The sequence below is a fragment of the Ornithorhynchus anatinus genome, chromosome 2 (assembly GCF_004115215.2).
Source record: "Ornithorhynchus anatinus isolate Pmale09 chromosome 2, mOrnAna1.pri.v4, whole genome shotgun sequence".
In the NCBI taxonomy this organism is placed as follows: Eukaryota; Metazoa; Chordata; class Mammalia; order Monotremata; family Ornithorhynchidae; genus Ornithorhynchus; species Ornithorhynchus anatinus.
The window spans coordinates 15629099-16203007 of NC_041729.1; the positions used below are offsets into that span (position 1 = coordinate 15629099).

The 573909-nt window shown below is 49.3% G+C and overlaps 2 protein-coding genes, 1 long non-coding RNA gene, 1 other non-coding gene and 1 pseudogene across 18 annotated transcripts; 2 read left to right on the forward strand and 3 right to left on the reverse strand.

Annotated features, from left to right (window-relative positions):
* The first annotated feature begins 42019 nt into the window (after window positions 1–42019).
* Window positions 42020–457031, forward strand: NCOR2 (nuclear receptor corepressor 2). Of its 12 annotated transcripts, none has more exons than XM_029056799.2 (48): window positions 42020–42112; window positions 165393–165608; window positions 193696–193823; window positions 207312–207489; window positions 245003–245182; window positions 252949–253062; window positions 279965–280021; window positions 288757–288809; window positions 309178–309244; window positions 324029–324201; window positions 326394–326484; window positions 329048–329226; window positions 335412–335466; window positions 336750–336848; window positions 355879–356003; window positions 357942–358114; window positions 362189–362251; window positions 384036–384178; window positions 390930–391077; window positions 393648–393698; window positions 394615–395287; window positions 405944–406064; window positions 407563–407713; window positions 413570–413734; window positions 414725–414864; window positions 417279–417381; window positions 418583–418687; window positions 419437–419540; window positions 421732–421882; window positions 426529–426681; window positions 427109–427195; window positions 428085–428362; window positions 429304–429670; window positions 430216–430446; window positions 431813–432073; window positions 432907–433056; window positions 433560–433691; window positions 435003–435171; window positions 435500–435909; window positions 437694–437837; window positions 438647–438789; window positions 439476–439669; window positions 440974–441123; window positions 442423–442568; window positions 444427–444480; window positions 446694–446921; window positions 449623–449802; window positions 450390–457031. In XM_029056799.2, the coding sequence occupies exons 2-48, from the start codon at window positions 165504–165506 to the stop codon at window positions 450563–450565; spliced, it is 7548 nt and encodes a 2515-aa protein (XP_028912632.1). In that variant the 5' UTR covers window positions 42020–42112; window positions 165393–165503; the 3' UTR covers window positions 450566–457031. The 12 variants fall into 12 exon arrangements, with proteins under 12 accessions (XP_028912632.1, XP_028912694.1, XP_028912650.1 ...); XM_029056861.2 differs by having other exon boundaries at window positions 407566–407713; XM_029056782.2 differs by having other exon boundaries at window positions 42021–42112; window positions 326391–326484.
* On the reverse strand, window positions 154491–157073 carry LOC120638059. The gene is made up of 2 exons (XR_005659520.1): window positions 156835–157073; window positions 154491–154778 (listed from the first exon to the last, which is right to left on the reverse strand). It is a non-coding gene; the product is annotated as an uncharacterized LOC120638059 (long non-coding RNA).
* A 19426-nt stretch (window positions 457032–476457) lies between the features above and the next one.
* Window positions 476458–476595, reverse strand: LOC114809870. Its single transcript, XR_003757643.1, has one exon. It is a non-coding gene; the product is annotated as a small nucleolar RNA SNORA7 (small nucleolar RNA).
* An 8018-nt stretch (window positions 476596–484613) lies between these two features.
* Window positions 484614–486069, forward strand: LOC100076635 (annotated as a pseudogene).
* Window positions 486070–491906: 5837 nt separating this feature from the next.
* Window positions 491907–527614, reverse strand: LOC100076557 (refilin-A). 4 transcript variants are annotated; one of them, XM_029058838.2, is made up of 5 exons: window positions 527431–527614; window positions 520207–520509; window positions 519646–519735; window positions 493599–493708; window positions 491907–492501 (listed from the first exon to the last, which is right to left on the reverse strand). In XM_029058838.2, exons 1-5 carry the CDS (start codon window positions 527494–527496, stop codon window positions 492168–492170), a joined length of 903 nt encoding a protein of 300 aa, XP_028914671.1. In that variant the 5' UTR covers window positions 527497–527614; the 3' UTR covers window positions 491907–492167. The 4 variants fall into 4 exon arrangements, with proteins under 4 accessions (XP_028914671.1, XP_007665110.2, XP_028914672.1 ...); XM_007666920.4 differs by lacking the exon at window positions 527431–527614 and adding an exon at window positions 524423–524831; XM_029058839.2 differs by lacking the exons at window positions 519646–519735; window positions 527431–527614 and adding an exon at window positions 524423–524831.
* Between the last annotated feature and the right edge of the window lie 46295 nt (window positions 527615–573909).

A 573909-nucleotide genomic window follows, 5' to 3' on the forward strand; every position in this document is an offset into this window, starting at 1 on the left:
AGCTGGTGGGAGCCAGTCAGGGCCCTGCCCCCCTTCCCCCACCCCCCTAACAGCTGTACTTTGAGACTCTGGACATCCCCGGACCTTGTTTCTCCGTGAACTTCCCAGCATCGGAAGTTCAGAGGGACAAGAGGCACCAGACAGGTCTTCAAGATCCAAGAGTTAAACTGTTCCCAAGCCCAGAACACTCCTTATCTGCAGCAGTTCCCTGGTGTGTTTACATAGTGGAGCTGGGCTCTTTGAAGTCTGACTTGCCTGACCAGGTCAACCGGTTCCCTCTCAGACAGGCTGCCCTGCCCTCCCCACTGGCTGGGACACACATGTCACGCCTGCTTGGGCCTCTCTCTTTCCCTCAGAGGCTGCCAGGCATGGGGGGGCTCCTTTTGGACCCAGGGCCAGAGGGAGACACTGGTGGTCCTGGGCAGCCCTCTCACTCCTCTTGGACCACCTACTCCTCCTTAGTTCCACACAGTTTTGCCCTCCCTGGCCCTTAAAGGACTCCTTGGAGGCTAGCCTGGGCCAGTGAGGTGAGAGAAGCTGATAGATATGGGGTCCTGAGGGTCTGGGTGGGTTGTGGTCTTTGGGTAAATGCCCATTTTACCCAATGGTTAAAGCAGCTCTGCCTGGACCTCAGCTAAGGCTTTTTTTCTCAGCAAGGTTGGGGGCAGCAGGCAAAGGAGAATATAGATGTGGATGGTGGAGAGGGGAGGTCCCATGGGGCCAATGGACAGTCTGGGCTTCTGATCTGATCCTTCTCCTCTCACTTCCCCAAGGTCAACCTGGGAATTGGCACGGAGCGGGTCAAGGGCCCCAGCTCAAAGAATGGGAAACCAGTGGCAGTTAGGCTTCACCCACCTCCCACTCCTGCAGCAAGGAGGGTCTTGGCTATCTCGGCATTGGACAGTGGCATGTCCCCTCCTGGCAGAGTTTTTTGGGAAAATGGGACGAGGCACTGAAATGAACCATGCCTCAGGGAAATTGGGGGAGCCAGCAAGAGGTGAAGCTGAAATCTCCTTCCAGGGCAAAATGGCCATTCAGTGGAGAATAAAGACCAGATAATCATAATAATAATAGTAATAAAACAGTAATAATAATATTTGTTATGCGTTTACTATGTGCCAAGCACTGTACTGTGTGCTTGGGGTATATACAACATAATCAGGTCAGACACAGAACCTGTCCCATATGAGGCTCACAATCTAAGTGGGAAGGAAAATAGGTATTTTATCCCTATTTTATAGCCGAGGAAAGTGAGGCCCAGAGAAGTTGTGATTCGTCCAAGGTCACACAGTAGGCAGGGGGTAGAACCAGGAGAGTCCTCTGACTCTCAGGCTCTTGCTCCTAGACCTGCTCTCTATCTCCCTTTATTGAGGAGAGACAATAGGAGCAGATGAGACAGTGTCACAGAAGGAGGGTTTTCAATCTGATGGGAAGACTCTAGGCATATCCCCAAAAGTGTAGGGTCTCAGACAAGTGTTTCCTGTGACAATGACAGGTGGCTGCCCCATACAAGAGGGACAGTCCTCTACACTCTAAGGTGTTCCTTAAATGCCAGTGATGATGATGACTCTCTAGGGTGTTTTAATGGATATCAAAATATCCACCCACCTCTCAATTACAACTACTTCTACTGGTTACCCCGCTCGACTTCACCTTCAGCCCTATTTTATAGGTGGAAAAGCTGAGGTTTCCAAAAGGTTAAATAACTTGTTCAAGATGGCAGTGCAGGGACCTAGCTGAACTGGACTCGTAGAGTCCAGCGACCCTGGGATTAGACCACCTTCCTAATCCCCAATCATCTTGGGGACCACAGGGTCTGGAGGCCAGTGCATGTGGGTCTCGGAACTAGAAGACATGTGTTCAAGTCCCAGCTCTGCCACTGCTCTGCCATATGATCTGCATGCCTCACTTAATCTCTCAGTTTCCTCATCTGTAAAATGGGAGTGACAATCATATCCACTTCCCAGAGAGGTTGTGAGGACAAAATGACATAATCGATGGGAAAATGTTTGGAGGAAACAAGAGTGCTTAACAAGTTCAAGATATTATTTTGCTTTCATAGTCAGGCATAGGCTCAGGGTCTGCCCTGTTGCTCCTCTCCCAGAATGGGCCTCTTTATGGTCAATGTCCTGCTTGATCCCCACTGAACTTCTGGTCAGTCAGGTTTGGGAAAAGACAGCTGAGGACTCTGCTCCAGTCTGTCACCTGCCCCAGGCCACATACCCCAGGCTCCAGCGCCCCACACCTGGACATTCACACCAAGAAACAATCAAAATTCCTCACTCAGAAACATGCCCTGAGTAGCCCAGAAACCTACAGCCCAGAGCAGAGAGCCACCCCTTCTGAGAATAAAAATTATATTACTAACAATAAATATCATTGATTGATTGATTATTATATTCCTGGTGGTTATTAAGCACTTACTGTGTCCCAAATTTTTGGGTCCATACAATCCAATCAGATCAGACCTAGCCCCGACTTCACAGTCTAAGGGGAACAGAGAACAGGTATTTGAAGTACAGAGAAGTTAAGTCATTCGAACAGTGGTATTTATTGAGTGCTCACTCTGTTCAGAGTACTGTACTAAGTCTTTGGGAAACTACAATAGAGTTGACAGATAGGAGCACTGCTCTCAAAGAATTTTCAGTCAAGGTCACATAGCAGACAAGTGGTCGAGTCAGGATTCCAACTGGGTCTCCAGATTCATGGTCTATGCTCTTTCCAAGAGGCCACGCTGGTTCTCTCTGATCATGAGCCAGCCCATCCGGACCCCTGATGCCCCTTTCTAGCCACCCTCTCAGGCTCCTGGCGGTTCAGACTTCCAACCTCCTTCCCCAGGCGGTATGCCCGTCTTCCTGTTACCCCAAAACAGTAGTTATCCTAACAAATGTCTTATGTAAACACACGCCGGGGCGAGCTCCTGGCGGAGATGCTATTTGTAGAACGTGCATCACCAAGACAGATTTATTTTTTTCCTCTCTCATTTGAAGCTAAAGTAATAGCTCTGGCTCAATTTGATTCATAGTAAATGTGTCGCTCGAGAGAACAAACCCGCCCCATTCCTGGCTCATTCCCCTCCTCTGCCAAGCTCAGGCCCTTTGGGATTCTCTGGGGTTGCCAAGATCATGGGTGCTTCAATGGCTCAGAGTCCATCTGGCCTATTTAAAGCCCCTCGAGTCTCTGAGTTTCCGGGGGCCAGACACCTTCCTCAGGCCCCCGTAGAAGAGACGCCAGAGCGGAGCAGCATGGCCTAGTGGAAAAGAGCACAGATCTGGGAATCAGAGGACCTGAATTCTAATTTCAGCTCTACCACTAGCTCCACCACTTGCCTGCTGCGTAAATTTGGGCAAGTTACTTCACTTCTCTGTGCCTTGATTTCCTCACCTGTAAAATAGGGGTTAAATACCTACCTGTTCCCTTCCTACTTAGACTGTCAGCCTCTGTAGGACAGTATGGGAAGCAGCATGGCCAGGTAGAAAGAGCATGGGACTGGTAGCCAGGTCCTGGGTTCTAATCCCACTCTGCCAATTGCTTTCTGTGTGACCTTGGCCAAGTCACTTAATTTCACTGTGCCTGTGTTCTCCTGTTCTCCCTCCTATTTAGACTGTGAGCCCCATGCAGGTCAGGGACTGTGTCCAACTTAGTTAGCTGGTATCTACCCCAGGGCTTAGAGCAGCATTTGACACATAGTAAGCGCTTAGCAAATACCATACAAAAAAAATATTATTAATAGAGGAATCCCCTCAAGAAACAGTGCTTTCTGTTTCCTTGGTGGGTCAAGGGCTCTGTGGCCACTGAGGGGTCGTGCTTGAGTTAAGACATGATCCATAGCTGGGACCCCCTCCCTCCCTCCAACCCACCTACCCATCCTTCCCCGAGCCTCTCACCCCACCCACCCCTTTTCCAGGGAGGGATTCAGCAGTTGCTGCAGGCCCAGGGTTGGGGCCCGGTCACAATCAGCCTCAGCGGGCGGGCGGGAGGATCTCCGGGCTGAAGTCAGATCATCTTTCTGTAGGAACCTCCACCCCGGCCCCCAGATATTGTCGACTTTCCCACACCTGCTTCTCAGACAAGAAGGGCATTGTTCGGCTGCCCACGCTAACCAGGGCTGCGGTCCGGATCTCACGAGCTCTGCCAGCTCCCTCAGGGCCCTGGAGAATGTCGGCCGGAGAAAGTTAGAGGTATGACAGTCACTCTCTTGGAGGAAACTTTACTCCAAGAAGCCTCAAGGTTTGCCTGGATGGGGAGCGGGAAGAAGCACAGGCACCTAATAATAATAGTAATAATGGCATTTGTTTAAGGGCTTACGATGTGCCTAGCACTAAGTGCTGGGATAGGTAGGCGATAATCAGGTTGGACACAATCCCCGTCCTAGGAGGACTTCACAGCCTAAGCACACACAATATAGCCAAAGAGAGTTCTCTTGTGCTGAGGCAGGATAGGCAGAGGGCATAGGTGATTGGTCCTCTTTCCAACCCCACATGGAACAAGAGAAAGGAAGTACGTTCCTTGTGGAGTGGTACTGTGTGGCTGTTGGGCCATCCATCATTCTGCTTGTGAATTCTGTCCATCGGTCATGCAGTCTGCTCTGAATAACTCATCTGCTTGCCCCCATGGGCCCTTGCTGATTGAAGACTTATAGACCAGGGCAGGGAAGAGGTGGCATAGAATAAGCGAACAGGGAGGTGGGAGCTGTGTAGCTTCAGCTTTTTCCCAACATCTAAAAATCTGGCTGACAGGATCCAGGGAAGGCTGCCCACCCACCACCCCATAGCCTCACTCCCCTCTGACCACACCACCTGGGTCCCCAGACCCTCCTGGGTCCCTAGTAGAACACACCGGGCACCCGACTGAACTTCGCCCTTGCTGCTCCTGAGGCCCTAGACCCAGCAGCTGTGACCCGGAAGCTGTTGCCACAGGCACCTTTCCCATCCAGTGACATCTCTGAGCCCTCCAGGGCAGGTTCCTATCCCCCCACAGGCCCACCTCACCCTGAACTGAGAGCATTATTAGGAAAGGTTCCCTGCCTTTCCTCTCTCATGCAGGCAGCGGTAGAGCCTCTGATCTGTCACTGCCTCCATAACGGCACATGATCGGCAAGCACGCGGGGGAGAGTTCCATCTGTCAGGCTCCAGAACGATGATTCAGCCTCCAAGAAAACTCATTTTTTAAACAACACAACTGAACGAAGATAGTGAAACAATCCCAAGAAGGGGAAACCTGCAAGCATTAAACACTGCACTCTTAATGAGAGGGTGAGTGCTCAAATGAGATGTTTACAAGAATAAACATTCATTAGAACTTGAAAACCAGAGGGAAAATAAACACTCTTTAAAGACATTTAGCTAAATTGCCCCCATTCTCCATTTGTCTATATGATGTGAATCTAGCATTTATCTGCTGCTTTCAATCCATGCATTTGAGTATGTGTATGTGTGTGTGTTTGTATATGTATCAATCAATCAATCAATGGTATTTATCGAGTTCTTACTGCATGCTGAACACTGTACTGAGCTCTTAGCAGAGTATAATACAATAGAGGTGGTAGATACAGTTCCTGCACTCAAAGAGCTTACAGCCCAGAAATGTCTGTAAGCCTTTTCTGCTTTCCCCTGAAGGCAGATGCTTAGAGAGTGAATTGTGTAGGGTGGATTTGGGAGCAGGTGGAGAAGAAGCATGGGAGCTAGGGCAGTACTGTTTGAGTACACCTGAAGGAAGACCTCAGAAACGTGGGCAGCCAGTGGTGCCTTGGCCTCCCTGGTGAGAATGAGATTATTTGTCCCCGGAGTCAAGTTCAGGGCCCTGGGACCTTCTCCGGCCTCACCTGAACCTCAGCTAAAATTATGAATGAATTCATTCATTCATGAATTCACTCACTCATGAATGAATAAAATTATCAAATGCCTATTGTGTGCAGAATGTACTTGAGAGGCAACAGTACAATAGAGTAGATAGACATGATCCCTGCTCTCAAGGAGCTTACAATCCACTGGAGGAGGACGATCAGCCTGAGGCCTTCCATTCTCAGTTTATACAAGCTGTGTCAGGGCAGACAATACTGGAGCAAAAGGAATGTTCCAGGTGTTCTTCCGCTCACTTTCCCAGAAGTACAGAGTCAGCCTCCAAGGTACCTTTGCCTGGCTCCAGCCGGTAACCATCCAGGGCCAATAGCCATCTCTTTCTTAGTTAATCTTCCTTCAAGATCATGTCTGCTAGCTCTATCATACTCTTCCAACCACTTAGTACTGTGCCCTACACAGTTGGTGCTCACTAAACACAAGTGATCAGTGGGTTGATCCCAGAGACCAAGACCCACCAATCGCACTGGAGAAGAGAAGCCCCTGCTTCCATCTTCCAGTTCTGGACCACTTCCCCTAGGAATGCAACATGCATGAGGTTCTGGGCACCACCACCCGCCAGCCTCCCAACCATCAGAGGTTTTTTTTTCCCAGGGCAACCCACCATCTCCCCCAAACATGGCCCAGGCCCTTCCTGCTGAAGGGAGGAACATTAGCTCCTTTTCCTCTGAGACTGAGGACAAAAAAAATCGAACAGAGAAAGCGATGCCCAAAGAGAGGTGACATGAGAGGGAATCAATCAGGCAATCAATCAAGCAATGGTATTTACTGAGTGCTTACTCTGTGGAGAACATTAAACTGAACTATTGGGAGAGTACAATATAATTAGTAGACATGATCCTGCCTTAGAGGAGGAGATAATCATTAAGATAAATTACAGATAGGGGAAGCAGAAGAGTATAAAGATAGGCACATAAATGCTGTGGGGCTGGAATGGGGAGAGTATCAAAATGCTGAAGGGGTTCAGACCCAAGTACATAGATGTCACAGAGATGCAGCATGGCCTAGTGGAAAGAGCCCAGGCCGGAAGTCAAAGGACCTGGGTTCTAATCCCGGCTCAGCCACTTCTCTGCCATGAGACCTTGGGGAATTCATTTAACTTCTCTGTGCCTCAGTTTCCTCATATGTAAAATGAAGTTTGAATCCTACTCCCTCCTAGCTAGACTGTCAGCCCCATGTGGGACAGGAACCGTGTCCAACCTAATAAGCTTATAGCTATACCAGTTCTTAGAACAGTAAGAGTCACATAGTAAATGCTTAACAAGTACCATAAAAAAAAGCACAGAAGAGAGGGCAAACAGGGGAAGTGAGAGCTTAATCACTGAAGGCCTTCTGGAGGAGATAGGATTTTAGTGAGGCTTTGAAGGTGGGAAGAGTGGTGGTCTTTCATATATGAAGTGGAAGAGAGTTCCAGGATGGAGAGAGGACATGGGCAATGTGTTGATGGGGTTGAGTTGGAAGTAAAGTGGGTAGGTTGGTGTTCGGAAAACAAAGTGTTTGATCTGGGTTGCAGTAAAAATCAGTGAGGTAAGGAATGAGGGGGAGAGTTGAATGTTTAAAAAATGATGGTGAGGAGTTTCTGTTTAATGTGGAGGTGGATAGACAACCATCGGAGATTTTTGAGGAGTGAGAGATGAGGAATGAATTTTTAATGAAATATGGGGTAGGAGAGACAGGAGGCAGAGAGGTCAGTGAGAAGGCTGATATAGTCAAGGTGGAATATAATAGGAGCTTGGATCAGTGTGGTAGTAGTTTGGTTGGAAAGGAAGGAGCTGAGTGAGATCTAGTTATGATTATGTCACTGATTAATTGTGGGACCTTGGACAAGTCACTTAATTTAGCTTCTCTGAAGCTGATTAGGAATTGTCTGAGGATGTTTCAGTTGATTCACATGGTCCTCGGAATTTGTGGACATGAATCCTACCTGCCTTTCAGAGCACAGACCTGGGAATCAGGACACCAGGGTTTTAGTCCCATCTTGGCCACTTGCCACCTATGTGACCTTACTTAACTTCTCTGTGCCTCAATTTCCCCATCTGTAAAACAGAGATAAAATACCTGTTTTCCCTCTGTGGTAGACCATGAACCTTGTGTGAGTCAGGAACCGTGTCCAAAATGATGATCCACTCCAACGCTTAGCACAGAGTTTGATAAATAAAAACTGCTTATTAAATACTATCAGGGTTACAGATAGTTTCCAAAGATTAACCAGCCTTTAACAGTGGCCCCAGCTTGCTCTGTGTTTGGGAATGGCCCAACAATGATGCCACTGATGGCCTTGAACAATGGGAACCTGAAAGCAATTTTTGAAATTTTTATTTGCCCATAGCTTGATTTCTTCTGGGTCCCACTCCCTCTATTTCAGGTCCCCAGCCTGTGGGCCTGTGCTAATCTTCATGGCTGCTCTGCAGAGCATCTGGAGCTCTTTAGAGATGGCCACTCTGCAAACAGCAGGCTTTGGTCTTGGCTTTGCCTCTGCATTCAGTAGTGGGGTTGGAATGAAACATGGATTTGGCAACCCTGGCCCGCTGCAGGCACCAGGGTTGGACTTGGCTCATCCGCACTGAGCTCTGGCCAGGGGCTCTGCAAGAGGATTCCCGCCAGGCCTGCCCCACTAACAGCCGGTGTTCACTCTGTGTCCTCAGGGCTGCCTGTCTGCATGACAGGCTGAGCCAGCCTCAGAGCCAGACAGCCGGGCACTGACAGCTGGCCTCTAGGCAAGGGGGGCAGAGGGTACCCTACCTCCAACCCCATGCCCACCCTCCCCTCTTGCTGCATGCCAGTTCTTGGCAGGGGGGGGGCGGGCGGGGCGGGGAGGATACCACCAGACCATAAGGAATTTCCCGGCAGGGAGGAGTCGGTCTGCTGAGGCCCTGCTGCTCAGTTCCTGCTAGGGCTTGGGCATTTGGGCTCCAGAGCATTTCTGGACTTCTGTCTGGCTCCTGGTTACAGCGCCTTGACTGACAGCTCAGAGGAGAACCTGGCTTCTTTCCGCCTGGCCAGGGCTGCCAATTCCCTGCTGGGATCCCCACGCTTAGCCCTCCGGCGGCGGGGCTGGGGCAGCTTGGCTGTGGCATCTGCCCTCCTGACAGGTTGCACACTGCAGGACTACCCACCGTGGCTGCTTCTGTTCTCTTGGCCCAAACAGAATACAAGCCAGTCCCCCAGGGATGAGATTGGCAGGCAAGCCCAGGCCAATTGAGGACACTAGAAGGAGGAGAAGGTAAGGGAAATGGGAATGGGGCTGTCAGGAGGGGTTGAGCAAGCCGCCCTTTTCAATGAGGCAGCCAGTGGACTGGGCTCCAACCAGATGGACAGAGTCATGGGAGTTTGCTGCGGTGGTCGGCTTGTCCACACAAATAATCAATAAATCATTGGTATTCACTGAATGCCTCCTATGTGCAGAGCACCATCCTAAATGCTTGGGAGAGTTCAATACAAAGTTCCTTGTGTGCAGAGATTGTCTACTTTGTTATATTGTACTGTTATATTGTACTCCCCCAAATGCTTAGTACAGTGCTCTGCACCCAGTAAGTGCTATATAAATGCCAATGATCGATTGATTGAATGCAATAAACTTGGTAGATATGATCCCTTTTCACAAGGAGCTTACTATCTAGTGAAGGAGACAGACATTAAAATAAATTACAGATAGGGGAAAGGTCAGAATCAAGGAATATATACCTAAGTGCTGTGGGGTTGGGGGTGGGGTGCTTAAGGGGTACAAACCCAAATCCAGAGGCGATGGAGAAGGGAGGGCAAATAGGATGGGGAAATGAGGGATTCATCAGAGAAGGCCTCTTGGAAGAAATAGGATTTTGGTAGGACTTTGAAGTTGAGTAGAGAGGTTGTCTGTCTAATATGAAGCGGGAGGAGGTTCCAGGCGAGAGGAAGATGTGGGCAAAGGGTTAGCAGCAAGACAGACATTAGTAAGGTACAGAGAGTAGGAGGGCATTAGAGGAGCCCAGTGTATGGGCTGGGTTGTGGTAGGAAATGAGCAAGGTTAGTTAGGAAGGGGAGAAATGATTAAGTGCTTTACAGCTAATGATAACCTGACCACTGACTTCTAGGCTCTCCATCAACTCTCCATTAGCTCTCCATCATGTAGCCATCTTCTTTCTTCTCCCCCAACCCCTAGCTCTCTGTCCCTTCCTCTCTCCTTGAAAACCCTTTTCCAAGATGGATTCCCTGTTTAATTATTCCCTCCTTCCCAGCCTTGCCATCCCATTTATTCATTTACGCCACTAACTCTCTAACCATGATGTCTACATCAATTTCCCTCAGCCATCACCCCATTATCGTGTACTGATTAAATCAATAGTATTTATTGAGCACCTAATCTACAGCTCTGTAGCACTGTACACCTTAGGGAGAGTAGATATTAGCTGATATGATCCCTGCCTTCAAGTGGTTTCCATTCTATTTGGGGAGATAGATGCTGATGTAAAGTACAGGTGAGGGAAGAAGGAAAGGGAAGATGTACATGAGCTAGTGCTTAAGCAATAGAGTATAGAGTATGTGAATAGAAGATGTGAACATAGGTGCGCTGGGAGGTTTTGAATAATTAAGTCTTTAGATGGTGCAGAAACATTGAAGTGGCATTTGGGCTATGAAGTAGGGAGATGAGAAACTCATCAGATGAGCTGTGATTTCAGAAGCGTTTCTTTAAGGCACTTAATCAGCATTTTTCCTCCTACCTAACCTTGCTGATTTCCTATTACAACCCAACCCGCACACTCTGCTCCTCTTGTCACCAACCTAACTCACTGTACCTTGATCTCATTTATCCCACCACCAAACCCTCACCAACATTCGCCCTCTGACCTGGAACTCCCTCCTCCTTCATACACTCTATTATTTCCCCATCCCTAATCTATTTTAATAATCTTGTCATTTATTGTCTACTCTATATCAAAGACTGTACTAAGCACTTGGATTTGCTCCCTTTTATCCACCCCTCCCTCAGCCCCAAAGCAGTTATGAACATATCCATAATTTATTTAATTCTGTAATGTCTGTCTCACCCTCTAGACTGTAAACTCGGGGTGGGAGGGAATGTGTCTACCAACTCTTTTGTATTGTACTCTTCCAAGTGATTAAAAGAGTATTCTGAACCCAGTAAATGCTCAATAAATGCCATTAATTAATTAATTGATTAAAGAAGAAACTCATCAACCCCACGTACAGTGTATGGAGTCATGCACACAGTAAGTGTTCAGTAAATATGAATTGTAGTATTAAAATCAACTGCTCCTCTTTTCAAACCATGACCTTGGATATCTGCTTTTGATAGATATCTGCTTTTGATGCCCGATAAGCACAATCAGAGTCGATCAGTTAAATTAAATCTTGTCAAACTGATCTTGATGCTGATGATGGATCCACTAATCTGGGACTCAGGTTCCAAGTCTGGAATTGAGTGGATTAGATCAGGGGTCACTGAGGGCAAGGGTGGGGCAAATTCACAAAGTACTGGCCTTCAGGGAAAAGAGCTATTTGTTTGCACAGTGAGTTTCCACTGTGTGGTTCCTGGAGCCTTCCCTGAAGCAACAGGGCTCCCCTTTGGTCAAATATCTGTAGCATGGGCCAGTGGAAAGAGCCTGGGCCTGGGAGTCAGGAGAGGGCTCTAATCCCTGCCGCACCACTTGCCTGCTCTCTGACCTTGGACAAGTTACTTACTCTGGGCCTCAGTTTTCTCATCTGGGGTTTCTGTATCTCTTCTCCCTCCATTGTAGACTGCGAGCCCCACATGAAACAAGGACTCTATCTGACCTGATTATCTTGCATCTACCCCAGTGCATAGTACAGTGCCAAGCACAGAGTAAATGCTTAAGAAATGCCATAGTTATTATTATTATTATTGTTATTATATCTGGCCTTTACCCCAGCCAGTCTGACCCCAGGAGCTAGAGGAAGCTCAAGGAAATGGTCTGGATTTTCATAATAATAATGATGATATTTATTAAGCACTTACTATGTGCTAAGCACTGTTCTAAGCACTGGGGTAGATACAAGGCAATCAGGTTGCCCCACTTGGGCCTCACAGTCTTAATCCCCATTTTACAGATGAGGCAACTGAGGCACAGAGAAGTCAAGTGACTTGCCCAAAGTCACACAGCTGACAAGTGGCAGAGCCGGCAACCAATCAGTAGTATTTATTGAACACTTTAGTGTGTAGAGAGCACTGTACTAAGTGCTTGGGAGAGTACACTCTAACAGAGTTGGTAGGCATGTTCCCTGCCCACAAGGATCTTACAGTGTAGACTATGTAGCAGGGGTGTGATGAGAGAGAGGCTTGGGGAGAAAATGTGGAGAAGCTGTTTGGTCTAATGGACAGCACTCGGGCCTGGGAGCCAAAAGAACCTGGGTTCTAATCCTGATTCCATCTCTTGTGTGCTATTTGACCTTGGGCAAGTCAATTACTTTTCTGTGTCTTAGTTACCTCATCTGTAAAATGGGGCATTAGACTGTAACCCCATGCAAGGCATGGACTGTCCAACCTGATTATCTTGTCTACCCCAGCACTTAGTACAGTGCCTGGCACATAGTAAGTCCTTAACAAATACCATAAAAAAAGAGTCCAACCAGACCCCTCTTCCCCTCCTGAAGCTTTTCTCCAGGCTGGGAGGCTCTGCCTGTCCCTGGCCTGCCAGGTTTACCCTACTTGGTACTAAGAGGGAAAATGGGAGGGTGGAAGTGGGGGAAGAACACTTGTATCAAAGCCTCCATCTTCCCTTTGCTCCTCCCATCCTGAAATCAAATAGTGGGGTGAGAAATTTCTCCTGAGTTGATCTTTGATGATGATGATGATGATGGTATTTGTTAAGCGCTTACTATGTGCCAAGCACTATTCTAAGTGCTGAAGCAGATATAAGGTAATCAGCTTGACCCACATGGGGCTCATAGTCTTAATCCCCATTTTACACATGAAGTAACTGAGGCACAGAGAAGTTAAGTGACTTGATCAAAGTCACACAGCTGATAAGCGGCGGAGCGGAGATTAGAACCCATGACCTCTGACTCCAAAGCCCAGACTCTTTCCACTAAGTCACGCTGCTGCTTTTTTGGGCATTTGATTTGTCCCACCCTCAACCCCACTTAGGTACATATCTTTTAATTACATATTATAAATTATTTTTTCATTTTATGTCTGTCTCCCCTCTAGGCTGTACACTTGTTATGGACAGAGAATGTGTCTGCTAATTCTGTTGTACTGTAACTCTCCCAAGTGCTTAGTACAGTGTTCTGCACACATTGAGCACTCAATAAATACCATTGATTGACTGGCTGATTGAGTAGCAGGGAGGCTTTCTCTGAATTCCTCTCCCCTCTCACAATATGGATGAAGTCCCCTCCCCATCTGGCTCCCCTCTTGTTGTATTTTATTTTCCCAAGCTCTTAGTACAGTGCTCTGGCCACAGTAAGTGCTCAATACATATGACCGAATGAAAGAATGAATGTCAGCTGGCCTTCCAGGGAGGCCTGGAAGATGAATGAGATCAAATCTGGGCTTTGAGATAGGAGAAAACAAAGATCCCATCTAAGGGCAAAAATGACTGTATCGCACTGCTGAAACTGCTTCTGGATCAGTTTACCCACCTGGAATCGATCTGAAAGAAGTTGAAGCCTCTGTCATTACTTTCAACAAGGTCATTAGAGACCCTAAGATGAAACAGGCACAGGGATGCCAACTATTAAAGCTGGAACCAGGAGGAGACATGCCAAGTGGGGGGTGGCCTGGGGTCCCGCAGCCTGTTCCCTGGAGTAAGCTGGCAAAGATTCTATTTCTGTTTGCCAGTTTCCAGATCAATCGATCAATAACTCAATCAATGGTATTTATTGAGCATTTACTGTGTGCAGAGCACTGTACTAAGAGCTTGGGAGAATATGATATAACCGGGTTGACGGACACGTTCCTCGCTAAGGTGGTCCTTCTGCAGAGACACTGGCAGTTGTCCTGTCAGAGAAATTCATTCATTCATTCAATAGTATTTATTGAGCGCTTACTATGTGCAGAGCACTGTACTAAGCGCTTGGGATGAACAAGTCGGCAACAGATAGAGACAGTCCCTGCCGTTTGACGGGCTTACAGTCTAATCGGGGGAGACGGACAGACAAGAACAATGGCAATAAACAGAGTCAAGGGGAAGAACATCTCGTAAAAACAATGGCAACTAAATAGAAACAAGGCGATGTACAATTCATTAACAAAATAAATAGGGTAACGAAAATATATGGGCCAATATAGAAAAGAAATGGGCCAGACAATATTACCATGGTGCTGGCACCCAATCAGGTAGGTAAGAATAATGCTGGCGTTTATTAACTGCTTTCTATTTGCCAAGTACTGGGCTAAGTACTGTGGTAAATTCAGTGGAATCAGATCAGACATTGTCATTTATTCAGTCATATTTATTGAGCATTTATTGTGTACAGAGCACTGTACTAAGCACAGGGGAGAGTACAATCCAACAATAGACACATTCCCTGCCTACAACAAGAAGCCTACAGAGAAGCCTACAGAGAAGCAGCGTGGCTCAGTGGAAAGAGCACGGGCTTTGGAGTCAGAGGTCATGAGTTCAAATCCCAGCTCTGCCACTTGTCTGCTGTGTGACCTTGGGCAAGTCACTTCACTTCTCTGTGCCTCAGTTACCTCATCTGTAAAATGGGGATGAAGACTGTGAACCCCACGTGGGACAACCTGTTTCCCTGTCCTCTCCCCCTCCCTTCAGGCTCGCATCTCCTCCTGCCTCCAGGACGTCTCCACCTGGATGTCGGCCCGCCACCTAAAACTCAACATGAGCAAGACTGAGCTCCTCATCTTCCCTCCCAAACCCGGTCCTCTCCCAGACTTCTCTATCACCGTGGATGGCACGACCATCCTTCCCGTCTCTCAGGCCCGCAATCTCGGTGTCATCCTTGACTCGTCCCTCTCGTTCACCCCACACATCCTATCCGTTACCGAGACCTACCGGTTTCACCTCTACAATATCGCCAAGATCCGCCCTTTCCTCTCCACCCAAACGGCTACCTTACTATTACGGGCTCTCGTTATATCCCGGCTAGACTACTGTGTCAGCCTTCTCTCTGACCTCCCTTCCTCCTCTCTCGCCCCGCTCCGGTCTATTCTTCACTCCGCTGCCCGGCTCATCTTCCTGCAGAAACGATCTGGGCATGTCACTCCCCTTCTTAAACAACTCCAGTGGTTGCCTATCGACCTCCGCTCCAAACAAAAACTCCTCACTCTAGGCTTCAAGGCTCTCCATCACCTTGCCCCTTCCTACCTCTCCTCCCTTCTCTCTTTCTACCGCCCACCCCGCACGCTCCGCTCCTCCGCCGCCCACCTCCTCGCCGTCCCTCGGTCTCGCCTGCCCCGCCGTCGACCCCCGGGCCACATCCTCCCGCGGTCCTGGAACGCCCTCCCTCCTCACCTCCGCCAAACTGATTCTCTTTCCTTCTTCAAAACCCTACTTAAAAATCACCTCCTCCAAGAGGCGTTCCCAGACTGAGCTCCTCTTCCCCCTCTACTCCCTCTGCCATCCCCCCTTTACCTCTCCGCAGCTAAAGCCTCATTTTCCCCTTTTCCCTCTGCTCCTCCACCTCTCCCTTCCCATCCCCACAGCACTGTACTCGTCCGCTCAACTGTATACATTTTCGTTACCCTATTTATTTTGTTAATGAATTGTACATCGCCTTGATTCTATTTAGTTGCCATTGTTTTTACGAGATGTTCTTCCCCTTGACGCTGTTTATTGCCATTGTTCTTGTCTGTCCGTCTCCCCCGATTAGACCGTAAGCCCGTCAAACGGCAGGGACTGTCTCTATCTGTTGCCGACTTGTTCATCCCAAGCGCTTAGTACAGTGCTCTGCACATAGTAAGCGCTCAATAAATACTATTGAATGAATGAATGAATGAATACCCCAGCGCTTAGAACAGTGCTCTGCACATAGTAAGCGCTTAACAAATACCAACAAATACCAACATTATTAACAAGCTTACAGTCTAGAATACCATCCTGGTCCTGCATGGGGCTCAAGACCTAAGAGGGAGGTAGAATGGGTTTTTTTTAATCCCCATTTTACAGTTAAGGAAACTGAGACCCAGGGAAGTGAAGTGACTCGACTGAAGTCATGCAACAGACCAATGTCGGAGTCGGAACTAGAACCCGAGTCTTTTGACCCCCAGTCGAGAGATTTTTCCACTAGATCACACTTCCTGCTCTATCATTATACCTTACTTCCCCAAGTGCTTAGTATAGTGCTCTGCACACAGTAAGTGGTCAATAAATATGATTGATTGATTGCTCACAACTCTGGGTCTCTGGTGAGCATTTTACGACCGGGGGGTCTCCTTCCCCAATTTCCCTGGACTGAAGGAGTCGCTGAAATCTTCTGAGCTCTCTGCAACCCTCCAGGCTCAAGAACCCTGGTGACAGCTTGCCTCCTTTCTAATGCTGCTGACTTGAAAAACTCCCTCTCCATCCACCCCACAGTGAAGCAGCTTGAATGCTGGGCAGGCTTCTTTTCCTGGGACAAATTTTCTGAACCTCCTGGTCTTGATGAAACTGGACTGAAAGAGAAGTGGGGAGAAGAACCATTTTACTTATCTCTGAAACTGATGCATGGACAAAAATGCAAGAGTCACAAATGGATTACTGGTTATGGTTTATTAGGTCTTTTTAATTCACCGCCCAGTACTAAAGAAAAAGGTTATTAGCGCTGTGTGGCCTGTAATAAGCTAATTATAATGCTGGCAGATCAGAGGTTTAAAGAAAGGGCAGTTTGTACGCCAGATATAACCGTAATTGGATGTGTGAAAGATTATGAATTGTTATTGATTTAATAAAGCTGCAGCCACTTATTCATCAAGCCCAGAACAGTTATTTATTTGGCAAATTCGAGCAGGCACAACTCTCCCAAACTGGCTTCTTTGGTTGGTTTGCCACGTTATTCTCTTCTGTCTTTGGCCTTGCTTGACTGACAGACATTCCATCAGAGAAGCTGTCTAAAATTAAAATCCTCTGTCACCTAGGAGCTGAATATTGGGTTGGGGTTTTTTTTGTGTTCTTTTTCTTTCCGTCTCAGTATCTGAGTGAGTAGGGCCCTCCCTGTGTTTGTGCTTCCGCTCTGAGTGGCAGGTCTTCCAAGAATGTAACTGCTGGCTGATATCCAATCCCCCGGCTCTCTAGCAGGTCTACAGAAGAGAACAATGAGGCTGAATCAAGTGTTCCTTGTGCGGGCTGGGTAGCTGAGAAGCAACCAAGCGGTGTTTTTGGGACTTCTAGACCCTCCCACGGACACCCTGCTGTGGATGTTGGGCTTGTTCTCCCACTAGATGGTCAGTCATTGGAGATCAGGGATAGTGCCTGTCAACTCTTATATTGTGCTCTCCCAAGTGTGCTGTGTACACAGTAAATGCCCCATAAATACCACTGATGGATTGATCTGGGTCATCAACAGTGGAAATGGTCACCATTCATTTCCGTTTGTCTCTCAATGCAACCATCTTAAAACAAAGTGTCCCAGGGCTCTCAGGGGTTCCTGAGTTTGATCAGGACTATCAGATCATTCTCTCCAGACCAAGACCCACTGACTGCTCCTCCCAGGTTAACACATTTCTCTGACACTTTGGGGGGGGGGGCGGGGCATGCCCTGATTTGGTTTAGTTTAGCTTTTCTGAAGAAGTTCAGACCCCACCGAGTGACCACTTTGTTTCTAGCTTATGAATGGGGGCTTCTGAATCTGCTTTCTTATTTCAAGCTTGAATTTTCCATCCCCCACCTCCACTGTCATTCTTGTCTGGGCAGTATTAATAATAATGGCATTTACTAAGTGCTTACTATGTGACAAGCACCTGGGTAAATACAAGCTAATCTGATCAGACACAGTTCCTGTTCCACTGTCTAAGAGGTAGGGAGAGCAGATATGTTATCTCCATTGTACAAAGGAGGAAACTGAAACACAGAGAGGTTAAGCGATTTGCCCAAGGTCACACAGCAGGCCAATGGTAGAGCTGGGATTAGATTTTAGATCTCTTGACTCCCAGTCCCATGCTTTTCCCAATAGGCCCCATTGCTTCTCTAACCTCAGTATCTTGGACATTCCTCAATTCCTTCGAAGTCAGGCACTATGTAAAGGCGAGGTGTGATTATTTCCCTTAACAGTAACACCCTTGGCAAAATATAAAGCAGGTTAAAATACCACAAGCAAAACAGTCTTCTTTCATATGTCCAAGAGTTAAACCTGATCATTCATTCCCTTTTCTTACGTTTGCTGCCTCTTCTCCTTTCTGCTCACTGCTTTTGAGTTGAGCAGATCAAGTGAGTGTTCGTTTTTTGGTTCCCTTCTACTTCCTTTTTCCTCAGTCCCTTTCCCTAAGTCCTAAGTGACTTCCCCAAAACGGAAAGTAGAGAGAAAGGAGGCCTGATGGGGAAAAAGACAGGAGAGCTAAAAAAGATGGAGGAGCATAGTCTAGTGAATAGACTTCCCACTCCTCCAAACCCTAAAATGGTTGCCCAGGCACCTCCGCATCAAGCAAGAAGTCCTAACCATTGGCTTTTCGTGCAATCAGCTTTCTTTCCCCCTACCGATTCTCTCATTTCTCCCACTACAACCCAACCCACACACTTCACTCTTCTCCAGCCAACCTACTTACTGTGCCTCATTCCCACCTCCAACGTAGACCCCTCATTCAACCCTTCCCTCCTACCTAGAATTCCCTCCCCTTGAATATTCATTCATTCATTCATTCATTCAATAGTATTTATTGAGTGCTTACTATGTGCAGAGCACTGTACTAAGCGCTTGGAATGAACAAGTCGGCAACAGATAGAGACAGTCCCTGCCTTTTGAAGGGCTTACAGTCTAATCAGGGTTACCCAGCAGACCTCTGCTCTCCCCATCTTCAAGCACATCTAAATTGAGTTGGTAGTCAGATTCCCTGACCACAATGAGCTTGCAGACTAGAGATGTAATGTACCATAAGAAGCGCTTAGCCCAGCGGTGATTACTGTATACAGAGCACTCTACTAAGTGCTTGGGAGAGTACAATATATCCTGGTAGATTTGGTAGATATGTTCCCTGCCCACAAAGAGTTTACAGTCTAAATAGTGATTGATCCCTGGTCTTGGAGAGAGGAGGCCTGGGCTCTAGTCCTTACTCTGCCCCTAGCCTCCTGAGTACCTTTAGGCAAGTTACTTACCCACCCTGAGTCTCAGTTTCCCTATTTGTAAAATAGAGATAAGAACGTCCTCCCTATCTCACCGGGGTGTGATAAGGACAGCAAAGAAGCCCTTTGGGCTCAGGAAAAGGAAAGCACAGTATGTCCACTGTAATTACTAGTGGGTAGCATCCACGCACTTCAGTTGCTAACTGCCGCAGGGCTTCCCTGTCTCTTGGGCCACTGGATTTTTATTCAAGATGCAGCTGAGAAACCGCTTGCTTGTGGGAGGGTTGGAGGGGTCCTTTCTAGGCAGGCAGTCCTTCTGGCTCGCTGCTCTGCCAGCACCATTGCTGGAAAGCAGGGCGGGCATTTGTGAGGCAGTGCTCGGAACGCCCCGCCGCCCCCCTGAAGCTGCCTGCCTTCAGAAGGGCCAGCTGGGGACAACCATCATTACTCAGACTTTCCTGGGGGAGCGATGGGCCCCATCTCACAAATGATTGAATTAGGATGCAATCATTCCAAACTGCGTTAGCAGCTCTGCTCCATTAATGCAGTGAACGTCTGGGTACTGAAAGTCCCAGAATATTTATAACTTGAACTGATTTCGATCCACTGTTCTTTTTCCACTCTTCCCTTCACCTCCTCCCCACTCCTCCCTGCGCCCCTACCCCCACCAGGGTTCTATCTCTCTTTCCACTGAGAGGAGTTTATGCCTGAAGTATTTCTGGTTATTTTTGTGGGTGTAAGGTCACCGTCCTCCCTGGGAGGGTGTATTTGGAAACCCCATTCCAGAGGCCAGTTCGCAACAATTCTTTGGGTCCCTCCGACCTCCCTGCTCACAGCCCGTGGAGAAACTGGGCTCAGCAAGCAGAGCATCTTGCATCGAGGAGACAGCCTCTCTGAGGTGAGCCTTTACTGCTCCAGAGGGACTCGAGCCTGGACTTATCCCGGCATCACCACTGAGGAGTCTGAGCTGTTAGATTTGCCCTAGAGAAATTGGGGAAGAGAAGCAGTGTGGCCTAGTGGAAAGAGTATGGGCCTGGGAGCCAGAGGACTCACTTTACTTGGTCTCAGTTACCTCATCTGTGAAATGGGGATCAAGTCTCAGAGCCCCATGTGAGACATGGACTGTGTCCAATCTGATTTGTTTGTATCTAACCCAGCGCTTAGTACAGTGCCTGGCACAGAGTAAGGGCATAGAAACTACTATAAAACAAAGAGAAGGGCCTTCTTGAGAGGGATATCCCAAAGGGTATTTACTTAATTGTATTTATTGAGTGCTTACTGTGTGCAGAGCACTGTACTGAGAGCTTGGGAGAGTACAATATAACAGAATCAGTTGATGTGGTCTCTGCCCATAAGGAACTTACAGTCTAGAAGGGGAGAACCTCCAACCTGGACATGGACCCAAGAGATCTGTGAGTCAATGCCCCGCCATGGCTGTTAGGCTGGCTGTTCCCCCTTGGGAGTGGATGGGGAGCCAGCCAGCCCCAAGATCCTCTCATGCATCACCGTTCTCCCTCTCTTACATTCACCAGCCTCTCTTATCTTACCTATCAGCTCCCTCATTTGCTCCTCCCCAACTTGCTGTCTTCAATATCCTTTCTCCCTCCTACTTTAGACCATGAGTCCCATGTGGGTCAGGGACTGTGTCCAACCTGATTAAGTTATATCTTCCCTGGTGCTTGGAACAGGGTTTGGCATATAGTAAGCCCTTAACAAAATACCATTATTATTCACTCATCTTAAGTTCACCTTCTAGCAATCTCTCTCATCTCTTCTGGCTTTGATCCCTTGATCATGCTGCTCCCCAGGCCTGGAACTTCATCCCAAAGACAACTAGAATGCAGCTCTCCCATCTTCATAACCTGTCCAAAGTCCCACCTCCTCCTCTAGAATTTAGAGGCTCCATTTCTCCAAAGAGCAGAACTCATTGGGAAATCAGTTCTTGGGCTTCTCTCCTCAGAGGAGAGAATATCTCCTCTCCCATTTTAAAGGTGGACACTAGGGTGTTGGACAGATCCAATGTCCTACATTATGACAGTCAGGTCTCAGGAATCCCAGGGTCTCTTCGGCCTCCCCCTCCCCTACACAGGTAGGCCATGCTATTGCATCCCAGCTCTGAAGCACTGCAGATGGCCACATCTCCTAGGCCATAACTGGAGCCAGCACCTGAGGAGGCTGCTTGGCTCTGGCTGGGATGCTTGGGCTAGCAGCCCTGACATTGAGTCAGAGTTAGCAAGAGTATCCTCCTGAAGCCATCTGGAGTCTCTCCTCTGACTTCCCTGGGAACCTCTTTTACACTGTCTGTGGATAGCAACTTCTCAGACGTGGGCTGATGTGACTGTTTTCTCCTGGCTGTTTCTAAATATAAACTCCTAAAGATCTCCCTTAGCACCTATGGGGGTCACAGGGGCTGCCACCCCTCTGGGAGCCTTCCCTTCCCATTTACAGGACTTCCTCTCAAACAACTGATTCTCCTCACTGCAACATGCAAGAATGCCCTCCCCCACCCCCAGTATGAGGAGCCCAAGGAATAATTGCAATGCAGAAGCCTCTCTAATGAGAAATTTCTTCCATCCCACCATTTCTTTCCCCGGAGTCATCACTCTGCAATCACCAGGTCTTCATCCAAGGAAACCCAGCAACCCCAGACTCTTTAGCGGTGACCAGATGAGGTCTTCAACATGGATCCCACAGCCCACTAGCTGCCCTTCTCCTTCCCATGCTGCTCTGGAGGCAGCAGGCCCCAGCAAGCATGCAAAGATCCCATCTGGTTCCAAAAGCTGTTTGTCTCCATCCTCAATGCAGCTTGCTGGGACTTGCGGCCTTGCTGGGCCCCGCCCCTGCTCCTGCCCCCACCCCCTCCCTCCTCTCTCCAGGCCAGGTGGAGCCAGAGCGGCCTGTCTAGTTCCTACCCAGAGGTGAGCCGAACCTTGTCCCTGCAGCCTCCCTTGCCCTGAAGGGATGAGACGGTTTTGGCCCCCAGATCTGGGGGCTGCCTCCCAGTCATCAAAGGACACAGAAACAGGGACCATGAGTCCACTGGGTTTTGAGGGGGACCTAGGGGGTAGTACCTTCAGGCTCTTTTGGATGCAATTCACATGCTGACTTGTGTATCATCCGCATGATCCACGTTGTGTGGCTTATCCTCTGCTGTCATTAAGGTCTTTCCCCAAACTGTTCAGAAAATCCAGATATCCAGCAGCAGTGGTGAAGAAACAGCATGGCCTAGTGGATAGAACACGGGCCTGAAAATCAGAAGAATGTGGGTTCTAATCCTGGCTCCGCCACTTATTTGCTGTGTGACCTTGGGTAAGTGACTTACCTTCTCTGTACCTCAGTTACCTCCTCTGTACAGTAGGATTATGACTGTGAGCCCCATGTGCGATGAGGACTGTGTCAAACCTGATTATCTTGTATCTACCCCAGCGCTTAGTACAGTGCCTGGAACATAGTAAATGCTTAACAAATACAAAAAAAATATATTTGTAAATCTACCTGCTCCATTAGGAACCATCCCTATGTCTCCTTAGCCACTCATGCAGAGACTCTGATCTGGATAGGAGGAGAATCTTCTGGGTTCTTTCAGGAGGTGGATTTGCAGTAAGTGGGAAGACGAGTGGGCGCCATCTCATTTGGCCAGGTGGGATTTGGGCTCAGTGACTTTGAGCTTGATCTCAGGTCCTGGGATCTTGGGATGTGTTCCTGGGAGCAAAAGGTGCCAACTTTCACTGTGAGTGTGAGGCTGAGAAGAGGCAGGGATTTTAGTGAGGATGAGGACTGGAAGGGGTCAGGCTTCAAAGGCCTGATGGGCCAGAAAGCCACCATTTTGGGTCTCTTTCCACCTTGACTGGAAAGTCTCTCTAGTCTTGTCAGAATTCTGAGACAAGCAAGTCTGAGAGTCTGGCTCAAACAGCTTCAGGACCATTGCCTCTATTCATTCATTCATTCAATCGTATTTATTGAGCGCTTACTGTGTGCAGAGCACTGTACTAAGTGCTTGGAAAGCAAAATTTGGCAACACATAGAGACAGTCCCTACCCACAGCATCCCTAGTCCCTGTGGAGGGGGCCCCTATTCCCAGAAGAACATCGAGCTGACCTGTATAGTTAGAATGACTATGGCTATGCTACATAACAGAAGTTTTCGGCAAATGGCAGCCCTCAGACCCATCAGGCAAAAAGTCTTTCCTCTGGGAAGATCCAGAAGAAAGCATGGGACATATGTGGCAGGTGGGGGGGGGGGGGGTGGTGTGTGTGTGTGTGTGTGTGTGTGTGTGTGTGTATAGACTCTGGGTTGGCATAGGCCCCTGAGCCTCTGGGCAAGTCGACGCCACGCAGGTGTGTCAATAAGGGAAAAGTCTCTGCTTTCAGAGATTACTTGTATGTAATTTAGTCAGCCCAAGACTCTCCCCATGGCACATTCAGCATCAATGGCTGATGCCAGCTGCATCTCAGGCTTCAGCCTACCTGAACCCTTACCTGTAACCTTCCAGAGGATTTTATTGGTTTAAGCCCAGGGAAGTAGAAAGGAAGAAACCTAAGTGTTTATGGCAAAGTGCTGTGAGCTCTGAAGAAACTCCATGGAAAAGTCCCTGAGAAAAAAAATACTGACAGCAAAGTCATGATTTGAGGCAGACTAGTGGCTAACACAGGGGGCTAGGATTCAGGAAACCTGGACTTTAGCAGTGACTGGGCTGATGGACCTCAGTTTCCCATCTCTAAAATGGGACAACCTTCCCTGCTCTTCCAATCTCAGAGGAATCCTAGGATTAGTGAGATTATGGACATGAACTCGATTTGAGCTTTTAAGAGAGATGGTATTGTGGGAGTTTCAGAAGTCCCAGCTACTGAATATATAATAACCCACCCTTTTCAGGCTTCCAATTTAGCTGCTGCCTTCCCATAAATAATAATAAATATAGTATTTGTTAAGCTCTTACTATATGCCAAGCACTGTACTAAACTCTGGGACTCATACAAGATAATCAGATTGGACAAAGGAACCGGGGTCTAATCCCAGTTCTGTCACTTGCCTGCTGTGTGACTTTGAGCAAATCACCTAACTTCTCTGTGCCTCAGTTACCTCATCTATAAACTGGGGATGAAGACTATGAGTCCATGTAGGACATGGACTGTGTGCAATCTGACTAACTTGTATTTATCCCAGCAGTTAGTACAGTGCCTGGTACATCAATCAATCAATCATATTTATTGAGAGTTTACTATGTGCAGAGCACTGAACTCAGTGCTTGGGAAAGTATGATATAACAGAATGAACAGACATGTTCCCTGCCCATAATGAGTTTACAGTCTAGAGGGGGAGGCAGACATGAATAAATAAATATTTTTTAATATATCATTTAAAGATATGTACATAAGGGCCGTGGGGTTGAAAGTGGGGTGATATCAAACTCCCAAAGGATGCATATCCAAGTGCATAAGTGATGCAAAAGGGAGAGCTAATCGGGGAAAAGAGGGCTTAATTGGGGAAATCCTCTTGGAGAAGATAGTAGGCTCTTAATAAATACCACAAAGAAAAAAAGGCAGAGTCGCTGCCCCACGTAGAGCTTGTGGTCTAAGTATTGAATTCCCATTTTACAGATGAGGAAACTGAGGCTCAGAGATGTTAAATGACTTGCCTAAGGTCACACAGCAGGCCTGGGATTAGAACCCAGGTCCTCTGATTACCAGGCCTGGGATCTTTTCACTAGGCCGTGCTGAACCTTCTCCTTAAAAATAAAACAAGAGGCCAACCTGGAAACTACCCACAAAGCAATGTGTTTTGCCCATAAAAAGTTCTCATCATAGGCATAAAATTACAGTATGACCATCAGCCTTGTAGAGAGTCTTAACTGTATGAAGCCTGAAACCAATCCCAGCCACCATTCCCAACCACCCTGCCACCCTTGGAAGTGTCCTAGCAACCAGCAGGGAGCATGGTGGTCTAATGAGGGCCAGAACAAGTGGTGCAGGTTTCATTTGTGGTTGTTGTAAAACTTCTTATTCACAACAGTTTGATTTTTTTTAGTTTGTGGCTAACTCCTTTTGGGCCCCGAACTTGTGTTAGTTTGCCTGGCTGATGCTTAAAGCGAGTAATAAAAGACTTGTTAGGGAAACGGCAGCTAAACACTCTCCCCCTCCTTCCACCATCCTACCCAAGAAAGGCACTAGACCAACCCCACAATTCCCTTGATATTTTGGCTCTTACTTTTGCTCATCATCATTTCCTCTGAGTATGTTTTGTCCTTGGAGAGTATTTTCTGACTCTCAAGGTAGGAACCCTACAGAAAATGAAATCTTAATATAAAACAATATGGGGAGGTGGACTAGAGGAGCAGTGGAGGCACTAACAGTCAATCCATTAATCATTGGTAATAATAATAATTTTGGTATTTGTTAAGTGCTTACTATGTGCAGAGCACTGTTCTAAGCACTGGGGTAGATACAGGGTAATCAGGTTGTCCCACGTGAGGCTCACAGTTAATCCCCATTTTACAGATGAGGTAACTGAGGCACAGTAGTTAGGAGCCCCTCCTGAGAAGGCAGCACCAAACTGAGCCCTTGGGTGAGTTCAGTAGAAAAAAGACACAAATGACCTGCTCTCAAGGTGTTTATAATTCATTTGGGGGCGGGAGGAGGGGCAGAGAGAGAGAGACCACTGTTAGTGGAAGTCTGAGAAAGAACAAGGGTAGAGCAGGAATCAATCAATCAATAGTATTTATTAAGTTGCTACTGTGTGCAGAGCACTATACTGAGCACTAAAGAGAGTGCAGTATAACAGACTTGGCAAACACGAACCCTGCCCACAAGGAGTTTACAGTCTAGATGGGGAGATAGACATTAATAAAAAGAAATCAATTACAAATAGATACATAAGTGTGTGGGGCTGAGGGAGAGATGAATTAAGGATGCAAATCTAAATGTAAAGACGTAGAAGGGAGTGGGAGAGAGGAAATAAGGGCTTAGGTGGGAAGGATTATTTGAGGAGATGGACCTTCAGTAAGGCTTTGAAGGTGGGGAGAATGATCATCTGTTGGATATGAAGAGGGAGAGTGTATAGGCCAGAGTCAGAACGTGGGCGAGAGGTCGGTGGTAAGATAGGCAAGATCGAAGTACAGTGAGTAGGTTGACATTAAAAGAGCGAAGTGTAAGGGCTGAGTTGTAGCAGATCAGAGAGACAAGGTAGGCGGGGGCAAGGTGACTGAATGCTTTAAAGCCAGTGGTAAGGAGTTTCTGGTAGATGTGGAGGTAAAGCAATCATCCCAAGTGCTGAGGATTGGAATAAGATACTTGGTGTTGAATTGATGTAAGTAGGATGTGAGGATTAACAGGGGAAGGCTACCTGATGGAGGAGGAAAGGTCCCTCTTTCAGGTGGAAGAGGGTCCCTATGATTCTGATGGTCTTAATCTCATTTCTCTGTCCCACCCATTCATTCGGTTTACCCTAATGCTTTGACGTGACACCTAAGGGACCTCATTCTTCCCGCTGACCACATGGCCAAGGCCCATCTAGGGGCAAGTCCTGACTGGGCTCCCTTGGCCCCAACCTATTTTTTCCCAGGCTCTTCACCTGGCCTTGCCCTTGCAGAGATTTTCATTTTTTTGCTGAAAGTGCTCTTTTGGGGCTTCTCTTTTTTTGGCGTGTTCTAAATTTATCCACCTTTTTACATTCATGTTTCATAATTTACTGCCATAAATGATTGCTGCATTGAAAATAAGATGGGAGAATGTGTCCATGGCTTTTGCAACTCTAATTAGCTCAGAGCCATAGGGAAGCACTATTCCAGGCCACCTGAAGCAAACTTGGGGTCCTTTGGTGTCAATCAATCAATTGATTTTATTGATTGCCTATTTCATGCAGAGCACTGTACTAAGTTCTTGGGCAACTTCAATACGGTAAAGTTGGTCAATGTCCAAAATGCCATAAGTTGACAAATGGGAGTCTCAGAATTGGGGTGGTGAGGAGCATTCTTCCGACTCACAACATGGCCCTGGGCAAGAGAAAGGGGAAAAAGGAAGCCACCCCTTACCTGTCCCCATCAAGTAGCTTGCTTGATTTTTCTGAAGCACATCCTTGAAGAGTCATTAAGGAGTCCTTGTGATCCCATCATAATCCTGTGAAGAAATTGTCTTGGCAAAATACACTTTGTTCCAACCTCAGGCTCAGCCTCTTCTTTGTCCTGGAACGTTTTCCTGTACTTCTGTCCTGGCCAGCTCCCAAAGTACATGGAGATGGGCATTTGGATACGAAAGGTTCTAGTCATTGCTGAAACCTGGAGAGACAGAGTTATAAATAGAGATGGGAAGAGAGACATGTAGGTCTACAGTTTATCCTTGGTGAACCCCAAAGAAATGTGGAATGCACTGTGAATAATCATTAACTTACCAAAAAAATCACAACAAAGCCAGAATCCCTTCAACCCACCCCCATGCTGTTGCAAAGAATTAGAATCTTCAACCCTATCACTTCTTTTTCTCTGTCATTTCATTCGCCTTGTCTCTTTCCATTTCGCTTTGCTCTCTGCTCCCTTGCTGTCACCTGGCCTGAGTGACTCCCAGTCTTTATCTGCCTGTCTGTCTGTCTTTCTCTCTTCCTCCTTTCTTTTTCCTCACTGCCTCAATCTCTTACATTTCTCTCCTGTTTTCCCATCTGTTCTCTGTCTCCCTGTCCTCCTACCCTGTCTCTCTTATCTCCCCCTAAATGCTGACATGGTTGAAGACATTAAGTGCTTCAGTTAGAAGCAGTCTTATTGCCACCTTATGACTTTGGCCCCTGCTGCCTCTGGCATCCGCATCTTGCTGGGGAGACTCATTTTGGCAATGGAGAGAGAGCAGGATGTAGGTCATCCTTTCATTGTCCATGATTGCACTGGTCCAGGTATGGCAATAAGACTCCTGAGCTCCCTGGAAAGGCCAGACTCCCAGGTGACCCGGGCTTGTGGCTTTCCCTGCCGCTCGGAAGGCAGGTGTCAGAAAGATGGCAAACTTGCCTCCTGGCTGGTATTTCCAGGGCTGATGCAAGAGGCAGGAAAGGGTTTTGCCCACCCTTAGCCCCTCCCACCTGCCATGATGCTACCTTGATTGTCGATCCAGGCAGACAAAGAAGGACCAACAAGCTGGGCCAATAATACATGTCGGAGCTGACAGTCAGATGTTGCCTGCACCATTAATCTCCAGGCTTTTATGGAAGCATTCAAATCCTGTTTTTAGTTTCTAATTCATTCAATCATATTTATTTCTTGAGGGGAGCAGAGCTGGGATACACCTGCTTTCCATTCATGACTGTTGTGGTATTTATTTAGTCCTCCCTTTGTGTTAAATACTGGAGTAGATACAAGATGATCAAATCAGAGACAGTCTTCATCTTACACGGGCACACAGTCAAAGAGGGAAAGAGAGGAGGTTTTTTAATCCCCATTTTATAGATGAAAAAAATGAGGTCCAGAGGCATTCTCACAGATTGAGAGGGAGGGAGAGCAGATTTCTTAACTCCATTTTACAGATGAGGAAACTGAGGCCCAGGGAGGTTAAGTGACTTGCCCAAGGTCACACAGCAGGTGAGTGACAGAGCTGGGGTTAGAAACTGGGTCTCCTGACATCCACCTGTGTTCTCTCTTCTAGGCCACCCTGCCTCCCTCCTCGAGTGTATGACGTACCTAGAAGTATGTGAACTTAGACTTAGTACAGTGCAATGCACATAGTAAGCACTCAATAAACAGCATTGATTGATTGATTGGGTGGTATTATTGTTGTTTTTCATTAAATATTTGGAGGTGGTTGCATCCTTGGTTTTCCATTGCAACAGGGAGATACCTGTATGAGAATCCTACCCAAACTCATTTCCAATATGCAAAAGTTGGTCCTAAGTGCTTAAGAAACCTGGCAACATTGCAGTAGAGTTTGTTCTTAGAAAAGCTCTGAAATCCTAGACTCCAGAGATGGGAGGGACCTTAAGAGGTCAACTAGTCCACCTCCCTGCCTCCAGACAGGACCACGCCTAAGCCATGTGGAAAAATTAGACTCTGGTCTGTTTTTAAAGACTCCAGGAAGGAAACTTTTAAGACCTCTCATGGCACGCCACCGCCAAGAAATTCTGACTCAAAGCTAACCTACATCCTCCATGCTGCAACTGAAACTCATTTCTTTGGTTCTGGTCTCTGTGGTCACCATCCGCGGTGTAATTGCGCTGCCCCCAGCGAATTCTGTTCTCTGAATTGCCTCAAAGGAGGAGGAATGATAGCAATTTGGAGACTTGGCTCAATCTCTTTGCCAAACCAAACTGTTGGACAGGTATAAGCAGGATTGTGCCTTTGGCCCAGCCCAGACTTGTCTCTCAGCCCAGATTCTTGCTGTTCCCTCCCCTGCCTCTCTCATCCTCATCCTGTTCTGCACCAGCCCAGTGCCCTTGGCAGCCTCCTTCCCTGGCCCGCTGGGACTCTCCATTCCAGTCTCTCTTCAAAACTGGAAGCCCCTCAAGGGCGGAGCCTGCATCTTTTACTTCTGCTATATGTGCCTTCTTTCCCGATCCTGGGTTCTGCATGCAGCAGGTGCTCACAAAATGCTTCTGCTCCTGGCACCACACCCCAGCCCCCACATTCCGAGGGTCTGGAGGGAGGAGAGAAAGGAGATCTCTTTATGGTGTTACTGTGGTTTTCAAATTGCCAACTCATGACTCACCCTGAGGGCTCGTTTGACCCCACCATAACTCAACCCTCCTCCCTCCTCCAAAAATTCCTCAGGATGATTTTCTCTTGATTTCCCAGCAAGGAAAGAAGGGAGAGAGAGCAGAGAGAGGGTGAGTAGTTGAGGGAGGCCCACTTATCACATTTATACAGCCTGCTGTTTGTCTCCCCAGTTAATCAATAAATCACATTTATTTATTTTTATAGCATTTGTTAAGCACTTACTATGTGCCAGGCATTGTACTAAGTGCTGGGGTAGACACAAGCTAATCAGGTTGGACACTCCTTATCCCACATGGGGCTCACAGTCTTAGTCCCTATTGTTTTTACAGATGAGGCAACTGAGGCACAGAGAAGTTAAGTGACTTGTCCAAAGTCATCCAGCAGACAAGGGGCAGAGCCAGGATTAGAACCCAGGTCCTTCTGACTTCCAGGCCCATGCTGTATCCACTAGGCCATGCTGCTTCTCATGAACACTTATTGAATACTTACTGTGTGCAGAGCACTGTACTAGGCGCTTGGGAAAGTATGATATGATACAGTATTCCTACCCACAAAAAACTGAAAGTCTGTAGGGGAAACTAAAATTAAAATAAATTACTGAGAGAGAATATAGTAGAGTATAAGCATATGTACCTAAGTGCTGAGAGGCTGGGATGAGTATCAAACCAAATATTTACTCCAAGGGGTCCTGATGTCTACTTGATAATAATACAATAACAACAACAATAACAATAATAATAGATAGTACTGCACTCTAATTATTATTATTTTGTATCTGTAAAAACTTCCTATATGTCAAAGACTGAAGTGGATGGAGTACTATCAGATCAGACAAAATCCCTCTTTCACATGGGGTTCACAGCCTAAGGGGGAGGGCGATCAGAACTTCAACATCCATTTTACAGGTAAGGAAACCAAGACACAGAGAAAGTAAGTGACTTGCCTAAGATCACATAGCAGTAAAACAGCAGAGCAGGGATAAGAACCCAGATCTTTTTTTTTGTTGTTGTTATTTGTTAATATTTACCATGTGCCAGGCACTGTACTGAACACTGGGGCATATAGAAGCTAATCGTGGTGGACACACCCATGTCCTACTTGGGGCTCATAGTTTTAATTCCCATTTCACAGATGAGGCAACTGAGATACAGAGAAGCTAAGTGACTTGCCCAAGTTTACACAGCAGACAAGTGGTGGAATTGGAATTAGAACTTAGGTCCTTCTGACTCCCAGCCCCATGCTCTATCCACTAGGCTATACTGATCCTCTGACTGCCAGACCATAGAGCCCAGGCCTGGGAGTCAGAAGGTCATGCGTTCTAATCCTGATCTGCCACTTAATAATAATAATGATAATAAATAATTATATTTGTTAAGCGCTTACTATGTGCCAAGCACTACTCCAAGCACTGCGATAGATACAAGATAATCAAATTGTCCCACCTGGGGCTCACATTCTTAATCCCCATTTTACAGATGGGGTAACTGAGGCACAGAGATGTGGCATGCCCAAGGTCACACAGCAGGCAAGTGGTGGAGCACTGATTAGAACCCCATCCTCTGACTCCCAATCCCATGCTCTTGCCACTAAGCCACACACACTTGTCTGCTGTGTGGCCTTGGGCAAGTCTATTCACTTCTCTGTGCCTGTTACCTCATCTGTAAAATGGAGATTGAGACTGTGAGCCCCACTTGGAAGAGGGAATATATCCAACTCAATTTGCTTGTATCCATCCCAGCGATTAGTACAGTGCCTGGCACAAAACAAGTGCTTAACAAATACCACAATTATTATAATTATTATTATTAGGTCATATGTTAAGCCATGTGTGTATGTATGTGTGTGTGTGTGTGTGTGCATGCGCACAGCACTGTACTAAGTGCTGGGAAAGAGGGAAGGAATAATCCAGCGGGAATTTGTCTCAGTCTCTGTCCCTCTGTGGGCTCATAATCTAAAAATCCATGCTGGGTGAGGGAAGACCTGATCGGGTGTCCAGCTACTCATTTCCCTGGTTTGCTCCTTTCAGTAGCTCAGCCTGGATGGGATCTGGCTTCAGTTTAAGGGTGGCACTGAGGAGTCCAGCATATACCACCCCCTCCGCCCCCACACATTCACTTTGGATGCTCAGATGTACTCTGTCTCACTGCAGGCTGCACAACTCAGTCTGGGAGGCACTGGCAGCTCATAAAGTGATCTTAGTTCAGGGAGACAAAGAAGCAATGTCTTCTTTAATGGGAAGTAAAATTAGATCTGCCCTTAGAAGCTGTCACTCAGAAGAATATTTTCAGTGTGTGCGACAATGTATATACCTGAATCAGAGGAATTTTGTTCACTGTTCTTCTTGGCAACCTTCAGAACATTCAAATCGAGGCTCTAATTTCTCAGTCTTAATCTGACATACTGTAAGGTGGATTGTCGTTCAGTCATTGACCTATTTGGTCCTGCAACCTCTGCTTCATAACTACTATTTCATTTTAAGGACACAGTAAAATGGTAGGAAGCAGCAAGTCCTAGTGGAAAAAGCACAGGACTAAGGCTCTAATCCTGGCTCTGCCACTTGCCTGCTGTGTGACCTTCTTAGCACCTCTGTGCCTCAGTTTCCCCATCTATAAAATGGAAACTAAATCCTACTCCCTCCTACTTAGACTATGAACAAGCCTCATGTGGGACAGGGACTTGTCTGACCTAATTAACTAGTATCTACTCCAGTGCTTAGAACAGGGTTTGCCACAGAGTAAGGACCAAACAAGTATCATTATTATTAGTAACAACAACAAAAGCAATAATGATAATAATAATAATGAAAGAAGCCCTCGGACAGTGTTGCATCCCACCTGAAAACTAACAGTAAATTGCTGAGGAGACAGATCAGCACGATGCACTGCCAACAAGAAAACAGTGGCGCTTTTCAAGCCAGATCTTCTTAAGGAATGAGAGGGACGGAAGCAAAAGAAAAAACAGTACCAGGCACCACAAATATCAAGCATGACAACACTAGAAGGGATAGACTTTTTGTGTGCACAGTGTGACCATGGCTGTGGGTTCCTCACTGTCTTTTTCAGCCACACATGCACTTGTAGATGAACTTGTGGTGTCCTCGACTACAAGGGACCACTGAACACTTCTTAACAAGGTTGAATAAAAAATTCCATATCCATCCACCTGGGTCTGCTTAGCCTGGAACAATGTTTCTCTGCATAGATTACGACTTTGTTGTTTGGTCATGCAGGCTGTGAGGTCAAGACACCTACGGCTAATTCTTGAAATATCCTGGGGATTGGGAAATAGTTGTGCACTGGAAGGAATTCTAAGTTTTCCATGATGAAGAAGCCACAGAGTACTAAGGTTAACCCTCACTGAGAAAAAAATGCCCAAGAAATACGTTTGGTAGAAAGCAGAGTAAAACATCCCAACTTGATTGTGAAGCTTTGTTGAGTCAACACTAGAGCAGAAAACATTGAGGCTGTCAGCAGAAATACACCAGATGCTGAACAGCTCGCAAGTTAGCACCCCAGAAAGCAGTGCCGAGAAACTGAGCCTTTTATCTTTGGAGATAATCGCATCTTTCAGAGGAGGATTTGATCTTGCTCTTTGCTTCACAGGCATTCCTTCTGAAATGCAAACAGTTTTATAAACAAGGACTCAGAGAGACACAGGAGGCAGGCAGTGACTTTGCGATTTATGTCTACATATTTGCAAGGATGTGTGTGTGTGCCTGTGTGTGTGCATGCGCACGCATGCATGTATGTGTATGTGTTCGGTGAAATCTGTCTAATGCTTTCAAAAGACCTTAGATATGAAAATGCTACACCAGCCTCTCTTAACCTTTTCTGTAAGAGCTCATCTCCAGATGACTTTAAAAAGATATGGACAGTCTATCCTCTTAAAGCTGGGTTTCCTCATAGCGGGGCATTTTAATGAGTTTATCTAAGGGTCTCCTGTGTCACCGAAAAAACCTCCTGTTTTCTCATCCTTTTGAAAGTTTAAAATTCCTCTTCATCCTCTCCCCTTCCCACCTTTCTTTTTATAAATCCTGCTTGAAAAACACTTTTGAAGTCCTGAGTTATAAGCAGAAATTGCCCAGATTGGACGATCACCTATGTTTCGGTTTGTGTTTTGGGTTTTTTTTTAAAGAGATGTTCTAAGTGGGGAAGAAGTGTGTGTGTGTGTGTGTGTGTGTGTGTGTGTGTGTGTGTGTGTGTGTGTAAAATAAGGTTCATGAAAGTTATCTTTTTGACAAAGTCAGTGGTTTGGGGGAGCACATATCTTTTTCTTCTATAGAACTGACCTTTCTAGGGAAGGTGGAGCTTCAGAGAGCTCAGTTTAAGTTCTGGAAAAATATCCCAAACCCCTGAAGTTGCCACACAGGGCTGGTCAAGGCCTCCTCTCCCTCTTATGCAACCAGTAGCCACTGCTTGGGAGCTTGCTACGCTTTCCATGTTGCAAACTTGGCTGGCTACGGAGGGGGGACTTTCGAGGACAGGTTTGGAGGGGAAAGGGTTCCTCCTAGATTCAAAAGGGCAAGGCAGAGCCATCTGGAGGGTGAGGGTTGAGATTCCTTGCAATGTGTTGTCCAGCAGGACGGGGCAGTTCTGTGTCTGCCTGTGGAGGAGACCCTGGCCATTGAGGTCCCTAATCCACCTCTCGGACTTTTTTTCAGGGTATTTGTTAAGTGCATATTATGTGTCAAGCACTGTTCCAAGCGCTGGGGAAGAGACAAGTTAATCAGGTCAGACAACTCTCTTTCCCACATGGGGCTCACAGTCTAAGTAGAAGGGAGAGTAAGTACTGAATCCCCATTTTACAGTTGAAGAAACTGAGGCCCAGAGAAGTTAAATACTTTGCCCAAGGTCACACAGCAGGCAAGTGGCAGAGCAGGGATTAGAACCCAGGTCCTCTGACTCCCAGGTCCATGTTCTTTCCTCTAGGCCACCTTGCTTTTCAGCTACTGCACCAGTTCAGATTGATCTGGTAGGATCCTGGGAAAATTACCATCAATCAATAGCATTTATTGAGCTCTTACTGTGTACAGAGTACAGTACTAAGCACTTGAGAAAGCACTCTAAAACAGAGTTGGTAGGGGTACAGTGATTACCCCTACCAATTCTGTTTTATTGTGCTTTCCCAAGCTTATAGCTTAGAGTGTACAGTCTACAGGGAGAGGCAGACAAAATATTCAGTAAGGTTAGGGGAAGTAGAATCAATCGAACAATCAATGGTATTTAATAATAATAATGTTGGTATTTGTTAAGAGCTTACTATGTGCCGAGCACTGTTCTAAGCGCTGGGGTAGACACAGGGGAATCAGGTTGTCCCACGTGAGGCTCACAGTCTTAATCCCCATTTTACAGATGAGGTAACTGAGGCACCAAGAAGTTAAGTGACTTGCCCAAAGTCACACAGCTGACAAGTGGTAGAGCCGGGGTTCGAACCCATGACCTCTGACTCCAAAGCCCGTGCTCTTTCCAGTGAGCCACGCTGCTTCTCATTTATTTTGAGAAGCTCTTATTTATTGAGCGCTTACTATATGCAGAGCACTGTACTAATCGCTTGATATGTACAATACCATTACATACCATACCAATACCAAAACAGAATTAGCAGACACGTTCCCTGCCATAACAACCTTCCAGTCTAGAGGGGAAGAGTAGAAAATCCTGGTGTAGGGGTGACTGTGTGGCCCAGGGTGGTCTGCGTCCAGCTCCAAGCAGCCCAGGACATACTTTTCCTTCCCCTGAGAACCCCAACTGACTCCTGGCCAAGGAGCCCCTTGGAACTCAGTCTGGTAGCATAGAGGAACTTCTGTGCCTCAAACATGCCCCATCCTGCTCTCAAGGTTCTTACTAGGAAATCCCCCAAAGGATTCTGGACCCAGGCCAGCCCTTGAGCACCTCTGCAGAGTTCTGTAAATGGCAGAGCAGCCTGTTTGTCATTTGGCTTCATATGGTTATATTATACACTCCCAAGCACTTAGTACAGTGCTTTGTACACAGTAAGCTCTCAATAAATACGATGTGATGAATTAATTAATCTTTTATGGTTACATGTTCCTTTCCCCATAGTCAGATTCAGTTTTAGGTGCATGTGTTTGTGTTTGCCCTCTCTCTCCAATTAGGCTGGAAGCCCCTTAAGCAAGTTTTCTATCTCTTTCTCTTAAGACTGTGAGCCCCAAGTGGGACAGAAACTTCATCCAACCTGATTAACTTGTATCTACCCCAGTGCTTAGAACAGTGCTTGGCCCATAGGAAGCACTAACAAATACAAAAATTATTATTAAAACCCAAAAAAACTATGGGCCAGAGCTTTGGGGGTGCTCATTATGGGGTGATGCTGCTCTCTCTTTTCTCTTCCTCCAGCACACTCTATAGATGAAAAGGGAGAGGCTCAGGGGAAGACTATTCTAGAAATTTTCAAATGTTGCTCCACTCTTTGGTTACAATCAATCAACAAGTTAACAGGGAAGAAAAGAGCAGTAAAGTTGTTGTTCCCTTATCTTTGTGTTTCTTTCTCTTCTGAGACTGGGGGAATGAAATATTCTCTAGCCAACTAACTCAGCTCCTGCCAACTGACCCTGTCACACCTCCTCAACCTAAGTCCTGCTCACTCCTTGGTACTTTTTTTTAATGGTATTTCTTAAGTGCTTACTATGTGCCAGGTACTGGGGAAGATACAAGCTAATCAGGTTGGACACAGTCCCTATCCCACGTGGGGCTCATAGTCTTAAGTCTTTATCCCTGTTTTACAGATGAGATAATAGACATAGAAAAGTTAAATAACTTTCCCAAGGTCGCACAGCAGACAAGAGGCAGAGTCAGGATTAGAACTCAGATCCTCTGACCCCAAATCAGTGCTCTTTCCACTAGACCACACTGCTCCTCCAAAAAGCAGGTCACTAGACCACGCTACTTCTGGAGAAGCGTTCTCAGGTCAGTGAATAGACCGACCACCAAATCACTCCAGCACAATTTTGCTGGAGTGAATGAACCACAATGGCTTGGCTTTGAACCTTGCTTAGGGGTAACCAACATAGACCCCTCTATTTGCCCTACCTGGTTCCAAGTGGGGATTTGGAACATTGCCTATAATATCCCTTACCCTCACTTTCTGTCTCCACATCTCCCTTCATCCCTTTCACAACACCAACTCTGGCCACGGAGCATCCCCACAGTCTGCTTCCTTCATTCCTGCACTCACAGAGGAGGAGGAAATTCAGGCACTAGCCCAACTTCTGCCATTACCTTTTCACTTTGCCCTGCTGAATCGGTTCGCTCTCTCTTCTGCTCGACAGAACCTCTATTCCTCCCTCCCTGAATTCCATGTTGGCAACATTCAGTGCCCTCTGCTCCCCCCCTTCCCTAATTCCTGATGATCTTGCCAACCACTTCGTTGGAAAAATTGAAACTGTCAGGCCAAAACTTTCTGAACTTTCTCCATCATCTCCTCATCACTCTACTCTCTTCTCCATCATCCCCCTTCTCTTTCCTGAATGTTTCTCAAGAACAGGTCTTCTGCCTTGTCTCTAAATCCACCTTCTTCCCCACACCAGAGACCCTCTCTCATCCTCATAGTACTTGCCCCGACTCTTCTCCCCTCTCTCATTGCTATTTTCAATCTCTTACTCTCTGTTGGCTCCTTCTCTTCTCAAGAAGCAGTGTTGCCTAGTGGAAAGAGCATGGGCCTGGTGGTCAGAAGCTCTGGATTCTTATCCTGGCTCCTGTGTGATCTTGGGCAAGTCACTTAACTCTTCTGTGCCTCAGTTCCCTCCTCTAAAAAATGGGGATTCAATATCTGTTCTCCCTCCAGCTTACTCTGTGAGTCCCATGTAGGACCCGATTATCCTGTATCTACCCCAGCACTTAGTATAGTGCTTGGTACATAGTAAGCACTAAACGATTACCATAATTGTTAGTATTATCATTCTCTTCTGCCCTCAAACATGGTCATGATTCCAAAGCCCTCTGTCGGTCTGACCCCACACCCCTCCCCCAGCTATTGCCCCATCTTCCTGCTCTCTCTCCTATCCAAACTCCTGGAAAGGAACATTTAAACCCACTATATTCCCTTTGTCTCTACCAGCTCTCTTTTTGACCCACTACAGTCCGGTCCTTTCACTCCACCTGGGAATCATCCTTGACTCTATGCTCTCAATCAATCAATCATATATATTAAGCACTAACTGTGTGCAGGTCATTTTCCCTGCCCAGACAATCAACTGTATTTACTGAGCAATTACTGTGTGCAGAACACCTTATTAAGTGTTTGGGAGAATACACTCTAACAGAGCTGGCAGACACATTCCCTGCCTTCCCCATCTCTTCTTCCTACACAGTGTCTCTGAGATCTGCTCCTTCCTCTTCACCCACCCAAACAGCTACCACTTCGGCACGAGCACTGGTCAGAGCATGGCTAGCCTACTGCATCAATCACCTCTCTAGTCTCTCTGCCTCCAACCGCTCCTCTCTTCAGTCTACACTACCCAAATTCAAATCCCTCCTGAAAGCTAACCTCTTCCACTGTGCTTTCCCCAGTTGTTTCCAAAATCCCAAGTCATATACATCCACAGACATTTCTAGCACTTATGTATTTATTCCTATCCCCAGTAATTTGGTATATACATTATTCAATTATACTTCCAATTATTTATTGTGATTTATAATTGTGTTACTATTACTACCATTATTACTTAGTATAGTGCTTGGCACTTACTATATGCCGAGCACTATACTCAGTAAAATCTGGAGTAGACAAGAAGATAATTGGATAGACACAGTTTCGGTCCCACATGGGGCTCACAGCCAAAGTGGGAAGGAGAACAGATTTTGAATTGATGAGGAAACAGAGGCACAGAGAAATACCTTGCCCAAGGTCACACACCAGACATGTGGCAGACCTGGAATTAGAACCAGAGAGACCTCTGAGAGCTCACCTCCTCCAGGAGGCTTTTCCAGACTGAGCCACCCCCTTCCCTCTGCTCCCCCTCCCCTCCCCCTCCCCCACCCTTTACTCTTCCCCTTCCCCTCCCCTTAGCACTCTGCTCATTTGTATCTTTTATTTATTACCCTATTTATTTTGTTAATGAGGTGTATATCTCTTTGATTCTATTTATCTTGACAATGTTGTCTTGTTTTTGTTTTGCTCTCTTTTCCTTTGCTGTCTCCCATTTAGACTGTGAGCCCGTCATTGGGCAGGGATTGTCTCTATCTGTTGCCGAATTGTACATTCCAAGCGCTTAGTACAGTGCTCTGCACATAGTAAGTGCTCAATAAATACTATTGAATGAATGAATGAACCCAGGCCTTCTGACTCTCGGTCTCATGCTCTTTCCACTATGCCGTGCTACTTCCTATTCCTCTGTACATATTTTTATGTCTGTTTCTGTAGGATTGTTTTCCACTTCCCAATCACTTAATACATTGCATTACACTATTCCTACTACTACGAGACAGAATAGGACCTCATCAGCCTAAAAGTTTAATTACTATCCTTTCTCAGTTTAGTTTGCATCATACCTCCTAGTTGTTTAAGAATAAGGGGTTTCATTAGTATTTTTTTCTTTTGTTTATAGATTATATAGCCTGTTGAGTTCTGTGGACCAATGATCTGGTCTTATGTGAAAAGTTGGTTGATTAAGGTGTGTACCTGGGAGCTCTTCGGGTACACAACTGGATTCTGTGTGCATAACACTTGTTTAGCCCTCCATTCCCCGCCAACATATTCTTTGATGGGTGCCAGTTGGAAGCAGTGCGATCTATAGAGGGAATCAGAGGATCTGCATTCTAATCCCAGCTCTGCCACTTGTCTGCTGTGAGGCCTTGGGCAAGTCACTTAACTTCTTTACACCTAACTCATCTGTAAAATGAAGATTAGGACTATGAAGCCCATGTGGGACATGGACTGTGTTCAACAGGATTAGCTTGTATTTACCCCAGGATTTAGTACAAAGCATGGCACATAATAAGCGCCTAACAAATATCATTAAACAAAAGAGAGTGAGGGAGCAAAAAGGATAAAACTACAGAATCTCAAAGGGGTTGGCCAGGGAGAATTAACTTTATAGAGTCTCCCATCTTCAGGGTCCCAGGCTCAAACGTCAGAGGCTAATCTAATCCCCTACCTGCTTTTCTTTTTGTAACACCTCTGATTTTGTCATAGTGTAACAATTTCTCATATTCCCTGCCAATACCTTCTCCCCACCACCACCACTGCCACTTCAGCCCTTCGGTACCACCTACACACTTGGGCACCTAAACATCTCCCCCCATACCCTTATGTACATATCATTATATTTGATCATCTCCTCCTATTTAAAATTTATTTTAGAGTCTGACTCCCCACTAGCTTGTAAAATCCTTGAGAGCAGGGATGGTGGCTATTAAGTATACTGTACTCTCCCAAGCACTTAATATGGCACTCTGACCATAGTAGGTACTTGATAAATATTATTAATTGATTGATAAACTATAACACATAGAGTAAATATTGTACAATTACATATATAATGGTAGTAGGAGCTGCCTGAACCCCCTTTGGTGGTTTTCAGATGTTGGCAGATGGCAAAAATTTAATCTGCTGGGAAGAAATGCCCAAAAAAGAAACCAAGAACTTTTTTTTTGAAATTTGAAAACTATTCAACGTGGAGGGAATGGAAACAGCAATGCTATCTGAACAGCCCGGAAAACTATATATCGGGTTTTGGTAAGAAGGGAGAGCAAGACATTTTTCTTCTAGATTAGAGAGAAGACTGGGGAGGAAATGAGGACATAACAGTAAAATCGGTATTCTGACATAAGTATGTGACTGCCTGGATTCCATTGCACATGAATTTCGTATATGCCGTGTGCTTTCTGTATGTATGAATATTACACACGCATAAAAGTACCATATACGCATATGCTTACAGAGCTTCTGGCCTTAATTGCTCCTAGCGCTTTTGTCACTCCTGAATTATAATTTAATCGCTGAAATGTGATTCCAGTAAAGTATGGGGGGGGGGGGGAGAAAAGGGAGAGAAGGAAGGAGGGGCTTTCCAGGGAGGAAAAAAGAGCAAGATGCCAGAAAAAAGTGTGTGTGTCTGTGTGTCTGTGCGCGCACGCGGCTGCTTTGGGAGGTGGGGAAGAGGGAACGGGAGACCAAGTGTATCACAGAGAGAGAGACAGAGACAGAGAGAGACACACGCAGAGAAAGAGAGAAGGAGAGAGAGAGGAGGAGGAAGAACAGAAGAGGAGGAGGGAGGGGCGGGAGAAGGAAAGGGGGGGCAGAGAGAGAAAGAGAGGGGGAGGAAGAGGGAGAGGGAGCGAAAGGGAGAGAAAGAGGAGGGAACGAGGAGAAGAGAGAGAAGGAGCGAGAAGGAGGGGGAGGGGGAGAAGGGGGAGAGAGAAAGAGAGGGGGAAAGGGAGGAAGAGGGAGAGAGGGGCAGAAAGAAGGAGAGAGAGGAGTGGGAAGAGGGGGAGGGAGGGAGAAGGGGAAGGGGTGGGGGGGGAAGAGAGGGAGAGAGAATCAGAGAGAAGAAAAGAGAGGAGTGGGAAAAGGGGACGAGAGGGAGGGAGAAGGAAGAGGGAGGGGGAGAGGGAGGGGGGAGAGAGAACGAGGTGGGAAGAGAGAGAGGAAGAGGGAGATAGAGAAGGAGAGAGAGGAGTGGAAGAGGGGGAGGGAGGGAGAAAGAAGGGGAGGAGGAGAGGAGGAGCGGGGAAGAAAGATAGAGGGGGAAGAGAGGGAGAGAGAGACAGAAGGAGAGAGAGGAGTTACAAGAGGAGAAGAGGGAGGGGGGAAGGGAGGGGGAGAAGGGGGAGAGAGAAAGAAGGAGGAAGAGAGAAAGAGGAAGAGGGAGAGAAACAGAGAAGGAGAGAGAGGAGTGGGAAGAGGAGAAGAGGGGGAGGGAGAGGGGAAGGGGAGAGAGAAAGAGAGGGGGAAAGAGAGGGAGAGAGAGGGCGCTGTGCAGAGAGCGCGGCGGGGCTGGTCCCTTTAAGAAGCCGAAAGGGGCCGGTCCTGGGGAAAGCGAGCAGAGAGCTTGTTTGTGTCGGGTCGGCAGCACCCGCAGCCGCCGCCACCGCGGGGGAGAGCCTGCGCCCCAGCCCGCAACGACCCCGGCCCCGACCCCGGCCGGCCCTTGCGCAAAGTTGCGGGCCCGCCTGGGCAGCGGAGCCCCGCACAGACGTGTCGGAGCCGCGCCAGCTCCCCGGGGGCCTGGGGGCTCTGGATTTACAAGGCGAGCGGCACCCCGCCGCCGGAGGGGAGGGAGGGAGGAAGGACGGCTGCAGTTTGGGGGAGCCCCTCCCCGCCCCTCCCCGCCCAGGGACCGCCCCCTTTCCCCGCCGCCTCACTTTCCGGATCCCCCCGCTGCCGCCCTCCCCGGGGGCTCGGAGCCCGCTGCCCTCCGGCCGAGCCAGGAGCCGGGAACCCAGGTAAGCGAGCCCCCCTCGACTCTCACTTTCTCTTCCTTCCTTCCTTTCCCTTCGATCTCCCCGAAGGAGGAGGAGGAGGAGGAAGAGGAGGGCGGGCGGGGGGAGATCACGCATCTGCAGAGGGACTTGGTTGGCTTCCAGGGAGCGAACGCCACGGAGCTGGTGGGAAACGCAAGAAACTCCACGGCTGGGAAGAGGAGGAGGAGGAGGAGGGCGATGGGAGGTAGGGAAATCCGTCCGGGGGAAGGCAGGCCTCCCCCCTCCATCGCCGATTTGTTTTTGCAGCGTTTCTAGCCCCCCGACCTTTGACCCCTGCAACCCACCGGTGGGGTGGCCTGGGGGAGCTCGGCTCCCCCATCACGCGGGGCGGGAAATGCAGAAGCGAGGTTTCCCCACGGCTGCACTTGGGGGTCCTGGGGGGAAGCAGTGGAGAAACTTACGGGAACTCCTGTCCGCGGGATGATGATAATAATGATGATATTTGTTAAGAGCTTACTATGTGCCAGGGACTGTTCTAAGCGCTGAGCGGGATGGAAAGCCGTCCTGCCGACAGGCTTGAAGGGGTCCTGGGGGGAGGTCGATCGAATTGATGTGAACCCGTTGTGGGCGGGGACTGTCTCTATTTTTTGCTGAATTGTACTGTGCGAGCGCTTAGTAGAGTGCTCTGCACACAGTAAGCGCCCAATCAATACGATTGAATAAGTGATCGGTATTAGCGGGGGCGGTGTCGAGGGCAGGGGCCTTCCCGCACCAGGGCTGCAGGCAGCGTGCGGGGAGGCGTTTGGTGCCGTTTGGTCCCGCACACCCGCAGAGAGAGGCTTCGCCCGCTCACACTCTCTGGAACTTGTCCAGCCCCGTGTCCTAGAGGCAGAAGCTGGTCATTAACGGCCAGGACAGGACAGGCCTGGCCAGGGAGCCCTCAACCCTAAAGCCTCTTCCCAACCAGGGCCCACCGAAACCTTCCTTGGGCATGAAGTGTGTGTGTGTTTGTGTGTGTGTGTGTGTGTGTGTGTGTGTAAGTAGTTGGGTGCGGGTGCCCCCCCCGGACCCGTCCCCGCACAGGCTGACGCCCCCGAGACCTCCGTCTTCCCCAGCCCCCCGATGCGAGGCTGTTGTTTGGTCCCGGCGCCGGTCCGCCCTGATTCTCTGGAAGGGAGGCGGGGGTCGGTATTTTGCTCGAGGTGGATGATTAGATTGCTGTCTTTCCAAACCCCAAACAGAGCTTTTTTTAAAGAAAAAAACACAAAACCCCAAGGAAACTTGGAAAACGTAGAGCAGGGAAAGTGAGGAGCGCCTTCCACTCCGTCATCCCGCTGCCTGGGGAGGATTTTCTGGCCTTATGGCTTGGCTTCGGGCAAATCGAGTTTGTTTCTTTGAGGGGATTGGTCAGGAACGGGACTTCTAACTGAAAAAAATTTCCCATATATAATGGAGGTTAAATACCTAGTCTCCCACCCCTTTAGAGCGTGAGCCCCGTGCGGGACGGGAACTGTGTCCCATCTGATCGTGCTGTATCTACTCTAGCGTTTCGCCCAGTGCTTGACATATAATAAGGGCATAAGAGTTATCATCTCCATCATGATTATCATCATTATCATTATGAGCTGTGTAGTTTGCTGGTGGCTTGCGTGCCGCCCCCCTTCACTTCTCCAGACAGATGGCAGGTTTAGCCTCCCTGCCCGACCATGGGTATAACGGTTCTTCTGATGACAGTAATTCATGAAGTTGGGCAGCGCTGTCAGTCTCACCGAGGGCATGCAAGGAGGGCATGCAGTGAGCATGCCGAAGGGTTTCGGAAATTGGCAGCGGGGTATATGGAGGCGGCATAGCACAATGTAATGTAGAATAGATCCTTTTATCCTTAATCTCCGCGGTACACTGGGGGCGGGGGATTGGAGGGGAAATCAGGGTACCTGGGAACAGCCGCCTTTCCCGATCCAAACAGAGATGTCTGGATTGAGGGTTTTATTTATTTATTTTTGGAGTGGTTTAGTTTGTGGTGCTGTATGGGTGCTTTATAAATGCTACTTGATGTGTCGAAGTGGGTGTCTTAGTGCAAGTTGTTGCTGTCTGAATATTTATGATCCCGAAGGTCCGAGAGGGAGATTAAAGCGTGGAGAAAGTAGTGAAAGTAAACCCCGGGGGAGGGAGAGCTTTATGAAGTATTTTGTCGGTCCCTTAAGGGGGAGTGGGCTTTTTTTTTTCTTTTTGGTTGGGGGGAAGGAGGGAAGGCATTAAGAATAGTGAATCTGTAGGCTGTGCTGGCTAAGCCCCTCCGATGGTGGCCATCCAGACCCTCCCTTTTCATTCACTCATTCAATCGCATTTATTGAGCGCTTACTTGTGCAAATCACTGTACAAAACGCTTGGAAAGTACAACTCAGCAATAAAGAGAGACAATCCCTGCCCATACCAGGCTTACAGTCTAGAAGAGGGGAGAGTTTAAATAGTGAGATTCATCGTCTGAAAGCAAATACATATAAATGAGCACCCATAGCCTGCTTGTGTATATCCAGGGAGAGTAGGTGTCAAAATTTTTTTGGGGTGGGGGAGGGGAAGAGGGGACTATAGTGTCTGTGCTGATTTATTTGTAAATTATTTTGTCTGGATCCCTCTCTAGATTGTAAACTCCTGGAGTTGGGGATCATGTTTTTAACTTATTTGTCCCAGCACTTAGTGCAACGCTCAGCACCCAGGTGCTTAATACTATTGATTTTATTATTTTTTTCCCTTTCCCCTCTGCTTCCTCTGTCCCATAATGTCTGGACTCCCTGAAGTAACTTTGTCCCTTGTTAAACTGGTGCAATTGATGATGGGTGCGACTATTTTTTGAGTTGATGAAGCACCTATGTTTCTAATGAATGGTGTGCGCTTCTCTCTTCCCAATCTCAATCAATCAGTGGTATTTATTGAGTGCTTACTGTGTGCGGAGCACTGTACTAAGCATTTGGTAGAGTATGGTATAACAGTATAACAGAGTTGGTAGACATTCCTTGCCACGACAAGCTTACAGGCTATAGGGAACTTTCGATGTAATTCTTGAGCAGCCCCATGTGAATGAGGTATGAATGGTCAGATTTGAGTGAGGGAAATTGAAGTGAGGGTAGGATGAAGTGATTCACTAACCAGGTCAGGGGTGGAGCAGGGCCTCAAAACACCAATTTCTTAAATTAACAGCCCTTTCTCTTCAGTGACTGCAGCTTCACCTTACTTAATCCTATATCTATACCTGTATCCAAGAGTACCTGCCCTCCCTACTTTTTGGACCATGAGCCCCTCGTGGGAGAGGACTATCAGATTTTGTCTTGCAACTTAACCAGTGCTTAGCACTGTACTTTGGTAGATAGTAAGTGCTAATTAAATATGGCAGTAGTAATAATAACAGTTATTATCATCCTATAATGTAATGAAAGTGGGCAGGGGTCATTCATTCTTGTCATTTAACAGACAGAAGAATTGAGGCCCAGAGATGTATTGCTCACAGCAAGTGAGAAATGGAATCAGGATTAAAACTTGGCTCCGAACCCTGACCTCACTGTGTTGTCTGAGAGTCTGGAGTGCTGTGGTTCAACCTCCCTGTTGCCCGGGGTGTTATTGTTTTTTCCCCCAGTACTCTCTATCCCCGCCCCTCCCTGGCCTCTTAAGATCTAGTATCTGATTGGCAATCTCATGGTCTCGGTGTTGGTCCGTATGGCTTCTAGCACTCTTGGTTCCAATTGTGAGGTTAGGAGGGTGCGTGAGAGAAGAGGTGCAGGAGAGGCAGGGAGTGAGAATCTGGTCAGTCATTTTGGGAAGGGACTTGCACATCCAAGGGATATGCTGTATCCTTGATGGAGAGACCCTGGGTGTTGAGCTCTCCCATTTAGCTATTTAAGTACTGATGATCGATATTATTGATAAATCCATATAAATGCTAATGTGGCTGTCATGCTGCAGGTAATAGATGGCACCCTCTTAGCCTGCTGAACTCTACATTTTCCTTGCATAGGTTTGATATGCGGGGAGGATTTATTTTGTGTAATCCATTCTTTTCACTCAGTTAATAATAATAATACTTCCAACTAAAGGTTTCAGAGAGCCGGACAAACATTAATTAACCCTTACAAAAGCCCTGTGAGGGAGAGCACTGGTTTTGTTCTCCTTTCCTCATCGGTGGAACTGAGGTGAGAACTTAGAACAGCTTCTCCTCCAAGGCTGTCTTTGGAGCTTTTAGGATAATTTGGAACTGGACTGAGTGTTCCCGACTGACTAGTGGCTTAGTGTTAACCTTCCTTTCTCCTTGGTTGGGCTCTTTTTTTTTTTTCTTTCCATAAGAGCATGTGCTGCAGACGTTTTGGGGGGGTGGATTTGTGTATTCCCAAATGAGGAAAAGGCCAGAGGGCCAAGAAGAAGGGAGAGAGAGAGGGTTGAGTGGGTTAAATCCAATCTTTCTGGATTGAATCTTCTTGACTGAATGATTTAGTAGGAGAGGGGAAACTGGGACACTGAGCTGTTACCCAGCAGGTTTGTGGGGGAGCCAGAGACACAACTGAAGCCTTTTGACTCCCAGGTCCTGGCTGGCACAAGTCCTTCTGTTCCTGGAGGAGGATCCAGAGATAAAATTAGAACCATTTTCAAGGAGACCAGTTTTTTTTGTGGACACAGTTGGTTAGCAATCCCTTTCTGATTACACTCTGAGAAGCAGCATGGTGGACAGATCACAAAGCTGGGAGTCAGGGGACCTGAGTTCTAATTCTGCTCTGCCCCTTGCCTGCTGTGTGATCTTAGGTCACTTTACTTTGCCTCAGTTTTCTCAACTATAAAATGAGGATTAAATACATAGTCTCCCTCCATCTTAGACTGGAAGCCCCATGTGGGATAGGGACTGCACTTGATCTGCTTGTATTATATTTACCCCAGCACTTTGCACAGTGCTTGGCACACCACAAACAGTTAAGGAATTCCCTAAATGTTCTTGAGGGTTTTTGGTTTTTTTTTTGACATTTGCATGGTGCCTAAAAGGAAGTGCTGTAAATAAGGACTTTAATGGCAATATTCCCAGGTGCACATAAGAATACAACTTCCAAGACCAGGATCATTTTGGGGAAACAAAAGGTTCATTCATTCAATAGTATTTATTGAGCGCTTACTATGTGCAGAGCACTGTACTAAGCGCTTGGGATGAACAAGTCGGCAACAGATAGAGACAGTCCCTGCCATTTGACGGGCTTACAGTCTAATCGGGGGAGACGGACAGACAAGAACAATGGCACTAAACAGCGTCAAGGGGAAGAACATCTCGTAAAAACAATGGCAACTAAATAGAATCAAGGCGATGTACAATTCATTAACAAAATAAATAGGGTAACGAAAATATATACAGTTGAGCGGACGGATACAGAAAAGGTTGGGCTGAGCAGCAGTAATGAGAAATGTCTCTTGCCTCTAGGATGGACTGGTGGTTTTTGGTTAATTACTCTTGCATCCATGTACCCATCATTCCATTTTTTTTTCGTTGTGGGCAGGGAATGTGTCTACCAACTCTGTTGTCTCGTAATCTCCCAAATACTTAGTACAGTGCTCTGCACACAGTAACTGCTCCGTAAATGCTACTGTAGTTGCTGTTCTTCATCCTAGACCCAATTTATATTGTATCTGTCTTCCCTTGCTAGATTGTAAGCTACTTGAAGGCAGGGATCATGACTTCTAACTCTATTGCACTCTGTTCAGTACTTAGTACAGTGCTGTGCACACAGAAGTTGCCCAGATAATTGATCAGTATTATTTATTGAAATCTTACTGTGTGCAGAACAATAAACTAAGTGCTTGAGAGAGTACAGTTAATGCTCAGTAGATACTGTTGATTGATTTTTGGCATGTTCAGGCGAAGTGCACCAGCCAGTTCCTGGATCAAGAGTAAGTGGCCTTTCGCTGTGTATGGTGAGATAGGGTAAGAGGGAATGGGCCGAAATGATGTAGGATGTAAATGAGGCATTAAGAAGAACAAGATGATGGTTCTACAAGTTAAGAAGTCTCTTTCTCCAGAAGTTTTGGGTTTTTTAATTTTTAAAAGAAAAGAAGAGACCAATATCGCCAAGATCCGCCCTTTCCTCTCCACCCAAATGGCTACCTTACTATTACGGGCTCTCGTTATATCCCGGCTAGACTACTGTGTCAGCCTTCTCTCTGACCCCCTTCCTCCTCTCTCGCCCCGCTCCGGTCTATTCTTCACTCCGCTGCCCGGCTCATCTTCCTGCAGAAACGATCTGGGCATGTCACTCCCCTTCTTAAACAACTCCAGTGGTTGCCTATCGACCTCCGCTCCAAACAAAAACTCCTCACTCTAGGCTTCAAGGCTCTCCATCACCTTGCCCCTTCCTACCTCTCCTCCCTTCTCTCTTTCTACCGCCCACCCCGCACGCTCCGCTCCTCTGCCGCCCACCTCCTCGCCGTCCCTCGGTCTCGCCTATCCCGCCGTCGACCCCTGGGTCACGTCCTCCCGCGGTCCTGGAACGCCCTCCCTCCTCACCTCCGCCAAACTGATTCTCTTTCCCTCTTCAAAACCTTACTTAAAAATCACCTCCTCCAAGAGGCGTTCCCAGACTGAGCTCCTCTTCCCCCTCTACTCCCTCTGCCATCCCCCCTTTACCTCTCCGCAGCTAAAGCCTCATTTTCCCCTTTTCCCTCTGCTCCTCCACCTCTCCCTTCCCATCCCCACAGCACTGTACTCGTCCGCCCAACTGTATATATTTGCGTTACCCTATTTATTTTGTTAATGAATTGTACATCGCCTTGATTCTATTTAGTTGCCATTGTTTTTACGAGATGTTCTTCCCCTTGACGCTGTTTAGTGCCATCGTTCTTGTCTGTCCGTCTCCCCCGATTAGACTGTAAGCCCGTCAAATGGCAGGGACTGTCTCTATCTGTTGCCGACTTGTTCATCCCAAGCGCTTAGTACAGTGCTCTGCACATAGTAAGCGCTCAATAAATACTATTGAATGAATGAATGAATGAATGACCACAGTCATGTGGGAGTGGTTTGAGTGCAGTCCTAACTGGAGGCAAGGAAATGACCTTTCAAGGTTTCTCTCAGGCCTAGGATTCAATTAAGATTCAGTTAATGCGGTATCCAATTTGAAATGTAGCTCTGAGAAACTCCTTCAATTTTGAATCAGAGTGGACTGGAGAAGGGCAAAGGTGCGAGACCTACACCAGAACAGACACTTCCGTGCTTCATTTTTCCATCTTTCCAAATGGCTCTCCCTCGCTTCAGCCACCGAAGGTGTTTTGACCTCTAGGAAAGGCTGACCACCCCGGCCCCCACTGGCATTTATGTTAATTTCTCTTTCTTATTAATAACTGTGATATTTGTTAAGTGCTTACTACGTGTGCCGAACACTGTACCAAATGATTGCGTAGATACAAGATAATCAAGTCCCACATGGGGCTCACAGTCTAAGTAGGAGGGAGACAAGGTTTTGAATCTCCTGTAAGCTTGTTATGGGCAGACATTGTGTCTGCTAATTCTGTTGTAGTCTTCCAAGTGCTTAGTACTGGGCTAAGCACATAGAAAAATGCTCAATAAATATCATTGATTTTTTTGAAGATGAGGGGCTTGAGGCACAGAGAAGTTAAGTGACTTGCCTATGATCACCCAGCAGACAGGTAGCGGAGCAGGGATTAGAGCCCAGGTCCTCTGACTCCCAGACCCGTGCTTTTTCGACTAGGCCACGTTGCTTCTCTTCCTTTAAGCGCCCTTGCCATTTTGCTCTCTACCAGACCCAAGGCATCATGATTAATAGCTGTTGCCATCTCCCCACCCCCACCTCCCCCACACACTTTCTTTCTCCATTTTAACAGTTTAGCCCCGAAGGCTGTCTGTAGACTGCCCAGTCCAGCCCTTCTCTCCTGGGTTTGCCTGACCTCTCTGTGCCGGTTTCTGTTTTGCTGATTTTTGTATGAGATCGTTTTCCCGAGTCAGATTTTCCGATAATGTTTTTCCCCAAAATTCTTTCCTTCGATTTAGTGACCTCAGATCAAATTTATTCTTCTCTGTTGGGTGTGTGTGCATGTGTGCTTTTTTTTCTTCCCTGGGCCCTCCAAGGCTGTCAAGACCTCTCCTCTCCTCCCTTCCCTGAATGGATTTCCCTTACCCAAGTCGAAACCTTTTAGTCCTGTGGTCTCAAGCTCCTCTCTCTCTTGGAAAGTCAAGCATGGGAAGTTTGTTGGCTCTTAGATTTTTCCCCCCTCTTCCCTCCTCCCCCGACTCTGTTTACCTTTCTCCCCACCCCCCGCCTTCCCCCCAACCTTTTCCAGGGACAGGAACAATTTTATTTTAACCTGTGCCTTATCAGCTTTGTTGCTAGTGGTAGTTCCTCCCTACTAGAGGTCACTTGCTCTGTTTACTGTCATGAACCCAAAGGGGGAAATAACCTTCAGACTTTTCCTGTGGCAGGTGGAAAGCTAGATAACCTGCAGTCTCGTCCCATTAGACTTAAAGCTTGTATGCTTTCATAGAGGTTATTTCCCCCTTTGGGCCCTTCTAGGGGTCAGTATTTCAACTTGTTCATGTGAGAAGACAGAGGACAAAATAGATTTATGTGGCTGCCCTTAATAATAATAGTAGTGATACTGGTGTTTGATAAGCACTTCCTGTGTAGAAACAATAATACAATCAGATCTGACACAGACCCTGTCCCACATGGGGCACCCATCTAAGGGACAGGGAGAGCAGAAATTGAATCCCCATTCTACAGATGAGGCAAGTGAGCAGCAGAGAATGTCTTTTGTATTTATTGTATGTGTACTGTTGTCAAGTGTGCTGTACTAAGTGCTTGGGAGAGTTACGAAAATGATTAGTAGACGTGTTCCCTGCCCATAAGGAGCTTACAGTCTAGGGGGAACTAAGTGATTGCCCAAGTCGCATAGTGGGCAAATGGTGGAGCTGGAATTAGAACCCAGGTCTCCTGAGTCCCAGCTCTGTGTTGTTTCCCTTGGCCATGCCACTCCTGGTATGAGCCTTCTTGCTGTGGAGATAATGCTGGTATAATGTTGACTTGAAGTGCCAGTTTGCATGGTTCTGAAATGCTAAGAGATCTTCCAATATAAACTGGTTGGAAATTGGGAAGTGTTATATTAACCTAGTTGACACTTACTCTGGCTTGTTGCTCTGTCCCTTTGGCACTCATTGTTTTGGTTGTTGGGCTGTGAGTGTTTTGAGAAACAAACATGTACAAGGTTTCATTTCCCTGAGGGAGAGAAAAATCAGGTTTCTCTCTCATGTAGAGGCTGGTGACCATTTTGCCTTTATCTTGCCATCTGACTTAATGGCATTTTAAAAAAGATGTATATGGTTAAATCCAGTATGTGTGCTCTGATGGAAAATGACTATTACTGAACAATTTTGTCTCCAAGAATGAAATTTAGCCTCTGAGCTTACATTCTTCTGCTTTAGTTCAATGATGTTGTCAGTGGGTCCTCACTCTGTTCTATACTGGTTTTGGTGATTTTAGCCATGTCCAAAGGTAGAAGGGTTGATTTCTGTGTGGCCTGAGTCCCAAGAGCTTAACATGGAACGATCCATCTTCTCTGCCCCTATATGGGGGCTTGAACCTCAGGGTCCTCCACACAAGGGCACTAGGCTATAGATGGGTCCACTGAGAGGAGGTCAGTGAGGGGGGCCAGGTCACATGGCAGGAAGGTCAGAGAAATTACGTTGCCCTCTATATTGTAAACTCGTATGGGCAGGGAACGTGCTTACCAACTCTTGCTATATTCTCCCAAGTGCTTAGTACAGTACCTTGCACACAGTAAGCATTCAATAAATATCTGTGATTGAGAAGGCAGCACGTGGGAGGTCAGTCACTTGGTTCAAATCCTGGCTGGCTTGGGGTGGGGAGGGATGTGGCATGCCCGCCTGGAAAAAACATCTGGAGGGCTACAGATGGGCCCCTTTCAGCTCAGTGAACAGGAATCCAAGATGGTCCCCTGGGGAGGACGTGGAGAAGTGCTTTTGGATGTTAACTTTTAATAAGGCTTTGGAGGCAGTGGAGATAAAGTGAACGGTTTCATGGATTGCAGGGAGGAGCCAGGTCTGAAACATGTGGTCTTCTGTCTTGTTAAATCCCACATTATCTGTAATTTTGCAAAATATTTGCCCGCAAGCAACCCCTCCCAAACTTTCAGAAAGCCGGGGCGGACCCTTGGCAGGGTTTTGTCAGAGCATTTTAATTGTTAAATTAGTGGCCCTGTCAGAACATTGCTAAGTGTGCATTTCCCAAGCGGCAGCCAGTCACTCGGGGGCCCTCCCTCTGCCTCTCTGAACTGCCCTGGCTGCCCTGTAAAGTTTGACTTTGTATTGTATTCCCATCTCCAACTGACTCCGATGAGTCACTGGAGGGGGAGGAGTGGTGGAAAAAAACACAATCCTGAACAGTATCGCTGCAGCACCCTTAGTGATGGGTGCTTCTGCTTATGTTTTGGGATTGCCCCTCTTGGGGAAACTGAGGTTATATGGTTGGGGTTTGCCGTTGGACTTACTGATGTCTAGGAAGAGCCCGACTGTTTGACCTTTAAGCTTCAAACCTCTGTAGGGTAGGAGAGGGTGGGTGGGTGGGGGGCAGTGTGTGTTTGTGAATTCTCAGCAAAAGAGGATCCATGTCAAGTCTCAGCTTTATTTCCAAGTCACTAGTGCTCTGTATAGTTTTGTTTTGATTCCGCAATATATTAAGCCATATCCAGAGGCAAAAGGAACTCACAGCTGTCAAGCGCACATTCCTGGGTACCTTTTTGGTTCTTGGGGAAAGTGTGTGTGTGTGTATGTGAGAGAGAGAGAGAGAAAGAGAGAGAGAGAGAGAGAGAGAGAGAGAGAAAAGGAAGAGATTTTTGAAGGTGGTCATAGCTTACTTCCTCTGACAAGCTAGAGCTGTGTGAGCTGGCGCAGTAAGTCTTGTGCTGAGATTCGTTCTTTCATCTTGGGAGGATTTACCACCCTGGGAACAAGCCTTGCTTGCCTCAAATAACCTCTGCGGTTATTCAGTCAATCGATAGTATTTAGTGAGTGCCTGCTCTGTGCACTAAGCACTTGGGAGGGAGTAAGATGGAGTTAGTAGACATGATGATCCCTGCCCTTGAGGAGCTGATAGTCTAACAGAGAAGCTTCTAGGCAAGCAGTATAGGGTGACATGAATTCTGGGCCCCGGTAATTCCTCTGAGCCCTGGCCTGCCTGGCTGTAGCCCACTGGGGCCAGGTGGCCTCAGCCTTGTGGCTGAAGTCTCCCCCTGGAGACCGCAGCCCACTGGAGTCTGACCCTGGAGGGAGGCCGCGGGTCACCCGAGTCAGTCGAGAGGCCAAGCCAGGACTCCTTGCCCCCGACAGCTTGGGGCCTGCCGTGGGGACCCGAAGAAACCTGTGAGGGCGGTGGAGAGCTTCGACCTGCCTCCCCCAGGGTTGCGCGTTGCAGTCACTGCCCACTCTGTGCATTACTCATCCCGAGCAAATAAGAACATTTATTTTTGTTTCTGCACAGGTCTGAAAGGGAGGGAGGGAGGGAGATTCTGGGTAGTGAAAGCACACGAGCTTCCGAGGCACCTGGTGTTTCAGCAATTAAAACTTCCCCTGTGTGGAGAGTGGAAGAGGTGGTGAGGGCCTAGCCTCGTGCTTTTTGAGAGGGTGGGGAGTGGAGAGGGGAAGAGAGAGCAGCCAGGGCTGTGGCCCCGAGCAGCTGGACTCTTTTCTTCTCTGGTACTGATTCTGTGGTCTGATTTATATTTTTCCTTCCCCTTCTGATTTTGCTGCTTCAGAGCACTCCCCCAAGGTAGGTGGGGCGGTGTCCCGTTGGAGGCCACTGAACTTGCAGGAGAAAAGTCACTTTGGCTCTTTGTGCTTCCAGCGAGGAAAAAAGATGCAGGAAACCAGATTCCTCCCTCAGAGAGAGCGCGTTCCAGGTTCCCCTGTGTTTGATGAATTCTTCTCCCCGCTCTGTTGCTGTTCTAATAATAACATTGCCACTTGGTCCTTTTAAGCTTCAAAGCACTTTCTCGACATCAGATAATTAATCCTTCCAGCTCCCCATGAGGTGCACACCCTCACCTCTCCACAGAGGAGGAGCAGGGACTCAGTGAGTCACTGGGGGCCTCAGGCTGGGGGTGCCTAGACACCCCAGCTCCCGTTATGCATTATAAATGGTACTACCTTGGAAGTCTAATAATCATATAATAATAATTGTACCTTTTGGAAAATGCTTATTAAGTGGCAAGTACTGTATTAAACTCTGGGGAAGATAGAGGGTGATCAGATCAGACAGTCCCTGTCCCACATGAGGCTCACAGTCTTATTAGGAGGGAGAACAATATTAATCATTGGTATTTACTGAGCACTTACTGTGTGTAGAGCACTGTACTGAGCACTTGGACAGTACAATATAGCAGTATAACAGACACATTCCCTGCCCCCGAAGAGCCTACAGTCAAGAGGGGGAGACAGACATTAATATAAAAAAAAATATTACGGATATGTACATAAGTGCTGTGGAGCTGGGAAGGGGAATGAATGAAAGGAGCTCGTCAGGGCTCAGAGTAGCAGAAGGATGTGGAAGAAAATGTTTTGTTGTTTCATTGCTCTTGATGTGTCTGTTCTCTAGTCTTCTTAGAGAAGCAGCGTGACTCAGTGGAAAGAGCCCAGGCTTGGGAGTCAGAGGTCATGGGTTCCAATCCCAGCTCCGCCACTTATCAGCTGTGTGACTTTGGGCAAGTCACTTGACTTCTCTATGCCTCAGTTCCCTCATCTGTAAAATGGGGATCAAGACTGTGAGGCTCATGTGGGACAACATGATTACCTTGTATCCTCCCCAGTGCTTAGAACAGTGCTTGGCACATAGTAAGTGCTTAAATACCATTATTTTTATTAGTCCTCTCCCCCACCTTTATTCATGGATTGTAAGCCCCTATAGGAGCAGGGTTTGTGCCTAATTTCCACCTGTTTACTCTTTTTTAGTTCTTAGTATAGTGCTCTGCATGCAGTAAGTGCTTTATAAATACTATCACTACTACTAAGAATAGTAGTGAATCCCCAATTTACAGATAAGGAAACAGAGGCACAGACAAATTAAATGACTTCCCCAACCTCACACAGCAGGCAAGCAGCAGAGCAGGAATTAAGAGCATGGGCCTCGGAGTCAGAAGCACCTGGGTTCTAATCCCAGCTCCTCCACTTGTCTGCTTTGTGACCTTGGATAAGTCACTTCACTTCTCTGTGCCTCAGTTTCCTCATCTGTAAAATGGGAATTGTGAGTCCCATGTGGGACATAGACTCCATCCAACCTAATTAGCTTGTATCTACCCTAGCCTTAGTACAGTGCCTGACACATAGTAAATGCGTAACAAATATTGTTAAAAAATTAAAAAAAAAAGGTCCTGATTCTCAGGCCCACTGTCTTCCCACGAGGCCACACTGCTTCTAGACTGCATTTATTTTTCCCAAGTGCCTTCCCCTCTTATAACGATGCGGGTGGCCTCATTGACCCTGGGTGGACTCATTGTGCAGGGGAGCTGGAGTCACCTGCTGCTTTCAAAGCATCAAGAGGGCCCCTCTCAGACTAATGAAGTGTTGGCATGGGCTCTGCATAGTCCCGCAGCCAACTCTTTGGGTCCCTTGTACACTGGGAAGGCTGGTGAGATTTTGTTTTTCAGAAGGATTTAGGTTTTATAAGTAGGATAAAATGTTGAGGGAAATCTGGTAGGAGGCAGTGAGTAACCTAAAACATATTTTCTGAGCTATTGCTAAATGGTGGGACTCCTGTGTTGACAGTGAGGTGCTTTTCAGTCAGTCAGTGGTATTTATTGAGCACTTACTGTGGGCAGACCACTGTATTAAGTGTGTGGGAAAGTACAATACAGCAGAGTTGGTAGATGATATCCCTGCCCACAAGGATCTTACAGTCTACAGCAGGAGACAGACATTAAAATAAATTAGGGATAGTAATAATAATAATGATGGTATTTGTTAAGCGCTTAACTTGTACCAGACACTGTGCTGAGCCCTGAAGTGGATTCAAGCACATCAGGTTGGACACAGTCCCTGTCCCATGTAGAGTATCAGAATATTTACAAAAGCACTGTGGGTCTGGTGCGAGTTTTATGCCTGAGGAGTTTTCTGCTGTTTATCCTTATGCTGAGCTAGAGCAAACAAGACAACCACAACAAGAACAGTGACAGGACTATTACTGTTCTGTTGCGGTGGCCATGGTAACTTGGTTGGTTACAACCAACCCACCTAATTAGCCTCACAAAGAGTGGCCCAAGGGGGCCAAGTCCACTCAGTAGCTCTGACCTTCTTCCCTTCCTTAGGTGGGCAGCCCCAGACCGTCCAGACTGGAGTGGACTGGTTTGGTTTGGGCATCGCTTTGGGCAGGGGGGACCCTGCCTGCAAATCCAGGAGCCTTGTATGCTGGGTGGCTTTTGGCAGCATTTGCCAATAATGGCTCAGTTGTCTGCTCAGGTCTCTTTGAGACATTAAGGTGGCCACCCAACTGCTCTCTAGCTGTGCCCAAAGTCTCTTCCCCTCCCTCAGACCCCCCCAAACCTGTACTGGCCAGGGAATAGACCCACTGAAACTAATATCTTGGTTCTTGTATAGCACTCTTATTCTCAACCCACTCTTATATTCATTCAGTCATATTTATTGAGCACTTACTGTTATGGAGAGCACTGTACTAAGCGCTTGGGAGAGTACAATATAACTAAACGGACACATTACTTATCTTATGAGAGGTGGGTATGAAGCAGCATGGCCTAGTGGATAGAGCACGGGTCTGGGAGTCAGAAGGATCTGGCTTCTAATGCCAGCTCCACTACTTATCTGCTTTGTGACCTTGGGTAAGTCACTTCACTTCTGTGCCTCAGTTACTTCATCTGAAAATGGGAATTAATAATGTTAATAATGTTGGTATTAAGCGCTTACTATGTGCCGAGCACTATTCTAAGCGCTGGGGGAGATACAGGGTAATCAGGTTGTCCCATGTGAGGCTCACAGTTAATCCCCATTTTACAGATGAGGGAACTGAGGCACAGAGAAGTTAAGTGACTTGCCCACAGTCACACAGCTGACAAGTGGCAGAGCCGGGACCGAAGCCCAGGCTCTTTTCCACTGAGCCATGCTGCTTCCCAACTGAGAGAATTGAGACTGGGAGCCCAGTGTGGGTCAGGGACTGTGTCCAACCCAATTATCTTGTATCTACCCCACTGCTTAGTATAGAGCCTAGCCCATAGCCAGCTTAACAAATACTTTTAAAAAAAGTATTATCCCCTGAACACGTGGAGAAATCAGTCAGTCCTATTTATTGAGTGCTTAATGTGTGCAAAGCACTGAACTAAGCGCTTGGGAGAGTACACCGTAACAATGTAACAGACACATTCCCTGCCCCACTCCCATTGCTTGTTGGGTAGGCCTGGCTGAGTGTCCTCTTGGCCTGTTAATTCCTCCCTCGTTTCCATCCCAGTCCCTCTCCCAGAGAGTCGTGCAGGTCACAGAGGCCTTTCCCCAGTTGAGTGGGTGGGGAGTGGGCTCTTCCAAATGGGATTTATGACCTGGTAGTAAAGGGGCTGCTTTGCCAATCCCAGCCCATTTCAGGATCTGCCTCCCTGCTGTGGCTCTCTCACTTCTTCAGAGATAGCAATAATAATGATCACTGTCGTATTTGTTTGGCGACTGGTAGGTACTAAGCACTGGAGTAGATACAATCTACTTGGAGAAGCAGCGTGGCTCAGTGGAAAGAGCACGGGCTTTGGAGTCAGGGCTCATGAGTTCGAATCCCAGCTCGGCCACTTGTCGGCTGTGTGACTGTGGGCAAGTCACTTAACTTCTCCGTGCCTCAGTTCCCTCATCTGTAAAATGGGGATTAAGACTGTGAGCCCCACGTGGGACAACCTGATTCCCCTATGTCTACCCCAGCGCTTAGAACAGTGCTTGGCACATAGTAAGCGCTTAACAAATACCAACATTATTATTATTATTACAATCTAAGCAGAGCAAGCATAAACAGTTCTTACCCCACACCGGGCTCCCAGTCTAAGCCGTGAGGGAGGACAGTGATTTGTCTTATCTTCTCTGAGACTTTACCCACCCACTGCCTAGCGTGATCTGTTTGGTTTAAAAGCTTGAATAAACAATCTGGAGGAGGGCTGGTGAGTGGGTGGGGAGAGAGGCACATGTAGTGGCAGGAAGCTGATCTTGCGTTTCTGTCCCTGGATTATCTTTAGAGCAGCATTTCCTATAAATAGCCACCACCAATTTTTTCTGTGGGAGGGAAAACTGTTTCAGTCGGTACCTGAGGTTTTTTTTTTTTTTTGTCTCCACTCCCTCCCGGTTAAGCCCCTCCTGTTAAAAAAACAAAACAAAAAAAAAACAAAAAAAACAAAACCTGTTCTCCTGCTTGGCCGGTTTCGGCTCTCTCTCTACCCTCGAGACCCTCAGGCCAAAGGCAAAGCCTCAGGCAGGATACTTAGACCAGAGTAAGACTGTGTGACCTTAGGCAAAGCTTGCTTTCCCTATCTGGGCCTTTAGATCCCCCTCTCTGTGATATGGAGCAGGGTGTGGCACTGAGGCTACTGGTAGGGCGATGGGAACACTGCTGGGGATTCGGGGAGAGGCTGGGCCACTGCCGTGAGAGCACAGAATAGGGCAGCAGTGATTCAAGGGGAATCGATAATAATAATAATTATGGTGCTTGTTAAGCGCTACTATGTGGAAGTCAGTGTGCTGAACGCTGGGATCAATCAATCGTATTTTTGAGGGCTTACTGTGTGCAGAGGACAAGCGCTTAGTATGTGTTCAATAGATACGATTGATTACTAAGTGCTTGGGAGAGTATTCAATAGTATTTATTCAATAGTATTTATTGAGCGCTTACTATGTGCAGAGCACTGTACTAAGCGCTTGGAATGAACAAGTCGGCAACAGATAGAGACAGTCCCTGTCGTTTGACGGGCTTACAGTCTAATAGGGGGAGACGGACAGACAAGAACAATGGCAATAAATAGAGTCAAGGGGAAGAACATCTCGTAAAAACAATGGCAACTAAATAGAATCAAGGCGATGTACATTTCATTAACAAAATAAATAGGGTAATGAGAGTACAATATAACCCCCCCATTGAACGCCCTCCCTCCTCATATCTGACAGGCATTTATTCCCCCCTTCTGTCTTACTGAATAATAATAATAATCGTACTTGAGTGCTTATTGTGTGCAAAGCAATGTCCTAAGCGCTTGGAGAGTACAATATAACATCAGACACATTCCCTACCCACAGCGATCTCATAGTGTAGAGGGCGAGGCAGACATAACTCTAAATAAATTACAGATATATACATATGTGCTGTGGGGAAGGGAGGGAGGATAAATGAAGGAGCAAGCTTGAGTGGGAGAAGAAAGGACTGCTCAGTAAGGAAAGACTTCCTGGAGGAGATGTGCCTTCAGTAAAGCTTTGAAGTGGGGGAGAGCAATTATCTGTTTGATATGAGGGGGAGGGCATTCTCTTGCCCAAATCTTACCTCTGGCTTGGATCTAGATGAGATCGAGGTACTGTGAAAAGGTTAGCACCAGAGGAACAGAGTGCTTGATGTGGGCAAGGGTTGTCACTATTGCTGTATTGAACTTTCCAAGCACTTAATACAGTGCTCTGCACTCAATAAGCGCTCAATAAATGTGATTGACTGAATGAATGAAGTGTGCGGACTAGGTTGTAGTGGGAGACCAGCGAGGTAAGGTGGGAGGGGGTGAGGTGGTTAAAGAGCTTTAAAGCCAATGGTGAGGAGTTTTCGCTTGATGCAGAGGTGGACGGACAACTACTGGAGTTTCTTGAGGAGTGAGGAAATACGGTCTGAACGTTTTTGAAGGAAATGATTTGGGCAGCAGAATGGAGTATGGACTGGAGTGGAAAGAAACAGGAGACAGGGAGGTCAGCAAGGAGGCTAATACAATAATCAAGGTGGCATTAACGTGGTAGCAGTCTGGATGGAGCAGAAGGGGTGGATTATAGCGATATTGTGTGAATGTAGAACTGACAGGATTAGTGATGGCACATTGAAGGCACTTCTCCTCCAATAGGCCTTTACTGACTAAGCCCTCCTTTTCTCTGCTCCCACTCCCTTCTGCGTCGCCCTGACTCTCTCCCTTTATTATTCTCTCCTCCCAGTCCCACACCGCTTATGGTACGTATCTATAATTTATCTAGTATTATCTGTCTTGCTCTCGTAGGACTAAACTCACTGTGGGCAGGGAATGTGTTTATTTTTGTATTGTAGCTCTCAAGTGCTTAGTACAGTGCTCTGCCTACAGTAAGTGCTCAATAAAAGTGATTGAATGAATGAATGATGGTGGACATGTTTGTGGCCCCACTGCTTCCAGTCTAGAGAGGGAGAGAGACCTTAAATAAATTCATGGATGTGTACATAATTCTGTGGGGGCTGAGGGTGGGATGAACACCAAGGTGCCCCAAAAGTGCAAGTGAGCATTTCCATCAGTCAGTGGTATTTATTGAGCACTTTAGCTGTGTGTGGAGCACCAGTATTAAGCACTTGGGAGAGTAAAATGCAGTAGAGTTGGTAGACATGAATTCTTGGGAGAGCATTGGGGTAAGCCCCATTTTTGGCTCTGTAACGTGGATTTTGCTGTAACTAGGGCTGGATGAGGTTCAGTTTAAGCGCAATCAAAGGTGTTCTGTGCTTCCTGGATGCAGAGCATTGTATTAAGTGCTTGGGGGAGTGCAATTCTTTTGGTAGAACTTATCCCTACCTTCAAGGAACTTACATTCAAGCCTTGCTTCACCTCTGAGAACCTCTTGGAATTCAGGGGTGCTGGCAGCCACATCTATTTGCGTTATTTGGAGTTCCTCAGTTGTTTCATAAGTTGGGTGATTTGATTTTTTTAATGGGTTCATCCTCCTCCTATTTTAGACTGAGCACAGGATTCACCTGCTACTTTTTATTGTAATTTTCCCCAGTAGGTAATAGAGTGCATGGCACCTTGTGGGACATTTAGTAGTAAATCATTGTGTTGGCAGCTATTAATAATAATCGTGGTGCTTAAGTGCCTGCTTTCTACTAAGCACTGGGGTAGATACACTACAACCAGATTGAACATAGTCCCTGTCCCACATGGGGCTCCCAGCCTGAGCAGGAGGGAGAATAGGTGTCCTATTCATATCTGACAGTTACTCTCCCCCCACTTCAAAGCCTTATTGAAGGCACATCTCCAAGAGGCCTTCCCTAAGCCCTCATTTCCTCTCCGTTTATGCCCTCTGCATTCCCTTGATTTGCTCCCTTTATTGTCTCTCCCTCAGCTCCAAAGCACTTATGTAAATAACTGTAATGTATTTATATTAATGACTGTCTCCCCCTCTAGAGTGTAAGCTAGTTGTGTGCAGGGAATCTGTCTATTCATTAATTAATTCATTAATTAATTCATTCAATCAATAGTATTTATTGAGCCCTTACTATGTGCAGAGCACTGTACTAATCACTTGGAATGTACAAATGGATAACAGATAGAGACAGTCCCTGCCCTTTGACGGGTTTACAGTCTAATCGGGGGAGATGGACAGACAAGAACAATAGCAATAAATAGAATCAAGGAGATGAACATCTCGTTAAAACAATAAGCAAATAAATAGAATCAAGGTGATGTACATCTATTAACAAAATAAATAGGGTAATGAAAATATATACAGTTTGAGCGGACGAAGTGCAGTGCTGAGGGGATGGGGAAGGGAGAGAGGGAGGAGCAGAGGGAAAGGGGGAAAAGAGGGCTTAGCTGAGGAGAGGTGGGGGGTAGAGGGGGAGCAGAGGGAAAAGGGGAGTTCAGTCTGGGAAGGCCTCTTGGAGGAGGTGAGCTTTAAGTAGGGTTTTGAAGAGGGGAAGAGAATGAGTTTGGCGGAGGTGAGGAGGGAGGGCATTCCAGGACCGCGGAGACGTGCGCCAGGGGTCGACGGCGGACAGGCGAGAACGGGGGATGGTGAGGAGGTGGGAGGCAGAGGAGCAGAGTGTGCAGGGTGGGCAGTAGAAAGAGAGAAGGGGGAGAGTAGGAGGGGGCAAGGTGAAGGAGAGCCTTGAGCCCAGAGTGAGAGTTTTTGTTTTGTGCAGAGGTGATAGGCAACCACCTGGAGGTTTTTAAGAAGGGGAGTGACATGCCCAGAGTGTTTCGCAGAAGATGAGCCAGGCAGCGAGTGAAAATAGACTGGAGCAGGGAGAGAGAGGAGGAAGGGAGATCAGAGAGAAGGCTGACACAGTAATCTAGCCGGATATTACGAGAGCCTGTAACAGTAAAATAGCCGTTTGGGTGGAGAGGAAAGGGTGGATCCTGTGATATTAGAGTCTACCAACTCATTTATGTTATCTCCAAGTGCTTAGTACAGTACCTTGCACACATAAGCGCTCAATAATGATTATCTCCCATTTCACAGATAGGAAACTGAGGTGCAAAACGTGCCTTGCCCAAGGTCACCCAGCAGCAAGCAATCGTTGTGGCAGGGAATGTGTCTTCCGACTCTATATTGCTTATATGTACTCCCCCAAGCACTTAGAGCAGTGCTCTGTACACAGTAAGCACTCGATAAACACAATTGATGATTGAGCTGGGATTAGAACCCACTATGTCCTGACTCCTGATCTGTGCTTTTCCCATTAGGCCACATGGCTTCTAGCAATGATGTATCCACACATCAGATGAATGGGAGGGAAAGCGGAGATGCTAATATTTGTGTTGCCTTTTCTGCTTTCCTGCTTGCCAGGAACTGACAAGACCCCACCCTTAAAAGCTGCCCTGGGGCCTGTTCCAGGTGCCTTATTTTTTCCCCTTGGTGTGGGTGGAGCCTAGACTGGGCACAGAGCTCAGCAGAGCATAAGCACTTAGTAAGTGCTATTGATTGACTGCCTGTGAGGGGGAGGTAGGGGTGGGCAGTAGCAGAAAGGAAAGTTGTCCCCATGGACCTCGATGACACGGCTGCCAACCTGAAAGCAGCATCACTTATTGTAAAGAGCTGTGGAATGGGATACCAGGAGATCTGGGTTCTTATCCCAACTCTGCCACTTGCCTCCCTGGGTGACTTTGGGCGAGTCACTTGATGTCGCTGAGCCTCAGTTCCCTCATCTGTAAAATGGGGGTAGGAGGGTCATATAGCTGTTCTTCCCTCTTAGACTGTGAGCTCATCACTTGTTCTTCAGGTCTTACTGAGGGTAAAGAGTTGCACTAAGTTCTCAGGGGAATCCATGGACACTGAATCAGCTAACAGGGGATTTACAATCTGAAGGAGAGAGAACAGCCTCAGGGTGGGGGTGTGGGAAGGGTGGAGATATCATCCCCAATTTTAAAATAGCAGGCCAAGTCCATCAATCCAAAAGCAATAGCAATAAAGATGGCAGGTCATTCTTGCATGAAGGAGCTAACCCTCCTCCCGTCACCAACCCAGGTGGATTATGGCCCTGGGTCCAGTCCTGCCACAACCATCTACACAATCCAGAAACTCCTGATCATCAGCTGGAAAGCACTCAGATCGGGCAGCACTCCTTTCTACTTTACCTCACTGATTTCCTGCTAAACCCAGTCCACATGCTTTGCTCTTCTAAGCCCAGACTACTCTCTGTACCTTGAGCTTGTCTATCTTGCTGCAGATCCTTTGCCTTCGTCTTCTCTCTGGCCTGCAACTCTCTCCAACAGACCACCATTCTCTGTACTTTCAAACTTTTCCTAAAATCGTATCTTTTCTCCAAAAGGCCTTTCCTTACTGTCCTCCCCTCTGTGTCACTCTGTGCTTAAATCTGTACCCTTTAAAGCAACTTGATATTCACCCCACCCCCACAGCAATTATCCTTACACTCTGCCATTCTCCCTGATCTGCAATTTAATGTTTGTCTCTCCTTGTAGACTGTAAAACTCCTTGTGGACAGAATTGTTTTACCATCTTTATTATACTGTTCTCTCCCAAGGCAGCTAATAGAGTTCTGTGCACACCTTAAGCACTTGATACATACCACTGGTGGATTGACTGAGGATCCACCACCTGAGGGGACTGCAGCCTAGGACCGAAGCCAAGCTGTAGCTCTGTAGACTGGCTGGTGGCCTCCCCTGCAGGCACCGTGATCTGAGCTGCCATGAAAGTCAGTGATTTCCAGAATCTCTGGTGAGCCCTTCCACCACAAGTAGTCCTGGTAGCTGTTTTGTCAGAGCTTCACCACGATGGCAATGCCCAAGAGGTCTATTTTTTATGGCATTTGTTAAGCACATCGTATGTTCCAGGCACTGTTAAGTGTCAGGTAGGTTCAAGCTAGTCAGAGTGATGCATCCGTCCATGTAATATATGTATTTGATAAGCGTTATGTGTGCCGCATATACTAGCATGGGGTAGATACAAGAAGTTGAGTTGGATGCAATCTTGTCCAGTGGGGCTCTCAGTCTCAGTCCCATTTTTCCAAGATGAGGGAATAAGACACAGGGAAGTGAAGGGACTTGCTCAAGGTACACAGAGATATGTGGCGGAGCAGAATTAGAACCTGACTTCTGACTCCAGGCTGTGCTCATCCACTGTGCCGGATGCCAGGGAGTCAAGTCTTAATTCCATTTTATAGATGAGGTAACTAGGGCAGAAGTGAAGTGATTTACCAGGTCACATAGCAGGCAATGGTGGAGAGGAACTACTTCTGGCTGCTTCCTTCCCGTGCTCCCATGTGAGGCATTGTGGGCAGAGATTTTGGGTGGGGGAGGTGGGAGAATGGAGTGCTGCCCATGAGTCGGCTTCTGCCTACTTTGGCCCTTGTAGGGTGTGTGATCTCTTGTGGGAGGATGGGAATGACTAATCTGAAGCCCGTGATAGACCTTGGGGCTGTAACTATGGCTCTGGAAATCAGGCTTGAGGCTAGCAGCTGAAGCGGGTTTGGCAAGAACCCTGGCCAAATGAACCTCTTCAGCTGGCCATAACCAGTCTCAAGCCGCCTTTTCTGAGTCGCACTGGCCTTTGATTAGTTACACTTGGCATAGCAGAGAATTGCTTTTCATCTGAACCAGAAGTGAAGTCAGAGGCTAGTAGGTTCTTATTTTAATACTAGTACTGTTTCTCAGGCATTGGGTTTGGGCCCAGAAACAAACACTCCACATTAAGGAAATTAAATCAAGTGGTAAAAATTCCCTACTAGAGAGGAGACCGAAGGGGAAGGGATCTCTATGCTGCCTTGCTGAGAAGACGCAGATGGCTGCTGATGAACAAAGCAGTGCTCCCGCCACAGCTCTTTAGGGGTTCCCCAGGGATGAAGCAGGAGGTTGACCTGTTGTCAAAGCAAATGAGCACGTCAGAATTCAAGAGAACCAGGTGGTGAGACATAAGGTATTTGAAATATTTAATGCTTCTTTTTCTCCATTCCCTTTGGGTAAGGTTTTTCATGGAGATTTGTGAGGGGAAGGGTGTGGGGAAGAGGGGAGATCCTGAATTTGTTTGCTTTTGTGTGGGAAGTGATGTGGGCATGTTTCACAGTGATTGATTGAGTGACTTGCTAAATGTTGTGGGGAGTTGTGACAATTTTGCTAATTGGAACTGTTGAAGCCCCACGCGATGGGTTTGGTGTCACACCCTCAAAACTCAATTGAGAGCTCAATATTACAGATCCTGCTTAATTGGAGAGCTGGACATCAAGAAGCCTAAGGAATAATTGCCAAGAAGGTTTGAAAAGGAATGAAATAGTGAACTGGGCCAGAAAATGCATTCAATGATGCTGGTCATTCATCCTATTGGCTCATCTTTCTTCCTCAATCTCTGCTTGGAAGCGCTTTAGTTCTGAGACGGTTACAACCATATTCAGCACTTCCGGCTGACTGTTCCCACAGGGGCTGACATCTCAGACCCGCTTCCTGGAGTGAGTGTGGTCCTGAGTAGCAGTTACGGGACCACTGGCTGCTGTTGGGTTAAGCTATCCTGTGGGTATTTGTGGGGATGTTTTGGGGATAGGTGGGACTAGATAGGAAGGAAAAGGAGGCAGAGGCTTTACAGTAACCGTTGTAGCCTAATGAAAGAACACGGTCTGGGAATCAGGAGATCTGAGTTTAATCTGACCCTATGGACCTGATGGATAGGATCTGATTTAATCAATCAATTGTGTTTATTGAGCACTTGCTTCTATGTGCAGAGCACTGTACTAGCACTTGGGAGAGTAAATATAACGAGTTGGGAGACATGTTCCTGCTCACATCAAGCTTACAGTTTTAGAGGGGTGGCTAATGCCACACCTCAGTATTCTCTCCCAGCTCTTAGTAGAGTGCTTTCACAGTAAATGCTTAATAATACTATTACTACTACTTACTGCTTTTCTGCTGTGTGACCTTGGACAATCTTCCAGACTTCTCTCTACCTCAGTTTCCTCACCTGTAAAATGGGATTAAAACCTGTTATCCTCCCCCTTAGAGTGTGAGCCCCCTCTGGGACAGGGACTATGGCTAAACTGAGTGTGTGTATCCAGTGCTTAATACAGCGCTTGTCCTATAATAATATTGATTGTGGTATTCAAGCACTTACTGTGTACCCAAGCACTATACTAAATCTGGAGTAGGTAAAAATAATCATTCAGACACAATCCTTGTCCCATGGGGTTCACAGTCTAAAGGGAAGAGAAAAGGCGTTTATTCCTCATTTTACATATGAGGTAACTGAGACAGGGAAGTCACTGGCTTTCCAAGATCACACAGTAGATGAGTGGCAGAGCTGGGATTAGAATTCAGGACCTCTGACTCTGACCTGTGCTTTTTTACTAGATCTAATAAGTACACAGTTATTGTTGTTATTGGGGGTCTAGCCCAGGAAAGTGTTTTGCTCATGGGATGCAGTGGGGTGATGTGTCCAGCTGCATTACCAGACAGGCAGGGAGCGAGGGAAGGAAAGAGGAGGGAGTGGGGATATGGAGTAGTTGCATCTTTCTATCCAACAAACTTGGAGCAGGTCTTTCCAGCTCTGTGAAGGAAGAGAGGCTGGCTACTACTGTGTCCAGGTTTGCCTGAGGTAGAAATAAATCTGTGCATGACTGCTTCTGGGCACCATGGTTTACTTTCTGACTTGGGGCACCCTGAAGCTCTTTCCTCTAGCTCTCTTCAGGCTGGAAAAGGGGAATTCCAAGCAGATTAACTCAGTTCATTTGATACCAACTTGAACTTGAGCAGCAGGCTTATCTTATCAGAGATAAAAGACATGGGAATGAACATTATATAACCAAGGAGGCTGTGAGACCAATCTCAACAGACTGCCTTCCCCTTTCCGAGAAACTTTGTTTCCCCAAGAGTTGGGTTGGGACTGGCTGGGTTTCCCAGGAAGGTGATATCCCTTTGCTTGTGGGGATGTGAATGATCATTTGGGGACAGAGGGGTGCAAGGGAAAGTGGAGAGAGATGATTTGCCTTAAGGTTTGAGAATGCCCTGAGATTGTGTTTTAGGGGTGGGGTGGGGCTGTGGTTCAGTTATGGGTTTCCACTGGAATATGGCACTTTGTGGTCATTAATAATAATTGTGTTACTTGTTAAACCTGGGTAGATATAGTACAATCAGCTCAGACAGTCCTTGTCCATATGGGGCTCAGAGCCTTAGGGGGAGTGAGACAGGTCTTTGACTGTCCAACCGATTAACTCGAATCTACCACAGTGCTTAGTACAGAGGTTGGCACATAGTGAGCTCTTGACAATACAAACTCTCATTTATCCCATTTTTACAGGTGAGGAACCTGAGACCAGAGAGGTTGTGACTGCTGTAGTCACATACAGGCAGAGAAAGTGCTGGCTTAGAATCGCGTCTCCTGACCCCATTTATGCTGTTTCATGAGACAACTGCTTACTGAATCCTCAAGGGTAAACTGTGCATTGGTTTAATTGGAAAAGAAACTTATCTGGTAGTATGGGAGTTTGCACTCTTGTTTTTCTCCTGCTGAGGAAAAAGAGGAAGGAAAGAATCCTGAGAGTAATAAAAAGGCACAGCCTGCCTGCCTCCTTGGGGATTTTTCAGACTGGCATAAAATAGCAGAAGAAGAGAGAGTTCTTAAAGGGGCATCGAATATGCTGGAAAGATGGACTTCCTGAGGGAGAAAGTGGGAAGGGTTAAGCCTTGGTTCAGTCCTCTGTCCCTCTATTTCTCTCCCCACCTCAGCCACAGCACTACTGTGCATATCTGTAGTTTTTTATATTCATCTCCTTTCTAGACTGTAAGCTCAACCAGCTAGATGACCTAGGATGAGAAAGCCCAGGCTTAGAGATTCTGACTTTTAAAAGCCTCTTAATTGAGGAGTGATCAGGCAAAAAATTTATCTTCTCTCTCTTTCTCAACCTCTGCCCACCCATGAAAAGCTCTGGGTTCCTTTTCATGACATTGCTCAGATCCATTTTCCACACTGTGCCTGGGGCAGTGACACTCACTCACTCGGTGAACTCATCCGCTCTCACGGCTTTGACTACCATCTCTACGCAGATGACACGCAGATCTAATCTCTGCCCCTGTCCTCCCCCTCCCTTCAGGCTCGCATCTCCTCCTGCTCCGGGAACTCTCCACCTGGATGTCGGCCCGCCACTAAACTCAACATGAGCAAGACTGAGCTCCTCATCTTCCTCCCAAACGGTCCGCTCAGACTTCTCTATCACCGTGGATGGCACGACATCCTTCCGTCCCGCAGGGCAATCTCGGTGTATCCTTGACTCGTCTCTCGTTCACACCCACACATCTATCGTTACGAGACTGCCGGTTTCACCTTACAATATCGCCAAGATCCGCCCTTTCCTCTCCACCCAAACGGCTACTTACTGTTACGGGCTCTCGTTATATCCCGGCTAGACTACTGTGTCAGCCTTCTCTGACCTCCTTCCTCCTCTCTCGCCCCGCTCCGGTCTAATTCTTCATCCGCTGCCCGGCTCATCTTCCTGCAGAAACGATCTGGGCATGTCACTCCTTCTTAAACAACTCCAGTGGTTGCCTATCGACCTCCGTCCAAACAAAAACTCCTCACTCTAGGCTTCGAGGCTCTCCATCACCTTGCCTTCTACCTTCCTCCTTCTCTTTTCTACCGCCGCACGCTCCGCTCCTCTGCGCCCACTCCTCCCGTCCCGGTCTCGCCTATCCGCCGTCGACCCCGGGTCACGTCCTCCCGTGGTCCTGGAACGCCCCCCTCCTCTCACTCCGCCAAACTGATTCTCTTTCCCTCTTCAAAACCTACTTAAATCCCTCTCAAGAGGCGTTCCCAGACTGAGCTCCTCTTCCCTCTACTCCTCTGCCATCCCCCTTTACCTCTCCGCAGCTAAAGCCTCATTTTCCCCTTTCCCTCTGCTCCTCCACCTCTCCCTTCCTCCACAGCACTGTACTCGTCCGCTCAACTGTGTATATTTTCGTTACCTATTTATTTTGTTAATGAATTGTACATCGCCTTGATTCTATTTAGTTGCATTGTTTTTACGAGATGTTCTTCCCCTTGACGCTGTTTATTGCCATTGTTCTTGTCTGTCATCTCCCCGATTAGACTGTAAGCCGTCAAACGGCAGGGACTGTCTCTATCTGTTGCCGACTTGTTCATCAAGCGCTTAGTACAGTGCTCTGCACATAGTAAGCGTCAATAAATACTATTGAATGAATGAATGAATGAAGTGACACCCAAGCAGGATTTCTAGATGTATGCTGTAGCTGTCATGAGGCAGGCAGGCTAGGGTGGTCTGGCGTGTCAAACACTGATGTGGGCAGACTCCGGGGCCACTGCCTCTCTTCCAGACCTTCGCGGGAGAAATTGGATCCTGGCATCCCAGTGGCCTGCTGGATTGAGTGAGGGTGTCTGTTTCTAGGTCCCTGAGTGTCCCTGAATCAGGTTGGGCTGCTTCTGGATCGCACCCGTGGCTCTGCATTAACTTTCTCAGAGCCTCAAGGTTGGATGTAAGCAGAGAGCTCAACCATGGACAGGCTAGTGCAAATATGTTGACTATGGGTGACTATGGTGCCTGGCTCTTAGCACAACTGCTTAGATTGGACTCCTGAAGCCCCTGAGAAGTTTGGAGTCATCACACTTTCTTTCCAACTTAGCTTGCCTCACCCAATGTCCACATTCCTGCACCCATCTATTAATCAGTGGTGTTTATTGAGCATTTACTGTCTAAGAAAGTACTAAGCACTTGGAAAAGTATAATAGTACTTTCCAAGCCTCAGTATAGTATTCTGCACACAGTAAGCACTCAATAAATATGACTGAATGAATGAATAATAATTGTGGTATTTGTTAAGTGTTTACTAGGTTCCAGGCACTGTTCTTATACACTGGGGTAGATACAAGATAATGGGTTGGACACAGTCCCTGTCTCATGTAGGGTTAGCAGTCTTAATTTCCATTTTAATAGTAGTAATGTTGGTATTTAAGCACTTACTATGTGCAGAGCACTGTCCTAAGTGCTGGGGTAGAACAGGGTAGTCACTTATCTCACGTGAGGCTCACAGTTATCCCCATTTTCAATTGAGGTAACTGAGGCACAGAGAAGTTAAGAGACTTGCCCACAATCACACAGCTGACAAGTGGCAGAGCCAAGATTCAAACCCTGGCCTCTGACTCCCAAGCCGGCTCTTTCCACTGAGCCACGCAGCTGAGGGAATGGGGTACAGTTGCACAAGTCATGCAGCAGACAAGTAGGCAGAGTCGGAATTAGAACCCAGGTCCTTTTACTCTCAGGCCTGCTGTATTCACTAGGCCACATTGAGTAGTATAACAGAGTTGGTAGACATGTTGTATGTTATGTTTGTACTCTCCGTGGTATAGTGCAGTGCTTTCCACCAGTAAGCATTCAATAAATATGATGGAATTGATATGTTCTGCCCACAGCTCTGGGTGGAGGAGGTAGGAGCAGCTTGTTTTTGTTTTTGTTTTGTTTCTCCCTGCTGATTTACCAGCACCTCCACCCCTGGCCCAGTGGTGGTTTAATAAAGGACTCTGTACCCATTTTTGGAAGAAGACTAGTTACCTGAATTAATTGGACCTAAAGCAGGTTTTTTTTTAAATGGTATTTAAGTGTTACTATGTGTTGAAAGAGAAGCAGCATGGCATGGTGGATAGACATGGGCCTGGGAGTCAGGAGGTCATGGGTTCTAATCCTGGCTCTTGCATTGTCTGTTGTGTGGCCTTGGGCAAATCACTTCACCTCTCTGGGCCTCAGTTATCTCATCTGTAAATGGGTTAAGACTGTGAGCCTTATGTGGGACAGGGATTATGTCCAACAGTTTGCTTGTATCACCCCAGTGCTTAGTATAGTGCTGGCACAAAGTAATAATTTATAGATATCTATGTACATACAGAAGGATAGGCCCCAAGAACTCATTGTTGGGTCCATGAGGGCGAGTCATACTTATTTTTCTCCCTTAATTTTCTCCCTCAATCAATCAGTGATATTTACTGAGTATTTAATATGTGCACTGCACTAAGCATTTAGAAAAGTAAATACAGTAGAGTAGTGATCTGTACATAGTAAGCACTCAATAATACTATTGAATGGTAGACCCAAACCCTGCCCTTGGAGCTATAGTCCCCCAGCGCTTTAGACATGCTTGGCACATAGTAAGCGCTTAAAAATACAACATTATATAGGCAAATCAGAGAACAGCCATTAAAATAGATCACAGGTTTGGGGAACACTGTGGCACTGGCTGGGTGGAGGATAGGATGGGGGTTATCACCTGGTAAAGCCTAATTTCTTCAGAGTTTTTGGCACAATCCTGCAAATGTAATGCACTGCATGGGTCTCTGTGCATCCACTGGGACTAAAAGTCCCTGGAGTCCACAAGGTAATGTATTGCTTATTAATGATCTGCCAGCTCTGAAAGGAAGTCCTATAAAGTCCAGGAATGCTGGCTTGTTGACTCTTGCCCAATCCAGCTGGCCTGGATCAGAGCCCCAGGCTGTTGGCAGGTGCAGGATCTCATGGTTCAGAGACCTCTTTGTTCCTTCTCAAGAAGTTTATAGGTCACAGCCCCAACTCCTCCATCCTGGGGGAGAGAATCCAGGATGTGTACTCAACGTAGCTGGAGTAATTAACTCTGTGAAGAAACATGGGTTTGTCTTCGCTTTCCCTAGAACTAACCCAAGAATCCAGGATTAGTGATGGCTACGAGTGTAGTGAGAAGAAGCATTAGATATCTAAATGTTTTCTTATAGCTCAGAATTGAGTCCTCCATGCGTTCTACTCTCCCAAGTGCTTAGTACAGTGCTCTTCACACAGTAAGCATTCAATAAAATAAGATTGACTGACACTTTGGGACATCCTTGCTAACAGATTTCCTGGCTCAGGGCTCCCGCCTCTTAGAAGGACTGCAGTTACTATTATCCAGGAGAGCTAAGGCTGAGATATAAGTGTATTATTGTAATAATTATTGTGGCATTTACCAAGTGTAGGCTACATGCAGAACTTTCTAAGATCTGTGATAGATTGAAGATAATCAGGTTATCAATCACTTATATTTATTAAGCATGTACTGGTACAGTAAGCACTTGGGAGTACAATATAAGGAATTTTGGTAGTGTTCCCTGCCATAACAAACAGTTTAGACACTGTCCCTGTCCCATGTGAATTCACGGTCTAAAAAGGAAGAACATATTTGAATCCTCATTTACAAATAAGGAACTGAGCATAGAGAAGTTAAGGATCTTAATATAATAATGATGATCTTAAGCGCGTATATGTGCCAAGCACTGTTCTAAGCACTGGAGGGATATCAAGGTAATCAGGTTGTCCCACCTGGGGGCTCACAGTCTTAATCCCCATTTTACAGATGAGGAACTGAGGCCAGAAAAGTTAAGTGACTTGCCCAAATACTTGCTGACAATTGGTGAGGCCAGGATTAGAACCATGATCTCTTGGGCTCTAAACCCGTGCTCTTTCCAATGAGCCATGCGCTTCATAAACAGGCAAGTGGCAGAACTGAGGTTAGAATCCGGTCCTCCGCCCCTGGAACTGAGCTATTTCCCACATTAGGCCATGCAGTTTCTCTCTGATATAATGAAAAACCATTGATCCATATGTTTTCATTTTCAGAAGAAGGCTGATTATCTGGACTAATTAGACTGGGGTTTTTTTATGGTATTAGTTAAGCACTTTACTATGTGTTAACAGTGCTAGAATGTTCTAAGTGCTGGGTAGGTCAGGTCATTAGTTCAGACATATTCTTATCCCCTCATGGGGCTCACAGTCAAAGTAAGAGGGATAAACAGTATTGAATATCCATTTACAGTTGAGGAAACTGAGTCACAGGGAAGTTAAAGTGACTTGTCCAAGGTTACACAGTAAACAATTGGCAGAGTTTAATTAGCACGCAGGTCCTTTGACTCCAAGGCCATGCTTTTTCTACTCGGCCACATGCTGCTCGTACCGAAGTTTGAATAATCCAAATAATTGAGTTTGTCTATGGTTGATGAGTTTGTGCCCAAGTGTGTCCACTACCTAACCTCTGTGGAGATAATAGGCTTTCTCTGTCCGTGTATGGATTCATCAGCCTTGCTGTTGAAAGGGTTTCTGTTCACACATGACAGGAATGTAAACATATAGGTGGCAAGTAATTAACTCTGTGAAGAAACATGGGTTTGTCTTCGCTTCCCTAGAACCCACCCAAGTGTTGCTTTGTAGATCCGGAGGAGCCAAGGGCCAGGCTTTCCTGGTTCCAAGTCAACCTAGGTCACTTTGAGTTCCCAAACAATGTTAGGTAGCTCTGGGTTTTGGGAATTAACTCCTTTCCTGCTTCTGAGCCGAACAGAAAGTGTGCACCCACAAAATGGTGCTCAGTTGGACCGAGTTAAAAAGTGGAAGTTGTTCCTTTCAAACCTGCAGTCAGCAAGGGGAGCACAAAGTTCAGCCGAGGTCATAGTGATGGTTCACCTTAAAACACTCAATAAGTGTTTTTTGACTTATTACAGAAGCAGCTTGAAGGGCCAGTGATGAATTGGCATCGAGGGATTAGCTAGTCAATGAGGGCCCCACCCAGAGGTTGGGGAGAGTCAGCGGGGTGGTGGTGGAGGTAGTATTGCTGTAGTCCCCTGGCATTTAGTCAGTCAGTCATTCATTCGTTCATTCAGTCGTATTTATTGAGTGCTTACTGTGTACAGAGCACTGTACTAAGCTCTTGTAATGTACAGTTTGGCAACATAGACAATCCCTGCCCAGCAACGGGCTCACAGTCTAAATGGGGGATACAAACAACAAAACAAAAGTAGTTAGGCATCAATACCATTAAGGTAAATAAAATCATAGATATACACACATCATAATAAAAGAGTAATAAATATATACAAATATGCACAAGTGCTGTGGTGGGAGAAGAGCAGAGGAGGGAGTGGGGGAATGGGAGGAGGGGCAGAGGGAAAGGGAAGGCTCAATCTGGGAAGGCCTCCTGGAGGAGGTGAGCTCTCAGTAGGGCTTTATTCACTTGTTATCGAACGCTTACTGTCTGCAGAGCGCTGTTCTAAGTGCTTCGGTGAGTACAATATAACAGACACATTCCCGGCCCACAATGAGTTTACAGTCCAGAGGGGAATAGGCATTAATAAAAATAAATAAATTACAGATATCTACGTAAGTGCTGGGGGGCGGGGGGCGAGGGGAATGAATAAAGGAAGCAAATCAGGGAGGTCAGGGAGGGCAATGGGGAGGTTCTTCTCCATGGAACTACCTGGAATTGTAATTCCTGCGGAGCCTTCCTGCCTCCCCCGTCCTTCCCCTACCAGAATTTCCTGCTGTCCCTAAACTGACTGCAGCTCTTTGTAAGGGGATTGCCTTAGGGCCAACATTCTTTCTGATTCTGGAAGGGGAGGAGGAGGACAGGGAGAGGACTTTTTTTTCCATTTTTATTAAACTTCTTCTTTGCCCAAGTCTGATTTCTTTCGGGCTTTGCCGGATTTCTGAAGCAGAGAGCCTGTGGGATCATGCTCATTTGCGTGACTGAGACTTTTTTTTTCCTCCACTCGTCTTTAAAGAATCCTTGAAAACATGTGCTAATTGTTTCCCCTGCAACTCCCACCACTCTGCTCTCTCTCCTCCTCCCCCGGGATTATCAAGTGTCTGGACCCTGCCCCTTTGTCCCTCCTGTTCTGGGGGATATGAGGGCTGTCTGAATGAACACACGTGTGTACACACACACACACTCTCTCTCTCTCTCTCTCCCCCCGCACACTCCCTATCTCTCTCTTTCTTCCCTCTGCCATGGATTTAATTTTCATGGTGCTGAAAATACCTCCCCAGTGCCCAACATCAATTGAAAAGCAGTGGGAGGGGGCTGAGGGAGGGTGGGGGAAACTTGTGGTCTCCATGACAACCTACTCCACGATAAATGGATCCGTGCGGTGTGCTCCACCAGCTGAAACTCAAACAGACCCACATCAGTCTAGGGGCTGCTTGTCTTTGCCAAACCCTGCTGGGGGGCCATTAATGGGAAAGCATTCTGAATTTAAAAAGAGAGAGAGAGAGAGTGTGTGTGTGTGTGTGTGTGTGTGTTTTCTGTGGCTTTGAGAAGCCAAAGGGGGAAATGTCACAAGATGGATCTGTTCTGGGACACACCAGTTCCTTGCCCCTCCTCTTTTCTTTCCCTTTCAAAGCACCTACTATGTGGGTTGAGAAGGGAATGCCTGGAAGTTAGGTGGGAGAAGCCAGGTAAACAGAGCAAACAGGCAGGGATGGGCTCCTAAGGAAGAGGCCAGCCGGGAATGCTGTAGTTGATGAAAAGCAAAGGCAGGAGAGGCTGATGGTTAGGGCAGGGATCAGGGGCTCAGGCCAACTGGACTCTTCCTTGCTTTGCTTATGGTCTTGGGCAATCTCTCCCTCCCACTTTCTGGTGTTAAACACACTCTGCTCTTCATGGCCAATTGCCCTTAATTGTTAGCCTCTTGCCTGAACTTGGATTGGGCCAGAAATGCTTCATTTCTTACTTTGCAGAGGCAGAAGAAAAGCTGAAGAGAAGGAGAGAGAGGACACAGACATAGTATATGAGATGACAGTATCTAAATCCTAACATATCAGCTTTCTTTTCACAAATATCTCTCATAACGATGGTGTCAGAGCATAAGTTCACTATATTATGCTGCTGACATCTCAAATTAACATGTCCAAAATAGAAAAACTGTTATCTTTCCAAACTCCTCATCCTCTGACTTTTCCATCATGTAGACAGCAGCACCCCTCTCCCTGTCTCACACAACAATCTGTTACCAAATCCGTCAATTCCACCTTTGCAACATCTGTAGAATCTGCCCTTTCTTCTCCATCCAAACTGCTACCACACTGTTCCAAGCACTTGTCCATATCCTGCCTTGACTACTGCATCAGACTCCTTGCTGACTTTCCTGCCTCTTGTCTCTTCCCTTTCCAGTCTATACTTTGCTCCCTGAAATATTTTTTATTAAAGGAATGTTCAGTCCACATCGCCTCACTCCCCAAAAACCTATTAATAGTGGTCCATCCATCTCTGCATCAAATTCCTTACCATCGGCTTAAAAGCACTAAATCAGCTTTCCCCAACCTCACTGATCCCCCTACTGCAACCCAGTCTACGTACTTCACTCCTATAATGTCAACTTACTCACTGTAACTCAAACTTGGCATGTCTCACCGCCAATCCCTTGCCCAAGAGAGTCCCTCTCTTCTGGGCCTCCTTCCTCCTTCAATTCTTGCAGACTACCTCTCTCGCTACCTTCAAAGCCCCTCTAAAAATCACCCACCACTGTCACTTGGATCTTTACCCTTTAAACACTTGATATTCAACCCACCTGCAGCTCCACAGCACTTATATACATATCCTTAAAAATCTCCCATTTCCCCATCTGCAATTTGTTCCCCTATCTGTAAACTCAGACTACCAACTTGATTGTATTATACTGTCCCATGTGCTTAGTACAGTGCTCTGCATACAAGTGTTTAATAAATACCATTGATTGATTCCTATCGCACAGTTGGAGAAGCAGGCTAATTATGGAAACTGAAGCAGTGGGCCCTAATGGAAAGTGTATGGGCCTGGGTGTCAGAGGACCTGGATTCTAATCCCAATTCCCCCACTTGGTGGCCGTGTGACCTTGGGCAAGTCACTTTAACTTCTCTGTGCCTCAGTCACCTCATCTGATTTTTTTATGGTATTTGTTAACCACTATGTGCCAGGCACCTGGGGTAGATACAAGCTAATCAGGTTGGACACAGTCCCTGTCCCACATAGGGCTCTTAGTCTTAATCCCCATTTTACAAATGAGGTATAGAGGCAGAGAGAAGTTAAGTGACTTGTCCAAGGACATACATCAGACAAGTGGTTAAGACTGTGAGCCCCATATGGGACATGGACTGGGTCCAATCTGATTATCTCATATCTACCCTAGTGCTTAGCACAGTGCCTGGCACAAAGTAAGCGTTTAATAAGTACCATTTTTTTTAAAGTGATTTATCCAGGCTCCCAAGCCACTTAGTTGCAAACCTGGAACTAGAATTCAGATCTCTTGATTCCCAGCCCATTTTGAGTACTGCTCTTGTGAATTGTTGAAGCTAGGTGGTATTTATTAAGCCTACACTGTGTACCATGTACTATGCTAAGTGCTGGGGTAGATCTGGATAATAAGATCAGACATAATCCTAGTCTCACATGGGGCTCATAGTCTTAAAGGGGAGGGAGAATAGGAATTTTAACTCCATTTTACAGAGAAGCATGTGGCATAGGGGAAAGAGGGCCTGGGAGTCAGGAGAACTGGGTTCTAATCTCATCTCTGCCACTTGCCTGCTGTGTAATCTTGGACAAGCATTTAACTTCTCTGTGCCTCAGTTCCTTCATCTGCAAAATGGGGATTCAGTACCTGTTTTCCTTCCTACTTAGATTGTGAACTACATGTGGGACCTGATTATCTTGTATCTTCCCCAGATCTTAGTACAGTACTTTGCACTTACTAAGCACTTATTATTGTTGTTATTATTATTATTATTATGAGGAAACTTAAGGCACAGATAAGTTAAATGACTTGCCAAAGGTCACAGGCTGGCAAGTGATAGAGCTGGGACTAGAATCTAAGTCTCCTGAGTCCAGTCCCAGACTTTTTCCACTAGTCCAAGTTGTATAGGATTTAGGAAAGCTTTTTATCATGAATATTCTTTAGAGTGACTGTCATAGCATTGGGGAGCTTTTGGAATGAGCTGCGTGCACATTGCAGAGAATGAAGTTCGGTTCTACTTTTTGTGCTAGAGACCAGCCAACATTCAACACCCACTTTCTTCTAATTTCTCCCTTGTCCCTAAATAAGCCTAGAAAGCTTAAGACACAGGCTGCTGGCAAGCTCCTAGGGTGAATGGGGTAGGGGGCGGGTGAGAGTGGGTTTATGAGACAGATTTCCCTCACATTTGTTGACCCTAGCGATTAATTGCATTATGGGATCGATCCAGTGCTTTCCCAAGCTGCAGTCTCTGCAAAGATTCCTGCCACTTCTGCTGTGTTGGCTCCAGTGGGGCTTAGGAAAGGGTTTCTCTGGTAGTTCTGACTGTTACATGCCCCTCCTTATGCAGAAAGTAGCTCAGGTCCTGTTCATGCTGAACCTGACCCCTCCTTCGGGCTGTTTGTTCTCCTTGGTAATGCTGGGCTGGCCTCTCCAACTGGGCATCCCAGCTCAAGGCCTCTAAGGTGTAAAAGCCACTGACATCCCTCCGTTCCCAACCCTTGAGGGTAGCTCCATCTTGTTGGGGATGGGCTCGGCTGTTAGGACTTGTCCTCAGAGGCTGCCCATGGTCTTGGTTGAGGATTTCACAGCGGCGAAGTCAGTCATTGCTTTCCCCTAAAGACTTCTTTTTGCATCTCTCAACACCAGTGCCGGAGACCTTTGTGTTTGCTGTCAGGTCTGAACTGAAGCTTGTAGAGTATCAATAACAGCTGTGCCCTCTGTGATGGTTATTATCCTTTCAGAATTTAATAATGTGACACCAGGTTTTACTGGAGAGCTTGTCCTTCCCTTTAGGAATGGATCAATAACAGACCGTGTATCTGTTCTCCCGCTCTAATTGCTCATGTCAGCTGATGTCTGGTTCCGTTTTCTCCTAACAGCCCTGGGTTGCTTGGGAAGTTGTTAACCCTAGTAAAGTGTAGGTTTTCAGAATTTGTATTTTTCCTCTCCAAGTCCCACTCAGAAAGATAAGATGAAATTTGAAGGATTTGTAAGGAGAGGGAGTTGGGTCTCTCTCCCCTCCACCACCTCGGTGACAGGACCCTGGACGATGCTGGGCTCCCCCTATTAAAGGAAGTCAGTCAGTTGAATTTTTTGAATACTTACCGTGTGCAGAGCACTGAACTAAGTTCTTGGAACAGTACAATATAACAATAAGACACATTCCAGGCCTACAGCAAGCATACAGTCTAGAGCGGGAGACACACATTAATATAAATTAATTAAAGGCGAAGATGGGCTTGGAACTGGGGTGGGTGGAGGCAGGTTGGACAGGCCCTGGGAGAAGACAAACCTTCCTGAACCCCAAGCCTGCCTTCTCTCAAACTTCCTCTCTTGGCCTCTAGCCTTTCCATGAGGCAAAGGCAGAAAGCCTCAGAGCACAGACTGCCTGTATGGCCTTCCCACCCCCAAAGGGAGGTTGTTTCTTGAGGGGGAGTAAGGACTGTAGGAGGACAAGCCCCATTGGGGGAGGGATGCTGGAGGGAGGGAGGAAGCCCTCAGCCACTGCCGCAGAGGTGCTGGCAGGCTGGCCTAGCGGCCTGCCAGTTGGAGGAGGGACTAGTCCAGCCAAGCTTTCTACTCTCAGTCCTCAAAGCCTTGCTTCAAAATTAGGAAGAAACAAAGAAAATCAAACCCGCAAAGTGAGTGAAATGAAGCCTTAACCAGACGTCCTTGGTGCCAAGTCCTAATAAAACACTTGTTACTCTTTATCACTTGGCAGGCATGGTTGTTAACAATGCATACACAGGCCCCAGAGCCCTCCCTCCCCTCTTGCAGTCAGCCTCCTCATGGAAATGCAGCCATGTCTAGCGGGGAGAGCTGGGGGAAGGGGTTGGCAGCCAATTAGCACATGGTCCCATTGCAGGGTAGGTGGGCTTCAGCTGCCAGGTTGAGGCACAGGTTTGTGGGTGGGCTAGGGGGCTGGTGAGGCCATCTTGGCCAATGCCCTTTCTGTAGCGATTCTATTGGCCATGACCCTTGATGATTGCTTCTTGGCCAACCCCTGTTGATAATAATGTTGGTATTTGTTGGTATTTGTTAAGCGCTTACTATGTGCCGAGCACTGTTCTAAGCGCTGGGGTAGACAAAGGGGAATCAGGTTGTCCCACGTGGGGCTCACAGTCTTAATCCCCATATTACAGATGAGGGAACTGAGGCACAGAGAAGTTAAGTGACTTGCCCACAGTCACACAGCCGACAAGTGGCAGAGCTGAGATTCGAACTCATGAGCCCTGACTCCAAAGCCCGTGCTCTTTCCACTGAGCCACGCTGATTCTCATTGTTGATTGCTTCTTGGGACCTGAAGGAGAGCAAGGGAGCAAGTGGCAGAGGGGAAAGGAGATACCAAAGCTGTCACTTTGGAAGGAGCAGTCAAATATTCTGATATATTCTAAATGGAATTGCATCAGGGCTGCCTAGGCTCTGGAGATGCCTCTGAGCTGTTCAGTGATCTCTCTGATTGGGGTAATGCAGTGAAGAAGATAAGGTATTCTCTGGAGGGAAGCAGCTTGTGAACATTACTGTTCAGTCAGCTTGAAAAGCTCCATTACAGACAGATTCAGACCAGTCCTTGCATATTATTAGGGTCGATAGGACTTTTCGATGCAATGTTTTTGTCCCTGTGAAAGGCTTGCCTGGAGTTGATTTCTGCCCTCCTCCTCCACTCCACCAAGAGAAGGGCAGGAGGGATGGGGCAACAACAAAGCCAAGCCAGAGAGTTTGTCAGACGTCAGCCTTGGAACTCCAGGCTTTGTGTACTTCAGTGGGGGATTAGGGATGGGGGAGGTGGTTGCGGGGAGCGAGAGCCAACCAATAGAAGCCATCTATAAGACTGTTATCTCCCAGGCTGCCGCTGCTTTCCAAAGGAGGCTGGGATTTGAATCCTGCCAGGATTAGAAGGGCTCAGGTGGGGCTCCTGCAGCCTTGACCTTCACCCTCCAGATCTCTTGAACTCTCATCAGCCCTCTGTGCCTTCCAAGATGTGAGGGCTAGCTGATGCAAAGTGGCAGCTTCCAATCCAGTCTCCCTCCAGAGAGCAGCAAACGGAACAAGAAGAAATGGAGTGAGTGGTCACAGCTGGAGTCCTCCTAAACAATAGAGCTATTAGGAATGGCCCCCTGAGGGGCAGCGGGGTTGTATTTCCCAGAAGACGTCATTGGCTAGACCCCCATCTCTCAGGGTGGGTTCTCTCCTGCTCAGAAGCAGGTTGACCTTCTAGCTAGGAGAGTTTGTTTGATCCTTGAAGCCCTTTGAAGTCTGAATCCTCCCAGTCCTCAACCTCCTACCCCCTGCTATTCTGCCAATCTCTGTTGCCTTTTGTCCCATGACAGTCAGATCCTCACCTTCCTCTGTCCTCCTTGGTGTCCCAACTTCTAGTCGCCTTCCACTCCACCATGACTTGCCCACAACCAGAAGGATCCATTCTCTCTTGTGATTGGAGTCCCATTTTTCAGAATGTAAACTGCCCAAGGGCAGAGATCTTTTTGTCTAATTTTTGTAAGCTCAACCAATTAGTAATATCAGACAGGTACTCATTCTGTGCCAAACACTGTATTAAGCACTTGGGGAAAGCTCCTCAAAGGCAACAATAGTAACTACTAACTCTGTTGTACTCTAGTGCCTAGTACAGTGCTCCTCACAGAGTAATCGTTTTATAATCACTTTGGACTGATGGTTAAAAACACTTAACCTACTCTCAGTACACTCCATTCATTCATTCATTCATTCAATAGTATTTATTGAGCGCTTACTATGTGCAGAGCACTGTACTAAGCGCTTGGGATGAACAAGTCGGCAACAGATAGAGACAGTCCCTGCCGTTTGACGGGCTTACGGTCTAATCGGGGGAGACGGACAGACGAGAACAATGGCAATAAACAGCGTCAAGGGGAAGAACATCTCGTAAAAACAATGGCAACTAAATAGAATCAAGGCGATGTACAATTCATTAACAAAATAAATAGGGTAACGCAAATGTATACAGTTGAGCGGACGAGTACAGTGCTGTGGGGATGGGAAAGGAGAGGTGGAGGAGCAGAGGGAAAAGGGGAAAATGAGGCTTTAGCTGTGGAGAGGTAAAGGGGGATGGCAGAGGGAGTAGAGGGGGAAGAGGAGCTCAGTCTGGGAACGCCTCTTGGAGGAGGTGAGTTTTAAGTAGGGTTTTGAAGAGGGAAAGAGAATCAGTTTGGCGGAGGTGAGGAGGGAGGGCGTTCCAGGACCGCGGGAGGACGTGACCCAGGGGTCGACGGCGGGATAGGCGAGACCAAGGGACGGGGAGGAGGTGGGCGGCGGAGGAGCGGAGCGTGCGGGGTGGGCGGTAGAAAGAGAGAAGGGAGGAGAGGTAGGAAGGGGCAAGGTGATGGAGAGCCTCGAAGCCTAGAGTGAGGAGTTTTTGTTTGGAGCGGAGGTTGATAGGCAACCACTGGAGTTGTTTAAGAAGGGGAGTGACATGCCCAGATCGTTTCTGCAGGAAGATGAGCCGGGCAGCGGAGTGAAGAATAGACCGGAGCGGGGCGAGAGAGGAGGAAGGGAGGTCAGAGAGAAGGCCGACACGGTAGTCTAGCCGGGATATAACGAGAGCCCGTAACAGTAAGGTAGCCGTTTGGGTGGAGAGGAAAGGGCGGATCTTGGCGATATTGTAGAGGTGAAACCGGCAGGTCTTGGTAACGGATAGGATGTGTGGGGTGAACGAGAGGGACGAGTCAAGGATGACACCGAGATTGCGGGCCTGCAGGACGGGAAGGATGGTCGTGCCATCCACGGTGATAGAGAAGTCTGGGAGCGGACCGGGTTTGGGAGGGAAGATGAGGAGCTCAGTCTTGCTCATGTTGAGTTTTAGGTGGCGGGCCGACATCCAGGTGGAGACATCCCGGAGGCAGGAGGAGATGCGAGCCTGAAGGGAGGGGGAGAGGACAGGGGCGGAGATGTAGATCTGCGTGTCATCTGCGTAGAGATGGTAGTCAAAGCCGTGAGAGCGGATGAGTTCACCGAGGGAGTGAGTGTAAATGGAGAACAGAAGAGGGCCAAGAACTGACCCTTGAGGAACTCCAACAGTTAAAGGATGGGAGGGGGAGGAGGCTCCAGCGTAGGAGACCGAGAATGATCGGCCAGAGAGGTAAGAGGAGAACCAGGAGAGGACAGAGTCCGTGAAGCCAAGGTGAGATAAGGTTTGGAGGAGGAGGGGATGGTCGACAGTGTCAAAGGCAGCAGAGAGGTCAAGGAGGATCAGAATGGAGTAGGAGCCATTGGATTTGGCAAGAAGGAGGTCCATCTTTCCCGCCTACCCAGCCCTGCTTTCCTCTGCTCCAGCTTGTGCATTTTCTGTGTGACACAAGCTCAGCTATTCTTTGTGCTCTGCATTCATCTCCTCATCCCGCTTTCCTCTGTGTGTGTGTGTGTGTGTGTGTTTTTCTTTGAAACTGCCAAAAATCCCACCTTCTCAGTGAGGCCTTCCTGGATTGACCTCCAGACTGATTTGGGGTCTTAAGTGCTCCAGCCACCACCCCCTACACCTCTCATCTCTGTAAATCAGGGGATTTCCTGTCTGCTTGACCGTTGTGTACTGATGTTCATCCTGAGTTCCTGCAATGGTACAATGACAAACTCCTCAAGGGCAGCATGGTACCTCATTTCCTCTTCTGTCAAGCCACCTCATTGCCCAGTGGGTGTTCTGTAAGCACTGTTGACTGAATGATGGCTAAATCTTGTGGGGAAGCTGCCCCTAGGGCTAACTGTTGCAAACCACATTTTCCTGTGGGGTGTGTTGTGGGGGGGGAAGGGGGGAAGGGGAATGTGTGTGTGTGTGTGTGTGTGTGTGTATTGAGCAATGCTGACTGGGGTGTGCTACCTTGGTGCTCTGTGTGTGTTTGTGGGCTGGGTGTGTATGTGTGTGATGCTGACTGGGGTGTGCTACTATGACCATGGGTAAGTCACTTTAATAATACTACTACTAATAATAATGTTGGTATTTGATAAGTACTTACTATGTGCCAAGCACTGTTCTGAGGGCTGGGATAGATACAAGGTAATCAGGTTGTCCCACGTAGGGCTCACAGTCTTCACACCTATTTTACAGATGAAGTAACTGAGACACAGAGAAGTTAAGTGACTTGCCCAAGGTCACACAGCTGACAAGCGATGGGACCGGGAGTAGAACCCATAACCTCTGACTCCCAAGCCCGTGCTCTTTCCACTAAACCACACTGCTTCTCTGGGCCTCAGTTACCTCATCTGTAAAATGGGGATTGAGACCGTGAGCCCCATGTGGGACAGGGACTGTGTCCAACCTTATTTGCTTGTATCCACCTTGCTTGGTACAGTGCCTTGCACATAGTAAGTGCTTAACAAATACGATTATTATTATTATTATTACCCTGGCTCTGTGTGTCTGTGTGTGGGGGTTGGCGAACCACGACAAGGGGAAGGGTAAGTGATGCTGACAGGGGTGTGCTACCCTGGCTGTGGGTGTGGGTGCGTCCTTGCTGCACTCAGCTTTCATCTAGTGGAATACATCAACTCTCAGTACTTGGGGGAGGTCTGGTTCAGACACCAAGCTGGGTCACGTGGAGTCATACAGAGAACTTTGTGTTTGGGGATTGTTCAGCCAGAGGAAAAGCAGCAATTAAAGTAGTTTGGAGATTCTCAAGTATTTCCAGGGCTCTCGGGTTTGTAAAAGCTGGCCAGCCCACGGGCTCTATTAGTTTCCTCTCCCCCAGTGTAACCACAGAGAAGTGAAATGAGCTCTCTGGGCCCCTGCTGGCTTTCACCCCAGGGACTCCCTGGCTTTCAGAGCCACAGAGCATGGTTTAAAAATAGGCCTGAGTGCTGTACTGAACTAAGATTACAAAGGCCTCTGCAGAAAGGCATTTCCGGGCAATAATACAGTTAAACAATAGTCCTTCTGGGTCTCCAGGTCCCAAACTCTGGTCTTCTGGAAGTCTCTGCCTCTTGAATGAAACAAGATGAGACAGCAGAGACTCAGGGGAGTGACTCTTTGGGATCTTAACAATAATGGGCCCCGACTTTAACCCGGTACCTGACCTTTCCCCCTGCTGTGGTCAGGCGTTTTGGAGAGTCATTTACTTTTTCTAACCAGCAGCTCATGCACAATGTTGGCAACAGTGTGCTTGACTGTCTCCAAATTATTATTTCTCCCCAAGTGGCTAACTCAATAGGAAGCTAACTCTGGGCACCATTAATTAATTAACCAATAAATCAATCTTACTTATTGAGTGCTTACTGTGTACAGAGCACTGTTCTGAGTGCTTGGGAGAGTACAATAGATCAGAGTTGGCAGTCAGTTTTCCTGTGTACAGTGACCTTACAGACTAGAGGGAGAGGCAGACATATAAATTAATGGATTTTTACTTATTACTTAGGGAAGGAGAGTGGCTTAGTGTAAAGGGCATGGGTGTGGGCGTCAGAGGTCGTGGGTTCTAATCTTGGCTCCTCCACTTATCAGCTGTATGATTTTGGACAAGTCACTTAACTTCTCTGTGCTTCAGTTACCTCATCTGTAAAATGGGGATTAAGACTGTGAGCCCAACGTGGGACAACCTGCTAACCTTGTATCTACCCCAGTGTTTAGAACAGTGCTTGGCACATAAGTGCTTAACAAATATCATCATCATCATAAAGTAAGCATTTAATAAATGGCATTGATTAATTGGTGTTTTGGTTCTTTGGTTCCCTGCTAAGGTAGTACTGTGGGGAGCGGCTTCTGCAGAAGCCAGAGAGGGTGAGGGAGGACCTTTTAATGGAAGGGGACACTCTCATTTGTGCTTAACTCAGGGATAATAATAATACTAATTCTGGCATGTGTTATATGTACTAAGTGCTGTACTAAGTGCTGGGTTAGATACGGATCATCAATCCCCATATGGAGCTTGCAGAAAGAGGGAGAACAGGTACTGAATCCCCCTTTTGCAGATGAAGGAACTGAGGCATAGGAAAGTGAAATACCTGCCCAAGGTCACACAGCAGAGCCGGGACTAGAACCCAGCGCCTCTGACTCCCAGACCTGCACTCTTTCCACTATCACCAGGGTTGCATTCACATCATCAAAACAGTGCAAATACCCGGCAGTTATCTTTGTCCCCGCTTCCCCTGGGTGTTTTTTAAAAAAGAGAAAAATCCCCTGCTGTTTCTCAGCCCCTGAGAACAGTCAAACTGAAAGGATCATTTCACCACTCTCTTCCTTTGCCTCCTGCTCGTTTGTTTACTTTGCCCCTTTGACTCAGCCCCGCAAATGGCAAAACTTGCCAGTGTCGTGTGGGTTTCAGTTTCTGTTTTCATGTTGTCTGGACTTGACGCACCTCCTCGAGTTGTCTGAGTCTGTGGGATCTGGGTGCAGAAATACTCTGGTTTTCTGAATGAGAGAGGTCACCGCGGAAATGTTTCTTTCCGGGCTCAGGAGAAGCCTTGTGGAAGAAACTGAGGACTTGCACCAACCAAGTTGCTCTTGACTGAAGCCTAGAGAAAAGTGTCAGCTCAGCGAAACCTGAGCCTTAATAATAATAATGTTGGTACTTGTTAAGCGCTTACTATGTGCCGAGCACTGTTCTAAGCGCTGGGGTAGACACAGGGGAATCAGGTTGTCCCACGTGGGGCTCACAGTCTTAACCCCCATTTTATAGATGAGGTAACTGAGGCACAGAGAAGTTAAGTGACTTGCCCACAGTCACACAGCTGACAAGTGGCAGAGCTGGGATTCAAACTCATGACCTCTGACTCCCAAGCCCGTGCTCTTTCCACTGAGCCACACTGCTTCTCAGCCTTCCCTAGAGATGTTGGAGGACCCTCTCCCCCTCCCCGCCACCACCCAGAGAATGTATTAAGATTGGTGGAGGTGGGTCCGGATTCCAAATTATGGAGTCTCAGCCCCATGATTTTGTCACTTCTCATGGTTCTCCTCTGACCTCCCTGTACTCCCAGAGCAGTGGTGCTTCTGGGCTTTAGGATCAATGTGGGAATGGCTGTACCCAAGTCGGGAGTTATTTAACTGTACACCAGTTGTACCTCGCCCTTTTGAGCTGAGAGCTCTAATGAGCTTGTCTGCTAGTCATTTTTTTAAAATAGAATTAATCACTTACTATGTGCCAGGAACTCTTCTAAGTGCTGGGGTAGATACCAGCTAATCAGGTTAGACAGTCCATGTCCCTCAAGACTGTAAACTTATTGTGGGCAGTGCATGTGTCTGTTATATTGTACTCTCCCAAGTGCTTCGTACAATGTTCTTCACACAATAATTGCTCAAAGAATATGATTGACTGACATGGGACTCACAGTCTCAACCCCCATTTTACAAATGAGGTAACTGAAGTCCAGAGAAGTTGAGTAACTTGCCTGAGGTCACACAGCAGACAAGTGGCAGAGTCAGGAGTGGAACTCAGGTCCTTCTGATTCGCAGGCCTGTGCTCTGTCCACTAGGCCATGCTGCTTCTTTTGCCCCAGGACCAAGGACCAAGCCATCCTCATTTCTCCCTCCCTAAGTGCTCTGCAATTAATAAGCATTTTAGCATTATAAAAATAATAAGCATTATTGCTGAATTGCACTTTTCAAGCGCTTAGTACAGTGCTCTGCACACAGCAAGCCTTCAATAAATACGATTGAATACGATTGATTAAATAAGAGTGACTGATTGATCCTCCCCCACCTCTTCAGCCTTCCTTCTCTCCCCACCCCCAATCCCCACAGCAGAACAGAATCTTAAAGTGGCCCTAGAGCAACAGTGCTAGTTCAGAAAACCCTCCAGTCATTCAATCAATTATATTTATTGAGTGCTTACTGTGTGCAGAGCATAATACTAAGCATGTGAGAGAGCACAGTATAACGGACCAGCTTCTTTCTCTCAGCCTAACCCCTCTACAAAGTTAGATGCTCTAAACTGTAGGATTGGGGGTCAGGGGTGGGTGGGTGAGGGTGGGGAGGTATGTGTGTGTGTATAAATGAGAATAAATATACACTTGCTGCAAAGCAGCGTGGCTTAGTGGAAAGAGCACAGGCTTGCAAGTCAGAGGTTGTGGGTTTTAATCCCAGTTCCACCACTTATCAGCTGTGTGACTTTGGGCAAGTCATTTAATTTCTCTATGCCTGTTACCTTATCTGTAAAATGGGGACTAAGACTGTGAGCCCCACGTGGGACAGCCTGATTACCTTGTATCTACCCCAGTGCTTAGAACCGTGCTTGGCATGTAATAAGCACTTAACAAATACCATGATTATTATTATTTCTTCTGAGGCAGACATAGGTCCTTTCTGGGATGGGTGGTAGGAAATCCAGATGACAGATTATGGGTGGAAGACTTTAACATGGACTGCTCCATCCACTGTGGTAGGGGAAACCTGGTCCACCCTGAGTGGCAGGGAGAATGATGACTTCCTTGAGACCTTCCTCAGTCACTGTGGCTGGGCTAGTTCAGCCATGGGTGGGCTTTGCAGGTTGGCTCAAACCAGAAGAAATGGCCAGCCAGTGCTCAGCTAGTCAGCTTGTTTAGCCTGTGGCAGGGGATTTAGGGAGCCGATTTACTGGATCCTTGACCTGGCTTTGTCCAGCTTTGGCAGATGAGGAGGAAAAAGGAAGAAGGCTGCAAGCATCAGATAGGGTTAACGGTTGTCCCCAGGAAATAGTGTTTGTTTGTTTCCTAGGCCCCCAGGTCATAAATCCTGCTGTTCTCCCGGGCTGAGGGAGGGGGTGGGGGAGGATGGATGAGGTGTCAGGGGTTGCAGCTCAGTTGGTGGCTATGTGGTGAGGTGATGGGGAAAGCTGCTGCTGATCAGCCAGTTGGCCTCTCTGAGGCCCAACTCCCTTGTTGAATAGCTGTTTAGACAGCTGAGCTCTGGGTGCTGTGGGCAAGGCCATTTCCCCTTAAAGGGACTTCCCGGCTCTAGTTTCTGGTTCCCTCCCTGCCTCGCTCTGGCCAGGGAATATGTCTGTTATACTGTACTCTCCCAAGTGGTTAGTACAGTGCTCTCCACACAGAAAGCGCTTAATAAATATGGTTGATTGTCTCCTGCTCACCTCAGGGCCCAGTCGCTTTAGGCAACTAAACAAACCAGGTCGGTCTAACCCAGTAGGGTATGGGGAGAAGCCTCAAGAGTTGGAAGGCCTCACAGCCTTAGATTGCCCTATCCGATTCCATCTAGGTTCTCTCCCCCTCCTTTTCCAGCCTGGCTTCTGTTTCCTTGAAGGGATGTTTTTTGACCCTGTTTTGGATCGTTCAAAGTAGAGTTTCAACTCTTTAAGGTATAAATGGCTCCTTTTCATCCTTGAAGCTCTTGCTTCAAGCCTTCAGACTAAGCTCTTTTTTTTAATGGTATTTGAGTGCTTACTATGTCAAATACTGTTCTAAGCACTGGGGTAGGTGCAAATTAATTAGGTTGGACACAATCCCTGTCCCACATGGGGCTCACAGTCCAAGTAGGAAGGAGAACAGAACTGAGGCCCGGAGAAATTGAGAGTTGCCCAAGGTCACACAGCAAGCACATGGATGAGCCTGGATTAGAACCCAGGTTCTCTGACTCTCAAGTCCATGTTATCTCCACTAGGTCATGCTGCTCTTTGTGGGCAGGAGTGTGTCTACCAACTGTGTTGTATTGTGTAGAAGCAGTATGGCATTATGGCTAGAGCACAGGCCTGGGAGTCATAAGGTCATAGGTTCTAATCCCGGCTCTGCCACTTGTCTACTGTGTGAACTGGGGCAAGTCACTTCACTTCTCTGTGCCTCAGTTACCTCATCTGGAAAATGAGTATTGAAACTGTGAGCCCCATGTGGGACAGGGACTGTGTCCAACCTGATTTGCTTGTGTCCACCCCAGTGCTTAGTAGAGTGCCTGGCACACAGAAAGCACTTAAATACCACAATTATTATTATTATTATTATTGTTGTACTCTCCCGGGTACTTAGTTCAGTGCTCTGTATCCAGTAAGCATTCATTCATTCAATAGTATTTATTGAGCGCTTACTATGTGCAGAGCACTGTACTAAGCGCTTGGAATGAACAAGTTGGCAACAGATAGAGACAGTCCCTGCCGTTTGACGGGCTTACAGTCTAATCGGGGGAGACGGACAGACAAGAACAAGCATTTAGTACCATTGATTGAGTCCACCCCCTCTTAGCTGGTTTAGGGACAAGGGCTGCTGATGCTGAGAAGGTGACACTGAGAAGAAGCCTGTCTTCTTGTGTCCAAGCTGTAGTACAGTGCCTGGCATGTAGTAAGCACTTAATAAATACAAATACCATGGTTATTATTGATAATAGTGGATATCACCAGGCAGAGAATCCAGCCATGTCGGGGTTTGGGGTGTGGACTGCACTTCTCTGCACTGGAGGTGACGGACTCTTAATTCGCTTCAGAGCTTCTGTGAGTAATAATTATGGCATTTGTTAAGCCCTTACTATTTGCCAAGCACTGTTCTAAGCACTGGGGTAGATACAAGATAATCAGGTTGTCCCACATGGGGCTCACAGTCTTAAACCCCATTTCACAGAAGAGGTAACTGAGGCACATAGAAGTTAAGTGACTTGCCCAAGGTCACACAGCAGACAAGTGGCAGAGCAGGGATTAGAACCCATGTCCTCTTACTCCCAAGCCCATGTTCTTGCCACTAGGCTATGCTGTGAAATATATGAGAGGCACCTTCTGGCCACCCCTGAACCTCTCCTGGTGTCCCTTCCTCTCTCTTCCTCCCTCACCTCTAGTAACTGGAGCAACAGCAGCAGCACACCCCCACCCCGCCCTCCCCACCCCAGGTACAGGGGACCAACACCTGAGCCCCCAGTAGCAAGAGGAATTTGGCCAAATGGCCACCTTTCTTAAGAGTGTCTCACCAGGAAGATGGGGAGGAGAAGTGGCTGGGAGATTCTGTGGGCCAGGGCTGGGCCCCATGCCAGGGCTGGATTGCCCTCATTAAATATTCACATAATGTTTTCATATTGGCAGTGTGCCTTGCAATTATTTTTATTACAGATTCTTCACCCTACCTCCTGGAAGCTATGGGTTACTCTCCCCTTGATGCAGAAAAGAGATCTAAAGCCCTGGGAAGTTAAGTAACTTGCCTAAGGTCAAACAGCACGGGAGTGTCTGTCATGGTTGTTAGGCTTCCTGGCAGGGCTGTTAGCCTGTTACAAAAGGCCTTGGGTGGTTCAGTCAGCAGTGGTATTTATTGAGGTCTAACAATGTGTAGAGCACTGTACTAAGCGCCTGGGGAAAGTACAGTAGAGTTGGTAGACAGGATCCCAGCTCACAAATTGCCTAAGGGTCGACTGGACTGTGAACTCTAGAGGTTAATTTGAAAGACTCGTATGTGAGACTGAACATTTTTGCATTTTCATTAATATTATAATGCCTGGAAACTCTTTTGTCCTCTCCTTCCCTTAATCCTGTGCTCTAGAGTCATCTATCCACCATCTGTATTTTTAAGTGCCTTCTGTGTGCAGAGCACTGTATGTACTAAGTTCTTGGGCACATCTTCAGGAAGTCTTCCCTATCTTACCACTCCACCCTATTTCCCCACTTACTGTGCCATCTTTCTACCTAAGCCCTTGCCTCTCGATCACTTAGGCACCCTGTTGCTCCCGCATTTATTCATTCAATCGTATTTATTGAGTGCTTACTGTGTGCAGAGCACTGTTCTAAGCGCTTGGAAAGTACAATTCGGCAACAGAGACAATCCGTACCCAACAACGGGCTCTTTATGTATTATCTCCGCACTCAATTGCTTACCCATCTGTAATTTTAGTGTCTGGAAGCTGATGGAGAGGTGTTTTACTCACTCATTCTTTCCCAGCTTTATCCTTCTACATTTCTCTCTCTCTCTCCCCCCCCCCCCCCACCGAATCCCATCTCCTCCTATACATGTGTCTCTCTTTCTCCTATCCCTTGGGGCTAAGTCCATTGGTTTATGCCACTGAAGAGTGCCTAGCTCAACTCTCTACTGCATTTCTACATACTGAATATTCCTGCATTTCCAGGGAGGTCTGCCACCTTCATAGATCACTTGGCTGTGTGCTTGAGCATGGTGGTCTCAAATCCCTTCCTAGTCCTCTGGCCTTGGGATGGGTCTGCTCTCATTTTGTTTTTTGTTTTATTTTTTTACTGGAATTTAAATGCTTACTAAGTGCTAGACACTACTAAACTGGGAGAGAGACAAGTTAATCCGTTTGGACACGGGCCCTTGTCCCACATGGAGCTCACATAATGGGCTCACATAACACCTGGACTAGAAGCAGTGTAGCTTAGTGGATAGAGCATGGGCATGGGAGTCAGAAGGACTTGGGTTCTAATTCTGGCCCCAAAGTCCTTGGACAAGTCGCTTAACTTCTGTGCCTCAGTTACCACATCTGTAAAATGGGGTTTAAGGGTGTGAGCCCCATGTGGAACAGGGACTGTGTCCAACCTGATTAACTTTTATCTACCCTAGTGTTTAGAACAGTGCTTGACATATAGTAAGTGCTTAACAAGTACCATAATTAATATTTATCTCCTTCTTAAGTGCTGGCTATGTACCAAGTGCTGGGGTAGATACAAGATCATCAGATCCCACATGAGGGTCATGGTCTAAGTAAGAGGGAGAACCCAATTTTGCAGATGAAGAAACTGAGGCACAGATAGGTGAAGTGATTTGTCCAAGGTCACACAGCAGGTCTGTGGGTCCTCTGACTTCCCAGGCCTGGGCTCTTTCCACTAGGCCATGCTGCTTCTCTGAGTTGAAGAACTACTTGGGAGCAGCATAGCATAGTGGATAGAACAAGGGGCTTGGAGTCAGAAGGTCGTGGCTCAGTAGAAAGAGCCCAGGCTTGGGAGTCAGAGGTTCTAATCCTGACTCTGCCATTTGTCAGCTGTGTGAGTTTGGGCAAGTCACTTCACTTCTCTGGGCCTCAGTGACCTCATCTGTAAAATGAGGATTGAGTCTGTGAGCCCCACATGGGACAGGGATTGTGTCCATCCCAATTTCCCTTTATCCACCGCAGTGCTTAGTATAATGCCTGGCACATAGTAAGTGCTTAGCAAATACTACAATCATTATTATTATTAATTCCAGTTCCATCACTTACTTGCTGTGGGATTTAACTGCCTCTGTTTCTCATGTAAAATGGGAATTTTATTCTCGCCTACAGTGCGATTATGGGGATGAAATGAGCTAATCCACTAGATTATAAACTCTTTGTCTGCAGGGAGGGTCTGTTTTGCTTCAGTTGCACTTTCTCAAGTGTTTAGGGTGGTGCTTTGTATTTGTAAATATCACTGATGGAAAACAGATGTAAAGTTCCTTTGAGTATCCAGGAAGAGGTAGTTCCAAAATCCAAGGTGTTAATTATTTGTTAAATTGCTGAAAATTTAATCTGAAGGTAGCCTCCCTTCCCTCTGCCTGCCAAAGGGAACCAAAGAACCTGCAAACTAAGGGTTAGAAAAAGAGGCTTCTCCAAACCAGTCTCTGGAGGCAGGGTAGAATTCCCAAGCACTTCTGCCCCAAGCCTGCTCCGTGACCTTCTGGGGATCAAGGAAACTGGTGGGGAGCCCCTGGGAAAAGATGCCCGGAACAGCTTTCCTGGTTTTCTCTTGGCATATGGGGAGCTCCCCATTTTATCCTTATCCATTTCTGCTCCTTCTCTAGTACTGGAATTTGCTGGAGTGGGGGGCAGGGGGAGGGTGATGGAAGAATTTGGGGGTTTGGGGGAGTACCTGCATCTGAGGCTGGGGAGCATCTGATTCATGGGTAAATAGGGGTAATGAGGAAACTCCCATTTCCTCTCAGTGAAGGGCAACCTGCCTCAGCTTGGCTCAACTTCACAGGCCTGAACAAGGGGAGCCCCAGCTGGCCTCAGAGGAAGGGAGAATTTGGAGATTTCCTTTACAAAACAGGCTGCCTGCTGGAAATGCCAGAAGAAAATCCCAGCGGAAGGGGCAGGCTGCAGCTGGATGGGGGTTCTGTCCCAGGAGGGCTGGTGGTTTACCAGATAACTAAGTATTTCATTAGTCACTGACGTGGCTTCCAAGAGATTTCTAATTAAATGTCATCTAACAAGAGGTGGGGGGAAAGGGCTCTTCCTAGCGACATTTTACCCTCCCACTAAACCATTGTTTATGATTAGAAAATTATTCCTCTTGCATTTCTCAGAGCCGCCACTCAGCTCTTTGTCTTCTGTGTTTGTCTTCAGAATTTGGCTTTTTGCTTTGCTTTTCCAGGGCGGAAGATGAGAATGACGTGTGTGTGTGCGCGCACGCGCGCGTGTTGAGGGGTGGGTAAGGGAGTGATCTCTTGTTCCAGTCACACAGACTGGACACCTACTAGTTCACAGCCTCGCAATCCTATTTATCTTCCAGGAAGCCTTTCCCAATTAATTCACTGCACCCTAGTTGAGACAGTCCAACAGCCACCCTTAGTACTTACGTATCTAATTCCTTTTCTCAGCACTTTTGTACGTGATTTCAGCTATTTCACCCAGACATTTGTACTACCTGTTACAGCCACCTTCTTTTCTTCCTGCTTTTTGTGTTTTTGCCTATCAGCCCGCCACCCTTCCCCCTCCATTAGGTTGAAGGCTGTTTCATCCTATCATAATCTCCTAAACACAAAATGTTTTGCACTTAGTAGGTGCTCAGTAGGTACCACTGCCATTTCCATTTCTACAGACAAAACCATTCATTCCCTGACAGAGAACTTGTCACCCTTCCCACCCACCTTTTCTAGTCCCAAAATTGATCAATCAGCATGGCATAGTGGATAGGGCGTGGGCCTGGGAGTCATGGGTTCTAATCCTGGCTCTGACATTTGTCTGCTGCGTGGCTTTGGGCAAGTCAGTTCACTTCTCTTTGCCTCAGTTACCTCATCTGTAAAATGGGTGTTAAGACCAAGAGCCCCATATGGGACAGGAACTGCATCCAACCCACTTTGTAATAATAATAATAATGATGGTATTTGTTAAATGCTTACTATGTGTCAAGCACTGTTCTAAGCACTGCGGGGGTTACAAAGTAATCAGGTTGTCCCACGTGGGGCTCACAGTCTTAATCCCCATATTACAGATGAGGGAACTGAGGCATAGAGAAGTTAAGTGACTTGCCCAAAGTCACACAGCTGAGAAGTGGTGGAGCTGGGATTAGAAGCCATGTCGTCTTACTCCCAAGTTTATGTTCTTTCCACTGAGCCACACTGCTTCTCCTAGCGCTCCAGCGCTTAGAACAGTGCCTGGAATATGGTAAGCACTTAACAGATGCCAGACTTGTTATATTTATTGAGTGCTTATTGTGTGCGGAGCACTGTACTAAGCATTTGAGATATCACTCATTTGGACTCCCAACCATTCCCACAAATACACAACACTCTCCACTGAACTCAACTCCCCTCCCTCTCCCATCCCTCTGAATCACCACCACCACCAGTGGTATTTATTGAGTTACTACTGTGAAGTGCTGTGGTAAGGGCTTGGGAGAATGCAAGAGAAGCCACACCTCTGATCCTGGCCCTCCAATCGATTTAATGTTGGTATTTGTTAAGCGCTTACTATGTGCCGAGCACTGTTCTAAGCGCTGGGGTAGACATAGGGGAATCAGGTTGTCCCACGTGGGGCTCACAGTCTTAATCCCCATTTTACAGATGAGGGAACTGAGGCCCAGAGAAGTTAAGTGACTTGCCCACAGTCACACAGCCGACAAGTGGCAGAGCTGGGATTCGAACTCATGAGCCCTGACTCCAAAGCCCGTGCTCTTTCCACTGAGCCACGCTGCTTCTCGTGATTTGTGGGGCTGGGAGGGAGGGTGACAATTACTGCCACCTCCCTGCCTGTGCTCAGTGCAGTTAGAAGAAATCCAAATGGTCGGCCTATTTTGCCATTTCACATTCTCTGTTGCTTGTTAACCCTCTACCCTTTTCTTCTACTCACCAGCATCTCATCTAATCTCTCATCAACCTCATGCGCTTTGGGCCCACCAATTATTCCAGACCTTTCACCCCCTTCCCCATTTGCTCCAGGAGAAGCAGGGTGGCCTAGTGGAAAGAGCATGGGCCTGGGAGTCCAGAGAACCTGGGTTCTAGTCTTGATCTGCCATGGTCTGCTTGTGTGATCTTGGGCAAGTCACTTCTCTATGCCTCAGTTACGTCATCTGTAAAGTGGGGATTCAATCCTACTCCTTCTACTTAGACTGTGAGCCTCATGTGGGACAGGGAACTGTGTCCAACCTAAATAACTTGATTTCTACCCCAGAGCTTAGAACAGTGCTCTGCACACAGTAAGTACTTAACAAATCCTAGCTCCTCTGCTTCTGTGACCTTGGGCAAGTCACTTCACTTCTCTGTGCCTCACTTACCTCATCTGTTAATGGGGAATTAAGACTGTGAACCCCACGTGGGACAACATGCATTACCTTGTATCTATCCAGTACTTACAATAGTGCTTGGGACTAGTAAGCACCTAACAAATGTCATAATAAGAACAGTGCTTGGCACGGTTCTAAGTACTGGGGGGTAGATATAAGGTAATCATGTTGTCCCATGTGTCCGCAATTATTATTATTATTGAAACCCAAGGTGCATTCATTCAGTCATATTTATTGAACACTGTACAGTACAATTGAACACTTGGGACAGTACAATATAACAATGAGACACATTCCCCTGCTCTCAACGAGCTTATGGTCTAGTGGGAGGGAGGTGGGGGGGGTAATCACAAGGTTGCACAGCAGATCTGTGGAAAAGCTAGGATTAGAATTCAGATTCTCTGACTGCCAGGCCTGTGCTCTTTTCATTAGATCACTCTGCTTTCTACACTCTCCTTCCCTCTTAGACTGTAGCATAAGGACTGTGTCTGTATCTGATTATCTTGTATCTGCCCCTATGGCTTAGCACAAAGTGAGGCCTTAATAAATGGCACTGTTCAAGACCTTTGTACACAAGAACTCTCTCATAACGATGCCCTTCAGATCTCATGGAGAATCTGTGGGCATTTTGGGACTGGTAGCCCTGAGGTCTGGGCCAGTGAGATGAAGCTTGGGTAGCCAACCAGGGTCTGGGTGCTCACAGCCGGAGCATTGGATTCCATTCCCGGATCCTTCTATATGCACCACAATGGGTGTCCTGCGTCCTTGGATGGGAACACGTCCGCGAGTGAGTCACGGGGCAAGGCCCTTCACCTCACCTGGCCTCCGCTTCTCCCCTTCAGACCAGAAGGACCGTTGCCAACTGGCTGCCTCTCGGGGTGCTGAGGGGGAGCAGTGTGTTGGAGTCTTAATGAGCCTATGTGAGTAAATTGCTCTAGGATTCCCTGCATGAAAGGCATTCTACAAGCCCAAATTATTATTATTACTTAATTCTCCAGGAAGCGAAGCACGTGCTGGAGTTGTTAAGCCGGAGCCATCGTCTTTGAGCATTTTTAATTGTTGCGGGTGGGGTTTGCCGGCCGAGGATCTTGATGACACTTTCTTTCACCTGACAAGTACGTGCAGGTTGTGTTGCTCTTGCCAGAAGGAAAAGACTTTTTCATTAGCATGAAAGAAAATTGCCTGGTAACCGTCCCATACTCATTGCCTTGCAGCTTTTTTTCCTCCTCAGAACATGGATTAGTAGTATTTCAAAAAAAAAAAAAGAGGGGGAAAGTGGGGAGGTGGGGAAGCCCCCCAAGCCAAGGCCTTGTACAGTCTGGGAGCTAGGAGGGTCAAATGAGTGAAGTTAGCTTCTGCCTTGGGGGGTGGGGACAAATGTGTGGGGTTGGGAATGGGGCTGGAGCCAGCCCTGCTGTTTGGTTCTTTTCTGAATAACTGCCTTCCTGGAGGGAGCAGCATGGCCTAGTGGAAAGAGCAGAGATCTGGGAGTCAGAAAACCTGGGTTTCCTCCTGGCTTGACCACTTACTTGCCTGCTATGTGATCACAGACAAGCCACTTAAATTCTCTGAGTCTCATCTATAAAGTGGGAATTAAATGCCTGTCCTCCCTCCCCTTTAGACTTAGAACCCCATGAGGGACAGGGACTCTGTCTGACCTGCTTATCTTGTAGTTTACTCAGTTTTATTTTTTTAATGGTATTTGTTAAACACTATGTGCAGGTATTGTTTGTGAGTATTGGGATAGATACTAAGTATCAGGTTAGACCACAGTCCTGTCCCACATGGGCTCATAGTCTTAATTCCCATGTATTACAGATGAGGAAATGAGACACAGAGAAGAGAAGTGACTTGCGCAAGGGCATACAGCAGACAAGTGGCAGAGCTGGATTAGGATCCAGGAGATTCTGACTCCCAGGCCCATGATCTAGTCCACTAGGCCATCCTGCTTAACAAATACCACAGTTATTGTTATTCGGATTTCACAGCTCTGACTTTCCAAGAAGGTCTCCTCAAGTAGTTGTCGAAAGTCAGACCCCTGTTCCTACTGTGGTAGGCTTGTGATGTTTATCTTTCATAGCCAATTACAGGGCCCTGAACTCTGTTATCAATCATCTAGTAGTTTATAGAGCATCTGTGCTCCATAAATGCTTGACCAGAGTGCACAGAGTAAGTAGACACATCTCCTACCCTCAAGAGCTTACAGTCTCACCTAAGAGACAGAAACTAAAGTAAATTAAAGGTAGGGGCATGCAGCAGGGTTTTACAAGGTATGGTATAAAGATATGAACATGGTATGGTGTATAAAGATATGAACAAAAGTGCTATGTTGTACTCTCCCCAAGCACTTAGCTGCTTTGAGAAGCAGCGTGGCGCCAGGTGGAAAGAGCACGGGGCTTTGGAGTCAGGGCTCGTGAGTTCGAATCCCAGCTCTGCCACTTGTCAGCTGTGTGACTGTGGGCAAGTCACTTCACTTCTCTGTGCCTCAGTTCCCTCATCTGTAAAATGGGGATAAGACTGTGAGCCCCCACGTGGGACAACCTGCTTCCCCTGTGTCTACCCAGCGCTTAGAACAGTGCTCGGCACATAGTAAGCGCTTAACAATACCAACCATATATTATTATTATTATTATTACTTAGTACAGAGCTGTGCATATGATGTATGTGCTCAATAAATGTGATTGATTGGTGCATGCGATGGGGGGTCAGAGAGGCCTTAAGTGCTTCGTGGGGGGAACGCAAGTGTCTTGATGGGGTTTCCTTTTCCTGGAAAGGGGGAGGTATGTATTCATGGTTAAAGGCTGTGGTCGAGGTTCGTTAAGAGAAGATCTGCTGAAGCGCCTCTTAGAGACATGCACTGCCTTAAAGTGCAAGTCAGTGGTTTTGGGTGTTGTGGTTACATTTCGTGAGAACTTCATTAAAACGATGTTTGACGAATCAAATTTGTAAAATCCCTTTTTATCAGTGAATGTTTTAGGGCCTTTTTACATTTCTTTGAGCAGTGATTCTTTATTGAAAACAATCTTTTCATAGCAAGTTTCTTAGCCAGTCTATCCTTAACCTCTGATGTCAGTCTGCCCCTCTTTCTGTTCCCTTCCTGTAATGTTGCTCAAAAGAGCTGCCATTGTCTGTCTCCCCCACCAGACTGTAAGCTCCTTGTGAGCAGGGAACATGTCTGTTTATTGTTACATTGTAGTTTCCCCAAGTGCTTAATACAGAGCTCTGCACACCAGTAAGCACTCAGTGAATTACGATTGAATTTGGGCACTTTCCTTGCCATGTGCTCCTGGCCAGCCTGAGTTGCCCAGGGCCACCCACTTCTGCATACCTCCCCACCCCAGGCTCTTTCTTCTATTTTCAGCCTTCTCGTTAGGGGGCCTGACTCTCTTCTTCTTGGGAGCCTTCTGCAGATGACTCTACAAAACCCGAAAAAGGAAAAAAAAAATGATCGGAGGAAACGATCCCATTCGATTTGTTTATAGCTCACACTAGCCTGCGCAGCTGGGCCCTCACGGGGTTTAATGAGTCTGAATTAGGTTTGTTGCTCATCTGAGGTGGGGGGCTGGCGGTTGCCTGGGAGGGAGGATGGTCTTACTTAAAATCCAGGACATTGTGGACTGTTGGAGTCAAGTTTCTTCTTGATGTTCAAAGCAGATTGGCTATTTATTTAATTTTATTTATTTTAATATTTGTCTCCCCCACTACAATTCTAAGATCCCTGTGGGGCAAGGATCATATCTACCAAGTTTATTGTATTATATCTCTCCCAAGCATTTAGGACAGTGTTCTTGCATGCCATAAATGCCACTGATTTGATTGGTACTTCTGCTATTTAAAGATGCATTTATTCCCTTATCCTCCTTGCCATTCTCTTCCTTAGCTGTAGGCAATTTTGTCGGGATCCGTAAATTCCTTGAGGAAAGGGCTCATGTATTCTAACTCTTTTGTATCCACCCAAGGACTTAATACAGCGCTCTGCACATAAGAGCTCCCCCAATAGTATTGATTATCTGATCATAACTGTGTGGTTAGGTGGCCACCTGTGAGGTGAGGGAAGTGGAAGGGAGTCTTGTAGGCAGGTCAGCCAGCCTCTGAGTGCGTTGGGGCTGATTCGCCGGGGACCCAGGGTGGGTTTCTTTTCCAAGGGAAATTATTTTAGAGCTTTCAGTTCCCAGGCTCCCCTCTCCTCCTCCCCAACCCCCAGCTGCAGGGCGGCAGTGGACGTGCCTGCCTTTCCATCGCCCTCCCCAGGGGAAGTTGTCGGCAGCTTTGAAAATGGGAAAAATCGGCAGCATTTGGGGTTTTTTTCCTCATAAATCCACATTTAAGGCCTAATCGGGAGTTTTTCTCCAGCGACTGACTTATCTGCTTGTCATGCTAGTGGGCCACTGGAGTACTATAAAAGGGCTTTTTGTCTGTGGAGCACTTAGCTTCCTCTGCCAGGACGATCCATCACGTTTTTTAAAGGAAAGGGGAAAGAAGGATCTAGGAGGAGGTTGTGGTGTCGCGGGGAAGAAGGGGGAGAAGAGAGTCCCTTTTTCAAGTTGGTCTCCTTGGAGCCGCTGCTCGTGGTGTTTAAATGAAGTGGGTTCCCCCCCCCCCCCCCAGGGGATTCTGTCTCTTTGAACTCTTGCCTTTCCTGCCTCCCATGCCTCAACATGGAGGGAACACCACAGAAGGGGGTAGGAGAAAGTGCACAGAGCATTGGCCCTGAGCGGTCCGAAGGACCTGGGTTCTAATCCCAGCTCCACCACTGCCTGCTGTGTGACCTTGGGCAAGTCACTTAACTTCCCCCAGCCTCACTTCCCCCATCAGTAAAATGGAGATTAAGAATGTGAGCCTCATGTGGACAGGGACTGTATCCAACCTGATTAACTTCTTGTCTACCCCAGTGCTTGGCACATATAAAGCACTTAACAAGTACTATTAGTATAATTATTACTATGGAAGGAGATGGGGAGCTGTGGTTGCCATACCATGGCCTGGCCCAGTCCTGGGGAGCAGCGCCCCTTGGCTACAGGGCCTCCAGCCAAGGGAGCAAGACTGTCAACATCAGAGGCAGTTGTCCAAAGGGACTGTAAGGAGTCATGGGGAGAGGACTGATGTCCTTGGGGAGGCTCCAAGTGGAGAAGGGATCTGGCCTTGGGGCAGGTATTTGGAGAGAGAAAGAGAGACAAGAAGGAGAGAGAGAAAGTGCAGGCACACAAGCAGACCCCTTATGGAAAAAGTGGAAAAGCCATGATGAATTTTTAGTAAGATTTCTCCTTTTGAAATGTTAGACCAATAATACTTATTGTGGTATTTGTTAGGGCACTTACTGTGTGCTAAGAACTTTACTGGGGTAGACTCAAAATAAGAATGGACACAGTCCTTGTCCCAGATGGGACTCACAGTCTACGGCTAGAGGGAGACAGGTATGTGATCCCCACTTAACAGATGAGGATAGTGAGGCACAGATGTGTTGGGTTTTGATTATTAGAGCCCAAGGGCAGGGGAAAAGGGAATGCTCTTTGTTACAGTCCTGCTCTCCTTGTCTGGGACAAGCCCCTTTCTCTGCTCTGGATGTCAGTTTCCACTTCTGAATAATGGAAGAATTATCCCTACCTTTCTGGGTGGCCCGAGGGTGAGTCATATGTGATCTCTATCCAGCACCACCTGCCTAAACGGGGAGGAGGGGACACACTAGCTTTTGGCTTGCAACAGCCATGGGCTGGCCTTCTTGATCTTGTGGTTTTGGTGACTGGCATGCTAGGGTATCAGGCTAAACTGACCAGCTGGTCTAAACATATTCATGGGAAACCGACATGCAAATTACACCCACCCCAAAACATGTGGGCAGCACATGGGGCTCAAACCAAGCACAAAGCCACACATACGGCACACAAACAACATGAGAGGCTGAAGAGACACAAAGCATCGTGATCTCAGGGGTTGGTGTGGACTTCTCTCCACAGACTACATTCCTTTCCCCTTGGGGAAATTAGTAGGACTGGATGGATGGATCAATGGCTCAGAGGCAGCTGAAGAAAGACAGCAGTGACCAGTAGAGTTCCAGGTGCTTGAGGCATTTATCCTTCACTGGTGTATTTCTGCCCTTAGAACATATGTTGTTTTATAGCACCTAGGTCTCAATTTACACTACCTTGCACCTACATATTTACATACCCTTCGCAAACTCTGGCCTACAGCTGCTCCAACAGTAGTTTCCTTCAACTATTTATGAAAGAACCAAATCTGTCAGTCTCCTCCATTGTAATTGTAAGCTCGAGGACAGGGCCTGTGTCTCCTACTAATTGTACTATTCCTCAGATGGTGCACAATAAATACTCTTAATTGATCATCATGTCCTGTCGATCTCCCCAGCCTGTGTAGAGGCTGAGCTTCCACTGAAACCTGGATTTGTAGGGACTGAAGGATTTCCTTGCTTGTTTCCTCTAATAGCAGTAGTGTGTATTAAATGCCTCCTGCAATACAGAGAACTGTATTAAGTGCTGAGAAAGAGTACATGGGTGGAACTCTGTCCTTGAGGGGCTTTACCACTGTACCTCTGCTTCCATCTCAGACAAGTGTCACTTGAATCTCTTGGCATTGATTTTCCTCTTCCCCAGGCTTGGCCAGAGACTTGAAAAGTAAGATCAAGTCGTGGGGGGAATATCCTAAAAAAACATTAAGGGAGACCTGCCCAATTCTTATTTTATTTTATTTTTTTACCAGAAAAAATAATTATCTGCCATTCTCAAAGTACTTTGCTGACATGATGTCACTGTACACAACAGTCAAGTGGAAAAAGATGTGAAGCAGATAGGCCACATGATTAGAGCACAGGCAGGGGAGTCAGAAGGACCTGGGTTCTAACCCACCTCTGCCACTTACCTGTTCTGTGGCCTTGGGGAAGTAACTTTCTGTTCCCATTGCCTCAGCTGTAAAATGGGGACTAAGGGTTGTGAGCCCCATGTGGGACAGGGATTGTGTCCAGCTTGATTTACTTGTATCCACCCCAGCGCTTAGAACAGTGCCTGACATATAGTAAGCACTTTTACAAATGCCATTATTATTACTATTATTCTATTATATTGGGAGTGACAGGATGGGTATTCCATGTCTCCCTCCTCTCCTTTTCAACTGGCATTTCCCTGAGCTTAGTTCTGTCATTCCACCTCTCATTACTGGTAGAGCAACCAAAGGCATTTGTTTTTGAGAGGTGTTGTCAGACCTTGTGGGTCCTGTTCCTGTATTGGCACTCTCCCAAATGCTCAGTGCTCTGCACCAAGTCCTCAGTAAATATCATAGATTGCTTCTATACGCATTGTCCCCAAAGACAGTGACCATCAAAGCACATCATGTACTAGTGACAAGTTTTGAACTCGTGTTCAAAATCATATGCATTTGCCCTGAGATCAGATGCCTGGAAGATATCAGACCGTGAGAGGAAAGTTCGAGATGTGATGAAGGGAACAAGCTCATTTATGGGAACGCCTGCATCCGTGTGAATTTCACAAGGGACTTGGAGATGTTGCTTTGAGAAAAAAAGTCATGTAAATTAATAAGCAACCTAGTAAATAAATAAGTGATGAAGTTACAGGGTGCCTAATTAGATTAAATTCATAATTATGTATGGATGCTTGCTTCACATATTTCAGTTGTTTTTAATCTTGGCTCCTGGTCATTCTCTTCTGTTAGTATTGTTCTCCTCCAACCCAAGAAAACCTCCTCTCCCCTGCTTGCTGCACAAACTCTAGAAATTTCACTGTTGTTCCTACCCTCCTTCCACATTTCTCCCTTCCTGTCACTTTCCAGAGATGTTCTTAACCAATTATACAAAAGCCAGTTATCCCGTACTCACCCGATTATCTAAACAAGAGTCTGGAAAAGAAAGAGCTAGATTAATCAAAAAGCCAAACCCATTTGTTTCATTGATCCAGTCTTTGATGATCTGAACTAGAGCAGTTTGGATAATTGACATTCTCTTGTGACACTTCCCCCTTTTGTTTCCTTGTAGGGCAAGGAGAGATAAAACTCTGGTTCAGAAACCTGAGCTCCTTTGTTCGCCTGGAAATAAAAACAGGGTGTCCTGATACCTCCCCTCCTGGATCTGTGTTCCTGCTGTCCCTAGTAGTGTCAGCCAGGCTGGCAGCTTGGATCAGGGCACTGGATACCCAGACTGGTGGGTGCCATTGACAGCTGGTAAAGGACTTGTTTGGTCTCAGCCTCCTTGTCAGCTTTGTTGACCCAGGACAATAAACCTGGAATTGAACGTGCAGTGCTCACTTATCCCTCATTCCTGTGTCCATCTGAAAAATGAGCGAACGTCTATGTAATCACACACCCTCTATTCAAGTTTCCTTCATACTTCCCTTTGCCGTTCTCAAGGGCTCTTCATTCTGGGCCAAAGCCCCTCTGCAAGCGCCCCTCTCTTCCCCCAGCCCTCCTCCACTCTGGAGACCTAGGAAGAGTCTTTGGCTGGCCCACATAATCAATTACTGATATTTACTGAGCCATTTACTATGTGAAAAACTCTACTAGTGATTGGGAGAGTAAAATACACCGAATACACTATTTGAAATTCAGGCTCCCAAATAATGTGAGTAATTGGGGTTGAACTACTTTTGTGGGAGTAAAATATCCAGATACCCCCCTCCCCCCCGCCTCCCTGTGCAGAGTCACATTTCCCAGGGGGCTAGTGGGGGAGGGTGGTCTGCTATTTGTATGGAGAGTGTTTGGGAGGACTGTTCCTGGGTGGACTTTTGGAAGGTTTTTCCAAGTGTTTGGAATCCTGTCGGAAAACCAACACTGGATCCTCTCCCCTTGCTTTTGGGTGGCTGTGGGGAGGGTGGGTGGGGAGAGAAGGGATTGATTGAGAGTCAAATGGTGGTCCAGGGGAAGATATGACCGAGCACTCCAGTAGCAGTGGTGGCAGCAAAGGAGGTAAATGGGGCAGATTTTACATCTTGGGTCTTTCTGGCCTTTAAAAATCTGCTACATTGCCAAGAGAGTGAGACCAACTGAAAAACAGCGTGGCCTAGTGGCAAGAGCACGGGCTTGGGAGTCAGAGGTTTGTGGGTTCTAATCCCACTCCACCACTTGTCTGCTTTGTGACCTTAGGGGAGTCATTTAACTTCTGTGCTTCAGTTACATCATCTGTAAAAATGGGGATTGAGACTGTGAGCCCATGTGGGACAGGGATTGTGTTTAACCTGATTGCCTTCCAGGCGCTTAGTACAGTGCTCTGCAAACAGTAAACACACTCAATAAATATGATTGAATGAATGAATTGGCCTTGTATAATATTGTTGGTATTTGTTGAGTGCTTACTATGTGCTGAGCACTATTCTAAGCGCTGGGGTATATTCAGGGTAATCAGGTTGTCTCATGTGAGGCTCACAGTCTTAATCTTCATTTTCCAGATGAGGTAACAGACACCGAGAAGTCAAGTGACTTGCCCCAAAGTCACACAGCTGAGAGGTGGCAGTTGGGATTCGAACCCATGACCTCTGACTCCTCTGACTCCTCAGCTGAGAAGCAGCGTGGCTCAGTGGAAAGAGCACGGGCTTTGGAGTCAGAGGTCATGGGTTTGAATCCCGGCTCGGCCACTTGTCAGCTGTGTGACTTTGGGCAAGTCACTTAACTTCTCGGTGCCTCAGTTACCTCATCTGTAAAATGGGGATTAAGACTGAGCCCCACGTGGGACAACCTGATTCCCCTGTGTCTATCCCAGCGCTTAGAACAGTGCTTGGCACATTAGTAAGCGCTTAACAAATACCAACATTATTATTATTATTAGCTCGTGCTCTTTCCCTGAGCCACACTGCTTGTATTTACCCTAGCGCTCAGAACAGTGCTTGGCCACATAGTAAGCGCTTAACAAATGCCATTATTATTATTATTGCCACCCAAGTGGACCGTGGGGGGTGGCTGTGTGTTCCCCGCCCCCCTCCACGCCTCCACTTTTTTTTTTTTTTTGGTACTGTTGGTTAGTTGCGTTTTGAGATGATACACCCACAGTACAGCTTTGTTCAGGTGGTGAAGTGGGCTCAACTCTACTTCACTCGTCTCCTGGGTGGATTGGAAATCTGCACCCATCAAAAAGGGCTTTGGGGGAGACCCTTTGGCCAGCATTTCCCAATGTGAAGGCAAGCAAAGCTGCCAAGGGAGCCAAATCCATTGCTTCTGCCTTGGATCCAGACTCTGTGATGTCTTCTTTGACCTGGCTTCTTGAATTTGAGTCCTCTTCAGGGATTTCCGATAGGGCCCCTTTCAGGAGTAGGTTACAACAACTGTTGTTGATTGCCAAGGTGGAAAACTCTGTAGCCTCTGCCCCATGAAGCGTCAGTTCAAAATCGAGAATTTCTTCAATATCTGCTTCTACATATAGCTTTCTCTGCTGTGTCTTTGCCAGCTCTATCACTGATTGACCAGACCCACCCAGCAGGGGAGGGAAGGAGAGGGAGTACAGCAAGGGAGGGAGACAAACAGAGTCTTTGTAAAAATGAGTGGTGAAAGCTTCAGAAACCTCTTTGGGTGCTCTTATGACCCCTGGGTCATGGTGTGTGGATTGCTCAATCAGTCAATCTGGCCTTACTTGAATGGCCCCGTTTCAGGCAATTTATACCCAACTGGTCCCTCTCCTTCCCCGGTCTTCTTCCCTGATCCCTCCTTAAGCACTGTGATACTCACCCCAGCCCCACAATACTTAAGTAGTATTATATTCTGCAGTTTACCGAATTCCTAATTTAATGTCTGTCTTCCAATGTAGACTGTAAACTTCTTTTTTCTTTAAATGGCACTTGTTAAGTGCTTAATATGTGCCAGGTACTATACCGCGCGCTCAAATAGATATAAGATAATTGGGTTGGATACAGTCTATGTCCCACATGGGACTCTCAGTCTTAACCTCCATTATACAGATGAGATAACTGAGGGAGGGAGAAGCTAAGTGATTTGGCCAAAGTCACACAGCTGACAAAGGGTAGAGCCAGGATTTTGACTCCCAGGCCTATCCTCTATCCAGTAGGCCACTCTACTTCTCGCTGCTCCTTGTGATCAGGGATCATATCTACCAACTTTATAGTATTGTACTCTCTCAAGCTCGTAGTCCAGTGCTCTGCATACAGAACACACTCAGTAAATACCATTGACTGCTCTGTCCTCACTAGCAACCCTTAAATATATGTGGTTTAATCAAAAAAATCAGTTGTAAAGGCATATTCCATTTCCTATGACACTCCAGAAAGCTGGAACAGGAACTCTAAAAAGAACCCTAACTCTGAGCTGAGTGAGATTCCATCTCATCAAAGTTGTGGGTCCAGATTCCAACCCCAAGCCTTGCTCTCATTACTCAGGGGAGAGGGAAATCATCTGGCCATTCCTTCTTGTCTCCTCCAAAGCATCCTGACCTGGAAGGGCAACTGGCCCATATCTCCAAGGTACATCATGTTGGCCATCATCAAGAACATTTTGGATTAAGGTCCCACTTCTGCAGTCCTTTGGGAGGGGAAGGATGCACTGCTGGCCAACCAGGAGCTTTCAACTTCCTGTGGTGGGCAGGACGCTGGTCAGTGGCAGCTTTCTATCCCTGGATCTGCCAGAATAGGTAGCTGCTTTCCAAAAAAAAAAAAACACCAAAAAACCCCAAGGAAAGCCCGGCAAGGTAATCAAGCTCGAGGGAGGGAAAAGCCTGAAGAAATAGTCGGGTAGTTGTATTTCTGCCAAATAATTTCCCCTCTGTAGAAGTTACATATGGACCCACCTTTGCTTGTCAAGATGGTTCAGGTGACCTGACACTTCTGGCATTTTTTAAGATATACCGGTCCTGGGAGTGGCTGGCTTGGGAGAGGCAGTGAGAGGGAGAAGAAGAGGGGTTGGGAAGGAGGCTGGGAGGGGGGCAGGCAGGGAGGGAGTGTACCCTTTCACTCCCTTTCTTTTGTCTTGCTCAAGGTCCTTTGCCTTCTACTCCTGTCATTTAGTTTCCCTCCCCCTTCTTACTTTCCAGTCCAAAGATAATATACAACTTTGCTTGAAAAGAAAAGTGAGCAAGGTTTGGGAGGCTTCTTTCTCAAAGCAATCCAAGGTAGGACATGCAGTGAAGACTATTGTGAAGTCTGGGATTGCTGTAGTTAGGCTTTCTGAGGAAAGTAAAAGAAGCATGGGACTGTATTCTGTTTTCCTCTCCCAAGCACTTAGCACAGTACTTATGCATAAGGTAAGTCCTCAGTAAATATTAGTGATTGCCAGGAAAGATGATGGACAGCTAGGTGGGAACATCTTCGTTTTAAAGCCAAAGTACTAAAATGGGTGTGTGTGTGTGTGTGTGTGTGTGTGTGAGAGAGAGAGAGAGAGAGAGAGAGAGAGAGAGAGAGAAATCCTGAGACAGATCCTGAGCAGTGGCATGTCACCATAGAGATTCAAAGCATCCTAGGACTGGTAATGTGGGATTTGCCCTCCGCGACCTGATTTTTCCCTCAGGAATCCCAGCCTTATTTTTGTTTTTATGTTAGTTTGAAAACTGTGCCCCAGGCAGTTTTCCTTAAGGACAGAGTTTAAAAAGTTTAATTTTAGGCGGGCAGTGGGCGGCAGCAGAGGAAGAGACAAGCCCGCTTAATCCTTGTTGAGATGCAGCCTAATGAAAAGAGCACAGAACTGTGAGTCAGGAGACCTGGGTTCTAATCCCAGCTCTGCCACTTGCCTGTTTTGTGATCTTGGGTAAGTCATTTAGATTCTCAGTGCTTTACTATAGTCATCTGTAAAATGGGAATCAAATATCTGCTTTCCCTTCCATGTGGGACAGGGACTGTCTGATATGATTGCATCTAGCCCATCCCTTAGAACAGTGTGACCAGCACCTAGTAGGCAGTTTGAGAAATACCATGATTATTATTGTTATTATTTGCCAAGGAGAATTCCCCTGGGGTCCCACCCTTCCGGAGTGAGGACGTGTTGGGGCGGTTGATTCCCTGCTGTCCTCAACCCAGGAAACCTCTGACTCCGAAGGAAGCAGAGGTGACTGGAAAACCCAGCCATGAGTCCTTTTTAATGAAGCACTAAGGCTTCTGCAGGACCACCTTTCCCAAGAGGGAAAAACAACATTGAGGTGAGTGGAGCTCTGGGGTATGTCTGAAGTGAAATGGAATGTGTCTGAGCAGGTCCTCCTCTAAACAATAAACCCCGCAAATCATCTGCATTGCATTCTGGAGGGGAGACCCGCCAAAGAGTATCAAATTAAAGGCACCGGGGCCGTTCATTTTGGTCACTGAGTTCCGAGGGAGCCCACTAGCCAACTGAAAACATTTGTTTTGAGGTATTTGTGCAATGTTTAATACCAAGGTAGGCGAATTGTGCTTTCGGGAGAACGTTCTGTGCAAGAGAGCTGCCAGAGAGCCATTGCTTCTCCAAGGGCGTCACTGTCTCCCTGTAGAGCAGAACGTGCAGTCTGTGTTTGCTACGCGCTGGCTGCAGCACTAAATAGTTTGTGGTAGCTTGGAATGCAAGGCCGTGGAGATGTCTGGAGAGGGCCGCGCGGCTCCCTCCAGGCCAGCATTCCCAGAGCTTTTTTTAGCCATTTTGGAGCAGAAATGACCCCACGTTTCCAGAGGGGTCGGAGACCCCTGAGGGCAGGCTAGACCACAGCCAAAACTCGGACATGTTTGGGGGAAGTAACTTGGGTCAACCCGAGGAAAACCAATCTAAGCCTTTTGGCCCCTAGATCAGGGTCAGTCACTATGTGCTTCTGATTCTGAGAAAGCTCAAAAGCAACTTCTGAGATTGAAGAATGTTGCCGTTGGTTGGAAGGAACTGGTGCACATGCGATGAACACAGACAGCTGGCTGCATGCAGCTGCTGGGGTGTGGGAACATGCTCCATACCATTTAAAAAATGATGACTGTTTTTCTCTTTCTGAAATTGCAGGGAGTTTTACTCTTCCATTTTAATTGAGCGATTTCAATGTTTTATTCAGGCAGTGAAAAAAATATTGAAACATCTTTCCAGTACTGCCTCCTCTCCCTTCATATGGTTGGTTCCACCTCACAATGGAAACTTTCCAGATCTCAATGTCTCTTCCTCCCTGTCCTACATCTTGGGTGGTTAGGAGTTAAATCTACTGGTGGTGGATTTTTTTTTTCTTTTTGAAAGTGTGTGTGACTTTTGAGTTCCAGATTAGAATTCAGCTGGGGTTACTAAGGGTTGTTTTCACTGTTTTCATCCACCTCCCGCACAGAGAAGATCAACAAACCCTTAGTAGCAGAACGTGATCCTCAGACAAGAAATAAATGGATTGGCATATTGTGGGCAAAGCCATCTCAGCAGAGTTTGCTGCTCTGGTCCCTGACTCAAACCCTAAATCAGACTCCACATGGCTCCAGGACTGCTTCCAGGAAGACTCCCTTCTCCTCACATCTGTTATATGTCATAAAAGGAATCCAGTTTCCACTAGCTGAGTTGTGTCTTGGGTTGGGCAAGCAGGAGCAAAGAAAGGAGAGGTGGATCTGCGCATGTTCTGATTCCGTGCTTGTTGGTGGTCTCAAACCAAGCTCTTCCACTGAACACTCTAAGTCCACCAGGCACCGTTCCACTGTTCCAGAATTCTTGGGGGATGATTCTGATATTTGTCAAGTCCTGAGTGGAAAAGGAACTGTAGACACTTTTTCCCCCACTCTGGGCTGCGAGGATTCGGACCTGTCCTTCCTAAGAGAACACAACATAAAGGAATATGCCCACAGTGTAGTGCTAGCCAGTAATAATAATATTTATGGTATTTAAGTGCTTACCTGGTGCCAGGCACTATAGTAAGCACTGTGGTGGTTACACACAAATCAGGTTGGACACAGTCCCTTTCCCACGTGGGGATCACAGTCTCAAACCCCATTTTACAGATGAGATAACTGAGGTACAGGGAAGTGAGGTGACTTGCCCAAGGTCATACAGCAGACAAGCAGCAGATCTGGGATTAGAATCCATTACTTTCGGACTCCCAGGTGCATGCTCTATCCACTACACCATTTTGCGTCTCTAAAAAAAAGTAAAATAAAGGGTGTGTTTCCACCCATTTACAAGCTGGGGAACTTTTGCATGTTAGGCAAACGTTATAACTACTATATAGCAGGAGGAAGGGTATTTTTTGCATGCCCAGTGGGCACAATGCACTTTGCTAAGCGCTTGGGAGAAGTGAACAGAAAGATAAAACATGTTCCCTTCCCACAAAGAGCTTATTCTCTGACACAGGGTGTAGAGCACATTGTATTAGGCGATTGAAAAGGGGTTGGACAGAGAGCCCTCTCACTGTCTTATGTCTTCTGTGTGGCCTAGTGGATGGGCCTGGGAGTCAGAAGGTCCTTCAGTTATATTTACTGAGCACTTACTATTTGTAGAGCATTGTACTAAGCACTTGGGAAAGTATAATATAACAGTAAATAAACACATTACCTACCCATGATGCACTTACATTCTAGAGGGGGATACAGACATTAATATAAATAAATTGCAGATATATACATAAGTGATGCTTGGGGGGGAAGAGGGAAGATGGGTTCTAATCCCAGCTCTGCTGCTTGTCTGCTGTGCGACTTTGGCCAAGTCAATTCACTTTTGTGCCTCAGTTACAGATAAGGTAACTGAGGCACAGAAGTGAAATATTTGCCCAAGGCCAAACAGCAGACAAATAGGGATTAAGATTGTGAGCTCCATGTCTCTGTCCAACCTGATTTTCCTATAACTATCCCAGCACTTAGAACACTGTCTGGTACATAGTAAGTCCTTAACAAATGCCATAATTATTATTATGTATTTTGCCAGTTTCAGTGGCACCTTGCATCTCTGAATTTTTGTAATGGGTATCCCCCTCTGAGTTCTTCCTGATTCTTTTTTGCTGTTACCTCGGGTGTATTACTTAACTTCTCTGTGCCTCAGTTTCCTCATCTAAAATACAGATGATACCTGTTTTTCTTTCTCCTTAGACTATGAGTCCTGTGTGGGACAGGAACTGTGTCTAATTGCTTATATTGTTTCTAACCTAGTGCTTAGTAGAGGGTTTAGCACGTAGGAAATGCTTTGCAATACCACGATTATTATTTTCCTAGCAGTGTCTATCAGTGGTTTTTGTAGATTTTTATAGGCACCAGGCCTGGCTGTGTGATCAGCTTTCTGATTTGACTGTTTTTATGAAAAACCAATCAAAAAACCCAAGTTATTTTATAGTACACTAATCAGTCCAATTCTTTGTGCCTCTTGCCCTTAGCAGAGAGGGTGGGGTTAAGGCAGAGAAAAGATGGAAACCGTGGCAAATGATCAGAAAGGCAGGGGGGAGTCTGGCTTCTATCCTGGTAACTCACTTTGGTATGGGAAGGACATCATGGACGAATCAATCCATTTTGTCAACAGCCATGTCAGCCAAAAAAGGCTGTCCCTCCTTATGGAACTGTGCCCCATCCAGGTTATTTCTTTCCCCAGTCTCCCTGTCTCTCTTTCCTTAACAGTAATAGCATTCCCTCTCTCTTATCTGCTTTCACTCATCTCCCTCTTTCCTTTCTTGTCTTTTCTTTCTCGGTACTCTTCCCACATCTAGCCTTTTTTCATTTTGCCTTTTCCCTTTTTTGTGCCCTTCTTTCTCCCTTTCCTTTCTTAAGGATTTTTCTCAATTTTGCTAATTTGATCTTCCCTGTGGCTGTCTTGGGGAGGGAAGGGGTGTGTGATGAGGAAGGGCTGTGCTTCTGGTGGTAATAGAATGGGGTTGGGAGTGAGAATATCTGGAGTCTAGTCCTGGATCTGCTTCTGACCTACTAGGTGGCCTATGGCAAGTCATTTTACTTCTGGCCTCATTCTTCATCTTCATTCATTCAATTCAATCATATTTATTGAGCATTTACTGTCTGCAAAGCACTGTACTAAGTCCTTAGAAGAGTACAATATATCAACAAATAGACACATTCCCTGCCCACAGTGAGCTCACAGTCTAGAGGGGGAGACTGACATTAATATGCATAAATCAATAAATAAATTACAGATGTAAACAGATATGTACATATGTGCTGTAGGGCCGGAGGGGAGGATGAATGAAGGAGCAAGTCAGGGCGATGCATAAGGGAGTGGGAGAAGAGGAGAGGCAGGCTTAGTCAGGGAAAGCTTCTTGGAGGAGATGTGCCTTCAATAAGCCTTTGAAGTTGGCGAGAGCAATCTGTCTGATATGAGGAGGGAGGATGTTCCAGGCCAGAGGTAGGATGTAGGCGAGAGGTAGGTGGCGAGAGGTACAGTGAGAAGTTTTAGCATTCATCTGCAAATTGGGGATAATCAATCTATCAATGGTATTTACTAAGCACCCACTGAGTGTATAACGTTGTTCTCAAGCACTTGGGAGAGTACAAAAGAATGAGTAATCATGATCTCTGTCCTCAGAGTGTTTACAGTGTAGAAGGGAGAGGCAGATATGATATTATCTACTTTGCTTCTCCCTTTTTGAGATGTTGTGAGTACAACATATGAAAACTGATGGGAAACCTTTTGGAAGGATGCAAAAAAGTGCTTTACAAATTCAATATATTATTGATAATAATTGTTAATAAAGTATTCAAGGTGAAGCCACAGTGATCTTAGGTTAATGCTGTGTCTTCTTTTGGATGCTGAGCTCATGTCTTAGGGTCGAACCTGACTCTCTCTCAACAGCTGTTGTTGTCCTTTGAGTTTTGAGCACCAGCTGTTCAGTTGTTCTTTGTTTTTGTCAAAATTAGTCTTCAGAGATGCCCTGAGCAGAGGGCATGTACCAAGTTTATTATATTGTCCTCTCTCAAGCGCCTAGTACAGTGCTCTCCACACAGTAAGTGCTAAATAAATATGACCAATTGTTTGAGGGTGAATTAAAAAGTCATGACCAGCACTCTCATTTTGTGTTTTCCCTCTCGTAACCTTCCCATAAAGGGAGTCTCCTTTTTGGTCCCTAAAAATCAGAGCTTCCTGCATTGGAAAGCTTAAAGGCCCCTCTGGCTAAGGCCTCAGTCTACAACTCTTTCCCCCCCATTCTCCATTCCATAGCTATCTACAAATTCTAGGAGGGAAACCACTCAGTCAGTCAGTGGTATTTATTGAGCACTTATTGTGTGCAGAGCACTGTACTAAGAGCTTGGGAGAGTACAGTACAACAATAAGCAGACATTCCCTGCCCACAGTGAGCTTACAGTCTAGAGCTTACACTCAGAGCCTCCTTTCAAGTCCACCCACTGGCCTGCCTCCCTTTCCACATTTTAATCATCCTGTCCAGGGTTAAATCATGTAAGGGAGAGTGGCTGGGGCTCTGACAGACAACCCAAACCATCAGAATTTCTGTCCCATTTCAACTATCCATTTCAGTCTGGGCCCCAATCAGCTGTAGGAACTGTTGGAGATACTGGGGTTTTCCAAAATGCTGGCTGTGCTTTTAGGTCTTTTTTTTTTTTTCTCCCCCCTCCCCCCCCCCCCCGGGTCTGTGGATCTAAATAAGCAGAAAGGAATGTCTATGTAAGTCATCGCCGGGACTGGATATTGTTTTTCATCGGCACCAGGCTGAGCCTGGCAGGGTGCTGGATTGGCAGTTTAGTGGCTCACAAGCTGGGATTTGTTCACTGGTAACTGTTCTCCAAATCCAGTTGGACATCCTCCAGGGCCTAAGTGCTTCTTTAGCAGTTGCTGTTTGTCTTCTGGGGAGTGGGTTAGCTGTCAGGCAGGAGAGGGCACGTGGGATTGTTTGTTGTAAATTGGGAACCCTTGGAACTCTTCTCTGGGAAGAGCAGAATTCAGGGCTCTCGTCTTGATGTGGAATGGGTCTTTCTCACAGTAGGAGGTAATGCAAGTACTTCAGCCTCATAGAAGGGCTGCCCATGATCTCGCTTTAACAACTTTCACAGAATAATGTACCACCAGCTTGGGCACTGATGTACTTAGTGATTTGGGGCACATTGCTGTACCCCATTTCTCCAGCAAGCTAGGGTTAATAATCCCAGTCTTTGAAAGAAAGTTATTCAGTATTCATCATTGTTATTGCCACGAAATTGACCTCTCTTGAATATTTCATATGAATACATTGTCCAAGATGGCTGGTGGCCGGGCAGGGTTCCTACAATTGCTCGAAGCATCTTTCTCCTTTGCTTTCTCCTTAGCTGCTCCTCTCTCTTTCATAGACCATGAGCATGGTTTGGAAAAGTTCAGCATTAATGTTGTAGTTCTGCAATTGTAGTGAAATTTGTCTCCTCATCTGGACAGATAAATGACTCGGTCTTTAAATTGAAACGAAAGAACTAAAGCGGTCTGGCCTAGTGGGAAGAGCATGGGCTTAGAAGTCAGAGCACCTGGGTTCTAATCCCAGCTCTGCCACTTGCCTGCTGTGTGACTTGACACTTCCCTTACTGGCCTCAATTTCTTCATCTGTCAAATGGGATTCCATACCTGTTCACCTTCTTACTGTGAGCCCCATGTGGGACAGGGATTGGTTCTGACCTGATCATCCTTTATCTACCCCAGCACTCAGTATAGTGCATGGCACATAGTAAGCACTTAAATACCACAATTATTTATTTTTATTACTATTGGTAATAAAGTATGGGTTTTATGATGGATACATGAGCCTTTAATATGGAAAGTGCCCCAGAAACTGTTGTTATTGTTGTTACACCACTAGCATTATCATTGTATTTTATCTTGTGAAAGAGCAAGTGAGACAGCAAGTTGTTTGAAGCAGGACTTTGTGATATATGTGTTTGGATGGATGGATTTTGTTCTAGCAATATTCCAGTCAATCAGTTGTATTTCTTGAGTGCTTACAGTGTGCAGAGCACTGTATTTAACATCTGGGAGAGTACACCATACATACAACATACAACGTGCTTACAGTCTAGAAGGGGAGACAGACAATAATATAAATAAATAAAATTACAATAATTGATGGGGTCAACCCTGGATAATGCTCGAGATGGTATAGAATGAAAAAAATTGAGACTTCTGATTCACATCTCACGGCTCCTCCAGGGGCTGGAGAAAACTGGCTTTTATTTAACGATTCACAGAGGGAGTTGAAGCAGTTCCCATTTGACCAGACTCTGTCCCCTGAATGAAGACTAGAAGCTGGAGCCCAGATTCTTGCTCTGACTCAGATTTGGAGAACTCTTTCCATAGTCTAGAGCCTTCCCAGCCCCACCCCACTCCGCCCCACCCTCGTTGTTCCTGAGCCCTTGGCCCCCTTCACTTCCTTGTAGGGAGCTTCCAAGTGGAGCTCACCCCGTCCCTATGGGGAGGGGCTCTGCATTCCTAATTCAAATTGAAGTAGTGTGGCCCTTAAAGCCAGGGGCTCTGGGTGTGGTTCAGATTTACCTTCATTTATTCAATCGTATTTATTGAGCCCTTACTCTGTGCAGAACACTGTACTAAGATTTGAGAGAACAATATAACAATAAACAGGCACATTCCCTTCCCACAAGCCTAGGTGGGTAAACACCTGGATGCTTTCTAGATGAGAAGCAGCATGGCATAGTGGATAGAGCACAGACCTGGGAGTCAGAAGGTCATGGTTCTAATCCCGGGTCTGCCACATGTCTGCTGCGTGACCTCGGGCAAGTCACTTCACTTCTCTGTGCCTCAGTCACCTCATCTCTAAAATGGGGATTGAGACTGCTTAGCCCACATGGAACAGGGACTGCATCCAATGATTTGCTTGTACCTATCCCAGTGCTTAGTACAGCGTCTGGCACATAGTAAATGCTTAACAAATGCCATCATTATTATTATTATTATTCTAATTATTCTAATGTCTGTTTCCCTCGATTAGACTGTAAGCCCGTCAAACGGCAGGGACTGTCTCTATCTGTTGCCGACTTGTTCATTCCAAGCGCTTAGTACAGTGCCTCCGCACATCAGTAAGCTCTCAAATAATTACTATTGATTGAATGAATGAATGAATAATGAGGTACTTCTGAAGGCCACAGTCCTTGGAGAACAGAGTAAAGGCCATATCCTCGGAGGACAGAGTAGCCTGGGCAGGTTACTAACAGGACTCCGAGGGACCGTGGCTTTGGCTAAGGCTGCTTAAGATCCATGTCCAGCAGCAAAGGGGACACAGGACTCTAGGGGGTGTAATAGGTTTTAAATCTGGTTGGTGGATATCCCCCACTAGACTGTAAGCTCCTTGTGGGCAGGAAGCATGTCTACCAACTCCGTTACACTGTTCTCTCTCAAGGTTTAATACACTGCTCTGCACACAGTAAGTGCTCACTTAATGATTTATTGGTTGAGTGGATGAGAATACTTTAGTGCTGGTGCCTGAATTTGATGACCTTTGAAAGTCTCTTTCAGGTCAAGGAGCCCACAAGTCTGTTTGCATGCTCTGTAGCTCTCCGGATTTTCCCATTTGGGAGCTGCTCTTTTCCTGTCTCTCTCACCCACTTGCTTTGACCTGCTGCGAGTGCTCTGTAATGACCCTACTTATTGGAGAGGCTCTTGTGTTCACTTGGGACAAATGAAGCTTTGTGTTTTATGGCCTTCCCTTTTCCCCGCCCCCTCCCTTCTCTCATCTTCCCGACCCACTGACTCAAGGGGAAAGAAGCCAAAGGAGGAAAGTTCTTTTTTTAAGAAAAGGGACTTCTCCCATGTTTCAGCCATGCTCAATAAAGCTCTCTGTGGCAGCTGTCTCACTGGTGAGTGTAGGGGTTGGGGGAGAGCAGATATGAGTGGTGGTAGGGGTGGTGATGGGTGGGTGGAGGTGGCTTGGCAGGACTACCCTTACTGTCTAGATAGAAACCTTGGCTGGGAAGTGAGGAAAAGAGAAGAAAATCAGCTTTTGAAAGAAGCATGAGGGGTGAGGATTTTTAAGATTTGAGTGGCACAGCCGGTATGCACTAGTGGCTTATGGAGAGAGGTCCAGTTTCGGAAGGAAAATGGTTAAAAAGAAGGGCCAGGGAGGCAGTTGCCCATGAGAGAGCTAATATTTAGAGGGTTTTTTTTTCCAAAGTTGAGCTATAAAAGGCCTCACAGTGTTTCAACTCATCCAGTGTCTGCTGGAAGCGCGCCAGGGTTGCTATGGCGATGAGGAATTATTACTTACTGCCAAGGCTAGGAGAAAAGGCTCATACTTTTGGCTTCAAAACAGGAGGAGTGGACTTATGTAATCCACGGTGTTTATAGGCTGAGGCTGGCAGGAACAGCAAGGGATAATTACAGGCTGGGCATCTCATTTCCAGTGCCGTTTTAGGGTGGTTTGGGCCCCGGCGTGTTTTATCTATCTGTTTGTTTGTTTAGAGGTTGAGCTTTTGTGTGTGTGTGTGTGTGTGTGTGTGTGCCACTGAGAGACACGGGATTATGGAATTGATGCGCGATACTGGTGCCAGAATGTGGAGCTAGGGTTAGGCACCCAGGTCTACCTGGATGGGAATGTTTGGACTGGGGAAACTGAGGCTATCTTGCAGGATTTATCCCAAGAGCTAACGGAGCCAGACATGGGAGGGCATGCCAGGCCCTAGGCTAGGGAGATGCCAGTTAAAGCATTTAATCCCAAACAGTTACTTAGGATCAGTGAGAACCTTCTGATTTGACCACGTACAGCTTCCTTTTGTAAAGATAATGACTGTGTCCCAACGTAATTAAAAAACACATCGAGCCTGGACTCTATGTGTCCTTTAGACTGGTCCATTGGACTGGAACATTTTATTTTTGAAATGAGTACCGTGTGAGGCTTGTGCTGGCTGTGATTGCTGTTCCGTGAGGCGAACGCTGAATTTTTTAAAGGAAAACGGAAGGAGCAGGTTAGGATCGGGGCACGTTTTCAAGGTGTTTGTCAGGACTCTGTCATTCCTCCTCTCTGAGGTGTGACACTCTGGCAAATCACGGGAGTTAGAGTTGACCTGATGCCATTTGTGCAAGTCTGCCAAGATAAGGCAGATGTGGGTCCTGGGGGCAGGGCCCTCTGTGTTTTATGAGCCCTGCTGATTAAACAGAGATTGCTGAACAGTCCAGATACACTTATCTTAAACTAAACATATACACTCAGATGCCAGATTTGGCAATTGCTTTATGGGCATTAGAGGGAGTTGCACAGCGTTGGCCATCGGTTGGGCCTGGAGGGAGGGTATTTAGTCCCGTCTGCCTGGGGCCTGAAAAACAAATCCCTAAACTCTGCTCCTCACACCTGGCCCGCAGAAGGGGGATGAGCTTTGCCTTGTTAAAAATTAAACTGGCCACAGTCACGGAAAAGATATGCTGGGAGGACTAGGACTCTAGGACCATACTCAGTCTCGCAGTTTTGTAGGAGCTGTACAGTTTCCCCAAGTGAGGGAGTATTTGTATTCTGGGCCCATCCAGATTGTTGAGGGCATGTTGGTGGGGAAAAATTTGCCTGCCCTGGGGAAGCAGCATGGCCTAGTAGATAGAGCACAGGCCTGGGAATCAGAAGGATCTGGGTTGTAATTATGGGTCTGCCACTTGTCTACTGTGTGACCTGGGGCAAGTCACATTGCTTCTCTGTGCCTCAGTTACCTCATCTGTAAAATGGGGATTAAGACTGTGAGCCCAGTATGAGACAGGGACTGTGTCCAACCCAGTTACCTTGCATCTACCCAAGAGCTTAGTACCTTGCCTGGCACAAAGTAAGTGCTTAACAAATACCCAATTATTATTATTAATTATTAAGTCTGGGAACAGGGTAATTGATGCATTCTCTCAGTATTCTTTTCATCATTGGCTAACCCCTAGCGAATTAGTTGGATAAGTAGAACCCGTTCTAGTTGGGGTGGGGGTGTTAGCAGAGATGCTGTTGGGACTGGAAGTTGTGTTCATTCCTTATTTAACGTTAACTCCTGGGATGGATGCCAGGGTGAACTTGGTGTTCTCCTTTTAGAGTAAGGTGGATATATTCATGTGTGTGTTTGGTGGGGGGGCTTGTAGAGGGGTAGTGGGAAAAGACATCACGGGTGTGGGCAGCACTAATAACTCAGATCATAGCTCCTTGCTCACCACAGAGCTGGGCCAATTGGCCTGGATTCAGATACCTGGATTGAAATTATAGTCACCAGCTCAGACGCGCACATTTAATTGGCACACAGGGCCAACTACATTTCAGGGAAAGTTGGGAAGATCTTGGGGAAACAGCTTGGCCTAGTGAAAGGAGAATGGGCTTGGGAGTCAGAGGACCTGCATTCTAATCCTCATTCCACCACTTGTCTGCTGTGTGACCTTGGGCAAGTCACTTAACTTCTCCGAGCTTCAGTTACCTTTTCTGCCAAATGGGGATTCAATGCCTATCCTCTCTCCTACTTACACTGTGAGCCACATGTAGGACCTGCTTCTCTTGTGTCGACCCCAGCGCTTAGTACAATACTTGGCACACAGAAAGAGCTTAGCAAATGCTATGATTATTAGTTAAGATTTTCTTGGGCTTACTAGGAGGCCTTTAGTGGGGAACAGGTAAGGAAGAAATCAGTCACACTTATTGAACCCTTACAATGCAGAGCACTGTACTAAGCACATGAGAGAGTATAGTATAACAGGAGTTGGAAGATATGTTCCCTGCCCACAAGGAGCTTACAGTCTAGAGGAGAGTTTTGTACTGAAACCCTGGTGAATGTATGTATTTCTCATACTGCTTTTTATTTCATTTTGCTGTAATGTACAATCACTGCTGTTTATGCCATGTGGATGATCTAGAAGCAATATAACTCTTTTTTAAAGTTTCTGGTTGAAGATTTTCTGTATGATGCAACTTAATTTTTAAATCCCCTCTCCCTGACCATAAATTTTCTTCCCAAGATGCTCTTTCTTTTAGTGAGTTATTTATTGGCTGAAAATGATCTTTGAAAGATTTTTCTATGAAAGTTTGATCAGAGAGCCACTCTTTTCAGATGAATGAAGCCTCAGTGATTTGCAGATTGGTTTTCCCAGGTGGATGGATTGGTTTGTAAAAAAATTACAGGATTCTTGATTACAGAGCTCATCTCAGTCTTCTTAGGTCAGGCATCTAGATCTTCCTATTGGCCGAGTTCAGTAAACCATACTCTGGGGTGCCTAATCAGAGCTAGGCAAATGTCCCAAGGTTCTAAAACACTGCCTTCTCCACTCTGTTTTAGAAACCATTTCAAACTCAGCCATGCCAAGCTTAGAGAAGGGAAAACAAAGCTATGTTTAAGTATAGGATGAAAGGAGGGAAGTTGAAGTGACATATGGACCTCCTGAACCTGGTTGGAGATAGAAACGGGCCAAGGGGCTGAAATATTAGCTCATCATAAATGTCACTTGCCACAGCTATTTTTGAAGTTCCCTGCTTGGTTTTAGTAGAGGGTTTCACTGCTAATCTTGGAAACTAGCTCAGATCTTCTGACCACAAGCGCCCACTCTAGTCAGTTCATTTTTCTTCTAGCATTTCCTCAGGACCATCTGGCAAATTAGGGTGCAACAGTTCACGACCTAACCCAGAATCTTCCCCGAATCTTTTGAAGCTTGGGTGCAGGGGTTGGCAAAGCCCCAGGGATTGATTTTATTGACACAAAACGCTTCCCGGAATGGTTTCCCACCAGCTAGATTGTCACTTCCTTGATGGCAGGGATCCTGTTTACTAACTCTATTGAACATTTCAAAGTGCTTTGTACAGTGATCTAGACTGTGAGCTTGCTGTGGGAAGGGAGTGTATCTGTTTGTTATATTGTACTCTCCAAAGCGCCTAGTACAGTGCTTGCGATTGAATGAATGAATGTTCAACACACACTTAAGTGCTCAGAAAATACTGCTGATTGATTGATTAACCCTGGAGTTTACTTCATGAAGACTGGACCTGAAGCTTTGTACCTCCCTCTTTTGACTTGAAATTCTTTTCCTAGAGAAAGGGAGATGACCACGTGTCTAAAACTTAGCCCCAAGCATCAGGAGAAGCAGTGTGGCTTAGTGGAAAGAGCACGGGCTTGGGAGTCAGAGGTCGTAGATTCTAATCCCGGCTCCATCATTTGTCAGCTGTGTGACTTTGAGCAAGTTGCTTAACTTCTCTGTGCCTCAGTTACCTCATTTGTAAAATGGAGATTAAGACTTTGAGCCCCACATGAGACAACCTGATTACCTTGTATCTACTACCCCAGCCCTTAGAACAGTGGTTGGCACAAAGTGAGCACTTAACAATGCCAGCATTATCGGTATTATTATTACTCTCCCAAGTGCTTAGGAACAGTGCTTTGCATACAGTAAGCACACAATAAATATGATTGATTGAAGAGAATCTTCAAGATTAGTTCCTTGTGAGCTCTGTGTGGGCAGTGAGGAAGCTGTGATAGGTACTGAATTCAGTTCCCCACCCACCTCACATCCAGTATTTATTCGGGCATTCACTCTGCCAGGCATTTTCATTGAGAATCCAGGAGGTGTTTCCCTTCCCCTCAGTGGAATTTTCCAGCTGGGCAGTTGATATCTAGAATGCTGCCTCTTGACAAGTTTTTTTGGACCCACTATTTGGTCGTAATTTTATGTGAACTGGGTTCTGCTTATTCTCTCAATCTTATTTATTGAGTGCTTACTGTGTGCAGAGAACTGTACTAACTGCTTGGGAGAGTATAATTTAACAGAGTTGGTAGACATATTCTCTGCCCACTTGAGTTTAGTCTAGAGGGGACTAAGTGCTGTGTATTGAAAAGAAACTAGTGCCTCTGAATCTAGACTGGCAAAGTGACCTCCTTAGCAGTGATTTTCTTTACCTTTAATGTACACAGAGGAGATAATGTAAAACCATGTAAAAGTTCTGAAGTATTCTGTACTTAGTTTTAGCCCTTGACATTACCACTGGTAAGTGAGGATGCCAAAGTGCAGGAATGCCAAATATTTCCCCGCTGGGATTCACAGTGAGACCTGTGGCCCATCAGTCCGTCAGGAGGAGACCCCCCAGCCCCAGTGTTCCCAGCTTTACCTCAATCAGTAATGGTATTTACTGAGCAGCTACAATGAGCAGAGCACTGTACTAAGTCCTTGAGAGAATAATAATTTTAGTATTTGTTAAGCACTTACTATGCGTCAGGCACTGTTCTAAGTACTGGGTACAGTACAGCAGAGTTGGTAGACGTGTTTCTTGACCACAACGCGCTTAGACGAAACACCTACTAAGAGTCTCCGAAAATCAATTCTAGAGGTTGGGAGACCCAGAGTGACACACCTAGTTCCACTAGGGAACTTTGAGGAGATCAGGGTGCTCCCAGAGGCCCTTGTGGGACCGAGAGCCAACTTCTTTCCTGTCATCCTTGTCCAGGAAAACTGCAGTTCTGGTCAGCACCTTCGGGCCTGGGACAAGGACTCAGTGTGGTGGGTAGAATCAATCAATCAGTGGTATTTATAGAGTGCTTACTCTGTGCAGAGCACTGTACTAAGCACTTGGGATAATATGGTACAATAAAATTAGTGGACATGTTCCATGCCCATAATTAGCTTACAGTCTGGAAGGGGGCAAATCCCTTCATTCCCAGAGTTGGCAACTGGGGAGGGGCCCATAGCACTTATATGCGTATCTATAAAATACATATTATAAATTATATTAATATGTTTCCCCTTCTAGACTGTAACCTTGTTATGGGCAGGGACATATCTACCAACTCTGACTGTAGTCTCCTAAATGCTTAGTACAGTGCTCTGCATACAATACGCGCTCAATAAATATCATTGATAGGGGATACCCAGCCTTCAATTTGAGAGGAAATCATTCAGCTGATGTTGACCATTCACACACTGGAGGGGAGTAAACAAGCAGCAGGAATGGACTTTTCTTCTCCTCCTCTTCCTCCTTAACATCAGGACCTCAGGGGGCTCTAGCCAAGTTTCTCTCAGTGTTCTTTCTTGGTTTGACCTCTGCAAAGAACAGCTGCTTCCAACCTCTTGAGCTCAGGTGGAGATCCGCCTGCCCATAGCCTGGTGTACCATTATGCTTCTTAGTCCCGCTCACATCGATTTGTGCTCCAGCCGGATACCGTCGCCAGCCCCGACCTCCGGGCTCTGCCTATGGCAAGGAAGTCAAGGGCTCTCGGGAGCTCATGGGACGAGATGGTGCTGATGGGCGGCATTGTTCTGCCAGGCTCACTGAGAGTAATAAGCATCCTTCTCTTCCTCTGCCACTCTTGGAGCCCAAGCACTTTACCTTTTTAGAGTCCCGGCAGGCGCCCGAGCTGCTGAAATGGAAACCTCAGGAGGCCTAAGGTAGCAGGTTTGGCTTTCGGTGTTTGGATCGCTCGCTAAAGTTTCCATTTTGAATAGCCTTTAAGCGACCCCAAAAATAAAATCCTTCCCATTTCAAGTGTGCACACAGAGGTCCTGATAAGTAAGGCGGATGTGTGTCCAGCATTTAGAGAGGGCTGTTTTTCTTTCTAGTTTTAAATTGCCTTAGGGAACATGCCTGCGTCTCTCCTGTATGTGTCTGTTTCCCTTCCCAAATGCTGGGCATGAGCCAGAGGTCTGAAACAGTTGGTAGCTCTAGCTGGTAGAATGGGTGTGAGTGAGAATAAGTCGGGCCTCTTCGTGTTTGCCCTTCAGCTTGAAAAATGAGATTTCTTCTCCAGCCTTTCACAATCAGCCCCCTGGTGAAAAGCGATTTGTGCGGGGATAATGAAAGCACAAAGCAGATGGTTTCCCCATTAGAGGCTATTGGTGAATTACACGGCCCAAGATGCAGATGACACTGGATTGTCCCTGATGATGAACAGGGGCAAAAACCATTTGGTTTGTCCAAATGGCCAGCTCTTCCACTGAAACTCCCCTTCTGCTTTCCTAAGATTCCGACTTTTTCCTTGATGCTGACATCAAGTAGAGTTGGTAACCTGAGTACCAGCATGACTTTTATCTACATTTTGCTGTTGGGGACCTTTTATTCTTCTGTTGTTTGAAAACAATGACAGAAGGGTGGCACACCCCCATCCCACCTTGAAAGAGAGGGAGGGGAATCTCCTTCACTCTTTCAGAGATGCCAATTTATATATAATAATAATGTTGGTATTTGTTAAGCGCTTACTATGTGCAGAGCACTGTTCTAAGCGCTGGGGTAGATACAGGGTAATCAGGTTGTCCCACGTGAGGCTCAGAGTTCATCCCCAATTTACAGATGAGGTACCTGAGGCACAGAGAAGTTAAGTGACTTGCCCACAGTCACACAGCTGACAAGTGGCAGAGCCGGGAGTCGAACCCATGACCTCTGACTCCGAAGCCCAGACTCTTTCCACTGAGCCACGCTGCGTCTGAAAATGATCCAGTTGAGCAACACATTATAGGCTTTCTTAAAGCTTAGATTTTATACTGCTGCCCTGTGTGTTGATCCACTGGGAGGTCAGAACAGAAAATAAGCTTTCCTGGCTGGGGTTCAGTTCAGAGACCAAGAACTCCGTGGCCTGACCCAGCCAAGTGATGGATGTCAGACTCGGTTTGGTCATTCCCCACACTCCACCCATTTGACTTCCTGTGGCATTCCCACCAGGTTCCTCCTTTCACTGGTCAGCCACACTGTTGCCCTCTCTGCTGTTTGGGATGTTGAAGAAAAGGCCTAGTGAGTGTGCCCAACCCCCTGTGCTAGCCACATTACCCAGAATGGACACCCAGAGAATGGAGAAAGGAATGGCCACGGGAAGGCTAACGGGTGGCAGGAAGATCATCTGAGCTGAATTCATTCTCACTGTTGACTGAGTTTCAAAAAGGATGCTATCCAGGACACATCTCTGAAATCCTGAGGGTGATGCATACAAGGCTGGGCTCTATTTATTTTTCTAAGTTCCAAACTATGCTTCTTTCTTCATTATCTTCCAGAGAACATTGACCGACATGGAGAAATAAATCAGCCCAAATTCACCCCCAGGTTGTACCCAGCTTTAAAAAAAAAGGATGGCTTTCATTTATCTTGCTATTACTTCACTGGGCATAATCATTTGTTACCTTGGACAGGTAGTTATTTGCAAAGCTGCCTTAGAAGAGCAGCTCTTAAGAGACCGGAGCTAAGGCATTGACAGAGAAAGTCATTGACTAGGTCTGGCATTTTGGGAATGCTCAGTCAGATTTAACGAGGATTTGCATTATTCAGTTTTGGATGGAGGACTCAGAAAAGGGGATCTCTATCTGATTGGTACCTGTCATGGCTGATATTAAGTATCACAACTACTTATGACTGATAGAGCTCAGTGGAGAGGTATACTCTGAGCTGGGGTGCTTGGTTTAAGGGGAGAGTCTGGAATTAGTTGCCCTGCTTGGAAGCAGATTTTTCCATTAATAGTATTCATCGAGCAACTTACTTTGTGTGGAGCACTGAGCTAAGTGCTTGGGAGAGCACAGCAGATTTTGCAGACACGAACCCTGACTTGCAATGCTTTATTTGGCAAATCATTTAACTTCCAACCCTAAGATGGCAAGTAGCAGGTCAGTAAGGCTTGGAAGCATCTTCATTTTAAAGGTTGGAAATTGTTTGTGGAAAACCTCCCGTTTTCTGATTGGCATGGGGCCAACAATGTGGACAGAGTATCCCAGGTCACCAACCTAGGATAATGATACTTTTTGGGGATCCTAGCCCCAATGTTCTTAGAGTGGGAGCCCCACGTGGGACAGGGACTATGTTGGATCTGCTTATCTTGTATCTATTGTAGTGCTTAGTACTGTTCTTGGCGCAGTTACATGCTTAACAAATACCACGGTTACCATTACAATCCCATTCTAGACCGGAGCAGTGTCACCCAGTTGAGAAGAGGTGCTCTCATTATTAGGGAGATTGGTTGTTTCCATCTTTAGTTTAGAAGGGTCAACCCAAACGTAATGGCCCCAGTGTGACATCAAGTGAAACAGATTGGCCTAGTGAATAGAGCATGGGCCTAGGAGTCAGGAGGACTTGGGTTGTAATCCCAGCTCTGCCACTTGCCTGCTCTGTGACCTAGGGTGAATCACTTAACTTCTTTGTGCTTCAGTTACCTCTTTGGTTAAATGGGGATTAAGACTATGAGGCCCATGTGGGACAAGGACTATGTCCAACCTGATTTGCTTGTATCTGCCCCAGCACTTAGTACAGGGCCTGGCACATGGTAAGTGCTTAACAAATACTATAATTATTATTATTAAATGCCCTTCCTAATCCACTGGAGGGTCAGGGGCAAGAGGAGGGCCCTGGTTGCTGTATGACACCAGTTGTAGTAGTAATAGCATGGCAGTGGGCTTCTTGCCCTGCCCTGAGCATTTGGGAAGTCAAAAAGCAAGCATCACCAGTCGTGGTAGGCACAGCCGGATGCCTCTCAATGTCACGAGTCACATTCTGTCCAGAACAGTAGACCAAGAGGACCATGAAAAGGTCCTCTGTTTGGGGTACAACCAAGCTTCTAAAGTGTAGGAAGGAGGAATGACACAGGCGGAAGGCGGGGGAGGGGAGGACGAGTAACAATATGACTGCTGGGGCTGGGAGGGAAGGGAGGGCTCCCTCATGCCAGCTTTCCCAGGCTGCTCTGGAGAGCCTCGATTCCAGAAGACCAGCGGGCTCTCGCCTTCCCACATCTCTGGCTGCTCCCCGTCCCCGCAGCCTCAGCTGAGAACTCTCCATTGCCTTCAGTGCCCAGAGGGCCGTTATCCGAGGGCGAGGGGTGGGGAGGAGGGAAGAAGCTCCCGGCTCCCTTGAAGCCAAACACAACAACCCATGATTATCTTAGAACACGTACACTCAAAGTTGGTGCCGGGGCAAAACTGGGTAATTTGAAAAATATTACTTCCCAGAGCCATGGGCCCATGTTTCCAGTAAAGTAGGAGCAATTCCCACATCAATCTGCTCCTGGTAAGTTTTTTTAATTTTTCCCTTCTGCACAGCTCTTTGGCTTTTGAAGAGCTGCTGCTGTTGCCACCATATGGAAAACGCTGGCGTGTGGGGTGGGGGCTGGGAAGTCTCTTCCAGTGAAAGGTAATTCTCGTATTCTTGGCACTTGACTTCCCCTTGTTCTCTATGATTCAGGACATTTGCATGACAACAGAATCTTTGTTCCCGATGAGTTCATCGTGTCTGCTGCTCTTTCTCCCAGTTTAATAACATAATCCTCTGCTTGTGACATCATAATCAACCACCGCCAGCAACTGTGATGTCCTAAACAGGGGATTATGACTTCATGTGGGGGCTGAACACTAGGAAGGGAGCCGTTCTGAAGGGTTCACCCTGTTTTCTGTTGGAAGTGAGGACCCAGGTTAGCCAGATATGGAAACATAAAAGCACTGTTCCTTTCCCACTCCCTCTGGAATGAGTCGATCCTCACACTGTCCCCAGTTCTTGTAAGGCCAGGTGTGTTTGTCTGCACAACAGATTTAGCAGGAGGCTGATATTAAGGTACCCTTTGAAGTGATCAGATGCTGGCAGGCATGGGCATCCAGCCATGGAGTGTTGGGATGGCTGCAGGTGGAACCATTCTGTGATTACTATGTAACACTGCAGTGTGCTCTAGGCCTCTAAGCCCTTAGGTATTTTGCCTCCCACTGAAGCTGGTCAGGGTTATTAACCTTTAGTCGGGGGCTCATATGATCAAGGACAGGTAATGTGCAGAGGGGAAAATTAATCTCAGTGTAAACTGCATGAGACAGATTTGGAGCTGGTAGTCATGACTCGGGAAAGGTGTTGGAGTCATCAAGAGTGGGAGCCAGGAGGCCTGGGTTCTAATTCTGGCTCTGTCACTTGCCTATGGTGGTACTTAGCCCTAGGCACTGATTACCTTGTATCTATACCAGTGCTTAGAACAGAATTTGGCACAGAATAAATGGCTAATAATTACCATTTATTCTTTTAAATCATTGGTGTCTGGTGCCACCTCTGCATCAAAGAGAAACTCCTTTCCATTGGCTTTAAAGCACTCAATCACCTTGCCCCCTCCTGCCTTACCTCCTGGATTTAGAGAAGCAGCATGGCTCAGTGGAAAGAGCACGGGCTTTGGAGTCAGAGGTCATGAGTTTGAATCCCAGCTCTGCCACTTGTCAGCTGTGTGACTGTGGGCAAGTCACTTAACTTCTCTGTGCCTCAGTTACCTCATCTGTAAAATGGGGATTAAGACTGTGAGCCCCACGTGGGACATCCTGATTCCCCTGTGTCTACCCCAGTGCTTAGAACAGTGCTCGGCACATAGTAAGCGCTTAACAAATACCAACATTATTATTATTATTATTACTACAAACCAGCCTACACATTTCACTCCTCTAATTCCAAACTACTCACTGTACCTAGGTGTCTTTGGTCTCACCATCAACCCCTCACCCATGTCCTGCCTCTGGCTTGGGAATTCCTCCTTCTTCAAGTCCAGCAGACCGCCACTCTCCCCACCTTCAGAGCCTTATTAAAACCACACGTCCTCTAAGAGACCTTCCCCAGCTAAGCCCTCATTTCCTCTTCTCTCACTCCCTTCTGCATCACCCTTGCACTTGGATTTTCACCCTTTATTCACCCCACCCTCAGTTCAACAGCACTTATGTACATAGTTGTCTCAAATTCCTTTCCTCCAATTCTCCCCTTGAACTCCTCCAATCTGGCTTCCATTCCTTCACTCTAAAGAAACCACCCTCTCAGAGGTTATGAATGATCTCCTTCTTGCCAAACCCAATGGCCTGTACTCCATCCTAATCCTCCTCAACCTCAGCTGCCTTTGTCACTGTGGAGTCTCTCCTGGAATGTTCCCTTCTCTTGGAAACGTTATCCAACCTTGGCTTCACTGACTCTGTCCTCTCCTAGTTCTCCTCTTATTTCTCTGTCCATTCACTCTGTCTCCTTCGCAGGCACCTCCTCTGCCTCCCATCCCCTAACTGTGGGGGGTCCATCAAGGTTCTGTTCTGGGTCCCCTACTATTCTCCATCTACACCCACTCCCTTGGAGAACTCATTCACTACCACTTATATGCAGATGATATCCAAATCTAAATCTCCGACCCTGATCTCTCTCCCTTTCTCCAGTCTCGTATCTCCTCCCGCCTTCAAGACGTCTCTACTTGGATGTCCTCCCGTCACCTTAAGCTTAACGTGTCCAAAACAGAGCTCCTTAACCCTGGCAGAGCTGGGATTAGACCCCAGGTCCTCCGACTCCTCAGGCCCATGCTCTTTCCACTAGGCCATGCCACGTCTGTAAGATTTCCTCACCCAATTTGCCCTCCCTTCTGCATGGCCTGTACACCTGGGTCTCATTTTGATACTCACTGTAGCCTCTCACTTGGCCTATCTGTAATTTATTTTAATATCTGCCTCTAGTCAGTAATCTCCTTGTGGTCAGGAATCTAGGCACCCAACTGTATCTCATTATTATTATTACTATTACTGTGGTGTTTAAGTGCTTACTATGTGCCAGGCACTGTACTAAGTATTGGGGTGGATACAAGCAAGTTGAATTGGACACAGTCTCTGCCCAGATGGGGTTCACAGTCTTAATCCCCATTTTACAGATGAGGTAACCAATGCCTAGAGAAGTGAAGTGAGTTTCCCAAGGTCTCACAGCAGAGAAATCTCTGAGGTGGGGTTAGAATCCAGGTCCTTCTGACTCCCAGGCCCATGCCTTAGTGACTAGACCACGCTGCATGGTGCACTGTGCACAGTAAATACAGTAAATACCAATAAATGCTCAATAAATGCCACTGATTGAATGGGTAGGTGCAAGTTATTACCTACTACTTTGAGCAGTCCTGCAGAGCAGCATATGAGTGTTAATGTTTAATTGTTTCATTTCCCACCTCCCAGACCCAGAGTAACGGTGAGTTCCTTGAGGGCAGGGGTGGCCTTTTATTCCTCTTGGTTTATTTTCCAGTTACACGTTCCAGGCCTGGCATGCACACACATTTAGTCTTATTAATGATGTTAATGCTGACAATAGTCACAGTCACACAACTTCATCGGCTCACCCCCAACCTTGATCCTTTCCACTCCTTGATCACCTGGTCCTGTATGGAGAGAACTGTAGTTGGTTAGGTTTGTTTTGCAGTTTTACCCCTTGTCCTTTGAAAATTCCTCTAAACTCGGGTCTATCCTCCCTTCCTCTTTCCTTCCATCTGACTAAATTCCTCTAGGGTTGGTTTGCCTTGTCTTGTTTCTTTGCCAACCCTTCCACACAGAGGATGCTCAAATGGGCATTGTTCTCAGACTCATTGACCAGTGCTTCTTTGGAGCGATTGGTCTTCACAGCATTTTCAAGGTTTGGATTTTGGGTGTCGCTTTGGGGTGGAGCAGTCTTTGACATACCCCAGCCTAGTGACAACGTTTAGCAAAAAGTTTGAGAAGGGCTTCTGGGAGAAGAGCTCCCTGAGCACTGTGAAGAGAAGCCAGCGTGGCTGGAGGGTAGGCTGGCGTTGAACAGCTGGCAGAGTTCACAAGCCTTGCCTGCTCCATGCCCCTAGGTGGGCAGGGCCGAGTAGGCCCTGGGTGAGGCTGCCTGGGGCCGAGAGAGACCGCAGTCTCCCTTTGAAATGCTATATTGGTGATTAGAAATGGCAGGATCCTGCTGTGATGGATTTCAACTGGGACAACCTCAGTAAATTGAAACCCTGAGGGAAATTAGGCAGGAACCTGCGGCTTTATTAAATATACTCCTGCACTCCCCCGGTGGGCTCTGACTGAGGGCGGCCTGCTTTGGCTTGGACCTAGAGCACTGAGAGCACGGGATCGCTAACGAGGTCTGATGTCATCTTGGATTTGACTTGCAGGGGAAGAAAGATGTTTACCCTGATTCGTTGCAGGCTGGTTTTCATGGTGGTTACCACCAGGCTAGTAGGAATGGGATCAAAACAGAAACAAACCCACTCGAGATGGTTCTTCGGGTTATCAGTGTGTGGTATCTGGGTCCTCTTAGAGCCAGGGAGCCTGTCCTCTTTTCAAGGCAGATCTTGATGTGCCTCCAGAAATTGGGTGCAGGGGCACTTATGGTTTGAGGTTTGCTCTGTGACTAATGACTGACCCAGATCCGATAAGACCCAGGCGATATTTACTTTACCTCCCGGCCAGCAGTTTGTCTGAGAAGTTACAGGGGCTGAGGCGCAGTGGACCTCGGCAGGTAAAATAGCTCCAGACCTGACTTGTCAAGGAGAGGGCCTCCCAAGGCTGGAGGTCCTCTGTGGGTCCATGGACAAGCCATCTGTCTGCCCACATGTGTTAGTTCTTAATACATGTTGAGCACTGGGATGGGCCTCAGCCGCCTCGGCTTGTTGGAAGCAGATGAACCTACTATGTTCTGAGATCTGTATATCGGGCTAACAGGAGTCGGGGTGGAGTACAGTGAGATGTCTCGATCTCTCGACATCATTAGTGTCTTGACCTCTTTTGCCTTGACGAATCCATGGACCAAGACTGGAGCCGAGAAGCTATAGAACCAGATGAGGGACCCCTTCGAGCCTGCACAGTCTCTGGTACAGTGGCCTCAGGTGAAGGGATGAGGGAAGAGTGACCCTGCAGACATGACCTTGGAAGCTGAGCACCCTCACTTTCAAGCTGCTTCTGGATCAGATTGGCTTATTTTACAAGTCAAATGCTGAGCTAATTTTGCTTTTTCGCTTTTCACCGCCAGCGTTGCAGACTCCCCTTGGAATTTAAACATCAAGCTGTGCTCTTCTGGTCTTTTGCATCATTGCCAGGAATAAAGATTCCACCATGAGAATGGAGCGGGAGGATTTTATTGAAGATGCATAAGGCAGGGTTGAATCCAGCTCACTCCTCCAGGGGCCCAGTGGCTCCAGGGTAAACAGCAGTAAAATCCCTATTTTGATCGGGAGAGTCAGTGGATCAGGCCCAGAGGCCCAGAGCTATGCTGAGTAAGAAGGTGCTGTTTTTCTGCCCTTTTTTTTTTAACCTGACAGCACCAGTGCTTTAATGCAAAGATTCTCATCAGCAAGGCAAATTCAGCACTCTGAGCTATATTGTGTGACTTCCCTAAGGTCAATGACTTTCTGTGTTTTCCAGTATCAGTGGAGTCCTATAGCTTGAATCTCCTAAAGGAAAATAATTTCCTGTGAAACTTATTACCAGTTAGCCTGGCTAACTTCAGGGGTCTAAAGCAACAGGCAAGTGTTGTGCATGAGAATAGTGGGCAGGTGTTCAGAGGAGTGAGGGGTATCTCTCTGGGTTCTAAAGAAGCAGCGAGGCCTAGTGGAAAGAACCCAGGGCTGGAAGTTTGAAGGCCTGGGATCTCATCCTGACTCTGCCAGTGACTTGCTGTGTGACCATGGGCAAGTCACTTTACTCTCTGGATCTCAGTTTCCTCATCTGTCAAATGAGGATTTCCTAGCTGTTCTCTCTCCCACTTAGACTGTGAATGCCAAATGGGACATGATTATCTGGTATCTACTCCATTGCTTGTATATGTTCTTATGCTAAGTTGTTTCCCTTACCTGTAATTAATTTTAATGTTAGTCTCCCTTGCTAGACTGTAACTTCTTCAAGGACAGGGGTTGTGTCTATCAACTGTATTAAGTTCATGGGTTCTAATTCTGGCTCTGCCACTTGTCTGCTGTGTGACCTTGGCCAAGTCACTTCTCTGGGCCTCAGTTACTTTATCTGTAAAATGGAGATTGAGCTGTGAACCCCACATGAGACAGGGACTGTGTCCAACCAGATTTGCTTTATATCCACCCCAGTGCTTATCACAGTGCCTGTAGCTTAACAAATACCATCATCATTATTATTATTATTCTCTCCCAAGTGCTTAGTACAGCACTCTGCATAAAGTGAGCATTAAGTAAATACCTTTAATTGAAAGACTATGGGGAAAACTTGGACTTTCTTGGGCTCTGGTGGAGGGGCTTTGACCCCTTTACCTACATGGGCTCCTTACTCTGTTACAAGAGACCCATATAGGTGGCAGGGCACATTTCTATAAGAGCTGAGGGCACTGTGAAGAGAGGCCTGGTGGGACAGAGGCAGTGAGTTTAGGGGAAGGTGTCTATTTGTGTCTATACCTTCAGGCTCTGTCCTTTCAAGAGGAAATTTATGTAAATGCCTTCATTTCTGTACTTCATTCATTCAGTTTTATTTATTGTGCACTTACTGTGTCCAGAACATTCTACTAGGTGCTTGGGAAAGTACAATACAACAATAAACAGTGATTATTGCCTGCCCACAACAAGCTTACAGTCTAGAGGGGGAAAGCCAGACCTCAATGCAAATAAAAGTACAGATATACGTAAGTGCTGTGGGGCTGGAAGAGGGAAAGAGCATATATTGTATTCTCCCAAACTCTAAATACAGAACATTGCACACAGTTAAGCACTCAAATACTACTGATTCAGCCATAACCCCCTTCACCTTTGGAACCTGGAAATCCAACAGTAGTTCAGTATTGCATATTGAGTGCTCACTTTGCAGACCACTCTACTAAGTGCTTGGGAGAATTCAGTACAGTAAATAGACATGCTCCCTGCCTTTAAGGAACTCCTGCCCACTTAAAATGTGAAGAGACTGACCAACATTAATATTAATCAGTCAATCAGTAGTATTTATTGAGCACTTACTGTGTGCAGAGAACACTATACAAAGAGTTTGGGAGAGTTCAATACGACAGAGTTGGCAGACATGTTCCCTGACCACGATGACCATACAGTCTAGAGTGGGGGATACATTAATATAAATTATTAATTTATAATACATAAATTAAAGATATGCACATAAGTGTTGTGGGGTTGAGGGTGGGGTGAATATCATGTGCCCAAAGGTCACAGATCTATCTGCATAGATGGGCTCTGCCACTTGTCAGTTGTGTGACTGTGGGCAAGTCACTTGACTTCTCTGTGCCTGTTACCTCATCTGTAAAATGGGGATTAAAACTGTGAACCTCATGTGGGACAACCTGATCACCCTGTATCTACCTCAGCGCTTAGAACAGTGCTCTGCACAAAGTAAGCGCTTAACAAATACCAACATTATTATGTAGAAGGGAGAGGGAGCCAGGGAAAAGAGGGCTTAATCAAGGATGGCCTCTTGGAGGAGATGCGACCTTAATAATGCTTTGAAGGTGGGGAGAGAGGAGGTCTGGCATAAATGGAGTGGGAGGGAGTTCCAGACCCTTGAAAAGCAGTGCAGCCTAGTGGATAGAGCTTGGGCCTGTGAGTCAGAGGACTTGGGTTCTAATCCTGACCCCGCCACTTGTCTGCTGTGTGATACTTGGACAAATCACTTAAATTCTCTGTGCTTCAAAAACCTCATCTGTAAAATGGGGATTAAGATTGTGAGCCTCATGTGGGAAATGGATTGGGTCCAACCTGTTCAGCTTGAATTACCCAAGTGCATAATACAGTGCCTGGCATTTAGTAAGCACTTAACAAATAATGTTAGAAAAAAAATTCTCCATGAGCACAGAGACTGAAGGCCCAGGGCTGGTGAAAGATAGGTGTATTCACTGGAGACTGTAGTTCAGATAGACTAATTTTAATGCTTTGAGCAATATCAGTATTGGCATTAATAGTGCTTATTGAGTGCCAGCTTTATGCAGAATTCTGGATTAGATGATTGGGGAGCATACACAAAAAATAAAAGGAATAGTCCCTGCCTGCAAGAAGCTTTGTAGTCTAATAGTTTAGTTTGCTCAAAGGACTTAAAAATTAATGTCAGTTTCTTCCCTGCCTCAGGACCTTTCCAAAGATCTCCAAAGGAGGGGGACTTCAATCGTTCGTATTTATTGAGTGCTTACTGTGTGCAGTGCACTGTACTAAGCCCTTGGAATGTACAGTTCGGCAACAGATAGAGACAATCCCTGCCCAACAACAGACTCACAGTCTCAAAGGGGGAAACAGACAGCAAAACAGGACTTGACGTGTAGAGGGTTGCTTGGATTGACCAAATGGAGGGAAAGAGGCTGACAGCTGAAATACTTTGCTGTTTCGTCCTCTCTGTGACCAGGTCCAGCGGTCCTTTCTGCTTGAGCCTCGTCAAGGCATGGCTGGATTTGGACTCACCTCCATCTGGCCTGTATGCTCCCAGTTTGGGCCGCCTCCCAGCACATGGGGCGGTGCTTTGTCCCTGAGCATGTACATGGGAAGGATCAGCAGCCCAAAGGAGCCATGGGCCTGTGGATGTATTTTGCGTGCCCCTCAATCAGTTATATTTATTGAGCACTTACTGTGTGCAGAATACTGTCTTCAGCACTTGGAAGAGTAAATTATATAGAGTTGTTAGACAACTTCCCTACCCCGAGCCCCAAAACATCAGGCAGTGTTAGCGTACCCACTCTGGCTTTGGTCCAGGGTCAGTTTTGGAGTCTTGGGGTCTAGGTTGGGAGAGCTACCGGGGCTACTACTCATGAAGGCTACTACTCCTGATAAATCCCTTTCATTCCAAGAGACACTCACCCTTTCAGCTCCTTCCTCCCTTGAGAGCCCTCCTGCTAATTCTATCCATGACTACTCCCTTCCCAAGACTCTGCCTCTAGCTTCTCCTGTCTTAACTCTTGAATGGGATGGAAACTGTCAAATAGATGTGCCCAGCAGTTAGCACGCTGTAAGGGCTTAATAAATGTCATTATTATTTTTGTTACTCAAATGCTTGTATCAATGCTTGTGATATTCTGTTGTATTGTACCCTTCTAATAAGGTGGTGTTCAAGTGCTTACTATGTGCCAAGCACTGTACTAAGTGCTGGGGTAAATACAAGATCATCAGGTCTCTCAAGGGGCCTCAGTCTAAGTTAGAGGGAGAACAGATAATAATAATAATAATAATGTTGGTATTTGTTAAGCGCTTACTATGTGCAGAGCACTGTTCTAAGCGCTGGGGTAAACACAGGGGAATCAGGTTGTCCCACGTGGGGCTCACAGTCTTAATCCCCATTTTACAGATGAGGGAACTGAGGCACAGAGAAGTTAAGTGACTTGCCCAGAGTCACACAGCTGACAAGTGGCAGAGCTGGGATTTGAACTCATGAGCCCTGACTCCAAAGCCCGTGCTCTTTCCACTGCACCACGCTGCTCCTCTATTCAGATATTGAATCCCCATTTTGCAGATCAGGGGACTGAGGCATAGAGGAGTAAAGCTTGTTATGGAGCATATCTGCTAATTCTGTTTTATTGTACTCTCCCAAGCACGTAATACAGTTCTCTGCATATAGGTAAGTGATTGATAAATGCCACTGATTGGTTGATAAGTGACTTGGCCAAGTCACACAGCAATAAAGTGGCAGAGCTGGGATTAGATCCCAGGCACGTGCTCTTTCTATTATTATTATTATTAAGTGCCGACGAGTCGTTTCCGATTCATAGCGACTCCATGAATATACTTTCTCCAGAATGTCCTGTCCTCTGCCATAATCTGCAACCTTTCTAATGGTTCTTCCATTATCGTTGTTATGGTATCTATCCATCTAGCTGCCTGTCTGCCTCTTCCATGTTTTCCCCGGACTTTTCCTGGCATTACTGTCTTCTTCAGAGAATCAGTCCTCCTGACTGTGTGTCCAAAATATGCTAATCTAAGTCAAGTCATTTGGCCTTCCAAAGACCACTTTGGTTTAATTTGCTAATTTGCTCCAAAATCCATTTATTTTTTTTTGGGCAGTCCAAGGGATTCGCAAAAAGCCTTCTCTAACACCACATTTCAAAATAATTGATGTTCTTTCTATCCTGTTTTTTCACTCTCCAGCTTTCGGATCCATACATTGTCACTGGACACACCATCCAGTTGACAGTTTATATTTTTGTGTTGCTGTTTCTATTTCTTTCTATTTTGGGCCTCTTTCTGTTGGGCCACACTGATTCTCCTAAACACTTAGTACAGTGGTCTGCACATGGTAAGCTCTCAATAACTACCATTGGTTGATATTTGTAAAGCCCTAAGCATGTACTAAGCACTGGGATAGATGAATGATAATTAGGTCAAACACAGTCTCTGCCCCACATGGAACTCCCAGAAAACTGAGGCACAGAGAAGATGAGACTTGCCTAAGGCCACACAGCAGGCAAGTAGACAAGTGGAGGAGCCCAGACCTAGGAATCACAGGACCTGGGCTCTTCCCCCTCTGCCATGCTTGTCAGCTGGAATGCCAGTGAAGATGTCCTGAGGTCTACACTGAAAGCAAACTATTTGACTTGAGAAGCAGTGCAGCCTAGGGAACAGAGCACGGGCCTGGGAGTCAGAAGGACCCGGGTTCTAATTCTGACTCCTCTATCTGCTGTGTGACCTTGTGCAAGTCACTTATCTTCTCTATACCTCAGTTATCTCATCTGTGAAACAGGAAGTAAGACTGTGAGCCCCGAATGGGGCATGGACCATGTCCAATCTTATTACCTTGTATCTACCTCAGTGCTTAGAACAGTTCCTGGCACGTCATAATAAGCACTTAACAAATGCCATAAAAAATCCCAACAAGTAGTAGTATAGTTTCCTGAGCTCTCACTTGATGCAGTGCACTGTTCTAGGTGCTTGGGAAGTACAGAATAGAGAATTGATATGGTCACCCTGCTGCCCCCAAAGGAGTTTACACTTGAAAAAAATAGTCAGAATAAATAGTTGAAGGAACGTATATATACGAGTGCTGGAAGATGACTATAAACATGTTGGAAAGTACTAGATAAGTTCCAGCCAGAGAGGGCCCACCTAGAAGAGAGGAGCTCCGTTCCCCCAAACAATAAAAATTGTGGTATTTGTTAAGCACCTATTATATGCCAGGCACTATACTAAGTGCTGGGATGGATACAAGCAAATTGGGTTGGACACAGTCCCTGTCCCACTTAGGGCTCACATGCTTAACCCCCATTTTACAAATGAGAGAACTGAAGCATAGAGAAATAAATTGACTTGCTCAAGATCACACAGCAGACAAGTGGTGGAGCTGAAATTAAAACCCAGTTCCTTCTGACTCGCAAGCCCGTGCTTCTCAAGCCAGACCTCCAGTGAGCCTATCTCACCCCAGACTTGCCAGGCCCTGATCCTTTCAACCCAATGAAGCCAGCACAGAGAGGAAACCCGACCTTTTGACCCTTCCAGGTGCCCGCTTTCTCCCTTTTCCCTGGAGCCTTCCTGCCCCCACCATTCTCCACTTGTTTTTCTGCTGTCTGCAGAGAACATTGCTGTTTTAGAGGCCAGATGGAGGAGCAGTGTCTAATGGAAAACACACTTCTCCTGGGGAGCTCATAACTTCATGGTGAAGAGCCAGGAAAAATCAAGGCTAATGTTTGTAAAATACCCAAGAGGGAGAGATACTTCACTTGTAAAGCATTCTCATGCGGAACCCTCTGAACCCTGGTGTGCTGCGAGAATTTTTCATTTCTTGGGTTTATTTTTCTTTTCTTTTTTTAATTTTATTTTGAACGGAACCAAACAGTGGTTGGAGAGAGAAAATTGTGCCGGGAGTACTGGCTGCAGTTCAGTGAACATGAATGTACCAATTAAATTGGAAACAAAAATGGTTCTCTCTTCCCCACTCCCTCCCCTCCCCCCACCTCCCCACCACTCTTCCTCTCATTCTCTCTCTTCGCATTCCCCTGCCATGGTCATTTTCGACAAAAATATATATCTATCCTGTCTTCTCATTTATTATTTAATAATAATAATAATTATTATTATGACATTTATTAAGTGTTTACTGTGTGCCAAGCACTATTCTAAGCGCTGGGGTAGATACAAGATAATCAGGTTGTCCCGCATGGGGCTCACAGTTTTAATCCCAATTTTACAGATGAGGTAACTGAGGCACAGAGAAGTTAAGCGGCTTGCCCAAGGTCACACAGCAGACAAGTGGTGGAGGTGGGAGTAGAACCCATGTCCTCTGACTCCCAAGCCCATGCTCTTTCCACTAAGCCATGCTGCTTCCTATGAGTTATTTAACTCTTGTTTCTTGACAGACCTTCTGGCTTGCCTGGGTGGTATCTTCAGAAGAGCCATAGGGAATCATCTCTTTATATTTGTTCCTCTCATACAGTCCTCAGGAGTCCTGCATGTGGCTCTGGGGGTAAAATTGCATCTCTTCCGACAAATCTCTAATGAATTCCCAGCATTCAAATTGTTAAGTGCTTACTATGTATACAAGGTAATCAGGTTGGACATAGTTCCTGTCCTCTGGACACTTAGTTCATTGTGGGCAGGCAATGTGTCTGTTTACTGTTGTATTGTACTCTCCCAAGTGCTTAGTACAGTGCTCCGTATGCAGAAAGCACTCAAGAAATACGATTGAATGAATGGGGCTCACAGTATTAATCCACATTTTACAGATTAGGTAACTGAGGGGCTTGTTTCCGCTAAGCTTCTCAGTAGTATAGAAGAAAGAGTACCACTTGGGTCTACATGGGTTTGGCTCAAAGTTGGTGGTTCTTATAGTTAACTGACATGTAGCCTGGTGGATGGGTTTGTCTGTTGGTAATGGAAACTAAGTCCTTCTGTTATGATATCCAAAGCATTAATGTATCTGCAACTGTGCTATCACTCTGAATAGTTTGATGAATTCAGGATATATTAAAGAGGTTAGGGGACACTCTCTAGTGGGAGGCCATCCTGTCATTTGTTTTTTGCAGAGTTCTGGATAAACAAGACTGGATTGACACTGTAGACCATCCCCTTCTCCTCCACACCTTATCTCAGCTTGGATTCACGGACTCCATCCTCTCCTGGTTCTCCTCTTATCTTTCTGGCCATTCATTCTCAGTCTCCTTCGTGGGCTCCTCCTCCCCCTCCCATCCTCTAACTGTAGGAGTTCCTCAAGGGTCACTTCTTGGCACTCTTCTGTTCTCCATCTACACTCACTCCCTCGGTGAACTCGTTTGCTCCCACGGCTTCAACTATCATCTCTATGTAGATGACACACAGATCTACATCTCTGCCCCTGTCCTCTCCCCCTCCCTTTAGGCTCATATCTCCTCCTGCCTCCGGGGCATCTCTACCTGGATGTCTGCCTGCCACCTAAAACTCAACATGTCCAAAACTGAGCTCCTTATCTTCCCTCCCAAGCCCTGTCCTTTTCCTGACTTCCCTATCACCGTGGATGGTACGACCATCCTTCCCGTCTCTCAAGCCCGCAACCTCGGTGTCGTCCTTGACTCGGCTCTCTCGTTCACCCCACACATCCAATCCATCACCGTGACCGGCCGGTCTCACCTTTATCATATCGCCAAGATCCACCCTGTCCTCTCCACCCAAACGGCTATCTTACTGGTACAGGCTCTCATAATATCCCAGCTGGATTATTGTGTCAGCCTTCTCTCTGATCTCTCTTCCTCCTGTCTCTCCCCGCTCCAGTCTATTGTTCGTTCTGCTGCCTGGCTCATCTTCCTGCAGAAACGCTCTGGGCATGTCACTACCCCTCCTTAAAAACCTCCAGTGGTGGCCTATCGACCTCTGCACGAAACAAAAACTTCTCACTCTAGGCTACAAGGCTGTCCATTACCTTGCCCCCTCCTACCTCTCCTCCCTTCTCTCTTTCTACTGCCCACCCCGTAGGCTCCGCTCCTCTGCCGCCCACCTCCTCACCGTCCCCCGTTCTCGCCTATCCCGCCGTCGACCCCTGGGCCATGTCCTCCCCCGTCCTGGAATGCCCTCCCTCCTCACTTCCGCCAAACTAATTCTCTTCCCCTCTTCAAAGCCCCACTTAGAGCTCACTTCCTCCAAGAGGCCTTCCCAGACTGAGCTCCCCCTTTTCCCTCTGCTCCCTTTACTGCCTCTCTACCCCCTCTTCAACTCCCCTCAGCCAAGCCCCCTTTTCCCCCCTTTCCCTCGGCTCCTCCCCCTCTCCCTTCCCCTCCCTTCAGCACTGTGCTCGTCCGCTCATTTGTATATATTTTTATTAACCTATTTATTTTGTTAATGAGATGTACATCCCCTTGATTCTATTTATTGCTATTGTTTTAATGAGATGTACACCCCCTTGATTCCATTTATTGCTATTGTTTTTGTCTGTCTCCGCCGACTAGACTGTAAGCCTATCAATGGGCAGGGACTGTCTCTATCTGTTGCTGATTTGTACATTCCAAGTGCTTAGTACACTGCTCTGCACATAGTAAGCACTCAATAAATACTATTGAATGAATGAATGAATCCTCCTTTCTGTGAGTCAGTGAATCATCTGGAAACTAGCCAAGTGGATCCAACAATCAGTCAGTCAAGTAATGGTCTTTATTGAGTACTTACTGTATGCAGAGCACTGTACTAAGTGCTTGGGAGAGTACAGTACAATAGAGTTGGTATAAAGCCAACTTCCCAGCTCTGCCACTTGTCAGCTGTGTGACTGTGGGCAAGTCACTTCACTTCTCTGGGCCTCAGTGACCTCATCTGTAAAATGGGGATGAAGATTGTGAGCCTCATGTGGGCTCACCCTGTTTACCCTGTATCTACCCCAGCACTTAGAACAGTGCTCTGCACATAGTAAGAGCTAAACAAATACCAACATTATTAGAAAGAATCACTGCCCATAGAGAGCTTACAGTCTAATTGGCCCATCCGGAAGTTTCGTCAAGCAATATTACCATTGATTGGAGGTGGTTGCTCAGGGCACAACTTCTTCTAAGAGGCAGTCTCTTGGGGACGTTAGTGCATTAGTGGGTGCTTTCAGCCACTAGCAGGGAAAACAGACTGATTTGGATTCATTTGTACATCCTGGAGATCTAGACTTTACAGAGATGTATCTGACTCTGGTTCTTACCCTTACCGCCACAATAACAGTGCTTCATATTTCAGAACGTATTAAAAAAAGGTCAGAGAAGTAGCGTAGCTTAGTGGAAAGAGCCCGGGCTTGGGAGTGAGGGGTCATAAATTCTAATCCCAGATCTGCCACTTGTCAGCTGTGTGACTTTGGGCAAGGCACTTAACTTCTCTGGGCCTCAGTTACCTCATCTGTAAAATGGGGAATAACTGTGAGCCTCATGTGGGACAATCTGATTACCCTGTATCTACCACAACGTTTAGAACAGTGCTCTGCACCTAGTAAGCGCTTAACAAATACCAACATTATTATTATTATTAAGTGTTTCTAGGTAAGATGGTCCCATTTCCATTTAGCAAATCTTCAGATTAATATAGAAACGAGGGTCCCCCAGGGCTCATTAAAATGAGAGTGGCTGCACTGTATAGTTCATTCACGAGAGGGCTTTGTGTTGTCTGATAAATCACTTTTTGGCCAATGTCTTCAGGGAAGACTCGGAAATCTGCTTTGGTTTAGTCACAGTATCTCTGGATTACTATTTCTGAACCTGGAGTTGCGACTGTTGTGACATTGTGTGGGTCACTGCCTTTTGTGTGCGATAGGATCCAACGTGGCCATCTTTTACGGATGGCCTTATAAAAGTAAGGCCAAGATTATAGCTTCCTCTCCATTGGGATCTATTAAAGGATTTACTGAGCTTTTGGAATTAGGAGGAGACCCAAATCCTGGGCTCCTCTCCACCTCTTGCAGAAGCAAAATCTTCCTGGGGGCTTGCAGATGGATGATGGAGTGGTATCCAATGTGATGTAGTGGAGAGAACACAGGATTGGGAATCAGGAAACATTTTACTTGTTTGCCTGTTTACTTGTTTTGATGGCTGTATCCCTCCTTCTAGACTGTGACCCCATTGTGGGCAGAGATGGTCTCTCTTTGTTACTGAACTGTACTTTCCAAGTGCTTAGAACAGTGCTCTGCACACAATAAGCCCTCAATAAATATGATTGAATGAATGAAACAGGTTTTAATCCTGGCTCTACCACTTACCTGCAGTGTGTTGTAGGGTGAGTCTCTTAACCTCTCTGGGCCTTGGGTTCCTTGTCTTGTCCCTGACTTGCTCCCTTTATTCTTCCATGCTCCCAACCCCACAGCACTTATGTACATATCTGTAATTTCTTTACTTGTATTAATGTCTGCTTCCCCTATAAGCTTGGTGAGGGTAGGGAATGTGTCTATTTTTGTAGTGTACTTTCCCAAGCACTTAGTACTGTGCTTAGCACACAGTAAGCACTCAATAAGTACGAATGAATGAATGTCTTTAATATGGGGATAAGAAAGTCTGTGAGGCCTGTTGAGAACAGGGACTGTCTGAACCTGTAAACATGTGTCTGCCCCAGAGCTTAGCCCATAGTAAGCACTTAATGAATCCATAATGAACTGTGGGTTGAAACTTGCTGCCCCTTAGAGACTGGGTTGATGATGAGCTCTGGTTTACAAAGATGGCACAACCAGACTTCTCAGTGCTCTTTCGAAGGTTCATTCTCCCGGTCCCCAGGCAGCAGGGCACAGGACATTGAGTGTTGTCCCATTCTAGACAGGATGTCCTGTTTAGTTCTTTTGAGTCCTCTGGTGCTTGCTGAACAAAACATCTGTTCTGGATTGGAAAAGGTCCCGGTTTTCTGATGCTGCAGGTTTGCCTGTCTGAACGAAATTCCCCAAATGAGTTCATGAGGCAGGGGTTTGAGGAAACCCCGCTGAGGCAGTCGGCAGAATTTTCAGATTCCGTGGCCTCTTGAGCCTGGGCTGAAGTGCCCACTGATAGAGAGGGCCAAAGGGGCCTCTTTGCAGACCGTCGAGTGTATTCCTGGCTCTGATCCCCAAACCTGCACCCGGTTCCCGGGAGAGAGCCTGGGAAGGAAGTCCCAAGCCCATTCTGGCAGCCGGAGGCTTGGCTTGAAAGTGAGCCAATCGGAGGTGGAGCTGAAAGAGCTCACCAGGCCTCATTTCACAGTCTACTGCTTCCCTCTCTGTGGCCATGGAGAAAAAATAAGTCGATGTGGAGACCCTCCAGCTCTTAGCCTCGAGCCACTGCCTTTCAAGTCCCAAGAGATAGGAGCTTGAGGAACAGTGCTGTTCAGCTGGGGTTCAACTTAATGGAAGCATCATGGCCAAGTGGCAAGAGCTGAGACTTGGGAGTCAAAGGATGTGGGTTCTAATCCTGACTCTGCTACTTGTCTGCTGTGACACCTTGGGCAAGTCACTTAACTTCTCTGTGCCTCAGTTTCCTCCCCTGCACAACGGGGATTAAGACTGTGAGCCCCATATGGGACAGGGACTGTGTCCAATCTAATCACCTCGTATCTACCCCAGCACTTAGAACAGTGCTTGGCACACATTAGACACTTAAATACCATAATATTATTATTATTACTTTTGGTTCCTGGCTGTTTCTGGAGTCTGGGACGTGGGGAAAAATGACTGTGCCGGGGCTATATGGGTGTGTGTGTGTGTTTTCCTAAAGTAATTTTTGCAACATTCATACTCCCAAATGATCACAAAATAGATTAATTAGAGCACAAAAGTCTCTTAGGTATCCTGCGAAAGGGCAAAAGCTCAGGAGGGAGTTGGACTGGGGGACTGTTTAGTGATAAGATCACCTTAAAAAAAATTCATCTTAGGAATTTCAAAAATGTGTTTTAGTCCTTTGTATTCAGGCCACAAATAATCCAAATGGCTTTCATAAGCTGGGTAATTTGTTCAGCAGAGGGATCTGGAGGAGATGAGGCCCCTGGCTTCTCCAACATGCCTGAGACATCAGAGGGGCGGTCTCTCTCTCTCTTTTTTCTTTTTTTTTTTTTTTATGAGCTGTTTTCATTGAAGGCATTGAAAACCCATTGAGCAGGGCGTTTCTGGGAAATCACCTTTAAGGTGGTTTGAGCACAAGAGGAATCGTCAAAGTGTCATTTCTGCACTAACGCTTCATTCTCTTTCCCTGTGCGGGAGCTGGAGATGGATGTTTTAATGCTTTGTTGTTACAGTGTTGGGTGGTTTATCGTGCAGCTCAATATTCATGAGAGCAGAGCTAAAGAAATAGTGAGCGGTTAAGGGAGTGAGAACACTCTCGGTTGGCCTATCCTCGTGTGAGCAGTTTCGATAAGTGGTTGGATTGTGTGCTTTTCTAGCCAAAGACTGTTTGTTTGGGTTCAGGCAGCCCTGTACACATAAACACCTTCTCCCTAAACTTGAGCGTGTCCCTGGGCTCTTCCAAAATATAAAATTCAATTCAGCTCCACAAATGCCACTGCAATGGAAACGACTTTGAGTGGGCGGTAGCAAGGGCATGAACCCAACCCTGAAGAGACTTAAGGATCATCACAGCTCCCCTGCTCATGAGTCCTTTTTCACCCAACCTCACCAGTCTCTGCAGGGTTTGCTTGTACGAATCGTTCTCATGAAAACTCCCCATCAACAAATCAGAATGAGGTCATTCTTTGTGAACTTAAGAAATAGCATGGCCCAGGGGCTAGAGCACAAGTCTGGGAGTCAGAAGAACCTGGGTTCTAGTCCCGGCTCTGCCACTTATCTACTGTATAACCTTGAGCAAGTCACTTCACTTCTCTGTGCGTCAGTTATCTCATCCGTATAATGGGGATTAAGACTGAACCCTAGGTGGGACATGGACTGTGTCCAACCTGATTAGTTTGTATCTACCCCAGCGCTAAGAACAGTGCCTGGCATATAGTAAGTATTTAACAAATGCCATAAAACCCCCTTGAAAAAGCCTGAAACCTGTCCTCAAATTTTGTACAAAAGTCTGTCACCAGTTTTTTAATACCAAAGCCTCATCTTTGTGAGAGCCACAATGGAGGGGAGAAACCCACTACTCTTCCCTTAAACAGCACCACTTCCTTCCTCCAATCCCCAGATCCTTACAGGCTCCCTGGCTCTGCCTTCTCCTTAATCAGAAACTGCTGTCAGTGCGGGATGATGATGGTGGTAGGAAAGAAATGAGGGATGCCAGGTCTGCTAGTGATCCTGGCTAAAAGCTGTTTCCAGTCATTAGCAGCTGGATGTGGCCCTGGGGGCAAGGAGGGCTAGAAATACATCAACAACACCTTGCGACACTTCATGTTCCTGATTATAACCAAAAAGAGACCTACAAAAACCGGATGCACAGATCCAGCCACGGAACAAACACACACAGTTCTGTTGGGGTGATAAGGCTGAGATGCTCCGCTGGTCTACTAAGCCAAACTGGGGACCTGTGCTCTCACTTCTGAAGAAGCCATGTGGCCACAGCACCAAGGGTTCAGGTGGAACTACCCTCATTGCAAATAATAATAATAATGGCATTTGTTAAGCGATTACTATGTGCAAAGCAGTGTTCTAAGTGCTGGGGAGGGTACAAAGGTGATCAGGTTGTTCCACATGGGGCTCACAGTCTTCATGTTCATTTTACAGTTGAGGTCACTGAGGCCCAGAGAAGTTAAGTGCTTGCCCAAAGTCACACAGCTGGCAAGCGGCGGAGTCGGGATTTGAACCCAAAACCTCTGACTCCCCAGCCTGTGCTCTTTCCACTGAGCCACGCTGCTTCTCTAAATAGGGATAATAATTGCAGTAGCACTAATCCAGTACAAGGCAGATGCAAGATAATGTGGTCAGATACAGTCTATGCCCCACTTGGGGTTCTCAGTTTAACACGGTGGGGGATCAAATATTTAACCCCCTTTTTCAGATGAGGAAACTGAGGCACTGAAAAGTCAAGTGACTTGTCTAAGGTCACATAGCAGGCAAGTGACAGAGTTAGGATTAGAACCCAGGTTCTTTGAATCCCAGTCCTGTTCTCTTTCCATGAGGGCACTCTTCTTTCTAGGTATCTTAGGCAAAGGGCAAGGGCGTCACCACTGTCTGATCGGGAACTGGCCCCAGTTGAGAGTGAGGTCTTTCAAAGCATCAAAAACCAGTTAAAATGTCAAGGCTGTGGCCTGAGCTCCAACTCTTTTGGAAGTTACTAGAGCACTTGAGGCTGCAAAAAATAGCGAAACACCTGGATCTTAAAGCCCTCAAGCAGAAATCTACAAACAAGTAGAGGGTTAATTGCTCAGTAGCCTCCCAAACTCAACCTCAATACAAGGAATCTGTAAGAACTACTGCATGACATCAAGGATGCCACCAAAAAGACCACTTCAAGAAGAAAGCTCAGTCTTCAGCTGCTGGGCATCTCACCTTTATACTGTTGGCAAAATTCTAGTCAAAATTGTGGAGGGGCTATTGGAGAAGGCCTTTTGGAAGAGGTGTGGTTTCAGAATGGCTTTGAAGATGGGGAGAGCTGTGATTGAGGAAATTTGACGGGGAGGGAATTCTAGGGAGAAGGATCCAAGCAAGAGGTGGGCCAGGGAAGAGACAGGTATGGTGAGTAGGTTAGCTTAAGAAGAAAGAAGAGTGAGCAAGGGTGTAGTGGGAGGAGAGAGCTAATGGAGTGTTTTAAAGCCAGTGGTCAGGAGTTTCTGCTTGGTGTGGAAAGGATTGGTTGACCAGTGGAGGTTTTTTGAGGAATTGGTTTACTTTATACAGTGGTGTCAATTCTAGGCTTGACAGCAAACCCGAAGAAAACAAGTTTTATGCCAGTCTAATCCCTGGATCCCTTACACAGTACCAGAGATTTTTATCCACAACACTGAACTTAATGCTGTCTCTGAACTCTGTGGGCTGCACTATATCCTATGCAGCAATTCACAGAGAGTAGAAAATAATAAAAAAAAGGCCAGCAAGAGTTTTGGGAGACTGACGGATGGACAGCAGCAGGGAGCATCAAATTTCAAACCAACTTGAAGGTCAATAAAGTTCATTAATGTTCAGATTTCTATATGGCTGTAAGACCTCTTAACCCAGAAGGCATAACCAGTTTTTCAATCAGTTTCACTGGGGACAGGAACCTTAAAGGCAGAACACAGGACGGTCAGCACTGAGGCCCTGGAACACAGGCAGCTCATCATCTCTGAGGTAGTGCTCACTGCAGCACAGTTTTGCTGGGGGCAAGAGATGAGAGCAGGATTTTCAGCAGCTGAATAAAGATCTTAAATAATAATAATAATAATAATGTTGGTATTTGTTAAGCGCTTACTATGTGCAGAGCACTGTTCTAAGCGCTGGGGTAGACACAGGGGAATCAGGTTGTCCCACGTGGGGCTCACAGTCTTAATCCCCATTTTACAGATGAGGGAACTGAGGCACAGAGAAGTTAAGTGACTTGCCCACAGTCACACAGCTGACAAGTGGCAGAGCTGGGATTCGAACTCATGAGCCCTGACTCCAAAGCCCGTGCTCTTTCCACTGCGCCACACTGCTTCTCTAATGTTGGTATTTGTTAAGCGCTTACTATGTGCCGAGCACCGTTCTAAGCCCTGGGGTAGATACAGGGGAATCAGGTTGTCCCACGTGGGGCTCACAGTCTTAATCCCCATTTTACAGATGAGGTAACTGGGGCACCGAGAAGTTAAGTGACTTGCCCAAAGTCACACAGCTGACAAGTGGCCGAGCCGGGAATCGAACCCATGACCTCTGACTCCAAAGCCCGTGCTCTTTCCACTGAGCCACGATCAATCAGTCAGTCGTATTTATTGAATACTTACTGTGTCCAGAGTATTGTACTAAGCGCTTGGGAGAGTAAAACACAACAGAGTTGCTGGACCTGTTCCCTGCCCACAAGGAGCTTACAGTCTAGAGGACCACTCATAGGCAGGGAGGACTGAATAATGTTAAAGCAGAGGTCACCAACTTTTCTTTGCAAAAGAGCTAAACGAAATGATACCTTTGAGTAGGTGGTGAGCAAAAAATCAGTCATACAATTTAAATGCCCATTAACCAACTCCATTGAGAGTCCAATTAACTGTATTAAGAGTATTTATTAAGGACTCACTCTTTGCGGAGCACTGTACTAAGGGCTGGGAAAGAATACAATGGTGGGAATTAGACATGGCCACTGTCCTTCAGGGGGCTCACAAACTATGAATATAAATGGAGGGAGAGGAGACTGGAGATAAGACACATCAGGAGTGATGAAATAAAACACATAAAATAATAAATAGTAATAAAAGAAAACACACACAAACAGCATAAAATACAAGGACACATACACAAAATAGTGAAATCAGCTGGGTGTTGCGGCTAGAGGAGAAGAATTGGTTTTAGTTGCCTTGTTCCCCCATCCCACCAATGCACAATGCCACTTGAAGGTGGCAGGACTGAATTAATGCCCCCTTGCTGCCCTGTGGGCTCAGGACTATTTGGTTATTGGGGGCCCTCATGTGACACGTGAGATTATTTGCTTCACGCCGTGCACATGCAATGTCATGACTTTATTGAGCTGTGTGGTAGATTCATAACAAAGCTGTTGCTGCTGGGAGGTGAGGGTGGAGAAGAGAAAGAGAGTAGGGAGGAAAGGGATAGTGCTTGATAGGCTGGCACTGGCAGGAGTTTGTCTTGTCTGACCTTGTCTTTCTTGCCCTGTCCCCTCCCATCTCTTCCCCTAAATCTGGGGATGCGAGGAGGACGTGCCCTCACGACCAGGGCAGTGGCAGGGTGTCCTGTCCTTTCCCTGGCTTGGAATAGGGCACCATCCCTCATTGCCCTGTGGCTAGGAATGAGTTTGGACTGTGCTACTAGGGGTGTGGGCAGTGGTTCTTGGGGATGTGTGGGGGGGTGTCTGACATACTGCCACCCTGCCCACAGCCCCCTCCTGGCTGTGACTTCTAGGGGCAACTCACAGTGGGTTCAACACACCCCTGGGAGTCATGAGGTCGGGGAGTGGGTCTCTGGTTTCTGGAGGTTGACCCTCACTTGCCATGACCAATGCGGGCCCCAAAATGGGCTGCCTAAGTCTGACTCCTGCTCGCGGAAGCTATCTGTGCTGCCAACGTCCACACCTCTTGGAGAATGATGTCTCTTCTTGGAGAGGGACATTTGTTGTTTGAAAGCAATTCTCCCCTCAGTTTGTGGTTATGAATGATCATTTCCCTCCTCTTCTTCCTTCCTATTCTTTGCACCTCCAGAAGCAGCTTTCGCACAAATATCCGTGGATAGCAATAACTTCCGCTGGGAAGGTGTCATTGGTGTAGCTCTCCTCTTCATACTAGGCTGGTGCGGGAGGGAGAGAAATAAAGGAGCCTGGAGAGGTTGGCTGGCGGCCCAGTGGAGGCTGCTCTCTGGCCTGTCTCTGACACCGGAGGGAAGGGAGCAGAGGCCAGAGGAAAAGGGATCTGCAGGCAGGACCTCAGAGACAATAGGAGAGAGAGCCAGAAACGGATGCAAGATCGTTGACATAACATACTGGCTTGGAAGAAACTCAATTTCTCTATCTGTTGCTTGGATGACATGTGATTTATTAGACTGCTTTGCATTGGAGCCGGAAATTTTGGCTTGGGAAAAGAAATTTGTATTTTTAAATTGGGCGGGTGGGGTGTGTGGGGAGGAGAGATATGGCAGCCGCTTGTCATGTCTCAAAATAAGAAATACCTCAGTGTCTTGGACATCCTCTGGAAGAGAGCAGGTTGTGGAGCTGGCAGAGGAGGTACCTTGAGTGTCTTCTGGGGGCAGCTCTTGACTGTGGATCAGCTCTGCTGCATGTCTTCTGAGCTGCAAGAGGGTTTCTTTGGGGTTAGGAGCTCCCTCTTCAGCCTCTCTGCCCCCCACCTTTTCCTAGAGTACAAAATACCTGTGGCTTTGGACAGATTTAGTCATCCCCATCCCCCTCCTCCCCCAGTTCCTTCCAAGTATCTAGTACACAGTTATAATTGTGTTTTTTTGCACTTAATATGCATCAGTCACCATGCTAAACGCTGAGGTTGGGTAATACAATCTGATCAGGCATAGTCCTGGCCCCACATGAGGTCCTCTAGACTGTAAACTCATTGTGGGCAGGGACTGTATCTACCAACTCATATTGTACTCTCCCAAGCGCTTAATACAGTGCTCTGCCACACAGTAAGCATTCAGTAAATATGATTGATTGAAATTGAGGCATAGAGTGACTTGTCCAAGGTCAAACAGCTGTCAAGTGGCCAAGTCGGGACTAGAACCTTGGTCTCGTGGCTCCCATTTTCCAATAGACCAGCTGTTCTTCACAGCGGTGCTCAAGAGATGGTGATTGATTGGTTTGAGGGGCAGCTGCTTTTCCTCTCTTGGGCTAGGAGGTTGACTCTAGAGGTGCCTAGAGTATAGGAACGTGTGCATAAGGACTATGGGAGTGCCGGTGGGGTTAGTACCCAAATGCTTAAGGGTTTCAAACCCAAATGCAAGAGCACTGCAGAAAGGAGGGAGAATAAAATGAAGACATGAGAGGTAGGTCAGGGACGGCTTTCTGGAGGAGTTATGATTTTAATAGGAGTTTGAAGATGGAACCGTCTTTAACCAGTTGCCTGCCAGTGTGCCCACCAAGCTAAAAGTAGATGATTTCGTCTTTACTCACCAAGTTTGAAATCTGATGACCTAAGATGGCTAGCGCTGATCCACCACCTGGGGAATTTCCAGTGTAGAGAGCGTGTTGGGATGGGGGCCGATGGCAGCGTGGCGCAGTGGAAAGAGCACGGGCTTTGGAGTCAGGGCTCATGAGTTCGAATCCCAGCTCTGCCACTTGTCAGCTGTGTGACTGTGGGCAAGTCACTTCACTTCTCTGTGCCTCAGTTCCCTCATCTGTAAAATGGGGATGAAGACTGTGAGCTCCACGCGGGACAACCTGATTCCCCCGTGTCCACCCCAGCGCTTAGAACAGTGCTCTGCACATAGTAAGTGCTTAACAAATACCAACATTATTATTATTATTATTATTAAAGCCAGTGGGGAATGAGGTCAGTCAGCGAGCACAGCATGGACTTGAGTGTTCAGCGAACTTACTGGGATTGGGTCTGCCTCCATTGCTGCCCAGGAGCTTCCTGGGCAATGAGGAGATAGATATATCCTCTCTGCTGGGCCCGACTTGCCCCTCCCGACTCACTGAGCAGACACTCCCTCAGCATTAAGTGCAGGGCTTATGGTTTTAAATTAACTTTTGCCGGAGTAGTCAAAGATGCTGTTTTTACCTTCTACTTCATTGTCTCTGGGAAGGAGGGTATTGTGGGAAATTATTGTTGGAAGATTGGTCCACATCCTCAATTATTTCACAAGGTGCATTTCTAAAGGATTTTGGGAGCAACTTTGTGACTGAAAATATGATCAGAGTTTTTCACATTCCTTCAGTGTTTTTATTTCCAGAGTGCCTTTCTAACTGTGAACTGTGTTTAACTTCATGCACATTTCATCAGTCCATATATACTTTGGTCCAGTTGGAGAAATTGAGACCCCAAGAAAGAAAGTGACTTGCAGAAAGGCTCCTGGTTGGTCAGAGATGGACTGGGGACCAGGATCTAGTGCTTTTTCTTTTCAGAGCCTCACTCTCTTTTAGTGAAGATTTCTTCTGGTTTGTTTGGTGCTCTGATGAGATTGACAGAAAGTGACATGACTTGCTGAAGGCCCAGACTTGGTCTGACTTTGGACACTGCTGTCCTCAGCCTCGTCCCTTGACCAGGCTTGTTCTGAGTGCAGAACATGGATAAGGAGACTGTGAGCTTGTCCTCTAGACTGTAAGCTCATTCATTCATTCAATCATATTTATTGAGCGCTTACTATGTGCAGAGCACTGTACTAAGCACTTGGAATGTACAATTGGGCAACAGATAGCGACAATCCCTGCCCAACGATGGGCTCACAGTCTAAACAGGCTCATGTGGGCAGGGATTGTGTTTGTTTTGTTGTCGTGTTATACTCTCCCAAGCACTCAGGGCAATGCCCTGCACATAATAAGTACTCAAATATGATTGACTGATTTACAACTCAAAACCTGGACACTGAAAAAGCAGAATGGCCTTGGGGAGCAAGCACTGGCCTGGAAACCAGAGGACCTGGATTCTAGTCCCGGTTCCTCCATTTGCCTGTTCCGTGACCTTGGGCACTTACCTTCTCAGTGCCTCAGTTTCCTCACCTGCAAAATGGAAATTCAATACCTGTTATCCCTCCTACTTAGACTGTGAGCCCCAGGTGGGACAGGGAGTATGGCCAAACTGATTATTTTGTATCTACTCCTGGGCTTAGTACAGTGCTTGGCACATAATAAGTGCTTAAATTCCACAATTGTTGTTCTTTTTATGCTCATTTCCAGCCCAAAATAAATTTCTCCCTTTTGCAAGTATTCTAAGGATTCTCTAAACCTTGTTTGTTTGTTAACTGTGAATTCAGCTTGGGGTTTGCCTTCTGACAGTTTGATTATTAATTCAGAGTCTTTCCTAGCACTACACAAATATCAATGTCAGTGTAGATTCGTTCCAAGAAAATTTCCGACACGTGGTGAATAGACAGATCTATTATCATTTCATCATAAACTTGGTAAATTGGTCTAAACAATCAGCAGTGCATTTTAATCATTTCTCTCCATACAAAAATTATCTTTTTTTTTTTTTTAAAGAAAAATCTCAGCCCCAGAGAAATCCTGACTCTAAGACCCAGATCAAATCTGGGAATCCAGATGGCGGGTTCTTGTGATACTATGTCCCTGGAATTCATTCTCTTCTCTCGCTTGTGGCAGGTTGTGAACACAGCCTTCTTCTCCTTCCTCCAGATGGGGAATCTGGAAAACCTAAGGGAGGAACATGGTATAGAGAAAACCCAGATGTTTGGTGGCCAGTGGCAGTCACCCCGAGCCTCAGCAATAGTGAGGCTCAGGTTCCTACAAGGAAGTCCCTTCGCTATTGCTTGCCAAATACGTAGCGAATCCTATCTGTCCTCTGGGCCTCGTTGGGGACGGTGCAGTGCCCCTAACAGCTCAGAGCTCACGTAGCCGCCTCCTCCCCCCCCCCCCCCCCCCCCCCCGCCCAGTTTTGGGCTTCTCTCGGGAGAAAGGGGAAGATGTCATGGCTTTCAGATCGATCAATTTTGTGGCACCCCAAAGCTCGATTAGTCCTCAAGTTCATCTGGCTCAGTCCCCAGCTTCCAGGCCACCCAAATAATCTAGGGCCTCTGTTGACTACTCACTTGACGGATATTATTATTATTATCAAATGCTATTGAGTCATTTTCAATTCAAAGTGACTCTATGGATGTATTTTCTCCATAACGTCCTATTTTCTAATAATAATAATGATGATGATGATATTTGTTAAGCACTTACTCTGTGCCAGGCACTGTACTAAGCGCTGGAGTAGGTACAAGTTAATAAGTTGGTCCCATGAGGGGCTCACAGTCTCGATCCCCGTTTTACAGATGAGGTAACTAAGGCACAGAGAAGTGAAGTGACTTGCCCACATCACACAGCAGACAAGTGGCAGAGCTGGATTTAGAACCCATGACCTTCTGACTCCCAGACCCAAGCTGTATCCACTATGCCATGGTGCTTCTGCTATAATCTATAACCTTTACTCATGGTTCTGTCATTATCATTGTTCTGGTTTCTATCCATCTAGCTGCTGGTCTCCCTCTTCCACATTTTCCCTGGATGTTTCCTAGCATTAGTGTCTTCTCCAGAGAATTAGTTGTTGTGATGATGTGTCCAAAATATGCCAATCGAAGTCGAGTCATTTGGCCTTCCAAAGACAGATATCAATCTTTAAATGCAGAAGGATCCATTGCATTAGATTCATTTGGAGAGGAACAGTAAGTTCTTTAAAAGAAATTTTACTGCAGAAAACTGATTTGAAGCTCCATGTCTCATTTTGAAAAGGCTGGAGATGGGGTGCAGTGAAAAAGTGGAACATAACGGGGTGGCCTGCACAGCAGCTCTCCCCCCACTGGGGAATCTAATTAAAGCTGGTTTCCTGTTGGTCTGCTCTTGACCACAGCCCCAGGCCCAGCTGGTGACCCCCTCAGCTCTAAGCTTGGAGAGGTCACATTCGCGGGCCCTGTTTGCACAGCTGCACAAAATTTTTGAGAAATCACTTCGTCTTCGAAATTCTCTTCAGCCCGCCAAAGCTGCATTGGTCCCTCCCACATTCCCTAGAGTTCCGTTTCCTCTCCCAGACATCCCCGCCTCTTTCTGTTGCTCTCCAGAACTCCATGCCAAGAGTCCAAAGTGCCCATCTGTGTCTCTGCAGACACTCAGAATTCCCACCACCCTCCCTGCCCCCTTCTCCAGCACAGAGTGCCTCAAAAACCAGACCAGGATAATACTAATAATAATAATGATATTTGCTAAGTTCTTACTATGTGCCAAGCACTTTTCTAAGCACTGGGGTAAATACAAGGTAATCAAGTTGTTCCACTTAGGGCCTCAGTCTTCATCCCCATTTTACAGATGAGGTAACTGAGGCACAGAGAAGTTAAGTAGCTTGCCCAAAGTCTCACAACTGATAAGTGGCAGAGCCAGGATTAGAACCCACAACCTCTGATTCCCAAGCCCGTGCTCTTTCCACTAAGCCACGCTGCTTTTCTGTGATATTTGTTAAGCGCTTAGTATGTGCCAAACACTCTTCCAAGCACTGCAGTAGATACAGAGTAATCATCAGGTTAGACACAGTCCCATCCCCATTTTATGGATTGTTGCGAGATCCCCTACCCCCAGTTCATACCAACCAGGACCTTCCTGGACCAGGGGAGTCTCAGTGACACGTAGTAGAAGTCAAACCACACCTCTGATCACAAAGGTTAACGAGTAAAGTTTTTTACTTAGTTTTACCAACTTGCAAGGGAGTGACACGTACGCACACTCACTCCACCAAGGGTCCGATGCCAATCTGTAGTCAAAGGAGCCCATTCTGCCAAAGCTTCTTCTTTCTGCTTCCAAGTGTTGCTCTCCTGCTGCAGGTGTTTCCCTCTATGCCTCCTGTAAGCCCCTGCTCCTTCTGCATGCCTCAGTGTGTGCCCCCAGATGCCCCCTGCACAATTCAAAGCAACCTTCTTTAATCTGCCTTAGGCGTCGCAACTGTGGCTCTATGTAGCAGTCATTGATTGGTCCAGGCCCGTTACTGGGTAAAGCAGGGAGAGAGAGCCAAGCCTCCCTCCATGCTCCACCCCCAGAGGCCCGCAATCACCTGCCTCAAGTAAAACCCATCAGTGCTTTTGCCAGTCTCTTCCTTGTTGGTGTTCCTGGGATCACAAACAATTGCTAACAAGGCAGTTGGTTGTGGGCTCACCACACAGATGAGGTAACTGAGGCCTTGTTTCTACCCCAGCACTTAATTTAGTGTTCGGCAAATAGTAAGTGCTTAAAAAATACCATAGAAAATGTTTATTCTCATGGCTAATGTATTATTATTGGTCAAAAAGCCTCTAGCCAACAGACACTGAGATCCTGGGTGGATTGTCCTGAGTCTTGCAGAATAAATAGGTCATGGGAGGGAGAAAGCCCGGAATGCCTTGACCCCAGATACTTGCTCTTTGAATTCAGGCTTGGCTCCTCGCCACTCGATGTTGTCTTTTTCCATTTCCGATCCCTCATGCGACCGTCTTCTACCCCGAGCCGACACCAGCCCTGTGGTGGTGGGGGAAAGGATCTTCCTGAAATTGAGAGCTGAATACACTGAAAGAGAAAAACTAATTTTTGCCCGAGACCACATCTGTGCTTCTTGTTGGAAATCTGTGATACAAAGAGAGGAACAAAGGGGGTAACTTAATCGGATCTTTCCAGGTGGAGCTGGCAGGGGTGGGGTTGGAAGGGCGTCACCAGGTCTCTCATTCTCCTCTGCTCCTTTTGTGCCACTGTCTGTCTCCTTGAGAGACTTGGTTCTTTCCTGGGAGGAAATGCTATCTTCTTCAATGGGCCCAGGAGAACTTGAGATTGGTGGATATAAAGGGAGGATTAATAATAGTACAGCAGGCTCAGGTTACTCCAGATGACCTCTGAAGGGCTGTGTTGGCCAGACACCAGAGAGGCCAGGGAGCCCTACAGCTGGTGGGTTGCCCAGTACACAGCTGGACTAAGCCTGGGGCAATGGAGCAGTGGCTGCTCCGGGGGCGGGGGTGAGGAGGATGGGCCGTGGTTTTGGTATTCCTTCGCTTCCTTCCGCCACACCTTTGGAACTGGCTCTGAACCAATGAGCCTCCTGGAGTTGTAAGCTCATTGTGGGCAGGGAATGTGTCTATTTATTATTATATTCTTCCAAATGCTTAGCAGAGTGCTCTGCACACAGTAAATGCTCAATCAATGTGATCCAGTGAATGAGTGAAGAGGAGAGTGGTGTAGTGTTAGCAGGCTTGGGCTTCATGGGTCAGGTTTTCCCTTTCGAGGGTACCACCCCAGCACCCTAAAGACTCCTAAACATATAAAGCACCTTGGCCTTTCCTCACGGTCTACACAAGTCATGTGACCTGAACTTCTCCATCTCAGGGTTGAAAGTAACATTTGGCCCCTGATGATCATAAAAAATGAGTGAAATTAAAAGCAGCATCCTTTCCCCTGGCATGGTTGGAGTCTGCTGGTCTGGCTCTTTTTTCCCCTTCTTCCCCCACAGTAACTTTGCAGAGAACCAGCTTTGGTAGTGAAAGAAAGACAGTAATTATTTGAACTGCCATTTATTTGAACTTAAGCCTAATTAAGATGTTTCAAAAAATAGTTTGGGCAGCTGAGAAGTATTGGCATCTGCCTTTCTGAAAGATCCAAGTACAATTTGGGTTGGTTATTTGAACTTTCAGTGAGCTAAGCCAGCCTCTCAATTGCTTAGAATGCCTGGCTTTCTCCTGGAATTCCATCCATGACCTTGGCCTGAAGAAGCTGTTTTTGTGGTAATCAGGAGTTTCCTTCCCTTTTCTCTGCTCCCCGTCCCCTCCACACAGCACCACACTGTCTTGCAGTGTGCTAGCAATAGTTTGGTGAGTGTTTTGGCTTTTTTTTTTCAATTAAAGTTTGCAACCTTTTCCTGGGGTGTGGGGAGGTGGGAGCATTCAAAAATAAAGACAGGCAAATAGCAAGCTTTGTGGTCCAGTGGAAAGAACACGGGCCTAGAAGTTAGAGGATCTGGGATCTAATCCCAGCTTCACCATTTACTTGTTGTGTGGCCTAGGGCAAGTAATAATAATAGTAATAATTGTGATTTTTTTTAAGCACTTAGTTTGTGCCAGGCACTCTTCTAAGTGCTGGGCTAGGTACAAGATATTAGGGTTGGACACAGTCCCTGTCCCACACAGAGCTCACATTCTTAATCCCCATTTTACAGATGAGGAACTGAAGCACAGAGAAGTTAAGTGACTTGCCCAAAATCTTACAGCAGACAAGTGGCAGAGCCAGAATTAGAACCCAAGTTCTTCTAACTCCCAGGCTCATACCCTATCCACTGGCCACACTGCTTCTGGATACCTCAGTTTCCTCATCTGTAGTGGGGATTAAAATATCTCCCTCTCCTCCCTGCTTAGACTTTGAGTCCTATGTAGAACGGGGACTGCGTCTGATCCAGTTGTATCTATCCCAGCGCTTAACACATAAACAAGGTTTAACAAATACCACAGTCATTATTGCTGTCTCCACTTAGAGCCTTGAGTCAAGCAAACTTGTTACCAAGATCTAGTTAGCTGGAGGTCCTAGAACTTCAAAAATGAATGCAAGGCAGTAAGTGAAGCAAACACATTGGGGGAAAAACAGGGTTCAGAACACCTGCAAAAGAGCAGGTGAATTCTGTGGGAGATGGGGGCAAGGCATTTTAGAATTAGATGAGGTCAACTGACTCTCACCTGCCTCCAGGCAAGGTTGAGGCAGCTCTGTTGACTTTGGTTAAGTCACTTCACTTCTCTGTGCCTCAGTTACCTCATTGGTAAATTGGGGATGAAAAGCTGTGAGCCCCAGTTGGGACCACTTGATTACCTTATATCTACACCAGTGCTTAGAACAGTGCTTGGCACATAGTAAGCCCTTAACAAATAGCATCATCATTATCATCAAGTGGCTCCTCTGAAACTGGTCCTTTCATTCATTCATTGTGGTATTGATTAATTACTGTGTGCAGAGCACTGTCCATCATACTTGGGAGAGTATGATGCAACAGATGCATTCCCTGACCACAGTGAGCTTGCAGTCTGGCGGTGGAGACAGACATGAAATAAATGCATTACAGATATGTACATAAGTGCTATGGGGCTGGGAGGAGGGAAGAACAAAGGGAGCAAGTCAGGGTGACACAGAAGGGAGTGGGAGAAGAGGAAAGGAAGGGGGGCCCCTAGGAGGATATGTTCCTTAAATAAGGCTTTGAGGAGAGGTGTCTTCAATAAGGCTGCGCGCAAAGCCGAGAGTTGAGGCTTTGCACACAGGCCACTGTGAATGTTCTTTTGGGAAATTTAGGGACACTGTCTGGACTGGTTTGGAGTTAGATGAGTGGGAACTAGGCCAGGAAGATCTTTAAAATCGGCAAATCTTCAAACATGGTTAGTCTCAGGGTGGAATTGCTATTATTCTAAGTTTGAATTTCATCAGGGAAAGGAATTAGAGAAACATCTAAGGATAAATTTGATTTTTTTGGTGTGTTGCGCAATTTGAAATTAAATAAGAATTTCGTAATTGCCGAAGTGCTTTGGAAGATTGGAAAACAACTTGTGTAACTCCCTACTGTGCAGAAAGACTTTTGTCTTTGCAGCGAGAAGCTGTTTGAAACCTATGGCGTTGCGAAAATCATTTGCGCAAGCCTATTTTGCCACGGATATGAAAATTTTATTTTTAGGGTTTTCTCTTTTTGGGGAGTGGGGAGTTTCCTGCTATAAAAGCATTTTGGCCAAACTCATTTTATGGTAGATGCTTAAAGTCCAATTCAAGTTCTCGGTGGATTATACTTCTGCTTTGGTTGTCCATTTTGTTGGTCAGAGTGTATCCACTGTGCGGATGGTTGGAAATGTAGCCCATTTGCCCCTTGGCAGAGGAAATGTAGCTAGGAGATCTTCAACATCTGCATGGGCCTAACTTGCAGAGCTACTTCTCAACCGCAGCCTCACTTGTCTTGCTCACATCCACTTATGGGGTGTGAAATTTCAGGGACTGTTGACTTTTGCTTTCCAAACTTTTAAGCCTTCTTTATGCCACTGGACATCTGCCCCCCACCAACTTTTATTAAACTGCGTTGGGTTTGAGAGGGTGGCTTCTGTGGTCAAGCCTGGGGCATCATGACCGCTTCTGGGGAAGGGAATTCTGTAACTGTCCCCATGCCCTCATGTAAGGTGGAAAATGAAGCATCACCTACTGAGGTGAAAGTAGAACAGCCAACCCTGTCTGAGATCCATTTTCTTGAGTGTCTTGTGGTTGAATGAAACCAAGACTAAACTGTAAGTGTTGTGGGGGAGGGGTGTGAGAGTGTGTGTGTGTATGTGTGTTTGTGTGTGTGTGTGTGTGAGAGAGAGAGAGAGAGAGAGAGAGAGAGAAAGAGAGAGAGAGAAAGAGAAAGAGAGAGAATGAGAATGGAAACAAAAGGGAAAAAAAATAGCAAACCAACAAACCTCCCATTGCTGATTTTTCAGGAGTGGGAGGAGCCTGGGGAAGAAGGATTAAAGACCTTGGGCTTGGGCAAAGGAAATGCATTCAGGGAAGAGAAGAGAGGAGAAGCACAAAAAAGAAGTGGAGACTGTCTTGAGAGAAGTGCACTTCACAGTAAGCTCGTTGTAGATGGGAGTGGGTCTGCAAATTCTGTTGTATTGTACTCTCCCAGGTTCATTCAGTAGTATTTATTGAGCGCTTATTATATGCAGAGCACTGTACTAAGCTCTTAGAATGTACAATTTGGCAACAGATAGAGACAATCCCTGCCCAGTGACGGGCTCACAGTCTAATGGGGGGAGACAGACAGCAGAGCAAAACCGGACGAAACAAAAGCAAGACAACATTATCATGATAAATAGAATCAAGGGGTTGTACACCTCATTAGCAAAATAAAGAGGGTAATAAATAATATATACAAATGAGCACGGTGTTGAGGGGAAGGGAAGGTGGGAGGGGGAGGAATAGAGGGTGGGGAGGGGAGGAGGAGCAGAGGGAAAGGGGGCTCAGCTGAGGGGAGATGAAGGGGGAAAGGGGAGGAGCAGAGGGTGGAGGGGAAGCAGAGGGAAAAGTGGGGAGCTCAGTCTGGGAATGTCTCTGGAGGAGGTGAGCTCTCAGTAGGGCTTTGAAGAGGGGAAGAGAGTTTGGTGGAAGTGAGGAGGGAGGACATTCCAGGAGAGCAGTAGGAAGTGGGCCAGGGATCAATGGCGGGATAGGAGTGAACGAGGGACAGTGAGGAGGTCAGTGGCAGAGGAGCGGAGTGTATGGGGTGGGCAGTAGAAAGAGAGAAGGGAGGTGAGGCAGGAGGGGGCAAGGGGATGGAGAGCTTTGAAGCCAAGAGTGAGGAGTTTTTGTTTTGTTTGGAGGTTGATAGACAACCACTGGAGGTTTTTAAAGAGAAGAGTGACATGCCCAGAGCATTTCTGTAGGAAGATGATCCGGGTAGCGGAATGAAGAATAGACTGGAGTGGGGAGAACTCCACTGGACTGGACAGGAGGAAGGGAGGTCAGAGAGAAGGCTGACACAATAATCCAGTAGGGTTATCATGAGAGCTTGTACCAGCCCGATAGTCATTTGGATGGAGAGGAAAGGGCGGATCTTGGCGATATTGTAAAGGTGAGACCAGCAGGCGTTGGTGACGGATTGGATGTGTGGAGTGAATGAGAGAGTTTATTGCTTAGTACAGTGTTGTGCACATGGTAAGCGCTCAAATACCATAATTATTAATGAATACCATTGATTGGGGGACCCCGTGCTCTTGAAAAATGTGGGAGGGGTGCCTCTAGGGACCAACTGAGGTTCTTTCCGATAGCTCTATTTTGTGTTCAGTACTGTAGAGTCCTCTGGCAGGAAGGGATGTGTAGTTCCTAACCAGGCCAGCCTCTTGTCCCTTCCAATAGGGCAATCCCAAACCCACCCCATCTGTCGATCCCCTTCTTCTCCTTCCACCTCAGGGCTGGCCAGGCCCCGACCCCTCTTCCCAGACCCATCCTCCCTTTGCTTCTCATCTGCATGTGCCAGATAACCAAGTGGTTTCTCAGCTGTGGTCAGTCTGTGGTTCAAAAGAGAACACACACATACATGCACACACACACACACACTTCCTCCTCAGTGTTCAGTTTGCTCAGCTGCCGGTTTCTAGGTGGAAATGCCACCCAGGTCACTGATGCTGTCGTCGCCTCCTCCCCTGGGGTGATTGGGGCTTGCCCCCCTGTGGTGTATCTCTTCTTGGGGCAAGAAGGGGTCATGGGGCAGGAAGCCAGTGGAGGGGGCCGGGGGATGCTGGTATTTCACAGTGAGCTGAGTAGGTTGAACTTGCTGCTCAGAGATGAGGGAGAGAAAGGAAATAATGAGGTGTTTGCCCTCCGCTCCCTTTGTCCAGACTAGGAACAGACTAGTTCCCAGTTTGACCTGGAGGAAGGATGGACGTGGCAGCGGAGGCAGGAGGAATGGGCAGGAGTGTTTAATGCTCCAAATCATTAGGAGGGTCACCCTAGGCCTTGTCAGCATGGAAACAGGCATTTCATGCTTTACTGAGCTGACCGGAATGTGGGAAGAGAAGATGGTTTCCTTAGCGCTGCTTCTCTGGGAACCAATAATAATAATGACAGTATTTAATGTTTGTGTCAAGCATTGTTCTAAGAGCTAGGGTAGATACAAGGTAACCAGGTTGGACACAGTCCATATCCCAAATGGGGCTCACCATCTTAATCTACATTTTGCAGTGGAAATACCTGTGGTACAGAGAGGTAACTTGCCCACGGTCACAAGAGCCAGGATTAGAACCCAGGTTCCTCTGACTTCCAGGCCTGAGCTCTATCCACTAGGCCATGCTGCTTCCCAATCACCAGCTCGTAGGAGGCTGAGGAAGCGGCAATTTCTTTCCCAACTCTAGGAAAGAAGGTGGGCTGAGCTGGATCACATTGCTGTCACTCATGGAAGCTTTCTCCCATTCATTCAGAACGTCATTCAGAAGGGGCTTGTCAAGAGCCCTGTGCAACCTGCCGAGAGACCAGGACAACAAGAATGCTGGGGCTATGTTCCCTTTGCTTTCTGCCTTTGTAGGGCTGATTTCTTGCCCTGGGAATGTGGAGAACAGTCTTGCTCATCCATTGAGGGAAAGGAGAAGATCCAAGCTAGGCAGGGGCCTGTATCCTCTTCTTTTGCCTAAATTTCCTACTTCCTCTGCTCCCTGGCCCGAGCCCATTTCCTCTCCATCCCCTCACCTGCCCTGCCTTTCTTTCCTCTATCTGGCTGATCCCAGCAGTCTCTGCTTCTAGACTTACCAACTACAGGAGACAGACTTTGCCCAGAGCCCATGTGAGCCCTAGGGTTGAGCCTAGGAGGCCACTGAGCCCCTGGCTGAATTCCTAGGCTGATGTCAGGGGATATTTCAGGCCAAGAAGTGGGGACGATGAGCTGTACAGCTAGAGAAGCAGTGTGGCTCAGTGGAAAGAGCCCAGGCTTGGGAGTCAGAGGTCATGGGTTCGAATCCCAGATCTGCCACTTGTCAGCTGTGTGACTGTGGGCAAGTCACTTAACTTCTCTGTGCCTCAGTGACATCCTCTATAAAATGGGGATTAAGACTGTGAGACTCACGTGGGACAACCTGATCACCCTGTATCTCCCCCAGCACTTAGAATAGTGCTCTGCACATAGTAAGCACTTAACAAATACCAACATTATTATTATTAATTCGTGAAATGAGGGCTTTGCCCCGGGTCTGGACTTCCCTCTAGACTGCAAGCTATTTGTGGGCAGGGAACCTGTCTGTTTAGTGTTATATTGTACTCTCCCAAGTGCTTAGTACAGTGCTCTGCACATAGTAAATGCTCAATAAATACGGTAGAATAAATGAATGAATGAATTCCATTCACCCTCCCTTCCTCACTTCAGTCATCTCTCAAGAGGTGGAAGAGAAAGCAGCCATTCAGAGGCTAAGTTCTTGGACGCTGGCAGCTAAACTTGGATCGGGAAGTGTGGTTTTGGATTTTGGGAAGGCCTCTGCTGGGGCGTGACAGTGGGAAAGGTGTGGAACTGTAGAAGGCAGGGGCGGGGACCCCTGATCAACCCCTGCCAGGTATCCACAGTTCCAGAATGACACTACTGAGCCATGTGATCCAGTTGCTGAGGAGGAAGCCCTGGAGCAGGGCGAGTTTGAGCTCTGTCAATGCGGGGGTTGATGCTTTTGTGGCATGCAAAGAGGAAACCCTCTGCAGTGGATTGGGGCTGGGCTCCAGGCTGCAGCTCTGGATGGCCAAGTGGGCCCTGGTTGGCTCGAGCATAATGTTCTTCCTTTCTCTTTCTTGCAGTTGCCAAGTGATATGGGAGGCAGACGAATGACGAGGAGAGCCTCTCGGATTTCCTTCTAGCAGACGGAGATTTAGGGCGAGGGGAGGACCGGTCCGAACGTCGCCATCACCATGTCTGGATCTACCCAGCCCGTGGCACAGACCTGGAGAGCCACCGAGCCCCGCTACCCACCCCATGCCATTTCCTACCCAGTTCAGATCGCCCGGCCACACGCGGTAAGCTGCCATCTCCGCCATGCCCTAAGGGCCGATGCCGCAGTCTACTTGCATCCACTCGGGAAACCGCTCTGTTTAGTCAGAGGCTTCTGGGAGTGTTCATTTGGTTGACCTTATCAAGCTGCTGTGATTGTTGGCCCCGTTGTCTTGTTAGAGAGCCCAAGGCCCAGGAAGGGCAGACACTCAGAGTCAAGCCTCTCTCCACCGTCAGTGGGCCCTTCCCCTTTCTATCTTCTTCTGCCTCTGCCCCTTGGCCACTCTCACCACCTTTGCCATCTTTTTTCCCACCCTTTGTTGCTCTCTACCTGTGGTTTCTCTTCCAAAACTCCCTTTCTTTCAGGGGAAAAGTTCTAAAGTGCTGAAACTTGAATTGCGAGTTTTTTCCCCCTCCCTGGTGATCTGGGTTTGATTGACAAGGGCCAGGTCTTGCAGCTTCTTGGCCATTATACCTCTTTTTGGTGGATGCCTGGGTCATTTTTTACAAAAATGTTCAGGGCATGTTACCCCACTCCTCAAAAAAAACTCCAATGGTTGCCCATCCACCTCCATATCAAACAAAAACTCCTCCCCATTGGCTTTAAAGCACTCGATCACCTTGCCCCCTCCTACCTCACCTTGCTTCTATCCTACTACAACCCAGCCTGTACACGTCACTCCTCTAATGCTAACCTTCTCACTGTGCCTCGATCTTGCCTAGCTGACTGCCAACCCCTCACCCATGTCCTGCCTCTGGCCTGGAACACCTTCCCTCCTCAAATCTGACAGACAGTTACTCCCCCCACCTTACTGAAGGCAAATATCCTCCACGGGGCCTTCCTTGACTAAGCCCCCGACCTCTTTCCTCTTTTCCCACTCCCTTCTGCATTGACCTGACTTGCTCCCTTTGTTCTTTCCCCCTCCCAGCCCCACAGCACTCGTGAACATATCTGTAATTTATTTATATTAATGTCTGTCTCCCCCCTTCTACACTGTAAGCTCATTGTGGTCAGGGAATGTGTCTGTTTATTGTCTTATTCTCCCAAGTGCTTAGTACAGTGTGCTGCACATAGTAAGTGCTCAGTAAATACGATTGAATGAATGAATGAAACCCCCAACTGCTATGATGACAGATGTCAAAGAACCCCTGTTTCTGTCTCTAGGAAAGCCCTGCCCTGAAGGAGTCGCCACCCCTTTCTGTGTCACCTCCCCAAGTGTAATTCTATTTCTGAGCAGAGCTCAGGCCCTCGGTGCCCTGGAGAGCAATCCCCAGCTGGCCTGAGAGGAGAGCAACCCCTCTGAGGGAGAAGTAGGGGAAGGTTAGTGGGGATAGGGGTGCAGTTAACTGCTTGGCTGGAGATCCAGGGTGTGGCTGTGGCCCCTAGTAGGGCAGGGCAGCAGTGCTTGAGGGGAGGGTGCCGAGTCACAAGGAGGTGGGCACCTCCCTGGCCTGTCTCCACTGCATGCACAGTTCTCCCCAGAAACGTCGATCCGTCTCCGCTGTGCCACACATATTTGCTGCTCGAGTCCTGATCTGGTTTCCTCCTGGGTACCTGCCTGGGCTTGTTGGGAACTGGTCTCTCGGCTCCTCTCCTGAGCCATCGCAGGACCACGGCCCCCCTCCAGGGAAATGCCTAGCTGGTGTCAGGTGTGGCTCCTCTTTGCCTTGCCCTCCTCTCACTGAGAATTCTTCCCGCTAGAGTGTGCACGCTCACGCCTGTGTGAATGTGTCTCTCTCCCTCTCTCTCTAGGGTGCAGTTCTTTTTGCCGTTCCCTGGTAACAACCTCAAAAAGTCATCTCCCGTTGGTCTTTTTTGAGTAGGTAACAGTCCCCATTTATCCCGCGTGAATTCAGAGTGGTGCATTCCTGCTTCAGCCAAGCCCTTTTCCAAAATCAGCAGGCGACCCTGCAGCTGGGTACCTGGCCGCCTTTCACGCTTAGCACTCCCAGATGAGCCGTGCTCTCAGATGTGAGGATGGGAAAGATTGGGCTCTCTGAGGGGTCCCTGGGTTTGGCTACTGGTTGGTAGCTTTCACCTACTACTCCTGGAGGCAGTGAGGAAGGGGATAATAATGTTGGTATTTGTTAAGTGCTTATTATGTGCAGAGCACTGTTCTAAGCACTGGGGTAGATACAGGGTAATCAGGTTGTGCCACGTGAGACTCACAGTTAATCCCCATTTTACAGATGAGGTAACTGAGGCACAGAGAAGTTAAGTGACTTGCCCACAGTCACACAGCTGACAAGTGGCAGAGCCGGAATTTGAATCCATGACCTCTGACTCCCAAGCCCAGGCTCTTTTCACTGAGCCACCCTGGGATGACCGTGGGGGGTGGGGAAGTAGGGTGAGAGAGAGAGAGAATGCTTAAGGTATGTATGTGTGAGTTGGGGGTGTGCTCCTTAGGCAGAAGGACCTCCCCTTTTTGTGTTTGTGCTCTGCCAAGAACTTAGCACTAGCACTAGAAAAGCAGCGTGACCTAGTGGAAAGAGCACAGGGACCGTGGGAGTCAGGACTTGGTTTATAATCCCGGCTCTGACACTTGACTGCTTTGCCATGTAACTTCTCTGCGCTTTAGTTCCCTCGTTGGCAAAATGGGAATTAAATACTTCTCTGTCCTACCTAGACTGTGAGCCGCATGTGGAACAGGGACTGTGTCCAACCTGCTAACGCTGTAGCTACCCTAGTGCTTAGAACAGTGCTTGGCACTTAGTAAGCATTTAACAAATACCATCATCATTATAATTAATAATAGTAGTACAGTGCTATCTCTGTAGGCACTTAATAAAGTCCTCAACCCCAAGGCTGGTGAGGTGGTGTTCCCCAGGCCCAGCCCTTTTGGCAGAAGACCTGCTGGGTCTGTTCCCCCATAGAGGGCATCACTGTGGCATGGGTCAGCCGGCAAAGAGAAAGGAGGAGGAAGTGCTGTCTGATGTGTTCTGAATTCTGCAGAAGTCATTTGCATATGACTGGTTGCCCTGACCCGAGGGTGGGAGTTGTCAGGAGAGCAACAACTTCTGTTCCCGTCTCTGCCCCCACAGTGGGTTCCTGGATCTCTGCCCTGGGTTCCCCCACCCTGGTTGGCCTTTGATGTTCACTGTTTAGTATTTTAAGGAAAAACCTTTCTCTTAGCAAAGTCTCTGGGCAGAAATTCAGACCCCCAGGTAGCTTCCCCCAACTTCTGCCTTGTGTTTCGTCCTTTTCACTCCTCTGAGCCTCTGCCCAGTTTCAACCAAGTGCTTGAGAGCCCCTCACTGTTGCCATTCAATCCACCTCAGCCGGGCAGACAGAAAAACAGGCAGGAGTTGGTGTTGAGACCCCACCACATACATTGTACCCTTCTAGGCACCAGAAAGTTCAATGGAGATCAAAACCCATTGTCTGCTCTCCGAACTTATTGATCAGTAGTATTGATTGAGTGCCTCCTGTATGTAGAGCATTGTACCACTCTCTTGGGAGTGTACAGTCAGTCAATTGTATTTATTGAGTTTTTACTGTGTGCAGAACTCTCTACTAAGCACTTGGGAGAGTACAATACAACCATATAATAGACACATTCCCTGCCCACAGTGAGCTAAAAGTCTAGATGGAGAGGACAGACATTAATATAAATAAATTATGACTATTTTTAAGTGCTGGTGGCAGGGGTGAATAAAGGGTGAAAGTCAGGGAAGTGCCCAAGGGAGTGGGAGAAAGGAAATGAAGGCTTAGGCAAGGTCTCTTGGAGGAGATGTGCCTTCAGTAAGGCCTTGAAAGTAGGGAGAGTAATCGTCTGTCCGATATGAAGAAGGAGGGCTTTCCAGGCCAGAGGTGGGACGTGGGTGAGAGGGCGATGGTGAGCTAGGTGAGAATGATGTACTGTGAGTTGGTTGGCATTAGAGAAGTGGAGTGTGTGAGCTGAGTGGTGGTGGAAAAGTAATGAGGTGAAGTAGGAGGGGTCAAGGTGATTGACCGCTTTAAAGCCTTTGGTGAGGAGTTTCTGTTTGATATGGAGGTGGGTGGGCAAGCACTGGAGGTTCTTGATGAGTGGGGAAACATGGCCTGATTGTTTTTGTAGAAAAATGATCTGGGCAGCCTAGACAGGTATGGACTGGAGTCGGGAGAAACAGGAGGCAGGAAGGTTAGCAAGGAGATTGTTATAGTAGTCAAAGCGGAATAGCATAAGTGGTATAGTAAGCGTTTAACAAATATCATTTAAAAAAAAGCACTTGACTGGCATCCAGTAATGCTTCTGGACTTACTGGAGAGCTTCCAACAGCCCTTGGCTGGGAGCTGGGAGGCACGTGTCCCAGGGCGAGGGAGCCAAGCCAATCAGTAGGGATGGTCATGTGACCACCTGGTCCTAGCCCAGCCCCTGTATTAATAACAATTAATAATTGTTAAATGCTTGCTATGTGCCAAGCACTGTGCTAGGCACTAGGGTAGATACAAGATCATTAGGTTGGACCCAGTCCCTGTCCCACAGTTAATTAGGAAGGAGTAGGATTTTATCCCCATTTTACAGATGAGGAAATTTAGGCAAAAAGAAATTAATCAACCTGCCCGAGGTCACACAGCAGCCAAGTGGCAGAGCCAAGATAAAAACCCAAGTCTTCTGACTCCCAGGCTCCCTGTGCTCTTTCCACTAGGCCACACTGTTTATTTTCTGTCTCAGAGAAGCTTTGTGGCCAAGAGTCTCTTCTTCTCCTGCCCCAGAACTCTGGACTCAGACTCGGTGTCTGTCTCTCTATCTTCACCCTTCTCCTCCAATACCCATTTTTTACCATCGTTTCCCCAGTATGATATTTAGCTTGGAGGTGAAGGGGAAATTCCTATTGTTGATCCCAAAGTGGTCGCCTGGGCCTTCTTCCAGCGACCATTCATGCTCCATGGGCTCCCCTGTGCCATTCATTCCTGGAGAAGCAAGCAGATGGTCTCTCCATCTGTCTCTCCACTGATCTCTTTGTTTTCAGTGAGGGTCGAGAGCAGGTTATCATGTAGTGAGTTGCACACATTGGTTTTTTGCCTTGGTTTCGCTGGCCAAACTTGGGACAATTGTCACGTCCCCATTTTCAGGGAAGACCCAAGGTCACTGGTCACTGGTCAGACTGGCTTCTGCCAGGGATACGATGGGGCAGGGAGAGCTCAGGTCACTCTGCTGACAGGGCCAAGCGGGGAGAGCCAGAGAGAAGGCAGGCCAGCGAAGTTAATGATCTCCAGGGAGGTGGCACTGTGTATGTCCGTGACAGTCATCCCAGTTTCATCTTACCCATCTCCTCCATCAATCATTGATATTTATGGAGCTAAGCTCATGAACTTGTCTGCTGTGTGACCTTGGGCAAGTCACTTCACTTCTCTGGGCCTCAGTTACCTCATCTGTAAAATGGAGATCAAGACTGTCAGTCCCACATCCCAGGGGCTGTGTCCAACCCGATTTGCTCGTATCCACTGAAGCGCTTAGCACAGTGCCTGGCACGTAGTAAGTGTTTAACAAATACCATAATTATTATTATTATTATTATGAACAAAAGAGCTTTTTCTGTCATTTCTGACTTGTAAGTGGAGGTGATCAAGTATATTACTTAGCTGCCTTATAAATGCTCTCCCTCCCTCCCCAGCCCCAAGTTCTAATAATAATGTTTCATAATAATTGTGGTTTTGAAGTGCTTACTATGTGTCAAGCACTGTAGTAGATATACAATAATCAGGTCCCACATTGGAATCACAGTCTGAATTGGTGGAGAAAATAGGTGTTGAATATCCATACTGCAGATGACCAACATAGGGCTCCCAGTCTAAGTAGAAGCGACAACAGATATTTCACTCCCATTATATAGATGAGGAAACTGAGGCCCAGAGAAGTTAAGTGAGTTGCTCAAGGTCACAGAGCAGGCAACTGGCGGAGCTGGGATTAGAACTCAGGTCCTCTGGCTCCCAGACCCATGCTCTCTCCATTAGGCCATTCTGCATCTCATGATGTGTACCTTAGTCCAAGGAGAAATAGTTGTTTAGAGTAAAGAGTAGTGTGGCCTAATGGAAAGAACACAGGCCTGGAAGTCTGGGGTCAGCACCTCTGTACATATCCTTATTCCCTATCATTTCCATTATCTGTAATTCATTTCAATGTGTGTTTCCCCTCTAGTTTGTAAGCTTTCTGAGGGCAGGAAACATGTCTACCAACTCTAATGTATTGTAATAATAATAATGATGTTGGTATTTGTTAAGCGCTTACTATGTGCAGAACACTGTTCTAAGCGCTGGGGTAGATAAAGGGTAATCAGGTTGTCCCACGAGAGGCTCACAGTTAATCCCCATTTTACAGATGAGGTAACTGAGGCACAGAGAAGTTAAATGACTTGCCCACAGTCACACGGCTAACAAGTGGCAGAGCCGGGAGTCAAACCCATGACCTCTGACTCTGAAGCCCAGGCTCTTTCCACTGAGCCACGCTGCTTCCCCATCTCTTGTACTCTTCCAAGTGCTTAATACAGTGCTCTGCACATAGTAAATGCTCAATAAACACCATTGATTGATTGGGATGTTAATGTTGGCTCCACCACTTGCCTCCTGTGTGACCTTATGCAAGTCGCTTAACTTCTCTGGGCCTCAGTTTCCTCATCTATATAATGGGGGTGAAATACCTGTTATGCCTCCTACTTAGGCTGGGAGCTCCATGTGGGTCAGGAACTATGTCTGACCTGAATATCTTTTTTTTTTAATTAAACTGCAGCACTTAGTACAGGCCTTGTCAAATAGTATGTGCTGAATAAATACCATAAGTAGTATTATGTTTAATCAATGCTTTAGAAGTAGTCATTGAGTCTTTAGCAGAATACTAAACTAAGCCTTGGGGAGGATGTAATGGAAGATGTGATACCTGCCCTCAAGGAGTCTACAATCTAAGTGGGGCAAGGGGGTGGGGAGAGTCAGACATAAAATAATTTACAGATCGAACAGTTGTCCTGGTAGCTCCAGTTTGTCAAGCATCCCGACTATTACTGGTCCTTCAGGCTCCCCACACCCTCCCTGCTGTCCTTTCATGCAGTAATGGATAATCCTGTGATTGAGGTGCACCTGGAACAGATGTTCATGAGGAGAGGAGAGGGCAGTGAAAGCTGGGGGTGGCTTTCCTGCATCCTTCACCCTTTCAACCAACTTTTAGCAAGGGGAGGGTGCGAGTAATTTAAAGTAGAATTCATTCATGATGCACATGGAGACTGTTTGCTGTCCCATGGGGTTTGGGAGGGAGGGGAAGGAGGAAGAAAGTTGTCCTAGGTCCATCTATCTGTATGATGGAGAAAGACGACCCTAGGTCAAAGGAGATTGGAGAGAGCACTGTTATGGGCAGCAGGAGCTGATAATGGAATTTGAGAAGATCGAGATTTTGAACCAAGTCTTAGGGGGGTAATCGCCCCATGATAGGACCGGAAACAGTGGAGGCTAGGTCAGAGCCCCTGGAGCAGAGTGGCTCTGAAGGATGGTGCCCTTTTCCTAGGCCACAGAATGTCCTGCTCTAAGGCAAGTAGCTCGAGAGTCCCCTCCCTGTCCAATAACACACCCAAGGGCTTTGCCGTCCTTTGTCGTCAGCCCAGATGTTTTGGGTGGTTGCTGCTATCTTTCCAGGTATGTCATCTTCTCCCTCCTTTGTTCCCCCCACCCTCATGCTACTTCATCCCTTCCCCCTCTCTCCTTGCTTCCATCACATCCCTCCCCCACCACTCTGTCCTTCTTCCCTGCTCCCTGACTGTCCGTCTCCCCTCACCCAAACACTAATGGGAGTTAGCATATTTTGCTCAGCAAATTCTGATGCTTTTCCAATGGGTCAAGTGGAGGATGGTTCAGCGTTGTCAACCAGAACACTTAATCCTCCTGCTTTTTCACAGTCAGGGGACTGAAGATCCAAAATGCCAGAATAAGTCTCCCAGATGTTTCAGTTCCTAAGCTCCATTCGCTGACAGTCTTGTCTCTCTCTGTCTGTCTCTCTGTCTTTCTCTCCTTGCTAGCAGGGAGCCCCACCGTGACCTCTCTGACTGTGCAAGGGTCCCTGCTTCCCTTGGGCAGTGGGAATGGGAAGCCTGAACCAGGACCATTCCCATGAACTGGGTCCAGAGTGGAGACTCCTTCCTCCCACAGTTCTGAACCCAGAGGCATGGTGGGCAGCAGGGGGCTGGCTGTGGGTGGGGAGAGGGAGGAGCCAAACTCACATGAGTGAGGACTCCATCCAGGGGCCCACGTCCGTTTTCCAGGAGAGGCACCTCTTCCTCATCCTCCTGTGCTTTCACAGTGGGCTCTATCCTAAAGGCTCACCGTTGCTGGCCCGTCCTCACTCACACTGGTCTTGGTGGGGATTTTCTGTGCCATTACCTCCGCCTTACTCTGGGATTGGTCGCATTTTTAATCCCCACTTTACAGAGAGGGGAGACAGGAAACACTGAGACGAAAACTTACTAGTTTTTGAATTTTCACGTCTTTTCTGGTCCTGGGCTGTAGCTCATCCTGGAGCTGCTGCTGTATTCTATCTGGAAAGCAGCTCTTGTCTGGGGAAAAGGAGCGAGAGAGAGGAAGGCATTCAGGAGTGGCAAGTGAAATCAAAAGAAGGGTCTCTGTAAGCCTTGCCCAGGTAGAGCCTGAAGGCAGGGTGATGCGGGTAGTTTTCTGAGGCTTCTTGGTGGGCAGAAGAAAGTGGTTGAGCATGAACAGAGCCATCTGGTGGCCTGCTGCTGGACCCTGGGAGGCCTCTGCTGTGGGAAGACCAGGGGATCTATATAGTCCTTGGGTTCGGGCCATAAGCTGCAGCAGATGACATTTTTCTGGATGTACAATTGGTGACTCAGAGCAGGAAAGCCAGTCAACTCTGACCGTGTTGTAATTCCTGCTGGCAAAGCCTTCAGTGGCAAAGGTCTTTAGGGTGCAGGAAGATACCCAGCTAGTCCACCACCAGGCTTCCCTGGGAGCGATCCTGCAAGCTGATGATGTCTGGTGAGCCCCACAGTGGCTCCGAGAGCTCCATGGCCCTATTTGATCTCTCATTGAGCCAAACTGTCCAGCTGGGGTACAGTCTACTCTGCCCTGCCCCCATCTAGTCCTGACTGGCTTTCCCCTCATTGAAGGCTTGTCACCAATTGGCTTTGGTTTGAGGCTCTGCTCACCAGAAACCTTTGGAGACGATGGACTTGATGAAGTCCAGACCAGGGAGGTCAAGAGTTGAAGCTATAGGTGGCTGGGAGTTGGGCCCTAGGGTGCGCTGGTCACCCTGAGTCCAACTTGGAGCTCCAGTAGAACAGGGGAGGAGGTGAGGCTGGCAGTCAAGACATGGGCACAGGAGGGAGCCTGAGCTGGAAAGGGCAGAGATCTGGACTCTGTCCTGATTTGCCGCATGACCTTGGGTAAGTCACTGAACCTCTCTGGGCCTCAGCTTCCCTAGGTGTAAACTGGGAATAATTATACATAACCTGCATTTCCTGTCAGGGTTCTGGAAGGAGAAGAGGGGAAGCAATAGTGAAAGTGCCCTAAGGACTTGAAAAGCAAAGTGCAAGATAGAGTCACTCATGATTGTGAACATTTCCTGGCAGAGTATCTGGGTTCATCTGGAGAACCACATCGTCTGTCCCTTTTTGACTCTCTCGCCATCCACCTTCACTGTTTTCTTCAAACAACCCATCTGGCAAGGGTTAATGGAGTGAAGTCTCCTCTGCCACAACATCCCCATCCCCATCCCAGTTTGTGTGTGAGCCTCCATGATGGAAATTCCTTGCAGGACATTTGAAGAGAGAATAACTGTTCTGCTCTCCATCCCTCTGCTGCTCTGGAAGCTGCTGTTATCCAGGGGAGAGATTTGTCTCAAAAGACCATGAAGATGGGCTCTGGTGAACCTCTTTCTCCTTTGCCCATTTCTCCTCTCCCTCTCTCCTCCCCTTCTTCTCTCATTTCCCTAAGCCCTCATTTCCCCTACTCTCTCTTTCTTCTGCCATCGCCGTCATACTTTTTTTTCCCAACATTATTTTTTAAGCACTTACTATGTGCCAGGACCTTACTAAGCACTGGAGTAGATGCAAGATAATCATGTCAGACATATTCCTTGTCCCACATGGAGATCACAGTCTTAATCCACATTTTACAGATGAGGCGACTGAGGCACAGAGAAGTTAAGTGACTTGCCCAAAGTCATACAACAGGCAAGTGGCGGTGCCAGGATAAGGACCCAGCTCCTTCTGACTCCCGGACCCGTGCTTTATACATTAAGGCAGCACTGTTTCTCTTAACTGGAGCACTCCGTATTCACCCCAGCCTTAGCCCCACAGCATTTATTCCATATCTGTAATTTATTTTATTTTCACCCTCTAGATTGTAAACTTCTTGCTGTCAGGGATTGAGCTGTCGCCAGAGTTGTGTTGTCCTCTCCCAAGCCCTTAGTGCAGTCCTCTGCACACAGTAAGTGCTCAGTAAATATCATAGATTGATGGATTCTCTCCCACCCTGAGTCCTTCCAAAGCCATTCTTAGGGAAGCCTAGGCTACAGCTCTGGTATGTAGGGTGCCTCCCTCGCTGAAAACCCATTTTTAATCTCTGGTCAGTACGCCCTTGGAGAGGAGGAAGCCTTTTGGGAGACTGGCCGTGAGTCACTGGCAAGTAAATACTTCCAGCGAAAGCACACAAAGTTACGAGCGCACTTTATGGGAGTATTTCTGAAAGCTGCATTCATTTCATGCTCCATTGGCCAGATAGTGGGAAAGGATGGGGGAGAGGGAGGGAAACCCAGCCCAAGTGCTTGCTAAATAGAGGACAGAATTGACAGATGAAGCTTTTGTATTGATGAGCTTGCAGTAAGCATAGAGAATAAGGGAGCGAGTCAACAAGGAGATTGGGATAGAGCTGGGCTCTCTTGCCACTTATTTTTTATGGTATTTGTAAGCGCTTGCTACCTGCCAGGCACAGTATTAAGTGCTTGGGTAGGTACAACATAATCAGGTTATGCACAGTCAGTTCATGTCCCACATGGAGCTCACAATCTTAATCCCCCATTTTACAGATGAAGTCACTGAGATACCAAGAGGTGCAGCAGATATGTGGTGGGGTTAGGATTAGAACCCAGGTTCTGACTCCCAGGCCCATGCTCTATCAACTAGGCCATGATGCTTTTGTTTTGAAAGTGACTGTTTTCTGGAGCTTGGAATGGGATAGAAATGGGGTTTTGGGGTGTGGAGTCAATAGTGCACAAATATGTTGGGGGAGGTGGGGTGACTACAAAGAGATGCCCAGAGAGTTGTAGGAAGAGAAAGAAATGATAAAGAGACAGGGGGAATTCCCCGGAGTTCTCAGTGCCAGTGTCTTCTACCCAGTGCAATGGGCGCAGGAGATGAGATGAGAAATAGCATCTGATACAGCCCCAGTCACTCCCAGTCACTAGAAAGAATTTCCTCTGTGATAGGACCTGGTGTGCTTAACTCAGCAGCCACTGCAGAAATCTTTGGGCAATCAGTCAGTCGGATTTATTGAGCACTTTATCTGTGCAGAGCACCGTATTAAGTGCTTGGGAGAGTACAACAGAAAAAGGAGACACGATTGCTGCCCTGAAGAATCTTCCAATCTAGTGGGCAGACAGATAGAAGCAATGGTGTGGTGTGGCTCTCCCCTACCTCTGCCATTCCCCATTGTCTGGGCTTGCTTTACTGCCATCATGTCAGCTCCAGCTGAAAGTTGGTCTTTAGTGGGTCCCGCCAAGAGATGGTATGAAGAAGGCAAAATTGCAAGTATTCCAGCCTCATGGGACATTGGCCCTGTTCCCTTTACTGGAAGGATCCCTCCGTGTGGTTCATGGATTGCTTAATCTGAAGCAGACCATGCCTCTGGGAGCTGCAGAGAAGGGGAACAGACAGAGCCCATGACCTAGCTTGGAGTCTGGTCAGCTTGGTTTGAAACTTACCTCCCAAAGCACAGCTGCACTTGAGAAGGGAGTGTAAGTGTTTGTCAGAATGCAGTGGTCTCAGACAGTGCCCCCCCCCCCCCCCAAGTGGGTGCTCAATCAATGCTGCAACCTCCATAACTCTTCCTCCTCCTCCTCCTCTTCCTTCTACCACTGCTTGTAGTGTAAATCCCTCCAAGACAACCAATCTGGAAGCAAGGCCTAGTGGATAGCACTGGTCTGGGAGTCAGAAGGGCCTGGGTTCTAATCCCGGATCTGCCACTTGTCTGCTGTGCAGTCTTGGGCAAGTTACTTTATTTCTCTGTGCCTCAGTTACTTCATCGTTAAAATGGGGATTAAGACCATGAGCCCCATGTAGGACAGAGAATGTATCCCATCTAATTTTCTTGTATTCCCCCCAGCCAGTACTTAGTACAGTGCCTGGCATTCATTCATTCATTCAGTTGTATTTATTGAGAGCTTACTGTAGGCAAATCACTTTGCTAAGGTCTTGGGAGACTACAATATAATAACAAGCAGACCCATTCCTGCCCATAACAAGCTCACAGTCTAGAGGAGAAGACACACATTAATATAAATAAATAGATAAATGAATAAATTAAAGATATATACAGATACATACATATGTGCTGTGGGGATGGGAGGGAGGATGAATGAAGGAACAAGTAAGAGCAGCACAGAAGGGAATGGGAGAAGAGGAGAGGAGGGCTTAGTCAGGGCAGTCTTAGTGGAAAGACCTCGGGCTTGGAAGTCAGAGGACGTGGGTTCTAATCCCAACCCCACCACTTGTCTGCGGTGCGACCTCTGTGTCTCGATTACCTCATCTGTAAAATGGGATTAAGACTGTGAGCCTTATGTGAGACAACCTGATTATCGTGTATCTACCTCAGTGCTTAGAACAGTGTTTGGCACATAGTAAATGTTTAACAAATGCCATTATTATTATTATTACTACTACTACTACTAATAAGGCTTCTTGAAGGAGATATGCCTTCAATAAGGTTTTGAAGTGGGGGAGAGCAATTAACTGTTCAGTATGAGGAGGGAGAGTATTCCAGGCCAGAGGTAGGATGTGGGCGAGAGGTCGGCGGGGAGACAGATGAGGTCAAGGTACAGTGAGAAGGTTAGCATTAGAGCGATGAAGTGTGCAGGCTAGGTCGTAGTAAGAGAGTAGTGAGGTGAGGCAGGAAGGGGCAAAGTGATTAAGTGCTTTAAAGCCAATGGTGAGGAGTTTTTGTGTGATGCAGAGGTGGATGGGCAACCACTGGAGTTTCTTGAGGAGCAGGGATACATGGTCTCAACGTTTTTGAAGGAAAATGATTTGGGCAGCAGAATGGAGTATGGACTGGAGAGGGGAGAGACAGGAGGCAGGGAGATTAGCAAGGAGATAGATACAGTAATCAAGGTGGGATAGGATAAGTGCTTGCATTAATGTAATAGGTTGGATGGAGAGGAAGGGGTGGATTTTGGCAATGTTGTGAAGGTAGTACTGACAGGATTGAGTGATGGCTTGAATATGTGGGTGTATCTAGAGAGGAGTCAAGGTTAATGTCAAGGTTACAGGCATGTGAGAGAGGAAGGATGGTGGTGGGAGGGTGATGGGGAAAGCGAGTGGGAGGAAAGAGTTTGGGTGGGAAGATCAGTTTAGTCATATTAAGTTTGAGGTGACAGGAGGACATTTTAGTAGAGATGTCTTGAAGGCAAAAGGAAATGCGAGACTGCAGAGAGGGAGAGAGATCAGGGCTGGAGTTGTAAGTTTAGGTGCCATCATTAAAGAGGAAATAGTTGAAGCCATGTGAGCGAATGAGTTTTCCAAGGGAGTGGGTGTAGATGGAGAAAAGAAGGGGACCCAGAACTAAACCTTGAGAGACACCGTCAGTTAGGGGATGGGAGGCAGAGGAGGAGACTGTAAAAGAGACTGAGAATGAGCGGCCAGAGAGATAGGAGGAGAACAAAAAGAGGATGGTGTCAGTGAAGCCAAGATTGAGTAATGTTTCCAGAAGGGAGAGGTCGACAGTGTCAAAGGCAGCCAGGCAGCCGAGAAGTCAAGGAGGATTAAGATGGAGTAGAGGCTGTTGCATTTGGCGAGGAGGAGATCATTGGTGACCTTTTAGAGGTTGGTTTCTGTAGAGTGAAGAGGACTGAAACCAGATTGGAACGGGTCAAAGAGAGAATTGGAGGAGAGGAATTTGAGGCCGTGGGTATAAACAGCTCACTTAAGGATCTTGGAGAGGAATGGCAGGAGGGAGATGGGGTGATAATGAGGCAGCTATGGGGTCAAGGGAGGGCTTTTCTTAGGATAGGGGAGATATGGGCATGTTTACAAGCAGTGGGGAAGAAGCCATTGGAGAGTGAACAGTTGAAGATGGCAGTTAAGGAGGGAAGAAGGAAGGAGGCAAGTGTTTTGATGAGGTGCGAAGAAGGTGTGGATTTTGAATGAAGGCAGGAGATTTCCTCTGGAGATAATGCTGGGAAAGACTGGAGAGTCAAGAAGGGGCAGAAGAGGGGAGGGACTGGAGAGGGGCAGGGGAGATTTTTGGGAGATCACGCCTGATAGTGTCAGTTTTGTTGATGAAGTAAGTGGCTAGGTCATTGAGGACAAGGTATGTGGGAGACGGTGTGGGGGGACAGGAGACCTGAGGAGGGAGTTAAATGTCTGGAACAACTGGTGAGGGTAATAGGTATGGGTTTCAATAAGGGTGAAGAAATAGGGTGGCACATAGTAAGAGCTTAACAAATACCAATTTTATTAACAATGCTCTGCACACAGTAAGCATTCAGTAAATATGATTGAATGAATCTTGGCTCCTGCCAACTGCCTGTTCTCAAAGTGCTCACCAGCTACCCCAGCTTTTGACCAGCCCTGACCACAGACTGGGCAAAGAGCTCCCAGTTGGACCCTGGAGGGACCAAATGTGCCCGTCCTCCCGGGCTTGGCACCAGTTGTCCTGTGGATGGCAGGTTAGCTTGGAGCAGAGGAGATGGCCTAGGCTCTGGTTGGAGAGATGCCCTTGGAAATGGTATCACAGAAGGTCTTTGCTCTGAAGTTTTTTGTTGCTTGGGACCATATGTTTTCCCTGTTTGTGATTTATTTTAATGTCTGTTCCTGCTCAAGAGTAAGCTCTTTGAAGATACCGATCATGTCTACCAACTCTATTGCTGTGTACTTTCCCAAGTACTTAGTACAGTGCTTTGCATGTAGTAAGCACTTAATAAATATGATTGATTGATTATTGAGTCTGGCAACTTTATCAGCTGGTTTGATTATGAGTTTGACCCTCAAAGGTTATTCATGGCCAGAGGATTTGTTGGCATGGATGGAGGTGGCTTGGGTAGGGATGGACTGGCAAATGACCAAGAGGGAAAGACGAATTATACCCAGTTCTGCCTTAGCCCGTACAGCCGCTCCCCACGTTGGCCAGAATGCTGGGAAGGAGGTAGGACTTGCTTTTCTGACAAGTCAAGCCTCTTGGGGCTTGGCCTGCCGCGAGATTGGCAGGAACCCCCTGGGCCTGGGAGAACGGTGTTGCAACGAGTAAGTGCCAGAGTTTTCCTTAACATAGGGTTTTGCGATTGCATTCTTGCAGTCTCCATTCATTCATTCATTCAGTAGTATTTATTGAGCCCTTACTATGTGCAGAACACTGTACTAAGCGCTTGGAATGTACAAATCGGCAACAGATAGAGACAGTCCCTGCCCATTGATGGGCTTACAGTCAATCGGGGGAGACAGACAGACAAAAGCAGTAGCAATAAATAGAATCAAGAATAGCAATAAATAGAATCAAGATGCATTATGGGAGCAGGTCCTCTGTGACTTGGGCCAAGCTGTAGCTCATATGGTCCTGGGAGGTTGTGAGTGGAGCTGGAGGGCTCAGCACAAAGCAGTCGCTCGATGAATATTATTGTTTGAGGGAGGGAGGGTTCTGGGACATAGCTTCCCTTTATCTTCAGGGCCTTTCTAAAGCCCCACCACCTCCAAAAAGCATTCCCCAATTAATTCCCAGCACCCACCCAAAGCACTTGGATACTTTAACCCTATCCTCAGCACTCTTTAATTTATACATAGTTTTATGTATACAAATCCTATATAGTGTTTAAGTGCGTACTATGTGCCAAGCACTGTTCTAAGTGCTAGGGTAGATACAAAGTAATCAAGTTGTCCCATGTGGGGCTCCAAGTCCTAATCCCCAGTTTACAGATGAGGTAACTTGGCACAGAGAAGTTAAGTGGCCTGCCCAAGGTCACACAGAAGACAAGTGGCGGAGCCGGGATTAGAACCCATGTCCTCTGACTCCCAAGCCCATCTCTATCCATTAAGTCACGATGGTTATCTTTATATATCATTATTGGTTCAACTGTTTTGTCCAGATATGCTTGCCCTCCAGGGTTCACTTTTTTAAGTCTTTTAAATGACATTCCATTTCATTCATTCATTCCGTTCATTCATTCAGTCATATTTATTGAGCCCTTACTGTGTTCAGACCATTGTACTAAGCACTTGGAAAGTACAATTCAGCAACAAATAGAGGCAATCCCTAACCACAGTGGGCTTTCTGTCTAGAAGCGGGGGGAGACAGACATCAAAACAAGGCTTCACGGACTCTGTCCTCTCCCGGTTCTCCTCTTACCTCTCTGGCCGGTCATTCTCGGTCTCCTTCGCTGGAGCCTCCTCCCCCTCCCATCCTTTAACTGTTGGAGTTCCTCAAGGGTCAGTTCTTGGCCCTCTTCTGTTCTCCATTTACACTCACTCCCTCGGTGAACTCATTCGCTCTCACGGCTTTGACTACCATCTCTACGCAGATGACACGCAGATCTACATCTCTGCCCCTGTCCTCTCCCCCTCCCTTCAGGCTCGCATCTCCTCCCGCCTCCGGGACGTCTCCACCTGGATGTCGGCCCGCCACCTAAAACTCAACATGAGCAAGACTGAGCTCCTCATCTTCCCTCCCAAACCCGGTCCTCTCCCAGACTTCTCTATCACCGTGGATGGCACGACCATCCTTCCCGTCTCTCAGGCCCGCAATCTCGGTGTCATCCTTGACTCGTCTCTCTCGTTCACCCCACACATCCTATCCATTACCGAGATCTGCCGGTTTCACCTCTACAATATCGCCAAGATCCGCCCTTTCCTCTCCACCCAAATGGCTACCTTACTGTTACGGGCTCTCGTTATATCCCGGCTAGACTACTGTGTCAGCCTTCTCTCTGACCTCCCTTCCTCCTCTCTCGCCCCGCTCCGGTCTATTCTTCACTCCGCTGCCCGGCTCATCTTCCTGCAGAAACGATCTGGGCATGTCACTCCCCTTCTTAAACAACTCCAGTGGTTGCCTATCGACCTCTGCTCCAAACAAAAACTCCTCACTCTAGGCTTCGAGGCTCTCCGTCACCTTGCCCCTTCCTACCTCTCCTCCCTTTTCTCTTTCTACCGCCCACCCCGCACGCTCCGCTCCTCCGCCGCCCACCTCCTCACCGTCCCTCGGTCTCGCCTATCCCGCCGTCGACCCCCGGGTCACGTCCTCCCGCGGTCCTGGAACGCCCTCCCTCCTCACCTCCGCCAAACTGATTCTCTTTCCCTCTTCAAAACCCTACTTAAAACTCACCTCCTCCAAGAGGCGTTCCCAGACTGAGCTCCTCTTCTCCCTCTACTCCCTCTGCCATCCCCCCTTTACCTCTCCACAGCTAAAGCCTCATTTTCCCCTTTTCCCTCTGCTCCTCCACCTCTCCCTTCCCATCCCCACAGCACTGTACTCGTCCGCTCAACTGTATATATTTTCGTTACCCTATTTATTTTGTTAATGAATTGTACATCGCCTCGATTCTATTTAGTTGCCATTGTTTTTACGAGATGTTCTTACCCTTGACTCTGTTTATTGCCATAGTTCTCGTCTGTCCGTCTCCCCCGATTAGACTGTAAGCCCGTCAAACGGCAGGGACTGTCTCTATCTGTTGCCGACTTGTTCATCCCAAGCGCTTAGTACAGTGCTCTGCACATAGTAAGCGCTCAATAAATACTATTGAATGAAAACAAGTAAACAGACACCAGTAGCATCATTATAAATAAATAGAATTATAGATATATACACATCATTAATAAAATAAATAGAATTATAATTATAGATATGTACATATATACACAAATGCTGTGGGGTGGGGAGAGGGATAGAGCAAAGGAGCAAGTGGGGGAAAAGGAGAGGGGAGGGGGAGCAAAGGAAAAGGAGGGCTTAGTCTGGGAAGTTTTCCTGGAGGCGGTGAGCTTTCGGTAGGTCTTTGAAGGGGAAAAGTGTGCTAGTTTGGCAGATTTGAGGAGGGAGGGTGTTCCAGGCCAGAGCAGCGTGGCGCAGTGGAAAGAGCACGGGCTTTGGAGTCAGGGCTCATGAGTTCGAATCCCAGCTCTGCCACTTGTCAGCTGTGTGACTGTGGGCAAGTCACTTCACTTCTCTGGGCCTCAGTTCCCTCATCTGTAAAATGGGGATTAAGACTGTGAGCCCCACGTGGGACAACCTGATTCCCCTGTGTTTACCCCAGCGCTTAGAACAGTGCTCGGCACATAGTAAGCGCTTAACAAATACCAACATTATTATTAGGATGTGGGTCAGGGGTCGACGGCGGGACAGACAAGAATGAGGCACATTGAGAAGGTTAGCACCAGAGGAGTGGAGTGTGTGGGCTGGGATGTAGAAGGAGAAAAAGGAGGTGAGGTAAGAGGGGACAAGGTGATGGAGAGCTTTGAAGCCAATAGGAGTTCTTGCTTGATACCGAGGTTGATAGGCAACCACTGGAGATTTTTGAGGAAGGGGGTGACATGCCCAGAACATTTCTGTAGAAAGATAATCTGGGCAGCAGAGTGAAGTAAGACTGCAGTGGGGAGAGATAGGAAGTTGGGAGATCAGAAAGGATGCTGATGCAGTAATCCAGTCGGGATATGATGAGTGATTGTACTAACGCGGTAGCGGTTTGGATGAAGAGGTAAGGGCGGATCTTGGTGATGTTATGAAGGTGAGACCGGCAGGATTTGGTGACGGATTGGATATGTGGAGTGAATGAGAGATCGAAGTCAAGGATGACACCAAGGTAGCGGGCTTGTGATGGGGAAGGAGAGTAAGGCCGTCCACAGTGATGGGAAAGTCAGGGAAGAGGACAGGGTTTGAGAGGGAAGATAAGGAGTTCAGTCTTTGACATGTTGAGTTTTAGGTGTCAGGAGGATATAGGTGGCTCAGTGGAAAGAGCACGGGCTTTGGAGTCAGAGGTCATGGGTTCGAATCCCAGCTCTGCCACTTGTCAGCTGTGTGACTTTGGGCAAGTCACTTAACTTCTCGGTGCCTCAGTTACCTCATCTGTAAAATGTGGATTAAGATTGTGAGCCCCAAGTGGGACATCCTGATTCCCCTGTGTCTACCCCAGCGCTTAGAACAGTGCTTGGCACATAGTAAGCGCTTAACAAATACCAACATTATTATTATTATTATTATATCCAGGTGGAGATGCCCTGCAGGCAGGAGGAGGTGCGAGCCTCGAGGGAGGGAGAGAGAACAGGGCAGGAGATATAGATTTGGGTATCAGCTCAATGCCACCTCCTCCAGGAAGTCCTCTCTGGTTTACCCACTCGGTCTCTAGTGCAGCAATTTAATCCATCAGCCATTCCCCATCCTGTTCTTGTTCCCATCCTAATAATAATAATGTTGGTATTTGTTAAGCGCTTACTATGTGCCGAGCACTGTTCTAAGCGCTGGGGTAGACATAGGGGAATCAGGTTGTCCCACGTGGGGCTCACAGTTTTCATCCCCATTTTACAGATGAGGGAACTGAGGCACAGAGAAGTGAAGTGACTTGCCCACAGTCACACAGCCGACAAGTGGCAGAGCTGGGATTCGAACTCATGAGCGTGGTACAGTGGAAAGAGCACGGGCTTTGGAGTCAGGGCTCGTGAGTTCGAATCCCAGCTCTGCCACTTGTCAGCTGTGTGACTGTGGGCAAATCACTTAACTTCTCTGTGCCTCAGTTCCCTCATCTGTAAAATGGGGAGTAAGACTGTGAGCCCCACGTGGGACAACCTGATTCCCCTGTGTCTACCCCAGCGCTTAGAACAGTGCTCTGCAAATAGTAAGCGCTTAACAAATACCAACATTATTATTATTATTATTATTATGAGCCCTGACTCCAAAGCCCGTGCTCTTTCCACTGAGCCACGCTGCTTCCCCAACCCGTTCTTGTAATGACTATCTGTCTGGACACTCTTGTTTATTTGTGAGCTCCCTTAAGGCAAGTACCATGTTTTTTTCTTTTATATGTGATCCCCACAGTGCCTGGCTCAATTCTCATCACCCAGAGGTGCCCCTCCAGTTTGGGGGCCTGGTTGGCTGTAGATCAGGATTCAGTTGGAATTGTTGCCAGCTGCACTGGAAGACCCTGGGTACCGGTGGCTGCAGAGATATAAAAAATGGGCTCCTTTGCATAGAAACCGGCTAACCAGTCCAAGTCCTCCTGTCCTCGACCAGGGCCTTCTGAGTTAGTGGCCCCAAGTGACCTCGGACTGTGGGGGTGGGGGAGTCCCCTGACCTCAGCTGGAGAAAGAGGAACCCTGCCCTGCTTTGTGTCACAGGGTTCCGGCTGCTGAGACTTGCAGGGCGGGGCCCTGAGAATGACTCCTTGTGCGGCAGGCCACGTGGTCCCCGGGATCTGGGATCCCCCTGGGAAAATCAGTCAATCATTGGTATCTCTTGAGCGCTTACTGTAAGCGGAGCACTGGATCTGGGGCAGGTGATGTCATTGCTCGGTCCCCTTCAGCACAGAATCCTAGCTCCAGCAGGGACAACAAAGAATGCTTGAAGGAAACTGGGAGCTTCCTGCCCTGCTTTGCCACTTGTCCTCATGGCTATAGCTGCTGCATCTAATATGTGCGATTTGTTTCCCCTTCGCCTCCACCAATTTGCCTATAGTCACTATATCTTCTTAACCCATCTCAGGCCTTCTAACAATCCTAAATTCTCTCTACAGCCTTAACTTTGCCTCTGATCGTCAGTCAATCAAAGGTCTAACAATCCTAAATTCTCTCTATAGCCTTAACTTTGCCACTGATCGTCAGTCAGTCAATGGTATTTATTGAGCACTTACTGTATGCAGAGTACTGTACTAAACGCTTGGGAGAGTACAGTCAACAGAGTTGGTAGATGCTTTCCCTACCCATAACGAGCTAATCGTTGGGAGGATTGATCATCCATTATAGACCACTAATCCTGGAACAAATCTAGACCTTCCTTAAATGTGTTGACCTTTTCTGCCTTCACAACTTCCTGTTCTTATTCCCCGCTGTGTGATCAAGTGGTTCCCTCTCATGTGTTCTGAGTCTTCCGCCTTTAAGCTCCACAGCCCAGCTCCTCAGCCTTGTGGAGGCGTTTGGTGAACAGCATTTGTACTCAAACCCTTCACGTTTTTGGAAACTTTAACCAGGCCCCTCTTCAGCCTTCGTGTTTCCCAGCGGAAGAGTCCTGATCTCCTCATTCTGTCCTCACACTGAAGCTTCCATCACCAAACTTATTAGCTGTTCTATGGGACCTTCTCCAGGTCTTTTATGGGAATCAGGAGAATTGGGTCTGGTGTCAGTGTCGTCTGCTGGGCCTCTGCCTAGGGTTTCTGATTGAAGAACCACATAGAGTGTTCCATGAGGTGGGTGGGTCTAGCAGAGAGCCTGGAAAATAATTGACTAATGTGGCTGGCAGAGATCACAATGGCTAGCAAGGCTACCATCTTCCAGATCGTGGTGCCACCAAACACAGCATTGACTCTAGCCTGTGGTTCTTCTGGGCGTAAACGAGTCTGGCATGTTAAAAAAAAAAAATAGTCTCCACGTACATTGTGCATTTGCTGCAGCCCTCACCGTGTACTTGCTCTTGGTGCTCCATGCCCTAGCGGAAACACGTCTGGCAGGGACATTTCTCCAGCCTGGTTCTCGATCCTGAAGTCTTGGACCCGAGCTTTGTCCATCATTCTAGACAGGAGACGTTGTAGTCATCATCTTGTCCTTGCTAAAATGAGGCCAGCGGAGCTGCTTAAGTTAGTCCAGGGTCTCTGTTTTCTTTCTTGTTGAAGTTGTTAATTCACCTCTTTGCTGCTTCTTTCTCATTGGGCCAGTATTCTGAGGCATCAAGGGGCAGTACCTTGAAGGTGCCTTTCTTGCCTTGGTACTGATCTCGCTGAGACTATCACTGGGTAGCTGAAATTGGGTATTTTTCCCTCAGTACCTGAAGGAGCCCTTGCTCACCTTGAAGCTCACCTGTCACTTTCCTGCCCACCCTGACAGAAGTCTTGAGCCCTTTCTCTTAAGCAGTAAGGGACTAAATAGTGGTGTTATCCACTCTGGCAACTGAAGAGCCCTCAAACTCATCCCAGCAACACTTTTCACCCATAAAAGGGCAGTCTGGCTTGTGACCACCAGCCTTCCTGAGCTAAAGCCCCAGGGCTGTGAGGGCAGCATTTGTCAAGAATTGTTGGCACTTCAATCTCCTCAGTCGCCAGAAGGTCCCTCCTTAAGGACTCAAGTGCCCCCCAAGACACCCTCCCCCTTAGGCCAATGTGAGACAGAGACTGTATCTGATGTGCTTTTGATGTATCTGGTCCAATGCTTAATGCAATACTTGACATATAGTTAGTGTTTACCAACATCACCATTGTCATTATCATTATTATTATCCACTATCATTATTAGTATTACTAACAGAAAATTATTATTACTACTCTCCCCCCATTCAAAGCCTTATTGAAGGCACATCTCCTCCAAGAGAGGTTCCCTAAGTACCCCCTTTCCTCTTCTCCCCTTTCTTTCTGCATCTCCTTGACTTTCTCTCTTGTTCTTTTCCCATCCCAGCTCCACAGCACTTATGTAATATCAGTAATTTATTTATATTAATGTCTGTCCCCACCCCACCGCCCAGTCTGTAAGCTCGTTGTGGGCAGGGTATGTCTCTGTTTATTGTTGTATTGTACTCTCCCAAACACTGTTTACAGTGTTCTGTACATAGTAAGCTTTCAATAAATACGATTGAATTAATGAATGAACGTCTTATCATTATTCCCATTGAATTGATGAGGAAGTCGTGATTTTAGAGGGAAAGTGACTTGTTTGGTGATATTCAGCATCTCCAGCTGCCCGTGTGATTCCTCTGTGGTATATCAGCCTGCTCTCATCTTGTCCGTGTCAGGGAGGAGGCAAGGCAGGAGGATTAACTCGCGGTGTAGCCCTCTGAGTTCCCTTCACTTCTTCCTTGTCATCACCAGACTATGTGTTGTTCTTTCTCTGTTTCCTTTGAAGCTGACTCCTTTTCTCCATTCTCTGCTCCCACACCCCCTGACATCAAACCAGAGCTGGGAGAAAAGTCCTGCCACACCCTGGAAGGCAGAGAGGGGAAGGGGCTGGGTGGTCTGGGTAGACTAGGGCAGCAAGCGAGCACTGGAGCTGAATTCAAATTAGTGGCAACTCCTTCGCAGTAAGTGTGACTTCTCTCTACCCAAGGCCAGTGCTTTTGGAAGTGGCCCTGCTCTCAGAATACCATAGCAGTCTTGCCAGTGGGGTTTCCCCGGACAGCAGGGCATATTGTGTGTTTTCCTCACTCATGTCTGTCACCTTGCCCATTTACCGAAAGGAAAGACAAAACATTTTCCACAGCAGACGAATACGGCTGCTAGTTACTTCTCTCATCTTTTTCTTGGGTGAGGGGTGTGTGGCACGGGGTGTGTGTGTGTGTACACAAACATGTGTACAGGTCAAAGATCATCATCGTTCTGCCTTTACTGGAGTTTCCAGAAGCCTCGGAGAAATCTGAAATCCACACTCTGGGGCTCACCACCTCTACCACTGCTGAGGACAGGCTGCTAAGGAAATTGTGCTTCTCTTCTCTGCTTCTTCCCCCTCTCTCTCCCTTGGCATTTCTAAGCTGCCTCTGTCTCTGCTCCTTGTCTCTTTGAGGGCACTGACATCACCCTGACCTTGGGGTAGATGGCATCAGGAGGGGAGGGTGTCCTCTGCCACTTAGCTGTGTGACTGTGGGCAAGTCACTTCACTTCTCTGTGACTCAGTTACCTCATCTGTAAAATGGGGATTAACTGTGAGCCTCACGTGGGACAACCTTATTATCCTGTATCTACCCCAACGCCTAGAACAGTGCTCTGCACATAGTAAGCGCTTAACAAATACCAGCATTATTATTATTATTGGTGCACACCTCCCTCACCTCCCCATAGTACCCCCTCCCACACACACCCCACACTTCCTCTCCCTCTGTCCCCTTGCCAACCCGGCCTTTGGAACTGTTGTCTATCCTTGCTCATCATTTTGGAGATGTACTGAGCAGCTTCAGGTACTGAACAGGACTCTCTGCTGACACAGACTGATCCCGGTCATTAGGTCTCCGACTTCTAAGGGAAGTGAGAGATTGAGGCGGTCATAGGGGCTCCATCACTTACATGGTTTGATTTAGCTTGATTGCTCCCTGAGTTTTCCCCACAGTCAGTTCTGCACCGAAAGAAACAAAACACATTTTTGTTTATCCTTCCAATAGGTCACCTTAGGTCATAGGATGTGCTCAGGTGTGGCCTTGGTAGCCGCCAAACGGTTTCCTGTTAGTGGGACTGTCTGGGGGCTTCCCCAGCTTGGGTAGCTTTGTAGTCCTCCCTGGCAGGGTTGTGTGGGGAAAGGCAACCCTTTTGCAGCTTCCCCTGCCTGACAGGGGTGGAACCTACTTGTGTGACTGTGATTAGCTGAGTTCTTGCCTAATCTCAGCTTCCTTCCTGCAGTCTGTGTTCTGGTATCACTAAAAAATGGAGCTAAAGATTAAAGGCATTTGAAATCCCCGAACTGAGATGTAGTGGTCCAGAGTGAAGTGGGGTGATGAGCTCAGTTCCCTAAGGGAGAATCCTCCCTGAGTGTTCTGAAGAGGTGGGGATTTTCAGAAACAAAGGCCCACCTCTTCCTGGAGAGAATAGACATCTGGGAAAAGATCTGTCTGGGTGGGCCTCCACTAGGCTCTAAAAGAACAACAATAATAGTGATAGTAATTGTGGCATTTGTTAAGTGCTGTCTGCCAAGCACTGTACTAAAAGTGAGCATAGATAATCAGATTGGACACAGTCCCTGTCCCACATGGGGCTCACAGTCTAGTAGAAGGGAGAACAAATATCGAATGTACATTTTACAGATGAGGAAACTGAGGCACAGAGAAGTGGCTTACCCAGGTTACATAATGGGCATGTGGTAGAACTATTGGCATTAGAACCCAGGTATACTGACTCCCACTTCCATAGTTTTTCTACTGGGCCATGCTTCCATGGCCCCTGAAGGTGCTTGCAGCATTTTTTGGAGGCAAGATTGGTGGCAATTGGGTATCTCACCCCAAACCCTTCAGAGTTTCGTTTTTGTCATGGAGGTTTGAGCATAGGATTTTGGGGGTGGGGTGAGTGGCTCATTGAACTGATGCCTTAACGGGTGCACAGCATCTCCATCCTCCAGAAGGCCAGCGAGCACGCTCTCGGTCCAGCCCATTCTGGCACAGCAGCCTAAGCCATATATGGCTGAGAGCTATTCTGGGCACAGGGAAAAGAAGTTGTGGCTATGGTCTTTGTGCCAGACCATGGGGCCTGGCTAGACTGTGCCCAGAAAGACTGGACTTGGAAATGCAGCTGGTGTTCTTGGCCTCCAGGGCCGGAATGTGAAGGGTTCTTTTCTCCGGATTTCCGCCAACTTACAGCGCAAATGTATCAGTGGGCCTCTTGAGGTCCTAAGATCCTGGACTCTGATACTTCCTGACATTTGATTGCTAATCCGAAATCCCAGCTGGGGCTGGGACTCTGCCCAGAATCTCTCCTTTCTTTCTTTTTTCCCCCTTCTCACCCCTTATTTTTTTCTTTTCTCACATTCTCTGTGTGGGCATGCTTTTTTCCTCCCTTTCCCTAGCTCTATCCTTCACTCCCCCTTCCCTCTCTCATATGTCCTCTCCCCTTTTCCCTTCCCTATCTCCCTTCCCTTCTTTCTCACATTACTTACTCACTATTGATAATAACTACTGTAATAATGTTTTTTAAGTGTTTACTATGTGCCAAGTGCTGTACTAAGCACTAAGCGTGTCAGAGGTCATGGGTTCAAATCCCGGCTCTGCCACTTGTCAGCTGTGTGACTCTAGGCAAGTCACTTAACTTCTCTGTGCCTCAGTTCCCTCATCTGTAAAATGGAGATTAAGAATGTGAGCCTCATGAGGGACAACCTGATTACCCTGTATCTACCCCAGCGCTTAGAACAGTGCTCTGCACATAGTGCTTAACAAATACCAACATTATTACATTACAAGAGAATCCTGGCAGTCACAGTCTCTGTTCCCCATGGAAATCAGATATTGGATTCACATTTTCCAGATGAAGAAATTGAGGCATAGAGTAGTTAAATGACTTGCCCTAGGCCATAGAGCAGGCAAGTAACCTAGGTTCTTTGATTCACAGACCCATGCTCTTTTTACTAGGTTGAACTTACTTCTAACTTCTTTTCTCCCTACTTGCCCCCCTCCACCCCGCCAAAACACACACACACACACACACAAAAAAAATGTATGGTGCAGTGGGTAGAGTACAGACCTGGGAGTCAGAAGGTCATGGATTCTGATACTGGCTCTGCCACTTGTCTGCTGTGTGACCTTGGACAAGTCACTTAACTTTTCTGGGACTCAGTTACCTCATCTGTAAAATGGGGATTGAGACTGTGAGCTCCATGTGTAACAGGGACTGTGACCAACCCAATTTGCTTGTAACCACCTCACTGCTTAGTACAATGCTTGGCATATAGAAAGTGCTTAACAAGTACCACAGTTATTGATTATTATTTTTGCATAGTTCCTCCTCCTCCTCCCTCTGTCTCATTTTCTCTTTTACTCCCTGGTTCCGATACCCTGTCTCATAGCATTAGGACAGTGAACACCAGGGATGAACCATTGCTTAGAGATTTGTGTATCTAAATGTCACCAGTAAAGTCAAATGAAAGGGCTGAGAGTATCGCAGTCTTAAATCAAAGGTCCTTTCCTGATCGGCACTCCTGACAGAACAGTTTGGGTGGAAATATAAGACTATAAACTGGCCTTGTCCTATCTCCACTGCCTGGAATTGTGCTAGAAATGCAGTTGGAAATCTTTACAGGACTGATAGGCATCTGGGTGTAGCTGGGACAGAATTCAACCAGTGAATGAAACACTGTGACGTGGAGAGATCTGACGATTTGACTGAAAGCATGGTCTCACCAAACCCCATTATATCCTTCCTATTCTTGGGAGTAAGGAGCTGTTCTAGTCCAGGACCTGGGTTCTAATGCCGGCTTTACCACTTGCGTCTGTGTGACCTTGGACAAGCCACTTAACTTCTCTGTGCTTTGGTTTCCCTACCTGTAAAATTAGGAGAAATCCTACTCCTCTTAATTAGACTGTAAGCCCCTGTGGGGCAGAGATCATGTCTGACCTGATTATTGTGTATTTACCTCAGCACTTAGTGCAGTTTTTGGCACAAAGTAAGTATACTTGTGCCATATTGAATAAGTACTCCATAAATGCCATTTGATTGATTGATTGAAATGTTACTAAGTTTTATAAAACTACATCTAGTACACAGTTTTACTCTGGTAGATATCTGTTTACTTCGCATTCCCAGGGAAGAAAATTTTGGAGCCTGCTTTCCCTTCCACTTTATTGTGTTCTGGTTCCCCCCAAAATAAATGTTTATCTTTAAATTAACTTTCCTAAAAGAGTCAAAACCTATTTATTTCAGCTTCCTGGTCTGCCACTTGAATATACATCACCACTTGTGTATACATTTATTTTTTAAAATTTTATTTAATTTATACAATTGAATCTTTTTGATCATGCGTGCCCTCTCATTTCCCCCATTCTAGGGAACATTTCTGCAAATCCTAGTACCTGTAGCTCTGCTGTAGCAGGAAGTCAGGAAATTCTGCTGGTGGTGCCGATAGTAAGTCAAACACTTACTGTGTGCCAAGCAGAAAACATACCAAGTTTGTTGCTTTCCTATTTGCCAAATGTCCCCTCTCTGGAGAAGGACAGATAGGAAACATAAGGGAGGGGCAGGTCTATTTTTCAGTGATTTTTTTTTTAATTCCATAAGTGTTTTGGAATGTGGGCACTATATCGGTGAAGTAACTGGATGCTCTCTCTTCTCTTTGTTGCAGGATGTCGGGCTGTTAGAATATCAGCATCATTCTAGGGATTACACCTCCCATCTGGCCCCTGCGTCTATTATCCAGCCCCAGAGGAGACGACCTTCACTGTTGTCAGAGTTTCAGCCAGGAAATGAGAGGTGAGGACAAGATGTTTTTTTGTTTTTTGTTTTTAGGTGTTTTTTTCTAAAGGGGCATTTAAGCACTTACAGTTTGCCAGGTACTGTACTAAGTGCTGGGGTAGGTATAAGATAATTGGGTTGGACACAGTCCCTGCCCCACAAAGGGCTCACAGTCTTAATCCCCAGGTTACAGATGAGGTAACTGAGGTACAAAAAGTTAAGTGACTTGCCCAAGTCACACAGCTGACAAATGGAGCCAGGATTAGAACCCAGGTCCTGCCCTGGTGGAACACCCGCTGACCCTCTCCAGGGTGGTTACTTCCAGTCCAACCGGGTTTGCCTCATAAACAGCACCCCTGGGCCATTTCTTGAGCTGCTCAGAAGGGAGATGCCACTTGACACCCATCTCTCTCTCTCTAGTACCCCCAGGACCTCTGTGAGGCTGGGTGAGACTTTCTTACAGACTGGAAAACTAAAGCTCAGATGTGCTTATCCCATATATACCCCAGCGCTTAGCATGTAGCAAGTGATGTAAGCCCTATGTGGGCAGGGATTGTCTTTATTGCTGAATTGTACTTTCCAAGCACTTAGTACAGTGCTCTGCACACACTAAGCACTCAGTAAATATGATTGAATGAATGAATAAATGAATAAGAAATCCCAATAGTAGTTGTATTATTGTTAACATGGATGTGGTGCCAGCTCACACCAAGAACTGCTAGTTGAAGTGGAGGGATCTCAGGAAGCCTCTGGGCCTGTATGTTTCCCCATCCCTCCCCCTTTCCCCATCCCTCCCCCCGCCTTGGGTTCCAGTGGGATTCCAGGCTGGTCCTGGCTTTGCCCTGCCCGTCTGGGAAACCGGCAGCCTTGGCCCACCATGGGCTCTTGTCACGGTAGTGATCACATGCTGCCACCCACTCTGGAAAGCCCCTGCTTCCCGCCAAGCTTCTTGGGAACCTCTAGTGAAAACAGCAGAGCAGAAATATTTCCTCCAGGACAGATCAGGGGAGCTCGCCACAGTGGAGAATCTGGAAGAAGCCAAGAGATGCAATGGCTCTGGTTATGAGGCTGTAGAAAACAGGGAGGGCGGAGGCAGGAGGGGGACCCCGAGTTGGAAACTACAACTTCTCTTTGTGGGGCTGGTCTCCCTATGGCTCTGATTTTCCTTTTTTGAATCCAACTGCAGTCCTATTCCCTCCATCCCTCCCTTCTCTCCCTCCTTTTCCCCTGTCCCTTTCTTTGTAATTTCCTTTGTCCTTGTTCCATACGCACCTCCACACAGTGCCTGAAGTTGGGGCGGGGCCGAGTGTCCCCCAAGGGAAGCAGGCTGCTAGATGTGCATTGATGTGTCCGCCGGGAACCATGCTGCTTCCTTATTGGCTTCCGAGTTGGGACCGCTGGTTACGATGATGTGCAGAGTCTGCCTTCCCCGGTGAGGCAGTTGGACTTGGGAGGGCTGTGACCATAGGGGAAAGGGAAGGGCACGGGAATAAGGCACACGCGGCATCAAGAAACTGTATGGGTGGCAGATTCTGGCCATCTTGTTAGAACTGAGTCCCCCCTGCTCTGACGGGGGCTAGCGGTGGCCCTGGAGCTGTGTAGATGCAATCAAAATCCAAGCCCCAAGAAGAGGAAGAAATAATAATCATAACAGTAATAATATTAGTAGTATTTAAGTGCTTATTATGTGCCAGGCACTGTACTAAGCACTGGGATATAAGCAAATCATGTTGGCAGAGTCCCCTGACTCAAATGGGGCTCAAAGTCATAATCCCAGTTTTACAAATGAGGTAGCTGAGGGCCAGAGAAGTGAAGTGACTTGTCCAAGGTCACACAGCAGACAAGTGGTAGAGCTGGGATTAGAATAATAATGTTGGTATTTGTTAAGCGCTTACTACGTGCAGAGCACTGTTCTAAGGGCTGGGATAGATACAGGAGAATGAGGTTGTCCCACCTGAGGCTCACAGTCTTCATCCCCATTTTACAGATGAGGGAACTGAGGCACAGAGAAGTGATGAAGTGACTTGCCCACAGTCACACAGCTGACAAAGGGCAGAGTCAGGATTCAAACCCATGACTTCTGACTCCAAAGCCCGGGCTCTTTCCACTGAGCCACGCTGCTTCTCTTAGAACCCAGGTCCTTATGAGTCCTGAGCCTGTGCTTTATTCACTAGGCCCTGCTACTTCTCTAGGTGTGTTTGATGGCCCACTGGGAGGGGTAAAATCCTCTCAGTTCCTCTGCTTTCCAGATTTCCCTGCCCAAGCCCACTTCCAGGGAGGCTCCCGTATGGAACCAAAACAAATGGGCTTTCAGAAAAGGCCTGCAAACCCCCGCTGTTCTTCCCCTGCCAGCCAGCACGCCTTCCTGCCCCACAGCTGCCAGCCTCTTCGAGCTTGCCAAAACAGTTGTGGAAAGGACCAGGTGTTGGACTTGAATGTGGAACACTGAGAGGGGCAGAGCATCATCTGTTACTGGCCAAACTGGCTTCTGTTGCCACCTGCTTTTGTCTTTCTCTTGGCCTAAAACTTGCAGGTGTCCTTCCCTGTGACTAGCCAAAGCCACAGAAAGCCTAGGTGCAATGAGTGGCTCTCCCATTCCTACCGGATTGTAAACTGCTAGAGGGCAGGGATAGTATCTGCCTAGTAGTCTACTGTACTCTCTCAAGTGCTAAGCATGGTATTCTGCAGAATAGCAAATGTTAATAAATATCATGCATTGATGGATTGGGTCAGATCTTGGACACATTACAAGTCTTGTCTTGTCTTGGACACAATATTGCTATTGTTCTTGTCTGTCTGTCTCCCCTGATTAGACTGTAAGCCCGTCAAAGGGCAGGGACTGTCTCTATCTGTTACCGATTTGTACATTCCAAGCGCTTAATACAGTGCTCTGCACATAGTAAGTGCTCAATAAATACTATTGAATGAATGAATGAATGAATGAATGAACATGAGGTGTGCTCAGGCTTATCTGTAAGTTTCGGAGGGGCTGAGAACTCATGAGGATGATTCTTTGGCTTGGCAGTCCCCTTCCCCGTAAATGCTGCTCCCAGAAGCCCCTGGGGCTGTCCTCCATTTCACAGATGAGAAGGCTGAGGCTAGACAGATGCCTTCGCCAGGGTCAAAGGAGGTCGAACGGATAACAGGATATTTTCAGCTTCTATCAGTCAATCAATGGTGTTGAGTGCCTTTATGAACCATGCACTTGAAAGAGTATTCTAAAGGTAGAAGCTGGGATCAATTAATCATATTTATTTAGTTCTACTTTGGGTAGAGCTCTCTACTAAAGACTTGGGAGAAATCAGTAGTTTTTAGATAAGATCCCTGCCTTCAAGACGCTTACAGACTAGAGGGGGAGACAGACACTGAAATAATAATAATAATAGTAATAATGATGATAATTGTGGTATTCAAGTGCTTACTATGTGCCAAACACTATACTCCGTGCTGGGGTAGATAGAAGATAATCAGGTCCCCCATGGGGCTCACAGTCTAAGTAGGAGGGAGAGCAGGCATTAAATCCGCTTTAGCAGATGAGGTAATTGAGGCAAAGAAAAATAAAATGATTTGCCCAAGGTCATGCAACAGATAAGTGGCAGAACCGGAATTAGAACCCAGGACCTCTGGCACTCAGGTCTGTCTTCTTTCCACTAGACCATGCTGCTTCCATTCCATGCCATTCCTGGTAAGGAGAATCAATCAATCAATCAATCATATCCATTGAGTCCCAAAGGAACTTACAGTCAAGAGAAGAATAGAACATAAAGATATGTTAATAAGTGCAAACTTGTTATGGCCAGAGAACGTGACTGCTAATTCTGCTGTACTCTCCCAAGCTCTTAGTACTGTGCTCTGCTCATAGTTAATAATGATGGTATTTAAGTGCTTACACGTGCCAACCACTGTTCTAAGTGCTGGGGTAGATACAAGATAATCAGGTTGTCCCTCGTGGGACTCACAGTCTTAACTCCCATTTTACAGATGAGGTAACAGGCACAGAGAAGTTAAATGACTTGCCCAAAGTCACACAGCTGACAAGTGGCGGAGCCAGGATTAGAACCCACGACCTCTGACTCCCATTAAACCGTGCTGCTTCTCTATTATTATTATTATTATTTAGTTAGTGCTCAATAAGCATCACTGATTGATAAGTGCATTAGCTAGGGAAGGAGAGGACAGAGGGAGTGAGTATGCAAGTGATTATCTGACAAAGAATTGCTGAAGTGGCAGTAGGGGAGGGGAGTTTGGGTGGGGACATGAGAGATTATTCAGGGAAGAGCTCCTGGAGATGATGTGATTTCAGTTGAGCCTTGAATGTGGGGGAGAACAGTACCCTGTAAATTGGATGTGAAGGAGCCCTCAAGAAGTTTACAATCTATTGGATGAGACTAGTCTATTGCTTTGCCTGTCAAGGTAGGCTTTCTGCCAGCTTCTTCATTCTCATTCATTCCCTCTCTCTCTCTCTCTTTCTCTCCCTCCTCCCCATCTCCATTTTATTCAGTTGGGTAGGGTGTGTTTGTAAAATACTTGGCTTTCTGGAGCCTGGGACATTAGAAGTGTGGTGGAGGAAGGTGATTGCTCTATTGAATTGTGAGATCTGAGTGGGGAATGGCTAAATAGTATGTTTTTTCAGCACAGGGCTCAGGGATGGGATGAATCCATGAATCTCTCCTTGGGCACCCCCTCCCCCCACCCTAAATCAGGTGAGGAGAGGCCCTGAGCCAGGAGTTAGCCTGGCGATGCCAGGGTGCCTTGTGGCTGTGGGACATGCCTGCTGGCTCTCCACAGATGAGACCCTTTCTTGGCAGTCTTGGGCAAGGCACAGCTGCGAGGCCCTTGGCTCTGGTTCCCTGCGTTCTGGCCCTGTGGTTCCCGGAGGAGGCAGCTGGCCTGCTTTCACACTTGGCCTATGGGTAAAGGGCCTGGGAGGGAGAGGATGGAGGGAACCAGACCATCAGGATTACAGAGGACCAAGAAAGGCCACATGACCATGTGGACCAGACACAGGATGCTGCCTGGTCCCCCAGCTTTGGCTGATAGATCCAGACCCTGGAGAAGGGTGAAGGGAAATGACGTCCAGTAACCTCTTCATCCTTGACATCTCCCTCAAGGCAGCAGGGTTGATGGGGTGTGATCTCTGCACTCTGCAGGCATGGGTCTTGCCCTGAGGTTTGGGACTAGCTCCAAGGTCTGTGCCCCTCAACTTATACCTTCTTTTACCCACTTTACAGATGAGGAAGCAATGGCCCAGAGGTTAATCAATCAGTGGTATTTATTGAGCGCTTACTATGTGCAGAGTACTGCACCAAGTGCTTGATGAGTGACACGACCAAGGTCACCCACCAGGCCAATGCCAAGCTGGAGTTACAACCTCAAAGTGACTCCCGGTTGGTTAGTTAGTTCTATGCTCTTTCCCCTGGGCTTGACTGCCACTCTCCAATCTGTCTTTGGAAGGCTTTGCCTGCTTCCCCTCCATCATGTGCTTGATTCCTGGTAGCCTATGGAAAACAGGAAGAAAGTTCCTCAAACCGGCTGCTGTGACTCACCTGACCAGAAGGGCTTCTAGAAATTGGTTGTGGCCGATTGCCACTGAAACCCCAGAAGGTCAGCTGACCATGGCCTGACCAGTCCAAGAGGGGGAGATGTCCTTGCCTTCCTTGGCTGGTGAAGGGTGTTCTCGGTGCGGGGGTGGGCGGGGGAGTTTGCAGTTGAGACTCGAGATTAAATCCACTCAAGCAGCAGCTCTGGGCCAAAAGTGACGGACGACTGTGACGACTTAGTAAGGGGGAGCGTGTTGGGTGGGAGGTGGGAGGGGAAAATGATTGTTTTATCTGGTTAACCACCTTCTGTCTTTTCCTTTTGTCTCCTAATGGCAATTAAGGTTTTAAAGAGTTCATCTAGCGATAATGTGAAGTATGTTTCTTTGTCAATAATGATATTTAGCGTACATTAACCAGCTGCCACGGCGCCTGCAGGGCCCAAATGGAGAGGGGCAGGAGGGGGAAGGCCTCATTACACTGCTTACTGACCACGATGAATCCTTGTGGCAGAGAGGAGACCAGGAGATATGAGAAGTAGGAGGGATGCAGGGGTCCAGGGACCAGAGAAGGAGAGCCTAATCCCAGCCCGTTTGTTTCTGTCAAGCAGTCAATCAGTCCATCAGCCCATCAGTCAGTCTTCTGCCTTGGGTCTAGTGGAAAAGGTTGCCAGGGTAGGCAGGCCAACAGCGCCATCTCTCCCTCCTTGCTCCCCTCCCTCTCTCCCCCGCCTCTTTCATTTTAATTGAGGGGAGGCCACCGGGCTGCTCAGTTGCATTCTCATGAGGCGGGCCTGGGTCCCTTCCTCATTGAGGGGAGCGGAGCCTCCTCAGCTGTGCAGAGCCGAGTGTTGGGATCTGATTCTTTCCCAAATTAATGTGGGAAAATAATGAATGGAAGCAACAGCTGGCAACATCTGGATCTTGGTTTCCTGAGTCAGGAGAGATTTGCCTTCTCTGTGGGTTTTTTAAAATAAAAAGCACAACATGTCAAGTTTTTTTATTATCGCAGCCCAGCTCCGATCGCAGGCTGGGCCCCAGTCCAAGTTTTCATCTCCGTCAGCTTCAGGTTCAGATGAGGCTCAAGACACCTCTGTGGAGCAAATAGCTTGACCGCTCTGGGGCTATGTGGGCTCTGCCCATCTCACCTAGTCACACCCACCCCTTGCCCCTGCTGGGATCCCCACTACCAGCAGGTCTCCGTGGAGGCAGAAGCTCTGAGGAGGAGGAGGAGAGCCTCCTGGGATGGATGTTCCAGGTTTCCTCTGTTCCCCTTGGGTAGTTGCCACTGGCTAGCCCTTAGACTTCCAGCTGGGGCCCCTCCAGTGGGAGAATCAGGGTAATGGTAGGGACTCCTCTGGAGGGAATGATGGGGTCATGGTGGGCAATGCCTGAGTAACAGAACGACTCTGTGAGTGGAGGAAGGAGGAGTCGGGGGACCGGAACCCTGGGATCATCCTAGAACTTGGTTGACAAGCTTGTTTACAGATAGGAAGTCTGTGCTGGATTCTGGAAGCCTGCCAGGAGAGAAGGGACAAGGAGGAAGAAGAGGAGTGGTGGCTGCAGGACTCTCAATCAATGAACAAGTGGTATTTATTGAGCATTTAGTGAGCTTAGACTGTAAGCTCACTGGGGGCAGGGAACATGTCTGCCAACTCTGTTGTACTCGCCCACACACTTATTTTTAATGGCATTTGTTAAGAGCTTACTATGTTCCAAGCACTAAGTGCTGGGGTAGATAAAAGACAATCAGGGTGGATAGAGTCCATGTCCCATACCCAATTTGCTTGTATCCAACCCAGCGCTTAGTACAGTGCCTGGCACATAGTAAGCACTTAACAAATACTATCATTATTATTGTTATTCTATGTGGCTTAGTCAATCCACGTTTTATAGATGAGGTAACAGGCACAAAAGTTAAATGACTTGCTCAAGGTCACATTACAGACAAGTGGCAGAGCTGGGATTAAAACCCAAGTCCTCTGCTTGGCCTGTGCTTTTTCCATTAGTCCACACTGCTTCTCACTTAGTACTGTGCTCTGCACAGAGTAAATAATAAATACCATTGATGATGGTGCAGAGTACTGTACTAAGCAGTTGGGAAAGTACAGTGTGATAGAGTTGGTAGATACAATCCCTGCCCACAAGGAGTTTATAGCCTACAGGGAGTTGTCTCCAGCGGGAGTGGGGAGGAGGAGAGTGGAACAATCGTGCTCTGTTTGCTGGGTGCCCCCATGAGGCACCAGTTTGGGGCTTGCTGCCAGCTCTGACCAGGTCCACGCCCCTTTAACTACTGAGGCTTTTGATGTGTATCCAGCGCCTCCGGAGCCAGCAGAGAGACGATAGCTCGGGCCTGGCCGAGTTCATCACCCCCTTCGTGTGGAATGGCCACCAGGCCCTGCGAGGGAGGGCCGCCAGTCGATTCACCCTGGGGCAGGCAGCCCCTTCATCTCCTCCTGAAACCACTAGAGTTGCCTGGGGATTAGGGCTAGGAACACGGAAAGTGAGACAGGAGACTGGGGCGCCTTGGTAAATGGCCACTCCACGCCCAGTGCCCTGGCAGACGAAGCGGGACTTGCTTAGCTGTCCCTAAAGGGATCTTGATTTCCCTCTCTCCTCCCTCCCTTCCCACCCTCTGGGCTGAGTTCCCATCACATCTGCCTGAAAGGCAGCTCTGTGCTTCCAGAAGTCAGGAAGTTAGAGCAACATTGGGGACCTCCCCTTCTCCCTCCCCCACCCACTCCCCCAGCTTCCCATCTGCCAGCCCAGTCCAGCTCATTCTCAATAGCATCCACCTCACCCAGCAGCAAGGAGCCCTGGGAAACCCCTGGGAAGTGGCCTCAGAAGGAGATCTGAGCAGGCTGAGGGAAGAGGCTGGGAATGAGCTGGCAGCCCTGAGGCCTGGGTGGCAGCCCTATCTTTGTCTCTCCCCCCCCCCCCCTTCTCCTCCTCCTCTTTCCCCTCTTCTTCCTCCTCCCCTCTTGCTCCAGGGCCCATCTCCTCCACTGGAGAAAACCTCTGTTTTGGTGTGAGGTGATGTGTGCCATTTTAGGCCATTCTAATCTTGGGGGTGGGGGTGGGGGTTTCAGCTGTTCACTTTGTGGGAGTGAGCTTGGGGCCAGGCATTGAGTGTGGCTGGGTTGAGCATTGGGGTGGGCTTTGAGATGGAGGGAAGAAAAGAGGAGGACAGGGAAGCTGAGGAAGACCCCTCCTTGTACTGTGACATATTCCCTGTTCACAAGGATCTTCAATTCCAACAGGGGAATGCTAATAATAATAATAATAATAATAATGGGTTTTATTAAGTGCTTACTAGGTGCCAGGCACTGTATTAAGCACTGAGGTGGATACAAGTAAATCTTGTGGTTGAATCAAATAATTGAGTACGTGTATATCTGAGTGTTAAGGAGGGGGCACATAAGGTTTTAAGTGGTAGAGTTGGCTGAAGGGGTAATGTGGCTTGAGGTGCTGGGAAATGAATCGAGGAAAGCTTGTTGGAAAATGGGATTTTAAGGAGGCCTTCGAATGCGGGAAAAATGTTGGGAGGGAAGGTGTTCCAAATTGACAACAGGACCCCAACTGTGGCTGTGCCTTCTGGGAATGTGGTCTGAGCCACGAGGAACCTGAAATCTTGCTGCTCCTGATTAATTTACTGTCATACTTGTCTTTCATATTTTTGTTTTTACTTATATGTCTGTTGTCAACCCCCTCCCCACTTGGTCTTAGACCGTGAACCCCTTGGATACCAGCAACTAAGCCTAGTTCTCATCTCTGTATTTTTTTCCCAGAGCTTAGTACTGTGCTTTGCCCACAGTAGGCTGCTGCTGCTCCTTCTCCTCCTTGGCTTCTTCTGCAGCCACTCTGGGTCCTCATGCTTGGGGTCTCTGGACTAGCTCCCAGGCCCAGATCTGATGATCTCTCTGTGCAGGGTCAGGCTATCAATCATCCAGCTGCAGTATCTCTGGCATCCCTTAGACTGGCACTGGGGAGTTGCACAGGGCATAACTGGTGCCTGTTACCTCGGCATTTCCCCCGAGAAAACCGAGGAATTTCCCCTCAATCCCCTCCCATGCTAGGTTTTGGAAATGTGCTCAGAGCATTTTGACTTGCCCACGCCGCACAGAATGGAAGCTTTTAGCAGCCTCACAGTGGCTCCAAAATAGGCTGCGCTATGTGGGGGAGGGCTGGTTTCCATGAAAACCACCGCTCACACGTTCCCTGGGGCCTTCTGGTGAAGCTGGTTTGTTGTCACTGTTTGGCCCATCTGAGGACAGTCACAGTACAGGCCTCCTGGGGCAGTATGGTACAGCGTAAGGACCTTGCTGAGCCAGGATTCTGAAGTCTGGGTTTGAGATCTGATTCTGAGCATCCCTTGCAGTGAGCCACTGATTTCCTCCAGAACTCAGTTAACCTATCTGTAAAAAGGCGACAAGGACATGAGTTGAGAGGTTCTGAGGATAAATGAAGCCAGTGGTGTGTGGAGTCTAGAAACAAAAGTTCTAGAGCAATTCATAGTTCTATTACAAAGGTTTTTGCCTTCTCTTTCCATTTTTTCCAAGGAGATGGCAGAGTGAGGAAGTCAGGTCACTTCTAGAATCACTCCTTCAGTCTTATTGTCTCAGTGACATTTATTTATTTGTTTGTTAATTCATTTATTTATTTATTATTTTTTAAATGGTATTTGTTGAATGCTTACTATGTGCCAGGCACTATACTAAGTACTGGTGTAGATACAAGCTAATCAGATTGGACAGTCTGTGTCCCAGGTGCCTCACAGTCTTAATCCCCATTTTCAGATGAGGTAACAAGGCCCAGAGAAGTGAAGTGACTTGCCCAAGTCACACAGCAGACAAATGTCAGAGCCGGGATTAGAACCAGGCCCCTCTGACTCCCAGGGCCGGGCTCTAACCAATAGGTGACGAAGCTGGGATTTGATACCCCTTTGACAGTTCCCAAAGCCCAGTACTGCAGTCAGGGCTGTAGCCCATTTCAAAAAGCACCAGAGCTGTTTACTCAGAAATACCAGATGCAGATTCTTTTTCAAATCAGAGGCACCCTCTCTACCCTGCTGTAGCACCTCTGCTGGGTCCCAGTAGGGAAAGTATGGGAAACTTCCCAGATTGGATTGCCCCTTCGGGTCCCCAGCCTTGATGGCAGCACCCTCTGGCAGCCAGCCACTCCAGATCTCAGTGTTGACAGCTGAGAGGGTAGCATGGATGCCAGCTATTGCCTCCGAGGATGTGGAGTTCAAGGCATTTAGACTCCCATGGCCCTGGGGCTCTCACGTTTGCTGACCTTCCCTCGTTTCCTCTCCTTCCTACTGCCCCAGGCCCTTAACCTGCCTCAGGCTCTGATTAGCTGATGGGAAAACAATTTTTCAAGTCCCCCTGGCTTTAGTGGTAAGATTTAGGGCAGCCCGAATATGTCAGGGCTGGAAGCCTATTGGTCTGCAGTTCTGAAGGAGTTTTGGAAGGCATAATTGGTGAGAAATGTGTTCTGGGGCAGAGTCCCTGTTGGGAGTCGTGCTATGTGTGTCTGGAGGCAGGTGGAAGATGAATCTCTCAGACTAGTAATAAATTGAAGGCCCCAGCCAGGGTTATCTGCTGATTGGAATCTGCTAAAGCTCATCATTCCTTATTCTCCCTTCTCTCCTGGCCTCCCATCCCCATCCTTCCCTTCACCGCTAAATCTGCTTTCTCCTCTCCTCTTCTTTTTCTTCTTCTTTTCTCTCTCTCTCTTTCTCTCACTCTGATTCCTTCTCTTATCCTCATTTTCCCTTTTCTTCTCCTCTCTTTTTTCCTTTGTGTTATCTCCACCCCCCGCCCCGGCCCCTTCTTCATTGCCCCTCCATTCCCATTCTCGACTGGGTTTTAAGCTATGTGACTGACTTGCTGTGTGACTTTCAGAAATGCACTTGGCTTCTCTGGGCCAGTTGCCCCGCTTTGAGCTTTTTGTCTGTCTAAGGTGCTGAGAAGACTCCTTTTCTCACAAGCATTGAGAGAATGATGGAAAGTGTCACTCCCCAACCACCGTCGACCACTAGAACATCAGTATCTGTCAAACTTTTGACTAAGATCTTCCTTTCTCCTTGCACCCCAACCTTACTGAACCGGAAATGAGGGGGAATTATGCGGGTGGATGATGAGATACATGAGAAGAGTAGCATTTAACTTAGAAAACCAAACAAAAACCCTTCAAGGCTGGAGTTAGAATTGCCGGGTCTGAACTCTGGCTGCAGGGAGTCAGGGCCAATGCTCGAGTTTCCTGCAGGTTCTTTTATTCCTGGGCCCAGAGGCTGAGTACGAGGTAACCATCCAGCTCACCATGGGAACAGCCCAGGGTTTCAAACAATAAGCTAATAGTTCCAGGGGAAGTGAAAATCAAATGGAACGTTTGTACCAACTCAGTTGTATCATGCCCTCTGAAGTGCTTAGTACAGTGCTCTTCACACAGTAAGCACTCAAATACAGTTGATTGATCGATTGGTTGGTCCATGTTAGGTCTTGAATCCTCACCGAGCACAATTCCCAAATGTCCCCTCGGTGCTGGCAGAGGGTTGATGGGTAACCCAGGAGCCCAGTCTGGGGAGCAGATTCTCTCTGACTGATGGTGAGTGGCTGTGGTAGAAGTCAGGAAGAATGAGACCTTTGTTTCTGGCAGCTGCCGGGTTCCAGGAATCTGCTCCTGTTCCTCTTTTCCTGTCTAAACTGAAAAAATTCAACTTTTGTTCCTCTTCTTTACCTGATTCAAGCATTGGTGTCTTTGTAAACCCACCCTGTTCCACTGATTAATTAATCAATCCATCAGTTGTAGTTATTGAACACTTACTGTGCACTGAGGAGGTATAAGCAGCATGTCGTAGTGGATAGAGCATGGGCCTGGGAGTCAGAAGGTTCTAATCCCGGCTCTGCCACTTGTCTGCTGTGTGGCCTTGGGCAAGTCACTTCACTTCCCTGTGCCTCAATTACCTCATTTGTAAAATGGGGATTAAGACTGTGAGCCCCATGTGGGACAGGGACTGCGTCTAACCCAATTTACCTGTATTCACCCCACCACTTAGTACAGTGCCTGGTATACAGTAAGTGCTTAACAAATACCAGAATCATTATTATATTATGTGCGGTGTGGGGAGACAGACTCTAATATAAATAAATTATGGATATTTACATAAGTGCTGTGGGGCTGAAGGAGGGGTTAATAAAGAGTGCAAATCCACTTGCAAGGGTGACATAGAAGGGAGTGGGAGAAGAGGAAATAGGGGCTTAGGGATAATCAATCAAGCAGTGGAATTTATTGAGTGCCTACTGTGTGCAGAACTCTGTACTAAGCACTTGGGAGAGGACAGTAGAGCTAGTAGACTTGATCCCTGCCCTCAAGGAGCTTACAGTCTCGCTGAGGCAGCAGGCAGTAAGATAAATTCTATGTAGAGGAAGCAGTGAAGGATAAAGATTTGTACATAAAGTGCTGTGGGGTGATCGAGGATAGTTTCTGTGGATTTGGGCTCCTCCTTGCCTGGTGATAAAGGAGAGCACTTGGGGCTCAGCTGGAGAGAGAGGGGGACAGAGAGAGAGTCTATCTCTCTCTGTCTGATAGGGAACTTAAAACTGTCATCTCTTCCATGCTGGTTTTGGGTCCGCTCAGAGTCCAGTAGTTACAAACTCCTTAAAACTGGAACGTGTTTTGATAAGAGCTGTCCAGTCCCCAGTCTTACTGAGCTTTTGAGAGGTCATTTAGTCCACCTCCTCCCCTCCTTCCAGCCTTGACCTAGAATAATAATGATAATGCTAATAATGGGGTATTTGTTAAGTGCTCACTATGTTCTAAGCATTGTACTAAGCTCTGGGGTAGGTCCAAGATAACCAGATCAGATATGGTCCCTGGCCCACAAGGGGTTCCCAGTCTAGGAGGAGGGAAAACAAGCATGGACTCCCCATGTTACTGACAAATCCTGTTCTTTCTCTTGCCCTCAGGTCACAGGAGCTCCATCTGAGGCCAGAGGCCCATTCCTACCTGCCCGACTTGAGCAAGTCAGAAGTGGAGTTCATCGAAACAAAGCGGCCCCGGCTGGAAGTCCTGCAGGATCCGTTGCTGCGCCACTCTCCCCTGCTCAGCCAGAGCCAGCACGGCCCAACTGAGGACCTTACCAAGGTAATGAGGAGCTGCGGACCCCACCCCCAACCTCACGCCTCCCCGGCCCCGCCCCAAAACTCTGGGTGAGGTATGCTCTTCCTTGGAATGGGCCTTTCTGGGAAAACTGGAGGTTGGCTTCAGAGAGGTGTAGCGTTGAGAGCTCAGAGACAGCAGCTCACTCCAAGTCAGGCATCTTTAATCCCATTCCCTCTCTGGAAGTTCTCAGCATATGTACACTGGTCCAGGTAATGAGAACAGGCTGCTTACATGGGTGGGGTTTTAACATATCCATCCATTTGCAGAAGTCCACCCCGAGCTGACATTCAGCTCTCCCTGGCCCTGTCGAAGATGCTCCTGTGGGAGAGAACCATCATTAGTCCATGTACTGTCAGATTCCGTGACTTCTCAGTGGTGGTTGAGCAGGAAGTTGGCATCCCTCAGTCTCCAGTTGCTCTTGCTTCCTCCACCAGTTGTTAGATGATTTTCACCTTGTAGCCTAATCTGTCATTTTAGAGCCATGTGGCCCAGAGTCAGGGTAAGAGAGCACCTCCAAAGTACCTAGGCATCTGAGAAAAACAGGGCATTACAGTTTATCCTAAGCTGCAATGGGTGCAGGTTGGAGATGTCCTACAGTGGCAGGGTCTCCAGGAGACGCTGTGGGCTGAGGGACACTCCATGGACTGCTGTATTGGGGAGAGTGTGGGAAGAGGGCCGGTAGTACTGGGCTGCTGAAGCTGGCCCAACAGTGCAACTGGGCTCTGGGATCAGCAGTGGGCATTGTGCGTGGACACAGAGACACCTGCACGCTACGGAGGTGCTCCAAAGCAGTAGCGGCTCAGGTCCTTGGAATGTGAAGCAGTGGTGGTTCAGGTCCTTGGGGTGTGCCTCAGGCGAGAGGGAACGGGGGATAGGGCGAAGGGCAGTGTCTACTCTCATGGTGGTGGTAGCTTGGAGCCTCCTCTCCAAGCAGCAGGGCTCACCCCGGACAGCGGGGATGACAGCGCGTCTTAAATTCCCTCCCCAGGTGTGCAAATGGGGAGGGGGAGGAGCCGTGGGAAAAAAGTCACCAAGGCAGCCCAGGGGTGCCCTGTAGCAGCAGAGGCTCCTCACGTGGACTCACCTCTCTGCTATGGTACCCGAGTCTCAGGAAGGGAAGAGTTAACAGTCTGGTTCCATAGGTCCCTCTGGCTCCCTTGGGGCCTTCAGCGAGTTTCAGCAGCTCAATCAGACAATCGAACAGTAGTGTATATTGAGTGCTTACTGTGTGTACTTAGGAGAGAACACTACAGTAGAGTTGGTAGATGTGATCCCTGCCCACAAGGTGCTTACAATGTAACCTCATTTTCCAGGTATTGGGCACGAGACAGAAAAGGTGGTCAGTCGCACAGCTGAGCGAAATGTTCTGGAGGTACTCCTGACCTTGCCTGGTTCTCTCCATCACAGGCAATCCCGGACTAGCCGGACCTTCAGTTGTCTGGGTGTGAGGAAGTGTCCTTCCTGTAGGCAGCTGTAAAGCCTCCTCTGCCGGGTGCCTAGGCGGCCCCAGATGCGTCTGTGTGTGCCAGTGCATTTTGGAAAAAGTCTGATCCTGTGGATGATCCTGGAACAGTGCCAGTCCCTGTCCTTCTCCATCCCCTCCACAGCCAGGAGAACTTGGGATTCCCACCAAGAATCAGAAGTCTTCTTTCTCTCGGACCCATCAGGAAGGAGTAATGATATCGTTTCCTTCCATGGCCGCCACGTTGGAGAAAGTGGAGATTTGGGGCAGTTGTGCTATTTGTTAAGCACTTAATATTTGTCAAGCAGTGTAAATAACTGCTCGGGTAGATACAAGGTAATCAGGTCCCACATGGGCCTCATGGTTTAAGTAGGAGGGAGAATAGGCATTGAATCCCCATTTTGCAGATGAGGGAACTGAGGCACAGAGAAGCTAAGTGTGTCAACCAAAATCACACAGGAGACAAATGGTGGAGCTGGGATTAGAACCCAGGTCCTCTGACACCTATGCCTGTGTTTTTTCCACTAGACCACCTGCCAAAGGGAAAGTAGAACGGTGTCGTTTGGCATCAGAGGTGCCCCCCTCCTCTCCATCCTTCCCCATAGCTGTAACCTTTTTCTCTCTGTCGTTGCATCTCCCCATCGCTCTCCCTACACCATTCCTGAACACTGTCTCTAGACCGTAAGCTCATTGTGGGCAGGGAACATGTCTATCAACACTGTTATATTGTACTCTCCCAAGCACTTAGTACACTGCTCTGCACACAGCAAATGTTCAATAAATATAATTGACTGACTTTGCTGAGGCAGGTAGAGCCTGCATCAGACAGGGATTGCTAATGGTCAGAGCTCCACCTGGGTCTGTGGGGTCTGTGGCAGTCGGGGTAATCTTCCCGAAGTGCCTAGGGGGTTTGGGGGAATCCTCATTATTGCCAGCACATGGGCTCCCTGTGGACAGAGCTCTTCCCCCTATGTACTAGAAGCAATTGAGCCTGGGCTTAACGAGGTGGAACCTTGTGAGCTCATCCTGACAGAGCAGCAGCTGGCAGGTCTTGGCTGGGAAAAGAGCTAGAGCTGTGGAGATTTCCATTAAATAGTATCACGTGAATTGTATGCAACCGGTGGATGCAAATGAGTCTCTTCTTTGGGAAGGAAGAACAATTGTGATGGGCCTGAAGCACTGCCCTCACACATCTGATCATCACCCCCTTGCCACCCACACCCCAAATCATCCCTTTTTCTCTGAGGTGCTAGTTCCTTTTGAGGGGCATGGGCTTGGCTGGCATGGTGGGGGAATTATCGTGGGGTCGCTAGAGATTGGGAGTTTCACCATGAGGCTTGGTCTTTGATGGTATTTATTGAATGCTTACTAAGGTCCATATCTGGGCCTCCAAGATGCCCTGGTTCCCTAAGCATTCTCTGAGGTGAAAGTGCAGTGAACTGTGTGCAGTGGAAAGTTCAGAGATGTTCCTTCCTTTCACCTCGACCCTAACCCTGAAGCAGGCATGGTCCTGCAGACACCCTCCTCCTGAGACAGCACTCGTTTGCTCTCTACAGCCCATAGGCTCCTTTTACAATATCGCCAAGATCCGCTCTTTCCTCTCCATCCAAACGACTGTCGTGCTGGTACAAGCTCTCATAATATCCCAACTGGATGATTTTGTCAGCCTCCTCTCGAATCTCCCTTCCTCCTGTCTCTCCCCACTCCAGTCTATTCTTCATTCCGTTGCCCAGCTCATCTTCCTACAGAAACGCTCTGGGCATGTCACTCCCCTCCTCAAAAACCTCCAGTGGTTGCCTATCAACCTTTGCATGAAACAAAAACTCCTTACTCTTGGCTTCAAAGCTCTCCAACACCTTGCCCCCTTCTACCTCACCTCCCTTCTCTATTTCTATTGCCCAGCCCGTACACTCCGCTCCTCTGCCGCTCACCTCCTCAGTCTCCCCTGTTCACGCCTACCCGCCGTTGACCCCTGGCCCATGTCCTGCTGCTGTTCTGGAATGCCCTTCCTCCTCACGTCTGCCAAACTAGCTCTCTTCTCCTCTTCAGAGCCCTACTGAGAGCTCACCTTCTCCAAGAGACCTTCCCAGACTGAGCCCCCCCTTCCCTCTGCTCCCCCTCTCCTCCCCCTCCTGCTCCTCTCCCCCCGCTCCTCCTCCCCTCTCCCCCTGCTCTTCCTCCTTCCCCTCCCCTCAACACTGTGCTCATTTGTATATATTATTTGTATATATTATTTATTATCCTATTTATTTTGTTAATGAGGTGTGTACATCCCCTTGATTCTATTTATCTTGATGATGATGTCTTGTTTTTGTTTTGTTCTGTTTTGCTTTGCTGTCTGTCTCACCCATTTAGACTGTGAGCCCGTCACTGGGCAGGGATTGTCTCTAACTGTTGCCGATTTGTACATTCCAAGCGCTTAGTACAGTGCTCTGCACACAGTGAGCACTCAATAAATACTACTGAATGAATGTTCCCAGCTTAGGTCCCAGAAGGGCTATCCCCTGGGCCAGCTGGGTGCTTCTTTCCTTCTGAGCCATCAGGTGGGGGCTTGTGGAGATAGAGAGGAGATGAGAGGCAGCAGCAAGCAGGACTCTCAGCATTGGCCGCTCAACTTGGAGCAGAGGCAGCTGACTGACTTTCACCAAGCTCTGCTGGTCCCCATCCTTTTCTGTGGCACCTTGGTGTGAGTCAGTGAAGCCTTTTATGACCCCGACTGATTGGGCCCTCCTTAGCAAGATGGCCAAGGGTCAGGCCTTGCCCTGATGGGCTGTGGTGAGACTGAGAGTGCCTACGGGTTGGATGTGAGAGGGTACCAGCAGCCTCAAAAGGCGGGGACTGAAGATGGGAGCTTTCGATCAATCAATCGATCCTATTTAGCACTTGGGAACGTTCACTCGGGCTAATAGGCACAATGTCTGCCCTAGGGTGTTTACAGCCTTGTGGGGAAGGAAGACATTACAGTGAATTTCAGGTTTGGGGAAACAACTAAATAGGAAGATAAGTGCTACTACATGGAGCACTTATCCTTGGGATAAGGGGGAGGGGAGGGAATGTGTGTCTTTGTGCGTGTGTCTGAGTAGGGGGCATGGATATGGAGACAGGGGCTTTGAGACTCCCATGGTTGGGTCCATTTCCTCTGACTCTCTTATCCGGCACATCAGAAAGAAAAAAAAAAAAACTATGCGGAGGGGGCCTGGATTGAGTCTTGAATTGCCGCATTTAGCTGAAAACAAACAGATGCATCATCAGAGCTGTAAGTTCAGCACTTTTAATTACAGCACTGGGAGCTCCAGAGTTCGCACAGGAATCCTGCCCGCTCTCTGGAATCAAGAACAGTGCTGATCTCGCCAGCTCCACACAACTGGACGCTGCAGTGCGGGGCCTGTGCCAGAGAGAAAAGAGAGGGAAGCCAGTGTGGTGGGGGAAGAGAGAGAGAAAAACAAAGGAACGAGAACACATGCCTCCTCTTGGCTCTTTGAAGCTAGATTCCTGCCCAGTTCCTGTTCCCTTTTTAAAAAAAAATAGTATTTGTTAAGTGCTTATTATGTGCCAGGCACTGCACTAAGCGCTGGGGTAGATACAAGCTAATAGGTTGGACAAAGTCTGTGTCCCACATAGAGCTCACATAGAGTCTCAATCCCCAGTTTATTATTAATAATAATAATAATAGTAATTGTGGTATTTAAGCCCTTACTCTCTGCCAAGTGCTGTACTAAGCGCTGGGGTGGATATATGCAATTCAGGTTGGACACAGCCTCTGTCCCACGTGGGGCTCACAGTCTCAATCCCCAATTTACAAATAAGGTAACTGAGGCCCAGAGAAGTGAAGTGATTTGCCCAAGATCAAATAGCGGACAAGTGTCCTTCTGACCCCGCTCTACCCAGTAGGACATAAAAGCCCTATTTTCACAGGAGCAAGCAAACTCCTACCTTCTGGCCTGGAGGTCAGGACTCAGCTAGAGCTTTGGGTTCCAGACTGGCCACCTGAGCCCTTGTTCTAAGGTGTCCAGGCTATGTGGCCCACTAGCCCTTTGGTGGAATGAGGGCGGGTGGGATTGGAGGCGACAGCACGGACAGAGGATGCAGAGAGGCTGAGCCCCATTTGGTTTCATCTCCAATCTTCTCCAATCTGGCCCTCATTTGTATGAATTTCCCTTATAGTGATCTCTGCTTACCACTGCCGACTCTCTGTAATGCATTCCCTCCTATTCCCTCCCTGTGGCTCTTCCCCCAGCTCTCCCCTCTCACTGGGCCTCCCTTTAGAGGTATGGAGAGATGACCTGATCCAGCCTCCTTACTCCAGACCATGGAACATTTTCACCTTCCAAGAAAGGCTGTCTCACCCTCAGCTTTTGAAGCAGAGCTCCCTGCCTTGCTCTTCCAAAAATCTTTAAAAAAACCTGAAAGTTTCCAGTCAGGGCTGAAAAGACTCCTAGCCAAAGGGCAACTTTCTGGCCTGTTGGCTCTTTAAAGCCCGTCCTCCTGTTTTCTCCACCATTCAAAATAAAAAGTTGGCACATGTGTTCTTGCTGCTTCCTCTTTTGGAAATTTCCGAAGGCAGCATATCTTCCCAAACCCTAAACCATGGTGAGCTTTGGGCACCTAGGGAACCTGGACTAAAGGGACCAGGGAGGAGGAGTGGTGGGAGAAGTAAGAAAGGAGGCCGATGGCGGGGAGGGGCCTCTCTGGTAAGAATAAGTTCTGAGTCAATCCTGGACCTGCCCTGGGCTCCCCAGTGTTGGGTACGCGGCTGGGCTCTGGCTCCCGAAGACATGATAGAAACTCTCATTGGGTCCCAGGATTAACCTCATGGAGTTTCCAGTGGGCCAAGCCCCAGTTATTAATGAACCTGGCCTCAACTTGCATTGACTTTGGCACCCATCCACGTTGGCTGGGAGGTAACTGGCAAAAAGAGTGAACCCTAATTGAGAAATACAGCATGAGTCGGGGAGGGGCCGGGGCCTCTGCCCCGTGAGTGCACAGCAGCCCTTAGGATTGGAGGAGCTGATTGTTGCTCAGAGGGTTGCTGCAGAGCTCTGTCCTGGAGCTCTGTATCCACGGTGGAAGGAGAGGTGGACACAGGGATGATTCATTCAATATGTCAGCTCTTCAGGACCACTGGGCCTCTGCTATGGGAACAGATTTGTAAGATCCCTACCCTAAAGAGTAGGGCTGTGCTCACCCACCCACAATTTTGCTCCACTTTTCTTTGTTTTTTGGTGGGGAGAGAGAAAGAACGAGCGAGCGAGAGAGAGTGTGTGTGTGTACTTAATAATGGTTGTGGTATTTGTTACTGTGCTAAGCATTGGGGTAGATACTAGATAATTCATTCATTCACATTCCCTGGCCACAACGAACTTACAGTCTAGAGGTGGGGACACAGACATCAATACAAATAAATTACAGATATGTATCTAAGTGCTGTGGGGCTGGGATGGGTGAGGAGCAAGGGGAGCAAGTCAGGGCAACGCAGAAGGGAGTGGAAGATGAAAAGTGGGGCTTAGATTGGGAAGGCTTCTTGGAGGAGATGTGCCTTCAATAAGGCTTTGAAGGGGGGGAGAGAGTAAATGTTGGATTTGAGGAGGGAAGATGCTCCAGGCCAAAGGCAAGGATGTGGGCTAGGAGTCAGTGGTGAGATAAGTGAAATAAAAGCACAGGCACTGCGAGGAGGTTAGCACTAGACTAGTGAAGTATGTGGGCTGGGTTGTTGAAGGAGAAAAGCGAGGTGAGGTAGGAGGGTGCAATGTGTTGGAGTGCTTTAAAGCCAATGGTGAGGAGTTTTTATTTGATGTAGCGGGGGATGGGCAACCCCTTGTTTTAAAGAACAGGGTGACATGTTCTGAACGTTTATGTAGAAAAATGATATGGGAAGCAGGATGAAGTATGGACTGGAGTGGGGGAAGTCAGGAGGCTGCGAGGTCACCAGGTGGGATAGGATGCGTGATTGTATTAATGTGGTAGCAGTTTGGGTGGAGAAGAAAGGGTGGATTTTAGTGGTGTTGTGAAGGTGGGACTGACAGGATTTAGTGATGGATTGAGTATGTGGGTTGAATGAGAGAGAGGAGTCAAGGATAATGCGAAGGTTCCGGGCTTGTGAGATAGGAAGGATGGTGGTGCTCTCTACAGTGATGGGAAAATCGGGGGAGGAATGGGAGGAAAGATAAGGAGCTCTGTTTTGGACAATGTTAAGTTTGAAGTGATGGGAAGACGTCCAAGTAGAGATGTCTTGAAGGCAGTAGGAGATGCAAGACTGGAGAGAGGGAGAGAGATCAGGGCTGGAGATGTAGATAATCAGGTTAGATACTGTCCCTGACCCAAATGGAGCTCACAGTCTAAGTGGGAGGGAGAACAGGTATTGAATCCCCATTTTACAGATGGGGAAACTGAGGCACCAAGCAGTTAAAGGGACATATCCAAGGTCACACATCAGGCAAGTGGCAGAAGGGGGATTAGACTCCAGGTCCTCTGACGCCCGGGCTGCTATCGCTAAAGCACTTTCTCACAGGAGGGTAGAGTGGCCCTACCTGTAGATAATGACATGCAATCCCCGACCATCCATATTCCCCCCTCCCCAGAAAGCAGCCCCTGTGGTGGGCTCTCAGGGTGGTGGCTACCTGCTCTGGCTCCATCCTAAAAGGGGCCACATCCCAGAGCAGTGGCAGGGTTAGGGTCTCTGTGCTGCTGGGCACAGATGAACAGGGAACCAGGGGTAGGGTCTTCCTGCTCCAGCTTTGGGAAGCCCATCACTCCCCTCCCTCTCTTCATCCCTCCTTCACCCCCTCCTGCACCATCCAATATTCAGTGACTCCATTAGCTGCCTCCTCCAGGGCGGTATGATTCTCTGCATTTTTAAGCACATCATCATCTTTATTATGATTATCCTGTGGTGAAAAATATTAAGTACAAACAGGTAGCTCCCATGTGCTTGCTCTGCATGCTTCTCATCTGAAGGCGAGCCAGAAGCATATCCTTGGATGCGCAGACAGGCACTTTGTGGTGGTGGTGGGGGGAGAGTGGCAGGGGTCACCCAGTTCCTGGGCTTAGTTTCCTTTTTTCCGGCAAATGTATTTATTTGCAGCCAATTTCCCATTAGCTGTGGTTGTGGGGGGCAAAGAGCCCAGCTAATTGAAATCCTCAGAGAATCCAAACACCTCGTTAAAACCAATCATTTCTGCCTCCTACCTAGTCAACCCTTCCAACCGGGCAGCACACCAGGAGATTTGAATCTCTCCTCCCCTCCTCTCCCAGAGCTCTCCACCTCTGGGGGTGGGGGTTAAGGAGGAAAGCCAATGAGGAGAGCCACAAACCCGCCAAGAGCTATCTTTTGCTCCCTGCTGATGCATGCTAGATGCTTTATAATGCCTCCTCCTCCCTTGCCAATCACATCACTCCTTCATTTCTCTTTTCCCACCCTTCCCCCACCCCTAACCAAACCCCACATCTTCCACAGTTCATCTCCGGGGGCCCAGAAGAGTACCCCCTCCTCTCCACCCCAGTTCTGCTTTGAATATAAGGTTTCACCTCACCAGGCCCACCCCAAGTGTGCTGTTTTCTGCAACCCCTCTTTCTCGAGCTCTGCCAGGCTAATCCTCTCCACCTTCAAAGGGGAGAGATGGGAAAATGTGGCCTGGCACTGGGTGGTAGGAACCTGGATTTGAGTCCCAGCTCCACCTCTTACTTGCTGTGTGACCTTGGTCAAGTCACTAATCTCCTTGGGTCTCAGCTTCCTCATCTGTAAAATGAGCATGCAATACCTGTTTCCCCTCCCTCTTAGGTCGGGCACCCCATGTGGGACAGGGCAGTAGGTGGGAAAGTACATTCATTATTCAAAGGCTGTCTGAAATCCCACCTTCTCCAGGAGGCTTTCACCAGTTTTTTTTCTCCTTGAAGCACCTCAGCATTTCCACCTCAACAGTTATACCCAGTTGTACAGGCACCCAGAGGACTTCTGTGCACATCGACCTACACATTCTCTTTCCTCGTTCCTGTAAATTTGTATTTGTCTCACCTGTTACAGTACACTCCTTGATACAGAGATCCAGTCTCCTGATTCTATTGTACTCTACCAAGTGTTTACTTAGTACCACTTGTCTTCTGTGTGGCCTTGGGCAAGTCACTTCACTTCTCTGTGCCTCAGTTACTTTATCTGAAAAATGGGGATTAGGACTGAGCCCCATGTGGGACAGGGATTGTGTCCAACCTGACTACCTTGTATCTACCCCAGTGCTTAGAACAGTGCTTGGCATATAGTAAGCACTCAATAAATACCATAATTATTATTATTATTATTGTTAGTACCATGGTTAGCAGGCTCCCTTGTAAGCAATACAGGGACAGGATGGAGTCAGGTTGGGAAGGAGGCCTGCAGGGGAGACCGCAAGACAAAAGATTTAAAGGAGCCACAGAGGGGTGGGGAGGAGGTACAGGCAGTGTACTGCTTTGGGTCTAGGCTGCAAGGAAACCCCGAGTGTCTGAGATTTAAAGGCAGCCTGGAAGGGAGAGGGGGAGAGGGAAGAGGGAGATGTCTGGAGAAGGAGATAGTAGAATTGAGGTAAAAATGAATAAACAGCCCGATCCATTTCTGGGATGAAGACCATGGATGGGAACCGAATGTAAGGAAAGATGTAGTGGTCAGGAAGTTAAAGGCTCCTTATCCCTAAATAATTAAGCGAGCCCGTGGCTTAGGTATATCTACTGTGGCTTTCCTCTGAAAAGCTCAAGGGACTGATTAAGGAACTTTCAAAGACCAAGTAGCGTGGGCAATAGAGGATCAAGGGGCAGGAAGTGGTGGAAGTAGTGGTGGTATTTAATGATCACCTCCCAAATGCAACTTTACTAAGCAGTTGAGAAATATACAAGAAGCATGCGACGTGTTCCTTGCCCACAAGGAGACTATGGTCTAATGGAGGGGATGAATTCAGGATATTCACAAGCAGTGGAAACCACATGAAGAAATTGAACATGTATAGATGCACACCCACGCGGCTGCGTGGGCCATCGGAGCCAAGGCAGATTCTGCCAACGCAGGCTAATCCAGAGCAAATTCTGCCACGGTGGGCTAATGGCTCCCAGTAGGGAGTAGAACAGTGAGCAAGTGGCTTCTTACTCTGGGGTGGCCCTGCCTTGGCCAGGGCCTGCCAACAGCAGCCAGCTGGGGCCAGGGGGAGAAGGGAGCACAGGAGCCACTGCCAGCCAGCTCTGTCCCCTCCACAGCTGCCTCTCCACAGCTCCCCTCAGTGTGCATTCCCACAATCCATGCAGTGTGGCATTGTGTGTGTGTGTGTGTGTTTAGAGAGAGCTCAGTCCTTTTGAAATGCAAATTACTTTGCTGCAAGAGAAGTCTGCCATCTAACCACAGCCTGGAATGAAATCCAAACGTGCCACACACCTCGCTAATCAACCTGTGCTTTCCCGTTTGTGTGTCTGTGGGGGTGGGGTGGGGGTGGCGGTTGGGGGGGGTATGTTGAGAGGAGCGTGGAGTTGGGGAGGGGAGCTGGGGTTGGGGGGGGTAATCTGATTTGCTCCAAGTAGGATACCTTGGGGACTAAGGGTACTGGAAGCTTCTGCTTGTTAGCTTTAGTTTCCTCTATTCCTTTCAGATGGACTGATTCAGCTCCAGTTTGGACTCATCTTTGTGGATTACCTCTAGGAGGAGCTGAGCCAGGGGCCCCGCTGGGCCTGACCATGGTTGGGGTGCCGCTCCTTAAGTGTACCCTGGTGTTTGGTACCCAGGAGTTCTGTCTCTCGTTTTGCTTCCCATCACCAGGGCAGGCTTGGAATTCCACCCCCCAAACAGTTTTGTCAGCACCTGTTCCCATTTCAGGGTGAGAAGAGAGAACTCAGCCAGATACACAGCCGGGCCAGTCGTGAGGGAGCCCAGCTACCTCAATTCCCCAGTTCATTCATTCATTCATTCAATAGTATTTATTGAGTGCTTACTATGTGCAGAGCACTGTACTAAGCGCTTGAAATGTTTATATACAAATACAAAAATATACAAATGAGCACAGTGTTGAGGGGAGGGGAAGGAGGAAGAGTAGAGGGTGGGGGGGGGAGGGAAGGGGAGCAGAGGGAAGGGGGGAGCTCAGTCTGGGAAGGCCTTCTGGAAGAAGTGAGCTCTCAGTAGGGCTTTGAAGAGGGGAAGAGAGTTAGTTTGGCGGATGTGAGGAGGGAGGGTATTCCAGGACAGCAGTAGGACGCAGGCCAGGGGTTGAGGGCAGGATAGGAGTCAACGGGAGACAGTGAGGAGGTGAGCGGCAGAGGAGCGGAGTGTATGGGGTGGTTAGTAGAAAGAGAGAAGGGAGGTGAGGTAGGAGGGGCAAGGTGATGGAGAGCTTTGAAGTTCTGGCCTCACCTCATTTAATAGTAATAACTGTGGTATGTGTTAAGTGCTGACTTTGTGCCAAGCACTTTGCTAAGCCCTAGGATAGATATAGGATAATCAGATCGGTCACAGTCCCTATCCCCACTTGGGCTCACAGCCTATGGAGGGAGAAAGAAAAGGAATTTAATCCCCATTTGACCAAGCTGAGACACAGAAAAGTCAAGTGAGTTGCCTTAGATCACAGAGCAGGCAAGCATCGGAGAGGGTATTAGGACCTGGATGCTCTGCTCTTTCCCACTAACTGACATTGCTTCTCACTTGATGACTTACCCCAGGATGTGACCAGCAGTGGCCTTTGAGAACCAGCCTCCATTTTTCAGTTACATTTTAATTAACCTACCCCAAACTAGAACCAATGGTGGTGATTGTCTGACTAATTACTTTGCTCCATAATCCAGTGGTGGTGATGTCTTTTCATTCCTGCTGTTTTCATTCTTCCTTCGCTCCCCTCCTTCTTTTGCTGTCCCTGCTCCTCTGGCTTCTTGCCTTAAATGGGTGTGGGAAACAACTGTGTATATTCTGTCTTTTCTTCTGAGGCAGGGAAGAGCATGGCGAGTTCATGCTTCAGTGTTTGTCTAGCTTGCCGCTCCCTGCGTGGGTCTGCATGCCCTGCTCCAGACTGGGGCTCTGGGCCATCTCCTCGCCTTGCTCTGGGCCCAAAGCCCTATTCTGATGTCTGTCTCCTCGCTTCTAGACTGTAAGTCCAGTGTGGGCAGGGATTTTCTCTCTTTATTGCTGAATTGTACTTTCCAAGCGCTTAGTACTCTGCACATGGTAAGTGCTCAATAAATATGATCGAATGAATGAATGAATGTCCCCGGTGGAATTAAGAGGATTTTCTCTGTTGAGTCAGGAAGGCAGATGTACCCGCGTGTGGCCTGCATGCTCCCACACGGCCGCTGAGGCCTCTTCCCTCCTGTCAAGGATGCAGGCACTTGGCAGCAGCTTCCTCTTGGGCCTATTGGGCTCCCAATCCAAAGGGGGGATTCCATGTTTCTAAAGAAATGCTCTTCTATCTATAGAAACCCTCAGGGCATGTCATCCCCCTCCTCAAAAATCTCCATACCTATCAACCTTAGCATGAAGCAAAAACTCCTCACTATTGGCTTCAAAGCTCTCCATCACCTTGCCACATCCTACCTCACTCTCTTCCTTCCTTTTACAGCCCAACCAGCACACTCCGCTCCTCTGCCACTAACCTCCTCACTGTGCCTTGTTTTCGCCTGTCCTGCCGTCAACCCCTGCCCCATGTCCTACCTCTGGCCTGGAATTCCCTCCCTCCTAACATCTGCCAACGTAGCTCTTTTCCCCCCTTCAAAGCCCTACTGAGAGCTCCCTCCTCCAGGAGGCCTTCCCAGACTTACCCCCCATTTTCCTCTGCTCCTCCTCCCCTCCCCATCACCCCTACTCTCTCCCTCTGCTCTACCCCCTTCCCCGCACCACAGCACTTTTGTACATTTGTACGTGTTTATTATTCTATTTATTTTATTAACGATGTATATATAGCTATAATTCTGTTTATCTGTTTTGATGCTATTGATGCCTGGGTACTTGTTTTATTTTGTTGTCTGTCTCCCCGTTCTAGACTGTGAGCCTGTTGTTCGGTAGGGATTGTCTCTATCTGTTACTGAATTGTACTTTCCAAGTGCTTAGTACAGTGCTCTGCACACAGTAAGTGCTCAATAAATATGATTGAATGAATGAATGAATGAATGAATGTTGAGATGTGAGCTTCTCTGGGTTAAGAGGGGCTTCTGTCTGAGCTCTGGACTCCAGGTCAGCTCTGAGAAGACACAGCTTCAGGGTGAAGGGAGGAATTCCCAAAGCCAGCGTTCCCTCCAGCCCATGTTCCCCAGCTCATCAGGGAACTGGGTGAAGTGGTCTCAATGCCCACAGATGGGAAGGTCATTTCAAGACATTATCCTCCATCTACTGCCTCTTGAGTCTGCCTTGGCTCAATCTGGGGGCTTGTAGAGTCTCTAGTGGGGAGTTAAAGTAGGGAAAGATTTCAAGGCTTGATTCTCCCTTGTCAGAAGGCCACCTGGGCTCAGGTGAGGCTGCTGGCTTTTCTCACTCTGGGTGAATGTTGGCTGGAGGGATTGCTGCCTGGTGGAACACTTACTGGAAGGAGCACTGCTTGGGGGAGCACTGGCCGGAGGCAGCACTGGGGGAGCCAACAGCCCAGAGGCAGAGGGCTGGCTTTGGACCAGCTCTGGTCCACCCAATTGGGCCCTGAGGGTGGTTGTGGCAGGATCCTGCACCCGTGCCCTTTCTTGGAGGTGTTCGTGCTGGGGGATGCTGGATCTGCATGGGTGTTTTCTCCCATTATCATTCCTAATATTATTGTATTTGGTAATCACTTACTTTGTGCAAAGCGCTGTTCTGAGGTAGATAGAAATTAATCAGGTTGGACATAGTCCCTGTCCCAAATGGGACTCACAGTCTAAATAGGAGGGAGAACAGGTATTTAGTCCCCATTTTACAGATAAGGTGCACAGAAGTTAAGTGATTTGCCCAATGTCACACAGCAGGCAATTGGTGGAGCTAGAATTAGAACCCAAGTCTTCTGACTCACAACTCCGTGCTCTTTCCAGTAGACCACACTGCTTCCCCTTCATGTAGATCTGCTGCACACCCATGCCCCCCTCCCCTCCCTTCCTCTTCCCCTCTGGCTCTTTGGAGAGCTGCTGGATTTGCTGGCATCGACATGCCCGGAGGCGTCGATTTTTAAGGGTCACCAATTGTCTGATTTGGCCTGTTGCACTGATTTCTGTCTCCCTCCCATCCTCCTTTCATTCCAGTTCATTTATTGAAAATAATAATAATAATAATGTTGGTATTTGTTAAGCGCTTACTATGTGCTGAGCACTGTTCTAAGCGCTGGGATAGACAGAGGGGAATCAGCTTGTCCCACGTGGGGCTCACAGTCTTAATCCCCATTTTACAGATGAGGGAACTGAGGCACAGAGAAGTTAAGTGACTTGCCCACAGTCACACAGCTGACAAGTGGCAGAGCTGGGATTCGAACTCATGAGCCCTGACTCCAAAGCCCATGCTCTTTCCACTGAGCCACGCTGCTTCTGGAAAAAAACCCACCACCACACCCCCCCCAAAAAACAAAAAGAAGGAGGATCCTTCAGAAGCCAAGAGAGTGACTTTTTCTGAATTATTTGGATGGTGGGCCAGTTGTGATCTGGCCAGTGGATAAAATGAGACTATGCCAGAGTTTGTGAGCATGCATCCGTTTGTGTGTGTGCACGTATATATGTTTAGTATTTGTTAAGTACCACTATATGGAGTGTGGCAAATGTGTGTTTGTGCGTGTGTTTGGTATTTGAATTCCTGCTATTTGCAGAGCACCATATGAGACTGTCTCTGTGTGTGTGTGTCTTTTTCAAATTCTTTGTTGTCAGCCTCAACCATCCCCTTGAGGAGCTTGCTGATTTCTCTGGTATCCAGGGATGAGGTAGTGATCAGAGCTGATCAGCATCTTGTTGGGTTTAGCAGTGGCTCACATAGGCTTGGGCAGCAGCAATATTGGGTAGTCTGGAGCATCCCCCAGGGGTTGGTGGGTTGCTTTTTCAAACCAAGCACTTAGTACATTGCTCTGCAAACAGTAAGTGCTCAATAAATACGATTGAATAAATAAATGAGTGAATGAAACAGCGGAATTTCATTAGCTCAGGCCACTCCTGGCAGGGATTGGGCTGGGACATTGGAATGAGTTCAGTGAGGTTGGCAGCCCCCTCACTCCAACCAGCACTCACCACAGCCTAGTGGAATGCCAGCCTCTCCCGGAAGGTGCTGTGCTTTCTCCCGTTGCATCCTCTGTCGCTCGAGAAGTTATCTTCCTTGGGCAATCTGGGCAGACTTGCAGCTTGTCTCTCTCACCCACCCTCCACCCCTCCAGAGACTCTTCCTCATCTGCCCACCACCTCCCTCCCCATCCTGGTCCCCTCTGAATCTGGAAGAAGAGTAGCTTACCTAGGACTTTCATTTCCCTGGACCAATGGTGGGTGGCTGGTAGCTGGTCCAAATCTTGAAGTGAGCCTTGGATTGAGGAAGGGTAGCCTAGAGGAAGGAACACCTGGTTGGGGCCGGACTCCAGCTGCCATCACGGAGCTCGACATTAAGGAAGCCGAGCTGAGATACTGTGACGAGGGTCTTCGACCCTCAGGGATGTAGACGGTCAGGCAACAGGATTCAGGAGCCTAACCTGTGGAGTCTTAGTTTGAGATACATCTCGTGGGCTTCTGATGTGATTCAAATCTTCCCTCTCCAGCCCAAGTCAGCACCCATCACCCTTCTCTCTACATTCCATCCCACCTCCCTACCTCCCCTATATGGCTCTGGTCAGGCTGGGAAATTCCTGGATTGTTGAGGGGTGAGAGGGGCGGGCGTGAGCAGTCCGCTTGGCTTGGTTTAGGTTTGGCTTGAGTGCCTCCCAGCTCCCATTGATGCCCTGGTAGGCCCTCAGTGCTTGCTGTCAATCAACCAGTCAATCGTATTTATTGAGCACTTGCTGTGTGCAGAACAGTGTATTAAGTTGGAAGGCATGCTTCCTGACCACAAGTAGCTTATAGTCTAGAGAGAGAAACAGACATTAATATAAATAAATTAGGGACATGTACATAAGTGTTGTGGGCCTGAGGGAGGGGTGGGTAAAGGGAGCAAATCCGGGCAAAGCAGAAGGGAGTGGGAAAAGAGGAAATGAGGGTTTAGTCAGGGAAGGCCGTTTAGAGATACTGTGCCTTCATTAAAGCTTTGAAGAGGGGGAGAGTGATCATCTGTCGATATGAAGAGGGAGAGTGTTCCAGGCCAGAGACAGGATGTGGGCGAGAGGTTGGCGGTGAGATAAGATGAGATGGAGGTACGTGCATAGTTTGGTATTAGAGAAACAAAGTGTGCGGGCTGGGTTGTAGTAGGAAAGCAGCGAGGTAAGGTAGGAAGGGGCAAGGTGACTGAGTGCTGTCAGTGCTGTCACGGTGTGGGAAGAGAGCACCTGAGCCATATGATGATAAGCCAGTCTCTTCTTGAGTGTGCCTTCTGCTCATTCATTCTTTCTCTCTCTCTCTCTCTCTCTCTCTCTCTCTCTCTCTCTCTCTCCCCCTCTCTCCCTCCCCCTCCCCCTCTCTCCCTCTCCCTCCCTCCTTACCATGACATGAGGGAAGTGGATTGTCTACAGGCTAAGGGACACCTTCCCTGACTTAAATGGCCTGAAATTGAGTGGGTGCATCTCTATCTTTCTCTTACCCCCTCATAGAAAGGTCATTCCAGGACATCATGAGCAGCAATAGCCTGTCTCCTCATGGGGGCTTGAAAATAGCCTTCTGGGGGGAACTAGGATGGAGGTCAGACAAGCCATTATCTCTTAAAAAAAAACACACGTCTCCCCTTCCCACCCACCCCAACCCACCTCAAGGTGATTCCTTGCTTCAGATGAAAATAAGGAAGCAGACAGAAAGATTTTTTGTGTGCAGCTGCAGCAGTGCTCGCAGGAACCTCAGGCTGCAGAGATGGGGCTGGCATCACCATATACTCCTATTCATTTCCAGCCCCAGGCACACACTTCCTCCTTTATTCTGAGTGAGGAAGGGGGCATTTTTAGAAGGGGAGATGGAGACTAAGGAAGGTGGAGTGATTTGCTCAAGGTCATCTATTAGACCAAGTCTTAATTTGCAGTCTAGTTCTCTTTCCACTGTGCCCAGAGTCAGGACCCAGTGGAATCCTTCTGACCAGTGTGGAATGCCCTTGTCTCCTTGCTGTCTGTGGGAGGATCAGTGGAGAGCTGTGTGTGTCCTTGTGCAGGGTGAATGCACCAAGCTCCCAGTTTAATTTATGCTCCTCATCCTTCCCTCCCCGCCCTAATGCTGAGCAATTACATTAGTGCCTCTCGTCTTCCAAGTGGTACGGTACGCACATTAGCTAATTAACGAATCTTCATAGCCGCCTGTCGAGGTCAGCAAGTGTTGTTATTCTGTGCTGATGAGGGGAGGGTTGGACAGGGGCTGGGCTGGGTGGGAGCTTTTGGAAGAACTGTGGCCTAATAGATCGAGCACAGGCCTGGGAGACAGAAGGATCTGGATTCTAATCCCAGCTCCACCATTTGTCTGCTGTGTGACTTGGGCAAGGCACTTCACTTCTTCGCCTCAAATTCCTCATGTGTAAAATGGAGATTGATTGTGAGCCCTTTGTGGGACAGGCACTGTACAACCTGATTAGCTTGGATCTACCCCAGTGCTTAGTACAGTGCCTGCCACAAAGTAAGTGCTTAACAAGTATCATAAAAAAAAGATAAAAATAAAGCTGAGCCAGAAGCAGGTGGGATTTAGTCAAGCCAGGGTGCAGTCTGGGTTTTTGGAGCTACAGTGGAACTCCAGGATTCCCAGGCTTCCTCCCTCCCCCTCTTCAGGGGTCTTGTCCTCCCTGCCCTTTCTGAATGAATAGTTTTGTCTTCGGACTAGGGGCCCTATCAAATTCTCACCCAGGTTTTTTTACCAGCATTTGGTACTGTGTTCTGCACATAGTAGGCACTTAATAAGTACTACAGCTGCTCCAGCTAGGGCTCCTTAGAGAGTATGTCCGACTGAATCTGTAAGGAGCTGAACGTATCTGTAGATTAGTCCTTTGGGGAGGAACACCTCCAAGCAGAATGCTGTATCTCCAATTCTGCATCTCCAGGAACCTGAACTGAGCTCCCAGTGGAAGCAGAGCACTGTTGGAGTCGCTTGGGAGCCTTACAACAGAAGTAAAAAGCCCACACTCTTGTCCTCAAGGGTCTTACAAACTAATGTAAATATCAACTCTTCTGTCGCACTCTCCCAAGTGCTTAATAGAGTGCTCTGCACCCAGTAAGCTCAATTAATATGATTGATTGTCCTTCCCCTTCCCCCAAGCCTGGCAGTGCCCCCGAGATGCATTTTCCCTCTCCCTGCCCCCCTTTACCAGCCTCCTCCCTGCCTGCAAGTTGGAGGCTCAAGCAAAACCAAAGGCACCAGAATCTGGGGCTCACCCCCTGGATAATGTGTCCACCCACAATAACCAATGAAGTCATCACCCACCCCCCTCCCTTTCCCCCTTTCCTTTTGGAAGGCTTTGGGCTAGGGGTTGGGACCAGGCAGTCGCTGATGTACTGTCCAACAAGCCCCTTCCCTGCACACCCCTCCCAGGTAAGTGGGGAGTGAGAAGCCTGCAGGCTGAGGCCCCTCCCACCTTCACATTTGGGGCCCTTTTTGAAAAATTGTCCCTTTTCCACTAGCACACACGATGAGATTTAAACGTTCCCGACGAGTGACATTTCCATTTGAAAAGCTGTTCATTGAAGTGGATCTCAAGTGGGATTTCGTCTGCGTCTCTGAACGAAGGCTTTAGAAATCTCATTTCCTCTCCCCGATAATGTGACGCCAAGGAAAGGATTTGATTTTTTTTTTTTAATAAATGAGATTATTAGATGCGGAGCTCTGCGGAAGCTCCCCTCCCCTCCCCACCCTCTGGCGGCTGCGGGCGAGGGGAGCATAACCCAGCTCCTCCTTGGAAATCAATTTCCTTATCATTCCTCGCCCCCTCGCCTTCCCACATCGCAGGCTCAACCCCAGGCTTTACAACTGAATGGGATTGCTTCTCTCACTGCTCTCTGAATCCTGCCTCCTGCCCTATTTCCTTCTCCCCCTTCCCCTACCTTCCCTCCCCTTCCTTTCCGCCTCTTTCTCCCTCTCCCCTTGCACCCTCCATTGGTCTTTGGAATCACTTGCACCAATAAAAAGAGTGCCTGTCCAGTACATCCAGGTGACATTTGGTCCGCAGAGGAGAGCTCAAGCCATGTTTTGTTTTCTGGGATTTTTGTCCCCCGTGACCTGGGGGCCTAGGACCCTTATGTCCTGTGTTTTTGAGGAGGAACTTGTGAGGTGTCATGACCCTGTACCTTTCGAGGACTGCATGGCAACTGAGGCCGCACAGAGTCAATTCCTTTCCCCCCCACGCTCCCCATTGCCGGTATGGGGAGGAAGGAGAGACACTTCCTGGGATGCAACAATTACCCTTCCCTTCGGCCCTTCTCAGATGGAACAAGTTGGGGCAAGTGTGCGGAGTTTTTATAAAAAGATGCGCTCAATATGCCTGTTTTCCTGTTTCATAGATTGCATTGGAAGAGCATGACACTTCATAATTTGCGTTGACCATGAATAATTTCAAGGCGTGTTACACCTGAATCATCCCAGGATTCTCAGTTAGGAAGGCACCCCCAGAGGTCACTTCTGGAAGGCTCCCCATTGAAATCCCTTCCTCCTGTCTCTCCCCACTCCAGTCTATTCTTTATTCTGCTGCCCGGATCATCTTCCTACAGAAACTCTCTGGGCATGTCACTCCCCTCCTCAAAAACCTCCAGTGGTTGCCTATCAACCTCCGCACTAAACAAAAACTCCTCACTCTGGGCTTCAAAGCTCTCCATCACCTGCCCCTTCCTACCTCACCTCCCTTCTCTCTTTTTTACTGCCCACCCTGTACACTCCGCTCCTCTGCTGCTCACCACCTCACTATCCCCCATTCACGTCTATCCCGCCGTCGACCCCTGGCCTACGTCCTCTCACTGTCCTGGAATGTCCTCCCTCCTCACTTCTGCCAAACTAACTCTCTTCTCCTCTTCAAAGCCCTACTGAGAGCTCACCTCCTCCAAGAGACCTTCCCAGACTGAGTGCCCCCTTTCCTTCTGCTCCCCCTCCACCCTCTGCTCCTCCCCCTTCCTTTCCCCTCCCCTCAGCTGAGCTCCCTTTCCTTCTGTGCCCCCTCCCCTCCCCCTCTACTCCTTCCCCTTCCCTTCCCTTCAGCACTGTGCTCATTTGTATATATTATTTATTACCCTATTTATATTGTCAGTGAGTTGTACATCCCCTCGATTCTGTTTATCTGGATAATGTTGGTTTGTTTTTACTTTGTTCTGTTTTGCTCTGCCGTCTGTCTCCCCCGACTAGACTGCGAGCCCATCATTGGGCAGGGATTGTCTCTATCTGTTGCCGTATTGTACATTCCAAGTACTTAATACAGTGCTCCGCACATAGTAAGCGCTCAATAAATACTATTGAATGAATGAATGAAATCATGAAACTTTTTTCCTTAAATGGTATTTGTTAAGCTCTTACTATATGCTAGGCACTCTTCTAAGCACTATATAAGGTAATCAGATTGGACTCCGTCCATGTCCACACTCTTAATCCACATTTTACAGATGAGGGAACTGAGGCACAGAGAGGTAAAGTGACTTGCCCACAGCAGACATGTGGTGGAGTCGGGGTTAGAACCCCGGTCTTTCGGATCCCAGATCCGTTCTCTATCCTATGCTGCTCTTGGAATTCCTTCTTAGGCCACGTTGCTTCTTGGAATTCAGCTCTCCTGAGCCACTGACTGGAGCTTCCTACTTCCATGCCAGACAAAGTGATGTACTCTGATCAGGGGCCAGGATATTGCCACCAGACTGGGAAGGTGTAACCCAAGACCGGACATGCCCCTGGAAACAGTGGGCTTGGGGCCCTAGGGCTGGTTTATTTCCCCTCAGGAAGAGGACTCCAGAGTAGCTCAATCCCAGGAAATCATCAATAAGTCTGACTTTAGGTCTGACTAGACAGCTGATGTCCTCTGCCACCATTCACCTAAGGTAGAAGGGAATACAGCTTGTGCTGTCTTTGTCTCTCTCTGCTCTATGACCATTCAGGGCACTAAGGACAATTGCCCATCAGAGCTGTCGACTAAAACCAAGGCTTTTTTCCTGTTGGAACAGTGTTCTGACACCTCATTCCTGGTTCTCCTGCCCACAGACTTCAGAGAAAAAGTCTCCAGGTGTTCTCTTCATACTTCTGTGGTCTGAGAGATACCCCTTCCCAACAACCTCAGTGTCCAGAGAACTTTGTTTACTGTTGCCAAACGCAGGCTCATATGGGAAAGGGGGAGCCCAAACAAGGGTTTGTAATCAGCTTCCACTTGCTTAGGATCACAGTTAAGGGATGGATTAGAGACACAACATCTGCCCTCTAGGAGCGCATGTGGCAGCTTGCCACTTCTCACCTGCCAGCATGTCCTTTGACACCGTTCCTGACTTCCTCTGCCAAGTTAGTTCATTGTGGGAGGGGACTTTCCACCAACCCTGTTGTACTCTCCCAAGCACTTAGTGCTCTGCTCACTGTCAGTGCTCAATAAATACCACTGATGATGGTTAGGGTCAGTCACAGGAAGACAAATCTGCACTGTTCCCCCATTGGCCTGGTGGATTCAAGGGTGTAAGTCCAGTGGATCCGGAAGTTCTGCTCCAGCCTGAGAGGATAGGATTGCGAGCAGCTGTGATGACCTCTTGGATCATGCCGGGGCTGCCAGGGGGCTGAGCTAGATTAGGTGAGCAGAAGGCCCCCCCAGTTCTGCTTAGAGCTTTCCCACACCCTAGCTCTATACTACGGCTTATAAAAGGAGTGCCGATTCTCAGTGCAGCCTGGTTGTGATTTACCATAAAGTCCTTCCCTCAGAGCCTCCTCTCCTCCAACACTGCCCCTCTTTTTCCATCACCCTCGATGCTAGCTTTTCAGGAGGAAGGAAGAGCAGCATGGCCTAGTGGATAGAGCACTGGTCTGGGTGTCAGAAAGACCTAGGCCCCGCACGCTCCGCTCCTCTGCCGCCCACCTCCTCACCGTCCCTCGGTCTCGCCTATCCCGCCGTCGACCCCTGGGTCACGTCCTCCCGCGGTCCTGGAACGCCCTCCCTCCTCACCTCCGCCAAACTGATTCTCTTTCCCTCTTCAAAACCTTACTTAAAAATCACCTCCTCCAAGAGGCCTTCCCAGACTGAGCTCCTCTTCCCCCTCTACTCCCTCTGCCATCCCCCCTTTACCTCTCCGCAGCTAAAGCCTCATTTTCCCCTTTTCCCTCTGCTCCTCCACCTCTCCCTTCCCATCCCCACAGCACTGTACTCGTCCGCTCAACTGTATATATTTTCGTTACCCTATTTATTTTGTTAATGAATTGTACATCGCCTTGATTCTATTTAGTTGCCATTGTTTTTATGAGATGTTCTTCCCCTTGACGCTGTTTAGTGCCATTGTTCTTGTTTGTCCGTCTCCCCCGATTAGACTGTAAGCCCGTCAAACGGCAGGGACTGTCTCTATCTGTTGCCGACCTGTTCATCCCAAGCGCTTAGTACAGTGCTCTGCACATAGTAAGCGCTCAATAAATACTATTGAATGAATGAATAGGTTCTAATCCTGACTCCACCATTTGTCTGCTGCATGAAGTCACTTAACTTCTCTGTGTCTCAGTTAGCTCCTTTGTAAAAGGAAGCTAATCCTTTGAGCCCCATGTGGGACTTGGAGTGATAAGTCTGTATCTATCCCAGTGCCTGGCACATAGCAAGCACTTAACGAATACAATTAATAGTAATAAATAATCATTCTTTCCCCTCCCTCATTCCAGGCCCCACCCCCCTCAGTTTCCACCTATCCTTTTTCTACAAAGCCAGGAAGATGAAGGATTGAAACCAGTTGTTGTAGGGAAACAGAGGGGAGAGGAAGAGGGTTATTGCAGTCACCTGTCTTGAGCCCAGGTGAGGATCCCACCCACCCCACACTGCCTTTGCAGGGGCCAGTGCACTGTTGGAGCCCAGTGTAGACTGCTAACCTCATCAGTAGGATTCACCTAACCAGGTGACCAGCCGGCCAGAGGATTCTATCCAGCTTTGGGTGCTGCTCCTTTGCTCTAATGACCATCCCAGGGGCTTCTGGGTGGGCTAAGAGTTTGCTGTGGTCCCCAGAAGGCAACAGTGTCTCCTAGAACCCAGAGGAGACAGCTGCCCATCTGAGTGACAGAATGAAGTCATTTCTCTACGCAGATCCATTTTGCAAGCCCTGCCACTCCGCTTTGCTCGAGAGGGCGCGTTCAAACCAGAACGCCAACTGGAAAGATTTACCAGCGTCATCAATCTATCGGGACGGGGCTCGGCATTTGTTCCTGGCTCTGCTGTTTAATTGCTTCAAGCTGTCGAAACGTTAGGAAAGTTTGACCTCATTCTCGGCAGGCTTCAGAGCTGTTCAGATGTTTTATGCATCGGCTCTGTGGAATTCGGCTGTGCTGCCGGGTTGGGAGTTCCATGGGAGTTTTCAGTCTCACCCTTGAATTTATTTAATTTTTATTTTTTATTTCCTCCCCTTCCCTTTTATCTTAGAAAATGGTCCTGGAGCAGCTCCCTCCAACTCATCAGACCCAGAGTAGACTCTGTGATCCGTGTCCAGTGAACAAGCTCTTCTCGGGGAGCTGATGTCCGGATCGGGGCTGGGGAGGTGGAGAGAGGGACCTGGAGCTGCTCCTGGGAAGTTCAGCAGGCTGGTGAGGCTTGCTGCCGGTCAAAATACCCATCATGTCCAAGGTGATGTCTTCTCCTGTGGGTGGAAGGGGAACATCTCATTAGTAGTCCTTGTGAGCTCTCTTAACAGAAAATAAGGCTACCTGATCCTGGAGTGTAGCAGTTGTCAGACTATTTGGGGTTTCTTTCAGCAGGTCTCTCCTCCTTTTTTCTATGGGTTGAGGGAACTCTTCTCCTATGAGGGAGAGTCAGGGCAGACAGGACCGCAGGTCCCCAGCACTCGGTTTCAGAGCCCAGCCTGGTCATCGGCTCTGAAATGCACCTTTCAAATCCGAGATTGGGAGACCCTGGCTAGTAGTGACTGGGACCAGTCATAGGCAGTATTTATTAAGCACTTCTTCTATGTCATGAGTTCGAATCCCAGCTCTGCCACTTGTCAGCTGTGTGACTGTGGGCAAGTCACTTCACTTCTCTGTGCCTCAGTTACCTCATCTGTAAAATGGGGATTAACTGTGAGCCTCATATGGGACAACCTGATGACCCTGTATCTACCCCAGCGCTTAGAACAGTGCTCGGCACATAGTAAGCGCTTAACAAACACCAGCATTATTATTATTATTATGTGGAGCTCTGTGCTAGGTACCTGGTATCAATGTCCACAGGAGTGGAAGACCTGGTGCCCGCCATTGGGGAGAGTATGGCTAGTAAGGGAATGCAGACAGGCACAGATTGTAATGGTCTAATGGGGGAAGACAGGCACAGATTGCAAATGTTCTCCAGACAAAAAAGAAAAAAATCCAAGTCTCAAGAAGGTGGCAACAAACATAAAAGCTAAAGGAGGCAAGGGCAGAAAAAGAGTTTTACGTCCCCATGTGATTTCTCAGCCATTACTTTTCTTGTGCGCATCAAGTGAAATTTCTGCTTAACCTCATGAAATTCCCAGAAAGGTCAGGGGAGATTATCTCAAAGTAGACTTGTCCCCGAAGCTCCCCCCACCCTCTCTTTATCCCACCCACTTAGGTTTTACTTCAGATCCCAGCTGCGGCCCTCCCTTGGAAGGGGGAGGGGAAGGGAGAGGCAACGTTGTGGGAATGATCCAGTGACTGGTGCCGACCGGATCCCGCCGGGCTGTTGAGACCACAAGCTCTTTGAGGTGGCTAGAGAGAGCAAATTGTGCTCTGGAGGCATGTCACGGCGGCCTCACGCTCTCCTGTAATGGGGGCTTAACAAGTTTCCAGAATTAAGCTGCATTTGATGGAGGCATAGAGCATGAAAAAGGAGAAACCCACAAAAGACGGTGACAGGCCTCTCTCCCACCTCCCCGAGGCCCATCCACTGATTCAGCTTGTGCCTCAGCAACTCCCCTCTCAGATCCAAACTGGTTGTGGTATGGCCACCTCATCAGGATATGTGTTGTCCTCCCTAAATATACATTTATTTATATTCAAACCTGTCTCCCCCTCTAGAATTTAATTTAGGTGTGGGTAAAGATTGTGTCTACCAACTCTGTTGTAGTATACTCTCTCAAACACTTAGTACAGTACTGTGCACATAGTAAGTGCTCAATAAATACCATCGATTGTTCCTGACTGAGTGCTTTGGGTTCTCCCCCACTGAGGGACTGTCTCTTCTCCCCTACCCCACAAACTTCCTTTCCAGAATCCTGACCTGGTGGACCAATGGGCTAGTCCAAAGTGGCAATCATATTGTTCTCCCTTGCCCTAGCAGGGAGGCCTAGGGAGTCAGGGGAATTTGACACTTCCCAGGGTTGAGGGGGAGGGGATCCCTGAGAGGTTTCGAGCTACTCGGCACTTTGATGATTTCGATTTTCCTTTTCCCACTGGAATGGCCTTGCGGGAGCCCTCTCCTCTTTCCCCACCAGCCTCAGCTTCTCAAGCCCAGATGCGGGTGCTGGGGTTGATGACTATAGGGATTTCTGGTCAGAGGGGTGGCAGCGTGGCCCATAGCCATGGGGGGAGAAGAGAACGGGGACAACATGGACCATTCAGTTGGCGTTGGCAATGCTCAGCTAGGCTCCCTAACTCTCTGCCCATTTGCCTGACTTGGTCACCCAGCCAGAAGGTCTCCTTCTTCAATATCACCCGACTGCCCCATCCCCCTTGCGTCAACTTTCCTTATAATAATGTTGGTATTTGTATTTGTTAAGCGCTTACTACGTGCAAAGCACTGTTCTAAGCACTGGGGAAGATACAGGGTAATTAGGTTGTCCCACATGAGGCTCACCGTCTTAATCCCCATTTTACAGATGAGGTAACTGAGGCACCGAGAAGTTAAGTGACTTGCCCACGGTCACACAGCTGACAAGTGGCGGATCCGGGATACGAGCCCATGACCTCTGACTCCCAAGCCCACGCTCTTTCCACTGAGCCATGCTGCTTGTCTTCATATCTAAATATCTCTTATCTAAATATCTCTTATCTAAATAACTTCAGCCCCCCAACTTTACCCTTCCAGCAAGTCCCCTTTCAGTCTAAAACTCTTGTTCCCCTGGCCTTGCTACAGCAGACTGTTTTGCTTTCTAATTTGATTTCAAGGAAGGGCAGGAAAAGAAAGAAGTGAAGCCCTCTAGGAGCTGCTGGTTTTAAAAACAAAAGTCTGATTTCTTCTTCTGCAGATTGTCATCTCTTCCTCTCAATTTCTTGCCCATGAAGGGTTCTGCTAAAGGGCAGCAAATGCAAATATGCTCCAAGTGTCAGAAGGCAGGAGAGAGAATCAGTGCCTCCCTAAGGGGTTTGCTTGTCCACCCCAGGGGGTCTGGATATGGCAGGATTGTAAAGACCTCTGCTATCTGAATTTAGGTGCTTTCTCTTTCTCCCCTGGCTCCCCATAGGTCCAGAGAAGGTTCTTGGAATTCCAGTCCAAGATGTCTCCCTAATTTAAAAGGGAGAGAGAACAGGTATTTAATCTCCAGAAGCAGCATGGCGTAGTGGAACGAGCAGAGGATCTCGGTTCAAACCCTCGGCTCTGCCTATTGTATGTTGTGTGACCTTGGGCAAATCACTTAACTTCTGTGCCTCTTTTTCCTCAACTGTAAAACAGGGATCAAATTCCTGTTCTCTTTCCTACTTACTGTTTCCCGTGTGATTAACTTGTGTGTACCCCAGTACTTAGAACAGTCCTTGATACATAGTTAGTGCTTAACAAATATAATAATAATGATAATTTAGAAAAGAGGAAACAGGCAAAGAGAAATGACTCGCCCAAGGTCCCACAGCAGACAAGTGGAAGAGCCAGGATTAGAACCCAGGTTTCCTAACCTCTAAACAAAGTAGCATGGCTGCCTCCTCTGACAGCCCAGCCCACCTTAAAGCTCAGCGCATCCTCATTGAGCTTCCCTCACCTATTTGTTGTTGATTAATTTCTCTGCTCTACATCGACAAGTTTTGTGCCTTCTAGCTCTCTCCCTGCTCCCTTCATCCTGTTGCCTACCAGTTCTCTGGTCCCAATTACCTTGATTAACATTTGGGCCCGACAGGCAGGCTGAACCCTCAGCTTCATCCCATGGTGTGGACACCTGGTGTGGATTTTACCCTGTTGTTTCTTAGCATTTGAAGCCCATGGTGATCAAGGCCCTGGTCACAACAAACCAGGTCCCATTCACCCTCTGGGAGCTGCAAACTAGAGAGGCCTCTCCCCCAGTGTGTTCACTAAGTGTACGTTCAGATCCTGCAGGTGCATACTGAAAACAGCCAGTGAAAAACGAAGGGAGAGCCCTCTCTGCGTAGACAATGTAGAAGGGTGGCAGCCACACCTGGCCATGCCTGGCCCCTTCAACCAGGGGCAAGGATCTTGGAACTAGGTGTGGGAGCCACCCCAGCATTCCCAGTTGTGTTTATTGCCACAGTCAACAATCTGGAGGGAGCTTTGGGGCCAGATGCATTACCTGCCCTAGGCATTGATGCGATTTCCCCTGGGGGCGACCAGAGACAAATTCAGCATCCCCCCCACCCCCCGGAAATGTTCAGGAGCTGTCTCGCTTCCAGTGTGGAGCTCGTCCTCTCCATCCGCTCTTAATTTTTTTTCAGATAGCAACAGCTGCTGCTTTGGGCCTAGAACTTCCATGGATTTACTCCCCCTTTCCTCATCCCACTGCTCCCTTCCCCTATTCCCCCAGCCTCTCTCCTCCCAACTCCCGTGGATTTCTCTTGTTATCCTACAAATCACATAATAATAAGGTCAGCGATAAACAGGAACTACAGTAGCTGATAACAGCGCATAAAAACAAATCACATGAAACAGGGTAATTACCGAGAAAGGATCGACTGGAGTAATGAAGTAATTGTTTTCTTTCCTCCAGCCGCTGCCTCTCTGAGCTGCCTGCTGAGCTGATGGGACAAGGCGGGGGTACAGGTGGCGGGGGGACGGTAGAGCAGGGAGGGCTGAGTTGGCATTTCTCGCCTCAGGGTCGGATCCTCTCCCAGGTGCCTCCGAAGGGGAGGGTCACACCAGCCCCTGACCTGGCCCCCCAAGAGGGCGAGCAAATCAGGGTAACCAAAGAGAGCAATGGGTGCCCCGGTAGGTGTGGTGCTGGCCCTGGACCTGTAAGAAGGGGATCTGCGGCTGATTGGCATCAGTCCCACTTACTCTGTGCAAAGCACTGTGCTGAGTGCCAGGGGAAGGTAGACTATAAACTCCTTCCTCTAAACTGTAAGCTCCTTGTGGGCAGGGATTGTATCTGTCAATTCTGTTATACTGTACTCTCCTGAGTGCTTAGTACAGTGCTCTCACACAGTAAACATTCAGGACATTCCACTGATTGACCGATATGAAGACAGAAACTCAGACACCGCCCTGGTTCTCAAAGTTGGTGGTGGGGAGGAGATGGGTAACAGATCCACCAGGGAAGAAATAACTTGAAGTATTCAGCAGGCTTGATAAATGGAGATCCTGGTTTTGGTTCATTCCATGAGCTGAGGCACCCCTCTCCTCTTCCTTTGCCTCACCATTTGGCCCATCAGTCGGCAGACGTAGCCATTTGCCACATGCTCGAATGGAACGGGGTCATCCAAACCCTATTGGTCGGGGCTGCGGTGGGCCGCTTTGCTAACTCTTCTGGTTTTACAATCCACAGGGAAACACGCAAGCAAGAATCTAATAGGGTTCTGAACTGCCCTCCTTCCCCTCTCCCTCGAATGTCTTCCGTTCCAGGCGTCTCCAACCAAGAGTCAGATTCCTCTTTTTAGGTTGATGAATGGGCCTGTGTTGACTTAATAAGCTGCGGCGGTCATGGGTGTGTGAGCTCTCTCTAAAGTGTCCTGTTGGGTTTTAGTTCGTGAATCGGTCAGAATGAGTGGGCTGAAGTGTTTGGCCAGTCTGGCTGGATGTGGGAGGGATGGGTTGGTGGGCCTCCTTTGTCCTTGTATTTCCCTCCTAATTAGATGGGTATTAGCAGGGTCAGGTCTCTGAATCGTCAGAGCCAGAACTCCTGCTTGAGGCCTCTTCCTCCCCCCACTCGGTCCCCCCTCCTCCAGTCAGTGGGAGTCTGTTGAAGGGTCGGAGAGTCAGGTGGAAAGCTCTCTGGGTTCCTGAACCCCAGAATTTTCTGGGCACTGATGAGGGGAAGAAGACTGAGGAGCAGTGACCCTGGAGCTCCAAGAGGGAGATGGTGGGGAAACCATGTAAGTTCTCTCCCCATTCTCCTGTCATTCAGAACCATTGGCCCAATCTCCCTCCCAAACAGGACCTCGGCTTGGTCTGTCATGGGTGATGGAGCCTGTTATTCCTGGCGTGGCTCCTCCTGAGATTTGGCCGACAGCTTTGCCCACATGGGAGTGCAGAGCTTGTCTTGTAGGTCGGGTGGAAGCTGTGCAGAGAGGGGACACTCCACAGCCGGATGTGCTCGCGGTGTGCCAGCCTGGCCGTGTCATTCTGCAGATGAAGACCAGGAGCTAGAGATGCCCTGGCTCCAAGGGCATTGGCCCCACCATCTCTCCTTCCCCATTCTGAGCCGTCAGCTTGGAGAACTGAGGGGTAACCGGGAAGTTTGGCATTTTGCAGTTTCCGTCGCTTTCCCCAGCTCTCCTTTGACAACTGGTTAATGGACATTATGCCTGATAACAAGGCTCAGAATCCCTCCTGGGATGGCCCTGTGGCCCATCTTAATTTGCACACCTGAAGGGGAACAACTGGACAAGGATACCTCAGCGAGGTCAACTAGGCAGCCCCCAGAGGACACTTCAGTGGAGGCAAGCCAGGGGGCCCTTGAGGATAACTCAGTGGGGACGACCTGGCAGTCACCCGAGGATATTTCAGCAAGGTCACCTAGCTAATCTACCAGCTGCTGCCCAGGGAGCAAGAAGTGAAAGAGAAAGGGAGAGAAGAGCAGGAGGGAAGGACTGGCCCAGGTCCTGTGGAATGTCAAAGGTGTGCAAGCTCTCATTTCAGAGCTGCATTAGCCTCCCGGAGCTGAAATGTCATTTCCTCCTTTCATTCTTGAATGGCAGAAGCATTGCCGGGATCCTTGGATGTGGGGGTGTTGTAATACAGAGCTCCAAGATTATAAGAGGAAGTTCCAGGTGTGGATGAAAAGGCTACTTTTTGGACTGCTTGGAATCTAGAAGAATCCCACGTTTCAGTCAATTGAAAGTATTTATTGAGTGTTTACTTGGGTCAGAGCACTGCATTAAGTTTTGGGAGAATACAGTTGAGTTAGTAGAAATGATCTCTACCCTCCAGGAACTTTCAGTCTAGCTGGGGAGACAGACACTAAAATGTCCCTCTTGGGAATCATAGCTGGAAAGACCACCCAAGCCCTTCATCACTGAGTGCCCTTATTCATCATGCTGTTAACTTATCTGTCACTCATCTATCCTGGGTGGAGGGTCCTGGGCAGGAAGATGATTTCGCCATATTTTTTTGCAAGGCTCCTGCAGAACATAAAGCAGTAATGCTCATGTATCTTCCTCATCTGGATCTGCGTGCATGAGGAGAGAAAGGAGGAGAGAAGACACATACTTTGAACCTTTTCAGACAAGTAAAAACTGAAGTGTCTTCCTTCTCAGCATTAATTGTCACCTCCATTCAAGATCCACCCCCGTCTCCCCTCCCCCAACCTTTTATAGCGACCGGCCATGAGTTAGAGGCCGAGCCCAGGGCAGATTGGGGTCAGGGGTCATTTAGAAGGATCCCGACGTGGAGGCTTTAGGTGCTTGGGCTGCCTGGTTGTTGGCGTTCAAACATCTGGGAGTTTGGGAGAATTGGGTCCAAACAACAACAGTGACTATTCTCTGCTGGGGGTTCAGCTGGTACTTTGTTGCAGCCAGAGGGCTGCCATATACCTCTCCTTTTTGCAACTTGGGTGAAAAGGATGAGGTGATAGGGCCTGAAGATCCATGAGGGAGGAAGTCAGGAAAACACTTCGGACTCAGAGGATTTGGGCCTGCAGATCTGTGTGTGATTGATCCCGTTTAATGGGGAGACCCCTGGGAATGCCATTGAGATGGGAGACTCAGTCAATCTTATTTACTGAATGCTTATTGTTTGCAGAGCACAGTACTAAGTGCTTAGTAGAGTACAATATAACAGTTGACATTCCCTGCCCACAACGAGCTTATAGTCTAGAGATGAGGTCTTAATAATAAAACCAACGATTATAATAATTGTGGTATTTGTTAAGTGCTTTTTATGTGACAAGTACTATGTTAAAGTCTGGGGTAGATAGAATACAATTAGTGGGACCCAGTTTCTGTCCTGCGCTCACATTCGTAGGAGAGCACTTGAATCCCCACTTTACAGTTGAGACAACTTTGGTGTAAAGGCCCAAGGTCACTCAACAGGGCAGCGGAGGAGGGATTAGAACCCAGGCCCCCTGAGTCCCAGGTTCGAGCTCTTTTCACTAGGCCAAACTGCTGGCAGGAGTGGCCCAGACCACCAGGTTGGGCGAAGGAGATCCCCCGCATCTGCCATCTGGTCCAACATCTAAAAGAGGATCCTTTCCCAGATTGCTGTCAAGCTTGAAAAGAACTCACAGTCTGCAAAATATCTTTCCTTCTCATGCTTTTCTGGGCACAAAGTGAGGTTCAGCAAATGGCTCCCAAGAGTACCCCTGAAGTTGGGTGCCCCAAGTGCCCCTCGCCCTAGCTAAGGTCTGGGAATGCCAGGACAAACAGGTCATTGACTAATCCAGAAGCAGGATGTGGGCTCCCCAGCTCAGCCCAGCTTGGCCTCCATTAGGGGAGTGATGGAAGCAGGATTGGCTGCCTCGACTAGCAGGGAAATAAATATTTTTAAATAGTATTTGTTAAGCACTTACAGTGTGCTAGGCACTGTATTAATCTCTGGGGTAAATACAGGATAATCAGGTTGGACATAGTCCCGGGCTCACAGTGTTAATCCCCATTTTACAGATGATGTAACTGAGTCACAGTGAAATTAAGTTATTTGCCCAGTGTCACAAAGCAGATGTGGCGGAACTGGGATTAGAGCCCAGGTCCTCTGGCTCCCAGGCCCTCTGACTCCCAGGCCCATATTCTTTCCACTAGGACATGCTACTGCAGTGATTCCCTGATGCTAGGTGGATATTCCCCAAACAAGAAACCCGAGTTGGCTAGCTGAGGATTCCTCAGTTGAACTGAAGAATTCATCCTGGCTAAGGCTGGTTAACCACTTTCCATATTAGCTTTTGCTCTGGAGAGGGGTTGGGCTAAGGTGTCTTTCCTGTCATCCCTGCTGGTTTCATTAAATGCTCTTTGCCTTTCAAGCCCCAGGGAATCAAGGTGGAAAAGAAGGCCGGTTAATAAGTGGTTGTGACCTTTTCCTCCCCACCTCTCCTACCTGGAGTTCCCCCTTGAGATCAACCTGGCCAGCATCCAGATAGAGTGAGTCACAGGATAGCCCCTGAGTGCTTCTCCCAGCACCTCTAAAGGGCTTTCGATGGAATGAGACACGGCTCCAGTTGGTTGTAATTAAGGTAGCAAAGTTATATGAACTTCTTTACCTGTTTATTTAGTGGCTGAGGCAGCAGCTGCCGCCTGGCCCTAAACTCTGTTCTCCATCTTTGCATTTGTAAGTCAGCATTTCCACTGTCCTTTTCTAGGGGAAAAGAAAACACTCCCGCCCTGTAGGACGGCAGGAAGAAGGGGGCACATTAAGATCAGGGGATTTTCTGAGAGAACAGAAACCTGAGGGGTGGTTCTCAAGGGGTCAGATTGAGCTCAGTTCTGGCCTTAGGGCCAGCTAGCAAAAGGTTACTCTGACCAGGGATGGGGGTCAGGCTCTGGAGGGATGGTTTGGTCATAGAACAAGTGTGTTGGGGAACTGTCCATCTCCGGGATGGGCTCTGCCACAGGGCTCGTCGGGGGAATCGTTTCCCAGAGTTTGCTTTCTGGGTTCCCCTAGGGAATCAGCTCTCGGCTTCCCGTGATGCTACAGTCTATCGCAGGTGAGTTTCCACATATCAGGAGTTCCGGCTTTAAGGATTTAAGGTAGGCATTGGGACAGGTAAGAAAAGGAAGTTGCTGAGTGGAATGTGTCGAAGGTGGAAATTGACGCCTCATTCATTCCTTCATACAATGGTATTTATTAAGCGCTTACTGTGTGCAGAGAACTGCACTAAGTGCTTGGAAAAGAACAACACAACAATAAACAGTGACAATTCCTGCTCACAATGAGCTCACAGTCTAGAGGAGGGAGACAGACATCAAAACAAATAAAATTACAGATATTTTTATTTATATATATATATATATATGCACACATATACATATATATATATATATCTGTGGGGCTGGGATGGGAGGGGAGAGCAAAGGGAGAAAGTTAGGGCAGTGCAGAAGGGAGTGGGAGATGAGGAAAAGTGGGGCTTAGTCTGGAAAGGCCTCTTGGAGGAGATGTGCCTGCAATCAGGCTTTGAAGGTGGGAAGAGTAAGCATCTGTCAGATTTGAGGAGAAAGGGCATTCCAGGCCAGAGGCAGGACGTGGGCCAGGATCGGTGGCAAGATAGGCGAGATCAAGGCACAGTGAGAAGGTTAGCACCAGAGGAGTGAAGTATGTGGGCTGGGTTGTAGAAGGAGAGAAGCAAGCTGAGGTAGGAGGGTGCAAGGTGATGGAGTTCTTTAAAGCCAATGGTGAGGCATTTTTGTTTGATACGGAGGTGGATAGGCAACCACTGGAGGTTCTTGAGGAGGGTGGTAATATGTCCTGAACGTTTTTATAGAAAGATGATTCAGGCAGTGATGTGAAGTATGGACTGGAGTGGAGAGAGACAGGAGGTTGGGAGGTCAGCAAAGAGGCTGCTGCAGTAATCTAGGTGGGATAGGATATGTGATTGTATTAACATGGTAGCATTTTGGATGGAGAGGAAAGAGTGGATTTTTGAGATGCTGTGAAGGTGGGACTGACAGGATTTGGTGATGGATTGAGTATGTGAATTGAATGAGAGAGAGAAATCAAGGATAATGCCAAGGTTACAGGCTTATGAGACAAGAAGGATGGTGGTGCTGTCTATAGTGATGGGAAAGTCAAGGAGAATACAGGGTTTGGGTGGGAAGATAAGAAGCTCTGTTATGGACATGTTAAGTTTGAGCTGATGGGAGAACTTCCAAGTAGAGATGTCTTGAAGGCAGGAGGAGATAGGAGCTTGGAAAGAGGGAGACAGATCAGAGGAGGAGATGTAATTTTGGGTATCATCTTCATAGAGATGGTAGTTGAAGCCATGGTAGCGAATGAGTTCTCCCAGAGAATAAGCGTAGTTGGAGAATATAAGGGGACTCAGAACTGAACCTTGCGGGACCCCCACAGGATGATAATAATAATGGTGACATTTGTTAAGTGCTACTATGTTCCAAGCACTGTTTTAAGCAGTGGGGTAGGTACAAAATCATCAGGGCTGATGCAGTCCCTGTCCCATCAGGAGCTCATAGTCTAAATAGGAAGGAGAACAGATATTGGAACTCCATTTAACAAATGAGGAAACTTAGGCTCAGCGATACACAGGATGTTAGTGATGCAGCAGGATTAGAACCCGGGTCTTCTGATTCCCAGACCTGTGCTCTTTCCTCTAGGCCACAGTACTCCTTGAGAGAGTTTATTGCCAAAAGGGTAGGAGGCCCAGAACAGGGCCTTGGGTCACCCACAATTGAGGGATGGGAGGTGGCAAAGGAACCAGTGAAAGAGACCCAGAAGAAATGGCCAGAGATGATGGGAGCGAACTGATGATGGAACCAAGGTGGGATTACGTTTCCAGGGGAATGGAACCAAACTGTCGGAGGTCACCATGGGAATTGGTAAGCACTTAATAAATACAATTGAATGAATGAATGAATGAAGGCGAGGAAGTGAAGGCAGAGGGTGAACTAGACTGTAAGCTCATTGTGGGCAGGGAATGTGGCTGTTTATTATTATTTTGTACTCTGCTAAGCGCTTAAGACAGAGCTCTGCACACAGTAAGCACTTAATAAATACGATGGAATAAAGTAAACCTGCAGGCCCTGGGCTGGCTCTCTACAAGGGCAGCCTGGCCGAAGCCAGTGGCCACAGCTGATGGGCCTGCCCTGGGCTTGTGTGTTTGAAGGAGACTGGCTCAGGTTCTCTGCCCAAGATGGGATTTCCACACCCTGAGTTGGGATTCTCAAAGTTGTTGCCCTGGACCTGCTTATCTAGGGGTTGCAGTGGACGGGAAGACTCTCTCTGACATGGTTGTATATCTCAGTCGACCTTTTAACATATTTTTATTTTAGACATTTCAGGACATCAGTGTCCCCCAAGGAACCTAGAACTAGAGGTAGAACAGATTCCTGAAATTTTGGGCTATGCCACCTGAATCAGACTGAGTTAGATGCATTAGTGTGTGGGAGGGAGTGTTTTCAGTGTAATAAAACTAAGGCATATTTATTGGTCTCGGTGCTGGTGGAGCCAGGCTTTCAAGAGAATGAAAATTATTTGGAAAAATGGTGGCTTAATCAATGACCTGGCAGAGGTCCAGGGCTCTGGAGGTCTCTGGGGCTGCAGGGGGGCTCTTTGGTAGTTGGGAGCTCTTTGAAGTGCCATGTAGGGAAGAGGGCTGAGCCCCACTGAGGGGAGGAGAGGGGAAGAAAAACCTTGGGGGCGGTGAGAACTCTGGATGTGAGGAGTGGAGGCTCCATGCCACTTGGGGGAAGGTAGCCTCTTCATTCAATCCTGCCATTGGGAGAAGATGGCTTTTTTGTGCACCTTCTCCTTCTGCCCACCCTTTGGGGATCAGCAGATTAGCCCAGTTTCAAGAAGCTGCCCCCAGAACATGGCATCTGAATTTGTGGGTGGAGACGGTGCCTTCACCCTCTGGGCGGGCGCCACAGGTTGGCATGAGGGACCGGAGAGTTGGCCACTGCCGTGCCCAAAGGAGAGGAGCTCTCATATCCCGGCTAGACTACTGTGTCAGCCTTCTCTCTGATCTCCCTTCCTCCTCTCTCGCCCCGCTCCAGTCTATTCTTCATTCCGCTGCCCGGCTCATCTTCCTGCAGAAACGATCTGGGCATGTCACTCCCCTTCTTAAACAACTCCAGTGGTTGCCTATCAACCTCCGCTCCAAACAAAAACTCCTCACTCTAGGCTTCGAGGCTCTACATCACCTTGCCCCTTCCTACCTCTCCTCCCTTTTCTCTTTCTACCGCCCACCCCGCACGCTCCGCTCCTCTGCCGCCCACCTCCTCACCATCCCTCGGTCTCGCCCATCCCGCCATCAACCCCTGGGCCACGTCCTCCCACGGTCCGGGAACGCCCTCCCTCCTCACCTCCGCCAAACTGATTCTCTTCCCCTCTTCAAAACCCTACTTAAAACTCACCTCCTCCAAGAGGCCTTCCCAGACTGAGCTCCTTTTCTCCTTCTACTCCCTCTACCACCCCCTCTTCACCTCTCCGCAGCTTAACCCTCTTTTCCCCCCATTTCCCTCTGCTCCTCCCCCTCTCCCTTCCCATCCCCTCAGCACTGTACTCGTCCGCTCAACTGTATATATTTTCATCACCCTATTTATTTTGTTAATGAAATGTACATCGCCTTGATTCTATTTAGTTGCCATTGTTTTTACGAGATGTTCTTCCCCTCGACTCTATTTATTGCCATCGTTCTCGTCTGTCCGTCTCTGTCCGTCTCCCCCGATTAGACCGTAAGCCCGTCAAACGGCAGGGACTGTCTCTATCTGTTGCCGACTTGTTCATTCCAAGTGCTTAGTACAGTGCTCTGCACATAGTAAGCGCTCAATAAATACTATTGAATGAATGAATGAAGGAGAGGTCCTCCTGAGAGCTCCTTTAAGATGGGTGGGAGGACGCTGAGCCCCTGCCCTCGGCTGACTCTGCCGCTCCTTCTGTCTCCCCTGCAGGATCGAGGCCTGGCTGGGAAGCTGGAGCCCGTGTCCCCCGTCAGCCCTGCCCATGCCACCTCAGAGCTGGATCTGCTGCCGTCCAGGCTGTCCAAAGAGGAGCTCATCCAGAACATGGACCGCGTGGACCGAGAAATCACCATGGTGGAGCAGCAGATCTCCAAGCTGAAGAAGAAGCAGGTAGAGCAGACTGGCCGGGGAGGGAAAGCTCCGCAGGCCTTGGCCTTCTGTGTTTCTTTGTCTTAAGGGAAAGTCTCTTGCACAACCCTGGGTCAGCTGGGTCCCTTGGGGCAGCTGAGTATTTGGATGAGGCTGGCCTAGGGCCTCTCCTCCAGTGGAGCTGGGTGGCCACTGCTGGCTGAGCTCACCTCGCCCCCTGCTGATCCTTCTGGCCACTGGGAGCCTGGCTTCTAGGGCCTGGGCTAGGCATGGTAGCCCAGATGTGGTTCCCTGACCTGGGTATACTTGGCTGTTACTTGACCACTGGGTGTGATGCTCTTTGTAGATAGGATCTGGGTAGAAGTCGTGTATGGTCGTTCGCCCCCACCACTGCGCCCCAGGCGGCCTCTGCTGAGGGGGAATGTGACTCCCTCAGCTAAGAGCAGATGCCTCAGTGAAGGAGCCGTCTTGCTGAGCTGGATTTAAACTGGTCCCGCCAGGGATGGTTCTTCCCAGCATCGGGCCTGAGCTCTCTCTGTGCCAAGAACTTAACACCGCCCTCTTGTCTGCGCAACCTCTAAAACAGCCCCGGGCTCCCTTATGCAGCTGGGCAGGGTGGTGCTGCATGAGCTCACCCTAAAAATAAAGGAGGAAACGGGATTCACTGTCCCTTCTCAATCTTAGGGTGTGTTGGAGGGGGTGTGCGTCATTCCTTTTCAAGTTTTTCTGGGAACTACTGCACCATTAACTTCTAGTATCCTCCAGTGGCAGTTGTTCTAGGGCTCTATTTTCTAGAAACCTTTCCTTGGTCTGGAGAGCTTAGCGAGGACCCTTAGCCGGAATTTCCCAGCCAAGCCAGGGCACACAGTCACCCAGGCAATAAAGGGAGAACTTCCTGAGGGCAAGGGTCACCAAACCCTGCAGCAGACTGTTGAGGGAGGCTCCAAAAATGATGGGAGATGAGCTACTGCTGGAATGGGGCAGCCGTTGTCCCAGACTAATGGTCCAGTCCCTGAGGAGGAGCCCAATCCAAGATGACGATTGACAGGAAGCCCCTCACCCCCACCCCCAGTCACCTCGTTCCTCCAGCCCCCTGCTCTTGAACTGTGAGTGGACAGACGTTGGTGTCAAGCTAATTGAGCAGAGCTCTCTCTCAGTTCTTCCGGTTCTATGTGTCTGTTCCTCTCCCTCCAAAGCCAAATGTGTTTTTGCTTAGTTAATCCGGGGCACCTGTTTTCAGCTGCCCTTACCACAGATGTAGCGAAGGGATTTAGGTGGTGGGGCAATCAGATAGATGGAAAGAGTGTCTGGAATGAGGCTGTGAGGCAGAGCATGTGCCCCCGGAACCAGAACAGCATTCTAACTGGTTTGACGATAACATCTGAAGTGATTAGACACTGCCATGGATAGAGAGAGAGAAAGAGAGAGAGAGTGTGTGTGTGTCAGCGGGGAGGAGGGAAGTGATGGAGAAAGAGGGAGTGAGAGAGAAAGAGGGGGTGGAAGGGAGAGAGTGTGCGCAACTGCAGTCCGATCTGGTGTGGGCCCCTAGGTACCAAGAGCACAAAATTTCCAGTGAATTGATGTCTTGCTCCATCAGTGGGACTTTCCATTCCAGTGGAATGGAGTGGAAAAGAAAGCACAGGTGGGGAGCCCGAGGAGCCCGTCTTTACTGCCGAAGGAGCAGTTGGAACTGCAGTGGCCCCAACCTGACTGTGGCTGGAAAAGGAGAATCCCTATTCCATCTCCCCTACAGTGCTGTTGTCCTCGTCCGCCTTCAGAAATGAGCTAAGCGAGGTGGCGGAAGATAGCCCTTCACTGCTGCATCCAGCGGAGGAGAGGCTGAGGATGGAATTCAGGAATCAATCTTTGGCATTTATTGACACTCCTACTTATTCATTAACTATTCAGAGCCAGCCTGGCACCTCTAGGGATGTAAAGCACTTGAGAGGAGGAAATATGATGGCAGGTTGCAGCCAGATGGAGGCAGATTCAGATCATGCTTGCCAAGGCCACCCTGCTGCCCTCACAAATGAGCATGCTCTCAAGGGTGGCTCTCATGGCCCATAATAGTTCAGAGATTTGTGATGCTCTGTTGTCTTCTCTCTGAGGGGGCTCTCTAGGTTATGTCTTCTCCAGGGTAGAACCTGGGCAGGGTGGTCTTCCCCCTTCTTTTGGTTGAAGAGGGACTTGGTTTCCCCAGAAGGGACTTGGTCCAAGCTTGGGGCGACCCAAGGGGGAGCTTGGGCTAGAACCCAGTTCTGCTGACTGCTGGTCTGGTACTTTCTTTGAGTCTCAGTATCTGTGCTAGTACGTCAGTAGTCCCAGTCACATGCCAGGGTCCGGGTATGGTTCATGGTCAGAGTCTGGGTCTGGGTCAGGGTCAAAGTCTGAGTCCAGCTCATGTTCAATGTCCAGGTCCATGTAAGGGTCAGTGTCTGGGTCCAGATCAGAATTCTAATCTGGGTCATGGTCAGAGTCCGGGTTAGGGTCAAGGTCAATGCTAGGGTTAAGGTCCAGGTCAGGATTTGGGTCAGAGTCAAGGTCTAGGTCTGGGTCATGGTCAGAGTCTGGGTCACAGTCCAGGTCAGGGTCAGGGATATCCAGAGCTATGATATTTTGTGGCTTAACCAAGCTGAAGAAGAGCTTATCAACTCCTGCCTCCTCCTTTTCCTCTCCCTCCCCACCTCTGGCCTAGTTGGCCCTGGGAATTCATTCAATAGTATTTATTGAGCGCTTACTATGTGCAGAGCACTGTACTAAGCACTTGGAATGTACAATTCGGCAACAGATAGAGACAATCTCTGCCCATTGACACGAATTATCTTGGAGGAAGTGATTTCCAGCCCCAGTGGTGTCTTTGTCTTTGCAATAGCGACAAGGCTGTTTTGTCCTGAATCTGTGCACTTCTCCAGAGAGCCCAGAACCAAATTCCTGGTTTCTTCTTCCAACCTCTCCTTGGCATCGGGAAGGGGCTGAGCTGATTAGCTCCATTCTGCAGAGGGTGAAAATTGAGGCCCAGACACCTAGTGAAGGTGGATCAGAACAGTGAACAGAACCCAGAGATCTTGCCTTGAGTGGTTCTCCCACTCCTCACCGTCCCACCATCCGAACCAGATGCTCTGGCTCTCGGAGGGCCTCTTCTCTTGTTTTACCTTGGGAGAAGAAGCTTTGACTTAGTACCTTGATGAGGCAGCTGCTTGGTTTCCCAGCGTTCATTGGGGGAGGTGGGATCGGGCCTCTGCTTGCCATAGACCCCCGCCTTTTTGAGAGGGTCACAAAGTGTCAAGTGAAAGAGGGCAGCTCCACCAGCCCCTTTGTGCCATACGCCTCCCTTCCCTCGTTCGAATTTTCAGGACCCCCGCCCAGCCTGCCACCAAGTTCTCAAAAGAGGTGGCCAGGCTGGACACAGGTTGGATGGTGGGTTTCTCCTCATTGGTGCCGATTTGGGGATTTCCAGACTGGGGCCTGCTATTGGCCCATTCTCCCTCTGCCCTCTCTTACCCGCTTGTCCCACTTCCCGTGTGAAAGCGGAGGATGAGGAAAGGAGCCCTGAGTTCCTTTGAGGGGGTGGGGTGAGTATCTCAACCACAAAACCAAGATGGGAATACTGCAGGGGGAACATTTTGCTCATCTGTGAGTCTTTCCCATCAGCTCTTGAGAGAAAAGAGGAAAATATCCTACGAAGGCAAAGAATAAATAGGAACAGATCTCGGTCCTGGAGCAGGCAGCGGAACAGAAGAGCCTTGTGCTCTTAGCCCCCTGCCCTCCCCTGCCTTTCTGCCTTTCGGTCCCCTGGAGGCCTCCTCAGGATAATGAAATCCATTTGTACACAGAGCTGGCAGGACCCGCTCTCCGTGGCTCTGGAGCTCCAGAAACATCCATAGCCAGTGGGAGGGGTTTGGATGACATAGGATCTGGCCATTCCGAGACTGTCTTCCCTCCAGTCCTGGGCCCCCCAGAACTAGGCTGCTTTGTCCAATCAGCTTCCCTCTCTGCTCAGAAGCTGCTACTTTTTCATGCTGGGTAAGTGTCTGGGTCCATCCCCCTTGGCCTCATCCTCTCGCCACCTTGCCCTCAGCACAGCCTGTGGGGCTCACCCTTCCTCCGCCCTCTTCTGTTCTTCAGATGCTGATTCCTACAGCCAACGGGGTAGTGGCAGCACAGAAATTTCTGGGAAGATGATCAAGAATGCCCTCCCTTGGAACACACACACACCCACACATTTTCTCTCACGCGCACGCTCTCCCTCTCTCCCACCTTCCCTCCCTCTTTCTACTCCCACGCCTCCCCTCCCCCACCCAACACACACACTTTTAAAAGTCCCTGAAATCTGCGGGCATTTGCTTGCCTGCTGAGAATTCCCCAGGCTTGTAGTACAGTGTTCGTCATTTATCTAGTCTTGGTGAAGATGATGATGATGATCATGACGATGTTGCCATAACAACTTTACCGAAAGCCTTCTGTGCATTGTGTCAGGAGAGGCGGACTGGATGTTCGCTGGTGGCCACCCTGTTGCCCATCCTGGATATGATGTGCGTGGGCCCGATAGGTGTCGAGACCTAGCTCAAGACTCCAAGTCTCCTGGGATGTGTTGTTGGCTCTTAGAGCCTGGCTACCATGGGCTCTCAATGGTCTCACTGAGAAATACAAATCCAAATATGAATGTGCCAGACATCCTTGTACCCATCTGTTCCCCTTGCTCGAGACCAGAGCAACAGAATCCATGACCATTTCCTCCCACTGACCACCTATAAGGCTGTTTGTTTGTTTTTAAATAGTATTGGTTAAGCACTTCCCTGCACTGTACTAAGCTCTGGGGTAGATACAAGCTAATCAGATTGGACTTGGTCCATGTCCCACATGGGCTCACAGTCTTAATCCCCATTTTTCAGATGAGGTAACTAGGGAACAGTGAAGTTAAGTGACTTGCCCAAGGTCATGCACTAGATAAATTGTGGAGCCGGGATTAGAACCCAGGCCCTTCTGACTCCCAGGCCCATACTTTATCCACTAGGCTACACTGCTCTATAATGTTCTCCCTCCTACCAAGGCAGGGAGTTCCATGTGGAACAGGAACTGTGTCTGGTCTACTATTCTTGTATCTACCCCAGTGCTTAGTACAGTGCTTGACTGATAGTAAACACTTAGCAAATACTATTATTATTGTCATCATCATCAACATTGACATCAGTATTATGTCGGCAACAAGCTATCCTTGTGAAGAGCACCTAGATGACTGGAGGGTTTATGGCAGGGGCCCAAACGTGCACCCTCTACCCCCGTCTTCGACCATCTCAGAGTGACCATCCGAAAGCTTGTCATCCTTGAAAATCCTTTCTCCTTCTCTATTTCACTCTGCCTGCCTCGTTCACTTGTTTGCCTCTGCCTCCTGTCATTAGAGATTTCCCAGAAGGCTGCCTTGGGCTAGACTCACCCAGTCCAGATCGATCATTTCTCTGAGCAGCAAGTAACATGTTAACAAGTCCCCTGTACTTGGCAAGCTCTCATTTCCAGTTTGGCCACCAAATACTCGGGCTTAATTTTTTTAAATAGTAATGAGAGCCATTCTTGGAAAGGTTTTCCATGTTGTGAAGTGCCGGTGCCTGGTTTCAGAATCCTCCTGGAGCCTGTTCCCAGGAGGATCAGGCTTCTTGGCAGGATATTGGATTGAATTTTGGGAAACTCAGTTTTCTTCTTGCCTTTCTTTCATTTTTTTTTTCAGTGGTATTTGTTAAGCTCTTACTGTGTGTCAAGCACTGTTCTAAGTGCTGGGATAGACACAAGTAAATCTGGCCAGACACAATTCCTGACCCACCAGGGGCTTACAGTCTAAGTCATAAGGAGAACAGGTATTGAATCTCCACTTCCCTCTCAACCTTGTCCTCTCCCGAACTTTCCTGTCACTTTAGACAGCACAGCATCCTTCCCGTCTCCCATCTTGGTGTCATCCTTGATTCTGCTCTCTCATTCACCCCATTTATCCAATCCAGCACCAAATCCTGCTGGTCTCACCTTCAGAACATCAACAAGGTCCGCCCTTTCCTCTCCATCCAACCTGCTACCACATTAGTACAGTCACTCATCCTGTGCCGACTCAATTACTGCATCAGCCTCCTTTCTGACTTTCCAACCTCCTGCTTCTCCCCACTTCAGGCCATATTTCCACTCTGCTGCCCGGATTATCTTGCTACAAAAACATTCAGGGAATGTCACCCACCTCCTCAAAAATCTCTAGTGGCTGCTTATCAACCTCTGTATCAAACAAAAACTGCTCACGATTGGCTTCAAAGCTCTCCATGACCTTGCCCCTTCTTACCTCACCTCCTTTCTCTCCTGCATCCCAGCCCACACAATCCACTCCTCTGGTGCTAACCTTCTCACTGTGCCTCGATCTCACTTGTCCCTCTGTCGACCCATGGCCCACATCCTACCTCTGGCCTGGAACGTCCTCCCTCCTCAAATTTGCCCAGCAATCACTCTTCCTCCCTTCAAAGCCCTATTGAAGGCTCACCTCCTCCAAGGGGCCTTCCCAGACTAAGCCGCCCTCTCCTCATCTCCCCTTCCCTTTCGCATCACTTCGACTCGCTCCCTTTGCTCTCCCCACTTGCCCCACAGCACATCTATATGTATATATCTGTAATTGCTCAATAAATACTATAGAATGAATAAACTAAGGCACAGAGAGGTTAGGAGACTTGCCCACGGTCACATAGCAGGGCAAGTGTTGGAGCCAGGATTAGAACCCAAGTCTTCTGGCTCCCAGGTCAGTGCTCTATCCACCAGGGCATGCTGTTTCATTCTTTTTTACATTGCCAGGGCCTCTGGGAGATAGAAGTGGTGGGTGAGTCTGTGTCATTTTAAGGAGAGTAAATGTGTTGTAGGAACACCTTTGATAGTGGTCACAGTTTCCACCTTGGAAACCTACTGCCAGTCCTCTGCCTGCTTTCCCTTCCCTCCTCCTGAGCCCCAAGAATGAGTTAGGTGGGTTCCCCAAGAAATGATTAGATGAATTAGGTGCAGATGTTTCTGTCTTCCAGAAAATGGCTTAACAGTCTCTGAAGGGAAGACTTTCCCCTGGGTCTGATGCACTCATTCAATCCATTAATCAATTAATCAGTAGTCTATATTGAGAGCTTTTTGTTTGCGGAGAACTTGAATCAGTTTCAAAGGAGTAGGGGCAAAGGGATCCTTGCCTCATGGACTTTACGATCTAGAGGGGAAGACAGACATTAGATTGTAAGATCCTTAAGGACTAGGATCTCGTTTATTATTCTCCCATAAGTTTTGGGACAGTTGTCTGCACAGAGTAAGTGCTTGATGAATGCTATTGAATGATTGACAACTGATTAGAGGGGGAAATAAGAGAGTGAAGAAAAGTCCAAAAATGTATGGGGTGCATAAGGATTATGGAGTATAGTGTGTAGTACTCTAGTACAGGGTGAGAGATTAGTCAGGGAAGGCTTCCTGAGGAGATGTGAAAGTGTCTTTCCTACTCTTGGTTCCTTTCCTAGGGTAGCCAGTTAGCTCGTGGTTGGGGTGTCAGTGGCGGGGAAGGACTCCATGGTCAGTTCTTGGTTCTTATCTCTGACCTGGGTCTCTTGATGATTCACCGGAAATGAATTGCAGCTCGACTTCCGCTGCTGCGTCAGCCGGGCCTGGCCAGGCTGTGGAGTGAGGGGGAGGGGGTCTCCCGAACCCTATGTCTCTGGTGTGTTTTTGCCTTTCTCTTTCCACTTTTGAACCACACATTCACTGTTTACTTTACTCTCCTTTTTGACCTGCAACAGCAACAGCTGGAAGAAGAAGCTGCTAAGCCCCCAGAGCCCGAGAAGCCGGTGTCCCCACCACCGATCGAGTCCAAGCATCGGAGCTTGGTGCAGATCATCTATGACGAGAACCGGGTGAGCACTAAGGGACTTGTTGGAATCCCCATTCCCCTGCACCCGCCGCCAACTCTAGGTGAACTAAGACTAGTGGCTGGTGTTTCCTCTTCCTCCTCTTCCTCCTCCTCTTCTTTCTCTTCCTCTCTGTGCCGATTAGAGAGCAGGCTTGCTGGGAAAAGCAGGCAAGCAGAATCTCAGCAGTCCAGAAGTTAGGCATTCAGCACTTTTTTGCCCCCTGGGTGAGGATGACTAGATCCAGGGGTGGAAATGGAACAGGTCCATGTAACCATGACTCCCCTCCTGATTCACTGCAAATGGAGCTTGAAGAGTTCTCATGCCCACATCCCAATTTCTTTTTAATGTTCAGCAGTAGTAGTAATAATATTTATTAAGTGCTTACTATGGGCAAAGCCCTGTACTAAGCACTGGAAAAAGCACATAGTCCCCTAAAACATGCATATCTGTAGAATAAACAGGGACGGAGGTTTGCGAGTGGCACATTGAAGGAAAATAGGAGATAAGGCTGGTCATAAACTCAAAAGGAGCATAAGGATTTCAGGCTCCTCACAGAAGGCAGTGCTGCAGCCAAGGCAGTGACCTTCTCAGCGTTCTCAAAGTTGAAAGCTTCAGCCGGCTGCCACTCTTTAAGCCCTTCCTGGGCTGGACTTGGGTGTTTGGGATTCTCAAAGGATCCTCTCATTGAAGTGCAGTCCTGTTAGGAGGTTTTGTGGTAGACCATGCTCTAAGCCGGATTTTCTGTCGATCTTGGTGCCTCGGAAGTGATGCTTGGGGGTGGGAGCAGTCAGCTTCAGGAGGCCCCTGGGTCTAGAGTGGTGAGAAGCAGATGGGAGAAAGTGGACCATTTTGGGAAAATGTTTGAGCCGGGTAGGAAGCACCTCAGTCAGCCCTGAGTATTTCCTCCCTCCTTGACCCCCTCTGCCCTGTGTCTCTGCCAGTATTTTTGACAGGGGGACACATGGGTTGCAGGGCTGGGGGGTCCCAGCCTGGGGGCCCTCCTGCCTTTGGTCAGGGGCTTGGCCTGAACTGTGCTCTTCAGGTGTCCTTGGTTTGAAGGACCTGTCCATTCACCCCACTTCTGGTTGGGTTCTGGAAGCCGGCAGTTATGCTGGGGTCGACTTAGAGAGTCCCTCTGGGACTCACAAAGTGCATTCATCGAGTGTCCCTCCCTGCCTATCTCCTATGAATACCCAAATGTCAAGAGTGACAGCTCTCTCTCCAAAAGCCACAGTGGGATGCCAGTTAAGCCCTGAAAGGAAACAGTAGATGAGAGTGAGTGGCTGTGGAGCAGAGCTAAGCTGTGAATCAATCAGTCTGTATTTATTGAGCACTTACTATGTGTAGAGCACTGCACTAAGCATTTGGAAGAGTACAACAGAATTAGCAGTTGCATTCCCTTCCCATAACAAGACATGTGGTGGTGTTGGCGGGGAAGGGAGAAGGGGCTTTCACACCACTCACCTTGTTATTGGGGAGGAGCAGCAGACTACGCCTTAATGAAGACAAGGCCAGGGTGGAGCCAGTTCTGCCATTTAGTAGTAGTAATAATAATAATAGTACTTGTTAAGCACTCACTGTGGGCCAAGCACCCTTCTAAATGCTGGGATAGATACAAGTTAATCAGGTTGGACACAGCCCCTGTCCCACATGAGCCTCACACTCTTAATCCCCATTTGACAGATGAGGTAACTGAGGCCCAGAGAAGTTAAGGGACTTGCCCCATTGTCACACAGCAGATATGTGGTGGAGGTGGGATTAGAACCCAGATCCTTCTAACCCAGGCCCAGGCTCTATCCACTAGATCTACCTGCTCCAGTTCCCAAAACAGTGTTCTCCCCCCTGCCCTCCCCCAATCACCTCCAAACCAGTGTTTCTTCTATTCATTCAATAGTATTTATTGAGCGCTTACTATGTGCAGAGCACTATACTAAGCGCTTGGGATGAACAAGTCGGCAACAGATAGAGACAGTCCCTGCCGTTTGACGGGCTTACAGTCTAATCGGGGGAGACGGACAGACAAGAACAATGGCACTAAACAGCGTCAAGGGGAAGAACATCTCGTAAAAACAATGGCAACTAAATAGAATCAAGGCGATGTACAATTCATTAACAAAATAAATAGGGTAACGAAAATATATACAGTTGAGCGGACGAGTACAGTGCTGTGGGGATGGGAAGGGAGAGGTGGAGGAGCAGAGGGAAAAGGGGAAAATAAGGCTTTAGCTGCGGAGAGGTAAAGGGGGGGATGGCAGAGGGAGTAGAGGGGGAAGAGGAGCTCAGTCTGGGAACGCCTCTTGGAGGAGGTGATTTTTAAGTAAGGTTTTGAAGAGGGAAAGAGAATCAGTTTGGCGGAGGTGAGGAGGGAGGGCGTTCCAGGACCGCGGGAGGACGTGACCCAGGGGTCGACGGCGGGATAGGCGAGACCGAGGGACGGCGAGGAGGTGGGCGGCAGAGGAGCGGAGCGTGCGGGGTGGGCGGTAGAAAGAGAGAAGGGAGGAGAGGTAGGAAGGGGCAAGGTGATGGAGAGCCTTGAAGCCTAGAGTGAGGAGTTTTTGTTTGGAGCGGAGGTCGATAGGCAACCACTGGAGTTGTTTAAGAAGGGGAGTGACATGCCCAGATCGTTTCTGCAGGAAGATGAGCCGGGCAGCGGCGTGAAGAATAGACCGGAGCGGGGCGAGAGAGGAGGAAGGGAGGTCAGAGAGAAGGCTGACACAGTAGTCTAGCCGGGATATAACGAGAGCATGGGTCACCTCGCTCAGGGCTCTGAACTTTGATCTCAAGAAGGCAGGGGGAGCAGAGGGAGCTCAGGAGAGCTCCAGGTGGAAGGAAGTGGAATGGGTGGGTGTCCTGAGATACAGAAGCTCACTCACTCCTGGTTTGGGGAAAAAGCTGCCACCAGAGCATCTGAGGTGATCACCCTGGTCTCTCTGAGGGGGTGAGGGTACACCCTAGTTGTCCCAGTGTTCCCCGCAAACACAGGATGGCCTCTGGGCTCCTGCAGCTGGCCTTGGAGCTGGTACAGTGGCAGCTTTGACTTCCATCTCCTCTGGTTCACCTACAGAACCGAGCTGCCAGGTCTCAGGATGGACAGTGTGCTAATACTCCCAGGGGAATTCTCCCAGAAGGGAAAGAGCAGTGTTTCCTAGTGGATAGAGCACGGGCCTGGGGGTCAGAAGGATCTGGGTTCTAATCCCCACTTTGTCATTTGTCTGCTTTGTGACCTTGAGCAAGTCACTTCACTTCTCTGGGCCTCAGTTACCTCATCTGTAAAATGGGGATTAAGACCGTGAGCACCTTTGGAACAGGGAACTGTGTCCAACCTGATGAACTTGTATCTATCCCAGTGCTTAGTACGGTGCCTAGCACATAATAAGCGCTTAACAAATACCATAAAAAAGAGGGTTTGAACTGCAGATTAGACCCCAGTTAAAGGCTAACATCTGTAAAATGGGGATTAAGACTGTTAGCCCTATGTGGGACTGGTATTGTGACCAACCTGATTATTTTGTATCTACCCTAGCACTTAGAACAGTGCCTGGCACTTAGTAAGTGCTTAACAAATGCCACTATTATTATTATTATTATTATTAATAACACTAAAATGGGATGGACAGGGTGGGCTGTGAACTCTTCCCTGGAGAGGTCCCTGGTCTGCTGGTCTGCTGCTCTGAGCCCAGAAGCCACCCTGTGTTTTCAGAGAACCCTGGGATCATTAAGGGGTAAGGGCTGCTAAACTCAGCCTAGCTGTGAGTGCAGGGGCTGGGATCTGTGAGGCTGGTCTTGACACAGGGGTGACCTGGGGGTCCACCCACACGGGCTTGGATTACACTTGGATTATTCTCATGCCCATTCCCCTTCTTTCCCCACCACTGGCCCCCTGGGGCCTTCTCCTTCCCCACCAACCCCAGAGGGGAAAGCGACCCCAGAGGAAATCCTCCGTGGCCAACTGCTCACGGGCCACTGGCAGAGGTGAACGTACAGCTGGAAATCCTACCGACATTCTGGAACAAGAGGAAAATTAGCCCTTGTGCTAATTAATCTCCACAAGTGACCTGGGGCCTCTCCAGAGAGCCCTGTGAAGATGGTGCTTATTCAGAAGGAAGGTTGGCGCATTTCTCCCCCTCTTCCTCTGTCCTCAACATCTCCCCACCCCCCTTCCCCTTTCCCTCCTGGGCTGTTTTAGCATGTGAAGGAGACATGGGCCGTAACGTCTTCTCTCATCCTTGCATGAAGCTCCCTTAACTGACTGCATTCTGCGCAAGCCTACTAGGAAATTTTGTTGCCGGGAATGTTTTTGTTTCAGGTAGTCTTTTCATCAACAAAAGAAGAAGAGAAGCAGCATGGCGTATTGGATAGAGCTTGAGCCAGGGAGTCATAAAGTCATGAGTTCTAATACCAGCTCTGCTGCTTGTCTGCTGTGTGACCTTGGACAAGTCACTTAACTGGCCTTCAGTTCCCTCATCTGTAAAATGAGGATTGAGACTGTGAGCCCCATGTAGGACAGGGATTGGGTCCAACCCAATTTGCTTGCATCTATCCCAGTGCTTAGTACAATGTCTGGTACACAGTGCACTTAACAAATACGATCATCATCATCATTATTATTATTAACAGCCCCCTGGTCCGTCTGGCTCTCAGGCTTCAGTGCTGCTCCTGGGATAGCATTAATGTTTCCCGAGCAGCCAGGCAGATCTTGAGGCTCACAGAAAACCATAACCTTAAGTGGCTGGAAGCAAGGAGGTGAGGGGAGTGAGGATTGAATGTTCACCTGCAGAGTGACTCTGACCTGCCCCCATTCCATCCCCAATTTGTCTTCTACTGCATGGGCACCTACCTGCTCTTATTCATCACCAGACTTCCAAGTGCTGCCTCTCTGCACAGTGGTATTTGTTAAACGCTTACTGCATGCCAAGCACTGTGCTAAGTGCTGGGGTACAGAACTCCTCATCTTCCTGCCCAAAGCCTATCCTCCCCACAGCATATCACAGTAGAGACTGCTACCTTCCCCTCTGTCTCTCAGGCCCATAACCTAGGCATTATTCTCAATTCATCTTTTTCACTCTACCCACATATTAAATCTCACAAATCCTGTCAGTTCTACCTTCACAATATCTCTAAAATCCTCCCTTTCCTGTATTCGAACTGCTACTACACTGTTCCAAGAACTTATCATATTCTGCCGTGACTACTGACCTCTCTGCCTTCTGCACCTCCCCACACCAGTCCATACTTCACTCTATTGCCCGGATCATTTTTCTAAAAAAAATTCAGTCCATGTCTCTGCATTCCTCAAGGACCTCCAGTGGTTACCTATCCACCTCTGCATCAAACAGAAGCCCCTTACAGTTGGCTTTAAAGCACTTAATCAGCTTGCTCTCTCTTACTTTACCTCGATCATTTCCTACAGTAACACAGCCCTCACATTCGCTCCCCTAGCACCAGCTTGCTCACTGTGCCCCTTTCTCATCTCTCAGGCCACTGACCCCATGCCCACATCCCCCATCTGATCTGGAACCCTGTCACCTTCCATAAAAAGCAGACCATCATTCTCCCCACCTTCAAAACCCTTCTAAAACTACATCTCCTAGAGGCCTTCCCCAGTTATGCCCTCTTTTCCCCAACTCTCTCCCGTCTGCATTTCCTATACACTTGGATTTGTACCCTTTCAGCCCTTGATGTTCCGCTCACCCTCAGACCCACAGCAACTATATACATATCTACAATTTATTTATTTGTATTGTCAGGCTCCTCCTCTAGGCTGTAAGCTCATTTAGGGCAGGGGCCGTGCCTTCCAACTCCCTTGTACTCTCCCAAGCGCCTAGTTCAGTGCTCTGCACACATTATGCACTCAATAAATGCCACTGATTGATTCTACCTTTACAACATCTCCCTAATATGCCATTTCCTCTCCATCCAAATTACTACCATGGTGATCCAAAAGCTTATCTTTTTCCCACCTTGACTTCTACATCAGCCTCTTCACTGACCTCTCCACCACCTGTCTCTCCCCAGTCCAGTCCATACTTCACTCTGCTAAATGGATCACTTTTCTGAAAAAATAAAAGAAGTTTAGTCCCTATCTCTACACTCCTCAAAAACATCTAATAGTTGCCTTCTGCACCCACTTCTGCGTCAATCAGAAAGTCTTTAAGGCACTCAGTCAGCTCTCTCATTCCTGACTGTGAGCCCGTTGTGAGGCAGGGATTTTCTCTATTTGTTGCTGAATTGTACTTTCCAAGTGCTTAGTCAAAGGGCAGGGACTGTCTCTGTTGCCGACTTGTACATTCCAAGCGCTTAGTACAGTGCTCTGCACATAGTAAGCGCTCAATAAATACTATTGAATGAATGAACCTTAGTACAGTAATGAATGAGCTTAGTACAGTGCTCTGCACACAGTATGCATTCAATAAATACGATTGATTGAATGAATCAGTGAATGAATGAATGAATGAATGAACTCGCTTTGCTGATCTCCTACTACAACCCAATCTGTATGCCTAGCTCCTCTAATGCCAACCTATTCTCTATTCCTTGATTTCATCTATCTCGCCACCAACCCTTTGCCCACATCCTCCCTTTGGTTTGGATCTCCTTCCTTCCCCTTCATATCTCACGGACCACCCCTATTTCCACCTTCAAAGCTTCCTAAAAGCAAATCTCCTCCAAGAGGCCTTCCCTGACTAAGCTCTCATTTCCTCTACCCATCCTCCCCTCCGCCACTTATGCATTTGGATCTGTACCCTTTAAGGACTTGAGATTCACCCCACTGCACTTATTTGCACTTCTTTATACTGCCATTTCCCCCATCTGTAATATATTTTAACATCTGTCTCCCCCTCTTCTGTTTGTTCCTTATGGGCAGGGGTGATATCTGCCAACTCTGTTGTATTGTGGTCTCCCAAACATTTAGTACAGTGCTCTCTACAAAGTAGGCTTTCAATAAATAGTCACTCAGTAAATAGAGAAGCACTGTGGCCTAGTGGATAGAGCACGGGCCTGGGAGTCAGAAGGAGCTGGGTTCTAATTTGGGCTCCATCCTTCATCTTCTGGGTGATCTTGGACAACTTACTTAAACTTCTTTGGGCCTCAGTTACCTCATCTGAAAAATGGGTATTAAGGCTGTGAGTCCTTTGTGGGACAGGGACTGTGTCCAATCTGATGAGCTTGTACCTTTCCCAGCACTCAATACAGTGCCTGGCATAAAGTAAGTGTTGAACAAATCCCATAAGAAAAAAAAAAGGCAGAGGTGGTGAGACTCCATCTTGGTCTTCAAAAGTATTTGAGTACCTGCTGTGTGCAGAGCACTTCACTTGTGACCTAATGGAAAGAGTGTAGGACTAAGGAATTTGGAGATGCAGGTTTGGGTCCCAGCTGTGCTACTGACCTGCTCTGTAACCATGGCCAAGTCACTTAACCTCTCTGGACCCCAGGTTCCTCAACTATAAAATGGTGATTAGGTAGATTGTGAGCTCTGTATACCTAGGAACTATGTCCAATCTGATAGCCTTATATCTCTCCTAGGATTTAGCTTAAGAAATGCCCTAGTTAGGTAGAAGAAACAGGCTTCGCTCCCAAGAAGCCTATGGTCTAGAGGGGAGATTGACACATATAAATTATAGCTGAGGGAATAATGGGGTTTATAGGGTATGTACTTAATAATAATAATAATGTTGGTATTTGTTAAGCGCTTACTATGTGCCGAGCACTTTTCTAAGCGCTGGGGTAGACATAGGGGAATCAGGTTGTCCCACGTGGGGCCCACAGTCTTAATCCTCATTTTACAGATGAGGGAACTGAGGCACAGAGAAGTTAAGTGACTTGCCCACAGTCACACAGCCGACAAGTGGCAGAGCTGGGATTCGAACTCATGAGCCCTGACTCCAAAGCCCATGCTCTTTCCACTGGGCCACGCTGCTTCTCTAGCCACGCTGCTTCTCTAGCACTTAAGTGATTGGGTGATGTAGAGGGTGGCAGATAACAAGGCTAGAAGAGAAAAGAGCTATCCAATATTTGTGGAAGAGCTTCTGGGGACAGGTGTGGGGGAAGTGCTGAGATAATGTGAAAGTGCTGGAGTGGCAGCAGGGCTGGTGGGGGGAGATGAGGGGTTAATCAGGGAAACCCTCTGAAGTGTCTCCTGAGCTGGTTCCTGTGAACAAGACAAGCTGGGTTTTACTGTCCCTCATTGTCCCACTTGGAGATTGTGGTTTCGGGCACAGGCGGAGAGAAGGGTTGGGGGAGGAAGCTGCAATCCTCTCTGGACCCTCTCTGCCCAGCCTTGGTGGCAGGAGAGCTGTTACCCAGGAATCGGGGCCTTGGGTCGGTGATCCCATCCGGGGGCTGCCCTGGCAGTGTTGGCCGCCCTATAAGCCAAGAATGGGCCAGGAAGGGTGGGTGTGCCCAGCGGGAGGGCTGTGCAGTCCGCTGAACGAAGCGACCGTGCCCGTTTAGCTCTAGGGACCGTCTGGAGGAATCAATACGATTAAATTTTAATCCGTGCTCTGTCTCCATGCTCACGTCTCTGAAAGGGCATCGTCATCTGTCGGTAAATACTGCAGCCGGCTGGAGAACAGAGGTCCCCGGAATTATCACTCATTATCGTCATTATCCTTGATAGCTTTATTTAAATTTAAAATACCAATTTTCCATCTCCCTTGGCTGGGATTCTGAGCTTTTGCTCTGTTGGACTGCAGTCTTCTCCCCTCGAACCCTCTTCCTCCAGCCTCCTGCTCTCCTCCCCCAGCCCTCTCTTTTTGGTCCTGAGGTAGCCCGTGCATTCTCACATCTAGGTGCAACAGTGAAGGGCCCGGTGGAAATGCATAGAGAGGCAGCCCCCCAGTGCTGCGGCCACTCCTGCAGCTACTTGCAGAAGTCAGCCGAACCTGTAAATGTCTATCTCCAAGCCAACTCCGGCTCCCTGTTCTTTTTAACAAGCCTGGCTCGTGGCCTCCTGAAGGGGCAGGCTCAGGACCAATTACCTTTAAAAAAAAAAAGTGGAACCTTTTCAACCCCCAAGATGCTCTTCATGCCAATTGAGAAACAGCATGGCCTAGTGGAACCAACACAGGCCTGGAGGTCAGGGGAGCTAGGTTCTATTCCCGGCATTGTGACTTGTCTGCTGTGTGACCTCAGTCAAGTCATTTACCTTCTTTATATCTCAGTTCCCTCATCTGTAAAATGGGAATTAAGGCCGTAAATCCCATGTGGGACATGGACTGTGTCCAACCTGATTAGCTTGTATCTACCCCCGCACTTAGCACAGTGCCCGGCACATGTTAGGCACTTAACAAATGCCATTGAAAAAACAGAGAAGACTTGTCAGCCACAAGCATGGCTGGGCTTTTAACCTTACTGGTTCCCAGCTTCGGCCCAGGATACACTGATATGTCCTGGTCAGAGGCTGATATGTCCCTCTGACCAACCTCAGAGGGACCCGAGGGATGTATCAGCCTTGGATCTGACCAAACCCAGTAACACGTTGGAGTCCAAATTGCTCATGCTGGTTTCTGACCCTATTTCCCATGTGGCAAAGTGGAAAGAGCACAGGCCTGGAAATCACAAGCCCAGGGCTCTAATCCAGGCTCTGTCACTTACCTCCTCTATGATCATGGGCAAGTCACTTAAATTCTCTGTGCCTCAGTTTTCTCACCTGTAAAAAGGGGGTTTAAGACCTAGTCTTTGGACTGAGAGCCCCAAGTGGGACAGGGACTGTGCCGGACCAGATTACTGTGTATCTCCGGTGCTTAGTTCTGTGCTGAATGTTTTCTGCAGTGATTATTATTGCCCTACTGTATTACTTGGGATATTGTGAGCGTTCGGTGAACTCTGGGTTCTGAAGGAGGAAATTATGGAGTCACATGAAATAGGCAAAACCTAAACTATGAGACCTAGAGCCTCTGAAGCCTCAGTTTCCACCCCAGGTTGAAAGGGAAATGAGTTCTAGTGCTTAGAACAGTGCTTGGCACAAGTAAGCGCTTAACAAAAACCATTATTATTATTATTGGGGGCTAGACTTCTCGAAGAGTGCATTTTTGGGGAGTGTGAATAAGTGCACAGAAAGAAGATACCTCTGCTGTCTCCCCCCACGTCCCCCATTCACCTCCCCTCACCCAAATTCAACTAGGTGGAATTTGGTTTTCTCCTCTTCTTTGAGGAGCTGCAAGAAGTAGTGCCCCAGCTTCAGACACTGGCTCCTTCCCACTTCAACTTCTCCCCTATCACCACCGATTTTCATAGCTCTAGCTGGCAGTCCTTTCACCCCGATCGTTAGTTAATAATACATTCAACTTTCAATTATCCAGGCTCTTGGGGCTGGGAATAGCCTGGATAATTGAAATCCACAGATCATCAGCGAACCGCCTCTCGGCCAAGCCCTCAGCGTGAATTGTGTGTCCCTGGGGTGCAGAGCCCTCAATCAGGTGCTGACAGGAGTAGCAAAGGAAGACCAAACTACCCTTTTGGCCCTCAGAGCTGCCAGGGCCGGCGACTTCTTCTCCGGCTACACCCCAGCCCGGGGAGCGGGCGGTAAAATGTGCTGAATTGAACTTCACCGGCCATTCTCTTCCTGGAGGGGCTGCCGCTGTGCGGAGAGGTAGTCTTGAGGTGGGCAGAGAGAAGGGAAATTAACACTGATTAATCCCCGGCCCCAGTGGAGATTTCATGCCCTGGCTGCCTGAGTAAACCCCGTGGAGGTTCCAGGAGTTTAGCACGGAGCCTTTGGGTTCAGCAGTTGAGTGTCCTGAATTAGTTAGAAAAGCGATGGTACCTTCAAAGGCAAAGGAGAGGTTAACTGGTACACATACAGTTCTGCCTGCCACTTTGCAGGGGTAAGAACTCTGGGGTTGTGCACTCTGTTACTCACTGTTCTCCTGGGAACAGGGAATGTTGGAAGTAAAATGAAATTGGGTGGTGGGGATATAACAACATTGCAAACGAGCTTCCAGTCACAGGAGAGAAGCAGCATAGCTTAGGGGAAAGAGCATGGGCCTGGGAGTCAGAGGACCTGGGTTCTAATCCCAGCTCCACCATTTGTCTTTGTGACCTTAGGCAAGTCACTCCTCTGTGCCTCAGTTTACCTAATCTGTAAAATGGTGATTAAGTCTGTTAGCCCCATGTGTTCAGCCTGATTGTCTTGTACCTACTTCAGCACTTAGTACAATACCTGGCACACAGTAAGCACTTAACAGATACCATTAAAAAAAAAGAAAGAGAAAGTTGGACCCCTTTAGACTGTTAGCTCGTTGTGGGGAAGGAACCTGTCTACCAATTCTCTTTTATGGTATTCTCTCAAGTGCTTAGTACAGTGTGCTGCATGCAGTAAGTGCTCAATAAATATAATTGATCAGTCAGCCAGTTGTATTTATTGAGCACTTTGTGTGTTTGGGGCACTGTACTAAGCAGTTGGGAGAGTGCAATACAATTGTTGCTGAATTGTACTTTCCAAGCTCTTAGTACAGTGTTCTGCACAGAGTAAGCACTCAATAAATGCTATTGAATGAACATTCCCTGTGGTTGACCAGCAAATTTGAGGAAGAAGCTGCTTGTCCAGTCTAGTAGAGCATGGTCCTAGGCAACAGAGGACCTATGTTATAATCCTGGCTCTGTCATTTGCCCCAGTTTGACCTTGGTCAAGTCATTTAACTTCTTTGTGCTTCAGTTACCTCATCTGTAAAATGGGGATTAAGACTGTGAGCCCCACGTGGGACAGGGACCCCAGCGCTTAGAACAGTCTCTGACACATAATCTGTGCTTAACAAATACCGTAGTTATGGTGGTTATTATTGTGTGGGTGACTGCGCATCTGCTAGCCCAGGGACCTTCATGGCAGCTGCATCCTTGTTGCAGTGGTGCGGGATAGGTGGATGGAGTGGGATGTCCAGAGGACCTTTCTGCAACAGGCATCTCCACTCCTCAAGAACCGATCCTCTTACCTCTGGTCCCCATACTCCCCTAGAGGCGTGGGCTTTCAGGATGCAGGGGACTGGCTCCCTTGGATTCCATCTCCGATGGGCCCTGGGGCGATAGCGCCACCTGGTGGAAGCTGTGCCCCACAATGGGGGAGGAGGGAGAAGAGGGGGGACTCCTCGTTGCTCTTTCCCCACCTGGAATGCTGCACAATCTGGCCAGAATTCAGGGAGATAGCTGACTGGCTAGCAGTATGTAGATATGTAGTTCTTCCAGATGGGGGCTATCCAGCTTCAAGCAGGTCACGTTTTTGGCCTGAACACCTTGAAAAAGACCCTCCTTTTGGCTTTCTCCATGGAGAATGCAGTCTGGGGGTCAACTCGCGTAGCACAGAGTGTTTTATGTTTTCCTCCCTTGGGGCTCGTAGAACCCTACCTTGTTTCTTGACACCCTGGCCTTCAGCCCAGAGCCCCTCATGACGGGCCACGCTGGGTGACTCCGCGTTGGCCATTGATTAGGTGTGCTGTGCTCCGTCCTTCCTCTCACCCTTCCTCTCCTTCCCTCCTCCCTCTCCCCCTCTTCCTCCCTCCCTTCCACTCTTCTTTTCTTCCTTTCATACCTCCCTCCCTCCCTTCCTCCTTCCCTCCCTCCGTGTCCCCTTGAAGGTCCCTGGGACCCCTTATCGGGGTCCTTCCTCTCACCCTTCCTCTCCCTCCTCCTCCCTCCCCCCCCCTTCCTCCCTCCCTTCCACTCCTCTTTCCTTCCTTTCATCCCTCCCTCCCTCCTTCCCTCCCACCGTGTCCCCTTGAAGGTCCCTGGGGCCCCTGATCGGGCTGGGCCTCAGCAGAGCCTGAATGGAAGAGTCTGCATTCTCAGGCAAGTGTGCGGTCCCTGCTATAAAGCTATAAATAATCCCGGGTCTGGCTCAGCTGCGACGGGAGCGTTTGGGGAATGGCTGGACCGGTTCCAGGAAAACGCCTCCCTCTAATTTCAGATCCGCTTTCTCAAAATAACCCTGCGTTTCCTCATCTCCCCTTCTGGTTTTTTGAAGAGAGAAAAGAGAAAGGGGGGCAGGAAGGAGGGGAAGGGCAGCAGCTCTGGATCAAGCCATCTGAGTGGGGGAGGGGCTGGGAAGGGAGCACCTAGACCCACTGTGCCCGTGGAACCCCCAGCCCTGGAAGAGCAGACCCTGTCTCCTTTCCAGTGGGCTCTCAGGATCAGCTCTGAGGAAGTGACTCCCACCCCGATGTTGACTGGGTTGTAGGCCCACTGCCCTCACTCCCCATCTGTGGAGGCCATTTTGGTGCCTGAGACCAGAGTCCTAGAGCTCCACGTGGGAAACTGTCCATTTGTCAGATAACCAAGCCCATCACAACCCTTATTTCCCCCAAATCCACAAGAGTGCCAGCTCCTCAAGGGCAGAGCCCAGAACTTGCTTCTGCTGCCTTCTGCCTAGGGCTGAGCATGGTCCTCTGCATACAGAAGATGCTCTATAAATAGCCTTGATGGATGGAGTGGTTTGAGAAGAATGAGAGGTTGGCTGCTAGCCAGGGTATTTTTGTAGACTGCTTCTGCCACCTTGGTTTTCTAGGTCCTGGGGATGGAGTGTGTGTGTGTGGGGGGGGGGGGGGGGAGTGTGGCCGAGAAGGGTGTTGTTTCCCAGGTCAGTGTAAAACTGCAAAACATTGCTGGGAGCAGGTATTGGGAAAGGGCATATGTGTGTGTGTATGCACACTTTCTCAAGGACACTTAGGGTTCATCAGAAGCCGTAGAATTGAGTCACCATTTGTGCAATGGATGGAATAGCAGAGAAGCCATAGAGAGGGGAAGCACGTTGGGTACATAAGTGAGGGAGTGACTGGGATTGTCAGGGAAGAAGCCTGACCCTCAGGCCAGAGTCCTTTTTAACCACAAGCCCAGGTGGTCCCTCGGTACCACCAGCCAGCCTCCCAGAAACCCTGCTTTTGATCCCTGGGCCAGAGAGAGAAAAAAAGGAAATGGAATTGGCAAATAACTGAAATGTGGATTTTTTTTCCCCACTTTTCTTTTTTTCTCTTTAATTTCCACATTTTCCTGGCTCATTACTGGGGCATGTGAAAGGGCCTAGTGGAAGAAGCACAGTACTGGAAGTTAGGAAATCTGAGTCCTTTTTCCAGCGCCACCAATTGCCATCAATGGAATCTTAGGCAAAGCTCTTAATCTCCGTGTGCTTCAGTTTTTTTCATCTGTAAATGGGAGTGAAGTACCTGTTCTCCTTCCCTCTCCGACTGAACCCAATGTCTGATATGATTATCTAGTGTCTACCCCAGCATTTGATACAGTGTTTTGTGCCTAGTAAATGCCTACTATAACTTTTATTAGTATCATCATCATTATTATTAGACTTCAGCTCCTTGTAGGCAGGGAATCATATTTACCAACTCTATTGTACTCTTCCAAGAGCTTAGTACAGTGCTCTTAACATAATAAATACTTGATAAATACCATTGATTGGTGGAGACAGAGGATGTCTTACTGGTTATTTTAGTGAATAACATGAGGAGTTCATTTGGCCTCACGATGAGCCTGGCTTTTACTAAGTTTAGCCAAACAGATTTGAAACTTTGTCAAAAATCAGATCAGACTGAAGCAGCCATCAACCCCAAAGTCTGACCGGAATGCATTCGCTAAAGTATCTTTTCCATAAATCCAACATTCTTTCTTGGCGGGCAGAGAGAACAAATGGAAATTTCACCATGGTCTAGATCCAGGCTCAGTTCATCGACCCCGCGGGGATTTGATGGTCACTGAGCGCATTTATTTCAAGGTTTTATAGTTTCCCACATGTCAAGAGCCTCAATCTGCTTAATCCTGTGGAATTCCCTCCTCCTTCCCCCTGGAGTTATTAGTGGAATCTTTCTATTGCTGGCTTGCTTCCCAACACCCAAATTTCTGCCTGTGTGGATTCTAGCTTCTGGCTTCATTTTAGTCCAGTGTCATTTTCAGTCCCTGCCATAGGCTACTGAAGGCATCCATCCCCATCTTCCCCGAAACGCCCCCATGCTCTGCCCTTCCGCTTGATCAGTACTAGGGGTGTTTCTAAGGCTGGAGGCTGTAGATCCTACAAAGCTGCAGCTTGTAGAGACTCTGATGTGGGCAGTTCCAAGATGGTGGAGTCCCTCTAGCTGGCAGAGCCAGAGTTTGTGGGGCCTCAGGCAAGGGTCCTGAGGGAGAGTCAATCCATCAGTGGTATTTACTTAATGCCTACTGCCAAGTGCCAGGCATTGTACTAAGCCAGTGGAAAAATATAATGGAAGCAAGATTCATTAATTCATTCAATTGTATTTATTGAGCGCTTACTGTGTGCAGAGCACTGTACTAAGCACTTGAAATGTGCAATTCGGCAACAGAGACAATCTCCGCCCAACAATGGGTCTGTGCCACCCTCAAGAGCTCAAGCTACTCATCTAGTAAGTGGAAATCAATTTCATTTCTCTTTGTGCAGTGGGGTGGGTGGAATGGGGCAAAGGAAGACTTGGTGGAGGGACACTGAATGTCTCTCAGATTTGCAAACAATTCCCCCAAAGAGAAGCAGCATGGCCTAGTGAAAAGAGCTCGGGCCTAGGAGTCAGAGGACCTGAGTTCTACTAGTGCTTCCACCACCTGATGGCTGTGTGATCTTTGGCAAATCATTTCACTTCTTTATGCCTCAATTCCTTCATCTGTAAAATGGGGATTAAGACTGTGAGCCTTATGTGGGTCAGGGCCTGTGTCCAACCAGATTAACTTGTATGTACCCCAGTTCTCAGTACAGTGCCTGGCACATAGTAAGCACATAACAAATACCATACCGAAAATGCCAGAGAACACTGGTGAGCCCAATTAATGAAATTAGCATTTTTTTAAATCAATCAATTTATTGTATTAACTGAGTGCTTTACTGACTGTAAAGCACTGTACTAAGAGTTTGGCAGAGTACAGTATAACCAGAGTTGGTAGACATGGTCCTTGCCCAGAATGAGCTTACAGTCTATCTGTTGCCGATTTGTACATTCCAAGCGCTTAGTACAGTGCTCTGCACATAGTAAGCGCTCAATAAATACTATTGAGAAGCAGCGTGGCTCACTGGAAAGAGCACGGGCTTTGGAGTCAGAGGTCATGGGTTCGAACCCCGGCTCTACCACTTGTCAGCTGTGTGACTTTGGGCAAGTCACTTAACTTCTCAGTGCCTCAGTTACCTCATCTGTAAAATGGGGATTAAGACTGTGAGCCCCACGTGGGACAACCTGATTCCCCTGTGTCTACCCCAGCGCTTAGAACAGTGCTCGGCACATAGTAAGCGCTTAACAAATACCAACATTATTATTAAATGAATGAATAGAAGGGGGCTTAGAGCTTATATCATCCAGTATAAATTAGTATTCCCCTTTTAGGAGCTATTTAGTGTCCATGGCAATGGTATTGAACATCCATTGAGTTCAGTGCTCTGTACTAAGCCCTTGGAAAACTAGTACAGTATCACAGAAGCCCAAAGTCTATTCCCTCTTCACAAGTTTATACTCCAAAAGGTGAGTGAGCGAGCAGCTCTTTGCAAGGCTGTGTACTCTGCCCCCATGGGGCTTTCACAGGAGATGCTGTTGCAGTCGCAGTATGCTGTGAAGCCAACACCTTGCCATAATCCATAAGAAGCTGCATTTTGTTGTCGGGTAGCTACATGGGAGACACTTTCTGAGCCACTCAAAGAGGCATGTGGAGAGGGAAAAAGCCCCGGGGACAAGGAAAGCAGGTGATTTAAAATTAGCTTATAGCAACACAAACACAGTAAGTCTCAGAAGGACAGGAAGGGATGATGACATTACCAAAGGGCTCAGTTCCTCCTCTCTCTTTTGTTTGGTGCCAGGGCATTCTTCATCATGTTTGGTAAAATTTATTTTCATTAGAAGCCTGACCCAGACATTTGCTTCCTTCCTTGTGGCCCCCAGACAACTAGCTGCTTCCCTGACAGCCCCAAATGGGAAAGTGAAGGACCAACACCTATTAATTAATTAATTAATTAATTAATTCACTCACTCCCTCAATCAAATTTATTAAGTGTTTACTGTGTACAGAGCACTATACCAAGCACTTGAAGAGTACAGTATAACAATAAACAGACACATTCCCAGTCCATCTACAGCAAGCTGTGGGGTGTCCCATCTTGAAAGCACTTTGTAGGGTCTCCCTAGGATTCAGACTGGGACTCCAGGCTCTCACAGGACACTCCCCTACCCGCTCCACAGAATCCATTCCCAGAGCTTCTGTCTTTAGCCTTTGCTTGCTCACTGTGCCTCAATCTCGTCTATCCTGCCACCGATCCATTGTCCACATTCTTATTTGGGCCTGTGTCCACATTCTTATTTGGGCCTGGAACTCCCTCCCACTTCATCTCTGACAATCCAGCATTCTCTCTAATTTCAAAACCCTCCTAAAGTCATATCTCCTCCAAAAGACCTTCCCGGAAGTCGTTTATTTCCCTTATCCACCCTCCCTTCCAGGTCAATTGTGCAATCAGTCAGTCAATCGATCATATTTATTGAGCGCTTACTGTGGGCAGAACTCTTTACTAAGCGCTTGGAAGAGTGCAGTAGAACAGTATTAGGCACATTCCCTGCCTACAATGAGCTTACAGTCTAGAGGGGGAGATGGGCATTAATATAAATCAGTGAATTATTTATATGTACATAAGTGCTATGGGGTTGTAGGTGGGTAATGGACGTAGTTTTTAGTGCTTCGTTCCCCTAAGCACTTTGTTACTCACCCTAGCCCCTCAGTACTTATTTAAATATTCTTATATTCTGCTATTTCCCATGTTCATAATCTATTTTAATGTCTGTCTTCTGTAGACTGTAAACTCCTTGTAGGCATGTATCACCCCTATAAACTCTGTTCTATTCTGGTCTATTGTCAGAGAGATGCTTTTGTTTTTGCTGGATCTTGAATGAAGTTTTTTTAGCCTAAACCACCTCTTATTGATATTAGAAATATATACTGTTGCCCATACTTCTTCAGGCATTATTATTAGAATTCTCAAAGTTCTGAAGCCACTGACATGATATTGAGAAGCAGCATGGTCTACTGGACTGGGAATCAGAAGGGCCTGGGGTTTAATCCCAGCCTCTCCACTTGTCTGCTGTATGACCTTGGGCAAGTCACTTCACTTCTCTGTGCCTCAGTTTCCTCATCTGTTAAATGGGGATTAAGATAGTGAGCCCCATGTGGAACAGGGACTGTGTCCAGCCTGATTAGCTTGTGTCTCCTCCAGCGCTTAGAATAGTGTCTGGCAAATAGTAAACAAATACCATGAAAAAAATCAACCAATCAGCAGTATTTATTGACTACATACTCTGTGCAAGAGTGCTGTACTAAGCATTTGGAATAGTAGAATAAGGTTAGTAGAAATGATCCCTGCCTTGGAGGGATTTTTGATCTAGTAGAGGAGGTAGAACCCAAAATAAATTACAAGTAGGGGAAGCAACAGAGTTTAAAATCTGTATATGTGTTGTGAATGTCAGGAGAATGGGGTGAATGCCAAATGCTAAGGGGATGAGGACTCATGCGTAGGGGACATAGATATGTTTAAGAAGTAATAGGGGTGGCAAGAGAAGAGATTAATCAGGGAAGGCCTCCTGGAAGAGGAATAATTTCAGAAGGGCTTTCAGAAGGGTGGTTTGTCAGTTATGAAGAGGCAGGGTAGGTGGGGATGAAGGTCCGGGAAGGAGAGAAGGTGAGAGCAAGAGGTCAGTCAAGAGAGAGAGGAGAGTTGAGGCACGGGTTGTGTAGGTTGACATTAGAGGAGTGGAGCATGCGATGGGAGAGGAGCAAAGGTGTGGGGGAAGAGCTGACTGCGTACAGTAAGCCTCCTGCCATTAAACTTCCTTCCATTACTTCTTCCCCACTTTTGGGTAGGGGCAGCTTAATGCTCCCTTGTTCCCATGCTCTAGGGATTGGATGCTGTTCAGTCAATCAATCAATGGTATTTATTGAGCACTTACTATTTGCAGAGCCCTGTACTAAGCACTTGGGAGAGCACAATATCACAGAAGTAAGTAGACACAATCTCTGCTTGCAAGGTGCTTACAGTCTAGAGAGGGAGACAGGCATTAAAAACAAGAACAGATAGATTTGACGATAGAGTTGATAGTGCTCGGGGGTGGGGTTGAAATAAAAGTGCTTAAGAGGTACAGATTTAAGTGAATAAGCAACACAGAAGGGAAGGCAAATACGGGAAGAGTTCCCTCCCCTCACCTCTTGCTTCATGGCTTTCCCCCTTCTCAGGACACTCAAAATAGTATGGCAGGACAGGTATCGTTCTTGCTATAGAACTCTCCTACTGTGTCCAAGAACTTTATGGGAAAACCTAGCCCATAGCATTTTCCCTAGTGCTTTGTAAAATTGTGCTAATCCAGGGTGATTTAAGTACCACCATATAAGGCCTTGCTGTATTTACTGCCCCCAGGGTGGCCCTATTTATAGCTCTCATAGGCTGGAACATGTGTTGTTACAGTAGAGATGTGGGTATGGACCAGTCGAATCCACATAGTCCAATCAGTGGCCTTTCCGACTCAAGACAAACGAGAGCCTTTAGAATGGAGTAAGAACCTCTGGAAGATTGCACTTTGACTCTTTTTAATGGCTCACTTGGGGAGGGAGAGAGACAGACAGAGACACTGAGACTGAAACTGCCTGGCCCCACTGCCCCTCCCCCTCCTAGCTCAGAAATGCCCTAGGGGTGAGCAGCTTGAGGAGGCAGAGGGTCTTTTTGCAGTCTTGTTCCTGGAGTCCCTTGCCCAGAAATGTCTTCATCCAGTCTCAGGACAAGATAGAGAATTCCCACAGGTCCCTGCCATTGCAGAGAACGGGACAGAGTATCCAGAAACTAGGAATGCAGTTGGTTGTCCTTGCCTTTATGGGAGAAAATCACGTCTCAGGCTTAAAGTTTTCAGTCAGTAGGGGAGGGCTGAGTTTTCTTCGAAAAGGAAAGTTCCTCCTTCATTAAGTGGGGAGGGCCTTGGTTCCAGCAGGGAGACAAGAGGACCGTGCTGGGGGCGTGGGGGGGGGGGGGGGACGACAGAGGAGAATCATGTGGCTCTCCTGTGGCAGGTATTGAGCTCTCCTGCCATACCAGAGATCAACTTCCCCATCTGCCCCCGAGCCACCTGCTGTATGACCAATAACTAGAGGCTGAAGATTTCAAACCCTTCACATTTTGGTCCTTGGGTACTCGCCTCACCTCAAAATTTACATTTCTCCTCTACACCTGGCTCCTGGTGCTAGGACCCTCTGTGGTGGATTAGTTGCAGAAATCATGAAGATGCGATGGAGTATTCTCACTATGTAGCCTGCTTCAGGGAAGCCCGTGGATTGAAAACACAGATGTGATGGACTGATAAGAATTTTGTACCATCTGCAAGGACAGCTTCATTTCTTTAGAGCCTGGGGATTTTGAGGCTTAGTTGGGCCTGACCTTCAACCCTGTAGGTGTGACAAAAGGCAGCCTAAAGTTGTCTTGTGCAGCGGTCAGCATTACAGCCCCTAGGTTGTGGCTGATAGTTCAGAAAGTAGCCACTGGATGGCTTCAGTGTCTGAGTAATTGAACACCAGTGATTAGGCCAAGCAGTAGTGCTGTGTCAGTACAGTTTTTTTAAGAAGTGTCTGCCCCCGAGGCAGCTGTTTCCTCCTCACCCTCTGTGCCTGGGGTGGTGGTCGTGCTGATGGGGGAGAGGGGTCCTCTAGCTTTTGAAGTAGTAAGGGGAGGAGTGTGGGTGTGTAGAAGCTTCTCTCCAGCACTCTAGACAGATGTGTGTTTGCAGGAATCTTTCTCCTGCCTGCCATCTGGCGCCTTGGTGGTTTGCTTATGGCACTTATAGCTTCCTGGGAAGACCTTCAGTTGCTCATTCCTTTTAGTTGGATTTCTTTTTCCTGCTTACCTCACCCCACATGTCTGTTGGTCTAGGAAGGGGATGGTGGGCCATGCTGTTGAATTGGGGAGAAACAATTTGGGTAGAGCAAAGCTGAGCGCCTCGAAGAAAACCCAAATGGCATAGTGGATAGACCACGGGCCTATCCGAAAGTCATGGGTTCTAATCCCAGCTCTGCCACTTGTCTGCTGTGTGACCTTGGACAAGCCACTTTACTTCTCTGTACCTCAGTTACTTCATCTGTCAAATGGGGATTAAGAGCCCCACTTGGGACAGCCTGATTACCTTGTATCTACCCCAGCGCTTAAGACAGTCCTTGGCACATAATAAGCACTTAACAAAAACTGTAAAAAAATAACAACAGTAATGGATTCCTTGACTGGTCATGGGATACATTTTGCCATCATGTGAGTCCCCTCCGGGATAGGGACTGTGTCCGACCTGATTATCTTGTCTGTACTCCAGCACTTAGTAGAGTGTTGGGCACATAACAAATACCACAATTATAGAATTGCACATAATAAATTGAGATATGTCCCAAAACCTCTGGGAAAAAATGAAGTTCCTTTATGTGCTTTGTTTGGCTTCATTGAGCTTAACTTCTTCACTTCTCTGTGCCTCAGTTTCCTCCTCTGTAAAACAGGGATTCAGTATTGGTATTCCTCCCACTTAGATGTGAGTCCCATGTGGGAGAGGGACTGTGTCTGGCCTGAGTGTCGTGTATCTACCCCAGCACTTAGTATCGTGCTTGGCGCGTAGTAAATGCCTGATAGATATCTCGATAATTACTAAGCCTCACTAAACTATTGTTTAATCTTTGTAAAAGTAATTCAAAGCATAACATTTTTTTGAACAATTTTCAAACCACATTTACCGTATGAGGAATTATAATGTAATCATTCAGTCAATCAATGGTATTTATTGAGCACTTACTACATGCAGAGCACTGTACTCAAGGTTTGGGAAGGTATAGTACAATAGAAGGGGTAGACATGATCTTTGTCCTCAAGGAGTTTACAGTCTACAGGGGGAGACAGAATGAAATAAATGACCCAGGAAATGGTAGAATGTAAGGATATGTGCATAAGTGCAGTGGGGCTGAGGGTGGAGTGAAAAACAAGTGCTTAAGGGATCCAGATGTGAATGCCTAGGTGACAATAATAATTAATAATTGTGGTACTTATTAAGCACTTGTGCCAACCACTGTTCTAAATGCTGGGGCAGATACGCTAATCAGGCTGGACACAGTCTCTGTCCCTCTTGGGGCTCACAGTTTAAGTAGGAGAGATTAGGATTTAATGCCCATTTTGCAGATGAGATAACTGAGGTCCAGAGAAGTTAAGTGACTCGCCCATGGTCACAGGGCCATGGCAGAGGCAGGATTAGAACCCAGGTCCGGTGTCTCCCAGGCCCATACTCTTTCCACTAGGACATGCTGCTGCTTGGAATGGTGATGCTAAGGGAAGGTCAGGTAGGAGAATTGAGGGCTTAGTTAGTATCGTTATAAAAAGAATATGAAACATGCACTTATACTTTTCAGTAAGTGCTTTCACAGAAGCAGCATGGCCCAGTGGAAAGATAATGGGCCTGCAAGTCAGACGACCTGGATTCTAATCTCAGCTCAGCCAGTTGCCTTTTTTTTAGTGGTATTTAAGAATTTACTATGGACCAGGCACTGTACTAAGCTCTGGGATAGATACAAGATAATCAGATTGGTCCCAGTCCATATCCCACAATCTTAATCCCCATTTCAAAGATGAGGGAACAGAGGCCCAGAGAAGTAAAGTCACTTGCCCAAGGTCTCATAGGAGACGTGGCAGAACTGGGATTAGAACCCAGGTCTTTCTGACTTCCAGGCCTGTACTTTATCCATTAAGCCATGCTGCTTCTCACTGCTTGCTGTGTGACCTTGGGCAAGCCACTTAACTTATTTGTGCCTCAGATTCCTTACCTGTAAATGGGAATTCCTATTCTCCCTCCTACTTACAGTGTGAGCCCCAAGTGGGATGGGCAGTGTTTCCAAACCAATTAATTTGGATCTTCCCCAGGATTTAGAACTGTTCTTGATATATAGTAAACACTTAACAAATGTCATAATAACAATAATAATAATCATCATAGTAGAATTAAGAATCTTTGCAAGCAACGTAGAGGTTGAAGCATTGGCTTGTCGAGGTGGCAGGCAATATTGGCTCTGTCCCCAAGTTGTATGTATCATGGATGGCTATTACCTGGGGTAAGGTATACAATCTTCCCTGCTCTGTCTCCAGGTTTTTTGACTCATTGGGTGGCTGCAACCTGGGGATGTCCGGTGTTAAAAATCCAATCACTTTTAGTTGTTATTGTCCCAGGACACATCCTTGAGGAGGGTCCTGCTCTGTGGTGTAGGAGCCCTCTGTGATGTCCAACTTGCTCTGCCAGAACCTTTCTCCAGACAGTGCTGGAATAAGACAAGGCAGAAGCTTTTGAGCCTACCCTCTGTTCATCTCTGAGGTAAACACTGATTGTATAGTCTCTAGTTAGGGATGAATGGTCCAGATAGGGACTATTCTCCTGGGGGCGAGGGAATGGATAGGCTTGGTAGTCTCTGGAAGGTCCTCTGAGTCAGTCACTCTGAGGTGGAGAATTTACCAGACGTCAGTGGGTGAATAAGATGTGACTTGCGCAGCAGCCTGTCCTCCCGGCAAGGGAACGGTCCTCCAGGAATTTGCCTGGGCCCTGGTCTTTCCTACTGGTGACCAAGCCCTCCTTTTCTGGGGTCTCTAGGGCTAATCTGGACTTTGTTATCAGGCAGTGTCGGGGGGTTGAGACTTTGGAAGAGACCTAAGAAAGACTGGGGAAGGAGAAAGGGGTGCCGTGGCCTCGCATTAGGTTTGTGGGTGGCGAGCGGTGACGAAGACAGATCCCAGCTTTCAGAGATGAATCTTTCCTTTAGACCTGCCACAGGGAGTAATTTGAATAACTTCCCTTTCCAGAGCTAGTAGCCGCTAAGCCAAGGCCAATACAAACTGGGGTGAGCCTTCAGCACCCAGCATGGGACATACGTAGCCTTTTGGCTCAGCCAAGATCATGGCCGAGAGCAGCCAGCCTGGATCCTTATTTGGAGTGTTAGGTCGGTGGGTGGGAAAAGGAGAGAAAGGGAAAGGATCAGTGCCTCCCTCGGGCTAGACGTGGCTGAAATCTGGGTGGTATTATTAAGTAATAAGTTCGTATTTTGGTAGCAGCTGTTTGCACCAGCCAGGTCCTTCCATCTTCAGACAGGAACTTTCAAGCCCATTTTACGGATGTGGAAGGTGAGGCCCAGAGAGCCGAAGGGTTTCTCCGGGCAATATGACACCAATATAGCAGGCTGGCTCTAGGACCCGAGTCTCCCTTCTCTCAGCCCAGTGCTCTGCCTCTAGGTCAAAAGTTTCTGTGCTTTAGTTAGTACAGCATCATGGTGTGGTCCACGAAACATCTCATCCACAAAATAGTCATAAGCTAGACTGCAAACTCATTATGGCCCGGTAACGTGTCCCTACTTCTGTCTTCTTGTACTCTCCCAAGTGCTTAGTATAGTGCTCTACACATAGTAAATACTCAATAAACACCACTGATTGATTGATCCCTGGAGTCGGCTCCATCTCTATTGGTGCCCTAGTGAAGCAGGGCCTAAGGTAGGAACATCAGGAGCCTGAGAAGGACATTGGCTGGACTTTAGGTTAAATTTTCAATCATTCTTCAAATATTAGGGAAGTGGAATGTAAAGAGCACAAGCCTGGGAGTCAGAGGACCCGGGTTCTAATCCCAGTCTGTGACTTGCCTGCGGTGTGACCTCGGACAAGGTACTTCTCTTCGCTTCAGTTTCTTCATCAGTTCAATATCTGTTCCCATTCCCACTTCGGCTATGAGCCCCATGTGAGACAGAGATTATGTCTGATTCGATGATCTTGTATTTAACTTAAACTTCTTTGTGCCTTGGTTTCCTCAACCGTGAAATGGAGGTTCAGTACCTGTTCTCCCTCCTCCTTAGACTACAAACCTCTTGTGGGACTGGGACTGGGTCTGACTTGATTATTTTGTAATAATTACAATAATTTATAAATGTGGTATTTGTAAAGGGCTTATTATGTGCCAAGCACCGTACTAGGCGCTGGGGTAAATACAAGATAATCAGCACCCATAGCAGGTACAAGATGGAGCCGGGATTAAAATTCAGGCCTTCTGACTCCCAGGCCTGTACTATCTCCACTAGGCCAAAGTACTTCTACCCCAGAGCTTAGCACAGTGCTTGGCACATAGTTATTGCTTAAATGGTACGACTGTCATTATCAGTATTCTGAGCACCTTGGGGTTAGAGGATGTTGGCAATTTGCCTGTTATTCACAACCCAGCAGTCACCCTTTCCCCGAGGGTTGCAACTTCTCCCTCACCAAAATGTATTTTCCACACCGAGTCTGCAGTGGTGAGGGTGTGGGGGTGGGAGGGTCAGCCGCAGTAATGCAGGTAGGGGTGGCTTTGCCTGAGCCAGCAATTTCTTGGGACTCACAAGGAAGAGGGTGTAGGATTCGGCCTGCACGGTGCCACACCTGCCCCTTGACAATTGACCATCATTGCCCTGCTCTCCCTGGCTACTCCTGCCCACTGCCAGCCGGGTGACCTCCAGCCTCCCTGCCCGACACCCCAAATTCCTCTTTGTGCAGTGTGACTGCAGCTCTGCTTTCCACCAGCACAGGAGCCTAGTGTTAAGGTTATGGGTCTGTTTCAAGAACAATGTCTCGTTTCTCACTCCACTGTCATGTTTGTCCTTGTGAGGGTCGATTATATTGGCCGAGTTGATGTGTTATATTCATGCTCACCAGTCCCAAGCAGGTTGACCTCAGTGTCTCTCTGGAAGGTGAACATGGTAATGGTCTCCAATCCAATCCAGTGTCCTATGCTGCCCAGCGGTTTGTTTCTTTAATCAGTGGGACGTAATCTAGGCAGCGTAAAGTAATCCAGATGGACTGGGTTGTTAGGCGCAATCAGCAGAAAAACACAGACGCACACCACACACACATACAAACACATGCCGCTCTGCTGGGAAGAGAGAGTTACTGACCGAAAATGTCATCTATTATTTCGAGTCCTGCTGCCGTGAACCTAGGTTTCACTCCTCCGGCCAGTTTAATTAGTAACCACTGAGCATATTATCACACATGTTCCTGTTTTTCTAATAAGCACGGGGTGGTTGCTGGGTCCGGGGGAACAGTGGTGAAGGAGGGGAGGGGAGGGGAGGTGGGGTGAGGAGAGGAGAAGAAGAGCTGAGGGAGGGGGAGAAATCAAGTGTAGCTCAGACAATATCACATGACTCAGAGACAGATGAATCCTAGAAAGGGATTCTTCTGTGCTCTTTTAAGCCCATGCTCTCTTTCCTCTCTCTCACATTCATGCTCTGTGAGTGTGTGTGTGTCTCTCTCTCCCTCTGTTTCTCACTCTTTTTTCTCTCTCTCTGCCCCCTCCCCCCTTACTCGCTCTGATAGTGCTGAGGTAATTGTAGAAAATCCAACGGCTTCAAAAGTGAAAGAGAACTGAGTTGTCGCGGAGAGGAACGGCGTGTTCCCAAATGAATGAGCTGGCAGGGAGGTAGGGTGGGAGGAGCTGGGCAGGGGGTGGGGGGCAGGGCACGTGGGGGCTTGGGAGGGGGCTCCGCCAGCACCGCTGGAGGTGAACGGACCAGGATCTCTCCCAGGGGGGCCGGTGGAGAGGGTGTACCCGGCTCTGCAAAATGACTGCTACTTTTTCATGAAAACTTCAGCGGGGCTGCCAGGGGCTTGCAGTGTTTTTCGGCAGCAGTGGTGGTAGTGGCTCCGCTGCTCTCAGCAGTTATTCGGTTTGGCTGTTTCCTTTGTCGGGGGGAGGGGCATTTTAGGGACTCAGTGGCCCTGGGCACGGCGGCTTCCTCACACAGGTATGTGTCTGGCCCGGGACCCAGGGATCTGTCGGTAGTGGGGACTGGGGTGGGCCAGTGTCACCCCTTCCTGAAGAAGGTGCTTTTTCTAAATTTCTCTTTTTGATTGAATGCCCTCCCCCTTTTCTTTCCACAGAAAAAGGCCGAAGCTGCCCACAGGATTCTGGAAGGCCTCGGTCCCCAAGTGGAGCTGGTAAGAGGCTGAATCTCTCCCTCTGGGGATCTGGAGGGAAGTGGGGCTTGGGAGAGCTGTGTGGGAGAGAAAGAGAGAGAAAGAAAAAGAATGTGTGTGTGTGTGTTTGTGTACAGAGTGAAAGGAGGAAGTGTTGTTATGGCAAGAACGCCTCACTGGCTTCTGACCAAATCAGGAAGCAAACTAGATAAGGGGAATATTAGTGAGTCTGAAAAAAAGGAGTTGGAGAGGAAAGAGGTGGGAGACAGAGAGTGTATGTGTGTGTGTATGTGTGTGTGTAGTTGGCTATCTCAACTACAAGCTCATAGTACATTCAGGAGCTTAGTACAGTGCTCTGCACACAGTAAGCGCTCAATAAACACAATTGAATGAATGACTATGTCAAGACTGTTTTAATTAACTCTTATACATTCATTCATTCATTCAATCAGTTGTATTTATTGAGCGCTTACTGTGTGCAGAGCACTGTACTAAGCATTTGGAAAGTATAATTCAGCCACAAATAGAGACAGTCTCTACCGAACAACAGGCTCACCATATTTGGGGATGGACCTCCCGATCTCCAAAGCTAAGACTCCAGGTTCTGAGCAGTGAGAGAAGGAGAGACCCCAGTGCTAGGTGCATGAAATCTAATGCCATGTGACTGGGTTAGCTGCTCGGGACACGTATTAGTAATCTCGTCCCTTCTTCCTCTGGTCCTATGACTACTCGTGTAGGCGCGCTCTGGGGCCGGGGTCTGCTGGGGTTGGGAGGGAGCGGACTGGCATCCCAGAGAAAACCCCATCTGGGGGTGGGCTGCTGGGATGGTGGTAACTCTCCAAGAATCTGGGCTGGAGCCCTTCGAGGGAACCAAATTGGTGGAGGACACAGTGGTGTTGGTGAGGGTGAGCTTGAGGTGTTGAAGATAGAACTGCCTTAAGAACTAGAAGTGTAGGTGGTGATAAGGAAAGTAGAGGAGTGCTGCTAACTAGCGAGAGAGTGTGTGGGTGAGGATGTGTGAATGTGTGTGCAGCAGCAAATGAAATGCAATGCTCAGTTGTCGGCTCCCGATTTTAATTCCTCTAAATGATGAGAGTTAGCCGCCCTCCTGTTTTAATTGTTTTATTGATTGCTATAAAATCTCGGCTCCCACATCAGCCCCTGCCCTTCTTTGGCAGATGGAAGTGGCCGTGGGATTACCACATGAGCTGTTCTGGAAAAACAGCTCAGCGGAGGGCAGAGTGACCGAAATACTGCTGCTGTTGTTGCGAAGTGGCCTTCTCCTGCTCTGTAGCAGGAGGAAAGAGGGCAGAACCTGGTACCCTGGCCCGTTATTTGGAAGGCCTAGGCCAGTTTTGGGAAGCTTTTCCGAGGAGGAGGAACTTCCTCATCCTTAGCTTCAGCCTAGTGCCAGTGCTGGGAGCGGGTGGGGTGAGTAAGGAGGCGGACAGGCTGAGAGACATCCTTGGTTTCTCCACCAGTTGGATTCTCCTTCCAAGATCCAGAAAGCTGAAAGTGCTTTCCTTGCCTGGCAGCATCCAGGTGTCTGGGCTTCCAGCCCAGCCAATTTCCCACTCTCCCAATGGCTCACCGGTCAGCCTCCCACCCATTGCTTTGGACCAGTCGGAGCTTCAGTCTCTCCTCCCCACCCCAAGCAATGGAGTGAGGTGAATGTCCCAACTAGCAGGGTCTAATGGAAGCCAGCATGCAGGCCCAAAAGGAATCCAATCTCTTTCTGCCCCTCTTCTCTCCTTGGGTCCTGCCAGGGTGGAACTCTTGTGTTCTCTTAGCTGAGCCACCACTGGACACTCTAGCACGTAAGCTCATTGTGGGCAGGGAATGTGACTTTTATATTATTGTGTTGGACCCTCCCGAGTGCTTAGTATAGTGCTCTGCACACAGTAAGCGCCCAAATAGGATTGATTGATCGATTGACCCAATCCAGACTCTGCCTTGGGCCAATAGGTCTGTTGAACTTCTCCTTCTGAAGTTCAAGACCAAGTGATCTCCTTAAGATAGTTGGAGACCGATGTGCTGTCTGCCTGTCTGCCTGTTTGCTGTCATTAGTCCATGAGGGATGGGTCAGGCTTCGGGTGGGGGCAGGATGATATGTGGGCTGGTTGATGTCTCAGGAGATCCTCGGATGGGTGTCTGAGAGACTGAACACAGATGGGTTTGTCTCTACTATACACACACATACACGTACACTCCTTCTCTCTTTCTCTCTCTCTCCCCCCCTTCCTCCCTCCTCTCTCTCTCTCTCTCCTCCCACCTCCCCCCCCTTCCTCTCTCCCTTCTTTCCTCCCTGCTTTTCGGCAAGCTCTGGTCCCCCCAAGCTCCATCCTTCTGGAGGGGATCAGATATCCTCAAGGTGGTGCCTCTCCCCTGCTATCCCTGAGGTGGCAGCCAGGAGGCATTGGGTGCTCCCATGGACATTGGCTTCTGGCCCAGGAGCCTTTCCCCAGCTTCTGTCTCCTAATTCACCCTGGCCCAGAAGCATCAGAACCCTCCCTGATCTTTCTTTCTTCACCGGGCTTTCCCGGAGGAGCTTTTGCAGCCGTTGGTGGGCCCCTGTGGCAAGCTGCCTCTCCGCCTTTGATGTGGCAGGCTGTTCTCGCCTATCAGGAGGACTGGTATGATTCATGGCCAGAATGGCCGGTCAGAAGAGTTCACACATCTCTGAAGGCTCCGAGTCAGGCACCCTTCTTGTGGCCATTAGTCACTCCCTGTATGTGACTGACGAGGGTGGGGTCTGGCTGACATCTTCAGGGGTCACGTGTTCCTCTTCAACTCACTGTGGCGGGAGGCCCCTTTCGTTCAGAATGGCTGCTTTGGCCTTTGTCAGACAAAATGGTGCCAGGTCAAACCCAGCTGCAGCTGACGTAGTGGTCCCGTCTTGTGGGCCCCAAGAAGAAGAGGAGCCGCCAAGCGTAACGACCTTTGGTTTCTGGAGAGGCTGGGACCCCGCCCAGACTCCCTGTGGCTTGGGTTTTGGCTCCTCATGCCCGTTTTGAAAGCTGGAGAGCAGGGACAGGGAGAGGTGAAGGAGGAGTGGGGGAAAATGAGAGAGAAGTCTGGGAAAGGAGGACAGCCAAGAGGGGTGGGAAGGAGACCTCCCCCCACACCCAGCTCTTCCTGTGAATTGCTCTGGTGAAAGTGACACAATAAACCTGCAACTTTCTGAACCCAGGAGTAAGACCTGGGACACAGAAAGTGAAACTGCCAGCAGAACTGCAAGGGGAGCGGGGAGGGGCCAGGAGACAGGACAACCCAGCGCAGATCGCAACCCACCAGCCAAGGGTGGAAACACAGTCTCACCCTGTAAATTGACTTTCCACTTGAGCAACCCAGAGCGCGGTCTCTGGGGGGAGGGGAGAGAGCGGTAAGAAACCGCTCTGGCCGCACGGGCTGCCCGGGAGGTCTGGAAGGAGCTTCTGCGGGGCCGGCCCTGGGTAAGCAGTTCCCTCTACTGGGTCTCTTATAGATTTTTTTTTTAAGTCATTTGATTTCCTTCCTCCTCAGCAGCGTTATTTTAAGAACTCAGTGTCACTGAAGGATTCAGTGAAATGATCTCTGGGGCCCCATTTATTATCAGCCTAAGTCTACTCAGTTTCACAGCCCTTAGGCAATCACTGGGAAGTTTTCCTGAAAATAGCACCAAGCCCAACAAGCCCACCCCTGGTCCCCCACCCCTTCTCCCCCCATTTTGGGTTAGAAATCAGGCATCTGGTGGAAGAGATGCAGAACAGAAGCTTCGCCTTGGCTCTGGACACCCCAGGGACCAGGCAGCGGCCAGAGGGCTGATGTCAGGCACAGAGGCTGACTTGGGCTGCACGTCTCTCCCGGAAGTCCAAAACCACAAATGTCCAGTACTGGATCCTTCAGAAAACTGGCTGGGATGAGAGCCGCTGCAGTCCCAGCTGGAGTCAGAGGAATAGATTTCATGATCCCTTAAAGCCTCTTCCAGCTTAAGAAGTCTGACTCCTTTCCCTCATGCCTTTTTTCCCCTCGCTTGTCAAGACAAGGTACCAGATCAGAGATGCTGCCCGATTTATATCCAGTTCAAATCAGTCCGATGAGGCGACCTCAACTGTTTATTCCTGGCCCTGCAATTTCTGATGATAGAAACCAAGACCACAATGTGAATTGATAAAGGCCCCTTTGACAAGCAGTTAAAAACAGTGCTTTCTGGAGACATAGGGCCGCGTTCTTCTGGGCTCAGAGTAGTTTCTTAAAAGCCTCCTGTGACAGGTCCTGCCCAGCCCCCAGGGGAAAGGAGAACTGAGGCGTTTTTCCAAGTGAAGGCAGTTGAGTCCCAGAGGAGGGGAGTGACTTGCCAAGGGGGATGCCGAGTTGCCAAGAGCCAGGCCAGGGCAGGAAAGAGGACCGGTCCCATTGATTTACCCATGAGGATATAGCTCACATTTCCTAGCCCTAAGAGTTACTAGAGAGATTGGGATCGCTTAGAAATGTGATTCAAATCTAGCAGAATCGGGTCACAGCCCATTTCTCGGCTTGAGAAGATCCCTTTCCTAATAGCCAACCCCTGGCCACTTATTATCTTCCCAGCCCCCTTAGTCTGGTGCTGAATCGGAGGCCAGGATTGGAGTTTGAAGAGCGTGTTGGGTCTGGAGCTTTGGTAGAAGGGCATCGGAAAAGTAGAGTGGTCAGGTGAGAGTGGTAGAGTGGTCCCGAGGCATCCTACGAGGAGATGCTGTTTCTGCAGCACGCTCCGAGTTGATGAGAGGAAGCAGGCTTCACATCCACGGTCCCACAGCCCAGAGAGATCTTGAAAATGTACGAGACCTATCTTTCCCCAAGCAGCATGTTACTTCATTCATTCAGTCATATTTATTGAGCGCTTCCTGTGTGCAGAGCACTGTATTGAGCATATATTTAAACCAGCCCAGTCAGGCTCTACTTTTGAAAGCTCACCAAGGAACTTGACTCCTCCATAATCCATTTGAGTTTGTAATAGCCCTCTCTTGGCCAGGAAGTTCTTCCTTATCTCTGACTGCATTTCTTCCTGCTGTAGTCTGGCGCTCCCAGAGGGCGGACAAAAGCCACCGCTTCCTCAGTGATCCTTTGGCAGCCTTGGAATCAGTTTTGCCCTTGGGGTCAGGAGACTGTTAGCTCTTTGGGCAACCCCAGTTGGGCTGAGTGTCTGGGACTCTTCACCTCTTGCCAATCAATAAACCTCGAAGCTTTGAGTGGCCTGTCTCCCTGTCCTTCCTGGAGCAGTGTTCTAACTTGTAACTTGTTCTAGCTTGGAAAGACAGCATGGACTAGTGGAAAGAGTGCCGGCTTAGGAGTTAGAGGACCTGGGTTCTAATCCTGGCTCCACCATGTACCTCCTGTGAGACCTTGGGCAAGTCACTGAACTTCTCTGTGCCTTTTACTTAGACCATGAGCTCAGTGTAGGCCATGATTAATCAGTCAGTCATATCTGTTGAGTGCTTACTGTGTGCAGGGCACTGTCCTAACCATTTGGTAGAGTATATCACAATAATATAAAAGACACATTCCCTGCCCACAAAGACTTTACAGTCTAGTATCTTGTATCTACCCTAGCATTTAGTACAATATTTGGCATATAGTAAGCACTGATCAAATACCACAATTTTTGTATCTGCATATCAGAGGGAATGGGTCTGACCCAGTAGCGCCCCTTTATCAGCCTAGCAGGGAGTTCCATTGGCGGGAGGAAGTGACGCACCACACACCAGACTCTTGAGTTTCAGAATCGAGTCAAAAGAGAGATTTACCACTGAGGATGCGTCTGAGCTAAAAAGTGGAAGAAATGATCAGTGGGTTTAAGCAAAGCAAGCCTTTATCACTGGTTTAATATGAAGCATGGTTCAGTGCAATCCCTTCAGCAGCCCTGCCCACACCCTCAGACCAGGAAATGACCTTAGGTAACCTCTGCCAAGCCGCCCCGGGAATCTTTTGGCTTCAGCTGGTGACTGTCCCATGAAGAGGCCTGATTTTACAGCTCTGTTTCTTCCAGGGCTAGGATCGGCTCTTGAATGGAACACAGATGGCTGGGGATGCCGTCAAGTTCCTCGGGGGAAGAAAGAGATGGCATGTGTGTGGTGAGACGGTGGAAGAGCCCACAGAATGACCAGCTGCACTCTGTGACGGAGACCACATTTTCCATAGGGAGCAACAGAGCTCAGGCTGGGTGCTCCACATCTTCCGTCACCTCAGCGGTCCCATTCTCTCCACCCTATTCCCCTGGCACTCCCTTCTTTCACCGCCCAGTGCTGCGCTGTGCTTCTCCGCTCCATGATTTCTGCTGCAGGCAGCGAGTTTGACCGGCACCAACCCGCCAGCTCATCTCTTGGTTCCTTGTTGGTACTGTCACATGCTCAGCCTCAGGTTAAGGCTTTGTAGTCCCAAGAGCAGGGGCAGATAGCCATTTCCTCTTCCCTTTCACCACGCTCTCTCCCTCTCTTCCTCCTACCCTGCTTCCTCTTTGGTGGTACCTGAACCCTGCCACTGCCCCATGCCATTGCCCAACTCGTGTCTGATGTGGGCGCCGGAGAGAGGCAGAGAGAGAGCTTGGACCCTCCATCTTGGTCTGGGCTAAATAAGCCGCATGCCCCCCAGAAGGCTGCCTGCCCACTGGGGAGATGGGAACCAAACAGCGGGGTTAGGAGTAGAGGTTGAGAGGAATGCCTATCATCTCCTCCCACCTCAACCTCCAGTCAGCCCCTCTGGCCAAGCAGGTTTTATCCAGTCAGCCCCTCTGGCCGAGCAGGTTTTATTTTTCTTTCTGGGCATCCCTCTGGAAACTCAAAAGGTGCTTTCAAAATCGCCCTCCGTTGTCCTCCAAAAGAGGAAGTCTCTTCTCCCCCTCGCCCACTCAAACGCAAACATAGGGGGTTAAATAATAATAATTGTGGTATTTAAGTGCTTATTCTCTGCCAAGCACTGAACTATGAGCTGGCATGGATACAAGATAATCTTGATAACTTGCGGGAGGAACACCCCTGCTCTTCTCCTTATTCCCAGCCCTTCTGGATCTGTCATACAACAAAGCTCATGTTCACTGTAACAGCCGGTCATCTAAGGTCATACTGAAATTCCAGGAGCACATGGTTCTGCAACTGGTCTGGGAGGATTCTGGCCAAGATCTTGCTAGCAAAAGAGGGCAGTGAGTTGCTACAGTTGTTTCCAAGGGCAGCAGAGATCGTGGTTCTGATCCCTCAAAAATTGGAATGGAGATTTTCCCGTTTTGACAACTCTTGGTCCTATTTGGAACTGATCTGAAGGACCAGCCATGAGGAAGCTCAGGACTCTCAAACCCATGCTGGAAGCCTTGGGCTCTCTCCAATCCTCAGCTTACCTTCCCTCATACACTGGGGTCAAGGCCCTGCTCCTGTTTCTCCCCTCTGCTCCTCTCCCCCTACTCCAATATGGAGATTGTGAAGTTTCTTTAGATTTAAACACTCATGTTGTGGGAACCCCCAAACTTCCCAAGGAGCACTCCCAATACCCAGTACAGCTATTCCGGGTTCTTGCGAACTTTGGTTGGGTGAGGGGGAGAGGGGTGCAGGGAGGAAGGGCGGCTGACTTCTAAATTCATTGTAGATGTTTTGGGGATTTTCCCGGGGGGTGCGTTTCTTCTCCAGGGATTTCCCTGAGATTTGATGGTTCCCCGGGGAAAATCCTCAACAATTCACTCTGAATTTAGGAAAATTAGAATGCCTCCTCTCCGCTTCCTCCTCGCAGAGTGCAAGGCCCCCTGCTCCGTGACTGACGATCAGTTTTTAAGTTGTCGTCCTGGTTTGACTTTTCCTTGGAGTGTCCTGGTTTCCCTGGGCTGGGGATATGGGATATTGTCCAGCCTGTGGGGAGTGAGTTTGGCCAAATGGATTGGTCATCTATGGCTTGGCCTGAGGACTGGCCCTTGTTGGATGGTAGGTAGTCAAGTGGCCCATTAACCTATAGGGCAATATTTGGTTTGGCAGTGATTACTGGAAGTGAGCTCTTGGACACTTCAGGTTCGGTCAGGGTCATGGTGGTTTGACAGTCACCTCTTGCGTCCTTCTCCCCCTGACTGGGGAACCACAGGGAGCTGGGAGTTTAGCTGAGCCTGGATGATGCTAGACATTCTTGCCAAGGATGCCGGCATTAGTGATGAAGGAGATGGGACTTGAGTCGCTCTGAGCAGGCAGTGACTCTGTCTAATTCTCAGTTCGGGAGCAACTGGTATAGTGATGTCCTTGAGCATAGAGTTGAAAGCCAAATGGCTGGTACCTTGACAGGATCCCAGACAGATTGCACTGGGGATGAATTGGGGTGGATGAAACACCTGCTGGCCAGAGCCAACCCCACCAGGTTCTTGGGCCCAAGCGGGCTAAGGAGGTTCTTCCATTTTGCACAATTCCTGCTGCACTTCTCCTCTTCTTCTACCCTATGTTGTTAAGATCTGAGGCACACATTGCCAACCTTCCCTGGCAAATGGTTTATTCTGGTCAAGCTCAACCGAACTTGACCTACATCCTCCAGGCTCTCCTGGGCTCAGGCTGCCTGTTGTCTATTTAGAAGTAGTGGGGAGGTGGGGATGAGCCGGGCATCGGGTGGGAGAGGTGAGGCGGCACACGGCATGAGGCATCGGACCTGCAGAGTCCTCCCGGGCCGACCCTGAAGTGGAGGGGAGCCCATGCCGATGCAGCCGTGCCTCTGACAGGTTTAAATTTTTAAATGTCAGGCTCCACCATTTATGTGTTCATTTTTCTTATTTATTCCAGCCGTTATACAACCAGCCCTCAGATACCAGGCAGTATCATGAAAACATTAAAATGTAAGTATACGGCAATAAAGTATATTTGAAATGTCAGGTTAAGCATTAACAGGAGGATGAGGCCTGAGTGCTATCCCCCATCCCTTTCCCGTTAATGCCAGGTTGTGCGTTATGCGTGCTCAAGGGCTCTGTGTGCATGGCCTGTAGATGTCTGAAAGTTTCTTGAGGGGAGACCTTCTGTGCTGCTTAACCCCAAGTCATCAGACTTTGAGCTTTCTCCTCCAGAGCTGGGAACCTTTAACATGGAATGGCTTCAGGGTGGGGCTTGGAAAGGGGCGAGGGAGGAGATTCAGAAGGAAAATTTTCTTGTGGACGACTCTATGGTCGGGGGTTGTCTGTGATCCCGAGAAGGGGGTCTCGAGTTCAGGTAACCAGAGAGCCGGGTTGGGCTGTGGCCAGGGGATCTGTATTGTGCTAAGCTTTGGAGTAAGTCTGCTAGCTTCCAACAGCCCTTGCTGCTGCTTTCCCACCACGAGTGGGAAGCGTAGGTTGGTGGAGGCTGGCCTCGGGAGCTTGGGAAGGGGAGGCGGTTTTCAGTGACAAGTCTTGGACACCTAGCGTTTGTAACTCTGCCTAGGGCAGAAGTGAGCGTCTCAGCAGAGTGAGCGATCTTTGCTTGCCACCCTCTGGTTTCCAGCATGTAGCGCTGCCCGGAAGGACAGTGTGCTCGCCGCTGCTGCCCCGTGCTGGGCTCATATCAGCAATGCCTCTGCCTCGGGCTGCAGAGGGCCCTGCCCACAGCCAAGCTGCTCAGACCTCTCAGAGCATCCAGAGCTCAGGGCCTCTGATATACCCATCCCCAACATGGGTGGAAAAGAGCTCTGGTTCTAGAAGCAGTGTGGCTCAGTGGAAAAGAGCACAGGCTTTGGAGTCAGAGGTCATGGGTTCAAACCCCGGCTCTGCCACTTGTCAGCTGTGTGACTTTGGGCAAGTCACTTCACTTCTCGGTGCCTCAGTTACCTCATCTGTAAAATGGGGATTAAGACTGTGAGCCCCACATGGGACAACCTGATTCCCCTGTGTCTACCCCAGCGCTTAGAACAGTGCTCGGCACATAGTAAGCGCTTAACAAATACCAACATTATTATTATTATTATTATTAGACTGTGAGCTCCCCCTCTAGACAGTAAGCTCCTAGTGGTCAGGGAGCATGTCTACCAACTCTTTTATATTGTACTCTCCCGATTGCTCAGTACAGTGCTCTGTACACAGTAGGCACTGTAAATATACTCTCTCTATTGCTTAGTACAGTGCTGTACACAAAGTAACACTCTGTAAATTCCACTGATTGATAGGTTAATAATAGTAATAATTATGGTATTTGTTAAGCACTTACTATGTGCCAAGCACTGTTCTAAGCGCTGAGGTAGATACAAGGTAATCAGGTTGTCCCACGGTGGGCTCACATTCTGCATTCCCATTTTATAGATGAGGTAACTGAGGCACTGAGAAGTTAAGTGGCTTGCCCAAGGTCACAGCAGACAGGTGGTGGAGGCGGGATTAGAACCCATGTCCACTGACTCCCGAGTCCATTCTCTTTCCACTAAACCACACTGCTTCTATTCACTTCACTTCTCTGGGCCTCAGTTACCTCATCTGTAAAATGGGGATTAAGAGTGTGAGCCCTTATATGGGACAGGGACTGTTTCCAACCTGACTACCTTGTATCTACCCCAGTGCTCGGCACATATTAAGTGTTTAACAAATACGATCATTATATTGGTTCCTTCTAGATTATAAGCTCCGTGTGGGCAGGGAATGTATCTACCAACTCTGTTATAATGGACTCTCCCAAGTGCTTAGTACAGTGCTCTGCTCAATAAATGCCAGTGATTGATTTATTCCCCGCCATCTCACCACTCCAGATGGAACGGACCTAGAGTTCAGCCAGAAAAGCCCCCAAATCATCTCTAGTCTGTGGTAGCTTTTCATTGAATGCAATTAGAATTCCATTTAGATTTAATGAGAGTGGTATTAGTGCGCTTAAGAACAATTGATAACTATCAAGGGTTAATAAACTTGCACTCCAGCTAGGCAGCACTTTATAAATCTCCAGGGCCTCAGTAATCAATGATCGTTTGCCAGCAGCCACTTTGGAAGCTAAAAGCCTCTTGTTGCCTTCAGCTAGGGAGCCTGCGTGGGCTTGGGTAATTTGGTTTGGCCTTGCAGAGTTCATCGGGGGTTGAGGTTTGGGGGTGGGCCTGAATGGACTCAACTGAGGGAGGGCCAGCCCTGTGCCGTGCCCCCCCACCCCCTGCAGGGGTGGGGTGGGGGTGGAGGGCAGGCAGCTGGCTCACACCTTGGAGGACCCCTAAAGAAACAGGGCAGAGGGTGAAGGAGGAGGGAGCGATCTTATTCATTCAGTTGTATTTATTGAGCACTTACTGTGTGCAAAGTACTGTACTTGGGTGCCTCCTCCATCCATCCATCCAGCAGTCACCCCAGGTCCCATTCACCACTAGGATTTTGAAAGTACTCAGTGGAATAGCAAGTCCTAGAAAATGAGCTTGCCACTTCATTCAGTGGTCCTCACTGAGCACTTACTCTGAACAGAGCACTGTACTAAGCACTTGGAAGAGTACAATACGGTTGAGTTCGTAGGCACGATCCTTACCCTCAAACAGTTTAAGTCTAGCAGTAGAGACAGACACTGGAAGAAATTACAGTTTGGGTTTCTGTTGGAGAGGGAGCAGTTTTAGCAAGAAATGACCATCCAGGAAGGGTTAATGCTCCTATCTATTGACCCCCTAGGAGCCCTGCACCTCATTTGTGCCAGGCCATATTCTCTTTCCAGAAACATCTCAAATTCGTGAGCAGCTCCTTCAGCTAGACCTGGGACTCCTCTCTGCCTCTGACTCCTTTGCTGAGCACCTTGAAAGCTGTTTGGACTTTGCCTTGAGACCAAGCATTTCCCAATCCCATCCCACCTTTCCACCTTTTCCCCTACTCTGGGCCCTAGAGGCCGACCTCGCCCTTGGGCTTTACCTCTTCAAATTGGGTTATCGTGTCCCTTGGGTTGACCTTCCGGTACTCAGTCTATGGCTACAATATCAGCTGGAGGTGGAAGCGCTGGCAGAAAAACAAGGGCAGTTCTGCTGCTCAAGTGGTGGGGAGAGAGGGTCTTCCCAGCCAAGCCTGCAGCACCCAAGCCATGTAGAGAGGAGACTTGTCTATTTCCGCTGGAGTGAGGGAAATGGAGTGACTAAAGGGAGAGCTGGTGAAACAGACACAGTGATGAAAAGTACTTCTCGTGGGCCTGGTCTTCCTGTCCAGGGTCTTGGGCTGGTTGACTTGACTCATGATTTAGCCCAGTCACCGTTGATTTTAAAGCCTTCTCCCCTGCTAGATAATGAGCTCCCAAGAGCAGGAATCGTATATACTTACCCCGTTGTACTCTCCCACATGCTCAGTACAGTGCTCTGCACTCAGTACATATTCAGTCAAAACCATTGATTGGTTGATGAATATTTTAGGAGCAGGTGAGAGAATCAGAATGTAGACAACTCTCTCTGTCCCAGGTGGGCAGGTGCTCATATAGAGACTACAGTCTCAGGGGCCATGGGTGAAGTGGAGATCTGTCCTTGGTAATGACCAGAACCAGTTTGCGACCCGGAGCTGAATCAGGGGAGCTGGGGTTCTCCAAGGGAGCTGATAGCTGGGAGTAGTTGGAAGTGGAAATCCCTGGTAAGTACACATTAGCTTCTGGAATCTTGGGCCTGAGCTTCGGTGCAGAAAGTACCCCAAATGACAGTAATCCCAGGAATGTCCATTTCAAGGCAGCCCTGGGACTGTGCCAGTGCCGAGGAATATGGGAAGACCATCCTGAACGCCCAGGGAGTGTGACTCAGGAAATTCCCGTGGGCTGCTCACTGTCCCCTTATGTGGGTAGGTGGGTGGCTTTCCATGCGGCACGCACATCTCCCGTCAGCGGTCTGTCCGAGCAGGCCTAGGACCGAGCATGGCCTGCAGCCCGAGTCTTTCCTTGAAGACACCCATCTGGAAGGTGTTATTTTTTGGAGAAGCCTTGCGTGATTTTAGAATGAGTCTGATTAGATCCATGGAGGAGAGGACAGATGGCAGACTTCTGCTCGGCTGTGGGTCTCCACATGGCCTGGGTTTGGCCTCCGGGTGTCTTTGGTGGTGGGGGTCGGTGGACTTGGGGACTATGCTTTGAATGAGCCAGGCTGAGCCTAACTGTTTAGAGGCTGCTCTGAGCCCTTGGAAGGGAGGGGCTAAGGGATTGGGACTCCCAGCTCCAGAGGGGAGCAGTCAGTCCTCTTGCTGGGGATGAGCGGATGGAGTAAACTATGAAAGAAAGATGTGTGCTTTCCAAGAGCATGCTCTGCATCAGAGCAAATGCTTTGCTGTCCTCTGAGCTGCGCCTTTTACACAACAGCCCCTGAAGAAGGCTAGAGAGATTCTGGGGAAGGCAGGTGAGGCTGTCTCTATCTGTCTCTGGCTTGTGAATTTGTGTCTATTCATCTTCGGAAAGACCGCGGATTTTTTTCATACCTTTTGGGGAATAAACACACTATGTAAAAATCAAGGAATTATTCAAAGCTAATTAGCTACTTATGGCTTGATCTCTCCTTGTCTAGTTAGCGTGGACCTCCCTGTCCATGTCTCCTTGCCTGTTGGTCTGTCTGTCTTTGAGCACAGAGTCAGCAAGGCCTAGTGGAAAGAGCCTAGGAATCAGCGGTCATGGGTTCTAATCTCAGATCCCCAACTTTCCCGCTTTGTTACCTTGGGGAAGTCACTTCACTTCTCCATAGCTCAGTTTCATCATCTGTAGGGTGGTGATTTGGTACCTATCCTCCCTCCTACTTAAACTGAGAGCCTCAAGTGTGATAGGGACTGTCTGATCTGATTGTCTTCTATCTACCCTTGCACTTAGCACAGTAGGTCCATAGTAGGTGCTTAACAAATGCTACATTTATTATTGCTGTTGTTGTTGATGATCTTTTGGAATTCTATAAAGATCGTATAAAACCATGCAATCATCAGAAAGGGTATAGTCTGAAACTGCATTTATTTTTATTTTTTTAAATGGTTATTTGTTAAGCATTTACTATGTGCCAAGGACTTGACTAAGTATTGGGATAGGTACAAGATAATCAGGCTGGGCACAGCCCATGTCCCATCTGTTGGCTCACGGTCTTAATCCTCATTTTACAGATGAGAGAACTGAGACACATACAAGCTGAGTGACTTGCCCAAGATCTCACAGCAGACAAGTGGCAGAGCAAGATTAGAAGCCAAGCCTTTGTGACTCCTCTGCCCAGGCTCTATCCATTAGGCCATGCTGCTTCACTGCTCAAAGAGAATCAGATTGGTTCCTAAGATCCTTGAGGGCAGGGATTGGGTCTACCAACTGTTGTCTGTCTCCCCCATTTAGACTGTGAGCCCATTGTTGGGCAGGGATTGTCTCTATCTGTTGCCAAATTGTACATTCCAAGCGCTTACTACAGTGCTCTGCACATAGTAAGAGCTCAATAAATACGATTGAATGAATTGTACCCTCAGTGCCGTACTCTGTGTGCATTAAGTGCTCAATAAATACGATTGATGGATTGATTGATTGTCCAGGCAGCTTGTCTGTCCATCTACCTACCAGCCTTGGACCCCGCCTTCAATCTCCTCCTTTCTGTTTGCTGGTGTTATTCCAGCCTCATGGTTGGTCACACTGGTTTTTTGTTTTTGTTTTTTATGGTATTGTTAAGCACATACTTTGTGCCGGGCACTGTACTAAGCACTGGGGCAGATATAAGATAATCGGGTTGTACACAGTCCCTGCCCCACATAGGGCTCACCGTCTTAATCCCCATTTTACGATGAGGTAACCAAGGCCCAGAGACGTTAAGTGACTTGTCCAAAGTCGTATAGCAGACAAATGGTGGAGCCGGCATTAGAATCCAGGTCCTTCTGACTCCCAGGGCTGTGCTCTATCCACAGAGTCCAGATTGTTTGCCTGGCAGAGTGTAAGTCAGGGCCCAGTGTTTGGTTTGGTTATTTACAAGGGCGATTGATTTGTGTTAATAAAGCTGCTGAGATAAGCTGATGGAGGATTTATACCTTTCCGAAAACAGTTACCCTGTGGACACTCTTTTTATTTTCCTGGGGTTTGATTGCTGTGGTTTTCCCGCTGCTCTGTTAAAATTAATTTCATGCCCCAGTTCACCCTAGCGATGGCAATTTCGAAAGCTTTTAAGCCATCCTTAGCTGCCTCCCTCCTTAATGTCACCCTCGGGGTGGAGCCTGTCTTGATTTTCCTGTGCCAGTGTTCCCGAGCTGGTGTTCCGCAGGATCCCTTTCCCTCTCGCCCACCTGAGGGCCTTCCATTACCCTCCCTTTTAACTTATCTTTTGCCAGGATCTGGAGGCAGAACTTGAAATCCACAATTCTCCAGCTTACAATGGGTCTCTATTCAATGAGGGGTGGGGAACCCCCTTGCTTCTTACAAATATATGCAGGAATGAAATAGGAATAGCAGTCCGAAAGGTTGATCCTTGGTGTAGTCCATGTTCGGCAAGATAGCCACTGCTCCAGGGGAGGCCCTGGCCTGGGTCTGACAGGAAGTGGAGCACCCGACGTTCGCTATCACTAAACGGAGGGTGTCTTTGATGCAATGTCCGCTCACGGTGCTGTCCCTTTGCCACACAACTTCCCCCTGTGACGTTATGACCCTGCTGAGCTGTTCCTCAAAGTGACTCCGTGGTGCAATTGAGTGGGTAAAATGAGGTCGATCCTGGGAAAATCCCCCTCCCACCCTGTCTGGGCTGCTGCCTTTAACTCCGATTTCTGCATACCTTCAAGGTTGGAAGCTTGTTTCCAGGTGCCCAGAAGTCCTGATTTGTTAACATGAGTCAGATTTGGGAGCACCTTAGGAACTGATCAAACCGTAGCCTAGTGGAAAGAGCACAAGGCAGGGGGAGATGGGAGAGCTGGATTTCAGTCCTAGCTCTGCCACTGTTCTGCTGTATGACCTTGTGCAAGTCACTTAACTTCTCTGGGCTTCAGTTTCCTCTTCTGTAAAATGGCGATAAGATATCTTAGACTGGGAGCCCTATGGGGAACATGGACTGTGGATTTATCTCATTTCAAACCCAGTGCTTAGTACAGTGCTTGATATATTTATTATAGGAATAATAAGGCACAATCTCCGCTCTCCTTGATTCTTTGGGAAAACTATTAAAATGATGCTCCATTAGATTGTAAATGACTACTTAGCCTGTTGTCCCTTGAGAATAGGGATGGTTCGCATTCTTCTGTGTATTTCCCAAGCTCCTAGGGCAGTACTCTGTACACTGGAACCACTTAGAAAATATTGCTGCTGGCAATTTGGCCAGTCTCCTTGCTGTTCCAGGCCTTCTCCCTCCCAGGGAAGTTGAAGTTGTTGATGAACTACAAGAACCTCAAGCCTGGGAGCAATCCCAGTGGGGACCGATTTCCTGAGCTGAAACCCCCAGGCCCCTCAGGCCCCACCATCATTGCCCTGGGAGCACAAAGAACTTGTTTGCTTCTGTCCAAGGAGGGCAGATGGGGACTTTCTACATTTCTTTCTAAATTTCAAGTGTCTTCGTGGATTTTACTCTAGGAAAGAGGTGCAGAGAGCCACAATTTCCTTCCCCTGTCTCTCCAAGAAGGACAGTGTGTCCATCTCCGCCCACCCTCCAGCTTGGCCCCTCAGCTTTCTCACTTAACCGGAAAGTGCTGCAGTCCTGTTTCATAAGCCCTTCTCCTCTTCCGTGGGCCTGGCGGGGACCTGGCAGGCATACTGTTCCCTCTCTGGGGGTCTGTTCCCATCCTGGCTGAGCACTGGGCCAGGCGCTGCTGCTGCCAGAGCCGTGCTGGGGAGCAGGGGAGGGAGTGCGGGGGCCTAGGAAGATTCTCCAGATCCACTGTAAGGGACAGAGCCGGGCCCTTCCTTGGAGGAGCCTGTGTTTTAGTGGAGGAGGTAAGGCAGCCAGTGTGCATATAAAAGCCAGGTTGTTTGAGAAATCCCAGCCTGGCCTGGCCTGGCCCTGGCCCCGGCCACGATCCCGCCCTTCTCAGGGCGATCAGCGGGTGCCCTCAGGTGGTCCCCTGGCTCATCGCAGGAAGCAGCTCGGCCACAGACGCTGAAGGGGTAGACCCAGGAGGGAGGCCAAAGCCTGGCGGGAGCTGAGTTGGGTCAGCAGTGGGCTCAGCTGAGTTGGGTGCCGAGCACCATTTTTGGGCCTGTGCAGCATGTGATGTAAGAAGCCAGAGACCCCCGACCTTCGAGGATCTGTTAACCCAACCCCGGGGAGACCAACAGGCACAGATTTCCAGATATTCAATCATAGTAGTAATTGTTTTAACTAAGTGCTTGCTGTGGGCATAATACAGTGCCCTGCAGACAGTAAGTGCTCAATAAATACGATTGATTGACCTGAGAGGGTATACAGGTGGAAATTAGACATGGACCCTGTCCTTTGAGGGGTTCACAATCTAGGAATAGAGGACAGGGATTATGTCTAGCAACTCTAATGCACTGTACTCTCCCAAGAGCTCAGTATAGTGCTCTGCACACAGTAAGCTCTCCGTAAATACCACTGATTGATTGCTCAGACTAAGAGAGCAGCCACAAACAGTAAAGAGAAGCCCAAAGAAGCCAATAAAAAAATAGCCAAGGGGAAGGGATGTGCCCGAGAAGTTTGGAATTCATCAGGGAATGTCTCGTGGAGCGGGAGGCTTTACAAGAAGGGGCCATGTGGATCGATAGAACAGGTAATATCACTTAGGCCATCCACAAGGGAAGGATGTTTCCGGGGGATGCATGGGATGCAGGCTCAGCCAGTATCTTGAGATGCAAACTTATGTTCGATGCAGACCCTGTCCCACATGGGGCTCATAATATTAATCCCCATTTTAAAAGTGAGGTAACTGAGGCACAGAGAAGTGAAGTGACTTGTCCAAGGTCACTCAGCAGACAAGTGGCAGAGCCAGAATTAGAATCCAGGTACTTCTGACTCCCAGCCTATGCTGAATCCACTAGGCCATGCCACTTCTCTATAATTACCAGTATCGTTGTAGTATGGAGTCTTGCAGATTCAAGCTGTTGTGGAAGTAGACATGAAGGGCAAAGCTGGGAAGCCAGGCAAGGTGCTAGGATCTGCTGCAAGCCAGCAAAATCAGACTTGGGAGCTGGGCTTTATCCCTTCTCCTCTGGCTTCTCTGCCCTATGACCAGCAGTCTTTTTCAATAGTATTTATTGAGCGCTTACTATGTGCAGAGCACTGTACTAAGCGCTTGGGATGAACAAGTCGGCAACAGATAGAGACAGTCCCTGCCGTTTGACGGGCTTACAGTCTAATCGGGGGAGACGGACAGACAAGAACAATGGCACTAAACAGCGTCAAGGGGAAGAACATCTCGTAAAAACAATGGCAACTAAATAGAATCAAGGCGATGTACAATTCATTAACAAAATAAATAGGGTAACGAAAATATATACAGTTGAGCGGACGGGTACAGTGCTGTGGGGATGGGAAGGGAGAGGTGGAGGAGCAGAGGGAAAAGGGGAAAATGAGGCTTTAGCTGCGGAGAGGTAAAGGGGGGATGGCAGAGGGAGTAGAGGGGGAAGAGGAGCTCAGTCTGGGAAGGCCTCCTGGAGGAGGTGATTTTTAAGTAAGGTTTTGAAGAGGGAAAGAGAATCAGTTTGGCGGAGGTGAGGAGGGAGGGCGTTCCAGGACCGCGGGAGGACGTGACCCAGGGGTCGACGGCGGGATAGGCGAGACCGAGGGACGGCGAGGAGGTGGGCGGCAGAGGAGCGGAGCGTGCGGGGTGGGCGGTAGAAAGAGAGAAGGGAGGAGAGGTAGGAAGGGGCAAGGTGGTGGAGAGCCTTGAAGCCTAGAGTGAGGAGTTTTTGTTTGGAGCGGAGGTCGATAGGCAACCACTGGAGTTGTTTAAGAAGGGGAGTGACATGCCCAGATCGTTTCTGCAGGAAGATGAGCCGGGCAGCGGAGTGAAGAATAGACCGGAGCGGGGCGAGAGAGGAGGAAGGGAGGTCAGAGAGAAGGCTGACACAGTAGTCTAGCCGGGATATAACGAGAGCCCGTAATAGTAAGGTAGCCGTTTGGGTGGAGAGGAAAGGGCGGATCTTGGCGATATTGTAGAGGTGAAACCGGCAGGTCTCGGTAACGGATAGGATGTGTGGGGTGAACGAGAGGGACGAGTCAAGGATGACACCGAGATTGTGGGCCTGCGGGACGGGAAGGATGGTCGTGCCATCCACGGTGATGGAGAAGTCTGGGAGCGGACCGGGCTTGGGAGGGAAGATGAGGAGCTCAGTCTTGCTCATGTTGAGTTTTAGGTGGCGGGCCGACATCCAGGTGGAGACGTCCCGGAGGCAGGAGGAGATGCGAGCCTGAAGGGAGGGGGAGAGGACAGGGGCGGAGATGTAGATCTGCGTGTCATCTGCGTAGAGATGGTAGTCAAAGCCGTGAGAGCGGATGAGTTTTGAGCAGTTTGCCTTGACACCCCAGCTCCTGCCCTCCCCCAGCTGCTCCCCATCCCATCATGGTGGCAAAATCGACCCTCCCATTTGGTTTGCCCCATCCAGGATGGGTAGAGGCTCCAGGCTTAGCCTTGTTCAGCAGTCTCTTCCCAGAGAACCCAGTGTGTGTGCATGCACTTTCTTTCCCTCTCTCCCTCTCCACCACCCCCATCCACATATACCCCTCCCCCCCACCCCCCACCATTGCCCCAACCTCTGTAGATTCTTGCCACATGGTTTGAAGGAATTAACCTCAGGATCCAAATGGGACCCAGGCAAAGGATTCTGACATAGGACACAGCCTCCCCAGCCTGTTTAAGGCAGTGGGCAGTGACCAGGGAGTGGAGCCTGGGAGATCAGATGGGGTTGTCCTAAAAGTCCACGGTCCTGAGCGGGCACAAAGAAGGTGAGGCTTGTCCTTTTGCTGAAGGGTGGCTCTGGCCTAGGCTCAGTTAGAGAATGGAGCTGGATGATCTAAAATCAATCATATTAATTGAGCATTTACTGAGCACTGTACTAGGCACTTGGGATAAACTCATTCCTTGCCCACAACTTAATCATCAAAGACAGGCCACAGATGAGCGACGCTGTTCTGGCAATTGTAAAAAGTCCTCCAGACTTGGCTCTGCCTGCCCAGGAGATTTTGTTCAATGTATAATTATAATAAGGGTATTTATTAAGTGTTTACCATGTGCCAAATACTGTATTAAGTACTGGGGTAGTAATCAGGTTGCACACAGTCCCACAGGGGGACTCACAGTCTAAGGGTATAGGACAGGGAGAACAGGTATTGAATTCCCCTTTTTCAGATGAGGAAACTGAGGCACAGAGAGGTTAAGTGACTTACCCCAAGGTGACAGAGCAGGCAAGTGGCAAAGCTAGGATTAGAATCCAGCTAGTTAGCTTGGATCTCTTCCCGAACTGAGTCTGATCAGCTCAGTTTCTGTCATTTTTTGCAAGCGGGGTGTTGGTAATTTTGTAGTGTAAAGTTTGGTTGTTTCAGGAAAGAAAATTCTGTAACTTGGCCTATGAGCATATCAGTGCTTCTCAGCCCACTGTTCAGGGATTAGGAAAAACCCCTAGGGTGTGAGTGAGCGTGTTTATGGCCTTCGGGTCACTGTCTTCTAGACTGGCTGGTGTTTAAATAATTCCAGCCATTTTGGCCCATCCAAATGGTGTAGGCATTCCAAATCTCAGCTTGGGTGTCCTGCCAAGTCACAGAGGGATGATGTAGAATTGCTGTCATTTAAGTTTTTCCCCCCAAATCCCTCTCCTGAAAGCAAGCAGCATGCTTTGGGGAGCCTCTGGTTGGTGACCAGGACCCTGCCCATTCCCCTTTCCAGGTCCCAGAATGCTTAGGTATCACAGTGCTCATGAGACAATTGGCCTGAGTTCACCTCTCATGAGTGGGGCTGACACAACCAAACTGCGGAGAGATAATGCCAAGCTTGTGTTTGCCAAGACCGTGTTCTAGGGCCCGGCCTTCTGGGGAAAGATAGCCGGGTGCAAACATTCCCTAGCAGGTTGGAGGAGTCTTTGATGCCCGCTAGTTATTTCCGGGCCTTAGGTGATAAACCGCCGCCACTTTGATGCATGGCTAAGCTCTCCAGCTGCAGAACGTTAGCTGATAATGATCTCCTCAAGGTCAGGGCTCCCTAGCCGTGGCTCAGGGCCTCTGATCCTTCCGCCCTTGTCTGATGTGGCGAAGGGGGCCTGGTGGGCGGCTGCCTCTTGTCCAATGAACTCAGGACTCCTGGTGGTCACTCCCTCCCCCACACTGTGGAGTGGACTGGGGTCATTGGGTCTCCATATGTTGGCACTGAAGGAGAGGCAGAAGACAAAGGGATGGGTTGTGGAGGGGATTTGGGCAGTTGTTTAAGGAACTCAGACATCTGCCTTGTGCCTGGAAGAGTAATAGTCATAATAATAATTGTGCTATTTGTTAAGTGCTTACGATGTGTCAAACATTGTTCTAAGTGCTGAGGAAGGTCAAGATAGGTCAGATACAGTCCGTGTCCCACACAAGGCTCACAATCTAAGTAGGAGGGAGAACATGTGTTGAATAACAGGTGTGGAATCTCCATTTCCCAGTTGAGGTAACTGAGGAACAGAGAAGTTAAGTGGCAGAGCTGGGATTAGAACCCAGGTCCCAGGCCCAGGTTCTTTCCACTAGGCCAGGCTGGTCGTCCAAGCTGGATGCCTGATCCTTATCCCCTCTACTTCCCTTCTAAGAATGATCACTGTGGTATTTATTAAGTGCTCTCTGAGGCAAGCTTTCGGATAGATACATACACCAGGCAGCAGGGTCAAGAGGATAGGATCCCAGGCGGAGTTCTGCCACTTCAGCCAGTCGATCAACCAATGACAGTCATTGAGCGCTTACTGTAGGCAGAGCACTCTTCGAAGCTCTTGGAAAAGTACAGTTCAATAGAATTGGTAGACATATGATCCCTGCCCACATCTAGTTTACAGTGACCGTGAGCCAAGCAGGTATTCTCTCTGGGACTCAGTTTCCCCATCTTTGAAACCAGGAGAGAGTTAGCAGAAGGTGCCATGCCGCTAACCAGAAGATGTTAGTACTAATAATCATTCTGATCGTAGCATTTGTTAAGTGGGAACTGTGTGCCCAACCTGCACTGGAATGCTTCCTGCATGGCTGGGACAGGACAGAAGACCTCTGGCTACAGGTTTGTTTTCTTAAAAGAGGGGGCCGGAGACAAAGTGTGAGGTAGCCACATCCCCTGCCTCTGACCCACCCTTCCCAGTTCTGACTGTGCAGCCTCCAGAGCACTTGGTCAAAGCCTGCCATCCACCAGAGGTGCAGGGTAACCTGTGGAAAAAATACAGACCCTGGGGGAGGCAGGAGACCTGGATCTAATCCCAACTCCAGCGCTTGCCTATTTTGTGACCTGGGGCAAGTTACTATTCTCAGCTGTCCTCAGTTTCCTCATGAATGAGGAGTCAGTTTTTTAATGGAATTTATTAAGTGTTTACTGGGTGCCAGACACTGTTCTAAGCACTGGGGCAGACTCAAGGAAATCAGGTTGGACACTGTCCATGTCTCTCATACAGTTCACAGTCTTAATTCCCATTTTACAGATGAGGTAACTGAGGCACAGAGAAGTGAAGTGACTTGCCTGAGGTCACACAGCATCCAAGTGGCAGAGCTGGGATTACTATCCAGATCCTTCTGACTCCCAGGTCCCTGCTCTACCCACCAGGCCATGCAGCTTCCCTAGTTTTCAATAGCACTGTCGTTACCAAATTGCTCTAACATTAATTAGTTCATTTCGGCCTTCACAACAACCCTGTGATGTAGGGAGAGAAATCAGGTGTCATTATTATTATCATTATCCCCATTTTACAGATGGGGAAAATGAGATACAGAGAAGTTAAGTGACTCACTCCATTACAGCTCAGACTTGAACCGGCATCCTCCAGCTTCTAAAACAGTGCTCTTCCGCTTCTCCACACCACTGTGAGCCCCAAGTGGAGCAGAGATTGTAACTGCTCTGATTATCTTGTATCTACCCCATTCGTTACTTTAGTGCTTGGCTATAGTAAGCGCTGAACAAATACCGTGTATTTCATTATCACTGTTATTGCTATTATTATTATTGTTATTACTGTGGCCTCGTGGATAGAGCATGGGCCTGGAAGTGAGAAGAACCTGGATTCTAATCCTGGCTCTGCCACTTGTCTGCTGTGTGACCTTGGGCAAGTCACTTAACTTCTCTGTGCCTCAGTTACCTCACCTTTAAAATGGGGATTGAGACTGTGAGCCCCATGTAGGACAGGAACTTTGTCCAACCTGATTAGCTTGTATCTACACCAGTTCTTAGTAGAGTACCTGGCACATAGTAAGCACCTAACAAATGCCATAAAAAAAATTAAAGAGGGTCCCGAAGCGGACCCATTTGTCATTCGTCCAGGGGTGCCTGGAGCAGGCCTGTGGAAAGCTCTTTCCTTCCTAAGTGCAGCCAGGAAAGGCACCGATGCAGCCATCTTTCTTTAACATCTGGAAGCCCTCCCTTCCCAAGCGATTTTCTGGATTGACCCCATTCAAGTGGGGGAGATTTTTTGTGTGGGACTGTTCTGTTAGGTCACATTTCCTGGCAGCAAGCCAACGCTGCTGTTTGTGGCTCTTTGATGCTTTTTTTTCTTTTCCCCCTATAAAAACTCCCAAAACAAACACCTTGGCAGATCCCACAGATTGGGAGCTGGTAAAACCAGAAGACTTGTAAGGTTTGGTTCAATTGCTGCCCTGTGGGTACCTTGGAGCCTGGTGATGGCAGCAGAAGAGTGAAGGAAGCTTGAGTTTCCCTAGGAGTGCACTGGAGGTGTCTTTTGCCTGCTTGGGGTTTTGTTTTTTTGCATTCCGTTGTTTCTGATCTGTAAGCTTCTTGTGGGCATGCCTCAAGCCTGCCAAGGCTACTGTATTGTTACTAATCAATCAGTCCATCAGTGGTATTTATCGAGTCCTTACTGTAGAACAGTGCTTCGCACATAGTAATTGCTTAAAAATACCATCATCATCATTATTATTATTACTATTATGCAGATCACTGTACTAAGTGCTTTGGAGAGTACAGTACAATAAAGTATATATGATCCCTGCCCCCAAGGAGCTTATGGTCTAGAGCAGTGTGACCTAGTGGAAAGAGCACATGCCTGGAAATCATAGAAGCTGGGTTCTAATCCCTGCTCTGCCACCTACCTGCTGTGTGACCTTGAGCAAGGCACTTAACTTTTCTGTGCTGCAGTTCCCTCATCTACAGAATGGAGATTCAATACCAGTTCTCCCTCCTACATAGAATGTGAGCCCCATGTGGAACCTGATTATCTTGTATCTACCCCAGCACTTAATACAGTGTTTGGAATATAGTAAGCGATTAAATGCCACAGTTATTATTATTGCGTAGCTCAGTGGAAAGAGGCTGGGCTTGGGAGTCAGAGGTCATGGGTTCTAATCCCGGCTCCACCACTTGTCAGCTGGGTGATTTGGGGCAAGTCACTTCACTTCTCTGTGCCTCAGTTCTCACATCTGTAAAATGGGAATGAAGAATGTGAGCCCCACGTGGGACAACCTAATTAGCTTGTATCTACCCCAGTGCTTAGAACAGTGCTTGGCACATGTAAGCACTTAACAAATGCCATCATTATTATTATTATTATTATCCAAGAAGTGCTGAAAAAATATCATTGATTGATTCGAGCCAGAGACATCGGATCAGGGTGGGCCTTGGAGCTATGATGTTCCTGCGACTTCATCAAAGTTGTGAGTGTCGTTGAGGCAAGCCAGTTCTGTCTTTACCACCAAACAATTGAGGTTATTCCACTTGTCAGCTGTGTGACTGTGGGCAAGTCACTTAACTTCTCTGTGCCTCAGTTTCCTCATCTGTAAAATGGGGATTAAGACTGTGAGCCCCACGTGGGACAACCTGATTCCCCTGTGTTTTTCCCAGCGCTTAGAACAGTGCTCTGCACATAGTAAGCGCTTAACAAATACCAACATTATTAGAGAAGAATTCTTAAAGGGGTGGTGGCGGGGCGTTGGGGAGGAGGGTGCTGTTGAGGGGGAGGAATGGTAGGCAAAGTTCTCAGCTTAGGGCTGGGGCAGAGTCCTCATTAAGGATGCAGAGGTTATCAGTTTGTTAGGGTGTTCCTGGGGCCTGAACATCCAAGACATAGCCTCTTGTTTCATGCTGGATAATCCTGTCAAGGTCCCAGTAGATGAGTGCAGGGTGTCAGGGAGGAAATGGGAATCTAGTGAGATGGTGTGTAGAGAGGGAAAAGAGAGCCCTTGACTTCTTCTTGGAAGTTATGCTGGTCTTCTCCCACTAGTGAATGATTGCTACCAGAGGTCTCTTCTGCAGGCCTTGATGGTTTTCCCTGAGACCATTTCCCCTCTGCTCAAGGGGAATTGGGAAAACCAAACCAGGTCACTATGTCATCAATCAATCAGTCAGTAGTATTTATTGAGTGCTTACTGTGGGTAGAGAACTGCACTAAGCGCTTAGGAGAGTACAATATATGAGAGTTGTTAGAAATGTTCCCTGGTCACAATGAGCTTACAATGTAGAGGCCTTAGGGGCAACTTGCTAGGGTGATATCTACCCTCTCTTCTCCTTTCTGCCCTCCTACTCTCCCCTTCATTTCCCACCTTTCTTTTGGAGAGTGGAGCAACATCAGGAAGTACTTAATCAAAAGTATTAATTGAGTCCTTTCTCTGGACAGAGCATTCTGCTAAGTGCTTGGGAGAGTACAATAGATTTGGTAGACAGGATCCCTGCCCTCAAAGAACTTACAGTGTATCAATCAATCAGTGATGTTTCTTGAGGACTAAGTGCTTGAGAGAGTACAATAATAATTGTGATAATCGTGGTATTTGTTAAGCGCTTACTCTGGGCCAAGGACTGTGCTAAGCACTTGGGTAGATACAAGTTAATCAGATGCGACAGAGTTCCCATCCCACACAGGGCTCACATTCTATTTAGGAGGGATTATAGGTCATAAAATAATTTAAAAGTAGGGAGAAGCAACAGAGTTTAAAAGATATGGACTTGCTGCTGGAGAGAAGGGGAAATGAGTACCCAACTGCTAAGGTGATGCAGAAATGCTGAAGTGGCAGTGGGAGGAGAAATGGTGGGGAGATGAGAGATTCATCAGGGAAGGCATGTGAAGGACCCGGTCCTAAAGAGAGAGATAAGATGCCTACAAACTGGGATGGCCAGGAGGGGACTGGTTCACCTAGGCTTGCCTGAAAACTGAGCTCATTTATTGGCTCACAGAACCCCAAGCCACATTGGTTGATACGAGAGATGCATCCTTGAAGTTGCAGAGATGCAGAGTTGGTTGCCGTGATGCATTACCAAAGGAAGTGAGGGAGGCATACGTCCAGCCCGAGGATAAATTCATGGCTGAGGGAACCTTTGGAAGAAGAGTCCCAACTTCGAAGGCTCAAGAAGTGTTTTTTGAGAGAAATTGAATTGTGCCACAGTGGGTTATTGGAGGGTAAAATCAAATAAGGTAGGTGAGTCATCCCTATCCATGAGGGCCCTGGGGGCTGAGACCTCAGGACAGCGTACCCCTACCCGCATCATGAGCCAGACTGTCAGCTGGGATGTCCCAGGGCTGGGGCCAGCCCTGCAACTTTCCCAAGACGTCAAAAATGGGGTCCTTCTGGCCAAGGACCACGGTGAAGCCTGGCCTTTCCCATTCTCCACTTCCCCTCACATCCCTGTTCATGTCTTCCCCCTGCACTCCCAAGGGCACATTGCCACATGTGCCAGAAGGAGGATGGCCATCATGCTGACCCTCCAAGGGCCCTTTGCCACTGTGAGAGCCAGGAGGTTGGGCTGGAGTGGACATGGCCATCTGACCCAATACATTTAGACTGCTGATCTCCGTGGCTTAGTGGAAAGAGCCCGGGCTTTGGAGTCCGAGGTCATGGGTTCGAATCCTGGCTCTGCTGCTTGTCAGCTGTGTGACTGTGGGCAAGTCACTTAACTTCTCGGTGCCTCAGTTACCTCATCTGTAAAATGAGGATTAACTGTGAGCCTCATGTGGGACAACCTGATTACCCTGTATCTACCCCAGCGCTTAGAACAGTGCTCTGCACATAGTAAGCGCTTAACAAATGCCAACATTATTATAAAAGCTGTCTGGAAGAATGATCGTGCATGTTTAATGTATGGGCATGGTCATTTATTGATTCCTTTCACATATTTCATGTAGAATGTCATCCTTGCAAGGAGCCCCTAGATTCTAAGACCTGTGGGAGTAGCACTTAGCATTGGGCACAGAGAACAACATTGATTGTATTTATTTTCCTGTCCTTTTTTGGAAAGCCTGAGCTGGTACATTTTCTTCCAAGTAGGCCAGATTAAATTAGTCATTAAACATTTTAATGATTGATTACAATTGAATTCCTATCTGTTCTTTCAGTTATATCAGTCAGTGGAATTTACTGAGTGTTTTTTGTGTGCAGCACACTGTACTAAGCCCTGGGGAGAGTACAATACAGCAGAATTAGAAGACATATTCTCTGCCCAGAACAAATTTGTATGCCATACAAACAGGGTGGCCATGGTCAATTATTGAGCTGCTGGCTGCTCTTTGAGGGTGGCTAGTTTGGCTCTTAGCTGCAGCCAGCTCTGCCCCCTGCTCCTGCCTCCTGGACCCTAGAGCCATAGGCTGATTTTAGTAGGAAAGCATCTCCTGCAGTAAAGGTTTGAGGATTTTCCTGTCCCTTCAGGTAGACAAAGTGTAATTTGAGGTATCATTCCATCAATCATAGATATTGATTGGATGCTTATTGTGTGCAGAGCACTATACTGAGTGCCTGGTAGTCTCTCCCAAGTATTTAGTACAGTGGTCTGCACACCGCGCTCAATAAATAAGATTAACTGACTACTATACATGATCTCTACCCTCAAATGAGCATCAGTAAAGGGCTACAGGAATATTACAGCCTCCACAGATAGACCCAGCGTTAAGAGTCAGTGTGCCTGGTGGGGAATGTCTTAAGCGCCAAGAAATAGGACGGAGGCCCTGTCCAGCCCAGGTACATGCTGGCTGAGTCCTTGTTTTAATTGTCTGGGTACTGACCTGGGTCATTCCAGCAGGCCTCTCTAGACTCACCCTTTCTCAACTGTCCGGTGTGAGGGGCATGGGTCTCCAGCAGCATCAGAACAGGAAACAGTGCTGAGTCCTCAGCTGGGATCCAAATTTCAGTCTCACCTTTACCCCCATGATATCTGCTGGGCTCTACCTAGGGGATGAAGCTTGACTCGTCTACTGCCTTTCCTCCCTAAGGTCCCCAGAGGTCTCAGTGGGGAGTGAGAAAACTTCACCCTCCAGGGAGAGAGAAAGCAAGGAACGAGTCACTGGGGAAAAGTTCAGGAAGAAAGTTCCAGGAAGTCTGAGCCCTAGGCTAACTGGGGGCCTTATTTGAGATGGTTGCCAGCGCTCAGCCAGTGGCTAGAATGAGGAAATGACTACATATAGTGTCGACAAACCCAGTGAGAAGAGAGCAGTGTTGGGCGGGCTTTTCTAGCTGCTTGCCTTCCAAGGGTGGGATTGAAGGATTGGGGAGAAGTAATAATAATGATAGACAATAGTAATAATATCAAATTTGTTAAGTGTATGCCAAACTCTGCTCTGAGTGCTGGGGTCAATACAAAAAAATCAGACCTAACTCTGTCTCTGTCCTACTTGGGTGTTAGGAGTTTTGTTGGGAGTGGAAAATGAGAGAGAATGTGTTGACAAATGCTGAAATGGGTAGTTGGCAGACACTTTGCCGAGACAGATTGGAAGGTGAAATCGACCCGGGCCTGCTGAAGCAGTGCACAGGAAACCTGTTTTCCCCATTGCTGGGTTCGTGGTCCTAGGAACCTGGAGATCGGAGGTTGCGGGCAGCCACTTCAGAAAGTCTCAAGCGGAGACGGCACCTTTCGACTTGTCTGGGAATAGGGGAAGGTGGATGGAGGAGGAAAGTTGGGTACGGTGGAGGCGGAGGGGAAGGAAGGTGGGAAGCAGCGGCTGCCCAAGGAGGGGAAGGAAGCCACGGTGGGCACTCACGGGACCTCACATGCCACACAAAAGCCACTTCCCTTCCGAGACAGGCTTCCCGCCAGTGAGAAGACCCAGGACCCAAGATTCATCCAAATGAATTTCCCCAAGCGGGAGGCCAGAGTAATCAGTGTTGGAAATGCGAGGGTAGTAGCATTTGGGAGTTTACCTGAGACATTTGACCATGGAGGGGAGAGGAATGAAGGGAGATGGAGGTGGACAGAAGGGTAAAGTTGAGGTGTTACTGTGCTTACTCTGATCTTTCCCCTCCCTTTGCAGAAACCAGGCAATGCGGAAGAAGTTAATTTTGTACTTTAAGAGGAGAAACCATGCTCGGAAACAGTGGGTAAGTGAAGCCCCATGTTGTCCCCGGTCGTGCCAGGGTGACTTCTGCTCTCCCTTTCTCCCAAAATCAGGGTTTATATGCACGGGGTGGAAAATGGATCCACAAACTTGGGGGCAGGATAGCTGCTTGCCGCAGCTGTTCAGTGACCTGAAAGCCTCCAGTCTTGTGATTTAAAAGAAAGCGACAGAAAAGAAGAAAAAACAAGTACTGTATCAGTACACACCAAGAGGGGAGGGAAACTCAAACTGAATGGCACTGTTGACGCCAGACTGTTGTCCAAGGGAGACTTAGAATGCTGTGTCTTATGCTGCCAAAAAAAAAGCTTTCTCAGCCCATGGCAGATGATGGGGATGGGACTGGACCAACCCCTGATTGAAAACCTGAAAAATCGGGTATTAAATATTCATCAGAGAATCCATTGTGGGTTGTCTCTGGGGGAAAATGTAGGATTGTTTGGCGAATCTGAGGGGATGTGGTCAGCTAGACCTTTGCCGTAGGTCTTGTTGTTCACGGGGAGGGGCAGGGTAGCATGACCTGTGTGAGGTTCTCTGCGCTCTGCGATAAGAAATGTGAAGACTTCTTTCTACCTTTGAGTTGTTTAAGGGCTTAGGAAAGTAGCAAGAAAAAATCAGGTTTTTACAGAGGGAGCGCAGAGCATGTGGGCGAGAACAGAAGAAAAACAGAAAGTGGAACCAGCTAATTGTATTTCATCGTCCGCACGTAGTGGAAAAGCAAAAAATTAACAGTCCAGATCTGCCGCAAGGAATTATGGTCCTAAATCTTTTTGGAATAAAACTCACAATCCTGAGGTGCCTAAAACCAGCCTCACCTTATTTGGGATCTGCGAGTTAGGGAGATCAGCAGTCACGGGACTAACATGGAAACCTATGAAGAACAGCGATCGGGAAAATCTCCAGGCCCCCTTTGGGTCACTCCTTGGGATTTTGAGGTTTGGAGGGCATCGATCAGAGGGCTCAGTCAGCTTCATCACCTCTCCCCTGCTAAGAATAAGGCTTTATCTTAGGGAATGAGCTCTCACGCTGACGTGTGGCCACTTTAGACCAGATGTAGGAAGTGCTGGAAACAGGGATTCTCCAGAAAATCTGGGTCTTGGCCAAGTTGACTCACTTGACTTTTCATACGTCTTCCCGGGGCCTGTCTTTGGGGTTTGGGGGTCAGGAGACCACCTTCCTCAAAATTGAGACACACAGCTCCAGCCTTAGTTTCGATGATTGGCATAAGGAGGAACTGTGTTGGACAGCTGTGGATGCAGCAAGCTGATAATTCATTCTGCTCTCCCAACTCTGGAGTTGGAGGGGCGGGTGGCCTATGGTCGGGATGAGGGGCTGGAGAGGTGGAACCTGGAAGTGAGGAACGATTAGACCGTAAGCCCGTCAAAGGGCAGGGACTGTCTCTATCTGTTGCCGATTTGTACAGTCCAAGCGCTTAGTACAGTGCTCTGCACATAGTAAGCGTTCAATAAATACTATTGAATGAATGAATGAATGAACTCTGGGTAACGATTTGGCCCTGAGCTGTCCCAGGAAAGCCTTCAAAAGCTAACTTGTTTTCCACTGCCCTAAAACCTTCTCCAGGTAAAGAAGGACTGCTGCCAATTTTTCCATCAGTTTGTGATTTCCCATATTAAGGGTGAAGCAGCTGGAGAAGCAGCGTGGCTTAGTGGAAAGAGCCTGGGCTTGGGAGTCAGAGGTCATGAGTTCGAATCCCAGCTCTGCCACTTGTCAGCTGTGTGACTGTGGGCAAGTCATTTAACTTCTCTGTTCCTCAGTTCCCTCATCTGTAAAATGGGGATTAACTGTGAGCCTCATGTGGGACCTGATTCCCCTGTATCTACCCCAGCGCTTAGAACAGTGCTCTGCACATAGTAAGCGCTTAACAAATACCAACATTATTATTATTAAGGGTGGGTGGCCTAACCAGAGGCTAAAGTTGCAAAGGATGCTTGTTGGCTGCTGGAATGGGTGTAGACTCCTGGAGGGCTCCATGGGATGCCTCCGATCAGGATGTCTGGACTGCAATAGCATTCATTGGCGAGTTTCGGCCAATCAGCCAGAAGCCCGTAGGCAGCAATGCCAGGGAAACCAGGTCTCTTCCTTTGATAACCCTTAAAGGCACTGGGTTCCTGCTTGAGATCCTAAAGGGGTGGGGAAGATTGAATTTGAGAATGGTTTTCCCTCAGTTCTGGGCTTCATCTCTTGCCCCCTGCTCACCTTCTATCCTCCTTCACCTAAGCCAACATGGTTTCCCAATAAATGCCCATCTTACTTTTTTTTATGGTATTTGTTAAGCACTTACTATGTACCAGGCACTGTACTAAGTGCTGGGGTAGATACAAGTTAATCACGTTAATAATAATAATGTTGGTATTTGTTAAGCGCTTACTATGTGCAGAGCACTGTTCTAAGCGCTGGGGTAGATACAGGGTAATCAGGTTGTCCCACGTGAGGCTCACAGTTAATCCCCATTTTACAGATGAGGTAACTGAGGCACAGAGAAGTGAAGTGACTTGCCCACAGTCGCACAGCAGACAAGTGGCAGAGCCGGGAGTCGAACCCATGACCTCTGACTCCGAAGCCCGGGCTCTTTCCACTGAGCCACGGCGTTAGACTCAGTCCAGGTCCCATATGAGACTCACAGTCTTAATCTCTATTACACAGTTGTGGTAACAGAGGCCCAGAGAAGTGAAGTGAGATTCCCCAAGGTCACACAGCAGGCAAGTGATGGAGCCAGGATTAGGACCTTCTGACGCACAGGCCTGTGCTCTATTCACTAGGCCATGCAGCTTCTTGAGCTTGTATTGTGTGCAGACCACTGTACAAAGCATTTAGGAGAGTTCCGCATAGTCAGTAGACATGATTCCTGCCCTTTGTTTACAATCTAGCTGGGGAGATAGACCCTAAAATCCTGTCTGTGCTTAATAAATATTAATTGATGAGGATTAGATGCTGAGTGGTATGGCAACACTGCCGACCCTGATTGGCTGCAGAGAGGAACAGAAAGGGTGAGCTTTTGGGAAATTGGTTGGTTTAGGTTTCTTTATGCAGCCACTCTTTTCAATAAATGTCACATTTAGCACAATCGAGTAGGTTTAATTGCACTCAGAGGTGTGAAACGAGAATGGCTAACAGCCATCAGGAAGGCGGTAGCTGTTTAACTAATTAAAAAGCTCCAGACCTTTGCTATATGAATCACACAGATGAGATTGCTGTAGGCTTTGGGTCTTCTTCCGCAACTGAGGCTTCCAGACATGAGGCTCCTTCCTTTCTCTTTCCCCCGTCCTTCTCAAAAAGGCCTCCAAACCTGCAAAGCACAATTCGGGGAGCCCACGGTTGAGTAAATCACAGGCTGCAAAAAGCCTCTGAATGTTTACAGCATTTAAACTGCCGCCGTTATGAACCAGCATTATTAATCTGGCCTTTGACAAAGGCAGGGATGGTGGTCGAGGCGTGGAGGGAGATTTGAACTTGGTTTCTAGAGCTGGTCTGAAAGGCCTGTGGAGTGGCTTCCCTGAGGCCGGGGCAGCTCAGGAAGTAGAAGGGGAGATGGACAGCTGATCGCTGAGCCAGCTGGACCCCGGAGAGTAGGCAGGAGAGTTCTGGGAGAGCTGGGTTGACCCAGGAGCATTTTGGGGAGACCAGTGGATTTTGAGAAGTAATTTGAGGCCCCACTTTGCCTGGAAAGGACACCAGAGGGAATGGAAGGAGAGAGGCTCCATCAAGAGCCTCGATGGCCACTCTGGGTGTCCCCTGCCTGTTTCTGCAATGGCTCCAATAGGCAATCCTGGGGAAGCTCTTCTCACACCCCATGGCCAAGGGACTCTCCAAGAGCCCTAGCCGCTTAGCACCCAGGCTTCTCTTTGCTGGCCAGCTTGCAAGAAGAAAGAAGAGCCAATTGAATAGGAGATGAGGACGGGGTTAGGGAGAACTGTCCAGGTTGTTGGCCATTTTTTTTTTCTTAATGGTATTTGTTAAGCGCTTACTATGTGCCAGGCACTGTACTTAGTGCTGGGGTAGATACAAGCTAATCAGGTTGGACACATTCCCTGTCCCACATGGGGCTCACAGTCTTAATCCCCATGGTACAGATGAAGGAACTGAGGCACAGAGAAGTGAAGTGATTGGCCCAAGGTTACGTGGCAGACAAGTGGCGGAGCTGGGATTAGAACCTAGGTCCTTCTGACTTCCAGGCCTGTGCTCTGTCCTCTAGGCCACACTGCTTTCTTTTCTCTCACATCTGGAGTAAAGCAGATGGGAGCAGAGCTCACATGGGGTCTTCTCCAGGGAAGGTTTGTAGATCACCGCTCAGAAAGACTCTGGAAGCTGGTGAGGTAGGGCAGGTGGGTGGGAGACTCCAGGCGATGCCCAGAGCCACACCAAGGGTCCATAGTGGAGGCCCCTAGCCAAGGTGCTTGCCCTCCCAGGTGAGCGATCTGCAAGATTAGATCGGGGGCGGAAGAGTAAGGAGCAGGTAGCTGTACCTTCAGAATCCTGCCTGGGCGATGGCAGCAGTCACAGCACCAGGAATATTTATTGACAGCTCACAGTGGCTTGGCACAGTCATGAGGCACAATGCCTGCCTTCTTGGAACTTCTTATTCACCGTGTTGACATGGTGCTCTGTCTTCAGTTGCACTAGGAGCCTCAATGTTGTGTAGGCGGGAAAATAGTCACACAGAGGTATACGGACTTTATGTACCAGGGTTCCAGGAGCACAGGTGCCCTGGGCTCTGCCCCCAAACCTGTCATCCCCACGGGAACTTTGCTCGGCAGTTTTGGGTCCAGAAAACCCTGTCCCACAGAGGCTTCCAGGCTAAGAGGGAGGCGGAACAGATATTGAATCTTCATTTTATAGATGAGGAAACTGAGGCATAGAGTGGTTAAGTGACTCACCCAAGGTCACACAGCAGGCAAGTGGTGGAGCCGGGATTGAAACCTAGGTCTCCTAACTGCCAGTCCCATACCCTTCCTACTAGGCCAAGCTGCCCACAGGGCCCGACTGTACCCGGCTCCAGGATACCAGCCTGGACTGGATCGCACCCCTAACCCCAACGGCTGCCACTGCTGCCCAGGGCTAAGAACCCCCTGCGGCACCTGGGGCTTTCTCCTAGAGGGGAAGTGAGGAGGGACGCGAGTCATTTCTCCGCCCAAGCCGGCCAGGGACTTTCAGGCCAGGGGAATGTGGGGAAGGAAGCTGGCACCCAGCCAGGTGACCGGCCTTCCCAGCCTTTTGATATTGAGAGGAATAGGCGCCGTGAGCCCTTTCTGAACCACACGTGGTTGGGGCTGAGGTTTTAGGACTCATGCCGGAGGCGGGGCCTCGGGATTTCGTGTTGCTTTACTTGTCACTGAGCTCCACCTCCGAGTTCTGATTTAATTCTTCCCCGCCCCCCTCTTCTCTGCCCCCGCAACACCAGGTGTTCATTCCCAGGCTTCTTGCATAGGCTGCCTCAGATGGGGATTGGGACTTGTCATCAAGAACATGGGGGCTGAGGTCAGAAGTCTCAGGGGTTTTGGGAGTGGACCTCAGGAGTCTCCCCACCCTCACAACTCTCCAGAATATGCAGGAAGTGGCCTAAGAACTCTGACGGCCTATCTTGGGGCCTTCACTCACCCTGAGACCAGGCACCCCCTGTAGAGCAGGGACTGTGTCTGACCTGATTATCTTGTCTCTACCCTAGCACTCATCATGATTATTATTCAGTGACACTCACCTGGAGGACAGCCGGGCCTGAGTTCCTCTCCCTCCGGTAGGACCCCCAAGACTGACCTCAGCTTTTTCTTGGTGCCAGTAGGCTTCCTTCTCGAGTGAACCACATTTTGTCTTAGAAAACCAGCACAGCCCGATTACAAACCAACCAGGCTCTTGGGGTCCCTGAACCCATTCCACCCTAGCCAACTGCTTCAGGAGATGCCCTCAGATAGACCTTGGAAGTGGCAGAGCGGGAAAGCCAGAGGTAAACTCGCAAGAAGTGCAGACAGCCCGAAGATGAGTCAAGCCGGCCAAAGAGAATTTGGAAGTCAGAAAGCACTGAAGAAGCAGATGCTACTGATTGGCATAATTCTGGCCTTTCTTTTCCAGCTGCAGTGTAAAAGGAGCGAATGGGCTGTTCATCCCCCTACCTGCCTCTGCCCTCAGGCTTCTCCTCACCGTCATCCCAAAAGGAGAAGGATTTCCATGGCAACCCCAGGCGCCAAGCCTCCCCTCCCTCGGGCAGTGGGACCCCTTTGAGTCTTTCTCTCCCTCTCCTCTCACCCACTACACCCCCCTGCCTACTCGAGATTCATTATAAAAACCTCCCTGTCCTGACCAAATTCCTCTGGTCACTAAACTGCCACCAGCAAATCTGCCTTTGCCTGCGTCCAATCCAGTTGCTGCTAAACCCCAGTTCTATCTAACCCTACCCTCCTCAGCCCTCCAGGTCCTGATTCTGGGAGAGCACTCCCCAGAGAAAAAGTTGGGATCTACTGCCGCCTTCCCCAATTTTCATTCCTTGCGGTGCGGGGAAACAGAATCAGTCGGTGGAATTTACTGAGGGCTTACTGTGTGCCGAGAACTGTACTGAGCACTTGGGAAAGTACAGTGCATCGGAATTGGCAGACACGATCCCTGCCCATAAGGAGAGGATTAAGACTGTGAACCTCATGTGGGACATGGACTGTGTCCAACCTGATCTGTTTGTATCTATCCCAGTGCCTAGTACAGCGTCTGGCACATAAGTGCTTAAATACCATAAAAAAGTAAGTGGAGACAGACATAAAAGAGGAGGAGGGGCGTACTGTGTGCTCAAGTATAAAGGAATATCGTGGTATCAACCGTGCAGGTGGCCTTAGCCAAAGGCTAATGCTTCCCAAACTGCCGGACCTTAGCGATGAGAGTTGGCCCTTGTGATTTGGTGGAGGAGAGGTCTGAAAGAGAGCACAAGTCTGAACCTTTTAATTCCAGAATTACAGAAGGCAGCCCACACTCCGATTCCCAGCCCTCCCCCTTTCCTCCTTTGACCTAGTGTTCCCTTGGCCGGTACCCTCCCATATGCTGTTCCAAATCGTGAGTTGAACGAGAAATTGCAGCTCCATGCTTCTGCCTCAGCTGCCACGTATGACACCAGAGGTTCAAAACTAATCCCCCAAGAAAGCCCTGCCCAGCCTTGCCCCTCACTGCCCTGTGCACGAAGGATTGGCGTTCCAGGGGAGAGGAGAGGGGAAGGCTGGGTGGCGGGGAAGGGGGTGACAGACCAGGTTTCCTGAAGAGCCTGGAGAAGAGCCGGTGGGGAGGGGCAGTTGATCTGGGATTGTAGCAAGGGACCGGCCGTGCTGTCGTCCCACCTGCGGTCAGGAGAGGGCAGCAGAGCCTCTTGTTGGATGCTCCCATCCGGATTCATTCAATAGTATTTATTGAGCGCTTACTATGTGCAGAGCACTGTACTAAGCGCTTCGAATGTACAAATCGCAACAGATAGAGACAGTCCCTGCCCGTTGACGGGCTTACAGTCTATTCCTGGTCCATGAGGGTTGTCGGCGACTGTCCTGAGTGGCCCCGTATGAGTGCCCACTTGGCCCTGGAACTGCCAGTCAACAGGGCTGACCCCTTTCCCTGGGCACTTGCCCCCCGTCCCCTGTGCATATGGAGAAGCAGCGTGGCTCAGTGGAAAGAGCCCGGGCTTGGGAGTCAGAGGCCATGGGTTCTAATCCCGGCTCAGCCACTTGTCAGCTGTGTGACTTTGGGCAAGTCACTTAACTTCTCTGGGCCTCAGTTCCCTCACCTGGAAAATGGGGATGAAGACTGGGAGCCCCATGAGGGACAACCTGATCACCTTGTATCCCCCCAGCGCTTAGAACAGTGCTTGCCACATAGTAAGCGCTTAACAAATACCGACATTAGAGAAACAGCGTGGCTCAGTGGAAAGAGCGCGGGCTTGGGAGTCAGAAGTCATGGGTTCGAATCCCGGCTCTGGCACTTGTCAGGTGTGACTGTGGGCAAGACACTTAACTTCTCTGTGCCTCATTGACCTCATATGTAAAATGGGGATGAAGACGGTGAGCCTCACGTGGGACAACCTGATGACTCTGTATCTACCCCAGCACTTACAACAGTGCTCTGCACATAGTAAGCACTTTTTTTTTAAAGCAGCATGGCTCAGTGGAAAGAGCGCAGGCTTGGGAGTCAAAGGTCATGGGTTCTAATCCCAGCTCTGCCTCTAGTCAGCTGTGTGACCTTGGGCAGGTCACTTAACTTCTCTGTGCCTCAGTTACCTCATCTGTCATATGGGGATTAAAACTGTGAGCTCCATGTGGGACAACCTGATCACCTTGTATCCCCCAGTGCTTAGAACAGTGCCTTGCACATAGTAAGCGCTTAACAAATGCCACAATTTATTTTTTTATATATTTGAATGAGCACGTGTACAGAGCATTGCAGCATCAGGTAACAAATAAAACTCCTGAGAAGAAACGTGGATTTTCACTGAGGGGAAGGACATTCTGGGGACTCGAGTAATCGAAGGGCTCGCTGGACCTGAGTTGGGAGAAAACCGTGACCCTGCTCTCACTCAGTCAGGGAAGGGAATCCACCACAGGGACAGTGGTTCTGAGGAAGTTGGCATTTGTTAAGCGCTTACTATGTGCAGAGCACTGTTCTAAGCGCTGGGGTAGATACAGGGTAATCAGGTTGTCCCACATAAGGCTCACTGTCTTCATCCCCATTTTACAGATGAGGCAACTGAGACACCAAGAAGTGAAGTGACTTGCCCACAGTCACACAGCTGACAAGTGGCAGAGCCGGGATTCAAACCCATGACCTCTGACTCCCAAGCCCGGGCTCTTTCCACTGAGCCACGCTGCTACAGTCAGGAAGTGACCCGAGGGACCTTTGTGTGTGTCTCCGAGTTTTCCTTTAGGGGTTAAGGCAGGCCCAACGCGTTCCCAAGATCCCAAGCTTGTGACCTGAATTGGTATCTGGTTCTTGATTAATGGGGAAGAAGCCAGTGGAAGACATTTGAGGATTTAAAGCAAGAGAGGCAGACACTGGGACTTTCAGAGTTGGTGGCCCCTTCCTCCTGATGCCTCCAACTCCACTCTTTGCAAATGGACACCCAGGCAGTGCCCAGGTCCTTACTCCTCACTCCATGGGGTCTGCTGGTCTCGGGAGAATGCCGACGCCATTGGCAGTATGTGGTCAGCGTGCCCTCACCCTGAAACCCGGCTGGAAGAGAGCAGATGACACTTCTTCAATTCAGGGTTCTTTTGGAACTGAGACAAATCAGCACGAGACTGAGCCTGGTGGGGACCGGTGCTGCAGGAGGATTCATTCAGTCATCCATTCAATCATACTTATTGAGTGCTTACTTTGTGCAGAGCACTGTACTAAACACTTCTCCAGTGCTCTCTGCAAGTCCACAGGGGCAGTGGGTCGGAACACGAGGGCAGCTCAGAGGCCAAGAACCATGTCCTGGTTGGAGCTGGCCTTAGCTCCCGAAAGGTGACCATCCTATCCAGTAACTACCCCGGCCGCAGAGATGGACTGCCGCCCTCAGCCTTTGCTCATCTCCAGTCTCTGCTGCCTCCATCCACGTTCCCCCTCAGAGAGTGTTCTCCTCGGGCTGCTCACAGCAGCTTTTTCAGTTACTCTGACTAGGGGCTGAAGCCTGCAATTGCTATCCTGTTACGTACATTTTCTAAGATAAAGTGGAAATGATGTTGGCAACAGCATGGTGAGGCCAGACTCTCCTCTCTCTGTCTTGCTGACCACCCAGGCGACACCTCGCCCTGTCACTGGTTAAGTGTGAGACGCATAGGCCGACTAAAGCAAACCCTCCCCGGGAAAGATGCAGATCAGCAAGGGCTTGCTTCCTTCCTCCAAGGATGATGGAGGTCGACTGAGCTTCGGAAGTCCTGAGCTGCCCTACTGCCTGATTTCAGACTCACACTCCAGTCAAGTAGCACATAGAGAGAGGGGGGTTGCTGAGGGAAAACCTGGGGGTGTAGAGTCAGAGCTCAGTGACAAAGCCCTCGCATCTCGCCTTTTAGACCTTTGGGCGAGACTGGGGGCGGTTGCATTTCTCTGGTACTACGGGACTAAACCCTGCTGCTTCAGGGTGATGAGAGCATGGGGTGACCCAGAGGACAGAGGGGAGATTGGGGTCTAAACGCCTGCACTGAATCTTTCCTTTCAGTCAGCCATGTCCTGAAAGGGAAAAGAAGATGAAATGACTCACAAACATCTAGAAATAGGGAGTGGAAAAGGCACTGAAAGGTCACCCCTTGAGTCACGCCAAAGACAAAGTCTTGGGGAATGTACTTCTGGAGGCAGCAGCGCTGCCAGGTCAATAGGACACAAGCCGATGGCCAGGTTGGCCTGTGGAGCTGCATTCTGGCCCAGCCTGGTCTGGGAGTAGCCTGAGTGATGCAGAGTTTTCGCTCCATGGCTCTCGAGAAGCTCCCGGAGACAGAGTAAACTTCCAAATGGAAAGATTTGGCTCTCTGGTGGGCCAACACCAAGGCTGGGTGATAAATGGATTTGTTGCATGTTAGGATGAGGGGGCACCTACCGGAACCTGAAAGGGACAACCTCCAACCAACCCCACGAGAGAGATTCCTTCTCTGGGGATGGGTGGTTGACTTTTGGGTCTCGTTACCGCAGGAAGGCGTGGCAGAAAATATCAATAGGTATAGGAAGGATTGGAATAAATGGAGGTTGTAGTGGATGATAGAAGGGGAGAAGTTTAGGGTATTCAAATGGTATATCTTTGAATGAAGGTGGGGATAGTAATAATAGTAATCATTCATTCATTGAATTGTATTTATTGAACATTTACTCTTTGCAGAACACCATACTAAGCTCTTGGGGAAGTACAATATACCAATAAACAGACACATTCCCTGCCCACAATGAGCTCATGCTCTAGAGGGGAAGACAAACATTAATATAAATAAATAATTTACAAGTGTGTTCATAAGTGGTGTGGGGCTGGGATGGGGGGATGAGTAAAGGGAGCAAGTCAGGGCAGTGCAGAAAGGAGTGGGAAGAAAAGAAAGGAAGGCTTAGTCAGAGAAGGCCTCTTGGAGGAGACGTGCCTTCAATAAGGCTTGAAAGAGGGGAGAGTCTTTGTCGGATAAGAGGAGGGAGAGCATGCCAGGCCAGAGGCAAGATGTGGGCAAGAGATCAGCGGTGAGATAGACAAGATTGAGGTACAGTGAGAAAGTTAGCATTAGAGGAACAAAGAGTGCAGACAGTGTTGTAATAGGAGAATAATAATGATGATGGCATTTATTAAGCACTTACTATATGCAAAGCACTGTTCTAAGTGCTGGAGAGGATACAAGGTGATCAGGTTGTCCCATGTGGGACTCACAGTCCTAATCCCCATTTTACAGATGAGAAAACTGAGGCGCAGAGAAGTTAAGTGACTTGCCCAAAGTCACAGCGCTGACAAGTGACTGAGCCGGGATTTGAACCCATGACCTCTGACTCCCAAGCCCGTGCTCTTTCCACTGTGCCACACTGCTTCTGAATAGCGAGGTGAGGTAGGAGGGGGTGACAAGTTTTTGCTTGATGCGGAGGTGGATGGTTAATCACTGGTGTTTCTTGAGGAGTGGGGAAACATGGCCTGAAAGTTTTTGTAGAAAAATTGTCCAGGCAACAGAGTGAAGTGTGGACTGGAGTAGGGAGAGACAGGAGTCTGGGAGGTCAGGAAAGAGGCTGCTACAGTAATGAAGGTGGAAGAGGATAAGTGATTGGATTAATGTGGTAGCAATTTTGATGGAGAGGAAAGGGCAGATTTTAGAGATGTGAAGGTGGAACCGACAGTATTTAATGATGGATTGAATATGGGGGTTGAATGAGAGGGAAGAGTCAAAGATAATGCCAAGGTTACAGGCTTGTGAGACAGGAAGCATGGTGGTGCTGTCTAAAGTGGTAGGAAAGTCAGGGGGAGGACAGCGTTTGGGTGGGAAGATAAGAAGTTCTGTTTTAGATATGTTGTTTGAGTTGACAAGAGGACATCCAAGTAGAAATGTCTTGAAGGCAGGAGGAAATGCAGTTCTGCAGAGGGAGATAGATCAGGACAGGAGATGTAGATTTGGGTATCATCCGCATAGAGGAAATAGTTGAAGCCATGAGTGAATGAGTTCTCTAAGGTAGTGGTTGTGGATGGAGAATGGCCGGGGACCCAGAACTGAACAATGAGGGATGCCCACAGTTAGGGGGTGGGAGGCAAAGGAAGAGCCCTCGAAAGAGACTGAGAATGAACAGCCAGAGATATAGGAGTAGAACCAGGAGAGGACAGTGTCAGTAAAACTAAGGTTGGGCAATATTTCCAGGAGGAGGTGATCTACAGTGTATAATTGTGGTATTTTTTAAGGGTTTACCATGTGCCAGGCACTGAACTAAGACTGTAAGCCCGTCAAACGGCAGGGACTGTCTCTATCTGTTGCCGACTTGTTCATCCCAAGCGCTTAGTACAGTGCTCTGCACATAGTAAGCGCTCAATAAATACTATTGAATGAATGAATGAATGAATGAATGAATGAATGAACTTAAGGAGATGCAAGCTAATTAGGTTGGACATAGTCCTTGTCCTACATAGGGCTCACAGTCTTAATCCCCATTTTACAGATGAGGTGACTGAGGCACACAGTAGATAAGTGACAGAACTGGGATTAAAGCACAGGTCCTTCTGACTCCCAGGTCCACGCTCTATCCCTAGGCCACACTGCTTCTGCAGAGCGGCTCTCCCATCGCTCCTCCCAGTATGTCTGGGGACCCTGATAGGGATCGAACATTAGGCTAGTGGACCCAGTTTGATATTTTTTTCTGTTTTTACAAATGTATTGCCCAGCCCGTCTTCATTCACTTCCTTTCCCTCCTGTCAATTCCTACCTTTTGACAGTTCTCTGCTTACCAGCTCCTGGACCAGGAGAAGGGAAAGGAATGAAAAGGAAGTTTTAGAACAAGTTCTCCTTTGCCAGAAGTTCAGGTGGATGGGAAAGGGCAGACTTGGAGCTACTGGTAAAAAGGAAGCGTCTGGATTAGCTGAAGCTTTCCCGTGTCCCTCCTGCTCATCTCCACCTCACCATCCTCAAGGACACTTGGTTAGCTCTTCTGCAGCTTCCAGGGACCCGCTCTCACTCTGGTCCTCTCCTTCTTTCCCAGATGTGAGCCTCTTGGGGTCTGGTGCCTAGCCTTGGCTCAAGCTTCCGTTGTGGTTGGCAGAGGAGAATGCCTGGCTCCTCAGGGATTACTCGAGGGGTTTTCCACTCCTGTGGGTTTCTTTCTTTCTTGTTCCTCTGTTGGCTAGCGGGCACACCCAGGTGGGGAAAACCCCAAGAAGAAGCAGAAGGACTTTTATTTTGTCAGGGTGTTGGTGCTGCTTGGCTCTCTGGTGGCAGAATGCCAGCTGCTGTCAAGTTGGCGAAACATCCAGCTTGTGAGCTGCTGGGCATTGGACTCCTGGCTCCTGCTCTGCTGGGACATGGCTGGAGCCCATTCTGTTCCTATGGGTATTCACTTAAATGATCACACCTTCACGTCTGGCTAGAATCCCCTCTCCTTCCTCCTCCCCCCTCTCCCTTCCCCACTCTTTGCTATCTCTCACTTCTCTATCCTTTTCCCCATCTCCCCTTTCCCCCCTTTTCCCCTCTTCCTTCTTCCCCTCACCCCTTATGCCTTTCCCCAGATGAAAAGAAATTCTTTTTGTCATTTTGGAGCAGCAAGGTGGAGCCTCTGAAGCCTAATCAGTCAATCGTATTTATTGAGCACTTACTGTGAGCAGAGTTCTGTACTAATCATTTTGGAGGGTACAGTATAACAAAAGTTGGTAGACATGTTCTCTGCTCACAGGAGATTATAGTTTAGAGGAGGAGACAGACATGAAAAATCCATTACAGATATGTACATAAGTGCTGTGGGGCTGAGGATGGGGTGAATATTAAATGCTTAAAGGGTTCAGATTCAAGTGCAAGAGCAACACAGAAGGGAGAGGGAGTAATTTGGTGTAACATCTCAAGTTAAAGTCCTGGGTATACTTCCCCCTTTCCTTCTGTCTTGAAAGTGTCTTACTGACACAACTAACTCTTGCAGAAGGCCAGGGGTGGTGGTGGTCTTACGAGATAGATGGGGGAAGACCAGTCCAGAGAGCAAGGGAGAGGGGTGGGCCCTGCAGATAGTCGAGTTCATCCCATCACGGCTCTGGGAAGTCAGTCGTTCTCCAGGAGGCTGTGGCATGCCCTGCCGCCTGCTGGGCACCAGAGTGTGTATGTGTGTGTGTGTGTTTGGGTTTGTGGGTGAGAGTCTAGGTGGGTGTGTGGTTGAGTTCTCATTTTGTTGTTGCTTGGGTTGGAAGTTTTTGGAGTGGGGCATAGTTTGTATGAGGCGTTGCCAAGGAACTAGAAGAGAGCCTTTTTTGAAGGTTGGATTCCACCAAAGTAGAGTTCCCCTGAAATAACTAACTGTGCTGGACACCATCTGGCATTTTTTGAAAGACAATGCCCCTTCCTCCTGTGACGCTGGACCCGGATCATTCCTCTGTCAGGCTTGAGCCCCAGGCCGCCACCACTAGTCCTACAGATGGAGGTGGGCAGGGAAACCCAGTCCCTTCCCACCGGGCTTCCAGCTACTGTGGAGCTGGGCTTGGGGTCGGGGTTGCTATCTGGTAGGGGAGGGAAAGACCGGGGTGGTGCTGAGGTCCATGGCTGGTTCTCAGAGAACCTCTCTTTCTGCCTCTCTCTCTGCCTGTCTTTCTGACTCTCTTCTGTTTCCTCGGCCCTTTCAGGAACAGAAGTTTTGCCAGCGGTATGACCAGCTGATGGAAGCCTGGGAAAAGAAAGTGGAGCGCATTGAAAACAACCCTCGGCGCCGGGCAAAAGAGAGCAAAGTGCGAGAGTACTATGAGAAGCAGTTCCCAGAGATCCGGAAGCAGAGGGAGCTGCAAGAGCGCATGCAGAGGTGAGGAGAGATGGAGCCAGGAGGGGCCTGGGGCCAGGATGGGTGGGTGGACCGCCAACAAAGTACGGAAGGAAAGAGGGCACTGTGTCAGGACTGGTCTTGGTTTTCGATTGCGGCTTGAAGTGGGGGAGAGTTTGAAGAGCATGCAAGACTGAGTCTGCCCCTCTGCCTGGGAGAGAGCTTAGATGATGATGTGTAAATTCATGAGAACTGAATGAGCCAGCAGATCTTTTATCTCTCCCCTCCTTCCACTTTAATAGGTGTGGGGTGAGGGGGGGAGGGGCACAAGAAAGAGAAAGGATTTCCCAGGGATCCTTTGGTGAGAACTTCCAGCTGGCCCAAGTCCCTTCCTGTGCCCCCACATCATTGTCAGTCAAGCCTCATAATGCAGCCCCAAGCCCTGTCCTCCCCATCATCTCTCCCCCTGGCCACTGATGCCGGCCTCCTGGACAAGTCTGGATCTCCCACAGCGCCAGATTTTTACGTGCAGTGCTGCAAGACTGCAGCAGGGTAGAGGTGGCCTTTTGACGGAAGACAGAGATTGAGGCACCCCTAGTTGTCTGTGGGCCGAGTCCTTTCAGGAAGGGGCGGGGGTGGTTTGTTGACTTCTCTGATATTGTGTAAAAAAAAAAATGACCCATACACCTGTACCACCATCTGAAAGCTCCTGAGCCTGTGCTGGATCCGATGACTGTAGCAATCCATGCTGAATGGAGCTTCACAGAAACTACTCTGGGCAGCTGAAACCCAGGTTATATGGGTGGGGATTCCAGACCACTGTGTTTCATTTTGGAAAATGACCTTGAGGGTGATCTGAAGCTTTGGTGAGCTCAGCAGAACGGGCACCATCTTCAAAGGGGAGCTGGGGAATGAGGCTGAGCTGGATACCAAGGTGTCAGCAAGTAAAGTCACCAGATTATATGCAGCAGGTCATGGTGAGGTGGGATTGGCTCTCTGTTCTGGCTCTCCCTCCCTACTCCCTCTGTCTCCCTCTGTGGAGAGACGGCTAACCTGAGGCCTTTCGAGAAGGTTTATGCTTTTCTGCCTCCAAGCCCAAGACACCAGTTGAAGCTGGTTCCTGCTCACCATGTGCACTTACCTGAGGTGTGCAGGACATGGCTGTTCTGGCCTGGGATGTGCCAGTGTGTTCCTGTCTCTCCTTGGGGTGCCCCAAGGATGGGTCTGAAGGGTGGTTGTTCCGGTGTGGCCCGGGGTCAGGCTTTGGCTCAGCTCGGGTTTTAGCTGTAGTGCAGTGATCTGCACACGGTAAATGCTCCATACATGTGGTTGATTGATTGACTGATGAACTGGTGCACCAGGACGGCCCGGGTTAATGTGAGGAAATGAGCAAACATGGCTACTCCGTGATGGTCAGCAAAAGCCCCCAAGCCCCCACGTGGAGTGGCCTGGGCCCTGCATTGGGATCCAGCTCAGGGATACGGAGAGGAAAAGCGAGGCAGTGTGGGAGCCCGGAGGCTGAGGGGGAAGGTGGGAAAGGAAGCAGGGGCTGGGGGACGGAACAGCGGGTCTGGAGAGCTCAGCTGGGTTGTGGGGAGACCGGCTGGGGCAGTTAGACAACAGATAAATTCCTAGAGGTGACAGCTGAAGGGCAAAACTCAGCCAATGATTGCTGACCCCTTCTCTCCTTAGCACTGCCTGCCATTTCCTCTCTTCTCTGCTCCTCTTTTGTCTTCCTGATGCATCTTTCTCCACCTTCCCCAACCTTTGTGGCTGTTTCGCTGGCAAGGCGGCCAGGGAAATAGAGGAAGTGGAAGTGGCAGACCACAAAGGACTCCCAGGGAGTAGCTCTGGGCACATTTATGCTTGCAGGGCAGGACAGGAAGCTGTATGCTTGTGGCCTAGAACGGGCTCCCAGGCTGATGGGTCCATCCCTCTCTGCCAGGGGGCCCTGACTGTGGGGGCCATAGAACTCAGGAGTTGGCACCTCCCTCCTCCCAGCCCCCACCAAGGCTGAGCTCTGCCAGTCAATCGTATTTGTTGAGCCTTACTGTGAGCAGCAATTGAGAGAGTATAATATAAGAGCTGGTAGACAGGTTCCTGCCTGCGACCTCACTTCCTGTCTGGGGAAGGTCCCGGGCCCGGTCATCCTTGGCGGCTCTGAAAGAGACGGGGATGTACCCTGTACAGCAGAGAGCCTGTTTCTCAGTGTCGCCTGTGCCATTTCCCAGCAGGGTAGGACAGAGGGGCAGCGGGCTCTCCATGTCAGCTGCACGCAGTGAACACGAAGTGTCTGAGATCATCGATGGACTCTCGGAGCAGGAGGTGAGATCACAGCATGGTTTTTCCAAACCTCAGCTTCTCCCCTTCAGCCTCTCGTCCTCAGCCTCTCTACCTCATCCTTGCCCCTCAATCTCCCTCCTCAGTCTCCCTCTCAGACTCCCCTCCAGCCTCCCCCAGCCAGTCTCATCTATTCAGTTTTCCCCCTCAGCCTCTTTTTTTTTTCTCAAATGATATTTCTCAAGCACTTCCTATGTACCAGGCACTGTACTATGCTCTGGGGTATATACAAGATAAGTTGGACACAGTCCATGTCCCACATGGGGCTCGCAGTCTTACTCACCATTTTACAGATGAGGTCACTGAGGCACAGAGAAGTGTAGTAACTTTCCCAAGGTCACACAGCAGACAAGTGGCAGAGCCAGGATTAGAATCTGGGTCCTTCTGACTCTCAGGCCCATGCTCTATCCACTAGGCTATACTGCTTCTCTTTCAGCCTCCTCCTCAGCCTTCCGTCTCTTCAGTTACCCAGTTTCCTGCCTCTGGGTTCACTGCTCCCTTAGCAGTCTTGTCTGCAGGGATCTCTATAAAGCTGAAGGAATTGTTGGTAGAATTTGATGACCCTGAGCATTGCTGACATGGTTGTGGGGCACATGTTGGGACTGGGACAGATGGACAGTCCTGGAGGCTGGGCCTGAAGGTTAGCCGGAGGTTAAGCAGAGGCACCCTGGGGGCAGCTCAGGCCCATCACAATGGATGTTTGGCTGCCTACCAGGGCCAGGCAAGTCCCATAACTGCTGCCAGTTACATCCCAGACTGGCACGGTTTGGGGGGATGCTGAGCAGGCAGGTTCTGTGGTCTGGAGGCCAGATTCTCTCAAGAATAAGAGCCAGGCCTGCAAGCGGGTTAAATGATACCAGCCCCTGCAGCATTCACCTTGAGGGGACCGATCCCACCTGGGTCTCACTTCTCCCGTGCCTCTCCCCTAACCCCCGCCCCCACCAACACACACACTCACACAACCCACACCCGCACACACACAATCCTCCCACCCAGAACCTGCCTCTTTGTTGACCCGGCCTTGGAAATCAACTACCGGCCAGGAAAGAACAGTAGGTAAGAGAGGTTACGTCCTTGAAGAGCCCCTTGTTTCTCCATGGCTTGGGTGCCATCTGCCCACCATGACCCCCGCAACCCCACCCTGTGCCAGGGCTTCTCCAGTCAGCTGCTCCATATCGCAAAAGTATTCTCCGATTCCCTGACAACATTCTATCCCAAATCAGTGTGAAAACACAAGTTATGGATGAATTGACTCTGTGTTGTGTGGGTGATCCTTCTGATCCCAGAGGAAAAAAGGGATCAGACAGATCTTCTTTGCTGTGAGTCTGCTCCCCCCCTGGAAGTGGATGAGTAGTTCCAGAGAAGTATCGAATCAAGCTGAAAGAGCCCTGAATCAGGTTCAATAATGACGATCCACTTTTGGGTGCACTTGCCTTGAAAAATTTTATTTCAGTTTTTGAACCACCTTTACTCCCAAAGAGGTGAAGACATGCATTTGGCCATTGGTCTTAGGGCAGGAGATGGTGGGATAAGAAGATGTCAGAGGAGATCTGCCCAAGAAATTACCACCCCCCGGATCTAAGGCTCCAAGGCCGGCCTTCTGTGAAAGGGTTTTGGCCTCGGGAACTGGGAGCATGGAGACCTGGGATTGGACCCATAGATCAAGGGAATCTCACAGGGGTGGATGACGGGCGGGTTTGAAGACGAGAAGGAGGAAGAGCTAGCTAAGAACTTGCCCATGAGCTGGCCTGACCTCTGACCTCCCCCTGAGAGTCACAGTGGAGAGGAGGAATGTGCTCATCCCACAGGAACCCCTTGAGAGACCAGGGAGCATTGTGGGAACCCCATCTGGGCCGAACGCTGTTCTAGGCTGCCCCGCTTGTGTCCCCCTGCCCTCGAGGGTGGGGGTAATCCATCAGCTCCAATGTCCCCATTCCTCCCACCCCTCCTTCCTCCCCCACAGTCACAGAGAGTTAAAGGGGAGGGGGAACAGTCCTCCTCCTTACCTGTCAAATGTCAGGAACCATGGGGAGTTTCCCATTTCCTTCCCTCCTTTCCTCCAGTGACCTTGAGACCTGGCCCCTTCCATCACCCCTGCCAGGGCAGGTGTGAGTCCTTCCCCAACTCCCTCACACACCCCCAACCCCCTTCCCAGGCAGTTATCCTGGAGCAGATGTGCCCCAGCCCTTGTCCCCAGAGCTTGGGTGGTCAGGGCTGCAGGCCCTGGGGCCAGCTTGGTTCACAACCCTTGGATTTATTTCCAAATTGGAGAAGAATTGTTTCCCTCCTGACAGAGATAAGGCAGCAGCTCCTTTCAGCTTTTAATTTATGATTCCATCTACAATAAACCTGTCTCTCGTGCTGGCCTTTAAATCCTCCTTTTTTTCCTCCACCAGCACGGGTCTCGCTTTTTCATGATTATTCTCTGACTTTGATTTTGATCTATTTTTTTTTCTCCCTCTGAACATCTGTACTCACTACGTCTCCCCTGGGCTGCTTCAGGCTGACTGGTGTGTATTTTCTTTGCCTCTTGTGGCTCTTCCCCCAGAATTTGGAGAAGCAGATGCGTCAGCTGGCCGTGATCCCTCCCATGCTTTACGATGCAGACCAACAACGCATCAAGTTCATCAACATGAATGGGCTCATGGATGACCCGATGAAAGTCTACAAGGACCGGCAGGTCATGAATATGTGGAGTGAGCAAGAGAAGGAGACATTTCGGGAAAAGTAAGTTAGACTTAATAATAATAATTATGGTGCTTCTTAAGTGTTTACTGTGTGCCAGGCACTGTTCTAAGTGCTGGGGTAGATACAAGTTAACCAGGTTGGATAAAGTCCCTGTCCCAAGAGGAGCTCACACTATTAATCCCCTTTGTGCAGATGAAGTAAATGAAACCCAAAAAAGGTTAAGTGACTTGCCCAAGGTCACACAGCAGACATTTGGTGGAGTTGGGGTTAGAACCCAGGCCCTTCTGACTCCCAGGCCAAGCTCTATCCACTACGCCACGCTGCTTCTCTGAAATGTTAAACATAAGAGATGCCTCCTTCCTACTTGGGGATCTCCAAACCTGGTGACCTTCAGTAATGGGGTCTTTGCCTGAGCCCTTGTTAATATTAAGTAAGTGGGATATTGGTGGACGAGTCTAAGCGAAACCAAAAACCTGTCTAGATATCTCACTTGTAGAGCAGTGATGGATTCCTCAAATGGTCCCCCCAGATTTGATGTTTTTTCCCTGGGATGGGTAATGGAGTCCAGAGCCTTGATCCAAGGAGGAAACACATATGGATTAGCGTATTGTTTCACAATCATTGGTGGAGATCAAACTGAGAATTCTCTCTGCTCCTTTGGGATGTCAATATGTTCATCCATTTGGAGTTGGGTGGGAACGGTCTGCTGTAACCCCCACCACTCTACTTCCAGTGAGTTTCAGGTGTGCTGACCCTAATTGTTTGGAATCATCCCTTTTCCCTTATGAAGCCCTTCACTGCATCTCTACCTGTTACGAAGCAGGGTGGCTCAGTGGAAAGAGCACGGGCTTTGGAGTCAGAGGTCATGGGTTCGAATTCCGACTCAGCCACTTATCAGCTGTGTGACTTTGGGCAAGTCACTTAACTTCTCGGTGCCTCAGTTACCTCATCTGTAAAATGGGGATGAAGACTGTGAGCCCCACGTGGGACAACCTGATTCCCCTGTGTCTACCCCAGCGCTTAGAACAGTGCTCGGCACATAGTAAGCGCTTAACAAATACCAACATCATCATCATCATCATCATCATCAGCTAAGTGGGCCAAGAGAGTCTGAGTGACTGACCCAGCAGACCTTGACTCAGCCAGTGGAAGTCAAACGATTTCCTTCAGGGTAGAGATCACCAGACACAAACTTCATTCTGCTTTCTTTTTGTTGGGTTCCCTTTAAAGTGGTTTATCTTTTGAGTTTGTTTAGGGGACAGTTGTTTGTGTTGAGCCAGTTCAAATGGGCCAGTGAACAGTGGGTTCAAAGGGTTTAGTGATCAGAGGTTCCTTATCTTCCCTGAAGATAAAACACAAGGAAATGGGCTTACACCACTGAGGGGGATGTAGGTTGGAGGTTGGGGGAGATACAGGTTTGAGGAAAGCAAGAACTTTCTGATACTTGGAACCCTGGAAAAGACCTCCAAGGAAGGCACAGACACTGGCTTTCCTTGTCTTTGAGATTAACACGTTCATATATAACTCATATATATCCTCCTCAAGAATGGTTTGGCCCTGCTTGGAGGCAGGGGGATGGACTAGTTGACCTTGAGTTCCTGTGATTGGATAATCTATAGAGAAGCAGCATGGCATAGTGGATAGAGCACGGGCCTGGGAATCAGAAGATCATGGGTTCCAATCCCAGCTCTGTCACTTGTCTGCTGTGTGACCTTGGGCAAGTCACATCACTTCCTCTGTGCCTGTTACCTCATCTGTAAAATGGGGATTGAGACTGTGACTGTGTCTAACCCGATTTGCTTGTATCCACCCCAGCACTCAGTACAGTGCCTGGCACATAGTAAGTAAGCCCTTAACAAATACTTCTATTATTGTTATTATTATCGTTGATATATTGCCAACAGTCCTCCTCACCCCCCAGGTCCTTCTCTCTTCACCATGAAAATCAAATCCATCAACAGCCCTTCTGTCCCCAAACTCCCTGCTCAGTGAGGCATGAGAGCAGCACACATACAGGAGGACTTAGAACACCAGTTGCAGAAGTATAAAACAAAAAATATGTACTCTGACCTTTTCCAAGCATCTCCCAGCCAGCCAGAGGGCCAACTCCCAGTGTCTACACAAGTTAGTGGCTACTTTGCAGGGTACAGAGCAAGTTGGCATTGCTCAGTTACCAGTGTATTTGTCTGTGAACCGAGGGTTCCGCCTGCCTACATCGATGAAAGCCGCAGTGTTTTGTGGCTTCCCAGTCCCACCCCTCCCCAGCACCACCCATATTCACTGGCAGGATTTCTGAAGTGACCCAATGGCGGGAGGCCGTCATTGGCTATAGAGAGACCAGATGGAAACAAGGGAATTCAGCCATAGTATGAGGAGAAATTGAGGAGGGAGCCAGAGTTTAGGCAAGAGTGTGTGCGATCTTTGGAAAGCTGTGGAAGAAATGGGAATTAGAGAAAATGCTCTTTTTTTTTTTTGAGGGATGAGTATTTCCTCCCTTAAGGACTGACTTAGTGATTTCAGACTGAACCAAAGTGTCAACGATGCCCCCCCTCTTCTGCAGCTTCTGGTAGGTCGCCTGGTGGCATTTTTGGATCATCTCTTGGTTATAAAGCCTGGGATTAGGTGAAGAGGGGGCAAGGGATACCTTGACAAAAGGTCAAAATTCAGAAATGAACCAGGAAGGATTATCGTGTTCCATGATGGAGCTTTGACCTGCAAAATGTTGCGCAAACCAGTTCTAAAGCCCCAGCCACCCTTTAACCAAGCTCCTCAAGGACAGGGATCCTGTCTCTTTTTTTTCTTTTAATGGTATTTGCCAAGCACTGTTCTAAACACTGGGGTAGATACAAGCTAATCAGGTTGGACGCAGTCCCTGTCCCACATGGGTCTCACAGTCTTAATCCACATTTTACAGATGAGGGAGGTGAGGCCCAGAAAAGTGAAGTGACTTGCCCAGGGTCACACAGAAGACAAGTGGAAGAGCTGGGACTAGAACCCAGATCCTTCTGACTCCCAGGCCCGTGCTGCATCCACTAAGCCACGCTGCTGTCTTCTTACTCTGGTGTACTCTACCAAGCACTTAGTCCAGCACGCCACACACAGTAAGCATTCAGTCAATACTACTGATTGATTGACTGGTTGATTGAGGAAGGAAGGCACTGCTTTTGTCAGTGATCACTCTTGGAGTTTCGGTGTATGGCGTTTTCTGAACCTAGCAATTCTAGGTCACTAGGCATTACAAGTGTGATCATCTGTGGTCACACAGCTAGAGAAGGTGGCAGAGGAAGAGGGAGACCCCATCCGTTCCCTAGCAGAACGTATATTCTACTGGGGAGGAAGACCTACCCAAATTGCTTTTCTGTCGCCTTAGTGTCTATGGCAGAGGCGGAAGAATAGAACATACCCCAATTCATCAGAAACCCAACAACAGAAACTGAAAACATTGATTTGCAATCATATTCCTAAATGCTCCCGAGGGTTAGCCAGCATGATGGGAGTCTGCTTAATCCGAGATGGGCCAGGATGGTTTTAGTAAAAGTTTGAAGGACTGCTGTATTGTTATACTGTACTCTCCCAAGCTCGTAGTACAGGGCTCCTTACACAGTAAGGGCTCAGTAAATACGATTGACAGACAAGGGCAAAGCATTATGGGAGTTCTGGAAGATACAAGAAGCAGCATGGGGTAGTCAATAGAGCATGGGCCTAGTCCTAGTCCCGGATCCGCCACTCGTCTCCTGTGTGACCTTGGGCAACTTCTCTGTGCCTCAGTTCCCTCATCTATAAACAATGGGGATTAAGAATGTGAACCTTATGTGGGACATGGACTGTGTCCAATCTGATTACCTTGTATCTACCCCAGTGCTTAAAACAGTTCCTGGCACATAGTAAGTGCTTGACAGATACCATAAAAATAAAAATACAACCTTTTCGGGGCCAGAAAGGGGTGGCGATGGTGTGGGATCCTGTCTTTGAGGATCATCACTCTAGAGTTCCCCATTCCCCATCTCCCCCAGCCCAGTGTGGTTGCCGCCATTTAAAAGCCAGACCACGTTGAGGAGCATTGATGGGAGGGGGAGGCGGGGCTTTGGAATAAAGAGGCAGACAGAGTCGCCCTGGGGGAGGTGAGCTCACTGGAGTAGGGCAGCAGGCCTTAGGGGTGGGAAGGCAGGGAGGCTGTTGCCAGGCAGGAATCCAGATTTGTTTTCTGTTTCATCTTGATGGTGGCCTATGGAAAGATGGAGAGAAGGCAAGTAGACTGGCTAATGCGAGAAAGGGTCTGGAAGCTCCTTCCTCGGACCACGAATCACCAGGGCAGAAGGCCACTTGTCAGCTGTGTGACTGTGGGCAAGTCACTTAACTTCTCTGTGCCTCAGTTACCTCATCTGTAAAATGGGGATTAAGACTGTGAGCCCCACGTGGGACAACCTGATACCCCTGTGTCTACCCCAGCGCTTAAAACAGTGCTCTGCACATAGTAAGCGCTTAACATATACCAACATTATTAAGGCTCTCTGGGGAAAGGACCACCCCCCCCCCACCATCAAATCTCCGCAGGGCCCTTGGTTTCAAGGGAGAGGTCAGTGATCTAGAAATGGCCTAAGTCGAGACACCTGGTAGTTGAATTTTTTGGCAGGAGAGTTCAGCCCTGCCTCCCTTCCTGACAGGCTGTCCAACAGAGCTGCCAGGGCTGGGTGGGGAGGGGATGGAGGAAGCAGGGTAGCTATTCTGGGCAAGAGGAAAGTGACTACAAGAAATGACCAGGCTGATAGTAGATTGCATCTGTTTCCATTTGTTCAAATGAATGAAAGTGAGAAGGCTGTAAATGGAGAGAGAGGAAAAAAAAGGGAAAGAAGGAAAAAGAAAAGCGAGAAAAGGTTGGGGGCTGGGGGTTACTCCTCATTAGTCCAGTCACCTTTGTCCAAGGGAAAAGTTGCTGGAGGCTCATCAGCCTTGCTGTTTCGGAGGTGATGGAGGCTGCAGGGCAGGGGGTTGGAGTTCTTTGGCAAACACCGCACACCTGAATCCCCTCGACCCTGAGCTGGCTTGGCACAGGACATGGTGAGTCAGAGTATTTAGGCAGGCAGCCAGTTGGTGTCCCTGCCTGGAAGTGTGAGGTCGTGAGGGGCCCTGGCCCCCGGGTCCTGGCAGGCATGGCGCACTAAAGAGAATGGCCTAGTCGAGCCTTCCCGGCAGGGGGAGGGGGCTGCCGGGGGGGGGAGAAACACAAGGAACATCCGGGTTTTAAGTTACTAGATTTGATCCCGGAAGTGCAGCCTTTCCCAGGGAAAAGCAGCATATTCCACCCGGCACCGGTCCTGATGACATTTTAGCTCTGCCCGGTGATTTCCTAGTAATTCCTCAGTACTTAACAGTAATTGGAGCCAATTTTTCCTTCCTTAGCCTCATTCTCTCTCTCTCTTCCCCTCCCTCTTCCCCCTCTCTTCCTGTCTCTTTCCCTGGCAGGCTTTCTCGTCTCTCACTCTTTCAGTCTGTCTCTGTCACCCCTTTTTTGTCTCATTCTCGTTGTTCTCCTCCCACACACCTTTTCTTCCTCTCCTCCCCCTTCCCGTTTATAGTAAAGTTGCCCTTCTCCCGCCTCATCCTCCTTTGAAGAGTGCCAGAGATTTTGGCAGCAGCCATGGAATAATGACTCCTCTGCCAATGATCTCATTGATCCGACTGCCTTAGGCAGCGGCCAGACCTATCTCTTGGGAGAACTGGAACTCGTTTTCAAACTTCCTCAGCCTGCCCTTCCTCTCCCCCTGCACCCTCGCCTCCCCCACCCCGTTCCCCTCTCGGATCTCCACCCCCATCCCCAAACCAGGTCCTGAAAATGCCCAGACTAGAAGCTCGGGGCAGCGGGTGTGTTTCCCTCAGCTCTTGCCTGCCTCCAGGCCCACAGTAAAAGACGAAAACTGAATAGGCTAAATAAAATGTTCTCATCTTTCCTGGAAGCTGCCTTAGCAGGACAAACAAATATTTTTTCAAACGAGCTGAAGCGAATGAGTCACTTTGAGGAACACCCTTTCTCGCTCCTCTTCCGTCCCTCCACCCTCGCCAGCACTCGCCGCCCGACCCCCAGTCGGATCTCCCACAGCCCAGCTCGGGCCGACACATTGGAGGCAGAGCCCGGGAGAACAGCAGGCAGCAGCTGCACACCCTCGATGCCCGCCCTCGATCCATACCCTCCAACCCCGCTTACACCCTCTCTTCGTTTTTCACAGGTTCATGCAGCACCCCAAGAACTTTGGTCTGATCGCCTCGTTCCTAGACAGGAAGGTAAGTGGGTTTCCCACGTTTGGGGCTTCAGAGATGGGGAGTTCATTTATTCCATTGAATTTATTGAGTGCTTACTGTGTGCAGAGTATGGTACTAAAAGCTTGGAAGATTATAATAATAACAGATTCCCTGCCCATAACGAGCTTAATCTTGAGGGGAAAACACCTCTGTGGGGCTGGGATTGGGGGGAATGAATGAAGGGAGCAAGTCAAGGTGATGCAAAAGGGAGAGGGAGAAGAGGAAAGGAGAGCTCAGTCAGGTAAGGTGTCTTGGAGGAGATGTGCCTTCATTAAGGCTTTGAAGGGGGAGAGAGCAATTGTCTGTAGAATAATTCCTTCCCAAGCTCCTCTCCATCCCTAAGCCAGGTCCTCCTGCTCAGTCAACAAAGTTTATCTACTCTTCTGGAAGCTCCAGGCTACCCCCAGCTTTTCCCAGCTACTCCTTCCCATGCATTCCTCGAGGAGGTGCCTCCGCTTCATTTCTGGTTACCCAGAATAATGTGCCTAGTGACCATGCCGAAGACCAGAATTACACAGAAGGCAGAGGGGTGGACACAGTCTTAAGAAACACCCAGCTCTGTTTCTGCTGTACTGATATGCAGGAGTGAAGAGCCAGGCCTACTGGCCCACAGTTGACCTTGGGCTGGGCTGATCTGGACCAGATTTGAGCCAAAATTGTCTGGCCATAGCAATCCCCATCCCCGCACCCATTGGAATCTTCTTCAGACCAGGGCAGACCACAGAACTGAAGCATGGCCGGGACAGCCAGTCCAGTTTAGCCCACCGGTACAGTGATTCTCCCAGGCTGTTCATCACACTTCATTACTCACTCACCCCAGGCCCCTCCCTCTGACATGCATGGCTCTTTCCACTGCAGTCCTGAGGTCACCCACTCCCCCGTCCTTCCCAAGCCCAGTTCTTCTTTAAACCAAGCTGATAACTTTCTCTCCACCTCCCCAGAATTCCTCTGGTCCCGGGGAATAGACCTAACAGGTGGATCCAGCTGTTGGGAGTCTGGAACCCCACGGCCCACCCAGAGGTGGGGAGAGAAGGGCTGTAATCCATTTATGAGTGTATTTGTTTATTTATATCTGTAATTTACTTGTATTAACATCTGCCTTCCCCTCTAGTCTATAAGCACCTTGTGGGCAGGGACCGTGCCTAACGACTGTTGTATTGTACACTCCCAAGTGCTTAGTACATTGCTCTGCATAGATTAAGTGCTCAATAAGCACCACTGATTGATTGAAGGGCACCAACCCACCCTCTCTTTACACCCAACAGACGGTGGCGGACTGTGTCCTCTATTACTACCTGACCAAGAAGAATGAAAACTACAAGAGCCTAGTGAGACGTAACTATCGTCGGCGTGGAAAGAATCAGGTAAGGACTTGAATGAGCCAGGATCTCTGGGGTTAGGACTCCTCTTCCCCTCCACTGTGTGACCTCGATATGCCTGGCCCAGGCTGCAGCTCGCTCTGAGCTTCGCCCTCATTGTCCAGGGTCACGATGACCCCAGGCTGGAGAAGTCCAGTATGGCATTGCTGAGGGTTGCCCTGACTCCCTCCTGGAGCACGTGCATGATCTGTGGCCAGGATGCTGGGTCAGAATGCTTATTGCCTCTCCTGGGAGGCCACCTAATAATTCGTAACTGTGGTATTTGTTAAGCGTTTACTGTGTGCCAGGCACTGTACTAAGCGCTGGGGTGGATACAAGCAAATTGGGTTGGACAGAGTCCCTGTCCCATGAGGGGCTCACAGTCTCAATCACCATTTTACAGATGAGGTAACGGAGGCCCAGAGAAGTGGTGACTTGCTCAAAGTCACACAGCACAAAAGTGGTGGAGCCAGCCCTTCTGACACCCAGGCCTGGGCTCTATTCACTAGATCACACTGATTCTCATACCTTCTCGTACCTCCATTTCTGCCCACCCAGCAGAGGTCTCAAGCCCACCACACTTACTCCCTTTCTCCTTACAGCTGTTTGAACACGGCAGGGCTATCGTGTCTTGGGTTTAGGATTTGGGAAACCTGGATTGCTAAATCTTTTTTCAGAAAAATGATCCATGCAGCAGAATAAAGTGTGAACTCTGCGTGGAGATGCTGGAGGCCAGGAGTTCAGTGAAGAGGCAGATGCAGTAGTCAAGATGGGACAGGATAAATACTTGGATCAGCATGAGAGTAGTTTGGATGGAGAGGAAAGGGTGGATTTTAGAAACGTTAGGTGTCTACCTATTCAGGATTGTTTGGTGAAACCATGATGAAGGCCAAGGGAATGGGAAAGGTGACCTCTTTGTCATTTCTGGTGATTTGATGGTGACCATGAAGTTGGAGACAGTAAACTTCCATAAGAAGGATGGACTTTTCTAGTGATGAGCATAGGAATGGTACCTCTTGAGCGCCCTCTGTCCGACCTGCTGGAGATCGTACAACAGAGACAAGTCACCTACCTGCCCTCTCACCACAGAGCTTGCTCTTACCATTTGTTTTATTATTATTATTTAATGATATATACATAATAATAATGGTATTTGTTAAGCACTTACTGTGTGCCGAGCACTGTAGTAATAATAATGATGATGGCATTTGTTAAGCGCTTACTATGTGCAAAGCACTGTTCTAAGCACTGGGGGGATGCAAGGTGATCAGGTTGTCCCAAGTGGGTCTCACAGTCTTAATCCCCATTTCACAGAGGGGTAACTGAGGCACAGAGAAGTGAAGTGACTTACCCAAAGTCACACAGCTGACAAGTGTCGGATCCGGGATTAGAACCCATGACCTCTGACTCCCAGGCCTGGGCTCTTTTTGCTAGGGTAGATTCAGGATAATCAGGTTCCACATGGGGTTCACAGTCTAAGTAGGAGAGAGAACAGGTTTTGAATCCCCATTTTTCCAATGAGGGAACTGAGGCGAAGAGAAGTTAAATGCCGTAGCCAAGGTCACACGGCAGACAAGTGTCAGAGCCGGGACTAGAATCCAAGTCCTATGACTCCCAGGCCCGTGCTCTTCCCATTGGACTATGCTGTTTTTGAGGACTTTCTCCCATATAAAAGCAGTAACACAGATCCAGAAATACGCCTGGAGGCGTGGGATTGAACTAGATGACCCCTTAAGATCTCTTCCAGCCTGCAGATTCTGTGATTCTATGTTAAGCCTGAGTCCTTATCCTCAGCTGCCCCTTGCCATCCACAGTTCCTTAGGGTCCCCAACAGGGACCCAACAGTTCCCAACAGTCCCCAACAGGGCCTGGGGCTCAAATTCCTAGGTGAACCAGGCTCAATTCAGGGTCACACTCCCTGGGTGGTCACATGGGGTATGGCTCTTTTGAGGGCAGATGAGGAGAACCGACCAACCACCGACAGAACCCAGCTGAAAGCCAAGGACAAGGAAATGGAAGCCCAGGCTGGAGTGCTCGGACAGGCCTTCTCATTTCCTGTGAGTAGAGCAGGCTTGTGATGGCTGTAGAAGAACAAGTCATGGGCCTGTCGTCTGGTTGTATGACCCTTCTCTAGGGAGAGCAGGCCCTGGTCCTTGCCCTCATTACTTCACCTTCATTCTCGCAGCATCTCAGGGAGTGAGATTGGTGACAGGACCTCTCTGGAGACAATCAGGGACAGGTGGAGGCAAACTCAGGCCTTGGTCAAAGTCACACAGCAGAGCAGTGATGGAGATGGGAAAAGAGTGTAATTCTCTTGAAGCTCAGTTCCTGCCCTCTGGTGCCATGTTTGAATGTGAGGGGAGGGGGGAGGCTTTGAGGTACCAGGGATTCGCGTGGAGAGTAGCCATCAGGAGAGACATACCCAGGCTTTCCCTGAACACACCTGCTATCCAGCAGCATCAGTAATTCATGAAAGGACAAGGCCTGATCTCACAGACCAGGAAACTGAAACTCAGGGTTTTGGAGGCTTGACCTCTCCCACTGGGTATAGTCCCACAGCACCTTTCCCTTCAACTCCGGGTCTACTAGATACCCTCTGTTCAGTTCAGAGCTGTTGTGGTGTCCTGACTTGTGGGAATTGGGGAGCATTGATTTAAGATGCATCAGAATGGCAAGTGCAAACTGAGTTTAAATAATTAAGCCCTTGGCAGGCAGAGAGAGACCTCCACTTGGCACCCATTCATTTTTCTTTATAGTGCATCCCAGCAGGCGGATACCAAGGTCCAGGCCCACGGGGTTTCTCGGCTGTCTTTAGAATACGCGTTAGGCAAAGCCTTCCCGGATTTGGGGAAATTTCAGGCTGGCCTCCTTGAGTGGATGTGGCTGGGAATGGTCTGGGCTCTCCCAGAGAATCAGTATTGATGAGGACAGGAGGAAGGAGAGACCACTTTCTATCCTGACAGTGTGACCTAGTGGAAAGAGCCTGGGCCCGGTTGTCAGAGGACCTGGGTTTTAATCCCAGCTATTTACTTGACTTTTCTGTGACCTTGGCCCCCTCACTTAACTTGACTGTGCCCAAGTTTCCCCATCTGTAAATTGTGGATTCAATACCTGTTCTCTCTCCTACTTAGACTATGGGCCCCATGTGGGACAGAGTCTGTGTCCTACCTGATTGTCATATCGGACCCTAAGTTCAGGTCCAGCTCAGCCAGGAACCCAAAGGATGCCCTTACCAGACCTTTTGTGACATTGGTCACAGGTTTATTGGTTACGAAGCCAATTGGTCAGGGGGAAGGGTGGGGCACTAAAGGTCATACTTTCAGATTCCCACCTAGGAATGAAAAGAACACCTTGGCTCCATGCTTCAGGTTCCAGTGTGCTTCTGCTTTTGATTCAGAGTGGTGTGGCCTATTGGAAAGAGCACAGGACTGAGAGTCAGAAATCCTGGGTTCTAATCCCAACTCTGTCCCTAGCCCTGGGTGACTTTGGGCAACTCTGTACCTCTGTTTCCTCATTTGTAAAAATGGGGATTTAATTACTTGTTTTCCTTCTTAGACAGTGAGCCCCATGTAATAGTAATAATGGTAATAGTATTAACAATAATAATGCATTAATAATGAAGCACTTAGTATGTGCCAAGCACCATACTAAGCACTGGGGTAGATACAAGATAATTCCATCTAAACAGTCCCTGTCCCATATTGGGCATCTATTCTAAGAGGGAGGAAGAAGAGGAACGGAGTCTCCATTTACAGATGAGGAAGCTGAGGATCAGAGATATTAAGTAATTTACCCAAGGTGAAACAGCAGGCAAGTTTTCAGTTTCTGGGCTTCAGTTTAATCATCCGTGAAGTGGGGATTCAGTATCTGTTCTCCCTCTTACTTAGAATGTGAGTCCCATTTGGGGCAGAGACTATGTCCAATCTGATTGTATTGTGTATGTACCCCAGTGCTTAGTAGGCGCTTAACAAATGCCATTTAGTATTATTAGTAATAATAATAGTAGCAGCAGTATTTGTGTTCCCCCGCCCTCCCGAACCTACGCCCCTCCAAGTGTGAGGCAGACAAGTGGACGCCTGGAGCAGTGAACCCCGGGTTGGGAAATGTGCGTTAGATCCTGGAATGGCTACCTGCGTCGGGCAGATCACCTCGTTCCATCTGACCCATTTTGTGCCTGTGGAATAAACGCAGAGATACCTGGGAATTGGATTATCGGGCTCTGCTCCCTCCTGACATTCTAATCAGTTGCCTGAGCGAGCTCCCTCCAAAGGTCCTGTTACCTTGAGATATGATTATGGAAGCGTGCCGGGGGGTTTTCTTATCATTTTGTTTCATCCAGCCACTAGCTCTGACTGTAAATTTCAGTGAGGCTGAGCAAGGGGATTTCTCCGAATCCAGCCGGCTGGCTCTGGAGCCGTGCCGCGGATGGCAGAGTTGAGTTTTAATGGGCCTGACTGACTGTGCTCCATCAAGCCAGTCACTGATTGATGCGTTCTGTGGCCGCAGTGAATGGCTCCAGGGCTTGCTGAAGGCTGGGCAGGTATTCCCCCTCTGGATCCTGAAGAAGGCTCATTCATGATGTGATTGATACTGGGGCAGGTGGCACTGAGGGAGGAGAGACAACTTGCCCCTTGAGTTTGGGGCTAAAGGGAGAAGGGCATTTTACTATTATTAGTAATTATAATAATAATAGTGGTATTTGTTAAGCACTTTCTATGTGCCAGACATTGTTCCAGGCGCTAAGATAGGTACAAGGTAATTGGGTTGATCACAGTCCTGTCCCACATGGGACTCACTGTCTTAATCTCCATTTTACAGATGAGGTAACTGAGGCACAGAAAAGTGAAGTGATTTGCCCAAGGTCATACAGCAGACACATGGCAGAGCTGGGATTAGAACCCAGGTTCTTCTGACTCCCAGGCCCGTGCTATATCCGCTAGATCATGCTGCTTCTCTCAACTAGGTAATCACACAGTCAATCTATCAGGTGCATTTACTGAGCATTTCTTGTGTGCAAAACACTGTACTGGGCCCTTGGAACAGGGCAGCTGAAGCAAAGACACAGTCCCTGTCACCCAAAGGCTTACAGTCCAAGTGTCCTGACCAGGTTGCCCCTGGGGATTTAAGGATCTTGGGTGAATTGGTGAGGCCCATCGAGGCAGCAGGTACGTGGTGGAGGCAGTAGAGCTGAGGCCTCGCTGCCGGGCTCCAGGTCTTTCATTCAGTCCTATTTATTGAGTGCTTACTGTATGCAGAGCACTGTACTAAGCATTGGGAAGAGTACAACAGTAAGGCCTGGTTTTCTACTGTCGTCCACCCCCCAGCTGCTGACATGGGGGACTTAGTCCTGGAAGGCCTGAATCACTCTGTTTCCCGGTAGCTAACGAGACTCTGGCCAATGGCTCCTGGGATTCAGTTTCCATAGAGGCTTGTGGACACTCGAAGCCCCAAGTCCAGCCCCAGGGCATGGTCGGTGGACCACAGTGGTTTGCTATCCTTTTCCCTGGCTGAGACGCCCCACCCACAGGTGGAGGATCTGTCTCCTCCTGCTGATGGGCATCCTGCAGCTCCTCGCCTCCGGCTGGGTCAGCATTGGGGTCGGTGGGACAGAGTTCCCATCCCGAATGGCACTGCTTTCTGCAGTCTGAGGGATCATTTGTTTTTTTTCCATCAAGTTTCCTGATGGCCGTGGAGAACTAAATAGTTGTTTCTCACTACGTCTGGCCTCAGAATGGCCAGTTACCCCAGCTCCTCAGAGGATGCTAGACTGAAAGCTCTTTGTGAGCAGGGAGGGACACTGTAAGTTCTGAGGAACTTCTGAGCTATTTGTGTGCTGCTGAAGACACTGGGTAATACTCAAGCCCAGTGTGGAGAAGACTTCCTCTTTAAGGGATCATCTGGGGCAAAGTGGGGAATATAGACAATCAACCAGTGGTATTTATTGAGTACTTAGTGCAGGCAGAGAACTGTACTGAGCACTTGGAAAAGTATAATCCCATAGAGTTGGTAGACACAATCCTTACCCACATGGAGCTTACAGTCTAGATGGGGAGACAAACATTAAGATAAATGACAGAGGGGAAATGGGATATGATAAAGATATATATGTAAGTGCTGTGGGGCAGGGGGTGAGATGACTATCAAAATGCTTAACCATCTAAGCAGTAGCAATCCTAGGAGCCTCTGGAGCTTATGGATGAGCAATTGCACTCTGGGATCAGGTAAATTCTGCTGAAAGAGATCCTGTCCCTTAGAAAAGTCCTGTCATAGTCACCAAGATTCAGCTTGGTGCCTGGCTTTTTGGGGGAAGAGAGGGCCACAAGCTGGGACCTTCCCTGAGTAAAACCTGTGAGAAGAGGTTGAAATTACAATGTAGAGGGGTTAGGTTAAATTTTTGGGTGGACTTTCTAGCTAGCTGAGGGGGCTGAGACTCACCAGATTGCATTTCCAAGAAAGGAGTCTCTTTTGCCAGAGGCTTTTAAAGAAAAAGGGAACGGCAGCCATGCTAACATGGTTTGAGGATATCCCGCCTGGCGGTCCGGGGTTGGGGAGGGAGACAGGTGAAGAACAAAGGTGCCATTCTGAGTTTCTCCCAGACCTGGGTCTCCAATGCTATTATACTGTAAGCTTCTTGAGGGCAGGGAAGAGCATTTTACTCCTCCTGTTGTACTTTCCCAAGTGCTTAGCACAGTGCCTCACACTCAGTGGGTGACTGTTTTAGTAAAGGTTTGAAGAACTATTATATTGTACTCTCTCAAGCACTTAGTAAGTGCTCTGCACACAGTAAGCCCCCAGGAAATGCAGTTGACTGATCGTTGCTGCGATCCATCTTTCCCAAGTCCAGTGCTGGTGCATTTGTTGACATCAGTTTAGGGAGGTCAGTCTCTCTGTCTTCCCTGTGCTTCGTTAAGATGAAACATTTGGTGGCCCATGCCCCTTCTTTCCAGGCACCTGTCCAGGGAGAAGAGCCTTCCTCTGCTGACTCCAGTTTGCCCACCTTGCTTTGTGGCACTGGGGTAATGACTGGCCACTAAGGCCTCAGCCTTCCCTCCATAAAGAAAAATGCGCCTGAGGAAAACTTCTCCAACTAATGACCACTGTCTTAGATGACGGTGGTGTCTTTCCTCCAAAGAGCTTGGAGCACTTTCCCAACCCAGGTGATCTAATTTCCCTTCCCAGCACTCCAGTGATGTTGGGTGGAGCAGGTCTATAATTATCCCCAGCTCACAGCAGGGGAAACTGAGACCTAAGGTTTCAGGCTAGCCCAAGGTTAAACAGGGAGAGATTTGGAACCAGAACCCAGGTCTCCTGATCCCCTTCCCCTCCCCTCACTACAGTCAAATTAGTCCCAAATTAGTCCCAGGCTGCCCTTTTAAGTTGCCCTGCGCCCCTTGAAAGTCAGAGTCTTCTAGGAATAACTTCCAAAGCTGTTTGCGCTGTCTTCAATCAATCAGTCAGTGGTATTTATTGAGCACTATACTGAGTGCTTGGGAGATTACAGTCCAACAGAGTTGGTAGAGTCATTCTCCCCACACAGAGCTCATTGTCTAGAGAGGAGGTAGACATTAAAATAAATAACAGCTTTGTACATAAGTGCTGTGGGGCTGAAGGTAGGGTGAATATCAAGGTCTAAAATGGTACAGATCCAAGTGCATAAGTGATGCAGAAGGGAGAGGGAATAGGGGAGATGAGGGCTTTGTCAGGGATGACCACTTATAGGAGATGTGATTTTAATGAGGCTTTGAAGGTGGGGAGAGTGGTGCTCTGTCGTGTATAAAGGAGGGGAGTGCTAAGCCACAGAGAGGACGTGGGCAAGGGATTGCCTTCAAGATAGACAAGATCGAGGTACAGTGAGTAGGTTGACGTTAGAGAAGCGAAGTGTGTGGGCTAGGTCGTAGTAGGAAATCAGCACAGTAAGGTCAGAGGGGGTAAGCCAATTGAATAGTCTTTAAAAAGACTCCACAAATGAGCACTAGAACTGTGTGTGAAGTGCTCAGACCCCATGAGTCATAGCCTGGTGCCTTTCTGCTTCCCCCTCCCCACCGTTCTCTACAGACCTGCTGAGATGAGAACTCATGGTTGACAGCACCAGCTGACTAGTAAGGCCCTCTTGGTTTTCAAGTGGCTTAGCTAGGGACCCCCACCATCCCCCAAATCCTGAATCACTCAGGATTAATTCTACAGGGAGCCAGCACGCACCCCCGTCTCCCCTCAATGGATGACACGTTCTTTGGGAATCATCGCAATGTGCTGGCAGAAAGTCAGACAGAGCTCCCAGCGTACCCTGAGGTAGGCAGGTGGGCAGGCCAAGGAATCGGTATGAGAGTTGGGGCACGGGGTGCCGAGTTAGCCGGTCCTCTGTCCCCTCCGCTTCTCTTCTGTGGCAGCAGAGAAGAGTTTGGGTCAGAAACAAACAAACAGAAATGTAATATGCCGTACGCTCGCCTTGGCATCTCCCGAGATTAATCCCAGTTGCAGCAGCCAGCTCCGTGCGCCCGGGTGACGAGGACTGTGGTTTATAGCTCATGATTCATAGACTCTGAGCGACCGTGTTATTCCAGTAGATTGCAAAATCATAAAAGGAATGCTGTGGTCAGTTTACGGCTTAACTATGCAAATCGCCAGGAAGCACTCGGAGCCGGAGAATGTAAGGCAGACGGAGCCTGGGCGGCTGTGCGGCAAGCTGGAGGTGGCGGCGAGGGGAGCCGGGCGCCCGCCATGGGGCTATATGGCAGCAGTGGCACTCGGGAGGCAGAGGGGGGAGTGGAGCTGAGTGTAAGTGCTTTCTCTCCCCCCTGGGGTTTGGCGCCGAGGTTCCCGGCCTTCTTCCCTCCCTTTCCCCCCTCCCCCCCCACCCTCTTTCTTCATCTGTGTCGGTCTCCACCCACTGGGCAGGATCGCGCAGAAGCTGGTCTCGCGCCCAGACGCCCCTCCTCCTGGGAAGGAGAAGGGTGGGCGCAGACTCCCCTTGGTCCCCATGTGGCCCTCAGCGCGGCTGGTGGGCATCTGGCCTCGGGGAAGGATGATGCTTTCAGGGGGCCGTCCTGCCCAACTCCCACTGTTCTTTGCCAAGATGACGCCGGTCTTCCAGAGGCCTGGAAACAAAGGCAGGAACAGCCTGCCCCCAGCTCCTCCCCCCCCTGTGGATTCCCACCAGAAGTGCACAGTGTCTCGGCAGAGGAAGTAAACAGAGGAATGGGAGGAGCTGGGCCTTTCCATTCTGGGCCAGCTCAGTTTCTCTTTCTCTCATGCTCGCTCTGTCTCTGTCTCTAACTCTGTCCCTCTCCTGAGGACCTGTTGACTGCCTAGAGAGGCCTGAAGCCCCAGACAGGGTGTTTTTTGGGGTTGGTGGCCTGGATCCCCCTATGTAGCACTGCAGGAAGGCAGAAGCAGGGAGGCTCAACCTTCTGGGAGAGCTTGATGGGTTGGGGTTGAGGGGGTTTCTTTATTCTGCAGCAGATGAAGTCATTTGACAGCCCACAGCAGCACTGTCTGATGGAGAAAGTTGGCAGGGGTGAACCAGCCAGATTGCTTGAAGGCTGCTGCTTTTAATCTTGTGTATGTGTGTGTTTGTGTGTGTGTCTTTGTACACATGGGTGCACATGCACACACCTAGATGAGCCAACTGCCACTGTTTCCAGAGAGAGCAGCACAGGTTAGCTCTGACAGGCCCCCATCACATGCAGTGTCAGGGCAGAGAGGAGTTCTGTGGAGCAGGTGGGCAGCCCGGGATTTTGTCTCTGTGGCTTACTCTTGTAGTCCTGGCCCACTTGGTCCCCAGGAGAGGTTAGCCTGCCCTGCGCCGAGCTCACCCTCCGCTCTGAGCCTGGGGAGAGTTAATCAGGATTCACTTCAGAATTGGGGCAAAGGTGAGCAGATGTTTATAATTACCCTGCGTGGTTCATGTTGAAGCAGGGAGAGCAGCAAAGCTGCAGAGAGCGCAGAGCACCCCCCGGTGCTGGAGGGCTAAGGGAAAGGGTCCCCCGCAGGCCTGAAACCTCAGGGTTTGCCACCCTTTGATCCATAATTAGCAGATTGGGTGGGGTGGGAAGGGAAATGGGCAGTAGCTTCCAGGAGACCCCCGCCGTGCGGTGTGGGGTGGGGGGGAGCGGGACATCACTCCTGCTTCTCACTGAAAACCTTAGAGGTGTGAGGCTTGATAATGTGGTGTGACAGGAGACCAGACTGCTTGCCAACTCCACATGGTCCTGACCACACCAGAGGGGTGAGGTGGAAAATGTTTGGCTCCGAAGCCTACCGCCAGTCTGATCAGTCAGCTGACAGCGTTCCCCCTCCAGAATGGTGGCCGGTCCCCAGTAGGGGACATTTCAAGCCAGCCAGCTTACTCCAAGGGTGGTAAATATTTCGTATAGGCAGCCAGAGCGGGGATGGAGGCAGGGGAGGGATTCGGGGAGGAGTCCCCGCCTTTGGTTACTCCCTCACTGCCCGGTTTGGGAATCTTGACAGAGCATGGTCTCTCCGACACGTAGAGAAGCAGCCGTGGCCTAGCTGATAGCGCATGGGCATGGGAGTCAGAAGGACCTGGGTTCTAATCCCGGCTCCACCACTCATCTGCTATGTGACCTTAGGCAAGTCACTTCACTTCTCTGTGTCTCAGTTACCTCTTCTGTAAAATGGGGATTAAGATTGTAAGCCACATGTGGGACAGGGACTGTGTCCAATCTGATTACCTTGTACCTACCACAGCGTTTAGAACAGTGACTGACATATAGTAAGGGTAACATTTTCAATCTGTGGAAAGACACTTGTTATTTTTGTTGCAGTTGGTTGGGGGGGGTGTCGCCAAGGAGAAGGTACCTGAGGCAGTTTTCAAGAGCAATGGCAGATCTGAGCTAGTGGAAGTTTTGACTTTGAAGAGTAATAATAATAATAATAATAATAACAATAATAATGAAAAGAATAATTGTGCTATTTGTTCAGCACTGACTCTGTGCTAAGCATTGAGGAAAATACAAGATAATCAGATCAGACTTAGTCTTTGGCCTTCATAGGACTTACAGTTTAAAGGGGTGGAAGAACAGGTACTCAATCCCCATTTTATAGATGAGGAAACTGAGGCTCAGGGAAATCAAGTGACTTGCCCAACAAAACAGTGGCAAAGTTGGGATTAGAACCCAGGTCTCATGACTCCCAGACCTGAGTCCTTTCTGCTAGGCCATGCTGCTTAGCTTAGCCTGGTTGAGAGAGAAGAATTATTTTGTTCTGTCTCCTTCCACCGGTGGCTTGGGGAGGAAATGTCTATTGATTCTTAGGAAGAAATCAATGCCTATCCCTTGGGAAGGGGACCTCGTGTGACACCGCTAATGTGGAAATGCAGTGGAAAAGTCAGGGAAACCCAACTCAACAAAAGAGGCAGCCTGATCAGAGTGGGTGGTGGTCCCCAGGCATGGGGCCTTTGACCCCATCCAGGGCTCCCAAAACCAGAGCTAAAATGCACTTCTGCGAGCAGGCACAGACTTATATCTGTTTAGTAGTGGCGGACTTGTGAAGAGAGTGAGGCAGTTCCAGCTAACGCCAAGAGCCCTGCCAGTCCAAAGAAGAAATGACCACCCTGGGAATACTGACCTGGAGAGCTTGCCATCTTGCTTTTTAAGAAGAGAGCAAGTGTCTAAAAGGGCCAGAGGGAAGGAGGAAATGGCGTGATCTAACGGGTAGATACTCTGCATGTGTTGGGGAACAGCTGAGCAGAAGCAGAGCAAATCTGACATGGTGCCAGCCTTCCCCATGCTCCCCAGTCCCTTCCCTGACCCAGACTCCCTAGCCATCCTAGGGAATGTGTCTGTTTATTGTTATACTCTCCCAAGCGCTTAGTACAGTGCTCTGCACACAGTAAGCGCTCAATAAATACAGTTGACCGAATGAATGGTGGCACATGGTTGAACTTGCTCTAACCACTCCCCTCCCTGCTCCCAGATCTACTCTGGTAATAATGGTAATAAGGATGGTATTTGTCAAGTGCTTGCTATATGCCAAACACTGTGCCATGCGATGGGGTAGATTCAAGATAATCAGATGTGACCCAGACCCTGTCCCAGATGGGACTCACAGTCTAAGAAGGAGTGGGGGAGAACAGGCATTTTAACCACCATTTTACAGATGAGGAGCCTAAGGCTTGGAGACGTTTGTCCCAAGTTCCACAGTCCTGGGCTCTTCCCACTAAGCCACGCTGCTTTTCTATTTTTCTATTCTGCTTAGCTTCCCTGGGACAGATTTTATACTAATGGTTCTCAGGAGTGGCCACCAGCAGAATAATCAAAGCTTCAAAATTACGGTAGCATGTTGTTATTAAAATTGTATTTTATTGAATTCATAGCTAGCAAGTTACGTTCGACTTAAAACCATTCTCATTCTTATTAGCTGGAATTTTAAAGGATATAGACACTAAAATGCTATAGGCTCAGAAAAAGTAGGCAAAAGCAAATATCACCCTCATGCTCCCTCTTGGTCCAATAGACAGACAGAGGGAGAGGAAAGCAACATGGCCTAGTGGAAAGAGCATAGGCCTGGGGGTTAGGAGACCTGGATTTTTATCCCAGCTCCTAAGTCCCTTCACTTTCCTGTACCATAGCAATCAGTCAATCAATTGTATTTATTGAGCACTTACTGGGAGCAGAACACGGTACTAAGCGCTTGGAGGAGTACAGTAGAACAGAGATGGTAGACATGGTTCCTGCCCACAACAAGCTTACAGTCTAAGGGGAACTGTAAATTTACACATCCTGTTTCCTCATCTCTAAAATGGGGATTTATTAGCTGGGACACTGTAACTGGATTAACTTTTATGTACCCCAACCCTAAAGCACAATGCTTGGCACATAGTGCGTAACACATATCACAATTATCATTGTTGTTGCTATTAACATTCTCATTATTGTTATGTCTTAGCCCAAAGTTCTTTAGTGGTCCTCGGGCCTGGGCTGTTAAAGATAATGCCATCAGGTTGTAACCCTAAAAGCGGATGCTATAAACTTCAGAAATGGTACATGCTTCCCATTGTATGTTCATTTGCATACACACAAAATAATGTTCGCATTTGTTAAGCGCTTACTATGTGCTGAGCACTGTTCTAAGCACTGGGTAGATGCAGGGAAATCAGGTTGTCCCACGTGAGGCTCACAGTCTTAATCCCCATTTTACAGATGAGGTAACTGAGGCACCAAGAAGTTAAGTGTCTTGCCCAAAGTCATACAGCTGACAGGTGGCAGAGCCGGGATTAGAACCCATGACCCCGACTCCTAAACATGGTCTTTCCACTGAGCCATGCTGCTTCTAGTAGTAGCTCATTTGGAAGAGTTGTCCCCAGTCATGAAATGTAACGGCAATGCTCATTGGCTACACTTTGGCCCCGTACACTTCAAGAGCTGAGCTCAAGACCCTTATGCAATAGCCATTTTCTTTCCGTAACTGCAAAGTTCTGACCTCTCTGCCGAGGGACACCCCGCTCCTCCAGTCTCCTTACCTCGTCCCACTCCTTTAGTTTCCTTTCCCCTGTCCAGCTCCTCCAGGTTCCCTTCTCCAATCCAGCGCTTCCAGTCTCCTTTCCTCCATCCTGCTCCTGCAATCTCCTTTCCCCTGTTCCACTCCTCCAGTTCCCTTCTCCAGTCCTGCTCCTCTAGTCTCCTTTCCCTGACCCGCTGGTCCAGTCTTCTTTCCCCATTCTGCTCCTCCAATTCCCTTCCCCCATGCTCTGCAGCAGCATCAGAGTGGGGCTGGCCAGAGCAGTGAGACTTCCTGGGTTTGACTCAATGCAAATTGAGCAGATCAGCTGTGAGCTACCTCCTTTCTGGAGGGGAATAGAGATGGGGTAAGCTATTTCCAGGACCCTGGAACTTGTGAGCAAGGTTTTGTCTTATGCCGTCGAGTCATTTCCAACCCATACCGGCACCATGGACACATCTCTCCCAGAACTCCCTGCTCTCCATCTGCAATCGTTCTGGTAGTGTATCCATAGAGTTTTCTTGGTAAAAATAAAGAAGTGGTTTACCGTTGTCTCCTTCCGCACAGTAAACTTGTCTCCACACTTGACTCTCTCCCATGCCGCTGCGGCCCAGCTTGTGAGTTTTGACTTGTAGCGGATTGCCTTTCACTCGCTAGCCACTGGCCAAGCTAGGAATGGAATGGGTAGGCCTCTGCTTGACTCTCCCTCCCAAAGCTGAGACTGGTAGAGTACTGGAAACTCTCCATCTGTGACCCTGATAGGGGTGTGAGCAAATTTAGCTCCCCTGATTTGGCATTTCTCATGTTCCTTCAGCTCTGGAGGGGCCCAGGATGCTACCCTTTCTGCCCTGAGCAGGGACAGAGGGGCAGGCAGTAGTGAGCCATAGGGCTTGGTGCTCGCCTAGATTCTGGAGTGTGTCTGGGGATGGGAGCCTAGGAGATCTGAAGAAACCATCAGACTGGGACCCTTTTAAATGGAAAGGGCCCAGCTCGGGGGCAGGAGAGTGCTGACCTCATGAGAGAAGGCTGGCTCAAGGTCCCCCACCCAGAGATGTTGATGGATGTCCAGTTCCTCAGCTGGGTGGCAGGAACTAGCCTAGGGCCTGGGTTAGGTCTTGTTTGTGTTGACAAGGTGCAGTGGAGTGATCCACAGTGGGACGTGAACCCATGCAGATGGCCTAAGGTTAAGGCGTGTGGCCAAAGCACCCATGAGGTTAGAGCCAAGAAACCCACGCACTGGAAGGCAGTCAGACCTCCTGACCCTTATCCTTGATAACTCCCCAGGAAGCTCCACTCTATTCCTTGGGGTGAAGAAACCTGGAAAGCAAGCTTAGAGCCAGGTGGGGAGGGAGGCACGACCTCGAGATACAGGAGTTGACGGGGCCTGAAAGGCCAGGGCTATTTTGGGTGCCGGGTGAAAAGGGCTGAGCCATGTGACTTGAAAATTATAGTCCTTTCCTCCCCAGCACTGGGGAATGTGCACCTGGGTTAGTCATGCCCTGCTGAGCTTGTCAGCTCTGGGAAGGCAGATCAGTGGAGGCCAGAGGAGAGCCGGGCAACAGGGAAGGGACTGAGACAGGATGGAAAGATGAGGTGTCCTCCTCTTATTTCTCTGATCACCGGGTGTTGGCTCTTCACACTCCTATCCGTTCTTCCCGGCCTCCCACCGTCCTGCACTGGGAACGAGTACCATGGAGTGGTGATTGGGCGGGAGCTGCCATCTGGTGCCAAGTCATTCAGTCAATCACTGGTATTTGTTGAGTGCTTACTATGTGCAGAGCACTGAATTAAGTACTTGGGAGAGTACAGTATAATAGAGTTCCCTCACCCTTGGTTTCCTCATCTTTAAAATGGGGATTTCTTACCTGTTAGTCCTCCTACCTAAACTGTAAATTCTTTGTGGGACTGGGAAATTGTGTAACTTGATCAACTTTTATGTACCCCCGCACCCAGCACAGTTCCCTGTCCACAAGGACTTTACAGTCAAGAGAGTGTAGGGTCTACTTAGTGACAATAGTAGTTGGTGTGAATGGGTGGGCATCGATCCCCAGTAGTCTGTAAGCTCCTTGTCAGTCAATCAATCAATCATTTATTGAGCACTTACTGTGTGCAGAACACTGAACTAAGCGCTCAGGAGAGTAGAATATAACAGAGTTGGTAGATACGTTCCCTGACCACAATGAGCTTACAGTCTATAGGGGGAGACAGACATTAATATAAATAAATTATGGATCTAATCCTTGTTCCTTTTGAGCTGGGATCATGCCTACTTATATTGAACTCTCCCAAGTTCTTAATACAGTACTCTGTACACAGTAAATGATCAATAAATACCATTGATTGATTGATGGGTGGCTGGTGGATTAATGGGTGGCAAGCGACATTCTGGGAATCAGCAGAGTGGGAAAGCAGCTGGCTCCAGCCACACCTGACAGAAGAAGCAGTGGATAATGTAGTAGGGCATTTACTGAGCACCCGCTGTACTTGGTGCTAGGACAGAATAACACAGGGACATATTCCTTGCTCATAAAGAGCTTACATTCAAATGGGGAGGACAAACATCAAAATATGTACAACTAAGAGAGGTCAAAAATAAAAAAGTAAAGTGGACATATATATTAATGAATGCAAGGGAGGATGTAAATCAGTTCCTTAGTGTTTGAATTGGCAGAAGAGGTGATAGGGCTCAGGATGCTGGGAAAGTAATTGGGGAAGGTCTGCAGGAGGAGGTGGGATTTAAGGAGCGCTTTGAACGTGGGGAAAGCTGTGTTTGGTCATATGTCAGGAGGAAGGAGTTCCAAGCTGGGGGATCAGTGGGAATGAAGGGTTGGAAGTGAGAGAGTTGAGAGCGAGGAGTAGCTAGAGTGTTGTCTCAGGAGGAGCAAAGACAGTGAGATGGGGAAAAGTGATAGACCAGTTATGATGGGAGTGGATAGTGGAGAGCCTTGGAGCCGATGGTGAGGAGTTTTTGTTTGCTATGAAGAGACACGGAGCACATTGAGGGATTTTTTATGGTATTTGTTATGTGCTTACTATGTGTCAAATAATGTTCTAAGCGCTGGGATAAATACAGATCAATTAGGATGGACACAGTACCTGTCCCACATGTCTAAGTAGGAGGGAGATCAGGAGAACTGAAGCACAGAGAAGTTAAGTGACTCTCCCAAGGTCATCCAGCAAGCAGTTGGCAGAGCCAAGATTGGAACCCCGGTCCCAACCCCGTAGTCATGAGTTCATTTCTCTGCCTTCAACCAGGTCTGCCTGCAAACCACGCACTGTCAGCTCTGCCTCCATTCAGAGGATCATCAGGTTCTCAAGAAGTCATCTGAGGGCTAGGCACTGGCAGCCCTGTCAGACCAGAGGGTAGCTCTCCTGTCTCCCCTGTAAAGGTCTCTGCGGATAGAGATTCCACACCCACTACCAGGTTTAGCTCCTTAGAGACATTTTCCAGAGTATGAAACTGGTGATATTCTTCATACGTTAGACTGATCGCCGAGCTCTAGGCGTGCCCCCAGTCTCTTAGAGCACAGAGCAAGCAGAGACCATTCTAAGCCCCCTGTGTTCCGTATCTCTCCACCCCGGGCACAGATGATCCGTAGTGTTCTTTACTTGGCCGAGGCTCTCCAGTGCCTCTCACCTCTCTGGAGTCACTGCATCTGTTTAGGGTGTAGGAGGAGCAGAAACCTCCTGAGTGCCTGATAACTTCAAATAAAACCTCATTCTGTTGAAGGCACATCTCCTCCAAGAAGCCTTCCCTGACTCAGCCCTCATTTCCCCTTTTCCCACTCCCCATCTACGCCATTCATGCACTTATATTTGCACCTTTTGTTCACCTCTCCCTCAGCCCTAGGGCACTTGTGTAAGTATCCGTAATTTATTTATATCAATGTCTGTCTTCTCCTCTAGACTGCAGCTTCCTTGTGGGCAGGGAACATGTCTACCAACTCTGTTATACTGTATTCTCCTAAGGGCTTAGTACAGTGCTCTGCACACAGTAAGCGCTCAATAAATATGATTGATTGAGTAAAATGTTTCTCCTGCGATATTAAGAGAGTCTCCCCAGAGGAGGTAGTTGATTCTCTGGGCAAAGGCTATGTAGCCACCGAGGGCGTATGCCCCAGAGCAGAGGGCTAGAATGGGTCGGCCCGTCTCCTGGAATCTGGAGTCATTGGATGCGGCCCAAAGGCAAGAGAAGCTGGCTCTCCCGGTCCAGGTTGGCAACCCCTCCCTCCTGGGCTAGGAGCGAGTTAGCTCCCTTGCCCAGCGCAGATCCGATCCGAGGAGGTTCTGCTACCGCCCACGAGTTCTATTTGTCGCGAGTGGTTTTTATTCGGGATTAACCCTTCTCCAGAAATTGCAGACCCTTTCCATAGTCTTTAATAATAGATAAAAGTCAGCCGAGAGAGGAAATGAAGAGTGCAGACTTGGGAGAGGAACTGCAGATATGCATGGTGTGGGTATTGATCTGTTTTCTCTGGGGAGAAGAGAGATGGAAAAAAGGATGATTCCCGCTCTCCCCACCTCCCCCACCCAGCCTGGGTTTATTAGTCTGCCTGATTCGTTTTTCCTTGGCTTTTATTAACATGCCCGCGGTACCCATTAAAGTTCTTCGTTCAGTTCTTTTTATTTTACTTGCCTCGAGCAGGATTGAAAGGAAATTTCATTTTGCTGTTGTCTTTTTAAGTGCCCTGGTTCAGGCATGCCCGTAAGCTCCTCTCCCTCCAGAGAACCTGGGTCCTTGGTTTCCCAGAGTGAGGGAAGGGGCTAAAGAAATGCTACTACTAGCCTTTATATAACCAGGCTAGTTCCCCTGAAGGGGAAGCAAACGAGAGTGTAGAAGGCATCGAATCCACTCTCAATCCCTCTGTTTTCTGTTTGGTATGGTTTCCTCAGGAATCCTGGGTCTGGAGGGGTTGGGCACTGGTTTCTTGCTGTGGGCAGAATCTATGGGCTTTTCACCTGGAGACCGGGCAGCAGGAAGAGGGGATCTACCTAGTCAGGGGACCCTGACCAATCCCATCCTTCACAAAGAATACTCCTCTGGTGAGCAAGGGTCCTGCTAGGATGATTGCCAGAATTTGAGTCCCAGGAGACAGGTCACTGGATGCCCTCTGGAGTTGGGCTCCTGGAGCTGGAGAGCCCCAGAATCTCTGACCCAGAAGTAGCACCAGGGATTCATCTGGCCCAGCCCCTTGCCTCTCAAGGAGGCAAGTGCTTAAACCATCTATTAGGCAGGTGAAAGTCAAACCTTTGGTCTCTGAGAGAGTTGGAGGCGGCAGCAAGGAGCATCTGATCCTCAAGTCCTCTTCTGCTTCCCAATATCTTATTAGCCTTTTTCTGCTCATAGCAGTCACTTTTTTTCCTGAACGTGCTGTAGCACCTGTTCCCGTCGGTGGCCACGCCACCCTGGCCTGAGCCGTTTTTTCCCGACTGCGTTGATCTTTTTTTTCTCTCCTCCTCCTCCTCCTCCCCCTCTCCCTCCCCCTCCCCCTCATGCTCAGTTTGGAGTCTCCTGTTGACTTCAGCCCAGGTGCAGGAACGCACCTGTCTCACCACTGTGCTCTTCTTGGTTTTGCAGCAGCAACAGCAGATGCCCCGGGGCAGCCAGGAGGAGAAGGAGGAGAAAGAAAAGGAAAAGGAGAAGGAGACGGAGAAGGAAGAAGACAAGCAGGAGGCCGAGAATGACAAGGAAGAGCTGATCAAGTAAGCAGGCTCACTCCCCTCCTGCCCTTCTCTGTCCACTTCCCCCAAGGCGCCAGCTAAGGGAGGCCCAACCAGTGGGAACACTGGCTGCACAGGAGCCCAGGAGCGGGACTGTGCGGGGGTGGGGAGGAAGTGGTTGTGGCTCTGGTTTGCATCCAACAGAATCTGGGCTCTGGTCCTAGGTTGGGGTGACCCTTTGTACAGGTTTTCTTGGATGTGCTGAGGTGGCGACTTTGGGGAGCCTGTTGGCAAATGGCCCAAATCTGCTGCCAAGGGGAGAAGAGTGCTGGTGCTCGCGTGCTCATGCTCGCTCTCCCTCTCTCTCTCCCCGCCTCTCTGTGTGTCCCTGACTTTCCCTTTCTTCTCTATAACTGTCTCCATCACTCACTTTCTGACTCTGTTTTTGTCTTTCTCAATTTTTCTCTCATTTTCTCAGGTCTCTCTCATTTCTTCCCATTCATTGCCCCCCCACATCTCTCTGCCCCCCTTCCTTCCCCCCGCCCGGCTTCATCACCCCTTTCACACTTGCCATCTCTTTTTCTCACGTATCTTCGTCTTTCACTGTCTCTCCATTTCAGGTTCTCAGTCTCTCTACCTCCCCCTTTTCTCATATTCCCTATCTCTGTCTCTTTTCCCACTTTTCTCCTTCTCTCCCTCCACCCATTTCTCACTTTTTCTCTTCCTCTCCTTCCTGCCCCTTCTCTCTCTCCTTCTTAAGCCCCCTGCAGAATTTAGATTGAATTGCTCAGTTGTATTCTACTCTTAAATTAATAAATCCAAGCAAGGGCTTTGGAACTCTTCTCCTTCTCCCACCCCCTCCAGCCCTCTCCCCCGCCTTATTGGCCTCTGAATCTCCTGGGAATGGGGTGGGTGGGGCAGAGAGGACGGGGAGAGAAGAAAAGCAATCCAAGCGGAATGAAGTAAGCCTCTGCAGTGGGGCCTCCACACTCACCTTTAGAATTACTGATGTCAGTGTGAGATCTTCCAGGCCCGAGCCCTGCCCCCGCTCCGGGACATCGGCTGCTCCGAGCCCGCCACGACTGTGGCCGAGTGGAACCCGACCAAGATTCATTGCTGGGAGAGGTTGGCAGGCAGAGAGCGCGCGGTACCTGTTCGAGGCGCCGCAGAGCAGCTGGAAGGAACATCTGGCCTCATTATATGTAGCCTTCCCAGACGCTAACCAGAGGGGACCTTTCGGGAAGATGAATGGGTGAAGAGGAGGCTGGGATCCATCTGAATGGCTGCGTATTAAACCCACCTCTGTCTGGTCAGGGAAATCGCTAGCCCTGGGAATTTTTCCCCGGCCCCCTTTCTCACCTCCCACAGAATCAACAGTGACAAAGAGCTCTCCTGCTGCAACGGGCCTGGACGTGCTCGATATTGATTCTGATAGAGCAGCCTTGCTTAGATATCAAACCTCTCATCTCCCCACCCTATGTCCCCACCTACAGTGTCACCTGAGCCCCTGAGTTTTCCCGGCTCCTCCCTGCCACCACAGCACTTATATCCATACCTTTCAACTCGGTTGTTTCCCACTACATATCCTTCCTTTTAGTGTTTGTCTCCCCCACTAGAATGTAAGCTCCTGTAGGGCAAGGGATTGCGTCTACTCATTCTTTTGCGTTCTCCCAAGCACTTAGAAGGGTTTGGCACAGAGGAAGTGCTTAATAAATACTATCGATTGATTTGCCAGCCCACATAATGGCCCCCGTCCCTTTCCATCCAAGCGCTCACTTGGTGATGGCGAGTCAATTGGTGGTGACCACAGTGGTTGGAGAAAATGGAGAGGGGTATCGGTATTTTCCATTTCTCAGAAGATTTTTTTTTCTTCATCCCCTTCCCACCCAGGCTGAGTTTCTCTCCAGCTCTGAGTCTTGGCCCATTTGACCCAACCGAGTGTAGGTCTTCTCCAACTCTGCTTCTTCTTTGCCCACTTAGGGAGAAGAACGACGACACCTCCGGAGAGGACAACGACGAGAAGGAAGCCGTCACCTCCAAAGGCCGGAAGACAGCCAATAGCCAGGGCCGGCGGAAGGGCCGCATTACGCGCTCGATGGCCAACGAGGCCAACAATGAAGAAGCAGCGGCCCCCCAGCACAATGCTGAGCTGGGTAGGTCTTGAGATGGGGCCCGGGGGTGGTGGTGATGGGGAACAGTGTCAGGGGAGGAGCACTGAGATGGGGGTGGGGGTCTTCATGGGGAAGAAGATGTGGAAGGAGAAATCAGGTGTGGAGGGCCCAATGCTTCCTGAGGACAAGTGATGTGAATTGGGCTTCTTGCGGGGAGTCCAAGGACCTGGACAGTCAGTTGTAATTATTGAACGCTTACTGTGTGCAGAACACTATACTAAGCACTTGGGAGAGGGCCATATAACAATATAACAGACACATTCCCTGCCCACAACGCGATCCCTTCCAGGTTGGTCATCCCAGTCCCTGAGAAATGCCCTTGGAATGAGCCGGGGCTCCGGGTGGTATATGTCCGTCTGAATGGAACCTTGGGAGGAGAAATCTCTGGGCTAAGTGCAAGTGGAACTGCCTCTAGACAGATCCCAGGGAATCTGCTTCCCAAACCCTTGCCTGAAGCTCCAGGCCCAACTGAGCCCAGGGGCCCAAGGGCAAATAGACTGGAAGCCTTCAGATCCACAGCTCTCACCAGGCTGCCCTTCCACTGGGTTCATTTCCTTCTAGATTACCCTTCTCCTTTCTCTTTCCTTCATCTGCTGATCCCTGTCCCATTTCCATCTCACATTTCTTTCCCTCAAATGAGGAAGTAGTTTCTCCCAGAGTTCCTGCCGCTTGCCTTCGCCCATCCCCCACCTGCCTGTGGGAACTCCCACCGTCCCTTTATTGCCTCCTTTCCCCAAATCCTCCTCCCCCAGCCAGGTGCCCACAGGCCAGCTCAGCTTTCTGTCGAATTGGAAGAGACCTTGAGGTAGAACTTGCTTCCTGGGCTCACATCCTGAGAGGCGACTCTAAAACAGTGCTGGTCTTGTGAGGGCCAGTCTTGGGCCCGCCACAGGGGACTGCCTGGGTGGACTCTCCAGGGAGCTTTGATCTCCCAGTACAGCCTCTTCTACTAATGTGATAGGATCTCACCTTTCGTGTCATTTTCAAAAGTGGACATATAAGGGTATGCGTGTGTATGTTTGTGCACATGTGCCTGTATGTAAATAATAGAACCTCATACTCCCTCTTCCACGGTTTTTCCTTTCCCCTCCATTTCCAACCCGCCTTCTAATAATAACTGTGGCATCCACTAAGAGCATGCAATGTACCAGGCACCGAACTAAGTTCTGAGGTAGATAAAAGATAATCAAGTCAGACACAGTCCCCAGCCCACTCTCTAAGGTAGAGGGAGAACAGGTATTGAATCTCCATTTTACAGATGAGTATACTGAGGCACCGAAAAGATAAGTGACCCACCCAAGACCAAACAGCATGCAAGTGAATTAGAACCCAGGACCCAGATCCATGCCCTTTCCACTTGGCGCTGCTGCCTTTTCTCCCTATCCCTCCATCCTTATCCCTCTCTGTTCGTTATCTCAGTGTGGGGACCTGAGCAGCTACGGCTTTGGCCAAAGCTTCCCCACTCAGAGCCCTTAGTGAGTAGAGCAGTTCCCCACTTCAGTCGCTCGGGGACCAGACATTGGTTCCAGGTGGCTTCCCTTTGGGAGGAAGCCAGCGTGGAGCTTGAGCACTGAGCAGTCTTTCAAGCTGCCAGTGCAGGTTCAAGGGCTCGGGGGTTTTGTCTCAGGCATCCCCCTGATGGGTTTGGGGGTCAGGGGGTTGGGGGATGGGAAGAGGAAGGAGGGGAGAGAGAGGGAGGAGGAGGAAGAGGGAGAGGGGAAAAAAAGAAAGAAAAAGAAAATACACATAACCCACCTTTTCCCAGAGTGTGAGGCTTGTGTGGGCTGAGAACTGCTGATCCAGGAAATCCCAGGCCCCTCTCGATAGCAGTGGATTGGTTAATTACTGACCCTAGGTTGGGCTGTTGAGGAGACAAAGGAAACGGGGAGGAAGCACAAAGAGAGGAGTGACCTCTGTCCATTAGCACAGACTGACCCAGCAGAGGAGAGGATAGAGACTTGGCAAGCAGCTGAATCCTAGTAGAGGCCAGGTCTGGGAGTCAGAAGGATTTAGGTTGTAATCCCAGCTCTGTTGCTTGTTTGCTGTGTGACCTTGGTCAAGTCACTTCACTTCTCTGTGCCTCAGTTACCTCATCTGTAAAATGGGAATTTAGACTGTGAACCCCATGTGAGACATGGACTGTATTCAAATTGATTAACTCGTATCTACCCCAGTGCTTAAAGCAGTAGTTGACCCACACTAAGCACTTGAACAATACCACTGTGAAAAAAAAGCCTGCACTAGCGACCTCCTTGCCCTCCACCCTCCATCCCTGTGACTTGGGCCTCTTGATACTGGACCTGCCTCCACCATGCAGGAGACGGTGAAGGTGGGAAGGGATTTTGGCCTGGAAGCTCCCCAGCTTCCATTTGAGCTGGCTTCCATTTGAGCTGGCCCTCTTGAGATCGGGTCAACACGGCCATCTATGGCCCCAGGGCCCAACTCCAGAATGCAGTTGCCTACTAGGTGGCAGAAGTGGGTGGGTTGAAAGAATGGGGAGGGTACACTGGGGGCAGAGGTGGGAGAGTGTTGACCTCACTCCAGATGACTGAAGGTGCTGCTGTGGCCATCTGGCTGCAGTTAGTGAAGCAGTCCCTGGTACAACTTGGGGCATGCAGTTTGGTGTTTGAGGCGTCAATCTTCCCTGCCGGCCCGACTTTTTACTTCTAAATTAGGGTCTCTTTTTCCCCCATGAACCATCCGTCTGAATACAAAGCCAGAGCTCAGATGAGGGGATTGAGTAGATGTCATTTAAGGAGGCCCAGATCTTGCTCTGGGCCATGAATTTCCCCTGGGAAGGGAGAGATTTGTTGTCAATTTCCATCTGAACAGCAGAGGCAGATAAACTGAGCTTGTCTCACCTGGGAAAACCTTCCTAATGGAGAAAGGAACCTGCAGGGATAGGCAGCGTGGAGGGGAATTAGACAAGTGAGAGGCTCTCCGGTAGATTTCTGCATTCTGCCCCCGGCTGGCCAGCTGTTGGTCAGAGTTTGGGTCTCAATTCTGTCCTGGCTGGAGCCCGCCTCTGGCCTCCCTAGAAAGTCTCTCACCGCTTAGCTCTGCCATCCCCTGGTGGCCCTTTAGTCCCTTTTCCACTCTTCCAGGACTCCGGGGCCGTGACCCAAGCTGAGAAATGGGAACCCATGCATTTGCTCAAGGTTAGGAACTGGATGAATATTGAAGGTACTTGTTAAGCACTTACTATGTACCAAGCACTGTTCTAAGTGCTAGGGAAGATACAAGGTAATCAGGTTGTCCCACGGGGGGCTCACAGACTTAATCCCCATTTTACGATGAGGTAACTGAGGCACGGAGAAGTGAAGTGACTTGCCCAAAGTCACACAGCTGATAGTGGCGGAGCCAGGATTAGAATCCACAAGCTCTGACTCCCAAGCCTGTGCTCTTGCCACTAAGCCATGCTGCTTCTCTGGATTTGACTAGAATTGCTTTAATGAAAAAAGCAATGCTCTCTGGAAGTCCAGACTCTGGGGCTGGAAGCCTAGTGTGCCTGTCTTGCTTCCTGATTTCATTTGGACAAAGTATCCGGTCTCAGTTTCCCCTGCAGTCTCCATTGTCTCCTGCCCACCTCTCAGGGGTGTTTGGAGTCTGAATGATGTATGAAGAGGTTGTGATTTCCTCAGAAGAAAGAAGCTTTGCCGAAGTGCCCGGCAATAGAAGTAGCCTACTGGATGATTGCTGCGGTTTGGAAACGCGTTATGAATGGAGAATCGGCGTTTGTGACATGGTCTGGAGGCCCTGGGAGAGTGGTTGTCCTTATCCTTTCCGGGAGTTTCAGGCTCTCCAAGTCCCTTGGCACATCCCGGTGTCCCTCCCCCGCAAACCTCCTTCCTAAGATGCCTCAGGAGACAGGGAGAGCAGTCCCTAAGGGAGCTTGCAGGCTGCTTTCTCTGCCAGGTGTCCACTACCAACGTTCCTTGTGGGGATGAGGGAAGAGTGGGAGCAAGCCTGTTGGTAACCCCCTGGGGAGTCCCCAGTAGTTAGATCAGAGAGAACACCCCAATCCAGCAAACTGACGGTATTTGTTTCCTTTCCCAGCTTCTCTGGAGATGAACGAGAGCTCGCGTTGGACGGAGGAAGAAATGGAAACGGCTAAAAAAGGTATCGGGCTTTTCTTCATTTCTTCTTCCCTTCTTTCCAGGCCCACGGGGTGGCAGCCAGTCAGTTTGCCTAAAGGGCAGAATCGGACTCTGTCGAAAGACTCCTGCAAGATTTTGGGGGACGGCAGCGGGCGGGTGGTTCATTGCCTCTGCCGCAACCGGTACATTTCGAGCTATGGTTCCAGGATTGGGGGTGGGGGGAGAATGTCAAGCCGGTTACCTTCCTGCAGGTGTCACGAGGAGGTTGGGGAGTGTCTGGGATTTGAGGCCTCCGGTCCTGAATAGCTTTGATCGACTCTCTACCCTGGCGGTCTGCTAGGGGACAGAGCGGTTTGAATTCTGGTCTCGAGCCGAGTTTCAGGCTGTGCTTCCTACAGGTGGAGAAAGGTTGTTATTGCCTGGGCTCAGACCACAAAACCACAGGAGTCTCTGGTTTATGGGTCCTCCAGGGCCCGTGCTTTCTGAGGTTCTCAGCCGTTGGGTCTGGATGTCTGCACAGCCTGCCGATGGTGGCCTTGTTTGCACTGTGCCTGCTGGGCTCTACTGCTAAAACACTGTGGCCTAGTGGAAAGGGCCCAGAGCTGGGAGTCAGAGGACCTGGCTTCTAAACCCTGCTCCACCACTTCTCTGTTGGGTGACCTTGGGCAAGTCTCTTAAACTCTCTGTGCCTCAGTTTTGTCATTTTAAAAATATGGATTAAATCCTATCACCTCTACTTAGATTGCGGAGCCCCTTGCGGGACAGAATTGTCCAACCTGAATATCTTGTATCCACCCCAGTGCTTAGTACAGTGCTTGGCATATAATAAACACTTAAATACTGTAAGCTTCAGAAACAGTTGGTAGGCCCCCCCACAGAAGTACTTGCTTCCCCCAGCTCCCCCACCGGCCAGCTGCCCAGTGTCCAGCTCTTACCATGCACTCTCAGATTTGGGGCAGGACATCAGAGTTCCCCACCTCCATTTGCCTGACTCCCTCACTGGTGTCCACCCTGGTAGAGAAAGGAAGGATCCAGGTTTTCGGGCTGCCATCTCGCCTCACTGTTGACAAGGACCCTATTGCTGGCCCTCTGGTCGTGATACCCCTGATCGCATGAATCCCATGGCCAAGTTCCTAGGTTTGTATATACAATTAGTTGCCCCACGTGTTCAAAGACACCACTGATGGTGAGGTTCACCTATAAGCCCGTGTGTGGCTGAAAAGGCCACGGTGGCACCCACAAGTCCAGCCAACCACCTTGTGCACAACAAAGAGCTGTCCCTCGTTGCATTTTCACACTCGATGTTTGTAGCGCCTGGTGCTGTTTTCTCTTTTGCTTCCTTGACACTCGTTCCTTAGAAGCTTTTGCTGAAGGAGAGGTGCTCCTTTCTTCTTGGCAGTGCACTGTGACGGTTTGTTCTCAGCAGTTCGTGGCCTAGTGGAAAGAGCACGAGTCTGGGAATCAGAGACGAGGGTTCTAATTCCTACTCTGCCACTTCCCTGCTGCGTGACCTTGGGCAAGTCACTTAACTTCTCTGTGCCTCAGTTCCCACATCTGCTAAATGAGAATTCAATACCCATTCCTCTTCCTACTAGATTGTTAGATTGTGAACCCCATGTGGGACCTGAATATCTAATATCTACCTCAGCCCTTAGTACAGTGCTTGGCATATAGCGCTTAACAAACACCACAAATTATTATTATTTTATCCAGTTTTCAGCTGGGATGCGGCATTCTCTATGGCTTTGTTTTACCTACCGTGCCCTTGAAAAATGTCCTCTGCCCTCCTGGCTTTTAGTTTCCCAATTTCAGTTCTCCATGCAATCAATCGATCAGTGGTATTTATTGAGAGTCTACCATATAATCAGTCATTCACTTGCATTTATCAAGAGTTTACCACATGCAGAATACTAAGCTAAATGCTTAAGAGAGTACCATACAACAGAGTTGGTAGGCACGTTTCCTGCCCAGAAGGAGCTCACAGTCTAGAGAGGGGGATAGACATAATAAATAACTACATTACGGATATGGACATACGTGTTGTGGGACTGAGGGTTGGGTGAATATCAAGTGTTTAAAAGATACAGGTCCAAGTGTATAGGTGACACAGAAGGGAGAGAGAGTTGGGGAAAAGATAGCTTCATCAGGAAAGACCTCTTGGAAGAGATGTGATTTTAGTAAGGCTTTGAAGATGGTGTGTTTGGATGTCCTAATGTCACCTATTCTCCTCACATGTCCCATCAGCACAGCTGTGTTAAGTTGGGCATAGCTCTTTTTTTAATGATGGTCATTAGCCGTGTACAGTGTTCTAAGTGCTGAGGTAGATTTAAGGTGTTCAGGTCGGACACAGTCCCTATCTTAAGGGGGGCTCATTGTGTAACTAGGAGGGAGAATAGGTATTGAATCCTCATTTTATGGTTGAGGAAACTGAGGCCCAGAGAAGTTAAGTGACTTGCCCATGGCCACACAGCAGGTAAGTGTCAAGAAGACCGACTGGAGTCCGGGACGTCATTGTTCGTGATCCTGTCTTGGCTTTTGGTCTTGAGTCTGGCCTGTAAAGGGATGCTGGTGGACCTGCTTGGGGAGCCGGATCTGGCCCAAGTGTTGGGTCCAGTTCTTGCAGCCTTAGAGAAGGTTGAACAGCACTCCAGCTGTGTAGACTTTCCTGACCAAATGAGAAGTTTACAAATGGTCAAAGTTCTCGGCCTTACCCACCCCCAAACTCTCAGTCCCCGGAGATCTGGGACTCCGAGTCCTTTCCTGTCCCATCGCTTTTCCCCCTGAACAAGGCTCACCCAGATGGGAGTGGCAGACAGTGGATAGCAACAAGAGGCTTGCTGATAGCATTGCCCAAAGAAGCCAGTCCGGGCCATCTGGGCTGCACACCCCAGTTGGGGCAGCTGCTCTGTGCAGCCCTGGGTTGGAGAATGCCCTGTCTAGGGCAAGGGGGCCCAGCACCGCAGTTATGGTGCAATGCGTGGGTCGTGCTCTCACTCCACAGCAGACCCAGGGGCTGGAGCAAGAAGACTAGCCAAGCCCAGTGTCTTCTAGTAAAAGCCAGCCCTAATCAGCCTTCTCCCTGTGTCCTGCTTGATGGCCCCCTTGGATGAAAGAGTTGAGAGGTGGGCCAGGGCACAGGGACAAAGGGGCTCACATGTTTTTGTGCCTTTATGTGTCCATGCACATGCAGGTGCTGTGTGTGTATGTGTGTGGTGCATGCATGCATATTTATGTGTTTATGTGTTTACTTATGTGTTTGTCTCTGTGTATATACATATGTGCATGCAGGTTCTAGGTGTGTGTGCCTGGGGACGTAGACACATAAGTACAAAAGACATTTCCAACATGAGCAAAGTCGTGTGCTGAGCCCACTCTCCCTCTCCAGCCCTCTATCACTCTGGGATTTTAGGGCACCATGGTCAGTCAGAGTGACCGCCTTGGATGGAGTCACTCGGGCTGAGTCATGCCAGAAGCTGGCCAGGTTACCCTCATTCTGCAACTTTACTCCTGCTGTCTATGGGAGGCCGCTCTCGGGCATGGAGTTGGGGTGGTGGGGGTTGGCAGTTCCTGGGATTAGATCGGCCAGCCGCATCCCAGATGAATGGGGAGAGATGGCTGGATCCGGGCCGTCTTCCCGGAAGAAGTGGAGGCAGGCAGGTCGGGTAGATTGTAAGGATCCCTCCTTACAATGAGTCACGATGGGGTTAACTCAGAGATGCTTCAAGTTGCTGCCAATAGTCCCAGCCACCAGTGTCTTGGCGGCGGGCGGCCGGCGTAGTTCTCTGGAGGCGTGGATCCTCCAATCAGGGACGAGACGTGATGGAGCTGGTGCAGACGAGAGAGAGAAATCCCCTGTTGTTACAGTCAGCCAGGAGGAGAAGAAAAATCTGGGGAGAGCATACCGTTCCTGCTCAGTGACATTCTTAATAATGTAATATATCCCGGTGTGCTCATCTGCTGTAAATTACAGCCACTGGGACAATTATGGGGTAGGATTTTTTTTTTAATGCACCCTGGTTTCCATGTGACTGCTGGAGCAGTAGAGCGTGGGAGGGACCCAGCCAAGCTGTGACCTCTGAATTGGGGCTTGGATCTGGGGACCCTGGGTCCTGCGTGGGAGGTGGTTATTGGCCTTGCCCTGCCTGGAGTCAGGAGGTTGGACTGGGCAATCACTTGAGGGCACTCCCAGCTGCCAGATTCCGTACTCATCTGTTCCCCAGGAGCAGGATTTACTTTTTCCTCCCCTTGACCCAGAAGTGCTCACACACACACACACACACAAACACAGACACACACACAGTCCCCTAGACAGCCCTAGTGTTAGCTGGAGCTGTGGGCTGGGCGGGCTGGCCGGTGCAGACGGACCAGGTCAGCAGCAAGGTCGTGAACATAACTCCGACGTCACTGATGCTCCCAAAGCGAGGGCTGGAACCCTGCAGACACGTCCCGTCCTGTCCGCGTGACACCCTCCCGGGTCCTCTTCCAGAAAGGCAGAGGGCCCCAGAGAGGGACCAGCGGCCTCGAGATGAGGACAGAGTGAGGTCGGTCCCGGCATCCAGCCATCTGTCTGTTCCACAGTTCAGGCCTGGGCCCTTCTGGGTGGGTTTTCTGGAGAAGTAGAGTCCCTGCAAGGCTGACTGTGGCCTGAGGGATGGTGACCCTCTGGCCATATGGGAACAAGGCCTAAGATGCACTGGGCTGGGGAGAAAGCAGCCACCCTGTCCTCAGGGACAGCACTCTCAGGGACATTAGCTGGCAGGACGTGACTGTGAGCAAAGAGCTTGTTTTGAGGAAGGAAATTTTGTGGTCAAAAATATCATTTTAGCCTTGCACCTCCAGGACTGACCTCATCGGTCAAGCTGTGTGGATGCAGCTGGTCTTAGCTGAAACCCAAATCCGTAGCCCCATCTCTGCATGGACCCTGGAGAACCTCGGTTCTCCTGTAACGCTGGGGGTCTGTTGGTGCTGGACCTCGCTTTAAGGACAGTTTGCACCAGAGCAGGCACGCACACTACCATTTCGTCTGGCATCAGTCGGGCAGCCGGTGGCATTTATTGAGAACTTCCTCGGAGCAGAGCACCTTGCATTCTAGCCAGAGGGTTGCGCTTTGTCAGAAGAATGCTCTTCTTCCCTATCAGCAAGCTCTTTGTGGAAGAAGTGAGGGAGTGCCAGCCTTATTAAGAGGGGGTATCTTGGGTTGTCCCATCCTGCTCCCCACACCCTTCTGGTGGCTTGGGTAGAGGACAGAGGGCAGCCCTGCCAGTGCCTCCAAGCATCAGCCAGCTGGCCAATGGGCTCATCCCCAGCACAGCAGGTGGTGGGCCTGAGGAAGCAGCCCCAAGCCACAGCTAATTTGCCTCCCAAGTTCCAACCTGGCATTTTCCCTTCCTGCTTTGTCAAACTCTAGCGACAGTATCACTCTCTTTCCTTTGTGTAAAGGCAAGATGGGTGGATGCCAGGGCTTTCTGGGTCCGTGCCCTTTCTTCATCCTCCTTCTCCCTGCCGTCGAGCTCACCTGGCATGGCCGTGTTTGCTGACTGGCAGGCGAGATCCCCTCTTGGCTGCCAGTCCAGTCTCACCCCCTTGGGTGGGAGTTCCTGGGCCTGGAACGGAGTAGGAAGGGCGAGGTGACTGGAGATGGTGCGTGGGGTAATGCCCGCCTGCCTGCTCGGCTCTTGGCAAGCCAGATCGAGATCGTGAGTTAGATTGGCTCTTGGGCTGGGCTAGGCAAAGATTCAGCACTCCTCCCTGGCTCAGCACATGCTTCAGGGCCGCTTCCCGGGGTCAGAGGAGCCATTCTTGAATTTTGTTCTATTTGGGGGAGTTTGCACAAAAGCAGAGGGTTGGAGTAACTGATCTCCACAGGTCCCATTCCCACCTACAGTTCTATGATAATGCCATACTGCAGGGGTTGTTGGGACTTTCTTGTATCAGTCAGTCGATCGTATTTATTGAGCTATTACTGTGTGCAGATCAGTGTATTAAGCGCTTGGGAGAATAGAATGTAACAGACACATTTCATGTTGAAAATGAGCTTACGATCTAGAGGGGAACAGTTCCAGAAAAGAGAAAGAGGGCTGGACTCTGAAAGTTGGCTTTAGTCTCACATCAAAACTTCTTCAGGGACTCCTTGGGAAGACCAAACTATCCTAGGGAAACTGCCAGGACTACCTGTGTGCTGCTTTCTGTTCTTAACGGTCATCAAGCTGGCAAAATAAGGACAAACAGCCTACCAGCCAAGATAGAGCAGTATAAAACGGTAAATACAATTTGCATCTTTAACTCCATTCGGCGTAAGTCATCCAGCGCTTAGAACAGTGCTTGGCACATAATAAGCACTTAACAAATACCATCATTATGATTATTATTACTCACATACATGCTTGTAATAAAGACAGTCGATCAATCAATAGTATTTATTGAGTACCTACTTGGTATAGAGCAGTGTACTAAGGACTTGGGAGAGTATAATAGAATCAGTAAACATGATCCCTGTCCTCAATCAATTAAGCAGTGGCATTTATTCATTTATTTTTTATGGTATTTTTAAGCTCTTACTATGTGCCAGGCACTATACTGATACTAATAATGGTATTTGTTAAATGCTTGCAGTGTGCCAGAAATTGTACTAAGTGCTGAGGTAGATATAAGCTAATCACATTGGACACAGTCCTTGTCCCTCATGGAGCTCCCAGTCTTAATCCCTATTTTACAGATGAGGTAACTGAGGTACAGAGAACTGAAGTGACTTGCCCAAGGTCACACAGCAGCCAAGTGGCAGACCCGGGATTAGTACCCAGATCCTTCTGACTCCCAAACCTGTGCTCCATCCACTAGGCCATGCTGTTTCTCTATATATTGAAGACTTACTGTGGACAGAGCACTGTAGTAGGCTCTTATGGAGTTTACAGTCTTGTAAGGTAGAAGGGCACTGAAGTACACTCCAGAAAGGCAGAAGCAATGGAGTACAAGCCTTCTTACACCATATCCATGGGAGCTACGAGTACCTGAGTGCTTAGGAGTCACAAGGACCTGATTTAATCCCCCTCCGCCACTCGTCCGCTGTGTGACCTTGTACCTACCCCAGGCTTAGTACAGTGCCTAACACATAATAATAATGTTGGTATTTGTTAAGCACTTACTATATGCAGAGCACTTTTCTAAGCGCTGGGGTAGACACAGGGTAATCAGATTGTCCCACGTGGGGCTCACAGTCTTAATCCCCATTTTACAGATGAGGTCACTGAGGCACAGAGAAGTTAAGTGACTTGCCCATAGTCACAGAGCTGACAAGTGGCAGGGCGGGGATTCGAACCCATGACCTCTGACTCTAAAGCCCGTGCTCTTTCCACTGAGCCACGCTGCTTCTCCAATAGTAAGCATTTAACAAATAATAATGTTGGTATTTGTTAAGCGCTTACTATGTGCAGAGCACTGTTCTAAGCGCTGGGGTAGATACAGGGTAATCAGGTTGTCCCACGTGAGGCTCACAGTTAATCCCCATTTTACAGATGAGGGAACTGAGGCACAGAGAAGTTAAGTGACTTGCCCACAGTCACACAGCTGACAAGTGGCAGAGCCAGGAGTCAAACCCATGACCTCTGACTCCGAAGCCCAGGCTCTTTCCACTGAGCCACGCTGCTTCCCTAAGCACAGTTATTATTATTATTATGAGACACAGAGCTGCTGAGGTGGCTGGAGGGGTGAGCAGTACAATGGCAGAGACAAGTGATTAGTCAGGGAATGCCTCCTGGAGGAGATATGATTTCAGAAGGACTTTGAAGACCTGGTAAGGAGAGATCTGCCAGACGAGAAGGGGCAGGAAGCTTGGACGGAACAAAAAGTGCATGCAGAGGTGGAATGGGAGAAGAGAATGGCTAAGTAGGAGGCAGAGAGCTAATGGTCAGGAGTTTCTGTTTGATGTGGGGAGAAATGGGTAACCATTGGACATTTAGGTGAAGGGGTAGTCAGGCACAGGATGACATTTTAGAAGCAGGCAGCAGAATGAAGCATAGACTGGAAATAGGGTAGTCAGTGAGGAAGGTGATGCAGTAGTCAGGCCAGTATAAGACGAGTGTCTGGCCTGGCCTGATGGCCATTTGAATGGAGAGGTAGGAACATATTCTGGAAATCGGGGGAGGAAGAATAAACAGGATTTGGTGACAGACCAAATACGGAGTTGAAAAAGATATGGGAGAGATCAAGGCTAACGCCCAGGTTATGGGCTTGGGAGATGGGGAGCGTGGTGGTTGTGGGGGTGGCGTCCTCATCTTTAACAAAGATCGACTGTGTGCCCTCCAGATGCAGAGGCTTGAAAGTCTTCCCTCCTCACCAGGGTTTTTGGAGATCAGAGGAAACCACTCTCCTAGTGTCCAGGTATTTCCTGGGGAAACTGCAGAGGTGATCTCTCCTCCTCCCCTCCCTCCCCGACCCCCACCCCGAGTTGGAGGTGGGGGGCCAAAGATGAGTGGTTTCCACATGTCACATCTTCCCAGCCGCCTGGAACCAATTTCTAGCTGAGCTCCAGGCCTGAGCGGAGACCGCCTCCTGGGCAGCCGGGCAGAGGGAACCGGGAATCTCCCTCCCGCCCACTGCACACTGGCTGCGGTTGGTTTGCTTGGGTCCCCGAGGCCTGGGTGGGGGTGGTGTGCCAGTGGGAGGGAGACTGTCCTGACCGAGAGAAAGACCAGCTCTCCAGGGAACCAGCCCCCCACCCCCTCTTCAGGCCTGCTGTAGTTTTGCCAAGGTTTCCACCCTGACTGAGAGAAAAGAAAAAGGCCAAATGGAAGTGGTTTAGTCTAATGACGTGGGTCCCTCCGCCGGCACCTTTTTTCCATGGGATTTTCTAAGCAGCAGAGCACACGCTCCTTGGAAATTGGAGCTGTGAGGTTATATGTCGCTAGGGAGTGCTGCTTCCGTCACCCGTATCTTCTGGCCAGGCTTCTCCAAACAACCGACAGAGAAGCTGGGTTGGAATTGTCTTTCACAGGAATCTCGGGTTCGGTCCAAGTGATTCTAGCTGTCCAGAGAAGCATTGGTCTCAACTTGAGAAAGAGAGAGAGAGAGAGTGAGATAGCGAGAGAGAGAGAGAGAGAGAGAGAGAGAGAAAGGTGGTAAGTTGAGTCCACACAGTAGGTGAAGAGGTATCAGTCAATCCATAGTATTTATTGAGTGTTTACTCAGTGCAGAGCACTGTGCCAAGTGCTTGGGAGTATACAATGGAATTAGTAATAATAATTATAGTATTAAGTGGTTATTATATGTCACGTACTGGTCTAAACACTGGAGCAGGTACAAGATAATCAGGTTGGACACAGTCCCTGTGTCACATGGCACTCAGAGTCTAAGTAGGAGGGAGAAGGATTGAATCCCTTGAATTTTACAAATGAGGAAACTGAGGCCCAGAGAAGTTAAGTGACTTGCCCAGGGTCACACAGCAAACCAGTGGCAGAGCGGCGATAGACCCAATCCCTGACCCCAAGAAGTTTACAGCCTAGTGGGGGAGACAGATATTACAATAAATTATAGGTGGGGAAGGAACAGGGGTTATAAAAGTCTGTGTATCCGTGCTGTGGTTTGGGCAGGGCTTGGAGCACATGACACATCAGTCTGAGACGGATGACAGAGTTGAGGGTCCGATATCCATCATTTGGTCCTTGAATGCCCATTAATTGATCGACTGATTGATCGCCCAGTTTGGAGACCTTATGAAGCCCAGGATCCTCCCTTCTGCCAACTTCTAGGGGTGCCATGAGTTTAGATTTTCCTTTCTGAAAGCAAAACCCCAAGTCCCCACACCAAAGGGTTGCCCTTATAATCCTGGAACCCTTTCACCCAGAAGGTGTTTTGAAAGCAGACTGAACTTCACATTTGGAAGCAGTTTTGCTCCTCTCTGCACAAGTGGGTGAAAATCAGACAGTTCGCCTGGCTTCCTGTTCAGAGTCATTTCATTTTCCAGTTCTCATGGGCTAACCCAGGCCTCTGCTCGTGGCTTTCCGCCTCAGGTGGAGAATCTCTGGTTTTTCAAAATGAAACTTTTTTTTTCTTAGAAATTGGGGTAGAAAACACCCACCATTGAGACATTTTCCTAGTCAACACTCATACTGTCCTCAGGTAGCATTACCCAGGAGGCTGTGCGGACATGGCTCAGTGCTTAGTGGGAACCTCAAAGCCTGTCCTGTCCTCCAGATGTCCAGATCATAGTGTGACCTCATAGACGAGCACACATGTATACTTTCATGAACACACGTACACACTCGAAACCCCTCAGCAGTCAAAAGAAATACTCAACCTTAGGGACTGACCATAACTCATATGACACTACTCTCAGCAGTACTAATAGCAGTAGTATGAATACCTTGAATTGTGGCCAGCCCAACTGTAGCCATTGCTCTCCGGGCTGTTGCTCTGCAGAAACCGAACCATTCCTCAGAGGACTGGTGAAACGATTTCCGCCCCTCAGCTGTTCCCCGCCTTGCCGGTGTCAACCTCCTCCTTGTTCAGGATGTAGTCATTATTTGAGGTATTTGTCAAGTGCTTACTGTGTGCCAAGTGGTGTACTAAGTGCTGGGATAGATACGATACAGGCAGATCTGACCCAGTCCCTGTCTAAATAAGAGAGAGAGCAGATATTTCAGTCAGGGAATGTGTCTACCAACTCGGATGTGTTGAAATCAGTCATATTTATTGAGCGCTTACTGTGTGCAGAGCACTGTACTAAGTGGTTGGGAGAGTACAACATAACAGAGTTGGTAGATAGGTGCCCTGCCCACAGCGAGTTTTCAGTCTAGAGGGGGGAACAGGCATTAATATAAATAAATAAATAAATAAATAAATAAATAAATAAATAAATAAATAAATAAATAAATAATGGCTCTGTACATGAGGTCTGTGGGGCTGAGGGGGAGGTGAGTAAAGGCTGGAAATCCAAGGGCAAGGGCGATACAGAATGGAGTGGGAGAAGAGGAAATGAGGGCTTAGTCGGGAAGGGCCTCTTGGGGGAAATGTGCTTTTAATAAGGCTTTGAAGGTGGGAACAGTGATCGTCTGTCGGATGTGAAAAGAGAGGATGTTTCAGGCCAGAGGCAGGACGTGGGCGAGAGGTCAGTGGTGAGGTAGACAAGATCGAGGTACAGTGATTAAGTTGGCATTAGAAGAGCCGAGCGTGCAGGCTCAGTTGTAGTAAGAAATCAGGGAGGTCAGGTAGAAGGGGATGAGGTGATTGATTGCTTTAAAACCTAGGGTGAGGAGTTTCTGTTTGATGCAAAGGTATACGGTCAACCACTAGAGGTTCTTGAGTGGGGAACCATGGACTGAATGGTTTTGTAGAGAACTGATCCTGGCAGCACAGTGGAGTGTGGACTGGAGTGGGGAGAGACCGGAGGCAGGAAGGTCATGAAGGAGGCTGATACAGTAATCAGAGTGGATATGATAAATGCTTGGCTTAACTTGGTAGCAGTCTGGAGAGGAAAAAGTGGATTTTAGCTATGTTGTGAAGGTCGAACCGGAGTTACAGATTGAATATATGGGTTGCGTGAGAGAGATGAGTCGAGGATAAAGCCAAGGTTTTGGGCTTATGAGACAGGGAGATTGGTGGTGCCATCTACAGTGATAGGAAAGTTATCATGGGAGCCAGGGTTTGGGTGGGAAATGAGGAGTTGTACTCTCCCAAGTGCTTACTGCAGTGCTGTACCCACAGTAAGCCCTCACTAAATACCATTAATTGAAGAAACTGAGGCATAGAGAAGTTAAATGACTTGCCCAAGGTCATCCAGCAGGCAAGCCACAAAGACAGGATTAGAACCCTGGTCCCCTGGCCCCCATTCCTAAACTCCTTCCACTAGACCACAATGCATTGTGCGGGTGAGATATGTATGTTTGTGTGTGTAAGTGCACGCATGCATGAGTGCACGCAGATTTGGGTTGTGAAACCGGAACAAGTGTTATCTGGGTGAGGAAGGGTTAAAGAGAAAAGGACAGAAAAATGAATGCTGCCGGAAGGGGAGGTGAATTCTTTCTTGACCTGGATCTGTTCAGAGACAGATCCAAAGTTCAGATGACGCTGAAGCAGTGAACTTAAAGTAGAGGCCCCCAGCCTCTTCCCCAGTTGCGGTTGAGATGTCTTGCCTGGTGGAGGAGAATCAGTTATTAAGCATCTATTGCTGAGCAAAGTGGAGCCCAGCTGAGACTTCATCATTCTTCCTCGCAGTAAAGTGCACTCAGCACTGGCAAAGTAGCCTCCCGCTCTATTAACCCAGCTCCTCCCTTCCTTCCTCCCTCCCTCCCTCCCTCCCTTCCTTCTTTCCTTCCTTCCTTCCTTCCTCCCTCCCTTCCTTCCTTCCTTTCTCCCTCCCTTCCTCCCTTCCTCCCATCCTTCCTTCCTTCCACAGATCCTCAGGAGTTTTAAGGAACTGCATTTAGGGTGTCTTGTGCGTGGGCACATACACACACTTTCTCTCTCTCTCTCTCTCTTTCTTTCTTTCTTTCTTTCTCTGTCTCTCCCTCCCTCCCTTTCCCAAGGCAGTCCAGCAGCAAAGACTGAAGCAAAAGCCTTGGGCCTCAATAATAATAATGTTGGTATTTGTTAAGCGCTTACTATGTGCAGAGCACTGTTCTAAGCACTGGGGTAGATACAGGGTAATCAGGTTGTCCCACGTGAGGCTCACAGTTAATCCCCATTTTACAGATGAGGTAACTGAGGCACAGAGAAGTTAAGTGATTTGCCTGCAGTCACATAGCTGACAAGCGGCAGAGCCGGAATTCGAACCCATGACCTCTGACTCCCAAGCCCGGGCTCTTTCCACTGAGCCATATTGCTTCTAGGGTTGGAAGAAGACAGGTAGCAGGAAGAGAAGGAACCTGTTCCCAGCTTGAGAGCAGAAATTTGTTTCATTCTGTTTATGGTATTTGTTGAATGCTTACTGTGTCAAACGCTATTCTAAACTCTGGGGTAGATAGGAGTGAATTATTTCGGACACAATCCCTGTCCCGCAACAGGCCCACAGTCCATAGAAATAATTTCTCCGCTGAGCAAGAACATTTTGGGACAGAGGAAATTAGTTTGAAAAATTGGCAAGAGGAGAGTCTCTGAGTTCCTAGATCTCTGCCTCCATCGCCTCCATCGTCGCCCGCTGCTGGTGTTCAGATAGGCGGGGGAAGGACGGAGGGAGGGAGAGAAGGGAAGGGAGTGGCTAAATTGGCCCGCCTCTTGTCACCTTGGGCTTGTTGAAAACACTGTTGAAAGGCCCCATTCAGAGCTTCCGAATCAGTGAGAGGAAAAGATTAGAACCCGCTCCTTGTACCCCTGTGCCCCTGGCTTTTTTCTTTGGCTTTCTGGCCGGGGCTGGGGTGGGGCCAGGGCAAGGGTGGCCCCGGTGGCATTGCTCAGCCCCACCCACGCTCAGCCCCTGATCCTGGGCCTCTGGCTAGCTGGTGGGAACGCAGACCAGAGTCGCCCCCTATCTGCGGAGAGGAGTGGAGGCAAGCTGGGGGAGGCAGGGGGGGCAGTGTTGGGGCACTGAGTGGCCCTTAGCTACGGGCTAAATGGGCAGCTGGATGATGATAATAATAATAATAGTACTTGTTAAGCGCTTACTATGTGCCACACACTGTTCTAAACACTGGGGTTGATCCAAGTTAATCAGTGCGGACACAGTCCCTGTCCCCCGTGGGGCTCACACTCTTACAGTACCAGACTGAAACCCGCCTTTTGGGACGAGACGTGTTTCTGACCACTTCTTGCCGAGAGTTGGGAGTGGACACAGTCCCTGTCCCCCGTGGGGCTCACACTCTTACGGTGCTAGATTGAAGCCTGCCTTTCGGGGACGGGACATGTTTCTGACCGCTTCTTGCCGAGAGTTGGGAGACTCCTGCCTGGAACCTGGAGATAAGCTCCAATCCAGCCTCAGCTGCAGCCGCAACCGCCTGAGTCTCTTCTCCAACCCCCAGCCCTGAAAAGGAAAGCAGTTCTGCTCTGGTTCTCTTCTCCCTCCTCCTCCTTCTCTTCCTCCTCCTCCGCCGCCTCCTCCTCCTCCCTTCACCGCCACCTCTCTCCCCTCCCCGCCCGCCACCGCCGCCACCGCCGCCCCCCCCCCGACCCCCCCTTTGGCCGCTGCGCGAGAACACAAACAGGGAGGAGTGGAACGGATGTGAGAGCAGAGCCTTCCAGCGCCTCGCAGTGCCTCACAGTGCCTCGCGGCAGCAGCAGGAACCCAGGCGGGAGTGGGAGGCCAGGCGGGACACGGGAGGCCAGGCGGGAGCGGGAGGCCAGGCGGCAGCAGGCAGCCCCCAGCAGAGCCGCTCTGTCCGCGTCGGAACACGGGCCACCCGTGGGGTCTCCAGCCCGCCTGCAACCTGCCTGCCGTATGTTTCGGGAAAACTTAACGGAAGGGCAAACGCGGATAAGAGAATGTGAGTAAACGCAGCCGCCGCCTCGGGCTCGTGCTCGAACGAGTCCGACGGTGGGAAGTTGGGTGGGGGGCGGTGTTCATAGAGGAGGCAGAGAGAATCCCCCAAAGTCAGCACCAACTGTGTTGGCAGGGTGGCGATGAGCCGTGCGGTGCCCACCGTGCCGGCGGGTGCGAGTGGGGGAGAGGCTTCACCCCAACCCAGGGAGTGCGGGTGCCAGGCGGGCACTGGGTGGGCACAATGCCGTAGCCCCGTGTCTCCCCGCGCTGCCTCACACAGCGGGTGGAGGGATGGGGGGCTGCCGGGGGCTGTGGGGAGTTGTTGGCGAGATGGAGCGTGGCTGCCGTTTCTTCTGCATGATAATTACAGTTTGGGGAAAGCAGGTGCCTGTACTTCAGAGGCTGAGATGAGAATCCGTCTGAGATCCCAGCCCTCTCCCCTCCTTCACCCCCCTGCTGGCTCCCCCCTCCCCACCCCCACTTTCCTGGCTGTACAGACTGGATCTCCCCCGCAGGGCCGGGCCATCTGTGCTTTGGAAACAAGGCAGTCCTGGCACCGTCAGTTAGAAACAGTGGCACCTGGGTCATCCCACCAGCCGGGAATGAGCAGGGCATGGGAGGAGGAGGAGGAGGAGGAGGAGGAGGAGGAAGAGGATGAAGAGGCCGAGTGGGTGGGGTGGGAAGAAGTGGCCCACTGAACCAAAGCCCAGTCCTTAACTCCATGTGCTGGTTTGTGGGAAATGCCCCCCACCTCTTCCACGCCTCCCTGCATGCCCAGAGTCTAAGGTAGAATCTTCTCCCCACCCTCCACCCCCAGTTCCATCCCCCGTCCCCTGTTGCCCCGCACTGTCCCCTGCCGCCCCTGGACCTGGCAGGGGCCGCCTGTCTATTTTGGGTTGCGGTGGAGCATTAAAGAGGCAGCAGGACCCGGGCACAGAGACAGCGATTTGGAAGCCGTCAGGGCAGCAGCTGGAGGCCCCAGTGCCTGCCAGATTGCAGAGGGCAGCTGAGGCGGGCAGCAGGGTGGCCCGGGGATGGAGGGGGAGGAGGAGAAGGGAAGGCGGGGGTGGGGAGGGCGGGAGAGGCCCGCCACCCTGGGAAGGGATCAGCTCATTCCTCGTGGGATTTGTGGGCCCACAGGGCAGTGGTAACCAAGATTCTGGAGTAGGGGCCAGGGGGTGGGGGAAATCATCCATGGGAGGGGGCGAAGGGGAAGAGTGGGCTCATCTTCCCTCCGAGGGAGGCCTTGCTGCCGTGCCGACAAGTGGAGTTAATTAAGGGCCCGACCTCCCTGACTTGCCATACAGCCACCCCCTTATGTATTTATTTATTTATTTATTTATTTATTTATCTGGTTTGGAAATGGCACTAAATGGCACTGTCCGGAGCCGCCCGATCATTCCCCGCCGGCGGGTCCCGGCCCAAACCCGGGACCAGCCGCCGCGGTTTCTTTGCCTCCGGTTTGACACGTTGGCCTGAGTCTTTGGCCCAGGTTCTGCACGGCAAATAAAAGCTGCTCCCCAACCGGCAACGGCCGCCGGCGTGGTGGAAATGGCAGCTTAGCTGGCGGCTCGGACAGGGAAAGGTCAGGCTACCTCGGGATGCTCGATCCCTTTCCCCACTCCCCCCCGGCTGTTGCGTTGCCGTTGTCCGGGCGTCCCACTCAGCGGGGCCGGGAAGCTGGGGCGGCTTCAGAACGCCCCGAGGTCCTGAGAACCATGTGGGTTACCGCCTCCTCGGACGGAGCAGGTGGGTTGAGGACAACACTTTGGACTTTAACTCCGCTGCTCCTGACCTTGCTGAGCCAGCCCGGCCTGCAGGTGGAGAGACACATTGCTCTGTGAGAAGCAGCACAGTCTCAGATGGAGCACAGGCCTTGGGAATCAGAAGGACCTGGAGTCTGATTCCAGCTCCTCCATTTGTCCACTGTGTGACCTTGGGCAAATCGCTTCACTTCTCTGTGACTCAGTTACCTCATCTGTAAAATGGGCATTGAGATTGTGAATCCCATTTGGGACAGGGACTCTGTTCAAGCTTATTTGCTTGTATCCACCTATCTGGTTTATGGAAGCAGTGTGGCTCACTGGAAAGAGCCTGGGCTCGGGAGTCAGAGGTCGTGGGTTCTAATCCTGGCTCTGCCACTTGCCAGCTGTGTGACTTTAGGCAAGTCACTTAACTTCTCTGTGCCTCAGTTACCTCATCTGTAAAATGGGGATTAAAACTGTGAGCCCCACATGGGACAACCTGATCACCTTGTATCCCCCAGCGCTTAGAACAGTGCTTTGCATATAATAAATGCTTAACAAATACCACCATTTATTTTTATTTTAGTAAACGCTAAACAAATACCATCATCATCACCCCAGCGCTTAGTGCAGTGCCTGCTCCATGGTAAATGTTTAACAAATACCCCAATTCTTCTTGTTATTAACATTATTATCAATATTATTATTATTGTCATTATTATTACTACAGTCTGGCCCTGTACCCAGGTCTTTAACAGATTCAAAATTCCTCCTCCCTTCTGTTTCTCTTTCCTCTTCTCCTTCCATTCATCCCCTCCCTCCCCTCTTTCCCCTCCTGCCACCCGCCACCCAGGACCCATTTCCCAACCTTTTCTTCCTGCGTCCACCTACCGGCTGCCAGTTTTGCTTGGAGCTTGGAGGCAAAGAAAAGCCTAAAAATGTGCCAAGGCAAAATCCTTTACCCAAGGGGATTTCAAGTTGACCTTCCACATGTCAGAGCTCCTTTTAACTTTTTCACAAATTAAGACTTGACTGCCCAGGGCCTTGTGGACCTAATTTGGATGTAGCATCATGATCGTGTTATCAATCATAATCGCCGTCGTCATTCCTATCGTGTTGATTAAGGCACCTGCTTTAGGCGCGATGCCCTGGGGTGGAGACAAGGTAATGAGCGTGTGGCCCTGCAGGAGTTAAGAGCCTCTGGCGTCCTCCCGCTGGAGACATTGGGAACTTGGCGGTAAGCACTAGCTCGGGCTGAAGGCTTGAGATACAAGGTCAGTGCCGGGGAGAGGGAAGATATAAATAGAGACATTTGGGCTTTGAGTCTGTCTCTGCTGCATAGGCTGTCTGTGCCCAGCACGAAGTCGGCCTGGCCAGTCGAGACAAGGGACTTGTGGAGAGGGGTGCCGTCACCCACATTGGACGGGCAAGATTCGTAGTCACGCCAAAAGCCTCTGTTTTGCTGTGAAAGGCTGGTGTCACCAGAGGAAATGGACCTTGACCACGGCAGAGATTTTGGTTTGTCTCTCAAACTTCCTGACAAGGCAGTGCATGAAACAATGGGACCAGATAACATGGAAGGTAGTGCAGTCTTCTTTCCCGGACATTTTTCCAACTAGGCTAGGCATTTATCTGGCAGTCTGGGATGGAGTGGGTGCCATCCTCCAAGACACGAGGATAAGGGGGAGGTAGACTAAGCACCTCAGAGAGCGATCCAGAAGCAGGGAAACCGGTCCTCAGTTTTCTTGGTGACTTTGACTGAAATCGGGTCCTTGTCCAGCTGTGAGCAGGCCAGAGAGGCTGCCAGATGATGGGACAAATTTTCCCACAGTTCAAGCTCTTGGGCTCCTTAAGGATTCAGGTGATAGGATGCCAGAAGGAGAAGTGAGCGCTTAATAAATACCATTATCGCATTTGGTCTGAGCAAACACTGTTGGCTGATCTTCAGTTCCTACTCCCTTCCTGCTGAACTTTGGGTCTGGTGTAGTGTAATAATAATAATAATGTTGGTATTTGTTAAGCGCTTACTATGTGCCGAGCACTGTTCTAAGCGCCGGGGTAGACATAGGGGAATCAGGTTGTCCCACGTGGGGCTCACAGTCTTAATCCCCATTTTGCAGATGAGGGAACTGAGGCACCGAGAAGTTAAGTGACTTGCCCACAGTCACACAGCCGACAAGTGGCAGAGCTGGGATTCGAACTCATGAGCCCTGACTCCAAAGCCCATGCTCTTTCCACTGAGCCACGCTGCTTCTCAATCTAGTGTACTAGATTATTCTACCCCAGGTGCCTAGAATAATGCTCAGCACACACTAAACATCAGTAAATACCACTGATTGATTGCATGGGATCTGGGGGACCAGTAACAATCGAGCTGGGAGAGCTGATGAAGCTGAGGGCGAGTAACCTATCCAGGTGAAAGACCGAGGGGCTTCAGCCAGTGGACTGGATAATCCACTCTTCCACAGATGGTCATCTTCTCTCATCCTGCCCTTCCCCCGGCCCCAGGGAAGGGTGGAGCTGATGGCCCAGCTTGACATTTTGATTGACCCTAGATGCCTCTGGAAGAGAGGGGAGACCCAGTTAATAATAACTATAATAATTATGGTGCTTGTTAAGTACCTACTATGAACCATGTCCTATATTCAGTGTTGGGGTTGATTCGATATAATCAGTTGAGACACAATCTCTGTCCTGCCTGAGGCTTGTAGTCTAGGGGATGCAGTGTGGCCTAGTCGAAAGCTCAGGGCTGGAAGTCAGCAGAACCGGGTTCTAATTCTGGCTCTTCTACTTACCTGCTGTGTGATCTTGGGCAGGTCACTTAGTCAATCATATTTATTAAGCACTTATGTGCAGAGCACAGTACTAAGTGCTTGGGACAGTACATTACACCAGAATTAGCTGACACGTTGCCTGCCCATAACGAGCTTAGAGTCTTAACTTCTGTGTGCCTCAATTTCCTCAACTGTAGAATGGGGATTAAATACCTGTTCGCCCTCCTATCTAACTGTGAGCCCCAGGTGAGACAGGGGGCTGTGTCCAATCCCCATTTTACAGATGAGGAAACTGAGGCACAGAGAAATGAATTGTCTTGCCCAAGATCACACAGCTAGCAGTTGGCAGAGTGGAGATTAGAACGGAGGTCCTCTGACTTCCAGGCCTGTGCTCTTTCCACCAAGCCATGCTGCTTCAGTTGGTGACGTTTTGCTCACCACCATGTCGAAAGCTCATGCCACTGCAGGCCCTCAACGGCACTGACCTTTGGTTATATTTCGTTTCCTTTCCAAATTAATTTCAGTTAAATCTTGCAAGTTGGGCGACAGTTCCTGTATTCCCTCAGTCTCCCCTCCTGCCTCACTCCCATTCAGGTGGGACACCTGTTGCCACCACGGCCTTCCCAATCTGTCCCCCAAAAGCCCAGGAAAGTCAGTTTTCACAGTCCACTTCAGAAGTGTTCAAATGTTGACTGAAGGATCAGCCCTGCTTGGGGAATACAGTCAAAATAAATCAATTAGTTGTATTTATTGAGCACTCACTGTGTGCAGAACACTGTACTAAGTTTCTATGAAAGCACAACATATCTGTTAGTCTCCTTTAAGAAATGACCTGCTACTGATGATCCTCCACCCCCTTTCTGTTTTTTATCCTTCGTTTCCTTCCTACCTCACATCCCAAAGTATCTTCACCTTCCCAACATGTCCAGAGGCTGCTCCCTGTCATTCAGTACTTAGTGAGCACCAACTGAGTGTGTGAGTGTGTACGTAGAGATCGAGGCACAAAGAAGACACAACTGTTAGTGAAATTCACTGAGGTATGTGTGTTATGTGTGTGTGTTTGTGAAGAGGCCAGTGCGAAACTCGGAGTCCTGACCGCATAATGTCACAAAGACTGGGCCATGTCATGCCGACACATTTCTTGTTCTCAGTGTCTGTACTGTTTTTATTTTTGCCTCCTTGTCTCACGATCCTTACGAAGCTTCTGCTCAAAAGGAGTCACTCCTTTCACGATTTCAGGCCACCAACATGGTCTCTCTGCCACATTTAGCTCCCAGTTTTCAGCGGGGAAGCAACATGGTCTGAGGATTTGTTTGACAACAGCCTTAAAATGCTTCCTCTCTTCTACTTGCTTTCCATCTCCCAATTCCAGCGCATGACACAGCAGTTGCTTAGGTATCATGCTGTCGACCGTGCTCTTGCACGTTCCACATAACGTGCCGGTGCAGTGGTGAGCGTAGCTTCAGAGCTTTGAGTCTGACCTCATTCTAGGACTTGATTGTTGATGAACCAATCCTGCCATTAGGTGTTGTGTATAGCCTGGATGGGACGTCATTGGAGTTGCCCAGAGAGTCAGAAGTGGTGTTGTCTGTGTGTCTCCCAGTTGTTGAGAAGTTTGGAAGTATTGCTGCCTTGTAGTCATCAAGTTAGGTCAGTCAGTCGTTAGCATTTATTGAGCACTTACTGTGTGCAGAACACTGTACTAAGCACTTGGGAGAGTACAGTATAACAATATAACAGACACATTCCCTCCCCACAGCAGGGTTTACAGTCAAACAATGATAGGTACTGTATTCTACCACCACTTTATGGTAACAACCACTTTATGGTAATAGTAGTGTTAAGTGCTTATTCTGTGCCAAGCATTGTACTAAGCATTGGGGTAAATATGGTCTTGAAATCTCCCGGAAGGTGGGCTGGCCCTCTTGCTTACGGAAACAGAGTGACTTAGTGGAAAGAGCTTGGGATTGGGAGTTGGAGGTTGTGGGTTCTAATTCCGCCTCCGCCACTTATCAGCTGGGAGACTTTGGGCAAATCACGTAACTTCTCTGTGCCTCAGTTACCTCATTTGTAAAATGGGGATTAAGACTGTGAGCCCCACATGGGACGACCTGATTTCCATTACCCTGTTTATTTTGTTAATGAATTGTACATTGCCTTGATTCTATTTAGTTGCCATTGTTTTTACGAGATGTTCTTCCCCTTGACTCTATTTATTGCCATTGTTCTTGTCTGTCCATCTCCCCCAATTAGACTGTAAGCCCGTCAAACGGCAGGGACTGTCTCTATCTGTTGCCGACTTGTTCATTCCAAGCGCTTAGTACAGTGCTCTGCACATAGTAAGCGCTCAATAAATACTATTGAATGAATGAATGAATACCCCAGCGCTTAGAACAGTGCTTGGTACATAGTGAGCACTTAACAAATACCATAATCATTTATTATCTTTAATTGGTGCTGCCCCCCAGCAGAATTCTGTGATTATGTTTTCCAGTCTAGATTTTGTGTTGTTCATGTGTGTAGCTTCCCTGGTGCAGGCTGATCTGTTTCCTTAATTGTCATCAGACTCCCCGTCATCCTGTAATGCCTTGCAGATTCACCAACTCAGGAGAGGCCACTGTACTAGGCACTTGGGAGGCTACAGTTAGCGTAATGGACATGGTCCCTGCCCTCAAGGAGCTTAAAGTCTAATGTCGTCCTTGGGTCCTGCCCTGCCTTTGACCTCTTCCTCCTCCCTGTAATAACTTCAGCACCAAGGTGCCACCCTCCTTGTTCCCATGTTTTCCCTGAGGTGTCAGACTGGTCCGACGGCTGCCTTGCCTGCCATAAATCTGATCTTTGCCCAGTGTTCCTACAGAGGCTTCCCTGTGTGCTTGAATGCAGGTCTCCTGGAACATGGACGGAACTGGTCGGCCATTGCCAGGATGGTGGGCTCCAAGACCGTGTCGCAGTGTAAGAACTTCTATTTCAACTACAAGAAGAGGCAGAATTTGGATGAAATCCTGCAGCAGCACAAGCTAAAAATGGTCAGTAAATCTCTCCCACCCCAGCCTCTCCCCTTGGGCCACAACAGCCCCCACAGGCATTTCCCACTGCACAGCTGATGCTGATAGGCTGCCAATCAGGAGAAAGTTTTTTCTCCCCAGCGTAATGGTTGTCTGGTTCCAGCAGCGCTGATCAAGTTGAGCAGAGAGCTTGGGGAGGACATGAATGTGAGCTGTCCATATTTACTTCAGGCAGGGAGAACTGCGGAAAGAGCAGTCGTCAGGCTCTAAGAAGTGGGATGCCAGACTTCATAATAGATTTGTGATTACTATTAGTTTTATTATTTTGGTATGCGTTAAGTACTTACTATGTATTAAGTGGTGTTCTGAGTGCTGGAGTAGGTACAAGTTAATCAGGGCAAACACAGTCCCTGTCCCACAAGGGGCTCACAGTCGAAGTAGAAGGAGGGGACAGGTATTTAATCCCCATTTTACAGATGAGGAAACTGAGGCCCAGAGAAGCCAAGTGCCTTGTGCAGGCTCACACAGCAGGCAAGCATCAGAGCCGGGATTAGAATCCAGGTCCTCCGACTCCCAGGCCCAAGTTCTTTCCACTAGGCCATGCTATACCTCATATTGGTGATGTTTGTTAAGCTCTTACTGCGTGCCAAGCACTGTGCTAAGCAAATTAGATTGAACACAATCCCTGTCCCTCATGAGGCTCACAGTCTAAGAGGGAGGGAGAACTAGTGTTTAAGCCCCATTTTGGAGATGCGGACACTGAGGTACAGAGATCAGTAATAATAATCATGGTATTTGTTAAGCACATACTATGTGCCAGGCACCATACTAAGCACTGGGGTGGATACAAGCAAATCAGGTTGGACACAATCCCTGACCCACGTGGGGCTCACGGTATCAATCCCCATTTTACAGATGAGTTAATTGAGGCACAGAGAAGTTAAGTGACTTGCCCAAGCAAATGCTCAGGTGGAGCCAGGATTAGAACCCGGCTCTCTCCTGACTCTTTCCACTAAGCCACATGGCTTCTCGGACTTAAAAGGAAACCCAGCCGCAGTGTCCTCTTAAAGGAAATGGTATAAATAAATTCCCCTTCATCCGTTTCCAGAGAATAGAATTATTTTCATTTGTACCAACCAACAGAAAAAGTCTTTGAGTTGCAGGGAGTTGGGATTGGGGGTCTGTGGGCCTCTCACTGCAATCCCAATGTGACTAGACGAGGAAACTGAAACAGAGTCCCCAACTCACGAGGAAATTGAACGTGGCCATCAACCTGTAAACGAAGCATCCCAAGCCCCTATTTTTCTCTTCAGACCAAGAGCGAGGTCATGCGGGGCCTCTTCCCCACCTTGGTGTTTTAGAAACAACATCCTCAGAAAGTTGGATGGGAAGGCCTGGTCCCAGTCTCCGGGGAGAAAGGGAGGCGTGATGTTCCCGTGCAGAGAAACTGCCCTTGCCGTCACCGAGCCATACGATTGCCCATTGTCTGGAAGCCCATTTGATTCCATTGGAAAGTTTTCCACCCACCGATCATTTTCCCTATCCAGCTGTGTTTGGGATTTAATTGTTGGACAGTTCCCCCATGCAGAGCCAAACCTCCAAGTTGGCTTCTTGGATCATGGGGCTGTGAATTGCTGGGGTGACTTTGCCCAGAGAGGCATCCGATTCTGGAATAAAGAGAATCAAAGAAATCGGAGGGATAGGGTCCCGCTCCAAGAATGTGGGAGGAGCCTCGGGCCCGAGCCCAGGACCAAGAACACAAACCTGCAGCAGTGGTTCCATAGTGAGTGGATCAAGGAGCAGCGATACCCATGTGCGTTCTGGTGACAGGGGCACAGGACTTGGCACAGTGCACACCAAGGGCTTGCCCTGGCGGGACGTATTTGCAGTCAAGGTCAAGTGCCAGTGCTGGGTCCTTGGGCCTCAGAAACCACTTTGGACTCCACCGCCCATGACTATTTTTGAGGATTCCTGCTAGGCTGGTCTCCCTGATGGGACCCCCGAAGAGTTTCTTTGATCTGAAACCTTCCCCTTGATGTTCCAGCCCAGGCATCGCAGCATCAGCACTCGAACCCTGGTCTCCTTCTCCTCCAAGAACCATGTTCTTTCTGCTGCCCCACCAACCCATCGATGGAATTTCTTGAGCACCGTCTGTGTGCTAAACAGTACTTAGCACTTGAGGGAGGTTAATAAGAGGAGATGCATCAATTCAATCAGTCAGTGGTATTTACTGAGCACTTACTATGTGCAGAGCACTGAAGTAAGCGCTTGGGAGAATACAATACAACAGAGTTGGTAGACATGTCACCAGCCTACAAAGAGAAATTCCCTGCCATCAGTGAGCTTATAGTCGGGGCAACCCGTGGATTGAATTCATGAATTTGGATTTTTATTTTTTTAATGGTGGTGGTGTTGGTTAAGCATGTGCCAGGTACTGTACCAAGTACTGGGATAGATACAGGTTAATCAGTTTAAACACAGTCCCTGTCCCACATGGGGCTCACAGTCTTACTCCCCATTATACTGATGAGGTAACTGGGGCACCGTGAAGTGACTTGAACAAGGTCACACAGCAGACAAGTGGCAGAGTCGGGATTAGAACACAGATCCTCCGACTCCTACAGGCCCGTGCTCTTTCCACTAGGCCTTGCTGCTTCAGCTTTCTCCTTTTCACGATATCTCCTCTTCCCTGCTTATGATACGGGTTTCCCTTAGGCAAAGTAGCTATTATTTCCCACTCATGCTCTGAGAACCAGGAGAAGCTTGCTGCCTTGGCCAGACCCCACAAGTTCATAACCCAGCTGAGCCCTGAGGCCCTGACTTTCTGGACTCCACCCCGGGGCTCTCTCCTCTGAAGTCCAGGATTCCCTTCAACATCTATAGACATTTGGAACTGTAGACAGGCCCCTGGGGAAGGCGAAAGCCTGCCCGGAGAGCAGAGACAGTAACCATCCGTATCACTCTTCTCTGTCAACGTGATGTTGGCCTGCCAGCTCTCTGACCACTACAGAATCCGCCCCTGGGACATGGCGTTGGCACATACCCTGGCGGGCCTCTGGGAAGACATACGATTTCTAGCCAAGAAAGGGAAGTTTCTCTGGGTTTGCCTCCCCTTTTGGCCTGGGAACTTTTGTGGCCGTGAATGAGAAAGCCACAGCATAGGCGGCCATCTCGGCCTGCTTAAAGGGAACTCTCTCGGGAACTTGCGGGAGGAAGAATGTAATGTTGCACCCCTGTGGGTAATGGGAGGAAGGCAGAGCTTGAGAGAGAGGCTTCTCTTCCCGTTTCTGGTAGTTGGTGGTGTTCGGCCCTGGTGGGTGGCAAGAGCATCTCTGTAATCTGCTCTGGAGATCTCTGAAACCAAAGGTAGGAGCCTGGAGAGGCAAGCGAGTGATTCACTCCAGCTCCAGGACATGCCGATGCTCCTTCTGTCCTATATTGGAAGTTTGGTCTTTTTCATGATTGAAACTCTATGACCAAACTCCCAGCATCCCTATGGGGCTATAAGAGGCTGTGGCAGGACAGACGGTGCTAATCGATGCTCAGACTCCCACCAGAGCTGGTCTGGGGGCAGATCCTTCTTTCCTTCCTCTCCCTGCCCCATCCCCCAAATTAGGGGATGTCGGAGAGCTTACATATGTCAGGGCAGTCCATACCCAGGGGAGATAATGCCTCAGTTTGCCTGGTGCTGTGAACAGAGCCAGAGGTGGTTGTTGCTCCTGGGGGGGCCATTGAGTCACCCCAAATACCACTCTAAGGGCAGTGTTGGCCCGGAGTCCATCCTTCACTCAGACTGCCCTGTCATGGTCTTCCCCGCGGCAGCCCCTTTGGACTTTCCTTCCCATCCTCGCCACTGCTCCGCAGCCCACTGCCTTTGGACCCCGACCTGGGCCATGCAGGCGGGGTCGAGGCCAGCGGCCTCTGTGGGAGCCTGTGCTCTGGCCTCTCTTTTCCCAGCCCCGTCTGGGCCCGCCCCACCGCCTCGCCACTGTGGCCACACAGGAAAGAGAAGAGGAAACAAGGGGTCAGAGGCTTTAACGTTGCGGCAGCAAGCATCATCTTTCCATATTCCGGATTCTCACAAGGTCTGGCCAGAGCATTGTTACGTGGGAAGTTTGCAGGAAGTCGGTTTTGGGGTGTTGGCTATTTGCTTTTTGGGGAGTTTTTTAATAGTTGGCATCAAAGATTCTGTTTTCTTTTTTTTTTCCACTCACCATTCCCATATTCTTAGTCTAGATTTTAAAAGGTTTAGATTTTTTACACACGTAAAAAATAAATAAATTGTGGTATTTGTTAAGCGCTTACTATGTGCAAAGCACTGTTCTAAGCGCTGGGGGATAAAAGGTGATCAGGTTGTCCCACATGAGGCTCACAGTTTTAATCCCCATTTGACAGATGAGGTAACTGAGGCCCAGAGAAGTTAAGTGACTTGCCCAAGGTCACACAGCTGACTAGCGGCATTGCCGGGATTAGAACCCGTGACCTCTGACTCCACACGTACGTGCGCATGCGCATATCGCCCCTTTCCCCTCCCCCCACCACCGTCTCTGGGGTCTCTCTGTGTCCACGTATCTCTCCCATCCTTTGGATCTCTGGGAGTTGTCTATGTCACTTTCTTTCCATACCAATGACTCGTGCTCTCCCTCAGGCCTTATTTCTCCAGCTGGTGTTGCAGGCCATATTAGGCAGCTGCCTGGCTCTTTTTTAACACTCCACTGAGAAAATCATAAAAACTGGATGGCATGTGATGGTCTCCTCCAACCTCCCTCCCCAACTCCAACTTCCGGCCACCCCTCCCCCTGCAGACCTCCAATCCCTGCTGAGTCATGTCTGCAGGGCATGCGTGCTGACCGAAAATGGAAGATGGTCTTTGTCTAGGGAACTGGCAGTGCCCACAACTACTCTGGACCTTGTGCTGAGGGGCTTTGCCACTGACTGACCGCTCCTTGCCCCCAAAGAGCGTCACTATCAAGGAGCTAGAAAATGTCCACTTGCTGCTGTAACAACTTTTTCAGCTCCCACGTGGCAGCCCTTGAAGTGCCTTTCACTGGGCCCAGAATATCCACACTCCTTGGCCAATTAAAAATAGGTTTGAGGCAGAAACAAGGAATCACAGTGACACCACCGCCATTCTGTAGTCCTTGAGTGCCATGGAGCGGCAAAAGCGGCTGGTGATTGGACAGAACCAGGGATTTTAATGGGAGGGAGAGAGACAGGAAGAAGGCCTGAGCCCCGAGCCCCACCCTGGCCAAGAGCAACAGGCAAAGCCTCTTTCAGCTGGAGTCTCAAGGCTCTGTGGGTTTTCTGGAGAACCAGGCTGTGTCCCTGCTGGGGGCCTCAGGGAAGGAGGATTTACAGCAGTTTGGGCACACGACCCCTTCCCCACAGAGGACAGCCCAGCAGGGGGGATGTTACTGCTCCAAAGGGTGGAGAGATTCCTGGAGGGCGAGATGACCCCCACACCCAGTAGAATTTTCCTATCCTTGCCTATGCAGCAAGGCATGCTGTGTTCATTTAATGATGATAATAATAATGATATTTATTAAGCCTTACTATGTGCCAAGCATTGTTCTAAGCGCTAGAGCAGATACAAGATGATCAGGTTGTCCCATGTGGGGCTAACAATCTTAATCCCCATTTTACAGAGGAGGTAACTGAGGCAAGAGAAGTTAAGTGGCTTGCACAACGTCACACAGCAGACAAGTGGCGAAGCCAGGTTTAGAACCCACATACTCGGATTCCCAGGTCTGTGCTTTTTTCCGCTAAGCCATGCTGCTTTCATTTCCATCTTGGCCTGGGTCCCTAGGCCTGTCTTTACCCCCTGGGCTGAGCTCCGCTGTCCTCAGGCCTGGACGTATTGAGCAGTGACAGTGGGGGGCAAAGCTCATGATGATTGAAAATCAAAGGGCCAGAATGACCCCAAAGCAACTGTTACTTGGAGGACCCCACCCACAGGGTAGTGTTGGACCAAAGGGTTGTTCCTCCATGCCTGAGTGGTGCCTAGTGTGCGTTCAATCAAGCAATCCATCAGTGGGAGTCATTGAGCGCTTCCTGCATGCAAATCACTTCACTAAGTGTTTGGGAGAGTACAATAGTGTTGGTAGACACAACTCCTGCTCTCAAGGTGCTTACAGCCTTAACAGGGGAGAGAGATATTAGAATAATGGCTGGGGAGAGGAACCAATGGCAGCTCTTTGGCCTAAGAGAATAGCTGTTCTCATTGACAGGTGCTTGGTAACTGGGTGCATTTCCAACATCTGTGTGAGCCTAGGGTGGGGAGAAGACATTTCCCTCTCCTCCCCTTCCCCCTGCCCCACAGAGTAGAGAGAGTTTCGTATTAAAGGCAGGGAGTGGAAGCTGAGGCAGGCTGGACTCTCACCTCCACTAGGTTGGGGGAACTGTCCTCTCTACCCAGCAACAGGGAAGGGCCTTATGGGAAAATTCCATTTGGTGCCCATGGACTGGGTGTTTCTGGGGTGCCTGAATGTGTAATTGGCTTTCTGGGGTGGAGGTGGAACAATGTAAAAGAGCGAGACTGACTGGCCAATGGACTCAGGTCAGCCCTCAAAAAGCTTGCAGTCTAATTTCAACCAGGTAAAAGGACCCCCGGACAAAGAGATGGATAACTGCGAACCCCCTTCAGTCTATAGGTGAATAGAGATAGTATCATTTGTTGGGGGCAGAGGTGTTCTGCTCCTGGGAGGAGCCTGCTGCCACCTTGCCATTTCTACCTTGACCTGTTCTCTCTCCCCCGTCTCTCTCTCTGCCCTAGGAAAAGGAGAGGAACGCCAGGAGGAAGAAGAAAAAAACACCAGCCACACAGAATGAGGAGGTGCCGTTCCCTCCTGTGGCCGAAGATGAGGAGATGGAGGCCTCAGGGATGAGCGGCAATGAGGAGGAGATGGCGGAGGAAGCGGAGGGTGAGGGAAGCTTGGGAGAAAGAAAAACTGTCAATCACTCCCCCGGTTTCCTCCCTTCATGCTCATGGCTGCGCCCTCAGCCAGAGTGAGATGCTGCTGCATGGATCAATGTCTGTGTTCCCAGCACGTTCTTCGGCCATTTCTGGGAGAAAAGCTCTTGAGGGGGCGAGGGGGAGGGGTGCAGGGAGAGTTTTGCTGCAGCAGCCCATTGGCATGGGGTCCCCAGGACCCCACTTAGAGGGCTGTGATCCCCAGCTCTAGAGCACTGGCCTGCTTTGTTCATTTCTTGATGGCACTGAGTGTCCGTTCCCACCCCCACAGCCCCCAGCAATCAGTGTGCTGCTTGATGGACCCTAGCTCCCCACAGCCTGCAGGAAAGGTGTCTCCGATTTGTTTTCATGCTACAGAGATGCAGAGAGATCAACAGTCAGTTCCTATGAGGCTGTTTTCTCCAGACCTCAGCCCCCACCCTGGAGTCCACCATCCCCGCTTTCAGGCCCCATTTCCCACTGTCTGCTCCGTCGGCATCAAAGCTGCCACAAGCAATGGCGGGTCAGGGCTGAGAGACTTACCTTCAGGCGCTGGTGGCCCAGGTCCAGCCGGGGAGGGCCCTTTCCCCCCCCACTATCTCCCTTCTTCTGTAACTGGCCCCGGGGAGGCTGGATGGCTGGGGGGAGAACCAGGTCAGGGGCCAGAAGGCAAGACTGGCAAGCAGATGGGTGGGAAGCACCTGGGGCTTCCTTGCCATTCTCTTCTGTGGAGCCTCATGCTTGTTCTACATGAGTCGAAGTACTACAAGGTGCCTCTTCCTGGCTGGCCTGTGCCATGGCCCTGGGCCTTGGGTGGCTTTAGCAAGTGTGACAAGTGGACCTATGGGGACCAGCTCTGCACGCCAGAGTAGCAGGTTAGGGAAATGTGTGCAATTTTACTGAAACAGCCCATTTCGGCTTTAGCCGGAGTAATTGAATAACTGAAACAGCCTCGCAGGCAGCATGCTGAGCGATGGCCTCAGAGGACGGCCGATTGTGCCTGGAAATTGCAGGGCTTTTCAAGGCGCTTTTGAAAATGACTCATTACGGAGCAGATCCCAGGCCCACCTTGTGCACTCAGGGGTGCGTGACTCAGAGGCTGCATAGAAGCTGCAGCGATTTGCCCCCCCTCGGCATTATTCCGGAAGCAACAATAGGCTGCTACATTCAAAGGCCTGAGGAAGGCTTTCTCACTCCAGCTCTGTGGAATCGCCTGCTAAGCTGTCATAAGCCATCTGTCTTGTGCCTGGGTGCTGCCACTATCCCTTTATTGGCCACCAAGGAGAAAGAATGGGGACGGGATGATCTAGAGCAAAGTCCAGGAGTCAGGAGAGCTAGGGTCAAATTCTGCTCCCGGGACTGCCTGACCTTGCTTTCGGTGTCCGAATCTTTTCCCTTCTCTGGGTCTCAGCTTCTGCAGCAATGAAATGGGGAGAATAGCCCCTGGCCTAGGTGGCTGTGTAATGAGAGAAGGGTCTCCCTGGTTGCCATGTGACTCTAAATTTCCCAGGTGAAAGGGGCTAGGGAAATGGTGCCAGCTGTGCCCTCTTAGGCAAAGTGCGAAGTCCCACATTATCTTCTGTGGGTCGAATGAGGTAGTCTGGGCTACCTGGAACTTAGGAAACCTCTGTTTTGAAAACCAACCCCTGTGGCTCACAGGCGATGGATCCGATCCACCTGCCTTGCAAGATGACATGAACACGATTCAGAAATCAAGAATGGACTGGTCTTAAAATGTTCACCCAGATGTGGGCTCCTGCCCAAGTGGAGGTGCTGCTCTTTGTGTCCCACAGTGGACCAGGCTGGACAGGTCCAGCGACTCTGGACAAAGACTCTCTGCCCAGAACTCACAGCTCCGAGGTCTCATGGGAGGCACTGCTGCCCCAGACTGAAGCAATCAAAGTAGAAGGAGAGCCTGAACCCACATTCATTGTCCACGTTGGTTGGGGTAACTGGAGAAGAACCTGAATTCCAGAAAATGTCTCAACTTGCTTGAGGCCTATTGGTTGCCCTGGAGTAGGGTGTAGTAGGCTGAGGTGGTTTAGGCCTCTGCCTTCTAGAGGAGGGTTCCTGGGCTTCCCTATTAGCCCCAAGTTTTCTAGACAACCCACCTTCCCATTTCCTCCCAAGATCTGTATCCTCTCTGCTTTGGAACCATAGCACCTTGCGGAGAATATTTTTATCTTGCTGTTTTACAGCCCATTCTGGGAGATACCCTCAACTCACTGGGGGGAGCCTCACAGCTGGATGGACCCTGTCTCTTTTGGCTTCATGAGAGGACATGAGAGTAGTGATGCGGCTCATGCGAATACCTGGTTTCAGGGGGAGAAGGGAGAATATGGAGGTCAGGAGGGAGGGATGGAGACCTAGGGTACACGAGCCGGATACCGGGGCTTCTTGAGTTGGATGGGACATTCCTCTTTTCTTCCCCAACTGCCTACCCTTCTAGCTGCCGCCCCCTTGCCTGTACTCTTCTGTTTCTTAGTTCATGCTGACTGTGGCTCCCCTCTCATTTTTATCTCTTCTCTGACTTCCTTCCAGTTTTACAACTTTCTGGCAATGAGCTGCCCAGAGTTGAATGCGGTGGCCCAGGTACGGTGTCCCCCGCCTTGCCGGAGGGAGGGACAGGACTTGGGGACCTTTAGGGGATGCAGCTCCCTTCCCCTCCCCTCTCCCTCCCCCCTCCATCCCACACTGTGGAGGGAGGCATCTGGCACTGCTCCCAGCTACGTCATATCAGGCCTGTTTGGCACTGCTGCCATTTCTGGGTGCTGCTTTCTGTGGGATTTGCACAATACTCAATCCTCCCTGAAGGGAGAGCCTCCTCACCTTTATTGCACCTTTCTAGATCCCTTTCTGCTGTCTTTCTGATAGTCTGCTCCCTTCCCGGTGTGGTGTCTGCTGCCACTTGCATTCCCCCCGAGCCCATTCTTCCAGATCGTACTGAGAGACCATGTGCCTGGTCTGACCTACAGTCAGCAGCTCCACTTGACAGAGGCAGGTGTTGAGGAATGGAGGGGATCTTAGGACTTAATAGTGATAGTAACAGTGGTGTTTGTAAAGTGCTTACTATGTGTCTAGCACTGCAGTAGGTGCTGGGGAAGATACAGTACGGTCAGATTGACACAGTTACCGTCCTCCAAATCTTTGACAGGCTAAAGGAAGGGAGACCGTATTGAACCCCTCCCTCTCATTTTACAGAGATGAAAATGAAGGCATACAGAAGTCAAATGGTTGGTCCAAGGTCACTCAGCAGGAAAGTAGCAGAGCTGGAACTAGAAAGCTGGTCTCTTGCTTGCCAGCCCTGAGCTCTTTCCACTAGTCCAAGCTGGTTACCCGTAGTCAGGACTTGTGCCTCTTTCCTTTGTGGAGGGGCATAAGCTAGGGACAAGGCTGAGGTCTCTGGGCTCTGAGGACCCTTTCTGCCCCAGGCTCCCCTATCAGCCCCTCACGCCCCACAAATGGAGAGTAGGGTTTCAGTTCTCTCTCTTTCTCTGTTCTCTTCCAGCCACGGTGAACCACAGTTCGGACACCGAAAGCATTCCATCCCCAAGAACCGAGGCTAAAGATGGCAGCGAGAGCAAGCCGAAGCCCGCCACGGGCCCGGGGAGCGAGGTGGGGACAGGCACCTCCGCCAAGGCCGAGGATGCGGCAACTGCCACTGCGGCTGCTGCTCCTGCTGCTGCCGCCACCACCACTGCTGCTCCTGCTGCCGCTGCTCCTGCCGGGACCACCATCTCCACCCCCGCCACCAGCCCCTCCCCAGCCCCTGCCGCCGCTGCCGCCCCCAACAACGCTGCCACCGACCCTGCCCAGCAGGCCCCGGAGGGTGAACCCCAAGCCTCTGCGGAAGCCAAGGCACCTGAGGATCTGGTCGTGGATGTGGTGAAGACGGAGGACCCGGCCAGCGGGGGAGGAGAGGAGCCCGCCAAGAAGGAGGCAGCGGCAGAGGACCGGGAGGAGGAGCAGGAGGAGGTTGGCCCGGAGAAGACGACCAAGGGCAGCCAGAAGAAGGTGGAGGCAGGCGGCGGGGGGTCAGCCGCCGAGGGGACCCCAAAAGGCGAGAAGAAGGAAGGCGGCAGCAAGCCAGGCAAGGGCGCTGGAGCGAACCCTGACAGCGACTCAAGTGCTACCTGCAGCGCTGACGAGATGGAGGAACAGGACACCGTGGACAAGAACAGGTGAGAGTTACGCGGCCGCGAGTCCACATGCAGCTGAGACAGATCAGCCCAGCCGAGCACTGCTCAGGCCTGTGCATGCTCAGCTGGTCGGAGCCAGGTGTTCCGTTGCTGTGGCCAGACAGGTCTGAAGGGCCCTGGTTTAGCACCTCGTGCTCTGGCTCCCATGACCCATGTCAATCTCCCCACTACCCTGATCGGTGGCTCCCGTCCCTGCTGACGACCCCTGCCCCTGCTCAGAGGGGCGGCTGTGCCACCCCTCAAACCCTCCCCTGCGAAACCTCCACCTGTGGCCTCAGATGCTAACCCCAGTCCCAGCAGAGCCACAGGCAGAGTCGGACTTCCTGGGGGGCACACGGGGACCTCCCAGATGGCCTGAGCCACCTGTTAGAGTTTCTCTGGGTCTCAGTTTCCCTGGCTTTTTCCACATCATCTGTTGTCTGTGGCTTCTTCTTTTGGGGAGACAACATTTCCCGCCCTGACCCGGGGCTGGGCCCCGTCAGGCCTCCCTGCATCCTGTCCACAGGAGAATTGACTGACTGCCTCCTGTGTGTGGGCGCTGCTTTCAGCACTGGGGTGACAGTCGGTGTGGGAGGTACACTCCCTGCCCTCACACAGCACACAAACCTGAGTATTGCTGCAGACTCCCTCCGGCCCCGGCCACACTTCCAGCACCGCTCGCGCAGGGCCGTGGTGGCCCAAAGGGACAACCTGTGAGGGCACAGAGACTTACTGGCCAGCTACTGACAGGAGCAGCTTTATTCTGCTACCCTGGATATGCGATGGCTTTGCCAGCATAGGAAGACGTCGTGGTGGCAGCGGCGGCACTTATTGAACACGTACTTGGGAAAATGCACTCTACTAAATACTTTGGAAGGGCAGAGTAACCAAGGGATCCATTCCCTGCCCGTGCCCTCCCCAGCCCTGCCCCCACCCACCACCACCCCGAGACTATGCTCATTCACCAGAAGGGTGATCGGGAAGCTCCAGGCCTTCCGGATCACTGAGCAACAAATGTGAGTTGGGCGGAAGCAAATGTTCCAGTCAATTAAGAAAGGGTGCCAAATCCCAGCAGTCCCTTAGGCTGCCCGCCATTCTTTGCTAATGGGGTCAGACCTCCCTTACTCTACTCTCTGTCTTCCCCAGGGTCCCAGAGCGTCATGGAAACAGAGTTTCAGATTGCCACTGGAGAGCTGAGATCCCACAGATGAGAGTTAATATCCCACCTCCATGTGGGTTTCTCAAGCCCTCTCCTCTCTGTCATGGCCTCTTACTGTCCCCGGGCCCTAGCCAGCTGGGTGGTAAAGCCCTCCCTCAGAGGACGAGAGGCCTGGGCAGGACCGGGCCAAGTAAGGAGAGATGCATCCCCGCTAAATTTCTTAAGCCTTAAGGATCCTTTCTTTCTTAAGAAGCAGGAATCCAGGAATCTGAGATGGCTTATGCAGCTTCATTCAGCTGTGTTGCATAGTGGAAAGAGCACAGGCCTGGGAGTCAGAGGACCTGGGTTCTAATTCTGACTCTGCTGCTTACTTGCTGTATGACCTTGGGCAAGTCACTTAACTTCCCTGTGCATCAGTTTCCTCAGCTGTAAAATGGGGATTAAATACCTGTTCTCCCTCCTACTTAGACTTTGAGCCCCAAGTGGGGTAGGGACTGTGTCCAACCCCAGGGCTTAGAACAGATTTTGCCATATAGTAAGCGATTAACAAGTACCATAAAAAAGAAGTCAATCAGTGGTATTTATTGAATGTTCATGATCTGCGGAGCACTGTACTAAGCACTTGGGAGAGTACACTGCAGTAGAGTTGGTAGACATGATCCCTTGCCCTCAAGGAGTTTATGGTCTAGTGCAGCTTCTGAACTGAGACATTCTTCTCTGTTGGGAACACTTTGATAATCACCCCAGCCTCACAGTTCTTATCTATGCATTCATATTATACTGTATATCTGTAATTGATTTTAATGTCTGTCACCCCTTCTAGTCTGTAAGCTCTTTGTGGGCAGGGATCATGTCTACCAACTCTATTGTGTTGTAAGTTCCTGTGTGTGCCATACAGACTTCTGAACACAATAAGCTCTCAGCAAATACCACTGATTGATTGGGGATTCTGGTGGTGGCATCTCCAGCACCCCTGAAATCTTTTCGTTTTTGTTTTTCTTTCTGATGTTGTTTAAGTGCTTACTTTGTGCTAGGCACCATACTAAGAACAGGGGGAGATTCAAGATAATCAGATTAGACACGACCCTGTGCCACATAGTGTCCACAGTCTCAATCCCCATTTTACAAATGAGATACCTGAAGCACAGAGAAGCTGCCCCTGCCTTCCTCTTAACACCCCCTCCCCCCCACACACCTCAAGCACCTCCCCAGACTCCTGGCCAGCTCTCCCAGGCCAAGTCTGAGGTAGATCCACAAGTGGTGACAGAACTAGAAGAGAAGTAGCATAGCCTAGTGGATAAAGCATGGGCCTGGGAGTCAGAATAATAATAATAATAATAATAATAATAATGATAATGGTATTTGTTAAGCACCTAACTAAATGCCAGGCATTCTACTAAGTGCTGGCATGGATACAAACAGATCAGGTTGGATATAGTCCCTGTCCCACATAGGGCTCCCAGTCTCAATCCCCATTTTACAGATGAGGTAACTGAGGCCCAGAGAAGTAAAGTGACTTGCCCAAGGTCATACAGCAGACAAATGATAGAGCAGAGATTAGAACCCATGTCCTTCTAACTCCCAGGCATGCTCTATCCACTACGCCACACTGCTTCTCTAAGCAGTAGAAGAACTTGAGTTTGTATCCTGGCTCGGCCACTTGTCTGCTATGTCCTTGGGCAAGTCATTTGGCTTTTCTGTGCCTTAGTTACCTCATCTGCAAAATAGGGATTAAGATGTGGGACATGGACTTTGTCTAACATGATTAGCTTCTGTTTATCCCAGGGCTTAGTACAATGCCCGGCACATAGTAAGTGCTTAACAAATGCCCCAACCCACCCCCCACAAAAAAAAAAAATACCTGGACAACTCTGGTCTGGGCTTTGGGTGGTCTTCCCAGTTGCTGCCCTGGAAAGTCAGGGCTCCCTGTTTCCCCTCAGAGCTTTGGCTCTCTGTTGCCAGCCTCTGTTGCTAGTCTGAGGCCTCCTTCTTGTCCACTTCATCCTCCTTTAGAGCAGAGTACTATCCAAGACCATCAGCCCGGAACAGCGTCTAATGCAAGAATAATAATAATAATAATGGTGTTTGTTAAGGGCTTGCCATATGCCAAGCACTTTCCTAAGCAGTGCATTAGATCCAAGATAATCAGGTCAGACATAGTCCCTGTCTCACACAGGGCTAACAATCTAGAGGGAGAGGAAGAGCAAGTATAGGATCCCCAATTTCATTCATTCATTCAATCGTAATTATTAAGTGTTTACTGTGTGCAGAGCCCTGTACTATGCGCTTGGGAAAGTACAATACAACAAAAAAAAAGAGTGACAATCCCTGCCCATAACGAGCTCACAGTCTAGAGGAGGAAGGACAGACATTAGTACAAATAGACATCAATACAAATAAATAAACTTACAAATATGTACATAAGTGCTGTGGGGCTGGGGGTTAGGGGGGAAGAGTAAAGGGAGCAAGTCAGGGTGACTTATAAAAGAGGCAACTGAAAACTAGAAAGTTAAGTGACTTACCCAAGGTCACACAGCAGGAACCATGATTAGAACCTGGATCCTCTGACTCCAGGCACATGTTCTTTCTATGAGGCAGCACTGCCCTTCTGTCACGAACTTCAGAGTCCCCAGCACAAAACTGTCCCTGTTCTAACCCCTCGACTGCCCCCTCAAGCCGTCCCTGCTTTCCACTCCCTGGAACCATGAGTCACCAAGCCCCTTCTGAAAAGGAAAAGCCGCCTTCCCCTCTGCAACACTTCCTGAGCTTCATCTCAGCCCCACTCAAAAAACTCTGCCTGGCCAACCGTCTGGCCTTGTGCCAGCGGGTGCCGGAAGAGGGATCAAGCCATCTTCTGGTTGAGAGAGAAAGGTGAAATGGGGTGAAAGCCAGGGACGAGCTGCAATCCAGACCTGAGCTGGAGTTTAAGAAAAAGAGTTTAAACCAAAGTAGAGCAAGCTCCTGTCCACGATGCCATTGCCGTGCTCAATTTTGTGTAATCATCTTTTTGTGAAACCATCTGCACTTCTGATTTTGTTTGTTGATCGGAAGTGCCAATGATCGGCCCCCACCCGGGGCCTGCAGGGCTCATGTGATAAACTTCTAATTCCACAGTAAATGTCTGCCTTCTCCGCCCCCCCCCCCCCCCGAGAAAAGCAGTGGTGGCCTCTTATGAAACAGGGAGCGGCTGTGCCGAAGGACGAGAAGAGGGTTTGCAGTCCTCCAGTTTATGGTCGCAGCAAAAGTGTTGAGTTGTCTACATAGAACCAGGCTGGGAAAAAAACACATTCTACCCCTACACACCCTCCACCTGCCTGCCGGCCCCGCCTCTGCACCTCACCATGACCCCATCCACGGAGGACCCATAGCACGGGCACTGACCTGACAATCAGTGAGAGCCCCGTGGCCCCAGGAGAAAAGCAGGTGTTTGTGTGGGTTTGGGCCGGGGGAGGGCCAGTAGCTAAGGTCAGAAAACAATTGGAGGCTGGCCAGAACAAACTGGCTGATAAAAGGAACTCACTGGCTCTGCTCCACCTGCCCCCCCCCCCCCCCACTTTGAGATAACCCCCTCCACACACACACAGTCCAAAGACAGCAGTTAGGTGCAGGTCAGGAGCTCAGGGGCTGTTGGCCTTCTTCCCAGAAGCTGGGCCAATGGGGAGGCTGAAGTCATGTGCTTCCCACAATACCACTGGGCCACGTGGACGAAACAGTCGCCACCCTCCTTCCAAGGAGCTGGCAACCACACCCCTGGACCCCCACCCCAGAGGCTCATGAGCTTTCTGACGGGCAGGAGGCGGCCTGGATATTTCTCCCACCCTGGCTGTTCATCTAGCCCAAGCCATTGTCTGCTCAGGAGAGTCAGTTTGGGCGCTGGTGATTGACAGGTGGAACCCGCAGGTGGGAAAAGCCTCTTTCCCCTCCCTACATGATAAGCCTTGCTTCCCTGGAAAGGGAAGTTAGGGAAGGGACCTAGCAGGCAGCAGCAGCTTGCCAGGATGGGTGGGCCCAGTGCAGGTGAGGTGGGGCTGGGGTGTTTCAGGATCCCCAAGGCAGATTGGAACTGCCTCCTCCACTAGCCCAGCTACTGCCAGCTTCCCTGAAGTGGCTCTCTCTGTCTCGGGGAGAATATTTCTGTCGGGCACACTGCTGATTCAGCAGAGATCTGGAGGGGCAAATATGCTCTTTTTTTATAAGTAATTCCCGTCGCTTCCGTCTGTTCGTCCATCCTTCCATCCCCTGTTCCCCTCATCCCCGACTGCGGCTTCAACCCCACCCACATCAGCCAAACACCCAGAAGAGGGGCTGGTTAGAGATTCTGCCTGCCACCTCTCCCTGCGACAGGCTCACAGGCTGGCAAGCAAGACCCCATCCAGAATCACAGGACTCATCAGGCATTTGTTAAACTCATTCTTTGTGCGAAGCTCTGCACTAAGCGTTGGGCTAGATTCAGTACAATCAGATCTGACACAGTCCCCCTCCCACACAGAACTCTGTCTAGGGGGAGAGGGAGAATTGGCATTGTATCCTGCATTTTATAGATGAGGAAACTGATTATAAGTGACTTGCCCAAGGTCTTTTGGCTGGCAGTCCTGTGTTCTGGTCACCGGGGTTCACTGCCTCTAACCCTGGAGAACGAATGCATGCACATGGTGGGTGTATGGTTGAGGTTTCCTGGGAGGGTTTGCCCTCCTAGTTCCTTTCCCACAAAGCTTCTCTGGCATTTGTCCAACAGGTGGGAGTCCGGGATGGGGGTGGGTGGGCCTAGGGGGATGGAGGGGTGGGTAGCAGTTGTTGGGGGGAAGCAGAGGGGTTGAAGCAACAGCTGGGGGAGGGAGGACTGGAAACAGCTGCCTTGGCTGCCCTCCCAGCCTCCCCAGGTTGTACAAGCCAGTGCCAGGCCAAGCCAGGGCTAGCGGTATCGCCTCAGCTTTAATTCTTCTGGGATGGAAATAGAGATAGCTGTCTTCCCAAAAGCCAAAAAGAAAGAAAAAAAAAGACTAAATCAGTCAGGAGATACCAGTAAGAAGGTTCAGATGGAGGTCACTTTAACCGTAAGTGGAGGAGGGAGAGATTTATTTATTACGGCTTCAAACTTAAAACAGAAGCCAGAAGAGGCCAAGCCACAGAAGTCACCAAGGGTGAAGTGGGGATCTTATCTACTCCCTCCTCCCAAACAGTGACTCCCCCTGGACTCACCCAAAGCTCTCCCGTGTCCACTCAGAACCTGATTTAACAAAAAACAGGCCCATTCACCTCCACAGCCCCCGCCTGCACCTCCGCACCCAGCAGACCCCTTCCCTGAATCAGCAGTCGGATGAATTGAGGCCCAGAGACTCCTGCTGCGGGTTGCTAACCCTGTTACATTCTCAGCCAATCAATCAATCAATTAATAACATTTATTGAATATTTCCTGCATGCAGAACACTATTCTAAGATAAATTATAGGTGAAGGAAGCAACTTAGAGTAAGGATATATATATAAGTATTCTGGGGAGTTGCAGGGAGTACTTAAGTACTTGGGGAATATGGACTTCAGTGTCTAGGTGACACAATAAGGAGGGAGACTAGGGTGGAGGGATAAGAGGCTAGTCAGAGAAGGCTTCCTAGAGGAGATTTAGAACGGCTTTGAAGATGGGGAAAGTGGAGGTCTGCCGCTTGGGAAGTGGGAGGGAGAACATGGCACAGTGATAGTGAGCCAGTTTGCAATGGGAAAAGCAGTGATACTGACTGGTGTCACCTGGAAGCAAGAGCTGGCACTGAAGGAAAAGGCAGCCTGATCTCTGAGGTCACCTCTCCACAGCCAATGAAGAGCAGCCGGCAGGTGGGTCTAGGGAGTCAGGGGGAGCCCCCAAATTTCTAGAACACTGCTGGCCGGGGGTCCTTTTCTTCCAACCAGCCACTGGCTGCAAAGACTGGGTTGAAAAGTAATGGTGATATTTATTAAATCCTCTCAATGTGTCAAGCATTCTGCTGAGCACTGGGGCAGATCTGAGATAATCAGATCGAACATAGACCCCACCCCCAATCCCTCCTGGGATTTAGAGGCTAAGAGGGAGGGAGAACAGCTCTCAGATGCCCATTTTACAGATGAGGATACTGAGTCCCAGGGAGGTTAAGTGACTTGCCCAAGGTCTCACAGCAGACCTGTGGCAGAGCCAGAACTAGAGCCCAGGTCTCCCAGCTCCCAGCCCCATGTTCTCTCCTTTGGGCCACGCTCCACTGGTATCCTTTCCCAAGCGGCCCCAGCAGCCGGATGCTTGGGTTTGAGCCCATTGGCATTAACAGAGAGCACTTGTGTGATGATGCGAGGGTGGGAAGGGGGGAGGAAGAAGGGAGGGAGGGTGGGCCCCCTGGGACAGACGTGGCTATTTAGCTTTCATGGAGCTGAGATCCATTTCACCGTTCCATTGTCAATGCCAAAAGCTTGGGAGCGTCTTCTCCCCCGAGAGTTCTAGGCACTCTGCCGACCGCTGTCCTCGACACTCCCCAGAGAGCAGGCCAGAGGTCACTCCTACTAAAATCTCAGGTCCGAGGAAGGAGCCGAGACCCGGAGAGGGGAAGAACAATCTAGCGGTGGTACCCGCATCTATCCGGGTTGGCTGTGGCTCCCTTTGCACCGACCGCTGGGTTGGTGCTCCTCTAGCCTGTTGTGGGGTATTTCCCATGAGCAGATACTCGTCCAAATGCCCCATCCTGGGTGGGCCTCTCTCTCCATTCATGCCCGGAGTAGGTTGTGCCAAGCTGCCTTGGAACATGGGACCCTCTGGCATTCCAGAGGTCATCAGCCAGGCAGACAAGGGCACGGCGACCATCTTTCAGCTTGTTGAAGCAGGCAGAAGCCACCAGAAGGTGAATTTTCATTGTGCGCTGAAAGGCAGGCAGAAGTGCTGTTGTGTATTCTCATTAGGCTGCCCTGGCAGCTGCTGCTGAGGGCAAGAGCAGTAGAAGAGATGTGGCAGGGGGTGGGACCAGTGATCAGGAAAGAGAAAAGTCCATTTTGTGTTGGGGAAAAATGGCCATTCAGTGCCATCACATGTCAGGGGGATGCTCTTACTTACCAGGAAGTACTGACACAAGACTGGGAGGCACTGGGACCTGATGGGGATAAAGGGTGTCTGTTCTGAAGATAACCAGCTTCTTAAATTTCCTGGCTTGTTTTGTCAGGTTTGATGAGGCTCCTAGAGAGGTGGGCCAGAATGGGCCATGGCGGGGAGAGGAGTGGGAGGTGTGAAAGGTGCCGGGTTACCACCTCCCTGTTCACCCCCCCCCCCCCCCCCCAGCCAGCTGATGAGGGGATTTTCACAGCCTGGGGGTGGTGCGGCAGGGGAGACATGGATGTCTAGTAGAGACTTCCTGCTGCTGTGACTAAGCCTGTCTTGAATTTCCAGGCATCAAGCCCTGGGCTACAATGGTCTGGGGGTGCAGGAAGTCCTCGGGACTGGGCTGGGCTGCTGCAGCCAGGCCATTCCTGGGGTCGAGGGCAGGGGAAGAAGTGGGCCTGGAATGGAAGGGCCCTCCCCAGAATGGCCTCCCCGGGTTCGAACTGCATCCAAATTGCACCCTCCCCTAGAGGAATGGATGTGCCAGGTTCTCACCAGCAAGAGGAACCTTCAGGGATGTTCGGGCTGAGGCTTTTGCTTCCCCAAGGAGGAGACCAAGTCAGACATGGTGATGAACTCGGGGAGAAGCTGTCGGTGATGCCATCATGTCTACTGTAGGCTTCCATTCATGGCCACCGACCAGTCGCGGAAGCCCCAGTCAGCCACTGAGAAGACATTTAGTTTGGGGGGGACCTTGTTTAATTCCCACCTGTGTCTTTTCTCCCAGCACTTAGTGTAGTGCTCTGCACATAGTAGGCACTTAACAAAGAACGACAGACTTCACCAATGGGAGCCCTCACCTTCTCTGACGGTGACCTCATCTCCCCTCACAAACTGAGGAGGGGCAGATCCAGGGGTCTCTGAGGAAATCCTCAATGCATCCCCATGTGGCCCTAGACACATCACTTTAGCCTCAGTTTCCTGATTTGGGAAATGGCGGTATGATAACCGTCCCCGAGCTTCGTCATAGAGACGATGGGAGAATAATTTAATCATTTAATAATAATGTCTTCAAAGGGCATTTTAGCTCCTCCAAGGAAAGTCACCAGATACCTCGAGCTCAGGGGCGCAGAGCCAGGACTAATCCAGGACAGAATGGGACAAGCCAAGAGTCTCAAAGGTGGCTCCCTGGGAAGGACAGGCCGGGGTGGGCTGGTCAGCTGCCTGTGGTCCCTCTGGGCTGGAACCTAACCAGTGTCTCAGGTCGGCTCATGGTTGAGGAAGCGGGTGAGGACATGGGCCTGCTCCTCCCCCCAGCTCTGTGTTCAACCCAGGCGGGCCCTGGCCCTCCGTCTCTCTCCATCCCCACTGTGTCAGTGGCTCAGTGGCTAACCACCCCCACCAACACCGCACCCCACCCCAGGGACCATCGCCCATTTGACCATTCGACGGGGGTGGAGCCTGCCTTGGTTTAAGGAGACTGGTTATGAGCACTAATTTCTGCTTTGATGTTCTCCCTGTCAAAGACCTGCCCCGGGGAGCAGCCTTATTTGGGTTATGAATAATGACTTTATAATCCAGTTGCTCTTATTGTGTCCTTCATCTGTTTAGTTTCCCCTTGGCCTTTCCTCGGCTGTTTGATGCCAGGGCCTTGATTGTGTCTCCCGCCCAGTTCCCCCTTCCCTGGATTTTTAGGCTCCCAGAGCTGGTGCTGTTTGTGCAGAGGGCGGAGATGTTTGATCTTGGGACCTCTCGAAGGAACATCAGGTGGCTCTCCACCCTCCTCCACCTGGAGTTGGTTTTCCCATCCGGGTGATGGGCTGGCCCTTGGTGTTCCTTTGGGAATGTTGCAGAAAGCAAGATCAGAGCTGGGGGTTCCGGGCTGGTGTGGGAAAGAGCGAGAACTTGCCCTTGAAGGTTCCCACGAAAGTTGCCAAACATCTCTTCAGTCTCGGCTTGGCACCCCAGGAACCTGAGTGCTGATCGTGGGTCATCACGCCAAATGATGATGATTGTGGTATTTGCTAAGGACTTACTGGTTGCCAAGCACTGTGATAAATGTTGGGATAGATACAAGATAATGAGTCCAAACCCAATTCCTGACCCACATAGGGTCACAGTTTACGGGGGAGAGAGACCAGGTGTTGAATCCCCATTTTACAATTGAGGAAACCGAGACACAGAGAGGATAAGTGACTGGTCCCAGTTCAACCAGCAAGCAAGTGGTGAATCCAGGAATAGAACCCGGGTCTCCTGACCCCAAATGCCTTCCCCTAGGCCACGCTGTTTCCATAAGAAACAAAGGACTTAGGGGTTCCAACTTGCAGATCAGCAGATCTCAAGTTAAAGGAAGCAAGGGCGGCAGACCCCAACCAGAGCCAGTGCTGCTGTGGAAATGAAAGGCCCCAGGGCTGGCCTCCCAGAAGGACCTGCGCTGACCTCTATCTTTCTGAACAGGCTGCTGTCCCCCAGGCCCAGCCTCCTGAACACCAGCAGCGAGGCCAGGGCCAACGCCTCACCTCAGAAGCCACTGGACCTCAAACAGCTGAAGCAGAGGGCAGCTGCCATCCCCCCCATAGTAAGTACAACCCATTGCAGGACCACCTTGCAGGCGCAGCTGGGCCCTCCTCCCTCTTCCCGCCCCAAGGCCGGGAACTGCCTCGCCGGCCGACAGAGCCAAACAGGAGAACGACTTCCAGTCTTCCTCCGTGTTTCGTCGCCATTGAAGATTCTCACCAAGAGAATCTCCTGACAGCTTGTGGGTGGGTGGAGTGAAAGCAGCTTGCAGAGCTGCTCGAATTTCTCTCTTGCCCGACTTGTTTCCTGGGAAAGTCCCCATGGAGATGGTTAGCTCTGTCCGGTGCTGAGCAAAGAGCCGTGAGAAGAGGGAAGAAAGCATTTGACGTCTCAGGGCTGACTCCTCTTCTTCTCCGCATCCTGGGCCCAGTGCTCCCCAGGGATATCACCCTGCAGGTTCAACAGCCCCAGGCTGCAAGAACTCCCAGCCGCCCCTCCCTGGAGCCCCTTCCCTGGCCTGGACTCCCTCCAGTTTCTCTCCCTGGCAGGCAGCTCTCCCCTTTCCCCTTCCCCCTTACACACAATCTCCACAGCAAAGTTGGGATACTGGCTGTTCCAGAGCCAGTGGAGGCCCAAGCCCTGGGCTCACCGACATGATTGACAGAACTGTGGGTTCCAGAGTGAAGGAAGAGTAGCAGCAGGTTGCCCCCAAATAGCACCTGGCTATAAATGAGAGCTAATGCGCATGGACTTGGGCAGGAGCTCTCAGTTCAACACCCAGTGCTCAGGGTGACAAAATGGAGCAAGTTATTGCAGCATGGAACCAAGGCAGATGAATAAGGGAGAATACAACACCTGGGCCCTAATGATAAGTGCTTAGTTCAGTGCTCTGCACACAGTAAGCACTCAATAAATATGATTGATTAATGACGGGCGTCCAGAGCCCTTGGGTGAGCCTGGACTAGAAGAGGGGTCCCCAACCTGAAGTATCACAGGGCCTGCTGATCTTGGGAGCCCCTTGACCAAGCAGTCAATCAGCACTATCTAATGAGCATCTACTGTGTGCAGAGCGCTGTTCTGAATGCTTGGGAGAGTCCAGTAGAGTTAGGAGACACGGTCCATGCCCTCTGGGAGTTTACAGTGTAGTGGGGAGATGGAGTTTCCATTTCCAAAGAAAAAATTGCTGTCCTCACCTCCCCAAGTAAAGCAACTCCACAACTCATGTGGAGCTCCCAGGCCACCTCTCATGGTAGATCTACCATAACCCCACCAGGGGTGCACATATATGCTCTTGAGCCTCAGCTGTGGCCTTGAGGTGGCCTTGTCCCTTGGGCCCAACCTGGGGCCTTTCACTTCTTGGTCCTGAGGAAGAGGAGGATATCCCTCATGGGAATTTCAAAAAGCAGAGACTTGTGTTGGGAGGTGCCTGATGGGTCCCTTAGGCCTGTATTTGTCCCAGGTTCTCCCCAACCTTCCCCATCCCCCAGTAGGTTCATGAAAGTGTGGGCACAGGGTCTGGGGAAGTCCCCCCGGCTCACCGGGCCCTGCCTCTCTTCCAGCAGCAGATCACCAAAGTCCTCGAATCCCCCCGGGAGGACGTGACGCCAAGCAAGCCGCCTCAGCCGCAGCACCTGCAGCCGGATGGTGAGCCCCAGCCCAACAACAGCCCCCGGGGAAAGAGCAGGAGTCCCGCCAGTGGAGAAAAAGACGGTAAGTCCTTCCTGTTGTCTCTCAGGGAACTTCGGGGAACAGGCCCTCGACTGAGGCTCAGCTCGTGGAGTTTCTCACTTGCTGGGCCATTTAGAACAGAAGCCTCAGGGGCCCCACACATTCGGGGCTTCCGTTAGGAAATGGTTCCAGACTTGGGAAGCAAGTGGTTTGCTCAGAGGAGACAGGTCCCGGGAAAGTGGCCTTGGCAAACCCTTCTTTGCCAGGGCCCTGATGGCAGAAGTTCCCGGGAGCAAAGTCCAATTGCTCCCATTTTCTTTGTTCTTGCTCAAAGGGAAAAATGTGTATTTACGATGCATCAGGAAGCTGGCCCCAGAGCCACTCAGCCCAGGCCGGGGGCAGCCTGCCCGGGGCTTCCCGGGGAGCTTCTCATTGCTTTCTTGTGAGATCTGCCCGTGAGTCTGTCGCCGAGACTGTCCCCGACAGCTCCTCACAGCCCCAGCAAGCCCATGTGGACCAGCCTGGGAGGGAGTTTCAGGCCAGGGACCACTCTCTTCAGCATTCCCAATCAGTGGCATTGGACAGGAAATAAAACCAGGCCACCTATCTCAGTGCCCTTTGGAGCCCTCAGATTGGTGGGACCAGACTAGAAAGCCTGATGGGACTTTTTGACCAGTGTCCGAGGCACATCTGGTCTGGAGATGGGCAGGCTGTGGGTAGAGTTCTCTGTGGACCCCAGTTAGCCAGAGCCCCGAGTCCCCGGGCCCCCGATCCCAGGGTACCTCTCAACCTCAGTCTCCAAAGCCACATCCTTCCCGCTTGGCAGCGAGAGCTCCCTCTTGTGGCTCAACCTCTACACCAGCCGACTCATTACCCTCCTGGAGGGGCGTGGGGCCACCCAGCCAACTTGGACTGACCACCTGTAAATCAGGATGTGGACATGTGCCAAGGAGGGAAGGCCTGAACAGGGCACACCAGAGGGCAGGAAGCCCTTCTGACCTTTTGGACCCGGGCAACGAAAACCCGAAACAGCTTAACGGCCTCACCCTAACTTATCCCTGCTTCTTTTCACAAGGGTTTTCTCGTCAGGACCGTTCGATCCATTTGCTCTGGGCCTAGTGCCCTGGCAAAGAGAGAGAATGGTGCAGCACTCCCTGAAACTGGAAATGGCTCCTGTCCCGAGAGTGTTGATTGCCCTGTCAGCCCAGGCCCTGTTGCCCCCTGATAAGTAGGTGATCTCCCTGCTCTCTGGTCTCCTGGTGAAACCTGAGTTATTTGCTAGAGAGCTGAGGCTGGCTCCCCGCCAGTTGGCTCTCTCTAGGAGAGCAGCATTTGGCTGAGGCTCTGCTGGGCTGTCTGGGTGCCAGTCTGAATACAAAGAGCAGAACTGTTCACCTGGAGGAATTAAGAGTTCCCGGTCAATGATTGATCACTGCCAGACCCTCTTTATCTAATCTTCTTGGCCTCCCCTTCCCTACCTTCCCAGGAGAGCTCACCAGCCCTCCCCCACCCCCTTCACATTCCAGCAGCCAGAAAATGGGAGTGAAGGGAAGGGGGCTGTGCCAACTTTGCTTTTCCTTTTAGTGTTCAGGGGACCCAGGTCTCAGTCCCTGTCCCAGGGACCAAGTCAGAAGCCAAGCTTGTGCTGTTGGGCTTTGCCTGCAAACAAGATGATTGCCACACTTCCCCTCCCCACTTTCTGCAGCTGTATCCTTGCAGGAGGATGCCAGCCTAAGACCCCTTTAGATGCCCAAATAGGGTCAGAGGAGGTAGTAGTTTAGTATTTATTAAACATTTACTCTTGGCAGAGCCCTGTGCTAAGTTCTGGAAGAAAATACAGAGGACAAAATTAGACATGATCCCTGCCCCTCAGGGGGTTCACAATCTGAGAGTCTAAGTGGGGAGAAGGGACTGGAGGCAGACACATCGGAATGATGAAACAGTAAAACACAACATGGATAAATACATGAAATAAAAACAGAATCAGTAGAGTGCTGTGGCTAGAGGGACAGTTTCAGGCTCCTCGGGGCCCAGATTTCAGTGCACTCCCCAGCCGCCAGTCTTCCCAAGGTTTTGTGGAGACCCCATGCTGTGGGTGCGGCAGGAGTAGCTTTTATCCCCGGCCTGGTGGCCAGGATCCTCTGTGGTGGAGGCCACTGACAGCGGAGACAAGGGTGTCAGGGGAATTCTGGGAACTCCAGAGCAGAGCAAGCTTCGTCTGGGACCCAGTCAGGAAGGCCACACTGCCTCCTCGTCTCTGATGCCATCGGCATTGTGAGACAAAGTCATTTCTCATACCTCCTCAGCCCAGACCTCTTCCCCCGCCGGCTCTTCTTCTTTGGGGCTCCTGAACCCTCAACTGAGTTCCCACTGTGCCATCCGGAGCCCGGCTGGGGTCAGAGACCAAGGGCTGAGGCGGGGCTGGAGCTGTCCCTCGGTTCTGGAAGCAGCAACGTGCACTCATTGCTGAGATGGTGTGGAGCCTTGGCTCTGCTCCCTGCTGTGTGATATAGGGGGACTTTGCTTCCAGGAACAGTGCACAGTTTATCGCAATCCAGCCGCCATTACACTTGAAGTTGTGGGAGGCAGTGGTATGAGGCTGCCCTGGTCATGGGGAAGGTCTCGGGGCAGCCCTATTCAGTGGGGAGAGAGGTTTCTGACCCGCTCCCTGATATCTGCACCCTCCCCACGTCCGTGAGTGCATGAGAATGCGTGTGCAAGCTCTCAACGCCCCAGGATCCCCATGGAAGGGGGTTCCTGGCTCACAGCTCAACCCATTGCCTAGTGAACATGGTGACTGAGTCCCCACAGACAAGTCCATTCCTCGGGGCCGTGATCCATGGCCTCCTGGAATGCCACTCTGCGAGCCCTGGAGGACGGCTAGCCGCTTTGCAGCTGGGCCATCTGCCTGGGCTTGGACATCCCACTTTCCACTCCCACCTCTGCTGGTGGGCCGCAGATCACTCTTTACTCGGCCAGCTGTCTGGACTGGCCAAAGGCTAGGACTCAGCCCTTCTGGGAAGAGGTCAGAGGTCAGGAAGTCTGCCTGCTCAGGGATGAGACCCCATGCTGAGCTCGCCTCCTTTCCGCCAGTTCCTGGAGGACCACAGAGTCCTTCCCCGCCCTCCTGGCCATTCCAAGGGAAGAGGCGGGGGATCCATTAGCTCCCACAGAGGGGGAGGAGGCAGCAGGGGAGGATGAGGCCCAGTGCCTAGGAGGTGATGGACACGGATAGCTCAGGAGGAAGCCCTGGAACAGATAAGACTAATCTTTCCTTGAACCGAAGGAGCACTTTTCTCTTCCAAAGCACTTGCCAACTGACTACCCCAACTATTCGCAGCACCGCCCTGGGAGGCGAGGAGGGGCTGATATCATCATCGTAATGGTACAGGGCAGGATGTCGAGGCCCAGAGAAATGAAGTGATTTGCCTCGAATCACACAGCCAAGAGGTGGTAGAGCCAAGCCCACATTCCAAACTTCTGCCTCCCAGTCCTCCTCTGCATCCCTTCCTCTCTTTCCATTAGACCATCAGTCCTTGAGTAGTAATTTAGACTCAGTCAGGAGAGTGGGGAGATGAAATATGTTTAATGCTCAGCTTTCACTTGATGACGTGAGGGTCAGTGGAAGTGGGCTTCTCCTCATTAAGTCAGGCAGGAGCAGCGGGGCGGATTGGGGGGGCTCTCTGCTATCCAAGCGCTAGCCCGGGGCTAGCCCTTTGGCCTCTTAGTGCCCAGGGAGTCTTGGAGACCCTCGGCCCTCTCCTCCATCCTCCACACTGCACGATGCACCCCTTCTCCCCATTGACCCTCTTGGATCTGTCCACCATGCCCGGTAAGCAGATCGGCACGTGTGTTCACACACATACATAGAGTACAAAGAGCGTGGCCTCTGACCCCTTCTGGCCCCTTTCTCCCTGAGGGAGTCACAGGGGGAGGGAAAGTTGAGGGTGGAGAAGCCTCTGACCACAGGGTGGAGGCAGCGAAAGGAAGAACTGTTGTGAGATGACTTCATCCCAGCAGAGCAGCAGACAGCCCTGCCTCAGAGGGCAAGGAGGATTGGGGCTGGGAGCTTAGTGGCCAGGAGCCGGGGGATGAGGTCAGACATGATCATCCTGGTCCTTGTGGTCCAGGGCAGCTACTTGTGCATGTTGCCAGGCTCCCTGGAAAGACCTCTCCTACCTGGGGCACCACATGCTGCTCCAAGCATGCCTTCAAAGCAGAACTAGGTCCCCCAGCCTACTGGGAGGTCCCAGCCTTCCCCAGATGTATCGGCTGGCACAAGCGTAGTTCCCCAGAGGAACTTCCTCCACGGAAGGAGCTTCCAGCCCAGCTGTCCAGCCACCCCTAGGGCCCAGTGATCTTTGGGGCCCACAGAGCAGAAGCAACTCCGGGATCCCCAGGAGCTGCGGAGCCCAGGGCAGAACATGTCTTTCTCCAGGTCCAAAGCCACTACCCCCATTAACACCATTGCCGCTCCCTTCTGCCATGACCACCCTGGCAGGGGCTGAGGAAAAAAAAAGCAGCCAGAGCATGTGGTGGGCAGCCCCCTGGAGGGGCAAGTCGTTCTCTGGCCCTGAGGCCTCTGGTAAAGGTGTCCACCCTGCTCTGGGATTCTTTCCTCTTCAGCAGACTGGTTTCTTCCCAGCTTCATCCAGGGAACTGGAACAGACTAGTGTGTATATCTCTCTGTGTCCCCTGCACTATATGTCATGTGATCCAGCGTGGCACATTGGCAGCAGTCTGTGTTGCGTACCACCCCATTCAGGTGGAGCCCCAGACTTGGTTCTGCCGGAAACCTCACACCAAGAATCGGACCCCAGGCCTTGCCTTTGGGGAGAGCCCAACCCAGACCAGCCAGCCAGGCACCACCTCGGTGTTTCTTCCATCAGTGACTCCAGTACCAGTGTGGTACAGCCCTGACCCCCACCCTGCACCTCTGGCCTCTGCTGCCACTGCTGGGGTCAGCTTAGGGACCTCATAGCAGTGGGCTGGAGGAGCAGGGTAGGGCCGGGACCCAAGCCTACCCCTGAACTGCTGCCAGCCCACACCCCCACTCCGGGAGCTTCCCCAAGCCAAGGTTGGCAGGAAGCTCATGTGAACTGGAGGCGAATGGTGCCTGACTTCCCCCAGCTCCTTGTCTGTCTCGTTTTTGGAGCCGGGGGAGGGCTCATGCCTCTCCTGCCTCCCTCAGGTGGGCACTCTTCAAGCAGAGACCACAGATTGAGGTGCTTCTCCCTCCTCCCCAACAGAGCCCAGAGCAGTGCTCTGTCACTGCGGGTTTTAAGATCAGGCTGGGGACTGCCCGACTCGCATCCCGGCTGTCCCCGCGCGATCTGTGGAGAGGAGTTTCCCCTTATAGCTTGTAGCCACTCCAACAATCCCTGTAGCCCGGTGGTACACGCAGAGTCCCAAAACCCCTGAAAGTCCAGAGCAGGCTAGTCCCTGAGGGCCAGAAGTGGGAGGTGGGAAAGGCTTCCCCCCGGCCTGCTGATCTCTCATGGCTTTACCAGGAGGATGAGGAGGAGAAGGAGGAGCCCTTGGGGGAGAGGACCGGGGGGGCAGGCATCAATTAATCATATTCAATGAGCGCTTACTGTGAGCAGAGCACTGTACTAAGTGCTTGGGAGGGTACAACACAACTATATAGCAAACACATTCCCTGCCCACAAGGAACTTACAGTCTAGAGCAGCAGATAGGCATTTATATGAGTAAATGAATTATGGATATGTACGTTAAGTGTTATAGGGCTGGGGCGGGGAGGGTGAACAAAGCAAGCAAGTCAGGGCGATGCAGAAGGAAGTGGGAAAAGGAAGCTGGGTCCTGCAGCTGGCTGCTAGAGCCCCCCGGATTGCCACTGCCAATGACTGATGGTGCATGTTTTTTTCCTCCCCACCTAGAAAAGCCCATGCACTTCCCAGCGTTCCCCGAGGGGCAGAAGCTGAGTGGAGAACAAGCGACCGCCGTCTGCTGGCCACCCGCCCTGCATTACCCCGTGTCTTCCCGGGACCTCATCAGAACCTCTCCCCTCGCCGACCCGGCTGTGTTTCCATACAACCCTCCAGGTGGGTGAGGGGTCAGCCCCTTGGCAGAGGGCAGAGAGCCAGCCACTAGGCCTAGGTCAGGTCTTTTCCCTGCTCCATCCGCAGATCGCGCTGGGGTCGGCTCAGCCCAGAACCCCACTGAACAGCACCGACCTTAGCCAGGAGCACACTGAGGATAGCAGCTGGTGGAAGGGTTCTCAGCTTGGAGCCCTCAGCGGGGCAGCTCTGCTTGGCACTCGCTGGTGGAGAAGCAGCATGGCGTAGTGGATAGAGCCCGAGCTTGGGAGTCAGAGGTCGTGGGTTCTAATCCTGGCTCTGCCACTTGTCTGCTGTGTGACCTTGGGCAAGTCACTTTACTTCTCCGTGCCTCAGTTACCTCATCTGTAAAATGGGGATCAAGATTGTGAGCCCCATATGCGACAGAGACTGTGTCCGACCCAATTTGCTTGTATCTACCCCAGCGCTTAGTATAGTGCCTGGCACATACAATTATTATTATTACCCAGCTCTTCCTGTGGCACTCAAGTGAACCTGCACTGAAATCTCTCCCCCAGGGCCAGTTTTTCTCCCCTGGGTGGGGGCAGGGGTTTTCTCTGGAACATTTGCCCCTTCCCGCTGTTCAGTTCAGGCATCGCTTCCAGTACCTCACGGGTCCCCAGCTCAGCCCGGGAGGCAGTGTAGTCTGGTGGAAAGAGCACAGGCCAGGAACCCAGGAGACCTGGGTTTTAATGCTGGCTCCACCCCCTTGCCCACTCTGTGACCTTAGGTAAGTCACTAAATTACTCTGTGCCTTGGACTACGAGTCACCTGTGGGACAGGGATGGTGTCTGATCTGATTATCTTGTATCTACTCCTGCACTTAGCACAGTGCTTGGCAAATAGTAAGCACTTAACAAATATAACAGTAGGTATCATTACTGGCAGAGTTAGTTGCCTCCGTGAGGGCCAGGGCTGACCTCTTCTCCCTCCCCTCCCATCCCCCCCCACCCCCAATCCCCCTCTTGCATCCAGGTCATCCGATCCCTTTGACCCTGCATGAAAGCTCCCGGCCTGGGCTGCAGAGAATGCCTGGCATCTCCAACCCGCCCCCTCTCATCTCGTCCACCAAGCCTCCTGTCGTTCTGGAGAGGCCCTTAGCCTCCATAGCCCAGGTAAGGTTCTGACCAGCTCAGCAAAGTCATGCCGAGTTGAAGCCAAGCATGGCCCCCTGGGGAGAGAAGAGCTGGGCCCTCCACTCTGTGATCTCCACCTGGAAGCCATGGGCCTGTGGAGAGCACTGATCATTCTGTTCTCATGAAAGCCTGCCATCTTGGATTGTGCTTGTAAAGGAAGGGAAAAGTCCTAAATAAGACACGTCTGAGAGAGGGAGAAACAGGCTGAGGGAAAGAGGAAAAAAAGGGAGGGAGAGATAGTGATGGGAAATGGGGAGGGTGGAAGGGAGGGAGGGAGGGAGGGAGGGAGGGAGGGAGGGAGGGAGGGAGGCTTCATGATTTATCTTAGGAATTTATCTAAGACTGACTTTTCTGGAGAAAGGTCCATGGAGGAGTCTCATAAATTAAAGGGACCAGTTAAGGTCACCTAATGGAAATGAGTAGGGGAGCCTACTTTTGGTTATGTTCCTACAGCTTCCAGGATTTAACCAGGCTCCAAAGGTAGACATAACCAAAAACATGAAAATTAGGAGCTAGCCAAAACATGCTCTGCTAGACTCCAGCTCTTCCATCTAGGGGTTGACTAGCTCCTTGAGGCCACGAAGTCCAGGGGGAATCTGGCTGTGGATTATTTTAGCTCTCATGCAGTGAAGGGCCTGCCCCTGTTAAGAGGTGGGTGGAACTTCCAAAAGTCAAGGATTTCCTCATGGAGAGAGACGGGGTCAGGTGTCGGGGGAGGTGGAGAGAGAGTGTGTGTGTGTGTGTGTGTGTGTTCGGGAGGCGGTGGTACAAGGAGAGCTATTCTGTAGAGATGGGGGACCCAGCTAAGAGGACCTCTTCCATTCCACCCCCTACTGCCTTTTCTCCATTCTTCCCCCAACCATCCCCACAGCTTCCAAAAACTTTCTCCAGAAAATACAGCAGAGCTACTTGTATCAAGAACACGGTTCCCTTCCTGATGTTACAGCTTCTTCCTGAGGCAGAGTCAGGCACTAGACCCCCTATGCTGGGTAGACCCCAGGACCTTACAGTCCCAGGAGTGGCCAAGAGCCTTCCAAGGAAATGCTCTTGAACTCTGGGACCAGCTGGGGCAGGATTAGGGCCAGAAGTTGGCCTCGGGCCACTGCAGCCACAAGAGCTGGGCTTCTGGCCAGAGGGGCGACGGAGGGGAGTCCCTAAAGGAGGCCCCATTCCTGGGGAGACAATGTGCGGGCTGGGGCTCAGCCAGGAGGGAACCGAGAAGCCGGGGATCCCAAAGGAAGTCGGCTCAAGGCAGGCCAGGGGGGGCGGGCAGCATTCAGGCCTGGAGTAAAAATAGCTCCCAACGTCAGCGTGTCCCCGCTGGGTGGGAGCGGTCACTCTGGGAACGGGTAAGAGGACTGGCATGACAGTCCCCGGGCAGTGGGTCTGGGCTGGCGGCCATGCGAGGCGGTGGAAGCAGGGAGCTCAGTGGGATACCGGGAGAAGGCTCTAGGGTCACCCAGGGAGCTAACTGCCGTGGTCCTTGATGGGGGATTTCAAGTGACCAGCCCACGCGGCCCCATCTCTCTCGTTCTTTTGCCTCGTAACTCTTTCCCAGCCTGAGTGTGTGACTCAGGAAGTTTCCCTTTAGTCCACATGCAGAAAGGAGTCAGGCTTCCCCTGACAAAGTCAGATGGAGAGTTGAGCCACTGAGCAGGATCACTCAACCAGAAAGATGGGGGCGCTTTAGTAACAGAACTCCTTTTTCCTTCACCCTATCGCTCCACTTGCCTCTGGAGCTCGAGCTGGAATGTGGACCCCCTCTGTTTCAGGGGCTGAAGACAGCCTTAGCTCCTGGGCTGGATGGAGATCGCATCTACTAACTCTAGCATTCTCTCCCAAGTGCTCAATATAGTGCTGTGCACACAGTAAACAACTTGGCCAGTGGACAGAGCCCTGGTAGTCAGATGGACTCCAGTCCTGGCTTTGCCACTTGTCTGCTGTTTTACCTTGGACAAGTCACTTAACTTCTCTGGGCCTCAATTACCTCATCTGTAAAATGGAAATTAAGACTGTGCGCCCCATGTTGGACATGGACTATGTCTCACCTGATTAGTTTCTTATCTACCCTAATGCTTAGTACAGTGCCTGGTACATAGTAAGCACTTAACAAATATGCCTATTATTATTGTCATTAGTATTAATATTATTAAATGCCATAAGCAAATAAAGTCCCTGCGCCATAAATACCACTGATTGAGTGAGTCTTGGCATATCAAGAAAGTGAACCCAGATAACCTCCAGGGCTCCTCTGTCTCTTGCTTCGGGCCTGAAGGCAGAGGGCAGATCCAGTAGAAGGAGCTTGGGGGTTAGGGTCGAGCAAGGTGACCACTACAGCCCCACTGAGCGCGCGTGTGTGTGTGTGTGTGTGTGTGTGTGTGTGTGTCTTTCAGGGAGTGCCCATCCAGCTCCACACTCCCTACTCTGAACACGCTAAAGTTCCTGTTGGCGCCATCACCATGGGTCTGCCGTTGACCATGGATCCTAAAAAGCTGGGTAAGACTTCTAACCCCCCCTCTCTTCTTTTTCTTTGTATACCTTCTTCCCTGTCCCTTGCTGGAAACTGCAGGGATCCCAAAGCACAGCCTGGGTTTTAACTCCTCTCCATGGGTTCTCCTCCCCAGTCCCAAGGGATAGAACTCCAAGGCATGGCCCGCTGTCAACACAGTATCTCCGGTGTCTGAGCTGGCTAGGCACGGGGGACCCCAGCGACTGTTCAGGAGCCAGGCCTGTACCACCCACACCCTCCTTTTGGCCGGAAATGCAGGCTGGCATAAACCAGCCTCCTTCCTGCCTCCGGCTCTCTCGGAGCCAAGCTCAGCTGTGTGGGAGGGCGATTGGGAGTTCTTAGGAAGCCTTCCTAGCAGAGGCCGCGCTGATACCTCCCTCAACTCCCTTCTTGGGCATAGGCAGGTGGGTCTTATGGCAGCCCATTGCCTGGCTCACCAAGTGCCCTCTCAGTAGGTGGAAAAGTGACCATGCTGTTCTGCAGTGTTTTTGAATGGGAAAAGTGGCTTCTTGGAGATTTCCTCCAGAGTGGGGATCTGTGGGATGAAATTCTTAAGAAGCAGCTTCTGTTTTACAGAAGCACTGCAGAAAGTCACAGAGCTCCCCTATACCCTTCCCCTTGCCCCCATAGATCACCTGTGGGGTGGAGTTCTAACAGATCCAGGTCCTGTCCTAAGCACTGACCAAGCCAGCCACCTAGGGCCCTGTGAGCTGAGGTTTTTTTGCCCCATCTGGAGGGATTCACTCCCATCCTGAGCCCTGACCCCCTGCCCTATCCTCTTCCCCCCGCCCCACTCCATAGCCTGGCCCCTTGGAAAGCCTCACTGAGTTCTGCCCATCCTGCTGTGCAGGCAGGAGACCAATTGTTTGCCCAGCTAGGTAACGGGGGAGGCCGGAGCGGGGTCCTGGAAGAAGGAGAGGAGGAGGAGGAGGAGGAGGAGGAGGAGGTGTTGGTGTTTGTCCGGTGTCCGTGGAGGGGCAGCCGCCCGCTGACTCAGTGGCAGTGGGACTCTGGCGTGATTTAAGTCTGGTCTCTTAGCAACCAGGCGTTCCAGGCAGGAAGGGAGCTGGCTCAAGGTAGGAGGGGAACCTCCTTAGTCCACTGAACTCCCACATGAAATGCCCTGAATCAGAGAAAGGGAAATGTGCCCTGGGGTCCCCATGAGGTCACATGTTTGCTGTGTTCCAGTCTCTTTCCCCGGAGTGAAGCAGGAGCAGCTGTCTCCCAGGAGCCAGGCCAACCAACCCGAGAGCTTGGTCATACAGACAGGACAGGAGACCTCTGTTCTGAGAGGTAAGCTGGGCCCCACCTCAGAAAGCCCTTCCTCACCTAGCAAGGCCCCCGTTCCCAGCCCCGATACCTAGAGGGCAGTCCTGGCCCCAGGAGGCAGACTCATAGTGGCTGGGTTGGTGGGAGAGGCCAGTCAGCCTGCACCAAGGACCAACTGTCCGTTCTGCCCCCGTCCATTGCCTCCCTCCCCTCCTGGCTGCTGGACATCTCCACCACCTCCCCCAGTGAGGGCCGGTGAGGAAGGCAGCTGGCTCTCTGACAGCCGCAGTCCAGAGAGACATTTCTGCCCCCGAGTCACCTCAGGAGGAGTGTTAGCTCCCCACGGGTTTCTCTTCTCCTCCCCGCCCTGAAGTTATTCCTGGGGGAAGACCCTGGGATTGCATTGCTTGAGTTCCCCAGTCTGCTACTTAATGGCAACTGGGTCCCTTATGGACTGGACTTGCCCCTTGACCAGCAATTCTCAACCTCTGCCAACCTGTGACACTTCCCTCACCTCCCCACTGACCCCCATCTTACCAGCACGAAGAGAAGGCTGTCTCTTAGCTTCCCTGTACCTCATAAAAACTGAGAGGGTATGGGGAAGCAGAAAGCCCTGGGGAGCAGGAAGCATCAGGGGTCACCTCATCCCATTCTCTGCCCCCCACTGGTTGCTCAACCATTCATATTAAGCTGCCCCCATTCCTGCTAGCTCCAACCCCCTGGGACACCCATGTGGGACCCACCCTCTAACCTATGGCTATGGTGGCTTGCAGGGACGGCTCTGGGCAGCACCCCAGGAGGAAGCATCACCAAGGGCACTCCCAGTGGCCGCGCTCCCCCGGAAAGCCCTATCACCTACCGCGGCTCCATCACTCACGTAGGTTCCCCGGCCCACGGCTGGGCCCAGTGGAGGAAGGGGTGGGGCTTCCATTGGGTGGGCTGGCATCGGACCTAAGTGGATCAGGTAGAGCAGCTGATTCCAGCTGGTTACTAGCCTGCCTTCCTCACCAGGAGTCGTAAAGTCTCACAGGCGACTAAGTGAGTAGCCAATGTCTGGGACCGGGGAAGGTGAAGAAATAGTCTTTCAGCGCCCTCAGACCCCTCATTCTGAGAATCAGGGGTCCTTCTTCAAAGTGAGCCCAGCTCCCTGGGTAGGTCCTCACAGAGGGGGTCCGGGAGCCCTTTTCTCATCTGCCAGGTCTTAGATGGACACCCCTGTCTGCATGGTGAGCTGTCCAGAGTGGCCCATCTGTGCTCCAATCCAGGTGTGGTCAGGCCTTGGACAAGGAGAATGCTGGGAGACACTGGCGCCGCCACTGGGCCGGTCGGTGGTTGGAGAACAATAGGAGGCGAGGGGTCCAGTGGAGTGGTTATAGGGGAGGAAGGAAGTGAGAGAGGAAGAGAGATCCCAGCCAGACAGAAAATGAGATGGAAATCGGGTCTGGGGGGAAGCTTAGCTTCTCTGGGGAGCTCCCGGGCCTGGCGGTCATGTCTTCCCTGCAGAGTACATGATGAGTTAGGGCTGGAGGGTTTCTAAAGCAACAGTGTGTTCCTGCCAATTTTGCCCCTCTTGAAAGTTAGTCTTGGGGACTAACAGGACCGAGCCTCTCCTTTTAACTCTGCCCGACCCCACTAGCCTCATAGAGGACTCGGAAGTCATCTGAATATCCCTGGAGCTGTGCCACCCCTTCCTGATCAGAGATGTACAGGTGGCTTGGGCTGGAGTCCCAAGTTCCTGACTCCATAGCCTTCCCCATCGCCTACCCGCCAGTCCTTCCCTAAGAAGAAGAAAAGTAGCAGCTGTGGTACTGAAAAGTGCTTAGTAGGCCCTGGGCTGAGCACTGGGGTAGATAGATTAATAGATTGTTAGAGTCCCCTTCCCACAGGGTTTTACATTCTAAGGGGGAGGGAGAACGGATACTAAATCCCCATTTTACAGATGACAAAAGTGAGGTCTACAGAAGATAAGTGACTTAGCCAAGCTCACCCAGCAGGCAAGTGGCAGAGCCTGGGATTAGAACCCAGGTGTCCTGACTCCCAGCCCTGTGGTCTTTCCATTAAGCCCTACTCCTTCTCAACGATTTTTAAGATGCTTGCAGTGACTTCCAGTCAGTGGTTGGTATTTCTAATTCCCTCATGTTTTCAAACAGTCCATGGGGAGAGAGTGCAGTGAACTCTCTTCCAACTCTTGTGTTGGCCCCGACCTGGCTTACCCCACTGCCTCTGACCTAAGGGCTTGTGGCTTAATTCAGAGAGCCCTGGGAATGGGTAGCTGCTGAGGGTCACGGTCTCAGGAAGGAGGGGCAGTGCGCGGGTCCATTGCTGAGGGGATGAGGCGTGGGGAGGATGGGGGCGGGTGGGGAAACCAGACGCGGAGCTGGGGTGGAGTGGGACAGGCAGGAGAGAGGAGGAGGCTGGATGAGAATGGGATGGCAGGTGCAGTGTCCCTCCGGAACATCAGAGTTCAGCAGCAGCTGCAGCTGTCACAGCCAGTCCCTCCCCTGGGACTAGGGAGATGCAATAGCGCTTGTCCTTGCCAGGCAGAGGGACAGTTTGCTCAGCAAAGTGTGGCGAGCGCCTGAAGGGAGGTGTGTGTCTTGAAGAGAAGGAAGGCAGGACTGCAGCTGTTTTGCATCTTTGGATTGCAGACATCGTTTTTCCCAATTCGACCTTCCTGGTTGCGTCAGCCCCCCAATTCCGGTCAAGTGCATCTGATGAACAGCAGGCTCCCTAAGGGCTCTTCGGGTTCCCAGGGGAATGGAGCCTCTTAGTCCAACAGGGTCAGGGGAAGCCCCAGAGAAATCCTGCCACTCTTGCTCCCTGCTTCCCGCTCACTCTGAACTCTGCTCATCCATAATTCAGCTGCACAGCCCCAAGGCAGGAAGCGGGTGTCTGCTGTGCCAGCACTCCCACAGAGGCTGGCTCCCCCTTTCTCCTCTCAGCCTCTGCCTTGTGGAACTCTGAGGCTGTGTGTGTCTCTGTGTCTACGCATGTGCACGCGAATGTGCACATGTGTGTGTTCACTCTAGCCTAATTGTTCGTGACACGGCTCCATGCGTTTCTCCCAGGGCACACCCGCTGATGTGCTGTTCAAAGGAACCGTCTCCAAGCTAATGGGAGAAGACAGCCCCGGCCAAGCGGAGAAAGTAAGAGAGGACACCTTACCCAAGGGCCACGTCATCTACGAAGGGAAGAAGGGTCATGTACTGTCCTACGATGGTAAGCTGGAGGGCTTGGGTATTTTTAAGGGGGTTGTGTCCAGCCAGGACAGCGCTTTCAAGGTAGCATCTGAACGCTCCTATCCTTTCTGCCAGAGGTCTCTCTCCCTCCTTTCTGAGCGCCCCTTTACATCTCCTCCCGATCCCAAAGTTGCTTATTAATGAGAGAAGTTGCCAGATCCTCTCTCCCTCCATCTGGTGGGTTGCTGGTCTCCCTGTCCTAATTAAGCTGAGAGACGGTTCTGCAGGTGGTACTGTGCCCTTGAACCTCCCTGGGCCTCTGGCTCAGGGCCCACCACTCAAGGGCCTCTGATAGGACAGAGGGGAGTTCTGGACAGTCCCTACCTTGCTCATCCAGGGATTTAATATCGGCACAAAGGTCAGTGGCTCCAGGCATTCCACTGCCCCTAGTAAGTTTTCTCTCCCATGGGGCTGCCTCAAAGAGCAGGAGCCTCAAGCCTGGACCACCATTTCCCAGTAACATCATCAATGCACTCAGAATAGAACTTCCCCATCACAGGTATGATGGGAGCAGGTCCCAGCTGGGCTTTGCTGCCTCATAGGTGGGGACTGGGGAAAGTCGTGTGGTTTAAAATAGGATTACATTTCATGGTCAGCCCTCAGACCAGGTCAGGGTGGAGAATCTGGCTGACCCTCAGAGTGTCCAGTTTCATGGCCCAGAAAAGCTCGCAGTGCTTGCTGTATATCACAACTCTTTGTCTTTCTGATCCCATTCGTTTCTTTTTTGCATTCATTCTTTCGTTCATTCAGATTTATTGAGCACCTACAGTGAACAGAGCGCTGTACTGGGCTGCTTGATAATGATAATGATGGTACTTGTTCAGCCCTTACTATGTGCCAAGTACTGTTCTAAGCACTGGGATAGATACAAGTAAATCAGGTTGGACACAGTCCCTATCCCACATGGGGTTCACCCTCTTAATCCCCATTTTACAGATGAGGTAACTGAGGCCCAGAGAAGTTAAGTGGCTTGCCCAAGGTCACACAGCACACAGGTGGTGGAGTGAGACATAGTCCCTGCCCTTGAGGAATTTTCTATTTAATGGGGAAGACAAGCAGACATAGATTGTATAAATACAGTAAGAACAGGAGAAAATATGCATAAAACTGGTAATGGTAAAAATATGCTCTCTTTCTCTTTATATATTCATGCAACCCACACTCCACAAACCCCGCCTCTCCCCCCCCCACACACGTGTAAATAGCATGGCATAGTGGGTGGAGCACAAGCCTGAGAGTCAGAAGTTCATGGGTTCTAATCCTGACTCTGCCACTTGTCTGATATGTGACCTTGGGCAAGTCATTTAACTTCCCTTTGCCTCAGCTACTTCATCTGTAAAATGAGGATTAAGACTGGGAGTCCTTTGTGGGACAGGGGTTGTGTCCAATTAGATTATCTTGTATCCACTCCAGTGCTTAGCAGAGTGTCTGGCACATAATAAGCACTTAAATACCAGAATTATTATTGTTTTTGTTATTATTAGACTAATGTACACATAAGTGCTCAGGTGACTGTAGGAAGAGATGGCAGGGTTAGGAAAGTGGGGGTCATTTGGGGAATGTTCTGGAAGACATGGTCCATTGAATGTGAGGAGGCAGTGCCAAGCATGTGTGCCAGAGGTAGAATCCCTCCAGGCCTGGCCACCTAAATGAGTGAGCGTTAAAAGACGGAAGTCCTTCAGTTAGGACTCAGAAAGGAAACTTCGGTCTCTCTCTTGACCTTTTCTCCCCTGGATGTCAAGGAATTTGATTTGCCTTAACCAATCTCCCAGATTTAGAAGACTGCAAATTTCTTTGTGGCTATAAACTCAGACCTCAACTAAGTTCCGTCAGCACCACCAGCAGGATTTGGAATGGGAGCCTGCCCCCAATCAATCGATCCATCAATGGTATTTATTGAGTGCTTACTGCGTGCAGAGTACTGTACTAAGTGCTTGGGAGAGTTCAGTATAACAGAATTTGTAGTCTGAACTTACAGTCTAGAGGTGTACAGTCTACGGTTTCCAACACCTGCAATGGATGGGGTGGATGGGACCCCACTGGATGGGACCTGGGCAAAGGGTGGTCAGACAAGAGATCTGTATCTCTGGGTGCGGGGAGAAGGGTGAGGTGATACCCTCTGTGTTTGGGGACGTTTTTGGATCTAGCCCAGGGCTCTGCAACCAGTTATGATGGACAAACTTAAAAGGGTCAAGCTTCCCAGCCCAGGCCTGTATCCCTACTCCTCACCCCATCCTTTGGGAAGCCCCGAGTGATTTGCAAGGGAAAGGAGAATGAAGGTAGAGTTAGGTGCTGTTGTCCTACTTCCTGGTAACTGGATTTTGTTGTCACTTATCGACATCATCACTCTAACATCAGGCTTTACCCAGCACCATCCTGTGTGCTTGGGACCGAACAATTAAAGGAGAAGCTGTGGTCCCTGCCCCATCCCATGGACAGAAAATGGTCTTTAATGGTGGCCCCTGAGGGAAAGGGTGGAGAAGCCCTAGGTGCAATTTCTCCCCACCCCAGGACTTAATACTCCCAATAGAAATGCCAGGAGAACGGTTTAAAGCACTCGTCTGATGTGGTGCTTTTGAGTTCTGGTGAGAGAATCAAACTGGCACTGTGTTCTCCAATGCAGCCTGGAGGCCGTGGAAAGAAAAGGCAGCTAATGAGACGGAATCCTGTCGCACATGCAAGTTGAATTGTGCTAGATTGGGTGATTCTCATTTTGTGTCGGTTTGCTAATGGCCCCTGAGAGGGAGGGATGTGTTTACTAGGCAGCAGGGGGGATTTCTGCTTAGTTCTCTGTTTCCTCCTCCCTGTCCGCTCTCCCATCACCCTCTTTCATTCTACTCATTCTCCCTGCCTCCTCCCCATCCCCTGAGAGGCAGCTCAGGAGGGGCAATGCTCATTCTGCAGAAGAGCTATCGGGAACAGATGTTTCTTGATGACGGTGTGCGGGAACATTACCCTCTTCATGTGCCTCTCGATGACTTCCTTCTTCCGAAATCTCAGCTATTCTTCCACTTTCATCCTGAGCATGACTGAAGCAGAGCTAGAGAGAGCGCGAGAAAGAGAATCACATACCTGGAGCTCTAGATCCAGCTTCCACAGCTCTGTTGGGAGTGTGGGAGAAGTCATTTGGGAGCAAAATGTGTTGGCCCATGCCAACCTTCTCTTGGCTTCCCGGCCACTGATCCCAGGTCTTTATTCGAGTCTGTGGGTTGCCCTCTGAGTCCTTCTTGAAAATGATGTTTGTGTGAAAGAGGAGGCTCAGACAGACACCCGGACTCCCCAGCCCGGGGAACAGGGGGAAGAGTGTCATTGTGCTCACCTCCTTTCACAAGCTCTTGAGGCACAGCTGCCTCCTTCATCTTCCCACCCCGGGCCTGGCCTGCAAGGAAACCAAGGAGCCGAGGAAGCAGAATGGAGTGAAAGCTGTCCCGGCAGAGAGAAAATGGGTGTTCAGAGGGTATGGGTCATTTCACTCGGGGCTGCAGCTGGACCAGTCTTTATCTTAATAATAATTATAATAACTGTGGTATTTGTTAAGCCAGACTATGTTCCAAGCACTGTGCTAAGTGCTAAGTTCAATACAAGATAATCAGATCAGACACTGTCCCTGTCCCACGTGGTACTCATTAAATGGTATGGCTGGGATTAGAACTAAGATCTAACTCCCAGACCCATGCTATTTCCACTAGACCATCCTCTTTCTGTCTTCCACGCTCATTCTGTCTCCTGCTGGGGGAGTTTCTCCTCCTTCTGCTTCCCTCCATGCCCCACCAGGCAGCTGCCCCCACAGTGCACTTCTCTGGCTGTCCTCCATCAGACCCATTCTTTCCTCCCGTGGACCTTTCCACCTTTCATTTGAGTTGCTACAACTGGAGAGCGAGGTGAAGGAAGACCTTCCGCACTGCCCGGAACAGCTGGAAGCTCCTGAGGAACCTCTGGGGAGGGGAGAGAAGGGAGGAAGAGGAGAGGGCAGGTTCCTCCTCCAAAACGTTAGGCATGTCTCATTTCCCTTTTCTCTGTGGAACTCCTAGCCCTCGGCCCTTGGGCAGAATTGTGTGCACATGTGTATATACAGTTGCACACGCAAAGACACACACGCACACTCACACATGCTCACTGACCTGCCTGAGCTGGAAGGAAATCCTTTCATTAGTGGAAAGGGACCAAAATAAATGGCTTCAGGGGAAAAACACACTCCCAGCACAGCCTTGCTGCAGTGCCTAGTGTCAGCCCTCCGGCCCAAGGATCCCAGACGTGGCCGCAGACAGTGGGTAGGCAGCATTCCGGAAAGGGGCGTCTGGCCAGTGGGGAGTCCAGTGCCCAAGGCAGACAGGAACAACACCAGCTTGGCATGGACAGTGAGGCGGTGATGGCCTTCTCGGTCAGCCCCAGGTTTCAGGTGAAGGAGACATGAGTCGGTCCCCTCCTGGTCACCCCTCACCCACTCCCCCGTCCCACCTCAGGTGTGAGAGTCCTTCCCCAGCTGGAATGGAGTGAGTTTTAGGTCATCCTCTGGCTTGACCAGCAGTGGGTCAGCCCGGCTTCCTCCCGGCAGCCCAGTTTATATGGGTATGTGAATGTATGTGTGTGTGTGTATGTGTTTTTGTGTGTGTGTTTTCCTTCCAGGAGGGGTGACGGTGGCCCAGTGCACCAAGGAAGACAGCAGGAGTTCCGGAATCGCCCACGAGGCCTCTGCCACCAAGCGCACTTATGACATGATGGAAGGGAGGCTCATCCGGGGCCTGTCCGGGCGGGACCTGTCCTCCACCAGCATTGAAGGTAGGCTCCTGGTGCCCACAATGGGGTGCGGGCACAGCGGGCTGGAGAGCAGCGGAGCATCACCTGGCACCCAGGAGCCCCTGTCCCTACCTCGAGGAGCTCCCCATCTCTGGGGAAAGGCAAACGTGTCATCTGAGGCTGATGTTCTCTTCAGACCCTTGGGAGGCAGGCGAGACCACTATGGGTTGACAGGGATTAAGTGAGTGGGTCACAGGTTGGGATGATTGGAGAGGGGGAGTGTTCACACTGGGGAAAATTTACTCGGACGACCAGGACCTGGGAGGGGCAGGAGGGGACCGGGACCCAGAATGTTCAGAGATTTTGGGTAACTGGAAGGCCTCAGACCTCTCAGCTTCTCCCAGCCAGCACAGTTCTCCAGGGCACCTGGCAGATGGCCAATCTGACCTTGGTTCTGTGCCTGCCCCAGGTCTCATGGGCCGAGCCATCCCAGCAGAGCGCCACAGTCCCCACCACATCAAGGAGCAGCATCACATCCGGGGCTCCATCACCCAAGGTATCCTGATCAGCGTCGCCCCCGCAGGGCTTCTTCCTGAGCTCAGATCTGCAGCTGGGTGTTCCTCCTGAGGCTTGTCTGGGATGGACTGGACCCTACCCCACGCGCCTTCTCAGTCCCCTTGCCTTTCTGGAGCAGAAGGCAGCTGGGCTGCCTTGATTCTCTTGCCGTCTTCCGGCCATTCATTTGGATCAAAACCCCATTACAGACATACAGACACACAAAGGCACAAACCTTCTCATTCATACTTGTCCACAAAGCTTATCCACCCCTGCACACACATTCTCTCTCGTGGGTTCATACGGTTGGTTACATGCACATGCACACGAACACACACCCACACACACAGGTTCTCAGTGTGGAGCTAGACAGGGGTCTGGCGGGAGCAAAGGAAAGACAGATCAGAAGCCTCACAGTGGGGAGTTGGCATGAGCATCTCTTCAGCAGGAATAGTGATCAGATTTGAGCCCTGGGGGCATTCAGATACTATCTGCAGGTGGGAGGCTTGAACCCACCTCCAATTGGACTTGGAGATTCCGGCATGACCCGTGGGCCACAAGCTGGTCAGTCGCTCTCCCCACATCCCTCCAGCTCCCCTGAGACCAGTGAGCCTCCCTTCTCCAAAGCCGTTGCTCAGCTCTCCACCAGGTGACTCAGAGTCTATGCTCTGCTCCAAGCCATGGAGTCAGAGCCCTCCTCCTCAGGACCTGTGGCCCCCTTGCTTCCCCGGGGAGAGAAGGAGCGAGTGGACCATACTGTCTTACCAGGGCATCCCTGTGAGAGCAGGGCAGCAGGACCTGACCCCAGCACCAGACTCTCATCCCAGGACCAGGCAATGTGGGGCTGGGAGCGCAGGAGCCTGGGGTCAAGCCCATTTCTTGTCGCACAGGAATCCCTCGGTCCTATGTGGAGGCTCACGAGGACTACCTGCGAAGGGAGGCGAAACAGCTCAAGCGTGAAAGCACTCCGCCCCGGGACCTGGTGGACACCTACAAGGTGCGGCCCCTGGAGGGGCTCGCCCCGCTGAAAATGAAGGCGGGGCACGAGGGCCTGGTAGCCACAGTGAAGGAGGCGGGCCGCTCAATCCACGAGATCCCCAGAGAGGAACTGCGTCACACACCTGACCTCTCCATGACAAGGGCCCTGAAGGAAGGCTCCATCACACAGGTAGGTGGGAGCTGGGACCCTACGTCAACGTAGAAGAGTGGCCTGGCAGGCAGGCGCTGGCCTAGATCTTTAGTCTCTTCTGGGGGTTTGACCCACCCTGCAGCCTGTGTGCCATGTAGGGTGGCAGGGTAGCTGATCGATAAAACCTTTCAGAGGATTGCTCGGGGTTGGATCTGCCTGGAAGCCAATTTAGAGAGACTTAGAGCCAAGTCTCTCTGCTGCTTGCTGTCAGCCCCCAGCCCAACCGAGGGCTTGGGAAAGCTGAAAAATCAGGAGATGAGAAGGAGGTGTGACTTTTGAGAAGGCTTAAATCCAATCTCTGCAGGCTGCTACACAGAAGCCGCAGTAAGCCCTTCTGGCAGGATCCAGATCCGGAAGGCCACGGGGGCTTGATGCAAGGAGAGGTGGGTGGGTCTGAGTGGTGAGAAGCTGGAAGCCTTCCTGACATCAGACAATTTGCCCGTGGATTAGTCTCCCCCAGGTCTGCCTGTCAGGCTGCGGCCTGGGCCCTGGGTTGGTCTGTGACCTAAATTACAGCTCCATATTCTTCCCCATTTAGCAGACCAAGTGAGCTGTGTCAGAACAGAGTGGAGAGGGGGGTTTATTGCATCCACCTGTGCCCCCTGTAATTCCACAGAGCTGAGCTTCCAGCCTCCTTCCCCAATCCTAGGGAGAACTGAGCTCACTGAAAGTGTCTGGAACCTCACTGGGTTTAGATTAGACTGTGAGCCCGTCATTGGGCAGGGATTGTCTCTATCTGTTGCCGAATTGTACATTCCAAGCACTTAGTACAGTGCTCTGCACACAGTAAGCGCTCAGTAAATACTATTAAAAGAATGAATGAATGAATGAACTGGGCCATCCTGGGCAGGCATCGGAAATGTCTTCTAGAGGTTGCTCTTCCCCATCTCTCCCCTCCCCTCTGTCCATCTGCTCCCCAGGGAACCCCACTGAAGTACGACAGCAGCTCCTCATCAGGAGGGGCCAAGAAGCATGATGTCCGCTCCATCATCGGTAGCCCGGGGAGGACGTTCCACCCGGTGCACCCACTGGATGCCATGCCAGATCCCAGGAGCCTAGAACGTGTCTGCTACGAAGAGAGCCTCAAGGGCCGGTCTGGCTCCGTCGCTAGCTCTGGGGGCTCCATCACCCGGGGCGCGCCTGTGATCGTCCCAGAGCTGGGGAAGCCCCGCCAGAGCCCCCTAGCCTACGAGGACCACCAGGCGGCTCACGGGGCGGCCTTCAGCGGCCACCTGGCCCGCGGCTCACCAGTGTCCACACGGGAATCCACACCACGGCAGCAGGAAGGTAATGGCCATCCGCCAGAGGAGACCCTAGCACGGCATTACCCTGTCCCATTTAGCTCTGCTCCTACCCGTGGTGCCATCAGCCCGAACACAGTCCATGTCCCACATGGGGCTCCCAGTCTAAGGGGAAGGGGGGACTGGTATTGAATCCCCTTTTTACAAATGAGGAGGTTGAGGCCCAGAGAAGTTAAATGTCTTGTCCAAGGTGTCCCGGCAGGCAAGTGGCGGAGCTGGGATTAGAATCCAGGCTTCCTGAGTTTAGAACCCAGGCTTCTTGACTCCTGGCCCCGAGCTCTTGTCCACCTTCTCTGTCAGTTTGGAGTTGCTGTTCGGGTCAGTCCCTGAGGCAGTGTCTCTGCAAGGGAAATCCCAGATCTGGAGACCAGCCTTTCGCTGGGGCTGGTCCAGGATGTGGCTGGGAACCAATTTTACCCTGCTGGGGCTACCAAGCCTCACGACTTCCCTGAATGCCCCCACCTGGAGCAGAGGGAAACCCCGTTGATGGGATTCACTCCCCAGACTGACCCTGCTCCCACTTGGTTTCAGGCAGCCTCTCATCCAGCAAAGGAAGCTCGCAGGAGAGAAAGGTGGGCTCCACACCTCGGGAGATCGCCAACTCCAAGTCTCCTCACCCGACGGTACCAGACCACCACCACCACCCCATGTCACCCTACGAACACTTGCTCCGAGGGGTCGGCGGCGTGGACCTGTACCGGGGACACATTCCATTGGCTTTTGACCCCACGTCTATCCCACGGGGGATTCACCTGGACGCAGGTATTCCTCCGGTCTCTCAGGCCCAAACTGAATGTCTCCTTCGATCCAGCCTAACCTCGCCACCTCTGCTCCCTGCCCCGGTCCGGTTCCTGGTTCGGGTCCCATCCAATCCAGAAGGAGTCAGTGGGGGGCTGATGTTGCCACCCACTCAGCACATTCACCCATGGGCAGTTCTCTCTGCGGACTGTTGGGAGTTGTGGCCCCCTAGCTGACAGAGCCCAGGCTGATCTTCCCATCTACAGGAGCCAGGAGATAGGGCATCAGCACAGCCCAGCCATTCACCCTAAGGTGGAGTGCTGACAGTTGGGGGGATTTAGCTCCTCTCAGTGATGCCCTGGAGAATTCCGGGCTGGGGGAGATACAGGAACACTTAATGGTGGGCTTCCAGTGGCCGATACATGGAGGAACGAGCCAGAAGGGAGGAAATGGGCTGCAAGAGGAGTGGAAGGGAAGGAGGGGTAGACAATAATAATTAGGGTATTTGTTAAGTGCTTACTATGTGCAAGGCACCGTACTAAACGCTGGGGTAGATACAGGCAAATCAGCTTGGACACAGTCCCTGTCCCACGTAGGACTCAAAGTCTCAAACCCCATTTTACAGAGGAGGTAACTGAGGCAGAGAAGTAAAGTAACTTGCCCAAGGTCACACAGCAGACAAGTGACAAAGCTGGGATTAGAACCCACGATCTTCTGACTCCCAGCCCCGCGCTCTATCCATTACACCATGCTGCTTCTCTAGATCCAGGAGATCCGATGCTGGAGAGCTTTAGAAATCAGATGGACTCCTTTGCAATGGGTAGGTGGAGACACAGTCTTACCTGGAGTTGACTCAAGGTCCCAGTGACTTTTGGCTCAAGCCAGGGGAAGGCGGAGGGTGGTGGGGGGACTGAAGGAGGAGAAGTTGGGCAACCTCTACCTCTTCCCCAATGTCTGCGTCATCTGTGTGAAGGAGATAGGATGGACCCGGTGGGTAGAGTAAGGTGGGCCGGGAACTCCAGCCCAACGGCTTCAGAGCTCATGTCTTCCCCTCAGGACTGTCCAGAGGCTTCACCCTGAGGTTGAGGCTGGTTTTCCAGCTCTCTCTGGCCAAGGCCGGAATATGTAGCAGAGGCTTCAGCTCCTGCAGCCTTAGGCACTGGGCCTCCAGAGCTGCCAGCCCTCCCTGCGCCCTGGCTTGACCTGGCTTGGCCTGGCCTGGGCACAGTTTGCAGCCGGGTCCACCCAGCCTCCTGGCTGGCAACCCCACTTTCCCTTCCGATGGTCCAATAGGCAGCCAGCTCGCATCTACCCCAGACACCATCCATCTCCTCCTCCTCCTCCTCTTCCCAGCTGTGAGCTGACCCCACCTTTCCATTCCCTTTCCCAGCTACTGCCGCTTACTACTTACCTCGCCACTTGGCCCCTAACCCCACCTACCCACACCTGTACCCCCCGTACCTCATCCGGGGCTATCCCGACGCCACAGCCATGGAGAACCGGCAGACCATCATCAACGACTACATCACCTCGCAGCAGATGCACCACAACGCTGCCGCCGCCACCGCCATGGCCCAGCGTGCCGACATGCTCCGCGGCCTCTCCCCCCGTGAGCCCTCCCTGGCGCTCAACTATGCAGCAGGACCGCGAGGTAGATGGGCAGGCGGGCGGACGGGGACGGACGGACTGAGGGAGGACGCCTGGTTGGGCGGGCCCATTGACAAGGCGGGGGGTGGGGGCAGATGGCCATCCTTGAGAGAAATCCAGGCCCTGGGAAAGGATGGCTGGGGTGCCAGCCCAAACTGATGGCACAATGCTAAAGGAAAACAGTCCAGGTGGTGGGTGGTCTGTGTAATAGGTGGCCTGAGATGGTCTTCCAGGGTTCCTGTTTGGGACCAAGGAGGCTGGGTACTGAAATTGGAAGTGTGTGGGGCCATGGGTTGAGTGGGGCAGGGTGGGGTGGAGTGGCAAGAAGCGGCAGAGGGGTGGCGGGGGCCTCTGAGGTTCAGCATACTGAATCCAGGCTGGCTCCCAGCACCCCCAGTGCTATGTCTGTCAACAGAAGCTGGGTTCTGATACCACTTGCCTGCTGTATGACTTTGGACGAGTCTCTTAACTTCTCTGTGCCTCTGTTACCTCATCTGCAAAGTGGGAATTAAGACTCTGAGCCCCACGTGGGACAGGGACCGTGTCCCACCTGATCTGCTTGTGGCCGCCCCAGCGTTCAGTATGGTGCCTGGTACATAGTAAGCCCTTAACAAATACCGTAATTAATTACTAATATAGCACTTCATCATGTTGGTGAGTGAAGAAGCATTGGGATCGAAGCCTGGCGACCAGGAGCCAGGTTCCCAAAGTACAAGAGAAGCCCTTCCATCCCTCCACGTTCTTTCCATATCCTGCAGATAACCAGGCTCAGGGACCTCAGGTCTGCTGGCACTGATCCCTGTGGCCGTCTCCACTCTCGGCTTTGTCCTTGCGCAGGTATCATCGACCTGTCCCAAGTGCCCCACTTGCCTGTACTGGTGCCACCGGCTCCAGGCACCCCTGCTGGCTCCATGGACCGCCTTACCTACATCCCCGGTGCCCCCCAGCCTTTCAGCAGCCGGCACAGCAGCTCCCCGCTCTCCCCAGGTATCGTTCCCCCCAGCTCCCTGGCACAGAAACCCAATCTTTGGGAGTAAGGAGGAGGCAGTACCATTACGGGGCAGCCAGGGGTGTCCTTAAAAAAACTGAGGGCAGAACCTCCGCTGCCAGGTGGGAGAAGAGGGGGATTCTTGACACTCTGGCCCTAGAGATTGTCACTATTCAGTCATTAAGAACCCCCTGCCATGCCCTCCTGACACACATCATTGTCCCTGCCCACCTGGTCCTTAAGAGGGGGGCCCTCGGCCTGAGAGCCAGGAGGCCTGGACTCCGGTCCTAGCTCTGCTGTCGTCCTGCTGTGTGACCTTGGGTACATGACTTGCCATCTCTGGGCCTTCACTGCCCTCCACTGTATCCAGGAAGAGCGAACCAGCCCTGGGGAAGGTGTCACGGACCTTGATCACTGTTTCTATGAGATGACCAGGCAGGGGTGGAGGGGTGGGTGGTGGAGGTGGGGAGCGGGGTCTGACTTGGTCCCCTTCTACTCCCAGGAGGCCCCACTCATGTGACCAAGCCAGCAGGCCCCTCGTCCTCAGAGCGGGAGCGGGAACGGGAACGTGAGCGGGAGAAATCCATGCTGGCTGCAGCCACCACCGTGGAACATGCCCCCATCTGGAGGCCAGGTAGGACAGACCCACCTATCCAGGAGCAGGGACATCCACTCGGTCCTACCACTTGAGAGCTAGGGACCAGCGTTCATCCTGTTCCCCTTGGTTTCATTCCAGAGGGATTAAGGGGCTGCCCTCCCCAGACTTGCCGCTTCACTTTCCCTCCACTGCCCCTCATCGCTGCATTCCTCCACGAGTCAGTCAGTCTGTCAGCTGGTCGATCGGTCACCAAGAACTTTAAGGGTGATCCCACAGAGTCATACTCCTGTACCGGGTATTCATTAGAGATGAGGACTGATCCCTGCCCTCGGGGACCTGACCGTTTAACTCCAGAGGCAACCCGGAAGCATATAGTCAGCATTGTTATAGCACTCACTGTGATTTCCCAGGGAGGGAGAAGGGGGTGATGAATGGGTGACACTTTGTGCCATCTATGAGGAAATGGGTGGGTTAGTGCCAGGTGGAGGGTGGCTTGAACTGCAGTAGGATGGGAAGGAGGGGGCATGAGAACAGGAAGGGGCAATATAAGGCCCACTGGTGGTCCTGCACACCAACCTTGAAACTAAAAGCTCCGACCTTCTCATCTCGTCCCGTGGGTAAAGCTATGGCTTACCTCTCAGGGTGCTAGACTGTCACACCCTGCTTCAGAGTGTCTAGACTCCCCCAACCTCCCACCACATTAGAGAAGCAACATGGCAGCTTAGTGAAAAGAGCCCGGGCTTGGGAGTCAGAGGTTGTGGGTTCTAATCCTGGCTCTGCCACTTGTCAGCTGTGTGACTTTGGACAAGTGTCTTAACTTCTCTGTGCCTGAGTTACCTCATCTGTAAAATGGGGATTAAGACTATGAGCCCCATGTGGGACAACCTGATTACCTTGTATTCCCCCCCAGCGCTTTGACACTTGGATTGGCACTTCCAAGCCCATCCCAAAACCATGGTCAGAGGACATGAGATGGCAGGAGGAGGAGATGAGAGAAGAGGGGAGCAGGTCTGGGAGAGAAGGGGCCTTGGGGCCCTGGGAGGAGGCAAGCTGGCACTATAGGCTTCGGCAAACCGAGGTGTGTCTAGAAGTCAGTCCACAGAACAGGGCAGCAGCTGGGAGCCAGCCAGGCCCGGCGCTTTCCCTCACCCAGCAGCCTAGGGGTGCTAAAGAGAGGTTGGCATGTGTGCCTGGGGGACGTCAGCCGTGTGAATCTAGGGAATTTGGGGGGCCAGGCCCCTAGGGCATCATAGGCATAGGTTGAAGATAACAAAAACCCCCTTGAAAGAGGAACGTCTGAACCTCAGGAGGGCTGGCCCATCCTGACATTGGCCCGTTTGCCCTCAGGTACGGAGCCGAGCAGCACCCGCCCGTCCTCCCATTCCCACAGCCACCAGCACTCGCCCATATCCCCACGGACCCAGGAGAACGTCCAGCAGCGGCCCAGCGTGCTGCACAACACCGGCATGAAGGGCATCATCTCCTCCGTCGATAGCCTCACCCCATCCGTCCTGCGGTAGGCAGCAGGGGCGATCAGCATCGGGGTGTCTCCACTCAGGACCAATATCAGCCAGGACTTAGCCCTGGGAGAGAATCCCAGGGACCCTTGGCTCACTGCCCAAGAGAAGCTGACCCTTCAGAGTCTGGGGTCACCAGACCCGCCAGAGGGCCCTGGGGCCACTGGATGGCCTGAGTTTTGGCCCCAGTGTCCTTTACCCCCTTGGCTCCTTGGGTCCCCTGGCCCACTCTGCCCATCCTGGGGGTTGCGGAGAGGGAAGAGAAGGGTGGGGAGGAGGGTGGGAGCGGAAAGAGGGTTTCATGCCCTCCCTACCTATTCTCTGCAGATCGTCCTCCTCCTCCACCACATCACCAGTCCGGTCCAGCGGGTTTGCGCCCGCTCCCACATGCCCCCTCGGCGGTCTGGACCCCTACCCTGGCCTGATCGACCCCGCCATTCTGCAGAAGGAGGCCTCCCGGGGCCGAGACTCCCGGACGGACAACCACCTGTTTGGCTCCAAGCTGCCAGGACGGTCGGCCCTCGACCGGTCCTCATCGCCTGGCAAAGCCCCGGAGTCCCGGTCCGCCGCCGCCTCGGGCTCTGGCTCCGCTCACCCGCCTGGCCGAGGACAGGGGAAAGGCCACACGTCCCACCTGCCGGCAGAGCAGCCTCACCTGGCCGGGGCCCATGACCAGCACAGAGAAAAGAGTCAAAGTAAACCCTTTTCCGTGCAGGAACTGGAGCTCCGAGTACTGGGTAAGACCACCATGACAGCGGCCACCTTCATAGACGCGATTATCATGCGTCAAATTTCTTGCGATAAGGGGAAGCGAGAAAGAGGCTCGCTAAGTAACGACTCCGCTAGCGATGGTAAGACATTTGCGGGCGGGCAGGACCCCGAGGTCCGGTTTTGTGGCCTCAAAGATCTATTTATTTTTCCATATTTTTCTTTTTTCACTTTTATTTTTTTCTGTTTTTAATTGCACGTCTGGTGATTGGCTTTCTTCAGCTTCCTGATTTTGGGAATCTCACTGTTTGCCTATTTTGCCTTTCCCATCCCCCCAATCCCTTACCTCTCTCCTTTTGGAAATCTGGTGGTTGTTTTTTTTTTGTAAAGGGATCTTGAAGATTTCTGCTTCCCGTCCGCCTAGGTTTTTCTTTTTTTCTTTTTCTTTTTTTTTTTTTTGGTGCCAATTCTTGCTTTGCCAGTCTGGTGAAATTTTTAGTGTGGAGAAGTTCAGAATAAATGGGATGGAAAAAAACCCATGCCCCCAAACTGACCCCCTTAGCCTTCCGATTGACACCTGAAGAGCGAATCCAGATGTGGTCTGTATTAAAGGGCTCCCAGGAAGACAGGCCAGGGAGGGGGTCGGATCTGGGGGCATGGAGAGGGAGTAGCCTCATAACTATTCCCCTTTCCCATCTTGCCCTTGTTCTCTCCTCCCCCTCCTCTTCCTGGGAACCCCACTCTGTCAGTTAATCTAGAGACGTGGAAGGAGGTGCCATCTTGCCAGTTTTGGCCAATCCAGGGGAGTTGGCTTCTCTTCCCTCCCCCTCCTTTGTCAGTGCTGGCCTTTGTTGGCTATCGCATTGCCACCTCGAGGGGATGAATGTATAAACAAGATGACCAGAGGGAACGTGTCAGTGGAGCTGCTGCCTCCATCCCCTCCCCTCCAGACAAAATGGCATACTAAATGTCATCTGAGACTGGGAAGGTGACAGAGTCTGGAGGTTGCGTGGGGCTAGGTCCCACCCCAACTGCCTGTGACCAGGTCACAGACTTCCTGGCCCAACTTAGAAATTTGGGGATTGGGGTCCCCAGAGCAGAATGGCTGAGAGTAGAGCTGTGGGGTCCTGGGGAGCAAAAGAGGTGAAGACTCCTACCCAGTCCCCCGCACCGCAACCTTTAATACAGGCCACAGCACAAGCACAGAAATGGCATCTCCTCCATCCATCCTCTGTCTGTGATTGAAGCAAATCCACCAACTCTGCCCGGTCAATATGTCCGGGTCCCAGACCTCCAACAAATGGGGGGCTGGGGGAGGGAAGGAAAGGAGTGGGAAGTTGGGGTTGGTCTTCAAGTTAACCATTCTTTATAACACTAGCCTGTCCTCGTCACCTCACTCCCTCCTCCTCCTTTCCCCTACCTCTGGGACTCTCCCATCCTCACTCTCTCACCTCCAGGGATGTGAAACTCTTCAAAGTAGGGCTGGAGGAGGAGGAGGAAGGGACTCCATTGCTCCGTGAACGATTCCCCTGCCTCCACAGTTGATTCTCACCATCTTCTGCCCATGACCACGACAGAGGCTCCATGTCTAGCTGGCCCCTTAAGAGGAAGGCCTCCCAGGCTCAGGCTGACCTGCCCCTACTGGGGCAGAACTTTCAGTTCTTCCAGACTCTCCTGGGAAGGCTGGGCCTGCAGAGCCAGCCAGGCCTCCCACTCTCTGGCACCAAGTCCACAGGCCCTGGGGCCCTGTGTGAGGTGACCGGAGGGGGAGGCAGAGATGTCTGAACCAACACCCTCCTCGGCCATTTCCTAGGTTACCACGGTGGCTACAGCCCGGACGGCATAGAGGCCATCAGCCCCGTGAACTCCCCCAGCATCGTCCATGACAAAGGAGTGAAGCACCTGGAAGGGCTCGACAAGGGCCACGGGGACCCTGACCTCCGATCAAAGCAACAAGGTGAGGAAGGGTCAGGGCCCTCTGCCATTGGCAGCACCACCCCATCAGGGTTGCCCTCACTAGCCTTCCCTGGCCTCTCTACCCACAGAGAGGAAACCTCACATCCTTAAGGCTCCTAGGTGTCAGTCCCTTCATGACATTTGAGGCCTTCATCTTGGAGGGGAGAGAGAGTTTGGGGACCATGGGAGTTTGCGGACTCCAGACGGATAAGTCAGTAGAAGCTCTGAGGTCACTCTGAAGGCTGGGTCAGGTGGTGGGTTAGATGGAGAGTGAATGAATGTCCAGAACAGAGTGAAGGGGTCGAGCACCCTAATGGCAAAGTGCGTGGGCTCCCCTCCCTTCCGCTTCCTACATGAGCATCCCACAGATGTTCCCCACTCCTGAAGCTGGCATCTCAGGCGCGGACTGGGCATTGATTCCCCAGCTCTGAGGCGAGACTGACAGTGTCCCTCTCTGACTACAAAGTGGGATGTGTGTCTTTATGGGTGTGTGCAGTTTTTTTTGTTGGTTTTGGGATTTTTTTTTAAATATGGTATTTGTTAAGCACTAAATATGTGCCAAAGACTGTTCCAAGCACTGGGGTAGATACAAGATAATCAGGCTGAACATAGTCCATGTCCCACAAGAAGTCAAGTGACTTACAGACAAGGTCACACAGCAGACAAGTGACAGAGCAGGCTTAGAGCCCAGGTCCTTCTGACCCCTAAGCCCATACTCTATCCACTACCCCTTGCTGCTTGTGTGTGCGTGTGGTGGAGAGTGGAGGGGGTGCCCCAGGCCAGGACTGATGGGCTTTCTTCCCGGCACAGGCCCACTGAAGCTCACTGAAGCCGCTCACCTGCAGCGTCTGCGACCGCTCCCTGATGGCCAGCAGTCCCCGAGTCAGCCGATGACATCCCCCGCCAGTGTCAAAGGTCACCAGCGGGTGGTCACCTTAGCCCAGCACATCAGCGTAACTAGTCTTTTCTTTCCCTCACCCTTCCCCCCGTGTCCCTGCCCCTGGACAGGATGGGTCAGTGAATTTGAGGGATGAGGTTTGGCGTGCCTGGGGAGAAGCTTAATCTAGCAAGTTGAGCGTAAGACTGGATCTCCAGTCCCATTTATGCACCAGGGATGGGGCCTGAGGGAGCTTGAGTCACTCTGAGGGCCCTCCATTCCCCTCTCCTCCTCAGAGATGCCAAGCGTGGCCATTGTCAAGCTACCAGATCCTGTTCCATCTGGAGCAGTGGCTCATTTACATCAATTTGTGTGCAGGCTTGCAAGAGGCCATTACAAAGTGAAACGAACAAATTATTGGAAACAAGTGCCAAGGCCAGACAAGAGCCTCCCCATTCCTCTTTGCTCTAGGCTTTTGGAAGCTGGGGAGGGGAAGGAGGCAGAAAGGGAAAAGCCCAATTCCCCTAAACTGGGATTGGTTGGTTGCTTGGTTGGGTGGGTGGGTTGTTGGGTGGGTGGGTGGGTTGGTTGGTTCTGGGACAGACTCCGTTAGGAGCAGGAAGCTTTCCCCGGGCCCCTGCTCTCTAGAGGAGAGCACCCTGGGGCTGCAGGGCTGCGCACCCTCCTCCCCTCTCGGTACCCCTGGCCCCGTAGCTTCCCAACCCGGCCCCGTTAACCGCCAGCATTTCTCTCTGTCCCCAGGAGGTGATCACCCAGGACTACACCCGCCACCACCCACAGCAGCTCAACTCCCACATCCAGGCCCCACTCTACTCCTTTCCTGGGGCCAGTTGTCCCGTGCTGGACCTTCGCCGGACCCCTGGCGAGGCCTACCTCCCCCCACAGGACCATGGCTCAGGCCCCCGCCTCTCCCCACACAGCGAAGGAGGCAAAAGGTGAACCTCCCGAACCCCCGGGGTTCAGTCGGTCTTGCTGACTCTGGCTACCTGGGAAAGGGATCTCTTGGTCCTGAGTCCCCAAGGAGGCCAGCCGGAGGGTGGGCAGCCAGCCAGAGGCTGGGCAGTCCTGTGGCAGCTCTGGGCAGAGGCCCAGGCTTGAATTGAAGTGGATTTGAGTCCAGCCCCAAGGAAAGCAAGTGTGGAGTTTGGGGATGTTCCTCAGCCCACCCTGACCCTTCCAGCTTTTTAGATACTGAGGCTGGACCCATGTGACTAAATTATCAAGTAATCCAGGACCAAAACCTCTCTTGTGGCATTAATAATCAGTTGAGCTTAGTATTCTTAGCAGGTTAGCGTTTATTCAGTGTTTATTATCTGCTAAGTGCTGGCCTAAATTGAAGGATATCCAGATGTACCTAGTCCCTGTCTCACGTGAGGGTCACAGATGGAGGAAATTGAGGCTCTCAGTGGGTTTTACAGGACAGACCGGTGGCAGAGCCAGGATCTGAACCTGGCTCCTCTTGTTCCAGTCCTGTGCTCTTTCTACTAGGCCACACTGCAGCTTTTCAGGCCAAATAAATATATTCCATCTCCCCCCAGTGTTCTTATCATTGAGATCAAAGAGAACGTTTACACCTTAATCATGTAGATAATTTGCCCATGTGGATCCAGCCTGATTCTCCTTGTAATTTCCCTGGGCTCTGGCAATCCTTCTGCGCAGCCTCCAGCTGGGAAAATGCCCAGTGAGGTTGCCACACCCACAAGGCTTTCTCTGGTCTGCCTGGCTGCCTCTAACCCAAGAAGCTGCCCCCGGCCCACCTGTCCACTCCTAGTCCATGGGGGTTCCCCTGGTCCACCTGGCCTTTAGCCCATGAGGCTGCCCCATCTACCCAGCTGCTTCTAGTCTATGAGACTGCCTCTGGTCCACCTGGCCACCCCCAGTCCCTGAGGCTGCCCCTGGTCTGCCTGACTGCCCCTACTCCCTGAATCTGCCTCTGGTCCCCCTGGCCACCCATAGCCCATGAGGCTGTCCCCGTCTCCCTGGGCACCCCAGCCCATGAGGCGGCCCCTGATTTGCTTGACCGCCCCCAGTCCACGAGCCTGCCCCTGGCCTGTGTGGCTTTTTGCGGTCCATGAGGCTGCCCTGGCCCACATGATTACTTCAGGCCCCCGTGATTGTCCCTGGCCCGACAGGCTTGCTGCCTCCGTGGGAGCAGGTAAAGGTTTGATCCCAGGTCCCAGGCCCCAGGCCCCAAGCCCCAGCGCTGACTATCATGGTCACCTTCCTGCCATTTCCTCAGGTCTCCGGAGCAGAGCAAAGCTTCCGCAGTGGGCACCGCGGAAGACTGCATTGAGCCCATCTCCCCACCAGAGGGCATGGGGGAGTCCGAACACACCCGAAGTGCCGCCTATCCGATGCTCTACCGGGAAGGGGAGCAGGGCGAGCCGAGGTAGGATCGGCCCCAAAGGGGATGGCCTCACCAGGAAAGGAGGGAGGGAGGGAGAGCTCACGTTCCCAGAGGGGCTCCTTCCTCGAGGCTCGACTTCCTGCAATCACCGGGATCTCTTTCCTGATCTGTCCGGCTGCAGCCAGAGGAGAGGTAGCAATCAGTCAGTCAATCAATCAGTGCTGTTTATTGAGCTCATACTGTGGATAGAGCACCGGAGTAAGCGCTTGGGAAACTGCAGTACAACAGAGTTGGTAGTCATGATCCCTGCCCACAAGGAGCTTGCAGTCTACCAGGGGAGGCCGACTTGCAAATAAAATACAGCAGTAGGCCATCCCCAAAGGGACAGATCCCGTGTCTCGTCTCCGCGTGGCTGGTCCAGCCTGATTTGTTCATTCAGTCATATTTATTGAGCGCTTACTGTGTGCAGAGCGTTGTATTAAGCGCTTGGAAAATACAGTTCGGCAACAAATTCGGCTGTTCTCTGGCCCCGGAGTCCCCCTCCAGCTGCGGAGATGGAGAAAGCCCACAGAGCCCCGACCGACTGGGTTTTCTGGGCCTTGTGATTGCTGGGCTACCCCGATCCCCAGGGACCAGATCCCAGCCCAAGAAATTGTGGGTGGCAGAGGGGTGAGTGGCGAGGGGTGATAGGGGCACACAAGGGTGGGGTGGGAGGTGGAACGGTTCCAAAAAGGGGGTCCCCGCCACACCTCCCCCAAGCTCATTGTTGCACCCCAGGGCAGTCAACCGATCTATCAATCGGTGGTGTATGCTGAGTCCTTACTAGGTGCAGACCACTCTGCTAAGCACTTGGGAGAGTACTACAGTACAGTAGAGTTGGTAGACACGACCCCTGCCCTCGAGGAGCTTATAGTCTAGTTGGGGAGATGGATATTCAAGTAAACTACAGAGAGGGGAAGTGGCAGAATATAAGGATAAATACAAAAGTGCTATGGGACCGGGATGGGGTGAGTATCAAAGTGCTTAGCAGTACAGACCTAAGTGCACAGATGACACAGAAAGGAGGAAAAATGGGGTGGGGAAGTGAGAGGTTAGTCAGGGCAGCATCTAGGGTGACACATGCACGCACACATGTCTACATAGACTCCTTCTCCCTCTTCCCCTACCTCTCCGCCCTCTCCCATTCCCCCTTGTCTCCCTGGCCCCCAACACATTTGGCTCAGTTGGTCTGCAATGTAGACGGCCCAGGCCCTAGCAGGGACACCAGCACCATGAAGGTCATCCGGGCTGTGGGCAGGCAGAGCCTGAGGGCACAACCCCTGACGATTCCTCCCTTTGCAGAATGGGGTCCAAATCTCCAGGAAACAACAGCCAGCCTCCTGCCTTCTTCAGCAAGCTGACGGAGAGCACCTCGGCCATGGTCAAGTCCAAAAAACAAGAGATCATTAAGAAACTCAGCACTACCAACCGGAACGAGCCCGAGTACAGTAAGCTTCTCCTGGCCCCCGGAACAGCAGGTGGTGGGCGGATGGGGGTTGGCCCCGAAAGTCTAGCTGGGCAGCTAGAGGGCACAGCTGATGTGGATTTTAAAGGGCCATTGCTCTGCTCTGAAGACCCTGGGGGCCCTGATTCATTGGGTCAGCAGGCACTCAAGGAGGTTATTTGGATCAGGACCCAGCATTCCCTGTGTAATCTCCCCGGGCCTGGGCAAACCTTCTGCTCTGGTTTCCGCTGGGAAGATGGCACTGAGCCTCTGCTCCCAAGATCTCCCCGACTTCCGGGAAACTGTGTGGGTCTCTGGCCAGGTTTCAGGGCCGCAGTTGATCCTCTGACCCAGATTGCCTAGGGACATGCCCCCATTCCCCTTCTCTCTCTCTGCAGGGCGGGGCCGGAAGGGAGGCCACCCCCTTTCCACCACGGTGAGATTGGGGGCGGGTGGGGGAACGGGAGAGAGACAGCGTGCCTGGTGAGCTCTCCTCCCATCCCTCTGCCCCTGCCCCGCTTGGGTTGGAGCAGTGGTGCTGGCCCCCAGTTAATCAAGCCCAGCCTCTGAGAGGGGGTGGACCTCTCTTTTGCCCCCCAAGGGGTGAGGCGAACGGCAGGGTCAACCCGCGGGCAGACCCTCGACCCTCCTTCCCTGATAGGGTCTTTGTGGGCCGTTCTTGGTGGTGGGTCCTTTTCTCCACTGGCAGGTTGGCCAGTCCTGTCCCCTGGGAAGCAAGGTCCATGATTCAGGGTTGGGCTGGGCAGATCATGGGCAAGGGGCACTGCTGCAGTTTGACCCAGTTTTACCTCAGCTGGCCGGATCGGGTGACCTGATGCCCGTCCCTCCGTCTGGCAAGAGTCCCGGACAACAGCAACCCCCTGACTTCCGCATTCGGGCTGAAGCCCAAACCTAGGGCCCCTCAGCCCCTCCCACAGGCCTGGAAAACATCCGCAAGTTTGTCGGTTGGCAGGGAGGGACCGGCTGTCTGGTTTACCTGTCTGTGGGTGTGTGATCGTGTGTCTGGGTTGGTGACTATGCACGTGGGGGGAGGGAGTGGGGGCAAGGGTCCTGGGGGGGCAGATATATGAGTTTGAATGTCTGCCTGCAGGTGTGGAAGAACATTCAGAATGGATTTTATAAGTGGGTCTGAATGAGAGAACTCTGTTTTCCTAGAGAAGGACTCCAAAGCCAACAGCTCTTGCCAAGCAGACAAATATTGACTCAGACTCTCCAGGGCCCTCAGAGGACCAGCCGGCTTGGGGCCCCAGCTCTGGGCACCTTCCCTTAGCCAGTTGGGAGGCAGTGGAAGAGAGAGAGAGAGGAGGATGCAGAGAGGGAGGGAGGGAGGGAGGAAGGGAGAAAGAGAGAATACAGGAATGAATGATAATTTGGGAACCCATTGGACCCTGTCCAGATCCTGCTCTCTTTGAGCCAGAACTGAGTGTAATTTGGGGGTCTGAGTGTCAGTATTACTATTATTATTGTTACTATTATTATTATTATATTTCTTAAATGCTTACTGTGTGTAAAGTACTGTTCTAAGCGCTACATTCCCTAAACGGAGCTGGGATATAGACAGGCAGACATTGTGGACAGATCACGGTCTGCTCAGCTGGACAGGTGGGTGGGACTGTTGGTGGAGGAAGGACAACAAGGGGCCCCAGAGCCAGGAAGATCCCGGGGTCCGGCGCAGCCGCTGGCCGTTGAGGTTTGTAGCGGTGCCGCCTGGTTTAACACGGAGCGTGACTTGACCCTCCTTTCCCTTCCCCACCCACCCCAGCTCAACGTATTTTTCCCAAGGAGTCTTCAAATCTGATTCTCTTCCATTTTGTTGTGCCCCCGCCCTGTTCCTTCTCCAGATATCGGCCAGCCTGGGACAGAGATCTTCAATATGCCGGCGATCACCGGTGCAGGTAACCGTCCCGCCTTGGTCGTTATTGTGAGCTGAGGTCTTCCCCCACCTCCTTCCCCCAGCGTTGTGCTGCGCACTCCCCACCTACTACTCCCATCTCCTCCACCGCCACCACCTCTACCATCAACATTCCTACCAGTCCCTCCATCGCCTCCACAACCCACTGCCAATTGCCTCTATTGCCACCTCCTCCATCCTCCACTACTGTCCCTGCCACCTACACTGCCATCACCTCCACCGCCATCACCGCCGCCGCCACCATCTCTACTTCGGCCTCCACTACCAGAATGGCCTGCGAACTCCAAAGTGAAAGGCGGGCACCGTCTCATCCCACCTCCTTCCCCTGTCCCGGCCCCCGGCCCCTCACCCTGTCTCTCTTCAGCACCATAATCTGGGTTCACCAAACACGGGTAATCCCAGGGACCAGAACGATCTCCGGCAGGAAACGTTGCCGGCCGCCGTTTCTGGGGGCCTGGAGCTGGGAGCACCAGGTCGCTTGGTTCTTCGGGATCTGGAGCAAACGAGAGGAGGGCGGGGGAAGCTTTAAGGGGCCGCGTTGCCCGCCGCGGAACCCGAGCCCTCTGGATGATTGAGGTTTGGCCGAAGCCAGAGCCGCTGGCCTGCTCCCTGGTCTCTCTCTGCCGTTTTGTGTTTTTTTACCCTTTTGCCTTTTTGTCCCTTCTCACTTACTCGAGTCAGGTGGAGTGCAGTTGTGTGGCTGAGGCAGAGATGTGCCATTGACTGCCTTCCTTCCCCCTTCCCTGCCCTGCCTTCCTCCCTCCCTTCCCAGCCCTCCCCTCCCTGCCTTCCCTCCCGCCCTCCCGGAGCGAATGCTGCACCATAACTGCATGGCTATCGATGACTCACAGATACGTCATTCGGTCTCCGCATCTTATTTCCCATTGTTATTATTGTTGTTGTTGGAGCCCCGGCGGAGGGCACGGGAGGACTGAGGGGAGGGCGTCGGGGAGGCTTAGCCTCTCTAAGTGGCAAAGAGAAGGGGAAGTGGTTGATGGTTGGGTGCAGGGGAGCGGGAAGACCTCTGAAGGAGCTGAGGAGCCCCTCCACCGTCCCTTCAGAGGGGTTAGAGAGCTGTGGGAGGGCAAGGGGTGGGGTACCCTGCCTTCCTGGAGGCCTTCAGAAGCAGCCCAGTGAGCATCTCAAGTCTCCGCGGTGGGGGTGGGGCTGGGTTAGGGCCAACCCCCACCCAGGTGCGATGGGCCAAGGACAGGGAGCCTCAGAAGGCTTTTCCCCAAGCTAGCATGGCCTTTCCCAAATGGAAACCAAGCAGCCTCTCCTGGAGGCCCTGTGGCCGTCTTCACGGACAGTTCATTCCCCTGAAAACACCAACCCACTTGGCCTTCGAGGATCCGGGCCCTGCAAGGCTGCATTTCCCTCGAGTCAGCCCCGGGTTGAGCCTGGACTGCCTCCCAGATGCCTCCCCCGACCAACAAACCATCCAACCACCGACCGCTGAGCCAGCCACCCACCCTCTGGGCACCGGACAGTGTTTGGACGGCTGGCTTAGCGTTTCCCTCACTGTCTCTGGTCCATCCTCTGTCTGTAGGCTCTCCTCAGAGCCCCTGCGCGTCTGCCTTGATGAGAGCATTGTAGGTCCTCGACACAGAGATCCCCCTGCAATTTCCACTCCCTCGCCTTCAGTACTTCCCGGCCCCTTAAGAAGCCCTCCTCCGGCCCACTCTCAGCTCTGGGTGTCGGGGGACCTAAGTCCCACCCTTCATGTGACAAAGTCAGGAGGGAATGAATGAAAGAATATCAGTGGGGAGAGCCTAGAACAAGACCCCGTGGAGGATCTCCATGGCCCTCTCTCCACCATCAGGAATCGGGGTACACTGCAGAGCTGGGAGGTGGGGCTACGGGAGAAGATAAAGAAAAGTTTGTTGCTTTGCAAGAATGTGCTGACTGTTTGTTTCTTCCCTTCTTCCTCCCTCTCCTCTCCCTGTCTCTCTTTCCTTGTCTCTCTCTCTCCCCCTCTCTCTCTCCCCCTCTCTCTCTCGCCCACTCTATCTCTCCCCCACTCTCTCTCCCTCCCTCCCTCCCTTCTTCTCTCCTTCCCTCTTTCCCCTCACCTCCATCCTCTCATCTCTCTTCTCTCCCTCCACCTTCCTTCTTACTTGGATCCCTTCCTTGCCGTTCTCCACTCTCTCCCTTGTTCCCCTCCTCTCCCCCTTCTCCTCCTTTCCTATCTCCCAGGGCTTATCAGTTGTAGAAGCCAGTCGGTTCAGGAGCACGCCAGTACCAACATGGGGTTGGAGGCGATTATTAGGAAGGCCCTAATGGGTAAATATGATGATCAGTGGGAAGACCGCTCACCTCTAAGTGCCAATGCTTTTAACCCTCTGAATGCCGGCGCGAGCGTGCCCGCTGCTCTGCCCATAACCGCTGCTGAGGGACGGAATGATCGCCCGCGCGCCTCGCCAGGTCTGCAGCCCTTTCCACCTTTGCCCTTTCCTTGACGTCCTTAATGCCTCGGGGTTTTTTGTTTTGTTTTGTTTTTTTTGTCGTTTAATTTTTTTTTCCCCTTTTGGGCTTTGAGCTTGATTCATTTATTTTGAATTTGCTAATCTGATGCTGATAACTCGTTTTGTTTTGGGTTTTGTTCTCTTTTCTTCAAGTAGTCTGGAAGGTGCTATTGCTTTTCTCTAAAACACTGACATTGCTGTTTTTTCCCTTTTGGTTTTTCTTTCCCTTCCTTTCTCCCTACCCCTGCCCGCCCCGCTCCGCCATCCCCTCCACCCCTTCTTCCCCTCCTGTGGCTGAAGGCACGATCCAAAAATTTGAAAAGGTCAAGCCTGAAAATGCTGAGGACCCCGTGTTTGCTCTTTCTTTCTCAAGGAGTCTGGTCAACTGGGCTGTTTTTTTCATACCAAGACCTTCTCCTGGAACAGAAAAGACTTTCTCTAAGGGGAAAGATGGTAGAGCAATGAGCAGTGGACAGAGAAGTAGCCGTTAGGCCAGGAAAGCGGCAGTAGAGCCCTGCCCATGTTAAGCCAAGCCCCAAGCCAAACTTAATGGAAAATTTGGGGTCTCAACCTCCCCAACCTCAGTTTCTTTCTCCCACAAGTCCATCCAATAGGGTGCCCTGAGACCGAGGCAGCCCAGGGCCGAGCTACAGGCGGCTCCACCTCTTTAAATGACCATAGAGTGGATGGTCCCACTCAAACCCCATATCCTCTTCCCCCAAAAAGTCAGATCTGCCTCAGGTGGACCTGGATGGCCTTCTATAATGGTGCAAAGACAGTTAAAATGGAGGCCTCTGCCATGTCCTCTAGGACATGGAATCTCATGGCCTCCACTCATAGATGGAACTCCAGTTTCCAAAATGCACTGCGGCATGCACTGTGTTGTTGCATTGTACTCTCCCAAGCACTTAGTACAGTGCCTTGCACACAGTAAGTGCTTAATAAATACGATTGAATTAATGAATTGTTCAAGTCCCTTTGATCCCTTAAAATAGCCCCCCAGGAATTGGGGATGATTTTGGTAGGTGGATTTTGGAATATAACTCAAGCTGGTTCTAATACTGGCTCCAGCAGTATTGTCTGCTGGGTGTCCTTGGTTGGGCAAGTTACTTAACTTCTCAGTACCTTAGTTACCTAATCTGTAAAATGGGGATTAAGACTGTGAGCCCCATGTGGGACATGGACTGTGTCCAACCTGATTACCTTGTATCTACCCCAGCACTTAGTACAGTCTCTGGCTCATAGTAAGCACCTAACAAATGCCCTTTAAAAAAAAAATGCAGCCCAAACCCAGGTGGATTTCTTTGGGCTTGGCCTGGGGACTGACTGGGCTCAGGATCTGCCAGCTGATGCTTTCTCTCTGGGAGAAAAACCTGCCAGAGAAGCAGCTACACGACACGTCCCTCCCTGAACTTCACCCTGACTCCCCTCTCAAGAACCCTGCCCACCCCTGGGAGGTTCAGTGCCTTGCCTATTCCCAGCTGAGAGAGAGATAGTCACCCACTAGGGTTTTCCTGGCCATCTACTCCAATCTCATGGCCTTTAATGAACTGAGATCCGGGAGAGGAAGTGTTAGGGAACAAGGTCTGACTTAGGGATCGCTCTGGAGCTCCACAAAGGGATTTGCTCTCAGAATGTTGTGCAGGTGTGCTGTAGTTGGGGGCTTAGCCCTGCGGCAGCTGGAACTGCCTGAACCCACCGCACCCATGACCCCTCTCCTCCGGGCACTGAGACCTCCATATCCCAGGATGCACTGGGAGAGCTGTGTACTCTTAGCCACGTGGTCCAGTTAAACAGGGCCTGTGGGAGGATCTGATCCCAGAACACCCAGGCAGCAGGTCCACACAGCTAGCTCTGTGTGGGAAGTAGCAAGCCGGGGCTCCCGGGACCCTCTCCTTCCTGATAAGTTTTGGGAAGAAACCTTGTTTTTCTCCCATCTCTTGGCCGAATCCATAGCCCAACCTGACTCCAACATAGAGCCAGCCCCCAAGGCCTCGCAGCCTCCACCTCGGAGCCCACTGTCCTACTCCCATCCCAGCCTGGGCCTCTCTACCACCCGCTCAGCGCAGAGCTGTCGGGGGCGGGAGGGTAAAGGGGGAAGGAAGGGCAGTGGTCTCTCCACATGGTCCTCCCCGTGCATGCCCCGACTAGGGATGCTAGCAGCGTCTGACCCTTCTCAGCCTCAAACAAAGAGCATGCAGTGGTTGAGGGACCCAGCTGTGCTGACTTCATAGCCATGGGGTTAGAAGGGAGTAGGGTTCAAATGCAGCGGGGGCCTGGGGCTTTGCGTGCAGCTTTGGCGGAGACCTGGGGAGCGGGAGAAGAAATCTGTGCGTGCAAGAGGCCTACACCCTTGCTCCTTTCCCTAACCCTATTGCCTGTTCCTCCCCATCCCACCCCCTCTTCCCAGGGTTTCCCAGTCTAAATTGGCAACTTGCAAAAGTGCTGCCCAGGAGAGAATGCCCTCGGCATCTGTTGGCAGGGAAGGACAGGGCTGCAGCCTACAGCACCAACCATTAGTAGTCTGAACAAGGCGCTAGCCCAGAGACCTCTGTATGCAGATGGTTCCCGTCCTCCCTCGCCCTTCCCTGTCCCTCGGTATATTTTTCCTAAGCTCCAACGTGGCCCATTTTGAAACCCAGAAACCACTGTGTCTGCAGGAGGCGGCGGGAAGCCAAAGATGGCTGCGAGACCCAACAGTCGAAAGGCCAAGTCCCCCGCACCGGGCCTGTCCTCGGGAGAACGGCCGCCATCCGTCTCCTCCGTCCACTCAGAAGGCGACTGTAACCGGAGGACGCCGCTGACTAACCGTGTGTGGGAAGACAGGCCATCCTCTGCAGGTCACTGGTGGTTGGTGGGAGCCGGGACTAACAACTGTCCCTTGGGACCCCTCGGATTCCTCGGACTCCTCCATGAGGGACTAGTTAGTGCCTGGGGTTGGGCTGAGTCGGGGGGCATCCCTCGGCTACACTGATGAGAATGCTAGAACTAGAAGGGACCTGGTGAGGTCATTTGGCCACTCCCCTGCTTCCGATGAGGGAGGATGCTGGGACAGGTGGAGAATCCTAGAGCCACAAGGGACCTGGCAAAGTCATCTGGATCATTCTCCTGCTTCTGGCGATCACGCCCTGAATAGCCCAATCAGAGCTGAGCATCTCTGTCTCTCTCTGGCAGCGCCAGGGAGGATGCTGGGACAGGGGCTCCAGGCTAGAGCTGGCTGCGGAACCAGCGGTGCTGGGTTGGGTTCCATCAAGACATGCCCTTGGCCCACCACCCCTCCAGCTTCTGACCTTGTCCATTTGAGCAGCCCCTTCTCAGTGACCAGCAGAAAGTAGCCCCAGAAAGTCAGTGCTCATCCCCCTCCCCCTGACAGCGTGCCCACGGTCCCCCTCACACGCCCCTGCTCATCTCCCTTCTCCCTCCGTAGGTTCTACGCCGTTCCCATACAACCCCCTCACCATGAGGCTTCCGACCAGCGTGGTGACGGCCCCCCAGCCTACAGCCCTGCCCCAGGGCGGCTCCACCAGCCAGCACCACACCTGGGATGAGGAGCCAAAGCCTCTGCTGTGCTCACAGTACGAGACGCTCTCCGATAGTGAGTGAAGGAGCCTGGGACTGGGGGAGGGGAGGCAGGAGAGGAGAGGATCACGCGACAGAAGCGGCCACAGTGGAGAGAGCCAGCAGAGCGAGAGTCTGTTTGGGGGGTGCCTCCGCCCGGCCCCTCCTCCCCCGATGCCCCTGGACCCCTCCGAGCTGGGCGGGAGCCTCGCTACCCCTGCCTGGCCTGCCAGTCTGGAAGGCGTCGCCCTCTTCAGTCTAAAGCCTTAACAACCACCCGCCGCCATGAAGAGGAGCCCCAGATGCTGGGAGCCACCCCGCCGCACTTCACTCTGATTGATCGGCAGGCACTGACCATTGGAAGAGACTGGGAAGGATCCCTCTCGCCCACCCTCTCCCACCTCGCCTCCTTTCTCTCCCCCTCTCCCTCCCGTTCCCGGAAGCCCCACCCCCAGAAAGCTCCAAGAGCTGCAGTTAACCCGGGCCTGGTGACGATTTGCTCAGCGATGTCACCTGGTGCTCCGAGGCCCTCCTCCCATTTGAGGAGGAAAACAGAGATTGGGGGTGGGTCGCACGGGCACGCCCAGGGGCGCACTGGGCAGGGGCACAGGGAAAGGGACTCCCGCCGCTGTCCAGTCCCTGCTCGCGTGGGCCAGGCCCAGCCAGTCCCCAAATGGGAGAAACCTGCCCACCTTCCCCTGGCCCGCCTCACTGGCAGGTCGACGGGCAGGTCAGCTGCCCCCTCGATTTAACTCCTTCCACAGAGGCAGGAAGAAACCGCACCCATGGATCCCAGAGGCCCACAAGTAAGCCCCTCTTCCCTGCACCGGTCCTGCTGACCCACTGTCCTCCAGCGCTGCCACCTGATGGTGCAGCTCCAAGTGGCCCAGATGGACTGATGGGGCTGACCCCCGCCACCTTCCCTCTCCTCAGGATTAAGAGGAGAGTCATTTGACCACCAGGACCGAACGGGGAAGGCACCAGAGGACCAGCCAACGGGGAGAAGGAAAAGCAGTGGGCAGAGACAGCCTTGAGGTGAAGGTGGAAGAGGGGCCGGGTCCCAGGGCTGCCCATGGCTGCAGAGGAGGAGAGGAGAGACTGGACTGATTTTCGTACACCGAAGCCGAAGCAGCGGTGGAAAGGAAAGGCAGAGTTGTAAATGATGTATTGGTCTACAGGGTATATTTTTGATACCTTCAATGAATTATTTCAGATGTTTTGCGTGAGGAAGGACTAAACAGTATTATGTGCTGCTTTCAGTCTCTGCTTGTGTGTGCGGGCTTCGATGCGCCATCGGTAGTATGGAGAAGGAAAGGTATCATATGATCCTCAAGTCCTTCACCCTCCGCTCAAATGGATCAGCTCAGTTAACCAGAGATTTATGGCCGCAACAGCAGGGTGCCCTCACGGTTATGTTTCTTGTTCATGATTAAACAAAAGCCAATCAGTCCAAGTCGACTGTCTGCCTTGAGGATCTGAAAATTTTCAAGAGAGCCTGCCGGGCTGGGGGGCGGGGAGGTGGCCGGCAGCCTCGGAAACCCGCGAGCCATGCAGACCGGTTCTGTTGTATTTTCTGGCACCCGTGTTGGCTTCTTTTTCCATTTTTCATTCCATGATGTAATAGGTGTTGGCTTCTAGCAACAGTTACATTGTTAAAGAGCGAATAGGCTTTTCATCTCAGCTAGTCACTCCAAAAAGGGCGGAAAGAAAAGACCGTGAATGGTCTGGGTTCTGTCTGCTAGAGAGAAGGGAAGGGAGAGGGGTCGGGGGAGAGAGAGGAGAGAGAACCGAGGTCAGATTGGCTCCTCCAGTTTTGTCTGCTAGAGAGAGGGAGGCTTGGTGGTTATGGGGGAAGAGGGAAGGACAGATGGGCTCCTCCAGGCCTGCTTCCTCGCCTCTGCGTCCTGAGTGGGGAAGGGAACGGAGAGCCGGAAGGTGATCCTGATCCTGATCTAGCATCTATCTGAGAAAAGTCACAGCATCACACCAGGATCAGTCTTTTTACGACTTTCCTTCAAGGCTAGTTTCCAAGCAACAGAAAGATGGTGTGTCTATTACAGGGTACAGTTGCCTTGGTGTTTTTTGTATCTTCAGGCATCATTTCTCTGGCCCAATTTATTTTTTTGAAATCCACCAAATGTTTCAGAGTCAAAAGCTCCCCTTGCTCTCCCCAAGGCAAATATTGGGACAGTTTTTCATCCAACTTAACCGAATGGACTGAGTGTTTCACTGGGCCACAGGGAGGTGGAGGAGGACTTCCTGGGGGCAGATTCTATCCCAATCAGGTCAGTGCTCCAGCTGGTACCAGTTCATGCTGGGATTAAACACCACGAAGGAGTGCTGGCGCTGATGGGGGCCACAGGAGCCAAGGCTCCCTCCACCAGCTCTCCCCCCAGGCCCTGCCTCAGGGGCCACAGTCAGTGTCGGCACACACTGTGTGACTGCCCTCCTGACAGGTGGGCCCCTCTGACTCCACCAATGGTTATAAGGGGAAGTTGCCCAGGGCCAATTCCCAAGTAGCTGCTGAGCAGGGAGAGCCACCAAAACTCTCTCCGGGGCCAACCCCAGGTTCGGCAGTAGGAGGAGACAGAACTGGGATTCTCGTCCCCAAATAATCCTGCATCTGGCTCACATGAGCATTTCCTGCTCCACAAGGCCTGGCCTCAAAAACGCCTCTGTCAGTCTTTCATAGGTGGGCACCCCGCCGTCCTCCCCACCCCCGCACTCACTGTGTCACTCTGTCAGGAAAAACCTTTGGCAACATCTCCTCTCTGCTGTCTAGGAGAACCCAGCCACCTTTGTTTTGGAGAAGGGGTGAGTTGATGAGGAAACTCCCCTGTGGACAAAAGCTCTGGCCTTGCCGGGTTGCTGTCCCCCACAGGGCTGGCCAGAGAGGACGGGGCCCTGAATGATGCAAGGGGGAAGAGCGGACGGATGTGCCTCGACAGGGTCATGCTGGCCTTCCCAGTGGGGGCTCTGTGAATTGGCAGCAACTTTGCCTTCGTCATGCTCCTCAGGTCACTTTTTGGAGGGGTGGGGCTCGGCCACCTGCCTTTATGGGAGAATGGCCCGCGGCTGGTCTGGCGGTTGGTCCCCAGCAGTGGCTGCAGATCACTGCTTCACAATAGCCTTAATGAAATAGAATGTGTTTCATAGCCGGCCTTGGTTCCCCAGGCAGTCATCCATGGACCCGTAGGGAAGAGGAGGGACCCTTGGTCACCGTATATGTGTTTTTTGGACCAGGATGAAGAAAGAGGTCATGCATTTGACCCAGACAGCCCTGGGGTGGCAACAAACTGTCCAAGAAGCAGAATGCCCCAAGCCTCCAGAGGCTGACTTTCTGGTTCTGGTCCCTTCCCCCTGACACAAAGACATCTTTTAAATAGCGGCCGGTCGTCGATGGGGTTTCTGGTGAGTTATTGGTCTCCTCTACGGGTCTGTGAGCAAATCATGGGCAGCAAGGGAGAGATGGGGACCATATCTGCTGAGGATGACCAGATGGCCTTAATCGACCAGGACCTCCTGTCCCCTTGCTGGTGCCAAGTAGACTGTTTCCCTCCACTTGCCCCTCTTCCTTCTTGACCAGCTTGACCTGCCCCAGAAGCCAAAAATTCTCTCCCTTCAACCCCAGGCAGTGGCACTGATGACACCCTACTCCTGTCTTTTTCCTCTGCTTCTAGGGGGGCACTCAGAGGCAGAGGGTACATACACACACACACACACACATACACACACACGTATTTCTATTGTCCTTCGTATTCAAAGGTACCACTGACGGTGAAGTTCACCTATGAGTGCATGTATGGTGGAGAAGGCCAATGTGGGACCCTCAGTCCTGGCCGTAAAGTACACACAAAAACGCTGTCCCTTGTTGTGTTGTCATGTTGATGTTTGCGGTGCCTGGCGCTGTTTTTTCACTGGCCTACTTGATTCCCGTTGCTTATGGAGCTTTGACGCAGAGAGAGCTGCCCCTTTGTTTGTAAAGGTGCGCCGTGCTGGTGTATCCTCAGCAGGGGCTCTAGTTTTCAGCTGTGATGCTGCATTATCTGAAGCTTTGTTTTATCGGGTCCTCAAAACGCTTCCTCTGCCCTCCTGGCTTTCAGTTTCCCAATGTCACCTCTCCATTCAGCAACTGTTTGGGTATCCCACTGTCACACCTTCTCCTCACATGTCCCATCCAGCATGATTGTGCTCAGGTGAGTGTAGCTTCACTGCCAAGAAACTATGTTGCAGAAGGCATTCATTAGCCTCCCAGGTCTCCGTCTGAATCCTGGCCTCTTCCTTGAGCCCAGCCATCTGCCCTGGGAGTGGCAAAGGAAAGAATTCAGGGTGGGAATTGGGGAGGTTCCTGGCAATCTGGTCGGGTAGAGTTCTTTGGAAGTCAGCAGGTTTTCTTCTGAGAACAAGACTGCCTTTTAACAGACATACAGCCCCCATGGTTACCAACCAGGAATCAGCCTGGACCAAAGCGAGGCCTCAGGCTTGGTTCTCCTCACTGCCTCTGCAGGGTACCTCAGGGACCTTCTCATCAGCTGGTGCACGCGATGGTGTAAGCTCAAAGAGAGCAGCTGGTGGGAGGTCACCGATTCCTGCCACAAAGGCATTCCCGGGGCTTTAGAAGACGGTGACCGTTGGAGAGTAAGCTGTGCCTCATGACTCCTGGGAGAGTGAGGAACAGGTTGTGCTTTGTCTGTCTGCGGGAAACCCCCTTCCTTTTGTTCCTCTTTCCCACCCATTCCACAGTGAGGGTGTTCTCTGTGTACACAGTCTCACTCTGCTGAGTATCAGAACATCCCGTAGAATTGGGGGCCCTGGGAAAGTGGCCCACCCAGAGCAGATGAAGAAGCATCCAGCTAAGGTGACCCAGTCTCCCTGCCCCTCCACCTCCCTGGCTTTCTTATGTCCATGGGCAGTGTTGGCCTGGAAGGGGGATTAGGGTTGGAGGGTGGGATATCTTGCATTTTTTTCCCCTCATCTCAGGCAGACCAGGAGAATATGGTCAGTCAGGGATGCGGTGAGTGCAGGGACATAGAGTGAGGAAGTAATGATGTGGTACTGGAATTGGGCTGACTGTTTGTAATTGCCAAGACCTAAATAGAAACAGACGTATGAGCCCCAGGGGCTCTGGTAGTACCCCAGACGCCATCCCTCTATCCAACCTAAGGACAAAACTCACCTTCCTGGGTGGCTTGAGTGCCCTGAGGCCTAAAGGGATGGCTTTTTAAAGAACAAAACATGATCGGCAGTGTTTTGAGCTGCAGGCTCTTAGAGAGACATGTGTACCCCGGGGACCCCGGCCTGCTTAATGCAGAAGTGATGTTCCCTTCCTATTCCTTAGGCCTGGGAGAGCTGTGCTATCGGAGAGCCCAGAGCAGAGCAACCATTGCCCTGAGGTGGCCCAAGCCGCAGGGCTAGCCCTTCAGGTCTTTGAGACCCTGCCCTGTGACCCAGCAGCCAACTCCAGGAGGACATGTTGGCCGGTCTCTCACAGCCCTGAAGATGGTGCCCGTCCCACTGACCTGCCAGTGGCAAAGGTCAGCGGGTTTATCGGGCCAGGCTGCTCCCTGCCAAGCTTCTGGTGTTTTTGAGTGGAAGAGCTTGGCCTTTTCCCCAGTGCCTATTAGAAGAATGGGTTTCCCCAAAGGAAATCAGACCCTGAGCTCCCTGTATCCTTGTCTCTGTCTGTGTGTTGAGCAGTGATCGGCCTCCCCGGAGGACCCCATCTAGTGGACAGGTTGTCCCGTTTAAATCAGACCCATGTGACTGGCAGTGGGGGCGGTCTTTGGCGGAGTCTCCAGTCGGCCTAGCTGAATCTTGTCTGTGCTACCCTGGGCCGGCCCAGCTAGCCAGCCAGGCTTAATTCACAGTCAGGTCTGGCCTAAAGCCTGGCGGACGTGGGTCTTCTAGCTCTGCCGGAGGAGGGCCGCCAGCTTTCTGGCCCAACCCCCCTGCTCTGGTGGGTCGCAGGGGGGACTCCCTGGGCTCCCATGTCGGGGGAGCCCCGAGTCCCCTCCGGGTGACTGGGAAGAGGAGGAGCCCCATTCTTCATGCTGCATCACCTGCCTGCCCATCACCAGTGACCTTTATGTCTGTGCACTCCCTGCTATGATTTCTTATTGATCGTGCAATCGACATGGAAGTTATGTCAAACTATTAAAAGAAGTTAGAAGTTCGTGTTCCCAACTTTGTAATTTGTACAAATGCAAACAAACGGAGATACGAGACAATTTATTATCTGAACTGTACAAGGGGGGAAAAAAATCTATCTTTTGTACAACCAAATTGTGCATAGCTGTTTAGAAGCGAGTTGTATGATAGAATGGACTGTACATAGAACCAATGAGTTGTAAATATTTATGCGGCTTGCTCTGAAGGGTTTGTTTTCTTCTACTGAAGGTGAAGTTTTTGTTCACTGTTAATTTGGGCCCACCTGGCCACCAGCACGCGCTCTAGGCTGCAGTGTGCAAGCACTGCCTTACTGTTTAAATAAAAAAAGCTTTTGGCCAGGAAATCCCAGCTCCCTCCACTTCATCCCAGCCCGGGACCTCCAGGGAGCCCCTGGCAGCCCTGGGAGGGAGGAGGTGGGTGGGAGGACCCAGATGGGGAGCATAAATCCCTGGCACCTCACAGCTGTTGAAATGGTGGATAGGAGGGGGGGCGGGGAAACCTGAGCCCCAGGTGGAAAGGACTAGGCTGGGGTGGGCTGGGCAGGGCTGGGAAGGGCTGGGCTGGTCAAGACAGCAGGGTTGGTCTAGGCAGGTCTGGGTTGGTCCAGGCAGGGCTGGGACCCTCGCTTCTCTAGCAGATAACCATGGAGAAACTCACCCTGGTTGGTGGGCTGTGCAGCATGGCCTAGTGAAAAGACCACAGGTCTGGGAGTCAGAGAACCTGATTTCTAATCATGGTTCTGCTGAATGCTTGCTTTGTGACCTTCGGTAAATCACTTAACTTCTCCAAGCTTCAGTTCTCCTGTTCTCCCTCCTTGTTAGACTGTGAGCCCCATGTGAAACAGGATCTGTGTCCATCCTAATTCACTTGTATCGAACCTGGAGCTTAGAACAGTGCTTAACAAATATAATTTTATTACAGTAAGAGAAACAGTAAGAAAGAGTAAGAGGGTAGGAGGACAGGGGGCGGGATGTGTGTGTCACTTTAAGCTGGGTTCTCTCTGGTGTTCCCTGTGAATAATAATATTATTATGGCATTTGTTAAGCACTTACTATGTGCCAGGCACTGTACTAAGTGCTTGGAGGATAGAAGCAAATCGTGTTGTACAGTCCCTGTCCCACATGGGGCTCACAGTCTTAATCCCATAAGCCTTCTATTTATTGCTATTGTTTTTGTCTGCCTCCCCCGATTAGACTGTAAGCCCGTCAGTGGGCAGGGACTGTCCCTATCTGTTGCCGATTTGTACATTCCAAGTGCTTAGTACAGTGCTCTGCACATAGTAAGCGCTCAATACATACTATTGAATGAATGAATGAATGAATAAGGCTGAGGGATGAGGGAACTGAGGCCCAGAGAAGTGAAATGACTTGCTCAAGGTCACCCAGCAGAGAAGCAGCAGAGCTGGGATTAGAACCCATGATCTTCTTACTCCCAGGCCATGTCCTATCCACTATGCATGCTGCTTCTGCTGAAAGAAGAGTAGCATCAGGCAGTGCTCTCCCAATTCTGGACTATAAGCTCATTGTGGTGGGGAATGTGTCTGCCTACTCTGTTATATTGTACTCTCCCAAGCACTTGGTACGGTGCTCTGTGCATATTAGGCACTCAATAAATATCACTGGTGGTGATGATGACAGCGTAAGACACTACCAAGTCATCTGGGTAATTCTGGACACTTCTTCCAGATACAGGCTGTTGCTGGCCTGTGACTTGCCAACTTTTCATTTTGAGAACAGGGACAAAATGGTGGCATGGATTTTAGTTGAGGGATAAGAACTGGGAGGGGGTAGGCTTCAAAGAGCAAATGACAGAGAGTCACCTTTTGGGGCCTGTTCTGCACTGACTGGGAAGCCTCGGGTCTGTAGAGACTCGGGAAGAGCAAGGTTGAGAGCCCAGGAATCCAGCTCACACAGCTGTGAGGGCATGGGGTGGAGTGGGCCCCTTTGGCCATCTTTGCTGTTGACAGAGGCTGCTCCTCAGAGCCAAAGAATCAGGGCTAACGCCACCCCCATCCAGAGCAGCCCAGGCAAGCTCAAGTGGCCAGACCCAAGGTGGGACTTGTGGCCAGAGGGCCCGGTCCAGATGTTAGTTGTTCCACTGAATAGAATGCAAAACTGCTGTGCAGTCAGTGGTCCTCTACCTCTGTGAGCGACTGACGGTGACTCCGTCATCAGATGTCTTCCCCTCTCCCTCCATCACTCCCCATTTCATCATCCCCTTCCCTCAGGACACTTCTCACCCTCCCTTACCTAATCCTTGAGGTTGTTGGAATGAGGATCGGCTGATCTGGAGAACACCTTCCACCTGACTGCATGAAGACCCTAACCCTCATTTACTGCCGTGGAGCAGCAGCAGAGGCCTGGGGTCAGGCCAGGGTAGCCATTTGGGGCTAAGATGTCTCTTGAAAACCTCACAGATCTACACTCCTGCAGTGACAAAGCATCAGTCTGACCAACCCCCATGCCTTCTCCCCGGACTCACGTTCCTAGATGAACTTGGGTTATTGCAGGTACAAGTTGGGCACGCTGACAGTGAGGACAGCAGTTATCATATAGTTCCTCCCAGTATCCCCTCATCCTCTCACCACTGTCAGAAACCATCACTGCCTGATGGACCCCCAATGTGGACCAGTAATTGCTAAAGTGGTCATTTTCCCAGATTCACGACAGACGAAACTGGTTTTCAGTTAACCAGTCTCCTGACTGACCAGTAGTTATTCAGAACCACTAGATGCTTTTATGTGCTTTATTTTCCCTTTCAGCACCCGGCCTTCCTCTACTGTGGCTGCTGCAGTCTGGTTCCGTGGCTTGGACACAGCAGGGGAATGCAAAGGTCCTGGAATGTTGGGAGGGTCCAAGTTTCCAGGAGAAATGCTCTAGGATCAGGCCAGATTGGGCTGAATAGGATGGACTTCTGCAACGATGGTGGCCTCGCGATGACCTCATGTCACTCGCGCCGAGTGCCAGCCAGCACGTGAAACATCGCAGGGGGCTCGAGGGCCGGTGTTCATAACTTCCGATGCTTCCTTATCTAACTGGATAATTTCAGTTGTAAACCCTGTGTCTGATGCATTTGAAGATGGGGGAGAATTTGTAGATAATATCACAATTTCTACTCACAAGCATGAAATGAAATTTTCTTCAGAAAGTCTATTTTCAAAATTGAGTCATATTTGTTTTCTTAAGGAAGGAAAACTATCTCACCTTCAACCTGAATATCAGACATTGGTAAAATTGGTTTGTAGGACAGATAAATAATGACATGGGACTGAACTCTGGGCAAGTTGAAAATGAATCAGCCTGTTAGTAAAAGGGTTAATGATAGGGAAATTTGTTGATGGTGCTTTTTGTCCCAATTCAGCATGGTCAGGTTAAAAAACCAATAAAGTGGGGATGGGCAGAAAGAGCTTTTGACATTGGAGTGTGTCCTTTCCAAGACTCTTAATTGGTTGGAAATCCACAGGTATAAATCAGCCTCAGGGGAAGACACTAAGGCACTAAGACAGTCCCCCTTATTGTTAGATTAATGCGGAAAGAGAGACAGTCTTAGATTTAGGCCAAAAGCGGGGAGGCAGTGTTGCCTAGTGGAAAATCACAAGATGGGGAATCAGGAGAACTGGGTTCCAGTCCAGTCCAGTCCAGTCCAGTAAATGCCATTAATTGATTACTTCCCCTTGCTGCCTTACATTCCTCCTCCTGGCATAATGTATGAGATTGATTTTCTGATATCCGAAGCTTCCCCTCTGTTCTTTCGGCTTGACTCTTAGATCACAATGGTTTCTTAAGGACAAATTGAGCTTACAAGAGTTCCTGTGACTAATGGGTCTCTGCTCTTAGAAGTAACGAACTGCCCACCGTGGCCTCATCTTAAATCAGCCCAACAGTAACCATGGCAACAACATGGGCCCCAACTCAGTTTTTCACCTGCTCAAATGTTTCTTTTCCATTTTGGGGATGTTTGGGTAGTATTTGTATTTGATGAAAGCTCTTTAAGGGTCAGGATCATATAATAATAATAATTATGGTATTTGTTAAGCACTTACTATGTGCCAGGCACTGTACTAAGTGCTGGGATGGATACAAGCAAATCAGATCGGACACAATCCCTACCCCATGTGGGCTTCACAGTCTCAATCCCCGTTTTACAGATGAGGTGACTGAGGCCCAAAGTGAAGTGAGTTGCCCAAGATCACCCAGTAGATAAGTGGCAGAGCTAGAATTAGACCCTATGACCTACTGACTCCCAGGTCCATGCTCTTTCCACTATGCCATGATCCTTAATAATGATGGTATTTGTTAAGCACTTACTATGTGCCAAACACTGTTCTAAGCACTAGGCCCTGTTCTAAGTGCTGGAAGTACATGTACAACAACCCTATTGTACTATGCCAACCACTTAGATCAGTGCCCTGCACACAGTAAGCACTCAAAACCATGGATTGATTGATCAGTTAAGTGCTTACTATGTGGCAAGCATTGTCCTGAGTGCTGGGGTAATCATAATAATAATAATGCTACTTGTTAAGTGCTATGTGCCAACCCCTGTTCTAAGTGCTGGTTTAGATACAAGATAATCAGATAGGACACAGTCCTTCTTCCACATGGGGCTCAGAGTCTTTTGCGGAGAGAGATCAGGATTGAATCCCCATTTTACAGATATGAAACTGGGGTCCACAGAAGTGAAGTGACTTGCCTAAGGTCACATAGACAAGTGGCAGAGCTGGTGTGAGAACTCAGGTCCCCTGACTCTCAGGTCCCCTGACCCCCTTCCCCGTGCATGTTCCACTAAGCCATGTTGCATCTACATTTCCATTTTCCCCTCCAACTCTTACAGTGGCGAAAGCAGACCCTTATCCAGTGTTTCCAGAAACAGCCCACAGGTCTCTGGCCAGCTACCACCAGCCTCCTGTACCCCAGGTTGTCTTGGTATTTGAGTAGCGGCAGGCTTGATGCAGCTGGGCCTCATTTTCCCATCTCTGCAGGATGGAGGAGGGCAGCTAGCTGCCCTCCCCTCTCTCCTGATCTCGTGTGGGTTGGAATTGAGGGGAGTCATTTTGCCTTCGGGGGGACTTGGGGAGGCTGGGTATCCCTTTGACCGTGGGACCTCAGTTGAAGGGTGGGTGATGAGGCTGAGTTCAGTATATCTTCCAACTCCATGTTCCCCCAGCATTTGTCCAATCTAGGCAGAAGGGGGCCACCACCAAGGCCCTACATCTTCTTCTGGGGGACTATTGCCTCCTCACCCCCACATTAGGAGCCTTGGGGTGGAAGGGGTTTGTCTTTATCAAAGTGAAGCAGTGGCTCCAGCTGTGATGGCCGTAGCTACTCAGTCCCTTATTAACTCTTCCTCTCCTCTCTTCCACCCAGACCTAAAGCCAGATCACCCACTGTTCAGGTAAAGCCTCTCCCTGCAGTCTCTTTGCCCTCCTTCCCCCTGCCTTCCTGGTCTCTCCCCGGCCTTCCAGCTGGCCCTCCAGGAGCCCTGTGAGGCTGAGGAGGTTGTCTAGAAGGAGACCAGGCTGGCCTGCTGGGGTTGGCTTCCCGGGCTGGCCTGGCAGGTGGCAGTATTTGACCAGCAAACAACTTGGGGCTCTTGAGCATGCTGGACCTCAGCCCCCTGGGCTCTCATCAAGGATGGGCCGAGGTGGTAGAAGAGTCCCCCACCCTGAGCCCCCCAGCCTCCGCTGAACACCCGACTCTCACGTTTTCTCCAGGAACATCTCAGCATCCTCTTCCAGAGGTGCCGGGTGAGTTTTCTGCCCTTGGGGAGCTGGGAGGGCTGAGGCCCTGCCGACGGGAAGAGGGGAGGGTGGGCCTGCTGGTCCCCGAAGCACTTCCCTGGCCCAACTGCCTGCCAGTAACTCTGCCAGGAAGGGGGCTTTATTCCTCCCCCAGCTCTAGCTCCCTTCAATTTCAGCAGCTGGAACCCAATTGTATCTCCGAGGACCCTGGATCCAGCTCCTCCTTGAATTCCATCATGGCCAGGAGAGATGAGAGAGTGGTGGGGGCCAGAGATTCCTGGGTTTTCTAAGCCCAAGAGGACTTCCTCTCGATCCCCTCCCCCATCAAAGCATGCCCCCTGCCCCGAGCAAATCATTTGATCCATTTGGAGGAGGAATCCAACAGGCCAAACCAAGGGAGAAGAGAAGAAAGTGGGACGGGGGACGCGTCCCTCTCGGGTTCAGTTCAGTCAAAGCCAAGGGATCAGTTCCAGAAGGAGCTGGATTCTGAGATAGGGAGAGAGACAGGCAGACAGAGAAGGGGAGAGAGAGGTAGAGAGGGTTGTTTCAAACCAATGACTTTTCCTAAGCCCCTAAGGGAAAGGAACGGGAAGAGCAGAAAGGGGCCCAGGATGGTTGGGAGTTTGGAAAGCTTTCAGAACGTATATTTTATGCTGGCAAGCCAAGGAGGTGGAGGGGAAACCTGGGCTCCCCCTGTAGACGGTGGCTTGTTTCTGAAGGGTGGGGTGGTTTGGGGCACAGGGAGAGTAATTGTCTGTTGAATTCAAGGAGGGAGGGCATTTCAGGCCAGAGGCAGGATGTGGGCAAGGGGTCGGCAGAGAGACAGGCGATATCAAGGCACAGTGAGTAGGTTAGCACAAAAGGAGTGAAGTGTGCGGGCTGGGTTATAGAAGGAGAGAAGCAAGGTGAGTAGGACTGGGCAAGGTGGTGGAGTACTTTAAAGCGCTTACTGTGTGCAGAGCACTGTGCTAAGCTCTTGGGAGAGTACAGTATAGCAGAGTTGGTAGAAATGTTCCCTAATAATAATAATAATGATGATGTTGGTATTTACTAAGCGCTCACTATGTGCAGAACACTGTTCTAAGCAGAGGGGTAGATACAGGGTAATCAGGTTGTCCCAAGTGAGGCTCACTGTTAATCCCCATTTTACAGAAGAGGTAACTGAGACACCGAGAAGTTAAGTGACTTGCCCACAGTCACACAGCTGACAAGTGGCAGAGGTGGGATTCGAACCCATGACCTCTGACTCCCAAGCCTGGGCTCTTTCCACTGAGTCACGCTGCTTCGCTACCTACAGTGAACTAAGAATGGAGCTTTGAGGAGCTGAGCTGGAAAGCAGCATGACTTAGTGGAAAGAGCCCAGGCTTGAGAGTTCTAATCCTGCCTCTGCCAGTTTTCTGCTGTGTGACCTTGGGCAATCCACTTTACTTCTCTGTGCCTAGTTACCTCATCTGTAAAATAGGAATTAAGACTGTAAACCCCACATGGGACAGCCTGCTTACCTTGTATCTACCCCAGCGCTTAAAACAGTGCTTGGCACATAGTAAGTGCTTATGAAATACCAGCATTATTATTGTTGGACGGGGGCAACAGCCCTGACCAAGATCCCTGCTCCATTGGTGTCGACTCAAGGCCAATGCCAGACTTCTGGGGAGGACTGGAGTGGTCTGACATTCAGACCTGCCCTTAGTCACCAAACGTGAAGCAGCAAGACCTCCTGGAAAGAGCATGGGTCTGGGAGCCAGGGGACTTGAGTTCTAATCTTTGCTCTGCCACTTGTCTCCTGTGGGTCCTTGGGCAAATCACTTAACTTCTCTGTGCCTCAGTTACCTCATCTGTAAAAAGGGTACTAAGACCGTGAGCCCCGTTTGGGACTGGGACTATGCCCAACCTGTTTGATCTGTATCTGCTTTTGCATTCATATTAATGTTTGTTCCCACCTCTAGACTGTAAACTAGTTAATAATGTTGGTATTTGCTAAGTGCTTACTATGTGCAGAGCACTGTTCTAAGCGCTGGGGTAGACACAGGGGAATCAGGTTGTCCCACGTGTGGCTCCCAGTCTTAATCGCCATTTTACAGATGAGGGAACTGAGGCGCAGAGAAGTGAAGTGACTTGCCCACAGTCACACAGCTGACAAGTGGCAGAGCTGGGATTTGAACTCATGAGCCCTGACTCCAAAGCCCGCGCTCTTTCCACTGAGCCATGCAGGGAACGTGAGTACCAACTTGTACCATCTTATACTCTCCCAGGCTCTTAGTACAGTGCACTGCACACAGTAAGCACTCAATAAATATTATCTATTGATTGATCTACTCCAGCACTTAGTATAGTGTCTGGCACATAGTAAGTGCTTAAAAAATTCCATTTTTTTTAAATGGCCACTTTCTGAACTTTAAAGCTGCCAGCAGCTCTGGAATAAATCCCACAGCAGCTCATTTCTCTTGCCCCTGAGCAAAAATGAATGAACCTGTCATGATGATGAAATTCTCTGAATATCTCCTGGAGAAAATCCCCCACTCCCTCTGGAACTAAAGCCTATATCTCTTAGGGAAGATTTTACTTCTAGGATACCCTGGCTTTGAGGCCTGACATTCCTGCCTTTTTGGCCTCAGGTAAGGGTGGACAGGGGTCAGCAGGGGTTGGTGGTTTGGGGACAAATTAGGTATGTGAGATTTCTCCTCACCCTTCTCCAAGGGCCTCTTCCCCACCCTGGCCTCCCCTCCTTCCACCTTCTTAGTCAGGGGCCCAAAGCGAAACTCAAGTGTCATGGAGCCACAACAGGTCTTGGGTTGTCCGTCACCCACCTGAGAGGCTAGCAATCTCCGGCCTTCCCCTACCAACCCTGGACACAGAGCGGGCCCCTTGACTCCCTCGGTTGAACAGTGGAGTGGGTCAGGGGGTGGTGTGCCCATCCTGGCTGGCAGGAGAAACAACATGCCTAGTGGAAAAAGCACAAGCCTGGGAGTCCGATGATCTGCATTCTAATCCCCCTCTGCCAATTGCTTGCTGTGTGACCTTGGGCAAGTCACTTAACTTCTTTCTGCCTCACTTTCCTCAACTGTAAAATGAGGATTAAATCCTAGTCCCTCCTACTTATGCTGTAAGTCCCATATGGGACAGGGACTTTGTCCAACCTGATCAAACTTGTATCTACCCCAGTGCTTAGAACATTGCTGGTCCACTGCATGCATTTAACAAATACTCGAAAACAAACAAACAAGCAAACAAAACCAGAGAAGCGTTTGAGAGGGCTGAACTGTGCCAGCTGGCTGTTATCTGCAGCCTGCCTGGACTTCCTTCAAACAGCTGCCTGGACCCCTGCCCTCTGTCTGTTGCATCTGAAGGAGGCTCCAACCAAATGGCCAAGGCCTGAGACTGGATTTTCCTCCAGGCCACTGGGAATCCTGCAAGGAGTCAGAGGCAAGGCGGCCCAGTGTCTGTCCCTGAGGAGACAGGACACACACATATACCTAAGAGATTGGAGCACCCTCGGCAACTCAAGCTGTACCTTCCCCACCATGGTCCACTGGGCCTAGACCCAGTGTCTGCTTGGGCCTGTCACCTGGGCCTCTGAGAGAGCAAATTGTCTGTGGCCTGCAGTGAACTAGACTGTAAACTCACTGTAAACTCAGGGAATATGTCAGTATTGTTATTGTTTTGTACTCTCCCAAGCACTTAGTACAGTGCTCTGCAAACAGGAAGCACTCATAAAATATAATTGAATGAACAGGTATTGTACCCCAGTTTTATAGCTGAGGAAACTGAGGCACAGAGAGGTTATAGAGACTTTACCAAGGTCACCCAGCAGGCAAGTGGCAGAGATAGGATTAGAACCCAAGCCCTCTGGCTCCCAGACCTGGACTCTTTGCACTAAGCCACACTGCTTCCTTTTTTCCTCTCCCCTTTCCACTTTCCAACCTCCTCTCTTTAACTTCATTTCATCACCTCCCCACCTGTCCCCATGTGCACTGGGGCTGGGAGACCATCTCAGTGTAACCACATTTCACTCCTTGGGTCTTCAATGGGCAGAGAAGGAGATCCATTTGAATTAAATTATTTCTTAATAATGGTATTTATTAAGCACTTACTATATGCCAAGTGTATATATCTATGATTCTATTTATCTATTTTGGTGGTATTGATGCCTGACTACTTGTTTTGTTTTGCTGTCTGTCTTCCCCCTTTTAGACTGTGAGCCCGTTGTTGGGCAGGGATTGTCTCTGTTGACGAATTGTATATTCCAAGTGCTTAGTACAGTGCTCTGCACACCGTAAGCGCTCAATAAATACAACTGAATGAATGAATGAAAGTGTTGTCCTAGCCACTGAGGAAGATATAATTAGATTGGACCCAGTTCCTGTTTCATATGAGGCTTACAGTCTAAGAAGGAGATCCATCAATCAATCAATTGAAAGTATTTATTGAGCACTGTACTAAGTTCTTGGGAGAGTACAATACAATAGAGTTGGTAAACACAATCCCTGTCCCCAAAGAACTTTCAGTCTACAGGGTGAGACAGACATTAACTGGCTTGGGAGGCAGAGGACCTGGATTCTAATCCCAGCTCTATGTGTTGCTGTGTGACCTTGGGCAACTCACTTAATATCTCTGGGCCTCAGTTTCCTCACCTGTAAAATGGGGATTAAATCCTACTCCTTACTATTTAGACTGTGATCCCCATGTGGGACAGAGATTGTATACAATGTAATTACCTTGTATATACCCTAGTGTTTGGTATAGTGCTTGGAACATAGTAAGAGCTTAATAAATACAATAATAATGATAATAAAATTAGGAAATTGAGGCGAAGAGATTACACAACAGACAAGGGTGGAGCTGGGATTAAAACCCATGACCAGAACCCATGACTTCCAGGCCCATACATTTATCCACTATGCCACGGGGATTAAGACTGTGAGCCCCATGTGGGACATGGACTGTGTCCAAAATGAATAGCCTGTATCTACCCCAGCACTTAATACAGTGCCTGGTACATAGTAAGCACTTAACAAATACCACTTAAGAGATAAAAAAAAGGCAAGCTCTTCCCCTTCATGTAGCCCTCAGGCAATGGTGCTCCCTGCCACTGGGAGCAGATGGGAGCGAGGGGGTGGGGGGCATCAGCCAGGCTCCTTGCCACATCCAGTAAGTTTGAGCCAAATTGGCAGCCCAGCCACAGAGGACTGCAAATATCATCTGCATAATGACACTGCCAGTGTCTATTGGCCCAAAGCCCTGTGTCTGGAGGCAGCTAGCCAAATCCGGCTCCAGGGTCATCAGGAAGACAGACTTTCCCTGTCTGCCTGCTGACCTTTTTCTTAAAGACATAGCAGGATTCTTTTTCAGGGAGGAGAGCCTGTTGGGGGAGGGCCAGCTCAGAGGACCCTCCGGGGAAGAGCCTGTGATAAGAGCCAAGATGGAGTAGTGTTTCTGGGGTCCTGGCCTATGCTCCCTAAAACATGGAGATCAATGGGGATTTATGTCCCTCTCAGAAAGGGATAGCCATAAAACCAAAGTTCCCTTTTGCCAGGACCTATTCCTGAAATAACACGAGCCAATCTGGGTGCTGTGTCCCAGGAAGGACAAGAGATAAGAGGAAGGGACAGAGAGGGAATCTGTCCAAGATCCTTCAGAAGAAAGACAACAAGGATGATTGGGATCAGAGTGGTCTTGCTCTGACTGAGCAGTTGGATTCTCCCAGGTGGGAAGAAGGAGAATGACTGAAGTTTTCCCTCCCCTCTTCAAAACGGACAGACGATCACTCTCCTTACCTTCAAAGTCTTATTGAAATTACCTCTCCAAGAGTTATGGGAAGCAGCATAGCCTAGTTGATAAAGCACAGGCCTGGGAGCCAAAGGACCTGGATTCTAATCCCAGCTTCATCACTTGCCTGCTGTGTGACCTTGAACGTGTCATCATCAATTGTATTTCTTCAGCACTTACTGTGTGCAGAGCACTGTACCTCGCACTTGGGAGAGTACGATATAACAGAGTCAGTAGACATGTTCCCTGTCCACAAGCAGCTCACCATTTAGTTGGGAAGACAGACATTAATATATAGAAATAAATTACAGATATGTATGTAAGTGCTGCAAGACTGAGGGAAGGGTGAATAAAGGGTGCAAATCCAAGGGCAAGGGTGACACAGAAGGGAGTGGGAGAAGAGGAAATGAGAGCTTAGTTGGGGAAGACTTCTTGGAGGAAATGTGCTTTTAATAAGGTTTTGAAAGTGGGGAGAGTGATCATCTGTCAAATATAAAGAGGGAGAATGTTCCAGGGTTCCAGGCCACAGACAGGACATGGGTGAGAGGTCAGCGGTGAGATAGATGAGATCAAGTTACAGTGAATAGGTTGAAATCAGAGGAGCAAAGTGTGCAGGCTGAGTTGTAGTAGAAAATCAGGGAGGTAAACGGGGGGGGGGGGGGAGGGGGGGGACGACGAGGGGGGAATGTGGGGGCGGGGATTGATTGAGTGCTTTAAAGCAGATGGTAAGGAGTTTCTGTTTGATGTGGAGGTGGATGAGCAGCCAGTGAATGTTTTTGAGGAATGGGGAATCATGGACTGTCTGAATGGTTTTGTAGAAAAATGATCCAGGCAGCAGAGTGAAGTATGGATTGGAGTAGGGAGAAATAGGAGGCAGGGAGGTCAACAAGGAGGCTGATACAATATTCAAGGTGGGATAGTATAAATGCTTGGATTAACATGGTAGCAGTTTGGAAGGAAAGGAAAGGGAGGATTTGCAATATTGTGAAGGTTGAGCTAAAAGGATGTGGTGACAGATTGAATATGTGGGTTGAGTGAAAGAGTTGAATCGAGGATAACACCAAGGTTATGGGGCTTATGAGACAGAGGGATGGTGATGCTATTTACAGTGATGAAAAAGTCACAGGGAGGACAGGGCTTGGGTGGGAAGTTAAGGAATTCTGTTTTGGACACGTGAAGTTTGAGGTGTCAGTGGAACATCCAAGTAGAGATGTCCTGAAGGCAGAAGTTAATGAAACTGCAGAAAAGGAAAGAAATCAGGTCTGGAGCGGTAGGCTTGGGAATCATTGGCATAGAGGTGGAAGATGAATCCAGAGCAAATGAGTTCTCCAAGGGAGTAGGCATAGATGGAAAATAGAAGGGGACCCAGACCGGAGCCTTGAAGGACTCCCACATGTAGGGGGTGGGAGGCAGAGGGGGAGCCCATGCAAGAGACTGAGAATAGGCAGCCAGAGAGACAGGAGGAGAACCAGAAGAGGACCGTATCAGTGAAACCAAGGTTGGATAATGTTTCCAGGAGGAAGGGCTGGTGAACAGTGTCAAAGGCAGCTGAGGTCAAGGAGGATTAGGATAGGATAGAGGTCATTGAATTTGGCAGAGGAGATCACTGGCAATCTTTGAGAAGATAGTTTCCGTGGAGTGAAATGTGCTGAAGCCAGATTGGAGGAGATCAAGGACAGAATTAGAGGAAAAGAAGTGGGTAACCTGCTTAAGGGTTTGGAGAGAAATAATAGGAAGGAGATGGTGTGATAACTAGAGGGAGCCATGGGTTTTTTTAGGATGAGAGAGATGAGCATGTTTGAAAGCAATGGAGAAAAAGCCATGGAAAGTAAACCATTGAAGATGGTGGTCAAAAAGGAAGTGTTTTGATTAGGTGAAAAAGGATGAGATCAGAGGCACAGGTGGAGTGGGTGGAAGCAGTGTGGCTTAGTGGATAGAGCACAGGCCTGGAATTAGAAGGCCCTGGGTTCTAATCCCAGCTGTGTCACTTGTCTGCTGTGTGAACTTAGTCAAGTCACTTCACTTCTCTGGGCCTCAGCTCCATGTGGGGCAGAGACTGTGTCCAGCCTGTATCTACCCCAGGGCTTAAAAGAGTGCTTGGCATAGAATAAGCATTTAACAAGTATAATAATTATTATTATTATTATATTGAAGGGAGGCAGGAGATCTCATCTTAAGATACTGCTGGGAAAGAAGGGAGAGTTGAAGAAGGGGTAAGAGTAGGGAGGGACTGGAGAGGAACAGGGGAGATTTCAGGGAGATCACGCCTGATGGTTGCAATTTTCTCAAAAAAATATGTGGCCAGGTCATTAGGGGCAAAATATGGGGGAAGTAGGGGGACTGGGGATTTGAGGAAGGAGTTAAACATCTGAAGTAACTGACAAGGACAATGGGCAAGGGTAGAGAAATAATGATGCTGGCAGGGGAGAAGGCAGAGTTAAAGCATGCAAGGATGAACTTAAAGAGAATGAGGTCCTACTGATATCTGGATTTTTGCCAGCACTGCTCTGCAGTTTGTGCACAGGAGCAAAGGAAACGGACTGTGGAGCTGATCCAGGGCCATGCGTTAGAGGTACGATATTGGCAAAGGGATAGGGGACTGAGTTGATTTCAGTAGAGAGGGTGATGTTAACTTTTCTGTACCTGTTTCCTTAACAGTAAAATGGGGATTCAGCACCTGTTCTCCCTCCTTCTTAGACTGTGAGCCCCACGTGAGCAGAAATTGTGTCCAACTTGATTAACTTGTATCCACTCCAGTGTTTTGATCAGTTCTAGACACACAGTAAGCTCTTTACAAATACCATAAAAAGAGGTCTTCCCTGACTAAACCTTCATTTCCTTTCTGCGCTGCCCTTGAAGTTGGATATGAACTTGGATTCGAACTTGGAATTTCGTACTTGAGACTGTGAGCCCACATGGGACAGGGACCGTGTCCAACCCAATTTGCTTGTAATAATGATAGTATTTGTTAAGCTCTTACTATGTGCCAGGCACTGTTCTAAGCTCTGGGGTAGATACAAGGTAATCAGGTTGTCCCACGTAAGGCTCACAGTCTTAATCCCCATTTTACAGATGAGGGAACTGAGGCACAGAGAAGTTGAGTGACTTGCCTAAAGTCACACAGCTGAGAAGTGGCAGAGCCAGGATTAGAATCCATGACCTCTGACTCCCAAGCCCGTACTCTTTCCACTAAGCCACACTTCTTCTCCGACCCCAGGGCTTAGTACAGTGCCTGGCACATTATTATCACTAGTCTTTATTCACCTTACTCTCAGCCTCACAGCACTTATGTATATGCCCATAATTTATTTTAATGTCTGTCTCCCACTCTAGGCTCTAAGCTCCTTTTGGGAAAGGAATGTTTTCTACCAACTCTTGTTACATCATTTTCTCCCAAGCAATTAGTAGAGTGCTCTGCAAACAGTTAGTGCTCAATAAATACAATTAATTGGTTGATTGTGTGGACAGGATAAACATGAAATTGCCAGTCTCCACCAACAGGAAGCTGAAAGGCAGTAGGCCCAAAGCCAAGACAAGGAAATATTCCACACATCAGACAGATAACGTCTTATGTCCTGGGAAATTCTGTGGGCCAAAAGTAGCAGTAGGCTCAAGAGGGGTGTGGTCTTATATCCCCACACCTTTAATAATAATAAAAAAAACCAAAAATAATAATAATTGTGGTACTTATTAAGCACTTACTGTGTGCCCAAAACTGCACTAAGCTCTTGGGTTGATAGAAGATCATCAGTATGGTTACAATCCCTGTCCCATGTGGGCTCATAGTCTGGAGACCCAGCATTTTATTCCCACTATACAGATGAGGAAAAAGAGGCACTGAGAAGTGAAGTGACATTCCCAGGGTTATGCAGCAGGCAAGTGGTGGAGCTGGGACTAGAAGCAGCATGGCCTAGTGGAAAGAGCTGGAGCCCAGAAGTCAGAGGACCTGGGTTTTAATCCCAGCTCTGCCATTTGTCTGCTGTGTGATCTTGGGCAAGTCGTTTCACTTCTGTGCCTCAGTTTCCTCACCTGTAAAATGAGAATTAAGACCTTAAGTCCCTTGTGGGTCAGGGACTATATCTAACCCTATTATCTTAGGTACCCCAGTACTTAGTACAGTATCTGACACATAGTAAGCACTTAACAAATATCTAAATACTTGCTTCCAGGTAGGAAACTGCTTTTGTAGTTTAACAAGCATAGGAAGATTGAATCCAATGGTGCTTCCCCCTCCCTGCCCCGTCTGGGGGTGGAACAGAAGTTACAAGTAAAGTAAATTTATAAGTAATAAAAACCATACTGATCTCAGGTTGGCATGAAGAGGGATTCAGGGACTGTTCATTCAATTGTATTTATTGAGCACTTACTGTGTGTGGAGTGTTAAGTGTTTGAGAGAGTACAGTATAACAATAAAATAGACACAAACCCTGCTCACTAGAAGCTTGCCTGTCCAACTCCAGCTGTATTCCAGGGTGAGCCTCCAGGAGGCCCAGCTGGCCACTTCCTGCAAGAAGAAGCTGCCATTTATATGGGCCATTTATTACCCTCACATCCCTTTGAGGCAGGGAGGAGGGGACAGGAGGAGGTGGCAGGAGAGCATAAATTTTCCTCAAGTGGGGAAAGTGAGGCTTGAAGTGGGAAGAAGGGCCCTTGTTTCTAGAAGCCAAAGCACCCTACAACCAAAGGGGCTGAAAATTGTAGAGAAGGTTAAATGCATTATAGGAGTAGGAGCCCATGTCCTTTTCTCCCAAGGCAGGGTAGTGTCAGAGCATGGGCTCCTGAGGAAACTTAATGGTCTCATAAGCCCGTAACCTTGGCATTATCCTACACTCCTCTCTCTCATTCAACCCACATATTCATTCTGTCACTAAATCCTGTCAGTTCAACCTTCACAACATCGCTAAAATTTGTCTATTCCTCTCTGTCCAAACAACTACTAGTTGTTATTACCACTATTATTATTATTATTACTACCATGTTAATCCAAGCATTTATCCTATCCCACCTTGATTACTGCATCAGCCTGCTTGTTGACCTCCCTGCCTCTTCTCTCTCCCTACACTAGTCCATACTTCGCTATGCTGCCAGATTATTTTTCTACAAAAGCATTTGGTCCATGTTTCCCCACTCCTCCAAGAGGCCTTCCCCAACTAGGTCCTCCTTTCCTCTTCTCCCACTCCCTTTTGCTTCATCCTTGCATTTGGATTTACACCCTTTATTCACCCCCTCCCTCAGGCCCACAGCACTTATGCATATCCATAACTTATTTATTTATATTAATGTCGCCCCCTCTAGCACAGTAAGCGCTCAATAAGTATGATTGACTGACTGTAAACTCAATGTGGGGAGGGATTGTGTCTACCAACTCTGTTATATTGTACTCTCCCAAGTGCTTAGTAAAGTGCTCTGCATACAATAAGTGCTCAATAAATACAATTGATTGAATGATTAGTTGATTAATTACCAAATACCAAATACCAACATTATTATTATTATATAATATATAATATAATATATAAATAATAATGTTGGTATTTGTTAAGCACTTACTATGTGCCAAGCACTGTTCTAAGCACAGGGATAGACACAGGGGAATCCGGTTGTCCCACGTGGGGCTCACAGTCTTAATCCTCATTTTACAGATGATGTAACTGAGGCACTGAGAAATTGACTTGCCCAAAGTCACACAGCTGACAAGTGGCCAAGGCAGGATTTGAACCCATGATCTCTGACTCCAAAGCCTGTGCTCTTTCCACTGAGCCATGCTGCCTTCTCTAATTAGGGGAGTTAAAATACCTGAAGGCTTTAGAAAATACACATCCTAGCCTACCCTCCAGGAAGATCATAATAATAATAATGATGGTATTTGTTAAGTGCTTACTATGTGCCAAGCACTGTTCTAAGTGCTGAAACCTTCTCCTGTTGCATTCTCTTTCCCCACTCTACCCTACCTCCTGCTTTTCACTCCCGCTTTTCATGCTTTCACATTCCTTTGCAACTTTTCTGTCTTCAACCCACGACCAGGCTCGCCTTCCCCACTCTACTCCCCTGAATCAATCAGTCAGTGGTATTTATTGAGTTCTTACTGTGTGCACAGCCCTGTACTAAGCGCCTGGGAGAGTACAATGCAACAGAGTTGGCAGGCACGTTCCCTGTCTGCAACGAGCTTAAGATCTAGACGATCTCTTTCTCTTCCTTCACAGCTCTCGGAAAAGGCCACCTCCTCAAAGAGGCTTTTCCTGACGAGTCCGCCACCTTCCCGGCCTGCCACCCTGGCACTTAAAGGGATCTCAGTGTCTTAATTTGCTTAGTTGTAGGTTTTCATCATTTATGTCCACTCTATTATTCTCCCTATTGTAGAGGGGTTTTTGCTGCCACCTAGTGACTGAGCAGAGGCCTCCTTTGACCCATGTTGTGCTTGTCTCTCCATTCTCACCTGACAATTCCACAGCAGCCTCTGGAGAACAGATTTGAGGGTCAATGTGCTCCATCGGAGCCTCATCAAAGTCAGAGTTCTAGTAGTAGTAATAGTACTCTGTGCGGAGCACTGTACTAAGCACTGGGAAAAGCTACATAGGTGAGAATTAGACACGGCCTCTGTCCCTCATGGCACTCTAGGCCCAGAAGCTGGAGACCTTTATTTATTGTGGGAAGCAGAGGAAGTTACCTCAAACATCCTGGGCCTGGTTCACAGGGAGCTTCTAGAAGGAAGGAAGTAGAATCTCTGAGTTGGGAGTTGTCCAGGTAAGTGGGTGTGACCCATATAGGGGTGTTGGCACTTCTAGGTTCCAGCCCAAGAGAGAGTCACCTGGTACAAGGATGATGATGATGGTATTTGTTAAGCGCTTACTATGTACAGAGCACTGTTCTAAGCACTGGGGTAGATACAAAGTAATCAGGTTGTCCCACGTGGGGCTTGCAGTCTTAATCCCCGTTTTTCAGATGAAGTACCTGAGGCACAGAGAAGTTAAGTGACTTGCCCACAATCACACAGCAAACAAATAGAGCAGGATTGGAACTACGACCTCTGACTCCCAAGCCCAGGTTCTTTTCACTAAGCCATGCTGCTTCTGGGTGGCCCTGGGTTGACTTCTCTTTTTGGGATGTTGGTTAAGACACTGGGATGGACCATAGTGATACTTCCCTCTAGACTGTAAGCTCACTGTGGTCAGGGAATGTGTCTACCAACAATTTTACTCTCCCAAGAGGTTGAGTGCTCTGCACACAGTAAGTACTCAATAAATGTGATTGATTGATTCACAGATCCAACAATCACTCAATTTACTGAGCCCTTACCTTTTTTCAAGTACTTGTTAAGCGCTGACTATGTGTCAAACTCCCAACTCAGAGATTTTACTTCCTTCCTTTCATTCATTCATTCATTCAATCATATTTATTAAGCACTTATTGTATGCAGAGCACTGTACTAAGTGCTTGGAATGTACAATTTGGCAACAGAGACTATCAGGCTCACAGTCTATGCTCCCTGTGAACCAGGACCAGGATGCTTGGGGAAACTTCCTCTGGATCCCACAGTAAAGGTCTCTGGCTCCTGGGCCTAGAGTGCCTTGAGGGACAGGGGATATGTCTAATCCTCACCTGTGTAGCTTCTCTGTTCTAAATGCTTGGATAGTTATAAGTTAAATTAGGTTAGATACAGTCCCTGCTGCAATGGGGCTCAGTGTCTAAGTAGGAGGGGGGACAGGTATCCCCATTTTACTGTTGAAGAAATTGAGGCACAGAGAAGTCAAGTGACTTACCCAAAGCAATTGGCAGAACCAGGGTTAGAAGCCAGGTCCTTCTGACTGCCAGGCCCATGCTCTATCCACTAGGCCATGCTGCTTCTCAAAACAGTGTACTAAGCACTTGGGAGAGTACAGTACAAAAAGCCTTCCTTCTTTCATAATTGGTGCAGACATTTCCACTGGTACTTTCAATGCCAGGCAGCATTTCAGGCCTCTGGGTGGAACTTAGGTCAGGTGTCTAGACGATCCCGCAGGATAGAGGCCTGGGCCCTCCCCATAATGGAGTTGATGGTCTTGTCTTGTCTTATGCTATTGAGTTATCTCCAACCTATAGCGGTTCCTTGGACACATCTGTCCCAAAGCACCCCACCTCCATCTGCAATAGTTCGGGTAGTGTATCCATAGAGTTTTCTTGGTAAAAATACAGAAGAAGTTGACCATTACCTTGCTCCACACAGTAAACTTGAATGTCCGCCCTCGACTCTCCCATGCCGCTGCCGCCCAGCAGTTGAGTTTTGACTTGTAGGAGATTGCCTTCCACTTGCTAGCCACTGCCCAAGCTAGGAATGGAATGGGTATGCCTCTGCTTGACTCTCCTTCTTGAAGCCGAGACTGATAGAGTACTGGAAACTCTCCAGGTGTGATCCTGAGAGGGGCAAGTTGATGTGGTAGGTTTCATATATTTGGCAACTTGATCTGTTTCTCCCCCAGTAGGTGTTGGACCTGGACATGCCTGTGTCTTTTGTTTCTGTTGTATGTTCCCAAGCCCCTAGTGCAGCATTCTGCCCACGGTAGGCACTCAATAAATGCTGTCAATTACCATAATTAAGAGATGATCTGAATCCAGGGTCTCATGGGCAGATCATCTGGAAGGGTAGATGGAGGTGGGAAGAGGTCTGTGGTTTTTATTAAGTTCTTACTTTATGCAAAGCTCTGGTCCCTAAGCTCTAAGACTGTTTTGGGCAGGGAACACATTTGCTAATTCTGTTGTATTCTCTCAAGCACTTAGTACAGTGCTCTCTGCATTGTAAGTGCTTAACAAATACAATTAGTTGAGCACGGTACTAATGCTTGGAAAAGCACAGTACAGTTGGTAGACATGCTCTCTGCCCTCGAGGAGCTGGACAGTGAAGTAGAGTTTGTAACCAGAAGAATAGGTCAGGGATGGCCTTGCTAGAGAAGCCACTAGGGGTTGGGCCAATGGCTACACTCTGGGTTAAGGGATGACTTAATAATAATAATAATGTTGGTATTTGTTAAGCGCTTACTATGTGCAGAGCACTGTTCTAAGTGCTGGGGGAGACACGGGGGAATCAGGTTGTCCCACATGGGGCTCACAGTCTTAATCCCCATTTTACAGATGAGGTAACTGAGGCATAGAGAAGTTAAGTGACTTGCCCACAGTCACACAGCTGACAAGTGGCAGAGCTGGGATTCGCAAGCATGATCCCAATGTCCAGGGTAGGAGGAACACAGATATTGAGGCGATGTGGCCTTGTGGAAAGAGCTGGGGCCTGGGAGTCAGGGTTTCTGAGTTCTAATCACAGCTCTACCACGTATCTGCTGTGTGACCTTTGACAAATCACTTCTCTGTGCCTCAGTTGCTTCATCTCCAAAAATGGGGATTCAATACCCATTCTCCCTCCTACTTCATCTGTGAACCCCATGTTGGACTTCATTCATTCATTAGTATTTATTGAGCACTTGCTATGTGCAGAGCACTGTACTAAGCATTTGGAATGTACAATTTGGCAACAGATAATGATAAGGACTAAATGATCTTGTATCTACTTCAGTGCTTAGTACAGTGCTTGGCACATAATAAGCACTTAACAAATACAATTATTATCATCATTATCAGCATCATCATCATCATCATCATTATCTTTTCTGTGCCTCAGTTCCCTCATCTGTTAAATGGGGTTTAAATCCAACTCCCTCCGACTTAGACTGTCAGCTCCATGTAGGATAGGGACTGTGTCCAACCTGATTTATCTTGTATCTATCCCAACACTTAATACAGTGCTGAGGACATAATAAGTGACTACCAGGTACCATAATGATAATAGTGATGATAAAGATGATATGTCTTCTCATGATGCCTATCCCATAAAGGCTAAGGAAGATTCCACTGGGAGTTCCATTCTAAACTATCGGCCTTCTGTAGTATTTCCCTGATTCCCTGTCTCTACCCTCCCCAACCCACATGCCACCGAGATGCCTACCCCTCATTCACCTCAGCCTTCCTGACCAACCTCTTAAGGCCCTTGAAGCTTTTTGCCACTCCTTTCCGTTTACCAATATGACGTTGAAGCGGATGCCTCAGAGAAGTAGCAGTTATAGCTCTTTCTGGGAGAACCCTAAGTACAAGGCATTATAGTCAGCATTTTTGGCTGCCGTGTCCCTGAGGATAGAGGGAGAGCTGGGCTGCTCGGAATCCTGAGCCTTGGTCTTCCTGGTTCAGGCTCTCCTGCCTGGGCCAGATGGGACAGGCAGAGGCAGGGCAGCTCAGCCTGTGGGGAGGAAGGCCCGGGACAGAGAGGGAGACAGGGCCACCGACCAGCTGTAGGCACAAGCTCAGTCACCACATCTCCCCTCTGGGCTCGGCCCCATGGCTCTGGTAGCTTACAATCCTTGGAACAAGCGCGGCTGGGGCCAGTGGCCAGCAGCGGGGCCATAAATCACTGGCTGCAGACTGAAAGCTGGCCCGGCCACCACCAATAGATGTCAATTTCCAGAAAGCATGAAATCAGAAGGAACGCTGCTGAAAGGAAATACGAGTGGTGCAAGGACCCCCTGGGGTATCACCATTTAGGAGAGGCATCCAGCCCAGCCACAGTCCCTTGCCCCCATCCTACAGCACCCCGTCCTCCAAGGAAGGGTGTGAGAGGCCAGTGGGAGCCCCGGGAAAATGTAGAGGAAATGAGTTCACAGCTAAAGTTAAAAACTCCTGAAGGAGACAGACAGCAAGGAGAACCCACCTGGAGAGGAAAATTCTAAATCCGTTCTTCCAGAATCAATCAATCAATGGTATTTATTGTGTGGTTGTTGTGTGGAAGCACAGTAGTCAAGCTCCTGCATTTGTTCCCCATTCTCTCTGACCTTTACCTTTGCCTAGGCTCGCCTGACCACTTTGGGTGTGCCGGATGGGTTGATAGACTCAAATTGAGTAGCCAAGCTCCATTTTAGTCAAGCACAATACAACATGGTAAAACCTTGCCCTTGAACCAATCAAGCCCCTGGTCCTACTTATCACCTTTTCAAAGGGGGTCCAGAACTAAACACAAAATGCCCCAGGGACTAACTGTTTTCTATCCTAAAGTATTTCTCCTATTGTATTGTTCTGATCATTATGAATGCTGTACTGACGGTATATAAAGAAGCTCTGTATTGCTTGGAGTTGAGCTGGCCTTGACTAGCAGGGGAATCTCTGCTGCTCAGTGCCTCTCCCTACTAGTGCCGGATGAAGTGCTAGTAGTAATAAAACTTGTCTCTGACATACCTTTTTCTGAACACAAATTGTGTAGCAGAGTCCCAAGATCTGGACACTCTAAGCCCTCCCAGCCACCTACCTGCCACAAACAAGCTGAGTCCCAGGCTGGATGTCGGTGAAGCTGCCCAGAGCAGGGTCATTACAGCCATGGAAGGCCACTCCTGCTCCCAGGCTAAGGCCACTGGGTGAAAAGCTTAGCCATCCCCTGGCTGTCAGGTGGTCTGGGGGATTGCCTGCATCGTGCAACCTAAACAACCTGAAATGGGCCACCCTACCTGGCTCTGGGCTGGGAGGTTGCTGCTCAGCGCAGCTGGGCACTCTAGGGTTTGTATTTTACTGTTGTACAATACAACAATAAAGAGTGATAATCCCTGTCTATAACAAGCTCAGATTCTGGGATGGGGGAGAGAGACATCAATACTAATAGACAGAAGTACAAATGAATAAAATTACAGATATAGACTGAACCCCCCCCTTTTCCTCTGCTCCTTTCCTTTCCTCCCCATCGCCCCTACTCCCTCCCTCTGCTCTAGCCCCCCCACAGCACTTGTGTCTATATGTATATTTATTCTATTTAGTTTATTAATGATGTGTATAATTTTATTTACATTGATGCTATTGATGCCTGTCCACTTACTTTGTTTTGTTTTGTTGTCCATCTCCCCCGTTCTAGACTGTGAGCCCGTTAGGTAGAGATTGTCTCTATTTGTTGCCGACTTGTACTTTCCAAGCACTTAGTACGGTGCTCTGCACACAGTAAGCGCTCAATAAATATGAATGAATGAATAAATGAAAGAAAAGTGCTGTGAAACTGGGAGAAGGGGGAAGAGCAAAGAGAGCAAGGCAGGGGGATGCAGAAGGGAGTGGGAGATGAGGAAAAGTGGGGCTTAGTCTGGGAAGGCCTCTAGGTGGAGATGGGCCTTCTTTGAAAGGGGGAGAGTAATTTTCTGGCGGATTTGAAGGAGGGAGGCCATTCCAGGCCAGAGGAGAGACAGGCAAGGGTGAGGCCCATTGAGAAGGTTAGCACCAGAGGAGTAAAGTATGTGGGCTGGGCTGTAGGAGGAGAGAAACAAGATGAGATAGGTGGGGGCAAAGTGATGGAGTGCTTAAAGACAATGGTGAGGAGTTTTTGTTTGATACGGGGGTGGATAGGCAACTACTGGAGATTTTTGAAGGGGGTGGTGACATGTCCTGAACGTTTCTGTAGAAAGATGATCCGGGCAGCAGAGTGAAGTATGGACTGGAGTGGGGAGAGACAGGAAGTTGGTAGGTCAGCGAGGAGGCTGATGCAGTAATCTAGATGGGATAGGATGAGTGATTGTATTAATGTGGTAGCAGTTTGGATGGAGAGGAAAGGGCGGATTTTAGCGATGTTGTGAAGGTGGGACGGACAGGATACTGTGTTCTCCCAAACACTTAGTATAGTACTCTGCTCCCAGTAAGTGCTTAATAAATACGATTGATTGAGTTTATAATCTAGTGGAGAAAACAGACAGGCATAAATTGTTTCCAAACAGCTCCTTGCTTGCTCTGAGTTCCAAGTGAGAAAGCAGTGTGTCCTAGAGAAAGAGCAGGCACCTGATTGTTAATCCTGGACCTACCCCTTGCCCACTGCGTGACCTTGGATAAATCAGCTAACTTCTCTGTGCCTCAGTTTCCTCTTGAGTAAAATGAGGCTTAAATACCTGCCCTCCCTCCTCCTTTGACTATGAGTCCCATGTAAGAGAGGGATTGGGTCCGATTTGATTGCACTGTATCCACCCCAAAGCTTTGCACAATACTTAGCACATAAGTGCTTAAAAATATCACAGTTATTTTTTAAACAGAGCAGCCTATACTGGCCCTGGGCCACTTGCTTCATCCTAATTTCTCCAGCTGAGTGAACTGTTCTAAGACTTTAAATAAAATTCTCAGGCCAGAGATTTGCAATTGAACTCCTCCAAATGATCCCTGGTGGGCAGGGAGGGGGGCCTAGTTTTGCTCTGGGGATTTTAGTTTTTAATCCAAGGCCAATTTTCCTGTTTGGGGCAAAGCTGTGGTGATTTTCTGCTGGGTTGTGCTGGGATCATGGTCAGCAGCTGAAATTTGAAACCTTTCGATGAAAACTACCTTGCTAAAGTTCACAAGTTAAATCAGAATGAGCCAACAAAACCAGAAATGAAGAAAATGAGTTTCAGTAATAATAGCAATTGTGGTATTTGTTAAATACTTACTCTCTGGTAATCAAGCAATCAATGGTATTTATCGAGTGCTTACTTTTTTCAGTCTAGTGAGGGAGACAAATATTAAAATAAAATTACAGATAGGGGAAGCTGTGGGGGTGAGGTAAATAGCAAAGTACTTTGGGGCACAAACTTTTGACTGCATAGGCCATGTAGAAGGAAAGGAGGAGAGGGTGGGGAGATCTGGGGTTGTCAGGGAAGGTTTCCTGGAAGTGATAAGACAGATATAGGATCATCTGGCAGGACACAGTCCCTGTCCTGTATGGGTCTAACAGTGTTAAGCTCATTATGGGCAGCAAACTTGTCTACCAACTCTGTTATGTTGTACTCCACCAAATGCTCAGTACAATGTTCTGCACACAGTAAGCACTCAATAAATATGATCGACTGATTGTGAGGCAGAGGGAGAAAGGAGCACCCCGTGTTGACCATTACCATCTCTGGACACTGAGCACCCCCTTGCTTTAGTGAGCAGAGCAACGGCTAGCCTTTGCCTTGAAAGACAGACAAAATGGTATTTGTAAAGTACTGTATTCACAGCGTGGCTCAGTGGCAAGAGCCCAGGCTTGGGAGTCAGAGGTCATGGGTTCTAATCCTGCCTCCACCTCTTGTCACCTGTGTGACTTTGGGCAAGTCACTTAACTTCTCTGTGCCTCAGCTACCTCATCGGTAAAATGGGGATGAAGACTGAGCCCCACGTGGGACAACCTGATTACCTTGTATCTACCCCAGCGCTTAGAACAGTGCCTGGCACATAGTAAGTGCTTAATAAATACCATCATTATTATTACTTACTGTGTAATATTAATAATAATGGTATTTATTAAAGGCTTACCATGTGCCAGGCACTGTTCTAAGCACTGGCATAGATACAAGGTCATCAGGTTGTCCAAGACCCATGTGGGGTTGCTATCTTAATCCCCAGAAAAGTTGTGACTTGCCCAAGATCACATAGCCAACAAATGTTAAAGCCAGGATTAGAACCCAGGGTTTCTGACTCCCAGGCCTGTGCTCTTTCCACTAGGCCACGGTGCATCATCTGCAATCACACAAGGCAAAGTCCGTGGTGCCACCAGCACAGATGTGCCCCCTTGATGTGTCTTTGACATGGGGTCAGGGGTCATTTCAGCACTCAGTCAGTAAAGAGCTGGGTCATGCTCAGTGTGTAGGGGGAACCTTCCCTTTCTGGAGCCGGTAAGGGACAGTAAGGAAGGAAGGAAGGGCAGGAGATGACTCCAGGACAGTAAGCTGGTTCACAGCACCAGGAACTGCAGTCAGTCAGTCCTATTTATTGAGTGCTTACTGTGTGCAGAGTTTTGTACTATGCATAGGCAGATCATTTCATTGTTGGGCCAAGGGGAAGATAAGTTTTCTGTAGTTCTCAAAGACACGGTGTTGTTAGTGTGTGTGTGTCTTTTCTACCTCCAAAATCTCCCTTGTGCTCTCCCCGATCACCCTTTCATTTTGAAGTAGTTTTCTTTTCAGCAGCCCCTCTGCGTTCTCTGTGGTCTCTGGACCTCGGGAAATCTAAGTTGTCACCCAACATTCAGCTCACCCTACTTCTTCTTAGGGAAAAAAAACAACTTATCAAAAACAAGCACATTTGTGTTTGCTAGTCAGAGCATATTAAAAAGAGCTGCATGGAGTTCTTTGGCAGCGAATTAAATTCCAAGGAGAAGCCTTCTTAAGTCTGTTTGAAAGTTGAGCCTTCTCCTTAGATCTATAAATTTTTACTGCAATTACTTTTCTTCTCCTCTCCAATAGCCTTACCCCTCCCCCCAAATTCCCATTTCTCCCCAACAAAAAATCTCTACAGGCCCAAGGCAAACTATCTTCAGTCTCTTTAAGTTTTCTTCTTTTTGTTTTTTTTCTCTCTCCCTTCCCCATACATACAGGGCTTGGGATCCAAGGAGCTCTGGGTTTGCTTGGTGACTTGGCTAAACACCACACCCTCCTCCTGAGCCCTGTGGAAGTCTCTTTACACAGGTCCCCTGTTCTCAGGCTCCCTCCTGTCCCGGAGGGGTTTAATCAGTAGCCACACTGACTCCAGGACTCAAATGTATGTAAAGCTGTATCCCATGATGCTTTTGGTGCTTTACTAGCTCCAGTCAACTGTGGGCCACTGGGGCTTGTTAAAGTTGGTGATAATGTGCTGCTGGGGCTGGTGAGGCTGGGGCTGAGCTGGTTGGAGATGAAAGTTGGGATTCTTAATGGTGTCCAAGCACCTGACCTGATATGGATGAGAATGTTGGTGACTAGGAAGGTGGGGAGGAATGGGACAGGAGGTATAGGGAAGGACTGAAGCTCTTCTTCCTTTCTCCTGATGGAGTCAGGAAGATGAATAGGAACTGGGAAGAAAAATTAATTGGGGAAAGCATCCTGGATGAAGTGTTATTTCAGAAGGGCTTTGAAGATGGAAAGGGAAGTGAGTTGGTAGAAGTAAAGCAATGTGACCTAATGGAAAGAACACAGGCCTGGGAGTCAGACCACCTAAATTATATTCCAGGGTCTGTCACTTCCCTGCTGTTTGATATAAGGAAGTCACTGAACTTCTCTGTGCCTCAATTTCCTTATCTGTGCAAAGGGGATTTGATACTTGTTCTCCCTCCTAGTTCAACTGTGAGCCCCCATGTGAAGCAGGGACTGAACCCATCCTGAATAACTTAATAATAATAATGTTGGTATTTGTTAAGCACTTATTATGTACCAAGTACTATTCTAAGCTCTGGGGGAGATACAAGGTCATCAGGTTGTCCCACATGGGGCTTTCAGTCTTAATCCCCATTTTACAGATGAGGTAAATGAGGCCCAAAGAAGTTAAGTGACATGCCCAAAGTCGCACAGCTGACAAGTGGTGGAGTTTGCTCCAGGTCTAAGACCAGTGCTTGGCACATAATAAATGCTAAATAAATGTCATTTTAAAAAATGTGAAGGTGAAGGAAGTATCAGAGTGGGCAAGATGACGGAGGCCGGCGCAGCCTGGCTCCTGCTGGCGGGGGCCAGGGCGGGGCTGATCCTGGTGCTGTTCATGCTCATGCTGTGGGGGTGGTGGTGGCGCGGCTCCGGCTCGTACCTGGTGGTGCTGGGGGACGTGGGCCGCAGCCCCCGGATGCAGTATCACGCGCTATCCCTGGCCAAGTGCGGCTTCGCTGTTACCCTGCTCGGCTTCGGGGCTGGGCCCCAGATCCTTCAGTATGCCGTCAAAGTCGCTCTTCAAGCCCTGCAGCTTCTGTGGGCCCTCGTGAAGACAGATTCTGCTGTTTACATTTTCCTCCAGAATCCCCTGGCTTGCCCGGCATCGCCATCACCTGGGCAGGGTGCTGCCTGCATGGAAGCAAGCTGGCCATAGACTGGCACAATTACGGCTACACCACCCTGGGCTTGATGCATGGACCCAGACACCCCATCATCCAGCTGGCCGTGTGGTACGAAAAACTGTGTGGGCATTTGTCCGACCTGAACCTATGTGACCAATGTGATGAGGGAAGACCTGGAGAGGAGCTGCAACATCAGGGCGGTGAGACAGGCCGGCCTCTTTCTTTAAGGAGACACCCCTGGAATTACAGCACAAGCTCTACATGAAACTGGGCCTCATGCTCCGTTCAGAGCATGCGGGGAGCCCCTGGAGTCAGCCATCCAGAGATCTGTGTTCACCGAGCGAGACACCCGCAGTAGGAGCATGAGCCAGCTGGAGGGGCTGCCGGCCCTGTTGGTCAGCAGCATGAGCTGGACAGAGAATGAAGATTTTTCCATCCTCTTCAAAGCACTGGAAAGATTTGATCAGTTGAGCAGTGAAGGAGTGAGCCTCCTATCTCTGGTGTGTGTGATAACAGGCGAAGAGCCTCTCAAGGATCAGTACAGCCATATCATCAGTCAGCTGAGCCTCAAAAACATGCAGATCTGCATGCCATGGCTGGAAGCTCAGGATTACCCCCTGCTCCTGGGATTGGCAGATCTGGGAGTTTGTCTTCACAAATCCTCCATTGGTTTGGATCTGCCATGAAAGTGGTGGATATGTTTGGCTGCTCTTTACCTGTCTGCACCGTGCACTTCCAATGCCTACACGAGCTTATGACACATGAAGAAAACAGCCTGATCTTTAAGGACTCTGAGGAACTAGCAGCTCGGCTAAAGATGCTCTTCTAGGGATATCTCAATCCTGCTGGCAAACTTCACCTGTTTAGGACAAACCTGCGGTTGTCCAAGCAGTTACGCTGGGATGAGCGCTGGGAGCAAACGGTGCTCCCTTTACTTCACAAATTTTGACTTGCCTCCCCAGTGCCATTTGTGTGGAGATGAAACACTGGCACCTGAGGACTCAATGTCCGGTGCCTCAGCCCCAGAGGCTACCACGCGAATGGATCTGATCCAAGGACATTGGCTCACCCCCTGGCTGGACTTTGCACCCAACGACACCTCTGGGCTCCTTGGGAGTTGGAGAAGTGCCCCAAGCACACCCGATCCCAGGGCTGGGGGTGGGAATGGGACTGGGAGGGAAGAGAGAGTACTGGTGGTGCCACACGAGCCACCGCTTCTGAAATCAATTCCTCTGGGCAGGTTCTTGGTCAGGAAACCCCAGATTTGAAGCTTGGCCTCTAGGCACATGGGAGACTCAGTCACCAACAGCACTTGTCCTAGGAGTCTCCAGTCACAGGATGTGAGAACTGACTTGTTTCATGTCAAATCATTTTGGGGAGTAGGTTATTCATTTACCAAATAGAATGATGATGTTTTGTTTTGTTTTACTTTGCTGTACTTTGTTTTACTTTACTTTGTGTTACTGTGAGCCTGTTATTGGGCAGGGATTGTTTCTCTTTGTTGCCGAATTGTACATTCCAAGCACTTAGTACAGTGCTCTGCACATAGTAAATGCTCAAATGCCGTCGAGTGAGGAGATGAGCCAGAGGTGGCAGCTGGAGAGGTGAGAACAAGGCATGCTGAATAGCTTAGCTTAAGACAAAACAAGAGTGTGGGCTAGTGGGTAGAGCATGGGTCTGGGAGTCAGAAGGATCTGAGTTCTAATTCTGTCTCAGCCACTTGTTTGCTGTGACCTTGGGTAAGTCACTTTACTTTGCTTCAATTACCTCATCTGTAAAATGGAGATTAAGACTGTGAGCCCCTTACGAGGCAGGGACTGTGTCCAACCTTGTTTTAACTTGTTTCTACTCCAGCACTTAGTACAGTGCCTGGCATATAGTAAGCACTTAAATAACCATAAAAAAGCTAGCTTGTAGTAAGAGAAGAGAGTGGATAAGTAGCAGGGAGAGAGCTGAGTGACTTACACCCACTGGTCAGTAGTTTCTGCTTGATGGGGAGAGGAATGAGCAACTACTGAAGGTCTTTGAGGAGCTTGTGACAGTAGGGATGTAAGAAAAGAAGGTTAAGTTATAAAAGCTCCATTTCCCATGGAAATCAGGGCATATTCCAGCCCCTACCTTCCCAGTAAAAACAGCCAGAGAAATGTGTCACAGTTTGTGCATTTTATTAAGATAATTTGTGTTTTTAAATTATTTTTCTATTTGTTAACAGGAAGGCATTATTGTGGAGAAAAAAATATATAAAAATAAAAGCAAATTGTAAAGTACTAGATTCCCCACATATACAATAGTAAAGTACTTCACAAGCACTTAGCTGATTAGACTTATAAAAATAAAATAAAAATATTAGATATTGAGCGCCACTTACATCCCCCTCTCCCTTGACCTCTGGCATCTTTATGTAGCCTTCCCCCTCCACACATTCACACACATGCATCACCATATTTCCCACCCAGCCACTGGTCTGGATCACAGCTGGCCCCCATGTCGGGCAGAGAGAGGGCCCCCTGAGGTACAGACCAACCTTTCCAACTTCTCCCACAGTCTAATCTTGCTCCGCAGGAGCTCACTCTGACCTTTAGCCCCTAGACACCTTTCCAGGGGCATTTGCTCATGCTGAGAGGGGCCGATTCCACCTCTTCCCACTCATTGCCCCCTCCTGCCCCAGAGGAGTGGCTCTGTCCAGCCCCAGCCCCACCCTGCATATGTCAGACAGCTGAAGCAGAAAATCCCGACTTTTCCCATCAAGACATGGGAGGGAAGTGGGGAGGAGGTGCACCAAGGAGAGGCAGCCGGGCAACGTTGGAACTGGAAGTGAGTCCCTCCTACCCAACCTAGTCTGGGCCCCACCACCACCATGCCCCGACCTCTTTCTCCTGGAATTGAGGGTGGGTGGCAGATGATCGGCCCCCTCTACAGGCCTGCCCCTGGCACCTGAGGTCAGGTGAGCGCAAGCCGTCACTCGTCCTCATTCTGTAAACGGTAGGGGTGGCCGGGAGGGCAGAGTTGCTACAGGCACCCACCAAGAAACGCAGGTCAAGAACAGCACAAAAAAGCCTTTAAAAAAAGGCTATCAGAATGAGAAGCACCAGGCTGCAACTGTGGGCAACACTTTAGCAAGGAAAAAAAATCCAGAAAGACCCAGTGAGAAGTGGTTTCCCTTGAAACAATGACAGAGTTTAGTGTCGTCTGTGCAGGCATATAATCTCACAAGGTTCGGCCTGAAATGGCTTCCTCCGACCCGGGTCATCTTGTTCCCCTGTGGAGCCAATCAGGAGGCCTGAGGCAGTGGCTCCCCGCCATCAAACAAGTCCCTGCTCAGAGCGCCGAGGCAGCTGGTGGTGAACACCCTTAGGCTGTGATCCCGGCGAAGCATGGGCCAAAGCCACACCAGGGTGACCCACCCTGCCAGGGATGCCCTTGCACATCAGCCAGGAAAGTCTGTGCGCTAACTCCACCCTGGCTTTTCTCGCCAAGTTCCAAGCCTCCAGGAGGTCCCAGGAGCCTCCAGAGTACTCAGTTCCCCCTCCTGCTGGAAGAATGGAGTTGTGGAGGGTGGGGATCCATAGACCAAGACACGACCCAGTCCCACGAGCCTCGGGTTCATCAACTTCCTGCAGAAAGGGCACCTCCGTCACCCAACTACAGCCCGGACCATCTGAGACCACCAGCCAGGTTCCGCCCCCTCCAGAGACTCTCCCAGATTCCAGGAGATGGGAAGGCCCAAGTGAGTTGGAAACTCCTGCCCCCAATCCTGGGAACATCAGCTCAGAAAAAAATATCCGTATATTCTGGCTGCAGTTTACCCTGTTCCAAGACTGCCAGCACCTCATTCATTCATTCAATAGTACTTATTGAGCACTTACTATGTGCAGAGCACTGTACTAAGCGCTTGGAATGAACAAGTCGGCAACAGATAGAGACAGTCCCTGCCGCTTGACGGGCTTACAGTCTAATCGGCACCATCTCACCTTGGCTTCACGGACTCTGTCCTCTCCTGGTTCTCCTCTTACCTCTCTGGCCGATCATTCTCGGTCTCCTACGCTGGAGCCTCCTCCCCCTCCCATCCTTTAACTGTTGGAGTTCCTCAAGGGTCAGTTCTTGGCCCTCTTCTGTTCTCCATTTACACTCACTCCCTCGGTGAACTCATCCGCTCTCACGGCTTTGACTACCATCTCTACGCAGATGACACGCAGATCTACATCTCCGCCCCTGTCCTCTCCCCCTCCCTTCAGGCTCGCATCTCCTCCTGCCTCCGGGACGTCTCCACCTGGATGTCGGCCCGCCACCTAAAACTCAACATGAGCGAGACTGAGCTCCTCATCTTCCCTCCCAAGCCCGGTCCGCTCCCAGACTTCTCCATCACCGTGGATGGCACGACCATCCTTCCCGTCCCGCAGGCCCGCAATCTCGGTGTCATCCTTGACTCGTCCCTCTCGTTCACCCCACACATCCTATCCGTTACCGAGACCTGCCGGTTTCACCTCTACAATATCGCCAAGATCCGCCCTTTCCTCTCCACCCAAACGGCTACCTTACTATTACGGGCTCTCGTTATATCCCGGCTAGACTACTGTGTCAGCCTTCTCTCTGACCTCCCTTCCTCCTCTCTCGCCCCGCTCCGGTCTATTCTTCACTCCGCTGCCCGGCTCATCTTCCTGCAGAAACGATCTGGGCATGTCACTCCCCTTCTTAAACCACTCCAGTGGTTGCCTATCGACCTCCGCTCCAAACAAAAACTCCTCACTCTAGGCTTCAAGGCTCTCCATCACCTTGCCCCTTCCTACCTCTCCTCCCTTCTCTCTTTCTACCGCCCACCCCGCACGCTCCGCTCCTCTGCCGCCCACCTCCTCGCCGTCCCTCGGTCTCGCCTATCCCGCCGTCGACCCCTGGGTCACGTCCTCCCGCGGTCCTGGAACGCCCTCCCTCCTCACCTCCGCCAAACTGATTCTCTTTCCCTCTTCAAAACCTTACTTAAAAATCACCTCCTCCAAGAGGCCTTCCCAGACTGAGCTCCTCTTCCCCCTCTACTCCCTCTGCCATCCCCCCTTTACCTCTCCGCAGCTAAAGCCTCATTTTCCCCTTTTCCCTCTGCTCCTCCACCTCTCCCTTCCCATCCCCACAGCACTGTACCCATCCGCTCAACTGTATATATTTTCGTTACCCTATTTATTTTGTTAATGAATTGTACATCGCCTTGATTCTATTTAGTTGCCATTGTTTTTACGAGATGTTCTTCCCCTTGACGCTGTTTAGTGCCATTGTTCTCGTCTGTCCGTCTCCCCCGATTAGACTGTAAGCCCGTCAAACGGCAGGGACTGTCTCTATCTGTTGCCGACTTGTTCATCCCAAGCGCTTAGTACAGTGCTCTGCACATAGTAAGCGCTCAATAAATACTATTGAATGAATGAATGAACCATGAAGGCCCCTGGCCCCTTGGGCTCAGTCTCTTCCTCCTGAGCTATAAAATAGCTAACAATTACCTGGAGAAGCAAGTCAACTTAGGGTTAGGGGGGTTGGGCAGGGATAGCACTCCCAGGCCAGAATGTCCAGACTGAAGGAGAACAGACCCCTCCCTGCACTATGGCCAGCTGATTGGCCTGAGATAACCATGTCCACCTGCACCGCCCAAAAACCAGGCATTTACTGAGTGCTTGGGTGCGAAGCTCGAATGCAGTGCTGAGTCCTTGAAAAAGAATACAGCAGAAATAGAGTACAGAGAAGCAGTGTGGCCTAGTGAAAGAGCACAGGCCTTGGAGAAGGATCTGGATTCTAATCCTGACTTCCAATTGCTTGTTGTGCAACCTTGGGCAAGACATTTAGCTTCTCTGCCCTCAGTTTCTTCAACTGTAAAATGGAGATACCTGTTTTCCCTCCTACCTTGATTGTGAGCCCCATGCAGGACAGGAACAATAAGTGTCCAGCCTAACTTGTACCTACCCCAGCAATTAGAACAGTGTTTGACGCATAGTAAGCCCTTAACAAATACCATGGGGGAAAAAACAACCAAAAAGATCAAAAGCATCATCCACCTCCAAAAATAGGTTCCCTCCAAAACAAACTCCCCCTCACCTCTGCCTAAATCCCCTTTTGTTTGAAAAGGCAGATTTTGGTGACAGAGTTGTTCTCCAGAAATCCAGAATTCACAGCCAATCGCTAAGGTTTTTTGCATTCCCCAGAATGCCTTTGCCTAACCATGACTTTTCCACAATCCTGAAGTCTATCATGTTGCCACTTTCTCTTTCCCATCTTGCTCGTGTTTCCAAAAAGCCACCACTTCCCCTTTTCTGAGACATGTCCCTCCCCATCCGGCAGCCCCTCTGCAGAAGTATCCCCACGGAGCCAGCTCCACTTCAGCAGAGACTTTAGGAGGCAGATTTGAGGCGCCAGCTGCCACTTTCCGCCCTTTGCCGCTCCTCAGCCCTATGGTAGGCAAAACCCAAAAATCTAATTCTCCCCTCACTGGAGAACTCCTCTACCTTGGGAGATTCCTTCCTGAAGAGCAGGGATCTTGGCTCCCATGCCCCATGGCCCCCTTAAGAGCTCCCCATGAAGAGGCTGCCACGACTCTCACCACAACTGGAACAGCCCTGTCCAGCTCATAGCCTCCGGCCTCTCAAAACCACAAAACCTTCTGTCCAGCTAGATTTTATATCCTCGGGGTGGACAATATCTGAGCTGCCTAACCCTAACACAGTAGGCTCGTTGACCAACAGCGAGTACCTCCATCTTGGTGTCTGCTGGGAAACAGGATGTGACAGGTCCCTGCTGACCAAAGACCCAACCTCTGAGCAATGAAACTTTTCTCCTGAAGGAAGCTGCTGGTCCCCCGAGTGGGCTGGTTGGTGAGCAGGGGTGGGCAGCGCTGAAGCCACCCCTACCGGCCCCGACCGCCAGCCTCTGCGGGGCTTGGATTCCAGGACAATCTGACTCCATTTAAAAGGCTAATAAAATAGATACATTTATTTAATCCTCTGTAAGCGAAACAGGATCCCATATATCAAAAGACAATCCCACCCGCTGGAGGGACGAGAGAGACAGAGCTGGGGCTCGGTTCCCCACTCCCCTCAGGGAGCGGTCAGTACTCACAACCCAGGCCTCCTTCCCCCACAGCCCTTAACCCTGGGTCTCAGCCAAGTCTGTCAAGGGTCTGTCAAGGCCTCCTTGTCTCACCCCCCAGCCCAGTGGCAGGCAGTTTAGAGGTCCTCAGGGCAGAGGGCACAGCCGCCAGGCTCCTCCCACAGCTCCAGCCGCACACTGGAGGCAAACCAGCGCTTGGGGCAGCCCAGGCTGCAGCGCAGTGTGGTGCGAAAAGTGTTCTTTGCGTGCTTGGGGTAGATGATGGTGGTGGTCTGGAAGCGCAGGGGCCGGGGGCGGGGCTCCAGGTGCAGCTGTGTCTTATAGTTCCGCCAGGTGCAGTTGGGGGTGGCAATGATGGTCTCGCTGAAGGAGGTGACCGTGGGGACAGGGACGTAGAAGATGTCATCGCGGTAGTGCTTCTCGGAGTCGTACTTCACCTCAGAGTTCCACCTGTGACAATTGGGGCGAAAACCATCAGGATGGAGCATGAAACCCGAGACCTCCTCCGGTCCCAGCCCAGTGAACTGAGACCCAAGAGAATGGAGCAGGAAGGTGCCAGCCTAACTCTGGATCTCTGTTCAGCTGTTAGGGGAGGGAGGGTGGGGGACTGGAGGAGGGTCAGAAGCCAGGGGCGCCAGGTTCGATTTTGACCTCTGTCACTGCCTGAGAGCATGCACTATATCCCACTCCCAAACATGATCCTCTCCCTACATCCCACTGCCAAACATGATCCTCTCCCTCTTCCCTTCACCCCCGATTCCAGTGGCCAAATGCATCAAAGCTGTGCCATAGGGTGACAGCAAGCCACAGACAAAAAGCCTGATGTACCCTGGAAGGGACTGGGGGTGGGGGCAGACGCATGCAGGGCTGGGCAATTCATTCGGCGGGAAGATTGTGACTGCCCCACAGGGTTCTGGCCAAGCTCCGGCTGGAAGTCGAGCCTCTAGCCCTCTGCTTGCCAGGCCCTGGGCAAGCATTAACTCAGGTTGCCATGGGGCACCTATTTGGTGGGGCGGAGGGAGGATGTCTCCTTCCAGGGCCCTGAAAGTACTATTCTTCAGCCTGTCTCACTCCTGGAGGAACCAAGTTTCTGGCAGCTGCTTTGTGCCAAGGCCAGTCCAGAGAGCCGTGAAGGTGGGTGTGGTGGGGTGACTGGGGCTGAGCCTGGCAGTGGAGACCCAAACTACTACTATTACTACTGACTGCCCACTGTGGACAGAGGACTGAGTCTTCAGAAGAGCCTAGAAGAATCAAAAGACACGATCCTTTCCCTCAAGGTGCTAGACCAGGACAGGATAGGAGGCCTGAGGGAGGAAATGGCTTCTGACTTGGCTAACCCCTGCCCGAGCAACTCTTTGGCTTGATTCTTGTCATCCCAGTATCCACCCCGGGCCCCAGATGCAGCCCAGCTGCTCCAGGCTGGATTTGAATCTCCAGAGAAGGTAGAGATTCCAGCCTCTCCCCATGCTTGTGGAGGAAGCCACCTGCCCAACTGCCCATACTAGGGGTATGGGTCTGAGCCACTAGATGGATGCAACCAACCATACCGGATTTCCTGCCCAGGCTGGGGGTTGACTTCGATGCTTTCCCCGAAGAACACCGGGTACATCCGAGGCCTCATCTCGGGAACCAGGGTACAGGGGAAGGCACAGGGGACCTGCAGAGTGACAGAGTGAGAGCAGAATCATAAAACTGGACCCCTTCTCCTGCCTTTATCTCTACCCTTTCACCACAGTCCCTGGCCAAGGTGGGAGTTCCAGGTCTGCCCACTGAGCCAGGCAGAGACAAGCATTCCAGGGCTCTGGACTGGACTCCCTGGGTGGCTGGACTGGATTCTGAAGGTGGCCAGTGGTCAGGGGGACCAGCCGCTGCAGCTGCTTCTGAAGGAGGGACACAGTGGTAGGACAGCAAAGCAGAGCAGGGAGTCCCCAAACCGCTCAGCTTCTGAGCTCAGTGAACCGGCCCTCACCCTGGCCTCACAGATGTACCTCAGCTCAGCTCAGAGGCCCCTGGGAACTGCCTTTTCTGGGGCCTGGATGCAGTGGTCACTGTAGCTGTTGGATGCTAACCCAAAATGGAACATGGAGGGAGATTTGGGGAACCTGGGGGGTCACTCTGGCTTTTGGGGAGTTTCCTGAATCCCTGGGCCATGAGCTGATGACACCCCTTGGTAGTTCCTGAAAGTTGGCACTGGGGAGGTTGTGGGGGAAAGGGACCTCTGACTTTCCACTCCAAGACAGCAGAGCATACTGGCTCTCGGCCATTTTCCGACAGGGGCCGAGGCTGTGCCATCGAGGAAATGTCCTTCAAGCCAGGGCCCAGACTCAGAATGGAGACCTAGAGAACTCAGACTGCTTCAGGACAAAGTTGGAGAAGTAGTGCAGCCTAGTGGAAAGAGCCCAGGACTGGGAGTCAGGAGACCTGAGGCCTTATCCTGCTGCTTGACCTTTGGTAAGTTTCTTCTCTGGGTATCGGGTCCTCATCTGTTGAATGGTGATAAAATACCTGTTCTTCCTTCCCCTTAAACTGTGAGCCCTGTGTGGGACAAGAAGAACTTGCTCTACAAATGACCCATCCTGCTCCATCAAGGTAAACAGGCAACATGTCGTCCCTGGCTGCCACATTTCTGTGGCTTTGGCTTTGGCCCGAGGGGATGGGGATGGGTTGGGGAGTGGGTCTGGTCTGGCTTCCAGAGCTTGGGAAGATGACCTGGGGATTTGGCGGGGGGGGGGGGGGAGGGCGAGGGGAGGAGGAGGAGGCGGAGGATAGTTCTACAAAGGCCCACAAAGTCTTTGTCTGTTCCCTCATTTAGAGGGGAAACTGAGCCCAGGTCCCAAGGTCCAACAAGAGCCCAGATCAAGAGACTCCCAGGAAGACAAAATTGCTGGGAAAAGATGCCACTGAAGAATCTTCCTTCAAGAGCATCTTATTCTAATCCAAAAACTCCAAACATTTGCTCCCAGGCCTCCCTGCTCCCAATTCATGCCAAATCCCCATACCTGCTCCTCGAACTAATGGTTCTTCCCCTTTCCACCCAGATGGGGTAACCAGTCAGAATGGGATTCTGAAGATGCTTTGGGCTGTGGAGGAAGCCCAGCTCCATCAGGGGGCTGGCTTCCAGGAAGTTCATGGAAAGAACAGAGCAGGTCCATCTCTTACAGAGAATGTGAGAAATGCCATTCCAACTCCAACCAATGATCCTAGGATTCTGGCTCCAACAGTAACAACAAAGCATTCCAAGAGGAAACTATCTTTCACCCAACTGTATAATGGGGTTGCCACACCTCTCCTCTCAATGAGAAATACTTGCCAACTCTAACGGGAGAGTCAGTCACTCTCTCTGGAGATGGCTAATCAAGAGTACTCACTGAGCTCTTGTGTGCAAAGCACTGTACTAAGGGGCACCAGAGAGTACAAGCAAGAACGAATGAACTCCCAAGGAGCTAAATAGCTACATAACCTACATAGGCATGGGAATAAAGAAGAACATATTGATTAGATCTATGTGGCATAAGGATGTAGAAAATGGAAGTTACATTATTATTACAATATTTAAGTACTTATTGTGTGCCAAGACTGATCTAAATATTGGGGTAGATACAAGATAATTAGGTTGGACACAGTTCCAGTCCCACAAGGGACTCACTTGCCCACTCATATCTCCACATTTCCATTCTCTTTTCTACTGAATATATATATAATATATAGGAGATAAATATATATTTATAAATATACAGATAAAATATATAATATATATTTATGGTATTTTTTTAAGTGCTATGTGCCAAACACTGTACTAAGTGCTCAAGTAGATACAAGCTAATCAGGTTGGGCACAGACCCTGTCCCACATGGGGCTCACAGACTTAATCCCCATTTTACAGATGTGGTTATTGAGGCACAGAAAATTAAGTGACTTGCCCAAGGTCACAGCCAACAAGTGGCAGAGTGGGGATTAGAACCCAGATCCTTCTAATTCCCAGAAACCGTGCTCTCTCCACTTTGTCATTCATTCATGCAGAGCACTGTACTAAGTAATTGGAAAGTACAATTCAGCAACAAAGAGAGACAATCCCCGCCCACAATGGGCACACAGTCTAGAAGGGGGGAGACAGGCATCAAAACAAGTAAACAGGCATCAATAGCATCAATATAAATAGAATTACAGATATATACACATCGTTAACATAAATAAAATTATAAATTTGTACATATATACACAGGTGCTATGGAGACGGGAGAGGGTCATGCTGCTGCCTAAGGCCTATTTTCTGGTGTCTGTGCTCCCCACTAGATGGTTAGCTCTTGAGGGCAGGAATTGTGTCTCCTCACTCTATTGTCCTCTCCTAAGTTGTTAGTATAGTAAGCAATACATACAGCAAGTGTTCAATTACTACTGATTATTTCAACCCATGTAGCTATCCAATCCATGCCTTGGGAACCCCAGGCAACCAACCCAGCAGCCTCCTAGAGGATGAGCCTGGGCAGCCCAGTGGCTCTGGGCCAACGGGAGGAGTGGAAGTCATTTATTCTGGGAATGACAACAATTAGCATTGCATTATTTCTGAGCTGTGGCAGCCAAGAGATCTGGAGGCAAGTTATGTGCATTTCCCCTTGTTTTTCCACCCAGGAGCCTGGAATTCTCTGAAACACAATGGGAGTCTGGAGAGTCAGGGAACTGAGGCCCCAGCCTCTGGGACAAAAAGATGAGAAACTTTCAGGTCTCCCTCTTGCACTGCCCTCCGAGACCCTCATCCTGAGCAGCCACATTTGCTGCACAGCCACATCACTGCCATCCTGCCCAAGGGAGGTGTTGCAGAGAGGGGCAGGTTGCCTGTGTGAAGACAGGGTGTCGAAGGGAGTCCCTCTCTCCCCCCAGACAGACCTGGCTTTATCGGACCTCGGCAATGGGACTTGCCTTCCTGGCCTGCTGCTCTGACTCCAGCCACTGCCTTGCCCACCTCAGCTCTTCCACCAACATGCTAACTCCCTCCATACCCCACTGGGAATGACCTGGAGGCCACAGGTGGGAAGAAGTTCAAAGCGGCGGGGAGAAAGAACTAGGAAGTATGAAGTTCCTTGGCTTCAGAGCTCTGCCTCAAGGGATGTACTGCTCACCCACTTCCCAATGTCCCGCCTGCTCATCAGGGGCCAGGGAATGGCAAGGAGGAGGAGGAAGAAGAGGAAGAGGCTGAGAAGGTGGCTTCTTTCAGGTGCAGTTTCCCTGCTGGCTGGCTGAGTTTCTTCTGCTCATTGGTCTTCCTGGAAACTCCCCGGGGAAATTTTTCTCCTTTCTCCTCCCTGCTGCTAGAAAATCTGATGGATGAAACCCAGGCCCTCGCTTTCAGTCAGATAGAGGAATTCTACTCAGGGAAAACAGGCCAAGCTCTCTCTCCTTGAGGGATTGCAGAAGAAAGTCGTTGAGAAAAGCCAGTGAGAAGATGATTCTCCCTTCTCCGCCTCAGCCACAAGGCTGTCCCAACCCTGCACCAAGCCCCCTCCCCTCCAAGCTTGCTGTGCCAAGGTGGTGTCTCTGAGGCCTGAGGACAGTCCTGCCAGCAGCGCTTGCTTGAGACCCCTTGATCAGACAGAGAGGTGGGAGTCTGGGCCTCGGACTTAAGGTCTCAAGGCTCCGTAAACAACACAAGGCATACTGGGATTTTACGCAGACACCAGAGTTGGGTGCAGGGCCGCTTGGGCCCCACAGCTGCCCATGAGAACTCCCCTGCACCAGGTCTCACCCAACTTCCTGATCTGCTTTTCCTGGCACTTGGTGGGAACAAGGGATGGCAGATAATGAGGGGAGAGTATACAGTGTTTTGGAGATTAAAAAAGAAATCAGAGGTGTCACTTGAGGTGTTTCTCCATCCAAGCAAGGCTGCTTTCTGTTATCTGAACACCTTGTCTTGTCTGCGTGGGGCTTGCGCAGCTTCAAAATTAGGCTAGGTGCCATGCATGCCCACAGCATCCAATCAAGAGTGGCTCCTCTGACCCCAAAGCACAAACAGGAGCCCAGTCTCCCTCCAAGCCCCACAGGTTGGGTGACATGCCTGAAACTGGGGAAGCAGCGTGGCGCAGTGGAAAGAGCACGGGCTTTGGAGTCAGGGCTCATGAGTTCGAATCCCGGCTCTGCCACTTGTCAGCTGTGTGACTGTGGGCAAGTCACTTAACTTCTCTGTGCCTCAGTTCCCTCATCTGTAAAATGGGGATTAAGTCTGTGAGCCCCGCGTGGGACAACATGATTCCCCTGTGTTTACCCCAGCGCTTAGAACAGTGCTCTGCACATAGTAAGCGCTTAACAAATACCAACATTATTATTATTATTATCCTTTGTGGTGACCTGCACAGCCTCAACCTTCATTGTCATTTCAGCACGCTTCATATTCTCTTGACTGTGCTCAACACTTCTTTCCCACATCCCTTTCTCTCAACTTCACTACAACAATCCCAAAGAAAGAGACAGATGTCACCGTGCCCATTTTACTGATGAGGAAACTGAGACCGAGTCAATTAAGGGTCTCATTCAGGGTCACCCAACAGGCCAGTGGCAGAACCGTAACCAGAACCTGAATCGCCTAATTCCAGGCCACATAGTCGTACTGGCTTCTTTTTAAAGGGATTCCTCTTGCCTCCTCTGGAGCTCAATGGGGGTTAAAAGGCTGGGCCAGTCCAAGCCCCACAGCAGAACCCAACATTACTTCCTGATCCGGCATTGGGGGGGATGGATTTCTGCCATCATGTCAGTGGGGCTCACCCAGTGATGGGGGCTGCAGTCCACAAGGGCACCCATGTATGGACACCAGACAACAAATACCCAAGCCCCGGAATTCCCATCCCAGAAGTCCCCAAGTCACCCCCTGCAAGTAGAGCTGAGGGTTGCCAGTCAGTCAGTCAGTCAATCCGCCTTATTTATTGAGCTCTTACTGTGTTCAGTGCACTGTATTAAGTGCTTCTGTGAGTATAGTGATTACAGTAAACAGATGCATTCCCTGCCCACAACAAGCTTACAGTCTAGAGGGGAAGGTAGACATTAATATAAATAAATAAATGACAGATATATACATAAGTTCTGTAGGGCTGGGGGGGCGATGAATAACGTGAGCAAGGCAGGGTGATGCAGAAGGGAGTGGGAGAAGAGGAAATCCTGGGCTTCACATTCCGGGAGGACTCCAGTGCCCAGGAAGGGGCCTGGTCAGAAACAAGCCAGAACACTTGTGGGTTATCCCTGTTCCACTGCAGGTAAGGGGCAGAGATGGAAGGTAAAGTGGACCAGGGACAACAGAGATCCTTCTTTTTACACCCCTTTCCTCTACCACTTCTGTAAGCTAGCCCCTGCCAAAAGCTGAAATACAAACCGATGGATATATTGCCAGTCTTCTTTTCTATTGGCCCATTTGTAAATCTAGAGCCAGTGCCTTTGGGACAGAGCACTCAGCCAGGAGACTGGGGAACGTATAAAAGTAGTAAAAGATTATGATCCTTGCCCTCACAGAGCTTACAATTCAACTGGGTCTAAATTCCCTTATTTGGTGCTTAGCCCAGTGCTCAGCCCAAAGCAAGTGCTCAATAAATACTATTCCTACTAAATTACCAAATACATCAGATTTGAGAGTGGGCAAATAGACATAAGCAACAGGGACAATGAAACAGAAACGCACAGACCGCTGAGGTGGAGGAAGAACTGGGAGTTGTGGTGGAGGCTGAGGAGTATCAGGGAGGAGAGGATGGTTTGTCTAGCTGGGGGTTTGTCTTAGCCCAGGACAAAGAAAAGTGGCCCTTTCTGTGTAGGCCCCCAGATCCACAGCCCATGCATGCAGAAACCAGTAGTGTGGCTGAGGCTTCTCTCCTCTACAAAATACATTCAGTTCAGTGTACTTGGCCATAAGACAGAGAAGGGCACGAACAAGTGCATGGGAGGCTTTGTCTTCTTGTTCTAAGACTACAGCCTCCTCAGGCAGGTCAACAGAATCGCCAGACTGGTTTTTCTGGGAGTTGGTGGGGAAGTGGGCAAAAGAAGGGCTATAGTCCCATTGGCATGGCCAGAAAGACAAAAAAAAGTTGCAGAGAGGACCAGAGAATAATAATAGCTCACAATCCTAAACCCCATTTTACAGATGAGGTAATTAGAACCCAGGTCATCTGACGCCCTGGCCTGTGCTCTCTCCATTAGGCCATACTGCTTATATCCCTGTCCCATATGGGACTCACAGTCTAAGGAGGAGGAAGAGCAGGCACTGAATCCCCATTTCAAGAAAACTTAGGCTCAGAAAAGGTTTATGCCATGCCCAAGGTCCCACAGCAGGCAAGCGGCAGAGCCAGGATTAGGATCCAGGTCTCCTGACTCTCAGGGAGAGGGCTGGAAACAGAGCAGATAAAGTGACAAGTCAGAGGTGGTTGTTTTCCCCCCCACCGTTGAATGGGGTCCGTGGAACAGTTGCTCAAAGAGGCTCAGGCGCGGTCTATAGTTACATGGTTATTTAAAGTCAAAATTGGCCGATTGGTGCCATGAGCCCTCGCCAGCTTCTCCAGTGGGTGAGGAAAGCATCTGTCACAGCCAGGAGCACACAATTTGGCACGAGACAGCAACTTTCCAACCACAGTGGAACCGAGCACTTTAAAAAGAGTCAGTGGCATTTCTGCTGGAGCCACCAAGCCGGGAAGAAAAGCCTCTGTCCTTCCCCGTCCTGCAGCAGACACCCCCAGACCATCCCCCAGGAGGCTGTGTCTGGAGCCCAGCAGCAGAGAAACGAGGGTGGGGGTGGAGGCAGATTTATAAGGGATTTAGCAGGAATAACCCAATCCTGTTAACCCATCCTATCAGCTCCAATGGCTTAGGAGTAGTTGTGGGCTTCCCCCACTTCATCTTAGTTAGCAGTTGGCTGCCTGGGGTGGCTAGAGTTATGGGTGACATCTTTTTTTTTGGTATTTGTTAAGCATTTACTATGTGCCAGGTTCTGTACTGAATGCTGGGTACAGAAGAGTGTGGCCTAGTGGATAGAGCAAAGGCCTGGGAGTCAGGAGGGCCTGGGTTCTAGTCCCAGCTCTGCCACTTGTCTGCTGTGTGACCTTGGGCAAGTCACTTCACTTCCCTGTGCTTCAGTTACTTCATCTGTAAAAATGAGATTAGAACTGTGAGCTCCATGTGGAACATGGACTGGGTCCAACATGATTATTTTGAATCTACCCCAGCACTTAGAACAGTGCCTGGAATATAGTAAGCACTCAACAAATACCATTAAAAAAAATACAAGATAATCAGGTTGAAAATAGCTCCTATCCCACATAGAGCTCACGGTCTTAATCCCCACTTTACAGATGAGGTAACTAAGGCACAGGGAAATAAGATGACTTGCCTAAGGTCACACTGCAAATAAATGGAGGAGCCAGGATTAGAACATAGGTCCTTCTGACTCCCAGGTCCTTGCACTATCCACTAGGGAAAACTGCATCTGCTCTTGGCAGAAAAGAAGATACAAAGGCCAGAGATACATCTTCTCTAAGAGCTCATTTTCCCTCATGGCATTCCTGGACTAAGAATTATGTGTAAGATCATGCTCATTAGTTGCTTTTTTAGTTCGCCTGCCCAACCATGGGGAACAGCAGGAGACTGGCCTAGTTAAAAGAGGCCAGGCCTGGGAGTCAGAGGACCTGGATTCTAATCCTGGCTCTGCCACCTGCCTGATGTGGGACCTTGAACCTGTTCTCCTTCCCCCTTGGGCGGTGATACCTAAGTGACAGAAACTGTGACTGCTCTGATTGTATTGTGACTGCCCTATCACAGCGTGGCTCAGTGGAAAGAGCACGGGCTTTGGAGTCAGAGGTCATGAGTTCGAATCCAGGCTCTGCCACTTGTCAGCTGTGTGACTGTGGGCAAGTCACTTAACTTCTCTGTGCCTCAGTTCCCTCATCTGTAAAATGGGGATGAAGACTGTGAGCCCCACATGGGACAACCTGATTTCCCTGTGTCTACCCCAGCGCTTAGAACAGTGCTTTGCACATAGTAAGCACTTAACAAATACCAACATTATTATTATTATGAGACATTATGAAGCAGCATGAGAAGCGGCAAGGCTTAGTGGAAAGAGTACGGTCTTGGGAGTTAGAGCTCATGGGTTCTAATCCCGGCTCCGTCACTTGTCAGCTGTGTGACTGTAGGCAAGTCACTTAACTTCTCTGTGACTCAGTCACCTCATCTGGAAAATGGAGACTAAGATTGTGAGCCCCATTTAGGACAACCTGATAACCCGGTATCTACCCCAGTGTTTAGAACAGTGCTTGGCATATAGGACTTAACAAATACCATTATTATTAATTATTAATCCTGGCTTTGCCACTTGCCTGTTGTGTGACTTTGAACCTCTTCTCCTTCCCCCTTGGGCAGTGAGTCCCACCTGTGACAGAAACTGTGACTGCTCTGATTGTATTGAGATGGCCCCAACACTTAGCACAGTGCATGACACCTAATAAGTACTTAAATACCACAATTAGTGTTCAGTAAATACCATTGATGAAGATGATGATGATATGCCATCCTGCCTCTTGGGCCTACTGGCTCCACTCCCAGCTTTTTGTGTTTTGAGGTCCCCAATCCAGCCAGGCAACAGTGGGTTCATACTTCCAGGTGGAGTGTCCACTGGAATGTACCTCCCTTCTCCTCCCCAAGACTAGGGAGGGGTGACCTCTGACATGAACTCAAGACCTTCAGCCCTGGAAACACAGTTTAGAGGCTGAAAAACCCAGCCCATGGCTGGGATCGGCCAGACTCCAGGAGATTGTATGCCATGGGCCCTGGACCAGCAACCTCTATGAGATCAGACAACCCCACTGAGCAGTCTTGGTGAATGAAACAAAGCCCAGCCAGATAAATGCTATCTCACCCAGCTATTCTGATTCAAGGACAAAAATGCTGATGGTGGGATTGTGCCCATGCAGATCATCAGTCAGAGAATCTCTTGCACACACTGTCCACAAAAATGCACTGTGCACTCTTCTGGCCCCAGCTGGGGCAAGTCTTGCTCAAGGGTATGGGGGCAGGAGGGGGAGGTGATGGCATGCTCTGGGTTCCAGGAGCTTTTACAATAGCAGTGATGGCACACACTCTCATCGGTGCCCCCAGCAACACACTTTGCCAGAGGTCACAGAGCAGAAAACCTGAGCCATCCCCTCTCCCCAGGCCAGACAAGCAGTATGGCTCAGTGGAGGGAGTCCGGGCTTGGGAATCAGAGGTCATGGGTTCTAAACCCGGCTCTGCCGCCTGCCAGCTGTGTGACTTTGGGCAAGTCACTTAACTTCTCTCTGCCTCAGTTACCGCATCTGTAAAATGGGAATTAAAACTGTGAGGCCCACTTGGGACAACCTGATCACCTTGTATCCCCCCAGAGCTTAGAACAGTGCTTTGCATATAGTAAGCACTTAACAAATACCATTATTATTATTACTCAGAAGGGACAGGGAAGAGTGGGACTTTACCCCTTTCTTGCAAAAACAGTAGAACAAAATAATCAACAAAAATATAGTTGTCCTTTGCACCCTGAGCAGGGCACATGCAGGCCAGGGAAGTTATTCTGATGGCTGTAAAGGGGTCACGGGACACTCATTTCCATCTCTGGGCAGATGTGGAAGGCTCGACCTTGGCAACTGACAACTGTACAACCACCCCAGTGGCCTCTGCTCTGGGGAGGAAAGAGTTCGCCAAGACCAGGGCCATCCAGTCCCATATCACCCAGTGCAGGGACAGCGGTGCTCTGCCCAGCCAGCCCAACAGCCAGGGTGTCAGGTCTTTGAAGGTGGGGACCAGGTCTACCTCTTCTATCGTATGTTCCCAAGCATTAGCGTGGCTCAATGGAAAGAGCACGGGCTTGGGGGTCAGAGGTCGTGGGTTTGAATCCAGGCTCTGCCACTTATCAGCTGTGTGACTTTCAGCAAGTCACTTAATCTCTCTGTGCCTCAGTTACCTCATCTGTAAAATGGGGATTAAGACTGTGAGCCTCACGTGGGACAACCTGAGTACCCTGTATCTACCCCAGCACTTACAACAGTGCTCTGCACATAGTAAGCGCTTAAATACCAACATTATTATTATTACAGTACTCCATACCCAGTAGGTGCTCAGTACATTTGAATGATTGATTGATGTGCTGCCAGGGCCAACAGACTTCTGGATGGTGATTGTTTGCATCGTCATACAATCAAGCAATCAGTGGTATTTACTGAGCACTTAGTGTGTGCAGAGCATTGCTCTATGCACTTGGGAGAGTACAAGATAACAGAATAGACATATTCCATGCCCAAAATGAGCTTACAGTCTATGGAGGAATCTTTATCATGCAGCTTCCTGGCCCAAAGTGGAGCATAATCTGGAAGCAGCAATTGTAGGTGGTGAAGGAAGGAGGTAGAAAAAATTTCAAAATCATACTTTGCAGTTAGAAAGGGTTGGGCATAGAAGTGACAGTTACAGAGAGTGAAAGTGGGGTGGAGCAGGGGTGAGGGGAAAGAAAAAAAAGCCTCCTTCCTGTTGGCAGGAAGCATGGAGAGGATGGGAACCACACCAGCCAAAATGTCCCTTTCTTTTGGGCTAAGATGGTGGAAGGACATGGAGGTGAAAGAAGAAAAAACCCAGGAATAGATAGTGGCTAACCCTCTAGACTGCAAGGTCCTTGTGGGTAGGGAATGTGTCTACCAACTCTGTTGTGTTTTACTCTCCCAAACTCTTCAAACAGTAAGGACTATGTAAATACCACTGACTGATTACACTGTTGGCTGCCTTCTTGCATCCAGATCCAAAGAAAACTTTCTCCTTTAGTCAGACTCCCCTTCCCTCCTCCCCACCCCACCCCACTGAAAGCTGGGGAATCACAGTGAACCCAGAGATGACTTCAGATTCCATTCCACATTAGCCAGAAGTTCCCCAGAGGAGCCCCTTTCCCTAGGATGCGGAGGAGGGAAGAACCAACAAGTAAAAGCCAAAAACAGAGGTAGGGGGTTTCCCCTGCTTACTGCCTGGTCCATAGATGGGAACCTCCAGTGCCCACGAGGTAGTGGAAAATATGCACTGCTTGCACTTCCAGGTAGGGAGGCAGAAATGGGGGGGACCCTGGCTGGCTTTGCTGCACTAGAGGAAACCAGGCTAAGCCTAGGCACTTAATGAGACAAACACAGCATGAACTCTCCCTTGTGTGGTTCTTCCAAGGCCCACACTGAAGAGCCAAACCCCAAATTAAGACAAGTAAGGCCCTAATTTCCAATAGGTATACAGACTGTATTGTCTGCTGCCTCTGGCACAGCAGTTAACTTAGCCCTCTGCTTCATTTTTGCTTTGTTATTACAATTTAGCACTCAACAGACATAAGTGCCCTTGGGATAATGTCTACCAACTCTAGTCTATTGTGCTCTCCCAAGAGGTTATTACATCGCTCTGTCGGTGTAACCGACGCCATACCTCCTGCCACTGAAGGTCCCCCTCCTGGCATATTCCGTGGCACTGGGCATAAAAGCTGCTCCCTCATGCTCTTGGTTTGTTCCATCGGCACTAAAAAAACACTGGAACCACTGCCTTTCCTCCTGCCAATGAGGGTCCCCACTCCCAACCTGCTCTGTGCCCCCCAGACCGGGCATAAAAGCTGATCCTGCATGCTCTTGGACCCTTCCATAGCCTCTGAGAAAAGCATCGTGTTACCACCATCTTCCGTCCCAAGGGTTACTGATACTGGCTTGTTCCTTCATACAATCAGCCTCCTTCATCACAACTAGACTTATGAGCCTATTTTATCTATTTGTGTTATGTTTTAATATTTCATCACTCCTCGTGTCTGTCTCCAATCCCTTCTCCCCACTTAAACTTTTAGATTGTGAGTCTCATGAATGACTGGGATGGCATTTAATTCCCACCTGTGTATTTTCTCCCAGCACAGTAAGCGCTTAATAAATACTAATACTATTAGGAGCTCAGTAAATATGATTGATAGAAGATCAGGGGCAAGGCACAGGGATTTTACTGAAGACACTGTCCCCAGCTCCCACAGGGGGCTAACAATTTAAAAGGGGGAAAACAGTGACAATCGATCATATTTACTGAGCACTTACTGTGTGCAGAGCACTGTACTAAGTCCTTGGGAGAGTACAGTATATAAGAGGCCATAGACACATTCTCTGCCTCCAACACCCTTAATGTTTAGAGGGGGAGAAAGACATTAATACAAATTACAGATATATACATTAAGTGCTGTAGGGCAAGCATGAGGAGATGAATAAAGGGGGCAAATCAGGGTAATGCAGAAGGGAGCAGGAAAAGAGGAAATGAGGGCTTAGTCGGGGAGGCCTCTTATAGGAGATGTGCCTTCAATAAGGATTTGAAGGTGGGAAGAGTAATTGTCTGTTGGAGATGAAGAGAGAGGGTGTCTCAGGTCAGAGGCAGGACTTGGGTGAGAGGTCAGTGGTGAGATAGACAAGATTGAGGTACAGTGAGTAAGTTGAATTTAAAGGAACAAAGTGTGTGGGCTGGGTTGTAGTAGATAGCAGTGAGGTGAGGTAGGAGTGAGCAAGGTGATTGAGTGCTTTAAAGTTGAATGCAAGGAGTTTCTGTTTGATGCAGACATGGATGGTCAACCACTGGAGGTTCTTGAGGAGTGACTGAGTCACAAGGAAATGTAATGGATAAACATCATTATTATTAATAGCCTACCTTAGCCTCATAGCACTTCATTTAATGTCTGTGTTTCTCTAGATTGTAAGCTTCAGCTGAGAAAGAAGTGCATCTACCAACCCTATTATATTATACTTTCCCAAGTGCTTAGTACAGAGCTCTGCACACAGTAAGCACCCAAATAATAATAATTATGGTATTTACTAGGCACATACTATGTGCCAGGCACTGTACTAAGCGCTGGGATGGATTCAAGGAAATCAGGTTAGACACAGTCCCTGTTCCACATGAACCTCACAGTCTCAATGCCCATTTGATAGATGAGGCAGCTGAGGCACAGAGAAGTTAAGTGACTTGCCCAAGGTCACACAGGAGACAAGTGATAGAGCCAAGATTAGAAGCCATGACCTTCTGACTCCCAGGCCCAAGCTGTATCCACTATGCCATGCTGCTTCTATACAAACTGAATGATTAAGAGCACTGTACTAAGTGCATGGGAGAATAGTCATTTCCCCTACTCCTTTCTCCATTCTAAGTCACCCTTAAACTTAAATTTGTGTTCTTTATTCACCCCGTCCTCAGCACTACACATATCCGTAACTTGATGTCTGTCTCCCCGTCTTCCTGTGGGCAAGAAACATCTACCAACTATGTTGTATTGTACTCTCCTAAGAATTTAGTACAGTGCCCTAAACATAGTAAGTAAATAATAATAATGATGGCATTTAAGTGCTTACTATGTACCAGGCACTGTACTAAGCACTGGGGTGGATACAAGCAATTAGGGTTGGACAGTCCTTGTTCTGGAAAGGGTTTACAGTCTTAATCCCCATTTTACAGATAAGGTAACTGAGGCACAGAGAATTGAAGTGACTTACCCAAGACCACACAGCACACAAGTGGCATATCCAGAATTGGAACTCATGACCTTCTGACTCCCAGGGCCATCCTCTATCAACTATGCCATGCTGCATAAGTGTTCAGTAAATACCACTGATTGACGTGATCCTTGCCTCAGAGAATTTGCAAATATAGTGGGAGAGACAGGCATTAAGTTACAGATGGGAGAAAAAAATGCAATATATAAGATTTGAGCACAGAAGCTTCTGCATTGTCAGTACTAGATTTTTAATGGCAAAGAAGTCCTGAAGTGACAGTAGGAGGAAAGAAACAGAGTAAGGGGACGAGAGATTAATCAGGAAAGGCTTCCAGGAGATGTGATTTCAGTGGGGCATCCAAGATAGGGAAAGCTGTGGTCTTCCAGACAGAAAGGAGAAGGGAATTTCAGGTAATGAAGGTGTGAGAAAGAGGTCACTGGTGGGGGAAAACGGAGAATGAGTGAGTAGGTTGCCTCGAGGAGAATGAAGAGTGAGAGTAAGAGAAGAGAGTGATTGAAAAGGAGGGAGAGAACTGATTCAGTGACTTGGATCTAATGGTCAGGAGTTTTTACTTGATGTTGAGAGGAAGGGGCAACAGTGAGTGATTTGAGGAACAGGGAGATGTGGGAGAAATAAATCTGCATATAATGAGAACAATAAATTGATAAAAAAATTCAGTTTGATACAGCTCAATGAGAAGTTGTTAGGGTTCTCACTGATCTGGCCTAGCTGTTCCTCTCCAACAGCCACACTCTTTTCAGTATTAGCAAGGTTTGCTTCTGCCCACCTTGGTTCTGTGGGGTGGGACTCACTCTGAGGCTGGAAGGGGGGGGTGGAAAGAGTCCTCTGCTGGTGGGAGGGGAGGGAAAGGTGCCTGGCCACAATAAAAAGTGAAATCTATTCATGAACAGAACACAGACCAGTGTTAGAAAACAGAGCACAGACACTCAGGATGCCAGCACCACCATGGGGCACAGACTAGAGACCACAAGCCTTCTTTACAGCCAGGGAGCACTTAACAGCTCTGCAAAGAGAGGGCACACAAGCCCCGATGGGATGGTTCAGGTCAACAGACGGGATGCAAGCCAAGAGGGGAACCCTGGAGACCGGGACGCTCAGCAAAAGCATCCTGAATATTCCTGCTTTCCCTCTCTCAGAGTCGTAGCAAGCTTCAGTGCAGGAGAGCTCTGGACCAGGTGTCCACTGCCAAGCAGCACGGGAAAGGACCGGAAATTCCTCTGCTCAGGCTGAATAGGGAGGACTCTAACAGGCCTCCGCAGGACAGGCCGACAAAATACAAGCTGGCACCGTTAGGCTGACTCTCTGGCTGAGAAAGCCCTAGTTCCTTCCTCTCCCCTTCAGCCCCAGCTGTGGTTCAGAAACACCTGACCATCCCTCGGCAGCCCCAAGTGCCTACAGGCCACTGGGCACCACACTCAGAACTGCCCCGGGGCCGGACTCTGCCCCTCCTGGTCAATGGGCCTCAGTCACCAGTAGCCCCACAGGGCAGCAGGGGTCTGTGGGAGCTGAGTAGGGAGGGGATGGAAGGAGCCACATGCCTGAGCCCAGATCCCGGGCATTCCCTCGCACCCCACCACTTTCTGTCCAGTTCAGTGACACCCTGTTCCTGGAAGGAAGGGGCTGGAGGCTGTCTGGGGGCCCTGCCAGTCAGGAGGAAGGGGAGGAAATGGGCTTTTTCACCCTCCACCCCCCCCCCCACCCCCCACCACCAACACATCACACAGCCTCAGCAGGACTATGACACTCTTACAGTGGGGGGAAGGGGAGGCAGAGCAACAATTTAAGCGTGGAAGTTCCTCCTTTAAAACCCCCAAAGAAAGGGCCAGCCAACACTCTGTCACTGTCCATAGTCCCAATTCCCTAGCTTCCTGTCCCTCCCTTTCTCCCTATCCCAAGGACGGCCCCAACTGTAGCAAGTTACAACATGGTCAAGAGGAAAGAGCACGGGTCTGGGAGGCAGAGGACCTGGGTTCTAATCCCAGCTCCTCCGTTGTCTGCTGTGTGACTTTAGGCAAGTCACTTCACTTCCCTGGGCCACAATCTCCTCATCTGCAAAATGGGGATTAAATCCTATTCCTTCCTACTTAGACTGTGACCCACATTTGGGATAGGAACTCTGTCAACCTGATTCGTATGTATAAACCCCACTGCTTGGCAGTAGTAAGTACTTAACAAGTACCATAAAAAAAGTGACAAGACAGGTCCCTCATGGAACACATGGTCTAATGGGAGAGGAAGGTCAGAAACATAGATGTCTGTAAACAAAACCGAGAAACAAACCCAGTGTCCAATACACAATCAATGCCTGCATGTCTCTCTGAACAGCTGGGGTTGGGAGGAGGGGGTGAGAGGGGAGCAGTGTGGTGTAATGGAAGCAGCATTGGTCTTGTAGTGGGGAGACCTGGATTCTAATTTCAGTTCCCTCACCTGCCTGCTGTGTGACTTTGGGAAAATCACTTAACTCATTTCCTCAATTCTAAAACAGGGCCTGAATACCTCCCCATCTTAGACTCTATATTCCATTTGGAACAGGGTCTGTTCTATTTAGTATCTACTCGAGGACTCATTTCAGTGCTCAGCACTAGAGAGCACCTAACAAATACCGCAGTTATTATTTTTATCATTGAGGATGTGTTGCTGGAGCAACTGGAGATCCAGAAGTAAGCTGGGCTAGCCTAGGGAGGCCAAGAGACTGGCATGGCATCATGAAGGAGGAAGGAGCAGAGAGGGAGGGTACCAGATAGGAGAGAGGAGGCCTCAACAGTGGCTCAGAGGTGAGATGGGGGAAAGCCCTGATAGAATACAGCTTGTCTCACATAGAGGCCTTAAGCAGGGATGGAGCGAGAAAAGAGTAAAGTTAAAAATATATATATTTTTACCCACATGGGTAAACTGGTCTACCTGGTTCTTAACCCCCTAAAGTGGCCAGAGCTCTCAAGGGGGTGGGGAGCCCAGTCACTTCCTGTCAGGCACTGGGGTAGAGAGAGGGGCACCCCATCACTCAGCAGCAGGTGACTGCCGTTGCTTTCCGGGAGGTTGGGGAAGTTGGCAAGGGAGGGCTGAGGTACAGATCCAAGAAGACGGAGCAAAGCAGCCCGTGACTTGCTCCAGGCCCCGAAGGGGAGTTGGGAACTGAGTATGGAGACTTTGGCCCCAGCACTAGGCCATGAGACCACACCCGCCTCGCCCCGTGATTCATGCCACCGGCCCGGGAAACAGCCGGACCGAGTATAAATACTCGCGGGCTGGAAATAAAAATACACGGCGACTATTTGGAGAGCTCCTCCCGGGCCCTGGCTGTGCTTCAGAACATAACCCATGAGAAGCCAGGAGCTCGGCTCCAATTCCCCAGCACCGGAGCCACCGTGGGCCCCCTCCAAGAGCTTGGGCTGGCCGGAGGGGGCGTCTCCATGAGCGAGGAGTGGAGAAGAGCCAGCTATGTTCTTGAACACAGAGCAGAAGGGCTGTGCTGGGGGACACTTCATCCATTTGTTGGGGAGCCCAAGTCCTTATCTCAGCTTGGCACAAATGACATCTCTGGGAACCAGACACCTTTGGCAGTCTCTGGCTTACACCTAGGTCTGCCCCGGCAGCAGGGCTGAGCTTGGAAGATTCCCCACTATGGGGAATCCAGTCCTGCCCTGCCATCACCCCTCTCCAAAGCTGCCTCAGCAGGCCACCCCAAACCCAGCCCCTCGGCCTCCCTTTGGCAGAAGCAGCAGGGCCAAAGAGGACTGGCGTAGTTACCAACTAAGGAACGTAGGCAGTTCGTAGCCACCTCATAGTCCCATCTGCTGAGCAGGAGATTGGATGATTGAGTGCTACAAGGTTGCAAAGCAGCTAGAATTTGGTGAACTGAAATGCACCGCATCCAGTGAGAAAAAAATAAATACCATTAGTACTATCGATCGCTGGTATTTATTGAACATCTACTAACTGCAAAGCACTGTATTAAGCACTGAGAGAGAAGAAAGGTAGACATGATACCTGCCCACAGGGAGCTTACACTTCAGCTACTGCAAAACTAAGCCGTGGGGATGGAAGGAACACACACAAGGCATCAAAACGCATTCATATGGAACAGCCACCTGCTATGCAGTGGCTTCAGGCTGAATTCCTAGAGGCAGCAGCGGCAGACCCCATAGATTGATTTGCGTCTTTCATTCAAGTGTATTTATTGAGCGCTTACTGTGATTTGTGTCTTTCATTCATTCAAATGTTTTTTTTTGAGCTCTTACTGTGTGCAGAGGACTGTACTAAGCACTTGAGTACAATACAACAATCCTTGTACCAGGATTTGCACTTTTAATTCACCCCACCCTCAGCCCCACAGCACTTTATGTCCATAGCCATCATTTATTTATCTCTATTAATGTCTGTTTCTTCCTCTAGACTCTCAGCTCCTTGTGAGCAGGGAATGTGTCTACCAACTCTATTATACTGAACTCTCCCAAAGCGCATAGTAGAGTGCTCTGCACACAGTAAGTGATCAATAAATATCATTGATTGAAGTCTCCTTTCATGGCTGACAGATTTCTCCATCCTATATCCCCTCCCTTCTGCAGGAGCTTTATACCTTGGTACTCATCCCAACACACTCCCCGCCTCCCCCAAGCCCCCAGCACTCATTGTATATATCATTATTCGCTGTCGCTTCCCTTACCCTTAATTCATTTTAGTGTCTCCTGCCCACACTAGATATGTTCACCAAAAATAGGGATCCTGCCCACCTCCCTTATTGTTCTCTCCCAAGTGCCTAGTACAATGCTCCACATACAGTAAGCGCTCAATAAATACTGTTGATTGATTGGCTGGCACACAGTAAATGATGGTGATGGTATTTGTTATGTATTTACTAGGTGCCAAGCATTGAAATAAAGGAGGGGCCTATACAATACAATTACCGTAATAATTAAAGCTTATCAATTGATAACACCATCTTCCAATGTCCAGGGGAACTCCAGAATACATTAGAAGTGGTGAACTCTCTCATATCTGGGGTAATTCATCTGCTTCATCTCAGCTAATAATAATAATAATAATGTTGGTATTTGTTAAGCGCTTACTATGTGCAGAGCACTGTTCTAAGTTCTGGGGTGGACACAGGGGAATCAGGTTGTCCCACGTGGGGCTCACAGTCTTAATCCCCATTTTACAGATGAGGTAACTGAGGCACAGAGAAGTGAAGTGACTTGCCCACAGTCACACAGCTGCCAAGTGGCAGAGCCTGGATTCGAACCCATGATCTCTGACTCCAAAGCCCATGCTCTTTCCACTGAGCCACGCAGCTAGACACCAGATGATGCTCACCCCCAGCGGGACTGGGAAGCCAAGCCCCAGTCACCCAATCATGCAAACTGAACTAGTGGCCCACCACAGTTCGGATGACTGGCTGTGGAGAAGTGAAAGTTTTTAATGAGAAGCAACATGGCCTTGTGGATACAGCATGGACTTGGGAGTCATAAGGAACTGGGTTCTAATCCCAGTTCTGCCACTTGTCTGCTGAGTGACCATGGGCAAGTCATGCCACTTGTCAGCTGTGTGACTTTGGGTAAATTATTTAACTTCTCTGTGCCTCAGTTACCTCATCTGTAAAATGGGGATGAAAACTGTGAGCCGGACGTGGGACAACCTGATTACCTTGTATCTACCCCAGTGCTTAGAACAGTGTTTGGCACATAGAAAGTGCTTAACAAATACCATCATCATCATTTAACTTCTCTGTGCCTGAGTTACAGATGAATAGAATGGGGATTAAGACTGTGAGCCTCATGTGGGACTCCTACAGGTAAACCCTCCTAACTTATTACCCTATATCTACCCCAGCATTTAATATGGTGCCCGGCACATAGTAAGCACTTAAATACCGTTTAAAAAAAAATTGAAAATTCACCCACATCACCACTACTGAGCACCCTCTGTGCACAGAGCCCTGTACTAGAACTTTGGGAACATAGACTAGAAGCAGAAGGCAGTCTCTGCCTGGGAAGAATTTACAGTGCCAGTATCAATCAGTGGATTGATAATATACTAAGCACTAAGGGGAACACAGTACAATTCACTTGGTAGACATGGTCCTTGCCCTCAAAGAACTTAGTGTGCCTTCAGTCTACTAAAATCTATTTACTTCTTTTGCATGATTTTTAAGATACTGATGAGAAAATAAAAATCCCCATAAAATCTCACAGGTCAACATATATATTTTCAAGCCTATCTGCAAGGTAGCATTAATCCAAGCTTCAAGATGGTGTAGAGGTCTCCCAATCAAGAAGATAAGGACAATAATGCCATTCCCTTAGAAACATTTGTGCCAAGCTGTACAAATGCTCACTTATTCCAAAAAGTGAACCAGAGAAGTGAAGGTTGGGGAGACGTTCGCTGCTGTGAGGGATCAGTCGGACCCATTAAAGGGTTAAAGAAAATGCACCTAAAGGCTTACGCTCCCTCTTCTCTGACAGCATTTTTAACACTCTCAAGCACAGAAGCACCTGGAAAGTTAGATTTATTTTTGTAGACTAAAGTGAGACAAGAACTAAATTCCAAAACAGATGGAAGTGAGACAGAAAGGCTTTTCACTGTCCAAAGCATGTGAGATTTAGATCCAAAGACAAGTGTCATTGGGATTAGAAAGAAAAGCCTGATTTTTACCACCCCAAATATGAAGACCCTCCTAGCTCCAATCCGAAGCCACAGCTAGCCCACCTCTCCTTCACTCTGGCCATACATGACTGTAAGAGGCTTTGGGATCCCTGGGTTCCTTGGGCCCGTCTGCTGGTCTGTCTGCTTGCCAGACAGTAAAAGACCTTTCCTCCCCCAGCTAAGGATGCTCCATTTGGAATCCCTAAGGGGGATATAGGGAGCGCAATGCATCCATTCATCCAGGCAGCAAGAAAACAGTCTTCAGACCAGCCTCATGCAGCTGAGGGGAAGAAGCGCCGATGTGTCTGGGAGCCACCAATGCCACTTCCTGTGGGGCGGTCGGGATCATTCGTCTCTGGCCGAACTCGCTAGATGTCCACCAGATGGGCCCCGCAAAAAACAAATTGAGGCCCAGTGGTTCACACCAATCTCCATTCAGGAAATCCCATTGTTTTTCTCTGAGGGGAGATGTAGGGCATCTGAAAGTGGACTGGGTAGAGTGTCTGGGGCCCGGCCAGTGTCGGCTTTCAGTGGCACAGAGATTGCACTGTCTTAGTTCTACGATGGGGGAAGCGATAATCCTGGTGTTGGGGCCTCCAGGTAAACCCTCCTTGAACTGCCTTTCCACTTGAAAGGCATTTTCACCCCAGCACATAGCGCATGCCTGGTGCTGTACATAATTATGCTTTCATCCTTAGCCTCTAGTCAGTTAGTCATATTTATTGAGTGCTTACTGTGTGCAGAACACTATACTAAGCACTTGAGAGAACAACAGACACATTCCCTGCCCGCAATGAGTTTACAGCATAGAGCATGTCAGCTGCCAGCTGACCCCCCAGGGAAGCCTCAGCTGACCTAAAATGCTCCCTGAATCAAGAGTAGTCTACAGCCACCAAGGATAGAAGGTCAGCAGCCGATCGGTTAAATTAACCCCATCATCATTTAGAGCACAATAGGAATCCTCAAATACTTCATTGTACGGTCATTATGGTCAGGGAACGTATCTACTAATTCTGTATGCTCTCCCAAGTGCTTAGTAGTGTTCTGCACATAGTAAGTGCTCAATAAATACCACTTGATTGACTACACACTAAGATATGGCGTAGACCAAATGATGGCACTTTACAGCCATCTTGAAATTTTAGTCTTTGGCAAAAGTACTTCTGTAAAGCACTTTTATGTCATAATTCTGTCTTTTTGTCCTCATAATATCCCTGTGAGGTAGGGATAGGGAAGCATTATTATGCTTATTTTACAGAGGAGGGAAGAGGCACAGAAAGGTTAAGTGATATGCTTGGGGTCACACAGCCTGGACAGTGGTAGAGTTCGGACAAGTAATAAGTAGTATTCTTTGAGCACTTAGCCTGTGCAGAGCCCTGTGTGTGTGGGAGAGCACAAGTGAATTAGTAAACACTAACCCTGCCCTCAAAGAGCTTATATTCTAAGAGCAAAGGCAGGACACTAAAAATTAAGACAAATAAATCTTACTAAAACAGCATCTCCTCCAGATGCCTTCCTTGACTAAAAACACTCATTTCCTCCACACTCTTTTTCTTCTGCTATAGCCTATGTACTTGGATCTGTATCCTTTAAGCACTTGATATTCACTCCAACTTATATGCCCCACCACACCTACATACACATCCTTACTGTCATTTCCCCTATCTATAATTTAAATGTCTGTCCCCCCTTTTCCTCTCCCTTCCCCCCCTCCACTCCACTGACTGTAAGCTCCTTGTGGGTAGTAAGCCCTCAAATACCTCTGATTGATTGATAGTGCTGAAACAACAGCGAATTAAAAGATATGTACATAACAGCTACGAGGGAAGGGTAGGGTTTAGTATCCAATTGCTTAGGGGACAAGAGAGTCCTGGACTGTCAGTAGGGGACAGAAAATTCTGTCAGGCCCTAGGAGAAAGTGCATGCATCTAGGTATCTAATAGTAATAGTGATGCTACTTGCTAAGCGCTTACTATGTGCCAAACACTGTTCTAAGCTGTAGGATAGATATAAATTAATCAGGTTGGACAAGCTCTTCGTCCCCATTTTATAGATGAGGTAACTGAGACCAAGAGAAGTTAAGTGACTTGCCCAAGGTCACACAGCAGACATGTGGCAGAGCCAGGATTAGAAGCCAGGTCCTTCTGACTCCCGAGCCGTTTATGTATGCATATATGTATGTATCTGCACAGATACACAGACACCTAGAGCAGGCATATTGGGGGCCCTCAGAGATCGGCCCCTCCTTCCAAATCGGGGGGGACCTGGCCTCCCAGGATCTCTTTGAGTAGGAGAGAGGGTTGGTCTACGCTCAACCTCCCCCCTCCTTTCCCCACCCCAATGGGAGCTACTTCTTTGGGCCAAGTTTGGGGCCTCTACATTGAACATGTGCCCCTCCCACCTCCCTAAAGCAGCAACAATTTGGGCCAGAAAGACAAAGAAAGAGGACTTTTGAAGAGGGAAGGCTACTCCTTTTTTAAGGCACACTTATCAAAATTCCTTTATAAAGTCCTCAATTGACTTTAGCAGTAAAGTTTCTTTCTTTGGATTGTTTTTGGTTCATTTATGCCATCAAGAACCTAATCCAATTGAAAAGACCGCAGGAGAAGGAAACAAAGACCTCATTCCAAATCCCAGCAGCCATGACTCTTAAGGGACACCAGTGGGGCAGGAACTAGAGAATCCCCTGTGGAATATCAATAGCAAGAATGGCATTTAAGTGCTTACTCTGTGCTAAGTCTTGGGGTTGATCTGAGGTTATCAAATCAGACCTAGTCTCCCTGTCTATTTTAACTCCTTTTTTACAGGTGAAGAAACAGGACCAGAGGAGTTCAGTGACTTGCCCAAAGTCATACAGCAGATTACTGCCATATCTAGGATTCGAACTCAGGTCTGAGTCTCACTCCTGTGCTCTTTCCACTTGGCCTCTTGATATGTTCAGATCCAGAGTGGCAGCCTGAATGCTTCCCTTGACTCCAAGGAGAGCACAGAAAAGACAGCCAAAGCAAGTGGAATTGGGTTTATTCCCGCTGTTGGCCCTTTTGAAGCCTTTCGCAGTTTCTTGAATGGTGACCCCATAATCAATGGGGCATTGTCTTAGAAACCAAGCTTTCCCTATTAAAGCCAAGTGAGACCTTTTAATAGAGCTCAGCTCAAGCACACATTGAGGCGACCCTTCCAGTGTCTGCCAGTGGAAGGGCCGCCCGGCAGGCATTTCTGAATGCTGCCAGTGATCAGACCATTGAAAGCTATTTGGTGAGATAAGGACCCATAGTTTGGTAGTGCCTAGGTATGCTGGGTTTGCAGGAGAAGAGAGGCATAAAGGTTAATGAAAAGTTCAAGTGATCCCTTCCTCTTTTTATTTTTGGTAACGGCAGCACCTGAACACACACTGAGCTAGAGGTAGGTTTTGTTTTTCTCCTCCATTAAAGATAATCGTTCCCTCTATTGGAAGAAGTACAACTAACGTAGCCAGAGAGGGGCAGTTTGAGGAATTCCTTCTAGTGCTAGGATGATTAAGTGAGCAAGCCTGCAGAGTGAAAAAATGGCTTTTGGAACTATACATTTCACTTCATCAGCCCCTCTTCTAACAGGGTTAGCAATTTTAAGGTTAGAAAATTGCAAGTTTTGCTGCAGCAGGAACCCAGTAAAGGTCAAGCCCCCTTTACTGAGAAGGAAAGACCCTCAAAACAGCCTTTCCCTCCAGAGGAACCGCCCCCCCCCACACACACACACAAAAAAGCTTTTCTCAACCTGGGTGGGTCTTTTAAATCTCTCATGCCTCGTCCCCATCTATTAGGTTTTTCAGTTGCGCAAGGCTCTGACATTTACTCGCCACTTGTTTAGACACTCAAACACCCTCCAGATGACTTTGACAAGCCCAGGACACCACTTCTCTTGCAGGAAAGTTTGGCACGTCAAGAGTGTAAAGGATCACGTTCAATGAAAACACTGTCCCAGCCAAGAGAGAGGGAGAGAGAGAAAAAGAGAAATGGAGCCATGGTGCACTTTCCCTGAAATACCTCACCTTAGGGTTAAAAATGGGTTATGGCTGGCATAAGTGAAATTCATATGCCATTATCATTTACCTTCCCTCCAGATAAGGGTCCTGCACGTTGCAATAAGCAAGCACGCAAGCACGCCTCGAAGGTAATTAGGGCACAGTTGAGAACACCTGTAATTGGCCAAGCATACATTCCATGGGACTTTGTGAAAATGCTTTGTTTGAGGGGTTGGGTTTTTTTTTTCTTTTGGTAAAAGAACAGTAAAAATTTTTTTCCAAGCTGAATGTCAAGGATGTTCACCAGTCCAGAAAGCAGAAAATACCCCCCCCCTTTACCAGCAAACTACAACTGAAGATTATCGGCAGATGGAATCCATTTTGCTCTTTTATCTGCATTTAACTTCCCTGTAAGGTCAGGTAGAGCAACCCAGCCCTGAAGAGTAAGACAAATCTCTCGAGTCAAAGGAGGCTGTACAGTGCTCTGCACCTAGTAAGTGCTCAATAAATACTACTGAATGAATGAGACCCCCCTCCCCACCTACAACCTGCTCCATCTCACCGATAGCGCTACGGAAAAAGCCCAACTGATCTCCCCAGCGGGGAGAGGCGCTTTCCTCACCTGAGGCCATGAACCACTCCTACGGCATCATCCCATCTCCAGATCAACCTCTCTGCAAAAGTTCCTGCTCTGGACTGGCCTTGACCCTTTCCCGGGGGTCGGCACACACCTGGTCAGAGACCCTCCCAGCCGATCAGCAGCAGGTAGAGGCCACTCCCCGGGGCTCAGGCAGCTGACCCGACCACCAGCCCTCCCAGGCCACTGGCTCCGGCCCCCTCTTGGGCCCCTAGGACTGGGCTGCCACGCCCCTCCAGGAGCCCATCCACTGCCAGGCCCCGGGCCGCGGTGCCAGCACGGCTCTGGATCTCACCTGGCCCTTCGGGCCGCTCTGCCTCGTGACCTTGAACAAGTCACTTCACTTCCCTGTGCCTCAGTTCCCTCATCTGTAAAATGGGGATTGCGACTGTGAGCCCCATGTGGGATAGGGACTGGGTCCGACCTGATCCGCTCGTATCCACCCCGCGCTTAGTACGGTGTCTGCAACATAGTAAGCGCTTGAAGCAGAGTGGCTCTGTGGAAAGAGCCTGGGCATGGGAGTCAGAGGTCGTGGGTTCTAATCCCAGCTCCGCCACTTGTCAGCTGTTTGACTTTGAGCAAGTCACTTCACTTCTCTGTGCCTCAGTTCCCTCATCTGAAAACGGGGATGAAGACAGTGAGCCTCACGTGGGACAACCTGATTAGCCTGTATCTACCTCAGCGCTTAGAACAGGGCTTAGCACTTAGCGCTTAACAAATACCATCATCGTCATCAACAAATGCCATCGTTATTAGTACGACGATGACGCTCAGCTGACCTGGGGTTTAGCCAGCCTCAGGTGATCCAGGAGGAGGAGGTGGTTGTCGCAGACACCGCTGCTCTGGTCCCCAAACCCCGGGTGGACACTCTGACGGGCACAATAATAATAATAAGAGGAATGATGTTATTTGGTAAGCGCTTACTATGTTGCAAGGACAGTTCTAAGCGCTGGGGGAGATACAAGATATTCAGGTTGGCCCACGTGGACCTCAGAGTCTTCATCCCCATTTTACAGAAGAGGTCACTGAGGCCCAGAGAAGTGAAGTGACCCGCCCAAAGTCACACAGCTGACAAGTGTCGGAGCTGGGATTAGAACTCACGACTTCTGACTTCCAGCCCGGGCTCTTTCCTCTGAGCCACGATCGGGGTTCCATCCCTGCCAAGCCTGCGGCAGGGGGGTCTCTGCCCGGAAAGAAGGAGGTACCCAGTGTTAGGCACATAGTAAGCGCTTAAGAAATACCATACTTACTATTATTATTACCCGGACCAACCCCCTCGATGTCGGGTCCCTCGGCTGGCAAGCTCTGCGCTCCCGGGGGAGCGGGCGACTGTCTCTTACCTCTCTGCCCTCCTGGGGGGCGACGGCCGAGGGGTCGGTGGGGATGGCGCTGCCCCCCGCTGCCCGGCCGTCCGGGGACAGGGCGTAGAAAGGGGGGCTGGGGCTGGGGGGAAGCCCGGAGTCCGGGCTGTCCAGCAAGCCCTCCCGGCTCCTCTCCTTCAGGCTCTCCTCCATCCCCTGCAAGTGCAAATGACCCACCATGGCTGGTGCCCGCGGGGCGGAGGGCAAGGTCGCCCCCCTTTCTCTTCCCGGTGCGGGCCTGGAGGGCGTCCCGGAGGCGGCGGCTCGGTGCCCTGGGCGAGCCTGCGGGGAGAGCGGAGAGGAGAGGGCGTCAGGCGGAGCGAGGGTGGCAGGGAAGGGGTGCCAGAGGAGGGGGGTCCCCGCTGGGAGCCCCCCACCCCTGCCAGGCCTCGGTGCGGGAAAGGGGGAGCTCCGCGCCGCCGCGCTGCTCCAGGACCGGCCCCGACCCCCTTCCGGGTCCAGGGTCCAGGGTGCAGATCCTGCCCCCCGCCCCCTCCCGATTTCCCCGCCCCTGTCTCCGACCAGGGCCCGAGCGCCCACGCCAGCCGGACAGGGGGGCGGGAGAGAGAAGGCTGCAAAGGACGGGGAGGGGGTTCCCTCCTCTTTTCTCTTCCCTCCCCCCCTCCTCATTTCCCTCTTCCTCCCCCTCCTCTTTTTCCTCCTCCCTCCTCCCCTCCTCCAAGGCTGAAAGGCCAGACCGTGGGGAGCGGCGGGAGATGGGTCCCGGGAGGATCTCGCTCCACAGCGGCTTTGGTGTCGGCCGCCCCTCGGCCTCCTACGCCGCCGGGCAGTCCTCCAGCTGTGGCCTCTAGGGACAGCTCCGGTCCTGGCCTGGTCCCGTCCTGGCCCTGCTCAGTCCTGTCCTGGTCCGGTTCTCATCCGGTCCTGGCCCGGTCCCGCCCTGGTCCGGTCCTGGCCTGGTCCTGGCCCAGTCCTGTCCTGGTCTGGTCCTGGCCCAGTCCTGTCCTGGTCTGGTCCTGGCCCAGTCCTGTCCCTGTTCCCTCCTGGTCCGGTCCTGGCTCGGTCCGGTCCTGGCCCTGGCCCTGTTCCGTCCTGGTCCGGTCCTGTCCTGGCCCGGTCCAACTCCGGCCCCTCTGCCCAGCTTGGGTCCTCGCCGCTACCCCCTTCCCGCGCCTTCTTTCCTCCTCCTTTCCAGGCTTGGTCCTCCCTCTGCCTCTCTGTCGGCTGGGCCAGGGTTTCAGATCGGGTGTCCTTTCTGGACAGAGCCCGAAGGCGAGGGCCAGCTGCGGAGCCAGCCCGCGCCCGACCCGGGACAGGGGACCCCCATCCCATCCGTTCTGGCCAGGACCCCGAAGCCATTTGAGCCCCCTCCACCCTTCCTCCACTGGGCAGGGGCTGCTGGCCCGCTCTACGTTGTCAGACACCCAAGGACCTTCGGGATCCTTTATCAACCAGGGAACTGATAAGAATCATACTAATAGTAATGATTATGATATTTGTTAAGTGCTTACTATATGACAGGCACTGTACTAAGCGCTGGGGTGGTTACAAGCAAATGGGGTTGGACACTTTCCCTGTCCCACATAGGGCTCACAGTCTCAATCCCCATTTTCCAGATGAGGCCCAAAGAAATGAAGTGACTTGCCCAAGGTCACTCACACAGCAGATTAGTGGCCGGGCTCAGAACCCATGACCTCCTGACTCCCAGACCTGTGCTCTATCCACTGCACCATGCTGCTTCTCATAATAATGATAATGGTATTTATTAAGCGCTTACTATGTGCCAGGCACTGTTCTAAGTACTGCGTAGGTACAAATGTAGTCAGGTTGGACACAGTCCCTGGCCCACGTGGGGCTCACAGTCCTCGTCCCAAATGGAGCTCACAGTCTTCATCCCCATATTCCAGATGAGGGAACTGAGGCCCTGAGAAGTGAAGTGACTGGCCCGAGGTCACACAGCAGACAAGTGGCGGAGCGGGGATTAGAACCGGTGACTTTCTGACTCCCAGGCCTGTGTTCGATCCACTAGGCCGTGCTGCTTCTCTAATTATATGGTACATGTTAAATGCTCACTATGTGCCAAGCACTGTTTTAAGCCCTGGGGTAGATACAAGGTAATTGGGTTGTCCCATGTGGGGCTCACAGTCTTAATCCCTGTTTGACAGATGAGGTAACTGAGGCACAGAGAGGTTAAGTGTCTTGCCCAAGGTCACACAGCAGACACTTGGCAGATTTGAGATTAGAACCCAAGTCCTCTGACTCCCAGGCGCATGCTCTTGCCACTAAGCCACGCTGCTTCAGATGGAGCAGGCTTCACTCTGAAAGCAGAAGAAGTCAAATTGCTCTGCTGAAAACAAGTCCCACCCACTATGTCCTGGATTTGGGATGAGGGGAGACAGCGGGAAAAATCGGCCTGCTTGGAGGGAGCTCCTGAGAGTTTGCCCTTCATCCTTTGAGTTGGTTAGTTCTTTGTTTTCATTTTCCTCCCCATCTCCCTCGTGGTCCCCACCCTCCAGACAAAGAACCCGTCCTGAATCACCAGCTCCTGAATCACCAGCACCTAAACCAACTGATCCCCATCAAAAGTTATCTCCATCTCCTCCACCCCACCAATGAATAATCACAATTTAAATTCTTCCAAGCACTTAGTACAGTGTTCTGCACATAGTAAACACTCGATAAATGCTATTGATGATGGTGATGATGTGCTAAGCACTGGGCTAGATACAATACAATCAGATACAGTCCCTGTTCCATAGGAGTTTCACGGTCCAAGGAGGGAGGAGAACAGAAATATAATCCCCATTTCACGGATGAAGAAACTGAGGCATTGTTAAATTGACTTGCCCTTGGTCTCACAGCAGACAAGTGGAAGACAAGTGAGAAGCAGAGCACAGGCCTGGAAGTCAGGAGGATCTAGGTTCTAATCCTGGCTCTGCCACTTGTCTGCTGTGTAACCTTGGTTACCTGATCTGTAAATGAAGATTAAAACTGTGGGACACGGACTGTGTCTGATCTGATTATCCTGTGTCTACCCCAGCACTTAGAACAGTGTCTGGCACACAAGTGCTTTACAAATACCATTAAAATAATTTGAAAAGTAGCAGATCTAGGTTGAGAACCTGGTTCTCCTAACTCCAAATCTAGTGCGCTGCCCACTAGCCCATGCTGCTTCTCACTGGTCTGCCACTTGCCTACTGTGAGACCTTGGGTGAGTCACTTATCTATGCCTCAGTTTTCTCATCTGTAAAATGGGGATTAAGTTCCTGTTCTCCTTCCCCCTTGGACTATGAGACCCCTGTGGGACAAAGACTGCATGGCCTAGTGGCAAGAGCATAGGCTTGGGAGTCAGAGGATGTAGGTTCTAAACCCGGCTCTGCCGTTTGTTTTCTGTGTGACCTTGGGCAAGTCACTTCACTTCTCTGTACCTCAGCTACATTATCTGTAAAATGGGGATTAAGACTGTGAGCCCCACATGGGACAACACTTAAAACAGTGCTTGGCACATAGTAAGCAATCAACAAATACCATAATTATTATTAGATCTAGACCAGTGCTTAGCACATCATCACTAGGCCATGCATGAAGGGAAGCCATCTCGACTCTTGAGCCGCCAGGCTGGAGTCCAAGTCCTGCCTGCCAGTCACAGGTGGAGATTTCAGGAAGAATCTAGATCATTCCAGAGAGAAAGAGCCTTCTTTTTCTTCAACTTCTATCTACATAATTCAGGCCAGGGCTTGATATCCTTCCCCCAAATTACCTGGGGAATTGTAGCTGCTTATTAGGACAATCATTTTGAAATGAGAGAGAGAGAATACACTCTGTCCTAAACCCTGCCCAGGCTAGGGACCTGGTCCTGTGGATCACTAAGCAACATAGCCTTGTCAAACACAAAGGAGTCAGGCCTGGTTTAACTTAGTGAACAGCTTCGCTCCCATGGAGAAAAATCCATGACAAGAACTAATGGCTCTTTTTCCTGGTTAAATGAGTAATGCCCCTACTGCCGGCACTATCTCTCCAGGAGCGGATCGATGAGGTTGAGGTTTCTTCCAGTTCCGGTCCTAGGGAGATAGAGCTGAGTCTGCCCACCCACGTCCGCGAGCGAGACAGGCTGGCCAGTGCAGATTAGCTTAAATGATTTGTATGTGCCCAGCAGGGCAGAAAAATAGCTCCGAGTTACAAATGTCAAACAGTCAGCAAGCCACCCCCACAAATAACCCCAATGACCGGTTACCTCTGATCCACTCAGCTGCACTGGCAAAGGCTTGATTGAAAGCCAAATACTGTAAGGGCTTTCATTCTTACTCACATCCCCAGAGAATCGGCAAATGTCAAAGTGGGGTGGAAAGGCCACCGTTTCCATAAATCAGCCCGAGCCCATAAGCCACCTCACGGGTTTGCATCCATGAACGTGTTGAGCCTGGGCCTTAGACTCTGAGGCTCTCCTGCTGACTTCCAGCTTGGGTGACCCCAAAGGTTTCCAAATCAGAAGGAGAGAGACAGAGGAAGGCAGCAGGAGCTCACTAAAGGGCGGGAAGGGAGGAGAAAAAAGGCATTTCACTGATGTCTAGTCCAGGCTGCCCACAGGACTTCAGGCAAGCCTGAAAACTGCTTATGCCAAAGGGCCAGCTCAGAGCCACGATGAGGATGGGGTGGGAGTGGACATTGCCATGGGATAATGGCTGGGACCAGGTGGGTTAAGTGCTGAAGCAGGGAGTTGGAAAACAAGTGTGGGAATCCCTAATTGAAAGCATTATTAAAAAGTATTTTCAGGCCCATCCCTGGCTCTGCTGGGGTTTTTGTTCATTGGGAGCAGGGGTTGGGGTGAGGGAGGGTGGGGCTGCTAGTAGACAGGGACTGTGCCTGTTGTTACATCATACTCTCCCAAGCACTAAATTCAGTGATCTGTTCAAAGTAAGCACTCAGTAAACACGGTGGACTTACCGACAGCAGTAGAGTAGCAGGGAGTGGGGGGCTATATTGTTTCACCGCTTCTGCATCACCTGACTACTAGGGTACTCTCCCACACTTCCCCACCTGGGTAATCACCATCCCCACTCTCCTTCACCTGGGTACTCACTGCTCCTCCCCACTTAGGTATTCACCCCTGGAAGCACTTAGGTATATTGTGACTCAGTGGAAAGAGCAGGGGCTTGGGAGTCAGAGGTCTTGGGTTCTAATCCTGATCTGCCACCTGTCAGTTGTGTGACTTTGGGCAAGTCACTTAACTTCTCTGTGCCTCAGTTGTTTCATCTGTAAAATGGAGATTAAGACTGTGAGCCCCATGTGGGACAGGGTTTGGACTGTGAGTCAGAGGATCTGGGTTCCAATATGACTCCACCACTTACCTGCTGCAAGACCTCAAGCAAGTCATTTAACCTCTCTGTGCTTCAGTTTCCTCATCTGTAAAATAGGGACTCAATACCTTTCCCCCCTCCTATTTAAACTTTGAGCCCCATTTGGGATAGGAATTGGGACTGTGTCTATCTTGTATCTACCCCAGGGCTTAATGTAATGATAGGCATGTAATAAGTGCTTACCAGAGAGCATTGTTATTATTACTAATAATAATGTTGGTATTTGTTAAGCACTTACTATGTGCAGAGCACTGCTCTAAGCGCTGGGATAGATAGAGGGTAATCAGGTTGTCCCAGGTGAGACTAACTACCAAAGGCAAAATTTGGACAATTGCTTCTTCCCAAGGAGTGAGTGAGGGTATCAGTGGCAGCTAACTGCTGCATTCCGTCTCTGCCCCCACCTACTCCACCACCCCCTGACCCAAATCAAAACTACGAAAGCATGCAATGTGTTCCCAATCCAAGCAAACACCCCCCACCCCACCCCACCCCAAATAGCCCATTCTGTAAGCATGACCCCATGGCCTGGTGAACTCCTTATGGGACAGGAATGGCCTTACCAAGTCGGTCCTATTGTACTCTCTCAAGTGCTTGGCACAGCACTCTGCACACCTTAAGTGCTCCAAAATTGATCAATTGACTGAATGACTGATGGAGCTTTGCCCAGGCTATTTGGTGGAGGAAACACAGCCTTCTGGTTCCAGCTCAAAATAGATTGTGTCCAACTCAATTTGCTTGTATCCAGCTCAGTGCTTAGAACAGTGCTTGGCACATAGTGAGTGCTTAACAAATACTCCAATTATTATTATTATAATTAGATACAAGATAATTGGGTTAGAAGACTGAGGGTAGATAGAAGATAATTATCAGCCAACACTTTATGACCTGCTCACAATCTGCCATTTTCTAGAATATAAGGAAGGTGGGAACCATGGGGCTGATGAGCCAACTAGGGTACAGCTAGCTCTACATTCTGAATCAGCAACAAATAAAAAGAATTGGAGTTAATAATGATCGCGGTAATTGTTAAGCTCTTGCTATGTGTCAGGCACTATACTAGACACTGGGGTAGATACAAGCTAATCAGGTGGGGCCCAGTCCATGTCCCACATGGACTGCACAGTCTTAATCACCATTTTACAGATGAGGTTAATTGAGGCACAGAGAAGGTAATCATCTCTCAGGAAAGATACAAACACCAGCCAATGTTATGACTGTGTGGTTTCCCTATCAATGAAACTGAGTATTTCATCAAGTCAGAAGCCAATGATAGAGAGCATCTGGAGAGATTCCCAAGGGGATCATGAGAGAGCATGTGGCCACAGAGGGGGTAGATGGGCAGCCCTAGTTACCGTCTCAGTTGGGACAGCACCGATGGGACCCAGAGCAGACCTCTGCCTGGCTCCTCTGACCTCAAGGTGCTGAGGGGTGGGTGTAGGACCTAGAGGGGTCAAGAGAAGCAGTGTAGCCTAATGGGTAGACCACAGGCCTGGGAGACAGAGGACATGAGTTTTAGTCCTGACTCTGCCACTTGTCAGCTGTGTGACCTTGGGGAAGTCACTTCACTTCTCTGTGCCTCAATTACCTCAACTGTAAAATGGGGATTTTGACTGTGGGCCCCATGGGAGACAGGGACTTTGTCCAACCTGATTATCTTGTATCTACCCATCCTTAAGATAGTGCTTGGCACATAACATATAACAAAAACTATAAATATGTATAAATACATTAATATAAATAACCATAAATATATATATTTTTCAGGAGAAAAGAGAATGGAAATGTGGAGCAATTAGTCGGTAAGGATCCAGAGAGTGGGCAAGTGAGTTCCTTGTAGGACTGGAAAGGTGCAGAGAGCTACCACTGCCTCTGCCACTGTGCCCACCTGAGTGTCACAATCCTCCTGCCTGGGCCACCACTGCTGCCGCCACCATGCCCATGCAAGCATCATAATCCTCCTGTCCAGGCAACCACAACTGCCGCCACCTTACCCGCCCAGGCATTACAATCCCCCTGTCCAGGCCACTTCTGATGTTGCCACCATGCCCACACAAGCACCACAATCCCCCATCTTGTCAACCACCGTTGCAGCCACCATGCCCATGTGAGAACGTCACAATTCCCCTGTCTGGGCTTCTGCTGACTCCACCACCAAGCACTTAGAACAGTGCTTGGCACATTCTAAGAACTTAACAAATACGAAGCAGCGTGGCTCCGGGGAAAGAGCACGGGCTTAGTAGTCAGAGCTCATGGATTCTAATCCCGGTTCTGCCACCTGTCAGCTGAGTGATTGGTCAAGTCACTTGACTTCTCAGTGTCTCAGTTACCTCATCTGTAAAATGGGGATTAAGACTGTGAGCCCCAAGTGGGACAACCTGATTACCCTGTATCTATCCCAGCTCTTAAAACAGTGTTCAGCACATAGTAAGCGCTTAACAAATACCAACATTATTATTATTATTACCATAATTATGCCCACATGAGTATCACAATTCCCCTTTCTGGGCCTCCCCTGCCCCTATCATCATGCTCACGTGAGCATCATAATCCTCCCGTCCAGGCCACCACTACCAGGTCCACACCCATTTGAGCATCACAATCCCTTCGTCTGGACCACTGCCCCTGAGAGGAGGAGCATGATGAAAAACCAAAGCCACAGCCACCCTGGCTTCTCTGGGGGCAGGGACAGAGAGGAGTGGAGTGGGCTCTGGAAGGGGTGGTGGTGTTGAAGGGGGACAAAGAGGATGCAGAAGGAGCTTTGAGGGGGGTGGCTTGGGAGAGGCTTTTCCACGAAGGGTAGAAGCGGGGCTCACCAGATTGTCCCACCTCCCTCTTCTCTGGCTACCACCACTTGATAATCATAATTATGAGATTTGTGAAGTGTTTACTATGTGCTAAGCACTGTTCAAAGGACTGGGGTAGAGACAAGTTAATCAGGTTGCACACAGTCCCTGTCCCACATGGGGCTCACACTCTTCATCCCTGTTTTACAGATAAGGGAACTGAGGCCCAGAGAAATGATCTGACTTGCCCAAGGTCACACAGCAACCATGTGGCAGAGCCGGGATTAGAACCCAGGTCCTTCTGATGTCCAGGCTCGTGCTCTATCCACTAAGCCATGTTATTCTCACTTACCATCTCACTTATGGAATAGGTATACCTCTGCTTGACTCCTCCTCCCGGAGCTGAGACATACCTATTCCATTCCTAGCTTGGGCAGTGGCTAGAGAATGGCAGACAATCTGCTACAAGTCAAAACTCATCAGTGCTGGGCAGCAGAGGTACGACAGAGAGTCGAGGGCAGAGACTAAAGTTTACTGTGTGGAAGGAGGCAGTGGTAAACCACTTCTGTATTTTTACAAAGAAAACTCTGTAATTACACTACCAGAACAATTGCAGGTGGAGAGCGGGGCATTGTAGGACAGATGTGACTGTGGTGTCGCTATGGGTCAGAAACAACTCAACGGCATATGACAAGACAAGCAGGGAATGTGTCTACCAAATCTGTTTTATTGTCTCTCTCAACCACTTAATATGGTGCTCTGCACACAGTAAGCACTTAATAAATATGATTGAACAAGAGTTAAAAATGACTTTAATCCCTCAGGGAACCATTCTCTGCCACTTCCTCTAACTAGCTTATATTAATGGCTGTCTCCACTAGACTGTAAGCTTCTGAGGACAAGGATCATGCCTACCAAATGTATTGTATTTTACTCTTCCAAACACTTCATAGAGTACAGTGCTCTGCACACAGTTAACACTCAACACCACTGACAGATTGAACTGAATGGGAGGAGTGTGACATGGGTGGAACATGATATTATTTCCTCCAATTCAGATACAGTCTAATGTTTCCTCACTTGTGACATTTTCTTTACTCAGTCTTTTGAAAATAAACAGAAAACAAGTTTCAGCTCACCTTGCCCAGACCCACAGCCCGCAGACACATCCCTCCATCACCACGGGCTCATGTTTACGGAGCACACGAGGCTTTGGACCGAAAACACAGTCCTTCCCCTGCCCCTGGGGACAACAGACTTGCCCCAGCCCCAGTGAAGTCAGTCGGGGTTTGGCTCGTGTCCAGGGCCTGGTCTGGTTTATATAGTGTGGCGGGCCTCTTTGGGAACCAAAGGCCCTTTTCTTTCAGCAGTGTAAAATTCTATTCTCTGCTCCTTCTCCAGGGGCTCAGTCCCAATCTGCCAGCCATCCTCAATTAATCATATTTATTAAGTGCTTACTGTGTGCAGAGCACTGTACTAAGCACTTGGGAGAGTACAATGCAATAGAGGTGTTATAGTCAATCCCTGCCTATAAGTAACTTGCAGTCTAAAGGGGGGAGACAGACTTTAATATAAATAAATAAATTTTGGATATAGATAAATAATAACTATGGTACTTGTTAAGTGCTTACAAAAACTGTTCTAAACCCTGGGATAGTTACAAGTTAATCAGCTAGGACACAGCCCCTGTCCTACATGGGGTTCGCACTCTTAATTTTACAGATGAAGTAACTGAGGCCCAGAGAAGTGAAGTGACTTGCCCAAGGTCACACAGCAGACAAGTGGCAGAGCCGGTATTAGAACCCAGGTCCTTCTGACTCCCAGGCCCACTCTCTGTCCACTAAGCCACGCTACTTCTGATTAAGTGTTGTGGGGCTGAGGGAGTGGTGAATAAAGGGTGCAGATCCAAGTGCAAAGATGATGGAGAGGAGAGTGGGAGAAGAGGAAATGAGGGCCTAGTCAGGGAAGGTCTCTTGGAGTAACTGTGCCTTAAACAAGGCTTTGAAGGTCCGGAGACCAACTGTCAGATATGAAGGAAGCGGGTGTTCCAGGCCAGAAGCGGGACGTGGGCAAGGGGTCGGTGGCAAGATAGACAAGATCAAGTTTTACAGTGAGTAGGTCAGCACTAAAGCAAAATGTGTGGGCTGGGTTGGAGTAGGAGAGTAGCAAGGACGGGTAGGAGTGGGCAATGGGCTATGGTTGCTGCCCCACCCCTTGAGGTTGCAAGCACACATTCTGTTTCTAACTGAAGCACACGCATCCCATGTCAGGCTCTGGTGACTCTAGCTCTGTATGTTCTTTCCAGGCAGAATCTGTTCCTGCATCAGGTGCTCAGAGGAGGCTGGCCCAGCCAGCACTTTGGATGAGAATGGCCTGCAGTGGGCACTTCCATCCCAGAACTGGAGAGTCGCTTTCTGGAAGGAGGAGGATCTAGGTGAAGGCCCTCCCTCCTCAAATCCGCCAAACAATCATACTTCCCCACCTTCAAAGCTCTACTGAAGGTTCACCTCCTCCAAGAGGCCTTCCCAGACTAAGCCTCCCTTTTCTTCAGCTCCCCCTCCCCTCCCCATTGCTCCAACTCGATCTCTTTGCTCTACCCCCCCTCCACCCCACAGCACATGTGTATATATCTACATATCTACAATTCTATTTATTTATTTTAATGCCTGTTTACTTGTTTTTATGTGCATATAACTTTAATTCCATTTATTTATACTGATGCTATTGATGCCTGTTTACTTGTTTTGTTGTCTGTCTCCCCCATTCTAGACTGTAAGCCCGCTGTGAGCAGGGAATGTCTCTATTGCTGAATTGTACTTTCCAAGCGCTTAGTACAGTGCTCTGCACATGGTAAGTGCTCAGTAAATACGATTGAATGGATGAATGAATGAACACTTGCCACATCCCCACGGTCCATCGCCAATCTATTCTCTGGGCTGAAGACCCTCAGTCAGCCAGTCAATCGTATTTATTGAGGACTTACTGTGTGCAGAGCACCGTACTAGACACTTGGGAGAGTACAATATAACAACAAATGGACACATTCCTTGCCCACAACTAGCTTGGAGCTGGTACTTTCTCCAAGGGCTCTGCTCACTCCATCTGAAGATGGCAGGAAGGAGGGAATTTGCTTGCTATCTGAGCAGATTTTTGGGATGATGATGATGATGGTGATATTTGTTAAGTGCTTACCCTGTGTCAAGCACTTTTCTAAGCACTGGAGTAGATTCAAGTTTATTAGCACAGAGTCCCTGTCCCATGTGGGGCTCACAGTCTAAGTAGGAGGGATAACAGATATCGAATCCCCATTTTTCCGATGAGGAAACTGAGGCCCAGAGAAATTAAGTGACTTTCCAAGGTCAAAGAGCAGGCAAGTGGCAGAGCTAGGATTAGAACCCAGGTCCTTGGCCCCACAAGTTTGTGCTTTTTCCACTAGGCCACACTGCTCATCAGAGCAAGGAAAGCAGTGGGGAAGAGCCACAGTGCCTGATCACCTCTCTCCCAGGCCTCCTGGGTCCTAGCAGGGAAGGTCCTGCTGGCTAGAAATTGGGCATGGACAATCACTGCGCCGCCCCAAGGTCAGTGGGATTCTCACATTCCAGGAGCTATATGAGCCTGCAAGCACTATTGAGGACAATAATAATAATAATAATAATGGTATTTTATAAGTGCTTACTAAGAGCCAGGCACTCTGCTAAGCACTAGGGTGGATACAAGCAAATTAAGTTGAACACAGTCCCTGTTTCATGTGGGACTCAGAGTCTCAATCTCCATTTTACAGAGGAGGTAACTGAGGCACAGAGCAATAAACTGATTTGCCCGAGGTCACACTGCAGACAAGTGGCGGAACCAGGTTTAGAACCATGACCTGCTGACTCCCAGGCCCATGCTCTATCCACTACTCCATGCTGCTTCTGGAAGGGCCTCAGGGGTCCCGATTGTGCTAATTGAATCTTCTTCCCTTCCTGGGGTCTCAGTCCCTCCCCTGTCCTGAGCCAGGTGGGTGAGTCTGCAAGGTCAGCGAGCCTGGAAATACAGCAGGTGCCCTAGCATCGTCCACGGTTTCTGGTAGGGGCCACCCAGTGGATAATGTTGGAATTTATTAAGCACATATCAATCGTATTTATTGAGCGTTTACTGTGTGCAGATCACTGTCCTAAGCACTTGGGAGAATACAGTACAGCAATAAGCAGACACATTCCCTGCCCACAACGAGCTTCACCATCTAAGCACTGGGGCAGGTACGAGGAAATCAGATCAGTCTCTGCCCACATGGGATTCACGATCTAAGAGGGAGGAAGAGCAGGTATCCATATTCCCATTCTACAGGTAAGGGAACTGAGGCACAGAGAGGCTAAATGAGGTGCCCAAGGTCACACAGCAGGTGAGTGTTAGAGCCGGGACAAAAATCCAGGTTTCCTCACTCCTACCTAGTCCCTTGTTCTTTCCACTAGGCCACAGATGTGGAAAGGGGTGGTCTTTAGGCAAAGGAAGATTCTCTGGGCTAGTGGACAATTTAATCTCCAATTCTATGCAATATTCCTCTGAGGACAGTTCAGATCCCATGAAACTTAATGCCTCATGGGCTGTTTGGGTCAGGTTAAGATCGTAATTGTTTAGAACTTTATCATGTAAAAGAGTAGGGAAGAGGGCAGAGGGCTAGGGGAGGGAGAAGGGAATTCATTCATTCAATTGTATTTAGTGAGTGCTTACTGTGTGCAGACCACTGTACGAATCGCTTGGGAGAGTACAATAAAACAGTAAAGAGACATATTCCCTGACAAAATGAGCTTATAGTCTAGAGGGGGAGACAGACATTAATATAAATAAATAAATTACAGATCCAGGGCACACTTAAAATCTGTCCAAAATCCTAAAATATGTGTTCTCGGCCCTAAGTGTCCAGACTGAATATCTTGCTTCACCCCAACACTAAGCAGGAGAGGAGAGGAGCAGTGTGGCCTATGGGAAAGAGCAAGGGTCTGGGAGTCAGAGGACATGGGTTCTAATGCCAGTTCTGCCACTTGTCTAGTGTGTGACCCTGGGCAAGTCACTTCACTTCTCTTTGCCTCAGGCCCCTCATCTGAAACATAGGGGTTAAAATTGTTAACTCCATGTGGGACAGGGACTCTGTCCAACCCGGTTATCTTGTATATTCCCCAGGGCTTAGTATGGTGCCTGGCACATAGTAAGTGCTTAGCAATATCATTATTATAATTATTATCACAGTGTTTGTCACACAGTAAATGTTGAATTCCTTAAGGAATAAATGTCTGCATAGGGGTGGTGCGTGTTTTAAAGGAAATTTGCTGAAGAAAATTCCATTTTATCTCAGTCATTAATGGAACAAAGATAATGGAAAGTAACAACCAAGTGTTCGTGGTGCTTGTTCCCACTGCACTTGGAGACTCAGACCACAAGCCCTACCTCCACACCTGCCCCAGTAACGAGATGTGAGCCGGCCCTCCTGACTAGGGACCCATGCCATTCGGGATGTTCCCAAACCCCAGCCCTCTTCTCAATGTCCTCCTGCCGTAGGGACCTGAGTCATTCCCCAGAATCCCAGGCAGGCAGCAGAGGGGGTGGGCTTGGGGTGAACCCGGGAAATATTTGGGCAGTGCTTTCAGCCTAATGCTCTCAAGGAGTCTTTCATACTGAAGTGTGGCACAGCCTCCTAACTGGTTTTCTCATGAGCTCTCTTCAGGCTCATTAAAGCACAAGCACAGAGTCCATGAATTATTTCAACCATCACCCCTGCCCTCCTACCTTGCTTAACTTCTATTTTTAACCACTCAATCTCCAAGGGCTCCTTCCCCTCTGCCTTCAAACATGCCCACGTCTCCCCCATCCTAAAAAATAAATACTATTGAATGAATGAATGAATGAACTGTTTTGGTTTTTTTTAATTATAGCTATTATTATGGTATTTGTTAAGTGCTTTCTCTGTCTCTTTCTCTCTCTCTAGATATAGATACAACAGTGTGCTGCATACAGTAAATGCTCAGTAAATATGATTGAATGAATACAAGTTAATTAGTTTGTATACAATCCCTGTCCCATATGGGGCTCACATTCTTAATCACCATTTTACAGATGAGGGAACTGAGGCCCAGAAAAGTGAAATGATTTGCCCAAGGTCACACAGCAGACATGTGGTGAGATTAAAACCCAGCTCCTTCCGACTCCCAGGTCCATGCTGTATCCACTAGACCACACTACTTCTCAATACTATATGTCAAGCATACAAGTTAACACAGTCCCTGCCCACGTGGGGATCATAGTCTAAGTTAAAAGGGAGAACAGGTATTATTATTATTATTTTTATTGTATTTGTTAAATGCTTCTTATGTGTCAAGCAATGTTCCAAGTGCAGGTATGGAATTCCCATTTTACAGATGAGGAAAGTACAGCCCAGAGAATTTATCTGACTTGCCCTAGGTCACACCTCAGGCAACTGACAGACCCAGGATTGAGAGCCCGCTATTGGGCAGTGATTGTCTTTATCTGTTGCCCAATTGTACATTCCAAGCACTTAGTACAGTGCGCTGCACATAGTAAGTGCTTAATAAATACCATTGAATGAATAAATGATTGAACCCAGGTCCTCTGACTCCCAAGGCTGTGCTCTTACCACGAGGCAGTACTGTTGCCCTGAGCCAGCCCCAGCCCTGCCCTCAGGACACCAGAGAGCAAGCGGTGATTCCCTCAATAATAATAATAATAATGTTGGCATTTGTTAAGTGCTTACTATGTGCAGAGCATTGTTCTAAGTGCTGGGGTAGCTACAGGGTAATCAGATTGCCCCATGTGAGGCTCACTGTCTTCACCCCCATTTTACAGATGAGGGAACTGAGGCACAGAGAAGTGAAGTGACTTACCCACAGTCACAGAGCTGACAAGTGGCAGAGCCAGGATTCGAACCCATGACCTCTGTCTCCCAAGCCCGGGCTCTTTCCACCGAGCCATGCTACTTCTGGAGTCCCCTGGGGAAATGTCTGACACCTGGAAGTCATTCAGCATCCTGCTGTGCTGAAGGGACCTACCATGCTCCTGCTTCTACAGTGAAAGACGTCGCTTGGAAAGAGCAGGCAGCAGCCTGCGGTTGGGACTTTTTGCACCATAGGCTGGGCAGCAATATTCATTCAATCGTATTTATTGAGTGCTTACTCTGTGCAGAGAACTGTACTAAGTGCTTTGGAAGTACAATTCGGCAACAGATAGAGACAATTCCTACCCAACAACGGGCTCACAGTCCAAGACCACAGAGCAGCAGCAATAATAATGGTGGTATTTGTTAAGCACTTACTATATGCCAAGCACTGTTCCAAGCACTGGGGTAGATACAAGGATATCTGGTTGTCCCACGTGGGGCTCGCAGTCATAATCCCCATTTTACATATGAGGTAACTGAAGCACAGAGAAGTTAAGTGATTTGCCCCAAGTCATTCAGCTGATAAGTGGTAGAGCCAGAATTAGAACTCACAACCTCTGACTCCCAAGTCTGGACTCTTTCTATTAAGCCACACTGCTTCTCAGCAGCAAGATAAGGGTCAGTGCAGAAATGTTCATTATGGCTCTCCTTAAGGCCAATAAAGAGGGCTAGTGGATAGATCATGGGCCTGGGAGTCAGAAGGACCTGGGTTCTCCTCTCAGCTCCACTACTTTTTTGCCTAAGTGACCTTAGGCAAGTCACTTATTGTTGTATTGTACTCTCCCAAGTGCTTAGTATAGTGTTCATTCATTCAATTGTATTTATTGAGCACTTATGATGTGCAGAGCACTGTACTAAGCGCTTGGGATGAACAAGTCGGCAACAGATAGAGACAGTCCCTGCCGTTTGACGGGCTTACGGTCTAATCGGGGGAGACGGACAGACGAGAACGATGGCAATATATAGAGTCAAGGGGAAGAACATCTCGTAAAAACAATGGCAACTAAATAGAATCGAGGCGATGTACATTTCATAAACAAAATAAATAGGGTAATGAAAATATATGCAGTTGAGCAGACGAGTTCAGTGCTGAGGGGATGGGAAGGTAGAGGGGGAGGAGCAGAGGGAAATGGGAGGAAAAGAGGGTTAAGCTGCGGAGAGGTGAAGGGGGGGCGGTAGAGGGAGTAGAGGGAGAAGGGGAGCTCAGCCTGGGAAGGCCTCTTGGAGGAGGTGAGTTTTAAGTAGGGTTTTGAAGAGGGGAAGAGAATTAGTTTGGCGGTGGTGAGGAGGGAGGGCATTCCAGGACCGCGGAAGGACGTGGCCCAGGGGTCGACGGAGGGATGGGTGAGACCGAGGGACGGTGAGGAGGTGGGAGGCGGAGGAGCGGAGCGTGCGGGGTGGGCGGTAGAAAGAGAGAAGGGAGGAGAGGTAGGAAGGGGCAAGGTGATGGAGAGCCTTGAAGCCTAGAGTGAGGAGCTTTTGTTTGGAGCGGAGGTTGATAGGCAACCACTGGAGGTGTTTAAGAAGGGGAGTGACATGCCCAGATCGTTTCTGCGGGAAGATGAGCCGGGCAGCGGAGTGAAGAATAGACTGGAGCGGGGCGAGAGAGGAGGAAGGGAGGTCAGAGAGAAGGCTGACACAGTAGTCTAGCTGGGATATAACGAGAGTCCGTAGCAGTAAGGTAGCCGTTTGGTTGGAGAGGAAGGGGCGGATCTTGGCGATATTGTAGAGGTGAAACCGGCCGGTCTTGGTAACGGATAGGATGTGTGGGGTGAACGAGAGAGAAGAGTCAAGGATGACACCAAGATCGCGGGCCTGAGAGACGGGAAGGATGGTCGTGCCATCCATGGTAATAGGGAAGTCTGGGAGAGGACCGGGTTTGGGAGGGAAGATGAGGAGCTCAGTCTTGCTCATGTTGAGTTTTAGATGGCGGGCCGACATCCAGGTGGAGACATCCTGGAGGCAGGAGGAGATGCGAGCCTGAGGGAGGGGGAGAGGACAGGGGCAGAGATGTAGATCTGCGTGTCATCTGCGTAGAGATGGTAGTCAAAGCCATGAGAGCGAATGAGTTCACCGAGGGAGTGAGTGTAAATGGAGAACAGAAGAGGGCCAAGAACTGACCCTTGAGGAACTCCAACAGTTAAAGGATGGGAGGGGGAGGAGGCTCCTGCTAAGGAAACCGAGAATGACCGGCCAGAGAGATAAGAGGATGTGGGCCAGGGGTGGATGGCAGGACAAGCGACAACGAGGCACAGTGAGAAGGTTAGCTCAGTGGATCACAATGGGCGGGCTGGGCTATAGAAGGAGAGAAGGGAGTTGGAGTAGGAGGGGGCAAGGTGATGGAGAGCTTTGAAGCCAAGAGTGAGGAATTTTTGCTTCATACAAAGGTTGAGAGGCAAACACTGGATTTGTGAGGAGGAGGTGACATGCCCAGAGGGTTTCTGTAGAATGATAATCTGGGCAGCAGAGTGAAGTATAGACCGAAGCGCAGAGAGACAGGAGTTTGGGAGTGTTCTGAAAACAGTAAGGGCTCTATAAGTACAATTGAATGAACTGAATGAATTTAACTTCTCTGGGCCTCAGTTACCCCATCTGTTAAATGGGGACTGTGGAACATGGATTTAGTCCAATCTGATTAGCTTCTATATACCCCAACACTTAATATAGTGCCTGGCACTTAGCAAATGCTTTGCAAATACCATTAAAAAAACATAACAAAACAAAACAAAACAAAAAAAACTCATCAGCATAATCCCTCATCCTGACAGCACACAGAGGACTCTGGGTTCTCTGAAAAAGAGATGTGCTGAGCTTTGGGCTTCCTTTGATACCCTCCCCGCAGTCACTAATCAAGGCTGGAAGCCAACTTGGATTGCAGCCAAGCAGGGGGGAGGGGGAGAGGAATACCTGTGTGGCACCTGGACCCTACACCCAAGCAAATGTCTCCATTCCCCAGAGAAGTTAAGCACCACACTGCAATTTTTCATCCTGCAGCCTGAAGCACAATAGATGGGCCGAAAAATCAAAATAGCACTGCTAAAATGCTGCATCACCCCTGCTTTTAAAGGAGACAATACGGGTCTCAATAATTTGGAGACAAAGATTTGACCTTGGATTACTTCTCTTTAAATGCTTTCATTAAAAAAAGGAGTGTGAGTGAGTGTGTGTGTGTGTGTGTGTGTGTGTGTGAGTGTACAAGCACTTAGTGAGCTTGATACTATGGAATTTAGAACCTAACCAGGGTAGTTCATACCAGGGCCAAGATTTAATAATAATCAAAGCCTAAATTTCACAGTGTAAACATGGAACCCAGTAATGCCAAAAACAAATGATTTTTTGGAGCATTTCTTCATTCCCACCCCCAGCTCCACTCTGTCCCATAAAGTTTCCATTCCAATGGTGTTTGTCCAGCAAGGAGCTGAGCCCTGGACTGTGCCCCCTCTCTCTCCATCCTACTGGGATGGATTCCTTGGGTATAGGGAGTGAACAGGTATCAGAAAAAGGAACATGGCCCAGGGTGATTTCAGGACGGAGACTGTAAGTTTGTCTTGGGCAGGGAATGTGTCTGTTATATTATTGTGTTGTACTCTCCCAAGCACTTAGTTCAGTGCTCTGCACATAGTAAGTGCTCAATAAATACAATTGATTGATTGAGACAAGCAAAAAAGAAGAAAGGTTATCTAGAACAATAAAGTCTGGTTCTGGGTCAGCATGAGTAGCCAAGCTAACTGACTAGAAGACAGGGTGAATGACTTCGATTCTCTAAGATGGGTTTCTTTCAGAAGTATTTAGCCTGATTCCTAGTCCTATACTGCATTTCCTTCTTGTGTTTTTCTAGCCTACTTCATTTTGGGACTTGCGGAGAAAAAAGATCAAAGACCAGATGAAGAAAAGAAAAACAAATGAGCAGAGAGGGATGGCAAAAAAGCACCTGGAGAAAGTCCCAAATCTTTTGTTCAGCAAATAATTTCTCAGCATTTCTCCCAGAGTAAGGAAACCTGATCTTTGAAAGTGTGAGCCAGCTAAAGAAAATGCAACCTGTTTCAGATTTATTTTCTGAATTGACTGCACTGAATGTGCAATCAATCAAGCAATCAATCAGTGGTATTTATTGAGTACTCACCATTTGCTGAGTACTGTGCAAAGCACTTGGGAGAGTACACTACAAAAGAAATAGCAGATATGTTTCCTGCCCATAACAAGTTTACAGTTTAGAGGAGGTTCAGACTGGATTATTCATTCACTCAATCCATTAATTAATCCCTCATATTAATTGTTTCTAATTAATTAACTAATTATGGTATTTATTAAGTGCTTGCTATGTGCAGAGCACTGTTCTAAGTGTTGGGGTAGATCCAGGGTCATCAGATTGCCCCACGTGGGGCTCACATTTTTAAATCCCCATTTTTACAGAGAGGTAACTGAGGCACAGAGAAGTTAAGTGACTTGCCCAAGCTCACACAGCAGACAAGTGGTGGAGCCGGGATTAGAACACACAACCTCTGACTCCCAAGCCCTGGCTCTTTCCACTGAGCCACGCTGATTCTCTTACTGAGTGCACCACACAGTACTAAATGATTGAGAGAGTACAATAGAGCTAGTGATCATAGTAATAATTGTGGCATTTGTTAAGAAGCTCTTACTATATGCCAAGCACTGTACTAAGCCCTGGGCTAGATACAAGATAATCAGGTTCCACATGGGGCTCAGCGTTCTAAATAGGAGGAAGAACATATATTGAATCCTCAGTTTTCAGAGGAGATAACTGAGACACTGAGAAGCTAAATAACTTGCCCAAGTCATGCAGGAGACAAGTAGTAGAGTTGGAATATGAACCCAAGTCTTCTGATACCCAGGCCTGTGCTCTTTCTACTAGGTCAGGTTTCTTCTCAATTGCTGCCCTGGAGGAGCTCACAATCCAGGAGGGGAGGCAGATATCTGGTGGAAGGATGATCCCTGTCCAGGTGTGGGAAAAAGAGGCCGCTCTTGTCTTGGGCAAGTCTTCCCGTCTGCTGAAGCGGGAGGAGGATGTTGAACCAGCCAGTGTGAAAGAGAGGACTGACCCAACTTTCTCCAGTCCCCATATCCTCTTCTGCTGGAACCCTACCCTAGCTAGAGAAGCAGCATGGCATAGTAGATAGAGCATGGGTTTGGGAGTCAGAAAGTCATGGGTTCTAATCCTGGCTTGGCCACTTGTCTGCTGTGTGATCTTTGGCAAGTCACTTCACTTCTCTGGACCTCAGTTATCTCATCTGTAAAATGGGGATTGAGATTGGAAGGCCAACATGGAACAAGAACTGTGTCCTACCTGATTTGCTTATATCCACCCCAGGGCTTTGTACAGTGCCGGGCACATAGTAAGTGCTTAATAAATATCATTATTATTATTATAGAGGTGGCTATAGTGTGGCTATATAGGTGTGACCACCAGGCCCTGCGTGCCAGTCAACCTTTGCTCTGAAACCACTGATCTGCAGGAAGGCTACAGGTTAAGGAGCAGAGCTGAAAGCTTTGGTTCCGCAAGGACAGTTGAGCACAGCCCTCAGGCAAGCGACTAGGTGTGGATTCCAACTAAGCAGCTGAATGGGAAGGGAGCCCTCCCTCCAAATTAACTCTCCCCGATCCCAGCAATTCCCCTGCAACTATCTCCAAACCCCTGCTTAGGACCCAACAGAATTATTAAGAAATAGTATTTGTCTCCTGAAAGACTGATTTTGAATCGCTGAGGGGGGTGGATAAGAACAAATTTAACTCTCCTGGTTTTAACAAGTAGATCAATGAATTCATCTCCTGGGCAGAGCACAGCATGCATTTAGAAATCACAATTATGATAATGACATGCATTACACCTAGCTAATGGTCCATAATATGAAAGCGAGGGAGAGGGGGAGGGGGACAATTATTTGATTTTCAGAAGGTATATATTTTCAGTGAAAACAGCTTGCTTAGAGATGCTGTCAGTAAAACGAATGATTGAGCATCTGGTTCTCCATTACTTTCCCTTTATTTCCCAATAACTCCAGCATGTGATGCTAACCATATTGCAAGTATTTTTTATGAAATTCATGTCAGACATTTATGAGCAACCTTGACCAGAGAGAGGTCTGCGGGAATTGGGTTGGGGCCCTGGTGGAGAGGTGGGGAGGGGCTTGGGGCAGCCAGGGTGAAAATACCTCACTTCCCTTGGTGATTATTTTGAGGCCATTTCCAGCTGGGGGGGATCCTTTGACACAGACCAGGAAAGCCCCAACTCTATCGTACTCTTTGGTTAACTTTGTGTGGGAGTCAAGAGCGTTGCAGAGCAGTAAGCTCAGAGTAGCAGAGATGTAGAGAGAGGGTGACCACAGCATAAAAATAATGATAGTGTTTGTAGTATTTGTTAAGCGCTTACTGTGTCAGCCAATCAATTGCATTTACTGAGTGCTTACTATGTGTAGAGCACTGTACTAAGTGCTTTGGAGAGTACAATGTAACAATAAACGGACCCAGTCCCTGCCCCTAATGAGCTTATGCCAGGCACTGTACTAAGTGCTGAGGTATATACAAGTTAATTGGGTTGGACAGAGTTCTTGTTCCACATGAGGCTCACAGTCTTAATCCTCATTTTACAGATGAGGAAAATGAGACAGATAAGTGCAGTGACTTGCCCAAAGTCTCATAGCAGACAAGTGGCGGAGCTTCAACCAATAGAATTTATGGAGCACTTACTATATGCAGAGCACTATACTAAATGCACAGGGAACTACAAGAGTCAGTAGGCATGATCCCTGCCCTCAATGAGCTTACAATTTAGTGGGGAAGAAAGGTATTAAATTACAGGTAGGGTAAGCAGCAGAGAATAAGGATACGTCAGAAGTGTTGAGGGGTAAGGAAAACATCAGAGTGCTTAGGGGGATCCATGTGCATAGGCAACGTGGAAGGAAAGGAGAATAGGGTGGGGAAATGGAGGGTTGATCACGGCTGGCGGGCTTCTGGAGGAGATGTAATTTTAGTTAAGACTTTGAATGTGGGGAGAAAATGGTCTGTTGGATATGAGGGCGGAGGGAGCTCCAGGCCATAGGGAGGACCAGGGCAAGGGATCGGGGGGGGGGGGGGGGGGGGGGGGGGGGGGGGGCAGATGAGATTGTGTAACAGTAGGTTGGCGTTAGAGGAACGAAATATGTGGGCTGTGGGAGTAGGAGAGGAAGCGAGGTGACGCTGGAGGGGGAGAGCTGGTTGAGCGAATGGCTCAATGCTAAAGGAACCAAAGGCCCAGCTGATATTTTCCCTGCACCTAAGAGGCACCACTCATTGTTCTTCTGGGGAAAAGTGGTCCAAGGAAGAAGGGACATGGGGGGGGGGGGGGCGATGGAGAAGGCAGGGCTAAGAGCGGACAAACAGCAACACCCTCCTCCATCCACTCCCCACTCCTCCTCATCCTATCAAATACAAGTCAGTGTTGTAAAAACAAACTCAACACCAAAGCCTCAACACACAAAAAATCCATGGCTGCAGTGGTGAGGGAAGGCGGGAAAGGGCGGGTGGGAGTAAGCTGTCCAAACCATAGCTGTCGGGGGCCTAATTTTAGCAGGACCTGTTAGACCTGGAGAGAATGTGTCGGTCATTTTGTGCCCCTGAACTGGTGGAGACAATTGGGTGCGGGGAGGATGGGGGAAGGGGGGGAGGGCGGAAAGTTGGGGAGGAGACAGACAGACTGTGACAGAATAAGAGAGATTGAGAGAACCTGAGATCAGGAAAGGGTGAGAGAGAGAGAGAGGAAGAAGCAAGAGGGAATGGGAGAGAGAGAAAAGGAGAGAGGGAAAGGAAAGGAAAGAAGAACAGAGAAGGACAGAGAGAGAACGAGAGGGAGAGAGGAGTTCTGAGGGGCGGGCTGGGGACAAGTGACCCTAAATTATGATGTTTTCCTTTTCATGGTGAAATGAATGCTGCCTTAGACAGATGCTGACACACATCTGTTTGTGGTGGGAGCTCGTTTCAGGCCAGTTTCTTTGAAACTCAGGCTGGAATGGTGAGGGATCAGTGGCGGAGGCCGGGCCTCACAAAGGGGCCACTGTCTTTGAGGAATCTTTACATAAGCCCTGCAAAACTCAGGCAGCAGGAGTTTGTACAGCTGCAGTTGGAAGCAAACATGTACTTTTAGCTGACCTGAGCCGAAGGCTTTGGGCATTAAAATCTGACTCTTTCCAGCTGTACGCACCCCCTCCCCCCACCAACCACCCCCACCCCGCCAACAGTCCACAAACATTTCAGCCCAGGGTGAAAAAAAAAAAGATTCTGTAAATGCCACATTGTACTGTGGGCTCCTGAGTCTCCTTTTACAAATTTCACTTTAAGACCTTAAGGTGTGTGCTCTAGCCTGAGCTGGAAATTTATAAGCGAGGTTTCAAAATATTTTCAGTTCAAAGTCGGTTTGGTCTCGCCGCCGCTGCCCCTGCCGCTGCCATCATTTTTCTTTCCTCACTCAAGGCTGGTAGGATAGAAGAATGTTGTAGGTTCGTGAACCAGGCCCCTACTTTAGCCCAGTTCTGATAAATGAGGCATAAACCTGCCACTGGGGTGATCTCGGTCCAGGCCAGGCGGAGGGAGGGAGCCCTTGAGGGAGCAGGGCCGGTATCCCCAGCCCCCGAGAAGGCCCTCGTGAGGACTGCTTCTTGGGGACCCTCTCCCAGCCACAGCAGTTCCACAGTTCCACATGAAGTGGCATGGCCGAGAGGAAAGAACATGGGCCTGAAAGTCAGATGACCTGGGTTCTAATCCTGGCTCTGCCACTTGCCTGTTGTGTGATCTTGGACAAGTCGTTTTTCACTTTTCCATGCCTCAGTTTGCTTATCTGCAAAATGAGGATTCAATACCTGTTCTCCTTACTACTTAGTCTGTGAACCTTATGTGAGACCTTATTATCTTGTGTCTTGCCCAGCATTTAGTGTTTGGCACATACTAAGCACTTAAAAAATGCCACAATTATTATAATCATTTGTATCCCCTTTTTAGACTGTGAGCCCATTGTTGGGCAGCGATAGTCTCTATCTGTTGCTGAATAGTACATTCCAAATGCTTAGTACGGTGCTTTGCACGTAGTAAGCGCTCAATAAATATGATTGAATGAATGAATGAATGAATGAATGAATGAATGGCAACCTATGTCTAGGCTGAATTAGCCCCATCACATTCCAAAGACCCCAGCTGGTGGAGAAGGAACACTGTTTTGGTGTATGTCCAAAGCAAGGTTTGCTGGCCCCTCCCTGCCGAGGGATTCTGGGTTCCCCAGCCCCCAGACCCCTTCTGACTGTTCAAGGATTGCTTTCTACACTTGGCGGGTGGGTGGGGAGAGGGAAGGAATTTATCAACTGGGTTCATTTTTATAAAGTTGGAGAGGGCTGGCCATGGCGGGAACAGAAATGCCCTGTCCGTCCTTGAGCAAGGAGAGGAATGTGGAGTTGTGCGAGAGTACTGGCGATTCTCTCGGTCATGTCTGGGACCACAGGATGACCATAATCGAGAGCAGCTGTAGGAACCCCTTGCTGCGGGAACACAGAAGGCCAACCTCTGAGAGGTCTGGAAGGAGAGGGCCAGTCCCTCCATCAGTCTATTAATGGTATTTAATGAGAGTTAACTGTGTGCAGAGACTGTACTAAGTGCTTGGAAAAGTACAATGTAGCAGAATTGGTAGCCATGATCTTCCAGTCTACAGGTGGAGATAGACATTAAAGTACTGCACCAATCTATCTTGCTGTTGATCCCCCGGCCACATCCTGAAACTCTCTCCCCCTTCATTTCTGACAGATGACCACTCTCCCCACCCTCAAAGTCTTGTTCCAATCATTCAATCATATTTATTAAGCACTTACTGTGTATAGAGCACTGTGCTAAGCATTTGGAAAGTACAATATAGCAATTAAGAGAGACAATCCCTGCCCACAACGGGTTTACAGTCGGGGGACGGAGGCGGTCACATCTCATCCAAGAGGTTTTATCAGACTAAGCCCTCATTTCTCCTACCCCTCCTGTCTTCTGTGTCAGCCTTGCATTGGATTTATATCCTTTTATATCCTTTATTCACCCCACCCTCAACCCCACAGTAATTACCTTCATATCTGTAATTTATTTTAATGTCTATCTCCCCCTCTAGACTGTAAACTCCTTGAGGGCAGGGAGAGTATCTACCAACTCTGTTATATTGTACTCTCCCAAGCACTTTGCATTTGATTGAAATAGACTAGGGGTAGGGGAAACAGTGGAATAAAAGGCTATGTATGTAAATACTATGGGGCTGAGGTGAGTATTAAAATGCTTAAGGGTTAAATAACCAAGTGCAGAGCTTATGCAGAGGGGAGTGAGGATAAGCCCATGGACCTGGATGCAACTGGTCTTGGCCCAAGGAAATTGGAGCCGAGAAGAAAGGCTACAAAAGCTGAGTTGATGAAACCTGAAGAAAGAAGACTCGAGGGCTGTGACTTTCTAAGGATCTTCAAGTCTATCAAGAATCAAGTGGTCTCCAGCTAATAGTAAAAACAATGGTGGTATTTGTTACCCCCTGCAGTGTACCCAGCACCGTATTCAAATGTGAGTCCAATGACAGGCAGGGACCATGTCCAAACTGATTATCTTGTATAGGCCTCAGTGCTCAGTTCAGTGCTTAGCACAGCCTAGTGGATAAAGCACGGGCCTGGGATTCAGAAGGACCTGGGTTCTAATCCCAGCTTCGCCCACTTGTAACAATAATAATGATGGTATTTGTTAAGTGCTTACTATGTGCAAAGCACTGTTCTAAGAGCTGGAGGGGCTACAAGGTGATCAGCTTGTCCCACGTGGGGCTCAGTCTTAATCCCCATTTTACAGATGAGTAACTGAGGACCACAGAGGTTAAGTGACTTGCCCAAAATCATACAGCTGACAAGTGGCAGAGCTGATATTCGAATCCATGACCTCTGACTCCCAAGCCCGGGCTCTTTCCACTGAGCAACGCTGCTTCTTGTCTGCTGTGTCACCTTGTACAATTCTGTTGTCGAATTATACTTTCCAAATGCTTAGTACAGTGTTCTGCACAGAGTAAGTGCTCAGTAAATACGATTGAATGAATGAATGAATGAATGAAATCACTTAACTTTTCTCTGCCTCAGTTACCTCACCTGTAAAATGGGATAAACCTATAAACCCCAAATAGGACAGGGATTGTGTCCATCTTGATTACCTATATCTACCTCAGTGCTTAGAACAGTGCTTGGCACATGGTCAGCAGTTAACAAATACGATTATCATTATTACTCATTATTATTATTAATATATATAAATGCCACTATTATTAGTAGTAGTAGTAATAAAGCCTGGGGAAGATACAGTACAATGAGATCAAGCAAAGTCCCTGTCCCATTCATTCATTCATTCATTCAATCATATTTATTGAGCACTTACTGTGTGCAAAGCACTATACTAAGTCCTTGGGAGAGTACAGGATAACAATAAGCAGACACAGTCCCTGCCTACAACAAGCTTACAGTTTAAAGAGGGAGACGGGCATTAATATAGATAAATAAACAAATAAAAAAATAAATTACAGAGATGTACATAAGTGCTGTGGGGCTGGGAGAGAGGAAGAACAAAGGGAGCAAGTCAGGGTGACGCAGAAGGGAAAGGGAGAAGAGGAAAGGAGGGCTTAGTCAGGGAAGCCTTCTTGGAGGAGATGTGCCTTCATTAAGGCTTTGAAGGGGGGGAAAGTATTGTCTGTAGGATATTTCCTCAGGTCCCCCCCCTGCCGCGTCACCTCGACTCTCACCCTTTGCTCTCTCCGCCCCCCCCAGCACTCTTGTATATAATGTATATATCTATAATTTTTAATATTTATATTGATGCCTCTTTACTTGTTTTGATGTCTGACTTCCCCCTTCTAGGCTGTAAGCCCTGTTGTGGGCAAGGATTGTCTCTCTTTATTGCTATATTGTACTTTCCAAGCAGTTAATACAGTGCTCTGCACACAGTAAGTGCTCAAGAAAGAAAGAAAGAAAGAAAGAAAGAAAGAAAGAAAGAAAGAAAGAAAGAAAGAAAGAAAGAAAAGAAGAAAGAAAGAAAGAAAGAAAGAAAGAAAGAAAAAGAAAGAAAGAGAGAAAGAGAGAAAGAGAGAAAGAGAGAAAGAGAGAGAGAGAGAGAGAGAGAAAGAGAGAGAGAAAGAAAGAAAGAAAGAAAGAAAGAAAGAAAGAAAGAAAGAAAGAAAGAAAGAAAGAAAGAAAGAAAGAAAGAAAGAAGAAAGAAAGAAAGAAAGAAAGAAAGAAAGAAAGAAAGAAAGTTCCAGGCCAGAGGCAAGATGTGGGTCAGAAGTCGGTGGCAAGATAGACGAAATTGAGGTACAATGAGGTTAGCATTAGAGAAGCAAAGTGTGAGGGCTAGGTTGTAGTAGGAGAGCAGCGAGATGAGGTAGGAGAGGGGAAGGTAATTAATTATGGTATCTGTAAAGTTCTTACTATATGCAAGGCACTCTACTAAGCCCTGGATTGAGTGCTTTAAGGCCAATGGTGAGGAGCTTTTGCTTGATGCGAGGTGGATGGGCAACCACTGGAGTTTTTTGAGGAGTGGGGAAATATGGTCTGAATGGTTTTGTAGGTCAATGATCAGGGCAGCAGAGTGAAATATGGACTGGAGTGGGGAAAGACAGGAGACAGGGAGGTCAGCAAGGAAGCTGATACAGTAATCAAAGTAGGATAGGAAAAATGCTTGGATTAACAGGGCAGCAGTTTGGATGGAGAGTAAAGGGCAGATTTTAGCAATGTTGTGAAAGTTGAACACACAGGATTTAATGATAGATTGAATCTGTGGGTTAAATGAGAGAGAGGAGTCAAAGATAACACCAAGATTATGGGTTTGTGAGACAGGAAGGATGGTGGTGCTGTCTACAGTGCTGGGAAAGTCAAGCAGGAAACAAGGTTTGGGTGGGAAGGTAAGGATTTCTGTTTGGGATATGTTAAATTTGAGGTGACAGCGGGACATCCAAGTAGAAATGTGTTGAAGGCAGGAGAAAATGTGAAACTGCAGAGAGGGAGACAGATCAGGGCTGGAGATGTAGATTTGGGAATTATCTGCATAGAGGTGGTAGTTGAGCTTCAGACAGATACAACCCTCCCCCTATCCCACCCCCCACCACATGTGCAAATTAGTCAATCGTATTTATTGAGCACTTTCTATGTGCAGAGCTCTGTACTACGTGCTTCAGAGAGTAGAGTACAGCAGAATTAGCAGTCATATTCCCTGGCCATAATGAATTTACAATTTAGAGGGGGAAACAGACATTAGTATGAATAAATAATTGATAGCATATTATTTAAAGATATGGGTGTAAGTACTGTGGGAGTGCATAAGTGCTGTGGGATACACAAATGTGGGGTACACAAATGCAGATGATGTGCAGAAGATCCCTCCCAGTACCACATTTATGGATTTAAACTGCAACAGAAGGGATTTTGGATCAACTAAAGGAAGTACTTGTGTCTGGAAGGGATTGTTAAAGCAGGCTTAAACTAGGTTTTCAAAAAATATTATGTATAGTCCTCTCAGAGATTTTTTCAAATAAGCTAAAAATGCTTCATCGTCATCATCAATAGTATTCATTTGTGTGCTTACCTAGTGCTAAACACTGTATTAAGCACTTGGGAGAGAACAACAGTCCCGAGACACATATTCTCTGCTCTCAAGGGGTTTACATCTAATGGGGTGGGCAGACAGGCAAAAATGATTTGCAAATAATAGGAACAGGAGGAAGACAAAGCATATATCAAAAGTTGTACAAATATATCAGGTGGCATCGGCTTAAAACATAACTGAATGCATATACAAATTAATATACCACTAACTAAAAATATGCAGATGTGCACAGAAGGAAAATATAAGGGCTAAGAGTGAGTGGTGGGTTAACGCAACCTGGGGGATGTGAATTCATGGGAATTAATTTCCCTCAAGATGCCAGGGCTGGGGGTGCCCCCCACCCCCCACTCCTAATGCTTCACTACCCAATAGCCTTTGTATCTGGCCAATCAGAAGTTGCTGTGCCTTTCCCTGGCACAGATGCCAGACCGCAATTTCTGTTAACTGGATCTACTCATTCAACCCTGAAGGCAGGGAAAGAGGGAAAGAAAAGAGAAAGGGAAAAGGAGAAGAAAGTGCAGAGGAGGGAAATAGAAAAGCAAAATTAATGGGAAAACTGAGACTGTTCCATGAGAATCCAGTTTGTTTTCTGAAATGGCAACTCAGTCAGTCTGTCAGCCAGTGTATATTGAGTTCCTGGCCCACAGAGCTGTGACTTGGCCCAATCTGACCCAGACATCTGCTGCCACCAGCCAATCACCAGTCAGCCACCAGACAATCACCATTCATTCATGCATTCAGTCGTATTTATTGAGCGCTTACTATGTGCACAGCACTGTACTAAGCACTTGGAATTTACAATTAGGCACAGATAGAGAAATCCCTGCCAGCAACGGGCTCACAGTCTGAACAGCCAGCCACCTGTCCATTACACCATCAGATTTTAGTGCTGGGAGCCAACCTCCCTTCCATTGCATCTGTTTCCTGCACATGCCTAGGGGAGGCTGGAACTTACAGCAAGCAGCCCTCCAATAGCTTCGTGCAGGTACAACCCTCCCCCTACTTCACCATCACCACCTGTGCAAATGCACTTTGTGTGTGCAGAAGACCAAGGAACCCCACTGGTAGTGCCTGGGGTCAGAAGGCAAAGAGGAGAAGGTGTCCTGGAATACTTTCCAGCCTTTGCTTCACCATTCTGGGCACAGATACCTGCCTTGTTTGGATCAGGATCAGACTATAATTAAGGTTTGGGTGACATAAATCTAACTCTGTCCCTTCTTCGTGCATACACGTCTTTGCGGCGTGCCGTGTCTGAGATCTGCAGTCCAATTTCATGCTTAGCACTTGGAAATGCCCTCTCATAGAATTGAATGCCCTCGATGCAACACACATACATATAAACCCACTTGTGGCTATGAGCGCCTTCATATGTTGACACCCAACATGATCACAAGCACATACCCATACACACAAACACCCAACCAAACACATCATACTCTCACTCTCCCCACCACACATGAATGCTTGGACACACAGATGATGTTTCCATTTAAAAACCAAGCAAGGGAGAGTTGTTGTTCTCAGCCCAGAGATGAAGTGAGTGTCAGTTCATCCCCATTATCCAATTAATCTGCCAGTGCCTGGCATTTTGCGGCCTCCAGCCCTCAGAGACTCTTGGATGTGATCTGCTTGGTTGGCTGACTGTGGCGTTAAAGATGCCTGGGATTTGCCCAGCCAAGCCAGACTGCGGTCAGACGTGGGGGGTTGGCCAAGACGGCTCTTTTACGTCAGTGGCGCTGGGGCTCTGCAGCCATGGCCTTTGGTGGACCCGTTCAGGCAGAACATTGTTCTGGCCAGGAGGAAGTTCCAAGAAGCTTCTTGGCCAGGACTGCTCTCCTGCAAACTGATCGACAACTGACCACAGGCTCACTGGGCATCCAGGGTTATTCCTATCCTTCTTTCCCCACTTTCCTTCCTCCCTCTCTCTCCCTTCCCTCACTTTTTCCCCTTCCCTCCCCCCTTCCCTTCTCTCTCTTTCTTTTTCTTTGTCCTCCCCACCTCAGGTTTCCTCCTCAAAGAAGAGCCCATTCTCAATCTCCAACTAGAATGCTGAGGAGAAACCGTTACCAAGCAGAGTTGGGTTGTAGTAGTAATACTTGCATTTATTAGGTACTCTCTCAGTGTAATGAACTGTACTAAACACTTGGGAAGTACAAAATAAGCACGTGACAAATTCCTTGCCCACAAGGAGTTTATACTTTAAGAGGGGTGACATTCATAAAAACATCTATTGTACTCTCTAAAACTCTCTACCTGCCAAAATCTGAAAAGGGAAATCTAAAGAGGAAAATGAAAAATTTGAAAATGGGGCCTAAATAACTAATCACCGTGGAAGAGAAACCATGAATGGGAGAATGCCTAAAGAGAGTTTTACCATTTAAGGAACTCAGTACACACAGGAAGGAGGGAGAACTGACAGCCCCTGCCCAGCCCTGACGAGGTTCTGAGGGTCACGGATTCTTTTTAAAGCCAGTCGATGGCTTCCAGAAAGTCAACCAGGTACTCATGCGCGCACACGCACATACACACACAAGCACACTCTTACACACACCCTTCAGAGACAAACAACTAACCAACTCTTTTGGGCAATAGCTAAAAAGAAGAGCTTCTAGGCTTCTTGAATTCAGCATGATGTAATGACATCATAGAGAATGCTTCATAACCATGCAAGGTAATATAATGATATCATAGGATATGGGATGGGGAGACCAAATGTCCAAAGCCGGCCTCGAGATTGATCCGTCTGGGAGGGTTTGGAAGCTTTCCAGCTGGACACAGACTAAGGAGTCACTGATTGGCAATTTATTTTTCATTTATTTTGCTAACCAATTTTTCAGAACTAGAACATGATTTGTTAAGACCTTGAGACTTTATACTTAATGGTAAATTTGTCTTATGCAATTAATTAAAACTTATACTCTTTAGAGTGCTGGGAATTAATTGGCGAAAGCTTGGTGGATGGTGGAGGAGGTGGAACATTAGGACAACTTTGAGCCTGGAAGGAGTTGTGGTCTATGGGATGTGAGGGATGAGTGAGTTCCAAGCTGGGATAATAGTGTGAGAGAGGAGATGGAGGTGGGAACACTGAGAGTGAAGAACAGCATGGCTAGAGAAGCAGCGTGGCTAGAGAAGCAGCGTGGCTCAGTGGAAAGACCCCGGGGTTGGGAGTCCGAGGTCGTGGGTTCAAATCCCAACTCAGCCACTTGTCGGCTGGGTGATTTGGGGCAAGTCGCTTCACTTCTCTGTGCTTCAGTTACCTCATCTATAAAATGGGGATTAATACTGAGCGCCCCACATGGGACAACCTGATCACCTTGTAATCTCTCCAGCGCTGAGAACAGTGCTTTGCACATAGTAAGCGCTTACCAAATGCCATCATCATCAACCTGATTAGCTTATATTTAGCCCAGTGCTTTCTACAGTCCCTGTCACAAAGTAAGCGCTTAACAAATACCATTAAAAAAAACCAAAAAAACAAGCCCAGAAGGAGCTCCCCTGCCAATCATTCAATCAACTGTACTTTTTGAGCACTTACTGTGTGCAGAGCAGTGTACTAAACACTTGGAAAAGTACGATGTAGTGAGTCGATACACACGTTCCCTGCCCACATGAGTTTACAGTCTAGAGAAGACAGATCTAAATATAAATAAACTAATTACAGATTTGTACGTAAGTGCTGAGGAGCTGAGGGAGTGGTGAAAAATGTATTCAAATCCAAGAGCAAGGGCACTGCATTGTAATAGGCTTGGCCTGGCAATTTGGGAGCAGAAATGGTTTGGGCCTGGACTCCCCAGTCTTGGGGCAGAGAGGTTGGATCACTGCACTATATCCTGGGATCTTGGAAGTGGGCCTTCCGGAACCCCACTTTCACGACCCCAGGAGGTTTACCCCATGGAACCATCAATGGAAAGCTGCAGGCTTAAGGCAGAAAAGCCATTTAGAAATAAATTGTGGTATTTGTTAAGCACTTACTATGTGCAAAGCACGGTTCTAAGCACTGGGGGATACAAGGTGATCAGGTTGTCCCACATGAGGCTCACAGTTTTAATCCCCATTTGACAGATGAGGTAACTGAGGCCCAGAGAAGTTAAGTGACTTGCCCAAGGTCACAAAGCTGACTAGCGGCGGAGCCGGGATTAGAACCCGTGCCCTCTGACTCCCAAGCCCGCGCTCTTTCCACTGAGCCACGCTGCTTCTCTAGTCTTCCAGCATGATCCAACCCCACTGGTGATAAAACAGCAGAATAGCCATAGAAACAAAACTACAGAAATGCAGAAGACTATATCATTTTCCCCTCCTCATTTTCTCCCCAATTAGAGGTGAAACTCCTCGAGAGTGGCGCAAGGTCAGACAGCAGCCCACGGAATAATGTCTCTGCCACCAGCCAGATCTCCAGAGCAGTTGTGCCTTATTCAGCATGCTTTGTATAGGGCTTTTTCCCTGCCAATCACCCAGCAGGAGCCTAGGAGAGATTTTAGACTCCAGAAACAGAACCTGGAACCCGGCAAGAGAGACGGGGTTCTGCCACTGCCCCAGAAGAGCCATCAAGCATTGAAAACTGGGGCTCGGCTCTCCAGATCTGCTGTCCCTCTTCCTCTCAGTTAGGACACTGGGAGGCAGAAAAAATTTTTGACCTTAAATAGGCAGATAATCAAAGACAAATGGAATGGGTGGAGGGAGTGGGGGCTAAATTATCTGGATAATTGGCTCAAGTGGACCCAGCCGGAGACTTCAATTGTCTGTACACTTTGGGTGAAGCTTTTAACTTTTGGCTTCAAACCTTCAGATCTAGGTGAAAGGATTTTTTTCTGGTCTCGGTTTTACAGATAGTTTGCTTGCATAGACTTGGCCTCAGTCTCTCGGCCAAAATTGTTTCTGGGCAACCCCAGCCAACTAATCAATCTTCTTTGCCCGGTGAAGGCCCCCGGCCTGGGCCGGGGCGTGTGGCTGAGCGTGGGGAAGGGCTGTGTTTGTATTACACTCGGGCTGGGCCGCCGCCTGCTCCTCAGCTCGGGGCCCGCGGGGAAAGGTATTTTAATGGGGAGAATGTGTGAGGGGCCCCTTACTAGGGACGGAGGAGAAATTTCTTCCACACGGATCGATCCGACTGCTCAGGTTGAGGCCTGGCTGGGGAGGAGAAAGGGCAGAGGTAATTGGCCGGTCCCCAAGGGCCCCAACACCCAGCCTTGAGCTAGGCTTGAAACCCTGGGTTCATCTGTGCTGGTCTTGTTCCCTACCGACTCTGAAGTCGGGCACTGGCGCCAACATCGATAAATATCTATGGAGCCCGATATGCAGGTGCAGAACTGCTCCAAACCAGTCCAGGAAGGAAGGAAACGGCGGCTGCTTGGAACTGTACTTGAACTGGAAGATGTGGGATTTTTGGAATGGCACTGAATGTGGGTAGAGCTGTAGACTGGTAGATTTGTACTTAGTGCTTAGTTCAGTGCTCTGCATATGGTAAGCACTCCATAGATACCACTGATTGACTGGGGGAGGGATGGAGAGAGTTCCAGGATTGGGAAATTCAAACTGGGTTTGAATAAGAGGCACAGAACTTAGTTATTGGGAGTTTGTTATGGAGAATGCTATCCAACAATCAATCAATAATTGTTGAGGGCTTACTATATGGGAGAATCCAATACAACAGATTTGGCAGACCTGTTCCCTGCCCATGACGACTTACAGTTTAAAGGGGGAGACCGGCATTGATATAAAACTGAGCCTCTTCCACTTTCCCCATAATACAAGCCTCCAGGTCACTAAGGAGAACTAGGAGCATTTAGACTGTAAGCCCATTGTGGGGTAGACATAGTGAGTAGGGATCATGTCTACCAACTCTGATATACTTTACTCCCCCAAGAGCTTAGTACAGTATTCTGTTCACAAGAAGCACCCAATAAGTACACTTGACTGATTGATTTAGACACTTGGCCGGGTGGGATGTGTTTACAAAATCCAGAAGCCAGTCTCATAGATACAAGGCCTCTGGAATTTAAGGTCCTTGGGCATTGTAGGTCAACTCCTTGCCCACAGGTCACTTCCCTCAACTGGGAATTCTAGATTGAAAAATTGATGGGAAGCTCTTTAAAGGGAGGGTGAGACTCTACTAACCATTTTGAATTATTTGAAGTGCTTAGTACAGTGCTCTGAACAGACTAAACAAACACTCAGTGAATACTATTGATTGACTGACTTTAGGTCATTTGGCTGTGAAGGTTTTGGAAACAGCCCTGAATTAGGAGACCAGAGATCCAGTTTCAGATCTACAATGGAGTCGCTGTGTGTCCTCAGGTAAACTCCCTAGTGGATAGAGCACAGGCCTGGGAGTCAGAAGGAGTAAAAGTGTGAGCCCCATGTGAGACAGGTAGATTAAGTTGTATCTACCTCAGCACTTAGAACAGTGCTCGGTATATAGTAAGTGCTTAACAAGTACTATTACTTTTTTATTTATTATTTTTAATAATACTAAGACTTTTTGAAACACAGGAACACCAGGCATGCAACAAATCTTGCTCCAAACAGAGCTATCTGCTCTTAACAGTAACGTGGGCTTGGTCCAGACTGTTCAAAAATTTCCAGGTAATTTACAGGTGTGAATTTAGGCTCTGGGGAATCACACAATCAAGGACATCATCTTGGATCAGCCAGACGTCCGAGAAGGCAGGGTAATTGACTGACCAGAGTTGTTCAAGGGGAGTCAGGCTATGTGAGTTCTCCCCGACCCCACCACAACCTCAGTTGAAGAAGAAATAGCATTTACTCATCATGTGCTAGTGCAAAGCCTTGTTCAAAGAGCTTGGGAAGTAGAAAACTAAGAAGTGACAAGCTCCCTGCCTACAAGGACCTGCATTCTAATCCCAACTCTGCCACTTGTCTGCTGTGTGCCCTAGGTCAAGTAACTTCACTTCCCTGTGCCTCAGTTACCTCATTTGTATAATGAGAGAGTGGGACTGTGTCCAACCTCACAACCTTGTATCTATCCCATCACACAGTGCGTGCTAACAAATACCACAAAAACGGTCCTTACATTCTAATAGGGGAGATAGTCATCAACATAGTTGCAAATAGAATAGTAAAAATAAGCAATTAAATAGCAAATAGACACAAGTGTTCGGGATGGATATAAATAAGTGCCAGAGATCACTGGGATATCAATTAGGGAAACTTGTTGGAGGAGGTGGGATTTTAGACATGCCATTGAAGGAGGTGGGATTTTAAGAGTCGCATCGAATGTCAATCAGTCAATCGAATTTACTGTGTGCAGAGCACTGTCCTAAGCATTTGGGAGAGTACAATATAACAATATAACAGACACATTTTCTGCCCACAGCGAGCTTACAGTCTAGAGGGGGAGAGCTGTAGCCTATCCCATTAGTCAATCATTCATTCAATCATATTTAATGAGCACTTACTGTGTGCAGAGCACCATACCAAGTGCCTGAAAGAGTAGGGAGGGAGTTCCAGAACAGGATAATAGTGTGGGTGAGGAGATGGAGGGGGGAGAGGTGAGAAGGAGGTACAGTTAGAGGATGAGCTGAACAGAATGAAGAGATGAAGCTGGGGAGTAGCAGGTGAAGAGAGCAGAGAGGTATGATGGGATGAATTTGAGTGAGGGCCTTAATTTGATTATGAGGAGTTGTTGCTTGAAGCAAAAACAAACAGGAGGCTAGTGGAGAGTTTTGAGGAGTGGAAAGATGTGGGCCTATGGTGCTTTTCGGCCTGCCTCGGTGCCAACCCTCACCAACTTGACCTGAACTCACACTAAGCAGGGTGACTTCTCGGAGGGTCAGGTTCACAGTATCAGGGGCCCCTCCCTTACATAAAGTCCGACTGTTTAGGGGTGGTTCTGGCCCAAACAGGTCCTCCTGTTTGCCTCTAGCTCTTTCGCACCCTGGTGATCCATTCAGCCTCTTTCAGCCCCTTTCATCTGCCCTATTTCCCTCTCACCCTTCACCCCAGCCTCTTTCAACACCTTCCTTGACAGAAAACCCTGAAAAAATTTCCAGGGTGAGGTCAAAAAGCCAAAGAGAAGAGATAAGCAGAGACAGCGACCCGGCACAGGAGGAAACTTCTCCTCCTTTTCCTCCTCTACATTGCTTTTCCTGCCAAATATCATGATGGGCCAAAATCTTGAGACACAAGCACTGAATGAGCCAAGATCCTGAAATGATAAACACTGGAGAGATAAATGAGCTTGAGGAGCCAGCAGGGTCAGTGTCATGGGGCAGAGAAAAAGAAGAGGACAGAGCAAGGATGGCCACTCTTCTCTCTGTCAAGCTCTCACTCCTCAAAACTACTTTAGCAGATGGGGTACCTGTTTCCGGGCTGCCCCTGACTCTTCATTCCAATTTCCAGACTTCTCCTGTTCTCCCTTTTTTGCCCTAGCTGGCTGCCTCCCAGAGTTCAGGTCTCAGAGCTCTGTCATCATTCCCCTTCTCCTCAGTCCAGCTCATAATTCATAATTATTTCCTCCAAGAGACCTTCCCTGATTAAACCCTTCTTTCCTCTTCTCCCACTCCCTTTTGCATCACCCTGAGTTGCTCCCTTTATTCGTGCCCCTTCCCAGCCCCACAGCACTTATGAACATATCTGTAATTTATTTATTTATGTTAATGTTTGTCTCCTCTTCTAGACTATAAGCTCCTTGTGGGCAGGGACTGTGCCTGTTTATTGTTATACTGTACTCTCCTAAGCATTTAGTACAGTGCTCTGAACACAGTAATTGCTCAATAAATATGTCTGACTGCTGGCTGGATTATATTTCTAAAAAAAGTTCAGTCCACTTCTCCCCCCTCCTCGAGAACCTCCAATAGTTGCCCATCCGTCTACATCAAATAGAAACTTCTTACCGTCCAGCTTTAAAGCACTCTATCAGCTTCACCCCTCAAATTTACCTTGCTGATTTCCTACTATAAACCAGCCTGCAGACTTCACTTCTCTAACAACAGCCTATTCACTGTACCTCGGTCCTGTCTATCTCACTGCCAACTGCTTTGCCCACATCCTGACTTTGGCCTAGAACTACCGTCCTCTCCACTCTGCTTACAACAGACTGCCACTCTCCCCATTTTCAAAACCTTACTAAAATCACATTTCTCCCAAGAGGCCTTCCCTAAGTCTTCATTTCCCCTACTCCCTCTCCCTTCTGCATCATCTACACAATTATATCTGTATTACTTAAGTACTTGATATTCATCCACCCTCAGTCCCACAGCACTTACATACCTATCCATTATTTATTTGAAAGCTTGTCCCCTACTCTGGGCCATAAGCTCATGCTGGGCAGGGAACATGTCTACCACTTCTGTTGTATTATTCAATCAAACCATCAATCACATTTATTGAACATTTACTGTGTGCAGGGCACTGTTCTAAGCATTTGGGAGAGTGAAAACAACAATGTAACAGACACAATCACTGCCCACAAGCTTACAGTCTAGAGGGGGAGACAGATATTAATATAAAAAAATTGTGGATATATACATAAGTGTTGTGGAGCTGTGGTGGTGAAAAAAGGGAGCAAGTCAGGGTGATTATAGAAGGGACTGGGGAAAGAGGAAATGAGGGCTTAGTCAAGGAAGGTCTCTTGGAGGAGATGTGACTTCAAAAAGGCTTTGAAGTGGGGGAGAGTAATTGTCAGATTGAGGAGGGTGTTCCAGGCCAGAGGCAGGACGTAAGCTAGGGGTTGGTAGCGAGACAGGTGAGACAAAGGCACAGTGAGAGGGTTAGCATTAGAGGAGTAAAGTGTGCAGGCTGGGTTGTAGAAGGAGAGTAGTGAGGTGAGGTAGGAGGGGGACAAGGTGGTAGAGTGATTTGAAGACAATGGCGAGGAGTTTTTGTTTGATGCGGAGGTGGATGGCCAACCTCTGGACTTTTTTGAGGTGCGGGATGACATGTCCTGAATGTTTTTTGTAGAAAAATTATCAGGCAGCAGAGTGAAGTATGGATTGAAGTAGGGAGAGACAGAAGGCAGGGAGGTCAGAGAGGAGGCTGTGATGCAGTAATTAAGGCAGAATAATAATAATGATAATACTGGCATTTAAGTGCTTACTATGTGCCAAGCACTGTTCTAAGTGGTATGGGGATTCAAGATAATCAGGTTGTGCCACATAGGGTTTACAATCTTAATCCCCATTTTACAGATGAGGTAACTGAGACACAGAGAATTAAGTGACTTGCCCAAAGTCACACAGCTGACAAGTGGCGGAGTCAGGATTAGAACCTGATCTCTGATTTCCAAGCCCATGCTCTTTCCACTGAGCCATGCTGATAAGTGCTTGGATTAACATGGCAGTGGTTTGGTTAGAGAGGAAAGGACAGATTTTAGCAATGCTGTAAAGGTTGAACCCACAGGATTTAGTGATAGATTGAATATGTGGGTTAAATGAGAGGGAGGAGTCAAGGATAACACCAAGGTTATGGGTTTGTGAACCAGGAAGGATGGTGGTGCTGTCTACAGTGCTGGGAAAGTCAAGCGGGGAACAGAGTTTGGGTGAGAAGATAAGGAGCTCTGTTTTGGACAATTTTTGGACATTGTTCTTGCCAAGTGCTTAGTACAGTGCCCTGCACACAGTAAGTACTCAATAAATACCACTGATTAATCCCAGGGTTGGGATGTTGCAGCCCTCTGCTCCCTCAGAGCCATCTCCCCCCGCTGCAGAGCCTGGGTCATCATGGAAGAGGGGGCAGTCAGTAAGAGAACTAGCTCACCACTCCTGCCTGCTTTAGCAGAACAGAGCTTTTTTACTGACTACCACCACTTTGGGCCCAGTCCTCAGACTGCCCATCTCCAGCACATACCCTTTGCACCACCAAGGAACACAAGACATTCGTTGTAAACCCAGGGCCTCTAGTTACTCTTCCAAAAACCAAACCCAGAGACTTTAGGGCCCAGAGACCAGTTTCCCCAAACAGAGGATCACCGAAGTGCTCGGGGTGGGCTGTTTGCCTGGAAAGACCGGCAGACCCTACTCAATGCCGCCTCCCCTACTAGACAGTCCATGTTTCCCACTCCTCAAGAACCTCCAGTGGTTGCCCACCCACCTCCACATCAAACAGAAATTCCTTACCATCAGCTTTAAAGCACTTCATCTCCTTGACCCCTCCTACCTTACCTCCCTGACTGCCTACTGCAACCTAGCCTGCACAGTCATTCCTCTACTGCTAACCTAGATCTTGTCTATCTCACCGCTGACCCACATCCTACCTCTGACCTGGAACTCCTTCCCTTTCATATTCATTCATTTATTCATTCTTTCAATCGATCAAATTTATTGAACAGTTACTATGTGCAAAGCACTGTACTGAGCACTTGGAAGAGCACAATATAACAATAAACAGACACAATCCTTGCCCACAACAAGCTTACTGCCAACCCTCTGACAATCACTCTCCCCACTTTCAAAACCTTATTATCTTCAAGAGGCCTTCTCCAACTAAGCCACTCCCTTCCGCACGATCCTTGTACTTGGATCTATACCGTTATTCAACCCACCCTCAGCTTCACAGCACTTACGTACCTAGCTGGAATTTATTCATTTTTATGAATGTCTGTCTACCTATCTATTCCATAAGCTCCTGTGAACATGGAATAAGTCCAACCCTGTTATACTGTACTCTCCCAAATGTTTAGTAAAATGTTTTGCCCCTAGTATGTTCTCAATAAATACAATTGATTGGACTGCAGACCGCAAGGTGAGTCTGAAGTGCTTCAGCCCCTAAATTGCCAGGGGTTCTTCAGTCAGACTTCTGATTAGCTAGAGGAAGTGGTGTGGCGAAGCGGTAGATCTGGGTTCGAGTTCGACCTTTGGTATTTGCCAGCCATATGACTGTGGGTGAGTCATTTAACTTCCCTGTACTTCACTTTCTGTAAAATGAGGATAATAATGCCTGCCTGTCTCCCTACCTCACAGGGTTGTTACGAGGGTTGAAATAAACTAATTAATGTGAGTGCTTTGGTAATAAAAGCATTCTAGCAAACCAGGGGATTATTATTGAGAAGTAGCATGGCATAGTGGATAGGGCATGGGCCTGGGAATCAGAAAGTCATGGGTTCTAGTCCTCGCTCTGCCACTTGCTTGCCGTGTGACCTTGGGCAAGTCACTTCACTTCTCTGGGCCTCAGTTACCTAATCTGTAAAATGGGGATTGAGGCTGTGAACCCCATGTGGGACAGGGACTGTGTCCAACCTGATTACCTTGTATCTACCCCAGCAGTTAGTACAGTGTCTGGCACATAGTAAACACTTAATAAATACCATTATTATTATTACCCATAGTCTTAGCCCACTTCCAATGTCTCTCTGCACACCTGCATCCCACCCCAGTTTTTTTTTCCCCAGCATTCCCTGCTCTTAGCAAAAATGGCATCCTCCCACCTACTGGCCTACTGCTTCTTGTCACTTGTTTTGCACCAGCTACCACCTCCTAACTTATTTAGCTGCATTTCATCAGGACCCCTATTCTGGCTGCCTCCCAGACGACATTAAGTAATGGGTAACTCTGCCTCGGGGACAGGGAGCCCTAGTTTCAGAAACCACTGGGAAAAAAGAAACCTCCTTTCAAGGTTAAAAAACCACCTGCAAATGTTATTCCAGTCAGAGACCAGTTACTCCAAAGAGGGACCACCTGCCACCAGTCAGGGTTCACCTGACGCAGGAGGGAGCTTAGGGAAGGTCGCCCTGCAGGTTTCCAGATCAGCAGGCTGGCCTACAGCTCTCACAGTAAGGTCAGTCTGTAAGGGCTGGCTAATTAGCTCACCTCTCCTTCTCCCAGTCCCAAGCCCCATTTATAGGGATTTCCCTGCTTGTGCCATAAAAATGCTTTATTGCTGATCCCAATCAGACCCAATATTTACTCAGCCCCTTTCATGTGAGTCAGTGCAGCACCGGTTCCTCCAACAGCAGCAACTATGTTTATCCCTAATTGACAGATGGGTCAGCCACTGGGCCTGAGCATGGACCGGTGTGACCTTGTGGAAAGAGCAAGGGACTGGGTGTTAGAGGACCTGGGTTCTAATTCCCGCTCTGCCAGTTGCTCTGCCAATTGCTAGCTGTGTGACCTTGGGCAAGTCACTTCACTTCACTGGGCCTCAGTTACTTCACCTGGAAAATGGAGATTGAGACTGTGAGCCCCACTTGGGACAGGGACTGTGTCCAACCTAATTTGCTTGTATCCACCCCAGTACTTAGCACAGTTCCTGGTACATAGTAAGCCCTTAACAAAATACCACAATTATTATTATTAATTATTAGGCCCAGGCCCCCATCATTCCTCAGTCCATGTTCAAGTCCCCTGTCCTGCTCAGGCTGAGCCCAGACAGAGAGGACCTGAGCACAGATGAGGGACATGGGCACCAACTGTGGACCTTACCATGGACCAGGGCCTGGGAGAGGTCAACTGCCAGGCAGGAGGAGGATAAGGTGAACATGGTACCTAGATGTACCTAGGTTGGCCTGGCCAATCCACTGCTGGTCCCTTCTTGTCTGTTTCTTTGAGGGAAGGAGCCTCACAGTGGGTCAGACAGGTGTGTGAGTTTGCATGTGTGTTTGTGTGTGTTGGTTGGGGGATACTTTTCAAGACTACTGGCCATAAGGAAGCCCCACACCTCAAAGTTTTTTTTTCCATTTCCCAGGGAGATAACTCTAACAGGTCATTCTTTGGCCCAACCTCTCCAACTGAGGTTATTCATCATGACCTGAGGTTTCTGGGCCCTGGGCCCCACCCACTACCTGTGGGTGTTCTGGGGGTTGCTGAATTGGGGGGGAGTTTCTAAAATGGTCCTCTGGCCCTGAGGAAGAGGCTGAAGGAGGAAATGGAAATAACTTTCTTTGGAAATCCAAATGAATAATTTTGAAAATGTGAAATGATTTTTACATCAAGTACATTCCCATCCCCTAGCCTCCTTCCACAAATGGATCCTCTTGAGGAGCTACCATTCTTAGTCTAGGGTGGACAAAGTAGCCACCACTAAAACTTCCAGTGAGACCTTTAGAGATCCTCGCCATGACCCACAGGGCTACTGGCCCTATCAACTTTTAGCCTGGAGGTGCTCTGGAAGGCTGCTGGATTAACTGGATTTGGGGCTCCACTGTCTGAGGAGAGGGTTGTCTTTCCAAAAGACCCTTATCTGGGCAGTTGCTACCAGGCCTACTTTGAATCTGCCCCTATATCCCACCTGCAGAGATACTTGGGAGAATTCAAATTTGTGGGGCTGGAAAGAATCCCAAGAGGTCAGACTTTTTGTCTTCAGGCAGGACCGCATTCCTCCATCTTGAGCATCTATTCAATTGCTTCCTAGCTACCTGCCTGGCCAATATCCTCCCATAAGGAGCCGTTTGGTTGTGTTGTAAACTCTTTGAGGGCAGGGATTGTGCCTGTCACCTCTATTGTATTGGGCTCTCTTCAGTGCTTAGTACAGTGCTCTGAATACAGTAAGTGCTCAATAAGTTCCATTGTTTGACCAAGGACCTAGGATTGCACTTAGATTTGCTCCCTTTTTCACCCTTCCCTCAGCCCCACAGTACTTAAATACATATCTGTATTTTTTGGTTTGTTTATTTGATTTTTATTGTACTCATTAAATGCTTATTATGTGCCAGGCACTGTACTAAACACTGGGGATGGTACTAATTCATTTATTTATATTAATGTTAGTCTCCCCCCTAGGCTGTAAATTCACTGTGGGCAGGGAATGTGTCTTAGTAGTCCCCAGTAAGTGCTCAATAAATATAATTGAATGAATACTCCCCCAAGTGCTTAGTACAGGGCTTCGCACCAGTAAGAGTTCAGTAAATACAATTGATTGATTGATCTTCTTGTGAGGTTCTTACCTTAGTCTGCTCAATCTATTGGTGGTATTCATTGAGCACTTACCATGCTCAGAGCACTGTGCTAAGCTCTTGGGAGAGTACAATAGAGTACAATTCAGGTGGGGGTAGATGGTAAGCTCCTTGAGGGCAGGTATTGTGCTTAGGTATTGTGCTTACTAACTCTATCACTTTCCCAAGCGTTTAGTACAGTGCTTGACTGAATGAGAAGAACCTGTGGTTCTGCCTTTCCCCAAAACAAACATCCCCTTGAGCTCCTTCACTCCTACCAAGGAACTCTCCCTAGTTTCTTCCCATTGGGTTCCCGCTCCAGAGGAAACATTTTCCTGGCATTCCATCCTCCTGCCTCCTGCCTTCCCGCCATAGTGGGATGCAGGTAACTGGAGGAGAGAGGCTTGAGGGCTGGAAACAGTAAATGATCGATCAATCATCTTCAGAGCCTCTGTTTTGTTTCTTTCCTCTTTGGGGTCCTCTCTCCCTTCCTCCGTGCTGGTTTCATTGTGCAGCTGCTTATCTAATTGCTTCCGCCTTTAATTACTAGGAAGTGGATGGGCTCTTTTTCCTCAGTGCCTTAATTGCTTGCATTCTCTCTTCGAATCCTCTGCCCTCAGGAAAATCAGGCTGACTCTAGGACGGAAGGCAAGCTGCCCAAGCTCCCTGCAATCAGGGAGAAGAGGGCCATTGTGGAGCTGGGGGCTGGATGTCCCCAGGATGGGTGGGTCAGTCCAAACAGACTACTTCGACCAAGTGAAGCTGGAACCTCCAATGGAAGCTGCACATGAGGCTTGTTTGGAGAGTGGAAGTCAGACTTTCCCAACGAAAGTGGTCCCAGTGGACCTCCAGTCAATCAATCAGTGGTACGCATTGAGTGCTTAATTTGTTCAGTGCATTTTACCAGGGTGTGTGAGAGAGTATAATGCAATAGAATTAGTAGACACAGTCCCTGCCCACAAGTAGCTTACAGTCTGTAGAGGGAAGCAGGCATTAAAATAAATGAATGATAGGGAAAGCAGTAGAGTATAAGGATATGCATATAAGTGTTGTGGGATTGAGGGTGGGGTGAATATCAAATGCTTAAGAGATATAGACCCAAGTGCATAGGTTATGCAGAGGGAAGGGTGGATTGGAGAAATTAAGGCTTAGTTGGGGGAAGCCTCTTGGAGGAGATGTGATCTTTTTAGGAGGGCTCTGAAGGTGGGAAAAGTGGTGGCTTTCCTGATATGAAGAGAAAGGGAGTTCCAGACCAGAGGGAGGATGTGGGTAAGGGGTCGGCAGCAAGAGAGATGAGATCGAGGAATGGAGAGTAGATTGGCATCAGAGGAGTGGAGTATGTGGGTTGAGTTGTAGTGAATAAGGTAGGAGGGAGAGAGCTGATTGAAGTGTCTTAAATCTGATGCTAAGAAGTTTATCTCTGACGCAGAGATGGATAAGCAATGATTGGAGGTTTATAATCTTTTCTCAGGAAGTGTGTATGTATGGGGTGGGACTGGGGGGAGGGATCTCAAGGATTCTCAAAGCAGACCTTCACCTACAATGGTGGTCACTGGGGTTTTCTATCCTGCCCTTCAAAGACTGTAGGGAGAGGGAAGCCCAAGCCAAGAACACATTTGGCAGCCCCAAGTCTAAAGACTACAACCCCCCAGCAGATGCCTTCTCCAGTCTGGGCCTCACTAGGAGGATTCTCCATGTACTTGGTGCTCTCCACTTTAGCCCTTCCTCACATTTGTGGGCAGGCTTCTCCCCAGTCTAAGGACAAACCCCCTACCTATCCCTTTCAGGAGGGGTTGCAAAACCCGGGGACCATCCCATCACTCTGGATGCTCCAGATTAAGGTTGGCATCAGTGGGTGCTGGGTAGAGAGGGTGGAAAGGCATATTAAGGGAAGTGAATAGACAGCTCCTGATTCAGACCCTGAACGTCCTATGGAGTCAGCAGCCAGAGGCCCCGCGCTGCTCTTCATTATTCTCAGGAAGGGGAGGGTGACCCCAGGGGTACAAGGGACAAACCCTGATGTCCACTGAGGTAGCCTAACCCGATCACCTAGGGACCTGCTCTCCGAGCCTCGGATCAGTACAGAAAGCACGATCGCAGACACAGCTGGACAGAATCCAGACCGACAATCTATGGTCCAAAAGCCGCAGCCTGGCCGGGAATAGGTTTTTGGCAAGATCCCTGGGTCCTGGAGCCTGCAGTGCCCCATTCAATCGTTCATTCATTCAGTCGTATTTATTGAGCACTTTACTATGTGCAGAGCACTGTACAAAGGGCTTGGAAAGTACAATTCAACAATCAAGAGAGACAATCCCGGCCCACAATGAGCTTACAGTCTAGAAGGGGGAAGAGACATCAAAATAAGTAAACAGGCATCAATAGCATCAAAATAAATAAATAGAATTATAGATACATATGCATTAGAATTCCTTAATTTCTATTCTCTTCTGGACCCCCTCCAATCTGGCTTCCGTCCCCTCCACTCCACCGAGACTGCTCTCTCTAAGGTCACCCATGACCTCCTTCTTGCCAAATCCAATGGTTCCTACTCCATTCTAATCCTCCTTGACCTCTCAGCTGCCTTTGACACTGTTGACCATCCCCTCCTCCTCCACACCTTATCTCACTTTGGCTTCATGGACTCTGTCCTCTCTTGGTTCTCCTCATCTCTCTGGGACGGTCATTCTCGGTCTCCTTCGCAGGCGCCTCCTCTCCCTCCCATCCTTTAACTTTTGGAGCTCCTCAGGGGTCAGTTCTTGGCCCTCTTCTGTTCTCCATTTACACTCACTCCCTCGGTGAACTCATTCGCTCTCACGGCTTTGACTACCATCTCTACGCAGATGACATGCAGATCTACATCTCTGCCCCTGTCCTCTCCCCCTCCCTTCAGGCTTGCATCTTCTCCTGCCTCCGGGACGTTTCCACCTGAATGTCTGCCCGCCACCTAAAACTCAACATGAACAAGACTGAGCTCCTCATCTTCCCTCCCAAGCCCGGTCCTCTCCCAGACTTCCCTATCACCATGGATGGTACGACCATCCCTCCCGTCTCTTAGGCCCGCAACCTCATTGTCATCTTTGACTCATCTCTCTCGTTCACCCCACACATCCTATCCGTTACCGAGACCTGCTGGTTTCACCTTTACAATATCACCAAGATCCACCCTTTCCTCTCCACCCAAACGGCTACCTTACTGCTACAGGTTCTTGTTATATCCCGGCTAGATTACTGTGTCAGCCTTCTCTCTGACCTCCCTTCCTCCTCTCTCGCCCTGCTCCAGTCTATTCTTCACTCCGCTGCCCAGCTCATCTTCCTGCAAAAATGTTCTGGGCATGTCACTCCCCTTCTTAAACACCTCCAATGGTTGACTATCAACCTCTGCTCAAAACAAAAACTCCTCACTCTAGGCTTCAAGGTTCTCCATCACCTTGCCCCTTCCTACCTCTCCTCCCTTCTCTCTTTCTACTGCCCACCCAGCACGCTCCACTCCTCTGCCACCCACCTCCTCACCGTCCCTCGGTCTCGCCTATCCTGCCGTCGACCCTGGGCCATGTCCTCCCACAGTCCTGGAATGCCCTCCCTCCTCACCTCCCTCAATCTAATTCTCTTCCCCTCTTCAAATCCCTACTTAAAGCTCAGTTCCTCCAAGAGGCCTTCCCAGACTGAGCTCTTCCCCTTTTTTCCCTCTGCTCCCTCTACCCTCCCCCTTCACCTCTCTGCAGCTAAACCCTCTTCTCCCCCCTTTCCCTCTCCTCCCCCCTCTTGTCCCACCCCCTCAGCACTGTACTCGTCTGCTCAACTGTATATATCTTCATCACCCTATTTATTTTGTTTATTTTGTTTAATGAGATGTACATCACCCTGATTCTATTTATTTGCCATTGTTTTTATGAGATGTTTTTCCCTTGACTCTATTTATTGCCATTGTTCTCGTCGGCCTGTCTCACCCGATTAGACTGTAAGCCCGTCAAAGGGCAGTGACTGTCTCTATCTGTTGCCGATTTGTACATTCCAAGCGCTTAGTACAGTGCTCTACACCTAGTAAGTGCTCAATAAATACTATTGAATGAATGAATCAATCAAAACAAGTAAACAGGCATTAATATAAATAAATAGAATTATAGATAAGTACATATATACATAAGTAGTGTGTGGCGGGGAGGGGGAGTAGAGCAAAGGGAGCAAGTCGGGGTGATGGGGAGCGGAGGGGGAGCTGAGGCAAAGGGGAGCTTAGTCTGGGAAGGCCTCTTGGAGAAGGTGAGTCTTCAGTAGGGCTTTGAAGCAGGGAAGTGTGATTGGTGGGTTTGAGGAGGGAGGGTGTTTCAGGTCAGAGGTAGTATATGGGCCGGGGTCGAGGGTGGGACAGTTGAGAACAAGGCACAGTGAGAAGGTTAGCACCAGAGAAGTGTAGTGCAAGGGCTGGGCTTTAGAAGGAGAGAAGGGAGGTGAGGTAGGAGAGGGCAAGGTGATGGAGACCTTCGAAGCCAGTAGCGAGGAGTCTTTGCTTGATAAGGAGGTTGATAGGCAACCACTGGAGATTTTTGAGGAGGGGGGTGACATGCCAAGAACGTTTCTGTAGAAAGATAATCTGGGCAGCATAGTGAAGTATAGACTGAAGTGGGGAGAGACAGGAAGTTGGGAGACTAGAAAGGATGCTGAGGCAGTAATCCAGCTGGGATAGGATGAGTGTTTGTACTAATGTGGTAGTGGTTTGGAAGGAGAGGAGAGGGTGGATCTTGGCGATGTGGTGAAGGTGAGACCGGCAGATTTTGCTGATGGATTGGATATGTGGGGTGAATGAGAGAGCAGATTCAAGGATGACACCAAGGTTGCGGGCTTGTGAGATGGGAAGGATGGCAGTGCCATCCAAGCAATGGGAAAGTTGGGGAGAGAGAAGGGCTTGGGAGGGAAGATAAGGAGCTCGGTCTTGGACATGTTGAGTTTTAGATGGTGGGAGAACATCCAAGTGGAGATGTCCTGAAGGCAAGAGAGATGTGAGCCTGAAGGGAGGGAAAGAGAACAGGGGAAGAAATATAGATTTGGGTATCATCTGCATAGAGATGATAGTTGAAGCCATGGGAGCAAATGAGTTCAACAAGGGAGTGAGTGTAGATGGAGAATAGAAGGGGATCAAGAACTGGCCCTTGAGGAACCCCTACAGTTAGGGGATGGGAGGGGGATTAGGAGCCCATGAAGGAGACTGAGAATGAATGGCCAGGGAGATGAGGAGAACCAGGAGAGGACGGAGTCCGTGAAGCCAAGGTTGGATAATGTGTTGAGGAGAAGGGGATGGTCAACAGTATCAAAGGAGGTCGAGGAGGATTAGGATGGAGTAGGAGCTGAAGGATGTGGAAAGAAGAAGGTCACTGGTGATCTCTGAGAGGGCTGATTCAGTGGAGTGAAGGAGATGGAAGCCAGATTGGAGGGGGTCAGGAGAGAGTTGGAGGAGAGGAATTGGAGGCAGAGAATGTAGCACTCGCTCCAGGAGTTTGGAAAGGAAGGGTAGGAGAGTGGTGGGGTGATAACTGGAGGGGGCTGTGGGGTCAAGGGAGGGGTTTTTTTTGGATGGGGGAGAGATGGGCATGTTTAAAGGCAGAGGGGAAGAAGCCACTAGTGAGTGAGTGGTTGGAGAAGGAAGTTAAGGAGAGGAAGAGGGAAGGGGAAAGAGTTTTTGTAAGGTGGGAGGGAGTGGGGTTTGATGTACATGTAGAAGGGGTGGCACTTGAGAGGAGAGAGGAGATCTCCCCTGAAGGATACTGCTGGGAAGGATGGGAAAGTAGAAGGAGGGGATGGAGGATGGGGAGGGGTGATTTGAGGGAGCTCAGACCTGATGGTGTTAATTTTCCTAATGAAGTAGGTGGCCATATCATTAGAGGTGAGGGATGAAGGAGGAGGAGGGATAAGGAGCCTGAGGAGGAAGCTAAATGTCTGGAACAAGAGATGAGGGTGATGGGTATGGGTGTCAATAAGGGAAGAGAAATAATTTTGCCAGGCAGAGGAGAGGGCAGAGCTAAGGCAAGAAAGGACAAACTTAAAGTGGACAAGGTTGGCCTGGTATTTAGATTTCCACCAGCTGCATTCAGCAGCTCGGGCATAAGAGCGAAGGAGGAGGAAAGTGAAGGCAATCCAGGCCTGTGGATTAGTGGTGAAAGAGTAATGAAGGGATGGGGGAGTGAGTAGGTTGAGTTGAGTAAAGAGGGTAGAGTTGAGAGCATCTATTTTGTCATCGAGAGTGGGTAGAGTGGGTAGGGAGGCTAGGTGGGGTGTTATGTGCTGAGAGAGATGGATGGGGTCGAGAGAGTGGAGGTCTCTGTGTGGGAATAGTACAGATTTAACGGGGAGAGGAGGATGAGAGGGGAGGCAAGTGAGAAGGTTGTGGTCAGAGAGAGTGATTTCAGAGTTGGTGAGGGTGGAGATAGTGTAGCCGTTAGAAATGATGGCTTCCTTAGGCCCAGGTCTCAGTGCTGGAATAGCTTTGAGCAGGAGGCCCGAGGTAAGAGAGACTTGTTTTTCATCAGGGAAAGCGAACCGAGCCAGAGAAAGCCGATAGCACCGCCGCTCTGGCTTTAAAGGCTCCGCTCTCACTCGCAGTTCAGAGGCTGCAGCTCGTCTTTCTGGGGCTGGAATGGCAGACACTTGGCAGGGGCAGGGTTGTCCCCTGGCTCTTTTCACTCAGCCTCTCACTCCCTCCCCGCACTCTTCCAAAGCACTCCATAGATACAAGACATCTATATTTTGATACTAAGAGAGAAGGAGAAAAACTCTCTGAATCTCTTTTGGGACATGCAAGCAAGCAGCAGTGACAGAATGAAGGAAACCCACATGCAAAAAATGAAATGAAATAAAGCCTCAAAGAATGAGTCAGGAAGGCCAGGGAATAATAATATGATTGAGCATTATCGTTAAGGAAGTCTTGAGGTTGTAAGTTTCTTGAGGGCAGGGATCCTGTCATTTCTCTCCATTGCACTCTTCAGAATACTCGGCACAGGGACAAGGGGGCAAAAGAGAAAATGGCACTGAATGCTGCAAACATGAAACAGGACAACACAACAAGGGGTAGCCCCTTGGTGTTCACAGTGTTGCCAGGATAGCAAGTCCTTCATAAGTCATTTCAGTCACACATACACTCATCTTGAGAAACAGCTTGGCCTTGTGGAGAGAGCAGAGGACCGGGTGTCGGGAGACCTGGGTTCCAATTCCTGCTCTGCCACTTGCCTGCTGTGTGACCGTGGGCAAGTAACTTAACTTCTCTGTACCTCACTTTCCTCATTTGTACAGTGGATGTTAAATACTTGACTGTGTACCCCTTAAACACTTTGATATTCACTCCAGCCCTACAATACTCAGGCTCAGTGGCTCAGTGGAAAGAGTCTGGGCTTGGGAGTCAGAGGTCATGGGTTCAAATCCCCACTCTGCCACTTGTCAGCTGTGTGACTGTGGGCAAGTCACTTCACTTCTCTGGGCCTCAGTTCCCTCGTCTGTAAAATAGGGATTAAGACTGTGAGCCTCATGTGGGACAACCTGATTACCCTGTATCTACCCCAGCACTTAGAACAGCGCTCTGCATGTAGTAAGTGCTTAACAAATACCAACATTATTATTATTATTCTTATTATACTTAATCTTTTACTCTACTATTTCCCCTATCCCTAATCTATTTTAATGTCTGTCTCCTCTTTCATTCATTCATTCATTCAATTGCATTTACTGAGCACTATCTGTTTGCAGAGCTCATTGCTTGGAAGAGTACAATATAACAATAAACTGATGCATTCCCTGCCCACAACGACCTTACAGTCTAAGGACTGTAAACTCTACAATCCTCTTATAGACTGTAAGCTCCTTGTTCATTCATTCATTCATTCATTCAATAGTATTTATTGAGCACTTACTATGTGCAGAGCACTGTACTAAGCGCTTGGAATGAACAAGTCAGCAACAGATAGAGACAGTCCCTGCTGTTTGACGGGCTTACAGTCTAATCGGGGGAGACGGACAGACGAGAACGATGGCAATAAATAGAGTCGAGGGGAAGAACATCTCGTAAAAACAATGGCAACTAAATAGAATCAAGGCGATGTACATTTCATAAACAAAATAAATAGGGTAATGAAAATATATGCAGTTGAGCAGACGAGTTCAGTGCTGAGGGGATGGGAAGGTAGAGGGGGAGGAGCAGAGGGAAATGGGGGGAAAAGAGGGTTAAGCTGCGGAGAGGTGAAGGGGGGCGGTAGAGGGAGTAGAGGGAGAAGGGGAGCTCAGTCTGGGAAGGCCTCTTGGAGGAGGTGAGTTTTAAGTAGGGTTTTGAAGAGGGGAATAGAATCAGTTTGGAACCTTGTCTACCAACTCTATTGTTTTTTCCAAGCTCTTAGGATAGCACACACACACACACGGCACTCAAAATATGTCATTGTTTTATTTTTTGATTAAAATTCATGTTCTCCCTCTCTCTTTAACTCTGATCCCCACAAGGGTCAGGGCCTGTGTCTTATCTAATTACCTTGCAACTATCCCAGTGCTTAATAGAGTACTCTGCAACACACCCCAATTATTATTAGTATTATCACTATTATTATTATCATTCTTCCACCATCAGCAGCATCTTCTCTGAATACAAAGAACAACTATATATGCCCTGCTGCTCTGCCCTCAGTGAAACCTCAGTCAATACTACTGACCAATTGATTGAAGGTGGGGCGCTTTAGGAAGGGAGATTCAGAGTGCTAAGGCAGGTAACTCTGGAATCTTTCTCCAGTTCTTAGGCTAGGATCCTGCCTCATTTTCCACTGAGAATAGACTAGAGATTGGCCCAGTCTCTTTGAAAGTTCTAGTGTTCCATTTGGATAAGACCCTCAGAGTTTGGGCTCATTGAAGTGACTATACCCCTTAGCAACTCTCATTCATTCAATTAGTCAGTCACTCACTCACTCAGTCAATCATATTTATTGGACACGTGTGCAGAGAACTGTACTAAGCACTTGGGAAAATCCAATAGAGTAGTTAGACATGATCCCTGCCCTCAGTGAGCTTCCATTCTCTCTTTTATTTTCCTTTTCCCAGTGTTCTCATTCATTTCAGTATTTTGCTAAAATCCTCCTTTTCCTTTCCAGCCAAACTACTACCATGTTAATCCAAGCACTTATCCTAGCCCACCTTGACTACTACTGCAACAGGCTCCATGCTGATCTCTCTGACTCCCTCTTCAGTCCATACTTCATTCTGCTCACTGGATCATTTTTTTACAAAACCATTCAGTCCCTGTTTTCCCACTCTTCAAGAACCTCCAGTGGTTGCCCATCCACCTCTGCATCAAATAAAAACTCCTTACCCTTGACTTTAAAGCATTCGATCATTCTGTCCCATCCTACCTAACCTCTCTGTTGTCCTACTGCAACCCAGCCCTCATACTTTGCTCCTCTAATGCCAGCATACTCCCTGTACCTTGGTCTCATCTCTCTCGTTGCTGACCCCTCACCCATGTCCTGCCTCTGCTCTGGAACTCTCTCCCCCTTCACATCCAACAATCTGTCTCCCCTCTTTTAAAATTTTATTAAAATCACATTTCATCCAAGAGGCCATTCACGGCTAAGCCCTCATTTCCTCTTCTCCCACTCCCTCTGTGTCACCCTTGCATTTGGATTTGTATTCTTTATTCAACTCACCCACAACCCAAATCATTTATGCATATATCCATAATTCATTTATTTATATTAACAACTATCTCCCCCTCTAGACTCTAAGCTCCTTGTGGGCAGGGAACATGTCTGCTGGCTCTGTTGTACGGTGCTCTCCACACTGTAAGCGCTCAATAAAAATGATTGAGATTGCTTTCCTTTCCTTCTTCACTCAGTTTTCCCTCCTGCATCATGTGACTCAGCTTCCTTATGGCTCCTCAATCTCTGGGCTAGATTTAGCAACTCTGACTCAGCTCAGCATAACTGTGACCTTTAGCAAATCATTTCACACCCTTGCCTGCTTCCCAATCCTCTAGGTGCTCTCACTCCACACTCTCTCAGTCGGGCTATCTACATGAGGGGTTCCTATTTTAGAAGGATGACAGAGGCACATAGAGGCCGAACAAGTTATCCGAGGTTAAACAGTGAGGCCACGAAGGAATGCTGGGTCTAGAACTCGGAACTCCTGGACCTAGGCTACAGGATCACTCTTTTTTTTCCTCTCCTCACCTCTGTTACTCAAATG

What these genes read in the sequence shown, in the direction of transcription:
- NCOR2 (XM_029056782.2), top strand. Translation starts at nt 165,504, where the DNA reads ATGTCTGGATCTACCCAGCCCGTGGCACAGACCTGGAGAGCCACCGAG. An exon ending in TCATCTATGACGAGAACCGG is followed by an intron (nt 253,063 to 279,964) that starts GTGAGCACTAAG and finishes TTCTTTCCACAG; the next exon opens with AAAAAGGCCGAAGCTGCCCA. An exon ending in GTCCTCCACCAGCATTGAAG is followed by an intron (nt 426,682 to 427,108) that starts GTAGGCTCCTGG and finishes TGCCTGCCCCAG; the next exon opens with GTCTCATGGGCCGAGCCATC.
- LOC100076557 (XM_007666920.4), bottom strand. Translation starts at nt 524,551, where the DNA reads ATGGAAACGGTGGCCTTTCCACCCCACTTTGACATTTGCCGATTCTCT. An exon ending in TGAGGCTGGCTAAACCCCAG is followed by an intron (nt 493,709 to 519,645) that starts GTCAGCTGAGCG and finishes GTCACTCTGCAG; the next exon opens with GTCCCCTGTGCCTTCCCCTG. An exon ending in CAGCCTGGGCAGGAAATCCG is followed by an intron (nt 492,502 to 493,598) that starts GTATGGTTGGTT and finishes CAATTGTCACAG; the next exon opens with GTGGAACTCTGAGGTGAAGT.